Source organism: Lepisosteus oculatus, chromosome 18 (genome assembly GCF_040954835.1).
Source record: "Lepisosteus oculatus isolate fLepOcu1 chromosome 18, fLepOcu1.hap2, whole genome shotgun sequence".
Classification (NCBI taxonomy): Eukaryota; Metazoa; Chordata; class Actinopteri; order Semionotiformes; family Lepisosteidae; genus Lepisosteus; species Lepisosteus oculatus.
Genome location: NC_090713.1, coordinates 15,609,498 through 16,186,213, shown reverse-complemented (window position 1 = coordinate 16,186,213; position 576,716 = coordinate 15,609,498). Strand labels below are relative to the sequence as shown.

General features: G+C 39.9%; 3 protein-coding genes and 1 gene segment (V, D, J or C); all 4 read right to left on the bottom strand.

Moving 5' to 3' along the window:
* Positions 1-24,917: 24,917 nt before the first annotated feature.
* On the bottom strand, positions 24,918-183,359 carry LOC102697920 (NACHT, LRR and PYD domains-containing protein 3-like). Its single transcript, XM_069180090.1, has 14 exons — positions 183,208-183,359; positions 163,556-163,657; positions 157,795-157,908; positions 154,970-155,083; positions 154,031-154,144; positions 153,166-153,475; positions 152,684-152,732; positions 132,170-133,919; positions 111,237-111,410; positions 90,731-90,904; positions 66,461-66,634; positions 37,394-37,567; positions 29,596-29,769; positions 24,918-27,089 (listed from the first exon to the last, which is right to left on the bottom strand). The coding sequence occupies exons 2-14, from the start codon at positions 163,588-163,590 to the stop codon at positions 27,068-27,070; spliced, it is 3,378 nt and encodes a 1,125-aa protein (XP_069036191.1). The 5' UTR covers positions 163,591-163,657; positions 183,208-183,359; the 3' UTR covers positions 24,918-27,067.
* A 21,678-nt stretch (positions 183,360-205,037) lies between these two features.
* Positions 205,038-501,919, bottom strand: LOC138223914 (NLR family CARD domain-containing protein 3-like). Of its 3 annotated transcripts, none has more exons than XM_069180101.1 (4): positions 500,352-501,919; positions 441,857-442,030; positions 390,919-391,092; positions 205,038-205,991 (listed from the first exon to the last, which is right to left on the bottom strand). In XM_069180101.1, exons 1-4 carry the CDS (start codon positions 501,815-501,817, stop codon positions 205,970-205,972), a joined length of 1,836 nt encoding a protein of 611 aa, XP_069036202.1. In that variant the 5' UTR covers positions 501,818-501,919; the 3' UTR covers positions 205,038-205,969. The 3 variants fall into 3 exon arrangements, with proteins under 3 accessions (XP_069036202.1, XP_069036204.1, XP_069036205.1); XM_069180103.1 differs by lacking the exon at positions 205,038-205,991 and adding an exon at positions 379,053-381,594; XM_069180104.1 differs by lacking the exons at positions 205,038-205,991; positions 390,919-391,092; positions 441,857-442,030 and adding an exon at positions 499,355-500,102.
* Positions 324,608-329,819, bottom strand: LOC138223959 (Ig lambda-3 chain C region-like). The segment is given in 3 exon segments: positions 324,608-325,156; positions 328,744-328,825; positions 329,811-329,819. Coding segments are annotated over 3 exon segments (420 nt in total).
* Positions 501,920-516,850: 14,931 nt separating the features above from the next.
* LOC138224000 (myosin-2 heavy chain-like) lies at positions 516,851-518,890 on the bottom strand. The gene has a single exon (XM_069180187.1). It carries the CDS (start codon positions 518,888-518,890, stop codon positions 516,851-516,853), a length of 2,040 nt encoding a protein of 679 aa, XP_069036288.1.
* Between the last annotated feature and the right edge of the window lie 57,826 nt (positions 518,891-576,716).

Here is a 576,716-nt window from a genome sequence, read left to right as displayed (position 1 = left end):
CACTCCTCCTCCCTCCCAGCCTTTGTTCTCCCGCTACATTACCTTTGCCTACTGCCTTGTCTCTCTCACACCTGAAGAAGGCTCCACGGCCGAAATGTTGTGTTTTCTCTCTTCTTTTTTTCAGCATGGAATAAACCTATTACTTATATGTATACTCTACTAGTGACAATTACATTAAATACAATGATTACATTCAAGTACAAATACAATGCTGTACGTCACAATACTATATAACACAACAGAAATATTTTTAATTACCTACAGTGTTCACAATTATTTGTGTATACATAGTACTCAGATACTATTCACTACTAAGCTCATCAACTCCATATATAATGATACTGTACCATGGACACCACCTATAAAACGTGTTTTGAGAAAAGTAAATGAGAAATGATGTACTACTCTGTCTTCTAGCTTACAATGACTGGGTGTCTAATAGATATTATGTAGAGCTTCTCCTCCATCACCTTTGTACAACAGCTAGCATTTCACACAGATATCCCCCTACCTTAGAATGGGGGTTGTTTTCATTTGCTTTTTTATTAAAAACTTTGCATTACAAAGCTCAAAAGGCTTCTGTATTTCAATTTTGTAAAGCCTAAACACTTAAAAATGCCATGTAATGTAATAACTTTCAGGGAGCACACTGATTTTCAATGTTCTAGTTTGCAATAAACATGAAACAGCAGAGTCAGCCCTTGCAGATTTGCAATAAAGCTGAAACAGCAGAAACAGCCCTTGTATAATACATTAAAAAGAAAGCAAGCTGTTTCCTGGAAATGAAACATGAAAGTGAAAGAGAATCTGGCTGAGTGTGATGACAGTAAGACAGTGAGGTATACAGATGCAGCCATTTAGAATGTGCAAGGAGTCAGGCAGTATACTGCAGTAGGAAGTATGTTTTTTTATTTTTACATATATTTTTAATAATCAGACTCAGAACTGCACAACTCTGTAAAAAGCTCAAAAGAAAAGAAAAGAAATACAACATTTTGCCTGTGGAGCCTTCTTTGGGTGTGATGCCTCCACAGCCAAAATATTTTGCTTCTTTTCTTCTCGTTTCAGCATGGAATAAACCTTTACTTGTTCCTTTGCAGGCAATGCGTGCTGACGGAGCTACTTGAACTACTCTGTAAAACTACCAGGTGTTACTACAGCTGCATGTTTTTAACAGAAAATCAGCACAGTATTAATACTTTCCTGTGTTAATCATACTACATGCATACTGCACTAGTGACAATTGCATCAAATACAATGATTACATACAACTCCCTATAAGATACTGCACTGTATATCATTAAACTGTATATTCTAACAGTATGTATGTTCTAACAGGAATATCATTTTTTTCAGTACATACGGTACATAGAATTATTAGTAATTTTGTATAAATAGCAATTAGAAAACAATTTTATTGTAGATTTTGATTATTAAAAATGTAGGGGCTTCATAGGGGCTTTAAAAACATATTTAAAACAACTAAACATTATGTCAGATGAAAATACGCTTTGAATAGTGATTTGAATGACTGTCCTGAACAATATTTCTCTGGTGTTCTCCTCTACCCTGTTTGTCTCAATTTTTTTAATACATTAGTACATTAGGTATATATGATGTTATACTTCTGATTTTATTTTCCGCTACCATAATTTTCTTTTAGTTGTAAAATTCCATGTTAATATTCCAACATGCACAGCAGAGAAACAGATTAAATGAAGCAATCTAATGTACTACAAGTGCTACCTATCTATCCTCTTTGGCCAGTAAATTACATAGAGCAATGCTCCACATTGCTTTTAAGGTAATTGGAAGAAATGCTGTGTGTTCTCAGTACCTAGTTCTGTATGTGTTACAGAGTGTTAAAAAGCTGTGTCATAATTCACATTGGTATAGCTAGCATGACCCCCAACACACAATAATATGTGTATACAACATTTTGTGGGTTGGCCTTGTCAGGTCTGAAGAGTGGATGAAGTTTAGGAACACTGAAAAAAAGTGTAAGAAAGTGAAAATGCCATTGCTGTTACACATAAACTGTATGAAATACAAAATGAAACAAAATGAAACCAAAACTTCAGACCTGGAAAATTAAAGCATCTCCAAAGCTAGTGACTGTGGGGACAGTGAGATGCACAGGGCCTTTAATGATTTAACATCTTGTGATAATCAATACTGAAAGCAAAACTTCAACTGAGTTTCATTTTTAGTTGTCATCTCCTGATTGGTCCTGCTTTTCCTTTAAATACTGTATATGTTCACTGCATCCACCAATTAAATCATCTGGATTTTTCCCTTCTAAAGAAAAAGGCTTTGAGTCTTATCTTGAAAGTGCCCCGGGAAGGTAATTCTCTGATATCCTTAATAAAATAAAATAAAATAAAATAATTAATTAAATAAACCTACAGTACAGACAGATTTTAAAATCTTCAAGAAATTTAGACCTGTAAAGGTCTAACCTGTAGCCTGTAAAGGTTAAATTCCAAGCTGAAAAGACATTTCTCAATGTGTATTAACTCTTCAGCCTACAGCTTTCAGTTTACTTAACAGGGAACCTGCCAGCTGGGCTAAACCACCCGGCCTGGAAGAGATGTCCCTTTAGCTCAGCTGCCTAGTTCCTTGTTCATTGATGCCGGAGACCTGTATTTGAGCCCTACGAGAACCCCAAAATGTTACATTATTATACGTGATGGTTTTATGTTTAATGATGTCTTCATGGAAATCTTTAAATTAAATGAGGGAGAGGGAAAGGATATTTTTTTACAATTGCCAGTAATCAGGGAATCAGTTAAAAGCTACTTTTTAATTAAACGTTTAAAATACTTTCAACTTTTATGAAATTCATTTAATACCTCTGTACTGTAGCTTTATTTAATTGAACAGAAAGTCACCTTGCTCTTACAAGTGGCTCTTTTAAGCAGAGTTTGTGTTAACACAACACCCCCTTTGAATGAGTTTTAATCAACTTTGTCCGTCAGTGAAAAAAATTACCGCAGGCACTTTTCCTCCCCCCCCACCCAGAGCGAGGTGACAATGCGGGAAACAGGTTTTTTATTTTACTGGGAGTAAGAACATTGAGTGAGCACAGGGGCGTACAGTGAGACTAACACAGTGAGATTACTTAGATGGATAGTTTTAGTTAATATGTTGACAAATGTCTGAATTTTTGCAAGATCAAATTGTATCCAGCTGTGAATCAGCTACGTGACCTTGCCCCCGTGCAATTGTGGGACAGAGGTTTAGTGGGCAGTGTAGTGACCATAGAGTGTTTTAATACACTGTACAGTATAACAGTATAAAGCAAGTACGTATTTTTTAATGTTTGTAATTGCTATTCTTGCAAGTACATTTTGTATTCAGTTTGCTTCTGTGTGTTAGGTAGTGGTCAAACGTTTCAGGTGAACATTTATCCACAAGGAGTGTACCTTTAAAGCAGAGAAGGCCGCACCAAACATTTTCGGCTCTGTATGTCGCTCAAGCCATTTCTCTTTGACAACTTCTTTAGTCATAGAGGTGGGAAGACGCCTCCCCCCTCCCCCTTTCCTCTGCCTTCCTCACCTGTTCCCATTTAACCATTCTGTGTCCGAATCGCAGTGGGTTGCAGACTCTGTCATTTGTTCACAAAGTTATTGACATCTGAAACATCGTTTCTCATAAATAGGTATTTTAATAGGCGAAGCTTATGAAAACGGAAGAAAAAAATGACTCTGAAAAAGATATAAGAAGCTTGAAAATATTATTAAATAGATACTGTTAATAAAGACCAGGCACATTATTATAGTTTCAGTGGTATTTTTAATACTGCTTTGTTATTCTTGATTCTAATTACAATATATACAATTTCGTTTTAAGGCTTGAGGCATCTGTTAAATTGCGACACAGAATAAAGTGTTTTGAATTAAACTGGTTGAACAGTAGCCAGTATTCACATCTGCTAATTCACGTTTTTATTTCATTATTAATATAACTTAACATTCAATATATTATAACATGTACAGTATACAAAAAACCTTAATATAGTGTACATAATGCTGTGTAATATAGTGTACATCATGCGTGAATAAGTCAAATTAAAAATAAAACGTGTTTACAAAGAAAGTGATATACAGTAATACTACCAGCAATATAAATACATATATTTAGATCCTTAAATTAATATCGTTATTAATATCTTTAGATAAGCGATTCCATATTATATTCCTTATTTAGCGGATTCTAAAAAGTATGAGGTTTATTACTGCGATAACGAGCGCAAGTATTCATAGAAAAGCTTAAAACATGGAATAGAGAGGGAGTTTCAGAAATTAATAATAATAATAATAAACTTTATTTTATATAGCGCCTTTAAAGGTGGCTTCTCAAAGCGCTTTACAGGATGACAATAACAATAAGTAAGAAGACTACAACAATAAATAAGAAAATTTCACAAGACAGGACACAATTATAATTACAACAATACAACAATAAAAATAGAGGAGACCGTGGAAGATGGTATTAAGAAGAGCAGAGGGGTGAAGAATGGAACCAGTTAAGTAAAGGCTTTTCTGAAAAGGAGGGTTTTGAGTCTGGATTTGAAGGAGTTTAGAGAAGGTGACTCTCTAATATCCTTGGGCAAGGAGTTCCAGAGCTTGGGGGCATAGCAGGAGAAGGCCCTGTCGCCCATACAATGTAGACGGGCTTGGGGGACAGTAAGGAGGGCAGAATTTGAAGAGCGGAGGTTGCGAGGTGGGGAGTAGGGCGATAAAAGTTCAGACAGGTATTGAGGTGCCAAGCCATGTAAAGCCTTGTAGGTGAGCATGAGGATTTTAAAGTCTACGCGGAATTTGACCGGAAGCCAGTGCAAGGACTCCAGGATAGGAGTAATGTGAACACTTGCACTAGATCTGGTCAGGATTCTGGCTGCTGAATTTTGGACATACTGCAGCTTGTTCAGAGTAGATTTAGATACCCCAGGGAGCAGAGCATTGCAGTAGTCAATTCGAGAGAATACAAATATGTTGATCAGCTTTTCAGCCACAGTTAATGATAGCATAGGGCGTAGTCTTGCGATATTTCTAAGGTGAAAAAAAGATGTTTTGACAGTATGCTGTACATGTGGGTCGAATGTTAAGCCAGAATCGAATATAACCCCAAGGTTTTTCAATTTTGATTGGAGCTCAAGTACAGAGCCATCTACAGACAGGGTTACAGGACTGGCTTTACGAAGTTGATGGGGGGTACCAATAAGCATGACTTCAGTCTTGTCACAGTTAAGATGAAGGAAGTTTTGAGTCATCCAAATTTTTATGTCAGAGATGCAATTAGATAGAATAGAGACAGCCACATCAGTGTCGGGTTTGGTATGGATGTATATTTGAGTATCGTCAGCGTAAAAATGAAAGCTGAGGCCATGTGATCTTAAAAGCTGACCAAGTGGGAACATGTAAATGCTGAAGAGCAAGGGGCCCAGTATTGAGCCCTGAGGGACACCAGACTTGACAAGACCAATTTCAGACCTGTACCCATTGAGAGAGACAAAGTGACAGCGATCAGTGAGATAAGACTTAAACCATTTGAGGGCAGTGTCAGAGACTCCAAACACAGTCTCGAGACGAGAAAGCAAGATGTTATGGTCAACAGTGTCAAAGGCAGCACTGAGATCAAGAAGGATGAGTATGGAAAGAGAACCAGAATCAGAAGCTATTAGGAGATCGTTGGTGACTTTGACTAGGGCGGTTTCTGTGCTGTGAAGTTGACGGAAGCCAGATTGGAGGGGTTCGAAAAGGTTGTTTGTCATGAGGTGGTTATGTAACTGAAGTGTGACAGCACGTTCTAGAATTTTAGAGAGAAAGGGTAAGTTGGAGATGGGGCGAAAGTTGTTAAGATTGTCGAGAGCCATGTTAGGCTTCTTTGGCACTGGGGTAATAGCAGCAGTTTTGAGGACCGTTGGTACAATGCCGGTGCTCAAGGATTCATGTATTATATTGAGGACAATGGGACAGAGAGAAGAGAAACAGGACTGGAATAAAGTGGAGGGAATGGGATCTAAAATAGATGTGGTGGGTTTCATGCGCGTAACTAGTTTGTTTAGGGATGCTGAGTCAAGAAGAGAGAAGCTGGAGAGACGGGAACCAGAGAAGTTGGATGAGGAGGGAGGAGGTATGGAAATTATATCCGTAGTGGAGAGAATGCGATGCCGGATGTTGTCAATCTTAGAACTAAAGAAATCTAAGAATGTGTTGCAAAGTTGTGATGAGGCAGGTAATGTGGTAGGGCAGTTTGGCTTGAGCAGTCTGTTGATGGTGGAGAAAAGATGTCTGGGGTTGTTTTGGTGATTTTCAATGATTTGAGAGAAGTAGGTGGATCTAGCAGACTCTATTGTAACCTTATAATCAGATAAGTAATCTCTCCAGGCCTGACAATGTACATTTAGGCCGGAAAGACGCCACCTACGCTTAAGTTTGCGAGAGGCTGCCTTCATGAATCGCGGATGGTCATTGTACCAGGGGGCAGGGTTGAGAAGGAGATGGTTCAAGTTTTTAAAGGAGCAAAGGTGTCGAGGGTAGGTAAAAGAGCATTGTCAAGTAACTGTATTTTGTCCTCTAGAGGGTCAGAGGAAGAGAAACAGGATAAGGAGGACAGAACAGAATTTGCAAACCTTGGGTGATCAATTGATCGCCAGTTGCGGAAATTTACAGAGCGTGAGGGGGAAGTGTTAGAAACAGGTAATTCAGATTGAAGAGAATGGCTAAGTGGTCAGAGAGGCCTAGATCAAGGGGAGAGCAGTGGGAGACAAATGAGTCTTTTGCAATAATTAGATCTAAGGTGTGTCCTTTGTTATGTGTAGGAGTACAAACAAACTGAGTAAGGTCAAAGCATCCCAAAAGAGAAAGGAAGTCTTTAGCCAGACTGAAAGGGGTTGAATCAATGTGTATATTAAAGTCCCCTAGAATAAGGATCCTTTTAAATTTAAGGGATAAGAATGAGAGAAAATCAGCAAACTCACCTAAGAAGACTCCACTGGATTTGGGTGGTCTGTAAACTGTGGCAATAATAGTAGATTGGGGGGATAGAAACATTTAAAACAAGACACTCAAAAGAAGAGGGAGGAGGTATAGTTATAGAACTTAGACTGTAAAAAAGGTTGTAAATAACAATGATGCCCCCGCCTCTGCCTGATAGACGCGGAAGGTCAAACAAACCATATCCAGGAGGAACTAGTTGGTTGAACAGGAGTCCATCGTTCTGTTTGTGCCATGTTTCTGTTAAACACAGAAGATCCAGTTGTTTTTCTTTGAAAATGTCACATAAAAGAAGAGCCTTGCTGTTAATGGAGCGGGTGTTGAGTAGCGCTGATCTGGCCAGTCTCGGGGATGCAGGGGGAAGCGGAGTGCGGTCCAGGTGCGGTAGTGAGAGGAGATTTTTGAGATCGGCGCCGGTACGTGATGGACTTACAGACGTGCGCCGAAAGGCAGGGATAGAGACTCAGCAGGCAGACGAGCGAAAAAAACGGCGTCCTGTGCTGCGATGGATGTAGCGAGTCGGTCGTAAAATCCCAGTAAAATGGCAGTAATCGAATGTGTCTTTGACCAGGAAGTAGCTTTGTTTTAGTTGAAGAAGTTGCAGTGCAGTGTACCTCAGAGACATGATCGATGAATTGAGATGGGAAGGAAATCCAGAGAAGGCGGTAGCAAGTGGTGAAGGTCTTCAATTGAGTAAGTTCACAATGCAGTGGAAGTCGCATTTGTGAATTTGTAACGTGGAGCGGAGAGCGTGAAGCGGATGAAAATAGATAAATTAGAAATTAGTGTAATCGAGGAGAAAAGGGAAAAAAAAACATAAATAAGTAGATAAAAATGAAAAAACTGGTGAGAGGAGCGGCAGCCAAATGCGCCAGCGTTCCCTCTCGACTGGAACCGGAGTCCATGTACAGTAGGCCTTATCTGTATACTTATAAATTCTGTAACTTGTGTATTGTATGTTTATGCTGAGTGAAGCGTACTGTTTGTATTGTCATTGCTAATAAATATTTGTTTAATCCAGTGTGCCTGAATTAATACTCTTTTCACCAAAACTGTGCCAGAGAACAAAGCACTCAGGTGCCGCTAAATTATACCAACCACTCTGGTATATTCTTGAAGAATTCCTTGCAAATCATTATACTTATTTATTTATCCACCAAAACATGTTGAATGAAGTCAGATGCGCTGAAGACATTATTCACAGTGAAAATAGAGAACACAGGAAAGGAATCGGGACTGACTGAAAATTCAAAATCTCAAAAGAGTTTAAATTGATCAAAAATTCTATGTCGATATCTGCAACTGGATTAAGCCTGGTTTTGGGAAAAGCAATAGGAATGGTAAAAGCTTTTATAGGATTGAGAACCAGAGGCAACTCTTTACACACAGAAGAGTGGGAGCGTGGGACAACCTGTCACGGATTTTGCGTTGAACACGATTCTATTCAAGAAGAGGCTGGATGAACATCTCAGATGATCCAAAATCACCAATTAACTCGGCTGTCATTTTTAATAGATGCCATTGATCCAGCCAAGATTTTTACTGCAGCAATCTGGGTTAAGTGCATTCTAAATGGGCACAACAGCAGTGGCCTAGCTGCCCACAACCTTCCAATTAGCTGACTGAAACCAAGTCTTGTTTGTGATCTTTCCCCTATCTCTGAGCAGCTTGTACTGTTACAATCGAGAAATATAAACTGAGAGGGAAGTTGGATCCTGTGAAGAGAAAAATACAGAGTGCGAAACAACAAGTCCAGGTGCGTAATGCAGCGATCAAGTTTGTGTAGAGAGCCGAGTTCAAAAAGCTAGAAATCCAAAAGAAGAAAGTGTAGCACAACCAGAAACGAAAAACTTAAGCCATAGTAAAAAAACAGGGAGAGTTCAAAAAGCCAGAAAGATTAACTGGGACGAAGCGCAGAGAGAAAAGCAGCTCAACAAGAGAAAAGTCAAATTCGAAGCAGTTTGTGTTCAGCCAGAGTGTCCAACAGGGAACTGCCATGGGGTGTGGTGATACTGTAGGACAGTCAAACTGATTTGTGAGGTGCTTCGGTGGGGTCAACGCTTTGTGAAAGGGACATAGTGACATACCTGAGATGTAACATGTCCTTTCTTTGATTGTTTTATCCAAGCAGTCAAGACAAACATACAAACCATTTTGAAACACATTTTCAGGTGATGAGACAGATTGTAGGGAGGAGGTTTCAGTAAACTTATTTTAATGGAAAATAAAATCACTTTGGTGCCACCAGAGGGCACACTTCCCCAGAGTCCTTCCCTGAAGTCAGAGATGTCCTGTTTAACGTCTCGCTCTCCAGCCTCACACAAGTCCTGGAATTGAGGAGGGACTTAATCACCCGTGTCACTGAACATTAAGAAGTAAACCGATGTGTTAGAAATGACAAATTACATACAGAGCTTTAATCCTTCATTCTTGCTGTGTCTGAACACCAGAGCCACGTGCTGCCTTAACCAGACTCTCCACACTCCACTCCATACCAGCTGTGTTGAGTGGAATAAGAGCTCAGCTGGTTGTGTCTCATTCTCTGCTAAAGCAGAGATAAAGCTATTTTCTGTCTAGTCTGTCTGTCCTGGGAGTGTTCGTGCTAAACTGCTCATCTTGCTCTGTCACAACACACAGCACCAAGCCTCTGTTTCCAGCTCTGACTGGCTACAAGTGCTGCTGTAGCCAGGAAGACATTTTGCATAGAAGAAACACTTTGCATTGGCAGCTCATGCTTCAGTGCTCTGGGAGTGTTTATAGCCTTGTGAGTTTAACACTTCATGACTGAGAGCTGCCCTTCATGGCAACAGAACCCACAGCATTAATGACTTTCATCACCATCTTCATCTGGACACTCCTCATCTTTGCTCAGGGTATAATTTAATACTTGGCTAGGTGCTGACTTAGTCCTAACTTTTCTTTTAATTTTTGATGGTGTAAATAGCTTTTAGCACATTACATAAACCAGATGTACAGACAAAAAGTAAAATAACTAAACAAATGTATATGACTGTTTTCCCTTGTTTTCAGAATGCAGTGGACAGATTACTGTGACTCAGACTCCAGCAGTGAAATCTGTTCTCACTGGACAGACAGTCACTGTGAGCTGTAAGACCAGTCCTGCAGTGTATGATAATAAATATCTAGCCTGGTACCAACAGAAAGCTGGAGAAGCTCCTAAACTCCTGATCTATGCAGCAACTAACCGCGAGACTGGGATCCCAGAGCGTTTCAGTGGCAGTGGATCTGGGACTGACTTCACTCTGACCATCACAGGAGTCCAGGCTGAAGATGCAACAGATTATTACTGTCTTGGTAACCACGACATCAACAGCAAAGATCTGTTAACACAGTGTTACACAGCCATACAAAAACCTCCCTCAGCAGGACTGCACAGCGACTGCACTGCTGCAGCTGGAACCTACTGCAGGTGCACTTACTGTACAAGTTTAGTTTAAAACTGTAAGAGATCATTTAAACAGTCACAGTATTCAAACAAGTGTGATTAGTCCATGCTGAAAATAGAAGAAAGAAAACACAACGTTTTGGCTCCACAGCCAAAATGTAAATGAATTTTCTTTCTTCTCTTTTCAGCTGGGAATAAACCTATTACTTGTTCCATGTATACAGAATACAATATGATGCTACATTACTTGTATAACTTCCAAAGGGTGCACGGCAGGATACACTCTGGATGGGAAGCCAGTCCACTACAGGGAAGACAGATACAAACAGACACCCACTCACACTGGGTTAAAGTTTCCCAACAGACAGTTATTCTACCAGTATGACTTCGGACTGCGGTAGGAGCACATGAAGGAAACCCACATGAACACGGCAAGAACTTGCAAACTCCACACAATCAGCACCCCATGAATTGAATCCAGGGCCCCAGTGCTGCCAGGCAGCAATGTCAGAACTAAAAAAATCATTCCTACAAACCATAGTTTTATTCACACTGCTCTCAGAATGACTCGTGAGTGTGGAGCTCTTGTCAGCTTCATGATAGTCATTGAACTGTGTATCACAACTCTCCAACACTGAAGTCCCCTGCCCACTTTGTCATGTTACACTATGCTGATGCTGAATTTTGTCCCCTTCATTCAATACCATACTGCAGTGCTTTAAAAATGTTTGTAAAATCCCCTGTTTTTCTATAATTTAGATTTTGAAAATTTCAAAGATACATTGCAAGGTTATAAGTGCTTGCACTACTGATTCACTACTGCTCTTCAGTTTTTATTTCTTAAACTTTAGAAGAAGCTAAAGAATATCCCTTGAAGTTTTATCAGCTCAGGAACACAGTGATGTCTGGGTCTGGCTGTTAGTACGATGTACCAGTTGTCTCTTCCGTCCTTGCGAAGGGCGCTGTGGAGTTGGCTAGTTCTACCAGTCAGGCTGGTTGCTGTGGAAACGCAGTCAGACAGGAAGCTGGCTTCACCTGTGGATAACCACGTCTTACTGAACTTCAGTATTTAAAAACAATCTTACACAGTTTGATTTCCTGGGTTTGGACGCAAGGTAGACAGGTTGGTGAACTCAATTTGTCCATTCAACATGTGAACAAAAAGAAAGTGTCAAACTGTCAAACTTCTTAACTGTAGGAAGCATGTTTTAGATACTGTTTTAACAATTAACAATTAACAGTTAAATGAGAGCCTTGTGTCTAATATGACGCCTAGGTTACGTGCTGAGTCTTTGAGGAAAATGTTTAAATCCTCTGAGTTAAGTGCTGCTGTTATAGTACTCCTATCAGTATTGTTTCCTCCAAACAACAGAACTTCAGTTTTATTAGAGTTAAGTAACAAAACATTTTCACACATCCAAGTCTTTACTTCATTAATGCAATTAACTAATGATAATAGAAGAGTTGTCATAAACGAAATGTATATTTGCGTTAAGGTTAATATTATGTTTTGGTATTATCCTACCTAGTGGCAGCATGTAGAGAGAGAACAATATTGGTCCCAGCACTGATCCCTGTGATCGGTTCCTGATCGATTCACTGGCAGTGGGTCTGAAAGACCTCCCTTAGCTCTACTGGAGCTGCTCTGGCTCATCAACAGGAACCACAGAGGACTGAGACTGAGAACAGCTGCAGAGCTTCTGCAATCACACTGAACAGAGCTGAGTCTGTACATCATTTATAAATAATTCAAGTAGGTACAGTAGCTGCAACAGATGGGTTGGCCTGCAAAGGAAAAAAGTAAAGGTTGTTTCCCCGAAGAAGTCTCCACAGCTGAATCTGTGTTTCTTTTCTTCTCTTTTCAGCATGGAATAAACCTTTACTTGATCATTTATACAGTAAATGTTGTATAATAAACACACAGAAAGAATATATAGATGTATATAAGTATTAAGCTTAATAGGCTATGAAACTGAAAATTACAAATTAAATATTGTTAATTAACTTTATAGATAATAAATGCCATCTGATTAAAATATTTCAATATTTTTAGCAAACTAGATATCTATTTTTATCTTGTGATATTTATTGTTTGTGTAAAATAGAAAGTAATCAACTCTACATAGACTACAGAAGCGAATGTGTGACACTGGAGATCTGTATGTTTTTCACTCAGATGAGTTAATCAAACAGAACCACAAGAAGCAACAACGACTGCAATATTAATAATGACCACAAGAGGGAGACAGAACAGGTCATTGCTGTCTTCATTGTAACAGGACCAATGATTTCATCAGTGAAAGTATCTTCTGAGACTCATTGTAATAAATCTTGTTTTAATGTTTATATTTGGAGAAGTGTTTCAGACATGCTTATACAAGACAATTACTCTTTAAAAAATGAAAGTTCAATAACTTGCTGTCAGTTTACATGTCATGAAATCCAGTCCACACTAAATGAAAGGACATTATGCACGTAGTATCACATTGAAGTGTGAGGTCTGTTCCCCACAAAACCTCTTCTAATCTGCACATGTCTAATCTTCACTATCACTCATGGCTTCCTCGTGGAATCACTGCTTCCTGGGGACACAGGGACTGATACAATAGCGTTAGTGCAAAGACCCAGATATCTGCATGTATAATGTATAAAAACAAATGTTTCAAACACAGCCTGAAGAAGAAAAATAATTTAACATAAGATACACTTTATTGGCCAAATACAATTTTCTTGTATTAGCAATTCATCTTTTCACCTACCCCAATTTACACTCCATGAGACACACAGACACATGTAGACGAGCAGACAGCTTGGGGTCAAAGCGCAGGGTCAGCCATTTATATGGCACCCCTGGAGCAGTTGGGGTTAAGGGCCTTGCTCACGGACCCAACGGAGCAGAATTTTTCTGCCGGCCGTGGGATTCAAACCAGCGGCCTTCCAGCCACAGGCGCAGATCCTTAGCCACAGAGACATGTAATGGCTGAAACACCTGATTTACACCAGGACAGGCTCTGTGAAGATGAATAGTTTAGGAGTTATAGTCTCAGTCAGCAGAAACTGGCTCATATGTACTGTTTTACTAATAGAATTACCTTACCAGGCTTATGGTAATCACCTTGTGGTCCTTTATCCTGTACATGTTCCTAAACTAAAGAGTTCCAATTAACATAGCCCATTTCAGTTTAGTGGTAACTCATTCCTCCTTCAGAGCCAGAGCCAGGCCACACTGATGCAGATTAAAAACACTCTGACAGGTGTACATATAATATTGTGCAAAACACACATACCATGAACAAATACCCATAACAGATGCATATATAATCATAAATGTCACGTGAAAGTAAGATGTGAGTGGGTTTAGGAACATGATTATATAAATAATTATCTAACTGTCCAAAGTTTTACTGGATCAACTCCAGTGACCAGCTCACTGTCAATTCTCAGTATCCCCTCTAGATGTCACTATGGAATATATAAATAGAATAAACAGGTCACACATCAACTGAGCACTCATTCACCTCATTATACAGTACTAATGTTTAATTAATAAAGTGTCTGTTTTTAAAGTTACACCAATAGCCAGTCTTCCTACTTTTGACAGGCTGGTGAATTCCCTTTTGATATAAAAACAGTTAAAACAAAAGCCATACTCCTTACTGGAGTCCCACAGCAACTACATTTTGTGTTCTCTTTCTTCTTTTTTTCAGCATGGAATAAACCTATTACTTGTTCCTTTGCAGCCTACGCATGCTGACGCAGCTACCCACCTGAACTACATTTTAAGCAATTTCTTTATCTAATGAGAAATGAAGCAGGACTAGTTACAAACTTCAGAACATCCAAACAATAACAGCTGTTTAAATATAACTGACTTCTTTTCTCTGTCTCTGTTTCCACTGGTCCTTTTCCTAAAGAGGCACTCCTGCTCTCGTCTACCTGCTTGAATTATCAGCTAGTGATCCGCCTTTTTAGGTGAGTTTGAATTTTTATGCCTCAGATTTAAGGGGGTCCTTATTCTTGGAGAAATTAGTATACATATTGACTCCAGGTCTTCCAGTTTGGCAAAGGATTTTCTAGCTCTATTGAGATGCTTTGATTTAACCCACTTTGTTCTCAGCCCGAACCATAACAAAGGACACACCCTAGATTTCATCATTGCAATTGGCTCTTCAGTTTCTCACTTGACTTCCCTTGAACTAGACCTCTCTGACCACTTTACTATTCTTTTCAATCTAAAATTTCCTGTTTCTAACACTTCCCCCACATGCTCTGTAAATTTCCACAACTGGCGATCAGTTGATCAACCTAAAGACAAAATACATTTGCTTAATAGCGCTCTTTTATCTACACTCAACACCTTTGCTCCTCTAAAAACTCGAACCATCTCTTTTTCTCGCTCTGCCCCCTGGTACACTGACCATCTGCAATCAATGAAGGCAGTCTCCCAGAAACTTTTGACGTCTTTCTGGCCTAAACATACATTATCATTCTTGGAAAGATTACTTGTCTGAGTATAAGGATACAATAGAGACTGCTAGATCCATCTATTTCTCTCACATCATTGAAAATAACCATAATAACCCCAGACACCTTTTCTCCACCACCAACAGACTGTTTAAGCCAAACTGCCCCACCACATCACCTGCCTCATTGCTACTTTGCAACACATTCTTAGATTTCTTTAGCTCCAAGATCGACAATTTCCGGCATCACATTCTCACCAGAGCGCATGTCACTTCCACACCTCCTCCCTGCTTGCCCAACTTTACTGGTTCCCTTCTCTCTTCTTGACTCTGCATCCATCAGAAAACTAGCTTCACGTACTATATGAAATCCACCACCTGTATATTAGATCCAATCCCCACCACTTTATTTCAGTCCTGTTTCACTTTTCTTTGCCCCGTTGTACTCAATATAATAAATGAATCCTTGAGCACTGGTGTTGCACCAATGGTCCTCAAAACTGCTGCTATTACCTCTGTAGCTAAAAAGCCTAACATGGCTCTGGACAATCTAAATAATTTTCACCCCATTTCCAATTTACCCTTTCTTGCAAAAATACTAGAATGTGCTGTTACACTTCTGTTAAATAACCACCTATATGCAAATAACCTTTTCAACCCCCTCCGAACTGGATTACACAGATATGTCATTTTCATTTTAGAGAAATTACCCTATTACTGAAGCCAAAACAAAAGGCCAGGTGGCCTTATTTCAGTTTTTACAAATGATTTGACTAATTACACACAACAGTCTTCCTATGAACACACTCTTAATACAATGAACCAAACTGAATTGCAAAACCCAAGGCCTTAGATACAGTTGACATCATTGTTAACTACTAAATGCAAACTAGTCAGGTTCCTAAAGGACTCTGGCCCACACTTAAAACCAAACTCAAATGCTATTTGCCAGCCGTGCACAGCGTCCAGTGACACATGTGGCTCATTTCAGACCACCATGTACTCTATGTGACATAACTGCTGGGCTGAAATATTGGTCATCAAGCCAGAGGAATATAAAAGCTACTAGCTGCCAGCAGCCCTTGACATCATGGAACCAGATGTTCCATGATGTCAAGATGTTCATGGATGGGGTCATGGATTGGAGAATGAAGTCAGACTTGCTTGTGAGGTTGAGGTCAACAGCACAGATACAGTATGCCTGAGAAATGTGGATTGATTGGATTTGTATGTTTATTTTGACTTGTGTTACTATATACAAATTTCTGTCTTCAAGGAGGTTCTGTGATAGATGTGTACAAAAAATGTGACTGATGTACAGTAAACTGCACGTTAGAGCAAATTATTCTGTCTGAGGAGCCAATTTAAAAGTGACTATTTTCCTTTTTTTTTGCTTGAATCTTTAAAATCTACAGTGTTGACTGAATTCCTTACTTCCATTTATAGAATTATAGAATTGTTGCTCCTGGTTTGAGTCATTTGAATCATTGTATTAAGAGTTTTGCATACAAGACTGTTCTGTATAATGATTATTTTTTGTAAAAGGATGCACAGGGATTACTGTATTATTAGTCAACAGAGGGCAGCACTCTAACGCATGTTTGTTGCCATTTCTGTGACAAGTAGAAATGACATGGCTTTCCAAACGTACAGTATGTTATTCTTGTTGTGAAACAATGCCTGCAGTGATTATGAACCAGGTTAGATTGTGCTCAGAGTGATTCTGTTAATAAAAAACAGTAAAGAAAACCATTACTGAGTTGAGCTCTGAATGTCTGAAGCACATTGAGAGCCCAGAAATCCTCTGCAGACTCCTCCCACATTAAGGCTGTCCCTGTGAGTGTGAAGGGATCAGAGTGGAGCAGAGTGGACCCAGTGGAACTGGTCTGTTTTACAGCTCAGAAACGGGGCTGGTGAACTCAGAGAAGGGTTGTATCGCTGCACAGCCCCGTATTGTCCAACACTTTTCTACTTACAAGAAACACATATGTTGACTCAGAGATAATATCTTGCCAGACCTTGGCAGCATATCACTCTTATTGAGGGTTGGTTTCAAAGTACCCTCTCAACTGTAATCTTAAAGTATAATTATTGTACTGCAAGTTTTTTTTGTTATGAGCTGCAGATTCAAATGCTGGTCTTACATCAATACTTTCAGTGCATCATATGCAGAAACTGATGAAACAGATTGAAACTGGTGAACATCCCGAAGTACAAAGAAGAAGTGTGAGGCAGCAAAGCATCTCAGACAGGTTCACAGGTGAGGTATCTCAATATCAGGCAGACTGGATTCTTAGGAGAGGCTGTATTGATAGGATGAAACAATCTGTTGGACAGGTAGGGTGAAATGAAAGAGCAGCACTGTTCTCACACACTGAGACAAGTGTCACAGTAAGAGGAGCAGAACAGTGTTTTTTTTTTGAGACTCAATTCAGTGTTCAGTGCTGCCCTCTAGTGTCAGTAATATGGCAATTACACTGAGACAAGAGTCACATCAGGAAGAAGAGCAGCAACGTTTGCCAGCTGAAACTGACTCTCAATTCAGTTTTCAGTGCTGCCCTCTGTTGACTAATAATACAGAAATCCCTGTGCAGCCTTTTACTAAGAACTAATAATTATACAGAACAGTATAAGTGTAAGCAATTATAATAATTATTAAAAGCTTTTAGACTACAGTATGCTGACATCAAATGATTTGAATTTGGATTTACACTGCAAAATGTAGGAAAAGTGCATTTTGATGGGAGAAGAAACAATATTTCTGTGTCCGTTTGCACGGATGTGCATGTGTACAGAGACAGGGTAATGCCAAACAAAAACTTTTTGAAAAAGAAAAAGAATTCCAGGACGGCACACAACCCGTATTACAGCTTGCACACGGCTGGCGTTCCGTTTACTGTTTCCAGCGATAACACTTGGCATAAGTCTTACTATCAAGTGCGTATTGCGTTCAATGTTTAAAGAGGAGGCAATGTACAACCTATGTACAGGACATGTTTCTGCAGCTTCACATCAAGAAGAACATACTGAAAGTTTGGAAAGCCGTGACGTCTCTTCTCGCAGAAACGGCGAAAACGATACGCGTTTAGCCTGGGAATGCTTTCTTACGGAAGTGCATTGCTGCCACTAAGGAATACAAAATCATTGGTAAGGAATTTTCTCGTACGAGAAATTCTGCAGCGCCGGACATTGACATGATCATTAAACCAAAAGTGCCAACCGAGCTCACGGTAGCTTCTACACGCGTTCAGTGCACAACACAACAGGTTGTGTATACACTGAAGTAATCATTGCTATCTCGTAATTACGAAATAAGGGGCGATTGTTTTACCCTTGGTGGCAGCAATGCGCTTCCGTATTTACTGACACGGCGTTGTACTTCATGTATACAAAAGACAGAACACGTGTTCCTTTAAATTGTTTTTTTTGTGTGTGCACATGTTTTGCTTATGTTTAAGTCAATGCTACAGTACTTTGCAGGGGACAATATTATTTCATAGTGTGGCGTCCTCGCCTGGCGTTGCGGCCGAAGAGCGCCCGGCTGGGGTGCGCGGCGAGGGGCAGGACGGGAGTAGTAGTAGTGGTCAGGGCGGGGACTAGGGGAGCCACTGGCCAGTGCCGCTGACCAATCTGAACGGGTGTACACCCTGGATAGGTTGCCGGGGTCCCTGTAAATAGTTATCCCAGTTTTGCAGTCACTTTTATATCTTTACCCACTTACCACTCTATACTGTACATGAAATGACCCCAGTGTGTTGTACCGTTTCTCTCTTTTCTCACTTTCTCTGTTGCTGGTGCTGAGCCGGACGCACGTCCAACTATAAAGCGCTGTGGTTTTAAAAGAGCCCGAGTTCCTGTCTCCATCCTTGCTGACCCCGTCTCGTTACAATATACAGTACAATGCTGTATTCAGTATTGTAGCGCATGCAGTCTCCATTGCTTGCGAGAGCTGAGCTGGCTTACCAGAGTGGTGACGTCACCGCCCTCCCCTGTGAATAGCAGGACCTGCAGCCGTAGGGCTGAGGGGAGATTTCCCTTTGGCTCAAGAGACTGGGTCCCTGTTGAGTGACGCTGGAGGCCTGGGTCCAAGTCCCTGACGGTTGGGGGCCGACCTGATGCGGGAGTGGCAAGGGCACCCACGTGAACCCTGTAGTGCTACAGTATTAATACAGTAGGCAACATTGTTCACAAGTTAACTATTGTGTGTAAACGCAATACATGTCTCGTATATACGAGATTCTTTTCTCGTATAAACGCAATGCTATCTCGTATAAATGAGATATTTTATAATAATAAGCCTCCGTACACTTCCGTGCTCCACTGTCGGCATTTCTGTTGTATTATTCAGAGTGTCTTGGTTACATCCGTTTGTGTGTATAGATGAAAAAGCTATTGAAAAGCACCCCCCCACCCCCACCCATCTTGGTGGAAGTTGCCATCCTAAAAAGAGAATTAAAATTTCACACAACAAAGCAAGACTGTGAAAGGTCAGGAGGCCTGCCTAGTGAGCACAACACTTGATTACAGTCAAAAAATCATAAAAAATAAAGAAATGTTCCACAACTCAAAGCAAGGTTTTAAAAGGTTAAGGGAGCTGTCTGGTGTGTAAAACACCTGGTTGCAGCACTGTGGCTGTTGTGCTTGAAGAGCTATTGACTCGTGAATATTGACTCGCTATTGACCCCCCCCCATCCCCATGTATCGCCTGTCTAATGGTGCCATATTGAAAAAATCATAAAAAAATAAAGAAAGGGGCCACAGCCACAGCAAGGTTGTATAAGGTTGGGGGGGGGGGGGGGGTGTCTGATGTGTAAAACACTTGGTTTCAGCAGTGTGGCTGTTGTACTTGAAATGCTATTGAGCCATGAAGAAGACCCACCTATCCCAGTGTATTAGCTGTAGTGTTATCTTCAAAAAATCATAAAAAAAGGCTCCACAACCCAAAAGAAAGCTGGGAAACGTCAGAGGACCTGCTTAGTGTGCAAAACACTTACCTGCAGCATTGTGGGTGCTGTGGTTTAAATGCTATTGGTTTGTGAACAGAAAACCCCTATCCCAGTGCATTGTGCCACATTAAATAAAAGCATGAGAAAAAGAGATTCAGAACACAAAGCTGTGTCAGTGTTCTGTGTACAAAATTAGTTTGCACATCATGGGAGCTGTTTTTAATAAGCTGCTGAGTAAAGAATATGTTAATCTTCCTGCTGTGATTAGTATTGTGAATATAGTTGACCCTTACCTGAATGAAAACAGGACGTAAAGGAAGGGTTTCAGAAATCAAACAAAGCTTTATTCCCGTGCTTACAGTCTGGGTAATTGGAGACTGCGCTGTTCTACTTCCTATGGTCATATATGGGTTTTTCGCATGAAGCTGTACTGAACAGTATTTCTCGCGTTGTGAACATGACACAGAGGTCCACCGGGTTCCAGTTAGTGCGTAATTACGCATCGATGAAAAACCGGAGGTTTAAAAAAAGATAATTAGCCCAGTGATAGTTTGATGTAGAGGCTGTGGAAATTTCCACAAGTCGTGGTCTTTAAAATGCATTTGGTTTGAAGGCGTTCTGTGCTTCCATTGCGAAGATATGGACAAAAGAATATTCATGCTTGGTCAAAAAAATGTCATAAAAACGAAAAAGTAAAGGCTCAGAAAGCATTCACAATGTATTTTATACACAAATCAAGTGTTTTTGTAACTCTAAGAGGTTTCGTGAAAACGCTACAGGCGTGCCAAAATCATTTTCGAACTTCAAGCTAACTTTACCCCAGTCACGATAGAAGCAGGAAGCAGAAGCAGGAACCGTTGTCAGAAGGAAAGAAGGTGACTATTCATTGTTATTAAAAAATGACTCCGATTCGAACGTTGTGATATTTAGAAATATAAAAAGTCAATTAATTGTCCATATTATTGCTATTTTATTTTTCAAAGAAATGTTTGTTAAAAGAAAAGTCATGGCACCAGCTGGTTTTGAACAGCTGACCTGTTGCTTACAGGTCTAACACTTAGACCACCACAGCACTCACATGACGCATGGTGAAACAGCCCTACACATACAGTATCAATAGACATTGTACAGCATATACTATTGTGTTGCAGTATATGAATATAATTATATCGTTATTAATTTCTTTAGATACGCGATTCCATATTCGCTATTAATCAAATTCTAAAAGTATGCTTGTTTACTCCGGTATCGAGCATATTCGCAGAAAAGCTTAAAACTACCACTTTTTATACACGTTATTTCACATGTTAGTTAAAGACTTCGATGCTTAAAATGTTTAGGGAGAAATGGAATACTGGTGTGTATGTTTTCTTTAAAGTACCGAGACAAGCCATATACTGTATGTTTATGTTCCAAAATTAATATTGTTTATGGGCTTCACACGCGTTATGCTCCTATTCTTTTTATGCTCAGCTACTAAGATTTCCCTTCAGTGGTAAAATTCCATATGAATATTCAATACTAAAACGGGCACAGTAAAGACATTTAAATCTTTCTATGACTGACCAACACACCACGAATGCCCCTGTCGGTCAACCAATCACGTACCGCGGTATGATGCGTTTGGACGTGCGATGACATAGCCAAATGCCCGCGGTACGTGTTTGTGCCGCGCACTTTGAATGGCTGCATCTGTATACTGTATTTGACTGATAGCGGTAGCTTAAATTAAAGAATTTTACAACAGTATTGCATTTTCTTCATCAACATTTTATGCATCAAGCTCTTTAATTCGGTCACTTACTGTGGTTATTTTGGAAAGGTTCTGACAATATACTACAGTATATTAAGTTTATATATTTTATAAAAAGCTATAATGTTTTAACCTGTTCTATGAATACTTGCTGTCGTTATTTCAACATGGACTTTTTAGAGTCTGGTTAATATAATATGAAATCGCATAACTAAAGACATTAAAACAATATTAATTTAAGGATCTAAATGCAATATATTTATATAGTTGGTGGTATTACCGTATTCCACTTTCTTTGTAAACATCTGCATCAACTCATTGACTTGTGATTACTTTGGAAACATTCTGACCTGTCTGTTTCAGCTGTTTTTCCGAGTGGTGTGTTAGATGGGTTTGGAGAGCTCCTCTTCCCCCAGAGGTCTGTGTTTTATTCTTGCTTATGGTACAAGTTTTTCTTTTAACAAACAAACTCCTTTTAAAAAAATAAAATCCTAAATATTATGTACGCTAAACTGACTTTTTACTGTTTTATATCACAAAGTATTCAATGTTAAATTATATCAATAGAAACATGAATGAGCAAAGGTGAATACTGTCAACAGTGGGAGAAAAAAACAGTTAAACTGGTTTAGTTCGGTTAATTCAAAACACTTTATTCTTCCAGTGGCGCAATTTAATACAAGCCTTAACAACAAGTATTACAATGAAACTGTACTTTATATATTAAAATTATATTCGAGAATAACAAAGTGGTATAAAAAAAACACTGAAACTGAACTATAATAATGTATCTGATCATTATTAACAATATTAATTTATTATTAATAATAAAGAATAATTTCAAACTTCTTGTATTTTTTTCAGGGTCATTTGTTTTCTCCAGTTTTGATAACCTTTGCTTTCTTATTAAAACACCTATTTATGAGACAAGATGCTTCAGATGTCAATAACCTTGCAAACAATGAGAGGCTTCAAACCAATGGCATTTTAAAGGTCGGGATTTGGTCTGGTACCTTGTTGCATTTTTGGAAACCTTAGTTTGAATAAAGCAGATCCCAGGTGTAGCGAGTTCATAACGCAAGAAGTACTATTCAAAAGCTACTGCATGTATGCAAAATACCTGACCATATAAAGCAGAATAACACAAACTCTGTGTTTAATTTGAGAAACTTTTTGTTTGACTTTAAGAGCTATAAAAAAAACAGTTTAGATCACCTGTGGGCAAACTACTGCCCGCAGGCCAGATCTGCCAGCCAGCCAGTTTTAACAGGCCCTTGAGGTCAAAAATAAATTAGTCAATATTCGCCATATTCCATTTTGTTTGGTGCTGTTTTTTCTTACATTTCATTATTCATGCCGTTAGATGGCGCACAAACGTTTTACCACACTGATTCCAAATTGTGCATTGCGCCACCTAGGGGAGACGCCATTGTTGGTCAGGGGCATCTCTGGTATCGCCAGACAAAAATTTTATTACGAGCAAAATCCGCTGCTTGTGCACACAGAATGTGCGAGTCGCACTATCTAGCTAGATTGTGTCACATGACACTGGCCACAAGTGTTTCATGTTTCTATGAGTGGACATTTAGTGATTTTTTTGTTACATGATCACAATTGAGAGGTTTTTAAATTGTGAGTAAAAAACGTGAAGAACATGAAGCCTTGTTCTAAAGAGAAACAGAAATGCAAGTACAGAAAGTATGAATTTCGGTTTCACATGCACAATTGTGGACACTAAAGAATGTCCTCAGTGTGTTGTCTGCCTTAAAGTGTTGGCTGTTGAGAACATGCTCCCCAATAAATTGAAGCATCAATTGGAAACTGTTCACAGTCATGAGTATTTTTCGTGCAAGTTTAATGACTGAACAAAAAGCTGCTTTTTCTAACCAAACTACAGTCCCCAGGAAAGTTCCTTTATCATCATACAAAGTAGCGTACCAAGTAGCACAATGCAAAAAATCTCATACTATTAAAGTACCAAGGAATAAGCAACAGAGCTCTTTGAATTCTGCTTCCCTTTGCAATATCCTGTCTTTGTGAAGCTGGGTTTTCAGCACTTGCGGTTATCAAATCCAAGTTCAGATCAAGAGTCAATGTTGAGAAGGAGATACACGTTGCCATTCCAAAAATGCTACCCAGTATGCTACCAATTCTTTGGTGAATTATGTTAACATAATTTATTAAACAAGCCCACTTAGCCATTAAGAGGCACAAACAAAAATACATTGCATTTCTCCACCTTTTTAAAAAAACATTGATGTTAGATGTTTACATTTTTATTTAGTCATTTTATTTGCATTTTACCAAGATGTTGACTATTTTTTATTTTTTCAAATTGCTTGCACATTCAAATAATTTCAATAAAATGTGTTGCCAAGTATTTTTATTATTTTGATCATGTCTATTGGTTTTGAAAATGATTAAAACTAATAAAAATTAGATCAACTATGTTTTTATTTTGACCCATCATTTCCTTTTCAAATGTAGAATATTTTGTAAAGTATTGCACTGCCATAGAACTTATTTTTGACACAGGGGAGGCATGTTGAAAATATGACAGGTCAAGGGAGGCATTGACCCAAAACGTCTGGGAACCCCTGCTTTACCAATTTAATTCACCAGTTAGAGTGGGTCCATCGTACTGTGAGGAACCTGCGAAAAAATGAGTGGATTGAAGAAGCAGAAAGTTGACAGTGAATGAAGAACGTGCATATAAAACTGCTAAATAAAGCAAGCTGCTCTCTGAAGGGGAGCTTTTGAAAGAGTGTATGATAGAAAACATAGATATTCTTTGTCCAGAGAGCAAGAACAAATTTGAGAAAATAAGTTTATCAAAATAAAAAATAAGAGAAGACTTGGCTTGTGTGTTGAATGTCAAGTTTTATTCAGTTTTTATTTTTTTTATATTTAAAATATTTTTTTCTCTCTGTAACAGCAGTGTGAAGTGGCCCGCTATACAGTTTCAAAATTTTATGTGGCCCTTGGGCCAAAAAAGTTTGCCCACCCCTGGTTTAGATAGTTAAAAAAACACTTCTTCGTAATCAGCTTAGAATCTTTGTGTATGCTGTAAGTTTTTGTTTAATTTTTAAATGTTTTAAACACTTTATTTTTGTTAACATAACACGTACGGGAAAATCACTTTCTCCTGTCTTCCTGTGGTGTGAAGCAGATCAGCAGGTCGCGGAGAAAATAGCGCCCAGCCCACTGAGCTCCTTCAGAAAAGAGGTGGCACAGAGAGAGGGAGGAGGTACTGTATGGAGCTCAGCAAGACAAAATGAGCCGTCTGCAGCCTGGAGTGCTTACAGCACCGAGTGCATCTGCCTAAAATTAATCAAGCAACTTAAATCATTTCTTTTAACTTCAAAATTTTAATTGGCATTAAAATAGCTTTCTCACCATTTAGTTTTATTTTTGAAACCATCGTTAAACAAAGAAGGTGCTTTTTGTACTTCCTCGTGACATTACACATGGCAAAATTATACATTTAAATCGATTTTAATACATTTTAGAACAGTTTCATTTATACAAATACCACAAGCGATTCTCGATTGTATTTCTGAATGTTATGTCACATTTAGTTCAATATTTCATATACATCTAAATAAGAACGTCAGGTGTTAGCATGAACTATTAGTAATCAATAATTAATATGAACAATTTCAATGTAATAAATTGCTGCCCCTTTTCCACATCTTGAAAAAAATATTAATTTACAAGACTTTGTTCAAATATACATTAAATCTGACTACCAGAAAATAAGTAAAATACAAAATTTAAAAATAAAGAAAAATGAGGATAAAATATAATAGGGTAAAATATAATTTTAAATATTTTTCTAATTATTACCTAAAGAATTACCTAGTATTACCTAAAGAATAGGGTTGGACACTGGTTAGCATGCTTTTTGTATCTTTTTTCAGAAATACAACAGGAGCACCAGAAGTCTCAGTGGCTTTCAAAATTAAATTATCATGGGTTTCCTCAGGTGATCTGATTTCCTCTCGTAGTCCAAACATACTGGCAGGTTAATAGGCTCCTGGATAAATTGGCCCTGGTGTGAATGTGTGTGTTTGTGTTGTGTGTCTGCCCTGTGATGGACTGGTGTTATGTCCAGGGTGTATCCTGCCTTGCGCCTGTTATTGCTGGGATAGGCTCCAGCTCCCCTGTACTGGATAAAGAGATCAGAAAATGGATGGAACTAAAGGCACTGTGTAACTATACACAGTGTTAGAAACCCACTATGAGATAGCAGCAGTTACTGAGGATACATTTTAAAGTGATGGCATAGGGAAATAGCTTTTCCACCTCTCTGGCACATCAGTATCCACAGGCTAGTTTGTTATTTAAGCAAATTGCCTCTAAATATGAACATCTTAAGATGCTGGCTCCGTGGATCATCTGCATCTAACACACAGTTCAATGCTAGCTACTGTACTACACAAAATCTAAAATATATTTATGTTTAACACGTTTTGATTAATTTATGATTAAAATATGCATGTTCACATGTTCTTTTGTAACACACAGCTATCTGTGATTGTTTTATATATTTAAGCTTTTGCAAGTGTTTGTGCATTCCTTTTCTGCGCTATGTCTGGTTCAGGTGCAACATGGACATACAGAAGAACCAGCAGTACCTTTCTACTGGAAAAACTGAAAATACATGTTCAACCCCATTAGTACCAGCTGAATCCAGAGTGAACCCGGTTTACGCAGTCAGTATACACAGTCAGTCCAAATCCACATCCTTGCAGTGATGCCTTCATATAGACAAACTGTTCATACACATTCATCCACTCTACATAAAGAAAGAGACTTATTACTGAAATTGTATGAGGGAGCAGAGCCTATCCCAGCAATCCATGGGCACAAGACAGGTACAATCGGGACGGGACTCCAGTCCATCACAGGACACACACTCACACCAGATTTAATTTTCCCAGAAGCCCATTAATCTACCAACATGATTGTGGGAGGAAGCTGGAGTACCTGGTGGAAACACATGTAAACATGAAGAGAATATAAAAACCTCATGCAGATACAGTAGCATCCCAGAACTGAATCCAGGGTCCCAGTGCTGTTGGGCAGCAATACTAACCAGTGTGCTAGCATGCCGTCTTCCTAGGAATTAACTACACAAAATTAAGACTTGCATGTACGCAATATACAATTTTATTAAGACAAAATGTGCATGGCAAACCAACAGAACTAATTATATATTTAAGAGACAATCTTTTTTAATTCTAGAGATTAGAAACAAACTCATACTCATCCAATTACACACTGTCCAGACCCAGAGCAGGAGAGAGACCTGTCTCTACCTTCCACATATACTAGAGCACAATGGAAACACAGCCCTTCACACAGTCTGCTCAGAGGGGTTTGATCAGCAGGTCTGCAGTCTGTGGTGTTTGATGAACATCTGGGGGAGTTTGTTCTGTCTCTTTAAAGACAAGGAATTCTGCCACCTTGCTCCATTAAGGAATCTTCTTCAATGTTTAGCTTGTACATCCCCATGTTCTGTAAGAACAAAAAAACACAATGAAGGGATCTAAAAATTGAACTCTTGCAAATTGTCATTGTTTTATTATTATTGTTATTTATTTAAAGATTCAATTCAATTAAACTTTATTGTCATTAAACTTACACAGGTGCAGAGTATAATGAAAAGTGTTTCTCATTAGTCACTAAGGTGCATTATATAAATAGGACAGAAGATAAGACAATAGACAGTAACACAATAGCAATAACTGTATCATGTAATAACATAACATAAATAACATGTAATCAAGTAATCAAAACTGTGCAAAATTCCGCAAACAGAGAAAATATAACAGGACAAAAACAGTGCAAGGTAATTCTTGGAACAGTGCAAAAATAGTATGGTTAAAAATAGTATGGTTAATTAATAAATATTAAATATTATTATGACCGGTACAGTTTTATGGGCTTTAGGAGAGATCATAGTATGGTGGGAGGGAGTGGGGGCGTCACCAACTTGACAACTCTGGGGAAGAGCTATTTTGGAGTCTAGTTGTGTGTGACTGGAGATTTGTGCATGACAGTGTTTATGGCTAATAATATTAATGCTTAAATCATGTTATATTATGTCAGATTACATGTATTCAGAAGCCATTGTCACAATTATTCCAACAGACACTAAAGCCAGGGACTGGAGAAATGGAAATGTAGTGCCAATCCACGTGATGGATAACAAAACTGAACCAAGCAATTATAGACCAATAAAGTCTGACTTTTATTACATGGAAGGTCAAATTATAAAAACTAAACTAGAGAACTACATACTGTACCAAATTAGTTGGATTAGCAAACACTGTGGAATAATCAAACAAAATTAAAAAAAACATTATATAGAAATTAATTGACAAACACCTGGCAGATTGTGTTTGTTTGTTGTTATGTTTGGCAGATACTGTTGTGAAGAGAATGATTGAGCCAGATGGACAATAGACAAGAGAAAGAAAGGGACAAAGTAAAATATGAGCAATAGAGTGAGGAGCAGGATTAAACATGTCAGACAAGGAAATGAGAGGGGAAGCTTTTCTTACAAGAACGAGTATCTTATATTTCTCATCACAGTTTTATTATTGGGGAAGGTAAGACCCGCTGAGATGCGGAGGACTTTAGAAAGATGTGTCTGAGTGTGTAGCCCTGTGTGGAACTAAATCCCACTTGCTCCCAATCAAAATCATGATCCCACCTGCAATATTGGTCCAGACCTCACTAGGATCTAAAAGGGGAACTGCAGTCCTAAATTCTTAGACTTGGTTTTAAATATCCGTAACAAAATAAACTCAAAATCTCAAAATTTCTAATTTCAAATTAAGTACACAATCATGAACTCTGTGGAAGTACTGCATGGTTGCCATGTTGTCGAAGGCAGACGAGAATCAGCTGGTCTCACCAATGGCGAGAGCAAGATTTTGTGCAAATTGCACCATAAACCCAGCCCTTCCTGCTCACTAGTTGCTGCAAGTGGACAAGAAATTAAATTAAAATAAATGAGTGTGTTTTAGTTGATTGGCAGGTTTCCTTTTTTGCAATACTTAAAAGAATCTAAAACATGTTGTCTTGTATGTGTCAGTCTCATTAAAATATTTAGAATTAACATAGTAGCAAAATTTACTTGGTCTAAAGCATGCCTCATTCTGAATCACAGACAATGATGGCAATATGGCAATATACATACATTGACACTTCATCTGTTTTGTGATATAAATTGGAGATTGTTATGATACGGTATCTTGTACTTGGTAGTTTCCTTATGATTTGAAATGCACTCATCATTGCAGATTCATTATAATCCCAAAATCTAAAAAAAGCATCAAAGTTCCACTTTAATATACAGATCCAGCCATTAAAAAGCACAGAGTATGCTGCGTCAAAACATGGTGGGCGTGGCACATCATACTGCATGCAAATTAAAATATGATAATAGCATCTGGAAGAACCTTGAGATAAACAAATTGATAAATATTGCAAATCTAATTCACTTCCATAGCTACTTCCTTTCAGATGTATATGAAATATTAGAAAAAAGGGAGGAATATAAGAGATAAGGGTAAGATTCAAATGGAAAGGGAGGCTGGCACTCCCATATCAACTGAAGAATCTAAAAACATTCAAATCTGCATAAATCCACTAATTCACCTTCCTGGAGAGAATCACTAGAAACTGGTTAAAGCTGGACAGACCTAGTGTTCAAATCTAGAATAACTTTCAAGAAGAAAATTACCTACAGAATTAAAAATCTACAACATATACAGTATATATTTTAAAAAATGGGAAAGGTTGTGTTTTGAGCCTCTCAGTAATCATATGTTTACAAAGAGCCCAAAGACAAGAACGTGTATAAAATTAGACAAAAAATACTTTTATATGTCACCCTTCTTTTTTGTTTTGTATTTTCTAGGTGTTACATTTTGATGTATGTAAAAAATGGAATGCTGTGAGTCTTAACATATCTAAATAAAACAATAAAAATAAATCACCAGTGTTCACTTACTCTAGTTTTGTTAATTTACAGCTGGGATCCCTCTGAGCTGCAGACAGCAGTTTCACTCCTGAACCTCCCAGTTTATTGCAACTCAGATCCAGCTCTCTCAGACTGGAGTGTTGAGACTGAAGAGCAGAGACCAAATCTTCACAACATCTCTCTGTTAGTTCACAACTCCACATCCTGCAGACAAAAATACAGGAGCACAGCTGAACTTCTGTACAGCTCATCCAGATCCTTCTTTCCAAGTCTTCACTCCAACACCCAGCTCAGCAGTAATATACAACATCATGTCATTATCCATCTCATAGTGTCCATGGATGAGGATGATGAAGATAACCTGCTTCAAATTTTGGGTTCCAGAAGGAAGAAGAAAGATGAGAAAAAACTGTCAGGAAGGGAGACATTGGGAAACGGAGACACACAGAGCTACAATGGTTGGAATAGGGAAATAGAATGAGAGAGACTTTGACTTTTAACCATAATAGAAATTGCTTCACATTTTATGGTGTCTTGTTAAAGTTATAGCTTTGGTTGTTATTCTTCACATGGTTGAATTCATACAAAATGTAAATTAACAACACTAGAGAAAGAGAACTGGAGATTTTAATTGTTATTTGTAGATGTGTTGAGGAAAACAACATTCTCTTTTGAAGAAAATAAACAATTTAAACAAAAACAAGCAAGGTTATAACTATAACAACACATAATCAAAATGTGAAGCAATAAACAATCTCAATCATAATTTGCCAGAGGAATTGACTCTCCAAAGTCGACTCGAGGAAGTGACTGCATCCACTTTGTACGAGTCAGAAAAGAGAGAGCAAGTCTGTATGAACCAGAATTCTGCCTAAGACTTTGTCTGCCACAGGGGAAATCTTTAGACTTGGGATCCATCTGTACATTTCACTTGAATACCATTAATATTGATACAGTTGGACTCCATTGTCAATAGAGTACTGCACATTAGTTCTGTTAAAATTACTATTATAATGTGTGAGAGAGAAGCAATTATGTTTGAGAAAACAAATAAACTGTATTATACCAAAAAACACAGGGAGGCAGAGGTGCACATTTGTATTCCAATTGGGAGGGGAAAGACAAAGAAAAGACCCCCCCCCCCCACAAACTAACTGACTAAAAAAACAACTAGACAGGCTAAAACCGGAAAAGTGGTTGTGCCTAACAATGAGGCCATACCAAAACAAAGTCTCTCAGTATTCCCCCTTTTGAATGCTTGTGCCTCATTTGCTTAATACAGTATCTTAATTGGCAGCACCCAGAGAAAAAGGAGAAAACAATTAGGGAAAAATAGTAACTCTCCAACTAAGGACCATAACAACCATTGATATAGATTCCAGGTTAGTTAGAAAACTAACCACGTTTCTCCATGATACTGTGATGTCACAGTGGTAGTGACCCCCACAAACAGGCGTGTCCACCACTCCAGACACACTCCTCACAGCCTGCTGGAGAACGTTTCCACATTTTTTGCAAGCCCACTCCTTCAAGAGTGGTGATGTACTCAGCCCCTCATCATGGCACCAAACATGGGGCACACATCCTCAGAGACCTCTGGGTCCCTGGCTCACAGACTCTCAGGCCCTGAGTCTCCAGCTCACTGACTCCACTGGCCTTTCTGTCTGATGTCCTCCGAGATCATAATGTAGGTCCCTCACCGAGCAAGCCCTTCTGTCGCAGATTTCTGGACTCACTGAGCCTCACCTCTCACATGCCCTCTGGCTGGTCCCTTTCAGGGAGATGGCACCCTCTGCTCCGAGTCACCACAAGCAGCTTCCTGCTCTTTCCCTGATCTGGAGCCTCCTGCTCCCACATGACACTCACTGGTCCCCTCACGGCCAGTCAGCGCTCCGACTTCCAGGTCACCTCCAGCCTCTGACATCCTCACTTGAAGCCACCAGACTAAGTCTCACACACACAGTCTCCAGAGACTCACTCCCGCACTCAGACCTCTCACATTAACAACCCCGAGTCTCTCTTCATCACATCCCACTCGTGCTGAGACTCAACACACTTTCCGTTTTTAAAAAACAAATACACATCCTCCCTGGCTCCTCACACTGATGCCACTCTGTGTATATGCTGCACAGGTCTGGCTTGTCAGTGTCACTGACAGTAGCTCACTGATAATAATAATGGACATTTTCATAATTTTATTTTAATTTTATTTTTTATTTTGAAAGGCTAAGAAAACCTTGTCAGTTCAGTAACATCACCAATTGTGCTGATGGAAATACAAATCAAGGCTACTAAGTTTACAGAAAAAGTGAGAGAGGTGTGTGACAGCTGTGGTGTATGAAATGAGGGTGTGTGCTATGCCTACTTATTGTTCATACATTTCAGGCACCTCAAACCTCTCAAAAAGGCCACATATTGTAAGAAATTGTGGACTACAAAGAAAAAAAAAGTGGATTGCAAACACTGATCTTTAAGAAATTTATAACTGAGCTGCCAGAAGATAACATCTCTTTTACTATTTGCTTATAAAACTATGACTGTGTGTCTATTACTACCCAAAAGTATCTGTATAATTTTAGATTTTGAAAAGGTTTTGAGACCCTTGGACCTGGCTTTATAAAACCTTCATGCAGAATGTGCTGTCTTTGTTCCCCCAGTTTCAGTAGAAGACACTGGAGTAGCACTGGAAAAGCACTGGAAAAAAATCTGGGTATTTTCATGAGCTACAACTTTAGAAAATTGACTTTTAAAGAATGACAATTAAACCTCATTGTTTTGTACCCAATTACAGTTTGGCGCCTAGTGGAAAGACATATTAAAATCAGACTACATGGGGCTCACACTGTCCAGTTTTTCATCAAGACTTGTATTTTATCTGATGGATGCCTGTTTCTTTTTCTTCAATTGTTGAATAAGGGAAATAACATTTGCATATGCCACTGTTAGGGATAATATACAAAATTTTTCATTCTTTGTTACTCCCTTCTGCTGTATGTTTTTATGGGGTTACCTGGGACATGGAGCCAGGTATTATGTAAGATAATAGATGCAGGAGACACAGCTTAGTGAATAGTGTCCTAATATTACTCTTTGTTACTTAGATCCCGATATAAATCCTTAAGGATCTATAACAGCTGGAAATTGATGTGTCTCTCATGGATACACTTCTCATTGGACACTATTTGGAATGATACGGGGAAGGTGAGACACAGTGGGATGAAGAAGACTGTAGAAAGATGTGTCTGAATATAGAGCACTGAGTGGAACTTTTCATTCTATTTAATTCCCACTTGCTCCTAATCAAAATCATGACCCCACCTGCCCACACCTCATTCAGAGGTCCCGAGCTCTCAGACAGGGTTTTAACTCTTGGTATCAAAGTAGTATAGCAAAATTCTGCAAATTTCAGTTCAAAATCATGAACTAAGTGCAAGTACTGCATGGTTGCCATGTTGGTGAAGGAAGACGAGAATCTGCTGGTCTCACCCCTGGCGAGAGCAAGAGTTTGCGAGGATTGTGATATAAAATTGGCCCTTCCTGCTCACTAGTCGATGTAAGCGAACAAGAAGCCAAAACTTGAAAATGAATATGAGTGTGTTTTAGTTGGTTGGCAGATTGTTCTTTTTTTCAATACTGTATGGCCTGCTTGCTGTGAAGATTAAAGATCTCTCCAAGCCCATTGTTTCTCATTTCACCTCTGATGGCCACGACCCCTCTAATCTCTCCGTCTGTGTACTCAAAGATGGTTTTCCGAACTCATACATCAGAAAGACTACTGAAACCAAAATGATTCTGCAGATAGGATCACACCTTCTCCCTTCTCTTAACGACAGACTACTGTTCTTTTAAATTTTCTCCATTCATTGGAAGTTTCATTTCACACCTCTCTACATCTATTCTGACTTCACACCTCTTGATTGGCCTCTCTTTTTGTCCCCTGCTCCCGCCTCTCACTCCTCCTCCCTCCCAGCCTTTGTTCTCCCGCTACATTACCTTTGCCTACTGCCCTGTCTCTCTGACACCTGAAGAAGGCTCCATGGCCGAAACGTTGTGTTCTCTTTCTTCTTTTTGTCAGCATGGAATAAACCTATTACTGTGACTATATATTATGTCCTTGGAAAGATTGGAAATGCTGACATAACACTGATGAAAGTGTACATACTGTATACACGCACACTACACTACAGACAGTATATGTACGTGGTGTAAGTGTATATGAAGAAGGACACATCTTAATGTGCAAAGTTATTGGCAGGTGATGTTACAGGAATACCTATAATTATTTGAAGAGGATTCGATCTAATAGACTCTTAGACTTATGGAGAACAGTAAACCCTAATGTTGAAGACTTTTCATGTTATTCTACATCATGTGGAAAGCTTTCTAGCAGGATGTGACACAACTGAGGCTCCAGCATCTGCTGCACACTAAAACATAAATTAATTTTAATCATAATTAATCAGGTTATTTTTTACAATTTACAAGTCACCTCCAATATCTTCTAAAACAAACCTTGAGACTGGAACAGAGAAAAAGTTTTCTTTCACCGTAGTACAGCATTTTTACTACAGATGCCGTTATCAAAAACCGATAATAACAATGATCTCACACACCAAAATGCAACTTAAAATCAAAAGCTGATGAAAACATATAAAATTAGACAATAATAAATAAGAATTGCTTACACTTATATCACTTTTCTGGACACTCCACTTAAAGCTCTTTACAGATAATGGGGATCCCCTTCACCACCACCTATATACACCTCCATCTGGATGATGCACCAATACGCTCACAACACACCAGCTCTCAGTGAGGAGGAGAACAGGGTGATGAAGCCAATTCATAGATGGGGAGTATTAGGAGGCTATGATAGGTAAAGTCCAATGGGAAATTTGGCCAAGATGCCAGGGTAATAACCCTACTCTTTTCGAGAAACACCCTGGTATTTTAATGACCACAGACAGACCTTGGTTTTACATCTCATTCAAAGGATAGAGCCTGTTTATAGTATAGTCTCCCCGTCACTATACTGGGGCATTAGAATACATACGGATTGTGGGGTGAGCGCACCCTACTGGCCCCACTAACACCACTTCCAACAGCAACCTTAGTTTTTTCCAGGAGGTCTCCCATCCAGGTACTGGTCAGGCTCACACCCGCTGAGCTTCAGTGAGCTGCCAGTTGTGATTTGCAGGGTTATATGGCTGCTGGCAAATTCACTAGCATAATCACAGCCATAGATGTCATGTGCACTGAGAAACAGGTTACACGCCTGCTAAACCACTGGGTCAATGGTTATATAGTAATATAGCAATAACTATTATAGCTTTTCATATTTTTGAATAATAATTCTGGATATGTGACCATTATCATTCCAGGTCCTGTATTCACAAAAATTAAGTAACTTTACTTATATTTTCAAATTCGTCTTGATGTTTTATCCAAGCTAGTACACATATGGTAACATCTACAAGCATTTTCAGCTGTCTGACAAGGCTAAAACTTGAAAATGTGATCTTTTGAAAACCACAATTTTTTTTTTCATCCTGCATATTTCTACCTGGTGAGAGGACACAGTAAGACATATAGTATATGAAATCTAAGACTTCTACCGTATAATTACATTTTGTAATTGCAGAGTTATTATAAACTGTTTGAGAGGACATCATTCCAGGTGGAAATTGACTATTTGGCTAAATTGTATCTAAATTGTATCTTAAAACACAAAAACCAAAATGAAAAAAACGTGGATCCAGAAAAAGCATTTGACAGGGTATTACAACCTTTTGTATTTAAATCTTGAAGGTTTTCACAATGTTTTTTTTTATATATACAACCAAAAACACAAGAACAGGCTAATAGTATTCTGTCAGAGAGCTTAAATTCATACAGGGGAACAAGATGAGGAGATGCTTGTCACCACTGATTTATTCTATCAGAGCATAATACAACACAAGGATATAGAGGGAGGTGATATAGCAGGAGGAACACACAATCAGGCTCTTTATAAAAATGAGATGTTATTATATACAGCCGAAATTCAACAACTTTTCCTGTCACAGATGTAATCACAGACTACACACTTGTCAGAATAGGGATTAATTCTGAAGCAATGTTAGTGGGGAATCTATATCCCTGGAGGTCAAAAACAAATGTAATTTCCAATAGGATTGGGATAAGATAAGATGTTAAGCACTTTCAATACCCAGAAACCTAGAGAACACATTAAAATGTAAGGTGCTAGAAAATCAGCTCAAGCAAGACTTCAATAGATGGAAACTGCTGCCTGTCTCATTCTTGAGAAGGATGAAGACAGCAAGAATGAAGGTACTTCCAGGATTTCTGTCTTGTTCCAGACCTTCCTTATGCATCTCAATGACCATTACTAAAACATTTATTTTATGTGGTTTAAAGTCAGGGTCCCATGCTATTGTGACCATTGCAGTTCCGTACGGGCTCGTGCCCTCTGCCGCTCCACCCCACCAGTTCGTCCTGCAACACTTGGGGCACAAAGCCGGGTCTCCGGCGTTACGCAACAGGGAACCAGCCACATGAGCTAAAGGAGACCTCCCTCAGCCCAGGTGGCTGAGGTCCCTGCTACGCGCAGTGAGGGTGATGACGTTACCACGTCCGAACTAGCTCCGCTACACTATTTCTATAAACCCATCAAAATTACTATTTCTTTCTTTTTTTCAGAATACAACTTATTTTCTATGTGATTACTGTATTTAAATTGCAGAATTTATTTTCAGAATGCATTGCTTTGTTCTGCTGGAAGCAAGCAGGGCAGGCAGGCAAAAGTGAAACTAGAGATGCAATCGAAAAGGCAGGGGTTGAGCTGAGAGGAACTGATTAAAGCACAATGGAGAGTCTGAAGGAGAGTCTTTAACATGCAGGGTTCAAAGCACAGGAATCAGTCCAAGATGTGGTCAAACAGGCAAATCAAAGTACAGAGACAGAGGAGAAAACACTGGGGAAATTCAAAGCTGAGAAGAAATAAATGAGACTCTAAAATAAGAGATTAAAAAATTGATAAATTTTGCATACCTAACTTATTTCCATAGCTACATCCTTTCAAATGTGTATGTGAGGTTGGCACTTCCACAGCAATCGAAGAATCTAATACCATTCAAATCTGCATAAATCCAGCAATCCCCATTCATGGAGAGAATATGAGTAAAAAGTTCATATTAAATATTGAAAGAAACACCAATTACAAACAAAATATTATAAATTTGGAATCACAAATTGTTGGACGAATTGCAAGTAAAACCTGGCATATTATAAACACCTTTTGGTATGAAAATAAATTGGTGAAAAAGTATTGAAGAAATATAAAAAAATCCACATTAGGAGTCCTTTTATTTCTTGGTCAAACACCAGATGAACTGCCTTCAGAGAAAGGAAGATACTTTTTTAGAACTGTCAGAACTGCAGCCATAAAATAAATCACTAGAAACTGGTTAAAGCTGGAAAGACCTTGTGTTCAAATGAAGAAGGACTCTGTGAATGAAATCTCATGAAGAATATTACTCACAGAATTATAAATCAACAACATACTGTATACACATGTAAAAAAGATGGGCGAAATGGAAAAGATTGCATGTCGAGTCTCTCAGTAATGAGATATTAACAAAGAAGCCACAAACAAGAACTTGTATAAAATTGCACAGCAGTTTTTTGTCTTTCTAGATGCCCCCCTTCTTTTTTGTTCCTTACTTCCTATGTATTTCTTTTCTAATGCATGGGAAAAACGGAATGTTGTGTGTCTCAGGATACCTAAATAAAACAATAAAAAACTAAGAAATCACCAGTGTTCACTGACCTCAGTGTTGTTAATTTACAGTTGGGATCCCTCAGAGCTGCAGACAACAGTTTCACTCCTGAATCCCCCAGGTTATTATGATCCAGATCCAGCTCTCTCAGACTGGAGTGTTGAGACTGAAGAGCAGAGGCCAGATCTTCACAGCATCTCTCTGTTAGTTCACAGCTCCACATCCTGCAGACAAAAAGACAGGAGCACAGCTGAACATCTGCACAGCTCATCCACATCTTTCTGTTTAAGTCTTCACTACAACACCCAGCTCAGCAGTAATATACAATATCATGTCATTATCTTCTCAGAGTGTCCATGGGGAAGGATGATGAAGATAACTGCTGCTTCAAAATTTGGGGTCCAGAAGGAAGAAGAAAGTGTCAGGAAGGGAGACAGTGGGATACAGGGAGACACACAGAGTTACAATGAAAAGGAAAACAGAAAGAAAGACTTTGACTTTTAACCATAATAAAAATTGCTTCACAAATATTAGTATATTTTATTAATATGTTATCTTCTTATAGTTATTTTAATTAGTTATAGGGTTGTTGCTGTTTTCTTCAAATTAATCTCAATGTAAATTACCAACACTGGAGTAAGTGAACTGGAGATCTTATTATTGTTGATTGTAGATATGTTGAGAAAAACAACATTCCCATTTGAAGAAAAAAACAACAACCAGCTTTTTAAGTATAACAACACATAAAATAAAAATAATAAACGATAATAATGTGAAGCAATAAACAGCATACAGTACACAAACACAACCCCTATATATCAAATCCCACTAAAAAGAAAAAAAAACTATAATGAAACTAAACAAACCCCATTCTTCCCAAAAATATACAACACTGCATACTTTTTACACGTGACTACACATACTCCCACATGTAACATAGTCAAAACACACCGAGACCTTCAAACAAGAATCTCTACAATTTAACTGGAGGCACCATGGGCGACTGATTTTTTATTAAGAAAAAAAACAATGAATTGAATAACTTAGGAATTACATGACTTTTAAAAGCTATTAAAAACGGGTTTAGTTAAAAAACACTTTTTATGCGCATTAAAACGGATGATTTTTCTTCCTCGTGAACAGCTTGGAAACTTACGCTGTAAATTACTTTTTAATCAAACGTTTAAAGCACTTGAATTTCATAAACACAAAGAAAAAAAATATATTCTACTATTTTCCTATGGTATGAAGCAGATCAGTAGGTCTTTTTTCCCCCAATCAGAGGCTGGGAAAATAGCTCCCCGCCCACTGCTCTGTGTCAGAGAAGCGGCAGCACTGAGAGAGGGAGGAGGCGTGGAGCTCTGTAATACAGAATGAGCCATCTGCAGCCTGGAACGCTTAAGGCACAGATCACGTCTACCTTTATAACTTAGGTTTTCAAATTAAGCAACGTAAATCATTTCCTTTGACTTTTAAGTCCTTTCATTATCAGTAAGGAGAACTACTTTCTCACCAATTATATTTATTTTTTAAACCATTGTTAAACAAAGCCAGATCTTATTGTACTTCCTAATGACATGACATGTGGAAAGATGATACATTTTAATCACCTTTAGGTTTTTATAAATTTTAGCAAAGTGTCATCAAAACAAATACCACAAAACTATTCTCGATTGTATTTCTGAATGTAACGTCAAACTTTCTGGGGTATAGTATGTGTGGAGTTTGCATGTTCTCTCTGGGTTCATGTGGGTTTTCTCCAAGTACTCTACAGGTACCTACATACTGGTAGGGTTAATTGGCTTATTCAAATACTGGCCCTGGTGTGAGTGTGTGTGTATCTGTTTGTCTACCCTGTGATGTACAGTATTCTGTGTATTCTGGGTGTATTCAGCCTTGGGCCGTTGCTTGCTGGGATAGGCTTCAGGTCCCCTGTACTGGATAAAGAGATTAGAATTATATATATAGATAGATTATAAAAATTATTTTATAGTGCTGGTTTAACAAAACAGCTTTTCCATTCTGGCACATCAGTATCCATAACTAGTCTGTAAACAAATTGCTTCTAAATATAAATATCTTCAGATGCTGGCTCTGGATCAGCATCAGCTATGTTTGCCCATTCCTTCAATTTATGTGCATCCTACACACAGTTGAACGCTAGCAATTTCACAAAATCTAAAATACAATCCTCATTTCAGTATCTATGTAAACATACAGTCTGTTAACTTTATCATCTTCCTCTGCAGTCTGTAACATCTCCTGTCCATTTGTCAAAAGTATGCCTTTCCCTCTAAGGAAGTGTCCTTGTTATCAGTGTATTCCTCAACTTTCCCCAAATTATCTTTTTCCTACCTACATCTCTAGTCTTAACATGCTCCATGAGAACTTACTTCTAACCTGTGCCTTTTCATCTACCACATGGTCACAAACAATCTTTGTCTAATTTTACTGTACCTCCCATTTTTTTGCAGCCTGCAGATAACACTTTCAGTTATTCTAGATGAAACCTTTTCTCCTACTTTGAGAAACTGAAAATCCCATTGTAATATCCCTGTCTCAACTCCTCTTCATTCTTCATTTCAACTATACTGTTACTACAGGAAGTTTCAGGTCAACATTTCAGCTTCTGTGTTGTTCATTTATTTCTTCCTCACTGTTCAAAGCTCCTCTTACTTTCTTAACTCTACCGCTAGTAGATCTTTTGTCCATACATCCTCCCTTGCTTCTTTTTCAACCTTTCCATCCTTCTCCTTCAGTGTCTGCAACCTGGCATCTCTTATTCTAGCCATACCTTGAATATCCATATACTTTGCATTCATTTCTAATATACATCTGTATTCTGTTATTTTACATATGTTGGTTTTTTTTGCAAGAGCTCTTAAGACACGCTGTTATTAGCCTGCAAATAACTCATAATGCTTTGCACCCTGCAATAGCTCAGCCTAACTTAAATCCTCAAAAACTGCTTGTATTAATGCGTTTAAATCACAAACATCATATGTAAATACCGGCCATGTAGCATTAAAAAAAGCTGCATTGTGGAACGTCATACTGATTTAGTTTATTTAAAGGGAACTAGAGAAACCAGAAGGGCTTCTTTTTCTAGAATTGATGACTGCACATCCTGTTCACTAGGGTAATTAAATCCACACCAAGCAATCTCCAATATGTTCAGAATTTGAGAGCCAGAAACCTGATCGGGTTGCATTATGCCTATCGTCAAGTCCTTGCACTGAGTTCCTATCAGGTTTTGAGTAAACTTCAACATCCTCATCCTCATTCAGTACCTGTCTGGCTTATTATCTGTCTACTCCTCACCTTGCAATCTTCATTCATCTGACTGGTCTTCTAGCTGTCCTCAAGAACATCTACATTCTGTGTGTGACAGGGCCTTCTCTAGCTAGGCCCCAGGGCTCTGGATTTGTATCCCCAGTGATATTAGAGTCACTTAACCTGAGTGCATTGAAATCTAACCTCAAAACCTTTCTTTTTAGAAAGGCTGTTTTTTAGTGTCTGTATCTGCTTCATTTTCTAACTTCGGTAGCACTTCTAACTGCTTGTCTTTCTTATATGTATTTACATTGTAATTTGTGGTCCTTATAACTCTTTTTACACCTGCTACAGATGCAGCCATTCAAAGTGTGCGGTACAGACACGTACCGGAGGTAATTGGCTACGGCGTCGCGCATCGTGACGCAAGATGACGCGGAGTACCGCGGTACGTGATTGGTTGACCGACAGGGGCAGTCGTGGTCCGTTGGTCTGTCGTAGAAAGATTTACAGTAAACGTCTTTACTGTGCCCGTTGTAGTATTGAATATTCATATGGAATTTTACCACTGAAAGGAAATCTTAGTAGCTGAGCATAAAAAGAATAGGAGCATACTGCAACGCGTGTGAAGGCCATAAACAATATTAATTTTGGAACATAAACATACAGTATATGGCTGGTCTCGGTACTTTAAAGAAAACATACACGAAACATGGTTTCATTATGACCAGTATCGGTCTTGAGATATTTTTAACTTGATTTACAGTATTTGAGAGGTATGTCTTGACACTGATACTACATAAATACTGCTCACGTATATGTTTCTAGGTTTATATTATGCATTTCATATGGTCAAATTACTTTTGAGCAACTGATAAGAAGCGTTTTAGTTTTCGTTTTGTTTTAATGCAGTGCAGTGGATTGATTAGAGATATCAAGTACATACAAGTCATTTTTTAAATGTTGTAGTTTGTCTTGTAAAAATGTTACGAGTACATCATCTGTCAACAATTACACAGGTTCTGTTTCCATATTGCGGATTTTGGTTACGTAATATTAATTTCTAATTTCACGTTGTGAATATATGATTTTGGCAAACAGAGCCGCAAAGAAGTACATTATGGGTTGTTGTTTTTTTTTGCAGTTTTATCTAGAACAAGCGATGCTTAAACCTTTGTCTGATTCTTGTGAAACTATCCACACGACAGTTACAGTACCTAGGAGTTGACTTCAGTGATGTCACTGATGGGATGTTTCTAAAAATCCATCCACTGTAAAACGTCTTCTCCACTTGTCCTGCATATGTATTTGCTAATGAAGCTGTGTGTTCTGAGCCTGGTTCTCTACATTTCTGTATTAACCAGCTTAGAGGGCTAAAGACAGCTTGTGTTTAAATTGAGTGTAAAGTCATGGTCAGCATTTATTATTGTACTGTGGTGTAAACTTCTTCTGTGCCTAATTACATTATTTTATAGCTTTATCAAATCTGTACATTGTCTGTCGATAATGTTTCTGTAGTGCTTTTTCAGCCCTTAGCATGTGACTGTGTTGGTGGTGCTTTGGGTTAGGTTCCTGACTTCCATGTCACATGGTCTGTGATCGAATCCCATGGAACTATGACTCTGTTTTTTAACAAACATTTCTTTGAGAAAATGAAACGTTTCCCTTGGTCAGAGATTAAATAAAACCTCACTCGCACCAAAAAATTTATATTTCTAAATATCACAACATGATCGAATTTAAGTCTTTTTAATAACAATGAATAGTCACCTATGCGTTACAAAATAAACATTTATATTGATTTGAATCGCGTTTTGATTTAAATCGTAAACGCGTGTTTAAATATATGTGTTTAAAGGCGATATACTGTATAAAAGCGCTGATTCTTATGGAATGTGTTCCGCCGGGGATTCAAAACATTTTTTTTTTAATCGCTTATCTGAGGAAAATTGCAGTTCTTGCACATCATTATACAGTATCTCAGTTTGTATTTCTATAAAAAAAAATCGTTTGCCCAGCCACCATTGTTGTTATTGTTTTTATCCTGTAAAGTGCTTTGAGGAGCACAGCTTTCTCACCACTTGGATTACTTTTTGACACCATCCTTACACAAAGCAGAAACTGATTGTATTTTTCTGAACCAGAGAAAATCTGATTATGTTTCTCTATAACAATAATAAAAAACTTTATTTTACATATCACCTTTAAAAGTGGCATCTCAGAACAATACAGTAAATGTAAACCACAGATTACAAAGTAAATACCCAGACAAATGCAAACGCGTTTTTAATAAAATGCTTTCATTCATTCAACAGAGAGAGAGCGTAAAACCTGGGTGTAACAGCTGTTCCTTTTTCTGATCACTCGCTCTCTGGATAAACGTCTCGCCTGTCCAGTTCTTTGTTTTCCTAATTTGACGATTATGCCTGCTGCGATCCACTCCTACCCTCACAATAATGTTTTTTTATTGTTGTTATAGAGAAACATCTATATTCTATAGATTTTCCCCGGTTCAAAAAAAAAAATCTAAAGTATTCTAGTTAAGGAAAATAAATTTAAAAGGGGAGAAAGCTATGCTGAAAGTTTATTAAGATACTTAGAAGACAAAGATATCAATTTATTTTAGTCAAAATTTTTTATATCACCTTTAAAAGTGGAATCTCAAAGCAAAGTAAATACCCAACACTGATTGTACCCATCTGTCATGCTAATAAAACACCTTGAATTGAATTGAATTGAGGGAGAGAGGGGGGGAGGGCGAGCGAGATAACCAGGACGCAAGGCAAATAAGATACACTCCACAGGCATTCACAACAGCAACATATTGTAACGCAACGGGGGCTCAGGCGGGCGCCCTTGCCGCATCTGGTCGGCCCCATCCCGACTGGAGGCTTGAACCCGGGACTTCCGCGTCTCTCTGCAGTGATCTAGCCCCGTGAGCTAAAGAGAGATCTCTCCACAGCCCAGTAGCTGTGGTCCTTCTATCACAGGGAAGGGCGGTGACGTCACCCGCTCTGGTACGCCGGCTCTTACACAGTGCCTGTCGGCCGTAAGCGTTACACTCTCCCCCGCTTATATCGCCTTCCCCGGCGAAGGGCTATCCCACCCCGCTTCTGACACCAATGTAATGCAACGGGGGCTCAGGCGGGCGCCCTTGCCGCATCTGGTCAGCCCCATCCCGACTGGAGGCTCGAACCCGGGACTTCTGTGTCTCTCTGCAGCGACCTAGCCCCGTGAGCTAAAGAGAGATCTCTCCACAGCCCAGTAGCTGTGGTCCTGCTATCACAGGGAAGGGCGCTGACGTCACCCGCTCTGGTACGCCGGCTCTTACACAGTGCCTGTCGGCCGTAAGCGTTACAATATGAAACGTTTGCACGTATAGTTAAGTTATTACTTGGTTTTCAAAGTGCAATGAAATACAATATTGTTGTTGTTGCTGTTTTTGTTGTTTTTATCCAGTAAAGCGTTTTGAGAAGCCACCTTTAAAGGCGATATATACTGTAAAAGTGCTGATTCTTATGGAATGTGTTCCGCCGGGGATTCAAATTTTTTTTATTTTTTTTTAATCGTGTATCTAAGGAAATCTCAGTATAACTTTGTTCATGAACAAACAGTGGCATGTTACATTATTATTAGTTTTTTTGTTAACAAGGCTCGCCAGCTAATGTGAATCGAAACCTGTCTTTCTAGCTTTTAAAGTCGTGCGATGTGTAAGCCACAATTCAAATAGAGAAAAAAGAGCTGACTGACAAGATTTAAGATGTGGCTGTCAATGTTGGATTAAAAAAAACACATTGCCCGACGTTTGTTGGATTGCTTGAAAAATAACTTTATTTCGAGAGACTGGATAAGTAATTCAAGTGTTTTTTTTAACTTCCTGAAAAACAACAGTAATTTAACTATATGTGCAAACGTTTTATGATATGTCGCTGTTGTGAATGTCTGTGGACATGTGCTGGCTGGACAGGAGGCTCTACTGTACACAGAGAGGGGCGGGAGGAGGGGACAAGCCGATACATACTCTTAGAGTTTGATTAATAGGGAATATAATACAAAAATATAGTACTAAAAATAAGATACGCTCTACAGACATTCACAACGGTGACTGTCAGAAGATAGGACACAGCGGCTCAGGCACCCGCTGAATGGAAAAGGGGCACTTTAATGTTCTGTATGGCTAATACTAAAGCCAATACTAATATTCAATACTTTAATATTCTTTTCTGTATGTTTAACAATAGTGGGTACTGGCCTAATTCGTCCCTGCTCCCGTTGTTAGGTGTTAATGTGTTGTTAAGTGTGAATTTGTACCTGTTTCCCTGAGGCCTGGCTTTTTTTCTGGAAAACCATAACTCTGGTCTTGTCCAGATTGACTGTCGGCGCCCAGGTCTGACAGTGCTGCTCCAGCAGTGCCAGGTACTGGCGCAGCCTCTGTTCTGTGGGCGACAGCGGGACCAGGTCGTCTGCAAAGAGCAGGAACTCGATTTCCATAATTAATGCAGATCAGTAAATCAAGGGACAAAACAACTATTCGGATCCTCAATGGGCTTTGACGTGCTAATGCGTTGGTTTAACAGTCCTGGTGTGGCAAGCCTCTTATGTTTAACCTTTAACTGTTTTTCCATCTACTGTATTGCTTTGAGATGCCACTTTTAAAGGTGATATGTAAAATAAAGTTTTTTATTATTGTTATAGAGAAACATGATCAGATTTTCCCTGGTTCAGAAAAAAAGATCTAAAGTGCTACACCTAACTTTCTTAATTTGATGTATTTAAAGCAGTGAACTACTGGAGGTGTAACATAACATTCAGAAATACAATCAAGAATAGTTTTGTGGTGTATGTTTAGATATAAACGTTCCTAAAACGTATAACGTAACAAAATTAAAGACGATTAAAATCTGTAATCTTTCCACTTGTACTGTATGTCATCGGAAAGTTTCTGCTTTGTGTAAGGATGGTATCAAAAAGTAATCTTAAGTGGTGAGAAAGCTGTGCTCAATGTATTTAAGGGACTTAAAAGTAAAAGGAGATGCTTCATATTGCTTGACTAATTTTAAAAACTAAGTTATAAATGCAGTTATAAATCCCTCGGTGCCGCGCCGGGTGTAAATATCAAAATATACATTCGTCCCGGGCAGAGGCCGAAGAGCGCCCGGCTGGGGTGCGTGGGGAAGAGCAGGACAGGAGTGAAAGACGGGGTTTAGGAAGGCGTACAGTCTGGGCAGGTATAGATTACACTTTTCTAAAACGTATTTGAAAAATAAAAACGATTACAATCAAATCCCTCCACGTTTGATCCCCAAATCCCAAGAAATATAAATCTAAACGGGTAGAAAGCTATGCTGAAAGTTTATTAAGATACTTAGAAGACAAAGATACTGTATCAATTTATGTTGCATTAGCCTGATTATGATTAAAAAACACATATAATTAAACACGCGTTTGCGATTTAAATCAAAACACGATTTAAATCAATATAAATGTTTATATTGTAACGCATACTGTCCAGCCTCCATTTCTCTATAAAATTGACTCTATTACACACACACACAATAGAAGCAGGAAGCAGAAGCAGGGACCGTTGTCAGAAAGGAAGAAGGTGACTATTCATTGTTATCAAAAATGACTTAGAATCGATCATGTTGTGATATTTTGAAATATAAAAGTCAATTGATTGTCCATAATATTGCTATTCTATTTTTTCGAAGAAATGTTTGTTAAAAGAAAAGCCCAGCACCAGCTGGATTTGAATACACAACCCATGAGTTGGTAATCAGGCACATAGACCAGTAGGCTACAAGGGAAGTCGCATGAAGAGAGAGGCGAAACAGCCCTACACAGCTCTGTCGCAGTACATGAATATAATCATATTGTTATTAAATTCTTTAGATACGCGATTCCATATTATATTAGCAGAAAAGCTTAAAACTACCACTTTTTCACACGCTATTTCACATGCTAGTTAAATACTTCGATGCTTAAAATCGTTAGGGAGAAATGGAATACCGGTGTGTATTTTTCCTTTAAAGTACCAAATTCCTGGAATCTGACTGGCTGACACCCTTCTGAAGTGGTTCCATAAAATCTGGTTTACGGAAAAGAAAGCGTTGATAAAAAAGCCTGGATTCTCATGTATCTCATACAAGTATCTTTTAATACAGTCTTTACTGTGCTCTTGAGGATCCTTGTGATATTTTGAGCTCTAGTTGAATGATAAGTGTCGCATTTTAAATCATTTTCGTAGTTAGAAATTATGAAACACCCTGTTAAAAGCAAGGGAGTTTTTATGCCCGTTGAAGTAAAACAAAATGCCTGACAAAGTATGGCTTGGACAGATTCCAAGTGCTTGTACAAATGTGCTAAAGAAATTATACTTTGAGTATACAGCTTGTCCAAAGTCATTCATTATTAATACTATTAATTAGAATAATATTATTAATACTATTAGTAATAGCTTCGGTAAAGGCTTTGATGCATAAATATTTCTGATAAAGGTAGGTTGTGTACTTTTGTCCAACTGAGCAATCTTGCTTTCAATGCAATTAGATGAGTCTGTAGATGCCATTGATTTGGCCAATTTGCTCGTTTATGTTAGATATGATTTTTAAGGCACATCCCATGAGTACTTTCTGTTCAGTAAGCTGCTACCAACAAAACTTACAGGAGAGCACATATTTTAGCTTCTGAATGAATTTATCAAAGAGAATGGCATCGACTGGAAAAATGCGTTGGAGTTTGTACAGACAGTACTAGAGTGATGACAGGCAGACACAGCGGTGTAGTTGTACGAATTAGAGAGAGAGAGTGCTCCAGATATGAAGTGGACGCACTGCAGCATCCACTGCGAGGCCTTGGCTGTCAAGAAAATGCCAGAGGATTTAAAAACTGTTAGATCTGCTGTCAAAGTTGTGAATTGTATCAAGGCTCAACCAAGGAATTCACATCTGCTTTGCTCCACTAAACAGGCTCATCCCTCTCCCTGAAATGGTAAGTCCTCAGTGCTATTTTTATTATATGTGTATGTGAGTGTGTGCACGCATGCGTGCTCATGTTGGTCACTGAAATTTTCTGTGGTTCCTATGAGAAGAAGACTTAGTAGTTAAAGTAGGTGGTAGTTGGATGCTTTGGTTTGATCGGGGGTGGTACTTGGTCCAAAATGTTTGAGAACCACTAACTTACTCTATATTCTATATAACACAAAGTAATTGCTCTCTGAAAATGCTACTTTTCTTGTTTGTTTTGGAGACCTTGATCGATACTGATTTACGATGTCAAACCCCATTTATTTTCTATTGGTACAGATGCAGCCATTCAAAGTGCGCGGCACAGACATGTACCACTGGTAATGGGCTACGCCATCGAGCGTCATACCATGGTACGTGATTGGTTGACCGATGGGCACTCGCGGTGCGTTGGTCGGTCGTAGAAAGATTTAAATGTCATTACTGTGCCCATTTTAGTATTGAATATTTATATGGAATTTTACCACTGAAGGGAAATCTTAGTAGCTGAGTATAAAAAGAATAGGAGCATAACGAGTGTGAAGGCCATAAACAATATTAATTTTGGAACATAAACATACAGTATTACAGTATATGGCTGGTCTCAGTACTTTAAAGAAAAAATACACACCAGTATTCCATTTCTCCCTAAACATTTTAAGCATCGAAGTCTTTAACTAACGTGAAATAACGTGTATAAAAAGTGGTAGTTTTAAGCTTTTCTGTGAATACGCTCGATACCGGAGCTAAAAGGCGTACTTTTAGTATTTGATTAATAGGGAATATAATATGGAATCGCGTATCTAAAGAAATTAATAACGATATAATTATATTAATGTACTACAACACAATAGTACACGCTGTACAATGTCTGTTGATACTGTTTGTGTAGGGCTGTTTCACCACTCCTCATGTGACCTTGCGGGTGGTACTGTGGTCTAGGTGCCTGACTTATAAACCACAGGTTGGGTGTTCTCCAGCTGGAACCATGACTTCTTTTTTTTTAACAAACATTTCCTTAAAAAAAATAGCAATGTTATGGACAATCAATTGACTTTTTATATTTCTAAATATCACAACATGTTCGAATTTAAGTCTTTTTTTAATAACAATGAATAGTTGTAAATTGTAAATACGACATTTACATTGGCGTTAATTTTTTCACTTGAGTGTATGGATGATAGTCAGCTGTCACTGAGAGCAGACCCCCCCTCTTAGGCTGTGCAAACAATCTTTTAGATTTTTATAGAGAAATGGAGGCTGTACAGTATCCGTTACAATATAAACATTTACTGTCAAACTTTAAATCAGCAATGGATTTAAAGACGATCTGTCAAAGCGCAATGAAACCTATCACTTGATTCTTATGGACACCTGGACCCACCAGGGATTTAAGAAAAAACATGCAATCGGATATCTAAAGAAATAACAGTATAACTATGTTCATTAACAAATAGTAGCATGTTACATTAATAGTTTGGGTGTCTCCTCTTGCCAGAAAGTGCTAAATTGCATTTTGAGTGCAGTTTTTGACTTTTTTTAAATTACAACTCATAAATAAAGCTGATACTGTTTAGACTTTTAATTATTTTAAACTGTATTACAGCAGCACAATGCACAATGCAACGTAAATCGCTACCTTTGTCTTCTGCGTAATAATGTTCACCTCTCTGTCCAGCAAATGTATTAATGGTTTTTAATTACCATACTTTTATGGTACATGACTTTGCTAAAATGTATTTAAAAATAAAAACGATTACAAACGCCAACAGAAAGAGAGAGAGAGAGAGACACACAGTTTTTCATTGTCAAAAAGTAATTGTTTTTTACTTTGTCAGCACCCAGACAAACGCAAACGTGTTTTTAATAAAATGCTTTTATTCATTCGTAATCAGAAACACATTCCCGAATACCCCCCGCCCCGCTCAACAATCGTAGGAAGAACACGAAACAGCCTGTTACAATTTTGTTCCGTCAGTATTTCCTCCCAGAATTTGTAGATCGCATTGATCAGTTCTTGCTTTGTGGTGGGTTTAGCAGTTTTCCGAACATAGTCTTTCAGCGAATGCCACACCATCTCTATCGGATTTAAATCTTGGGATTCGGCTGGAGTTTTCACCCAGTTCACTCCTTCTGCTTTAAGCCTCGCCCTTGCTGCTGTGTTTCGGATCGTTGTCTTGAAAGAGACAGTGCCTTGATCCAAAGTTCTCCCTGATATATTGGGTGGCATGCTGTTTCACCACGACTTCCTCGAAGAATTCACGGTCCATAATTCCTTTGAAAATAAGAAGTGGTCCCGGGCCTCTTCTAGATATACCCCCCCAGACGTGAACCTTCAGTGGATGTTTGGGCTTTGGCTTGTCCACATATCTCCCCTTGTAGAGTGTATCTTATTTGCCTGTCCTGACTGGTGGAGCTCATCCAGCTGTGTCTACAGACACAGGCCAGGGTATCGGCTTGTTCCCCCCTCCCACCCCTCTCTGTGTATAGTAAAGCCTCCAGTCCTAACCGATGGAGCTCATACAGCTGTGACTGTCCTTTGAAACTCATCAAAAAAGACACACTCACCAGAGCTTGCACAACTACTGTATAACTAAAAAAGACCTCTTCACTGTGTAAGAATACAACCTTTATAAATTTATGCAGGCAAATATTAGGAATGATTTTTTAATCTAACAATGTTAGATTAAAAAAAAAAACACATTGCCCGACGTTAGAAAGCATCTTGCATTACATTGCTTGAAAAATAATTTTATTTCGAGAGACTGGATAAGTAATTCAAGTGTTTTTTTTAACTTCCTGAAAAACAAGTAATAATTTAACAATATGTGGAAATGATATGTGGCTGTTGTGAATGTCTGTAGAGTGTATCTTATTTGCCTGTCTTGACTGGTGGAGCTCATCCAGCTGTGTCTGGATATCTTGGTCAAATATTTGGCTAGTGTGTATTGTCTGTTTAGGGTTCTGTAGCATTCCACATGGCTGGACAGCCTGTTCCCCCCTCCCGCCCCTCTCTGTGTACAGTAGAGCCTCCTGTCCTGACTGGTGGAGCTCATATAGCTGTGTCTGGAGAGAATCAGCTTGTGAGCACTCTGTGATTAAATTAATTCTCATTATATTATCATTCTCACTGTGCATAACAAGGAAGATTAATAAACACAGGGTTGTTTAATGACAATCTATTGTATATCTCATGGCTATATGACTCTTGTGACAATAAAAACATTCACGCTCCTCTTTAGGACATGAGGAACTAGTTTTTACTGGGGGAGACTGAGACTGGGAACTTGGAGTAGACAAAGTCTTCTCCGCATGCGCAGACATGAAAACATTCTTATGAGTGAGCACGAACTCATCTGCCAAAACAGTGGCTTGCGATAAATTAGTTACTTTTTGCTCATTCAAATACACAACAATGCGTTCAGGCAAACAGTTCTTAAATTCTTCTACAAGCATTAACTCACGCAATGAGTTAAAGTCACTCACTTTACTTGCTACAACCCAACTCTCTAGCAAATTCAACAAATGTCTGGTCTGACACTTTACAATGATTTCGGGAGCGTTGTCTATAAGCCTCAGGAACTAATTCGTAAGCCCGTAAGATAGGAGCTTTCACAGTATTGTAATTCAAACTTTCTTCTAAAGAAAGTGTAGAACAAACTTCCTGAGCTTTGCCCACTAATCTAAACTGCAAAAACAGTGACCAAACCTCCTTAGGCCAATGGAGTGATGTGGCAATTCGCTCGAATGCACCAAAGTACGAATCAACTTCCGTCTCCCTAAACAGAGGAACTAAAGCAATGTGCTTAGTTACATCAAAGGTGGTAGAGAGTGGATCTTGCAAAGGAGACACGCTAGAGGCCTCGGAGTGGGTCGGCTGCACAGCAGGAGCATTCTTTCGTGCTTCTAGCTCAAGCTGTCGGAGCTTAACCTCTTTCTCCGCCTCGATCTCCATCTTACGAATTGCAAGGCGCAAGTCAAATTCTGCCTGGCGTACTTGGGCTTTTTCCTGCGCCTCCATGTGCAAGCAGGCCAAACGAACTTTCAGGCAAGTATCGCTTTTTGACCCGGTGGAGACCGGAGAGAACGGTTCAAAGGGAGGCAAGGTGGCCTTGACCTCAGCCTCCGCTAAGTCTTCAGCCACCCCCTGCACTTCGTCCTGTTCTTCCACCACCATAGCAGGTTTAGCACCAGCCCCAGGAGAACTGGCGTCCTTGCTCGCTGATGCAATGACCTCTAACTCCACCAACCTATCCACCACAGCTCTCTTGATGTCCCTTTTAAGAGCTTGCGTCGAAACCTGAATCTGGAAGTGATCAGCAATTTGGCACAATTCATCCTTCCTACACTTGTCTAGCTGCTCAAAGGAAGGTTCCTCCACAAACTTTCGCAAATCAAAGGTAGCCATAATTACAGTACCTTGCCAAAACACAATTCACAAATCAAAATCCTGTACCAACACCAAAATTCTGCAACACAAAAAAAAAATCCTTAGGACGGGAATTTGATCTCCCGGATGAGCCCCCAATAATGTTACGACCCCAAGTGTCTAGGGGTAAAGGAGATGTAACATTTAGGATAATTCTTTTGGAAGCAGGTGGGTTTTGGTGGGGGACTAGGAAGCGTGATAAGGGTAAGGAACTAGAGTGGTGCCAAAGAAAAGAAAATAAGAAACAAAATGGAGCTGGCTAGGACAGTGAGGGAAAGCTAATCTGACTACAAAAGAAAACCCGAAACACACGGTCTTCAGCGTCTTCAACACCATAGCTAACCTGCACTGACTACCCAAAACCATACAAGACAAATGGCACTCACCCGTACTAAACTAGTGTACTAATACAAAATCAACTAAGTGTGTAAAGTGTACCCAACAACCTAAACTAACCTTATATACAAAAGTTCACACAAAAACACAAGTGAACCAGGAATACAAATAAGGGAAAACAGGAGTAATCAATAGGAACAGGGTACAAAAGAACACATAAGTTGAACATGTAACACTTGGGCAAGGTAATGACAAATCAAGGATGAACACACAAACAAACGAAAGTACAAAGAAACTAACGTAAAACCAACAAAACAACAAAGCCGAAGCTATACGAAAATACACAAACACAAAGCAAAACAAAACAATAAACGAAGCCGAAGCCATAACAAGAAGCGAAGCGATAACCAAAACCAAACGGGACCGAAGTCAAACAAAAGGCCTCTCCTTGCTGAAAACCTCCATGTTATATGCTGAATAAGATGTGTTCTGATTGGCTGAGGCTAATTAATGATGACATCATGCTGAAACAGTGGAGTGATGGTGGGCCAATGGGGAAGGGAGAACAATCAAGGGTCAGCAGTGTGGAACATAGAAAAAACACACACAGAACACACACTGGGACGTAACAACGCCCCCCCACCTCTGGGGGCCTGACTTGTCGCCATCTTTAACCATTCCGTGTTCGAGTCGCAGTAGGTAGAGACACGTACGAAAAAAAGTTCATTCCAGCTACAATACATATATATTTTTGTGGTAAGGGGGAGCATTCTGTAGCATTCCACATGGCTGGACAGCTTGTTCCTCCCTCCCGCCCCTCTCTGTGTACAGTAGAGCCTCCTGTCCTGACTGGTGGAGCTCATACAGCTGTGTCTGGAGAGAATCAGCTTGTGAGCACTCTGTGATTAAATTAATTCTCATTATATTATCATTCCCACTGTGCATAACAAGGAAGATTAATAAACACAGGGTTGTTTAATGACAATCTATTGTATATCTCATGGCTAAATAGTCAAGTCTAGCCAAAAGAGAAAACATCGACTTTATTTAAACCCAAGCGAAAGTATTAATGGTTTTTAATTACCATACTTTTATGGTACATGACTTTGCTAAAATGTGATTAAAAATAAAAATGATTGCAACTGGCACGACTGTAGCTTTTTCACAAAACCTCCTAGGGTAAAAAAATGCTTGTGTTGTACAGCTTTTCAGCTAAATATACAGTATTTAACTCTTACGCCAGAAATTGGAGCTGCTCGCCGCGCGTTGAATAGCGACTAATAAGCAGTGAAAACATTTGTCTGTCTTTCTGTGGGGAGAAGGGAATCTGATCTGATCTGCAATCGCTGGAAGACTCGCCCCCTTCTACTTTGAAAATACCTGTGAAACCGGTTTAATTTGTCACAGCCAGCACTCCCGCAGAGAGTGATGAAAACCGTGCTGCGCCCTTCTATTTGGCATTTTAGTTATGGAGGCGGAAAGACACCCCCCACCTCTGGGTGCCTGACTTGTCGCCATCTTTAACCATTCCGTGTTCGAGTCGCAGTAGGTAGAGACAGGAAAAAAAGTTCATTCCAGCTACAATACATATATATTTTTTGTGGTAAGAGGGAGCAAAACACCAGTATGTACTGCTAATAATTAGTGTACGATTTAAAATTGAAATTCTGAGCCTAAATATAAAGTTAAAATCTTGACAAACGAAGCAATGTAGGAAACGCGCACACAGAAATACACAGAAAATAAATCCGTTCTGACATCTCAAATCAGTTTCGATCAAGGTCTCCAAAACGAACAAGAAAAAGCATTTTCAGAGAGCAATTACGCTGTGTTTATGTCGAATAAGTGATTAGATTTATGAGCAATCTAATTTCTTATTCGTTTAAAACAGTGAAACAGCTGCAAAAGATCAAGGTAACGATTTATGTTGCATTGTGCAGCTGTAATACAGTTTAAAATAATTAAAAGTCTAAACAGTATCAGCTTTATTTATGGGTTTGTGTTTGTGCATGAACATAGTTACAGTATATTGTTATTTCTTATTAGATACGCGATTGCATGTTTTTTTTTTTAATTCCTGGCAGGACCAGGCGTAAGAATGAGTCCATAAGAATCAAGTAATAGGTTTCATTGCGCTTTGACAGATCGCTTTGACAGAAACCAAATTTCCCAAATTTAATATGCTTTTCTATATTTATTGTCAATTAATTGTCCATAATATTGCTATTCTATGTTTTCAAAGAAATGTTTGTTAAAATAAAAGTCACAGCGCTGGCTGGATTTGAACAAATCTAGGCGGGCACCTAGAGCACAGTACCACCGCAAGGTCACATGAGAAGTGGTGAAACAGCCCTACACAAACAGCATCAACAGACATTGTACAGCGTATACTATTCTTGTGTATATAATTATATTGTTATTAATTTCTTTAGATACGCGATTCCATATTATATTCCCTATTAATCAAATTCTAAAAGTATGCTTGTTGACTCCCGTATCGAGCGTATTCACAGAAAAGCTTAAAACTACCACTTTTTATACACATTATTTCACATTTTAGTTAAAGACTTCGATGCTTAAAATGTTTAGGGAGAAATGGAATACTGGTGTGTATTGTAACGCTTACGGCCGACAGGTACTGTGTAAGAGCCAGCTTACCAGAGAAGGTGATGTCACCGCCCTTCCCTGTGATAGCAGGACTACAGATACAAAGCTATGGAGAGATCTCTCTTTGGCTCACCAGGCTGGGTCGCTGCTGAGCGATGCGAGAGTCCCAGGTTTGAGCCCCCAAAGGTGGGGTGCCAACCTAATGCGGCAAAAGCGCCCCTGTTGCATTACAGTACTTTTTCTTCAAAGTACTGAGATCAGCCATATACTGTAATACTGTATGTTTATGTTCCAAAATTAATATTGTTTATGGCCTTCACACGCGTTATGCTTCTATTCTTTTTATGCTCAGCTACTAAGATTTCCCTTCAGTGGTAAATGTCCATATAAATATTCAATACTTAAACGGGCACAGTAAAGACATTAAATATACATATACATACTGTATATAGTACAGTTTTGCATACAGTAATATGTTTATGTTCCTGAATCAATTTTATGAGCATGTGAAAGGCATGGTGAATCGGAGATTCTCAAAAATTACTGTTGTGACTGGAGACTCCGTTTCCAGATCACCTGGCACTCGAGAGGTAGCCACATGAACACATACACACGTGTGCAAACATTCTATTATCAAAACAAAGGCGATAACACTGGTTTCCTACAAAAACAAACTAGTCTACAATTAGGGGATAGCTTTGCTTGCTCTGTGGGTGCACACACAGAGTAAAGTAAGCTTGTTCATGTATTATCAAAACTAATCATTAACTCAAACCAAACACTTGTTTTAGAAGTGAAATGAACTGAATTGGTAATCAACTCACGCATCTCAGATAAATAAGCTGTTTGGATTTCTCACCTGTATAATGGTTTCTCCCACAAACCCGTAGGACCCCAATTTTGGCATGGCAACAGGAGCTGGCTTAGTAGTGCCTGTTTCAGGATTGCACATGCGTGGATTGATTTGTATGAAGGTACCGTTAAAACGGGGTAGTATTTTCTAAATTAATAGTTATGTACGAAATGGAGTATGATATTGTATTTTTGGTAATAATATATTCATTGTTTAGTTGTATATTTAATGTAGAAATGTGTATAACAGAATTCTGATTATTATTTTGTCAAATTATTTTTTGTGCTTTATAGTGGAATATTCTAGGGGGGAGGAGTTTGACCTAGAAAAGGAGCTCTTCAAGTTAGGAGGGGGGAGTTATTGTGGGGGTAGAACTGGAGCTGCCTGCAACAATCTAGTGTTTTTTTGTACAGTAATTAATGTATCTATTTCGTATTATAGCTTTGTGTTGTTGTTTTTTTTTGGGATAGTTTGTGATTTTCACTTCGTTTTTTTGGGTGTGGACTTTGGGAACATAGTTCCTCATAATAAACACCATTGCACATCTTTGTGCACACTGTGCCATCGTTATTATAATCTTCTGTCTACGCCTCTAAACTCTGCAAGGAGGAGATTGTGACAACTGTACTTTGCATGATTGGAAACAAATGTGTGATTGGATCAAAGAAATGCTGTGGTGTTACTTTTACAAAGACCGTCAATGAAAAAAACAATGTGGACCAGGGCAATACTTTGAGTTTACAGCTTGTCCAAGGTCATTAATTATAAATACTATTAGTAATATCTTCGGTAAAGACTTTGATGGCGACAGCTCAAACATGAGAGGTTGACCTTTATTAGCTCCACCTTGCGGAAATTCCGGATACTATTATTTTACCTGCGTTATCATGCGGTATCATGTGGTTCTATGCGAGGATATACGGTATTAATACTGTAACTTGCGGTATACCACGTCAAGCGCACCCCAAAATAATGCGGTATCACCTGCTTATTTTGAATGGCTGCATCTGTATTTCTGCTCCAGAACAATTGTGCATTTCCATCATTTCTCTGTATGTTGAGATTTTAACTTTATATTTAGGCTCAAATTTCAACTGTAAATCTTATCTAATTGCTAACAGTAAATACTGATGTTTTACTCCCCTTTACCACAAATAGGTATTTGTATTGTAACTGGGATACACTTTTTTTTCTGTCTGTGTTTCTCCTTACTCTCTCTCACCCCCTGCGATTTGGATACAAAATGGTTAAAGATGGCAACAAGTCAGGCAGCCAGAGGGAAGATGGGTCATCTTCCTGCATCCATAACTACAAATCCAAATAGGAGTGGCTTAAGTGACATACAGAGTCATGTAACTGACAGTTTGAGGTACCATTTCGTGTAAATTTCACTTTGTTGCTGATAGGTTAAGCTTCCCAAACTCAGGCCCAAAGTCATGTGACTGATTTTTCTCTCTGTTTCATTGACTAAACTCAAAGATCACAAGTGCCACCATTTTAAATGGGATGTGTAGTTCTAAGTTCAGTTTGAATTTTAACTGTATGTACTGGCTTCGTATTTGGCCAGGACTTTAAAGAGAGGGAGCACCAAAAATATTTGGAGCCATCTCTGCTTTAAAGGTACCCTCCTCGTGGAAGAATTTTCACTTTAAATGTTTGCCCAGCCTACTAGAGGAATTCAAGAGAGATTCTGATCTTCACCAACCCCTCAAACACTCTACAGACCCTCCACCTGAGACTGTGTTTATCCTGCTCTTGTAGAAGAGGAGTTGGGTCTGGCCCAGCAGAAACTGCACTGGGTACAATTCTCTTCTTCCTGACATAACTCACCTTGAACACAACAGCAGGGCTGCTGAAGGCCAGACTAAGGTTAGAGAAGAGACTCGTCATGGGAGTCAGGGAGCAGGTATTGTAGCAGTGAAAGTGAACCTGTTTCTCTGCAAAGAAGTGTAACTATAACCAGAAGTATAAATTCATACAGTATATATGATATGGGATGACCTAAGTTCTTAATTTGACCGATGTTGTGACCCACTTCAGTCAATTGCACAAAAAAATAAACTTTTAATTTGGCAGTGGCTCCTCCTGAAACAGCCATGAATCAATCTGTGAAGATATTAGGCTTTTCAGGAATTTCAACTGTAATTCTAACAGTGATCACAAGATGACTTCACAAGGTTTGTGTGCCCAGTTTTTCACTTTACCCTGCAGTTTATTACAACCAACAAATAACCTCCTTACTTTCTGTAATTTAAATTTTAATTTAAGGTATTCACTGAGTCTCTTAAACCAAAAGAAAAAAAATCATTGGTACGCTTGTCTAAAGGAATATAGATTGAGTCCTCACTACAATAAATCAAGCGAGAATAATGTGTATCCTGTGTGCACTGTTCTCAGCTGTTAATCATCAGGTTTACTCGCAGCCTCTGATGATCGAGAAACTTGCTGCCTCTTCACTGCGCTCCGCAGATCCCAAATGTTTTGAGAATGAAAGTGGATGCCTTGCATGATGTTCAACCTCTCCGGACGTTTTATCAATCCCAATCCAGTCCCTTCTGTTTCTCTCTTTTTCCTATAATCTCTTCTCTTTTCCTCCACTTGTTCATTAAATGTAAACTCACCCCTCCGAGCTCACTAGCCAATCCGTATTCTCCGGATCTCTCCACAGTGCTGGGGAGATACTCTCTTTTTTTTCTCTCGGGTCACATAGCCTCAGAGCCCCTCCAATTCTATGAGCACAATACATGTTTATTTATCCTGGTTGAACTACAATGTAACTTGCATTTCACCTGAACATGTTTACATTAACATTATATTCACATACTGTACTGTACTAAAACAACAAAAAATCCATATTAAAACTGTTTACATAAATTCACACAGGATTACAGAAGGGACAGACAGACTCTGCTGGATCTAAAACAGACACAAACTACTTGACAACAATGGTAGTGCACAAGACTCCCCACTGTGAGTTGCCAGCTTTGGACAATGGGGTGTTTGGGAGTGTGGGTCCACCGGCTAACTGTCTGATATCTCCGAAGAAGACAAAGTGCCTGTGTTGAATTAATACATGGTTGAAATATTGGTTTAAATATTTTAGGAATGATTGATAAAGGTCTGTCGAGATAAGAACAAAAATTCAAGTTAGAGAGAGAAAAGTTGTGCGCCTCTGCCTATTAAGCTTTCGACGCGGTTCTATGACGAACAATTTAATCAGCCACTTGAACGTTTAATGCAGGGCTCTCAATTAGAGATGTCAATGGTTCAGATGGAAAAAAAAAATTACGCACAGCTGAAAGTTAGAGGGCTGTAATTGATGGTATCTTTGCCCCTTCGTGGTGACCAGCGGTAGAGCATTAATTGTTCTCCACTGTGTCACAGAGAGAAATCTGTACAGGCTTTCCCAGGAAGGCAGTATCCCCACACATGTTTCCAGGGAGTGTCAGGGAGAGACGGCAGCTGAGAAAGGTGCACAGCCTGTACAGAGCTTTCCCCTCAGCTGTGGCCAGAGATCATTCCTCTAAAGTATGAGACTATTTCAGTTCCCAGCAGGCCAGGGAAAACAGGGAGCATATCAGGAAGATGACCCTATATTAACAGCATTCCCCGAGATGTAGTGCACACAGAATCTGACATGAATATCTGCCTGTACACTGCAGGGAATACAGTCCCAAAGTAGCTCACATTCAGTCCACACAGCGCCAGCAGCCTGGGTCCATGTCTAGCAGGTGTTGTAACTGGGGGACAATGGCTCAGACCAGTCTGCTAGTGAAGAATAAGAAGTGGCCCAGTTCTGTCTCCATTCTAGTATTGTGGCTGATGGGTTGTTTAAGAGGGGAGACACAGGGGGACACAGCGGTTAACATGGCTGTATCGCAGTGCCAGGGCCCTGGTTCAGTTCCGGACCTGGGGAGATATTTGTGTGAAGTTTGTATGTTCTCTCTGTTTCCTCTGTCGAACCCCTGATGGACTGACAACCAGTACAGGCCCCTGTGTTGGGCCATTGCTTGCTAGGATAGGCTCTGGCTCACTCATGACTCTGAATTAGAAACAGTGGAGTCCAGGACAGACTGGGTGTCTCCTGCTCTCTTTACACACAGAGAGCACCACTCCTCTAGCAGACTGAGGAGGAAAGGAGGCAGTGGGGACAGGTCAACCCCACAGGTGATCAGTAGAAAGAGGACCAGGTCGAGTTTGAGGTCTCCTGCGCTCAATTCTGCAGGACACAAGGCCAGGCCATGAGCAGTTGATGACAACAGTTGAGAGTCCTCTAGGGTTTCTCACAGTGCCTGACATCCCAGCCATGACCATGATGTCATCAGTGTACTCAGAGTCCCGGATAGTACAGATGCAGCCATTCAAAATGCGCGGGCGATACCGCATTATTTTGCGGTGCGCTTTACGCGGTCTACCGCGAGTTACCGTAAATTCTCCTATAATACCGCAAGCAAAATAATAGTATCCAGAATTTCCGCAAGGTGGAGTTAGTAAAGCTCAACCTCTCATGTTTGAGCTGTCGCCATCAAAATCTTTAACGAAGATATTACTAATAGGATTAATAATGAATGACCTTGGACAAGCTGTAAACTCAAAGTATTGCCTTTGTCCACGTTCTTTTCTTCATTGGCCGTCTTTGTAAAAGTAACACCACAGCATTTTGCAATCACGCATTTGTTTCCAATCATGCAAAGTACAGTAATTTTTGAAAATTGATTCACCATGCCTTTCACATACTCATAAAAGAGATTGATTTAGGAACATAAACATATTACCGTATGCGAACTGTACTGTATACAGTATGTATATGTATATTTAATGTCTTAACTGTGCCCGTTTAAGTATTGAATATTTATATGGAATTTTACCACTGAAGGGAAATCTTAGTAGCTGAGCATAAAAAGAATAGGAGCATACTGCAACGCGTGTGAAGACCATAAACGATATTAATTTTGGAACTTAAACATACAGTATATGGCTGGTCTCGGTACTTTAAAGAAAACATACACACCAGTATTCCATTTCTCACTAAACATTAAGCATCGAAGTCTTTAACTAACGTGATACCGGAGTCAACAAGCATACTTTTAGAATTTGATTAAAAGGAAATATAATATGGAATCGCGTATCTAAAGAAATTAATAATGATATAATTATATTCATGTACCGCAACACAAGAATAGTACACGCTGTACATTGTCTTTTGATAATGTTTCTGTAGTGCTTTTTCAGCCCGCTGCATGTGACTTTGCCGGTGGTGCTGTGGGTTAGGTTCTTGACCCCCCCCACATCACATGGTCTGTGATCAAATCCCACTGGCTTTATTTTTAACAAACATTTCTTTGAAAAAATGAAACGTTTCCTTAGTCAGAGATTAATTAAAACCTCACTCGCACCAAACAAATTTATATTTCTAAATATCACAACATGATCGAATTTAAGTCATTTTAATAACAATGAATAGTCACCTAGGCGTTACAATATTAACATTTATATTGATTTAAATCGCGTTTAAATCGCCTTTATTTAAAACCCATAAATAAAGCTGATACTGTTTAGACTTTTAATTATTTAAAACTGTATTACAGCAGCACAATGCACAATGCAACGTAAATCGCTATCTTTGTCTTCTGTGTAATAATGTTCACCTCTCTGTCCAGGAAATTAACAATAGTAATAATAATGAACTGTATTGTATATGGCGCCTTTAAAGGTGGCTCCTCAAAGCGCTTTTCAGGTTAAAAACAATAACAACAATACTGTTAGGCTGGGCAAACAATTTTTTTTAAAGAAATACAAAATGAGATATAATGATGTGTTCCGGCTTAGACACTAACGAAGAGCATAACACGTGGGCGGCGTAGGGGTCGGCTCTGGCTTTCCCATCTATTGTATACACTGCAAGTACAACCCCCTCTCTGCAGGAGTGCTGGCTGTGACGGATTAAACTGGTTTCACAGGTATTTTCAAAGTAGGAGGCGAGATTTCCAGCGAAAGACACCTCCCCCCCCTCAAAAACCCAGTAAGTACAGTACTTACTAGTTAAAGGCTAGGCTCCTCAATGAAATCGCTTTAACATGCTAATGCCTTGGTGTAACAGTCCGGGCATGGCAAGCTTCTAATATCAACCCGACTACGGCGAAAGGAACCCTTCTTTCATTAGAAGACAATGAACATATTTTAGCCCTGAATGAATTAATAGCAAACATGGTTTACATAAAATACATTTTTCCAAGAAAGTTTAGCCTTTGTCACTAATGAAACCACTAAATAAAGACATAAATAAAAAAATCTTAAGATTTTTAAAATACATGACTTTGCTAAAATTTATTTGAAAATAAAAACGATTACAAACGCCAGGGGAGAGAGAGAACAGGGGAGGGATGTTGGTTTTACATAAGGGGCGGGGCTATGGAAATGAGGTCTGTTTGGGAATGTGGAGTTACATGTTCTGGCTGTTTGTGAATTATCGGTGATGAGTATGGAGTGTTGAGGTATTGATTTTGTGTAATGCTTTATGTTGAAAATTGAGGTGGATTTTGTTTATGATAAAGAGGATAAACTGGGATGGGAGGAGGGTTTGGTTTTGCATAAGGGGCGGGAGTATGATAATTGGTGGAATTTGCGAGAGTACAATGGTTTGATTTATTTGATTTTGTATTGTGGTTATCTATGTTTTTGGTTGGTATTATGTTTATATGGTTGTTTTTGTTGGTTGGTTGTTATTATGGTTATTAATAATACGATCTATAGTTGAAATCTGAGCCTAAATAAAAAGAAAAAGCAAGTGATTAGGTTTATGAGCAATCTAATTACTTATTCGTTTAAAACACTATATAAAATAAAGTTTATTATTAATTTGCTGGACAGAGCGGTGAACATTATTATGCATAAGACAAAGATAACGATCCTGATCAGTTTAGAAATCTGTGTACGCTGTAAGGTTTTTACTTCTTAAACTTTTAAAATACACGTTTCGAATAGAAAGAAATCCTCTTCCTGGTACAGTATGTATAGCAAACCAGCACGTCTTTTTTCTCCAATCAGAGGGGTGTCAGATGGTGTCAGCCAATCACCATTCTGAAGCCCTACCATAATCTCTGGTATGGGGAGACCCCAGAATTCTGTCCCATAGTTTAGACAGATGATACTGTAGATACTTTTATTGATCCCGTGAGGGAAATAAAGTAAATCATTTTCATTTTAGGAAATTATTAAACGCTCGGTTAAAAGCAAAGGAGATTGTCTGTTATAGTGGACATAAAAACAAGACATCGCTGGCATTATATCCTAGAAGACACAGACCGGCGCCAGACCGGTAAAATGCCTGATGAACTAGGGATTGGACAGTTTCCAAGTGCTTGTACAATCGATGGAAATGTTCAAATAAATGTGCAAAAGAAATAAACAAAATAATCATTTATTTCTTTATCATATTAGCTAGCTAATGTCCTCTCTTTGCTAGTTAGTGGCTGTGTTTCTGCGTTGGGTAGCAACGGGTGACTGTTCTCAGGCGGAAGATGTAAACAGCTTAATGTTCGTGTTAAATAATTTTTTTTAATTAAAATTCATTCTATACAGCAATCGCATATTTGGGTACCGTTTCATAAAACTTTCATGCTTAAAATGTTTAGGGAGAAATGGAAGACTGGTCTGTATTTTTTCTTTAAACTACCAAGACCAGCCATACACAGTACAGTTTATGTACATACAGTAATGTTTATGTTCCTAAATTAATATCGTTTATGACCTTCAGATGTGTTATGCTCCTCTTCTTTTTATGCTCAGCTACTCAAATTTCCCTTTAGTGGTAAAATCCAGATAAATATTCAAAACTGAGCGGATTAAAATGTGCACAGTAAAGACATTAAATGATTAAATCTTTTCACTACCAACCAATGCACCACGAGTGCCCCTGTCGGTCATTTTGGCCAGCCAATCACTTACCGCGGTGCCCTCCGGTGCCCTGCGGTGGCTTGTGGGTATGTTACTGTACCCCGGGTTTTTACAGCGCATTTTGAATGGCTGCATCTGTAGGATCAGGACAGCCCGGGATGTAAAGCTCCTTGATGACCTAGTGCAGGCTTCTATTATAGACTGTATACTTCTACTACATAATCACTTTTTGAATTCTAGAGGCTTTATAAAATATTTGAGAGGACAGCATTCCAGGTGGAAAATGACTATTTGGCTGGTAGTCTTATCATGGTAAACTAAACTGTATCCTTAAACACAAATAATGAAAACTGAAATGAATACATTCTGGGTCCAGATAAGGCATTTGACAGGGTACTACAGCCTTTTGTATTTGAAACTTGTAGGGTTTTCATAATGGTTTTATTGTTTGGCTACATGGAATGTAAAAGCAACCAAATGCACAGGAACAGGTTGATGGTATTCTGTCAGACACCTTTAATTCATACAGGGAACAAAACAAGGAGATTCTTGTCACCACTGATTTATTCTCTCAGACTGTACGTCTACAGAACGATACAGAGGGAGGTGATATAGCAGGAGAACACAAAATCAGGGTCTTTATAAAGATGGTGTTAGTATATACAGCAGAAATTCAACATCTTTTCCTGTTCTCACAGATGTAATCACAGACTACAGCAACTTTTCAGAATAGGGATTAATTCTGAAGCAATGTTATTGGGGAATCTGTATCCCTGGAGGTCAGAATTAAATTTAATTTACAGTAGGATTGGGATAAGATAAAATGTTGAGCAACTGCAATACCCAGAAACCTAGAAAACACATTAAAATGTAATTAAGAGGTTGTAGAAAAGCAGCTCAAGCAAGACTTCAATAGATGGAAACTGCTGCCTGTCTTATTCTTGAGAAGGATGAAGACAGCAAGAATGAAGGTACTTCCAGGATTTCTGTCTTGTTCTAGACCTTCCTTATGCCTCTCAATGACCATTACTAAAACTTCTATTTTATGCTATTGTGACCGTCATGGTTCCACAAAGGTTTGTGTCCCCTGCCGCTCTACCCCACCCGTTCATCCCACAACACCTGGGGCACGAACACAGGTCTCCAGCATAACACAACAGTGAACCATCCACATGAGCCACAGGAGACCTCTCTCAGCCTAGGTGGCTGAGGTTCTTGCTACGCACAGGGAGGGCGATGATGTCACCGTGTCCAAACTAGCTCTGCTACACTATTTCTATAAACCCCTCAAAATTACTATTTCTTTCTTGATTTTTTTCACAATACAAATTCTTGAGATTACTGTATTTAAATTGCAGAATTTATTTTCAGAATGCTTTGCTTTGTTCTGCTGGAAGCAAGCAGGGCAGGTAGGAGAAAGTAAAACTAGAGACACGATCGATAAGGCAGGGGTTGAGCTGAGAGGAACTGATTAAACCACCAGGGAGAGTCTGAAGGAGAGTCATTTAACATGCAGGGTTCAAAGCACAGGAATCAGTCCAAGATGTGGTCAAACAGGTAAGGTCAAGCACAGAGAAAGAGGAGAAAACACTGGGGAAATTCAAAACTGGGAAGGAGTAATTGAGACTCTAAAATGAGAGGCTAACACATTAATAAATTTTGCAAACCTAATTTACTACCACAGCTACATTCAATTCAATTCAATTAAACTTTATTGTCATTAAACTTACACAGGTGCATAGTATAATGAAAAGTGTTTCTCATTAGTCACCCAGGTGCAGTATATAAATAGGACAGAAGAGAAGACAATAGACAGTTACACAATAGCAATAACAGTAACATGTAATAACATAACATAAATAACATGTAATCAAGTAATCAAAACTTTGCAAAATTCCGCAAACAGAGAAAATATAACAGGACAAAAACAGTGCAAGGTAATTCTTGGAACAGTACAAAAATAGTATGGTTAAAAATAGTATGGTTAATTAATAAATATTAAATATTATTATGCCTGTTACAGTTTTACTGGGCTATCGAGGGGACAGTAGAATTTCGGCTTACATGTGTGTGTGGTGGTGTATATTGTATACATCCTTTCAAATTTATGAACGATATCAGAAATCAAAGGAAGAATACATAAGTTAAGAGTAAGATGCAAATAAGAAGGCAGTTGAAGAATCTAAAACCATACAAATCTGTATAAATCCACCAACTCACATTCACGGAGAGAAATATTGGAAGAAACACTGATTGCAAGCTAAATATGATCAATTTGGAGGCACAAACTGTTGGAAGAATGTCCAGGAACACCTGGAATATCATAAACATATTTGGCATGAGAATAAAATGGGGAAAGATACTGTACTTAAAGAAATATAAAAAAGCTACTTTAGAACTGTCAGGACTGTAGCCATGAAATAAATCACTAGAAACTGGTTAAAGCTGGACAGACCTTGTGTTCAAATGAAGAAGGACTTTATTAATTAAATCCCATGGAGAATATTACCCACAGAATTATCAACAACATATACATACTGTATGTGTAAATAATTTGGGCAAATGGGAAAGACTGCATGTCAAGATATTAACAAAGAAGTGAAGAACTTTTTTTGTTTTGTACTTCCTAGGTGTTGATGCATATGAAAACCGAATGTTGTGTGTCTCAGAATATCTACATAAAACAATAAAAACAAAGAAATCACCAGTGTTCACTTACTTCAGTGTTGTTAATTTACAATTGGGTTCCCTCAGAGCTGCAGACAGCAGTTTCACACCTGAATCCCCCAGGTTATTGTCACTCAGATTCAGCTCTGTCAGACTGGAGTGTTGAGACTGAAGAGCAGACGCCAGATCTTCACAACATCTCTCTGTTAGTTTACAGCTCCACATCCTGCAGACAAAAAGACAGGAGCACAGCTGAACATCTGCACAGCTCATCCACATCTTACTTTCCAAGTCTTCACTCCAACAACCAGCTCAGCAGGAATATACAACATCATGCCATTATCCATCTCAGAGTGTCCATGGATGAGGATGATGAAGATAACTGCTGCTTCAAATTAGGTTCCAGAAGGAAGACGAAAGATGAGAAGAAACTGCCAGGAAGGGCGACTTTCACTTTTAACTATAATAAAAATTGCTTCACATTTATTATTATATTTTATTATTATGTCATCCTCTTATAGTTATTTTAATCAGTTACAGTGTCGTTGTTGTTGTTTTTCTTCAAATGGTTTATTAATCCCAAATGTAAATGTCTAACACTGGATTAAGTGAACTGGAGACTTTTTATTGTTATTTGTAGATATGTTGAGAAAAACAGCATTCCCTTTTGAAGAAAATAAACAATTTCAATTTTTTAAAAAAACAACCTGGGTTTTAACTATAACAATGTATAAATATGCATGTTATATGAGTTGGAGCAGTGGCACTGTGCTAAGGATCTGCGCCTGTGGCTGGAAGGTTACTGGTTCATATCCCATGGCTGGCAGAAGAATCCTACTCTGTTGGGCCCCTGGCAAGGCCCCAATTGCTCCAGGGGTGGTATACAATGGCTGACCCTGCACTCTGACCCCCAGCTTCTCTCTGTGTCTGTGTCTTATGTAGAGTAAGCTGGGGTATGTGAAAAGATGAATTCCTAATGCAAGAAATTGTGTATGGCTAATAACGTGATCTTATGTATATAACAGAAGCAACAATAATATGAAGCAATAAACAGCATACACACACATCACCTAAAGACTCTCAGCACAGAAGAAATTGATAGACCCTTTAGGATCCAAACAAACACAAATTAATGGACAACAGTGGTGGTGTGCACGTTTCCCGTTTCCAACTTTAGAGAGTGATCTGTACAGGCTTCCCAGGACAGGCTGTGCATTAGCAGACAGCTGAGATCAGTGCATAGCCTGACAGAGTTTTCCCCTCAGTTGAAGCTAAAGACCGTTCCCTTAAGGTATGAGACTATTAATGGTCCCAGCAGGCCAGGGAAGAGAGACACATCAGGGGGATGATCCTACATTAATAGCAACCTCAGAGAGGAAGTGCAGACAGAATCTGACATGAATATCTGCCTGTATACTGCAGTGAATACCGTCCCAGTGTAGCTCACATCTAGTCCACATAGTGCCAGCAGCCCAGGTCCATGTCCAGCAGGTGGTGTAGCTGGGTGACATTGGTTCAGTGCAGCCTGGTGGTGAGAAATGAGTAATGGCCCAGTTCTGTCTCCATTCTCCATTGTGGATATCAGTGTATTTTCACAACTAATCTCCAGCAGTGATCACTGGATTTAAAAGGTATTGTTAGACCACAGACTTTATTCATGAACTTTATTTCTTTGACCTGCTCTCTCAATCTGTGGCTACATCCACTTTGTCTGAGCCAGAAAACTGAACTTTAGTACAAGACAGCAAGTCAAGAGCGAACTAAAATTCTGCCTAAGACTTTGTCGGCCACAGGGGAAATCTTCTAGCTTGGGATCCATCTGGAAATTTCACTAGAATTTAGATAACATTAATACAGTTGGGCTTCACTGTCAAAAGAGTCTGGATGATCATCCAGACAAAACCTGACTGGAGCTATGTATTTGAACCTTGCTAGAGAGCTTGCTATTCTGTGTTTTTAAGGAACTTGCATTTCCTGGCTAAAAGAAACTTCAATTAGAGACGTCTCCAATTTATAATATCTATTTTGTGGCACCTGGGTTTTTCACAGTGCCCTCATACATCAGTGTAATCCGAGTCCAGGATAGTAGGATCAGGGCAGCCAGGAATGTACAGCCATTTACTGACCCGCTGCAGCCAATGAAGAAGAGAATGAGGTTGTATTTATTTAGAAGGCAGGTAATCTCTTATTTCACCACTGTAGGCATTATTTAAGAGTTTAATACACAGTAGAAGTCAGGAGTACTTTCTGGGTGATTAGAATGTTAGGCCTCTGGAACACCTTGTTTGAGCACACACCCTTATAATAATAATTAATAATTGCTTACACTTATATAGTGCTTTTCTGGACACTCCATTCAAAGCACTTTAGATTACAGGTAATGGGGATCTCCTCCACTACCAGTCCCACGTGGATGATAGTGCGCCATAACGCTCACCACACATCAGCTATCAGTGGGGAGAAGAGCGGAGGAATGAAGCCAATTCACAGATGGGGATTATTAGGAAGCTGTGAGTGTTAAGGGCCAATGGGAAATTTGGCCAGGACACCAGGTTACACCCCTACTCTTTTTGAGAAACGCCCTGGGATTTTTAATGACTACAAAGAGTCAGGACCTATGTATTATGTCTTATCCTAAAGACAGCGCCTGTTTACAGTCTAGTGTCCCCGTCACTATACTGGGGCAATGGGACCCATATGGACCACAGGGTGAGCACCCCCTTGCTGGCCCCACTAACACCTCTTCCAGCAGCAACCTTAGTTTTTCACAGAAGGTCTCTCATCCAGGTACTGACCAGGCTCACACCTGCTGAGCTCCAGTGGATTGCCAGTTGTGAGTTGCAGAGTGATATGGCTACTGGCCTTAAACATAGTAATTTGTGTGTTGTGTGTTCTATTGTCTGTGGTGTAGTATACAGTACAGTATGTCTGGTACAATTGTGCCTCTAATTATACCAACTGCTCGGATATATTCTGGAAAAATCACAAATTGGGTTTTTTAAATATTTACTTATTCACTAAACAGCTCAGTCAATTCCTGATTTTCACAAGTTTTGTTAACCCCACATTCACTACAGTGCATAGTGGAGCGAAACAGACCTGCTGTGATCAATTTGCCAACAGTTTGATAAGTTTGATTGCCTATTTGATAGTTGGAGTATTTGAGCGAAAACAGTGAAACAAAGAGACTGAAAACACTACGTTACCAAAAGGAATGGGAGTACTTTTTTCGCATTCAAATCTGCAATGCTAGCGTCTACATGAAAAGCAACATTTCAAAACTGCACACAAAACATATGATGTGGACTTTCCCGCTAAAAGTGAGTTACGGAAAAGAAAAGTGGAAAAATTAAAATCTGAAGAAAGATGTGAAGACGGGGGTTTGAATTTAATCCTTTCTGTAGGGGGTTTAGACTTCTAAGTCACAAGCTGGGGTTTATGGCAGGAAAGGGGGTTAACTGATAAGGATTGCAGATGCAACCTAGGAACCCCCCTGGGTGTAATCTTAAACTGACCATTTGTCCAGAACATCCTAAACTGGCCAAATACCATGACCCCCCTCTTTATCATCAGACCGAGTGACCTCAGAAACGGAGAAGAAGACACTATATAACCCAAAAGTTTGTAACAGTACGGGGAACAATACTTCGGTTTTGTTGTTTCTTGCGGGAAACAAGACTTCGGCTTTATTGTTCCTTGGATGCAATAAACTCATCTGTTTTACTTCATCTTGGGATCAAGAACCATATTCGTTCTGTTACAACAAATTTGGCGTAGTCGGCGGATGCTCCAGAAGGCGCAGAACTTCCCATCGGCAGGAGAGACGGTCAGCGCGCACATAAATAAGAGGTAAGGACTCCTCTTTTATTTAAAAGTCCCGACTCTCTTTGACCGATTGGGAAATCTCTGCTCCCTGCGAGAATCGCCCGAGATGACGGAGTAAACGTGAGTTTCTGAATTCCTCTGGCCCGGGGAAGACACCGGTGTATGTTAGGGGTTGTTTTCTGTAAGCCCAGAATTTGGTCTGGCAGGCGGTCCGCGGTATTGTGTACAGGCGTTCGAAGCTGGTGTATGCCTTAATTGCGCGTGGAGTTTTGAACGGGTTTTGGACCCTTACCGCGAAGTTCAGGACTGGTGTGGGCCTTAATTGCGCCCGGAGTTCTGAAGGTCAGAACTGGTTTCGGCCTTAATTGCCCCCAGGGTTCTAGAGCAAGTGGTGCATTAAATGCACGTAATTCAGGACTGGTGTGGGCCTTAATTGCGCCCGGAGTTCTGAGGCTCGGGATCGGTGTGGGCCTTAATTGCGCCCGGGGTTCTGGAGCTGAGTGGTGCATTAAATGCACGTATATTCCAGGATTGGTGTGGGCCTTAATTGCGCCCGGGGTCCTGAGATTAGCTACGCCTTGATCGTGCACGGATTGGCGTGGCGTGGTTTTTTGTTTTAAAGGAAACAGTAGTAGAAGAGATATATATGTATGTACAGATGCAGCCATTCAAAGTGGGCGGTACAGACACGTACCGGAGGTAATTGGCTAAGGCGTCTCGCATCGTGACGCGCGATGACGCAAAATACCGCGGTACGTGATTGGTTGACCGACAGGGGCACTCGGTCGTAGAAAGATTTACAGTAAATGTCTTTACTGTGCCTGTTTTAGCATTGAATATTTATATGGAATTTTACCACTGAAGGGAAATCTTAGTAGCTGAGCATAAAAAGAATAGGAGCATACTGTAACGCGTGTGAAGGCCATAAACAATATTAATTTTGGAACATAAACATACAGTATATTGCTGGTCTCGGTACTTTAAATAAAAAATACACACCAGTATTTCATTTCTCCCTAAACATTTTAAGCTTCGAAGTCTTTAACTAACGTGATACCGGAGTCAACAAGCATACTTTTAGAATTTGATTAAAAGGGAATATAATATGGAATCGCGTATCTAAAGAATTTAATAACGGTATGATTATATTCGTGTGCTGCGACAGGGCTGTGTAGGGCTGTTTCGCCTGCCTGTTCATGCATGCTGTCTTGTAGCCTACTGGTCTAGGTGCATGACTAACAACGCACAGGTTGCGTGTTCGAATCCAGCTGGTGCTGGACTTTTCTTTTAACAAACATTTCTTCGAAAAAATAGAATAGCGATATTATGGACAATCAATTGACTTTTATATTTCAAAATATCGCAACATGATCGATTCTAAGTCATTTTTGACAACAATGAATAGTCACCTTCTTCCCTTCTGTCAGCGGTTCCTGCTTCTATTGTGTGTGTGTGTGCAACAGAGTAAATTTTTATAGAGAAATGGAGGCTGGACAGTATGCGTTACAATATAAACATTTATATTGATTTAAATCGTGTTCTGATTTAAATCGCAAACGCGTGTTTAATTATGTGTTTTTTAATCATAATCAGGCTAATGCATTTCTACATTTTCTCTATGAACCAGCTTAGAGGTTCATACAGAAAGACAGCTTGTGTTTAAATTGAGTGTAAGGTAATTTCTACTTCTAAAGTCATGGTCAGCATTTATTATTGTACTGTGCTGTAAACTTTTTCTGTGCATAGTCACATTATTTTATAGCGTTTTTATTGTGTTATTAAATCCGGTGGCGCTGTGTGTTAGTTTCCTGACTCCCATTATTTAAACTGCGACACTGATCATTCATCTCTAAATAAACTTTATTTTATATAGCGTTTTAAACGAATAGGTAATTAGATTGCTCATAAACCTAATCGCTTTTTCTACATAAACACAGCGTGATTGCTCTCTGAAAATGCTTTTCCTTTATTTTTAAAGTAGGCTCAGATTTCAACTATAGATCGTATTATTATAAACTTTCTTGTAAAAATGTATTTTATGTAAACCATGTTTGCTATTAATTCATTTAGGGCTAAAATACGTTCATTGTCTTCCAATCGAGTCGAGTTGACATTGGAAGCCTGCCACACCCGGACTGTTAAACCAACGTCAAATCCCATTGAGCCAGTATTGGCTTTAGTATTCCCCCCCTCTCCCCTCAATTCAATTCAATTCAAGGTGTTTTATTTGCATGACAGATGGGTACAAGCAGTGTTGGGTATGTATATTGTAACGCTTACGGCAGACAGGCACTGTGTAAGAGCCGGCGCACCAGAGCAGCGCACCGAGGGAGCGTCTGCATTTATAACTTAGTTTTTAAAATTAGTCAAGCAATATGAAGCATCTCCTTTTACTTAGTGTCTGAGCATAAAAAGAATAGGAGCATACTGCAACGCGTGTGAAGTCCATAAACGATATTAATTTTGGAACTTAAACATACAGTATATGGCTGGTCTCGGTACTTTAAAGAAAACATACACACCAGTATTCCATATCTCCCTAAACATTTTAAGCATCAAAGTCTTTGACTAACGCGATACCGGAGTCAACAAGCATACTTTTAGAATTTGATTAAAAGGGAATATAATATGGAATCGCGTATCTCAAGAAATTAATAACGATAAAATTATATTCATGTTGCAAAAGAACTGCAACGGACATAAAAACTCCCTTGCTTTTAACGGAGCGCTCCATAATTTCTAACTACGAAAATGCCAGGTGAAAGGATTTGTAAACATATTTTGTTAAAGCAAGCTGTTTTTTCCGCAACACATAAAATACATTTTTCCAAGAAAGTTTAGCCTTTGTCACTAATGAAACCACTAAATAAAGAAATCTAGAAATCTAAATAAATATAGAAATCTTAAGATTTGTTTTATTTAATGTTGGTAGCAGGATGAACTGTCAGAGTGTATATTTTGTTGCAGAGTTGCTGCAAGATGTTAACAGTGAAAAAGGTATTTAGAAATGAGTTATTTCAAGATGAAAATTTTCAGAATAATTGCAAATCTAGCAGGATAGAGAAAGCACAGAAAACTGGCAGTTAGATTGATCAGATTAGTATGAAAAGTCATTTAGCAAAGGGAATGAGAAGAGTGACAAACTAGTATACTTTAGATCTTTTTTTCTGAACCAGGGAAAATCTGATCATGTTTCCCTATAACAATAATAAAAAACTTTATTTGATATATCACCATTAAAGGTGGCATCTCAAAGCAATACAGTAGATGTAAAAACAGATAAAAGGACCACAGATTACAAAGTAAATGCATATAAGAAAGACAAGCAGTTAGAGGTGCTACCAAAATTAGAAAATGAAGCAGATACAGACACTAAGTCTTCTGAAAAGAAAGGTTCTGAGGTTAGATTTAAACTGGCCCTGGTGTGTGTGTGTTTGTGTCTGTCTGTCCTGTGATGGACTGGCGCTATGTCCAGGGTGTATTCTGCCTTGTGTCCGTCGCTTACTGGGATAGGCTCCAAATCCTCTGTACTGGATAGAGAGATTAGAAATGGATGGAAGTAAAGGCACTGTGTGGATGGAACTATACACTATATTGAAGGAATGGGCAAACATAGCTGATGCGGATCCACAGAGCCAGCATATTAAGATGTTTATAATTAGAGGCAATTTGTTTAAATAACTAGGTATGGATACTGATGTGCAAGAGAGGTGGAAAGGCTGTTTCCTTAAGCCAGCACTATAAAATGTTTTATTCTCAGTGAGATGCTGCCATTTCATAGTGGGTTTCTAACACTGTGTATAGTTCCATCCACACAGTGCCTTTACTTCCATTTCTAATCTCTTTATCCAGTACAGAGGATTTGGAGCCTATCCCAGTAAGCAACGGACACAAGGCAGAATACACCCTGGACATAGCGCCAGTCCATCACAGGACAGACAGACACAAACACACACACCAGGGCCAGTTTTCCCATAAACCAATTAACTTACCAGTATGTTTTGGAGTGCGAGAGGGAGTCATATCACACATATGGAGAAAAACCATGTAACCCAAAGAGAACATGTAAACCCCACACACACAGGATGGCAGGAATTGAACCTAGGACCCCAGTGCTGCAAGATAGCAATGCTAACCACTTTGCCACCATTATAAATGGATGGATAGCTTAGTTATCTTTCTAGTTCACAGGTTTGCATGCATAATTTAATTTTGAAAGCCACTGAGACATCAGGTACTACTGTTGTATTTATGAAAAAGAAACAAAACAAAAAACATACTAACAACTGTGCCATCCTACTCCTTAGTTAATACATTTTATTATTCATAAACAGTTAACATTGTTAGCAAAATATTTTGAATTATATTTAACCCTATTTTTTCTTTAGTTTTGTATTTAACTTATTATATGATAGTCAGACTTAATATATATTTGAACAATGAAAATATATTTTTACAAGATTTTACATTAAGCACTTATTGTATATTAATACTTATAATTAATATGGTTAATAATAGTAAACTGTAACATGCTGTAACAAGATCGGTTAAACTGCGAAGAAAATGCTTTCAGAGAAAATGTTTCAGGTGTGAAGAACATAGATCTCCAATGCAATTTCAACCAAACCTGTTCCCACACACCCTGCCCCCACTACCATTACAATATACACAAAGCACTCAAATCTTTCGAGCTAATGATCAGGTGACCCGAGAGAGAGCGAGAGAAACACCAAGGGGTGCGGAACTATTTACATGGAAAACGGGCGATCTCCCCAGACTGTCCGCCCATTTCACTGTTACCTGGATACCTCTTTATTTAGAACTCACTAACACTGATTTTTAGTTTAGAAGGATTCAAGTAGGGTTTTAGATGAAAGGCAGCGACCTTAATCAAGCCCAAATCATAATTAAACCCATTCAGAGCCTACATTACATTTTAGCGTTTCATTCTGAGCAGAAGACCCTCACACCTGAAGAAGGGGGGGGTGTTTTTCGCTGGAAATCTCGCCTGCTTCTACTTTACAACTGGAGTGCTGGCTGTGACGAATTAAACCGGTTTTACAGGTTTCAATCACAGACCATGTGACATGGGAGTCAGGAAACTAACACACAGCGCCACCGGATTCGATAACGCTATAAAAACGCTATAAAATAATGTGACTTGGCACAGAACAAGTTTACAGCACAGTACAATAATAAATGCTGACCATGACTTTAGAAGCATAAATTGCCTTACACTCAATTTAAACACAAGCTGTCTTTAGCCCTCTAAGCTGGTTCATACAGAAATGTAGAGATCCAGGCTCAGAACACACAGCTTCATTAGCGAATACATATGCAGGACAACTAGAGAAGACGTTTTACAGAGGATGGATTTTTAGAAACATCCCATCAGTGACATCACTGAAGTCAACTCCTAGGTACTGTAACTGTCGTGTGGATAGTTTCACAAGAATCAGACAAAGGTTTAAGCATCGCTTGTTCTAGATAAAACTGCAAAAAAGAAAACTTCTTTGCGGCTCTGTTTGCCCAAATCATATATTCACAATGTGAAATTTAGAAAAATAATATTACGTAACCAAAATCCGCAATATGGAAACAGAACCTGTGTAATTGTTGATAGATGATGTACTCGTAACATTTTTTCAAGACGAACGACAACATTTAAAAAATGACTTGTATGTACTTGATATCTCTAATCAATCCACGGGTCCCAGCACAAAACGAAACTAAAACACATACCGTTTCGCGCTTCTAATTAGTTGCTCAAAAGTAATTTGACCGTATGAAATGCATAATATAAACCTAGAAACATATACGTGAGCAGTACTTAAGCACTGTAGTATCGGTGTTAAGACATACCTCTCAAATACTGTAAATCAAGTTAAAAATATCTCAAGACCGATTCTGGTCATAATGAAACCATGTTTCGTGTATGTTTTCTTTAAAGTACCGAGACCAGCCATATACTGTATGTTTATGTTCCAAAATTAATATCGTTTATGGCCTTCACACGCGATGCAGTATGCTCCTATTCTTTTTATGCTCAGCTACTAAGATTTCCCTTCAGTGGTAAAATTAGATATGAATATTCAATACTTAAACGGGCACAGTTAAGACATTAAATATACATATACATACTGTATACAGTACAGTTTGCATACGGTAATATGTTTATGTTCCTAAATCAATCTCTTTTATGAGCATGTGAAAGGCATGGTGAATCACTGTACTTTGCATGATTGGAAACAAATGCGTGATTGCGAAATGCTGTGGTGTTACTTTTACAAAGACGGTCAATGAAAAAAAGAATGTTGACCAGGGCAATACTTTGAGTTTACACTTACAGCTTGTCCAAGGTCATTCATTATTAATACTATTAGTAATATCTTCATTAAAGACTTTGATGGCGACAGCTCAAAACATGAGAGGTTGAGCTTTATTAGCTCCACCTTGCGGAAATTCTGGATACTATTATTTTGCTTGCTGTAACTCGCGGTATTTACCGGTAACTCGCGGTAGACTGCGTACAGCGTACCGCAAAATAATACGGTATCGCCCGCGCATTTTGAATGGCTGCATCTGTACGTGTCTGTACTGCTCACTTTGATTGGCTGCATCTGTATATCTGTGGAGATAAAAAATACATTCAATTTACAATAGGATTGGGATGAGAGTAAATGTTATTGCAGATTAAATTGCAATACCCAGAAACCTAGAAAACATTAAAATGTAACTAAAAGGTGGTAGAAAATCAGCTGAAGCAAGACTTCAATAGATGGAAATTGATGCCTCTCTGGCTATCAGGAAGGACTGAGAAAACAAGATTGAATGTACTTCCAAGATTTCTGTCTTGTTCCAGACCTTCCTTATGCCTCTCAATGACCACTGCTAAAACATCTATTTCATGTGGTTTAAAGTCAGGGACCAATGCTAATTCTCTCAATCTCTCAAAAAGACTATTCCTATCTACAGTATATTTTTTTCATAATACTCTTTTTCGTCTATGTGATTACTGTATTAAAATTGCTTAAATTATTTATTTTCACAATGCTTCAAGTTAAATTAAGTATAAAACAAGGTTTCAAGTGAGATGAATACCTCTTCACCATTTTGCTGGGGAGCTGTTACTCAGGTAGTTGAAGCTTTAAGATGAGCTGCACAGAAATAGGACTGTAGATTAATAATAATAATAATAATAATAATGATGATTTACACTTATATAACACTTTTCTGGACACTCCACTCAAAGCACTTTACAGTTAATGGGGACTCCTCTCCATCACCACCAATGTGCAGCCCCACCTGGATGATGCAACAGCAGCCATAGTGCACCAGAGCACTCACCCAACATCAGCTATCAGTGGGGAGGAGAGCAGTGCAATGAAGCCTATTCATAGATGGGGGTTATTAGGAGGCCATGATTGGTAAGGGCCAATGGGAAATTTGGCCAGGATGCCGGGGTTACACCCCCTACTCTTTTCGAGAGAAGCCCAGGGATTTTTAATGACCACAGAGAGTCAGGACCTCCGTTTTACGTCTCATCCGAAGGATAGTGCCTGTTTACAGTATAGTGTCCCCATCACTATACTGGGGCATTAGGACCCACATGGACAGCAGGGTGAACACCCCCTGCTGGCCCCACTAACACCTCTTCCAGCAGCAACCTTAGGTTTTCCCAGGAGGTCTCCTATCCAGGTACTGACCAGGCTCACACCTGTTTAGCTTCAGTGGATTGCCATTTATGAATTGCAGAGTGATATGGCTGCTGATGAGTTGGGAGAGATTTGGGAGAGTTTGAGTGGTGTAGGTTTTACCTGAGATTTTCTTCCCTGCCAAATAAAATTAGAGAAATTTGACTTTACCTGACATTACAGGGATAAGTTTATACTATCACTTAATTGACAAAAAAGGCAGTGTGGCATTTGAACACCATCAATATCACTTTTATTAATCAATTACCCAATTCAAGGTCACAGTTACCCAGAGCCTGTCCCAAGAAGCACTGGACACAAGGATTGAACCCTGTACAGGATGCCAGTCTATCAAAGGGCACACATTCACACCAGTGCCAGTTTTCCCAGAAGTCAATTAACCTACTAGCATGTTTGTGGACTATGGGAGAAAACTGGAACACCTGACAAACATGTGGAGAAAATACAAACTCCACACAGATGGCACCCAAGGTCTGGAATTAAACCCAGGGCCCCAGTGATATCTGCTGCAATGAGCTGATGGAAGCAGTAACCTGGAGACTGAATCCAGGCACAGGCTCTGCTGGAAGCAAGCAGGGGAGGCAAAAGTGAAACTAGAGACCCGATCAAAAAGGCAGGTGTTGAGCTGAGAGGAACTGATTAAAGCACCAGGGACAGTCGGAAGGAGAATCATTTAACATGCAGGGTTCAAAGCTCAGGGTGTGGTCAAACAGGCAAGGTCAAAGCACAGAGAGAGAAGAGAAAACACTGGGGAAATTTTAAAATGTAAATGAGACTAAAATAAGACATTAACATATTGATATATTTTGAATACCTAACTTGCTTCTACAGACAAATCTTTTCCAATGTATACAAAATATAAAAAATATAAGAAAAAACAAGAGGAATACAGGAGTTAAGAGTAAGATACTCCCATCCAAATGACCGACAGGGGCACACGTGGTGCATCGGTTGTTAGTGAAATTATTTAATCATTTAATCTGTTTACTATGCACCTTTAAATCTGCTGAGTATTGAATATTTATATGGAATTTTACAACTAAACAGAAATTTTAGTGGCTGAGCATAAAAAGAAGAGGAGCATAACGCATCTGATGATCATTAACAGTATTAATTTATGAACATAAACTGTTATGTAAACTGTATACAGATACAGCAATTCAAAATGCAGTACGCTGCGGTAAAACGGCGTGGTGCATCATAATGCGTCATACCGCAGTTATTATAATAGTATCCAGAATCACCTTGTAAAACCGCCAGGTGGAGCTAATAAAGTTTAACCTCTCAGGTACAGCATTTGAGCTGTCACCAGAAAATGCCCGGTTACAAATCCTGGTCACTGCTGAAAGATGGTCATTTTCCAATTAAAAATTTAAGTTGTATACTCTTTAGACTTTTAATTTTAAAATGTGTATTACAGCATGTTAATCATTAAACATTAAAAAGTCAGTATATTTTATGAAAGCAAGATTGCTCAGTTGGAAAATAGAATACAACCTTCCACCTTCATCATAAATATTTTAATTATGCATAAATATTTTATGCATCAAAGTCTTTACAGAAGACATTACTAATAGTATTAATAATGAATGACATTGGACAGGCTGAAAGCTCAAAGTATTACCCTGGTCCACATTCTTTGTAACCGTCTTTGTAAACGAAAAGACGATTTTTTCATTGACAAAAAGTAACACCAAAGCATTTAGTTGATCCGATCACGTATTCGTTTCCAATCATACAAAGTACGTTTTGAATATCTCAGATTCACCATGCCTTTCAGATTCTCATAAACTATATTAATTTAGGAACATAAACATAAACATAAACATATTATGTAAACTGTATATGGCTGGTATTGGTATTTTAAAGAAAAATACACACCAGTATTCCACTTTCTCCCTAAACATTTTAAGCATGAAACTCTTTAATGTAGTTATTTTGGAAATATTTTTACGTCCTCCTTCTGACCATATTAAGTTTATATACTTTGTGAAAAGTGATAGTGTTTCAACCTTTTTTGTGAATTTGTTCGTTATCGGTGAAAACAAAAGCATAATTTTAGAATTTGATTAAGGGGGAATATATTATGGAATCACGTATCTAAAGAATTTAATATAATATAATTATATTCATGTTCTGTCTGGCGGAATAAACTGAAGAGTTAGTTAATGCGACAGAAGATAATATCGATAATGTAGTGCTTTCAGGCTTACACTCTAACAGCTGGGGAATTGAACCCAGGCCTCCAGCATCACTCAATAGGGAAGCAGCCAGTTGAGCTACAGTGAGATTTGCCTTAAACCCTAACGGACCAGGTCCCTCCTATTCATATGAAAGGCAGTGACGTCACCGCGCTGGCAAGCCTTCATCAAAGTTTAACTCGTTAAGAGCACCATACCTTACAAACTCCAAGCGTTTCATTTTGAGCTCACACCTGAAGAAGGCTTCACAGCCAAAATGTTACGTTTTTTCCCTTCAGCATAGAATAAACCATTTACTTGTTCTTTTGCAGACTACGCAGACTAACGTAGCTACGCCACCTGAAGTAGTGTTGTACAGTGGTAATAGATGTGGGTGATGTTTTCCCCATTAAACAATGTGCTTATTGCACAAATCCTGCTAAACTAAAAATTAGACACAAGAAGAGTATAATTGGACAATGTTGTGAGGATCTGGTGGAATTTCTCTGTAAACTGAAGAGTTATAGAGGAGACACATACTGTATCACCTCTTTATACACTTGTAAAAGAGAACATTTCACTCAGTGGGCGATGCATTATCTCAGTCACCTGCTAATTCGTTTTATACCACGAGAAGACAGGAGAATGTGATTGTACTGTATCTGTACGGAATGTGTGTTGCGTTTACAAAATTAAAGTGTTTAAAATGTATAATGTATAACCGTGTTTCCCCAATTGTCAGAAAAATTATTAGCTCACTGATACGTTTTTGTAGAGGTTGTGGAAATTTTCAGAAGTTGTGGTCTTTAAAATGCATTTGGTTTGAAGGCTTTCTGTGTTTCCCTTGCAAAGATATGGACATAAGAATATTCGTGCGTGGTTAAAAAAATGGCATAAAAATAAGCATGGAAAATGATTTTTTTAAATAAAAAATAATAATAAAAAATGAAATATAATGTGTTCCTGTTTAACTTATACATTGCACGACTTTTAAACCTATAAAAACAGGTTTTGATAGTTAATAACCACTTTTTATGTGCAAAAAATGGCTGATTTTTCTTCCTCTTGATCAGCTTAGAATCTGTGCATGCTGTAAGGTTTTTACTTCTTAATTAAATGTTTAAAATACACAAATTCCATAAAGACAACACACGTTTCAAATAGAAAAAATCATATTCTGTTGTCTTCCTGGTATGTAGAACAGATCAGCAGGTCTTTTTCTCCCAATCAGAGGCTCTGAAAATAGCGTACCACCCACTTCTCTCCGTCAGAGAGAGGGAGGAAGCGCTGAGCTCTTTATTGCACAATGGCCGTTCTGCATCTGCATTCATAACTTAGTGCTTAAAATTAAACAACGTAAATGTAAATCATTTTCTAGGAAAAATGTCTTATGTCTTTTACGTGTTGCGGAAAAACTGACTTGCTTTAACAAAATATATTTACAAATCCTTCCACCTGCTCCATTTCTAAAACTTTTTGCTCATGTGCATTTTTGAATTTTTTACACCTCTAGCACTTTACCATCGTTCATTTTCATTTGCCTTAATTTAAAAAAAATATCGTTTGCCCAGCCTAAGAGGGGGGGTTTGCTCTCATTGACAGCTGACGCTATTCCATACACTTAAGTGAAAAATTAATAACGCCAATGTAAAAGTCATTTTTACAATTTGTTAATAATAAAAATGTTAAGTTCTCTAAAGCTTTCTCAGTCAAGTATGATAATTCACACAGGGAGCTGTGTAAGCATGCGCAGGCAGCGACAGATCAGCTTAACAGGGAAGAAAACACTTACAGAGAAAACAGTGTTTAGAACTGCAATTAGAATATACACAAGGCACTGAAAGCGTCACAGTACTGTAGATGATCAGGTGTTTCGCAGACATAAGCATAGTACATAATTCAGGTTTTTTTAACTTACACCTGGAGTGCACCAGATATTAGATCTTGTTTACATTAAAGTTATATCACTGGGCAGTGGTGGACTGTGCGCTATTTTGTCAGAAACCTTCTAATCTGCTTAACAACAGTAGATATCATGATTTTATTTCTGTACGGATTTCGTGTTAAATTTACAAAATTCAAGTAAAATAAAAATAAAAGGAACAAGTAACAGGTTTATTCCATGCTGAAAAGAGAAGAGAGAAAACACAATGTTTCAGCTGTGAAGCCTTCTTCAGGTGTGAGGTCTTCAGCTCAAAATGAAATGCTTGGAGTTTGTAATATAGGGCGCTCTGAACGAGTTAAACTTTGATGCAGCACAAGCTATACTCGTTCTCTTCGATGCAGTGCAGTTAAAAAAAATATATCTGATACAGTTCCTAAATTAATATCGTTTATGACCATCAAACACTTTATGCTCCTCTTCTTTTTATGCTCAGCTACTAAAATTTCCCTTTAGATTCCCTACCGGCCATGTAGTACACGGCATTGTGGAATAATAGTTTATTTTAAAGGGAACATAGAGAAACTAGGAACTAGAGAAATCTTTGTTTACGCTCTGTTTCACTTTTTTTCTCTCACCCACTGCGATTCATATAGAAGGGTTAAAAACAAAGTCAGACAGGCAGGGGGGAGGGTGAGTTGTGAAATTGTTACCTGTCCTGGATAAAGCGGTAAGAAAATAGGTGGATTTACACCTGTGAAAAGCGTTCCAATTTTAATGCGATACGGAAGACATAATTAATAATAAATTATCTTGTACGGCCTGTAAACTGAAAATGTATGAAGAAGACACGTTGCGTATCGCCTCTTTCTACACTTGGAAGAAGATATTATTAATAACCTTTTAAATCTCGAGGGAGATCTAAAGGGATCCACACAGTACAGGTTCCTGCTACTGTAGCTATCAGAGGGAGAGACGGTGACATCACCGTGCAGGCGAGCAGACATAGCCTCTAATGTCAGGCGTATGCGTTAAATATATTTAGATCTTTTAATTAATATCGTTATTGATTTCTTTAGCCTCACAACATTGTCCAGTAATACTCCTCTTGTGTTTAATTTTTAGTTAAGCAGGATTTGAGCTACAGACCATAAAAAAACAGGATTCAATTTTTTAATATATTTAATATTCAAATATTAAGCTTGACATGGACAGAAGGAGCACATAAAAACGTTTCTGAAATAACCACATGTAAGTCTTTGATCCTTAAAATGTTAAGGGAGAAAGTGGAATACTATTGTGTATTTTTACTTTAAAATACCAATACCAGCCACCTACCCTGAGTGCATTTAAATCTTACCTCAAAACCTTTCATTTCAGAAGTCGGATTGTCTGTATCTGCTTCATTTTCTAATTTTGGTAGCACTTCTAACTGCTTGTCTTTCTTATATGTATTTACTTTGTATTTTTTCTTTAAAATACCAGTACCAGCCATATACAGTTTGTAACGTAGCGATTTCTATGTCTTTATTTAGTGGTTACATTAGTGACAAAGGCTAAACTTTTAGCTTTGGTAACACGGAAGCCGTATGGCATACGTTTGTAATGACAAAATAATATCGATAATATTTATTGTCAGTAAAGATATCAGTAGCAGTTTGAAATTATTCGTTGTTATTAATAAATGACTTGGCTTCAAACATGTTGTGATATTTAGAAATATAAAAAACGTCAATATAGAGTCCATAATATTAGCTATTTTACTTTTTCAAAGAAATGTTTTTGTTAAAATAAGACTCATGGTGATACAGTAGGTGGGTTTGAACACTCAACCCCAGGCATATAAGTCAGTCACTTAAGCCATCATGCCACAAACGCAATCACATAAAAAAAAAGCACTGGAACAGCCGTACACATATCGATAGAAAGTCTTATACTACAGTTTGTGCTACAGTACATGAATATAATTATATCTTCATTAATTTCTGTAGATACGCAATTCCATATTATATTCCCTATTAATCCCTATTCTAAAAGTATGCTTTTGTTTACTCCAATAACGAGCCTATTTGCAGAAAAGGTTAAAACACTATCAGTTTTCACAAAGTATATAAACTTAATATGGTCAGAAGGAGCGCGTAAAAACGTTTCTGAAATAACCACATGTAAGACTCTGATGCTTAAAATGTTTAGGGAGAAAGTGTAATACCAGCCATATACAGTTTACATAATATGTTTATGTTCCTAAATTAATATTGTTCAGCTACAAAAATTTCCCTTTAGTTGTAAAATTCCATATAAATATTTAATACCAAGCAGATTAAAACATATACAGTACAGAGATTAAATGAGTATATGATTAAATCTTTTCAATACCGACCAATGCCCCACACGTGCCCCTGTCAGTCATTTTGGCTAGCCAATCACATACCGTAGTACACGGCGTGCGTGCGGTATGGGTTTGTACCATGCATTTTGAATGGCTTCATCTGTAAGTTTACTGTATATACTTAGGAAAAAGTAATAATGTTTTAACCTTTTCTGCGAATACTTAAGATTGATATTGCAATAAAAAACGCGTACTTTTTAGAATTTGATTACTAAGGAATATAATATGGAATCACATATCTAAAAAAAATAATAGCGATATAGTTGTATTCATACACTGTAACTCAAATCCTGCCAAACAAAAATTTGACACAAGAAGAGTATTTTTGGACAATGTGAGGCTCTGGCGAAATTGCTCTGTAAACTGAAGAGTTATAGAGAAGATTTACTCTCCCAGCCTCAGCAGCAAACAGCAGATAATTGTTTTCTTCCTTTATTAGCTGATCTGTCTGCTGCTATTAAAAAGACGGGCTTGATTTTTTAGCAGCAGATAGATTAGGCAAAAAAACAGGCTGTTTTGTGTTCTTCCTAAAATTGTTGAGCGCAATGGGGGACATTCGGAAAGTGATTTCACAGATGCTTTTGTTCTGTATTGCATTGTCAGATTGTGAATAAATAAAAGCATTTTTAAAATAAATATAAGGAAATCAGCAATCAAATGTCCTTTTTTTCGAAACACTTGTATTTTCATACTGTAGTTTGAGTCTTTGTGTAAGCTGTAAGTTCTTTTTACTTCTTAATTAAACTTTTGAAACACTTTCCGTGCATTCCGTACAGAAATAAAATCATGTTTTCTACAGGTGCTAAGCAGATTAGCAGGTTGCTGACAAAATAGCGCACCGTCCCCCACTGCACAGTATAACTTTAAACGGACAGGAAAAAGAGCATTTTCAGAGAGCAATTACGTAATGTTTATGCAGAATAAGTTATTAGATTTAAGAGCAATCTAATTTCTTATTCGTTTAAAAAGTGACATTTCAGCTGCATTCTCAGGTGAGCCTGAAAGTGCTACATTATTAATAACATCTTCCGTGTCGCATTAACATTGAAATGTTCTTTTTTACAAGTGTAAAAAGAGGCGATGGGCATTCAGGTAGATTGCCAGGGAAAAGGATTTGTAAATATATTTTGTTAAAGCAAGTCAGTTTTTTGCAAAACATAAAATACATTATTTTCAAGAAAGTTTAGCCTTTGTCACTAATGAAACCACTAAATTGGTTAAAATGGGAACAGGTGAGCCAGGCAGAGGGAAGGGGGAGGCATCTTCCCACCTCTATGACTAAAGAAAGCGTCAAAGAGAAATGTCTTGAGCGACATACAGAGCCGAAAATGTTTGGTGTGGTCTTCTCTGCTTTAAAGGTAAATTTTCACCTCAAACGTTTGCCCACCAGCTAACAAAGAGAAGCACAGTGTACAAAATGTACTTGCAAGAATTGCGTTTACAAACATAAAAAAACAAGCTTTATACAGTTATACTACACAGTGTATTAAAACACACTATGGTCACTACACTGCCCACTAAACCTCTTTCCCACACTTTCACGGGGGCAAGGTCACGTAGCTGATTCACAGCTGGATACTAATTTTTCTGGTAAAAATTCAGATATTTGTCAACACATTTACGAAAATTAACCATCTCAGTATTTCTGCATAATTAAAATATTTATGATGAAGGTGAAAGGTTGTGTACGTTTGTAAAACTGATCAATCTTGCTTTTATAAAATATACCAACTTTTTCACATTTAATGCTTAACATGCTTTAATACAGTTTACAATGATTAAAAGTCTAAACAGTATACAACTTAAATTCTTATCTCTATTAATATAACTATAAAGTGGTATAAAATTAATACAAATTTTTTGTATAGATGACACTTTTCTCAAATTTATTAAAAAAATAAAAAATATTCCATTCTAATTTTCCCACGTGTGATCCCATTAGGAAATACATTACGCTACTGCTGTGTTTAATGATGGTATGAAAAATACATTTAAATGGTGAGAAAGCTATGCTTAAAGTTAACTAAGGAACTTAAAAGACAAAGATAACGATTTACAATGCGTTGTCAGATTGTGAATCAATAAAGGCATTGAATTAAACACGCGTTTGCAATTTTAATCAAAATGGGGGTAATGGGGGTAAATAAAGCACATGCCTAGCCCATTAGGCCACAGAAGTAATCACATGGGAAGGAGTGAAACTGATACAGACAATTCCGAAGAAAGTGTACTACTGTGATAATTTGAGCTATAGTATATGAATATAATTATATCATTATTAATTTCTTTAGATAAGCAATTCCATATCATTTTCCCTATTAATCAAATTCTAAAAAGTATGCATGTTTTTACTGTGATAACGAGCATATTCACAGAAAATGTTCAAACACTATAATTTTCTACAATGTATATAAACTTAATATAGTCTGAACAGGCACATAAAAACGTTTCCAAAATAATCACATGTAAGACTTTGATACTTAAAATGTTTATGAATACTGGTGTGTATTTTTTACTAAAACTACCAATACCAGCCATATACAGTTTACATAATATGCTTAGGTTCCTAAATTAATATTGTTTATGTGCATGTGAAAGGCATGGTGAATCAGAGATTTTCAAAACTTAATTTGTATGATTGGAAATGAATACGTGATCAGAGGTGCTTTGGTGTTACTTTTTGTCAATTAAAAAATAAAGTATTTTCGTTTACAAAGATGGTTACAAAGAAAGTGGACCACAGTAATACATTGAGTTTAAAGTTTATCCAAGGTCATTCATTATTAATACTATTAGTAATATCTTCCGTAAAGACTTAGATGCATAAAATATTTCTGCAGAATTAAAATATTTATGATACAGGTGGAAGGTTGTGTACTTTTGTCCAACTGAGTAATCTTGCTTTTATAAAATATACAAACTTTTTAATGTTTAATGATTAACATGCTGTAATACACAGTTTAAAATTATTAAAAATCTAATGAGTATACAACTTAAATTCTTAATTGGAAAAAGACTGTCCTTCAGCAGTGATTGGGATTCGAAACCATGTGTTTTCTAGTGACAGCTCAAATGCTGTACATACTGTAAGACGTTAAGCTTTATTAGCTCCACCTGGCAGTTTTACAAGGTGATTCCTTGTTTTACCGCAGTGTACTCCGTGCATTTTAAATGGCTGCATCCCTATATACAGTATGTGGAAAAAAGATGGGCAAAGTGGGAAAGATTGCATGTCGAGATGTCTAATATGTCATGTTAGTATGTAATGAGATGTTAACAAAGAAACCACACACATCAACTTGTATAAAATCACGTAGCAGTTTTTTTATCTTTCTATATGCCCTCCTTCTTTCTCGTTTTGTACTTCCTTTAATTAATAGTTAATTAGTTTTTTTCATGCATGTGAAAAAGCAAATGTTGTGTCTCAGCATTAGCACATAAAAAAAAAAATCACCAGTGTTCACTTACCACAGTTCTGTTAATTTACAGTTGGGATCCCTCAGAGCTGCAGAGAACAGTTTCACTCCTGAATTCCCCAGGTTATTGTCACTCAGATAGAGTTTTCTCAGACTGGAGTGTTAAACTGAACAACAGAGGCCAGATCTTCACAACATCTCTCTGTAAGTCCACACTCACTCATCTTGCAGACAAAAAGACAGGCTCACAGCTGAACATCTGCACAGCTCATCCAAATCATTGTTTCCATCATTTAGATCCTACATTAGTAGTAACCTCCGAGAAGCAGTGCAGACAGAATCTGACATTATCCTGACATGAAGCACAACTTAAAAAACTGGAAATTAATTTCTCCCTTGCTCTTGAAAAGGATTGGGACAACAAGAATGAATGTACTTCCAGTATTTCTGTCTTCCTCCTTGTATCTGTCTTATGCCCCTCAATGACCATTTCTAAAACATCTGTCTATTTTATGTGGTTTAAAGTCAGGGTGCCATGCAATTTTTCTCAATCCTCAAAACAACTATTCCTTTCTTGAGTTTTTTTTTTCAATACACACTATTTTCTAAGTGATTAATGTATTTAAATTGCAGAATTTAATTATTTTCATAATGCTTTGAGTTATACTAGGTGTAAAACATAATGTTTTAAGTGAGACGAATACCTCTTCACTATTTTGCAGGGGAGCGGTCACTCAGGTTGTTGAAGCTTTAAGCTGCACAGAAGTTAGACTGTAGATCTGGGAGTGTTTGAGTGCTGTAGGTTTTACCTGATGTTTTCTTCCCTCCCAAATAAATCTAGACTGAAGTTTGCCCTGAAATTTGACTTTATCTGTCATTACAGGGATATGTTTATACTGTCAGCTAATCGACAAAGTGGTAGTGCAGCATTTGAACACCATCAACATCACTTTTAATAAACAATTATCCAATTCAGGGTCACAGTTACCCAGAGCCTGTCCCAGGAAGCACTGGACACAAGGCAGGGTTGAACCCTGGACAGGATGCCAGTCTATCAGAGAGCACACACTCATACCAGTGCCAGCTTTCCCAGAAGTCTATTAACCTGCCAGCATGTTTGTCTAGTGTGGGAGAAAACTGAAACACCACACAAACATGGGGAGAACATACAAACTCCATACAGATAGCACCCCAGGTCTGGAATTGAACCCAGGGCCCCAGTGTGATATCTCCTGCACTGAGCTGATGGAAGCAGTAACCTGGAGACTGAATCCAGGTGCAGGCTCTGCTGGAAGCAAGCAGGGCAGGCAGGAGAAAGTGAAACTAGAGACACGATCGAAATGGAAGTGTTGAGCTGAGAGGAACTGATTAAAGCACCAGGCAGAGTCGTTTAACATGCAGGGTTCAGAGCACAGGGATCAGTGCAAGACGTGGTCAGACAGGCAAGGTTAAAGCACAGAGAGAGAGGAAAAAACACTGGGAAAATTCAAAGCTGAGAAGAATTAAATGAGACTAAAATAAGAGATTAACATATTGATAAAGTTTGCATACCTAACTCACTTCCACAGCTACATACTTTCAGATGTATATAGAATATTAGAAAATACAGAAGGAATACAAGAGTTAAGAGCAAGATACAAATGAGAAATTTGGGTTGGCCAAGTCTTCAAAATCTTGAAGAAATATACAACAATCCTTATTAGGAGTCTTTTTTCTTCTGGGACAAACACCAGATGAGCTGCCTTCAGAGGCAGAAAGATACTTGTTTAGAACTGTCAAGACGGCAGCCATGAAATAAATCACTAGAAACTGGTTAAAGCTGGACTGACCTTGTGTTCAAATGAATGAAATCTCATAGACAATGTTACCCACATAATTCTAAATCAACAACAGCATAAACATATGTGTAAAAAGATGGGCAAAGTGGAAAAGTCTGCATGTCGAGTCTCTCAGTAATGAGATATTAACAAAGAAGGCAGAGACAAGAACTTGTATAAAGTTGCGTAGCAGTTTTTTGTCTTTCTAGAATTTAAAAGAACAGTAGTCTGTCGTTAAGGGAAGGGAGAATGTGTGATCCTGGCTGCAGAATAATTTTATTCTGTATCGCTGTATCACCTGCAAGTACACAGCCACCACCACACTCATTCAAGGCCCCTCAGGACAATTCCGGATCATCCAGACAGCATCTTGTACCTCCAGCAACCTTATTTACTGTATCTCTTGCAGTAAATGCCCAGCCATCTACATTGGAGAAACAGGAAGGAGACTCGGAGACCGCTTCAGAGAACACGTCAGGGCTGTGAAGATTAAAGATCTCTCCAAGCCCATTGTTTCTCATTTCACCTCTGACGGCCACGACCACTCTAATCTCTCCGTCTGTGTTCTCAAAGACGGTTTTCCGAACTCATACATCAGAAAGACCAACGAAACTAAAATTATTCTGCAGCTAGGATCACACATTCTCCCTTCCCTTAACGACAGACTACAGTTCTTTTAAATTTTCTCCATTCATTGGAAGTTTCATTTCACACCTCTCTGCACCCATTTTGACTTCACACCTCTTGATTGGCCTCTCTTTCTGTCCCCTGCTCCCGCCTCTCACTCCTCCTCCCTCCCAACCTTTGTTCTCCCGCTACTTTACCTTTGCCTACTGCCCTGTCTCTCTCACACCTGAAGAAGGCTCCACGGCCGAAACGTTGTGTTCTCTTTCTTCTTTTTTTCAGCATGGAATAAACCTATTACTTGTTCCTTTGCAGCCTACGCATGCTGATGCAGCTACCCACCTGAACTCTTTCTTTCTTGTTTTGTACTTCCTAGATGTTACTTTTTGATGCATGTGAAAAAGTGAATGTTGTGTGTTTCAGAATATCTACATAAAACAATAAAAAACAAAGAAATCACTAGTGTTCACTTACTCCAGTGTTGTTAATTTACAGTTGGGATTCCTCAGAGCTGCAGACAGCAGTTTCACTCCTGAATCGCCCAGGTTATTGTAACTCAGATCCAGCTTTCTCAGACTGGAGTGTTGAGACTGAAGAGCAGAGGCCAGATCTTCACAACATCTCTCTGTTAGTCTACACCATGACATCCTGCAGACAAAAAGACAGGAGCACAGCTGAACATCTGCACAGCTCATCCACATCTTTCTTTCCAAGTCTTCACTACAACACCCAGCTCAGCAGTAATATACAACATCATGTCATTATCATCGCAGAGTGTCCATGGGTGAGGATGATTAAGATAACTGCTGCTTCAAAATTTGGGTTCCAGGAGGAAGAAGAAAAATGAGAAGAAATTGTCAGGAAGGGAGACAATGACTTTTAACCATAATACAAATTGCTTCACATTTATTATTATATTTGATTATTATGTCATCTTGTTATAGTTATTTTAGTTAGTTACAGTGTAGTTGTTTTCCTTCAAATGGTTTATTAATACCAAATGTAAATGACCAATACTGGAGTAAGTGAACTGGAGATTTTGATGTTTGTAGATCTTTTGAAAAAACAACTTTCCCATTTAAAGAAAATAAACCATTTGATCCGATCACATATTCGTTTCCAATCATACAAAGTAAGTTTTGAATATCTCAGACTCACCATGCCTTTCAGATGCTCATAAACGATATTAATTTAGGAACATAAACATACAATATTATGTAAACTGTATATGGCTGGTATTGGTATTTTAAAGAAAAATACACACCAGTATTCCACTTTCTCCCTAAACATTTTAAGCATAAAAGTCTTTAATGTAGTTATTTTGGAAATATTTTACGTCCTCCTTCTGACCATATTAAGTTTATATACTTTGTGAAAAGTGATAATGTTTTAACCTTTTTTGTGAATTCGTTCGTTATCGGCGAAAACAAAAACATAATTTTAGAATTTGATTAAGGGGTAATATATTATGGAATCACGTATCTAAAGAATTTAATATAATATAATTATATTCATGTACTGTCTGGCGGAATAAACTGAAGAGTTAGTTAATGCGACACAGGAGATAATATTGATAATATAGTGCTTTCAGGCTCACACTCTAACAGCTGGGGAATTGAACCCAGGCCTCCAGCATCACTCAATAGGGAAGCAGCCAGTTGAGCTACAGTGAGATTCACCTTCAACCATGACGGACCAGGTCCCTCCTATTCATATGAAAGGCAGTGACGTCACCGCACTGGCAAGCCCTCATCAAAGTTTAACTCATTTAGAGCACCATACATTACAAACTCCAAGCTTTTCATTTTGAGCTCACACCTGAAGAAGGCTTCACAGCCAAAATGTTACGTTTTCTCCCTTCAGCATAGAATAAACCTATTACTTGTTCTTTTGCAGACTACGCAGGCTAACGTGGCTACGCCACCTGAAGTAGTGTTGTACAGTGATAATAGATGTGGGTAATGTTTTCCCCATTAAACAATGTGCTTATTGCACAAATCCTGCTAAACTAAAAATTAGACACAAGAAGAGTATAATTGGACAATGTTGTGAAGATCTGGAGGAATTTCTCTGTAAACTGAAGAGTTATAAAGGAGACACATACTGTATAACCTCTTTATACACTTGTAAAAAAGAACATTTAACTCAGTGGGCGATGCATTATCTCAATCACCTGCTAATTCTTTTTATACCACGAGAAGACAGGAGAATGTGATTGTACTGTATCTGTATGGAATGTGTGTTGCGTTTACAAAATTAAAGTGTTTAAAATGTATAATTAAAAAGTTAAAAAAAACTTAAAGCTCATGCAAAGATTCTAAGATGATCATGAGGAAGTGTATTGCATGTCTAATGGTCTTACCCCATTACACCCGGTTTGATTAAAATTGCATGTTTAATTACTTTTATTGATTCACAATCTGATAAAGATGGTGCGTAATTGCACATCAATCAAAACCGTGTTTCCCCGATTGTCAGAAAAAATAATTAGCTCACTGATACGTTTTTGTAGAGGTTGTGGAAATTTTCAGAAGTTGTGGTCTTTAAAATGCATTTGGTTTGAAGGCTTTCTGTGTTTCCCTTGCAAAGATATGGACATAAGAATATTCGTGCGTGGTTAAAAAAATGGCATAAAAATAAGCTTGGAAAATGATTTTTTTAAATAAAAAAAAAAAATAAAAAATGAAATATAATGTGTTCCTGTTTAACTTATACATTGCACGACTTTTAAACCTATAAATACAGGTTTTGATAGTTAATAACCACTTTGTATGTGCAAAAAATGGCTGATTTTTCTTCCTCGTGATCAGCTTAGAATCTCTGTTTATGCTGTAAGGTTTTTACTTCTTAATTAAACGTTTAAAATACACAAATTTCATAAAGACAACACATGTTTCGAATAGAAAAAATCATATTCTGTTGTCTTCCTGGTATGTAGAACAGATCAGCAGGTCTTTTTCTCCCAAGCAGAGGCTCTGAAAATAGCGTACCACCCACTTCTCTCCGTCAGAGAGAGGGAGGAAGCGCTGAGCTCTTTATTGCACAATGGCCGTTCTGCATCTGCATTCATAACTTAGTGCTTAAAATTAAACAACGTAAATGTAAATCATTTTCTTTGACTTCTAAGTCCCTTAATTATCATTAAGCACAGGTTTCTCACCACTTAGACTACTTTTTGATACCATCAGTAGACAAAGCAGGAACTTGTTGTACTTTCTAATGACATTACACGTGGAAAGATACAGATTTTAATTGTCTTTTATTTTGTTATACATTTTAGAAAAGTTTCATCTATACATGCACCACAAAACTATTCTCGATTGTATTTCTTAATGCTATGTTACATTTAGTTCATTGTTTTGAATACATCTAATTTAGAAAGTTAGGTGTTAGCATAAACTATTCGTAATCAATAATATTAAATTTAGCACTGTAATAAATTGTTGCCCTTTTCCCCGTATATTGTAATACCATATTTTTATTGTTCAAATATGCATTAAATCTGACTATCAGAAAATAAGTTAAATACAAAATTAAAGAAAAATAGGGCAAAATATCATTCAAAATATTTTGCTAACAATGGTAATTGTTTGTAAAAATAAAATGTATTAACTTAGGAATAGGATGGCAAAGTTGTTAGTATGTTTTTTTCATAAATACAACAGAACCAGATGTCTCAGTGGCTTTCAAAATTAAATTATGCATGCATACCTCTGAACTAGAATTATAACTAAGCGATCCACACATTTCTAATGGTGGCCAAGTGGTTAGCGTTGCTATCTTACAGCAGTGGGGTCCTAGGTTCAATTCCTGCCATTCTGGGTTCTGTGTTTTTTCTCCATATGTGTGATATGATTTCCTCTCGCACTCCAAAATATGGCTGGGTTAATGGGTAGGTGGGTATGGGTATGGGTAGGTTAATTGGCTTATGGGAAAACTGGCCCTTATGCGTGTGTGTTTGTGTCTGTCTGTCCTGTGATGGACTGGCACTATGTCCAGGGTGTATTCTGCCTTGTGTCCGTTGTGCACTGGGATAGGCTCCAAATCCTCTGTACTGGATAAAGAGATTAGAAAATGAATGGAAGTAAAGGCACTGTGTGGATGGAACTATACACAGTGTTAGAAACCCACTATGAGATGGCAGCATCTCACTGAGGATAAATGATTTTATAGTGCTGGCTTAAGGAAACAGCCTTTCCACCTCTCTTGCACATCAGTATCCATACCTAGTTAGTTATTTAAACAAATTGCCTCTAAATATAAACATCTTAAGATGCTGGCTCTGTGGATCAGCATCAGCTATGTTTGCCCAAGCCTTCATTTCATGTGCATCCAACACACAATTCAATGCTAGCAACTACACAAAATGTAAAATACAATCCTCATTTCAGGATCTACAGTATGTAAACATACAGTACAGTCTGTTAACTTCATCATCTTCCTCTGCAGTCTATAACATATCCTGTCATTTTGTCAAAAGTATGCCTAACCCCATTAGGAAGTGTTCTTGTTATCATTGTATTCCTCAACTTTCCCAAAATTATCTTTTTCCTACCTATATCAGTAGTCTTACATCCTGCAATAACTCAGCCAACACTTGAATCCCTAAAAACTGCTTGTGTTAATTTGTTTAAATCACAAATATCATATGTAAATACCAGCCATGTAGTACTCTGCATTTGGAATAATAGTTTCTTTTAAAGGAAACTAGACAAATCAAGAAAGGCATTTTTTCTAGAATTAATAAATGCACATCCAGTTCACTGGGGTAATAAACTCCACACTGAACAATTTCCAATATGTTCAGAATTGGACAGCCAGAATCCTGATCGGGATGCATTACGCCTGTCTTCAAGTCCTTGCACTGGCTTCCTATCAGGTTTCAAGTTTCGAGTCAACTTCAAAATCCTCAATCCGTCTGACTCTGGTCTTCTAGCTGTCCTCGAGAACATCTACACTCTGTGGATAACAGGACCTTCTCTAGCTGCACCCTAAAGCTCTGAATTTGTATTCCCAGTGATATCAAAGTCACCTCCCCTGAGTGCATTTAAATTTAACCTCAAAACCTCTCTTTTCAGAAGACATAGTGTCTGTATCTGCTTCATGTTCTAATTTTGGTAGCACTTCTAACTGCTTGTCTTTCTTATACAGTATGTATTTACTTTGTAATCTGTGGTCCTTATAACTGTTTTTACATCTACTGTATTGCTTTGAGATGCCACTTTTAAAGGTACTATATAAAATAAAGCTTTTTATTATTGTTATAGAGAAACATGATCAGTTTTTCCCTGGTTCAGAAAACAATATACTAGTTTGTCACTCTTCTCACACCCTCTTTGCTAAATGGCTTTTCATACTAATCTGATCAATCTAACTGCCTATTTTCTGTGATTTCTATATCCTGCTAGATATATAATTATTCTGAAAATATTCTTCTTGAAATGACTCATTTCTAAATTCCTGTTTTCACTGTTAACTTCTTGCAGCAACTCTGCAACAAAATATAAACTTCATCCTGCTACCAACATTGAACAAAAACATCTTTAGATTTCTGAGTTTATGTCTTTATTTAGTGGTTTCATTATTGACAAAGGATAAACTTTCCTGGAAAAATGTATTTTACGTGTTGCAAAAAACTGACTTGCTTTAACAAAATATATTTACAAATCCGTTCACGTGCTCCATTTCTAAAACGTTTTGCTCATGTGCACCTCTAGCACTTTAACATCCTTAATTTTCATTTGCCTTAATTTAAAAAATATCGTTTGCCCAGCCTAAGAGGGGGGTTTGCTCCCATTGACAGCTGACACTCCTCCATACACTTAAGTGAAAAATTAATAATGCCAATTTATAAGTCATTTTTACAATTTGTTAATAATAAAAATGTTAAGTTCTCTAAAGCTTTCTCAGTCAAGTATGATAATTCACACAGGGAGCTGTGTAAGCATGCGCAGGCAGCAAAAGATCAGCTAAACAGGGAAGAAACACTTTCAGAGAAAACAGTGTTTCAGGTGTGAAGAATACAGATCACCAATTCAATTTCAACTTAAACCTGTCCCCACACACCCTGCCCCCACTGCAATTAGAATATACACAAGCCACTGAAAGCATCACAGTACTGTAGATGATCAGGTGTTTCGCAGACATAAGCATAATACATAATTCAGGTTTTTTTAACTTACACCTGGAGTGCACCAGATATTAGATCTTGTTTATATTAAAGTTATATCACTGGGCAGTGATGGACTGTGCACTATTTTGTCAGAAACCTTCTAATCTGCTTAACAACTGTAGATTTCATGATTTTATTTCTGTAAGGAATTCGTGTTAAGTTTACAAAATTAAAGTAAAATAAAAATAAAAGGAACAAGTAATAGGTTTATTCCATGCTGAAAAGAGAAGAGAGAAAACACAATGTTTCGGCTGCAAAGCCTTTTTTAGGTGTTAATGTCTTCAGCTCAAAATGAAATGCTTGGAGTTTGTAATATAGGGTGCTCTGAACGAGTTAAACTTTGATGCAGGACAAATAAATGTATTTCCCACAAGCTATACTCGTTCTCTTCGATGCAGTGCAGTTAAAAAAATATCTCTGATACAGTTCCTAAATTAATATCATTTATGACCATCAAACACTTTATGCTCCTCTTCTTTTTATGCTCAGCTATTAAAATTTCCCTTTAGTTTCCCTACCGGCCATGTAGTACAGGGCATTGTGGAATAATAGTTTATTTTAAAGGGAACATAGAGAAACTAGGAACTAGAGAAATCTTTGTTTATGCTCTGTTTCACTTTTTTTCTTTCTCACCCACTGCGATTCGTACAGAAGGGTTAAAAAGAAAGTCAGACAGGCAGGGGAGAGGGTGAGTTGTGAAATTGTTAACTGTCCTGGATAAAGCGGTTAGAAAATAGGTGGATTTACACCCGTGAAAAGCGTTCCAATTTTAATGCGATACGGAATATATTATTCATAATAAATGATCTTGTACGGTCTGTAAACTGAAAATGTATGAAGAAGACACGTTGCGTATCGCCTCTTTCTACATTTGGAAGAACTTTCCAATGTTAATGCGACACTGAAGATATTATTAATAACCTTTTAAATCTTTTAAAACAGACCATAAGAAAACAGGATTCACTTTTTTAACATATTTAATATTCAAATATTAAGGTTGATAGGGACAGAAGGAGCACATAAAAACGTTTCTGAAATAACCACATGTAAGTCTTTGATCCTTAAAATGTTTAGGGAGAAAGTGGAATACTAGTGTTTTATTTTTCTTTAAAATGCCAATACCAGCCACCTTCCCTGAGTGCATTTAAATCTAACCTCAAAACCTTTCATTTCAGAAGTCGTATTGTCTGTATCTGCTTCATTTTCTAATTTTGGTAGCACTTCTAACTGCTTGTCTTTCTTATATGTATTTACTTTGTATTTTTTCTTTAAAATTCCAATACCAGCCATATACAGTTCGTAACGTAGGGATTTCTATATTAATGTCTTTATTTAGTGGTTACATTAGTGACAAAGGCTAAAATTTTAGCTTTGGTAACACGGAAGCCGTATGGCATACATGTTTGTAATGACAAAATAGTATCGATAATATTTATTGTCAGTAATGATATCAGTAGAAGTTTGAAATTGTTCGTTGTTTTTAATAAATGTCTTGGCTTCGAACATGTTGTGATATTTAGAAATATAAAAAACGTCAATATAGTGTCCATAATATTTGCTATTTTAGTTTTTCAAAGAAATGTTTATTTGTTAAAAGAAAACTCATGGTGATAGGTGGGTTTGAACACTCAACCCCAGGCATATAAGTCAGTCACTTAAGCCATCATGCCACAAACACAATCACATGAAAACAAAGCACTGGAACAGCCATACACATATCGATAGTCTTATACTACAGTTTGTGCTACAGTATGTAAGAAAACCGGCTCAGGGACGCCAAATATGTAACTGTAGTGGCTCTCTGAAGGCACCAGTTTATTAATTGTAGCAGTAAATCACAAAGTTGATTGTTTTGATGGCTTTAGAGTCCAACCATGCGACATAACTCAAACAATGCACACACACAGGTACTAATACACGAGGATACATTTATTAATACATAGAATATGCATATAAAACCTAACAGATCTTATCAGGGTTATCAGAATACAAAAGGTATATATTCAGTCAGTTACGAAGTGTTACACATATCAAGAGGACATACGTTCAGTATATCATTCATTTAGACCGTTTCATAAATGAACTTGGTTATAACTTCTACATTAGATACTCAAAACAAGTACATAACTCTTAGGAATTAAATTGATATCAACTGGTTGGGATAACAATTGAATTCTCGAGCAGTAATGCAGTGAAGTTGAATACTCATCCAATCTCTGGGGATTCAGATCTCCTGCGGGCACAAAGAAACAGTTGCAGGCTTGTTGCTGTCCAATCCGCGCTCTCTGGTTCGGTGCCAGGCTGTGCTGTGTGGCTTGCGACGGTGCGCTGCTGATGCTCACTGACCGGCTAGTTAGTGTTGGCTTTAACTAGCAAAGTTTGTGCACAGGAGAAAAGATGACTGTGGGTCCCAGCAAGTCAGGAAGAGGACCGGTTCGTTCCTGATGAAGAGCTAGTTCTGAATAGTGATTCAGCTGTCCACAGTTCCGACCTGTTCACAAGGCCTGCTGCTGGTTACTCTCTGGAAACCTCCACTCTAGACTCTTAGAACAAAGGAAAGTTCTGGCACTCGGACACACTGGCCGTTCCGTGGTTGTCCGGGCTGAGTCTCAGGATGGTCAGGAGGCGCGCTGCGAGAATGTCCTGCCCTTGGGAGCCTTCTGCTCCTGGGCCGTCCTGCCCTGGAATTCTCCTTTGAATTCCCTTTAGAAAAGTCTCAGAATTCTCCACTGAATCTTACTGAATCTCTGAATCTCTCAGGCTCTCTGTGTTGCCTGTTTTTACCTGGAGGAACTTCAGCTCATTGATTGGCTGAAAGTTCCATGGGCATCAGAGTCCCACGTGGGTTACTCGGCCCTACCAGTCCCTGATTGGTTGATCAAGGTGAGATATGAGTCACTTACTCCTGACACTTAGTAATGCAGTCCAGATGTCCATCTGGCACTCCCTCGACAGACAGGCACCAATGGATGACCATTGATCATGATAGCCAGGCTTAGCTAAGTGCACCCCCCTTTGGGAGCTGTCCTTATCAAAGGAACCCTAAATCAGCCTGCATGAATAGTTTCTCTGTGGCTGCACCACAGAGATGAACAGAGAGATGAGGCCTAATTTGGGAAAGCTCAGAAACACTTAATTCTTTCTTATTAATAAGCCTCGCCGCTACATATCCCCCCTTTTTGAAGGTCACGAGGTCCCGAGGCATTGTTGCCTTCAAAACAAAACAGAGTTAAGTGATGTCCCTTGCCATTAGAACATTAATCTTAAATGTCCACATTACTCCTCGAGAATTCATACCGGAACCAGCATTGGATACAAACAGGATGAATAACATCTGGAGTATGTATAAACACGGTAGGAGACATTATCTCAGTCTAGGAATTACACATCAGGAAGTTCACTGTCAATATCTGATACCTCTGTAGTAGATATTTGGGGAGAAGTCACTTCCTTTCTTTTGACATGCTACCTTTGACTCATTCGTGCTACCCGGAGTACATCTTGATGTAAGAGTACATCATTCAGAGTACACTGTCAGTCATGATCCAGCTACCCGGCAGTAGTGTTACAATAACAACGGTTCCTATTCCCAGCCCCCCGACAAACCACAACACCTGTGTTGGGTATCTGCTAGGGTGATTTGGAGGTTCGTTCCATTAAAGCAAACTAACTACCTGTACCTCTTCAGGGCTTACTGTTTCTTGGATTTCTATCCAATTCAATAGTGTGGCACCTGAAGGCATCCATGACCTCAAGTTTGGTCTTATGTTGTCTGGTTCTAGACAGTACAGTGTTAAGTTCAAGCTGTACTAAGGCCTCCTCGGGAACTTGCAGGAAAACTATTTGGTTAGGTAGCTGCATTGTGGTAGCTGTATCATGCCTGTCACAAGTCATAGTGACAGTTAAATGTGGTGTGCTTACCAGCCATTTACTTCCAACCTGCTCTTCATGGGGTTCATTAACCTCCCTCTGCTCGTTAGTAGCTTTACACCCTTCACTGGTGAATCGTTTAGACACAGCCAATGGATAGCTTTGGTAGTCATACCCATCTCAAGATTTGGAACCGAATTCAATCTTGGATTGCCTTCTGGGTGAGCTATGAGCGATGGGGTTAATGTCACATACTCCTCTACTGAGAAGAGTGGAATCAAGTGTGTTGGGATTTGTGCCATGTTTAGACTGGCTACAGTGGCACTAAGGTCCCTTAACAGGTCTTGTGTCAACATTCTGGCCTGTTGCACACAAGCATAAACCCACTGTATAACACCAACAATCATGTCCACTGGTTGGGGAATAAGGTTTAACCCTGTTGCATAGAAAGTTGCCTGTAGGGTTTTCCCTAGGCTTTCCAACTTTTGCTGCTGTTGATACAGTCTGTCACTACCCTCTGGCATCTCTGACACCTGCCTTCTTGGGGCAGTCAGGGTGAGAGTGCTAGTAGCACACAAACCTACCAGAAAAAGCAAACGTGCAACAGTGGCAGCAGCAATCAGTCCTCCCAAAAGTCTTTTCGGGTGGCTGATCCCAGTCATCTCCTTCTGAGTGACTGTTGCCTTTCTAAGCTGGCGCAGCGTGTACATGGTGTCTTTCTCAGTATGCCATGTGGCATCTTGGGCACCAACATCCTGGAAATCTGGGGAGATCTGACGCAGCTGCTGATGCTGCTCCTCCTTTTCCAGGGCATCTGCTTTTTCGATTTGTTCATGCCTGTGCTCTAGGAACCCTGCAGGGGGCGGTGCAGCGGTGGAGCATGCCTGACCGTCGGCTGCGTGGTCATCTGGAGCACCTGAGTGATCTGGGATTGTTACCCCATTCTCACTGTTCAGGTCCACCCTGCACACTTCCTGATTCAGGAATCCCTCTATCAGCATGTTTACAATCGTTCGCTGGGGGTAGGTGTAGGACACCTGCTCGCTCCCCCCTTCCCTCGCTAGGGCTTCAGGGAGCTGCCCCAGCAGTGGGATAGCTAGTTCACTGTCTTTGAACTTACTATCACTCACCAGGCCCATGTCAGTGCAGGCGGGGATTCTGACACCCCTCTTTGCAATGTCCTGCACTGCACTGTTGGTCAGATTCAGACTGACAGACTGAGCTGGTGGCTGTAAGAAAACCGGCTCGGCTTTCATTCCCTGTCCCTTCTGGGGCACTGGGTGTGTTGGCAACCCTACCGTTGAGGCAGGAACAATCAGGTCAGTCTCACTCACTACCTGGTAGTTGTGAGAAATAATGTTGCCTGACTGCAGGTTCCCTGGGTCACAGCAGAGGGAATCGGCATCTGGGCATCAGGTGTGTCCACAGCGCAGTAGTCTCAGCGTCCAGCTGGACCTCCTGTCTAACCTGTGAATGTTGCACCAGGGGCACCTGGCGGTGGCCCTGTGACAGCTGCTCAAGCAGATCCTCACTAATAGAGGACCTCTCAGGGCTAAGGGTGAGGGCTACATCACCAACCTGCTCTCCTGCCATCTGGATCCCTTCCACCACTGCGGGGTGGTGGTCCTGACCCCTCTTGGGTGCCAGGGTGCACAGGGAAAGCTCCTTTTCATCACCAGGTGGGGAGATCTGCTCCTCTTTAGGGATGTAAAAGGTGTGTGCTTTACCTGGTGGATCAGGCGGCTGCTCGGAGCACCGCTCCTGTGGCATGGAGGCTGTTGGGACCTTAGCCGGGACACGACTTCCCTGTATATTCGGGGAACAAGAAAATATTTTTATTTCTTGTCCAGAGGGAACAGAAGGAATCTCCACATAGGCTTCTGTGTTCGGTGGGCACTGTGTGAGCACAGTCTGCCTCTTGGCCCCCCTTTCCTTCTGTACAGAAGGCTTAGGAGCCTTGACCTGTTTCCACACCTTGCCTTTCTGGTGATCCACCAAAGGTTCCTCTCTGAGTCGCATGCCCTTTTCTTTTTCTACCCGTTTGAGCTTGCAGTGTGACATCAAACACCTTTCAACCTCAGTGTCAATCAGTGTCTCACTGTGTAAGACATCTCCCATGGCAGCCTTGAGGTAAAAGCTTCCTGCTTTTCCTCTGTGTTTTACTGCCTGCTCTGTGACTTCAGGGGTGGAGTCAGCACTCGCCTGGGAGTGGCTGACCTTATCCAGGCAGGAACCCTCCCGCTCAATCAGATAGACTGAGGGAGGGAGAGGGGGCGGGTCTCCGCCTCCTCCAGTGGAGAGTATAAGCTCATTCACGCTTCCGGCAGCCTTGGGGAGCGGTTGTCCCTGTCCTAATAAAGCTTGTTCAAGCCTGGCCAGGCGGGCGGCTACTGAATCTTTTTGTTCAGCTTTTTCTAGTCCTTTCCCTCCCCCGGTGTTCTCATGGCACTTAGGACGCTGGGTGCGGTCCTGTGTGCATGCTTTGGAACGGGGCTTAGCCAGCTCAGGAGCCTGTGCTCCTTCAAGCAGGGGGGAATTAACCCTGCTGGCTCTGACAGCGAACACAGTCACTTTAACAGCTCTTTGCTGAGAGCGACTTTGGACATCATACTCCCAGGCTTTCTGCACGAATCTCTTAATATCAGTCATTTTCATGGTCTGTGCATCTGTATGCATTAAGATCATCTTTCTGACTGATGGGTGGATATTCACAATGAATAAACCCTTGAAATGTGTGTTCTCTTCGCAACCCTCATCATTTCGCCCTGCAAAATAAGTTCGTCTAAGTCTCTCGTAATATTCGCGAGGGGACTCTGCTCTCTCGTGCTTAATGTTAAGGGCGGCGGCTATCGCAGCAGTTGGGTCAATAAACGCACTGTAATCTTCGATAAGTGCTTGACACAGCTGCTCAAAATCATTACAGACTTCTTTCATCTGCCTAGCCATCCACTCATTTTCCTGACCAGAAACACTTTCTCCTGTTCTGTGGCGTTTGGCAGGTACTGCAGGGTATACCTGAGGTCTTGAATATAACTCTCGATATTATTCTCTGACACTGCGGGGTCAAATCTCTCTATGTCCTTCGCTAGCTCTCTCAGAGAATGGAGATTTAGTCTCCTAGCTTCTCCGCTGACGGAGATATGGAAGAGATCGTGGTCAGACCTGTCGCTGCTAGAGAGAGTGCTTAATAGCGACTCGAATTCAGACCTTTTAGCAACCATCGTTAAACTTAAAGTGTATTACTTTTAAGTACGAAATCACAGTTTTACCACAGAAAACCACAAGATCAAGTATGCAATCAACCCGGTAGATCGCAAAAGATCACAAAACAATCAAGCACTGCTTAAAGAGCAAGGGGAACTTTTTTCCTTTCGGCTTTCAGCACACTGTATTGTCGTGTATGAAACCCGCGGCGTTTTATATGAATTATTCCGGTTGGTTGACTCATTTCAGTCTTGCCACGCCCACCCAGGGACGCCAAATATGTAAGAAAACCGGCTCAGGGACGTCAAATATGTAACTGTAGTGGGTCTCTGAAGGCACCAGTTCTGTAGGGTTTGGGCATTTTCTGAGACAATTATTAATTGTAGCAGTAAATCACAAAGTTGATTCTTTTGATGGCTTTAGAGTCCAACCATGCGACATAACTCAAACAACGCACACACAGGTACTAATACACGAGGATACATTTATTAATACATAGAATATGCATATAAACCTAACAGATCTTATCGAGAGGGTTATCAGAATAGAAAAGATATATATTCAGTCAGTTACGAAGTGTTACACATATCAAGAGGACATACGTTCAGTATATCATTCATTTAGACCGTTTCATAAATGAACTTGGTTATAACTTCTACATTAGATACTCAAAACAAGTACATAACTCTTAGGAATTAAATTGATATCAACTGGTTGGGATAACAATTGAATTCTCGAGCTGTAATGCATTGAAGTTGAATACTCATCCAATCTCTGGGGATTCAGATCTCCTGCGGGCACAAAGAAACAGTTGCAGGCTTGTTGCTGTCCAATCCGCGCTCTCTGGCTCCGTGCCAGGCTGTGCTGTGCAGCTTGCGACGGTGCGCTGCTGATGCTCACTGTTGGCTTTAACTAGCAAAGTTTGTGCACAGGAGAAAAGATGACTGTGGGTCCCAGCAAGTCAGGAAGAGGACCGGTTCATTCCTGATAAAGAGATAGTTCTGAATAGTGATTCAGCTGTCCACAGTTCCAACCTGTTCACGAGGCCTACTGCTGGTTACTCTCTGGCAACCTCCACTCTAGACTCTTAGAACAAAGGAAAGTTCTGGCACTCGGACACACTGGCCGTTCCGTGGTTGTCCGGGCTGAGTCTCAGGATGGTCAGGAGGCGCGCTGCGAGAATGTCCTGCCCTTGGGAGCCTTCTGCTCCTGGGCCGTCCTGCCCTGGAATTCTCCTTTGAATTCCCTTTAGAAAAGTCTCAGAATTCTCCACTGAATCTTACTGAATCTCTGAATCTCTCAGGCTCTCTGTGTTGCCTGTTTTTACCTGGAGGAACTTCAGCTCGTTGATTGGCTGAAAGTTCCATGGGCATCAGAGTCCCACGTGGGTTACTCGGCCCTACCAGTCCCTGATTGGTTGATCAAGGTGAGATATGAGTCACTTACTCCTGACACTTAGGAATGCAGTCCAGATGTCCATCTGGCACTCCCTAGACAGATAGGCGCCAATGGATGACCATTGATCATGATAGCCAGGCTTAGCTAAGTGCATCCCCCTTTGGGAGCTGTCCTTATCAAAGGAACCCTAAATCAGCCTGCATGAATAGTTTCTCTGTGGCTGCACCACAGAGATGAACAGAGAGATGAGGCCTAATTTGGGAAAGCTCAGAAACACTTAATTCTTTCTTATTAATAAGCCTCGCCGCTACAAGTACATTTCTGTAGCTACGCAATTTCTGTAGCTACGCAATTCCATATTATATTCCCTATTAATCCCTATTCTAAAAGTATGCTTTTGTTTACTCCGATAACGAGCGTATTTACAGAAAAGGTTAAAACACTATCAGTTTTCACAAAGTATATAAACTTAATATGGTCAGAAGGAGCACGTAAAAATGTTTCCGAAATAACCACATGTAAGACTCTGATGCTTAAAATGTTTAGGGAGAAAGTGGAATACCCGCCATATACAGTTTACATAATATGTTTATGTTCCTAAATTAATATTGTTTATGATCATAAGATGCATTATGCTCCTCTTCTTTTTGTGCTCAGCTACTAAAATTTCCCTTTAGTTGTAAAATTCCATATAAATATTTAATACCAAGCAGATTAAAACATACACAGTACAGAGATTAAATGATTAAATCTTTTCAATACCGACCAATGCACCACACGTGCCCCTGTCAGTCATTTTGGCCAGCCAATCACATACCATAGTACGCTGCGTGCGTGCGGTACGGGTTTGTACCATGCATATTGAATGGCTTCATCTGTTTTACTGTATATACTTCGGAAAAAGTAATAATGTTTTAACCTTTTCTGCGAATACTTAAGCTTGTTATCGCAGTAAAAAAACGCATACTCTTTAGAATTTGCTTACTAAGTAATATAATATGGAATCGCGTATCAAAAAAAAATAAAAAAAAAATAATAGCGATATGGTTGTATTCATATACTGTAGCTCAAATCCTGCCAAACAAAAAATTTGACACAAGAACAGTCTTTTTGGACAATGTGAGGCTCTGGCGAAATTGCTCTGTAAACTAAAGAGTTATAGAGAAGATTTTCTCTCCCAGCCTCAGCGGCAAACAGCAGATAATTGTTTTCTTCCTTGATTAGCTGATCTGCCTGCTGCTATTAAAAAGTTGGGCGTGATTTTTTAGCAGCAGACAGATTAGGCAAAAAACAAGCTGTTAACAGGCTGTTTCTTGTTCTTCCTAAGATTGTCGATGCAGTGGGGGACATTCAGGAATGTGATTTCACAGATGCTTTTGTTCTGTCTTGCATTGTCAGATTGTGAATAAATAAAAGCATTTTTAAAATAAATATAAGGAAATCAGCAATCAAATGACCTTTTTTCCGAAACACTTGTATTTTCATACTGTAGTTTGAGTCTTTGTGTAAGCTGTAAATTCTTTTTACTTCTTAATTAAACTTTTGAAACACTTTCCGCGCATTCCGTACAGAAATAAAATCATGTTTTCTACAGGTGTTGAGCAGATTAGCAGGTTGCTGACAAAATAGCGCACCGTCCCCCACTGTGCAGTATAAGTTTAAACGGACAGGAAAAGGAGCATTTTCAGAGAGCAATTACATTATGTTTATGCAGAATAAGTTATTAGATTTATGAGCAATCTAATTTCTTATTCGTTTAAACAGTGACATTTCAGCTGCATACTCAGGTGAGCCTGAAAGTGCTACATTATTAATAACGTCTTCTGTGTTGCATTAACATTGAAATGTTCTTTTTAACAAGTGTAAAGAGAGGCGATGGGCATTTAGGTAGATTGCCAGGGAAAAGGATTTGTAAATATATTTTGTTAAAGCAAGTCATTTTTTTGCAAAACATAAAAGACATTATTTCCAAGAAAGTTTAGCCTTTGTCACTAATGAAACCACTAAATTGGTTAAAATGGGAACAGGTGAGGCAGGCAGAGATAAGGGGGAGGCATCTTCCCACCTCTATGACTAAAGAAAGTGTCAAAGAGAAATGTCTTGAGTGATATACAGAGCCGAAAACGTTTGGTGCGGTCTTCTCTGCTTTAAAGGTACACTCCTTGTGGATGAATTTTCACCTCAAACGTTTGCCCACCAGCTAACCAGCTAATGTACTTGCAAGAATAGCGTTTACAAACATAAAAAAAAACAAGCTTTATACTGTTATACTACACAGTGTATTAAAACACACTATGGTCACTACACTGCCCACTAAACCTCTATCCCACACTTTCACGGGGGCAAGGTCACGTAGCTGATTCACAGCTGGATACTAATTTTTCTGGTAAAAATTCAGATATTTTTCATCATATTTTGAAAAATTAACCATCTCAGTATTTCTGCATAATTAAAATATTTATGATGAAGGTGAAAGGTTGTGTACGTTTGTAAAACTGAGCAATCTTGCTTTTATAAAATATACCAACTTTTTCACATTTAATGCTTAACATGCTGTAGTACAGTTTACAATGATTAAAAGTCTAAACAGTATACAACTTACATTCTTATCTCTATTAATATAACTATCAAGTGGTATAAAATAAATACAACTTTTTTGTATAGATGACACTTTTCTCAAATTTATTAAAAAAATAAAAATGATTCCAATCTAATTTTTCCATTAGGAAAAACATTACGCTCCTGCTGTGTTTAACGATGGTATGAAAAATAAATTTAAATGGTGAGAAAGCTGTGCTTAAAGTTACCTAAGGGACTTAAAAGACAAAGATAACGATTTACAATGCATTGTCAGATTGTGAATCAATAAAGGCATTTAATTAAACATGCGTTTGCGATTTTAATCAAAATGGGGGTAAATAAAGCACATGGCTAACCTGATACAGACATTTCCAAAGAAACTGTACTACTTTGATAATTTGAGCTATAGTATATGAATATAATTATATCGTTATTAATTTCTTTAGATAAGCAATTCCATATTATATTCCCTATTAATCAAATTCTAAAAAGTATGCGTGTTTTTACTGTGATAACGAGCATATTCACAGAAAATGTTCAAACACTATAATTTTCTACAATGTATATAAACTTAATATAGTCAGAACAGGCACATAAAAACATTTCCAAAATAATCACATGTAAGACTTTGATACTTAAAATGTTTATGAATACTGGTGTGTATTTTTTATTTAAACTACCAATACCAGCCATATACAGCTTACATAATATGTTTATGTTCCTAAATTAATACCGTTTATGTGCATGTAAAAGGCATGGTGAATCACAGATTTTCAAAACGTAATTTGTATGATTGGAAATGAATACGTGACCAGAAGTGCTTTGGTGTTACTTTTTGTCAATTAAAAAATAAAGTATTTTCGTTTACAAAGACGGTTACAAAGAAAGTGGACCACGGTTATACATTGAGTTTACAGCTTATCCAAGGTCATTCATTATTAATACTATTAGTAATATCTTCCGTAAAGACTTTGATGCATAAAATATTTCTGCATAATTAAAATATTTATGATGCAGGTGGAAGGTTGTGTACTTTTGTCCAACTGAGTAATCTTGCTTTTATAAAATATACAAAAGTTTTAATGTTTAATGATTAACATGCTGTAATACACAGTTTAAAATTATTAAAAAATGTTTTAAATCTTATTAAAAGTATACAACTTAACAACTTAAATTCTTAATTGGAAAAAGACTGTCCTTCAGCAGTGATCAGGATTCGAAACCGTTTTCTGGTGACAGCTCAAATGCTGTATATAAGACATAAAGCTTTATTAGCTCCACCTGGCAGTTTTACAAGGTGATTCCTTGTTTTACCGCAGTGTACTCCGTGCATTTTAAATGGCTGCATCCCTATATACAGTATGTGTAAAAAAGATGGTCAAAGTGGGAAATATTGCATGTCTAGATGTCTAATATGTCATGTTAGTATGTAATGAGATGTTAACAAAGAAACCACACACAACAACTTGTATAAAATTACGTAGCAGTTTTTTTATCTTTCTATATGCCCTCCTTCTTTCTCGTTTTGTACTTCCTAGGTGTTCATTTTTTTCATGCATGTGAAAAAGCAAATGTTGTGTCTCGGCATTAGCACATAAAAAAAACAAAAATCACCAGTGTTCACTTACCACAGTTCTGTTAATTTACAGTTGGGATCCCTCAGAGCTGCAGACAACAGTTTCACTCCTGAATCCCCCAGGTTATTGCGACTCAGAAAGAGATCTCTCAGACTGGAGTGTTGAGACTGAACAACAGAGGCCAGATCTTCACAACATCTCTCTGTTAGTTCACAGCGCTCCATCCTGCAGACAAAAAGACAGGAGCACAGCTGAACATCTGCAGAGCTCATCCAAATCATTGTTTTCATCATTTAGATCCTACATTAGTAGTAACCTCCAAGAAGCAGTGCAGACAGAATCTGCCATTATTCTGACATGAAGCAAAACTTAAAAAAATTGAAATTAATTTCTCCCTTGCTCTTGGGAAAGATTGGGACAACAAGAATGAATGTACTTCCAGTATTTCTGTCTTCCTCCTTGTATCTGTCTTATGCCCCTCAATGACCATTTCTAAAACATCTGTCTATTTTATGTGGTTGAAAGTCAGGGTGCCATGCTATTTTTCTCAACCCTCAAAACAACTATTCCTTTCTTGAGTTTTTTTTTCAATACACACTATTTTCTAAGTGATTAATGTATTTAAATTGCAGAGTTTAATTATTTTCATAATGCTTTGAGTTATACTATGTGTAAAATATAATGTTTTAAGTGAGATGAATACCTCTTCACCATTTTGCTGGGGAGCGGTAACTCAGGTTGTTGAAGCTTTAAGCTGAGCTGCACAGAAGTTAGACTGTAGATCTGGGAGAGTTTGAGTGCTGTAGGTTTTACCTGAGGTTTTCTTCCCTCCCAAATAAATCTAGACTGAAGTTTGCCCTGAAATTTGACTTTATCTGTCATTACAGGGATATGTTTATACTGTCAGCTAATCGACAAAGTGGTAGTGCAGCATTTGAACACCATCAACATCACTTTTAATAAACAATTATCCAATTCAGGGTCACAGTTATCCAGAGCCTGTCCCAGGAAGCATTAAACACAAGGCAGGATTGAATCCTGGACAGGATGCCAGTCTATCAAAGAGCACACACTCATACTAGTGCCAGCTTTCCCAGAAGTCTATTAACCTGCCAGCATGTTTGTGGACTGTGGGATAAAACTGGGACGCCACACAAACATGGAGAGAACATACAAACTCCACACAGATAGCAACCCAGGTCTGGATTTGAACCCAGGGCCCCAGTGTGATATCTCCTGCACTGAGCTGATGGAAGCAGTAACCTGGAGACTGAATCCAGGTGCGGGCTCTGCTGGAAGCAAGCAGGGGAGGCAGGAGAAAGTGAAACTAGAGACGCGATCGAAATGGAAGGGTTGAGCTGAGAGGAACTGATTAAAGCACCAGGTAGAGTCTGAAGGAGAGTCGTTTAACATGCAAGGTTCAGAGCACAGGGGTCAGTGCAAGACGTGGTCAAACAGGCAAGGTCAAAGCACAGAGAGAAAGGAGAAAACACTGGGGAAATTCAAAGCTGAGAAGAATTAAATGAGACTAAAATAAGAGATAAACATATTGATAGTTTGCATACCTAACTCACTTCCACAGCTACATCCTTTCGGATGTATATAGAATATTAGAAAAGTAGGAATATAAGAGTTAAGAGTAAGATACAAATTAGAAATTTGGGTTGGCCCAGTCTTCAAAATCTTGAAGAAATATACAACAATCCTTAGGAGTCCTTTTTCTTCTGGGACAAACACCAGATGAGCTGCCTTCAGAGGCAGAAAGATACTTCTTTAGAACTGTCAGAACTGCAGCCATGAAATAAATCACTAGAAACTGATTAAAGCTGGACTGACCTTGTGTTCAAATGAAGAAGGACTCTATGAATGAAACCTCATGAAGATTATCACCCACAGTATTCTAAACCAAAAACTACATATATATGTGTGTGTAAAAAAGATGGGCAAAATAGGAGATTGCATATTGAATCTCTCAGTAATGAGATATTAACAAATAACAATAGTCACAAACAAGAACTTGTATAAAACTGCATAGCAGTTTTTTGTCTTTGTATATGCCCGGCTTCTTTTTAATTTTGTAATTCCTAGGTGTAGATGCATGTGAAAAAGCCGATATTCTGTGTCTCAGCATACCTAAATAAAACAATAAAAAACAAAGAAATCACCAGTGTTCACTTACTCCAGTGTTGTTAATTTACAGTAGGGATTCCTCAGAGCTGCAGACAACAGTTTCACTCCTGAATCCCCAAGGTTATTCTCACTCAGATCCAGCTCTCTCAGACTGGAGTGTTGAGACTGAAGAACAGAGGCCAGATCTTCACAACATCTCTCTGTTAGTTTACAGCTCCCCATCCTGCAGACAAAAAGACAGGAGCACAGCTGAACATCTGCACAGCTCTTCTACATCTTTCTTTCCAAGTCTTCACTACAACACCAAGCTCAGCAGCAATATACAACTTCATGTCATTATCCATCTCAGAGTATCCATTGATGAGGATGATGAAGACAACAGCTGCTTCAAAATTTGGGTTCCAGGAGAAAGAAGAAAAATGAAAAGAAATTGTCAGGAAGGGAGACAGTGGGAAACAGGGAGACACACGGAGCTACAGTGACTGGAAAAGGGAAACAGAAATAGGTAGACTTTGACTTTTAACCATAATAAAAATTGCTTCACATTTATTATTATATTTTATTATGATGTCATCTTCTTATAGTTATTTTAGTTAGTTACAGTGTTGTTGTTTTTCTTCAAATGGTTTATTAATCCCAAATGTAAATGACCAATACTGGAGTAAGGGAACCGGAGATTTTGATGTTTGTAGTAATTTTGAGAAAAACAACTTTCCCATTTAAAGAAAATAAACCATTTGAAGAAAAAAAACAGGGTTTTAACTATAACACCACAAAAATAAATTAATAATTATATGAAGCAATAACAAGTACACATCCAACCCCTATACATCCCCCCTTAAAAAGAATAAAGAAATTGATCATGAAACTAAACAAATCTCATCCATCGCAAAACTACACAAGACTGAACACGTTTTACACATGAAAGACTCTCTACACAGACTCCCACATGTAACACAGTCAAAACACACTGACACCCTCAAACAAGAATCTCTACAGTTTTAATAGAGGAATTCTAGTGAGATCCTGCTCTTGACCAACCCCTCAAACACTCTCCTTCTCTACAGACCCTCCACCTGAGACTGTGTTTATCCTACTCTTGTAGAAGTGTAGTTGGGTCTGGCCCAGAAGAAAGTGCACTGGATACAATTCTCTTCTTATTGACATAACTCACCCAGAACACAACAACACAGCAACTGCTGAAGGCCAGACTAAGGTTAGAGAACAGGTGGATCAAGAGACTCAGCATGGGAGTCAGGAGGGAGTAGGTGCTAGAGCAGTGAAAGTGTACCTGAATATCAGAGCAGAAGTGTAACCACAACCAGAGGTATAACATTAATTTCATGCAGTATATAACACATGGGATGATCTATGTTCTTAATGTAGCCAATGTTGTGGCTCCACCTGAAACAGCTGGACATCTGTGGGGAGCTGCCACATCAGCGCTTCCTCATAGTAGTCTATGACCTCCAATGAAAATGGCCAGAAGTAGCTTTTACAGGATCGGTCACAAGTCAAGCTGTCACAGACTTTCTGGAATCCCTCTTTACCCACTGGGGGCTGCCAGCTGTCATCACCACTGAAAATGGGAAAGTTGGTGTCTGGAGAGTTTGAATCTTTCTTGGCTGACCGAGGCATTCGATACATTCAGGCTGCTTTCTACAACCCAAAGGTGAGCAGGGGTGTGGAACAACTCAATCAGACTCTCAAGAGGAGACTCTCTGTTCCTTCTCAGATGTGCTCCTCCGCACTCTCCTTCACTACAGTGCCACACAGTACACCACAACTGGCAGCTCAGCAGCTTTCCTCATGTTTAACCGCGAACTACAAATGCCCCTGGACAGGCTCCAGGCATATCCATCTCCAACCCCTCTGGTGCACACCCACAGCACTGTAGCAAAATGCCAACATCACATGAAAAGGCAATATAACAGGTCACACAAGGTGACGCCACCTAGAATTGCTGTCCAGGATTGGGTCCGGATCTGAAGATCCAGTCTGGAGCACAAGCTCCAGTCTTTTTGGTCTTTTCCTTTAGGTTACAGAGCAGTTGGGTCCCGCCACCTTCTGCCTATTTGATGGGTCACGATGGCATACCAGCTGCCTCAGCAGAGTGACACCACTCACACACCCTGACGTTGAGGTTGAGGCAGTCCCTGTCGGACTCTCAGGTGAGGTCAACTTCTCTGTGGAGCTGTTCGTTCCTGTGGGAGAGCAGCCCATAGCCCCTTCTCCACGGCCAGCCAGGGTCCATTCCAGACCAGCCTGGTTTAAAGGCTTTATAACTGACTTTTCATTGCTTTTATTGTGATTGCCAGCTCTACCTCTGGCAGTCCTTTTCACTGTCTCGAAGAACTATGTTTGTTTCATTTTCTGAAGTGGGGGGGGGGATGTCATGTCGCAAACAACTTCCGTTTGGGGTTTACGATGCAGTAGTGTTTATGGTTCGGGGGGTTACTGCTTTACGACACTGAAGTTTTTGCCATTCTGTGTTAGTTACGAATTTATGCACAATAAAGAGCAGACGTCTGCGAAACCTGTCCGCCTCAGAACCTGCTTTCCCACGGTGTAACAGTGCAGACCATGTTACAATATGAAATTTCTCAAAAACAAAAACATAGAGAAACAAACAAAAACAAAAAACATTTACTATAAAGGGATGCACTGAGTCTTAATTAAAAAATAGTGTGCTTGTTGAGAGGAGAGGATGAATTCCCAAAATGTTATTTCAGTAATCTTTTTTCACATTCTTTTTTTTAAATAAATGTGTTTGTTAATACTGTATGGTAAAGTCAAAGTCAGAAAAAAACAAGTTTGTCCATGATTACTTGGTAAAATAGATTGAGTCCTGACTACAATAAATCAAACGGTCTGGTGAGAATAATCTGTATCCTGTGTCCACTGTTCTCAGCTGTAAATCATCAGGCACTTTACTCGCAGTCTCTGACGATCGAGAAACTTGCTGCCACTTCACTGCGATCTGCAGATCCCAAGTTTTTTTTAGAATGAATGTGGATGTCTCGCACAATGTTCAATCTATCCAGATTTTTTTTCCAATCCTAATCCAGTCCCTTCTTTACCACTTTTTCCCCGATAATCTCTCACTTTTTCCTCTGGCACTTAATTAAATTTAAACTCACTCCTCCGAGCTCACTAGCCGATCTGTATACTCTGGATCTCTCCACAGTGCTGTTATGATACTCGCTCTCCAGCTGTTTTCTCTCGGGACACGTACAGTAGCCTTGGACCCCCTCCAGTTCAATGAGCACAGTACATGTTTATTTAACCCTGTTGAACTACAATATAGCTTGTATTTCACCTGAACATATTCACATTAATATGTAATGTTCATATTTAATATTCATATTCACATACTGTACTAAAACGGCAACAAAAATGACATATTAAAAACTACATAAATTCACACACGGAACAGACAGACTCTGCTGGATCCGAAACAGACACAAACTACTTGACAACTTCTTTCTTTCTACTGTTTTATTTTAGGAGTAAGCGATAAAGCTCAGTTGAGAGAAGAACAAAAATTATTCTCTAGTTATCTTGGCCACTCTAATGGCTACCACTGGTGTTGTATTACTTTTTCTCCACTGTGTCACAGAGATAAATCTGTACAGGCTTTCCCAGGCAGGCTGTATCCCCACACAAGTTTCCAGGGAGAGACACAGGGGAAATCACATGACTTGGGAACCTGCTGTAAATTTTGTTAACATTGATACAGTTGGATTTAATTGTTGTCCGTGTATATCAGAGTATATTCTGATATTTTATGCAATACTCTAGGTGGTAAAAGCACTATATTCTGGGGTAATCTGAGCTCTGTTTCGTGCAGCACCCGAGGCAGACTCAGTACACAGACATTAAGTTGCCCCAGGGGGGAGACATCAGCACCAAGAACAGCAACAGTCCACAAATTTTAACTGTCACCCTGCTAAAACTACTATTATAACATAAAAGAGAAAAACACGTTTGTTTTTATCATCCTTTCATTTAGCAGTATTCACGAGACAAAGTTAAACAGTTCTCCTTTTAGCTGATTCAGTCTGTTTTAGAAATGTCTTTTGGCCACACATTTAAAAACCAACTTCATACCTAAAAATAACATAATCTAGATCTTAACCTGTGTAAATTAACTCTAGTGAATTTGGGCCCTGTTTATTCTCCCAGACCCACCTAGCTACCGTACATTTCATAATAGAAGCACCTTTGACTGAGATGTTCTCCTTTTTCTAGGTTTTCTTATATCTTGAAGTATTAGGTGTTTAGAATATATGATATTTTATAATGTATTTGGATATAATGTGGAATGTGTTTTTTCTGTTATTTTTCCCCTTGATATTTTCAAGGGATAGGTGGTGACGATTTGGTATAAAAAGGGGTAGTAAAGCTAAGTCTACTCAGTCTTGTTGGAAAGCACAACAGAAGCAATAGTTTCAGGTAGCTCAGCTAGTAAAGCATGACTTGCAATATCAGGGTAGTTGGTTTGTGTCCCACAACAGGCAACATGGGAGCATGGCTGACAACCTTGTCCCGTAAAAACCTGATGTTATGAAACAGCAACAGGAAAAGTTGCTGCCCCTTGTGCCAACGGTGGCATGTAAAAGAGGTCACTGGTCAATATTTATGGTCTATATGATCCTTCTGTGCGGGGCAGCATGATGGTGCAGGAGTTAGCAATGTTACCTTGAGTTCAGTTCCTTGGTACTATCTGAATGGAGTTTGCATGGTCTCCCCAAATTAGTGTGGGCTTTTCTCCAGGTGCTCTGGTTTCCTCCCACAGTCTAAAAACACACTAATACTGTAGGTTAATTAACGTCTGGGAGAAAACTGCCCTGGTCTGTGTGCCTACAGTATATCTATGTGATCTGTGATGGACTGGTGTCCAGACCAGAGTGTATCCTGCCTTGTGCCTGTTGCTTGCTGAGTTGGGCTCTGGACCCCATGTGACCCTGTACTGCAGTGGTTCCCAGTCCTGGTCTTGGTGACCCACACACCTGTTGGGTTTTGTTCCAGCCGAGCCCTCAGTTACACAATCCAACTTTTTCATTGATCTAATAAAAAGATTAATTTGAAATATTTGTTTCCATGTGTTAAACTTTGTTGGAGCGAACAAGTCTGAACAGTCCAAGAGGGGAAACCGGGGGGCAGTCCAGGGTCCATGTGCCGGGAGATCCATCCGGGACAGACAGGGTTAAAATCCGAAAGGGGATCCAGAACAGGAACAGGGAGTAAAAACCAGGGTAACAAGGCCAGGTGCTCTGAGCCACAGACTCGGATTGTCAGGATGCCGTTCTGAAGCCTATGCCATCGGGTCTCTCCTGGACCCGCTGGTAGGTGGGCTTCCAGGCTTCCATCTTCCAGTGCTGAGCCAGGAATAGTGAGAGCACCAAGCTTAAATAAGGAGACAGAACGGGGGGCAGGTGCATGTAATTAACTAAAATACGAAAGGGCCGGAGCGCCCTTAAGAGGATGGATGACTAATCATCAAATCAAGGTGGGATGGAATGAAAAGCAACAGGTATGTGGGTCAAACACTGCTGTACTGGACAGTGTGAATAGGGAATGGGTGGATTATTATTTTTATTGTTACCTGAAGTTACTCTCGAAGTGTTTGTAGAATCTAAAGGTAATAGTTAACACCTGGCTGCTTTCAACATTTACGGTTCTTGGCAACTGGGTTGTTTGCTGAGTATAAGATGACTTGAAACACCTTGGTTTACCTTGGTTAATTAAGTTTTGGGTAAAAGATTCAGTGTCAATCACCAGTCCAGGAAGACAGCACACAGTGGCAGGTAGAGGGAGGAGAGACGGAAAGAGTCTCCAGAGGGAGAATGAAAGAATGCAAGAGCTCCTTGTGTTGATCTGCCTTCAAGACCAGGTTCCAGTTCAGTATTTAAACCTTGGTAAGAGAGCTTGCCATTCTGTGGTTTTTAGGAAAATAATTTTCTGTATTGAGAAACCTTAAGTTACAAATAGAATCTCTTATTTAGTGGATGTATTTTTTGGATTATGGAAATATAATCCCATTCACTTTGTAGCATCCTTAAGATTATGTTAAGTTCAGAAGGCAGCCTTTCTCTGCTGCTGGCCTCTGTAGACATTGTTTAGGTTTTGCATAATTAGAATCACTGTTGTGGGATTTTCAGATTGGTCAGGATGTAGGTCATATTCTGTTACACTTCATGACTGACCCCTAAAATTCAAACATCACAACAGTGACTTGTATTAGGCTGGGCAAACGATTTTTAAATTAAAAAAAAATAATAAATAATGAGATATAATGATGCTTAACTTAGACATTGCACGACTTTAAAACATATAAAAACAGGTTTCGAGAGTTAAAAACCACTTTTTATGCGCGAAAGTGATTTTTCTTCCTCGTGATCAGCTCAGAATCTTTGTGTACGCTGTAAGGTTTTTACTTCTTAATTAAACGTTTAAAATACACGAATTTCATAAAGACAACACACGTTTCGAAGAGAAAAAATCCCATTCTTTTCTCTTCCTGGTGTGTGAAACTGATCAGCAGGTCTTTTTTTCCCAATCAGAGGCTCTGAAAATAGCGTACAGCCCACTGCGCTCCGTCAGAGAGGGGCGGGGCACCGAGAGAGGGAGGCGGCGCGGAGCTCAGCAGTACAGAACGAACGTTCTACTTCCTGGAGCGCTTATGGCAGCGATCGCGTCTGCATTTATAACTTAGTTTTTAAAATTAATCAAGCAATATGAACCATCTCTTTTTACTTTTAAGTCACTTAATTATCATTAAGCACAGCTTTCTCACCACTTAGACTACTTTTTGATACCATCCTTAGACAAAGCAGAAACTTCTTGTTCTGTCTAATGACATTACAAGTGGAAAGATTACAGATTTTAATCGTCTTTAATTTTGTTACGTTATACATTTTAGAAACGTTTCATCCATACAAACACCACAAAACTATTCTCGATTGTATTTCTGAATGGTATGTTACACTTAGTTCACTGTTTTAAATACATCTAATTAAGAAAGTTAGGTGTTAGCATAAACTATTAGCAATCAATATTAAATTTAGCACTGTAATAATTTGTTGCACTTTCCCCCGCATCTTGTAAAAATATATTTTCATTGTTCAAATATACATTAAATCTGACTATCATATAATAAGTTAAATACAAAACTAAAGAAAAAACAGGGTTAAATATAATTCAAAATATTTTGCTAACAATGTTAACTGTTTCTAAATAATAAATTGTATTAACTAAAGAGTAGGATGGCACAGTTGTTAGTATGCTTTTTGTTTTGTTTCTTTTTCATAAATACAACAGTAGTACCTGATGTCTCAGTGGCTTTCAAAATTAAATTTTGCATGCAAACCTGTGAACTAGAAAGATAACTAAGATATCCATCCATTTATAATGGTGGCAAAGTGGTTAGCATTGCTATCTTGGAGCACTGGGGTCCCAGGTCCCATCCTGTGTGTGTGGGGTTTGCATGTTCTCTCTGGGTTACATGGTTTTTCTCCATATGTGTGATATGACTCCCTCTCGCACTCCAAAACATACTGGTAAGTTAATTGGTTTATGGGAAAACTGGCCCTGGTGTGTGTGTGTTTGTGTCTGTCTGTCCTGTGATGGACTGGCGCTATGTCCAGGGTGTATTCTGCCTTGTGTCCGTTGCTTACTGGGATAGGCTCCAAATCCTCTGTACTGGATAAAGAGATTAGAAATGGATGGAAGTAAAGGCATTGTGTGGATTGAACTATACACAGTGTTAGAAACCCACTATAAAATGGCAGCATCTCACTGAGAATAAATATTTAATAGTGCTAGCTTAAGGAAACAGCCTTTCCACCTCTCTTGCACATCAGTATCCATACCTAGTTATTTAAACAAATTGCCTCTAATTATAAACATCTTAATATGCTGGCTCTGTGGATCCGCATCAGCAATGTTTGCCCATTCCTTCAATTCATGTGCATCCAACACACAGTTCAATGCTAGCAACTACACAAAATCTAAAATACAATCCTCATTTCAGTATCTATGTAAACATACAGTCTGTTAACTTCATCATCTTCATCAAAAGTATGCCTAACCCCATTAGGAAGTGTTCTTGTTATCAGTGTATTCCTCAGCTATCCCAAAATTATCTTCTTACCAACATCTCTAGTTTTATATCCTGCAATAACTCAGCCAACACTTAAATCTCGAAAAGCTGCTTGTGTTCATTTCTTTAAATCACAAATATAATGTGTAAATACTGTCCATGTAATACTCTGCATTGTGGAATAATAGTTTATTTTAAAGGGAACTAGATAAACACAGAACTAGAGAAATCAAGAAAGGCTTTTTTTTCTAGAATTAATAAATGCACATCCTGTTCACTGGGGAAATTAAATCCACACTGAGCAATCTTCAATATGTTCAGAATATGACAGCGAGAATCCTATCAGGGATGCATTACACCTGTTTTCAAGTCCTTGCATTGGTTACCTATCAGGTTTCGAGTCAACTTCAAAATCCTCATCCTCATTCAGTACCTACAGTATATGGCTTATTATCTGTCTACTCCCCACCTTTGTCCATCTAACTGGTCTTCTAGCTGTCCTCAAGAACATCTACATTCTGTGGGTGACAGGGTCTTCTCTAGCTGCACCCCAGAGCTCTCAATTTGTATTCCCAGTGATATCAGTCACGTACCCTGAGTGCATTTAAATCTAACCTCAGAACCTTTCTTTTCAGAAGACTTAGTGTCTGTATCTGCTTCATTTTCTAATTTTGGTAGCACCTCTAACTGCTTGTCTTTCTTATATGTATTTACTTTGTAATCTGTGGTCCTTTTATCTGTTTTTATATCTACTGTATTGCTTTGAGATGCCACTTTTAAAGGTGATATATAAAATAAAGTTTTTTATTATTGTTATAGAGAAACATGATCAGTTTTCCCTGGTCCATATAAAAAGATCTAAAGCATACTAGTTTGTCACTCTTCTCATTCCCTTTGCTAAATAACTTTTCATACTAATCTGATCAATCTAACTGCCTGTTTTCTGTGCTTTGTCTATCCTGCTAGATTTGCAATTATTCTGAACATTTTCTTCTTGAAATAACTCATTTCTAAATACCTTTTTTCACTGTTAACATCTTGCAGCAACGCTGCGACAAAATATACACTTAGCACAGTTCATCCTGCTACCAACATTGAATAACAAAATCTTAAGATTTCTATATTTAGTGGTTTCATTAGTGACAAAGGCTAAACTTTCTTGGAAAAATGTATTTTATGTGTTGCAGAAAAAACTGACTTGCTTTAACAAAGTATATTTACAAATCCTTTCACCTGGCAATCTACCTGAATGCCCAACTATCTGAGAAGCCCTCCATGAAACCATGGTTGCTATTAATTCATTTAGGGTTTATTGACAGAATTGCTGTTTTTTATGCATGCTAATTTTCTGATTCCTCACTCTGTTTCATGTTTATAGATAAGACTTTATTGATCGTGAAGGGAAATTGATGTACATGATGAACATGTTTGCATGTTCTTTTGTAACATACACCTTTTTGTGATTTTTTTTGTATATCTAAGCAAGTGTTCCTGCATCCCTCTTCTGCACTTTAGTCATGGCTTTTTTTCTGTTTGCTTATTTCAAAGCAACACCTGCTCCATTTCTAAAACTTTTTACTCATGTGCATTTTTGTATTTTTTACACCTCTAGCACTTTAACATCCTGAATTTTCATTTGCCTTAATTTGTAGAATGAACTTGAGTTTTAGCCTAAAGAAGTTTTCATTATCTTTTGTTTCTTGTCCTACAACTGTTATTATTGATCACCGAATTATTGTTCTTGACATGACTTCATTCAGCCTTTCCTGAACGTCTATGACAGGCAGAGAGAGTGCTGTTTCTGGTGCGATCTTTTGCAGCTGACATTTCACTGTTTTAAACGAACAAGAAATTAGATTGCTCATAAATCACTTATCCTATATAAACACAGCGTAATTGCCCTCCGAAAATCCTCTTTTTCTTGTTCGTTTTAGAGACCTTGATCGAAACTGATTTTAGATGTCAGAAAGGATTTCTTTTCTCTGTATTTCCTACATTGCTTTGTCGAGATTTTAACTTTATATCTAACTTTATATCTAGGCTCAGATTTCAACTATAAATCGTACAGTAATTAATAGCAGTAAATACTGATGTTTTGCGCCCTCTTACCACAAAAATATATATGTTTTGTAGCTGGGATGAACTTTATTTCGTACGCGTAGCTACTGCGATTCGGACACGGACGGTTAAACATGGCGGCAAATTAGACACCCAGAGAGGGGGGGGGGGGCGTCTTCTCGCCTCCATAACTAAAATGCCAAATAGGAGTGGCTTAAGCGACATACACAGTCGTGTAACTGACAGTTTGAGGTAGCCTATCGTGTAAATTTTGCTTTGTTGCTGATAGGTTAAGCTTTCGAAACTCTGCCCCAAAGTCATGTGACTGATTTTTCGCCCTGTTTCGTTGTTTAAACGCAATGATCACAAGCACCACCATGGTAACTGGGATGTGTAGTTTTTAATTCAGTTTGAATTATAACTGTACGTACTGTCTTCGTATTTGGCCAGGGCTTTAAAGAGGGCGCGCCAAAAATTTTCGGTGCCGTCATCTCCGCTTTAAAGGTACCCCCGTCGCGGAAGAATTCGATCTCGGGACGTTTGCCCAGCGTACTTGTATTAACCCAAATTACAGCAGTGAAGAACAGAACAAACATGAAAGTTAGGATGATCGATCACAAGTACTGGTGTTCAACCTAGTCTAATGCCTCTCTTGGTCTAGTGAAACGACACCAGTGAACTGTAGCATTTTGTTCCTTCACAATGTGGAACTGCACTGCTGCTCTCTCCACTCTGACCTCTGAACCTGTCTGCTTCTACTTCCTCTGCAACAGCCTATAATAGAGGGCACCCCATCTCTCACTTTTTTCACTGCATGTTTTGAGTCTGTGGTCACTCTCCCTTCTCTGGTCTCTAGGTTTCTCCCTTCCCTATTGACCATTACAATCATTGTAATAAAAAGGGCAATTAAACCCTCTTTAATTAGAATTGAATCCTTGTCTCTTGTCTCCTCTGTGTCAGCTTTCAGTTGCCGAAATCAGAGAGCAGAGTTGTTCATCACAATACAAACCCAGTAATCTGGAGACCACCAACAAACCAAAATAAAAATACTTTCTAGTTCATAACAAGAGGGCAATGGGTTAATTTCAAGTTAATTTCACACATATCCCCTTCTTTGCCAGCTAATTTACCACTGACCTCCTGCAACTGACTACAGGAAACTGGGAGCCCAACCAAGATCACTAACTGATCTACACTACTAGACAGAAGGTCTTGCAAGCAGCCTGGGCAACCAAAGGATTTACTGTAAATACAACAGTGCTAGCATGTACATTGAACAGGGCTTTTCTGCTAACTGACAAAATGAATGACATCAGTACAGACCCATCTGAAAACAGCTGAAAGATGAGCACATTAAATCTTACATTCTCTTCCCAGCCAGACACAGTCTTTAAGAGAATGGGATAAGAATGTATGAAGCAGTGCAGTGTCAACAGGCCTGGAGGAATTTGGGATTCAGGATGAGTAACCCAACAGCCTGGACTGGAAGGAGCAACTGACAGCTTGATACTGGATCACACAGAGCTCACAGAGGAGTCAGAGAAAAATAGAAAGAGATCGGCAGCATCATCAAGGAATTTCAAGATCTACTTCAATCTCTTCAGAGACAAGAGAATCAAGAAGATGAGTTGAGCGTATGACCATATGAGTAATCTAAAGAATACCTACACAAAAAACATCATTTGGAAGTATATGTTTTCTAGGCTTGTTTTTTCTCTCTAGTCTAAACAGTAGATGTACTAGTTAATGTAATAGTGTAATAGATGTAATAGTTAATGCAGAAAACAAACTGTTAAAAGACAAAGGGAACAATGTGTAGTTCCATGTTTATTGTTGTTATTCAGTTAAAATGGAAAGGGGACAGCATGATTTTTTCTTTCAAACTCTGAAGACAAGGACACATAAGTTTTAAATGAGTATCCTGATTTAAGCTCTTAAATGTTAGTTTATGCTATTTAAGATAAGATAATCTTGGATTGGTTTTACTTTTTGAATAAGGACTGCATGATTACGGGGGAGGAGGAAAGAAACATGCTTGTAAAGATGGTAAAAGGTGACATTGAGAGACATTTAAAAACTGAATAAAGTATAGTTTACAAAATTCATAAACTATAACATAATCATAAGCTATATACTGTAAAATACATATTTAGAAATCAAAATGTAAAAATATTATAGTCATTCTAAAGCCTGACAGCAGTGGACAGGGTGGTGCTTCTCAGATTATTTGTTCTGGCCTGAAAGCAGGTCAGTTGATTTCTATTCCTCACCAGCCTGTTTGAACAGCTGTATTGGTGGGAGTGATGATTTTCACAGCCCTTTACTGCACTTTATCTAACAGTGCATCCAAATCACCCTCTTATTACCACCTACTAGAAAAACTCAAGTCCTGACCAGAGTTGTGCAAACAGTAACCAGGTTCTCAGCATGTCTGACTAAGACAGTAATACAGATGCATCCATTCAAAGTGCGCGGCACAGACACGTACCGGAGGTAATTGGCTACGGCCTCGTGCATCGTGACGCGCGTTGACGCAAAATACCACGGTATGTGATTGGTTGACCAACAGGGGCACTCGTGGTGTGTTGGTCAGTCGTAGAAAGATTTAAATGTCTTTACTGTGCCCGTTTAAGTATTGAATATTTATATGGAATGTTACCACTGAAGGGAAATCTTAGTAGTTGAGCATAAAAAGAATAGGAGCATACTGTAACGCGTGTGAAGACCATAAACGATATTAACTTTGGAACATAAACATACAGTATATGGCTGGTCTCGGTACTTTAAAGAAAAAATACACACCAGTATTCCATTTCTCCGTAAACATTTTAAGCATCGAAGTCTTTAACTAACGTGATACCGGAGTCAACAAGCATACTTTTAGAATTTGATTAAAAGGGAATATAATATGGAATAGCGATTCTAAAGAAATTAATAATGATATAATTATATTCATGTACTGCAACACAAGCCGGAATCCAGCTGGAGCCATGACTTTTTTTTTTTAACAAACACCTCTTTGAAAAAATAAAACCTTTCCCTGGGTCAGAGATTAAATAAAACTTCACTCGCACCAAACAAATTTATATTTCTAAATATCACAACATGATCGAATTTAAGTCATTTTAATAACAATGAATAGTCACCTATGCGTTACAATATAAACATTTATATTGATTTAAATCGCATTTAAATCGCCTTTATTTAAAACCCATAAATAAAGCTGATACTGTTTAGACTTTTAATTATTTTAAACTGTATTACAGCAGCACAATGCGCAATGCAACGTAAATCGCTATCTTTGTCTTCTGCGTAATAATGTTCACCTCTCTGTCCAGCAAATTAACAATAGTAATAATAATGAACTTTATTGTATATGGCGCCTTTAAAAGTCGCTCCTCAAAGCGCTTTACAGGATAAAAACAATAACAACAATACTGTTAGGCTGGGCAAACGATTTTTTTTAAAGAAATACAAAATTAGATATAATGATGTGTTCGGGCTTAGACATTAACGAAGAGCATAACGAAAGTCATAAAGGTCATAAACAATATTAATTTTGGAACATCAACATATTATGTAAACTGTATGTTGCTGTTATTGGTATTTTAAAGAAAAAATACTGTAAAATCCTGGGTTCGGTACAATGTTTCAGGCATTCAGGCATTCATGTGAAGGACAACAGAGCTTTCACTGGCCAATTATCAAACTTTATTGATAAAACAAAAACAAAAGCTATCCGACCAAGCCAGAAGAAGACAAAAAGAATAACGGACACAGCGCGAGCCTGCATTCTCTCCTCAGCCGTCCACACCACACTTTTCCCTGGGTCAGAGATTAAATAAAACTTCACTCGCAGCAAACAAATTACCACACACTGAACACTGAACATGTTAACCCAAATATGTCTTACAATACTTTTATGGTACATTACTTTGCTTAAATGTATTTAAAAATAAAAACGATTACAAAAGCCATCAGAGAGAGAGAGACACATACACAGTTCTTCATTGTCAAAAAGTAATTGTTTTTTACTTTGTCAGCACCCAGACAAATGCAAATGCGTTGTTAATGGAATGCTTTTATTCATTCTTAATCAAACTCACAAGTTGTCATCTGCTGTTGAAGCTCTGTGAGACTAGACTCATACATGGCTAGACTTGACTATTTAACCATGAGATTATGTTTACGTTTATTAATCTTCCTCGTTATGCACTGAGAATGATAAGCACCCCGAACACGGGGGCGTTGTAGCGGTCGGCTCTGGCTTTCCCATCCATACCGATGCACTGCAAGTACAACCCCACTCTCTGCGGGAGTGCTGGCTGTGACGAATTAAACCGGTTTCACAGGTATTTTCAAAGTAGAAGGGGGCGAGATTTCCAGCGAAAGACACCTCCCCCCCTCCAAAACCCAGTAAGTATAGTACTTACTAGTTAAGAAAGCTAGGCTCCTCAATGAAATCGCTTTAACATGCTAATGCGTTGGTGTAACAGTCCGGGCATGGCAAGCTTCTAATGTTTCCCGACTAGGGCGAAAGGAACCCTTCTTTCATTGGAAGACAATGAACATATTCTACCCGTACATGAGAATATAATGCTGGAAATCTCGCCCCCTTCTACTTTGAAAATACCTGTGAAACCGGTTTAATTCCATATTAAATTCCATATTAATTCCATATTTAATTCCTTCACTTCTGCATAGGCTTTCTGGAGGAACAGTGGATGGGATGCGGCTCTTTCTGGGTATACTGCAAATTCACAGGTGCCTGACTTGAGGATATTCACATTATCATATTCACATATCACCCCCCCCCCCCCCCCCCCCCTTGCTTGCCCTCCCCCCTGTGTATTGTCTGTTTAGGGCAAGCGAGAGAGAGTGTGCTGTCGTTTGACAAAACAAGGCTCGCCAGATAATATGAATCGAAACCTGTTTTTCTAGCTTTTAAAGCCGTGCGATGTGTAAGCAGGAAAACATCATTATATCTTACATATGAAAAATACATAATATAGCTCCTAAACAAACGCAAACGTGTTTTTAATAAAATGCTTTTATTCACTCATAATCTGACAACTTCAGGAAGACTAAGGAAGGACTAAGGAAATTGTCATCTGTTGTTGAAGCTCTGTGAGCTCGGTGACTTTGAGACCACTTGTTATCTCAAGTTGTTTGAATCGCCACAATTCAAATAGAGTAAAAGGAGCTGACTGACAAGATTTAAGATGTGTCTGTCAATGTTGGATTAAAAAAAAACACGTTGCCCGACGTTAGTTGCATTGCTTGAAAAATAATTTTATTTCGAGAGACTGGATAAGTAAGTGTTTTTTTAACTTCCTGAAAAACAAGTAATAATTTAACAATATCTGCAAATGTTTTATGATATGTCGCTGTTGTGAATGTCTGTGGAGTGTATCTTATTTGCCTGTCCTGGCTGTGCTCTCTCGCTCGCCCTCCCCCCTCTCTCTCTCTCAATTCAATTCAATTCAAGGTGCTTTATTAGCATGACAGATGGGTACAATCAGTGTTGGGTATTTACTTTGTAATCTGTGGTCCTTTTAACTGTTTTTACATCTACTATATTGCTTTGAGATGCCACTTAAAGGTGATATATAAAATCACGGGTTTAACTTGCTTTAACTCCGCAAGTCTAAGTTCTTGTGTCCGTCCTATCCGAGCCCGAAAGTTTACAATATGTATCTTTATAGCAGGTGGTGTACAGCGTTTTAGTATAGATTACACTTTTCTAAAATGTATTTAAAAAATAAAAACGATTACAATCTAATCTTTCCACGTTTGATCCCAAGATCCGAAGAGAAATAAATCTAAACGGGGAGAAAGCTATGCTGAAAGTTCATTAAGATACTTAGAAGACAAAGATATCAATTTATGTTGCATTTGTCTGATTGTGAAAAAACACATATATTTAAACGCGTTTGCGATTTAAATCAAAACGCGATTGAAATCAATATAAATGTTTATATTGTAATGCATAGGTGACTATTCATTGTTATTAAAATGACTTAAATCCGATCACGTTGTGATATTTAGAAATATAAATTTGTTTGATGCGAGTGAAGTTTTATTTAATCTCTGACCCAGGGAAACGTTTTATTTTTTCAAAGAAATGTTTGTTAAAAAAAAAAGTCATGGCTCCGGCTGGATTCCGGCTTGTGTTGTGGTACATGAATATAATTATATCATTATTAATTTCTTTAGAATCGCTATTCCATATTATATTCCCTTTTAATCAAATTCTAAAAGCATGCTTGTTGACTCCGGTATCACGTTAGTTAAAGACTTCGATGCTTAAAATGTTTAGGGAGAAATGGAATACTGGTGTGTATTTTTTCTTTAAAGTACCAAGACCAGCCATATACTGTATGTTTATGTTCCAAAATTAATATCTTTTATGGCCTTCACACGCGTTACAGTATGCTCCTATTCTTTTTATGCTCAGCTACTAAGATTTCCCTTCAGCGGTAAAATTCCATATAAATATTCAATACTAAAACGGGCACAGTAAAGACATTTAAATCTTTCTACGACCGACCAATGCATCACGAGTGCCCCTGTCGGTCAACCAATCACGTACTGCGGTATTTTGCATCATCGTGCGTCACCATGTGCGAGGCCGTAACCAATTACCTCCCGTACGTGTCTGTGCCGCGCACTTTGAATGGCTGCATCTGTATTTCAACATCTAGAAGCAGCCAGATCCGCTTTATTGACTGCGGTTCTGCTTTTGACATGATCTACCCTCTCCAGCTTTTGGATAAGTTAGCAGATGTTGGTATTGATCAGACTCTATGCTATTTACTGCTGGATTTCCTTTCTGATAGGAATCAGCTGGTGAAGCTGAAGGATACCCTCTCTAAGCCTCTCACTCTGAGCACAGGCACTCCTTGGTGTCTCATCACCTATGCTTTACTCTCTGAACACAAATGACTATTTCATAATCTGGTTAAGTTAAAATGGTCATGTATGCTGATGACACTACTCTCATAGGGCTCATCACAAACAATGGTGAGTCAGTATACAGGAATAAAATAGCTCAATTAGTTAAACAGTGAAAACCTCGACCTTGAAATAAATGATTTCAAGATAAAAGATCTTGTGGTAGACTTTAGGCAAAGCAAAGGAGCACTCTCACCACTATTCATCAAAGGTCAGGCTGTAGAGATGGTGGAAAATTTTAAGTTCCTGTGCACTGTCATCTCCAGCACTCTAAAATGGGAGGTCAACACACCCATTTTGGTCAAGAAAGCTCACCAGAGGCTGTTCTTCCTGAGATAGTCATAGGAAGCAATAAATCTCTGTAACAGTGATCTGTCATCGAGAGTGTTTTGACCTTCTGCATCACTGTGCGGTATGGCAACACTTCTGCCCTGGACAAGAAGCAGGTAGAGAGAGTAGTGTATATCACTTCCAAAACTATAGGATGTCACTTTCCTTCTGTGGTTTCTGAAATGCAAAGCTGTGAAGATTCTCATTGACCCTTCATATACTGCCCAACCTCTGTCTACTTCTCTCCCCTCTGATAAGTAGATAAGGTCTATTAAGACAAGGACTACTAGGTTCTGTAACAGCACCTATCTGGAGGCTGTGAGATGCATAAACTATGCACTTCAACTCTGAGATTTTTGTGCAGCTCCTTTAGGCCCCACTGTTATTTATCTCACTGTTATTTATTTTTTAACTGGTGTTTGTTTAGGGTGTTTTGTGAATGTGCAGAGTGGATGTATTCTGTTATTGGATTTATGTTGCATATTTGTATTGTATTCTTTAACTGTATGAGCTCACTGAATCTATTTCCATACAGCTAGTTAAGGACATAAAGTACTGAACTTGAATTCAGCCATGCAGGCCCTGCTCCATTACAGGGCCATACAGCTCGCCACGACTAGCAGCTCACCAGCCACCTTCATGCTCGGATACAAACTTCTACTTTCCCAGGACAGACTCTGGGCATATCCAGCTCAGACATCTATGGTCTTCCCCATATGCAGGTCACAGAGCAACTGGGTCCAGCTACCTTTTGCCTCTTTGATGCAAGGTGGCATCACCGACATGACCTGGCACTAGTGTTTGTGCTCCTTCCATTTCTGAGATCTAGTATCTTATTTTTATGAGGGATGGGTGACATCACTCAGCCCCCCTACAAAGTGTAGAACAACCAGTCTCATTCATTACTGCTCAATTTGTGGTAGCTCAATTGAAAGAGTTCAATTCCTGGTGGGCCTTTTGTGTGGAGCTTGCATGTTCTCCCCGTGTTCACATGGGTTTCCCCTGGGTGCTGCTTATGGGGGGGGGGGGGGGCAGCTTTCACAGAGCTGTATCAGACACACCCCCCAGTACAAATGTGATGACAAAGTTTGAAACTTGGCAGTCATCTTCAAAAGGCTTAAGAGACTGTGAATGTAAAGTGAATATTTAACAGACATATATTTTAATATATAATAAATAATTCTTAATTCCTGCAGGAAAAGCACATTTCCTACAGATTGTATAGATGCAAACTGACACATCTCAAGAGTATTCAAAATGGATAGAACTGCAGCTGGGACACTCAATTCAAAGGATTTTACAGATAATGGGGACTCCCCTCCACCACCACCAATGTGTAGCAACCACATGATAATGCAAAGGCAGCCAAAGTGCACCAGTATGCTCACTGCACACCACCTATCAGTGGGGAGAGGAACATAGTGATGAAGCCAGTTCATACATGAGTTCCTGGAGCTACTGTAGTCACTTAACCAAATACATACAATTTGATCTTGCTTTATGAAATCAATCTGAAAATACTTAATACAATTTACTAAAGCTATCTGGTTGAGTAGTCTCACTTTGAGAAACAGATTCCTGTTCATGCTACAGTGAAAAGCACTGTTCTTCAGTTTAAACCATGTAAATCTCCAAATGTATTTAAATGCTAAAGAACATTATGGTCATACTGCAACATGACCTGTCTCATTGAAATTGTCATGATATCAAATCCCTCTTTTTTCATGTTTCATCTGTTACACCCCTTCTCCTCCTCTTTGCCCCCTTCTCACTCTGCAGGGGTCCCAGTGTCCTCATCATCAAAGTGGAGAAGAAGGGGGAGGAGGAAGATTGTTGTAGAATATCAAAATATCAAAAAAAGTTTGTCATTTTTGTCTTATTAATTCCTCTTTCTTTTTTAAAATTTACTTATAAAATATATTATGCATAGTGGCCTTAATGATTAGTATTTAAAATCAAACATGCTTTTAAAAACCTCAACTGTGAGTTGTAAACATCTTTAAATTCTCTGACTCTTTCTGAATATCTGGTAGAGCTGATTTTTACTCACAGTATTCACATTTTGCTTACTATTTTGCTAAATAGTATACTATTTTAATATTTCACTGTGATATATAATAATAATAACTCAGTATAGTACACATTATCGTATTTTATTACTAAAAAAAGAGTCTTTCTTTGATAGTAAAATATTGCATTGGTCAGGAATTGGTCAGAGCTGTCTCACAGGTGAAAATTCTACCACTTAACCTAAACATCACTCAGTTCACAAGCCTTTCATTTTCCATTACAACAATAAAAACAGCAAAATGTATTTAAAACAAGCATATTTCCAAGAAAACCACAGGTGACTGAGTTAAACAATTCCTTACCAATGTATATGAAAAATGTAGAATATGCAATCACTACCAGCTAGATAGATTTTATTTCATATATATATATATTTCAGCCAGCAGCCATATTTTAAATAATAAATTAATATTGTTAATGATGTTAAGAAACTTATTATTTTCAGCTTCCAAAAATTTATTTAAATGATTGGATATTAATATTCTATACTAAGTGCATTTAAAGAAATAAGGCAACATATTAAATAAAGCTGATGTTTTCTCTAATGTCTAATGCACTACAAGTGCCACCTATCGATCTTCTTTGGCCAGTGATCTTTCTGTGGGCGATGTACTGCAGTGGTGTATAGGGGCTTCATCTGTACAGTCCTTGCCTGCTTCAGGCTGTAGCAAGTCTGACTTGTGCAATTTCTACAGACACAAACTAGTCAGAGATAAGACAAAGTTTTCAGAAGGAATGCAATTCCTACCTTCAGCTGTCATTCATTCTTAAATCATTTTACTGGATGATTTAAACCTTTAGGATTCCAGCTCACAAAGCTGTCTGTATGAATTTGATTAATTACAATTCAGTATGAGGCATATTATAAAATACACTAGTCAATGAGGGATAGTGATATAGTGGAATATCAAAATAATTAAAAAACTAGACCATAAAATAAACAGAAAAAAGTCAGAAAGAAAACAAAATCCCTACAGCCTCCCCCAGCCCAACCAAACCCCTTTCCAAAACAGTTGCCCTGGAAATGAGTAGTACACGGAGGTCTCGAAAATGGCATGAACCTTCGATGCCCGCAGCAGCAATTCCCTGACTTCATACAGGTAAAAGCACATGATGACAGAGCGAGGCCCTGGACTGTGCACATGAGAGCTGGGGGTCAAGTACATCTTTGCCCAGCAGCTCCAAAAAAAGAAAAAAAAACTCAGAATAGAAATAGTAACATGATGCATTACACCTGCAGCTGGAGTGTCTGAAGGATGAATTGTGAATTTTTCCATATATTTATGTATATATATATTATATATATATGTTAAGACATTGTACCATACAATCAATAACAAATTATTTTTATACATAATTTTTAAAAAGTAAAAAATAGTTAATTGAGGGATTTAATGTTGAAAATTAAAAACTGTTCTAGAGTATAAGTTCGGATCTTGTATGTAAAGTAAATCTGAGGTACTTACCTAAGGGTTTTTGTTATCTTTGCCACAGGTAGCAATCTCCCTGTACACTCCTCTGATGTAGCATATTCACTCATGTCAAAGACATCAATCTCTTTCTCAGACAGCAGTGAGAAATAGGCGAGTGCTGAACACTGGGAAGGTGAAAGTCTTTGTCTTGAATGTTTTACTTTATCCAGAGTCACATTGAACTCATCCATTAAAGACTTGTCCTTCAGTTCACTCAGACAGTGGAAAAGGTTGATGCATCTTTCAGGAGAGGACGTTTCTCTAATGAGTTTCTTGATGTGTTCTGTTGTTTTCTGGATGTCACTGGGGTAATTTTGAATGTGTGACAGGAATCCCTTCAAAAGCTCCTGGTTGTTCTTCATTCCCATTCCCAAAAGGAATCGGACAAACAGGTCAAGGTGACCAGTCCTGCTCTGGATGGCCCTTCCCAGGACAACTTCATTTAAGTGGAACAGTGTGGAGGCTGGTGAGTTTCCTTTCTCCAGTGGGTTAATATTGCTGTTTTGATGGGAACCTAGAACATACAGAGCTGCATAATACTCCTGGACAGTCAGGTGTAAAAAGGAGTACACCTTTTCCTGAAATAAGACTGAATCTTGTTTGAATATTTCCTTGAACAACCCTGAGTGAAGTGAACAGTTGTTAAGATCAATGTTGTACTTTTTCAGATCTTTGTCATTGAACACAATTATGTTTTTCTCCAGACTTTCAAATGCCAGCTTTCCCAGCTTCAGAATTGCTTCGTGATGTGACTTGAGGACATTTTCTTTCTCTTCTTTCTCTTCCTTTGCCGTCAGTAAGACAAGCAGAAAATTTGTATAGAAATCTGTCAGAGTTCTTGGACTCTCCCCAGTGTTCTCTTCCAATGCGTGCTCCAGAATAGTTACTACAATCCAGCAGAAAACAGGGACATGACACATCATGTAAAGACTCCTCTGTGTCTTTAAATGTGAAATTATTCTGTCTGCTAGAGCTCTTTCCTTACACTTCTTTCTGATGTACTCTTCCTTCTGCTGGTCTTCAAACCCCTGGACTTCTGTCACCCTGCTGATGAGCTCTGGAGGGATCTGACCTGCTGCAGCCATTCTGGAAGTGATCCAGATGGAGGTGTCAACAGGAAAGTTACCATTGATGAGGTTTATTATCAAAATGTCCACTGAAGTTGTTTTTTTCACATCAGAGCAGATCTGGTTTCTTCTAAAGTTCAAAGGATGTCTGCTTCCATCCAGACCATCAAAGATGAACAGGACTTTACAACGGTCTAAAATATTAGCAGATGATTTAATTTCTGGGCAGAAACACTGAACAAGTTCCTGTAAACTCATTTCTGATTTGATCAAATTCAATTTACAGAATGGAAGAAAAAATATAAAATCAAAGTCCTGGGTGTCTTTTCCAGTAGCCCAGTCGAGAATAAATTTCTGCACAGAGAATGTTTTCCCGATGCCAGCGACTCCCTTCATCAGTACAGTCCTAATGGGTCTTGTCTGCCCTGGCAGTGGCTTGAAAATATCGCTGCACTTGATGGAGCGGATCTCTGATTTCGTGATTTTGGAGACGGTCTCTACCTGCATGACCTCATGTCCATGGTTCACCTCAACACAGCTGCCCTCAGTTATCCACACGTGTGTAAAGACATCATTGAGGAGGGTCTGCTCTCCTGGCTTAGCAATTCCCTCAGACACAACTTCAAGCTTCCTCTTTAGAGTTTCCTTGTGTTTGTCTTTCAGTGTCTGCAGCCACCCTGAAACAGACAGAACACATGATAGTAAAGACACAGTCTGAGGCTGCAGGAGAAACCCTGGCAGTGTATTGATATATCTCTTATAGGGACACCAGCTATTGAGGTTTAAATTTGCAAGAGTAAGACACAATCAGAACAGATGGACACAGATAAAATCAAGTCACAGACATAGTCCATCAGAGCTCCAGACAGCAGCTCCTCATTTTTAATGTCCCTCTGATAGTCATGTTCTGCTCTCTCACAGCCTGACAGACTCACCCTGTCATAAGGAGAGTTTCCACACAGGGGATATTTCCATTCCTAAGAATGAAGACTACTTTACTACTCTAGATATTGGAAAGCTGAGCTGAAATTAATTCATGATGTTTACAGACCGTTGTGGCAAAAGCCAAATGAGTCACAATATTAACTGGAATACACTATTCTTAAAAAAATATTTAAAATATGTATTCACTGAATTGATGTGATAATTGAATTTATCAGATCAATTAGAAATTGGTACAGTAAAAGCAATATTTGCACATGGATTAAAAGTACATAATAAATAATTTATTAATACAACAACAGAATGTGAACAGTAAACTCACTACAAGAGTACATATACAGTGTCTATAGAACTCCCTTTAAAAATGGTCAACTTTTTTTGCCTAATAGTTTGGACCTGACATCCTACCTTCAACATCCAAGTGAACAATATTCTACAACATTTTTAGCAAACTAATAGTGGATAAGAGTCCACCCACTTGTAGCAGTGATTCTTAATTAGCTCACATGTACCCAATTACCATCAGAATCACATGTATTTGATTGATAAAAATAAAGTAACAGTACAGTAACACACAGGAGAAATATAATCAACGATAATGAAATTCAAGAAACAAGGGTGGGTGAACACAGTAAATCCTTGGTTTAACAGACTAATAGAGGAAGGGGTCCATTATTGTTGAATGTCTGTTAAATTGCAGTGACTTTTTTTCAACCCAAAACACACAATTATATATAGATTATACTAAAATATTTGTTTTCTGTATCTTTTGACTTATATTTTTAAGAATTACAATAATCACTATGAAAATTGTCTTATGTCATAAATATACAGCACAAGCTCTATATTTAATGTGTCATAAATATACTGTACTGTATAAGATTCACTGAAACATATGGAACCCATCAAGCACGTGACCCAGCCCAATAGTGCACTACTTATATTCCTGAATTTTATTTTTCAAACTATTTTAACCTTATTTTAATATTTGTGAATTCCCTCATTATTGCAGGGAAAGGAAAGGCATTTCTGATTTTACAAACAAAATACCCGTTTAACAGATTTTGTGTGGTTAATCCACAGTGTGTTATGAGAAGCATGTCAAACTGAGGGTTTACTGTACCTGCAAACAGACCTGAGATCACCAGGGGACCCCTCAATGTGCAGGGCGACATATTGTTTCATTATACATATTTAAATGTGAGTAAATAATTCCCTTTAATGGCTCTTTAATGTGCTAGACTAGGCTGTTACGTTAATGTTTGTTAGTTAAATTATAATAGTATGAGTTGTGAATGGAAGTGTAGTGGTATGTTTCACTGTTAATGTAGTAAATGTCTCATCATCAAGTTCAAGTTCACGTTTATTGTCATTATAGTCATACACAGGTATATGGTATAATGAAATGCTATTTAGCTGGCTCTCAGATGGTAAGTAGTACAAAAGACAAGAATACAATTGTGTAAGAAAAGAAAGACAGAGACAACAGGCAATGTGCAAAACAACAACAGATGGTGTGCAAAACAACAGCATGTAACAGGTAATGTGCAAAACAACAACAGATGTGCCAAATCATACCACTGCCATACCACAGTAGCAGCAATGCTTATTAATAAGACAGAATAAGGTGTTGCTGTGCTTTCCTAAATGAGGCCCCATCTCTCTCATGCTCAACTCTGTGGTGAGATTCTTGGGAACATCTGGATTGCAGTCCTAGATATCAGAGGTCATTGTTACTCATCACTCACCTTGATCAACCAGTCATACAGAACAGAAACACTAATTTAATTTATTGTTTCTTTCTACAAATACAGTTTACAGAATCATTAGTAATTGTGTACGGTATACACCAATTAGAAAACAATTTCATTTTAGTTTTTGATTGTAAAATATATTATACATAGTAACTTTAAAAACATGTTATATTTAAAAACCAACAAAAAACAGGTCAGTAGTTTGAACACATGATGCACACCATGATCTCACACACAAGGGTTACAGAAAGGGTTAATAACTTCTGTTTTAAAAGCTTTTTTTTAAAGAATGTTTCAAAATATGTGTCTGTTGTGACTGATAGTACAATGGTAAAAATAACCGAGCTTCTACTGTTTATCACCTAATATTGTGAGTCATACATGTACCTGTGTGTTGTACCAGTGATGCAGTTGTTGGGGTTGTACAGTATTACAACACAGGTTCAGTCTGAGGATTTTCAATTTAGTCTTTCAAATAAATTTTGAAAGACAAGCAGCTTCTATGTTGATGTAGGTGATTTTACAATACATTGTATAAGCATTCTATTTATTTGTGGAATAATTTGTCTGGCATATTGTTGAGTCACATTGTTAGGCTTTATACTATCTACAGCAGTGTTCTGGTGCTATGAGGAAAAAAAATCATACATTGTCTCACAATCAGGATTTTTTAACTTCTAATTAGGACATCATAAACTCTTATAGTTTGTAGGATTTTGGATACCACTCTTGTACAGGGCAGGCTTCATTAAGGCTTTATAAGTAACATAAACATTTGTTGTTATGGCAAGAGGTTACTTTCTAAAAGTTACTTACACATACAGTACAAATACAGTTGCTACTGTTCCTGCTGTAACAATTATGTAAAATAGTAGTAGGACTAAATATAGATTATGTTAATGTGTACATAAATCTTGAAAAAAAAACTATTCACAAAAGGCAGAATAAACTAATTCATAGTTCAAAATAAACTAATTTTTACATATATGACAGAGTAATTTTGCTTTATTTATTTAGTAATTTTGAAAGATTGAGGTGGTGCCAAAAGTCTGCAGCCCACTGAAGAAGAGGAAGAAGAAGATGGGTAGAAATTCAGATGGGGAACCAGTTGCAACAACAAAGGGGAGAAGAACTGGATCCCAGTGTGCACTGGGCTCAGAGGAAAGGAGCTCAGCTTAATGTGGGTTTCTAAAGGTATGCTGACAGGAGGGAAAGCAACAGAGCAGGACCTGGTTCAAGAAGCCCAGCTGAAGCAGCAGTGGAGTTTACATGATCAGGGACGCAGAGCTCCACGAGGACACATGTGCTCCAGCAGCTGGGAACAGTTAACTGAGGATCAGTAGCTGGCTGTTAGAGTCAGAGTATGGTTCTTACAGGAGCAGCTGCAGCAGGTAGTTTAACCTACAGTAGCTCTGCAGGACTTTGTGCAGTCAGAAAGTATACCTCTGAACAGCCATTAGTCTTTCACAACTAACATAATGAAACTGTTTAAAAACAGTGGTTCAGATATTTGAATAAAAGATCGAAAATCATTAAGAAAGGATTGGAGATGATGTTCAACATATTATACAGAGTATAATAAACTGGAACAAGCATGGGTTAAAAAGATATTAGAAAGAACAACAGAGGATATGTGAAAAAAGAAATGAATATTGTAATTGAGGCAAAAATAAGGTTTATTTCAGTATCACAACAGCAAGAAAACATTAATGAAGTAAAATTGACATCTCAGACCTTGCAGAGGATACTTATTAAAACAGTTTAAGTTTTCTATGTCTCAGTAACAGGGAAACTGGATCTGGAGTGTCAAGTATACAAACAGGACACTAGAGGGAGGCATATAAATACTCTAGGGGAGTACTGTATGTGCTTTCAATCAGCAGGAGTTTATTAGGGGATTGGGGTCACCTGTGTGAAGCCAGGCTTTCCTATGTGAGCATTCAGGGAGTGAATGGTCCCTGTCGGCTCAGGGGAGTCAGACTTCCCCACTGACAGACATGACAATGAAAAGACAAGTCTCATGCCGAGACCTAGGGCTAGTGTTCAGGTCCTTACTTTGAGGTTTGGCAGTAAGACTCAGGCTCTTGCAATGAGACCTAGTGAAAAATCAAACCCCAGAAGGAGCCCAGTACCAGCTGCAGCCCTGGAGGAGACTGAGAAAGGCTACTGACAGCCTGTTCTGAAGGTGTGCGAGAACAGGGCTGTCTGAGGGAAATGTCTGCTCAGGTTTGAGTAAGACAGTCAGTCGAATTTCAAGGGAAACTTTGTGGAGAAATATTTGGTATTAGTACAAACTTAAAAGCTCCAGAACTAGGAGTGAGTTATATGAGAGAAGGAAACTCCTAGAGATTTGTGTTATTTGCTTATTTGAGAGGAGAAGTTGGTTTTCATGAAAGTCGCAGCCCCAGTGTTTCCGTGTCGGCTTGTCATTAAAAAGAAGAGAGAGTGGGCAAAATGGACATGACAGAGTTGAGGCTTTATTCCACTGCAACTTATTCTTGAAGTAAAACAAGGTTAAGAAAGGCGTACAGTTACAGATGAATTCGAGTTAAAGAAGTTACATACAATGATATAGGTCCAGACGCAGAAAAAAGATCCAGTCATGTCAGGAGTTAATGTGTGCAAGTTCCTAACATTTAGCTACCATCAAAGGGGAATCTGTCAGAAACTCCTAAGGTTTTTAATGCAAGTTAAATGGATTTAAATTGACCACATTATCTCTTCAGCACAGCCTTCAGCAGGTGACAATTTAAAGATACAAAACATAATGCATTGGGAGCCTCTGAAAGAAATGGACTGTTTTAGTCCTGAAAAAAGCAGACTATGAGTGGATATGATACAGGAACACCCTTTTCCTGTGTTACATAAGTCTGAACTTTATTCTCTTCTTGTGTTTTTGTGCTGAAAATTAAAAGTAACCTGTAATATAGTTGTCAGGGAAACACCAAAGTGATTTTATTTCATTATTTACTACGTATTTTATTTTGCATTACTGAACAGTACAGTGTAGGGTAATGAAATGTATAGTACCGTATTTTGTTAGGGCTAATCAGATCATATCATCCCTGTTCTAGCAAAGCATCACCTCAGACAAGCAATTTCCACCAGAAATTTTAAAATAGATCTTAAAACCCTTCTTTTCCAGCAAACCTATCAACTTCCAGTACTATATACTAATTTGATATCTTTTTCCTTTTTAGTTACTGTAATATTAAGTTGCTTGACTTCTTTTTTAGCTTTTCTTTTATGTAAAGCACATTGAGATTCATTGGAATGGAATCTGCTACAGTATATACATTAATTGTATTATTATTATTATTAGAGATTTATCTGGAGGTCATTTTCTCTTTGGTGCAGAAGGAAGGTCTGTCTCTCCTGCTGGTCTGTGTAGGTGTTATATACAGTAGCGGTTCAATACTTAATAGAGAGTCTGGGGTGTCCTCTCAGTATATTCAGGTATATTCTCATGATATTTTTACAATTTAGCAGTTATAATTATTTATTATCACACTCTTTTCTGTAAATGTCTATTTTTGTAACCCCTACACATAACAATGTCATTTATAAATTCAATGAAAGTTAATACTCAGTACTCACACTCCAATGTTTACTGTTTTTACTGGAGAGCATATTTTTATATATTTATATTTTAACTTATATTATGCTAGATTTGTAATTTAATTATTTTAATTATAGGATTTTAAAACTTTTTGATTTCATTATTTAATTTTTCTGCCCCTATATCTACATCAACAGGGGAAGTTTCCTTTCTCTCTCTACCTCATTGTAAAAGCAAGAACTTGTGACATGTTCAAGCAGAAGAGTGACAGAACACCCAGGGAGACCCGGCTGATTGAGGGCTCAGATGGTCCTTGACAGAGGGAAAGTGATGGGACATGAAAATGGAAAAGTGATTAAAGAATAATTGATTACTGACCGACAGGGCTTAATCAGCCCAAGCCAGACAGTAATGGAAAAGAAAACAAAAAAAAAGTTCAACAGAACTGGCCAGTGGAACAAGGATGGTCCCAGGTGGTCAGCTAGAAAAGAAACCAAGTGAGGCACAATGGTCTGGGAGATGCCAGCTGTTTGCATCACTGGTGACCAAAGAGAGATTTTGGCACTGCAAAGCACCAGCCCCAAGTTAAACCCCTCATCGCAGCCCGCTGACTTGAATCTGGGACCCTCAGCTCTGGGATGGAACCAGCTACTGACCCCCTAGAAGAAAAGATGGCCATATGGTTCTGTGACACAGCTCTACAAGGAGTCAAGGATGCAGGTCAGGAAAAAGTAAAGCAGTCTCATCAGAACACAGCTGTGCCTTTACCCGGAGGCGTAACTGAGAGGAAGGGCCCCACTAAAACTGGTGAGGCAGGAAACCCCCACACAGTGGATCAGTCACAGACCCCAAAGCCGGTGATTCAACAAATGTGCTCTATGGAGGGTTTCCTCCAAGACCAGGCCAGGGATGTGATGTCAGCTCAGTCTGCCAGGTTCAGCTCTCTGACTGGGTATCTGATTCTGGCATCCTCTGGATCAACTGGGGGAGACATCTGTGATGGTCGGGAGGCAATGGACTCATCCTAAATTCCCTTTCAGCTCTCAGAGCTGTACAGATGCAGCCATTCAAAACGAGCAGGGTATGCTGCGGTACAAAGCGGTGGGCGTGTCCATCAAAACGGGTCAGAACACGTAATTTCGTGTCATACTGCATTTTACTGCATTTAAATTAAATTATGTTAATAGTATCCAGAATCACCTTGTAAAACCGCCAGGTGGAGCTAATAAAGTTTAACCTCGAGCTGTCATCAGAAAACACCCAGTTTCGAATCCCGATCACTGCTGAGGGACAATCTTTATCCAATTAAGAATTTAAGTTGTATACTCTTTAGACTATTAATTTTAAACTGTGTATTACAGCATGTTAATCATTAAACATTAAAAAGTTGGTATATTTTATAAAAGCAAGATTGCTCAGTTGGACAAAGGTACACAACCTACCACCTTTATCATAAATATTTTAATTATGCAGAAATATTTTATGCATCAAAGTGTTTACTGAAGATATTACTAATAATATTAATAATGAATGACCTTGGACAAGCTGTAACCTCAAGGTATTACCCTGGTCCACTTACTTTGTAACCGTCTTTGTAAATGAAAAGACTAATTTTTCATTGACAAAAAGTAACACCACAGCATTTTATTGATCCGATCATGTATTCATTTCCAATCATACAAAGTAAGTATTGAGAATCTCTGATTCACCATGCCTTTCACATGCAATATTAATTTAGAAACATAAACATATCATGTAAACTGTATATGGTTGGTATTGGTATTTTAAAGAAAAAAATACACACCAGTATTCCATTTCTCCCTAAACATTTTAAGTGCCCCTGTCAGTCATTTTGGCCAGCCAATCATGTACCGCGGTATGCCGCGGTGGCTTGTGGGTAGATGCGTGCGTTACGGGTCTGTACCGCGAAGTTTGAACGGCTGCATCTATATATACTTTTACAAAAAGTTGTCAATTTGTTTTAAGCCCTCTGACCAACAATAAAGCTTGTGCAGTGAGGCATTGCAACTTGCCAATCACACGAAAGCTGTTAGTCCGTATCGAGGTCACCGGGGGGTACTCCTGTCTCCCCCGATGACACTTTTTATTTTTAAGATAAACGCGAGATAAACAACGCACATGCACGTATTCTCCAATATCACCACAACAAAACCATAAAGTTTGTTTTCACAGACATGACACTATTATGCAATAAACCAATATATTAATGAACTAGCAGAATCCCAACAAAAACACCCGGCTACCCGGCCAGCACAGCATGTCAATATCATACATTTTTACCAACAAAACCGCAAAAGCAAAAACCAGCAAATATATATATATATCCCATGTTTTTACCTTATTCTGAAGCATGATATATATCCAAAATAACCCAGACTAGTATATCTCAAGAGCTGGAGACTAGTAAACGTAATTGATTACGTAGTAAATGTTTGAAGAACGACCGCTAGAAATAAGACGATCTGATTGGTAAAAACTGCTGTCTTTCATTGTATTTTCAGCCATTCAGAGCCCTTAGGGGGTTAGACTTCCTCCAGAAGCTTCAGGCTGCATTTTTAGCTGTCAATGATTGACTCAGAAGTGGTAATCAATTAGTTTTTTATCAGTGCTCCTTTTTTTCCAACACCAGAAGGCAACTCTGAGGTTTTTTTCATTACATAACAGCAGATAAAGGCTCTCTAGCAGTGTCTAAAGGTTTTTATAGCAATTGCAATGGTTATTATTCTTATTTTCAATATTTTCATGATTTTTTATTAATTTATTTATTTCATTCCAGGTCCAGTCTTCACAAAACATGATGTAGATTTTTTTCTAATTGATCAATTTGTCCCAGATTTTTATCCAAGCTAGTAGTTACCTAGAACAAGGTTTTCAAATCATTCCCAGGCCCTTGACATGCATATAGTTGAAAAATCTGACCTCTGAAGAAGAAGAAAAAAACATGTTCGCCAGCTGTTTTTTGGGTTTTTTTTCATATGCTTGTTTGCTGAGTGGACACATTAAGAAATATAAGAAATTTGACTATTCACACTCAAAGCCAAGGGGGTTAGCTTCAATTTAAGACCTGAACCAGGCTCCTGCTATGTTCTGCTGCAGAAATATAACAAATGTTTAAGGGGGAGAAAATTCCAGGCGGACATTGTCTAAATATGTAAATGGTTAAGTGCACTTTTATCCAACAAGGTCCAGGTGGAACAATGCCTGATTAGGTCACCTTTAAAAAGGCCTAAATTCAAAGCTTAGGTCACTGCAAGAAAAGGCCACACTTAGTCAGTTTTCTGTGCATTCCATAATGCATTCCTCGAATGTCACCAGAAGTAAGGGAGAGGGCCATTGGCATGCTACAGGCAGGCATATCATGTGCCAGCGTTGCCAGACACTATAGAGTAAGCTGCTCCACTGTGTCCCAACTGCAGATAAGGTTTCAGCAGACCGGCAGGACAGATGACCGTCCAAGATCTGGTCACCCTCGAGTGACCACACTAGAGTAGAACCGACACATCAGACTGCTCCATCTGAGAGATTGTTTCAGATCTGCCACCTGTACTGCTGCTGAAACTGCCGGGAGTCACAATGCCTGCATCAGTGACAGGACAGTGAGGCTCCATGCTGCTAGTGTTAGAGCAAGGCGACCTGTCAGAGGCCCTCTGCTCACACCTCCCAAACGTCACACCCGACTGGCTTGGGCCAGACAGAGGCTGCAATGGACTAGTCAGAAGTCAGGTGTTCCTCACGGATGAGTCACTCTTCAGCCTGTTCCATGCAGACAGGAGGGCCAGAGGATGGAAGAGGTGTTACCTTTCTTTTTTCCAGTTTTTTAGCTTTCTGGATCTTTGACTTTTTTTTACATTTGCAATCAACACAATGAAAATTGTTTCTATGCTATTTCATCATAAATATATTGTGAGGCCATGGGGTTGTTGCTACCACTGTGGGCACGAACAGGCGTGTCCATCGCACAAGACACGACCCACATAGCCTGCTGGAGAACCCTGTAACCTTCATTCCTCAACTTACACACACTCTCCTCCAAGAGTGCTGCTGACCATGGCCCCCTTGTCAGGGCGCCAGGACATGTGGTGCACATCCTGAGAGCCCTCGGCACCCTCAGATTGAAGACTCTCAGTTCCAGTCTCTAACTCACACATGCCACTGCCACTGTCCTACAACAATCCCCTCTGGGATCATAACTGACATCCCTTGCATTGCTGACCCCTTGATGATTCCCAGGCTCGACAAGCTTCACCTTTAGTACTCTTGCCTTCTGACTGGTCCCTGTCGGGAAGTAGCAATGGAAGGCCCTCAATTCAGTCAAATCCGTTTGCCCGGAGCAGCTCTACTGCCTTCTTTACCTTACTAGCAGGCCAACATGGCAATGACTAAGACCACAACTCTTAAAGCTATTCCCTGAACCTCGCCGACACTCTTCTCTAGGAGCCTCCCTGCTCCTAGCTACCACCATAGAGTCCCCCACTCCCTCACTAATCTGGATAATCACTCACTAATCTTCTGCTCCCAGATGACTCTCTATACTGGTGTAGTGGCAATGCTTGTTAATAAGACAGAATTAAGTGTTGCTGTGCTTTCCCAAATGAGGCCCTATCTCTCTCTTCATCTCTCTTCTAACTATTCATGCAGGCTGATTTAAAGATGTTTTCTTTCGATAAGGGACAGCTCCCAGATGGGGATGCACTTAGCTAAGCCTGGCTATCACGATCAATGGTCATCCATTGGCGCCTATCTGTCTAGGGAGTGCCAGATGGACATCTGGACTGCATTCCTAAGTGTCAGGAGTAAGTGACTCATATCTCACCTTGATCAATCAATCAGGGCCTGGTAGGGCCGAGTGACCCACGTGGGTCTCTGATGCCCACGAAACTTTCAGCCAATGAACAAGCTGAAGTTCCTCCAGGTAAAAACAGGCAACACAGAGAGCCTGGAGAAGGAGAATTCCAAGAAGAATTTCAGGGGTGCGAGAAAATTCCAGGCCAGGACAGCCCAGGAGCAAAAAAGGCTCCCAAGGGCAGGACATTCTCGCAGCGTGCCTCCTGAACATCCTGAGACTCAGCCCGGACAACCATGTAACGGCCAGTGTGTCCGAATGCCAGAACTTTCCTTTGTTCTAAGAGTCGAGAGCGGAGGTTGCCACGAGTAACCAAAGGATCCACCCGAGGTTAGCATCAGCAGCAAGCCTCGTGAACAGGTCGGAACTGTGGACAGCTGAATCACTATTCAGAACTAGCGCTTCATCAGGAACAAACCAGTCTTCTTCCTGACCTGCTAGGACCCACAGTCACTTTTCTCCTGTGCACAACTTTGCTAGTTAAAGCCAACACTTACTAGCGAGTCTTCAGAGAGCATCAGCAGCGCACCGTCGCAAACCGCACAGCACAGCCTGGCACGGAGCCAGAGAGCGCAGATTGGACAGCAACAAGCCTGCAACTGCTTCTTTGTGCCCGCAGGAGATCTGAATCCCCAGAGATTGGATGAGTATTCAACTTCACTGCATTACAGCTCGAGAATTCAATTGTTATCCCAACCAGTTGATATCAATTTAATTCCTAAGAGTTATGTACTTGTTTTGAGTATCTAATGTAGAAGTTATAACCAAGTTCAATTATGAAACGTTCTAAATGAATGATATCCTGAACGTATGTCCTCTTGATATGTGTAACTCTTTGTGACTGATTGAATATATACCTTTTGTATTCTGATAACCCTCTCGATAAGATCTGTTTATATGCATATTTTATGTATTAATAAATGTATTCTTGTGTATTAGTAGCTGTGTGTGTGCGTTGTTTGAGTTAGACCGCAAGGTTGGATTCTAAAGCCATTAAAAGAATCAATTTTGTGACTTACTGCTACAATTAATAATTGTCCCGGTAAATGCCCAAGCCCCTATGGAACTGGTGCCTCGTGAGAGCACGCTACACTGGAGTCTCCTGCTCCCTGACTGCCACCCAATCCTCTAAGGCTATGGGCACTTTCCCTCAATTACTCCTCTGACTTCAAGGTCTGCTTCCAGCCATTGACGTACTCCAAGAGTACGGGTCTGGGTCTCACTCTCTCAACACAAGACAATGTAGAGTATCTTTTATCTTACTCTCACGTTCAGACTCGGACACATTCGCTACACAGAGTCTCACTAGCACCTCATTCCATGCCAAGACTTAAACTTCTCCATTAAAACTACACAGCCTTTCTAATGCCTCACTCTCATGTCTTAGGCTTTGCACACACAGCTGCTGGCACATCTTGTGCCCAGCCACCACTACTAACTCACTCAAGCTCCTAACATACCATGGGTCCTCAGTCTAGATACTATAGATGTATGGCTAGATAGACCATGCCCTTTCCCCATAGAGATCATACTGCCAAGGGGAGAGTCCCTCTACCACCCTCGGCACTCTCTTGAGCACACTACCACAAACACATACTCACTCATACTCATATTCACCAGACTTGTTAGACAGCCCTGTTCTTTCATTCCAATGTAGCGGCAATGCTTATTAATAAGACAGAGTTAAGCATTGAGGTGCTTTCCTAAATGAGGCTTCATCTCTCTGCTTCAGTGCCAGAGGACACTGATAAAACAACTACCGAACACCGCAGTGATTGGAAGCAGCCGCCAGCTGGTTTTTGGTGTTTGTGCTGGGAAACCCAAATCCATATACAGAGGATATGTAAACCCAATGTTCTTCATTGCATCTTGAGAATTCAATTGTTTCATCAACACGTTGATATCAATTTAATTCATGAGTAATGTATTTACAGTACTTCTGAGTATCTAATGTAGAAGTGGTATTAATTAAACTGATTAACGATAGTATAGCCGAATGGTATACTGAAGCATATTTTTTATTTTGTATCTCTTTGTGATTATATACTGTACCTTACATTTTGATAACCTTCACAGTAAGATCTACCATCTGTATCCAGGCAGGCTGTTATATGTTTTACATGCGCAATTCATATATTAATAAATATACCTCGTGTATTGAATACCTGTGTGTGCGTCGCTGATCGATTGATTTTCTAATAGCCATAATGAATCACCTCATGTTTACTGCTACAATTAAGAAATTGTCCCAGTAAATTCACAAAACTCCTACACCAGAACTCCACATTCCCCTCCAGAATTGTTGCTCTCATTCTTTGCCCCTTATCATGGTTTCTACTGCCTTTTGCTATTCACTATTCAAAGGACCATTGATCGTCTTTAACTCCCCTCACTACCATTAGTCTACCTTCTCTCCCTCATGAGGCAGCCACTTGGCACCACTGACACTAGCAGCACCTCACACCTGCTCTTGCCTGCAGCTAAATCAGGACTGACAGCCTGCCTTGGTCTCCACTCTGGGAATTACTTGATCTTAAAACCCTCCCACAGCTGAGGCTCATTAGAACTCACTCCTTTTAGCTGTGGTTGTCGAGGCATCATGTTGCTCTCTCAACAAGAGCTTCTCATAACTCCATACTTTTACTTTCTGTGTTACAAATATACCTTAAAAATTGCTAAAACATAGAAAACAAAAACAACATTCATAAACTACCTACCCTTATATGGCACCATTCGTATTCCTGAATTTTAAACCTGTGTGCAGATGCAGCCATCTAGAATGTGCAAGGAGTCAGTTGGTATACTATAGTAAGCACTGCGGTGTCACACACTCCCATGTTTAACTTTTTAGAATAATCTGATATAGGAATGCACTAATCTGTAAAACTTGTAAGGTTTGTCAGTGAATCCTTAATATACCAAAGCTGCATGTAGTTGTCAGACAAATTGGTACAGTATTAAATATTTACTAACCCATTAGTACTTTCCTGCACAAAAAATACTGTATGCATACTGTACTAGCGACAAACAATTTAATTTAATACAATCAATACATTGTTGAGACAGGATGTCTTTATCACATGGCTACAAAAACTCCAAATGAGATTATGTATGTCATAACACTGAATAACATTAATTGAATTGTTTTTAAATACATACATTACATAGAATTATAAGTAATAAGAAATATTAGTGCATAAATTAGAAAAGAGATACCTTAATTTTAGATTTTATAAAATAGATGTAGCTTTAAAAGCATAACATTTTTAAAAGTAAACAAAATATGTAAAAACAAAAAGGTCAGATTAAAATATAAATAATGAGTATGATAAAATAAAAAAACTATAATATACAGTATATATAAATATTAATTACTGTATTGTAAATTTCCTTTGTTATTTATTTTCATTACGTTTGTTTAATTTTCTTTAAAAATAAAAGTATGCTGCTAGAATTATTCATGCTTCTTCTTGTGCTTTTTATGATATTCACTACTTGCCCTCCTTTATTGTAAACTTATTGAAGAAAGATATAAGATGTGAAAAAGGGGTTAACTGATTTATTTCTGCACAAGGACTGGACTTCTTGTGACACCAGACATTCCAGCTTTAGAGTTATGGCAGGAAAGGGGGATAACCCCTTCTCAAGGAAGGAAACCTTGAGGAAACACTGACCATTTGGCCAAAGTCTGTGAACTGTCCAAACACCGTAACCTCCCCCATTACCATAATAATGAGCTACTTCAGAAGCAACAGAAGAGGGCTATATAAACTGGACGTTTTGTACCAGTACTTTGAACAATACTTCGGTTTTATTGTTCCTTGCATGCAATAAAACTCATCTGTTTAACTTCATCTCGGAATCCAGATTTTCTTTGTCTGTTACAACACTATGAACATGCCAATATTATTTTAACACAGTTAATACTGTCTGTCCACTTCTATTTAATTGTATTTTATGTGACTTTTGCTCTGCTTTTCTAGCTAACCCTGTTGTTACATTACTGATTGCATTTACAGGCTTTATTGACTTGATTAGGTCTTATTGTACCTGCACAGTGACACAGTGTTGCAGCAGACAGCACTGCTGCCTCACAGCTCTTGGATTTTAGGTTGGATTCTGGACTGGGCATTCTGTGTGGAGTCTATGTGATCTCTTAATGTCCATATAGGTTTTCTCTGGCTGCACTAGTTAGCTTCCATATTTATATCCATATTCCATAACTTCCATGGGTAGAATATGTATTAAATCCTCATGAGGCTATTAGGGAATTAGACTCACCGGTGTGAAGCAAGAATTCTCGATGTAAGTGTTCAGGGAGTGAACGGTCCTTGACTGCTCAAGGAAGTCAGAATCTTGCTGTCTGCTGTGGCAGAGAGAAACAGAGTCTCATAGAGAGACTCTGACTCTTGATTGTCGGCTCAGGGGAGTCAGATCTCTCTGTCAGGTACTGTATAACAGTTATAAACATTCTCAGTGTCAGGTTTAACAGTGAGACTCAGGTTCTCACAATGAGACCTAGTGAAGGATCAAACCCTGGAAGGGGGCCAGTTATAGCTGCAGCCCCACAGAAGATTGAGAAAGGCTACAGAAACCCTGATCTGATGAGGGTGAGAGAGAACTGGGCTGTCTGAGAGAAATATCAGCTCAGACTTGAGTAAGTTGAATTTCAGGGTAAACTCAGTCTCAGGATAAGACAGTTAGCTGTGGAAGATTAAAAGCTCAACACTTGGAAGTCAGCTATCTGGGAGAAAGGGACTTCTAGAGATATGTGGTTATCTGGTTGAAAACAGGAGAAGGCTGTCACAGAAGAAGCAGCCTCTTTCGTTTCATTGTCGGCCTGCCAGTAAACAAAAGGATGGAGTGGCTGAAAATGACCAATGAAATCACATTCTCTTCTTAACTACCCGAAAAGTACAACAAGGTTAAAGAAGACATACAGTTATGTACCAAATGAAGGTTAAAAGGGTTAAATTCAATGATTCAGGTTCAGATGCTGAACCAAACATCCAGTCAAGATCAAGTTAGGGGATAATGTGCGCAGGATCCCCAATATTCAACTACCATCTGAGGAAATCTGTTTTATGTTGTAGTTTTTATTGTGTGTTATTTTCATTTTTCATAAATATTTGTCCATTCTAGTGTGCGTGATTTATTATTATTTTCACCAAAGTTGTGCCAGTGAACAAAGAATTGAGATTCAGGTGGGTAGCTGCGTCAGCATGCGTAGGCTGCAAAGGAACAAGTAATAGGCTTATTCCATGCTGAAAAAAAGAAGAAAGAGAACACAACGTTTCGGCCGTGGAGCCTTCTTCAGGTGTGAGAGAGACAGGGCAGTAGGCAAAGGTAAAGTAGCGGGAGAACAAAGGTTGAGAGGGAGGAGGAGTGAGAGGCGGGAGCAGGGGACAGAAAGAGAGGCCAATCAAGAGGTGTGAAGTCAGAATGGGTGCAGAGAGGTGTGAAATGAAACTTCCAATGAATGGAGAAAATTTAAAAGAACAGTAATCTGTCGTAAAGGGAAGGGAGAATGTGTGATCCTAGCTGCAGAATAATTTTAGTTTCGGTGGTCTTTCTGATGTATGAGTTCGGAAAACCGTCTTTGAGAACACAGACGGAGAGATTAGAGTGGTCGTGGCCATCAGAGGTGAAATGAGAAACAATGGGCTTGGAGAGATCTTTAATCTTCACAGCCCTGACGTGTTCTCTGAAGCGGTCTCCGAGTCTCCTTCCTGTTTCCAGTGTGATTGACAGGGCCCTTGCCCGAGCCAAAAACACCCCCCGGACCATCAACCCGATCAGGAACTCCCGCCGTAACAACCGCATTCCTTTGGTGCTTCCTTACCACCCTAACACACTTCCTATCCCCAGGACCATTAACCAGAACTTTTCCATCCTACAGAATGATCCCTCCATTGGGGCCCTCTTTTCTGATCGCCCTATCATCTCATATCGCCGACCACCTAATCTGCGTAACCTCCTTGTTCACAGCTCCCTTGACCGCCCTCAGCAACCATCCACACCAGGCACTTTCCCTTGCAAAAGAGCTCGCTGTATCACCTGCAAGTACACAGCCACCACCACACTCATTCAAGGCCCCTCAGGACAATTCCGGATCACCCAGACAGCATCTTGTACCTCCAGCAACCTTATTTACTGTATCTCTTGCAGTAAATGCCCAGCCATCTACATTGGGGAAACAGGAAGGAGACTCGGAGACCGCTTCAGAGAACACGTCAGGGCTGTGAAGATTAAAGATCTCTCCAAGCCCATTGTTTCTCATTTCACCTCTGACGGCCACGACCACTCTAATCTCTCCGTCTGTGTTCTCAAAGACGGTTTTCCGAACTCATACATCAGAAAGACCACCGAAACTAAAATTATTCTGCAGCTAGGATCACACATTCTCCCTTCCCTTAACGACAGATTACTGTTCTTTTAAATTTTCTCCATTCATTGGAAGTTTCATTTCACACCTCTCTGCACCCATTCTGACTTCACACCTCTTGATTGGCCTCTCTTTCTGTCCCCTGCTCCCGCCTCTCACTCCTCCTCCCTCTCAACCTTTGTTCTCCCGCTACTTTACCTTTGCCTACTGCCCTGTCTCTCTCACACCTGAAGAAGGCTCCACGGCCGAAACGTTGTGTTCTCTTTCTTCTTTTTTTCAGCATGGAATAAACCTATTACTTGTTCCTAAAGAATTGAGATGCCTCTTATTATAAACAAACCCACTTGGGTTTGTTTTTCACATATCTTTACAATTTGGGGGTTATGATTGTTTTAGCTATTGATTATTCTGTTCTGTTTTTTTCTGTAATTGTCTGTTTTAGTAACTGCCTACTGTATATGTAATTATTATTTATAAATTCAATTAAAGATAATGTTTTAATATATATATATAGTAGTTTGTTAAGTGTATGCTATATTTGGAATTTTATTATTCTACTTATAGGATTTTAAAACTTTTTTTATTCACTACTTTTTCTCTACCTCATTGTAACATTGTAAGTGTTATTAAAGATTTCTAATAATCTTTCTCTTGCCTTTACAAAGACAATGAGACCCAGGACAATAGATCTGACATTGCTCACCAGCCAATGTGGATGTCGAAACAATGAGGACTCTGCAGGGTAAGTATCATTATAATACCTGATGACATCCTAGCCAAGTGATTTTCTGCTTCATAAGGTAGTATCCAACAAATTAATTTTTGATGTATTGTCTTACTTGTAGGTTCTTGGCACAGAACAAGCAGCTGAAGAAGCCACAGTGATAACTTTGCTCAGCTCTGTCATCAGCACATCATCAGATCAGTTCCTTGATCTTTGCGTATAATACTTCTTTAATCACACTATAATTCTAGTGAGTTTAACTATATCAAATACAAAGGTAGAGTAGTACCTGACAGTAAGTGCATATTAACTTGTCTTTGAGAAATGAACTTGATTTAACCATGATACTGACATATGAGAAGGATATAACCTACAAGTAAGATAATAAAACATTAGTATATTATTTGTATTTTAACTTTATTATTATTTACTCTTTAATTCCTGGGAGAACAATCAATGATTCATATAACAGCAGATCTGTTTTGGCAGTGTCATGCCCTCATCCCAACACATTCTCACATGGAAGCCCACTCACGCTAATTTCACTCCAGCCCTGAGCACTTCTGCCAAATGACACCGCTCCTGCCAAACACGACACTCCATCAATCGCACTGATTGATGTAGAGTAGAAGGTTTTGGAGGGTTTAAGTATTGTGAGAGGAAGAAGGTAGTGCACTACCTTCTTCCTCTCACAATACTTAAACCCTCCAAAACCTTCTACTCTTCCCCTGGTATTGGTCGTTCTTTGGAGCTCCTGCCTTGCCTTGCTTTTCTCATTATGAACCATGAAACTTGCCTTTGACCACATCCCTTGCCTAGCCCTCTCCTGGATTGGAAGCCTTCTTGTTACTCTTCATGATCTGAATCACGGAACTTACCTTTGACCACGTCTCTTACCTAGCCCTCGTTTACTCCGGAAGCTACCTTCTAGTCTCCTGACCACCTGAGGTACCACACAGCATCCATCCTCCCGTTTGCTCAGTGGATCAATTGTGACAGGTGGTATATCAATAAATAAACTGCATATACTGTACAATATATTTAAAATCAGTGTATGAAACTTTAAATTACTATGTCTGATCCCTGGCAGTTAACAGAAAACTCATTTACACACACTGACCTGTCTGTTTTTCTCTACACAGATGCACACTCTCTCACATACCCGCATACCACATATAGAGAAACACACTAACACACTCTCTTTCACACTAACCTGCTTGGTCAGTCTCCTGGAATCCCCCTGCCACAGCTCTCCTCACATCCTGAGCATAAAGAGCAGAAAGAACGGTGAGACTCAGAAATAGGTAGAATCAGCAGATTTTAAAGGAAGAGGTATGAAGCTTTCATACTAACACAATGAAAGCATCCATAGTGACAACAATTCCATAGTAAGAATGAGAGACAACTCCTTGGTGTATCTGCACTGAGATACTGGGTTGTGGTCACTAATATTTTACACTGTACATGTGAAATAAAACAACACACAGACACCCAACTGCCCTCAGTGATGAATGTGTATTAATTCCGTCTCACTAGTCACTACAGATCTTTATCTCTGTCTTTGGAAGAGAGCACAGGGACACACAGAGTCACTCAGTCCTTAGAGTTTAACAGTAAAATTAGTTGGTGAAAATAGTATCAATATTCAGCACAGGTCTAATCTTATATAGCAGATGAGTGACCGAAGCCTCTTACCTGTGTCAGTCCCTGGTCTGACATAAAGACGGTTTCATGTCCCCTGTGTTCGTTCACTGAACACAGGCTGCAGATGAGAGTTTGGTCAGTATTACAGAACAGTTCCAGAGCTTTTCTGTGCTTCTGGCACAATTTGAGCTCCTGGTCTCCACTGATGTCCACCAGTCTGTGTTTCTGCAGAGCTGGGACTGTGTAGTGCTGTCCGACGTGTATTTCACAGTAGGAGGCTGGGCAGACATGACAGTATTTCACAGCCCTGAGCTTCTTCTCAGGGCAGAAGTCGCAGAAAACATCTCCATGCCCAGCAGACCTGTGAGTGAGCAAAATAATCATATTGTGTCTTGAACTCAGAGAACGACTGTCACAAAATTCATGCAGAATCTCTCTGCACTGCTCTTTACACAAACAAAATACAACCACAAAAATTCAGGACAGGAGAAAAAAAAATAGATCCTTACAGAGTTCAAGACAGAAAGGGGAAAAATGTCATGGACATATAGCTGGGAGCAGATTCTGCAGCTCTCTTCCTATGTCACACATGATGTGCAGATAACTTCAAGGGCAGAAAATGTTTTGAGAATCAAGGTTCTATATTCTACCGCTCCTCACTATTGTGCTCAATTACAGCTCACTGTTCCTCCAGAGCTGTGTGTGTCCATGGTCATAACTACATTGCATACTCACCATTTCATCCCTTAGTTGTAAGAAAATAGAATTTTGTTTTTTTTTAGCATTTTCTATCTATCAGTTCTTCATTAGTTTAAAATGTTTCACAGAGCAGAGGAAATAAGAAATGGAGAAGTGATCCAGTTCACACAATTGTGTCTCATGGAGAGATCCACTCAAAGGACAACAGTGATCCCACCTGGGGTGAGGAATGAAGGTTCCATCAGTGAACTTTATTGGTGGGTCCATTGACTGGTCACTCTTCATGGAGACACCACTGGGAATTGGTGACCCCGGTCTGTCCAGCTTCACCCTGTGAACAACACAGACACAGTATTTCCATTAACCTCATCTCTCCACATTTGAACACTGGGCTGAAATACACAGACCAGGTGTATTCTTTCAGACGCTTGCTCAGAGTGTCTCTGTTAATGTCACTTTAATAATTAGCAGTGGCTCTGCTGGTATTGTGGCTGTTCTACTTCACCTCCAGGCTCACAGCCACTTTTCCTCTTCATGGCCTGAAGGAAAGAGCCTGCAGGGGGCAGCACACAGACCCAGTGTGTGAACGTGAACCTGAACTCCAGGGTGTTTCTGCTGGTTTCCAAACTGGAGCAGCTCAGAGAGCCTGGAGTCACTTTTCTACTGGGGAGTCAGAGCTGCTCAGATGAAGTCACATATTGATCATGTACTGTAGCTGGTGATGTTGTTGGTCAAACTGATAAATCTTCTCATCTCTGTTTTGGTCCTTCACACAGTCGCATTATCCTGTATATTCAATTACCTATTAATCCTTCTCTGATCCACTTAAATTATTAATCTTGTAAAAGCACCAGAAATTCAACACATCCAGAATGTAAAAATCAGAAAATCCAAAAGATGCAAGTAATGTCCACATTTACAAGCTAAACTACAATCATTAAAGGAATGATTGGGCCCACCTGGTCAGCTTGGTAGTTAGTAGCTAATTGATCCAAGGATCTCAGCCTGTGTTTTTCTTGAAAGACACCAGGTAATCAGTATCACCCACATTTGTCAAGCATCCCTGGCTTTTGAAATATAGTATATAAATAAAAATATTCAGCAGTATTTTTATTGTTTATCTCATGATGCACTCAATGGACAACAGTGATCCCACCTGGGGTGAGGAATGAAGGTTCCATCAGTGAACTTTATTGGTGGGTCCATTGACTGGTCACTCTTCATGGAGACACCACTGGGAATTGGTGACCCCGGTCTGTCCAGCTTCACCCTGTGAACAACACAGACACAGTCTTTCCAATAAACTCCTGTAGCAGAAAGGGTTATTAATAATACAGGAATTAAGTTTGCAGCTCCCTTGCCAGTTCCTCTCTCCCTCATCTTAGTGGTGCTGGACACAGAGAGGCCATTCCATGCGGTTCAGATTTTAGGTGTTTTTCTGCGTAATAGAGTTTCCTGATAAGAAACAACTCCCAAGGCTGAGATTCTCTAGCCACCCTAATGAATGGTCATCTCTGGTGCCTTTCTGTCTGGGAGATTCTAAGGAAGAGTCTCATCCCAAGGTTTACAACCCTAAGGTCAGAGAGCATTGTTACTCATCCTCCACCTTGATCAGCCAATCAGCAACTGGTAGGGCAGGGTAACCCCATGTGGGTCTCAAATGTCTGTGGGACTTTCAACCAATGAAAGACCATAGTTCCTCCAGATAAAAGAGGCAGCACAGGCCCAGAAGGGGCCCCTCCGACACTCTTAGACTCATCTCGGACAATCATGTGATGACCAGTGTGTCCGAGTGCCAGGACTTTACTTTGTTCTAAGAGTTGAGATCGGAGGTCGCCCGCGCGTAACCAAAGGATCCGCCTGAGGTTAGCCCAGCAGCAAGCCTCGTGAACCGCCGGTAACCCACCGCGAACGCTCGCCTGATCAATGAATGAACTACTGTCGGAACTGTCGACAGCTGAATTTCAAGATTCAGGACTAGCGCTACATAGGGAACGATCTGGTCTTCTTCCCGTCTAAAGAGTGTGACTTGCTCGGGCCCACAGTCAATTTTCATGAGCACAAACTCTCTTAGTTCAGCCAGGCCTAACTAGCTGGTCTTCAGAGAGTCACTGCTAGTGCACCAAAGCAGGAATTTCTCCTTCTTTCTCCCACACCTCAGCTGCACCAGGACTGCATGGCACCGGGCCAGAGGATGCTGATTGGACGCAACAGCCTGTTGCTGTTCCTTTGTGTCTGCGGGAAATCTGAATCCACATAAATTGGATGAGTATTCAACATTCTGAATTACAGCCCGAGAATTCAACTGTGACCTCAACCCCAGTTGATGTCAGTTTAATTTCTATGAGTGATGTACTTGCTTTTAAGTATCTAGTGTAGACATTGTAATCTAAGCTCTTTAAGGAAACGGTATAAATTAATGGTATGCTGAATGTATGTGTCTCTTGGTATTTAAAACTTCGTGATTGAATGTATACCTTTTGTATTCTCCTAACCCTCACTATAAGATCTGTTATGTTTATATGCACATTTTATGTATTAATAAATGTACAGTCGTGTATTAGTATTCGCATGTGTGCATTGCGGGGTTGTTCCGCAAGGTCAATTTTCAAATAGCCATCAAAGAATCATTTTGGGACTTACTGTTACAATTAATTCTTGTCCCAGGAAATGCACAAAACCCCTACACTCCTCTCTCCACATTTAGACACAGGGCTGAAGTACACAGACCAAGTGTGTCCTTTCAGAGTGTCTCTGTTAATGTCAATGTAATGTTTAGAAGTGGCTATGCTGGTCATAGGGCTGTTCTACTTCACCTCCAGGCTCAGTGTCACGATCCCTGCCTCCCGGCAACGGAAGAGGCAGAAGAAGGCGTAGCCTTACCCCATCAGTTTACCTATCAGTTTTCTTATTCACCACCACACCCCCGTCTCATCCTGTACTTAAACACCTGTCTTTCCCTACCTCCTTGCTCAGTATTGGTTTTCCTTTCGAGCTTCCTGGTTGCGCTTCTCCTTCTTCTGTCTTGTATCATTCTCGGTTTTCGGATTACGGATTTTCCCCCTTTGACGACAGTTTTTCAGATCACGGCTTGGCTTCGGTACTCACGCTCTGTTCTGGATCTCTGGCTTCCCCTGGATTCTCGGATTGCTCTATTGTCTACGGTTTCGGATCACGCTTTGGCTTCGGTAACTCGTTCCCTATTTGGATCTCTGGCTTCCCCTGGACTCTCGGCTCGTTTCTTTGACTACGGCTTTCTTTGGATCACGGCTAGGCTTTATCAGCTCCTGCAAGTGGGTTCATTCACTGGTTTCGGTTTCTCTTACCGAATCCTTAACACACAGCCACTTTTCCTCTTCATGGCTTGAAGGAAAGAGCCTGCAAGGGGCCAGCACACAGACCCAGTGTGTGAACATGAACCTGAACTCCAGGGTGTTTCTGCTGGTTTCCAGACTGGAGCAGCTCAGAGAGCCTGGAGTCACTTTTCTACTGGGGAGTCAGAGCTGCTCAGATGAAGTCACATATTGATCATGTACTGTAGCTTGTGATTTTGTTGGTCAAACTGATAAATCTTCTCATCTCCCTTTTGGTCCTTCACACAGTCACATTATCCTGTACATTCAATTACCTATTAATCCTTCTCTGACCCACTTAAATTTTTAACCCTGTAAAAGCACCAGAAATTCAACACATCCAGAATGTGAAAATCAGAAAATCCAAAAGATGCAAGTAGTGTCCACATTTACAATAAAACTACAATCATTAAAGGAATGATTGGGCCCACCTGGTCAGCTTGGTAGTTAGTAGCTAATTGATCCAAGGATCTCAGCCTGTGTTTTTCTTGAAAGACACCAGGTAATCAGTATCACCCACATTTGTCAAGCATCCTTGGCTTTGGAAAAATAGTATATAAATAAAATTATTCAGCAGTATTTTTATTGTTTATCTCATGATGCACTCAATGGACAATAGTGATCCCACCTTGGGTGAGGAATGAAGGTTCCATCAGTGAACTTTATTGGTGAATCCATTGACTGGTCACTCTTCATGGAGACACCACTGGGAATTGGTGACCCTGGTCTGTCCAGCTTCACCCTGTGAACAACACAGACACAGTCTTTCCAATAACCTCCAGTAGCAGCAAGGCTTATTAATAATACAGGAATTAAGTTTGCAGCTCCCTTGCCAGTTCCTCTCTCACAGCCCTTTCCCTCTTTCCTGTTACAATAGCCAGGGTACTTAGATAGGTTCCTATGCAGAGAACTGAGCCAAGTCCAAGAATCGTAATCCAAACAACCAGAATACTGAGCAGTGAAAGAATGAAGGTTACTGAAATACTTTAGTGCCGGGGGTGTGGTGATGAGACTGAAAAGGATAAGTGTTCCGGAGAGGTCTACGCCTTCTTAAAGGGATAGTGTATGATGTAAATATTCCTGCAGAAATTTTTAGCTTTTAAATATATAACCAAACCTTGTGCTTGCCTTTCTTATTATTGTCTACAATTAATTTGTATTGTCTATGCAATGCAGATATCAAGTCTTTAATCTGATTTACCAGTGACACCTGTCTCTATGGTAAGTCTATGGTCATTCTTTAGAGTGTCTTTCAGGATGTCCACTGAGGACACAATGGTCATGTGTACCGAGTCCAGCTATCCAGGTATTAAAGTGGATTCCTTTTCAGTATAAATAAGACTGTGCCCATTCTTTAAGATGTGGTAGAGAAAGAAAGTGGAGATACTAGAGAAAAGAAGAATCTGCGCTGAGGGAAGGCTCCTCCTTTGATACAGAATAGATAAAATAATCTCAGCACTGTCTTAAATGAGAACTTGTTGTTCAAGAACTCTCTTGTAGTTAAAGGAGGGTATTGACATGGACAGCACAGGTGTATGGGACAAATTTTGTTTTGCTGATGTTGTTTGTGAATTTTAGGTACATTCCTCGGACATTTTTAAATTCGCAATTAGATCTTGGATTTGGATTAATACTCTCATCTTTTCATTTTTTTAATTACATAATGTTAGCATGCCCAAAAGGGTTGGGCAACCAGTTGACCTTGGACCCCTAGAGGTTTTTTTTTCTCCTTAATAAGGCGTTTTTGGTTCCTCTCCTCTGTTGTCTTCTGGTCTTCTGTTCTCTATTGACAAAATGTATTGTCAATTGCATTGTTAAGTGCCTTGAGGCAACTTTGTTGTGAAAGATGCTATATAAAAATAAATTGAATTGAATTGACCTTTGTATTTTGAACTACCCGAGCCCTGAGACATACCACTCCTCAGCACACATGAGCATGTATCACGATTGTAATCCCTTGTCTTAAGGGCGCTCCTGCCCTTTTTAGTTGAGTACATGCACCTGCCCTCTGTTTTGTCTCCTTATTTAAGCCTGGCACTCTTGCTGTTCCTGGCTCAGCACTGAAAGATGGACGCCCGGAAGCCCACCTACCAGCGGGTCCAGGAGAGACCCGACGGCACAGGCTTCATCACGGCATCCTAACCGTCTAAGTCTGGGGCTTGGAGCACATAGCCTCATTACCCTGGTTTCATTCTTTGTACCTGTTCTGGATACCGTTCAGGATTTTAACTTTTGTTTGTCTCCAGTTGGATGATTCACCCGGTTTTGGACTTTGGACTGTGCCCCAGATTTTCCCCCTTGAACTTTCAGAACTTGTTTGCCTGCACCACGCACACCGAGCACAGGATCACCGTCGTCATGCCCCCCCCCCCCATCTGTCAACCTGTCCTGATCCTCTACATCTATTCCTTGTTGTTCTTCTCCACTTCTGGATTATACCATCTGCATAGGGTCCTGAGCTACGCTTCACGAGAGCCTGGACTGGCTCCTGTTACAGCATGAAAGAAGGATCTGATCAATACCCCTCAGATACTTTTCATGAAACAGAAGGTTTCACTTCTTCCAATGTGTTATTTGACTACACATAAAGCAAACTGTGACAAATAGAGACACTTCAGTTCATCCCACTCATCATGAGTATAATGGATCTTTATCAGTCAGCCGATGTCTGTGAATGACTGAGCTCCTTTCAGCAGTGTGCACCTCTTATCAGTTACACCTTGACAACACAAGTACCTGTGACTCTTTCACATACTGTTACATGAAGAACCATACAGTATGTGGCAGTGTAACATCAATGAATGTGATCATAATTCATCATTCAATGTCATTCACCAATCAACATCGCCACAGAGCTAATAAAATTATAATACTTATGCAGTGGAATTGTGAAACAAGACTTAATGAAGTAGTCTGTAATCCCTGAACAAATAAAAATGTCCAGTCTCTTCCTGTAAGTGTTGCAAACTGTGTTTGAAATATTGTGTTTAATATAATATAAGTGTTGAAATATTGGACAATTGTCCCTCACTGTGCTTTTAGTCACCCCTTCTCAGACCTTCCCTGATTTGACCAAATCTACCATGACAGCTTTATGATTTATATCACAACTTGATACAGATCTGTGGCAAAATTATTGCTGTACTTCTGTTGGGATATTCGTTTCCTACTGTATTTATACTGTAGTTTTGCCAACCTAAAGTGAACTTTCAATTATACCATTTAAGTGAGATATAAGGTATTAGAACAGGGGTTCTTAACGTTTTTGAGAGTGTGACCCTTTTTTAGGATTAAAAAAATTCCATGACGCCACCCCCCTCCACACACACAGCTTTAAAAACTTTTAATATATACATTGCAAAAATTGTAAGCCTACTCAATTAATAACAATAACAACAATAATAATATTGTAGAGCTTTCAAGTTCAATCAGGACAAAGGACAAGTGGGGATAGGGAAACAAGCAACTGTTTTTATTCTCCTTTTAGAACAATACCAACCACAGGGTTTATACACACATAAGGGGACCGAGGGAACACATACACATGTTTAGGGTGGTAACTTGTTAACAGAAAACTACACACTTACTAAACTACACAGGACACTTAAACTAATATCTATTTACACGAGCAGGGTCAGCTGCTGGTCTTCGTGCAGACCCTTAACTCCTAGCCTGCTTCGCGCGGTACCCTGAGTGCCTAGGTGCGCTTCCTCCTCACCACTGGGCTAGGGCAATACAATATATATTTTTTAAATATAGCACCTTTCATACTTTTTTTGCAACTCATAGTGCTCATTTAAAAAGGTTAACACTTTACGCAACTTAAAAAGAGCAACAATAACAAATGAAAAGAACCCTGCACAAACAATACAAAGCTCTGAAATTATATAAGAAAAATCAAGTAAAAGCACGAGTAAAAAAATATGTTTTAAGCGGCAGTTTAAAAATATCCACAGAACCACCCTCTCTAATATTTTTAGGTATAATATTCTACAGTTTAGGAGTGTAGTAGCAAAATGCTGCCTCTCCAGTCATCCTGGGTCAATTGCAACGAACTTCCAGAGTTAGTACATAGCTGTGTACTAAGTTGCGGTTTAGTTAGTACGGTACTTTCTGGAGATCATCTCCAGCTCTGAGTTCAATTGTAGCGAAAAAATGTGCGGAACAAATTTGGAGTTCAACTGAACTTGTGCTTGATCCGGATCCCAGGGCTCGGTGTTGTTGTTGTACTAATTAAAGTCCGAACTGCAGGGGACTGTGCATCAGAACATTTCAAGCAATCTGATTAGTAGGTTAATACTGTACATAGGCTACTTTAATATACAATTATTACTTTGTCTGTTTCCTGTTTATATTTAAACTACATTTCCTAAAAAAATAATGTTAGTTTTTAATTTAAGAATTGCATTTAGGCTACAATTCACCAGATGAGGGTACGTAGTTATTAATGGTATACTCAATTGCAATTATTCAAGAAACAATTGAAACAAAAATCGTTACAAAAGACACCAACTAATGACCAGTAAAGTTAAGTTTTATTTTTAACAGAACTGGAAATTAAACTTATAAAATTACTTGAGCAAAAAAAACTTTTATGGTTCCTCTGACCTTCTAAGCATTTCTATTTTTTTAAGGTAATACATTTCTTTAGCACGGTGTGCCTTTTGTTTACTTTCCAGAACTTTCATTTTCTCCTGAAATAAACTTTTCTCTTTCTCATCCTGTGTCAGTAGGAGCTTACATTTCAAATTAAGTTATTTCTTAGTCAGTTCCAACAACTTCCTTTCAAAGTGGGGAAGAGCTTGCTGGCGTGTTGCTCTGCTAAGATAAGGTTATCCTGTACAACAGTATCTTCTGACACCTGTGCACAATCCTACAACATTACAAGAGCAGCGCTACAACAAGAGTCATAAAAACGCAAGAAGCCACATTGAATGAGACACACAGAAAGGGAGAGAAGCTTGCGGTCAGAGCCCCTGGAGAAGTTGGGGTTAAGGTCCTTGCTCAGGGGCCCAACAGAGTCAGATTTCTCTACCAGCCGAGGGATTTGAACCAGCAAACTTCTAGCCACAGGCACAGATCCTGAGCAATAGTGCCACTGCTCTGCCCTTGTCGCGATTGTAATCCCTCCTCCTTAAGCCACTCTGGCTCTTTCACTTCGGACCTGATTTTGTGCACCTGCCCCTTGTTCCAGCCTCCTTCCAGCCCCGCTTAAAAGCCAGATGCCCACTCAGTTCAGGGCTCTGCATTGATTCCCGTATCATGAAAGCCCAGGACCTGGAATCGCCAGGCTCCGTTAGAGTTTTAAGTTTCTGTTCCTGTTCCCGTTCCCCCTGCCGGTTCCGACCCAGTTCCCATTTTTGACCGTCAGTCTCAGATGGACCGCCTGGCTTTGGACCTTTTGCTTTCATCCTGGATTTCACATTGGACTCTGTTTTGGTTCGTTTGCCTCGGCCACACCTCCCCCGACCACCAGCACTTCATGGACATGCCCCCCTGTTTTCATCCCCGCTTCCTGCATGCCTTTTTTCCCTCGTGTATTCTCACTCAACCCCGGATTGTGTCATCCACATAGGGTCCGGAAAGAATGCTTTTGTTACAGCCCTGTACGTATGCTTTGGTGCCGCCCGGTTCCTCATTACCCCTTCTTTCCTCTGATAACCATGATTATGGAGACCCATCACAATAAAATATTTAACAAATCTATTCAGTATACTCCCAGATTTTAAAAAACACATTAAAGACTCATGCTCCATTTATATAACTATTTGCTTAAGTTCTGTTCTCTTCACTCCCTAGGATATCTTAAAATTCACAGCTAGTAATAATGATTGGCATTAAACTTAATTAATAGTAAATGACACTTATATTAATACACACATATTAATAAACTTCATTATTAATAAATGTGGTATGAGCGTTAAGCAATTTGAGTTAAATATTGCAATCATTTTCCAAGCGACAGATGCATAAATTCAGTACATAGTTTAGATCTTTTAGAACCCTTAACAATTGCAAAGTCTGGAAGTTTCAGTGAGATGATGACAATTTACAGCAAAGATGGACAAATTATCTGTAATGTTTCCTACATAATGCATGTCTGATGGTACCATGACAACAGAACCTTGAACTCTAGGCCCAAGACAGAAGGGCCAGGAACCCTCAGCCAGACATGACACAGCAGGATCATGATCATGACCCCTAACTGAATATTCTGGCCATGATTTTATATATTTATTGCATTAAATAATGTGGTACTATGAAGTGATAAGACTTCCTGATATTCTATGAAGATACAGAGCACATTCCTCAAACACATCCTCACAGCTCCCTGCCCAGACAGCAACAGTGACAGAGTCAGTTCCTCAAACAAAAGGACACCCTCTTACCTCTCAATTTCAGGGCCCAGGCTCCTCAGACTCATTTCAGAATCTGCTCCTCTCCTGAGGATCAGAAGAGGGATTCAAGGACCTGATCCAGACCACCACAACCTGCCAACACAAAACAGAAAGTGAGAAACTCTCATTAACAGCACTGACACTCACACACTGTACTGCTCATTAACAACACTGAAGCACATTAACAACACTGAAACTGTCACAACACGTACTGCACATTAACAACACTACGCTTAGAGTCTGTACTGTACATTTATTGTTATAAGTAACAACAACACTGAGAGTATGTCAGTGTTGATAATGTGCAGTACTGTTGTGACAGTGTTTCAGTGTCTCACACACCATACTGGAAATGAACAACACTGACATACTCTCACATACTGAACTGCACATCTATATAGTTTTTTGATAGTGGTTTATTTTCAAAATACACACAAAACAGGATAATTACCCATATTGATCTAGTGGGCTAATCACAAACATACAACATCCAAGTTACATTATGAATCACTATGTAATGTCTAACCAAAAAAAGATATAAACCTGCCTGCTGTACCAAACAGAATACAACCTAGAGTTAAATATCTCGCCTGCAAAGGGACCTGCAACACTATTTTTACATTTCGGGGTTAGAAAGAATAAACATTGATAAGTGCATGTCAAACCATTATAAAAGTAAAAATGTATACAGTAACTTCTAAAAGTTCAATGTCACATCACAAAATAGACTACATTTTCAGGCATGTGCAGTACCATATTCTGCGATTCAGAATGAGGCAACAAAACATTCAGTGATGTGAAGTGGCCCTATTACATTGAAAACAAGCAGGCTTGTGAATCCATCTCTTTTGATCCAATAGGAATAATGTTCTCAACTTCGAGATGGTTTTGCCGACAAATTCTGTACCTGAACATAAACAGTAAAGGAACATGTCTGCTGCACAACCTGTACTTATTTCCTCATACATAGGATTACATTAGTCATTACAGTGACAAGTGAGCAGGAAGGGTGGCTTAACGTCGCCTGTGGCGAGACCAGAGGTTTGGCAACTTGCAGTACTTTCACAAACTTCACGACTTTGTACTTAATTCAAATTTGTCATTTTTTTACTAAATTGTCAATTAACTTATTTTGTTACTGAGATTTAAAAACCAGTCTGAAAAATTGGGACAGCAGTTCTCCCTTAAATCTGGATGCTTAAAAATGAATGCAAACCTATCTTTTTGTTCTAAAAATGAATTCACTATACAGTATTTGTATTTGTAATTGTTAAAACAAATTAAATTCCAACATCACTAAACTAGTAAAGATGTTGTACTCAGCATCTGAAGGCTAGAGTCAAGAGCATTTTGAATACCAGATACAGAAACTCCCAAGAAAATATATGAACAGGAAAACTACATGTAGATTCTTCTCATAACCTTTCTTTTCAGAAAAAGCTACTTTCCAAATATGTCTCAATTTTTTAGAATTGAATGAAGTATAAATGTGAAAAATAACTGTTTTACACACAAACCATTTTAAAGATTGCTGAAGTCAATCAGAAATTAATGTCTTCATTTTCAAATATGTAAAGACATATCCCAGTGGGCATTGATTCATCGAATACACGTATATTCACGGCGAAAATACGGCTATACGTATATATACGTCGCCTCGACGTATAATCAACGTCAAATTACAACCGTAAAATCGACGACCTTAATAAACGCATATATAACGTCGAAAACACATCTAACACAGTGCCTGAGGCTTTTTACTGTATGTATCGTGTGTGCCGCAACTAGGAGTATACGGCACTCTGCACAGTGTACAAAGTAAATTATATTCGCAGTAATTAATTTACACCTGTATAATAAATAAAGTAAATATAATAAATTAATTAGGTGACGTTCAGTTTCACATTTTTCATCACTCTCGTGGTTTGTATTGCCTGGAGCGAAAAGTACCATAAGCGTTCATTTTTGCAGCTCTATGGAGGTTCTGAATCATTAAGAAAAAATTGTTGTAAAACCAACAGAAAGCACAGACTGCTATAACTAGTCCTAGTTATATAACGATTTTAATTATAATGATAAACTACTGCAAGGAATCGGTCCACCTGAGCAAACAGGATCGTAATGTTGACACTCAATAACGACGGATAGCCCTCCTGCCCATCAAACAGAGTGAGTGACTGTTCGTGTCATTTAGTGTTGTCTGACCATTTACAAAGTACTGTACAACTATTTTTTTAGGGCGCAAATTAAGTTAGGTAAATCTTTTTGCCCAAAACTGAAGGGGCGACATTCCTCCCTCCCCCCGTGATGCCAGGCCTGTCCCCATCCTATTCCATAATGTCATTATATATAATACAGATGCAGCCATTCAAAATGGGTGAGGTATTTCGCGGCATACCCCGGTGGGCGTGTCACAGTATCACGCGGTATCACGCATTTCATGTGTGTCACGTGACTAACTATCCGGCGTCGCCAGGGGGAGCTTAACCTCTCATGTACAGCATTTGAGCCTTTAATTTTGAACTGTGTATTACAGCATGGTAATCATCAGTCATTAAAATGTTGGTATATTTTATGAAAGCAAGATTGCTCAGTTGGACAAAAGTACACAACCTACCTTTATCAGAAATATTTATGCATCAAAGCCTTTACTGAAGATATTACTAATAGTATTAATAATGGATGACTTTGGACAAGCTGTATACTCAAAGTATAATTTCTTTAGCACATTTGTACAAGCACTTGGAATCTGTCCAAGCCATACTTTGTCAGGCATTTTGTTTTACTTCAACGGGGCATAAAAACTTCCTTGCTTTTAACAGGGCGTTTCATAATTTCTAGCTACGAAAATGATTTAAAATGCGACACCTATCATTCAACTAGAGCTTAAAATATCACAAGGAAAAATACACACCGGTATTCCATTTCTCCCTAAACATTGTAAGCTTCGAAGTCTTTAACTAACGTGATACCGGAGTCAACAAGCATACTTTTAGAATTTGATTAAAAGGGAATATAATATGGAATCGCGTATCTAAAGAATTTAATAACGGTATGATTATATCCGTGTATTGCGGCAGGGCTGTGTAGGGCTGTTTCGCCTGCCTGATCATGCGAGCTGTCTTGTAGCCTACTGGTCTAGGTGCGTGACTATCAACTGGCAGGTTGTGTGTTCGAATCCAGCTGGTGCTGGACTTTTCTTTTAACAAACATTTCTTCGAAAAAATAGGTAAGCGATATTATGGACAATCAATTGACTTTTATATTTCAAAATATCGCAACATGATCGATATTTGCGATATTTTGAACATATCTTCCCTTCTGACAGCGGTTCCTGCTTCTATTGTGTGTGTGTGTGCAACAGTAAATTTTTATAGAGAAATGGAGGCTGGACAGTATGCATTACAATATAAACATTTATATTGATTTAAATCGTGTTCTGATTTAAATCGCAAACGCGTGTTTAATTATGTGTTTTTTAATCATGATCAGGCTAATGCATTTCTACATTTTCTGTATGAACCAGCTTAGAGGTTCATACAGAAAGACAGCTTGTGTTTAAATTGAGTGTAAGGTAATTTATGCTTCTAAAGTCATGGTCAGTATTGTTGTACTGTGCTGTACTGTGTCACATTATTTTATAGCGTTTTTATTGCGTTATTAAATCCGGTGGCGCTGTGTTAGTTTCCTGACTCACATTATTTAAATTGCGACACTGATCATTCATCTCTAAATAAACTTTATTTTATATAGCGTTTTAAGCGAATAGGTAATTAGATTGCTCATAAACCTAATCACTTTTTCTACATAAATACAGCGTGATTGCTCTCTGAAAATGCTTTTCCTTTATTTTTAAAGTAGGCTCAGATTTCAACTATAGATCATATTATTATAAACTTTCTTGGAAAAATGTATTTTATGTAAACCATGTTTGCTATTAATTCATTTAGGGCTAAAATACGTTCATTGTCTTCCAATCGAGTCAAGTTGACACTGGAAGCCTGCCACACCCGGACTGTTAAACCAACGCATTAGCACGTCAAAGCCCATTGTTTCAGGTGTGAAGAACAAACCTGTTCCCACACACCCTGCCCCCACTACCATTAGAATATACACAAACATTTTAGCGTTTCATTCTGAGCAGAAGACCCTCACACCTGAAGAGTGCTGGCTGTGACGAATTAAACCGGTTTTACAGGTTTCAATCACAGACCATGTGACATGGGAGTCAGGAAACTAACACACAGCGCCACCGGATTTGATAACGCTATAAAAACGCTATAAAATAATGTGACTTGGCACAGAACAAGTTTACAGCACAGTACAATAATAAATGCTGACCATGACTTTAGAAGCATAAATTGCCTTACACTCAATTTAAACACAAGCTATCTTTAGCCCTCTAAGCTGGTTCATACAGAAATGTAGAGATCCAGGCTCAGAACACACAGCTTCATTAGCGAATACATATGCAGGACAACTAGAGAAGACGTTTTACAGAGGATGGATTTTTAGAAACATCCCATCAGACATCCCATCATATTCACAACGTGAAATCTAGAAAATAATATTACGTAACCAAAATCCGCAATATGGAAACAGAACCTGTGTAATTGTTGATAGATGATGTACTCGTAACATTTTTTCAAGACGAACTACAACATTTAAAAAATGACTTGTATGTACTTGATATCTCTAATCAATCCACGGGTCCCAGCACAAAACGAAAGTAAAACGCATACCGTTTCTCGCTTCTTATTGCTCAAAAGTAATTTGACCGTATGAAATGCATAATATAAACCTAGAAACATATACGTGAGCAGTACTTAAGCACTGTAGTATCGGTGTTAAGACATACCTCTCAAATACTGTAAATCAAGTTAAAAATATCTCAAGACCGATTCTGGTCGTAATGAAACCATGCAAGGGAGTTTTTATGTCCGTTGCAGTTCTTTTGCAACATGAATATAATTATATCGTTGTTAATTTCTTGAGATACGCGATTCCATATTATATTCCCTTTTAATCAAATTCTAAAAGTATGCTTGTTGACTCCGGTATCACGTTAGTAAAAGACTTCGAAGCTTACAATGTTTAGGGAGAAATGGAATACCGGTGTGTATTTTGTTCTTTAAAGTACCGAGACCAGCCATATACTGTATGTTTATGTTAAGATTTCCCTTCAGTGGTAAAATTAGATATGAATATTCAATACTTAAACGGGCACAGTTAAGACATTAAATATACATATACATATTGTATACAGTACAGTTTGCATACGGTAATATGTTTATGTTACGCGATTAAAAAATAAATAAATAAAACTGGAAGGTCCAGCACCATCATTATGTTTATATGGTTGTTTTTGTTGGTTGGTTGTTATTATGGTTATTAATAATACGATCTATAGTTGAAATCTGAGCCTAAATAAAAAGAAATAGCAAGTGATTAGGTTTATGAGCAATCTAATTACTTATTCGTTTAAAACGCTATATATAAAATAAAGTTTATTATTAATTTGCTGGACAGAGCGGTGAACATTATTATGCATAAGACAAAGATAACGATCCTGATCAGTTTAGAAATCTGTGTACGCTGTAAGGTTTTTACTTCTTAAACTTTTAAAATACACGTTTTGAATAGAAAGAAACGCTAAAACGCTATATAAAATAAAGTTTATTATTAATTTGCTGGACAGAGCGGTGAACATTATTATGCATAAGACAAAGATAACGATCCTGATCAGTTTAGAAATCTGTGTACGCTGTAAGGTTTTTACTTCTTAAACTTTTAAAATACACGTTTTGAATAGAAAGAAATCCTCTTCCTGGTACAGTATGTATAGCAAACCAGCACGTCTTTTTTCTCCAATCAGAGGGGTGTCAGATAGTGTCAGCCAATCACCATTCTGCGTTGGGTAGCAACGGGTGACTGTTCTCAGGCGGAAGATGTAAACAGCTTAATGTTCGTGTTAAATATTTTTTTTTAATTCAATTAAACGGGCACAGTTAAGACATTAAATATACATATACATACTGTATACAGTACAGTTTGCATACGGTAATATGTTTATGTTACGCGATTAAAAAATAAATAAATAAAAATGAAAAGTCCAGCACCAGCTGGATTCGACAACACACAACCTGCCAGTTGGTAGTCACGCACCTAGACCAGTAGGCTGCAAGACAGCTCGCATGATCAGGAAGGCGAAACAGCCCTACACAGCCCTGCCGCAGTACACGGATATAATCATACCGTTATTAATTTCTTGAGATACGCGATTCCATATTATATTCCCTTTTAATCAAATTCTAAAAGTATGCTTGTTGACTCCGGTATCACGTTAGTTAAAGACTTTGAAGCTTACAATGTTTAGGGAGAAATGGAATACTGGTGTGTATTTTTTTCTTTAAAGTAATAAGACCACCTATATACTGTATGTTTACGTTCCAAAATTAATATTGTTTATGGCCTTCACACGCGTTACAGTATGCTCCTATTCTTTTTATGCTCAGCTACTAAGATTTCCCTTCAGTGGTAAAATTCAATATCTACAACGGGCACAGTAAAGACGTTTACAGTAAGTCTTTCTACGACAGACCAACGGACCACGAGTGCCCCTGTTGGTCAACCAATCACGCACCGCGGTATCGCGTGTCATCATACCTGCGGTATCTGTACCGCGGTGTCTGTACCGCGCACTTTGAATGGCTGCATCTGTACCATACAACAGTGACCGATCCTTACTAACTACATGTGCTAAAATTGCACATCAGCTCATAGCAGGGGGCACATAGCCGCGATGTATTATCAATGTTAAATTTCAACCATAATATCGACAACATTAATAAACGCATACGTTGAGAAAATATTGAACCCAGCATATTTTCCGGTTATATACCACAATGCATTGCTAGTATTCGTTGGTCACCATTTTGGACACGTTTTTCAAACGTAGAAGTATATCCGCAAATATCTCAGCAATCCTCTTTTGACGAGTAAGTATGAACAATAATAATACTATCTGAATACATACAGATCTTTCTTAATATTATTTTGATTAAAATAGTACGTGAATAAGCAAAAAATGGCACATAAAAATAGTGTGAATGGGGAAGATGACACAAAATCGTTTTGCCGTTTCTCTATTCTTATTCTATGTTGTACTTTCAAACTTTGGTTACTCTTTAATTAGGACAGACTTTATTGCTCAACTGCTATGATGCAAGCCAAATTTTATACATTTATTTCAGCTTTGAGCTTAGTAAGCCGTTCATTTTTTAGATTATACTAAAGAAGATATTAATCATCATTTATTTGGGAAGTAATATTATATAATTTTCTCCTAGCTGCGGTGCTGAAGTCCCACCCTATATCAACAGAAAAAGAAATAAAGGAGCACACAATGTGTTACTTGAAGAATGCATATGCAAGGCAGGGGGCCAGGAGATCTGGACACTGAAAATAATAGGTTTTTGGTTCTAACTGTTAGGACAATTAGACAGGGTTTGCAAATAGTGGACAAAAATCATCTTAACTTCCATTGTAATATTTTTTTTCTTGGAAATATAGAAGTTGTACATTTTAAAATGTATATTTGAATCAAAATGTGGTTTTGAGTTAGTGTGTTAATGTAATTAGTTTGTGTTTGTCATTACTATACTGTATATTGCCATGTTACCAGAATTTGTAGCTGAAGTTTAAGACTAGTTGTGTTTTTTATGATTATTGCCCATATGTTGATTGTTGATTGATTGTATACAATGTATAATTTGAAATACATATGTTTCAGGTGTGAATGTGTATTTTCAGAATACATTTCTAAACCTAATCATTGGCTTGGTTTACTTGTTTCTACACCTATAAAACCTATCTTTGATGTATAATAGACCTCTACCCATATACGTATAATAGACCTCTAATGTTATCCGTATAACAGATCTCTACCCATATACGTATAATAGACCTCTAATGAATCCGTATAATAGACCTCTAACCATATACGTATAATAGACCTCTAAAGTTATCCGAATAATAGACCTCTAACCATATACGTATAATAGTCCTCTAAAGTTATCCGTATAATAGACCTCTAAAGTTATCCGGAACGCCAACAATATATGTATAATAGTCCTCTAAATTTATCCGTATAATAGAACTCCAACCATTTATGTATAATGAACGTCTAAACATAGACGTATAATTGACGTATAACTTTAGACGTATATTAGAATTTCATTCTAGACGAATTGCAGACCACATTTAGACGTCTAAGGTATGCGTTTAATAGACGTATATTATACGTCTTTTGCCCACTGGGATTACTCATGAAACAGGAAGATTATCCAATTTTTTTAAAATAACTGCTAAATTGTATTTAAGGTTAAAGTGATAAAACTGATGACTGTAATTTGACTCCTGATATAGCAGTTAAGATCTCTTATTTTACGTATTATTTAAAATGTGCTATTTACATCTTAAAATTGTTAAAACACATCTATTCAGTTTCTATTCTCTAAGCAGAACCTTCTGATCTTAAAGCAATCAATTTTTATCCATAATTACTCACCTGACACTTGGAGTACAAGAAGAAATTGAGCACCTACTCCTAGTCTTTTTTGAGTCCCACGATACCAGACAACAAAGCACAAGGAAATCATGTGCAGATTATAAAAGTACAGAAATAACAGGCAGCTGGGGACACCGAACACCATGATTATTTAAAGCAGGTGGAACCAGTTCTGCCAACAGACCAGCACAGTGGAGCCAGATCATAACACAATTAAGTGACTGAAGTCTGAAAATGGAAATCTGACCAGTTTCTTATCCAGTCTGTTGTCACACCCATGATGCTAACAAGAAGAGGAAGAATAGTGAGTTTTCTTAACAATAGTGTTGAATGTATGAAAGTGTCATCATACTAACATGATTACATGATCACAGCGTTGTGCTTAAGTTTGTAAGATATTTAATTTACAGATATTTACAGATATTTAAGAATGGTACAGTCCTGTTCAAAATGTCACTAACAACTTTTAGTCTTGCTCAAGACACCTGTTCTTCTACAAAGACAAGTTCCAGAATCATCACTTACAGAGGTCTTCTGTGGGGCACAACAAGTGGGAGAATAAACACTTAACTGTAAAGTTAATAAATACGTTTTTTAATTAAAATCTGAAATTTAAAATACAAAATGAGAGGGGTTTCTACCGCATAACTCAAGATAATTTTATATTGCCTCATAGTTATGATGTTTGCCACTTTATATATTCATGACAGAGTGAATGGTTTGATTGATCCCATTGTTGAAAACAATATGATCTGCTTTTGTGACCAAATGCTGCTAACTGATTTCTTCTGTGGTCTTTTTTGCAGAAATTGTGGAAATGCTGGTTCCAATAGTATGTTTATTTCAAATATCAGTTTGAACCAGTCCAACAAGAAGTTATTGCAACAAAACAGAATTTGAATACTTAATCAAGATTTTCCCCTTTTTCTTTCATATTATATATTAACTTTCTTTTTTTTTGCTTTTAAATATTTAGTAGGTTGTTTTTTCTTATTACAACTTCAATTTTTAATTAAGATCTGACAGCAAGCAAGAAAATGTGAAAGCTGTCCAAGAGTCAAAATACTTTTTCAAAATGGTGATAAATTCTAATAATCTTACTGTTGCCGTGAATAAACAATAACCCAGAGCCCAGCCAAGCTTCAATGATGCAAGCATTAAGGGTGCATCTGCAAGGGCCTCTCCTACAAGCAGCAGAATCGTCATAAACTAGGCCCAATCTTGACAGCTCCAGTGATGAGGTGCCAAAAACTCTGTGCCTCATTGTAACACCAAATGCTTATTGTGAGGAATTCCTTCTTCAACTTCTGCTTCCAGCACAAGGCTTAAGCTGCATTCACTTTCTTTCTCAACACAAACAATCCTGCCAACACCAACATCTGACGCCCCTTTGACAAACACACTCAGTGATTTCTCTCTCTGCACTGGACTTTGAAATCCACAGACCAGCCCCACCAGTAGTGGCTTGGATGAGTATAAATTCAATGTTCACAATATAAACCTGGAGAGTTAGACTATAAGTCCAATCACATTTCACAAGAGCAAGACAGTAACTATTTAGTAATTTATTTCAATTATATCAATGTTGATTAGTTTTTTTGAGACTAATGAATCTAATATAATTTCTCACATGAATGATCATTAATTATATGAGATTTAGTTGAAAAATTAGACCATATTAAATGTTATAGTCAAGTGTGTACGTAACCCTGGTGTTGTTAATATATCTGTAATGCCTGAGTGAACGAGCAGCCATTAGTCTCAAGGCAGATTGATTCACATACAGTATATATCATTACTGTTGTTGACTTACTATGCATGTTTTGTTCTGATAGTAATTTAATTGTATAATGTATACTTTGAACCATGTGCTGACATTACTTTTTGTGTTTTCTGTTGGGCCAATTGTAGCCATATAAATATTCTTCAATGTCTAATTGTTTCAGTAAAATCAAACCCTCACATCACAACATATGGATATGATGTAGGAAAGTTTGTTTTTCTTTAGATTTAGATATGCCATCTATATTCCTTAAACAAATTCATTTTTTCTCATCACAGTACAGTGAGTGGTGGAAAACACAAAAATTATAATAGTGGGTTATCATTCATTAATTTCTAAAAATACATTATTTCCTAGCAGTCAAACATGGAGTTACTGTTCCATGGGTCTGGCACGTACGGTATACAGATCCAGCCATTCAAAATGAGCGAGGTACGCTGCGTTAAAACGTGGTGGACGTTGCACAACATACCGCCTCATACCACAACACATTTTTTTAAAATAGGATAATGGTACCTTGTAAAACCACCAGGTGGAACTAATAAAGCTTAACGTCCTGTATGTATAGCATTTGAGCTGTCGCCAGAAAATGCCCGCCTTTGAATCCTGGTCACTGCTGAGGGACAATCGTTTTACAATTAAAAATTTAAGTTGTATACTGTTTAGACTTTTAATAATTTTAAACTGTGTATTACAGCATGATAAACATTAAAAACTGGGTATATTTTATTAAAGCAAGATTGCTCAGTTGGACAAAAATACACAACCTTCCAACTTCATCATAAATATTTTAATTATGCATAAATATTTTATGCATCAAAGTCTTTAACTTGGTGACTTACCAAGTTATAACGTTTTATCCTTTTCTAAGAATACGTAGTAAGAACACCACTTGCTGTTATTGTTAAAAGATAAATGTAGTGATTTAACATCACTTGATAGTTACATGAATATGGAATCATGTAACTCAGCAGCTACAGTATTACAAGTGGATGTTTTGGAAACATTTTGAAACATTTTTGTTTCTTTAAAAAAAAAAACCTATATTGTCCTTGTAGTGGTAATGAGCACTTTAGTATACTAAGCTGCACCCAGGTGGTTCAAAGCGCGATCAGAGCATTACTTTCTGTCTGTTTCTAATATAGCCGAATGCATAAAAATAGTCCACTATTATAGATTATTGTGAACATGTGTCTCTTTCAGGTTTACATCTGAATTGAGAAAATCCATATTTTGTCTTAATCCAAATGTCAGCAGCCATTAATTAGCCAACAATGTAACTTGGAATTAAAAAAAAACTGTACTATACAGTATACTGTTATACACCACCGGGGATTGAACCCGGTCCGACAGCGTCATTCAAGAGGGAACCAGCTGGCTGAGCTAAAGGAGTTTAAAAGAAGTGGTTAAATACCATGATTACTAGCACACCAATCCATGTCAATGTAATATCTTTCAATTGAACTGATTTGTTCACATTTTAGGAATTTTTCAAGTATAGAGAACTGAGGATGGTCAGACATTCACTATCTATTAGTGATGGCACGATCAATGGCAAGGTGGAAAGAGTGTACACTCTCCAGTGTGGTGTGTTAAATTGATAGTCTGACTGTCAGTCTCTATTGAAGAGTTCACACTGTCCATTATGGGATGCAGAAGACTGATGGACATTCTCTGATGAACAGTGCACACACTGTGGGAGGTGGGAGGTGTATGAAACTGAAGGCAAAGCAGTCGCTCTATGTTGATATTCAGTCTTTGATGGGAGTGTGTGAAGTTGGTGGTCAGAAGGTCACTCTTTGTTGAAGACTTAATGCACTCTAATGGATTGTGTTTAAGTTTGGAAGTGAGACTATTGCACTCTGTAGAAAAATGTGTTTACAATACATGTGTTGTCAGGTGTTTTAGGGTAACTGTTTTTTTCTCTGTGTAGTTCTCAAGCATGTGGAGGAAAGATTGTTCCCGTCACTCAAATTGTGACTCATGTTTACCATCTCATTTTTCAGTCACTGCAGTTAACTATTTAATACTCTTTTTACTGGTGTGCACACAGTTTAATTTGTATATTCATTAAAGAAATACAGAGCTTATGTTATGTAATGAGCTGTATGTTACAATTTGCAGTAGAAAAACATATCTTCCTGGATATTAGATTACATTAATCTTCATCTTTATTTCCTGCAGTTATTTAGAGGAAGCCTGAGTTGCTTTTACCCACAAAAATTACAGTACTTGGAACCATTAATATCCTGCAGACTACCTCCCTGTTGCTGTTAGCACAGATTGATAGCCACAGAATATAGGTTTAACCAAATTTTTGTTTAAGATTGCTTAAAATAGTTAAACGAATGAGAACCTTATACTGTATCTGGAGTACTGACTTTATTGCCATGGTTTGTGTAATCTTCCTAATTCTTTGACCTGGCCTCTGACTTCTTTGGTTAACACTTGTACACTCAGGAATCCTTGTGTCTGCAATCTCTTTAAATCTCACTCCTTCATTCTTACAGATAAGAACTTTGTACAACAGTTTAAGCCCTTGAGTTCCCTACCTCCTACACCACCTCACATTTTTCAAAACATACTTTGGCAAATCGAGAGGATGACGACAGAGTAGAGACAGGTTCACAGCTTCACAAGGCAGAGGGCTGTAATTCACCAGGGAGAGGTAAGGGGAGGGAGACTGCAGGTACAGAGAAAAGGAAGTACCCAGTTTCCCATAGCTTGCCATGGGGAAAGAAGTAGCTGTGGCTCAAGGTCATGAGGCAACGGTACAGGCCATAAAGTAACTCGGGAGTGGCCACAGAATGCTACAATTTTTTCAAAATATCTTTGAATTAGCAGAAAGAACCCAAAATTTGGAAACACATAACAATCATACATTATGCAAAGCACAAATCCCCTAAGTCAGTGGTTCTAATTAAGTGATTTCAGATCAGTGGATGAACCTCTTTAGTTATGAAGTCATTTAAAGAAATTGATATGCAATCTACCTGGTGGAGAAGGCATGTTCTCCACCAGGTAAAGCTCCTACTGGATCCCATGCAATTTGTCCACAGGGATAAAAGATGAGTCGGAGATGCTACCCTCCCATTACTGAATCTCTTATATTCGGATGTAGAAGGTCCGAAAAAAAAACAGGCTTTTATTTAGAGATTTCTCATCAATGATTAACACCATTCAACCATACCTGTTAGCAGAGAGATAATTATTAAGTTTTAATCCAGACTTTAATATTTATAATAATATTTATATAAGGTTTGATCGTACACCTTTTGACCAACAGATCACTAAGAGAAAGATTATATGGTCTTATATTAATAATAATAATTGCTTACACTTATATAGCACTTTTTTGGACACTCCACTCAAAGCGCTTTACAGGTAATGGGGACTCCCCTCCACCAATGTGCAGCATCCACCTGGATGGTGCGACAACAGCCATAGTGTGCCAGAACACTCACCACACATCAGCTATCAGTGGGGAGGAGAGCAAAGTAAGGAAGCCAATTCATAGATAGGGATTATTAGGAGGCCATGATTGGTAAGGGCCAATGGGAAATTTGGCCAGGACGCCAGGATTACGCCCCTCTTTTCGAGAAACATCCTGGGATTTTTAATGACCCAAGAAAGTCAGGACCTTGGTTTTACATCTCATCCAAAGGACGGCACCTGTTTACAGTATAGTGTCCACTATACTGGGGCATTAGGACCCACATGGACCTCAGGGTGAACACCCCCTGCTGGCCCCACTAACACCTCTTCTAGCAGCAAACTTAGTTTTTCCTAGGAGGTTTCCCATCCAGGTACTGACCAGGCTCACACCTGCTTAGCTTCAGTAGGTTGCCAGTTGTGAGTTGCAGAGTGTTATGGCTGCTGGCCATATTAGAACAGTTGTGTTCTTCCATTGCATGTCCTTTGGGCTGTGTACTCTGTATATAGACAGCTGCAGAAGCCCTTTTGAGGACAGACACATCATTTAATTTGCTGATGACTCTGTCATTGTCAGTCTTCTACAAGACTGAAACACTGATCATGAGCCTGTGGTAGATTATTTTGTGAATGACATAAAAATGTTTTCCTTCAACATAATGTGTCAAAAACCAAATACATGATTATTGATTATAGAAGGCAATTATCTACTGTGAAACAGTCATTGAGAAGAAAGAAATTGAAATTGTCAGCAGTTACAAAAATCTTGGTTTTACTGTTGATTATAGACTATCTTGAGAGGAAAATCCTGACATACCATTAGTAAGAAGAGCAAACTCCAACTGTTTCTGCTATGAATACTCTGCTCTTTTATTGTGTGCACTACAACAACTTTATTCTGCAGAACTTGCTTTGTGTTACTGTGTTACCCTGCTTTAGTAACCTAAATATATGCAATAAAAACACATTTAGCAGGACTGGAAAGGTAGCCAGCAAAATTATGGGTGCACATCAGCTACAATGTTCAGACATCTACATCAAATTGTAGTGAATTTAAGATCTTCCATCTGGGCATTTAGACCACCTATGTCACGATTGTAGTCCCTCCTCCTTAAGGGCGCTCCGGCTCTTCCTCGTTTGCCTTATTCCCCACACCTGTTAATTGTTCTAGCTTCCTTCCAACTTCCCTTAAAAGCCAGGCACTGACGTTAATCCGGGCTCTGCATCTGATTTCCATATTGTGTGAGCCCGGGACCTGGTTGCGCCTGGCTCCATTATGTTTTTAAGTTTCTATGCCTGTTCCTGTTCCCCTTGCTGGTTCCGACTTGGTTCCTGATTTTAATCTCCTGTTTCGGATGGATCGCCTGGCATGGACTCAAGCTTGTTTTTGTATTTTGTATTTGTATTCCCTGTCTGGATTATTTTTCGATTGTTTGCCTCGACCACACCATCCCCGTGTACCAGCGCACTTTGGACACGCCCCCCCGTTTTCATCCCCGTACTCCTGCATAACTTTTTTCCCACTGTTTCCTCACTATTTCGGATTGTGTAGTCTGCATAGGGTCCAGAAAGAACTGTTCCGTTACAACTTACATTCGAAATACAGCAGGTGCTGCTGAGCAGCAGTGTAGCAAGCTGACAGGCTTAAACCCAAGCGCAGGGCTTTCCAGAAGATTCCAGAGAGCCAAGGAGGCAGCGAGACTAAGGCGGCTGGTAATGAGAGATGAACAGGCAGGCAGGCTGACCATCAGGGAGAGAGAAAGGCTACCGAGACTGTGTGAGAACTGTCAGGACTGAGGGTAGTGAGGTAGTGGGTCAAGGGCTGTCAGAGCAGAATTTAAAGTGAATCTCCACTAGATCAACCCTGTAATAAACTAATGCTTGAGAAACAAGAACACACCTAATCATCACATGGCTCTAGGGAACTCAGCATCAATGTTGCAATGGTCTGTTGGATAATTAAGCCTTAAATAGGTCGATCAATCAGGGTTTGATTACTAGATTGGCTGTCTGATTGATAGACTGAAGGTGGAATGGAGAGGCGGCCCGAGCACATTCTCTCAGGGCCAGTGGACGAGCAAGCTCTTACGAGAAAGCCTGGTTCCCATAGCAATGTCTGTCTGCAACCCACTCCCAGCATGGCTGTAACTAAGGAAGCCTAAAAGCACCACAGAAAAACAATTGCATTTAAACCAATAATTTGTTTTAATAATAATTTTGTAAACAATGTAGCCAAATATATTAATATTTTGCAATATACGGTATCAGTCAAACGTTTTAGTACACTTGCTTGAAACTAGATTTTTCATGATTATCTGTGCTTTAAACTGTATTAACTTGTCTATAACCAAGTTATATACAGTTAAAATTATATGATATGTGTACTTATCTTAAGTGAACTGCATTGAAAATGTCAATGTTTCATTTTCAATAAAATGAACAGCCAAAGCAAGCAGATTTCAGTCTGAAGTCCAGGTTAGTTAAAAATCAGAAATGTGTATAACATGGTGTTATAACACTAAAATACGTTTAAATTGTCTTTGTTAGATATTCTCACAGTTAACTAGCATGTTACCTCATTTACCTTTTGTCACCAATTATTGGTAAACAGGCAAGGGTCCATGATTACTATAAATATAGGGAGCATGGGCAAAAGTTTGTAATTCCTGAATGAACATGGCAACTTTTTCTCAGTTAAACATGGAAAAAAGACAGGTACTTTAAGAAATGAAGTATCAATCTTTAAGCCAAATTGCAAGAGTCAGTAACTGCTGTGGCCAAGACTATGAAATGATATGAAGGAACTGGCACTCATGAGGAGGTCAGTTAGGCCAAAGGTGACCTGAGAATCAGAGAGTACATTCCTCAGAGTTACTGTACAAGTCTGTTTCAACATCATTTGAGCCTTTTTAGAGAGGGAATGCTATTCTGTGTTTTAGGGAACTTGGGTTCCCCGAGTAAAAGAGACCTCAGTTCTTTCCTGATTAGGGTGCATTTTATGGATAGGGATATAGGCTCCCATTTAATTTGTGGCACTCAGGGTGCAGAGAGAAAGAGAGAGAGAGAGAGAGAGAGAGAGATCTAACTGCAGGTTGCATGGTACAGTATTTAGTTAGAAGGCAGCTTATCTCCTATGTGGCCACTGTAGGCATTAATGCATAGTAACAGTCTGGGGTTTTCTGGGTGACCAGAATGTTAGGCCTTCAGAAATGCCTTGTTTGTAAATAGTGTACATACAGTAAAGTAACTTTGTGTGTTGTTTGTTTTGTGTAGTGAAGCTTGTGTTTTGTGATTATAATAAATATTTGTTTTAACCAAGTGTGCCTGGATTATTACTTTTCTCAACAAAGCAATGCCATAGAATAAAGAGTTCACATGCTTCTAATTAGACCAGCCGCTCAGGTATATTGCTAGAAAATCACTTACTAGTCTGGGTTTATGAATAATTATTTCAGTGAATGACTAAACCACTCAGTCAATTCCTGATTTTCACCAGTTTTGTAACAATATCTCACAATGTAACACATCCACATCTTGATGGTAGCATAGCCAGAAGATCTGTACATAAACCAAACCTGAATAGGGGACATTAAATGTCCCAGAGAACCACTCCTTGTGAGATTCTAGTAACAGTGGAAGTTCAGCACCTGGGTGAATCCAGACGTATTCTAATTTAGCCATACATGTGTCTTTCCTATCTTCTTTCTTACTGGCGAGTCAACATGGAAAAGACCAAGGATAATTTACATTCACTCCCACAAGAGTATTTCATAGCATATATGAATTGTTCCTAAAGGCTCTTACCATTTGATATTACAAACACACTGTCTCAAGTGACTGTGAAGGTCATGTAAAATCTGATGCCACACTATGTGCTTTTATAGGAAGCTGGTGTCTCTGGGTGCGGCCAATTACCCCAATTACCCTGGGACTGTCTTAGCAGCACCCTCTGGTACACTCTCAGCTCAGAAAACTATTTGAATACTTATCCAATCAGGACTCCCACCTTTCTTTTATATTAATTATCTATTTACATCTTTGTTTTTTTCTTGCATTGATGTGTGGAGTAGATTGTGTAATTTAGATAGATACAAGAATAGACTATAAATTAAAATAAGTACAGCAATACAAAAGTTAGGTGTGTGCAAAATATGCTAAGAGTCACTGTAAAACAATAAAATATGTGCAAAATGCACATAGGTATATACAGATTGAAAGTAACACAGTATAAACAGTATATTAATGCAGTGTCCAAAAAGTACATGAGTACAACATGCTGTCCATAGATGGATGGAAAGAGGGTTCAGCGGAGACTTATTCCTCTGAAAGCCCATCACCATTTCTTTAGTCTTGCTGGTGTTTAGCTGGAGATAGTTAAGATAATCCAGGACACCAAGGGAGTGTCCACCTGCGCCCTTAGCTTATCTCTCATTAATGGGGGATGAATGGTGTTAAAGGCACTGGAGAAATCAAAGAACATAACTTTTCGCAATGCTCCCCGTCTTCTCCAGGTGAGAGTTAGCTCTGTGAATAATTTACAAATATTACAGTAATCACTATTTAAGTGGCATTGTGGTGCAGTGATTAACATTGCTGCCTGGTGTGAGTGTGAGTGTGTGTTTGTATTTGTGTGTTTGCTCTGCAATTAACTGGCGTTCTTTCCAGGGTGTATCCTGCCTTGCAACTGAATGGTGTTTGCCACCCTATAACAGCTTTAAATCAGCAAAACATGAAAACTCTGCAAGAATTTGAATATTTCTGCAAGGCACTATATGTCATACATAACAGAAGAAAACCCTTGAAGTATGTTGTCTTCTGTATAAATTACTAAGAGGTCCCACTGCTCTCTTTGGGACAGTCCTGGTCTTTACCATCTCTCTGTCTTCTAAACTCTGCACCTGTCCAACAGATGCAACACACAAGATGTTAGGATGAGTAGCTACAGTCTTACACCTACATCACCACCAACAGAACTATTAAGGACTGTATGCATAAATGCCAGAAAATGGAGGTAAATGAAATTACCCTCTCCTGTAGCTCTGGAATTGGACTAGGGTTAATTCATATTCATACTATGATTCATTATATTGTAGATAATAGAGTACATACATTACAGCCTACATACAGTTTCTTACAGTACCAGCTCTTTAGTATGTTACAGGATTCTTATCAAATCTAAGTGTTAACTAGAGCAATTTGAATACTGCACCATCCTCTGATTCATGTTATCTTGTTCCAGGAACTCTCAGGAATGTGACTGAACGGGAACACAAGCTTTCTTTTCAGATTGTTGGAGAACCACGTACTAAAATCTCATCATGTTTTTAAAATGCAGTGAAATACAGTATTGTGAATATTTAACTGTTATATATATATATATTTTCCTTAATTTACTCTATTTGGTGTATTTTATAGAATTAAAATAAGAAAATCATATTTTATTAAATAATAAGAATCTGAAAGAATTTTTTTACTTTAATTCTTAATTGGGTTAAATGAGCTTTAAATAAAAATATTATTAGAAAAAGAAACAGTTTGATTCAGCTCAAAGCAATATTCAACATTGAATAAAGGAAACTGTTTTTGTAAAATCAACACTGTGTGTTATAAAAATAACCTGCAGCTGAAGGAGAAGGGGAGCACAGGTCTCTTTGATGCATAACTGAGGAATCTTAACTTCTATAGAGTCCAGCTGAAAACACAGCAGCTAATTATTTTACTTTTTAAAACTATTTAAAAACATTTACCATCTTTGTGCTATTAAAACACACCTTTCTCGTTTCAGTTTCAGTTCTGTAGTACGAAACATATCCCAGGCCTTTGTGAAAGTAAGTTCAATCTTCAGGCCAAGTTACTCACCAGAACCACAAAGTCCAATAGCTGCAACAGCTTCAATAATCCAACTCAGCACCAGCTTCTGGTGTTCAAGTTCAGAACATAAGTAAATAATTTAAATACTGAAAAGAGCAGAAATAACAAGCTGCTGGAGAGAGAGAGACTGCCTGGATTGTCAAAACAGGTGGAACCTGTTCTGCTTGTTTTTGCTCTGACACACAGTTAAAGGGATCTTCCCAGTGTAGCAAGATCTTCACAAAACAAACTGGACTAGGACATGTCTGAGAATCTAACCTGTTTGTACAGCAGTGATGTGAAATGAAATGAGCTTCCTCATCAGTATTGAATAACGAAATGGCGAAATATTAGTGATTTTATATTAGTATAAAGTGTTTTGAAGTGCTGAAATATGATATGGAAAAATAGGGTTTGAACTGTAGCTTCTTTCTTCCTCTGACATGCAGCAGTGTGGCTGTTACAGGTGGGTTAAAAATGACAGAGCCACACCTTTCAATTCCATTGAAGGTTTATTATCCCTTGTGCAAAATACTATATGTTTTACAGAAGGCTCCAACCGAACAATACTACAAAAACAGAAAAAAACATCACCAATAAAGAATGCAGCAATTCATTCAGAGGTCATCAGTTTAAAACTGTATAAATAAATAAGTATAAATAAATAACTGAATTCTAGAAAACACAATGATGATGTTTACTCACACATCTAAGTGTTCCTCTAAATAAGATCCAATAAAAAACAAATCTGGCCTAATATAACACTGTCTGGAATTGGAAAGGAAGCCACCTGTTTTATATAAATATCTCAGAAGGTTCCCTGTTCCCTGGGGTATTAAAGAAGATAGTACATGGATGAATAAATAATTAATATAGTGATGTGCAGGTTATTAATGAACTGTAACAGTTACAAATTGGAACAGTAAATTGTGAGACTGATTAAAAAACATGGATTTTAAATATCCAGTGTATTACCACAACAAATACTGCCATCATATGATGTATAATGAAATCACAAATCATAGATGACATGTCCAGGACATGTAAGGATCATTATAATGCAGTGTGGACCCTCCTCCTCTAACTAACTTTCCTCAATGGTCCCTCATAATAACACTGGCAGCTGAGCTGCTTACTGGTTTCAAAAACATGAAGCATTAATGTCACACAGGATTATCTACCATCTCACACAGGGCCTTCATCTCACAGAGTCCAAAAGTCTCAGATTTTTGCACAAATTAAATACCAAAGGTCTTTTGGTTTGCCAAGATAAGCCAAATGTCATTAACAGATAACTATTAATCAAGCACACAGATGTCTCCTTCTCCCACACCATGATCTTTTTTGCTCCTCACAGCGTAGGTCCTCCTTGCTTACGCGTAGAAAGCTGCTGCCCTGGGTAGTACTAGATTTTAAAAAGCAAGTTCTGTTTCTTATTTTACAGAAATAACAAACTTAAACTTAAGTCTTCAAAGAGCCTGGCTGACTGGTTATATTACTTTCATCCATCACTCACATCACTCTTTACCTGACCTTCCCCTGACTCAAAGCACAGTCCCCTCTTGCTTCAAGAAAACTACCATCATCCCGATCTCCAGGAAAACCAGAGTCAACTGCCTAATTGACTACTGCCCTGTTGCACTCACATCAATCATCATGAAATGCTTCAAGCAGCTGATCAAAGCACACATCACCTCCTTACTGCCTGACACCTTGGACCCACTGCAATTTGCATACCGACAGAACAGATCAACTGCTCTACATACTGCCTCTACACCTACAGTAGATAAGAAAGGAACAAATGTGAGAATGCTGTTTGTTGACTACAGCTCAGCATTCAACACCATCATACCCTCAAGGCTTATCACCAAACTCCGGGGCCTAGGACTAAGCTCCCCTCTCTGCAATTGGATCCTGGACCTTCAGATGATCCGACCACAGGTGGTGAGAGTATAATTATTGTATTCTAATCTTAACCTAATCCCTATAAATGTCTGTCTTTCTACTCTTCTAAGCCTCTTAAAGAGCTCATGGATTAAGCATTTCATTGCTGACAACACCACTGTACGCTGTACTGTTCGTGCATTGATATATAAACCTTGATTGATTGATTGAGTCATTACAAGATGTAAAGAAAATTACACTTTTCTTAGAGAAAGAGGGTCTTTTTTAGAGAAAGGTTAGTACCTATGCCACTAAATAAGATATATTCAAAAACAGTAATATAACATCTCCAGAATTATTATTCAAAGGAAGAAGAGCTGATTTTCCACAATTAACCATATAACCTGAAAGCCTGTTACATTTATCAACAATTTTAATAAGGGACTTCATTACTTTTTATTATTGAAATAGGGACTTAGAAGCAAAAAATACAACTCTATTATGGAGAATGTCTTAACCCTAGATGGAAAAACAAATTTAATATTCAATCTCATGTTCTTAAGCAGCATGAATGTTACACAATTTTAACATATTTTTAACACATGAATTTAACACACAAGACAGAAATGATTCAACTTCAGCACCAAACATAAAGAACAACTTTTCCCCAATATACCACTCGGAGAGAAGATGGGTAAATAAGAGTTTTTCATTCTTATGTTGGAATCTATCCCACACCCGTGAGAGAGCTTCATGCCTCATAGTGCTGTCTTAAGAGTAGTCAGTGTAGAAGGAAAATGTCTGTCTGCTTTGAGCACCAGGATGGCCTCACAGTCAGTACACCGCAACAAATTAAAGAGCAGATTGCGGGTTACCTGGAAACCTCATGCGCACTCCTGTAAGTAGGCTGGGCAAACGATTTTTATTTTTTTTTAAAAAGAAATAAAAAATGAGATATAATGATGTGTTCCTGCTTAACTTAGACATTGCACGACTTTAAAACCTATAAAAATGGGTTACGAGAGTTAAAAACCACTTTTTATGCGCGAAAAATGGGTGATTTTTCTTCCTCGTGATCAGCTCAGAATCTCTGTGTACGCTGTAAGGTTTTTACTTCTTAATTAAACGTTTAAAATACACGAATTTCATAAAGACAGCACACGTTTCGAAGAGAAAAAATCCCATTCTTTTCTCTTCCTGTTGTGTGAAACTCATCAGCAGGTCTTTTTTTCCCAATCAGAGGCTCTGAAAATAGCGTACCGCCCACTGCGCTCCGTCAGAGAGGGGCGCGGCACCGAGAGAGGGAGGAGGCGCGGAGCGCAGCAGTACAGAACGAACGTTCTGCTGCCTGGAGCGCTTATGGCAGCGATCGCGTCTGCATTTATAACTTAGTTTTTAAAATTAATCAAGCAATATGAACCATCTCTTTTTACTTTTAAGTCACTTAATTATCATTAAGCACAGCTTTCTCACCACCTAGACTACTTTTTGATACCATCCTTAGACAAAGCAGAAACTTCTTGTTCTGTCTAATGACATTACAAGTGGAAAGATTACAGAATTTAATCGTCTTTAAATTTGTTACGTTATACATTTTAGAAACGTTTCATCCATACAAACACCACAAAACTATTCTCGATTGTATTTCTGAATGGTATATTATCACTTAGTTCACTGTTTTAATTGCACCTAATTAAGAAAGTTAGGTGTTAGCATAAACTATTAGCAATCAATATTAAATTTAGCACTGTAATAAGTTGTTGCACTTTCCCCCGCATCTTGTAAAAATATATTTTCATTGTTCAAATATACATTAAATCTGACTAATTAAATATAATTCAAAATATTTTGCTAACAATGTTAACTGTTTATAAATAATAAATTGTATTAACTAAAGAGTAGGATGGCACAGTTGTTAGTATGCTTTTTGTTTTGTTTCTTTTTCATAAATACAATAGTAGTACCTGATGTCTCAGCGCCTTTCAAAATTAAATTATGCATGCAAACCTGTGAACTAGAAAGATAACTAAGATATCCATCCATTTATAATGGTGGCAAAGTGGTTAGCATTGCTATCTTGGAGCACTGGGGTCCTAGATTCAATTCCTGCCATCCTGTGTGTGTGGGGTTTGCATGTTCTCTCTGGGTTACATGTTTTTTCTCCATATGTGTGATATGACTCCCTCTCGCACTCCAAAACATACTGGTAAGTTAATTGGTTTATGGGAAAACTGGCCCTGGTGTGTGTGTGTTTGTGTCTGTCTGTCCTGTGATGGACTGGCGCTATGTCCAGGGTGTATTCTGCCTTGTGTCCGTTGCTTACTGGGATAGGCTCCTAATCCTCTGTACTGGATAAAGAGATTAGAAATGGATGGAAGTAAAGGCACTGTGTGGATTGAACTATACTCAGTGTTAGAAACCCACTATGAAATGGCAGCATCTCACTGAGAATAAAATATTTTATAGTGCTGGCTTAAGGAAACAGCCTTTCCACCTATCTTGCACATCAGTATCCATACCTAGTTATTTAAACAAATTGCCTCTAATTATAAATATCTTAATATGCTGGCTCTGTGGATCCGCATCAGCGATGTTTGCCCATTCCTTCAATTCATGTGCATCCAACACACAGTTCAATGCTAGCAACTACACAAAATCTAAAATACAATCCTCATTTCAGTATCTATGTAAACATACAGTCTGTTAACTTCATCATCTTCATCAAAAGTATGCCTAACCCCATTAGGAAGTGTTCTTGTTATCAGTGTATTCCTCAGCTATCCCAAAATTATCTTCTTACCAACATCTCTAGTTTTTTATCCTGCAATAACTCAGCCAACACTTAAATCTCGAAAAGCTGCTTGTGTTCATTTCTTTAAATCACAATATCATGTGTAAATACTGTCCATATAATACTCTGCATTGTGGCATAATAGTTTATTTTAAAGGGAACTAGTGAAACTAAGAACTAGAGAAATCAAGAAAGGCTTTTTTTTCTAGAATTAATAAATGCACATCCTGTTCACTGGGGAAATTAAATCCACACTGAGCAATCTTCAATATGTTCAGAATATGACAGCGAGAATCCTATCAGGGATGCATTACACCTGTTTTCAAGTCCTTGCATTGGTTACCTATCAGGTTTCGAGTCAACTTCAAAATCCTCATCCTCATTCAGTACCTACAGTATATGGCTTATTATCTGTCTACTCCCCACCTTTGTCCGTCTGACTCTGGTCTTCTAGCTGTCCTCAAGAACATCTACATTCTGTGGGTGACAGGGTCTTCTCTAGCTGCACCCCAGAGCTCTCAATTTGTATTCCCAGTGATATCAGTCACGTACCCTGAGTGCATTTAAATCTAACCTCAGAACCTTTCTTTTCAGAAGACTTAGTGTCTGTATCTGCTTCATTTTCTAATTTTGGTAGCACCTCTAACTGCTTGTCTTTCTTATATGTATTTACTTTGTAATCTGTGGTCCTTTTATCTGTTTTTACATCTACTGTATTGCTTTGAGATGCCACCTTTAATGTTGATATATCAAATAAAGTTTTTTATTATTGTTATAGAGAAACATGATCAGTTTTCCCTGGTCCAGATAAAAAGATCTAAAGCATACTAGTTTGTCACTCTTCTCATTCCCTTTGCTAAATAACTTTTCATACTAATCTGATCAATCTAACTGCCTGTTTTCTGTGCTTTCTCTATCCTGCTAGATTTGCAATTATTCTGAACATTTTCTTCTTGAAATAACTCATTTCTAAATACCTTTTTTCACTGTTAACATCTTGCAGCAAAGCTGCAACAAAATATACACTTAGCACAGTTCATCCTGCTACCAACATTGAATAACAAAATCTTAAGATTTCTATATTTATGTCTTTATTTAGTGGTTTCATTAGTGACAAAGGCTAAACTTTCTTGGAAAAATGTATTTTATGTGTTGCAGAAAAAACTGACTTGCTTTAACAAAGTATGTTTACAAATCCTTTCACCTGGCAATCTACCTGAATGCCCAACTATCTGAGAAGCCCTCCATGAAACCATGGTTGCTATTAATTCATTTAGGGCTTATTGACAGAATTGCTGTTTTTTATGCATGCTAATTTTCTGATTCCTCACTCTGTTTCATGTTTATAGATAAGACTTTATTGATCGTGAAGGGAAATTGATGTACATGATGAACATGTTTGCATGTTCTTTTGTAACATACACCTTTTTGTGATTTTTTTTTGTATATCTAAGCAAGTGTTCCTGCATCCCTCTTCTGCACTTTAGTCATGGCTTTTTTTCTGTTTGCTTATTTCAAAGCAACACCTGCTCCATTTCTAAAACTTTTTACTCATGTGCATTTTTGTATTTTTTACACCTCTAGCACTTTAACATCCTGAATTTTCATTTGCCTTAATTTGTAGAATGAACTTGAGTTTTAGCCTAAAGAAGTTTTCATTATCTTTTGTTTCTTGTCCTACAACTGTTATTATTGATCACCGAATTATTGTTCTTAACATGACTTCATTCAGCCTTTCCCGAACGTCTATGACAGGCAGAGAGAGTGCTGTTTCTGGTGCGATCTTTTGCAGCTGACATTTCACTGTTTTAAACGAACAAGAAATTAGATTGCTCATAGATCACTTATCCTATATAAACACAGCGTAATTGCCCTCCGAAAATCCTCTTTTTCTTGTTCGTTTTAGAGACCTTGATCGAAACTGATTTTAGATGTCAGAAAGGATTTCTTTTCTCTGTATTTCCTACATTGCTTTGTCGAGATTTTAACTTTATATCTAGGCTCAGATTTCAACTATAAATCGTACAGTAATTAATAGCAGTAAATACTGATGTTTTGCGCCCTCTTACCACAAAAATATATATGTTTTGTAGCTGGGATGAACTTTATTTCATACGCGTAGCTACTGCGATTCGGACACGGACGGTTAAACATGGCGGCAAATCAGACACCCAGAGAGGGGGGGGGGGGGGGGGGCGTTTTCTCGCCTCCATAACTAAAATGCCAAATAGGAGTGGCTTAAGCGACATACACAGCCGTGTAACTGACAGTTTGAGGTAGCCTATCGTGTAAATTTCGCTTTGTTGCTGATAGGTTAAGCTTTTGAAACTCTGCCCCAAAGTCATGTGACTGATTTTTCGCCCTGTTTCGTTGGTTAAACGCAATGATCACAAGCACCACCATGGTAACTGGGATGTGTAGTTTTTAATTCCGTTTGAATTATAACTGTACGTACTGTCTTCATATTTGGCCAGGGCTTTAAAGAGAGGGCGCGCCAAAAATTTTCGGTGCCGTCGTCTCCGCTTTAAAGGTACCCCCGTCGCGGAAGAATTCGATCTCGGGACGTTTGCCCAGCGTACTGTAAGTTTCGTGGGTTCTCTCCTCCACTTGCCCCTGTGATGACAGCATGGGCATCCTTTAAAGTAGCTGTGTCCTCTCCCTCCAGACCCTCCCAGAAGGCTAAACAGGAGGATGTCGCTGCTGTGAAATCAGTTCTCCATGTCCTCACTTCTTTCAACAGTGTAACTATAGGGTTCATATGGTCGTGGTTTAAAATAATGCATTCAAGAATGAAAACTGGATGGAGGCAGCTATTATTTTTTGCACTTTAGCAGTCACATTTCCAACTTTCCATTTGATCTGTTTTGAAGGCCATTGTCACCAGAGACCCCAGGTGGGAGGAGGAACCCTGACCCTGAAGTGGGTTGGTGCCCCAGAAAAGAAGAGCCTGACCAGACCAGTAACAACACCACCTCTGGTGAATGAGAGCATCACACTTCTGCCAGGACTCCCTGCCACTGTAAGACTGTGCATTATCATGGTGTCACGGACGTCCAAAGGGACTAACCATGGGGAGCAGGAGAGCGGAAAAAGACCCATATGCGTAGCGGCGAGATGGGGAAAAGGCCCGGGCTCATAGTGCAAAGAGTTCCGGAATGCCGTATAGAAACCTATGCCCTCAGGGAGCGGACGTGGGGCGCCCTGGTGCTAGGCGGGTCTCAGGACATCCGAACGTCAGTGCTGAGAGAGGACAGAGTGCAAGACCCGGAAATATATAGCCCAAGGAAGAGAGGGACAGGAACGACAGCAGACCGGAAACTAGGGACAGGACAGAGAAGGAGCGCCCTCTGGCTGCAGAGGGCGTGACAGTACCCTCCCCTTCATGGGCGGCTCCCGACGCCCAAACAAATAAATAAGCTGCACAGCACTGGGGGGAAGAAAAACCTCATTTAACTGAAAGGAAACCTCCGGGAATCCACGGCTGAGAGCTACCCCTTCCTCCGGGGTATAAACCTTTATTGGGTGGAGGAAGGGAGGGTAGAGAAGAACTCCGGAGACTTAAAACAAAAAAAGTACACAAGCACAAACCCAACAGACAAAAACCTGGGAAAGACCAGGGAGACAAACCACACAAGACAGATAGGAACCAAAAACGGGTAGGAACCAAATTACCGAGACACAGAGAGCAGGGGGGACCAAAAAGGAGGGGAAACCAGGAAGAAAAAAAAATCAAAACAAAAGGCAAAAAACAAGAAAAAAAAAACACAAAAACCCCGGGGAAAAATACCGCAGACTGGGCAAATGGCATGTCACATTCTAACGCTGATATCGGAGTGGACAACCTGAGGAAAGCCAGACCGAAGTCCGCTCACAGACACAGATGCCCGGAGTGATATCCAGCGAAAAGAATGGAGGAACGGCAGAAAGCTTACCATTCTATCACTGATATCGGAGAGAGCAAGACCAGGAAGAGCCAGGCACGAGAACCCGCTCCAGACACAGAAGCTCGGAGTGATATCCAGTAATAAGAATAGGCAAGCCAGCTCAACATTCAATCACTGATATCGGAGTGATCTACCAGAGGAAAGCCAGTTACAGGACCCGCTCACAGGCACGGAAGATCGGAGTGATATCGAGTGATTAGAATAGAGGAACTGAAAAAAAAAAAAACAGCCCAGAGAACAAGAAAAAAAAACTGCAGCAAGACAAAAAAAAAAACTAAGCTCGCGGGGTCAGTAGGTGGCTCAGCATTCTGTCACGGACGTCCAAAGGGACTAACCATGGGGAGCAGGAGAGCGGAAAAAGACCCATATGCGTAGCGGCGAGACGGGGAAAAGGCCCGGGCTCATAGTGCAAAGAGTTCCGGAATGCCGTATAGAAACCTATGCCCTCAGGGAGCGGACGTGGGGCGCCCTGGTGCTAGGCGGGTCTCAGGACATCCGAACGTCAGTGCTGAGCGAGGACAGAGTGCAAGACCCGGAAATATATAGCCCAAGGAAGAGAGGGACAGGAAGGACAGCAGACCGGAAACTAGGGACAGGACAGAGAAGGAGCGCCCTCTGGCTGCAGAGGGCGTGACACATGGTCTTCGCCACAACTTTTATATGCGATGCAAAATACTGTATATACAGTGTAGCAGCAAAGCCTGTTAATAAGACAGACTTAAGTGTTGCTGTACTTTCCTAAATGAGGCCCCCATCTCTCCCATTTCTGCGGTCCAAGACACTGAGAAGGCATCCATGTGGTTTCTGATTTAAAATGTTTGTCTTTCTAATAAGGAAAACCTCCTAGGATGGGGATGCACCCACTAGTCAGGATGCGCCAATTAGTCATAATGGACGGCCATTCCTGGCGTGCCTTGTTGTCCAAGTGAGACTAATCCCAACTGGTTTATGGATGTTAGAGGTCATGATTACTCATTCCTAAGGTGACCAACCAATCAGGAACCTGAAGGGCGTGGAAACCCCAAATACTCCCAAACCTCTTGACCAATCATCAGCCGTATTGGCTCTGGTTAAAAGGCCACAGACAGGCTCAGAACTTCGCTCTTCCTTCCGCTCTCACGCACCCTCAGAGACAATCACATGACTGCCAGTGTTGTCTGCATTGGGACTTGACCTTTGTTCTAATCACTGAGCTAGAGGAAGCCCATACGTAAAGACAGAATTCTGCCCGAGGTCCAGCCAGCAGCAAGACCTTGTGAACTGCTAGCAAAGCCAATGTGGACCCGTCTGATCACCAGAGTATACTGTATGGCTGGGACTCTTTGTCAACATCTGAATAGTTTATTCAGAAGTAGCGCTACGCCGAATGCAGAGTTTCTGCCCCCTAAAGAGTGACTCACTCACACCCGCGGTTACTACTGTGCCCAGACTGTTTCAATAGTTACGCTCAACGCTAACTAGCATGGTCCCTGGAGAGTAAACCCTGGTCCAACGCAGCTGACAGCTAGATACTCTCTCTTCCCGCAACTCCGGGTGCACCAGGACTGGCTGGCTGGGAGCCAAGGAAGGACAGATTGGATGTCGCTTCAATAGAGTCTGTTGGCTGACCCTTTGTTGTCCGTGTGGGAGATATAAATCCATATCTGGATAAGTAAACCTAATATCTACATTGCTTCTGTGCCACAGGGATCACTTAGTGGAAGGAGACCTGACTGTTCTCATACAGGAGTACATAGTTGATTAACAGTAATGCAGAGAGCACAGATGTATACCAGCTGTTTGGCCAATTTTGCCTTCAAAGCAGTAGCTTTAGAAACCAGCATTCACAAATACGCACAGCTACAAACATCAGCCTTCCTAACACACGGAACTAACAGTTTAATGTACTAACACATGCTAATGCATACATTTGAATCTGTGTACATTTTAATGAGAGTTTTGTGAATGTTTTAATATTTAAATACTGTGAAGATCAATGTATGGCTTATTGTGGAGTATTAAAATTAATAACCATACTTGCATGCTTCAGCATGTAAAATATTTAACTAGACTCTACACACTCCATTCCATTCCAGCTGTGTTGGGTGTAATAAGGGTTCAGCTGATTGTGTCTCATCCTCTGCTCCTTATAAAGCTGCTCTCTGTCTAGTCCTGCTGTCCTGGGAGTGTTCATGCTAAACTGCACCAAGCCTATGTTTCCAGCACTGACTGGCTATAAGTGCTGCTGGACCCAGGAAGACAATTTGCATAGAAGAGACACTTTGCATTGGCTGAAGATGTGGGAGTGTTTATACCCCTGTGAGTTTAACACTTCATGACTGAGAGCTGCCCTTCATGGCAACAGAACCCACAGCAACAATGACTTTCATCACAATCTTCATCTGGACTCTTCTAATGCACTGTAGCGGCGAGGCTTAATAATAAGACAGAATTAAGTGTTTCTGAGCTTTCCCAAATTAGGCCTCATTTCTCTGTTCATCTCTGTGGTGCAGCCACAGAGAAACCATTCATGCAAGGTGATTTAAGGTCCAAGGACAGCTCCCAAAGGGGGATGCACTTAGCTAAGCCTGGCTATCATGATCAATGGTCACCCATTGGCGCCTATCTGTCTAGGGAGTGCGAGTTGGACATCTGGACTGCATTACTAAGTGTCAGGACTAAGTGACTCATATCTCACCTTGATCAACCAATCAGGGACTGGTAGGGCCGAGTAATCCACGTGGGACTCTGATGCCCATGGAACTTTCAGCCAATCAATGAGCTGAAGTTCCTCCAGGTAAAAACAGGCAACACAGAGAGCCTGAGAGATTCAGATTGAGATTCAACAAGATTCAGATCCAACAATTCTAGAAGGAATTCAAAGGAGAATCCCAAGGGCAGGACATTCTCGCAGCGCGCCTCCTGACCATCCTGAGACTCAGCCCGGACAACCACGGAACGGCCAGTGTGTCCGAGTGCCAGAACTTTCCTTTGTTCTAAGAGTCTAGAGTGGAGGTCGCCAGAGAGTAACCAGCAGCAGGCCTCGTGAACAGGTCGGAACTGTGGAAAGCTGAATCACTATTCAGAACTAGCTCTTCATCAGGAACAAACCGGTCCTCTTCCTGACTTGCTGGGACCCACAGTCATCTTTTCTCCTGTGCACAAACTTTGCTAGTTAAAGCCAACAATGAGCATCAGCAGCGCACCGTCGCAAGCCGCACAGCACAGCCTGGCACCGAGCCAGAGAGCGCGGATTGGACAGCAACAGCCTGCAACTGTTCCTTTGTGCCCGCAGGAGATCTGAATCCCCAAAGATTGGATGAGTATTCAACTTCAATGCATTACAGCTCGAGAATTCAATTGTTATCCCAACCAGTTGATATCAATTTAATTCCTAAGAGTTATGTACTTGTTTGAGTATCTAATGTAGAAGTTGTAACCAAGTCCACTTTACGAAACGGTCTTAATGAATGATATACTGAACGTATGTCCTCTTGATGTGTTACTCTTTGTAACTGATTGAATATATATCTTTTGTATTCTGATAACCCTCTCGATAAGATCTGTTAGGTTTATATGCATATTCTATGTATTAATAAATGTATCCTCGTGTATTAGTAACTGTGTGTGCGCGTTGTTTGAGTTATGTCGCATGGTTGGATTCTAAAGCCACCAAAAGAATCAACTTTGTGATTTACTGCTACAATTAATAATCGTCTCAGTAAATGCCCAAACCCTACAGAACTGGTGCCTTCAGAGAGCCACTATAATCTACGTTATTTGGCGTCCCTGAACCGGCATAATCTACAGCACGTTGAGGGTAGGAATGAGTTTGAAATGTTTCATAAGCATTTTATTTAAAGTGAAAAAAACTAAAACTTTAATGCAAAACAAGAAAACATTGAAATCAAATTAATTCATGAATTGGTGTTTTCAATAGTTTTCCAACTCATTTGCTCTCTGTTTTTTTTATTTTTAGAATCCAGTGGACAGGTTACTGTGACTCAGACCCCAGCAGTGAAATCAACTGCTCCAGGACAGACAATCACTGTGACCTCTAAGACCAGTCATGCAGTGTATAACAACAATCACTTAGCCTGGTACTGGAGAAATCAAAGAACATAACAACAATTTGTGATAAAAAGACACACATTTACTAATTATCATTAGAAATTAATGTGAGTATGAAATTGTGGCATTTGGTGCTGTTCTCCTGAAATTGATATTGAAAATATTCTAATAATCATCTAGATTAAGGTTGCAGGTTCACAAAGATATTTCAGCCCCCACAATGAGACAAAGGGAAACAGAATCCTTATCTGATGCTGAAATACAAACTGATCAAAACCAGACCAGTTACTTTACTGTCCTGATAATGAATAATATATTACAGGTTAAAGGTTAGAAGAAAAGCCTTTAGCTGAATCTCTTTTTAAAAGTGAAAATCCACTCCCAGTCCTGTCTGCAGCTCAGATCTCTTCTTACTCTTACTGTGTGTTAATGAGCAGTGTAATGGAAGGTAATTTATATCTGATATTCGTAGAGGGGCTTGTCTGTTAGCTGAGAAAATCATTTACCTTAATTGTTATATTACAAAGCAACCACAGACTATATAAATCTGTTTGGTAGATGTCTGCCATTTATTGTGCATTTTACAGAGCTGCCAAGGGCAGGAAGTGAGGTATCACTTTGTACCATAACACATTACCCCCACATTAACATGATGGTGTTGCATTTACTTACACAGCCTGCCAACATAACAACATAATTTTAATGACACAGTTTAATCCTCTAACTAAGCTAGTGACAAAGAGGAGACATTTTCTGATAAGTCTTGGAGACAATTTCATAATTCTGTGAGTGGTGTGAAAAGCCAAAATCTGCAAATGAATTTAGAGAATTAGAAGGAGACAAGTTTGTCATTGATAGAACCAAGTTTCAGGATGATTTGGGTTTGGCTGCTCCTCCGGAGCATCCCCGTAGGGCTCCTCCTCCCGGACCCGGTAGGGTGCCAGGCGATCTCGGTACAGGACCACCACTCTCCCCCGTGTTCGCAACCGGACCCAGTAGCAGACCCCACCCACCACCCCGAGGACCTCAGCATGCCCCTCCCACGACAGCGCCAGCTTAGGGCTGAGGCCTTTGCGGTGGTGTAGGCTGTACACCCAAGCCAAGACCCCAGGCTGGAAGGCAGGCCCCCTTCAGCACAGGCCATAGTGCCGCTTCTGCTGGACTCCCACCTGAGTCAGGTGGGTCAGGGCAAAGCTGTGCACCATCAGCATCCACTGCCGCAGGTCCTACTCGTAGTCCAGTCCAGCCGGCGGTGCTGACTCATCTCTGGGCTGCAGGCCGAAGACCAGGTCCACCAGGGTTTGCATTTCCCAGCCCAGCATAAGCGCGGCTGGGGTGCACCCGGTAGACTCCTGGACCGTAGATTCCAGAGTGCAATGGGGAGGTGGCGGTCCCAATTCGTCCCAGGACACCAGGGTGGCCAGCTCGGTGGCAAGCGTCTGATTAAACCACTCCACCAACCCGTCACTCTGGGGATGCACCAGGGTGGTCCACGTCTTAGAGATCCCAAGGCGCTGGCACACTCTGGCGAAGACCTGGGACTCGAAGTTACGCCCCTGGTACTGTAACTGTGTTACTCCTCCGACACCCCTAGCATGGCAAACATCCCCTCCAGTAGCGCATCGGCCACCATGGGGGCTCTCTGGTCTGGAAGGGTTTTTACTTCGTAGATTAATGGTACAATCTTTAGTATTTTTCATAAACGGGATGCTCACTGCTTTTTAGTTTATTTTTTCTTTATGGAGCAATTTTGTGCGCATTTGTAGTTGAAAAGACTTACTCTTCTGAATTTTTTTTCTGGAAGGATTTGGGATCACTTACTGTACTATGATTCTGTTTCAGGTGGTGATGAAGAAGGTCTGTTGTATTCATTTCGTCCATTTCTAGCACTTGGAAAGTTGAAATCTCAAATAAATATTGATGTAATAGAACACAAGTGTTTAGAACTTTTTTACTGAAGGTATTGTGTGTTTCCTACTCTTCCGGGTGTAATTCCTCTTTCTCTCCATAATTACTGTATATCTTTGTGTTTTGCGAGAAAATGAAAGCTTGTAGAATGTGTTCCCACCGACGCGGGTGACGCATTTCATTCCTCTCTTCCTCTCGCTGTCTTGGCCTGCCCCTGGATTCAAAAGAGTCCCGCTTACTCCCTCACTAGGATTGTCCTTTAGTCTGATCTACACGAATACTTCTGAAATAAGGTGTGCAACTAGGGGCCATGGTTAAACGATCAGATTTTAAAAACCAAGAAACTGTAAAATATGTCAGATTTCAAGTGTTATCCCCAACATCTTCAATCGACTCTGTTAAAATGCGTGAGGAATGACGTGCCCTGATGTACATCGTGTTCTGGAGCCCAAACACTGGGTTTCAATGTCATTGTATCCACCACAGTTATTTAACACTGGTAAAGCGTGGTCTGACAGACTCCACAAAAGAGAAGACGCACCAGACTTTCAATTCCATTTCACATGTGTTAGACCAGTCCACCATTAAATGCGATTTCACACACCCACTGAAGAGCAATCCCATTCTGAAACTCTAACCTGGACACACAACACCCCAGGGTCGCTGAGGGCTCTCACATACCACAAACCTGAGCTTAAATAAGAACAGTTTCATTGTGCAGTTGGAAATATGTCCTTTAGCATTTTACTGCCATGTTTTGTGGAGTCGTTCTTTGAGCAGTTCATGGAATTCCCATTCACCTTTCTCCACCCTCGTTTCTTGTAGCACAACCTCTAAAACCAGCTCTCAGCAACACCTCAATTGCACTATAAATTGCACCACCTGTAATATATTTGCAGATATTGAGGCATTCAGTTGGAGACTGTCCCTTCTAGGACGTGACTGTAAGAAAACTCCTGTTGATGACTAACAAAATAACAGAAATATGTCTCAGTCAACTATTCAGGTTGGAATAAAATCCAGAAGACACTGTGCCTTTCGGGAACTGAGTGTAAGCCCCCTGCTTTAAGAGTTCAGGGAGCTGTTGGCCTTTTGAGGAGAAATGGTGTAAATAAAGGTGTCTCACTAAACAGAATCAGTTTATAGTGTACCGAAATACGTGGAATTAAATCCATTTGAATAAAAACATAACTGACAGAGAATTGATCATCAGCGGGCCTGTAATTAAAGTTCTGAAACTCAGAGCTTGTACAGGGATGATGCCCGTTAGAAATCTCAAACAGTGATTAAGTCTGAAGAGAAACCAAGAGACACAGAAGTTTCCTGGGATCTGTGTTGACTTTGATAAAAAATAACAATTTCACAGTTACTTTAATAATAAACATCACAGAAACCACTAAATGACGGATATTCAATGGGATGTTTAAGTAAAGGCAATCGATGGTACATCAGTCAGGCTGTGAGTTCGGCCAGTTCGGAAAGTCCCGCTGGCTCGGGTTGATTCTCGCAGGACAGAAACCTGCGTGTGGTGTCGGGCAGCTGGATGGATGACTCCGTTTCATACTAGCAAGGAAGGAGCAGCCGCAGGCAGGACACCAATGATGACGAGGACCAGTTTCACACATTCCCTGAGATTAATCCCAGCCGCTATCACTCGGGTCAGAGACCACAAAACACGTTCTGCCCCCTCGAGAAAATCACAGTCCCTCTGTGACCAAGAGCGCGCATGAGCCCGGGCGATTGGCTCAGCCGCGGGCACGGCGCCCCTGGAGTGGAGCGCGCTGCTCAGAGAGGCGCCTTCAATGCGAACGACTGTCTCCGAGGCGGTTCCCCCTGGAAAGTGAGTCATGTTGCTCATGGTGTTGAACATGGAAACAGAGTGAAGTCACAGAGGGAACGGGCGGCACGGGGGTAAAGTTAGCTTGAAGTTCGAAAACGATTTTGGCACACCTGTAGCGTTTTCACGAAACCTCTTAGAGTTACAAAAACACTTGCTTTGTGTATAAAATACATTGTGAATGCTCTCTGAGCCTTTACTTTTTAATTTTTATTACATTTTTTTGACCAAGCACGAATATTCTTTGTCCATATCTTCGCAATGGAAGCACAGAACGCCTTCAAACCAAATGCATTTTAAAGACCACAACTTATGGAAATTTCCACAGCCTCTACATCAAACTACCAGTGGGCTAATTATCTTTTTTAAACCTCCGGTTTTTAATCGATGCATAATTACGCACTAACTGGAACCCGGGGGACCGCTGTGTACACACGTTCACAACGCAAGAAATACTGTTCAATACCTGTATATGACCATAGGAAGCAGAACAGCACAGTCTCCAATTACTCAGACTGTAAACACGGGAATAAAGCTTTGTTTGATTTCTGAAACCCTTCCTTTATGTCCTGTTTTCATTCAGGTAAGGGTAAACTATATTCACAATACTACTGACAGCAGGAAGATTCAAATATTTTTTACTCAGCAGCTTATTAAAAACAGCTCCCATGATGTTCAAACCAACTTTTTACACAGAACACTGACACAGCTTTGCGTTCTGAATCTCTTTTTCTCGTGCTTTTGGCACAATGCACTGGGATAGGGGTATTCTGTTCACAAACCAATAGCATTTAAACCACAGCACCCACAATGCTGCAAGTAAGTGTTTTGCACACTAAGCAGGTCCTCTGACCTTTCCAAGCCTTGCTTTGGCTTGTGAAACCTCTTTTATTTTTTTATGATTTTTTCAATACAGCACCATTAGACATGCAATACACTGGGATAGGTGGGTCTTCTTCATGGCTCAATAGCATTTCAAGTACAACAGCCACACTGCTGAAACCAAGTGTTTCACACACCAGACAGCCCCTCCCCCAACCTTATACAACCTTGCTGTGGCTGTTGCCCCTTTCTTTATTTTTGTATGATTTTTTTTCAATATGGCACCATTAGACAGGCGGTACATGGGGATAGGGGGTGCTATTCACGAGTCAATAGCTCTTCAAGCACAACAGCCACAGTGCTGCAACCAGGTGTTTTACACACCAGACAGCTCCCCTAACCTTATACAACCTTGCTTTGAGCTGTGGAACATTTCTTTATTTTTTAATGATTTGTTTTACTGTAATCAAGTGTTGTGCTCACTAGGCAGCCCTCCTGACATTTCACAGTCATGCTTTGTTGTGTGAAACTTTAGTTCTCTTTTTAGGACTTTTTGAACATGGCAACTTCCATCGAGATGGGTGGGGGGTGTGTGTGTTGGGGGGTGCTCTTCAATAGCTTTTTCATCTATACACACAAACGAATGTAACCAAGACACTCAGAACCAACAGAATCAACCTGAACTCATAGAAAAACAAGAATGCCCCCAAGACACCTGCACCCCCCTTCTGGACCACTCTTGTATCAACACCCCCAAACCCATCCATAACAGCTAACAAGACTCAGAATCGGTCCAACCTGGACCAAGAGCAGGATGGAACAAGAACCTGCACCACACTACGTAAGAATGGAGTGGAAAAGAGAGAGGAGAGGAAGAGTGAGAGAGAGGAAGAATAGAGAGGAAAAGAGAGGAGGGAGAGAGTTCAATCGGTGCAGCCCTCCAACCTGGACCAAGAGCAGGATGGAACAAGAACCTGCACCACACTACGTACACAGGTTTGTATTTTTTGGCTGAAGATGAAAATGTCTAACATAGATTTGTTTTGGTTCTAGCAAACAATAATAATAGTTGTTAAAATCCAAACAGACATAATGAGATCACTCTCTGTCAGTATGTGTAACATTCTGGGTCTGGGCTCCTCCTGTTCTGAAGTCTCTCGAAAACATAAAAAATGTACCTAATACTGTACGGCATGATGGGCAACTGATGCTTTAATTTATCTAAAGGAAATCAAAAATAAGAAACAATGATGTGTCCCTGCCTAACTCAGACATTGCATGACTTTAAGAGCTATAAAAAAACAGTTTAGATCACCTGTGGGCAAACTACGGCCCGCAGCCAGATCTGCCAGCCAGCCAGTTTTAACAGGCCCTTGAGGTCAAAAATAAATTAGTCAATATTCACCATATTCCATTTTGTTTGGTGCTGTTTTTTCTTACATTTCATTATTCATGCTGTTAGATGGCGCACAAACGTTTTACCACACTGACTACAAATTGTGCATTGAGCCACCTAGGGGAGACCCCACTGTCGGTCAGGGGCATCTCAGGTATCGCCAGACAAAAATTTTATTACGAGCAAAACCCGCTGCTCGTGCACACAGAATGTGCGAGTTGCACTATCTAGCTAGATTGTGTCACATGACACTGGCCACAAGTGTTTCATGTTTCTATGAGTGGACATTTAGTGATTTTTTTGTTACATGATCACAATTGAGAGGTTTTTAAATTGTGAGTAAAAAACGTGAAGAACATGAAGCCTAGTTCTAAAGAGAAACAGAAATGCAAGTACAGAAAGTATGATGACAGTTTTTTTTAATTTCGGTTTCACATGCACAATTGTGGACACTAAAGAATGTCCTCAGTGTGTTGTCTGCCTTAAAGTGTTGGCTGTTGAGAGCATGCTCCCCAATAAATTGAAGCATCAATTGGAAACTATTCACAGTAGCTTAATAAGGAAGCCTCATGAGTATTTTTCTTGCAAATTTAATGACTGAACAAAAAGCTGCTTTTTCTAACCAAACCACAGTCCCCAGGAAAGTTATTTTATCAAGTACCAAGTGCTACCAAGTAGCACAATGCAAAAAATCTCATACTATTAAAGTACCAAGGAATAAGCAACAGAGCTCTTTGAATTCTGCTTCCCTTTGCAATATCCTGTCTTTGTGAAGCTAGGTTTTCAGCACTTGCGGTTATCAAATCCAAGTTCAGATCAAGAGTCAATGTTGAGAAGGAGATACATGTTGCCATTCCAAAAATGCTACCCAGTATGCTACCAATTCTTTGGTGAATTATGTTAACATAATTTATTAAACAAGCCCACTTAGCCATTAAGAGGCACAAACAAAAATACATTGTATTTCTCCACCTTTTTATTTAGTCATTTTACCAAGATGTTGACTATTTTTTATTTTTTCAAATTGCTTGCACATTCAAATAATTTCAATAAAATGTGTTGCCAAGTATTTTTACTATTTTGATCAAATCTATTGGTTTTGAAAATGATTAAAACTAATAAAAATTGGATCAACTTTGTTTTTATTTTGACCCATCATTTCCTTTTCAAATGTATAAAATGTTGTAAAGTATTGCACTGCCATAGAACTTATTTTTGACACAGGGGAGGCATGTTGAAAATATGACAGGTCAAGGGAGGCATTGACCCAAAACGCTTGGGAATCCCTGCTTTACCAATTTGATTCACCAGTTAGAGTGGGTCCATCGTACTGTGAGGGAACCTGCGAAAAATTGAGTGGATTGAAGAAGCAGAAAGTTGACAGTGAATGAAGAGCGTGCATATAAAATTGCTAAATAAAGCAAGCTGCTCTCTGAAGGGGAGCTTTTGAAAGAGTGTATGATAGAAACCATAGATATTCTTTGTCCAGAGAGCAAGAACAAATTTGAGAAAATAAGTTTATCAAAATAAAAAGCAAGAGAAGACTTGGCTTGTGTGTTGAATGTCAAGTTTTATTCAGTTTTTTTTTTATATTCAAAATATTTTTTTCTCTAAGGCTATGTAACAGCAGTGTGAAGTGGCCCGCTATACAGTTTCAAAATTTTATGTGGCCCTTGGGCCAAAAAAGTTTGCCCAACCCTGGTTTAGATAGTTAAAAAAACACTTCTTCGTTATCAGCTTAGAATCTTTGTGTATGCTGTAAGTTTTTTTAAGTTTTAAATGTTTTAAACACTTCATTTTTGTAAACATAACACGTACGGGAAAATCACTTTCTCCTGTCTTCCTGTGGTGTGAAGCGGATCAGCAGGTCGCGGAGAAAATAGCGCCCCACTCACTGAGCTCCGTTAGAGAAGAGGCAGAACTGAGAGAGGGAGGAGGTACTGTATGGAGCTCAGCGAGACAGAATGAGCCATCTGCAGCCTGGAGTGCTTATAGGACCGAGCACATCTGCCTAAAATTAATCAAGCAACGAAAATCATTTCTTTTAACTTCAAAATTTTAATTGGCATTAAAATAGCTTTCTCACCATTTAGTTTTATTTTTGAAACCATCGTTAAACAAAACAGGTGCTTTTTGTACTTCCTCGTGACATTACACATGGCAAAATTATACATTTTAATCGATTTTAATACATTTCAGAACAGTTTCATTTATACAAATACCACAAGCGATTCTCTATTGTATTTCTGAATGTTATGTCACACAGTTTTATATTTCATATACATCTAAATAAGAACGTCAGGTGTTAGCATGAACTATTAGTAATCAATAATTAATATGAACAATTTCAATGTAATAAATTGCTGCCCCTTTTCCACATCTTGAAAAAAATATAAATTTAGAAGACTTTGTTCAAATATACATTAAATCTGACTATCAGAAAATAAGTAAAATACAAAATTTAAAAATAAAGAAAATTAGGATAAAATATAATAGGGTAAAATATAATTTAAAATATTATTCTAATTATTACCTAAAGAATTACCTAGTATTACCTAAAGAATAGGGTTTGTTACATGCTTTTTGTATCTTTTTTCAGAAATACAACAGGAGCACCAGAAGTCTCAGTGGCTTTCAAAATTAAATTATCATGGGTGACCTCAGGTGACCTGATTTCCTCTCGTAGTCCAAACATACTGGCAGGTTAATAGGCTTCTGGATAAATTGGCCCTGGTGTGAATGTGTGTGTTTGTGTTGTGTGTCTGCCCTGTGATGGACTGGTGTTATGTCCAGGGTGTATCCTGCCTTGCGCCTGTTATGTGATAGGCTCCAGCTCCCCTGTACTGGATAAAGAGATTAGAAAATGGATCTAACTATACACAGTGTTAGAAACCCACTATGAGATAGCAGCAGTTACTGAGGATACATTTTAAAGTGATGGCATAGGGAAATAGCTTTTCCACCTCTCTGGCACATCAGTATCCACAGGCTAGTTTGTTATTTAAGCAAATTGCCTCTAAATATGAACATCTTAAGATGCTGGCTCCGTGGATCATCTGCATCCAACACACAGTTCAATGCTAGCTACTGTACTACACAAAATCTAAAATATATTTATGTTTAACACATTTTGATTAATTTATGATTAAAATATGCATGTTCACACAGCTATCTGTGATTGTTTTATATATTTAAGCGTTTGCAAGTGTTTGTGCATTCCTTTTCTGCGCTATGTCTGGTTCATGTGCAACATGGACATACAGAAGAACCAGCAGTACCTTTCTACTGGAAAAACTGAAAATACATGTTCAACCCCATTAGTACCAGCTGAACCCAGAGTGAACCCGGTTTACGCAGTCAGTGTACACAGTCAGTCCAAATCCACATCCCTGCAGTGATGCCTTCATATAGACAAACTGTTCATACACATTCATCCACTCTACATACAGAAAGAGACTTATTACTGAAATTGTATGAGGGAGCAGAGCCTATCCCAGCAATCCATGGGCACAAGACAGGTACAATCGGGACGGGACTCCAGTCCATCACAGGACACACACTCACACCAGATTTAATTTTCCCAGAAGCCCATTAATCTACCAACATGATTGTGGGAGGAAGCTGGAGTACCTGGTGGAAACACATGTAAACATGAAGAGAATATAAAAACCTCATGCAGATACAGTAGAATCCTAGAATTGAATCCAGGGTCCCAGTGCTGTTGGGCAGCAATACTAACCAGTGTGCTAGCATGCCGTCTTCCTAGGAATTAACTACACAAAATAAAAACTTGCATGTACGCAATATACAATTTTATTAAGACAAAATGTGCATGGAAAACCAACAGAACTAATTATATATTTAAGAGACAATCTTTTTTAATTCTAGAGATTAGAAACAAACTCATACTCATCCAATTACACACTGTCCAGACCCAGAGCAGGAGAGAGACCTGTCTCTACCTTCCACATATACTAGAGCACAATGGAAACACAGCCCTTCACACAGTCTGCTCAGAGGGGTTTGATCAGCAGGTCTGCAGTCTGTGGTGTTTGATGAACATCTGGAGGAGTTTGTTCTGTCTCTTTAAAGACAAAGAATTCTGCCACCTTGCTCCATTAAGGAATCTTCTTCAATGTTTAGCTTGTACATCCCCATGTTCTGTAAGAACAAAAAAACACAATGAAGGGATCTAAAAATTGAACTCTTGCAAATTTTCATTGTTTTATTATTATTGTTATTTATTTAAAGATTCAGTTCAATTCAACTTTATTGTCATTAAACTTACACAGGTGCATAGTATAATGAAAAGTGTTTCTCATTAGTCACTCGGGTGCATTATATAAATAGGACAGAAGATAAGACAATAGACAGTAACACAATAGCAATAACAGTAACATGTAATAACATAACATAAATAACATGTAATCAAGTCATCAAAACTGTGCAAAATTCCGCAAACAGAGAAAATATAACAGGACAAAAACAGTGCAAGGTAATTCTTGGAACAGTGCAAAAATAGTATGGTTAAAAATAGTATGGTTAATTAATAAATATTAAATAATATTACGACCGGTACAGTTTTACTGGGCTATCGAGGGGACAGTACAATTTCGGCATACATGTGTGTGTAGTGGTGTAGGAGTACAGTCATTGTGGGTACAGAAAGACGTTAGGAGAGATCATAGTATGGTGGGGAAGTATGGAAGGGGAAGTATAGTATGGAAGGGGAACTCTGGGGAAGAAGCTATTTTTGGAGTCTAGTTGTGTGCGACTGGAGATTTGTGCATGACAGTGTTTATGGCTAATAATATTAATGCTTAAATCATATTTTTTTATGTCAGAGTACATGTATTCAGAAGCCACTGTCACAACTCTTCCAACAGACACTAAAACCAAGTTCTGGAGAAATGGAAATGTAGTGCCAATCCATGTGATGGATAACAAAACTGAACCAAGCAATTATAGACCAATAAAGTCTGATTTTTATTACATGGAAGGACAAATTATAAAAACTAAACTAAACTATAAAACTAAACTACATGGAAAAGTCAACAGGGATTTAGAGAAGGTAGGTCTTGCATAACCAAGCTTGGTAGTTCTTAACAAGCAACAATATTAATTAACAAACAATACATAGAGTATGATACCGTGTATTTACATTTTCAGAAGATTTTTAATAAAGATCAATATAAAATATTAATTCTCAAATTACATGCAAAGAGAATGTGTGTTTGTATTGAGAATTATTTAATAAATAGAGAAAGGAAATAAGATAAGAGTCAAGCTGCAGTGATGTAATTATTGGAGTACCACAGAGATCTGTATTAGGACCACTGCTCTTCTTAATTTATACCAATGATCTCTTCATGATACCAAATTAGTTGGATTAGCAAACACTGTGGAATCATCAAACAAAATTAAAAACATTAGTTAGAAATGAATTGACAAACACCTGGCAGATTATGTTTGTTTGTTGTTATGTTTGGCAGATACTGTTGTGAAGAGAATGATTGAGCCAGTTGGACAACAGACAAGAGAAAGAAAGGGACAAAGTAAAAGATGAGCAAGAGAGTGAGGAGCAGGATTAAACATGTCAGACAAGGAAATGAGAGGGGATGCTTTTCTTACAAGATCAAGTATCTTATATTTCTCATCACAGTTTTATTACTAGGCAAGGTGAGACACACAGAGATGAGGAGGACTTTAGAAAGATGTGTCTCAGTGTGTAGCCCTGTGGACCTAAATCCCACTTGCTCCCAATCCAAATCATGATCCCACCTGCAATTTTGATCCATACCTCACTCGGATCAAAAGGGGAACTGCAGTCCCACAATTTTAGACTGTTTTTTAAATATCCGTAACAAAATAAACTGATAGTATCTCAAAATTTCTAATTTCAAATTAAGTACACAATCATGAACTCTGTGGAAGTACTGCATGATTGCCATGTTGTCGAAGGCAGGCGAAAATCAGCTGGTCTCACCAAGGGCGAGAGCAAGATTTTGTGCAAATTGCACCATAAACCCAGCCCTTCCTTCTCACTAGTCGCTGCAAGTGAACAAGAAATTAAATAAAAATAAATATGAGTGTGTTTTAGTTGATTGGCAGGTTTCCTTTTTTGCAATACTTAAAAGAATCTAAAACATGTTGTCTTGTATGTGTCAGTCTTATTAAAATATTTAGAACTAACATAGTAGCAAAATTTACTTGGTCTAAGGCATGCCTCATTCTGAATCACAGACAATGATGGCAATATGGCACTACACATACATTGACACTTCATCTGTTTTGTGATATAAATTGGAGATTGTTATGATACGGTATCTTGTACTTGGTAGTTTCCTTATGATTTGAAATGCACTCATCATTGCAGATTCATTATAATCCCAAAATGTAAATAAAAGCATCACAGTTCCCATTTAATATACAGATCCAGCCATTCAAAATGCGTGGAGTACGCTGTGTCAAAACGTGGTGGGTGTGGCACATCATACCGAATGCAAATTGAAATATGATAATAGTATCCTGAAGCACCTTGTAAAAGTGCCAGGTGGAGCTAAAAAGTTTAACATCTCATGTACAACATTTGAGCTGGTGCCAGAAAATGCCCAGTTTTGAATCCTGGTCACTGCTGAGGGACAATCGTTTTCCAATTAAGAATTTAAGTTGTATACTCTTTAGATTTTTAATAATTTTAAACTGTGTATTACAGCATGTTAATAATTAAACATTCCAAAGTCAGTATATTTTATAAAAGTAAGATTGCTCAGTTGGACAAAAGTACACAACCTTCCAACTTCATCATAAATATTTTAATTATGCATAAATATTTTATGCATCAAAGTCTTTAACTTGGTAACGTACATGGGTTCTGGTTTTAACGTGCTTGTTCAAACATTATTAAGTTAAATTCTATACTTCATAAAAAGTTATAACGTTTTATCCTTTTCTAAGAATAAGTAGTAAGAACACCACTTGCTGTTATTGTAAAAAAATAAAAGTTGTACTGATTAAATACAACTTGATATTAATATTTATATGGAGATGTGCAACTAAGCAGCTAAAATATTTTGGAAACATATTTTGGACATTTTGGAAACATTTTGACATTTGTTTTTTTTTAAAAGCTTGTATTCTTCTTATAGTGGTAATGGAAAACATACTGCACAGTATGTTGAAACTGTACCATGAGAGTGAAGACGTGTTACACCTTCAAATAAGCCAGTGACTGTTGTTTACTATGATGAGACGAGGTTGTGTAACTGCGGAAATTATTCTTTACACTGAAGAGTTATAGAGCAGACAAGTTGTGTATCGCCTCATACACTTGTTAAAATGTTTCAATTTTGATGTGATACGGAAGGTATTATTAATAGTATTAATAATGAATGACCTTGGACAGGCTGTAAGCTCAAAGTATTACTGTAGTCCACTTTCTTTGTAAACGTCTGCATCAGTTTAACTCATTCACCCGTGATTACGTGAAAATATTTTGCCTGTCCTTTTCAGCTACAGCTTAAGTTGTAGCTGACTTCATGTTGGTGTAATGGGTTAGGCATATAACTCGCATGCTCGAAGTCAGTGGTTTGAACCTAGTTATCGCCATGAGTTTCTTTTAACAAATAAACATTTCTTTGAAACATTTCTAAATTTGACAACATGTTCAAAGCAAAGTGATTTATTAATAACAACGAATCATTTCAAACTGTTTGTATTTTAAAATTGTATTTTGTTCAAGGTGATTTGTCACTCACTGTTTTCACAACCCCACTGTTGGTTATATAATATAGACAGTTCTGCTCGGGGGATGGAATACATTTTCAGTGGCATGCTCTGTTGTCATTGTTGCTCTTTACCAGTATTCAAATGTCCTGTTTTTTCTTAACACTCGTTTTTCCGTAGTGTAGCTTTAAAACTCGAACACATACATGCCACAGACATACAGTGTGATGATGTATAGTTTTAAAGCCACTACAGTATAGCTTGTGGGAAATACATGTATTTGTCCTGCATCAAAGTTTAACTCATTCGGAGTGTTCTACATTACAAACTTCAAGCGTTTCATTTTGTCTATTTGTACAATAATCTACAACAATGTAGTTGAAAGGATAATGTCAAAATGTTTCCAAAATAACCACAAGTGAATGAGTTGAGGGATTTGATCATAATAGATCAATCATAACAATGACCCCTTGTTGCTCATCATGCATACCCAACTGAAAGAAGGACACTTAAATCGACACGTGATGGTTTTGTGTTTAAGCATTTCCTACTGGAAATCTTTTAAGTTAAACAAGGGAGGGGGGAATGGTTATTTTTTTACAATTGTAATCGAAGAACAGCCTTTCAACACGATGGGCAAATTATTATTTTTTTATTTTCAACAATTTAATCAAAAATAAGATACAATGACATGTTCCTGCCTAACTCAAACATTGCATGACTTTAAATGCTGTAAAAATGGTTTAGATAGTTAAAAAAAACACTTTTAATTAAACATTTAAAATACCTGAATTTCATAAAAGTTGTACTGATTTAATACCTCTCGATAGTAATATTAATATGGAGTTGTGTTACTAAGCAGCTAAAATATCACAAGGGGACATTTTGGAAACATTTGACGTTCTTCTCCTCTTTTTTTTCAGCATGGAATAAACCTATTACTTGTTCCTTTGCAGCTGACGCAGCTACCCACCGGAACTACAATGGTCTGTCATAAAGTGTGCTGCACCCAGGCTTTTCAAACCCCGATCAGAGAATTACTTTGTTTCTTACATAGCCGAATATATAAACATAGTCCACTATTATAGCTTGTTGTTGGCTGCGGTGTGAGTTTATCTGGATGAATTATTATAAGTGATGGTTTCATGATTTAGGATTTCTTCACGCGATTCTTTAAGTTAAAGGAGGGAAAAAAGAGGGCTGTACTGTCACCGCGCTGCAACCGGCTTGTACCATCTGTATGCCTGCCGTTCGTTACAATATTAATGATGAATAACCATGGACGAGCTGTAAACTGAAGAGTTAGAGAAGACATGTTGAGTCTTGTCTTTTCAGCTTGGAATTAAAGATATATTTTTTACATAGCTGGACGAGTAAAAACTGGATTAATAACTGGGGTAAGAAAAGATATTTCACACATACTTTGAAACCACACAGCTTTTGAACAGAGGGTGGCGAGACCTGGCTGGGGGGGGTATTTTGATTTCACTGCGCGAACCTATTATTACAATACTTTAATGAGTCCCTGAGGCATACCGTTCAAATTTCAGAATTATAAAAAATAACTCTCTGCACAAGAGACAAAAGGTACCTTTTGACAAGTTGTGTACTGCTTGCAAAGTTGCAGATATTGACAAACAGCTAATTTTGCTTGAAGAATTTAAAATTTGTCTGTACTGTAGCTTTTTTTTAATTGAGCAGAAAGTCACCTTGCTCTTACGACAGTAAGTATAAAGCAAGTATGTTTGTAATTGCTATTCTTACATTTTGTATTCAGTAACATATCACTTGCTTTATACAGTTAAGCAGAGTTTGTGTTAACACATCACACCCTTTGAATGGGTTTTAATCAACTTTGTCAGTGAAAAAAATAACCGCAGGCACTTTTCCTTCCCCCCTGGTGCGAGGTGACAATGCAGGAAACGGGTTTATTATTTTACTGGGAGTGTCAACATTTAGTGAGCACCAGAGCAACAGTGAGACTAACACAGTGAAATTACTGAGATGGGCAGTTTTAGTAAATATGTTGACAATGGACAATTATATCTGAATTTTTGCAAGATCAAATTGTATCTAGCTGTGAATCAGCTACGTGACCTTGCCCCCGTGAAATTGTGGGAAAGAGGTTTAGTGGGCAGTTTAGTGACTATAGAGTGTTTTAATACACTGTACAGTATAACAGTATAAAGCAAGTATGTTTGTAATTGCTATTCTTACATTTTGTATTCAGTTTGCTTCTGTGTGTTAGCTGGTGGGCAAACGTTTGAGGTGAAAATTCTTCCACAAGGAGTGTGTACCTTTAAAGCAGAGAAGAACGCACCAAACCTTTTTTCTCTTTGACACTTTCTTTAGTCATAAAGGTGGGAAGATGCCTCCCCCCTCCCCCTTCCCTCTGCCTGCCTCACCTGTTCTCATTTTTAATTATTCTGTGTCCGAATTGCAGCGCATGAAAGAGAGTAGGGAGAAACAGAAAAAAGGTGAACCCTGTTTTTTTTATAGTCAGATTTAACATACGTTTGAACACAGTCTTAAATTAATGTTTAATGTTTAATGTTTAATTAATGTTTAATTAATGTTTTTTTTCACAGTAAGGTGAACCTTATGGGCGAGGAATGTCCCCACCTCGTGTACGACTACGCCACCTAGCAGTATACACGGGGTGCTAGGGCCCCTCTACATTACCACAGGTTCTGTTTATCTCCTAGAATCACCAATGCACACACAGACCAGTGACAAACATTTGTATTGTATAAGTGCCCTTTTATTTTCTACATACATCAACACAATCTACTATTCTAAGAAGCATTAAAAAGGAACATCCACAACAACCAGAAAATAGTTTAAAGGGGCACAATGAAACCCAGAGGGACAACATTCTATTCTTCTGTAAAGTACTGAAGAGAGGCCACTACCACATTTTGTTACGATCCCTGCCTCTCGGCAACGGAGGAGGCAGAAGTAGGTGTAGCCCCTATCCATCAGTTCACCTATCGGTTTTCCCATTCACCACCACACCCCCGTCTCATCCTACTTAAACACCTGTCCTTCCCTACCTCGTTGCTCAGTATTGGTTTTCCCTATCGAGCTTCCTGGTTGCGCTTCTTCTACTCTGTGTTTGTCTTGGATTTCGGCTTACGGTTTTTCCCTTTGGACTTCGGCTTTTCGGATCTCGGCTTGGATTGGTACTTTCGCTCTGTCTTGGATAACTGGCTACCTCTGGATTCTCGGATTGCTCTACGGACTACGACTTCGGATCACACTTTGGCTTCGGTACACATACCCTTTCGGATATCTTCCTCCCCCTGGACTCTCGGCTCGTTCCTACGATTACGGTTTACTTTCGGTTTACGACTTGGCTTTGTTCGCTCCTGCAAGTGGGTTCACTCACTAGTTCGGTCCCTATTACCGAACTCGTAACAGAATACTGAGCCATTTAACATGGACCCAGCGGAGCAACAGGAGATTCGCACGGCTTTGGATCAGCACGGACAAGCCTTACTCCAGCTCCAGGCTTCTGTCCAACAGATCTCTGCGCACCTGTCTGCAATGCCGCCCATCGGCAATCTAGGAAGCAACGCTGGAGCTGCCGCTTCGGCTCCACCCCCGCCAGCTGCTACACCTGCCCCTCGGCCTCTTCCACTAACTCCACCTGACAGGTTTGACGGCAACCCTACGAAATGTCGGGGCTTCTTAGCACAGTGTGCGCTGGTTTTCAGGCTCCATCCGGAAACCTTTTTTTTTCCTCAGGACAAGATCGCCTTCATAGTTTCACTGCTAACCGGCCGCGCTTTGGAATGGGCTACTGCTCTGCTTGATCACGAGGCTCCTGAAATTCAGGATTATGATCTCTTTTTAGGAAAATTTAAGGGGGTTTTTTGTGATCCTGTAGTTGGTCAAGACACTGCCTTCCGCCTCTCCTCCATCCGCCAGGGCTGCCGGTCTGTACAAGACTATGCTATAGATTTTCAAGTAGCAGCAGCGGAGACTCACTGGAACAACGAGGTCCTAATTTTTTTTTTCCGTCAAGGACTCAGTGAAGAAATAAAGGATCGTCTGGTAAATATGCCGCAATTGGGCAGTACTTTGGAAGAAGTAATATCACGAGTATTGGAATTGGATATCAGAATTCGTCAAAGGAGTGCTGAAAGATCTCGGACCTCAATATTAAAGGCTCCTCAGCTTTCTCCTATCAGATCTTTCGACTCAGATCAACCTAGGGAAGTAGCCCGAACCCAGTTAACCCCGGAAGAACGAGAGAGGCGCCAACGAGAGGGTCGCTGCATGTACTGTGGGAAATTAGGACACTTTAAAGCGGCCTGCCCTGCCTCATACTCGTCCTTGAGGCGCAGCCCCCCTTCTCAAGTTCCTAAGGTGAGTGAGATTTCTCAATCCCCTCAGTTTTCCTCTGGATTTTTTATTCGTTCTACACTATTCTGGGGTACTGAAAGGAGACCTCTTCTAGCTTTTATAGACTCAGGGGCGGCAGGAAACTTTATTGATGCCTCCATCGCTCAAACTTGGAAATTACCTTTGACCCCGGTGACTACACCACTTCGTGTTCAATCGATCGACGGCTCCCCCGTATCTCCAGGACTCATTAGATGGCAAACTGAAATTATAAGTTTGCAGATTGGCGCCACCCATGTGGAAGACATCTGGTTTTATCTCCTTGAGACCCCAACACATCCTCTGGTGTTGGGCTTTCCTTGGCTACAACAGCATGACCCTAACATTTCTTGGTCCCGAAAAGAAATTTTAGCTTGGGGACCCAGATGTATTAAAGACTGCTGTCGTCTACCAGTACGAATTGCACTCACGGCGACATCCCCTTCAGGGGTTCCTACCATACCCCCTCAATATTCCGATCAACAGGAAGCCTTTGATGAGCAGGAGGCCTTGACCCTCCCACCTCATCGACCTTATGATTGTGCCATTGACCTTCTGCCAGGTACTATCCCTCCTAAAGGTCGTATTTTTCCACTCTCCAGTTCTGAGTCTGAGGCCCTGAAAGTCTACATACAGGATTCTCTGAAAGCTGGACTTATACGTCCATCCACTTCACCAGCATGTGCCAGTTTTTTTTTCGTGGAAAAGAAGGATGGTGGGCTTCGTCCCTGCATTGACTATCGTGGTCTCAATGAGATCACAATCAAGAATCGGTACCCTTTGCCTCTAATTCCAGCAGCACTTGAGTCGGTGCATGGAGCCAAAGTCTTCACCAAACTGGATTTACGAGGGGCCTATAATCTAATCCGCATTCGGGAAGGGGACGAGTGGAAGACGTCCTTTATGACTACCCATGGACATTACGAATATTTGGTCATGCCCTTTGGTTTGGTTAATGCCCCAGCGGTGTTTCAGTCTTTTATTAATGACATCTTTCGTGATCTACTACAAAGATTTGTCTTGGTCTATCTAGATGACATTCTAATTTTTTCTGATTCCTTCCAGGATCATGTTCTCCACGTCAGAGAAGTACTCTCCCGGCTCATCAAGAATAAACTGTATGTCAAACTGGAGAAGTGTACCTTCCATGCTTCAAGGATTCATTTTTTAGGTTATGTCATCTCTCCAGAGGGTGTGGAAATGGATTCGAGTAAAGTCTCGGCGATTACTGATTGGCCCACACCCAAGAACCTCAAACGCATTCAACGATTTCTCGGCTTTGCTAATTTTTACAGGAAGTTTATTCGAAACTTCAGGTCGGTGGTCACTCCCATAACCTCCTTGACCCGTAAAAGACCAAGACAAGGCAAATGGACCCCTCAAGCTGAAGAAGCATTTCAGCGTCTGAAACACCTGTTCACAACAGCCCCCATCCTAAAACACCCTGATCCAACTTTGCCTTTTGTAGTCGAAGTGCCATGGTGTGGGGGCTGTTCTCTCTCAGCGTCATGGAGAAAAACAGATTCTTCACCCCTGCGCCTTCTTCTCCAAGAAGTTATCCCCTGCCCAAATGAACTATGACGTGGGTAACCGTGAGCTCTTGGCCATTAAGCTGGCATTGGAGGAATGGAGGCACTGGTTAGAGGGTGCTCATCACCCTTTTTTGATTTACACAGACCACAAAAACCTGGAGTATCTGCAGTCGGCCAAACGTCTTTGTCCTCGCCAGGCTAGGTGGTCCCTTTTTTTTTCCAGGTTTAATTTTTTGATCACCTATACTCCAGGTTCTAAGAACGTCAAAGCAGACGCCCTCTCGCGGATCCATGACCCCCCTGAGGCCGAATTGACCCCAGAACCCATCATTCCATCTGGTAAGTTCCTGGCTGCGGTAAGATGGGACATTGAGGTGATTGTCCGACGAGCCTTGGTTGGGCAGAAGGTACCTCCTCAGTGTCCTCAGGACAAGTTATTTGTCTCTCATCCTGTCCGATCGGCAGTTTTACAATGGGGTCATGACTCCCGCTTCGCTGGACACCCTGGAGTCCACCGTACCTTGGATTTCATCTCCAGAGACTTCTGGTGGCCAACTATGGCTAAGGATACCAAGGAGTATGTCCAGGCCTGCGCTATCTGTTCCCAAATGAAGTCTTCCTGAATGAAGGCAGCGGGCCTACTTCAACCCTTACCCATCCCGGATCGTCCTTGGACCCACCTCTCAGTAGATTTTGTTACTGACCTTCCACCCAGCCATGGACACACAACTATTATGGTAGTGGTAGACCGTTTCTCTAAATCTGCTCATTTTATTCCCCTACCATCTTTACCTACAGCTCGAGAACTAGCAGAATTGTTTGTACAACATATCTTCAGATTGCATGGCATCCCTAAGGACATTGTTTCAGATAGGGGCCCTCAGTTTGTCTCCCGGTTTTGGAGGGCCTTCTGTAAGTCACTGGGCGCCTCAGTCTCACTTACCTCAGCTTACCACCCTCAGTCCAACGGTCAGACAGAACGCATAAATCAGGAACTGCTGACCTATTTACGGACTTATATCTCCTCTACCCATGATAATTGGGTGTCCTTGCTCCCATGGGCTGAGTATGCACACAACTCATTGTATACTACTTCTACTGGCACGTCTCCATTTAAGTGTGCCTTAGGTTATCAGCCTCCTCTGATCCCTGACTCCCACCCCAACACAGAGGTCCCTTCGGTTCAGGACTATATCTCTAACCTGAAGACCTTCTGGAGGAAGGCCAAAGCCACCCTTCTTCGCAGCTCAGCTCAGCAGAAAAAGGTAACTGATCGGCGCCGCCGGATCCCACCCAGACTTCGACGCGGTCAGTTTGTTTGGTTATCCACTCGTAACCTTCCTCTTAAGCAACCTTCTGGCAAGCTTGCTCCCAGGTACATTGGTCCTTTTCGTGTCCTCGCCCAGATTACCCCTGTAACTTACAGACTGGCCTTGCCTCCTACCCTTCGGATCCATCCTACCTTCCATGTTTCCCTCCTTAAACCCTTTCACAGATCCACCCTGTCTAAACCACAACAAAAACCCCCACCGCCTCGAGTGATTGATGGACTCCCTGCTTACAAGGTCAATAAAATCCTGGATTCCCGATGGTCTCGTGGAGCCCTACAATATCTCGTCGATTAGGAAGGCTATGGTCCGGAGGAGCGCTCTTGGGTTTCGGAGAAGGATATTCTGGATCCAAATCTCATCAAAGACTTCCACCTTAACTTCCCGGATCGTCCCGTTAGGGCGTCAGGAGCCGCCCGTAGAGGGGGGGGTAATGTTACGATCCCTGCCTCTCGGCAACGGAGGAGGCAGAAGTAGGTGTAGCCCCTATCCATCAGTTCACCTATCGGTTTTCCCATTCACCACCACACCCCCGTCTCATCCTACTTAAACACCTGTCCTTCCCTACCTCGTTGCTCAGTATTGGTTTTCCCTATCGAGCTTCCTGGTTGCGCTTCTTCTACTCTGTGTTTGTCTTGGATTTCGGCTTACGGTTTTTCCCTTTGGACTTCGGCTTTTCGGATCTCGGTTTGGATTGGTACTTTCGCTCTGTCTTGGATAACTGGCTACCTCTGGATTCTCGGATTGCTCTACGGACTATGACTTCGGATCACACTTCGGCTTCGGTACACGTACCCTTTCGGATATCTTGCTCCCCCTGGACTCTCGGCTCGTTCCTACGATTACGGTTTACTTTCGGTTTACGACTTGGCTTTGTTCGCTCCTGCAAGTGGGTTCACTCACTAGTTCGGTCCCTATTACCGAACTCGTAACACATTTCTTCTTAATATCGGTGAAAGTCGTTGATGGCTGGAGGTGAACAACCACTTTAAGGAGAGGGGTATCACCCAGTTCAATTTCCCTGTCTCCGTTCAGGTAACACTCGAAATCCTCCCACGAGCTGTACTCTATTTCCGCTCAGTTTGTATCCGTTAGTTGGGCCAGGTTCTTTGTCCTTTGCCTTCAGGTATTAAAAAGTCTCTGTACAGTACCTCTGTTACAATGCCAATGTCTCCCGTAGTTGTCAATTCCTGGATTAATAGGTTCTTTGGGGCGCCCCTCCTCAAAGTTCTCTGCAGTCGCCCCCCTGAGTGAGAGGCAACATTGACACCACCCTGGAAATCGACATAACCTAATCACCCAGCCTTTAACTGCCTCAATGGCCCATATCCTGCAACACTAATCAACATAGCCCAACCAATCTCCACCCTTTGACTGTCTCAATGGCCCACATCCTGTGACATTTTTACAAGATGTGGAAGCGCAACAATGTATTACAGTGCGAATTGTAATACAAATGATTGATTACTTATAGTTTATGCACCTGACGCCTGACTTTATTTAGATTTATATAAAATATTGAACTGTGACAAAACAGTCAGAAATACAGTCGGCACCACCTCTTCTCTGACTGAACTCAATGGGCAGTGCGCGATTTTCTCAATCACCTGCTAATTCGTTTCACACCACGGGAAGACAGGAGAATGTGATTGTACTGTATCTGTATGAGATGCGTGATACGTTTACAAAATTAAGTGTTTATTTAAAAAGTTAAAAAAACTTACAGCTTACACAAACATTCTAAGATGATCACAAGGAGAAAAATCACCTTTTTGTCGTAGATTTTGTGTTTTAACTAAACCGGTTTTTATGGGTTTTAAAACCATGCAATGTCTATTTGAGGCACACGTGTTATTGTTTCCTATTTTTGAACTTCTTAAAATTAAAAGAATCGGTTGCCCATCGGGCCATACAATATTACGTTACATTTTAATGTTTTTGAGAGACTTCAGAAGGCTTCAACTGATGCATAAAAAATATAGCATAATGCCTTCTCGTGTTATGAAGTCACTTCCACCTGGGATCCACTTTTTCAACCTAAAGTTTCTAAAAATGCAACCAGATAATAGATATTGTTTAAACAAAAGCTGTGAAAGTTTTCACAAATCGCGATCTTAAAACCTGTGGGTTGCAGGCTCTGTGTCATTTGTTCACAAAGTTATTGACATCTGAAACATTGTGTCTCATAAATAGGTATTTTAATAAGCGAAGCTTATGAAAACCGAAGAAGAAAATGACTCTGAAAAAAGATACAAGAAGCTTGAAATTATTATTATTATTAAATTAATACTGTAAATAATGACCAGACACATTATTATAGTTTCAGTGGTATTTTTAATACCGCTTTGTAATTCTTGATTCTAATTACAATATATACAATTTCGTTTTAAGGCTTGAGGCATCTGTTAAATTGTCCCACTGAATAAAGTGTTTTGAATTAAACTGGTTGAACAGTTGACAGTAATCACGTTTGCTAATTCACGTTTTTATTTCATTATCAATATAACTTAACATTGAATATGTTATAATATATATACTAAAAAATGTTAATATAGTGTACATAATACTCCATCATGAATGAATGAGTTAAATTAAAAATAAAACGTTTACAAAGAAAGTGGATTGCAGTAATACTACCAGCTATACTGTACAAATACATATATTTAGATCCATAAATTAATATCGTTACTGTTTTCTTTAGATAACCGATTCCATATTATATTCCCTATTTAGCGGTTTCTAAAAAGTATGAGGTTTTTTACTGCGATAACGAGTGCAAGTATTCATAGAAAAGGTTAATCACTTAGCTCAATTAACTTTGAACATGTTGTGATACGTAGAGATATCAACAAATTCAATAGTGTCGATAATATTTACTATTTTAGTTTTTCATAGAAATGTTTATTTGTTAAAAGAAAACTCATGGGGAAAGCTGGGTGTGAACCCCTGATCTCCAACATGTAAGTGAAATACCTAATCCATTTCACCAATGCACCGCTTGGCACCTTAAGCTATAACTGAACAGGGCAGGCAAAAAGTTTCCAAGTAATTGTGGATGAACGAGTCAAATTGATGCAGATTTTTACAAAGAAAGTGTACTACTGTGATAATTTAAGCTATATGAATATAATTATATTGTTATAAATTTCTTTAGATACGCGATTCCATATTATATTCCCTATTAATCAAATTCTAAAAAGTATGCGTTTTTTTGAAGTATAGAAACTTAATATAGTCAGAAGGAGCATGTAAAAACTTTTCCAAAATAACCACAGTATGCAACTGAATGAAAGACTTAAAAGATTTAAAAGATGCTTAAAATGTTTAGGGAGAAAGTGGAATACTGGTGTGTATTTATTCTTTAAACTACCAATACCAGCCATATACAGTTTACATAATATGTTTATGTTCCTAAATTTAGTTTATGGCCTTCAGATGCGTTATGCTCCTCTTCTTTTTATGCTCAGCTACTAAAATTTCCCTTTAGTTGTAAAATTCCATATTAATATTCAATATTAAGCGGATTTAAACATGCGCAGTAAAGAGATTAAATGAAGCAATTGTTGCACTAAAAACCAATGCACCACGTGTGCCACCTGTCGGTCATTTTGGCCATCAATCACGTACTGCCGTATAACGCGGTGAACTGTAGATCATTTCGCACGGTACAGGGTTGTACCATGCATTTTGAATGGCTGCATCTGTAAGTGGAGTGGTTGAAAATGTTAACAAACAACAAACCTTGGCATTTAAAAGGTGTAAAACTATTTTGTGTTGCACATGATGAGTGTGTAGATATAAACAATGTACCGCCATTATCAATTCTTGTGAGATACTGTGGCTGAGGTGGAATTTGAGAAGAGCTGTGCTGCCCAAAACCCATGAATGGCACAACAACAGGGGAAGATGTAGCTAAGATGCTTATTAATCATTTTGAGGAAAGAGGAAATGACAGAAATGAAATATTTTCTGTGACGACAGACAGTGCCCCTGCCATGGTAGGAAAACGGATGTGATATATGATAAATCTTTCTAGTATTTCTCCAAAGCATGGATATCATGTCACTCAAACCACTGGGGTTTAAGCCTCTAGGTACAGAGAACACATTTGCAGTTTTCCAGGGACAATCCTGCAGGTCTGATAACTACTTTGTATCTAAGGTACTTTTTGGAACTTTTTCCTGAAATGTAACTTAGTTGTTTAAAATGTTAATGCTGTGTTTAACTTAAAGCTTTAATAGCTTGGATGAATGGCAGCTCCTCAGCAAAATGATGAAGAAGTATCCACCTAAATTAAAACATTACCTTTTATAGCTAATATAACTCAAAGTATTATGAAAATAAGAAATTGCTACAATGTTAATAAATTAAACACATAGAAAATAATTTGTAATGTGAAAACATTAAAGAATGGAAATGTCATTTTTAGGGTTTGACATAAATGAGGAATGCTTATTCAGGGGCTTAAGTTTATACTTTCAGCTAATATACAAAGAAGGCATTGTAGCATTCGAACTTCATCAACATCACTGTAAATAAACAATTATCCAATTCAGGGTCACAGTTACCCAGAGCCTGTCCCAGGAAGCACTGGACACAAGGCAGCACTGAACCCTGGACAGGATGTCAGTCCATCAAAGGGCACACACTCATACCAGTGCCAGCTTTCCCAGATGTCTATTAACCTGCCAGCACGTTTGTGGACTGTGGGAGAAACCTGGAATACCTCACAAACATTTAGAGAACATACAAACTCCACAGAGACAGCACCCCAGATTCAAAAGAGATTCAAAGATGAGAGATAAACAAATTGATAAATATTGCAAACCTAACTTACTTCCATAGCTACTTCCTTTCAGATGTATATAAAATATTAGAAAGAATGGAGGAATATAAGAGATAAGGGTAAGATTCAAGTGGAAAATGGAGACTGGCACTCCCATAGCAAAAGAGGAATCTAAAAATATTCAAACCTGCATAAATCCAATAATTCACCTTCCTGGAGAGAATCAATAGAAACTGGTTAAACCTGCACAGACCTAGTGTTCAAATCTGCAAGGACTATATGATTGAAATTTCTAGAAGAAAATTACCTACAGAATTAAAAATCAACAACATATACCGTTTTTAAAAAAATGGGAAAGGTTGTGTTTTGACCATCTCAGTAATCAGATGTTTACAAAGAGCCCAAAGACAAGAACTTGTATAAAATTAGACAAAAAAATCCTTTTTATATGTCACCCTTCTTTTTTATTTTTTATTTTCTAGCTGTTACATTTTGATGCATGTGAAAAACAGAATGCTGTGAGACTTAACATATCTAAAAAAAAACAATAAAAAGAAATCACCAGTGTTCACTTACTCTAGTTTTGTTAATTTACAGTTGGGATCCCTCCGAGCTGCAGACAGCAGTTCCACTCCTGAATACCACAGGTTATTGACACTCAGATCCAGCTCTCTCAGACTGGAGTGTTGAGACTGAAGAACAGAGGCCAGATCTTCACAACATCTCTCTGTTAGTTCACATCCACACATCCTGCAGACAAAAAGACAGGAGCACAGCTGAACATCTGCACGGTTCATCCACATCCTTCTTTCCAAATCTTCACTCCAACACCCAGCTCAGCAGTAATATACAACATCATGTCATTATCATCGCAGAGTATCCATGGATGAGGATGATGAAGATAACGTCTTTTGAGCTGCTTCAAATTCTGGATTCCAGAAGGAAGAAGAAAGATTAGAAAAAACTGTCAGCAAGTGAGACAGTGGGAAACAGGGAGACACACAGAGCTACAATGGTTGGACTAGGAAAATAGAATAAGAGACTGACTTTTAGCCATAATAGAAATTGCTTCACATTTTATGGTGTCTTGTTAAAGTTATAGCTTTGGTTGTTATTCTTCACATGGTGAAATTAATACAAAATGTAAATTAACAACACTGGAGTTAGAGAACTGGAGATTTTGATTGCTATTTGTTGATGTGTTGAGGAAAACAATTGTAGATTATGCCGGTTCAGGGACGCCAAATATGTAATCATAGTGGCTCTCTGAAGGCACCAGTTCTGTAGGGTTTGGGCATTTACTGAGACAATTATTAATTGTAGCAGTAAATCACAAAGTTGATTCTTTTGCTGGCTTTAGAATCCAACCATGCGACATAACTCAAACAACGCGCACACACAGGTACTAATACACGAGGATACATTTATTAATACATAGAATATGCATATAAACCTAACAGATCTTAGCGAGAGGGTTATCAGAATACAAAAGGTATATTCGGTCAGTTACAAAGAGTTATACATATCAAGAGGACATACGTTCAGTATATCATTCATTAAGACCGTTTCGTAAAGTGAACTTGGTTACAACTTCTACATTAGATAATCAAACAAGTACATAACTCTTAGGAATTAAATTGATATCAACTGGTTGGGATAACAATTGAATTCTCGAGCTGTAATGCATTGAAGTTGAATACTCATCCAATCTCTGGGGATTCAGATCTCCTGCGGGCACAAAGAAACAGTTGCAGGCTGTTGCTGTCCAATCCGCGCTCTCTGGCTCCGTGCCAGGCTGTGCTGTGCGGCTTGCGACGGTGCGCTGCTGATGCTCACTGTTGGCATTAACTAGCAAAGTTTGTGCACAGGAGAAAAGATGACTGTGGGTCCCAGCAAGTCAGGAAGAGGACTGGTTCGTTCCTGATGAAGAGCTAGTTCTGAATAGTGATTCAGCTTTCCACAGTTCCGACCTGTTCAGGAGGCCTGCTGCTGGTTACTCTCTGGCAACCTCCACTCTAGACTCTTAGAACAAAGGAAAGTTCTGGCACTCGGACACACTGGCCGTTCCGTGGTTGTCCGGGCTGAGTCTCAGGATGGTCAGGAGGCGCGCTGCGAGAATGTCCTGCCCTTGGGAGCCTTCTGCTCCTGGGCCGTCCTGCCCTGGAATTCTCCTTTGAATTCCCTTTAGAATTGTTGAATCTGAATCTGAATCTTGTTGAATCTGAATCTGAATCTGAATCTCCCAGGCTCTCTGTGTTGCCTGTTTTTACCTGGAGGAACTTCAGCTCATTGATTGGCTGAAAGTTCCATGGGCATCAGAGTCCCACGTGGGTTACTCGGCCCTACCAATCCCTGATTGGTTGATCAAGGTGAGATATGAGTCACTTAGTCCTGACACTTAGTAATGCAGTCCAGATGTCCAACTGGCACTCCCTAGACAGATAGGCGCCAATGGGTGACCATTGATCATGATAGCCAGGCTTAGCTAAGTGCATCCCCCTTTGGGAGCTGTCCTTGGACCTTAAATCACCTTGCATGAATGGTTTCTCTGTGGCTGCACCACAGAGATGAACAGAGAAATGAGGCCTAATTTGGGAAAGCTCAGAAACACTTAATTCTTTCTTATTATTAAGCCTCGCCGCTACACAATATTCTCTTTTGAAGAAAAAAAAAACATTTAAACAAAAACAAACAAGATTATAACTATCACAACACATAATCAAAATGTAAACGAATAAACAATCTCAATCAAAATCTGGCAGAGGAATCGACCGTGTGACTGCATCCACTTTGTACGAGTCAGGAAACTGAACCTCAGTACTGTAGCGGCGAGGCTTAATAATAAGAAAGAATTAAGTGTTTCTGAGCTTTCCCAAATTAGGCCCCATTTCTCTGTTCATCTCTGTGGTGCAGCCACAGAGAGACTATTCATGCAGGGTGATATAAGGTCCTAGGACAGCTCCCAAAGGGGGATGCACTTAGCTAAGCCTGGCTATCATGATCAATGGTCATCCATTGGTGCCTATCTGTCTAGGGAGTGCCAGTTGGACATCTGGACTGCATTCCTAAGGGTCAGGAGTAAGTGACTCATATCTCACCTTGATCAACCAATCAGGGACTGGAAGGGCCGAGTAACCCACGTGGGACTCTGATGCCCATGGAACTTTCAACCAATCAATGAGCTGAAGTTCCTCTAGGTAAAAACAGGCAACACAGAGATTCAAAAAAGATTCAGTGGAGAATTCTGTGGACTGTTCTAAAGGGAGTTCAAAGGAGAATTCCAGGGCAGGATGGCCCAGGAGCAGAATGCTCCCAAGGGCAGGACATTCTCGCAGCGCGCCTCCTGACCATCCTGAGACTCAGCCCGGACAACCATGGAACGGCCAGTGTGTCCGAGTGCCAGAACTTTCCTTTGTTCTAAGAGTCTAGAGCGGAGGTTGCCAGAGAGTAACCAGCAGCAGGCCTCGTGAACAGGTCGGAACTGTGGACAGCTGAATCACTATTCAGAACTAGCTCTTCATCAGGAACGAACCGGTCCTCTTCCTGACATGCTGGGACCCACAGCCATCTTTTCTTCTGTGCACAAACTTTGCTAGTTAAAGCCAACAGTGAGCATCAGCAGCGCACCGTCGCAAGCCGCACAGCACAGCCTGGCACCGAGTCAGCGAGCGCGGATTGGACAGCAACAGCCTGCAACTGTTTCTTTGTGCCCGCAGGAGATCTGAAACCCCAGAAATTGGATGAGTATTCAACTTCAATGCATTACAGCTCGAGAATTCAATTGTTATCCCAACCAGTTGATATCAATTTAATTCCTCTTAATTAAGAGTTATGTACTTGTTTTGAGTATCTAATGTAGAAGTTATAACCAAGTGCATTTACGAAACGGTATAAATGAATGATATACTGAACGTATGTCCTCTTGATATGTGTAACACTTTGTAACTGACTGAATATATATCTTTTGTATTCTGATAACCCTCACGATAAGATCTGTTAGTTTTACATGCATATTCTATGTATTAATAAATGTATCCTCGTGTATTAGTACCTGTGTGTTATGTCGCATGGTTGGATTCTAAAGCCATTAAAAGAATCAACTTTGTGATTTACTGCTACAATTAATAATTGTCTCAGTAAATGCCCAAACCCTACAGAACTGGTGCCTTCAGAGAGCCACTACATTTAATTTTGCTATGGTTATGATTACATATTTGGCGTCCCTGAGCCGGTTTTCTTACAGTACAAAACAGCAGGTCAAGAGAGAGCAAGTCTGTATGAACCAGAATTCTGCATCAGACTTTGTCTGGCACTGGGGAAATCTTTAGACTTGGGTTCCATCTTTACATTTCACTTGAATACCATTAATATTAATACAGTTGGACTCCATTGTCAATAGAGTACTGTACATTAGTTCTGTTAAAATTACTATTATAATGTGTGAGAGAGAGTCAATTATGTTTGAGAAAACAAACCATCTTTATTATACCAAAAAAACACTGGGAGGCAGAAGTGCACATTTGTATTCCAATTGGGAGGAGAAAGACAAAAAAAAGACCCAACCCCCCCTCCCGACAAACTAACTGACTAAAAAAACAACTAGATAGGCTAGAACTGGAAAGGTGGTCGTGCCTAACAATGAGGCCATACCAAAACAAAGTCTCTCAGTATTCCCCCTTTTGAATGCTTGTGCCTCATTTGCTTAATACAGTATCTTAATTGACAGCACCCAGAGAAAAAGGAGAAAACAATTACGGAAAAAATAATAACTCTCCAACTAAGGACCATAACAACCATTGATATAGATTCCAGGTTAGTTAGAAAACTAACCACGTTTCTCCTTGATACTCTGATGTCACAGTGGTAGTGACCCCCACAAACAGGCGTGTCCACCACTCCAGACACACCCCTCACAGCCTGCTGGAGAACGTTTCCACATTTTTTGCAAGCCCACTCCTTCAAGAGTGCTGATGTACTCAGCCCCTCATCATGGCACCAGAGCATGGGACACACATCCTCAGAGACCTCTGGGTCCCTGGCTCACAGACTCTCAGGCCCTGAATCTCCAGCTCACTGACTCCACTGGCCTTTCTATCTGATGTCCTCCGAGATCATAATGTAGGTCCCTCACCGAGCCAAGCCCTTCTGTCGCAGATTTCTGGACTCACTGAGCCTCACCTCTCGCACGCCCTCCGGCTGGTCCCTTCCAGGGAGATGGCACCCTCTGCTCCGAGTCACCACAAGCAGCTTCCTGCTCTTTCCCTGATCTGGAGCCTCCTGCTCCCACATGACACTCACTGGTCCCCTCACGGCCAGTCAGCACTCCGACTTCCAGGTCCACCTCCAGCCTCTGACGTCCTCACTTAAAGCCACCAGACTAAGTCTCACACACAGTCTCCAGAGACTCACTCCCACACTCAGACCTCTCACATTAACAACCCCGAGTCTCTCTTCATCACATCCCACTCGTGCTGAGACTCAACACACTTTCTGTTATAAAAAACAAATACACAACCTCCCTGGCTCCTCACTCTGATGCCACTCTGTGTATACGCTGCACAGGTCTGGCTTGTCAGTGTCACTGCCAGTAGCTCACTGATAATAATAATGGACATTTTCATAATTTTATTTTAATTTTATTTTGAAAGGCTAAGAAAACCTTGTCAGTTCAGTAACATCACCAATTGTACTGATGGAAATACAAATCAAGGCTACTAAGTTTACAGAAAAAGTGAGAGAGGTGTGTGACAGCTGTGGTGTATGAAATGAGGGTTTATGCTATGCCTACTTATTGCTCATACATTTCAGGCACCTCAAACCTCTCAAAAAGGCCACATATTGGAAGAAATTGTGGACTACAAAGAAAAAAGTGGATTGCAAACTCTGATCTTTAAGAAATTTATAACTGAGCTGCCAGAAGATAACATCTCTTTTACTATTTGCTTATAAAACTATAACTGTGTGTCTATAACTGCCCATAAGTAGCCGTATAATTTTAGATTTTGAAAAGGTTTTGAGACCCTTGGACCTGGCTTTATAAAACCTTCATGCAGAATGTGCTGTCTTTGTTCCCCCAGTTTCAGTAGAAGACACTGGAGTAGCACTGGAAAAGCACTGGAAAAAATCTGGGTATTTTCATGAGATACAACTTTAGAAAATTGACTTTTAAAGAATGACAATGAAACCCCATTGTTTTGTACCCAATTACAGTGTGGTGCCTAGTGGAAAGACATATTAAAATCAGACTACATGGGGTTCACACTGTCCAGTTTTTCATAAAAACTTGTATTTTATCGGATGGATGCCCTTCTCTTTTTCTTCAATTGTTGAATAAGGGAAATAACATTTACATCTGCCACTGTTAGGGATAATATACAAAATGTTTCATTCTTTGTTACTTCTGTCTGCTGTGTGTTTTTATGGTGTTACCTGGGACATGGAACTCTGGGTCACCCCTTATGTAAGATAATAGATGCAAGAGACACAGCTTAGTGTCCTAATGTTACTCTTTGTACTTAGATCATGATATAAATCCTTAAGGATCTATAACAGCTGGAAATGACGTGTCTATCATGGATACACTTCTCATTGGACACTATTTGGAGTGATCTGAATCTTGCTTTGAGAAATCCCAATCACCAGCTGATCCTTTTTAACTTAATATCTAGAACACATCTATTGTCTCGGAGTCAGTTTCATTGCAAATTACTGATTCCTCAAAGTGCACACTGTGTTCCCAGGGAGCCACAGGCACACTCTCTCCTGTAGTCTGGGAAAGCACTGATATTTTAGAGTTGAGAGTTTTGGGAAAAGGTGTGTGCAACACTGTCCACACTGTTGAAGCAGAGTGCTCCTCACTCCCCTCTGGTATTACTGTTGAATAGCCACTCCTCTACTGACTGAGCAGCACTACAGAAAAGGGTCTGGCTGGCATTACTGCTGTGAAGACAGTGATTGAGACAGATGGAGAACAGACAAGAGAAAGAAAGAGACAAAGTTAAAGGGGAACAAGAGAGTGAGGAGCAGGTTTCAACCTGCGAGACAAGAAAATGAGAGGGGAAGCTTTTCTCACAAGATAAGGCATCTTATATTTCTCATCAAAGTTTTATCACGGGAAAGGTGAGACACAGTGGGATGAAGAAGACTGTAGAAAGATGTGTCTGAATGTAGAGCCCTTAGTGGAACTTTTCTTTCTATTTAATTCCCACTTGCTCCCAATCAAAATCATGACCCCACCTGCAATATTGATCCACACCTCACTCAGATCTAAAAGGGGAACTGAAGTCCCAAGTTCTCAGACAGGGTTTTAACTCTTGGTATCAAAATAAATTGACAGTATTGTAAAATTCTACACATTTCAGTTCAAAATAATGAATTTTGTGAAAGTACTGCATGGTTGCCATGTTGGTGAAGGAAGACGAGAATCTGCTGGTCTCACCACTGGCGAGAGCAAGAGTTTGCGAGGATTGTGATGTAAAACTGGCCCTTCCTGCTCACTAGTCGCTGTAAGCCAAAACCTAATAATGAATATGCGTATGTTTTAGTTGGTTGGCAGATTGTTCTTTTTTGGAATACTTAAAAGAATCTAAAAAAAATGTGCACATTTTGTGAAAATATTTTAAATTAATATGGTAGCAAAATTTGCTTGCTCTAAAGCATGTTTACAATGTAACACTGGGACACTTTTTCGTCATTGAAAATCTGCCTCATTCTGAATCACAGACAATGATGGCGATATGGCACTATGCATACATTGAAACTTCATCTCTTTTGCGATATAAATGGGAAATTATGTTATGGCACATGATATTGTGTACCTGGTAGCTTTGTTGTGTTTGAAATGTACTCATCATTGCAGATTCATTATAAAATTGAAATGTAAAAATAGCATTGCAGTTCCCCTTTAATATAGGATAATATTTCATATGTCAATATTTTAGGTACAAATAAAACCACTAATGAGTTAATATGAAACGTTTTATGAGCTAATGCATATTTAAACATTTACAGTTTTAACAGTCTATTACAGGTCTCAAAAAGACCTTCAGGTTAATGCATTAAATGAAACCCCTAAACCAGTCGTTGACCTACAGCATGCATGACATTACTGGCACACAAAGGGATTTTTAACAGCATGTGCAAAGAAAATGGCATGTGTAATAAAAGTCTAATGGGCAGCAAAGATATTAAGTTTAGAAACAATTAAATCTGTGCTCGACTGTAATTCCCGGCAACATATATCCTAATGAAAGTTCTTTGCCACAGAAAAAAAAATGATTCACTTGGTTTATTTATTGCATTATTTGTAGTGGAGTTAGGAAATTGTTTTCACAGCAAACCTCACAATCTGTGCCGCTGATAACATCAGACTTAAGTGTAAACGCAAACATTTTGCACAAAATGACAGTTGCAAGAAGAAATCTAAGTCAGATGTTTGCGTATTTGGAGAGAAGAATATGGATTTGTTCAACATATCGTCCATATTGTTTGTGCTTTAGAATGTGAGAGCATCATTTGTCAAACATCAAATTTTCAGCAACATTTTCAGACAAAACAGGACAAACACTTCAAGGATGAGTTGGACAAGGCTGAGTCTATCAAACAGGCCACAGCAAGGCACAGAAAACAAAGCAACACCTTTAAAATGACAAAGTCAGACAAAATGTTGTGAAACATGGAAAATCATTTACAGATGGGGCAAATATAATAAAGCTTTTCTTATTTGTTCTGATGTTTAATTAGATTGCCTAACAAGGAGATGATCATCTCTAGAATTAAGTGTTCACCTGTGTCTGCTAGATCAATGAAGAAACAAATAAGTGAAATGTCTAAAAATGTTAACAAACAACAGACATTGGCATTAAAAATATAAAAGTATTTTGTGTTGCACTTGATGAGTGTGTGAATATAAACAATGAAACGGCATTGTCAAATATTATGAAATACTGTGACTGAGATGGAATTTGAGAAGAGCTGAAGATACAGCTCAGAAGATTATTAATCATTTTGAGGAAAGAGGGAATGATATGAAGGAAATATTTTCTTTGACGGCTGCCATGGTAAGAAAACTGAGGAGACTCATTAAGATCATCGTGGATCACATTGGCCACCCCACGGTAGATTTTCATTGTATTACACATCAGGAAAATCATTGTGCCAAGATTTTGAATAACTAGCTTAATAATGTGATGATTACGGAGGTGAAAATAGTTTATTTTCTTATTGCTCGATCTCCCTTGACTCAGTTTCAATCTGTTCGTCAGGAGATGGACAGTGTGTGCAAGGACATTCCTCTATACCAGCAGCCACATTACCTTGCAGCTCACTGAAGCTCAACAGGTGTGAGCCTGGTCAGTACCTGGAGGGGAGACTCCTGGGAAAAACCACGGCTACTGCTGGAAGGGGTGTCTGATGTCTGTGTGGGACCTAATGCCCAAGTATAGTGACAGGGACACTATACTGTAAAACAGGCACCATCCTTTGGATGAGATGTAAAACCAAGGTCCTGACTCTCTGTGGTAATTAAAAATCCCAGGGCATTTCTTAAAAAGAGCAGGGGTGTTACCCCGGCGTCCTTTGGCCTTTACCAACGATGGCCTCCTAATAATCTCTCTGAACTGGCTACATCACTCTGCTCTCCTCAGCACTGAGAGCTGGTGTATGGGGAGTGTACTGGTGCACTATGGCTGCCAGCGCATCAATGAGCTTTGAGTGGAGTGTCCAGAAAACAGCAATATACAGTGAGTGTAAGCAATTATTATTATCATACAGCAGAGTTTGTTGGCTAAGCCATGGCAAGGATTTGGCAGGGATGCCTTCATGTAATCAAGATCATTTTGTCAAAAAAAGGCAAAAACTACCTGAACTGTATGATATAAAATGGGTTACAAAACTAATGTTTCTAGCTGACATTACGACACGAATGAATGATCTGTCTGCAGGGTGCAGATCAAACTGTTATGGGTCTTTTTGAAAGTTGGAAAGCATGTCTTGCAAAAGTTGCCATTTTTTCTTGGGACACTTTTCCATTCAGCAGTGTGTTACTGAATGTGACCCACTTGTCTAGCTGCTTAGCCACCATGTACATGAACATACTGTATCACCTTGAATACTGATCCAATGGGACAGCCTGGGGCAGCCCAACATCATGTTGTCCAGAGTGTCACAATCTATGTCCAGAGTCCAGAGTGTCACTAAGGACAGTCTTTTGGGTGGAAATCTGGAGGAGGAATAGATATGGAGAAACCCCACCCCCATGGGGCACAACAAACATTACCTCTGACCAGAGGGTAAAAGAGTCATTAGCTGTAACTTCCTGCTTTCTTCCAATGAAACAGCTATGTAACCAGACGAGTAGCCTGGGACATAATTTATTATCAACTGGATGCTGCAGGAGCCTAGAAAGATCCACTCGTTCAAAAGCTTTGGACAGGTCGGCTAGCAGCACTCTCAACACTGTTGGTTATCTGGCATCTGTAGCTGTTAGTCAGGAGTGTGTGGCTCATACAGGGGCAGATGTAGTGTAGTGAATTTAGGCAGATAAGCAGACTGATGTTTGCATTTGGATATAACTACAGTCATGAGTTTATTCACAACAAATATGTCAAGTCACTCAGCACTGAGTTTTTGAGCCTGTAGGTATAGGAAATGTACCTGAATTAGATGTGTTCCAGGGACAGTCCTGCATGCTTAATAATCTAAAATATGTAATTTCTGTAAATTTAACTGAGGTTATATTTCAGGGAGTATATAATGTTAATGCTATGGTGTAATATAGTTGTAGATTGAAGCAGTTTGGGAAAAAGATGAGGAAAAAAATTAAAAGGCTTCATCAAATCGAAGCCTCCCCAGGTTATAAAAGGCAAGGCTGGTGACAATGAACTAAACAAAAATAAAATAGAACAAACATAATAAGTAAAATAGTAGATGGAATTGAACTATAAAATTAAATTATACGATATAAATGCTCATAATAGTCCAATCAAGACAATAGAGTGCTTTAAAAACTAAAAATGACAAAGGTGATAGTGTTTAAACAAGAAATACACCAGACAGACAATGACTGTTACTTCCCTGTACGTGTTTGTGTGTGTATTTGTTTCTTTCTCTTTTCGTCTCTCTCTCCCCTTCACTTTCTCTGTACAGGTACCCTGTTCATCATTGGTACATCTTTCTGCCATTCTTTATTAGCCATGCCTTCACCACCTTACCCCCGGGCAATCGGAACCACGACCACAAGTTTAAAAACAGAAGTTTTGACCCCCCCCTTGTCTACTTCTCTTCATTTCTTGTTTTTTTTTCACCAATTATAGCTTTTTCCTAATAATTGGCTAGTTTGTTTGAATGTCAGTGGGTTTCCAGTTTTCCCCATCACTGTTAATATTAGTCACCTTTCAATTTGCTGCTGATATGCATTTGTTGTTGATTGTGATTTTGTGTGTCCTGCGGGGAAAAAGTGAACGGGTAAGAACATCACGTGACATACACTTTGCACACACGTAGGTTTGGTTTCGACTGTCTAGACACACAAGATTTAGGGCAAGTGCCACCCTTGTATTTAGGTTTTGCTAGTTAGTGTAGGTTAGTTAGGGCATCCCTAGATGCTGAAGACCATTTTGTTTGTGTTTTGTTTGGGTTAGATAGGTTAGACCGCACTATATTAGTTAGATTAGTTTGGTTTTTATATTTTCTTTTCTTTGGCACCGCTCATGTTCCTTTTCCCCGTGTTGTCTTCGTGAGTTTGTACAGTATGTAAATATTGTAAACAGTCTTATATTTCACGTACTCACTTATGTTTAGTAAATCAAGCTTCCACCTGATTTTCTTGTTTTGTCGTTATTGTGTACTGTTGAAAAAAAAACTCCAGTCTCCAGATAGTTTTAACGTTACACCCCTATATCCTGGGATAACCTGGGGTCATAACAATGACCATGACAAACTAGTAAAACTGGCATCATCACAAGTATTCTACCCCTCTTACAAGTCATCAAAGAGAGGGGTGACTGATGAATAGTGAGGTAAATAAGGATGGATGATATGTCCTTGGAATGATTAGACAAGCTGACATAACACTCATGAAGGTGTACATACTGCATACACATTTCGCCTTAAATTTAATACCTTTTCTTTTGACTCTGATACCACCCAGAGTAACACTCAGAGACTTCTAAAACTATTTTCTAGGAAACTAATGCTCTCTACCATTTTCTACCTCAAAAAACAGATTATCCTTTCCGACAACAACATCAAAGAGGCTAAGGAATTTCTATGGCTGACAGCTCCACATCATATTCCCTTCATAACTAACCTCATTAGATCTCTCAACTCTAAACTCTACCAGTTTCTCACTACAGAGAAGGACAAAAAACTCAGTAATCTTCTACAGAAGAAAACCATCAACACCCTTACCAACCCTAAATTTGTTGTCACCATACCTTCTGACCTTTCCCTTTCACAGGATGAGCGATCCCTCCTCAGCAAAGGGCTCAGTTTTGTACCAGTTCCCAGGAAGCTGGACATCCCCCAGACCAATGTCGACCTCAACCACTTTTACCGCAGGATCCATCTCAGAGCACATTTTGCCGACAATTCCTCTTCACAGGCACCTGATAACAACCCGGTTATTGATGTCATTAACAACATTAATCCCAAACAGAGCTGTTGGACTCCCCCCTCTGGCCGTTTTCCACCAGTTGATTATTTCATCAACCAATGCACTAATCAAGCTCCCAAGGCACTCTCTATACCCAGTAAACATAGGTCTAACCTCACCCAAGGAGAAAATCTGGCACTCCAGTCTCTCCGCAACAGGGATGATATCGTCATCAAACCAGCGGACAAAGGAGGCGCTGTTGTGGTGTGGCGTAAGGATCTATATATCATTGAAGCCTCTAGACAACTAACTGACACTTCTGCCTACCTCCCTCTCCAACAGGACCCTACCACTGACTACCAAAAGGAAGTGGTATCCACCATTTCTCTTCTTATCAGCAGTAATGAGCTCCCCCAGGAGGTGAACCGGCTCATCATGGAACATCCGCAGGTATCTCAATTTTACCTCCTCCCCAAAATCCACAAACCGGACACCCCTGGTCCAAACAAATTATATCATAAAACGAAAGAAGAAGCACCACTAGATTCGTTATTCAAAGCTTATCAGTTACTTTCGGCTAATCTAACGACCCAGACAGCATATATTGTTTTCGTACATTGTCTTCTAAAGTTACCTAAACAGTGTACTTTGACGCACTGTTTTCTAAAAATCTGCACGTACTGTAGCACAGCAGTTACATCCTTAAAATATATTTTCTAAAAGCACCAATATATTTTTTGCATAGCTCTCTACATTTTAAGAATCAATTTACTTATTAGATTTCCATTTCAAATGGTAAACTATTTAGTCCTGACTGCAACAAATATTGCCCTTTAAGAATATATTGTCCCAAGTTGTGTACTGAAATTCCCTATTACAATAAACTGTTGAATAGTTATTATACTACTTCTAATTAGTTGAAAAAAGCCAGCATTCCAACTCCCTTCTTATACTCTGAGTACTTGAAGACTACCAGGGTAACACAGTGTTAATACACAATTATTGAGGACATACAGTTCACAAACTCATCTCCATTTGTTTTGAACTGAATGTCATGTCATGTCATTTACTAAACTGCTTTATACCACATGGTGTCGTGGGAAGCCAGAGTCTACCTGGAAAGCAACAAGCACAAGGCAGGGTACTCCCTGGACAGGGCGTCAGTCCACCGCAGGGCAAGTGCAAGCCAATCACACATGGGGATAATTTGGAGGCCACGGTAAAGGCAGAGGAGGAAAATTTGGACCGGACACCAAGATAACTCCCTACTCTTGTGAGAAATGCCCAGGGATTTTTAATGACCACTGAGAGTCAGGACCTTGGCTTATCATCTCTTTCCGAACCTCAGTCTTACTGAGTGTAAAAGAAAAAATGCATTTAAAATTGAGCAAAGGAAGCAATTCTTTGTCAATTTGTCTACTCAATTCGTACTCAATTTGAACGGCTGACTACCTCATTGCAGATGGGCTGGACGGCCTTCTCTCTTTTCTAACTTTTCTGATGACCCTGTGTCAGTGAAAAACTCTCTGCTCCTCTAACTGGCACCAACCTGTAAGGGTGGCAGGGTCAAAAAAGACACTTGGCAAGCAGACTGGTCAGAGAATTGTCTGCAGGTTCTCCTTCTCCCAGTGAGGAACAGGGGCTGAATCACAAGCGTCAGAAGTACTGGCAAACCACAATGGAGAACTGCAGAAAACTGAAAAAACAGCAATTTCATTTTGTTAAAAAAGTGCATTGAAGGAAAATCTAAACATTCTTGTTCTTGTGATGAAACTAATCCAAGTACTGTATCTTCAACAAAATAATGCCAAAATAGTAGGACTGACAATGACAGCAATCAAATCTATTTGAACAAAAAATCATGTTTTTCCATCAGTAAGTTGCATTTTACTTTTCATATTTGAGGGAATTAACTAAAAGTTTGTATTATATCTTGTTAACTGTGTATCTTTTTACTTAGATTTGACTAAATCCGTTCCAGTATGTCTGGTCTCAAAAGATAAGATAGTCACATGGGGTCTTTACGCATAGCTTGCGTAGTTCTCAGGGAAATGACCAGTGACCTTTCCTGAAACAAATGGTCCATTCAGCAGAAGGGGATGCTTGCCATGCAAGCTGGCATTAAAGAAAATAAATGTCCTGGTCAGCTTTCTAGAATGACCATACATAGCCACAGTGCAAGTAGAGAGTCATGTGGGAGTGTATCTTGTATCGTTTGTTTCACTGTATAAAAGAGCACTGTAAGCATTATCTTTAAGTCTTGTGCCTAAAAGCAAGACTTCCATATCCATATGCATATGAAATAAAGACGACTTTTAGCACACAAACTCTCAGCTGATGCCCTTTGTTTGGCACAACATATTTAAAATAAAAAAAATCCAAACACTCTATTGTAATGTATATTTTAGAATAGTAAGGAAGATGGATTTAGGACTCAATGTTTTTGGCATCATTTTGGTTAATTGTGTCACATACCTCGAAGCAACAGAAGGTAGGACCCTGTGCCTGGCTGTGCTGGAAATCCCTTGTGGTTCAGTGTCAAATCTAGGGACAAAGTCGTCGTCTTGGACAATAGCTAGGGGTCAACAGCCAGGACGGTTCCGAGGAGGCGAAGTACAAAGGCTGTAGGCGAAGTCGTCTTGGACGAAAGCTTGGGGTCAAGAAGGTTTCGTGGAGGCGAAATACATTAATGAGAGGCGAGGACGAGAGCTAGGAGTCGAATACCGGGAGAGTAGTAATTTGGAAATCGCAGGGAAAGTAACAGGGTACTGAGCTCAGGGAGGAAACCTCAATAGTGAGCGAGGAAAAGGAGATGTGTGAGGGTTTAAATAGTGTGGATTTAATTGGTGCGTGGGCGTTTAGGGAGAGTAGAGCTCGTGGAAATGCAGGAGCTCTTGCACGCTTGCGTGTGGTTTATGACAAATTGATTTTGACATGAGTCTTGTTGTGTTAAATGATATTAAAGGACTTCTTTTGGGGGGGTATGATTGGGATGAGATGAGGAGTGTTTTTCCACTGCTGAATATCAATCCTAGTATAAATCAAGTGTAAATCTTACATATTTAACTGAAGTCCATTCACAGTTCCACTGTTATCATCAACTCCACCCATGTCACCTGTTGCTCTACATCTGCACCACGTTCCTTACCCTGGAGTTCGCCATCTTGCTTCCCTGCATAACCACACAGCAAAAATAATATTTCCAATCAACATTTACTCTAAACAACACATCCTTACCCAGTGTTGCTTCTACACTGGCTTAACTAATTACTTTCTAATTACTTCCACACCTCAAACGTAACACCGCATTTCCTTATCACTGCCACTGCCAAATGCCATCTACAGGATGAACTTTTAAACAGCATATAAACTTGTTCTCAAACCAGATTTTTCATGGTGTGTATTATCTTTAAGAAAAATTTAAAAAAATACTAAATTTTAACAAGCAAAAAAAAAGAGGGGTGCCTCTTTTTTAACAAATACATCTAATTTCGAGCCCACTACACTGTAGCGGCGAGGCTTATTAATCAGAAAGAATTAAGTGTTTCTGAGCTTCCCAAATGAGGCCCATCTCTGTTCATCTCTGTGGTGCAGCCACAGAGAAACTATTCATGCAGGCTGATTTAAGGTTTCCTTTGATAAGAGACAGCTCCCAAAGGGGGATGCACTTAGCTAAGCCTGGCTATCATGATCAATGGTCATCCATGCTTGGTCATTACTGTCTGTATGTGTGTAACTGTCTGTATGTTCTCTTTCTATGTGGCTGGTTGTGTCTGTGAACCTGTTTTGCAGAAGTCTTTGGGTAACACAGCCTTTGTAGGAATCTATTACCCATCTCTACTTTATTATCAATACTTTTTTTCTCCTGAAGAAAAAGGGCCATATTTCAAAATGAGAAGGGGAGATCTTGACTCAATATTTAATTTCAATTTCATGTCTTTAGAGATAAAATTAGCTAAATAAAAATTGCTATTAATAATACTATATAACACAAAAAACATGATTTTATAAAGCACTCCAGCAAAGTAAGACAGATTGGGACAGTGAGGGAAAGGGTGTTTAGTACAAATGAGTGCAGTTACCTCAGATGGCCACTAGAGGACACAATGATCCACATCTGCATAGCTCAGACACTGGTCACCCGATACGTCAGTGTTAAACACCAGCACTCTCCAGAGGGATTTAGCTGTCAGGGAAGCTGTACTGATACAGTACACTGCAACTCTGTGTTCTTGTCCTTGTCTTGTTATCTACAGCCAAGCTATTTTCTCTATTTTCCTCATTTATTTGTCCACTGATCTGTAAGACATACTATCTGCTAATCTGTTCATGTGCTGCCAACAGACAGGTCTGTATACTTTTCCCACTTAAGTGACATCTAGGAATAAAGTCTGCTCTTCTTGTGACTTCACAAGGCAATAAGTACTATAAACCTACTTATCAAGGAAATATAAGAGACAGCATTATACAATCTCCTGCCATGTAGGAATGCTAATTAAGCATGGCACCTCTCCAGTCAAGAAGAGGATGTCTACTGTCCCAGTAACAGAGTAGAAGGTTCAGAAAGATGGGAAGGTGTGCAAAAACTCCTTCCAAAAGATTAGATCCTTTAAAAACTGGGGAAATGTTCCTAATAATTACCCACATGTCCCAGAAGTACATTTTTTTCATTTTGTTGATAATAAAGCAATAGTGTGGGAAGATACAGAAACATTGTAACCAACTCTACTGAATTCCAAGAAACACAAAACTGTAGTGAACTCTCGTAAATATCACTTAATTGGTCTTAAAGACGTATTTACAATATACTAAATGAAACAGTTCACTTTGCAAAAAGCAATGATCAAAAAGATTTTGATTTGAGGGAATAATCCAAGCCACATGGATTAAGGGTCTTGAAATAGCAATCGATACATCTAGTGGTGAAATGAGGAAAAACACCAATTAGAAAATTTGAAATTCACACCAAGAAAATAGTATTGTGACTGCTTCTATTGGTAAAAGATTGAATGAGGTGCTCGATGTGGTGACATTCCCACAAAAAAGTGTATGCTTACTATAATATTGCATAACATATGGCCTTAATTTCCCTCAAATTAATTGAGGCTTTAATTAACCTCAATTTCCCCTCATGATCAATAAAGTCTTTTCTATCTATCTTTAAGAAAGAATAGAAAGAATTAAGCAGTGTTTGATAACAAGTAAAAGGAAAAAAAAACAACAACAAGTAGTTCAGAAATCTGAATATCATACCTGTTACAATCACATATAAAAAGTTTAATGTTTTAACAAATGCATGGGAACTTTCCAACATTTCATCCAGTCCATTCTGGAGGCAGTGTATTTTAATGTTAAATTTAAACTAGCCAAGCAAAAATTGTTTGTCTGCAGCTAATGAATATCACGGAAAAGAACCAAAAACAGAAAGTAAACAACTCAGTAAGAGACGAATCCAAGAAACAAGAGGAAGTAGAGAAGAGCTCTGTTGAACCAGGGAAGCAAAGTTTGATATGCTACGCACCATCTCTAGTCTTCAACAGATGTACTTGCACTCTTGAAAAATGTCAGATCATCTCCAAAGTCTGGATCTCACACAACACATTCTTCAAGTGATAATCTTCCCCAATATTCAAAAACAAGCAATAGGATCACACCAAACATTTGTAATCTGTGTACTTCCTAAGGCAATAAGCAATTTGCATTTGCCTTTTGCTTGGGTACTTTTCTAGACAGAACTTACTTAAAATTATCTTCAATAAATGTAATTATAGTAATTTTATAACTTGAGCCTAAATATAACATTTTGAGTTTCTGAAGTCTTTTAGAATATATCTTACTTAGGCCTGTTGCAGTTATGCCATAGCTACAGTATAACGAGTAAAAAGGAAGAAAGTTAATTCAACCATACCCCCTAGTATTATAGAGGACTCTTGATTCTATTGTCTGGGTGTTTCCTGTTTTCATCTGCCAGAAACTAGAAAGCTAAACACTTGAAACTCCTGACCTGGACCCTGACATCTCCCAGAAATACCAAAGCCCATCCAATACCTTTTTAACTCCATTGCTATGCAGATAACTAATGCTTTCAAAAGAACTAGATTCCATTCTCCATTTCTCCTCTCTCTCAGCCTCTGGTCTCCGGTGACCTTCTTTCATCCTCCACTCTGGCATCCTTGCCAGCCTCTGAAAATCAGGATCTCTACCTGTCAGCAGCTGCAGCTGTGCATTTCAGATAGCCACAGTGCAACATTCCCAAAGTGCATGTAACAATGTCCTTTTAATTGGGTGAACAGCTGTGTTGGCAACAATGAAAGGACACAGCATTCAAACCCACTTAACACTCGCTTAACTCAAACTATAGAGGAGATTAAACATAAGCACACTGGTGGGTTTCCACTTCCAGCCATATAGAGGCCATTTCTGCCAGAAAGAGTGCGTGCTGGAACATTTTTGCATTACAGATGCAGTCATCTAGAAAGAACATCAGATTTCATTTTAACAAAAAGCATACCACAGTTTTGGACAGTGCACAGCTTCATTTAAAATGTGTTTTTCTTAGTCTAATGATCATATGTCTTTGTGTAGTAATTGTATGTAGTCATTTTAATATTTCAATTTGCAAATTCACAGAATTTTTTAACTTGTGTGGGAGGTTGGAAAATGTAGTTTTGGATGTCTGTTACGAGCACAACCCACATCAATTGATCCTCATTATTTAATCTCCTCTTCCTTCACTATTTAAACCCTCCTAGTCCTCGCTCGGTATTAGGAATTCATCTGCCTCCTGAGCTCACCTTTGTCTTTGACAACTACAATGAAGACTCTTCTCGCCTCGATCCCTTTCGACTTCCCTTTCGTCTTGCCCCGCTCTGATTTGTTTGCCTCTCTGTTTTCACTACCTGGATTTGACCGCCTCACCTGGAACTCCCGACTACTGTTCTGCCTCACCCTTCTCGGACTCGTAGCCCTTCGGGCTCATTTGGAAGACCTGCTTTGAATTCTTTATAACTCGATATGCGACAATGTCCAGGTATTCGGCCCACGTGCCTCATTAAACACTGTGGTACAGTACATGGTTTCCTTGGTATGTCCTGTTCCTGTTTTTAATAGAACATTACAAAATGGAACATTTATTTTATAAATGAAAAAATAATAAATTGCACTCACAAAACCCACTGGTACTGTTAATATTTTTCTATCGACTTTGTCCCCTATTTATACATTGCAATACATATGCAATAATATTGCTCCATGCAAAGTTCAAATTTCATTAAAGAATATTGTTATACTCTTCTTTTTGCAAATTAATTAATATAAAAGAGCAATTTGTAATGTCTCTTGTATACATCTAAACAGTTGTACATCCCGTAAGGAAATAAAACACGCAAAATAGGTTCCACATATATAGTATTGCTCCACAGTATTCAGAAACCATGTATGAGACTGTACATTGCTGTGTATGATTGGTTCCTAACACTCCTCAAAGCACTCTAAAAATGTACTGTATCAATTTCAGATTCTTTCAGTAAATTACTGACCGAGCCTCACAATGTTTCTTCTGGTTTCAGTGATATATTTCTCCTTACCTGATAATAGAAATCCATCTCTGTCAACACCTAATTTAAACATAACATATAAACACATAACTCATTAATCATTGTTTCATTAGAAATGCAATTAAGCAAAAATATATTTAATTAGAAATAGGGAGATAAAAGAAATGTTGGTGCCCTGAGATTGGCTGTGAAAAGTTTCCTTTTCTAATACAAGGTGTGCTATAAAAAAGCCTATCTTATCTTTCACACTGAAGTGAAAAAAAGATGTTATTGGCACGTTTATGATTTTTTAAACAGTTATGATTCCAGGTTAGAAAGCTATATAATCAAATTATGTTTGCTTAAAATACTGACCGACTGATTGTATAAGCTCAGGTTCCAAAGGTCTGTTTTCTGAGTCACTTTAAATTCTACTTTCTTAATTCCTCAACATTGTAAATGTTCTGCACATAACATGGAGAAATAATGACTGAAAATGTATTGTTTTTCCCTTTCCCAAGGGACAATTTAATACCACTTCAGTGTTTTAATATACAGAAGATCTTGACAAGACATGGAAATAATCATTTGCTCAAATTAAACACAGTAACAGTTCGATTCCAAAGATATTAAAAGGATCCTTCAGTTAAATCTAGATACTGTCAAATAGGAGATGTACCTCCAAATTTAGATGCCGGTCAAGGACAATACTGGATAGAGATGCAACTGTGAGGTTATTGGCTTCTCTTACAGTTTGACCATGTGTCCGGGAAACTCATCCGATTTTATTCTCTCCGATAGATCAAAGGAGTCATGTCGTATCATATACCTATCTTATCTATACCAGACTTCTGCTGCATTTATCTGTACTTCAGACCACTTTACTCCTACCTCAGACAAGACAAGCCACCTACAGTACCTGAAGATTTGTTCCACATACAAATGTTGACATTTCTGGCACATGACATTTTTCACAGAAGGAACAGGCAGACCTTAATCTGTTAATGGGAATTCATCATTCAGTATCTTTTTGCAGAATTTATTGCCCTTAATCTTTAAGGAGATCGAAGTACAAACATGTTTTTTTTGCTACTGAGGGCAATTAATTTTTCTAATTTATTCTTCTAGGGATCTAGCTTCTTTGTAGTTATTAAGTGTAGATTAGTATTTTATTTCTGCCTGTTAAGCATTTTAATCCTAAAGAACACCTTAACCCAGACTTCCATTCGCTATCTCTGTTCTTTTACACGTACAGTATGAAATGTATTCTTCCTAATGTCAACATACACAGTATTTCACAACTCATTGTCTTCCTGAAGGACACCCTTCTCTTATCCCCCAATTGAAAACTACTAAGAGATTAAACTGTCAAAAAGGGCTGTGATTTTTTCTGAATGCAATCTACTGTATCAATCTATTGTTTTATGTGAGGTATGGAATGGACAAATGCCCTTGCACTAAGTTATTAGGACTATGTGAATATTTTACCAATTTAGCAACAGAAATGTACAAATGTTTCAAAGCCTTCTGCTGATTTTCCTGACACGTTTTCTGCCGGTCCCTTTGCTCATTTGTGAATGCGGCCTGATCTACAGCAGGTGAAGTCTGGGAGCTATGACACACATTCCACTTCTTAATGATGGATGTGACTGTACTCAAAAAACTGAAGTTGCCTTCTCATGATCGGGGCCTTTGTACCACTGTGCTGCCAATTTGTTTTGAGAGCTCTTTTATCTTTGAGGTGTTTGTCATGTCACTCTGTGATAAGTGAGCTGTGAAATTTTTGTGAAGTATTAAGTGAGTTGAGAACTCTAAAGTCTTCAAAGGGAACTGAAAGAGACAGATGCTTTTATCATGAAGTCTACTGTAGTTAAACCTCTTTTGATTACAGATGTGTCCATGGCCAAAAGTATATATAATTTTCAATTCACGCTACCACTGCTATTAAGAACATGTGCACTGTGGGACCCATCTGCTTTTTTCACACTGTGAACTCTGAAGTGCCCCAGCCAGGTGATCATCAGCGGGAGGAGGACTGTGGCTCTGAACAGGTTCTCAGGTGTTTGGAAAGCCACAGTGGTCATTGCTGTGTTTACATCCGAGGACACTTCAGACAGCTAGAACTTGATGGCAACATGTGGCTGTTAGTATGGCCACTTTCAATCTTCCTTTCATGAGCTGAATACAGTCACAGTCAAGTTACCAGCGCCGATTAACAGATATGGGCAGATAAGATGACTATCCGTCTTTTGTTGGAGATATACAGCCTGAATGAGGAGATCCAGACTCAATTCCCACAAGACCAACTGTGTCCTATTCTTTTGTGCCACCTGAGCCCTCAGTTACATAATCACATTACTATGAGTAAGTCTGTAACTCTCTCTAATCTGATCTAGACCAGCTTGTTCGTGGGTGCCTGTGTCCTTGTGTCTTCTAGATGTGTAGAATTTTCTCCTGATATCATACAGTACATTGTTTCCTTGACAGAGCCACTGAAGCACAGAAACAGCACACATTCTTCATAAGCAGAAGACAATGCGGACTTTCACACGGTACATGAGTATTTATCTTCTTAATGCCGATAAATTAATTTTGGAAACATGGTTACTGTGGAAAATAATTAACCAAAAAAGCAAGGGATCAAATCAGTTTGGAGGCTTACAAGGTGATATTTAAATTGTTTCCTGCTGCTTCTGTCTTTTACACTGGTGACTATTTTTTTTTACTAGAAATCCCCAGCACTAAATTAAATAGGTCTTGCACACATGCAAGAGTGGTATTTATATTTGAAAACTAAACCTAAAGAAAGGTTAGAATGTCTGTGTAGTGTATTAGGGGTAATTTATGTATTAAACAGGTCAATGAATGCAAACAATGAACACTTTGTAGCGGGCACATAATCCCCAAAACTCATATATATATATATTTCATCACTCAATCAATAACCAAAACTGATTCTTTATTAAGAATTCTTAGGTATCTCCAGCAAACTGCCTGTAGGTGATAGTGTGAGCAGTCCTCTGGAACACAAATTAGATTCAAATAGTAAACTATTTAGTCCTGACTGCTACAAATTTTGCCCTGTAAGAACATATTGTCCCAAGCTGTGAACTAAAATTCCTTATTGCAAAAAACTGTTGAATAGTCATATACTACTTCTAATTAGTTGATAAAAGCCAGCATTTCAACTCCCTTCTTATACTCTGAGTACTTGAGGACTACCAGGGTAACACAGTGTTAATACACAATTATTGAGGACATATGGTTCACAAACTCATCTCCATTTGTTTCAAACTGAATGTCATGTCATGTCATTTACTAAACTGCTTTATACCAAACAGTGTTGCAGGAAGCCAGAGTCTACCCAGCAAGCAACGAGCACAAGGCAGGGTACACCCTGGACGGGGCGTCAGTCCATTGCAGGGCAAGTGCAAGCCAATCATACATGGGTACAATTTGGAGGCCACGGTAAAGGCCGAGGGGGGAAATTTGGCCCGGACACCAGGATAACTCCCTACTCTTGTGAGAAATGCCCAGGAATTTTTAACGACTACTGAGAGTCAGGACCTCGGTCTTACTGAATGTGAAAGAAAAAATGTTAGTCAAGCTGAAGTGAAAGATCCTGTACTTTAAATTATATGCATTTAAAATTGAGGATTTAAAACAGGAAGAAATTCTTTTTCAATTTGTACTCAATTTGAACTACCTCATGGGAGATGGGCTGGATGGCCTCCTCTCTTTCTTAACTTTTCTGATGACCTTGTGTAAGTGAAAAACTCTCTGCTCCTCTAAATGGCACTAACCTGTAAGGATGGCAGGGTCAAAAAAGACACTTGGTAAGCAGACAGGTCAGAGAGTACTGGCAAACCACACTGGAGAGCTGCAGAAAAATGAAAAAACAGCAATTTTATTTAGTTAAAATAGTGGATTGAAGTAATATATAAACTTTCTTGTTCTTTAATAAAACTAATCCAAGTACTGTATCTTCAACACAATAATGTCAAAATGCTGCAACTCACAGAGAAAACAACCAAATCTATTTGAACAAGAAATCATATTTTTCCTACAGTTGAATTTTCATTTTCATATTTGAGGGAATTAACTAAAAGGTTTTCACTAAAAGTTTGTATTATATCTAGTTATAGATAACTTAGATTAACTTGGTATCTTTTCACTTGTGTTTTACTAAATCCATCCCAGTATGTCTGGTCTCAAAAGATAAGATGGGGTCTTTACGCATAGCTGGCATAGTTCTCAGAGAAATGACCAGTGACCTCTCCTGGAACAAATGGTCTATTCAGCAGAAGGGACTGCTTGTCACACAAGCTGGCAGTAAAGAAAATATACGTATATACTGGTCAGCTTTCTAGAATGACCATACATAGCCACAGTGCAAGTAGAGAGTCATGTGGGAGTGTATCTTGTATCGTTTGTTTCACTGTATAAAAGAGCACTGTAAGTGTTGTCTTTTAAGTCTTGTGCCTAAAAGCAAGACTTCCATATGCATATGAAATAAAGACGACTTTTAACACACAAACTCTCAGCTGATGCCCTTTGTTTGGCACAACATATTAAAAATAAAAAAAAATCCAAACACTCTATCGTAATGTATATTTTAGAATAATAAGGAAGATGGATTTAGGACTCAATGTTTTTGGCATCATTTTGATTAATTGTGTCACGTAGCTCGAAGCAACAGAAGGTAGAACCCTGTGCCTGGCTTTGCTGGAAATCCCTTGTGGTTCGGTGTTGAATCTAGGGACGAAGTCGTGATCTTGGACAAGAGCTAGGGGTCGACAGCCAGGAAGGTTCCAAGGAGGCGAAGTACAATGGCTGTAGGCGAAGTCGTTGTTTTGGACGAAAGCTTGGGGTCAGGAAGGTTTTGTGGAGGTGAAGTACTTTAATGAGAGGCGAGGACGAGAGCTAGGAGTCGAATACCGGGAGAGTAGTAATTTGGAAATCGCAGGGAAAGTAACAGGGTACTGAGCTCAGGGAGGAAACCTCAATAGTGAGCGAGGAAAAGGAGATGTGTGAGGGTTTAAATAGTGTGGATTTAATTGGTGCGTGGGCGTTTAGGGAGAGTAGAGCTCATGGAAATGCAGGAGCTCTTGCATGCTTGCGTGTGGTTTGTGACAAATTGATTTTGACATGACTCTTGTTGTGTTAAATGATATTAAAGGACTTCTTTGGGGGGGGGGGGTTAATTGGGATGAGATGAGGAGTGTTTTTCCGCTGCTGAATATCAATCCTAGTATAAATCAAGTGTAAATCTTATACATTTAACTGAAGTCCATTCAGAGTTCCACTGTTATCCATGTCACCTGTTGCTCTACATCTGCAACACGTTCCTTACCCCGGAGTTCGCCATCTTGCTTCCCTGCATAACCACACAGCAAAAATAATATTTCCAATCAACATTTACTCTAAACAACACATCCTTACCCAGTTTGGCTTCTACAAAAACGCTTAACTAATTACTTTCTAATCACTTCCGCATCTCAAACGTAACACTGCATTTCCTTATCACTGCCAGTGCCAAATGCCATCTACAGGATAAACTATTAAACAGCATATAAACTTGTTCCCAACACGGATTTTTAATGGTGTGTATTATCTTGAAGAAAAATGAAAAAAAAACTAAATTTTAACAAGCAAAAAAAAGAGGGGTGCCTCTTTTTTAACTAATACATCTTATTTCTAGCCCACTACACAAACACAAAGAGGAACCAATATCCTCTAATATATCAGGAACACAGCACCCTTGTTTCATCTGTAAATTGGAGCCATTCCTCAGGTGGACTCTCCAACAGTGATATAAAGTACTCTTTACTGCTGAATCAAGGCTTGGCATTTTTGCCTCAGGATTTGCTGTGCTAGTTAAACTGTCGAGATGGAGTGTGAATTTTCTAGAGGAAGAGCAGCAACTTACAGCCATTATAGAAAATAGCACAAGCCATGGACTCTATTTGGCTTTGACGTGTGGATATCAGAAATGGGGTACAGCTCCATTAGTCTGTGAGAACATTGGGACTGTACCGGCCTTGTGTGTTTTCTACCACAATTTGACCTCCAGTCAAACTCCATTCAAAAACTCCTTAAAAAAAACAGGAGTCAGGAATCCAAGTTTTAGGGTTTTATTGAACAAACACTAAGCATTTAACTTTGGAATAAAGAGATTAGATTAGATTAAAGATACAAACTAAAACATGATTAATTACTAACATTTATACACACTTCATTTCTTGTTCTATACAAATTTAGATACCTTCAGTTATTTGCACAAAATTTTTTACTATATTAACAAAATATATTTTTAGTTTTGTATTTTGAACATTATTAACTGCGCTTTTGTTATATGAATCAAACTGGCCTGGTACACAGTAGTATGTTTCACATCGTTCACTCAAAAAAGTGAAGAATAGTTCTGAAATATATCTGTACATACTGTAAACACATTAAGTTTATATATTAAAAAAGCCTGTCCGTTATCAGTCCAAAAGCTTACTCTTAAACCCCACACACATCCTGGTGTCCAGACTGACAGAAGATCTGTAGGTTCTCCTCCTGGACTGGAGACCAGTCTCCCATAGGGTCATCCTCAGCAATGCTGCTCTCATTTGTACAGCTGGGAAGACTTGAGCAGTTCAGGTGAAGTGTCTGGCTCACAGCAGCAGGCCAGCGCTGCAATAGGACAACAATTCCACAGCCCTCTGTTTGCAAGATAAGAGACCTTACTGCTGCACCCTGCCTGTAAAAGATTGAGAGGCAACGCTACATCAGAACAGTAGAGCCTCAGAAAAAATTACACATCTGAAAACCTCAAACCTTGCAAGTGCTGTACATATGAGCTTTTACACCTTCAACAGGTAACTGGTGTCCATAACTTCCTCTGTGTTCGATCCTATCTTCCTCTCTCTTCCTCAGTCAGGACTGTGTTCCCCCCATCGCTGTGCTGGGCTCTGGGGGGGGGTCTGCATGCAATTGTGGCTCACATGGGGACTTTAAGTGAGCTGGGGGCTCAGAACCTGCTGGACACCATCATGTACCTGTGTGGACTGTCAGGATCCACCTGGTCAGTCTGAGACTGGGCTCCAAGATCAGCTGTGAGCCTGTGAATTCAGTTCCCTTTCTGAAAGATGTGGAACAGCAATTGATCTTTGTTGATAGTCAGGTGTGCAGTGTAACCCTGGAAATTCAGATTTCAGTCCAGAAGGTTCTGGGAGAGCCGTGGAGTCAGCTGTGCACAATCCATGCACTGGTGAAATGTTTTTGGTTTCCTTCCTGATCTGTGTGTTTGTGTGTCTAACACTGCAGGTGTATGTCTTCTCTGAACCATTACCCACAGTGGTCCTCTCATGTGGAGGATGCAGAGTCAAAGATGGTGGAAACACTCACAGGGAACAATTTCAGCTTTTCAAAAATGAGACAAAAAATTAATGAGTTGACAGAGGATGAGAGCTTTTCCTTAACAGACGTACAGTATGGGCTGCCGGTTTTGTTTACAAAGTGGTGAAAGCATTGCGTTTTGTGTATGCTTATGTGTAACTGTCTGTATGTTCTCTTTCTATGTGGCTGGTTGTGTTTGTGAACCTGTTTTGCAGAAGTCTTTGGATAACACAGCCTTTGTAGGAATCTATTACCATCTCTACTTCATTATCAATACTTTTTTTCTCTTGAAGAAAAAGGGCCATATTTCAAAATGAGAAGGGGAGATCTTAACTCAATATTTAATTTCAATTTCACGTCTTTAGAGATAAAATTAGCTAAATAAAAATTGCTATTAATAATACTTTATAACACAAAAACCATGATTTTATAAAGCACTCCAGCAAAGTAAGACAGATTGGGACAGTGAGGGAAAGGGTGTTTAGTACAAATGAGTGCAGTTACCTCAGATGGCCACTAGAGGACACAATGATCCAGATCTGCATAGCTCAGACACTGGGCACCCGATTCGTCAGTATTAAACACCAGCACTCTCCAGAGGGATTTAGCTGTCAGGGAAGCTGTATTGATACAGTACACTGCAACTCTGTGTTCTTCTTTTACACCTTCAACAGGTAACTTAGTTCTGACAAGCTGAATTTGAAGTATGAGAATCCTGGCTATTATAATATATTCCTTTTTGAAATAAACAGTACTTATGCTTCTTCCATGTGGTGTCTTCTCTCTTCCCACACAGGGCTTTTTTCATGATTATCTATTCCTAGTCTCAGCCTCCTCATTTGAAACCACCACTTTCTTCACAAATCATAGAAACTGGTAAAGTCACTGAGGGTGGCAGGATATTGCCTGTAGCTTCCTGAGGAATATAGTTCTGCCCAGAGCTGCTCTTATGCCTTAACAGTATGCTACACAGTGTGCTTTCCTCACACTGTACTTTTCCAGTTGGTATAAATTCTGTAGCTTTTACCATGAATGGCATAGTGGAAATTTATTAATTTAATACCATCCTCATGTATTCTATAGAGCTGGTAATTTTGTTACGTGCCTTACCTTAAGTGTTTCAAATTGAGATTTAACAACTTCCTTGATACCTGATAAATTAATAAAATTAAAATACATGATTTCATAGAAAAAAGATTGAATTTCAGATGTTCTAGTGAGGGCAGTAAATACATAAAATGCACTATGGAACTATATTGACTCTAAAGGTATAAATCATGGGCACTGTGGTACAAGAATAGTTTAAAAGTATTTCTATAGAGGTAAACCATGTTTACCATGTGGAAGCAGAAGGTGATGTTAATAAAAGAAGTGAACATGGAGGCAAAACTGAATTTCAGAACATTTTATTTAAAAAAACGCAGTGAATCTCCATTTAAGAGTGAACAGCAGAAATGCTAAAAAAATACTCAGGCAAGTAAATGTAAACCAAGCTTAAAACCAGCGTAGACAGACTCAGTGAACGTACAATCGAAAGTATGGAGACAGACTTCTCTATCTTCGATGCCATAAAAATACAATGCCCCCCCTCCATCGATATCTATGCCTATCTTATCAAATGAGCGTTGACTGATGGGGGTTGGATTATTGTTGTGGAGGACCTCAAACTTGACTGCGTGCAGTGCAAAGCCCAGGAATTCGGATTTCCTCCCAGGTGGCTTACGGAACCATCTCCTTTTCTTTGGATGCTTCCGTAGGCAACTCCAATCCAGATCTCTTTTCCACTCCACTTGATGCTCCATTTCTTTTTCCCGTCCACCTTCTCCTTACAGAGGACTTGAGGAAAATTGTCAAACCACAAAAGTTTCGTAGGGTATTTTTTGTCCTCCGCACTCCTTTTGGCCCTTTTATAGGGTTCGTTGAGATCGATGAAATTGTTGGTAGTGTCAGGGTCCAGAGACAGATAGAGTAGTCCTGTTTGCAGAGAGAGGGGAGAGAGAGCGAAGAACATACAAATATATTTGGTGATTGCTTGGCAACTCCTCCTAATTAATATGCACCTAATAGATCTTCTACATAGCATTTCATGACAAGATATTGAAAAAAGCACTCTATTCCCATGTTAACATTCAATCAATTAAAATATACAGTATGTCTGAAGTATAACATTGAAGTTTCCATATGTTCAGTATTTAACAAAGAGCTCTTTTTATATTTGCAATATGGTTTTTAAGACTGCGGGATTCACAGTTAATGATTTCCATTGTGTACCTTTCTCTTTCGTGTTACTTTGAAAAGGTAGTATAATTAACCATAAATGCCAACGTCTATCCTCTCTGACAATGTAAGAAAATTAGATGCTTTATACCCATACAACTATGTGTAGAAAAAGCAGCTTTGAATTATCATGATTAGGAACATTTTGTCAAAATTAGACTTTGTAGCGGCGAGGCTTATTAATAAGAAAGAATTAAGTGTTCTGAGCCTTCCCAAATGAGGCCCCATTTCTCTGTTCATCTCTGTGGTGCAGCCACAGAGAAACTATTCATGCAGGCTGATTTAAGGTTTCTTTTGATAAGGTTTCCTAGGACAGCTCCCAAAGGGGGATGCACTAGGCTAAGCCTGGCTATCATGATCAATGGTCATCCATTGGCGCCTATCTGTCTAGAGAGTGCCAGATGGACATCTGGACTGCATTCCTAAGTGTCAGGAGTAAGTGACTCATTTCTCACCTTGATCAACCAATCAGGGACGTGGGTTACTCGTAGGGCCGAGTAACCCACGTGGGACTCTGATGCCCATGGAACTTTCAGCCAATCAACGAGCTGAAGTTCCTCCAGGTAAAAACAGGCAACACAGAGAGCCTGAGAGATTCAGTGAGATTTCTGTGGAGAATTCTGTGGACTATTCTAAAGGGAGGATTCAGTGAGATTCAGAAGAGATTCAGTAGGATTCTGGAGAGAATTCTGTGGACTATTCTAAAGGGAATTCAAAGGAGAATTCAAGGGCAGGACGGCCCAGGAGCAGAAGGCTCCCAAGGGCAGAACATTCTCGCAGCGCGCCTCCTGACCATCCTGAGACTCAGCCCGGACAACCACAGAACGGCCAGTGTGTCCGAGTGCCAGAACTTTCCTTTGTTCTAAGAGTCTAGAGCGGAGGTTGCCAGAGAGTAACCAGAGGATCCACCCGAGTTTAGCACCAGCAGCAGGCCTCGTCAACAGGTCAGAACTGTGGACAGCTGAATCACTATTCAGAACTAGCTCTTCATCAGGAACGAACCGGTCCTCTTCCTGACCTGCTGGGACTCACAGTCATCTTTTCTCCTGTGCGCAAACTTTGCTAGTTAAAGCCAACACTAACTAGCCAGCCAGTGAGCATCTGCAGCGCACCGTCGCAAGCCGCACAGCACAGCCTGGCACCGAGTCAGAGAGTGCGGATTGGACAGCAACAGCCTGCAACTGTTTCTTTGTGCCCGCAGGAGATCTGAATCCCCAGAGATTGGATGAGTATTCAACTTCACTGCATTACAGCTCGAGAATTCAATTGTTATCCCAACCAGTTGATATCAATTTAATTCCTAAGAGTTATGTACTTGTTTTGAGTATCTAATGTAGAAGTTATAACCAAGTTCATTTATGAAACGGTCTAAATGAATGATATACTGAACGTATGTCCTCTTGATATGTGTAACTCTTTGTAACTGATTGAATATATATCTTTTGTATTCTGATAACCCTCTCGATAAGATCTGTTAGTTTTACATGCATATTCTATGTATTAATTAATGTATCCTCATGTATAAGTACCTGTGTGTGTGCGTTGTTTGAGTTATGTCGCATGGTTGGATTCTAAAGCCATCAAAAGATCAATTTTGTGATTTACTGCTACAATTAATAATTGTCCCAGTAAATGCCCAAACCCTACAGAACTGGTGCCTTCAGAGAGCACACTACATTTAATATGGCAACGTTACAACTTAATAGCTTCACCAACACTTGTGGATCACAGTGCGTAATTAGAAAAGGTCCATGTTTGCTGACTGAATAAAATGTAGTTAAAAAACTGTCAAAGAAAAGACTTCACTCAGGTTAGGTGTGGTCAAGCAGAGTCCCTTTATTCATGCACATGGGGAGGATATAATCATGCCGACCTGAGAGCAGCCTCTCATACAGATCTGTGAGTAACCTCTCCACCGAGATGATAAATGCAATGAGTTTTATACAGCAAATTCACACAGGAAAGCTCATTCTAAGTTTCTATATTAGGAGTTGATTTTCTCTCTACAAACATTTCTTTGTAATTGACCACATTCTTCTTAAGAAGCAGTTTTACCTTGCATACAGACAAAAGAAAGTATATAAATAAAAGGTATGAAATGAGCTAGACATTCTGCTGTTGTAACATTAATATCAAAAAGTCAAATAATAAGCTTGCAATTGTTCTTTCACACTGTTGCTGGGCAAAAGGCATTTTTCAAAGCCAACTAGTCATTATCTTATACACTTTAAAAAGGTAAATGCTAAAATTCTTCCTCAAAACATTACTATGATAAATAAAAGCAAAAATAGTAATCAAGTAATCATAGTAATCAAGTAAACTTGATCAACTGAATTCATTGTCTCTAAGCCCTTCAATAGAAGTAAAGCTGAAGTATTGTTATGAAAAATGCACACTTATATAGAGAAAAGGAGTGAAAAAATACCCATGTAGAAGACACACCTCTGGGCACAGCCTGAAGGTAATCTTCCGCTTTCAAATCTCAGATGTTAGACATTTCAACAATTCCAAATGTTTAGTTCCAAGTTAATAGTTTAACTAATTAAATAGCGAATATATTATTTGAACTGCTTCTTAATTTACCTTTTTAGTTTTTTATACAGCCATGACTGTAGCTGAGTTAATAGCTGAATTGCCCAAAAACAAAGCTCATAATTATACCTTTCCTGTGTAGACAATGAGTAGAAGAGATGCTTCTTTTCATGTCAAAACATATCCATCAACATTATGACTTTTCTAAATATTTAGATTGTGGTTAAGATTGATTTTTCAGGGTAAATATTAATCCTGGTGTTTCATAGAAGCAGGAGTTGAAATACTTCACATGTAAATGTTAACATTTTCCCACTATTATGTATAAATGTATTGTAACATTTTGTTTAGCACAGCTTGTCTTTTGTTATTATTCCAACTGTCCAAATTGTCCTCATTATTAACAAAGAAAAAAAAGTCACAGTCTAAATGGTCCAGTAAAATCAGCAGAGGTAATAAGATTAATGGGAGTTAAAAGTTTCACTTTTCCAAAACATAAAACTCTTTAATCACTTGATATACCTACTGTACTACTGATTATAATACTATCCATGATCTTTTCATGATTAAGTTGCAAATGTTCTCAAGATTTCAGAGACTTCTGTCTGCTTGTTAAATACTAACCTTGGCCCTTTATTTGACATCTTTAATTTACAAAGAATTACCTTTAACATACTGCTGTGGCATCCAGAATGATGTTTGTTCTTGGTTCAACACCCACCTTTAACCCAGACAACACATACAGCAACTCCCCATTTCCTTGGAGCAAATTATATCTTTTTCTATTACATCTGCTTCTTGTAAATGTGGACAGCAAATGTTCATTTTAAATAGATAAAATTCAAGATTGGGCCCCTTTCGGATAATATTTAAATTAGACAAGAACAAGGGCTGTATCCAGGGAGAAAAAAAATCATGTAAAATACTGATTGGTATTTATGTTAACATGACATTTACCTCTTCTGGACAATGTGGGGAAAGCAATGTAAAAGACAAACAAATAAGACTTTTACAAGTTTGAAATTGAAAATCAAGTTTCCTTGCTTGGAATCAGTCAAGATAAGAGTGTTGTAACAGAAAGAATAAGGTTCTGGATCTCGAGATTAAGTAAAACAGATGAGTTTATTGCATGCAAGGAACAATAAAGCCGAAGTCTTGTTCCCCGCAAGAAACAGCAAAACCAAAGTATTGTTCGATATGCCGCTACAAACTTTTAGGTTATATAGTCCTTCCTTGCTGCTTCGGACGTCATTCTGTGTTATGGTAAAGAGGGGTGGTCATGGTATTTGGCCAGTTAAGAGACCCTGGCCAAATGGTCAGTTTAAGATTACACCCACAGGGGGTTCCTAGCTCGCATCTGGAATCCTTATAAGTTAACTCCCTTTCCTGCCATAAACCCCTGTTGCTTAGAAGTCTAATTTTCAGGCAGAACTGACTTAAGTTAACCCTTTTTACATCTTGTGTTTTACTACAAGAGCAACTGAATACATGAGGAATGACAGCAGCTGAAGACTGAGAGAAAATAGGATGTTTTGTGAAATGTGAAGACTTGGCTTCAAAAACTCCATTCCGAGGTTTAAAGCAATGTCCTACACCGAAAAGCTGAAGAAACTGAACTTTTAAGCCTTGGACAGAGAAGAAAATGGAGGGGACCTGATACAAGTATTCAAACAATCAAATGCATTGAAAAAGCCAACAGTTGGACCCAACTAGAGGACACGAGGGGAAACTATGTGGTTTAGATGTGCTATAAATGATCTCTGATCATTTGTAATATTTCTGGTAACCTAATACAGTTTACTTTTTAATTTGTGTAGCTTCATATTCATCTGATACTCAAAAGGCCAAATAACTATCAGTTATGTGGGTGTGGATTAACATGGATACAGCAGGGAGCAGGCTGCTGTAACCTTTTTGTTCAAGGTAATTCACCTGTCTCACACCCATACTGTTACAAAAGTATTCCTACTCAACACTTCCATGGAAATGTTCCTAATCTTTATGTGATTTGGCACTCTTCCACAGTTCAACAGGAACACAAACTCTCAGTCAACACAATTACTTGAAACTCCTTTGACTCTGGTCAACTGAAGCAATACAGAGATCTGTGCAAGAATCCTTGCATTTCTTAATTTCTGTCAATGATCAAGATTCACTAGTTAATCTAGTTAAACTAGGCTTATTTGCATATGATATCCAATCAGTAAGATTAACCCCATAATCAGCATAATACTCCATAATCAGCAAATGAAAAGATGAGTTTGATCAGATTAGAGACTGTAAACGCTTGGCAGGGGACGTTTAATATTGATACGTGCAGGGTTTCACATACACATAGTAGCATGAAGCATAATTACAAAAAAGGGAGCACTGACATACAAGAGTCTAGTGACCAAAAAGAATTGGGTGTTTCTGTTGACATGTTATTTATGTTTTCTAGACAATGTGGGGAAGCAGCAGTATAGGCAAACAGAATATTAGGATAGAAGTGAAACACAGGCAGTTTCTCCTGCATACCCTGGCTCTGGAGGAACACAAGTGCTTCAGAACACTGGCAACTATTTTTCCATTCAATCAAGACTGCTGGACTGTACCACACTCCAGTAAAATTTCCATAAACACGGATTTAAAAAAAATACCTAAGGAAAGTGCTTCTCACTATACTTCAAGATCTTCAATGCTTGGTGCCCCAGCATACGTCTACATTGCTTGATAATATCATTCATGGTGCAGCACTCCAGTCAGCTGCAAGGACCCCTGAGCTGCCCAAGACTCCATTTACTGAGCATACAGATGTGTCTTGTCCTTCTGTTCCTGCTGCCTCCTCTGTACTTTTGTGTTCTTCTTGTTATCTACAGCCAAGCTATTTTCTCTATTTTCCTTATTTATTTTCCCACTACTCTGTAAGACATACTCTGCTAATAGGGTAATGCGTTCAGGGGCTGCCAACAGACAAGTCTGTATACCTTTCCCACTAAGGTGACATCTCCGAATAAAGTCTGCTCTTCTTCACAAGGCAATAAGTACTATAAACCTACTTATCAAGGAAATATAAGAGACAACATTATAAAAGCTCCTGCCATGTAGGAATGCTAATTAAGCATGGCACATCTCCAGTCAAGAAGAGGATATCTCCTGTTCCAGTAACACAGTAGAAGGTTCAGGAAGATGGGAAGGCGTGCAAGAATTCCTTCCAAAAGATTAAATCCTTTTAAAACTGTGGAAATGTTCCTAATAATTATCCACATGTCTCAGAAGTACATTTTTTTTCATTTTGTTGATAATAAAGCAATAGCGTGGGAAGATCCAGAAAGATTGTGACCAACTCTACTGAATTCCAAGAAACAAACAATTGTAGTCCTTACCTCTTAGTAATGTGAGCGCTGACCGTCTCTCCTGCCGATGGGAAGTTCTGCGCCTTCTGGAGCATCCGCCGACTACGCCAAAATTTTTGTAACAGAAAGAATAAGGTTCTGGATCCCGAGATGAAGTAAAACAGATGAGTTTATTGCATGCAAGGAACAATAAAGCCGAAGTCTTGTTTCCCGCAAGAAACAACAAAACCGAAGTATTGCTCGATGTGCCGGTACAAACTTTTAGGTTATATATTCCTTCCTTGTGGCTTCGGACGTCATTCTGTGTTATGGTAAAGAGGGGGGTCATGGTATTTGGCCAGTTAAGAGACCCTGGCCAAATGGTCAGTTTAAGATTACGCCCACAGGGGGTTCCTAGCTCGCATCTGGAATCCTTATAAGTTAACCCCCTTTCTTTATAAGTTAACCCCTGTTGCTTAGAAGTCTAATTTTCAGGCAGAACTGACTTAAGTTAACCTTTTTTACATCTTGTGTCTTACTTCAAGAGCAACTGAATACATGAGGAATGACAGCAGCCGAAGACTGAGAGAAAATAGGATGTTTTGAGAGATGTGAAGACATGGCTTCAAAAACTCCATTCCGAGGCTTGAAGCAATGTCCTACACCGACAGGCTGAAGAAACTGAACTTTTAAGCCTTAGACAGAGAAGAACATGGAGGGGATCTGATACAAGTATTCAAACAATCATATGCATTGAAAAAGCCAATAGTTGGACCCAACTAGAGGACACGAGTGGAAACTATGTCGAAGAACTCTTAAAACTGTAAAAGCTGTGAACAGGAGGCACATCTTTATCCAAAAGGATTGTGAAAGTATGGAATAAGCTACCCAATCACTTTGTTGAAGCTGGTATTTAAAACAAACAGCCTAAAAAATACCCCTGAATCAATTCTCAACATTTATAGCACAGGTTTAGATGTGCTATGAATGACCTCTGATCATTTGTAATATTTCTGGTAACCTAGTACAGTTTACTTTTTAATTTGTGTAGCTTCATATTCATCTGATACTCAAAAGGCCAAATAACTATCTGTTATGTGGGTGTGGATTAACATGGATACAGCAGGGAGCAGGCTGCTGTAACCTTTTTGTTCAAGGTAATTCACCTGTCACACACCCATACTGTTACAAAAGTATTCCTACTCAACACTTCCATGGAAATGTTCCTAATCTTTATGTGATTTGGCAATCTTCCACAGTTCAACAGGAGCACAAACTCTCAGTCAACACAATTACTTGAAACTCCTTTGACTCTGGTCAACTGGAGCAATACAGAGATCTGTGCAAGAATCCTTGCATTTCTTAATTTCTGTCAATGATCAAGATTCACTAGTTAATCTAGTTAAACTAGGCTTATTTGCATATGATATCCAATCAGTAAGATTAACCCCATAATCAGCAAATGAAAAGATGAGTTTGATCAGATAAGAGACTGTAAACGCTTGGCAGGGGACGTTTAATATCGATACATGCAAGGTTTCACATACACATACTGTAGTACCATGAAGCATAATTACAAAAAAGGGAGCACTGACAGCTGGACTGTACCACACTCCAGTAAAATTTCCAGAAACATGAACTTAAAAAAAATACCTAAGGAAAGTGCTTCTCACTATACTTTAATATCTTCAATGCTTGGTGCCCCAGCATACGTCTACATTGCCTGATAATGTCATTCATGGTGCAGCTCTCCAGTCGGCTGCAAGAACCCCTGAGCTGCCCAAGACTCCATTACTGAGCCTACAGATGTGTCTTGTCCTTCTGTTCCTGCTGCCTCCTCTGTACTTTTGTGTTCTTCTTGTTATCTACAGCCAAGCTATTTTCTCTATTTTCCTTATTTATTTTCCCACTACTCTGTAAGACATACTTTGCTAATAGGGTAATGCGTTCAGGGGCTGCCAACAAACAAGTCTGTATACTTTTCCCACTTAGATGACATCTACGAATAAAGTCTGCTCTTCTTCACAAGGTAATAAGTACTATAAACCTACTTATCAAGGAAATGTAAGAGACAACATTATAAAAGCTCCTGCCATGTAGGAATGCTAATTAAGCATGGCACCTCTCCATTCAAGAAGAGGATATCTCCTGTCCCAGTAACAGAGTAGAAGGCGTGCAAGAATTCCTTCCTAATAATTATCCACATGTCTCAGAAGTACATTTTTTTCATTTAGTTGATAATAAAGCAATAGGGTGCTATCTCAAGTTTTGAATTAAGGGAATAATCCAAGCCACATGGATTAAGGGTCTTAAAATACCAATCGATACCTCTAGGGGTGAAATTAGGAAAAACACCAATTAGAAAATTTGAAATTCACACAAAGAAAATAGTATCGTGACTGCTTCTTTTGGTAAAAGATTGAATGAGGTGCTTGATGTGGTGACATTCCAACAAAAAAATATATGCTTACTATAATATTGCATAACATACAGTATGGCTTTAATTTCCCTCAAATTAATTGAGGCTTTAATTAACCTTAATTTCCCTTCGGGGTCAATAAAGTCTATCTATCTTTATGAAAGAATAGAAAGAATTATGCTGTGTTTGTTAACAAGGAAAAGAAAAAAACAACAAGTTGTTCAGAAATCCGAATATCATACCTGTTCCAATCACATATAAAAAGTTTAATGTTCTAACAAAAACATGGAAACTTTCCAACATTTCATCCAGTCCATCCTGGAGGCAGTATATTTTAATGTAAAATTTAAACTAGCCAAGCAAGAATTGTGTTTGTCTGCAGCTAATGAATATTACGAAAAAGAAACCAAAAACGGGAAATAAGCAACTCAGTTAGAGATGAATCCAAGAAACAAGAGGTAGTAGAGAATGGCTCTGTTGAACCAAGGAAGCAAAGTTTATATGCTGCCCACCATCTCTAGTCTTCAACAGATGTACCTGCGCTCTTGAAAAATGTCAGATCATCTCCAAAGTCTGGATCTCACACAACACATTCTTCAAGTGATAATCTTCCCCAGTATTCAAAAACAAGCAATATGAACACACCAAACATTTGTAATCTATGTGCTTCCTAAGGGAATAAGCAATTTGCATTTGCCTTCTGCTTGGGTACTTTTCTAGACAGAACTTATCAGACAGAAAAATTATCGTCAATAAATGTAATTATAGTAATGTTATAACTTGAGCTTCAATATACAATTTTGAAATTCTGAACTCGTTTAGAATATATTTTACATATTTCTTTTGCAGTTATAGATACAGCCATTCAAAATGCCCGGGCGATACCGCACTATTTTGCGGTGCGCTTTACGCAGTCTACCGCGAGTTACCGGTAAATACCGCTAGTTACCGTAAATTCTCCTATAATACCGCAAGCAAAATAATAGTATCCGGAATTTCCGCAAGGTGGAGCTAATAAAGCTCAACCTCTCATGTTTGAGCTGTGGCCATCAAAGTCTTTAACGAAGATATTACTAATAGTATTAATAATGAATGACCTTGGACAAGCTGTAAGTGTAAACTCAAAGTATTGCCCTGGTCAACATTCTTTTTTTCATTGGCCGGCTTTGTAAAAGTAACACCACAGCATTTCGCAATCACGCATTTGTTTCCAATCATGCAAAGTACAGTAATTTTTGAGAATCGATTCACCATGCCTTTCACATGTTCATAAAAGAGATTGATTTAGAAAAATAAACATATTACCGTATGCAAACTGTATGTATACAGTATGTACAGATGCAGCCATTCAAAATACGCGGTACAAACCCGCGGTACGGTAATCTATCCACAAGCCACCGCGGGGCACCGCAGAGCACCGCGGTAAGTGATTGGCTGGCCAAAATGACCGATAGGGGCACTCATGGTGCATTGGTTGGTAGTGCAAAGATTTAATCATTTAATGTCTTTACTCTGCACATTTTAATCCGCTTAGTTTTGAATATTTATATGGAATTTTACCACTAAAGGGAAATTTTAGTAGCTGAGCATAAAAAGAAGAGGAGCATAACGCATCTGAAGGTCATAAACTATATTAATTTAGGAACATAAACATTACTGTATGTACGTAAACTGTACTGTGTATGGCTGGTCTTGGTAGTTTAAAGAAAAAATACACACAAGTCTTCCATTTCTCCCTAAACATTTTAAGCATGAAAGTTTTATGAAACGGTACCCAAATATGTGATTGCTGTATAGAATTAATTTTAATTTAAAAAAATTATTTAACACGAAAATTAAGCTGTTTACATCTTCCGCCTGAGAACATAGTCACCCGTTGCTACCCAATGCAGAAACACAGCCACTAACTAGCAAAGAGAGGACATTAGCTAGCCAATATGATAAAGAAATAAATGATTCTTTTGTTTATTTCTTTTGCACATTTATTTGAACATTTTCATTGATTGAACAAGCATTTGGAAACTGTCCAATCCCTAGTTCATCAGGCATTTAATGCAAATTATTAATAAACTTTATTTTATATAGCATTTTAAACGAATAAGTAATTAGATTGCTCATAAACCTAATCACTTTTTCTACATAAACACAGCGTGATTGCTCTCTGTAAATGCTTTTTCTTTTTATTTAGGCCCAGATTTCAACTATAGATCGTATTATTATAAACTTTCTTGGAAAACTGTCTTTTATGTAAACCATGTTTGCTATTAATTCATTTAGGGTTAGAATATGATCATTGTCTTCCAATCAAATCGAGTTGACATTAGAAGCTTGCCATGCCCGGACTGTTACACCAACGCATTAGCATGTTAAAGTGATTTCATTGAGGAGCCTAGCTTTCTTAACTAGTAAGTACTGTACTTCCTTGGCTTTGGAGGGGGGAGGTGTCTTTCGCTGGAAATCTCGCCCCCATCTACTTTGAAAATACCTGTGAAACCGGTTTAATTCGTCACAGCCAGCATTCCCGCAGACAGGGGGGTTGTACTCATTAATGTCTTAGCCGGAACACATCATTATATCTCATTTTGTATTTCTAAAAAAAAATCGTTTGCCCAGCTTAACACTATTGCTGTTATTGTTTTTATCCTGGAAAACCATAACTCTGGTCTTGTCCATATTGACTGTCAGCGCCCAGGTCTGACAGTGCTGCTCCAGCAGTGCTAGGTTCTGCCGCAGCCTCTGTTCTGTGGGCGACAGCAGGACCAGGTCATCTGCAAAGAGCAGGAACTCGATTTCTGTAATTAATGCAGATCAGTAAATCAAGGGACAAAACAATTATTGCGCCCGGCTCCTCAATGGGCTTTGACGTGCTAATGCGTTGGTTTAACAGTCCGGGTGTGGCAATGTTTTTTATTATTGTTATAGAGAAACATGATCAGATTTTCCCTGGTTCAGAAAAAAAGATCTAAAGTATATTAGTTTGTCACTCTTCTCATCCCCTCTTTGCTAAATGGCTTTTGAATAGAGTCACATGAAGAGAGAGATGAAACAGCCCTACACAGCCCTGTCGCAGTACACAAATATAATTATATCTTATTAATTTCTTTAGATACGCGATTCTTTTAATACAGTCTTTGCTGTGCTCTAGAGGATCCTTGTGATATTTCGAGCTCTGGTTGAATGATAAGTGTCGCAGTTTAAATAATTTTCGTAGTTGGAAATTATGGAATGCTCTGTTAAAAGCAAGGGAGTTTTTATGTCCGTTGCAGTTTTTTGGCAACATGAATATAATTATATCGTTATTAATTTCTTGAGATATGCGATTCCATATTATATTCCCTTTTAATCAAATTCTTAAAGTATGCTTCTTGACTCAGGTATCTCGTTAGTTAAAGACTTCGATGCTTAAAATGTTTAGGGAGAAATGGAATACTGGTGTGTATTTTTTCTTTAAAGTACTGAAGAAAGATGTGAAGATGGGGGTTTGAATTTAATCCTTTCTGTAGGGGGTTTAGACTTCTAAGTCACAAGCTGGGGTTTATGGCAGGAAAGGGGGTTAACTGATAAGGATTGCAGATGCAAGCTAGGAACCCCCCTGGGTGTAATGTTAAACTGACCATTTGCCCAGAACATCGTAAACTGGCCAAATACCATGAACCCCCCTCTTTACCATCAGACCGAGTGACGTCAGAAACGGAGAAGAAAACACTATATAACCCAAAAGTTTGTAACAGTACGTTGAACAATACTTCGGTTTTGTTGTTTCTTGCGGGAAACAAGACTTCGGCTTTATTGTTCCTTGCATGCAATAAACTCATCTGTTTTACTTCATCTCGGGATCAAGAACCTTATTTCTTCTGTTACAACAAATTTGGCGTAGTCGGCGGATGCTCCAGAAGGCGCAGAACTTCCCATCGGCAGGAGAGACGGTCAGCGCTCACATTACTAAGAGGTAAGGACTCCTCTTTTTTAAAAAAAAAGTCCCGACTCTCTCTGACCGATTGGGAAATCTCTGCTCCCTGCGAGAATCGCCCGAGATGACGGAGTAAACGTGAGTTTCTGAATTCCTCTGGCCCGGGGAAGGCACCGGTGTATGTAATGGGTTGTTTGCTGTAAGCCCAGAATTTGGTCTGGCAGGGGTTCCGCGGTATTGTGTACAGGCGTTCGAAGCTGGTGTATGCCTTAATTGCGCGTGGAGTTTTGAATGGGTTTTGGACCCTTACCGTGAAGTTCAGGACTGGTGTGGGCCTTAATTGCGCCCAGAGTTCTGAAGGTCAGAACTGGTTTGGGCCTTAATTGCGCCCGGAGTTCTGAGGCTCAGAATCGGTGTGGGCCTTAATTGCGCCCGGGGTTCTAGAGCAAGTGGTGCATTAAATGCACGTAGTTCAGGACTGGTGTGGGTCTTAATTGCACCCGGAGTTCTGTGGCTCGGGATCGGTGTGGGCCTTAATTGCGCCCGGGGTTCTGGAGCTGAGTGGTGCATTAAATGCACGTATAATCCAGGATTGTTGTGGACCTTAATTGCGCCCGGGGTCCTGAGATTAGCTACGCCTTGATCGTGCACAGATTGGCGTGGCGTGGTGTTTTTTTTTGTTTTAAAGGAAACAGGAGTAGAAGAGATATATATATGTATGTATGTTTTTGGTGTTTTCCTTGTTTGTGAAATACATATATACACGCACGACACTAACATAAACACACCTCATAATAAAAGAGCAAAGCATTAAGTAGCAGGATTTAAAGGACGTTGAGACCCGAGAATCGCCCTGATTGAGCTCAGTGCGTAAGTCCACCCCGGGGCAAAAGCAGCGATGCTGGCGTTCTGGGGATGGTGAATTACTGATCAAGAAAGGGGGTTTTCGAGGTCTCGTTTCTTACCTGTGAACAGTGTGGTGTAAGTCCTCTAAAGTCTCTGAGAGGCATTTAGATCTGGAGGTAACAGACGCCCTTGGCTGAATGAGTGCAGGAATGCACAGGTTTTTCAAGTGAAAGCATCCCCTTACTGTATGAGCTGTTACCTCACACACGACAAAAGTAAAAGAGACCGAACATGTGTGCTAACTGATGGTTTGAGAAAGTGGTGGAAGGGTCCGTTTATATATCGGAAAAGTGTAAGTTGACAGAAAAGAAGGAGAAAAATATGGGAAAAGCGTTTGTCAGAGGGAATTTGGGGCGAAGACGCCTGTAAAGAAAGCATATGAGTATTGATTGGCAAAAGCACAAGCATGTAGCTCCCACCCTGGTGCACGGCCGGCACCAGTGGTGGCAGATACATGAGGAAAAAGAAAGAAATTGGGATGTGATTTAAAAGTGTGTTTACGGGGAAAACAAAAACCCGGAAGAAAATATACTTTACTCGCTACGAAAGAGTATAGAAAAAAAAGCTAAAAGAGGCAGTACAGGAGAATGAGAAACTAAAGAAGGAATTAACTCCTGGTCACGCTGCACTGGTTAATGTGCTGCAGCCAGCGACTAAGTTATATCCTGCTCTCCCACAGGGGAACAAACAGGCAGGAAACGAAAATAATTGGGATCAATTCCCTCAGTGGCCATATGGAGAAGGGGGGTCTGATTGGGATAACACTTGGTATGAGTGTGATAAAGACGGATCAGGGTCTCCCCTGTTAGAGGGAGGGCGCCCGCAGATCTGTACTCTCACTGGAAGTGGGAAAGGACTTGATGTAGCAGGGGCTGGCGCCGTTGATGACAGCGCCACTCTAACACTGTCTCACACCCCGTCGAGGGGGTCTGCAATCGCACCTACCTTCCCTGATTTCCCCCATACGATCAAATCCAAAACCGTAAGATATTGACCGGTGGGCTAAAGTACCGCACCCGAAATTAGAAATGCAGCGAACCTGGAGTGCGCTTCAGGAATTAAAAGGATTCATGTAGAAGTAAAACAAGAATACAGCACATTGTATTACGAAGAGAAAAATATATTCTCGATGTGTATGTGTGTTTTATGAATTTGTGTGCCGGCATGTATGTGTGTAACTGTGAGTTTTGGTCTACTAAATGACGGTGTGAGTGTGTTTAGCCAGCGGGACTGGCTAGAGACGTAACTAAAGAGACTTGACGAAAATCAACTTAAGGAGATTGGAAAATATAAGAGGGTCTGAAACGTATAAGTACAGTACAGGTGGACGTAAAAGTAGTTAAACAGTTTTTGTATTTTTATACAATTAGTTGCAATAATGGAAACAATTTGGTTTTATTCGAATGTCTCGAAACCAGACATGCTGAAACGCTGTAGGTTTAGAATCGAGACTGGGGAGAATAACGTCTTGTGAGAAAATCTGTTTACCTAACGATTAGATCCTGTAAATCCCTTGTAGCCTCCCTAAGTCTGTCCCAGTCCAGTGGATAAAAATGTACTGTTAATGGAGTGTTGGTTTCTCTGTTAGGGGATACTGGAGCACTACTGTCCTGCTTGTTTCACTCCTCTGTTCAACAGTGTACTATAGAGCAATGTATATGGGAAGATGGCAGGAGGCCACAGTAGTATTGGGACAGCACGTTTTACTTGCCGAGTACCAGATTTTAATGGGTGGTTTTATTCCAGATCTATTGGGTTGGAATATTATGCATTACAAAGAATGACTATGCAGAACAGGGTATCACGTGGCTTCAACTGGCTGTGATCACTCAGTATGTTGATGGTATTCTGAGTGCTTCCCCTGACGAGGAAACCCACAAGTCTGAGTTGCTTCAGCTTTAGAGTGTCTAATAGAAGCAGTTATGATAAGGCCCTTTTGTGTCTAGCATTGTGAAATTTTAACAGGGCCTGGGTGCAATGTTTTTTACAGGGTGAGCACAACTCTTAACAGATCTGCTTAAGGGGGGAGTGCAGTACAAGGACAAGATTGCCTTGGTTCCCGCAGCAAAAGCCGCCTTTAATAATTTGAAACAAGTTCTCTTACAGGTGCTGAGACTGGGGTTTCCTCAGATGGATCAACCATTCCTTTGTATTATTGCAAGTTGCTGACAGAGGCCACCCAAGGAGCCCGTGAGCAGGTCCTGGAGGCGTGGGGACTACCACCTGAAGGAGGGCACAACCTCATCCCAGGAGAGTGGGTGTGGATCAGGAAATTTCCTTCACAGGTTCTCCAGCCCAGGTGGGACGGACCCTACCAGATCCTGTTGACAACCGAGTCTGCGGTTCGAGTGGAAGGAAAAGATCGCTGGATCCACGCGCCACACTGCAAGTTCTCTTACAGGTGCTGAGACTGGGGTTTCCTCAGATGGATCAACCATTCCTTTGTATTATTGCAAGTTGCTGACAGAGGCCACCCAAGGAGCCCGCGAGCAGGTCCTGGAGGCGTGGGGACCACCACCTGAAGGAGGGCACAACCTCATCCCAGGAGAGTGGGTGTGGATCAGGAAATTTCCTTCACAGGTTCTCCAGCCCAGGTGGGACGGACCCTACCAGATCCTGTTGACAACCGAGTCTGCGGTTCGAGTGGAAGGAAAAGATCGCTGGATCCACGCGCCACACTGCCGACGAGCCTCATCCCCATTTACAGACTCAGAATGAAATCATTTCTGTTTATAACAATAATTGTTGCTGTAGGACTATGTTCCGCAGGAATTAATGATCATCTCTCCCACAAAGGAGAACATGAAATTATTCCTTTTTAGGCCTCTCCTATCTGACAGCTAAGAAAACCAACCAAAGTGCCTGCTGGGTGTGTGCCGCATTACCCAAATATGTACAGGGAGGACTTCCATATGGGAAGTCATAGGCATGATCATTTGGAGGGATAATTTAGGAGATTTTAATATGACAAACTATGGGGGGTTGCCATAACACGACTTTAACCTGCACAACATTACAATATCTACAGGAGCGAGGCTTAGAGCCCACGAGTTTCACAGGCTCTTACGCTCCTAAATATAACAGAAGCCATACACCACCATACCTGACTCTCAATAAGGAACGTGAGGGAAACATATGTTTTCAGCACACTAATTGGTCTGCACTTGGTTGGATGGAGTCGTTGCAACCTTACCATCGCTGCAAATATATCCACCTCTACATTCCAAATTCCAGGATGGGATCGGCACACCCCACAATTCGGTATAAGCTTCTTATTTTCAGAGGCATGGGGAGCGCCAAACGGAACATCTTTCATTTGTGGAAAACGAGCCTACCCATGGTTGCCAGCCCAGTGGTCTGGCTCATGTTATTTAGGATATGTGGTTCCTCATATCCGTGTTCAAATCCACAGCCCCTTCGGACCTAACCACAGACCACAAAGAAAATTGGCTGATTGGGAATATTATTTAGGTATAATATTTCCACAAGCCGGCATGAACTTTCTGAGTCGAGAGTTAATTCAAATGGCCTCGACTTTAGAAGAATTAGCAAATTCTACCTCATCTAGTCTGAAGGCTGTTAATGATGAGATGGTAGCCCTCAGAACAGTGGCCATGCAGAACCGACTAGCTTTAGATTATGTACTGGCGGCCCAAGGAGGAACTTGTGCAGTAATTGGCACTGAATGCTGCACATATATTCCTGATAATTCTGAGCACATCTCAGATCTGGCCCAACACATTTACAATGAGGGACAGAAATATCAGGACTATTATACTGAAAATTGGGGAATTGGGTCTTGGGTAAAGTCTGTGTTTGGGGCCTGGGGTGGAACCTTTTTATAGTGTTTATCTGTAGGAGTAGTATTGTTTATATGTATAATTGTAATCATCACATTCACAAAAACATGTATCACATCTTGCTATAACCGTGGAACGTACAATGACATGGCAATACATACCTGTTCGCCAAGAAAGGAAAGATCTGCCCTGACATTGTATGTATAAAAATAGGCTACACTGACGTATGCCATATTTTATAAGGGGGGAATGAAGAAAGATGTGAAGACGGGGGTTTGAATTTAATCCTTTCTGTAGGGGGTTTAGACTTCTAAGTCACAAGCTGGGGTTTATGGCAGGAAAGGGGGTTAACTGATAAGGATTGCAGATGCAAGCCAGGAACCCCCCTGGGTGTAATGTTAAACTGACCATTTGCCCAGAACATCGTAAACTGGCCAAATACCATGAACCCCCCTCTTTACCATCAGACCGAGTGACGTCAGAAACGGAGAAGAAAACACTATATAACCCAAAAGTTTGTAACAGTACGTTGAACAATACTTCGGTTTTGTTGTTTCTTGCGGGAAACAAGACTTCGGCTTTATTGTTCCTTGCATGCAATAAACTCATCTGTTTTACTTCATCTCGGGATCAAGAACCTTATTTCTTCTGTTACAACAGTACCAAGACCAGCCATATACTGTATGTTTAAGTTCCAAAATTAATATAGTTTATGGCCTTCACACGCGTTACAGTATGCTCCTATTCTTTTTATGCTCAGCTACTAAGATTTTCCTTCAGTGGTAAAATTCCATATAAATATTCAATACTAAAACGGGCACAGTAAAGACGTTTACTGTAAATCTTTCTACGACAGACCAATGGACCACGAGTGCCAGAAACCAGAAAGCTAAACACCTGAAACTCCTGACCTGGATCCTGACATCTCCCCATCTATGAATTGGCTTCATTACTCTCTGCTCTCCTCTCCACTGATAGCTGAAAAGCGCTATGTAAGTGTAAGCAATTATTATTATCATTATAATTATTATTATTATTATCTCCCAGAAACACCAAAGCCCATCCAGTACCTTTATAGCTCCATTACTATGCAGATAACTAATGCTATCAAAAGAACTAGATTCCATTCGCCATTTCTCCTCTCTCTTAGCTTTCTCTGGTGAGCTTTCATCCTCCACTCTGGCATTCTTGCCAGCCACTGAAAATCAGGACACAGCTGCAGCTGTGTGTTTCAGATAGCCACAGTGCAACATTGCCAAAGTGCATGTTACTATGTTCTTTTAATTGGGTGAACAGCTGTGGTAGCAACAATGAAAGGACTTATCATTCAAACCCACGCAACACTCGCTCAATACTTAAACATGGTCACTAAGATGTTTCAATGTATAGAGGAGCTTCAACATAAGCATACTGGTGGGTTTCCACTTCCAGCCATGTAGAAGCCATTTTTGCCAGAAAGAATGCGTGCATTACAGAAGCAGTCATCTAGAAAGAACATCAGATTTCACTTTAACAATAAGCATACCACAGTTTTGGACAGTGCGCAGCGTCATTTAATCTGTGCTTTTCTTAGTCTAATGATCATATGTCTTTATGTAGTAATTTTAATATTTCAATTTGCAAATTCACAGAATTCTTTAACTCGTGTGGGATGTTAGAAAATGTAGTTTTGGATGTCCGTTGGAAGCACAACTGGCATCAATTGATGCTCATTATTCAATCTCCTCTTCCTTCACTATTTAAACCCTCCTAGTCCTCGACCGGTATTAGGAATTCTTCCGCCTCCTGAGCTCTCCTCTGCCTTTGACCACTACAATGAAGACTCTTCTCGCCTCGGACTCTTTCGACTTCCCTTTCGTCTCGCCCCTCTCTGATTTGTTTGCCTCTCTGTTTTCGCTACCTGGACTCGACCACCTGACCTGGAACTATCGACTACTCTTCTGCCTCGCCCATCTTGGACTCGGAGCCCTTCGGGCTCATTTGGAAGACCTGCTTCGAGTTCTTTATGACTCAGTGTGCAACAATGTCCAGGTATTTGGCCCACGTGCCTCATTAAAGACTGTGGTAAAGTACATGGTTTTCTTGGTATTTCCTGTTCCTGTTTTTAATAGAACATTACAAAATGGAACATTTATTTTATAAATGTAAAATTAATAAATAGCACTCACAAAATCCACTAGTATTGTAAATATTTGTCTATCGACTTTGTCCCCTATTTATACATTGCAATACATACAGTACACATTGAACAGCCACTCCATCAGACAGTCTATTCTTTCATGTTGGTGCTAATGACATCTAATTAACAGAAATAGTATTGTAGGTAAATTGTAGGTTTTTAGTTTATGTCACCTATACCTGTTCCCAGAATAAATCAGAAGCCAACTAAAGGCGCATGGAGAGACATGATTGAAAAGTGTTACCTTATTCCATGGAAGAGGTTTTGAAGAATGAAATAATGCACATTCTTATTATTAACTTACTTTAGCTCTGTCAAGTTAATCAGCTGCAATATTCAATTCTTGCCACCAATTTTCATGAGTCTGCTCAAGTCTTTTGAAGACTCTACGTCACTCAAAGACATTCACTTTCTTATTCTTAAATCATTCTAGTGTTTTCCTGTTGTCTTTTAAGGAATTTTCCTTCTGAAAGGTAAAGCTTCTTCCCAGTTTTAGGTCATTAACTAAAAACTTATCCCAGGAAGCATTGGGAGCAAGGTAGGAATCATCCTGTATGGGACAATAGTCCTTCAGAGATCACATGCAGACACAAACACAGATACTTACTCCAGAGCCAAGTTTCCCATAAGCCAGTTAACCTGCCAGCATGTCTTTGGAAGTACAAAACACCATGCATATAGCACCCCAGGAATTGAATTCAAGGCCCCGGCTGTCTGAGGCAGCAATGCTAGCTTGCAACCCTTGTACTATCCATTTCCCATTCAGTTTTGACGAGCATCCCTGCTAATGAGAAACAGATCCTTAACATTGTGTTGTCACCGCAATGCTTGGAAGTAATGATGGTGCACAATTTTTTTTTCCAAAATGACTAACTCCTCGCCACTCTACCATACAGCCCAGATTTGTGGACTGCCTGGGCTATTTTTGACTTGTTTACAATTTGTCAGTTGTGAGACATTGTAGGTTTTTGAGGCTCGTTTTTGGCCTCTTGACTGCTTCTCTGACCTATGTCCTTCTTGCCTGGCTGATGTTTTGTCTTCTACTTCCTGAATATTGATTTAACAGTGCTCCATGAACTAGTCAATGTCTTTTTATATCCCCTCACCTGACTCGTGTCTGTTCACAACTCTGACAGTGGGAATACACACGGGTGGGGGTATTTAACCTTACAAAGACATGTGTGTGCAATCTGAATGGTTAACCACTTTACTTGCTCACAGGTGGATAACTATCAACATATTGAGCAAATTCTGAAGGCAACTGGTTGAAGTAGGGCATAATAAATGTAAATTCTAAGGGTGTGAAAGGAGGTGAATCATTTTCTAATAAAGATTTTTAGGGCTTTTATTTTTAATTAATTTTTAGCTTTCAACTTGTAAACACATTGTGATATTATAGAGGATGTTGCATGGATCAAATTGAAAATAACATGAGTTTATGGAGTTTTCCAGTTGGGTCAATACTTTCTACACCTTTTGTGTATACAGTAGCAGACTCAGAAAGAGGTTTGTTTCCAACTTTGAGTGCTTGTCCTGATTTTTGATGATTTTTTGGTTTTACAATATTGTAGCAGTCACTGTTTCCTCACCCGGCATTTTGGAGACTTACTGGGAGGAAGGCTACTATATCTCTGGGGGGAAACATGAGGCTTCCATGGTGACATAGGAAAATCGAAGGAGAAGCTGTGAACTGTCTGACAATAAAAAGAATATCTCACTTTCCCTTTTCTTTTGATTTCATTTACCACTTCGGTCCATCACAGGACACAGACAGATACAAACTTACAGTAGTACACACTCACACTCCACTTTTCCCAGAAGCTAATTAACTTACTGGGATATTTTTTTACTTTGGGAGGAAAGCCACATGTACATGGAGAGAATGTGCAAAATACACACAGATTGCACCCCAAGAACTGAACACAAGGGCAGCTCTGCAAAGTGGCCCCATCCAGCACATAAAGTTTTTCCTGCACTACACATGGCACAAACAATGACTCCCACCGCATTTCATTCCAGAGTTACTGTGTCTTATTTTACGGGGTGTGGCATCAGTGATGTTGCTATATTATTATGTTATGAATGCTGTATTATAATTATTATGACATTATTTGATCTTTAAATTGATTATGTTGATGTCTCCACACTTCTAATTTTATTTTAAATCTAAAGTGGTTTATGAAAAATATTTTAATGGGACAACAAATACATTACATCAGTTAAAATTGACATAACTTGTTATGGTTCGGAATTCTAATTAAAGCAATTTATTCTGTGTCCAATAGGAGGGAACAAAGCTTTATTTTTATTCCTTGTGTCACCAGGACTCATGGCTGCTGCAGTTCATAACCTTGGATTATCTTGTAAATGCATTCATCTCTGTCACACTGATTCATTTGCAATGACTGGATATTTAATGTCTCCAAATTGCTTTCTTTGTCTGTCCAGGGGTTGTAGGTGGGGCTGAAGTAAATGTCTCCTAAGTTTAATACTTGATATGTCCCCAGTACATACAGTAGTAGTTGCTATGGGCTTAAGAGATTGTGAAAGTAAAGTGAATATTTAACATACAGTGATGTGTACATTAAATAAAAATGACAATATACAGTAGCATATATATTCAACCTCATCTATACCTCCCTCAAATGAAAGTCAAAATCAATGTCCTGGAATGGATATACCCTTTAATATTTGGAATTATTTTGGAAAGTACAGGCCTGGTTAGGGTCTTGAATGCAAGAGAACCCCTTGGACATCCAGTTTGAACCTTCACATTTTATATATATTAGTACACACAATAGAAAGAAATTTCCAGAATAACAACAGGAACAACCAGGATTTAAAATTGTTTTTCTAAGTCTTTTCTAAAATGTCTACTGCCTTAGATAAAAATTTGAAAGTGGTTTAAAAAACTCTGCATGTTTTTTTTATGAAGACAAGGAATGGGGTTGGATTTCTAAGCCTTTCACAAAATGTAAAATAAATTGATTGCGTTCTATTTACTAAATTTCCTTTGTTCCGCTATCCATTAAAGCTGTCAACGTAAATGTCAAGGATAAACACAATTTTGACTCTTACAACCCACTTGATTGCAATATGTTTTTGTGATGTGTTATAAATGTTACATGTTGTTATGTGTTATACTGTACATGTGCAATAGAGTGATGTGCAATTTTTTTTTAATCTTTTGTAATAGAATAACATGGAATGTTTTTCTTTTCTTCTTTTTTTTTGTTTTCATTCTATTTAAATGTACCAGAGTGCTGTGTGTCCATAAAACAATTCCCTCAAGGGACAATAAAATCTTATCTTATTTAAATTGTAAAAGAGTACATTGAAAACACCTGAAAACACCCAAGGTAAGAGAAAATTATCTTTATATATTTTAGTGATTTTTTTCTTTTGCGCTTGCATTTTGCTGGAGAACTGATTAATTATTGATATACTGTACTTTGGTGCTTCTCAAAACTATAAAGCAAGATGAATATTCCTATTAAACGGTCATTTGCTTTATACTGATGTATCTAGTTACAAAATGCAGGTCTGAAAAGCTCAGATTTGTGATTTATCTTGTGATGACCTTGTGCTTTGTGACATAAAGTCCATAGTATTTTGTTTTGATTCCACCGGAATAAATGTGTACATTAATATTAATCCATGTGCAGATGTCATTGAAGTGCTGGTGTCACTAAATAGTTTCACTGCATTGGAAACCAACTTAATGGCCATGTTTAGAGAATATTGGTCATCGCTTGCAATTTTGCAATATTTTGAGAAGTGATGAAAAGGTGGTGTTAAATTCCCTTGCTCTTTCTCAGCATCCTGGAAACTGTTGGTCTGGATGTTAATTTTTGTCATTACTTTAAGCTTATGATTGCAGTTGGTCATGTTAGAGCTAACAGTTCCCTGGGAAGACTGGATTGAGGAGGCCAATGAAAGGAAGAGAGCCAAGTATGAAGAATTGGTTAACCAGTCCCATTTGAATGTGTGGAGTAGCACAGTGTGAGCCTGTTGAGGTGGGCTGCAGAGGATTTGGTGGCCAATCACTCTGTAGAGCCTTCAGTCCTTTGGACAAAACAGTGATGAGAAAGAGGAAAGCCAAAACAAACTAATATAGTGGTTGCAAAAAGAACCTCAGGATGGCTATGTATCAAGAGGAGTGATCCCTGGGTATCAGAGCCACCGTCAAGCCAGGGCTTGATCAACCTTGGCTGGGTCAAGTGAGTGGGTGAGAGTTTCTGATGTTGAGAGACCTTGAAAACCCTGTGACCCTAGATAACATCACTGATGTCCAGGTGCATCATAGGGTGAATTTTTCAAACTCTCATACTGTGATATATAAAAATAAAATAAATGTGAATAAAGTTTACATATTATTTTATTATTAGAGGAAGTCATTATTATGCTCAAGAGATACTTTGTTGAAAGTAAAACTAGCATTGTGGCTGGGCTTAACCCATGACCCATCACGTGAAAGGCGAGAATTCCACCACTGAGTCACCAATGCATCATTCTCATTCGCTTTTGATTTTTATTTACAACAAATGCAGTTAAAGAGAAGTTAAAACAAGCACATTAAATATTTCCAAAACAATCACAACAGTTAAAGACATTGCTGTAGAAAATGTACAGGTATATGTAGAAGTTGGAATACTGTTGTATAACTTGTTTTTTAATGTTTAGCTACTGTTTACAGCTATATGTGTATATTATTTTTAATTTATCATTCATTAATTAATATTGTTAATGACATTCAGAGATGTTAACTTTGGTTAGTTTTATTTGAAGGGATCAACACTATCCTTTAGTTACATGATTCCATATTAATATTCCATATCAAGTTAATTTAAAGAAGTACAATAGGGAAACATACTGTAAATGAAGCAAATGTTTCACTAACATCTAAGACATTACAAGTGCCACCTATTGATCATCTTCAGCCAGTGAAAAGTTAAGTTTGGTGTCCTGAATGATATTGTAGTCTGCTGCAGCGAGTTTTTCACAGAAAAGATTTCTGCCCCACATTCTGAATGGACTCATCTAAAATAAAATAAAATGAGCGTGAGCTCTATAACACACATATACAACAAATACAACAGAAACTAGTCAACATTTCTGACAAAACAAAAATGGTTTATGATGTTAATTGAGAAATCTTGTGGAAAGAATAAAACCCTAACTGTAAATGTAAGACAGAGATGAGATCATGGCTGTCTGATCTCGATATCCTGCATGTCTGTTAGCAGGCAAAATCATTGTCCTTATGTTGGTGGATGACTGATTACAGACATGACTTTGTTAAGTTTACACTGAGTAACAGAAAATAAATGCAACTTAATTTGTTGATCGTATCAACCCATTTACTGTCTGAAAAGGGGGGTTTTCAACACCTCGCTTAAACTTTATCTGACTCTTTGTTAAGGTTTGTATCTTACTGGTCAACAGAATTACAGACTGTTATGAAAAAACACCCCCACCCCTCTCAAGTCTCGGGGTCTTGAGAGGAAGATGGGGATGACCCACTGCAGGAAACGGAGGAGCCTCGAGCTTGGCGACAGCCACAACTCGATTAGTTCAAAACCAATAAGGCTTAATCTACATTGTTTTAGAAATGAGCTCTTTAAAAAAATGTACATTTTACATAACTAAGCAGTGTAGTTCTGTGTATATATATTACAAATACCAGAGATGAAAAGTAAAGAAAAAGGTACCTAGGTTACATGGTGGGTGAAGGACAAATACGGCCTCAACTAGATAAAGTCCAGGATATCCAAGACTGGCCTGTCCCCACAACAAAGACACAAGTAAAATCATTCCTGGGCTTACTTTATTATTATCAGCATTCTATTCCCCAGCTTGCTGAATGGCCTGACGTTTACCTCTGCTCCAAAGATTGTACACTGGACCCCAGAATCAGCCAAAGTCTTCATTGACCTGAAAGATGCCCGCTGTCAGGAGCCCGTTCTTATGATGCCGGATTCAGGAAGCTGATCCTCCTACAGACCCACACCTCAGAGAAGGGAATTGGACAGCGTTCTGTCTCAGGAATTTGATGTAGTGGAGCATCCTCTTATGTTCCTGAGCAGGAAACTACTCCCGAAAGAACAAAAATAAACCGTGGACGAATAGGAATGTCTGGTCGTAAAGTGGGCTATAGAATCGCCACGGTTTTATCTGCTGGGCAGGAAATGCACTCTAGTGACTGACCACCCACTCACCTGGAAGAAGGCTAGTAAGGAGAAATATTCCAGGGTGACTTGGTGGTTCCTTGCCCTTCAGCCGTACTGATTTGAGGTGAAACATTGAGCAGAGACAGCACATGGGAATGTCGATATCCTGTCCAGGAGGCACAACCTGACCGCTTAGGGTGGACCACTCTAAGCTGGGGGGAAGGATGTGTGGTGCACCACTAGAGGGCCCTCTAACTGCTCCCTCTCTATCTAATTCCAGATGAGAATGTTTATCCCCACCACCTGGTGTCATCATTAGAAACCCTATATTGCATTCTCAGGTGATCTACGGCACCAGCTGAAAGGCTGCAGAAGCCCTTTTTCCTTCTCGCTTCTCGCTATTCAGTATTTCCTGTGGGCTGAAAGAACGCAACCCAAAGTGACTGCACATTGGTTCTTTACCTCAACCTGAAGTATCCGCCAGCGAAAAGACAGCCAGAAATTCCACACTGTTACAATGCGACCACCTTCGGGGTGGACTGCCTAGTCATGTATATCAGGGGTGCTGCTCGCTCTGCAAACTGAGGAATAAACTTGAGGAAATCAGATCACCTGGAGAAAACCCATGTGAACCCAGAAAGAAGTGCAATTTTTATGAACGTGCAGTTTTATGAACTCCACACATACAGTACTCCAGGTATTGAACTTAGAACCACAGCACTGGAAGTGACCAATGCTAACCTCTGTGCCAACATTAGAAATGGATGGATAGATAGTAATCTTTCTTGTTCAAATTTTTGCATGCATTATTTAATTTTGAAAGCCACTGAGCCATCTAGTGTTACTGTTGAATTTATGACAAAGATACAAAAAGCATGCTAACCAGTGTGCCACCCTATTCGTCCGGTAATCCATTAAATTTTTATGAACAGTTACATTGTTATTAATTGTTGATGGTTTAGTTAGAAAAATATTTTAAATTATATTTTACCCTTTTTGATATTTTATAATTTTGTCTTTTACTTATTTTATGATAGTCAGACTAATCATATATTTGAAAATGTAAAGTCAATTAATATTTTTACAAAATGTGAAAAAAGTTCAACACTTTATTTCATTGCCAATTTTAATCTTAATTTTTTATTTCTAATAGTATACAGATGCAGCTAATCAAAATGCACGGTACAAACCTGCGGTACGGGAAAGCCACCGCAGGGCACCACTGTAAGGGATTGACTGGCCAAAATGACCGACAGGGGCACTTGTGGTGCATTGGTTGGTAGTGAAAAGATTTAATAATTTAATCTCTTTACTGTGCACATTTTAATCCACTTAGTAGTGAATATGTATATGGAATTTTACCACTAAAGGGAAATTTTAGTAGCTGAGCATAAAAAGAAGAGGAGCATAACGCATCTGAAGGTCATAAATGATATTAAATTAGGAACATAAACATTATTGTATGTAAACTGTACTGTGTATGGCTGTTCTTGGTAGTTTAAAGAAAAAATACACACCAGTCTTCCATTTCTCCCTAAACATTTTAAGCATGAAAGTTTTATGAAACGGTACCCAGATATGCGATTGCTGTATAGAATGAATTTTAATTAAAAAAAATTATTAACACGAAAATTAAGCTGTTTACATCTTCCGCCTGAGAACATAGTCATCCGTTGCTACCCAACGCAGAAACACAGCCACTAACTAGGAAAGAGAGGACATTAGCTAGCCAATATGATAAAGAAATAAATTATTATTTTGTTTATTTCTTTTGCACATTTATTTGAACATTTCCATCGATTGTACAAGCACTTGGAAATGCCCTTTTTCCATTTAATTAGTTCCCTGGTTCCGCAACCCGCACCAAACAAATTTATATTTCTAAATATCACAACATGATTGAATTTAAGTCATTTTAATAACAATGAATAGTCACCTATGCGTTACAATATAAACATTTATATTGATTTAAATCGCGTTTAATTCACCTTTATTTAAAACCCATAAATAAAGCTGATACTGTTTAGACTTTTAATTATTTAAAACTGTATTACAGCAGCACAATGCACAATGCAACGTAAATCGCTATCTTTGTCTTCTGCGTAATAATGTTCACCTCTCTGTCCAGCAAATTAACAATAAGAATAATAATGAATTTTATTGTATATGGCGCCTTTAAAGGTGGCTCCTGAAAGCGCTTTACAGGATAAAAACAATAACAACAATAGTGTTAGGCTGGGCAAACAATTTTTTTTAAAAATAGAAATGCAAAATGAGATATAATGATGTGTTCCGGCTTAGACATTAACGAAGAGCATAATACCTGGGCGGCGTAGCGGTCGGCTCTGGCTTTCCCATCTATACTGATGCACTGCAAGTACAACCCCCCTCTCTGCGGGAGTGCTGGCTGTAACGAATTAAACCGGTTTCACAGGTATTTTCAAAGTAGAAGGAGGCGAGATTTCCAGCGAAAGACACCTCCCCCCCTCCAAAACCACCCAGTAAGTACAGTACTTACTAGTTAAGAAAGCTAGGCTCCTCAATTAAATCACTTTAACATGCTAATGCGTTGGTGTAACAGTCCGGGCGTGGCAAGCTTCCAATGTCAACCCGACTATGGCGAAAGGAACCCTTCTTTCATTGGAAGACAATGAACATATTCTAGCCCTAAATGAATTAATAGCAAACATGGTTTACATAAAATACATTTTTCCAAGAAAGTTTAGCCTTAGTCACTAATGAAACCACTAAATAAAGACATAAATAGAGAAATCTTAAGATTTTTAAAATACATGACTTTGCTAAAATTGATTTAAAAATAAAAACTATTACAAACGCCAGCGGAGAGAGAGAACAGGGGAGGGATGTTGGTTTTGCATAAGGGGCTATGGAAATGAGGTCTATTTGGGAATGTGGAGTTACATGTTCTGGCTGTTTGTGAATTATCGTTGTTGAGTATAGCGTGTTGAGGTATTGATTTTGTGTAATGCTTTATGTTAAAATTGAGGTGGATTTTGTTTATGATAAAGAGGATAAACTGGGATGGGAGGAGGGTTTGGTTTTGCATAAGGGGCGGAACAATGATAATTGATAATGCTTGTTGACTCCGGTATCGAGCGTATTCGCAGAAAAGCTTAAAACTACCACTTTTTATACACGTTATTTCATGTTAGTTAAAGACTGCGATGGTTAAAATGTTTAGGGAGAAATGGAATACTGGTGTGTATTTTTTCTTTAAAGTACAGAGACCAGCCATATACAGTTTACATACTGTAAGTTTATGTTCCAAAACTAATATCGTTTATGGATTTCACACACGTTATGGAAAAATTCCATATAAATATTAAATACTTAAACGGGCACAGTAAAGACATTAAATATACATAAACATACTGTATACAGTACAGTATACATTTTCCTAAATCAATATCTTCTATGAGCATGTGAAAGGCATGGTGAATGTGGACCAGGGCAATACTTTGAGATTACAGCTTGTCCAAGGTCATTCATTATACTGTAAATACCATTAGTAATATCTTCGGTAAAGACTTTGATGGCGACAGCTCAAACATGCTCCCCCCCTCCCTCTCTCGATTCATTTCAATTTAAGGTGCTTTATTACCATGACAGATGGGTACAATCAGTGTTGGGTATTTACTTTGTAATCTGTATTGCTTTGAGATGCCACTTTTAAAGGTGATATATAAAATCAAGGCTTTAACTTGCTTTAACTCCGCAAGTCTGAGTTCTTGTGTCCGTCCTATCCGAGCCTGAAAGTATTACAATATGTATCTTTATAGCAGGTGGTGTACAGCTTTTTAGTATAGACTACACTTTTCTAAAAAGTATTTAAAAAATAAAAATGATTACAATCTAATCTTTCCACGTTTGATCCCAAGATCCCAAGAAAAATAAATCTAAACGGGGAGAAAGGTATGCTGAAAGTTTATTAAAATATCTAGAAGACAAAGATATCAATTTATGTTGCATTTGTCTGATTGTGAATCAAAAAACACATATATTTAAACACGCGTTTGCGATTTAAATCAAAACGTGATTTAAATCAATATAAATGTTTATATTTTAATGCATAGGTGACTATTAATTGTTATTAAAATGACTTAAATTCGATCATGTTGTGAGATTTAGAAATATAAAAGTCAATTAATTGTCCATAATATTGCTATTCTATTTTTTCAAAGAAATGTCGCAGTACACAAATATAATCATATCGTTATTAATTTCTTTAGATACGCAATTCCATATTATATTAGCAGAAAAGCTTAAAACTTCAACTTTTTTACATGCTATTTCACATGTTGGTTAAAGACTTTGATGCTTAAAATGTTTAGGGAGAAATGGAATACTGGTGTGTATTTTTTCTTTAAAGTCCGATTCCTGGAATCTGACTGTCTGACACCCTTCTGAAGTGGTTCCATAATATCTGGTATACGGAAAAGAAAGCGTTGATTTTATGAAAAATCAATTATGAAATTATGAAACGCTCTGTTAAAAGCAAGGGAGTTTTTATGTCCATTGCAGTAAAAGAAAATGCCTGACAAAGTAGGGCTTGGACAGATTCCAAGTGCTTGTACAAATGTGCTAAAGAAATTAGCAAAAAAAGTCATTCCTTTATCATTCCTTTATCGTATTGGCTAGCTAATGTCCTGTTTGTCAAAGAAAAAACTAAAAGTATTTTCATTTAAAATGACGGTTAGGAAGAATGTGGACCAGCGTAATACTTTGAGTTTACAGCTTGTCCAAAGTCATTCATTATTAATACTATTAGTAATATCTTCTGTAAAGGCTTTGATGCATAAATATTTCTGATAAAGGTAGGTTGTGTACTTTTGTCCAACTGAGCAATCTTGCTTTCATAAAATATACCAATTTTTTAATGACTGATGATTAACGTGCTGTAATACACAGTTTAAATTTAAAAGCTCAAATGCTGTACATGAGAGGTTAAGCTTTATTGGCTCCTCCTGGCGGTTTTACAAGGTGATTCCGGATACTTTCTGGCATGACGTCAAATGACACGATATACCCCGTGATACTGCGTTTTGATGCGACACGCCCACCGGGGTATACCGCAAAATACCCCACCCATTTTGAATGGCTGCATCTGTATGCAAACACCTGACATTCTTATTTAGATGTACTGTATATAAAACATTACAATAAGTGTGACATTCAGAAAACATTCAGAAATACAAGTTTTGTGGTATTTTTATAGATGGCACTTTTCCCAAATTTTCCATATGAACACATTAAATCATGTTGTATCTGCTTAGCTATGTTGTAGGTATTACGGCCATTACATACACTATCTTTCAAGAATGGTTCTCCCGTAAACATGAGTAGCTCACTTTGGAGTTAACTTTTTTTCACTAAAGCTGAATCTTCAATAAAAATAGAGGACAACAGGTAGACCTCCAAATAACACTCTTATACTGTACAATGATATTCCTTCTCCACGGTAAGGAAACAAAACATGCAAAAAAGGTTCCACATACTGCAGTATATTGCTCCACATAGTATTCAGATTCCATGTACTGTATAAGACTGTAAATTGATGTGTTTGATTGATCACTCACAGTTCCTCAAGCACTCCAGAAATTTACTGTTTCAATTTCAGATCATTTCAGTTAATGAATGACCAGCCCTCACATCACCATACTGAAATGTTTCTTCTAGTTTCGGTGATATATTTTTCCTGACTTGCTAATAAATATCCATGTCTATCAACACATAATTTAAACATAAGATATAAACACAAATTGTTTGGAGATCTAAACGATAATGAATAATGATTTAATTAGAAATGCATAGGTTAATGAGGAGAAACAAAATATTTGTGTCTTGAGATTGCTCTGAAAATCTTCCTCTTTTCATACAAGGTGTGCTATAAAGATCTCTGCCAGGATATAATTCTCAAAAACAATCTCTCTTACTGTATCTCTCATGCCTACTGTAGCTGAAAACAAAATGCCATTAACAGGTTTATGATTTTATTAGCAAAATGTATGATTCCAACTTAGAAAGCTGTATAATCAAATTACATTTGCTTAAAATACTGATAAGATTGTGTAAGCTCAAGTTCCAAGGGTTGTATTCTGAATCACTTTAAATGTTACTTAGTGAATTGCTTAATAGTCTACAGTGCCTTGCGAAAGTATTCGGCCCCCTTGAACTTTTCAACCTTTTGCCACATTTCAGGCTTCAAACATAAAGATATAAATTTTTTATTTTATGTGAAGAATCACCAACAAGTGGGACACAATTGTGAAGTGGAACAAATCTATTGGATTTTTGAAACTTTTTTAACTAATAAAAAAATGAAAAGTGGGGCGTGCAAAATTATTCGGCCCCTTTACTTTCAGTGCAGCAAACTCACTCCAGAAGTTCAGCGAGGATCTCTGAATGATCCAATGTTGTCCTAAATGACTGATGGTGATAAATAGAATCCACCTGTGTGTAATCAAGTCTCTGTATAAATGCACCTGCTCTGTGATAGTCTCAAGGTTCTGTTGAAAGCGCAGAGAGCATCATGAAGACCAAGGAACACACCAGGCAGGTCCGTAATACTGTTGTGGAGAAGTTTAAAGCCGGATTTGGATACAAAAAGATTTCCCAAGCTTCAAACATCCCAAGGAGCACTGTGCAAGCGATCATCTTGAAATGGAAGGAGTATCAGACCACTGCAAATCTACCAAGACCTGGCCGTCCCTCTAAACTTTCAGCTCAGACAAGGAGAAGACTGATCAGAGATGCAGCCAAGAGGCCCATGATCACTCTGGATGAACTGCAGAGAACTACAGCTGAGGTGGAAGAGTCTGTCCATAGGACAACAATCAGTCTTACACTGCACAAATCTGGCCTTTATGGAAGAGTGGCAAGAAGAAAGCCATTTCTCAAAGATATCCATAAAAAGTCTCGTCTAAAGTTTGCCACAAGCCACCTGGGAGACACCCCAAACATGTGGAAGAAGGTGCTCTGGTCAGATGAAACCAAAATCGAACTTTTTGGCCACAATGCAAAACGATATGTTTGGCGTAAAAGCAACACAGCTCATCACCCTCAACACACCATCCCCACTGTCAAACATGGTGGTGGCAGCATCATGGTTTGGGCCTGCTTTTCTTCAGCAGGGACAGGGAAGATGGTTAAAATTGAGGGGAAGATGGATGCAGCCAAATACAGGACCATTCTGGATGAAAATCTGTTGGAGTCTGCAAAAGACCTGAAACTGGGACGGAGATTTATCTTCCAACAAGACAATGATCCCAAACATACAGCAAAATCTACAAAGGAATGGTTCACAAATAAACGTATCCAGGTGTTTGAATGGCCAAGTCAAAGTCCAGACCTGAATCCAATCGAGAATCTGTGGAAAGAGCTGAAAACTGCTGTTCACAAACGCTCTCCATCCAACCTCACTGAGCTCGAGCTGTTTTGCAAGGAAGAATGGGCAAGAATTTCAGTCTCTCGATGTGCAAAACTGATAGAGACATACCCCAAGCGACTTGCAGCTGTAATCGCAGCAAAAGGTGGCTCTACAAAGTATTAACGCAAGGGGGCCGAATAATTTTGCACGCCCCACTTTTCATTTTTTTATTAGTTAAAAAAGTTTCAAAAATCCAATAGATTTCGTTCCACTTCACAATTGTGTCCCACTTGTTGGTGATTCTTCACATAAAATAAAAAATGTATATCTTTATGTTTGAAGCCTGAAATGTGGCAAAAGGTTGAAAAGTTCAAGGGGGCCGAATACTTTCGCAAGGCACTGTAAATGCTCTGCACATACACTAACATGGAGGAATAATGATAAAACAAAATTATTTTCTAAGGAACAATTTTAAAGCTTCTCATCTGCAGTCTATTCAGGTGTTTTCTCAAAAGGTAAATGAATCAATAAATAACTTACGATGACAAACAGTATTTCTTTATTGAATTCAATAACTTCAACACAGAACTTACCGCCCTCTGTCACTGAACGACTATATACTGTACATCAAAGTAATAAATGCTTGACACTGACTTCTGCTAAGAATTGCTTTGAAGTTCCTTTCTATCTCTTAGATCCTGGGCTATTGCAAGAAATATTTAGAGATACTATACTAGGTTTTCTAAATAAATTTCACAACAGGTTTAGAAAATATCATTGGCACACGGTTTATATCAGCTTTCCCATGAGGACTGACTTTTGTTGGTTAAATACAATCAAAAGGCCTATTTGAAATGGACACATTCACCAAATCAGAAATGAGTTTTCTGTTTAAAAGCATGGACACTTCAAACTTCAGGTGTTTATAATTAGACACAATATAATGAGATATAAAAATGATGAATGAGTACATAGTTTTTTTCTTTTTTAAAGTTGATATTTGGAATTTCAGTATTTATAGTATGAGTTGTTGTTTATACATGAAGAACAACTAAATAGTTGTGTCTTGTTAAGAAATCCTGTATTCTATGTTTTAAGAAGAAGACAGGATAGGAGCTGTGAAAGTCTGGCCTGCAGATCTACAGTAGCTCAGGCTCCAAAAGGATCTTGCTGAGCATGATAATCTCACTGCCGAGGCTAATAGGAAGCACATTGCAACCCAGCCTTTATTGCAATATTATTGCAGCCTGTCAGAGACATAAAAGTCATTTTACAACAAAGCTACACAGCACCAAATAGCTAGAGATACATAGACTGGACTTCATGGCCCCTGTTATGGCTAAATACTTGTGAAACATGGTGGGTTATCATGTTCAGCATAAACATAATGTATCACAGAGAATTACACCATTTTGAAAACTTTCCGTGCTTCAAGAACATATTGTGCAAAATTACGAATAATTTTTTTGTGAATTATATCCTGGCAGAGATCCTTATAGCACACCTTGTATGATAAGAGGAAGATTTTTACAGCCAATCTCAGGACAAAAACATTTATTTTTCTCCTCATTAACCTATGCATTTCCTAATTAAATAATTATTCATTATTGTTTAGACCTCCAAACAATTTATGTTTATAGGTTATGTTTAAATTATGTGTTGACAGACATTGATATTTATTAGCAGGTCAGGAAAAATATATCACTGAAACCAGAAGAAACATTTTAGTATGGTGATGTGAGGGTCAGTCATTAATTTACTGAAACAATCTGAAATTGAAACAGTAAATTTATGGAGTGTTTTAGGAACTGTTAGTTATCAATCAAACACAACAATTGACAGTCTTATACATGAAATCTGAATACTATGTGGAGCATTATACTACAGATGCAGCCATTCAAAATGCGCGGTAAAAACCCGCGGTACAGTAACCTACCCGCAGGGCACCGCGGTAAGTGATTGGCTGGCCAAAATGACCGACAGGGGCACTCGTGGTGCATTGGTTGGTAGTGAAAAGATTTAATCATTTAATGTCTTTACTGTGCACATTTTAATCCGCTTAGTTTTGAATATTTATATGGAATTTTACCACTAAAGGGAAATTTTAGTAGCTGAGCATAAAAAGAAGAGGAGCATAACGCATCTGAAGGTCATAAACAATATTAATTTAGGAACATAAACATTACTGTATGTACATAAACTGTACTGTGTATGGCTGGTCTTGATAGTTTAAAGAAAAAATACACACCAGTCTTCCATTTCTCCCTAAACATTTTAAGCATGAAAGTTTTATGAAAAGGTACCCAAATATGTGATTGCTGTATAGAATAAATTTTAATTTTTAAAAATTATTGAACACGAAAATTAAGCTGTTTACATCTTCCGCCTGAGAACAGTCACCCGTTGCTCCCCAACGCAGAAACACAGCCACTAACTAGCAAAGAGAGGACATTAGCTAGCCAATATGATAAAGAAATAAATGATTATTTTGTTTATTTCTTTTGCACATTTATTTGAACATTTCCATCGATTGTACAAGCACTTGGAAACTGTCCAATCCCTAGTTCATCAGGCATTTTCTTTTACGGTGCGGGCATTCTCCTGGTCTGTGTCTTCTAGGATATAATGCCAGCGAACTCTTGTTTTTATGTCCACTATAACAGACAATATCCTTTGCTTTTAACCGAGCATTTAATAATTTCCTAAAATGAAAATGATTTACTTTATTTCCCTCACGGGATCAATAAAAGTATCTATCATCTGTCTAAACTATGGGACAGAATTCTGGGGTCTCCCCATACCAGAGATTATGGTAGGGCTTCAGAATGGTGATTGGCTGACACCATCTGACACCCCTCTGATTGGAGAAAAAAGACGTGCTGGTTCGCTATACATACAGTACTGTACCAGGAAGAGGATTTCTTTCTGTTCGAAACGTGTATTTTAAAAGTTTAAGAAGTAAAAACCTTACAGCGTACACAGATTTCGTTATCTTTGTCTTATGCATAATAATGTTCACCGCTCTGTCTAGCAAATTAATAATAAACTTTATTTTATATAGCGTTTTAAACGAATAAGTAAATAGATTGCTCATAAACCTAATCACTTGCTTTTTCTTTTTATTTAGGCTCAGATTTCAACTATAGATCGTATTATTAATAACCATAATAACAACCAACCAACAAAAACAAACATATAACATAATACCAACCAAAAACATAGATAACGACCACAATACAAAATCAAATATATCAAACCATTATACTCTCGCAAATTCCTCCAATTATCATAATCCCGCCCCTTATGCAAAACCAAACCCTCCTCCCATCCCAGTTTATCCTCTTTATGATCCTCAAAATCCACCTCGATTTTCAACTTAAAGCATTACTGCTTACTGGGTTTTTGAGGGGGGGTGGAGGTGTCTTTCGCTGGAAATCTCGCCTGCTTCTACTTTACGAGTACAACCCCCTCTCTGCCGGAGTGCTGGCTGTGACGAATTAAACCGGTTTCACAGGTATTTTCAAAGTAGGAAGTACAGTGTTAAGTAGTAGCTGGGCTCCTCAATAGAATCGCTTTAACATGCTAATGCGTTGGTTTAACAGTCCGGGAGTGGCAAGCTTCCAATGTCAACCCGACTCGATTGGAAGACAATGAACGTATTTTAGCCCTAAATGAATTAATAGCAAACATGGTTTACATAAAATACATTTTTCCAAGAAAGTTTATAATAATACGATCTATAGTTGAAATCTGAGCCTAAATATAAAGGAAAAGCATTTTCAGAGAGCAATCACGCTGTGTTTATGTAGAAAAAGCGATTAGGTTTATGAGCAATCTAATTACCTATTCGCTTAAAACGCTATATAAAATAAAGTTTATTTAGAGATGAATGATCAGTGTCACAGTTTAAATAATTTTCGTAGGAGGGCTTGGACAGATTCCAAGTGCATTTTTGCAATTTACGTTGCAATTTAGAGCTTTCTGGCAAGAGGAGACACCCAAATTATAATGTAACATGCCACTGTTTGTGCATGAACAAAGTTATACTGCAATTTTCCTTAGATACGCGATTAAAAAAAAAATTTTTTTGAATCCCCGGCGGAACACACTCCATAAGAATCAGCGCTTTTATACAGTATATCGCTTTTAAACACATATATTTAAACACGCGGTTACGATTTAAATCAAAACGTGATTCAAATCAATATAAATGTTTATTTTGTAACGCATAGGTGACTATTCATTGTTATTAAAAAGACTTAAATTCGATCATGTTGTGATATTTAGAAATATAAATTTGTTTGGTGCGAGTGAGGTTTTATTTAATCTCTGACCAAGGGAAACGTTTCATTTTTTCAAAGAAATGTTTGTTAAAAAATAAAGTCATAGTTCCATGGGATTCAATCTCAGACCATGTAACATGGTAGTCAGGAAACTAACACACAGCGCCACCGGATTTAATAACGCAATAAAAACGCTATAAAATAATGTGACTAGGCACACAACAAGTTTACAGCACAGTACAATAATAAATGATGACCATGACTTTAGAAGCATAAATTAACTTACACTCAATTTAAACACAAGCTGTCTTTCTGTATGAACCTCTAAGCTGGTTCATACAGAAATGTAGAAATGCATTAGCCTGATTATGATTAAAAAACACATAATTAAACACGCGTTTGCGATTTAAATCAGAACACGATTTAAATCAATATAAATGTTTATATTGTAACGCATACTGTCCAGCCTCCATTTCTCTATAAAAATTTACTCTATTGCACACACACACACACAATAGAAGCAGGAACCGCTGTCAGAAGGGAAGAAGGTGACTATTCATTGTTATCAAAAATGACTTAAAATCGATCATGTTGTGATATTTTGAAATATAAAAGTCAATTGATTGTCCATAATATCGCTATTCTATTTTTTCAAAGAAATGTTTGTTAAAAGAAAAGTCCAGCACCAGCTGGATTTGAACACACAACTTATGCAGTGTTAGTCAGGCACGTAGACCAGTAGGCTACAAGACAACTCGCATGAGCAGGGAGGCAAAACAGCCCTACACAGCCCTGTCGCAGTACACGAATATAATCATATCGTCATTAAATTCTTTAGATATGCGATTCCATATTATATCCCTATTAATCAAATTCTAAAAGTATGCTTGTTGACTCCGGTATCTCTTTAGTTAAAGACTTCGATGCTTAAAATGTTTAGGGAGAAATGGAATACTGGTGTGTATTTTTTTCTTTAAAGTACCAAGACCAGCTATATACAGTACTGTATGTTTATGTTCCAAAATTAATATCGTTTATGGCCTTCACACGCGTTACAGTATGCTCCTATTCTTTTTATGCTCAGCTACAAAGATTTCCCTTCAGTGGTAAAATTCAATATCTACAACGGGCACAGTAAAGACGTTTACTGTACAGTAAGTCTTTCTACGACAGACCAACGGACCACGAGTGCCCCTGTCGGTCAACCAATCACGCACCGCGGTACCCCGCGTCATCTTACGTCATGATACGTGACACCGCAGCCAATTACCTGCGGTACGTGTCTGTACCGCTCACTTTGAATGGCTGCATCTGTAGCCTGGTACCAACAGAAAGCTGGAGAAGGTCCTAAACTCCTGATCTATAATGCAACTAATCTTTATACTGGGATCCCAGGGCGTTTCAGTGGCAGTGGATCTGGGACTGACTTCACTCTGACCATCACAGGAGTCCAGCCTGAAGATGCAGCAGATTACTACTGTCAGAGTTGGCATTACCCCAGCAGTAAATGGGTGTTCAAACAGTGTTACACAGCCGTACAAAAATCTTCCTCAACAGGACTGCACAGCGACTGCACTGCTGCAGCGGGGACCTACTGCAGGTGCACTTACAAGTTTATTTTAAAACTATAAGAGATCATTTAATACAGTCACAGTATTCAAACAAGTGTGATTAAATGATCTCTTGTTTCAATAATTTTGAGTGTCAGGCTGGAGAGATACTGATTACATCTGAGATCTCTGATATTCAATGGGTTTTACTTTTCTGCTTATGAGAACTGTGTTCACTGGTGGCACCAAAAATTCCATTCATCCATTTTCTAACCACTTTATACACAGGGGAGCAAGGTCAAGATAAACACTCTTGCAAAAATAAACATTTTGGTTGCTAAGAATGTTTTTATGGTGTGCTTGATATAACAGATATAGATACAAGAACAGAAAGAAAAATCCTAAGGAATACATATACAGTATACAGAAGTTCAGGTAGGTCAGGGAGCCTTTTTCAGGTGTGGAGCCTTCTTCAGGTGCATACCTCCACGGCCGAAACGTTGTGTTTTCTTTCTTCTCTTTTCAGCCTGGAATGAACCTATTACTTGGTCCATGTATACAGAATACAATGTGATGCTACATTACTTATATAACTTGCAAAGGGCGCACGGCAGGATACACTCTGGATGGGAAGCCAGTCCACTACAGTGCAGACAGATACAAACAGACACACACTCACACACTCACACTGGGGTAAGGTTTCCAGCCTGCAGCCTGTTATTCTACCAGTATGACTTCTGACTGTGGCAGGAGCACATGAAGGAAACCCACATGAACACGGAGAGAACTTGCAAACTCCACCCAGTCAGCACCCCGGGAATTGAATCCAGGGCTCCAGCACTGCCAGGCAGCAATGCCATAACTCAAAAAATAATTCCTATAAACTAGTTTTACTCAGACCGCTCTCAGAATGACATGTGAGTGTGGAGCTCTTGTCAGCTTCATGATATTCATTGAACTGTGTATCACAGCTCTCTAACACTGAAGTCTCCTGCCCACTCTGTCATGTTACGCTGTGCTGATGCTGAATTTTGTGCCCTTCATTCAATACCATACTGCAGCGCTTCAAAAAATGTTAGCAAAATCCCGTTTTGTTTATAATTTAGATTTTGAAAATTTCAAAGATATATTGCAGGGTTATATCTGCTTGCACTATTGATTCATTACTGTCCTTCATACAGTTTTTATTTCTTATACTTTAGAAGAAGCTAAAGAAATTCACTTGAAGTTTTATCAGCTCAGGAACACAGTGATGTCTGGATCTGGCTGTTAGTACAATGTACCAGTTGTCTCTTCCGTTCTTGTGGGGCTGCAGTGGAGTTGGCTAGTTCTACCAGTCAGGCTGGTTGCCGTGGAAATGCAGTCTGACAGGAAGCTGGTTTCACCTGTGGATAACCACGTCTTACTGAACTTCGGTCTTGCACAGTTTGATTTCCTGGGTTTGGCCACAAGGTAGACAGGTGGGTGAACTCGATTTGTCCATTCAACGTGTCAATAAAAAGAAAGTGTCAAATTGTCTTATTTTGAAATATAAGGCAAAGATAAGAGTGGGTTCACCAACAGAAGATTTCCTCGGTTACAGAAAGAATATCTTGGACAGAATTCTGTACGTCATCAGTGTGACACTGGATATCTGGATGTTTTTCATTCAGATAAGTTAATCAAACAGAACCACAAGAATCAACAATGACTGCAATATTAATAATGACCACAAGAGGGGGACAGAACAGGTCATTGCTGTCTTCATTGTAACAGGACCAATGATTTCGTCAGTGAAACTACTGAGATTCATTATAATAAATCTTGTTTTTATGTTTATATTTGGAGAAGTGTTTCAGACATGCTTATACAAGACAATTACTGTTTAAAAACAAAAAGTTCAATAACTTGCTGTCAGTTTACATTTCATGAAATCCAGTCTACACTAAATGAAAGGACATTATGTACATAGTATCACATTGAAGTGTGAGGTCTGTTCCCCACAAAACCTCTTCTAATCTTCACATTTCTAATCTACACTATCCTCATGGCTTCCTCATGGAATCGCTGCTTCCTGGGGACACAGGGACTGCTCCAGTAGTCTTACTGCAAAGACCCAGATATCTGCATGTATAATGTATTAAAACAAATGTTTCACACACAGCCTGAGGAAGAAAAATAATTAAACATCAAATACACTTTATTGGCCAAATACAATTTTCTTGTATTAGCAATTCATCTTTTCACCTACCCCAACTTACACTCCATGAGACACACAGACAGCTTGGGGTCAAAACGCAGGGTTAGTCATTTATACAGCACCCCTGGAGCAGTTGGGGTTAAGAGCCTTTCTCAGGGGCTCAACGGAGCAGGATTCCTCTGCCGGCCGTGGGATTCAAACCAGCTGCCTTCCAGCCATAGGCGCAGATCCTTAGCCACAGAGCCATTTAATGGCTGAAACATCTGATTTACACCAGGACAGGCTCTGTGAAGACGAATAGTTTAGGAGTTATAGCCTCAGTCAGCAGAAACTGGCTCATATGTACTATTTTACTAACAGAATTACCTTACCAGGCTTATGGTAATCAACTTGTGGTCCTTTATACTGTACATGTTCCCAAAGTAAAGAGTTCCAATTAACACAGCCCATTTCAGTTCAGTGGTAACTCATTCCTCCCTCAGAGCCAGAGCCAGCCAGTCAAAACAAGTATAAGCTCCATTTTGAAACACAATGTATAGGAATTGTTTTCAGGTGCCAAGACAATTTGTGGGGAGCAGATATCGGTAAATATAATTTCACTGAAAATAAAGTCACTTTTTGTGCCAAAAGAGAGCGCACTCCCCCAGAGTCTCTCCAAGAAGTCGTCCCACACAGAAAATACTGGAACTGAAAGGAACTTAACCACCTGTGTCACTGAACATTAAGAAGACTTTCTCATCCTCTGCTCTTTATAAAGCTGCCCTCTGTCTAGTCCTGCTGTCCTGGCAGTGTTCATGCTTAACTGCTCATCTTGCTTTGTCACAACACACAGCACCAAGCCTGTGTATCCAGCACTGACTGGATACAAGTGCTGCTGAAGCCAGTAAGACAATTTGCATAGAAGAGACACTTTGCATTGACAGCACATGCTTCAGTGCTCTGGGAGTGTTTATAGCCCTGTGAGTTTAACACTTCATGACTAAGAGCTGCCTTCATGGCAACAGAACCCACAGCAACAATGATCTTCATCACCATCTTCATCTGGACACTTCTCATCTCTGCTCAGGGTAAGATTTAATACTTGGCTAGGTGTTGATGTGAACATTTTTTTTAAATTTGTGATGGAGTATATAGCAGTTGGCATATGATGTAAACAAGCTTTACAGATAAGTGTAAAATAGCTTAAAGAAATTGAAGCATTCTAGTTATTAAATTCCTGCACTGTGTTTTTTCTTGTTTTTAGAATCCAGTGGACAGGTTACTGTGACTCAGACTCCAGCAGTGAAATCTGTTCCCTCTGGTCAGACAGTCACTGTGAGCTGTAAGACTAGTCCTGCAGTGTATAATAACAATTGGTTAGCCTGGTACCAACAGAAAGCTGGACAAGCTCCTAAACTCCTGATCTATAGAGCAACTACCCGTCAGACTGGGATCCCAGAGCGTTTCAGTGGCAGTGGATCTGGGACTGACTTCACTCTGACAATCTCAGGAGTCCAGGGTGAAGATGCAGCAGATTATTACTGTCAGAGTTACCACAGTGGTGGTGTGTTCACACAGTGTTACACAGCCATACAAAAACCTCCCTCCGCAGGGCTGCACAGCAACTGCACTGCTGCAGCTGGAACTTATTGCAGGTGCACTTACAAGTTTATTATACTACTGTAAGAGATCATTTAACACAGTCACAGTATTCAAAGAACTGTGATTATATTATTTCTCATTACAATCATACTGACTGCGAGACAGGACAGAGATACCAATCACATATGCCATCATATTCAACCAAAAAGTCCATCCATCCATTTTCTTACCACAGTACCCAGTACAGGGGCGCAAGTCTTACGGTACAGTCTTACGCGAGTTTGAAATATGCATTTTTAAAACCATATACCCTTAAGTATATTTTTGTTTGAGTTATGTAGTGCGAGTCAAAATAACGAGCGCTGCACAGTTACGCTGTTGGCCGCCCGATGCGAGAGTCTCATTGGTGCATTGGGAATTTTTATTTTATACATGTGTTTTTATTTTATACATAGTACAAGTTGATGTATTGAAGGTATTTAGCGAATGCCACGTCCCATCATTCACATCTATAGTGTGTAAGCAGAGTCAAACTTACTTGTGCAGAATGCAACTATAGAAATTACCAATATTTTAAATAGGAAAAATGTGTTTAAAAATACATGAAATTTACAGTACACGTGGGTTTCCCGAATGCAACCTCCACGTAAATTGAGAACCCTCTGTAAAACTATATGACTTGCATTACTTGCAAAGATTGCAAGGCAGGATACACTCTGGAAGAGAAGCCAGTCAGTTGCTAGGCAGATAGACACAAAAAGACACACAAACACTCACACTGGGGTCAATTTCCCAGTAGCCAGTTATTCTAACAGGAATCAGAGCACCTGGTGGGAAACCCATATGAACACGGGGAGAACATTTTGCACAAGCAAAATACAGAAATAAAAAGTTAATAAAAGTTTGGCAGTAAGGGATATTCCAATGGAATGTGATGATTAACATAGTATGATAAAAAAATTGAAAATGCATCAATGATTTCATAATTAACAATTGGATTGCTCTGATTGAAAATAATTTTAATAGCTATCTCTATTAGTGCAATTAGCACAAGAGAAGCTTCTTCACATATAGAAGAAGATTCATACAGTGTGTCTAGATGCCTGGATGCTCATCAATTACCATACAGTCAGAATGGATGTGTGCATTCTGGCCCACACCTGGAATAGAGGGACAGACAGAACACTTAAGAGAAGGAACTAAAGGAAAAAAGACACAGCACTCCACAACACTTGCCAATCATCATATATTAATAGTCCTATGAATCACCACACAATTGGCAGTCATATCCCTAATGTTCTATTAAAACCCACCTGAGATGTGGTCCCCAAGCTTCTGGTCTACATCTTAAATAACAAGTGGAACATCCTGGATGATTCCCAACCACAATATTACGTCTTTCCAAAGTCCTACAAAACAGATAGCCTTTCCATCATAAGATCTTTGGGAAGTTCAGATACACAAAAAAAATGTGTAAAACTAATCGGTATACTGGGATCCCAGAGCGTTTCAGTTGCAGTGGATCTGGGACTGATTTCACTCTGACCATCACAGGAGTCCAGGCTGAAGATTCAGCAGATTATTACTGTCAGAGTTACCACAGTGGTTATGTGTTAACACAGTGTTACACAGCCATACAAAAACCTCCCTCAGCAGGACTGCACAGCGACTGCAGTGCTGCAGCTGGGACCTACTACAGGTGCACTTAAAAAACTTTATTTTAAAATAAAAAAAATCTATATTTTTTACTACTACAATTGATCATTTAACACAGTTACAGTATTGAAAGAACTGGGATTATATTATTTCATCATTCTGACTGTGAGGCTGGAGAGAAATTCTAATATGTCATCTCTGATACTCAAGGTATTTAATTTTCCTGCTCATGAGAAGTGTGTTCTCTGGTGACAACGAAAAAGTCCATCCATCCATTTTCTAACCACTATTTCCAGTACTTTATAAAGCACTTTTATAAACACAATGTGTTGTGGCTTCAGTGGAACATGGTTTACGTTTCCCATAATTTCCTAAAATAACTCTAAATTTGTCTACATTTATGGACAAGAAAGTGACCCCATGTGTATCATGCCAGGCATGGAATGATCAGAGTTGGTTTGTTGATGTGCGCCCTGAAAAAGTGTCTTTTTAATCATTTCAGTTTGGTTTACTCATTGTGCACTTGGATTCGAGTCTTGTGCTTCTTGTTCCTGTCCTCTAGTCTTATTGGCTTCTGCTTTCCTCCTCATCTCTCTTTCCTCTCCCTCCAGTTCTCTCTTTATCCTTCTGCTCAGAGAGACACAGGCTCAGCAGGGAAGCTCACAGCTCTTCTTTCTCAGGACTTTATTCCCTGAAGCTGCTGTTGCCCCGGAGGTAACTGACTACTGTCCTGCCACCCTGAACTTCTCCTAAATTATAATGGAGGTGAACCATGTATAATAATTTCCAAGTGCACTGATAGTTTTGTAAGATTCATTGAGAATGTTTTGTAATTTTCTATGCATTTTAACACAGAGATGTTCATTCACAGGACACAATTGTTTCAGTGCAGAAATTTATCCAGAAACATTATATGTTATGTACTGAATCACCCAGTCACTGTATAAAGTAGTCCTACTGAATGACATATCAAAGCAAAGTACACATCCAATTCAAACTATAAAGGTATCGTCTACTTCTCAAATCATGCTTGGTACATTGCTAGTTACTATACTGTAGTACTGTAGAGATTTGCCCTAGGGACTGGACCAGCAGTAATGCCACTCTGACCCCCTCTGCTCCACCCCTCCTCCCACTCCTTCCCTAGAAAAAGAGGGCTTTGCTGGGATTTGTGATTTTATTTATTAGTTGTGGCTCAAGCTAATAAATGCTATAATTCATAACACCTTCTGTGACAAAAATATTTATGTTTTCAACATTTAAACCAACTTTTCTTTGGATAAATTTGGGGTTTTACGATTGGGGAGTTAACCCCAGTGTCCTGGTCAAATGCCTCCCTGGCCTCCTAATAATCCCCATCTGTGAACTGGCTCCATCACTCTCCATCACTCTGAGAGCTAGTGTGTGGGGAGCCTACTGGCACACTCCAGCTGCTGGTGCTTCATCTAGGTGGGGCATCACACTGGATAAACCAAGTCAGTTTATGCATGAGCTTTGCTTTTTTCATGTACAGCACTTTATCGTTGATCATACCTATTGAGTTGGAAATGGTGTTATGTCATTCGCATCACGCCCCCGGAGGTCTCATCACCCTCAATCAACTCCTTCACGTTCCAGTGGAGTCTCTAATTAAACAATCAGACACACCCTCTCCCACCTGTCTACTTCAAGCAGCCTGACACTCCACTCCTTGCTCAGTATTAGGGTTTTCCTATCCAGAGCTACATCGTTCCTGTGCTTCTCTCCAAGACTCCTAGTTTTACTGATTGTGACATCGGCTTGTTTACTGACTACTGTACGTCTCTTAGTTCATGATTTGATTGTAGTGTATTTTTCTGCCTTTTGACTCTGGCCTGGATTTTGGACTCATGAATTTGGATTTGTGTCTACAAGAAAATTTACATTTAGAGGAATTCTGCATAGGGTCCTTAGACACGAGATCATTTCAGATGGTGCAGTTTTCAAGAGCTGCTAAGGCTGTTCCTACTAACCCTCTTTACCCTTGAATTAAAATACAATCGCATTGTTTTTTAACTTGATACATTCTTAAATTACAGTGAAACACCTGTGTTAAATGTGTAGATAATGTGGGGTTTTGAAATTGAAATACATTCTGAAATTGTAATGTTACATTTGTGTGAACACTTGACAACTTTTATGAACCAATCAAAAATGATAATTTACAGTATTTCACATGGGTTCTAAATATATGACAAATAACAAATGTAATAGAATATATTTGTGAAACGATCTGCTGTCTGCAATAGCTGATTCCTTCTTTCAAACAGCTTTAAACCTTCTTGTTTAGAAGGGCCTTTGCTTAACCGGCTCTGTTTATCCCTTTGCTCCAACTTGTCACCTTTTGGGTACGTTTAAATATACATCTTAAACACAGTTGAGTGTAACACAAGGAATGTGTTTAACTTAACTTTGTACTTGAAGGATTATTTGGCAGTTTGTTCGTAGGTCAGCCATCTTCGAATTCACACCAGCTTACTCTAGGGAGTGTCTCACAATTTCTAGACTAACTAGAACACAAGGGAGTGTGTTCAAACTACCTATCATGACACTACCGTATTCAGTAACCCCATTTACTTTATCCTCTCACTGTGTATTTTCATTGTTTATATCTTGTATATTTTTTATTGTTGTCTTTCTGTAAAGTGCTTTAAGAAGCCACCTTTAAAGTAGCTATGTTAATTTTTTTTTTAATCAGATGAAATTAGATGAAATGTGAAGTTATTACTAATGGTAACTGGATGATAAGATGGAAAAAAGACATAAATAGAAAGGATTTATTAAAAATATTAGGCATCAAGGTTGATGGGTTGGGGTCAGGTAGTGTAAACTGGGTAGATGTACAGTATGTGCACAAAAGTAATGGTGCATATCGACAGGGTGCCATGGCCATGACAAAACTACCGAACAAACTGCCACAAGAACCCCTTCTGTGCACCATATAAACTATTCGCCTATCCCTATCCTGTTTAAAAGACTCCACTTTACCCACGGGCTTTACTCAGAAAAACAAATAGGCAAAAGCCTTTCCCTTGATCCTAAAGCATTACAGTGTCTACCCTCCTCTGTCCCTGAACAGCAGGAGCTAAGACACAGCCTGTAGCTTATGTACACCTGACTACTAATATAACCTGATAATACATTCTCTGGGATGTGGAATTGGTCATTGGACCCATCACATGAGCTCCAGAGACATTCCAGTCACACAGGGCACTGAGCAGGCAGTTAAGCCAGGTGTGTCCAATTCTCACTCCCAGGAGAGGCCCTGGACAAAGCCTGGGCTTGAGCCACCACAGAGTGGAAAGAGTGTTTATAGCATCAAGAGCAGGAGGTAACTCTTTACACACAGAAGTGTGGGTGTGTGGGACAAGCTGTCATAGCTACAATGTTGAAGGTGATTCTAGTCAAGAAGAGGATGGATGAGCATCTCAGATCATTAAAAAATCACCACTTAATTTGGCTGTCCCATTCAATTTTATGAGAGCAATATGGTTGAGGTGCATTCTAAAAGGGCAAAACAGCAGTTGTCTAATGCTAAACTGCTCATCTTGCTCTGTCATAACACACAGCACCAAACCTGTGTTTCCAGCACTGACTGGCTACAAGTGCTGCTGAACCCAGGAAGACAATTTCCATAGAAGAGACACTTTGCATTGGCGGCACATGCTTCAGTGCTCTGGGAATGTTTATAGCCCTGTGAGTTTAACACTTCATGACTGAAAGCTGCCCTTCAAGGTAACAGAACCCACAGAAACAATGACTTTCGTCACTGTCTGCACGCTACTCATCTCTGCTCAAGGTACAATATAAAACTTGGCTGGATGCTGACTTAAAATGTTTTTTAATTAATGAGGGAGGATATGGCTTTTAGCTTATTATGTTAAGAAGCTTTACAAAAAAGTGTAAAATAGCTGAAAGAAACTAAAGCATTCACATTATTTAATTGCTGTATTTCCTGTATTTTGTCTTGTTTTCAGAATCCAGTGGGCAGGTTACTGTGACTCAGACTCCAGCAGTGAAATCTGTTCTTCATGGACAGACAGTTACTATGAGCTGTAAGACCAATCCTGCAGTGTATAATAACAACTACCTAGCCTGGTACCAACAGAAAGCTGGAGAAGCTCCTAAACTCCTGATCTATCTTGCAACTACCCGTCAGACTGGGATCCCAGAGCGTTTCAGTGGCAGTGGATCTGGGACTGACTTCACTCTGGCCATCACAGCAGTCCAGGCTGAAGATGCAGCAGATTATTACTGTCAGAGTTACCATCAGCCCAGTGGTAAAGCTCTGCTCACACAATGTTACACAGCCGTACAAAAACCTCCCTCAGCAGGACTACACAGTGACTGCACTGCTGCAGCTGGGACCTCCTGCAGGTGCACTTACAAGTTTATAAATCTAAAGAGATCATTTAACACAGTTACAGTATTCAAAACACTTTGATTATATTATTTATAATTTCAATCATTTTTACTTTGAGGCTGTCGAGAGAGATACTGATCACATCTCCCATCTCTGATATTCAATGGGTTTTGCTTTCTTGCTCGTGGGAAGTGTGTTCTCTGGTGGCACCAAACAGTCCATCAATCCATTTTCAAACCACTGTATCCAGTACAGGCAGCAAAGCATTCTAAACTAAGTAAACTTGATTGCCAAACCAAGCCTTTGTGTTGTTAGGGATTTTTCTGGTGTGCTTGAAATATTCAAAGATACGAAAAAAGATAAAAACCATACAAACACATACAGTATATACAGAATACAGTATGATGCTACATGACTTTCATTACTTCCAAAGAGTGCAAGAAAGGATACACTCTGAGGGAGTCCATTGCAGGACAGACAGACACAAACACTCACACCAGGGTCAATTTTCCCAGCTCTCAACTAGCAACCCACCGAAGCTAAGCAGGGTGGAGCCTGGTCAGTTCGTGTTTGGGAGACCTCCTGCGAAGCTATGGTTGCTATGGTTGCTGCTGGAAGAGGTGTAAGTGGGAACAGTAGGGGGTGCTCACCCTGCGGTCTGTGTGGGTCCTAATGCCCTGGTATAGTGGCGGGGACACTGAACTGTAGTGGGTGCCGTCTTTCGGATGAGAGGTTAAACCGAGGTCCTGACTCTCAGTGGTCATTAAAGGTCCCCCGGCATTTCTTGATAAGAGTAGGGAGTTATCCTGGTGTCTGGGCCAAATTTCCACCCTCTGCTCTTACCGTGGCCTCCAAATTGTCCCATGCATGATTGACTTGCACTTACCCTGCCATGGACTGGCACCCTGTCCAGGGTGTACCCTGCCTTGCGCAGCTTCACCGCGACCCTCACCAGGAAAAGCGGAAGTGAAAATGGATGGATGGATGTACAGTATATCACAGCTCTCTAACACTGAAGTCTCATCCTTATTTTGTCATGTTACATTGGGCTGATGCTGAATTTTTCCTCTTCATTTCCTAGGGAGGTCAATACCAGTCTCTAGAGCTTCAGGAAAATGTTTTGAACCTGCCAATTGTTAATATTTTTTAAAATTATTTTATGTTTATGTTTACATTTGAATATTTCAAACATAAATTGTAAGATTATATCTCCTACTACTACTGGGTACTACTGAAATACTGCTGCTCTTCAGACAGTTCTTATTTCTTTAGAAGAAACTAAAGACATTCACCTGCAGTTTTATTATCTCAGGAACACAGTGACGTCTGGGTCTGGCTGTTAGTACAATGTACCATTTGTCTCTGCCGTCCTCGCGGGGGCGCTATGGAGCTGACTAGTTCTACCAGTCTGCTGGTTGCCATGGTAATGCAGTCCGACAGGAAGATGGCTTCACCTGTGTATCACCATGTCCTCCCTGTCTCCTGGTGAAGCAGGCTGTTTAAGGTCTGATTGAGCTCTGCTCTGGGCTCCTGTATAGAGCTTTATCTCTGAGCCACTGCCTTGTTCCTGGCTGTGCTTGTATTTCTCTTTGGGCTATCAACCTGATTTGTCTCAACTCCAGCTTTGCATTTTCCTTGAGTTTCAACTGTGTACCTGGATTGTTTCTCATCAGATGTTTCCTTGTTCCTTTGTTATGTCTTTCCAGCTCCGAGCTACGATTGTTTCTTCAGTTCAGTTCTGGACTGTACTTTGCCTGTTTGCTGCTCCTGCCTGCTGCTCACCAGCTGACCTGTTCCAGCTTTAGGGTTCATCTTATGACCTACAGACCTTTATTACAGTTCCACCTTAAACAGCCTCATTACACCCATAGGTCTTGTTTCTCTGTGCCTGGTTTCACTGTCATAGTATAGGACCCTCGTATAAGTCAGATTTAACCCCCCTCTCCTCCTGCACAAAAGAGAGGCCCTGCAGAGAGTCCCCTACCACAGCTGGACTGAACTCTTCCTGGGCTTCAAGGAGCGGTTCTGGGAGAAGGAAGGGATCCGCGGGAACAAGTCTGTCACGGATCACTCTTCGATCTTTATCTACTACATGAGCAAAGCGCTTGAGAGCGGGGTTGGGCTGGTGTGGTGTCTCACATGTGGTCGGACGAGTCTCTGTTCTTCCTGGCGGCCATCCACGGCGAGGGCGGCTGGTGAAGAAGTGGAGCCTGGATGAGTCCAGCCTGGGCACCTTTGCACTCTTCACGCCCTTCCAGCTGACGGATTATCACCAGCACCTGCTCGTGCGCTTTCAGAGAGTCTGCTTCAAAGGGGAGCACACAGCCCTGCCCCACATGGGGATCAAGACACCCAGAAAGTCTGATGTGAAGGCGGACTGGTGTGTGAACGACAGAGCATCTGCCGAAGACGTTCCACATGAAAAGACAGAGCTTTAAAAAAATCTGCAGGGCTTCTTGGCTCTTCTTTCTAAAGCACAGTGATCTTTACAGGCTGGAGGTCTGTACGCCCAGGCACAGCCCCTACAGAGATCAGAGCCTCACTGAGAGTCATTCTCACATTTCCCTGGGCATGAAAATAAATCAGAGCAGTGGCTCCCAGCCCTGGGGCTGCAGAAACACAGTCTGCTGGTTTTCATTCTAGCTGAGCTCTGCTGCTCCAGTGTGTGTTCATAACTTTATTGATATTCTTGCTTGTTTACACTTTTATCACACTTCAGTTGTGCAGCGTCAGCACACAGATCTTTACATGACCTGGTTTCAATTTGTCAGCTTTTAATTCTGATTGAACAGATCCTACTAGTTGATCAATTGAAGATGAATAGTTAGGTGGGAGTGATGTGGTATCAGACACGCCCACAGTGGGAGTGACACGTGTAGCGGCGAGGCTTAATAATAAGACAGAATTAAGTGTTTCTGAGCTTTCCCAAATTAGGCCTCATTTCTCTGTTCATCTCTGTGGTGCAGCCACAGAGAAACCATTCATGCAAGGTGATTTAAGGTCCAAGGACAGCTCCCAAAGGGGGATGCACTTAGCTAAGCCTGGCTATCATGATCAATGGTCACCCATTGGCGCCTATCTGTTTAGGGAGTGCGAGTTGGACATCTGGACTGCATTACTAAGTGTCAGGCTTAAGTGACTCATATCTCACCTTGATCAACCAATCAGGGACTGGTAGGGCCGAGTAACCCACGTGGGACTCTGATGCCCATGGAACTTTCAGCCAATCAATGAGCTGAAGTTCCTCCAGGTAAAAACAGGCAACACAGAGAGCCTGAGAGATTCAGATTCAGATTCAGATTCAACAATTCTAAAGGGAATTCAAAGGAGAATTCCAGGGCAGGACGGCCCAGGAGCAGAAGGCTCCCAAGGGCAGGACATTCTCGCAGCGCGCCTCCTGACCATCCTGAGACTCAGCCCGGACAACCACGGAACGGCCAGTGTGTCCGAGTGCCAGAACTTTCCTTTGTTCTAAGAGTCTAGAGTGGAGGTTGGCAGAGAGTAACCAGCAGCAGGCCTCGTGAACAGGTCGGAACTGTGGACAGCTGAATCACTATTCAGAACTAGCTCTTCATTAGGAACGAACCGGTCCTCTTCCTGACTTGCTGGGACCCACAGTCATCTTTTCTCCTGTGCACAAACTTTGCTAGTTAAAGCCAACAGTGAGTATCAGCAGCACACCGTCGCAAGCCGCACAGCACAGCCTGGCACCGAGCCAGAGAGCGCGGATTGGACAGCAACAGCCTGCAACTGTTTCTTTGTGCCCCAGGAGATCTGAATCCCCAAAGATTGGATGAGTATTCAACTTCAATGCATTACAGCTCGAGAATTCAATTGTTATCCCAACCAGTTGATATCAATTTAATTCCTAAGAGTTATGTACTTGTTTGAGTATCTAATGTAGAAGTTGTAACCAAGTTCACTTTACGAAACGGTCTTAATGAATGATATACTGAACGTATGTCCTCTTGATATGTATAACTCTTTGTAACTGACCGAATATACCTTTTGTATTCTGATAACCCTCTCGATAAGATCTGTTAGGTTTATATGCATATTCTATGTATAAATAAATGTATCCTCGTGTATTAGTACCTGTGTGTGCGCGTTGTTTGAGTTATGTCGCATGGTTGGATTCTAAAGCCATCAAAAGAATCAACTTTGTGATTTACTGCTACAATTAATAATTGTCTCAGTAAATGCCCAAACCCTACAGAACTGGTGCCTTCAGAGAGCCACTATGATTACATATTTGGCGTCCCTGAACCGGCATAATCTACACACGTTATGAACCACTTTGGAGACAGACAAGGTATCAGACACACCCAGAGAGGTTTTTCCTTCTACAGATCCAATTGGTTGCATTTCAGGCACCAGAGTGAAACTCCAAAACATGTACAGATCTGAAACCTATTACAAATCCGATGATCTCCAGTATGTATCATTTTTAATATGATTGTATTTTGTAAGAAACCAGGATGATATTTTCCTGCCAGGGCCTGCAAAGAGCCTGTTCTGTACTAGATTTGAGGTGCTTCAGGGGGATTGTAGTGTTTGGAAAAATAACATCTTTAAAAGCAGGAAACACAACTGGTGCTACAAGGGGATGTTTGGCTCTCTGACGGTTTTCAGGTTTTGCACAAGGTCAGTGAGTTCTGGAAATGGAAAATTATATTGGCTTAGAAAAGTACTGTACATTCAATGTACTTTTCTTTTTCACAGTTTTTGCAATTACTTTTTCACAGAAAAGTAAAACCACTTTGGTGCCACAAGAAGGCAAACTCCTCCAGAGTCTATCCCTGTGGTCAGAGATGTCCTGTTCAATGTGTTGCTCTCCAGCCCAACATACAAAGTGCTGGAATTGAGAAGAGACTTAATCATTTGTGTCACTGAACATTAAGAAGAAGTTAAATGATGTCTTATAATGGCAACTTACATTTGAACACACAGAGCCACGTGCTGCTTTAACCAGACTCTCAACACTCCACTCCATTCCAGCTGTGTTGAGTGGAATAAGGGCTCAGCTAGTTGTGTCTCATCCTCTGCTTCTTATTAAAGCTGCTCTCTGTATAGTGCTGCTATCCTGGGAGTCTTCATAATAAACTGCTCATCTTGTTCTGTCACAGCACACAGCACCAAGCCTGTATTTCCAGCACTGACTGGCTACAAGTGCTGCTGAACACAGGAAGACAATTTGCATAGAAGAGACACTTTGCATTGGCAGCATTACTGTGACTCAGACTCCAGATGTGAAATATTTTCTCACTGGACAAACAGTCACTGTCAGCTGTAAGACCAGTCCTGCAGTGTATACTGCTGGCTCTTATCACTACCTGTCCTGGTACCAACAGAAAGCTGGAGAAGTTCCTAAACTCTTAATCTATGCAGCAACTAACCGTTATACTGGGATCCCAGAGCGTTTCAGTGGCAATGGATCTGAGTCAAGCCTGAAGATGCAGCAGATTATTACTGTCAGAGTTGGCACTACACCAACAGTAAATATCTGTTCACACAGTGTTACACAGCCGTACAAAAACCTCCCTCAGCAGGACTACACAGCGACTGCATGGCTGCACCTGGTACCTCCTGCAGGTGCTGAGGGTGAAGACAAAGACACAGGACACAGTCTGAGGAGAAGCTCAGCTGCTCTCAGACAGTGAGCGTCAAAGAAAATATTAAAATATACTGTATAACACATCACCTCATCACTATCAATACTGATGAAGTACAGGCTAACTGACCACAGCGTGCCCATAGAGATTGGACACAGACAGACCTGCCTGTCCAGAGAGGACAGACAATCCTATTACCTTGAGCAGAGAGAAAAAGAGACAGGGGCATTTTCTGCTGCATCACAGGAAATACTCGGGGACTCCCTACAATAACTAATTTGATTCCAGATTTCTCACACCTTCCAAAATAAGTCTCAATTTAATATGGGGAGGAAACTCAAAACATTTTGCAGAGCAGTTTATACGCTTCTGTCACAGAATGATAAAGAAAACAAGAGTCTAAAATAGTAATAATGATATGATATGATATGATATTATATTACTGTATATTATATTATTGATAATGTTTGTACTGCTTCTTCTAATTCATGGTCACCAGGTAGACGGAGCCTATCCCAGCAAGCAACGGGCACAAGGCAGGTACACCCTGGACAGGACGCCAGTCCATTACAGGACACACACAGACAAACACATTCATACCAGGGCAAATTCTCACATTAATAAATTAATATGTGAGATATAATAATAAATTAATCTCACAGCATGTCTCTGGACTGTGGGAGAAAACCGGAGCACCCGGAGGAAACCCATGTGAGCACAGTGAGAACATGCAAACTCCACACAGACAGCACCCCAGATTTCGACTTGAACTCAGGGCCCCAGAGCTGCAATGCAACAAAATGTTAATAACTGCACCATAAAAATAATAATGTTTTTAATTATCGGAAGTATATTACTAATAGTTGCTTTGGCATGACTAATACCCGTAAAGTTCATGGCATTCATGCCAAACGCAGCACTCCCAGTTCAAACTCACAACACACAGCACCAAGCCTGAGTTTCAGTGTTTCAGTGCTCTGGGAATGTTTAAAGCCCAGATAACAATAAAGAACTTCAGAATTAAGATCCAGATTATTATTAGTAGTATACTAATGATAATACAAATCTTATAGCTCCTCACACCAGAAGAAGGCTCTACAGCTGAAATGTTATGTTTCTTCTCTTTTCAGTTGTTTGCACTTGTTTGTTATTAGAATGATTGTTCTAATAATAATAATTCCCTACACATACAGTTCACAACACTTTTCTGGACCCTCCACTTAGAGCTCTGTACAGGTCATGGGGATCCCCTCCACCACCAGCAGTGTGCAGCCCCACCTGGATGAGGCACCAGTCCGCTCCCCACACCCCAGCTCTCAGTGGGGAGGAGAGCAGAGTGATGGAGCCAGTTCAAAGAGGGGGGTTATTTGGAGGCCATGATGGGTAAAGGCCAGGGGAAAATTTGGCCAGGACGCCAGAGTTACACCCCTACTCTTTTCAAGAAATGTCCTAGGATTTTAAATAACCACAGAGAATCAGGACCTTGGTTTTACATTTCATCAAAAGGACAACACCTCTTTACATTATAGTATCCCCATTGCTATATTGAGGCATAAGGACTCACACAGACCACAGGGTGAGCGCCCCCTGCTGTTCCCACTAACACCTGTTCAACCTGAGCCTGCGCTTGGAGAGAGTCCCGGTGCTCTGGAAGACATCATGCCTGGTCCCGGTACCAAAGAAAGGGCGCCCCTCTGTCCTCAACGACTACAGACCAGTTGCACTGACTTCTCACATCATGAAGACACTGGAGAGGCTGGTCTTATCCCACCTGAGACCCATGGTCAGCTCATCACTGGACACCCTACAGTTTGCCTACCAGCCCAGTGTTGGTGTGGAGGATGCGATCATCTACATGCTGCAAAGGGCCTACTCACACCTGGACAGGGCTGGCAACACTGTAAGGATCATGTTTTTCGACTTCTCCAGTGCCTTCAATACCATCCAGCCCTTACTTCTAAGGAGGAAGCTGGAGGAGATGCAAGTCGATGCCTCCATGACCTCGTGGATCACTGACTACCTGACGGGCAGACCACAGTCTGTGAGACTTCAGAACTGCGTGTCTGAACTGGTAGTGAGTAACACAGGGGCACCTCAAGGGACAGTTCTTTCTCCATTCCTCTTCACCCTCTATACTTCGGACTTTAAGTACAACTCAAAGTCATGCCACCTGCAAAAGTTCTCAGATGACTCTGCAATTGTGGGATGTATCAAGGGTGAGCAGGAGGAGGAGTACAGAGGACTGGTCAGCAGCTTTGTGGAGTGGTGTGGGGTGAACCACTTGGAACTGAATGTTACAAAGACAAAGGAACTGGTGGTAGATTTCAGGAGGAAAAAGGTCAAACCTACTCCTGTCTACATCCATGGGAGTGGCGTGGAGATGGTGGACTCGTACAAGTACCTGGGAGTGCACATCGACGATAGACTGGAATGGTCTAAGAACATCGAGGCCATCTATAAGAACGGACAGAGCCGACTTTACTTCTTGAGGAGGCTCAGGTCCTTCAATGTGTGTAGTAAGATGCTACACATGTTTTATCAGTCGGTGGTAGCGAGTGCCATTTTCTACGCAGTGGTGTGCTGGGGCTCTGGGATTAGAGCAGTAGATTCCAAAAGGCTGAACAAGCTCATCAGGAGAGCGAGCTCTGTCATTGGGTCTGACCTGGACCCCTTGGAGGTAGTGGCTGAGAGGAGAATGATGTCCAAACTGGAGGCCATCATGGACAACTTCTCCCATCCCCTCTATGACAGGCTTGCAGGAATGAAGAGCACGTTCAGCAATAGACTGATTCATCCACGGTGCGACAGGGAGCGCTACAGGAGGTCATTCTTGCCATCTGCCATAAGACTGTACAACGCATCCACCTTGCGTCTTGGCAGAGGCAACAGCGACAGTGACCTGTTTCTGGACTAAACGCATATACACATATACTGCTACATCTGTTCTCTTTCTTTTTCTTTTTCTTTTTCCCGTTTACAACCACTTTTGTGCAATATATGCCAGGGACCTGTGCAATACATTTATATTTATATTTATATCTATGGTTACATCTATATTTATATTCATACGTGTGATACGATTTTCTGTGTACTGTTCTGTTCTAGTTTCCTCTTGTGTGTCCGGACTGTGAGTAACTTTTGTATTGTATTGTATGTATTGTACTATTAGTATATAATTCGTTACACTGTGGCTGTGTTGTGTGTGTTAAGCTGCTGTTGCACTGCAATTTCCCTCACGGGATCAATAAAGTATCTATCTATCTATCTATCTATCTATCTATCTATCTATCTATCTATCTATCTATCTATCTATCTATCTATCTATCTATCTATCTATCTACTCTTCTAGCAGGACCAGCTGAGCACCAGTGGGCTGCCAGTGGTGAGCTGCAGGATGAAGTGAAGTGAAGTTATAATTTATGGTAACTGAGAGATAAGATAGGAAATAAATATAAATAGAAAACTATATTTTTTCAAAAAATATTAGGTATCATGTTTGTTGTTAAATAAAAACTGCCTTTGGGCCCTGGTAAAACTGTGACTTTTATATTGCGAGGTCCCATTTGGTGATTTAGCAGCAACATCAATTCAGTAAAGGCTTAGCAATCAATTTGTAATAAGTCTGGAATATCAGCCTATGTAATAATAGAAAAACATTTGAAAAACTACAGATGTATTGTTATCTTATGGGTACAATCCATTGATGTATTGTTCCATTTGTGATTTAGAAAAGACCATAAACATGTTTAAATGATTATGAAATCTCAAAACCTGTCTATTGTTATGTTTATATAAAATGTAGTGCATGTACTGAACATTAAGAAGAAGTTAACTTCTCATCCTCTGCTCCTTATAAAGCTGCTCTCTGTCTAGTCCTGCTGTCCTGGGAGAGTTCATGCTAAACTGCTCATCTTGCTCTGTCACAACACACAACACCAAGCCTGTGTTTCCAGCACTGACTGGCTACAAGTGCTGCTGAACCCAGGAGACAATTTGCATAGAAGAGACACTTTGCATTGACAGCACATGCTTCAGTGCTCTGGGAGTGTTTATAGCCCTATGAGTTTAACACTTCATGACTGAGAGCTGCCCTTAATGGCAACAGAACCCACAGCCACAATGACCTTCATCACCATTTTCATCTGGGCACTCGTCATCTCTGCTCAGGGTATAATTTAATACTTGGCTAGGTGTTGATGTTAACATATACAGTATACTGTATACAGTATATTTTTAATTTGTGATGTAGTATATATCTTTTACAGTATTATGTACAAAAGATTTACATATAAGTGTAAAATAGCTTAAAGAAATTAAAGTATTCTAGTTATTAAATTTCTGCACTCACCATGTTTTTTCTTGTTTTCAGAATCCAGTGGACAGTTTACTGTGACTCAGACTCCAGCAGTGAAATCTGTTCTCTCTGGACAGACAGTCACTGTGAGCTGTAAGACTAGTCCTGCAGTGTTTAGTAATGATTACCTAGCCTGGTATCAACAGAAAGCTGGGGAAGCTCCTAAACTCCTGATCTATGGAGCAACTACCCGTCAAACTGGGATCCCAGAGCGTTTCAGTGGCAGTGGATCTGGGACTGACTTCACTCTGACCATCACAGGAGTCCAGGCTGAAGATGCAGCAGATTATTACTGTCAGAGTTTCCACTACACTGGCAGTACTCCTGTGTTCACACAGTGTTACACAGCCGTACAAAAACCTCCCTCAGCAGGACTGCACAGTGACTGCACTGCTGCAGCTGGGACCTCCTGCAGGTGCACTTAATCAGGTTTATTATACTACTATAAGAGATCATTCAACATACAGTAGTCACAGTATTCAAAGAAATATAATTATATTATTTCTCATTTCAATAATTTTGATAATAAGGCTGGAAAGCAATGTACTGTACTGATCTCAGCTGATATCTCTGGTATTCATCATGCTCATGAGAAGTATGTTTCCTGGTGGCACAGAAAAATAAACCCACCCATCCATTTCCTAACCACATTAACCAGTAATGGGGCACAAAGTCAAAGTAAACTTAATGCCAAACCGAACCTTTTGTTTTGTGGTTTGCTTGAAATAACAGAGATACCAAAAAAAAAGAAAGATACAAGAAGAGAAAGGAGAATCATAAGAAACACATATATACAGAATGCAATACGATGCCACATTACTTGTGTTACTTACAAAGGGTAGAAGGCTGGATACACTCTGGATGAGATTCCCATCCATTGCAGGGCAGCCAGACACAATCACACACACTCACGCCGGGGTTAATTTTACGCATGAGAACATGAGGAGAACATGCAAACTCCACACAGTTAGCACTCTGAATTGAATTGAAATAGAAATTGAAATAAAATTGAATCCAGGCCCCAGTGCTGCCAGGCAGCATTGACAGAACTAAAGAAATTGTTCCTCCAAACTGTATTTTCACTCACATAAAGATTTACTCAACTAAAATGCATAAAAAGCCAAGTATTATTCATTTACTTCCTGTAATGTGCCCGTTTTGTTTTAACATGTCTCAGATATTTACAGTATTCCATTTTAGACAGATCAGTTCGGGCTGTAACAGGGTTGTTCACAGTCAGTAACAGTATCTTGACAGAGAGAGTGAGACCGGACACACTGACTGGCCCAGTTTCTCTCTGGGACAACAAATGTCGCTCAGGTGACACACAGGCTGATGGTCAGTCTCTGTGTCAGAGTGTCCCACAGTTTTTAATGTCCTTCTCCTTTAATGTTATGTTTATATTTCAATGTTCCTTCTGTCTGTTTCTGCAGTGTGGTTTTGGGGTTCACTTGTTTCTTTTTGGAGGTCGAGCCTCCTCGTCTGGTCATCTATAGGCTTCCTCATAACCAAGCAGATAAAACCAAAACTTTTTATAATCAAATGATCAAATATCTGTAAAGCACCTTATTCCTGGATGCTGTTATTCCTTGTGAACTATGCAGTATGATCCCTGCTAGAGAATGTCTGAATAAGAATCTCTGCAGCTCTAAATTTCTATTAGACCTTGTGACTCTTCCCTAAAACAATCAAAAAGTGTTGAGATGACATATTATAGTCTTGAGACACATAGTCATTCTAATACAGAGACCATATTCATATTTATGATGTTTTCAGATTGACAGTACTGGAAAATGGGAAGGAACATAAAAATAACAAAAATTATCTGTCCTTCTGATCTGTTTCCCCCAGGTTTTACAAAAGAGATGGAAGCACAGATCTGCTGCCTCAGGCTGTGAGTAAAGACCTTTGAGCAGCTGTGTGCTTCTGGATTCATGAGTTTTGGAAATAAATCAGACCAGTGGGGGTGTCCAGGCTACAAACAGACACGAAACGGACAACTCGGTCGAAACAATGGCCGAGGACTCCCTCCTGTCCACCGGCACAGTCAAGGAGTCTCTGAACATCAGATTTAACCCCTCTTTCGCCCTGCACAGGAGAGAGGCCCTGCGGAGCGTCCACTTTGCCAGCTGGACTGAACTCTTCCTGGTCTTAAAAGAATGGTCCTGGGAGAAGGATGGGATCCGCGGGGGCAAGTCCTTCACGGATCGCCCGTCGATCTTTATTTACCACGTGAGCGAAGCACTCGAGAGCGGGGTTCCCTCACAGGGAAGCACACTGCCCTGCCCCAAGCGGGGATTGAGATGTCCAGAAAGTCCACCGTGAGGGGTGACAGGTCAACAGTTGAGGTCAACAACACAGATATGCCACTGTCTCAAATGAAATTAGAGCTGCACCAACTGCCTAATTATGCAATATCAAACATAATGCCTAAATAGGCCAATAAGAGAGATATGGATTGATTGTATTTGTATGTTTATCTTGACTTGTGTTACTATATTCAAATTTCTGTCTTCAAAGAGGTTCTGTGATAGATGTGCACAAAGTGTGACTGATGTACAGTAAACTGCACTTTAGAGCAAATTATTCTGCTTGAGGAGCCAATTTAAAAGTGACCATTTTCCTTTTTTGTTTGAATCATTAAAAGTTACAGTTTTGACTGAATTCTTCACTTCCATTTATAAAATTATAGAATTGTTGCTCCTCATTTGAGTCATTTGAATCATTGTATTAAGAGTTTTGCACACAAGACTGTTCTGTATAATGATTAATTTTTTGTAAAAGCTGCACAGGGATTACTGTATTATTAGTCAACAGAGGGCAGCACTGAAAACTGAATTGAGAGTCTCGTCTCTGCTAGCAAACGCTGCTGCTCTGCTAACTGATGTGACTCTTGTCTCAGTGTAATTGCCATATTACTGACACTAGAGGGCAGCACTGAAGACTGAATTGAGAGTCTCAGTCTTTCCCCCAAAAAAACACTACTCTGCTCCTCTTATGTGACACTTGTCTCAGTGTGTGAAAACAGTGCTGCTCTTTCATTTCACCCAGCCTGTCCAACAGATTGTTTCATACTATCAATACAGCCTCTCCTAAGAATCCAGTCTGCCTGATATTGAGATACCTCACCTGTGAACCTGTCTGAGATGCTTTGCTGCCTCACACTTCTTCTTTGTACTTCAGGATGTTCACCAGTTTCACTCTGTTTCATCAGTTTCTGTATATGATGCACTGAAAGTATTGAAGTAAGAACAGCATTTGAATCTGCAGTGCAATAATTATACTTTAAGATTACAGTTGAGAGGGTATCTTTGAAACCAACCTTCAATAGGAGTGATATGCTGCCAAGGTCTGGCAAGATTATTATCTCTGGGTCAATATATGTGTTTTCTTGTAAGTAGAAAAGTGTTGGACAATACGGGGCTGTGCAGCTACAAAACCCTTCTCTGGGTTCACCAGCCCCGGTTCTGAGCTGTAAAACAGACCAGCTCCACTGGGCTCTGATCCCTTCACACTCACAGGGACAGACTGAATGTGGGTGGAGTCTGCATAGGATTTCTGGGCTCTCATTGGGCTTCAGACATTCAGAGCTCAACTCAATATTGGTTTTCTTTACTGTTTTGTATTAACAGTATCACTCTGAGCACAATCTAACCTGGTTCATAATCTCTGCAGGTATTGTTTCACAACAAGAATAACATACTGTACGTTTGGAAAGCTGTGTCATTTCTACTTGTCACAGAAACGGCAACAAACATGCACCAGTATTGTTCACTGACACTCTGGACACCCACTCAAAGCACTTTACAGGTAATGGGGATCCCCTCCACCGCCACAATTGTGCAGCCCCACCTGGATGATGCAACAGCAGCCATAGCGCACCAGAACGCTCCACACACACCAGCTCTCAGTGGGGAGGACAGCAGAGTGACAAAGAGGGGGATTATTGCCATTGAGGCCATGATTGGTAAGGGCCATGGGAAATTTGGCTAGGACATCAGGGTTACAACCCCACTCTTTTTTGAGAAATGCCCTGGGATTTATAGTAACAGTGAACCAGGACACCATCTTTTTACAGAATAGTGTCTCCATAATTAGGAATGGCATTAGGAACCACACAGACCACAGGGTAAGTTCCCCCTATTGGTCACACTGACACCCCTTCCAGCACCATTCTTAGTTTTTCCCAGGCGTCTCCCATCCAGGTACTGAGCAGGCTCACACCTGCTAAGCTTCAGTGGGCTGCCAGTTGTGAGTTGCAGGGTGATATGGTTGCTGGCATAAAGTTTTTTGTGTTTAAAGATTTAATGAGTGACCAATAATAACAGTAAAAGTAAGCCAACATAGGTATTACATCTTAGTGTCAAGTCATCGTAAATATATTCTGTTCAATGTTTAAAGAGTTGGTAGAAAACCCATGAACAGTACGTTTGTACAGTTTCACGTATTCTGTCTTTTGTGTACATGAAGTAGAGCACAGTGTCAGTGAGCAATACTGGGGTAAATGCATGTTTATCGCTGTTTCTGTGACAAGTTGAAATGACACAGCTTTCCAAACGTACAGTTTGGAACCCAGTAGAGCTGGTCTGTTTTACAGCTCAGAACCGGGGCTGGTGAACTCAGAGAAGGGTTGTGTAGCTGCACAACCTCATATTGTCCAACACTTCTCTATTTACAAGAAAACACATACTGTATGTTGACTCAGAGATAATAATCTTGCCAGACCTTGGCAGCATATCACTTTTATTGAAGGTTGGTTTCAAAGATACCCTCTAAACTGTAATCTTAAAGTATAATTGTTGTACTGCAAGTTTTTTTTTGTTATGAGCTGTAGATTCAAATGCTGTTTCCTACTTCAATACTTTCAGTGCATCATATACAGAAACGGATGAAACAGAGTGAAACTGGTGAACATCCCGAAGTACAAAGAAGAGGTGTGAGGCAGCAAAGCATCTCAGACAGGTTCACAGGTGAGGTATCTCAATATCAGGCAGACTAAATTCTTAAGAGAAGCTGTATTTATAGGATGAAACAATGTGTTGGACAGGCAGGGAGAAATGAAAGAGCAGCATTGTTCTCACACACTGAGACAAGTGTCACAGTAAGAGGAGCAGAACAGTGTTTTTTGGGGAAAAACTGAGACTCTCAATTCAGTGTTCAGTGCTGCCCTCTAGTGTCAGTAATACTGTAATTACACTGAGACAAGAGTCACATCAGTAAGAGCAGCAGCGTTTGCTAGCAGAGACGGAGACTCTCAATTCAGTTTTCAGTGCTGCCCTCTGTTGACTAATAATACAGTTATCTCTGTGCAGCCTCTTACAAAAAAGTAATCATTATACAGAACAGTATAAGTGTAAGCAATTATAATAATTATTAAAAGCTATTAGACTACAGTGTCTACATCAAATACATTTGAATTTGGATTTACACAGCAAAATGCAGGAAAAGTGCATTTTGATGGGAGAAGAAACAATATTTGTGTGTACGTTTGCACGGATGTGCATGTGTACAGAGACAGGGTAATGCCAAACAAAAACGTTTTGAAAAAAAAGAATTCCAGGACGGCACAACCCGTATTACAGCTTGCACACGGTTGGCGTTCCGTTTACTGTTTCCAGCGATAACACTTGGCATAAGTCTTGCTATCAAGTTAAGTGAACGTATTGCGTTCAATGTTTAAAGAGGAGGCAATGTACAACCTACAGTATGTACGGGACATGTACAGTATCTGCAGCTTCACATCAAGAAGAACATACTGAAAGTTTGGAAAGCCGTGACGTCCGTTCTCACAGAAACGGCGAAAACGATACGCGTTTAACCTGGGAATGCTTACTTACGGAAGCGCATTGCTGCCACCAAGGAAAACAAAATCCTCGATAAGGAATTTTTTCATACGAGATTGTAATTCTCGCGTACTTTATGTAACCATGCGACAGCACGATCGCCATAGATTACTTCTATCGCTCCGTGCGGTCTTGCAGTTTTAAGCAGTGGAGCTGATTGCACGTTTAACTGTTCATAACGGAGCCATCATTGCTTTGATCTCTAAATCCCACACAACTGGTCGTCATGCTTATAATGATTCTGTTCATACTTGCTAAAAATCGCAAGACTTCATTATGAACCCCAATTGAAAGTAAATCCGTACAAATTCTGCAGCGCAGGACATTGACAAGATCATTTAACCGAAAGTGCCAGCCAAGCTCACGGTAGCTTCTACATGCGTTCAGTTCACAACACAACCGGTTGTACTGTACTGTATATACACTGAAGTAATCATTGCTATCTCGTAATTACGAGATAAGGCACGATTTTTTACCATTTGTGGGAGCAATGCGCTTCCGTATTTACTGACACGGCGTTGTACTTCATGTATACAAAAGACAGAACACGTGTTCCTTTCAATTGTTTTTTTTTTTCCGAAAAGAGGAGTGTGCAAATGTTCTGCTGTTGTTTAAGTCAATGTTACTTTGCAGGGGACAGTATTATTTCATATTGTGGCGTCCTCGACTGGCGTTGCGCCCGGCTGGGGTGCGCGGCGAGGGGCAGGACGGGAGTAGTAGTAGTGGTCAGGGCGGGGACCAGGACAGCCACTGGCCGGTGCCGCTGACCATTCTGAACGGGTGTACACCCTGGATAGGTTGCCAGGGTCCCTGTAAATAGTTATCCTTTTATATCTGTACCCGCTTACCACTCTATACCACGTACTGAACATGAAATGACCCCAGGGTGTTCTACCCTGTTTCTCTCTTTTCTCACTTTCTCTGTTGCTGGAGCTGAGCCAGACGCATGTCTGACTATAAAGCGCTGAGATTTAAAAAGAGCCTGAGTTCCTGTCTCCATCCTCGCTGACCCCGTCTCGTTACAATAAACGGTACAATGCAATATACAGTATTAATATAGTAGGCAACATTGTTCACAAATTAACTATTGTGTAAATGCAATACATGTGTCATATACAGTGCCTTGCGAAAGTATTCGGCCCCCTTGAACTTTTCAACCTTTTGCCACATTTCAGGCTTCAAACATAAAGATATAAATTTTTTATTTTATGTGAAGAATCACCAACAAGTGGGACACAATTGTGAAGTGGAACGAAATCTATTGGATTTTTGAAACTTTTTTAACTAATAAAAAAATGAAAAGTGGGGCGTGCAAAATTATTCGGCCCCTTTACTTTCAGTGCAGCAAACTCACTCCAGAAGTTCAGCGAGGATCTCTGAATGATCCAATGTTGTCCTAAATGACTGATGGTGATAAATAGAATCCACCTGTGTGTAATCAAGTCTCTGTATAAATGCACCTGCTCTGTGATAGTCTCAAGGTTCTGTTGAAAGCGCAGAGAGCATCATGAAGACCAAGGAACACACCAGGCAGGTCCGTAATACTGTTGTGGAGAAGTTTAAAGCCGGATTTGGATACAAAAAGATTTCCCAAGCTTCAAACATCCCAAGGAGCACTGTGCAAGCGATCATCTTGAAATGGAAGGAGTATCAGACCACTGCAAATCTACCAAGACCTGGCCGTCCCTCTAAACTTTCAGCTCAGACAAGGAGAAGACTGATCAGAGATGCAGCCAAGAGGCCCATGATCACTCTGGATGAACTGCAGAGAACTACAGCTGAGGTGGGAGAGTCTGTCCATAGGACAACAATCAGTCTTACACTGCACAAATCTGGCCTTTATGGAAGAGTGGCAAGAAGAAAGCCATTTCTCAAAGATATCCATAAAAAGTCTCGTCTAAAGTTTGCCACAAGCCACCTGGGAGACACCCCAAACATGTGGAAGAAGGTGCTCTGGTCAGATGAAACCAAAATCGAACTTTTTGGCCACAATGCAAAACGATATGTTTGGCGTAAAAGCAACACAGCTCATCACCCTCAACACACCATCCCCACTGTCAAACATGGTGGTGGCAGCATCATGGTTTGGGCCTGCTTTTCTTCAGCAGGGACAGGGAAGATGGTTAAAATTGAGGGGAAGATGGATGCAGCCAAATACAGGACCATTCTGGATGAAAACCTATTGGAGTCTGCAAAAGACCTGAAACTGGGACGGAGATTTATCTTCCAACAAGACAATGATCCCAAACATACAGCAAAATCTACAAAGGAATGGTTCACAAATAAACGTATCCAGGTGTTTGAATGGCCAAGTCAAAGTCCAGACCTGAATCCAATCGAGAATCTGTGGAAAGAGCTGAAAACTGCTGTTCACAAACGCTCTCCATCCAACCTCACTGAGCTCGAGCTGTTTTGCAAGGAAGAATGGGCAAGAATTTCAGTCTCTCGATGTGCAAAACTGATAGAGACATACCCCAAGCGACTTGCAGCTGTAATCGCAGCAAAAGGTGGCTCTACAAAGTATTAACGCAAGGGGGCCGAATAATTTTGCACGCCCCACTTTTCATATTTTTATTAGTTAAAAAAGTTTCAAAAATCCAATAGATTTCGTTCCACTTCACAATTGTGTCCCACTTGTTGGTGATTCTTCACATAAAATAAAAAAATTATATCTTTGTTTGAAGCCTGAAATGTGGCAAAAGGTTGAAAAGTTCAAGGGGGCCGAATACTTTCGCAAGGCACTGTATACAAGATACTTTTATCGTATAAACGCAATGCCATTTCGTATAAATGAGATTTTATTATAATAAGCCTCCGTACGCTTCCGTGCTCCACTGTCGGCATTTCTATTGTATTTTACATTGTCTTTGTGGAATCACAATATTTTCCTGCTAATTGAACAAGAAATCCAATGACACATATTACTTTTAAAGTAAATCTTTATTTCTTTATCTAACTGCAAAACTGTAAAGAGTGATTGTTACTATTACAAGTGCGACATTTGGGCATTTAATTTATAACTTAAATCAAAATGCAAATTCTGACACTTTACTTAAAAAAGTAACAGTAAACTGTTAAAAATTTCAATTACAGTTGAAGGAGAAGCACACAGAAAAATAAAGGTTTATTTATCCCAGAACTCCCTGTGGATTGTAATTTATGTGATGCGTGTCTTAGTTGTGTATAATAAGATATATACTGTATATACTGCATCTGAAATGCAAGTGAACAGACTGAAGACTCTCCTTCAATTCTCCTGCCATTTCCTGCCACTGCTGGTAACTCTGCTGAGTCACTTCCAGCACAAAGAATAGCAGTTGGTTACCTCAGCTTCAAAACTACATTAATCTTAATACAGCCTGGAAGAGTCATACACAATCTGAAACGCTGCAATTTGTTTCCAAGAATAATAGCTTTTTTCTACCCAGTGAGAGCAGTAACATATTACCACTACAGTGCAGTACTGTATGTGTACAGTATTTACAACAGGTAAAATACTTTGTAGGATGTCTAAGTCCTCATTTTACATTACTAATACCTCCATTTTCCAGGAAAGCAGAGATATTATAATTTTCACATTCAATTAAATAAAAAAACTTTCTGAAAGATCACATACTGTATATATTCACAGTATTTTGAACATTTTCCTGCTTTGTTAAGCTTTGTGTTCATCTTTCACTTTTTGCCACAGTTTATCCTAGATTAGTTCCTCTGAATTCAGCACATTTCTTTTGTTTTGCTGTGATCGGTACAGACAGATTCAACAGACAGGTTTAAAATAATGTTTTTCATAGAGATTATTCCCAAACTACCATAAGATCCATCTGTCACAAGATACTGTACAAACTTTAAGTGGTGACATTCCTGAGAGAAAGCATAAAGACAATTAGAGCATTACAAGCTGACAGGAACAAGGAAAAACAAAAAAAATACTCTGCTAACCAAATAACACTGTGGTGATATCATAAAAAAGCTGCAACTTTGTATAAAATCATTGTGGCTGAATTAACTTGTAGACTCCAGGGAATGTTGAAAAGGTCAAAATACATCTTTGGCCCGATTCTGCTGCAATGACTAGGGATTCGATAACATGCTTACTGTACATCATTATAATGTGTACAAAACAGCAGCAAGTAACACTTTCTCAAATCAAGAATACAACATAAACATGGGAAGTATTTCCAAAATACAGCAGCATCAATATTATATCTGGATGTCTGATATAAGCAAACTGCATCTTTCCAATAAAACCATGTAAAAACATATTGTCTAAGTAACCTAACCCCTGGAAAGTTTTTTTTTGAGTTGGGTAATCACCCTGCCCCCATTCAAGAGCAATTCATCCCTCACACAGACCTCTCCAATCTTACAGTGAAAATTAAGATAGAAATGTCCAGATCTCAGGTTATCAAAAAAATAAATGTCTAAACCTCCACAATATCCATTGTACTGTATGTTTTATAAGATTTATACTGGCATATACTAGATGTATTACTGTATAAAGTTCACACAGAGGTTCACAACTGGGTGCGGTTTAATAAGAGAAACAACACCAGATGAGTAAATAACACTGAGTAAACAGTGTTCAGTATGAATCGTTTCACAAAGTACTTGATGCCGTAATATTTAAGAAACAGGCTAGAATCCTGGATTCAGTGTGAGAACAAGCTAAAAAAGTAAAACTAATTCCTTACAAGCCGATTTTACAAGAGCCCAGGCAGATTAAGTTTCTGATTAACTGTTTCTTAATGCTGTTGTCATCATTCATCAATGCAGTAAAAACAGGAGTTAACCAACATTCATACAGCACTCAGACTAAACCTGTTTGCAATTAAAGCGCATGTCAGATGTATAAATAAAATGGTCATTTTAATGCTCAAAATTACAGGTAGGGAATTGTAAATGAAGTTATATTAGTAAATTATTTGCTAGATATGATATATTATCTGTGTACTACAGATTAATAAGTAAAATTCAGACTCTGACACCTGGATAATATAGTAATTAAAATCAATAAAATGGGGAACCACAAAAAATCTACACAAATGTTAGAAAATAATCCATAGAAAAAGGCCAGTGCTTACAAACTGTGAATTAAGATTTCTGGTGGGAATTTAGATTTATTAGTCAAATTAATCTGTATTATTCTTTTAATATGTCAGATCTTTGTAAACGATCAGGTAAAGGTTTATTCCATGCTGAAAAGAAAGCAGACACAACGTTTCAGCTGTGGATCCTTCTTCTCTCACCTGCAACGTCTTTTTTTTCTTTTCCTTTAAGCCTGGAATAAACCTTTACCTGTTCCTTTGCAGCCTATAGTACGCACGCTGACACAGCTCCCAACTTGAACGTCTTTCTAAATAACAGTTCCAGAAGGCTTCAGTCTCGGAGAATTACATTAAATCTAGAAATCTGAATTCATTATCTGTGCATCGTTACAGCACCTCGTTCTCCGTCTCTCATGTAGTCAAATTGTTGAACGACGCAGCTGAGCTCCTCCTCCTGAGGTCCTGCCTGTGGCTCAGACAGCTGGGCTCTCCGAAACCACTGCGCTGTGCGCCCGGCTGGCTCTCTGCCACGGCAGGCAAATCTCCCCGGCCGTGCTCCGCTGCCCCGCCACCCCCGGGCTATTTCTGGCTGTGAAACTGGAAGACGGGGAGGAGAAAGCGAAACCGCTGCCGAGAGGATTTGCATAGCGAGATGCGCAGGTGCCCCAGCGTGACCGACGCGCTCCCGTAATAGACCAGCTGCAGGTGTGAGAGTCTCTCAGAGAGCAGCAGGCAGCTCCAGTCTCACAGACCATCACCCGTATCCCTTCATGATAGATTAATTGACTCTCTTTCTTTGGCACTTAGAATACTGTGCAGTTCCCTCTGAGGTTTTTAAAGACTTTAACACGATTAATATTAATATTCACACTGGCCATTCACAGTACAGCATGGTAATTAAAATAATTAAGATGAAAACCCCCCAAAATCCTCACAAACATTAAAGGCTGATCCCTAGGAAAAGGCCAGTGCTCACACACTACAAATTAAGATTGATGGTAGGTACTGACGGTTTTGGAAATGACTGTTGTAGATTCAGCACAGGTAGTGTCAAAGAGACAGTAGCTGGGTCCTGGAAGGAGAGAGACAGTTTATTAGAAGACTCTGTTAAATTGTACTTATGATAATGATAGCAGGGATAGTGTGGCCTGGCAGCACTGGGGTCCTGGGTTCAATTCTGGACGTGGGGTGCTGTCTGTGTGGAGTCTGTATATTCTCTTAGTGGTTTCTCCGGGTGCTCTGTTTTCCTGCCACAGTTCAAATACTGTCAGGTTAATTGGCTTATGGGAGATTGGCCCTGGTGTGAGTGTGTCTGTGTCTGTGTTGTGTGTGTGTGTTTAAGTTATGGTAGTGAGTAAATGATATCATAGATTCAGTCCAGCTCTTTAGAGTCCAGCCTGAACTCCAAAAGGTGCCTTCACCGGTTGAGCCCTTTCTGTCAGACTGTCTGTAAGAGAAAGCTACAAGTACAAGTTAGAGGATGATTGTCTGCCCATTCTTACCACTTACATTTGCAAGTAGCTCCTTTAGATCTGCAGATTTTTTTTATATAATCACTAATCATTGAATTAATTAGGAACACCTTTTATTTGGTTTGTTGTTTATGTGCTTTGAAGTGACTAGACAGTTAAGCGGAGAACTTGAAGTAAAAAAACAATAACAGTGTCCAGTAGAGTTTAGTGAAAATGCACCTTGAAGCTTAAAATGGACCAGAGACCAAAACACCTCATGGCTTAAAAGGAAAGAAGGAACAAAGACACCTTTCTCTGAAATGTGAGTGAAATTCAACAGAACTCACGATGGTCAAGGCACAAAACATTCACAGCACTGCAAAATTCACTGTTCAGGTCTCCTTTCTTTATATATATGGATTGGTAACTGACTAACAGGGAACATAATGTTCATAGCCTTAAGTGCATAGTGCATAATCTTAAGGGGTGCCACACTTATCTGGGCAGATGAAACTAGTGGTGTACCTCAAGGATGTGTTTTTGGCCCATCATCTTCCTGTTCCATATAAACATCAGCTTCAGGTATAGTTATCAAACTAGAGAGAGAGAGTGGTTAACACAGAAACAGTTGTAAGGGAACTAAATAAGACTTTAAAGACAAAATCAGTAATTGGGAAGACACCTGGTATGAAATTTAACATAAGTGCACAGTGACACAGGCAGGTAGGAGGAAAATGTTGTGTACATTGTGTATATTTAGCATAGATGAGTCTGGGCTGCAGGATGTTACACACAAAAGAGATCTGGTAAATTGTTCTATGTCTTCATCCAGACAATGTGGGGAATCAGTAAAGCAAACTGAACGCTAGAGTGTAGAGCAGGAAGTGTTGAATCTATTTCCAGGGAGGTTATACTCAAGGTTTACAAGGCAATTCTAAGGCTTGATTTAGAAAATTGTTTTCAGTTTTAGGCAACATATCAAAAAGGAGAATGCAGTCTGAGAAAGAGTTAAATGAAGAGCAACAATAATAAATTCTAGTTTCAGTGGATTATCATGTACAGACAAGTTAAAGGAGCTAAATCTCATCAGACTAGAACAGAGGAAATTGAGAGATTTGTTCCAGATATACACACTGTTATGGGTTATAGACAGATTCAACATAGGGACTTTTACACACTCAGAAGTCAAACAAGGATGCAAAGTAAGTAACTAAAACGGAAATAATACAGGATGGAAAATAAAAATTGATGCTGTAACCAAACTGTTCTGGGTATCTAGAATATGTCACCCTGGTAGTTGAGGCCCAAACTCTAGGCACATTTAAGAAAAATTTTAGATTCAATTTGCTACTAAACTGACAAATAAGCAAGATGAGCCAACTGGCCTCCTGTTGGACACTCCTGGGTATCTCCAGCCTCCTCAGGACCCTGCAGTCTGACTCTCCATTGAGCTGGCCTGAGGTCTCATTATAAGACCATATTCCTTATTCTGATTTATATCAGATGTGATACATGTATTCTGGTGATATATACTTACAGGGTGTGTAAACGTTACTACTAGATAAATAGATGTGAAATGCAAAGACATGTTGCAAAATGTATACAAACTATGAAAGATTAGAAACAGGACAAGTAACAACAGGACAAGCACAGAATTGTGTGCTGACTCTTTTTGTCACTATGCAGGAAAAACAATTGTTAATTTGAAAACACTGTGGTACTGTAGATCCTAGCGTGTCAGTGCTCAGTTTGCAACTCACAGTAATGTGAAAAGTTTCACAGTGTCAGTACTCAATACACATATAATATATATAATCTCTCATTCTTCCCCCTCCTCTCTGTTCAAGCCCAGCTGTTGCTTCTCTTTGCTCCCCAGCCTCCAGTGCTGCTGGTTGTCCACCCCTGAGGTGGAGCCAGATCCCCAGACACACCTGTGTGTCTCCAGCCTCCTCAGGCCCCTGCTGTCTCGACTCTGCATCGAACTGACCTGCTGTTTCACTGAAGTCTCTGTCCCTTGTGCTGCATTACGTTTAGTCACTGAATTGTTTGATAATAACCCATGAAAGAAGATTTTTTAATTCATCCACTCTACATATCATGTTATATAATCTACATTATATATTATTATGTACTGTATGATAATACTTGATATCCTCTCTCCCCAAGGATATCAGAGAGTCACCTTCTCTAATCTCCTTCAAATCCAGACTCAAAACCTTCTTCTTTAGAAGAGCCTTTTCTGAACTGGTTCCATTCTTTACCCTTCTGCTCCTACTATACTTAGTACCACCATCCACGGTCTTCTCTGTATATTGTAATTGTGTTTTATCTTGTGTATTCTTTTTATTATTGTTGTTGTCATTCTGTAAAGCGCTTTGAGAAGCCACCTTTAAAGGCACTATATAAAATAAAGTTTATTATTATTTTTAAGTTCTTTAATTTTTGGGTATCTTTGATGATGAAGATGTCAGGTAAATCAATTAAATTATTATTTATATTGTAATAAGAAGACGGTTTACCCTCACTGGCTTTGACCCCCTGTCAGAGCTGCCAGCTGCCTCTGATATGGATGCTCTCTGTGCCACAGGGTCAAACTGGGGCCTTTCTCAACCCGGAGATCTTATATTCCTTTTCAGAAAATCAAACGCATACAAAAAGAGTGACACAACTCCAGATTCTGACTTCAATATTTTATTTGAACATCTAGAGCGAAACAAACAATGAAAAATGTCCTAGACTACACAAACACACACCAGTTAGCAGACAAGCTCTAGTGACGGCCGGAGGCTGAGACTAACATGCAAGGCTATTGAGCTGCTGCGTGGCTCGACAGGATCTGCAGACACACTGGGGCCGAGGGGAGGGCGGCTCTTCCCCTCTTCTCCCAGGACAGCATCACGCCGCGGCGCCCATGCACTGACTCCTGTGGACGCTGTAGGAGGCCGGCGAGTTGTCGTGGGTCACCGTGCACACGTACTCCTCCTTGGCCTCCCACTCGGCCTTGCTCAGCTTCAGGGAGCTGCTGCGGCTGAACTTGCCGTCCCTCCCCTCCTCAGCACTGGTCAGGACCCCGCTGGTCACTTTGGAGCCGTCCACCGTCCACTCCACGCTGGCCCCCTCGGGGGAGTAGCCGCTGAGCAGGCAGAGCAGTGTGGCCGAGTTGGCGGACAGCTCACTGGGGGACGGGGGGAACAGCGACACTGTGGGCTTCACGCTGGCGCCAGCTAGGAGAGAGCAAGACAGAGCAGGGAAGAGAGTCAGGACTGGTGTACAGCAGAAGACTGAGCCTCACTAACTTTGACAACACACACCACATTTTGGGACTCCTAGAAACACCACATGCGCTTCTAAACAAAGATCAGGTTTCCTTTTACTCCTGTATCTGTAGTTTTGAAACCCAACAATTAACATCAATACATATATTTTAAAGTTACACATATCATAAATGAGAATGCTTTCAAAGGAGCCCCTTGACATCCTTAGATCAATGTGCTACAAGTATCCTAGTGAGCAGGACAGGTCTCTGCTTGTTTGGAGCCTTTCTGAGGTTCTGATGACTCGTCACTGGAATCGTGGCGCCTGAGTTCTCTGCACCAGGTGTCCTGGACCAGCCTTGACTCCAGGCTGTGACCCTGAGCAGCCTGTTCGCCTCTGATACAGAGAGAACAGGTCTGCTGAATCAGCCAGCCCAGTTTCCAATGAGTTCACTGATACTTAGACAGGGCCACCAAGTGAACTAACTCCCCATTCCACCTCCTGCTGAAATTCAAAATCAACAAATAGTGATTATTTTAGGAGGATTGTCTGCATGAAAGACTTGAAATAAGCCAATGCAGAATCTTCTCAATTTAAAGACAACATGTATTAATATATCTGCAACACATATCACTTCACAGGATCTTATTAAACATTATACTGTAAGTGTCACTTCTCTGCGCTGTAAACTAAACTTCAGCTGTGGAGGTAATTGTTAGCTGAGACTGGAAAAAGCACAGGCTGATGCTGGTCTGGACTTGAGTAGTGCTGGAATAATTTTCATTTGTTACAAAATGTGACAAGAATCATGTAAACACACATGCCCGCAATGTATAAGCACTTTAAAATGATTTTTTGAGTTCGTACTGTATATAAATTAAAGTCTAATACTATCATTAGGCATTATTAATAAAACAACTGCGCTAGGTCTGTCATCTGTGTTCCACTTCATGCTTTACTGAGCAGCACAGCAGAGGAAAATGTGTCTGAAGAAACAGCTGCAACAAAACCTGAAGATTTAAATTGAAATACTTTCACAAGGTTCATAAAATAACTTCAACGCTTTTGATCCTGTGCTGATCAGTACATTTGAAGTAATCAATTTCTACACATAAAAAAGTATAAAAGACTTACCTGCAGTTTGTCCGTGATTACGTTCTCAAATACTATTTTTTCATCAGCCCATCTGATCATTACTTGATCATTTATAGATAATTAAAGATAGCAGTTGTGGATTGCAAGTATATTAATATATTAATATGAACATACTGCAGTGCATTACACTAATATCAATATCATTATTAATTTAATTACTACTATAACAAAGGTGATTAATCAACTGAAATTAATTTAATTTAATATTGAAAATAATGATGATGATTTGTAAATTCCTACACTATTCTAGTGTTACTGGAAGTAGTAGACATTGAATGTTGATCATTTCTATCTTTACATAATGTCTCTGTCTAAGGAAAACCATCTTTAGAAAACCATTCCATCACAAATGGGGTGAATTTTAAAATGTCAGTTGACCTCAGCCTCAACAGTGACAGCAGCCTCCAGTTCAGTTAGAACTGCCTGCAGATCCGTAAAGGTGTATTGAAAAATAGCCTTACTTCTGATGAAGATCAAAACTGCCTTGTAATTGCTTTTAATCATATTTAAAAATTGTATACTTTAGAGCCTAAAGAGGTTTTGTTTTTCTCTGCTGAGTAAATACAATAAAAAAAAAAAAAAACAGTTTTCTTCACCAGTCCTGTCTGAACGTGAACTGCAGTGATTAGACTCACTGCAGTCTTTATGTCAAATCTGACTGGCAATAGGAATTCATTAGTATTAGGAACACCACTATTAGTGGAGTTTTGGAGGTTTGTTTTTAGCCTGCATAGAAAATTTAAATTTGTAAGTGAAGTGCCTGATCTTGATTTACTTTTAACAACCTGGCACAAAATACAAGGATAAGAAAACAATAAAACAGATTTCAGTCACTGACACTGGGAGTGGAAACATTCTTCCCCGTTTGAACATTTATAAAAAGCATTTTTGAATTGACCACTAGAAAAGCTGGGGGTAATTTAGAGTTCGGAAGACTGGAACAAAAAGTTCAGAGAAGACTTTGAAAGCCAACCTGAACACAGCACGGCTGATTGTGATTATTACAGCTGGACATGTTACAGAAGAGACTGGGCTAGAGCTGATTCAAAAGTAAGCAGGTTCTGAAGCATAATGTTACAGGACAGTCTGGCTCCAGGAGAAATTAAAGATTCTAAACTGCTAAAATGTAAACATTCCAGGACTTTCAAGTCTGCTGAGTTGAGAGAAAGAAGAGAAGTCACTTACATTTCACCACCACCTTGGTTCCTTGTCCAAAAGTGAGCCACAGTGTTTTATTACCATAGAGAGGCTGTACAAAAACCTCCAGAGAGAGCACCCAGCTCTCCTGTGCACTGCCCGCTCTATGATCACTTGGATTCCAACACTTAAATATCTCAGTTTAGTAAATGGTGATATTACTGTGCTGCTTCAAAATACCTCTTTTGTAAGTGAACATGAGTTTGAGTCTTTCCTCTTTTGTTTCTATAATTAAGAGCATGAATTAAACTCTACATTCAGATCTCTTAACAAAGAACGTTTGTGTGAAAGCTTCTTTTCCCTGTGAAAGAATCAGCATTAATTTCATGAACCAGCCCAGAAGACTGGGTCACCCAAGATCGTTGAAGATCATGAGAGAGGGAAATGCTGCAGAAGAAGCTCGACTGAAGCAGCTGCTGTCCTGACAAGATTTCCCTCCTCAACCATAAATATTCTGTGCTGTACATCAGTTAAGAATGACCAAGATCAGGAGGCACAAAGTACACAGGACCACAGTTAAAACATCATAAAAACATTTGAAAAGACAAGAAAAGTCTGCTGAGTTGAGAGAAAGAAAAGTCACTTACATTTCACCACCACCTTGGTTCCTTGCCCGAAAGTCCACCACAGTGTTTTATTACCATAGAGAGGCTGTACAAAAACCTCCAGAGAGAGCACCCAGCTCTCCTGTGCACTGCCTGCTTATGTAATCACTATACTTTAATACCTCAGTTTAGTTCATGATGATATTACTGTGCTGCAGTTCAGATGAGTTTAAAATACCTCTTTTAGAAATAAACATACTGAGTTTGAGTCTTTCCTCTTTTATTTCTCTCATTAAGTGCCCCCCAAAACTCTCAAACTCTACATTTAGATCTTTTTACAAAGAGGGTTAGTGTGTGAAAGTTTCGTTTCCCTGTGAAAGAATCAGTATTAATTCCACAAACCAGCCCAGAAGACTGGATCACCCAAGATCGTTGAGGATCATGAGAGAGGAAAATGTCGCAGAAGAAGCTCAACTGAAACAGCTTCTGTCCTGTCAAGATTTCCCTCCTCAACCATAAATATTCTGCACTGTACATCGGTTAAGAATGACCAAGATCAGGAGGCACAAAGAACACAGAATAACAGTTAAAACATCATAAAAACGTTTGAAAAGTCAAACAAGCCTGTGGAGTTGAATAAAAGAAGAGAAGTCACTTACATTTGACCACCACCTTGGTGCCTTGTCCGAAAGTGTACCACAGTGCTTCACTGCCATAGAGATGCTGTACAAAAACCTCCTGCTACTGCAGAGAACAGACCCTGCTCTTCAATACACTGCCTACTGCCAATAATGCTTTTCTTTCACCTTTGTAATTATAACATGTTATTTGTCTCTATCACAATTTTAAATGCACTTTATTTTCAAGAACAAAACACAAGGGCTATATGTTGGATGAAATGCAGGACACTTACAGAGAGATTTTCATAGCTTTATGTTTCACAGTTAAATGTTCTCCTCATCTTTTTAAAGGAATCATACATGCTTAGAGGTTAAATGTAGCAAATGACAATGAAAAAAGAACAAAGTATTTTTGAATAGAGGACCAATTTTAAGAGAGGGAATGTTGGTTTATTTAGAGTTCAGAAGACTGGAGCAAACTGTTCACTGGAAAACAAGACTTTGAAAGCCAACCTGTTGTTGCATTTAACCCAAATGTCACTAAACCTGCCTGAACCCAAGACCTGAATGTAAGCTGTAAATTAAAGGTTTCTGGACATATATATATAAATCAATGTTGTTTAATCTGTCTTTGTTAACAGAAGCATTTGTAATCTGAAATTTGTGCAACACAGTATATCCACTAGATGCAATGCTGCAGTTTTAGTAGAGTCTGATGACTAACTCTTGCCCCAAGTCTGACAGAGGAATTTAGTGTTGCTGTCTCTGCTGTAATGAGTGAACACTAATGGGATTGAAGACACTTGGACACACAGTTCGATACTTCTGTTTCTTGTGAAGTTTATCTTTCCAATCTCTGATTCCCTTGTCTTTCTTCACTGTGCAACATTTGATTCTATTCTTTGTGTAATTTACCTTAATTTTAGAAGACTTTGCCTTCTGAAACAAATTCTATATATTTCCTGAAACAAAACTGTATATAAGCTGTTGTGTAGAACCATCAACACACAATGGAAGTAAGGTTTCTAATTTGTCCTATGATTGTATAACACCTGGAGGTCATTTCTGATCATAGACTATTCTTGATTCACATGTGACTTACTTACACTTAACATACCTTTGTCTCTTTCCTCAGGATTGTGATTAAATGTATTCCAAGATGAATCCACAGTGCAATAAAAGTAATGAATCTCTAGAAAGTTTAAAAAATCATCCAAAGACCACACATTCCAAATATGAAAGGTTGATTTCAGTTTCATGTAAAGGTCAGTAAAGTATGCAGTTTCCAGCCACTGTACGTTATTCCCATGAAATACAGTCATGAATGGACTGTGGGCCAAGTGGTTTCAGGATCATTGAAGATTTTGTAATATCCTTCAGGATGTCAAGAAGTTCTAAATCAAGAAAGAGGTCACTCCATGATTTATGGAAAGTCCAGAATTCCTGTTCCTCTGTTAGAAACATTTTCAGACCAACATCTTCTCCTATCTTGTGTCCTGCTCACACTGTCCAGCAGGAAAGGGCAGAAGTCGTGTGTCAAAGACTCATCTCATTTTCCCCAAAGACCCAATGAGGCAGGATCTCAAGATCTCAGGACTCTGTGATGATGTCTCCCTTTGTATTTGTCTGATGATGTTTCCCATTTACACAAGTTAATGAGTCAGGAAATTGCCTTTAATTCCTCATCCTGGATAAACAAGGACTTTGAATTCATGAGCACCCTCTTCCACAAGACAAATTGTGTCAATTTTTATCATTTGCTCTTGTTAAATGATAAGTCTCCTTGAACCTAAAGAAGATTTGAGCAATAAAAGAAACTGCTGGTTGGACTATCAATCTGATCCATAATCCATTAAGACTCTTTTGAAAGACTCCTCCTCTGTTTCATGGTCAGTGTCTTTCTGCATTTCATTCAGATCTTGCCTTGACTCCTAATCCTGGCACTTTGTTTCCATTTCCTATCCTAACACACCAACAACAAAACAACATTCCCCTTGTGAAGTGAGTAAGAGCCGTGAAGAACACAAGCAACCCTTGTAAGCCTGGAGTACTGAAGTGATCCTCGAAGATTCTCCCAACAGATCCCCCTGGTTTCTGCCTGGTTTCCCAATTAATATATATCTTACAGTCCTGCAGCCTTCCTGCCCAGTGCCAGTGTTTCAAGAGCACAGAAACTGTGCACATCGAATCCTTTCTTTAATTGTAAGTTCACTGGTGCTTTGCACACACAGGTGTTAACATGGGTTGTTGACTATGGCTACAGTTGAAATAACAGTAATTAAATGCACCACAGATTACAAACAGTAAAAAGTCATTCAAGCAACCTCACTATCTAAAACAGCAAGATCACATATTAGACTGCAGAACCATTGTCCGTGAACTTCAATTGAAACTGTCTGTTTTTGTAAAAGGCTTGATCTTCTATTTTGTATGTGTACATACTGTGTAGTGATGTACAAGATGTTACAGCATGATGTGGTGAAAAGCTATAATTTTTCTCACATGGAAACAAATTGTTTTCTAACAAAAAGTGTGATCAAGATAAATATTCAGTGTTACAAAAAAAACAAAGAATGTGAAAAATCTAGATAGATTTCACAATTGTTTGTGAAAAAAGCTGTCTCATGCTTTCTTCCTGTATCCTCGAATCCTTGTTTGGAAAAATGATAAACTCTCAAGTTTCAAGGCTAAAACTGGAAAGGGTGAAGGATTTAATTAATGTTCAGTTTATGAATCATACATAAGAAGTATTCCAGACAGGTTAGCCTTCTCAGGTTGGAAGAAGTTGCACTGTAAAATTCTGTAAACCTATTTCTTATATAACAAAGCTGATGTTTTGTTTGCTGCTCTAAAAATATTGCCTGGCACCTCTTTCACTGCAATTTTGTTAAGACAGGTGTATGTATTTTTTCAGTGTAGCTGTGAATAGTGTGACGTTTTATTCATTCAGGTACTTGTAATGACCTCATACAAAAAAAAAAACAGGGTCTTAGAACCATTGAGTCACATTGCAAATTGGGTTTTAGTCTGGGGTCAATGCTGTAGAACACACTGAAGAACATCAGACACAATCAAATTTCAAAAACACATTTCATTCTTTAAAACTGGCTAACAGAAGAGCTTTCAGCATGTACATGTAAATGACAGATTACTTGATCTACTATCTACTTATCTACTAAAACTACTGATCTACTATCCCAACAGGTTAGTGATCCACTAACCTAAAATGATTTGTATTAACAGGTAGTAGCCAGCACAGCAGCACACATTTGACAGCAATTAGTTTTTAATCTGCAGCTCAGAGGGTCAGTCTTCACTCTGGGATGAGCCAAGTGTGAGTGTGTATCATAGCCCACTTTATCACAGGGAACACCCACAAGGGAATATCCACAGGGGATAACACCCAGGAATTAAGAGTACTGGAGGATTCTGGAGTGTTCAGTTAAAATCTGTCTTAACCCTCCTGGCTGAGGGATGACCTCCTGGGCAGAGGACGAGGAGGCTAAGACCCCCCTGCAGATGGGGTGAAGGAGGGATGTAAAAGATGTATGTGAGGGAGAAAGGGGGATCACATACAGTATTTACTGTATAATGTTTTAGGTGAGGAAGTGACGGTCAGAGGTGATTTTGAATTACTGACAACTGAGTCTGATTGAACCTGGCTCTTGTCATCCCTCCCGAACTTTAGTTCTGAACTCTATTCATTGGCACACTGTGTAAAAACTATCCTAGACAATAGATGAATGGTGACCCTGCTTGTCTTGAAGAATAAATCATTAGTAACTACTTCAGTTTAGTTGCAGGGATGTACAATATGATACACAATTTTTATCAATAATACTCAGAACACTGATGCTCAAGATCCAAAAACATTTTTTTACTCTGATTGATGTGTCACTAGCAGCAACAGACCATTTCCACACCACAGAGGTGAATAGAGCTCTGAGACGGGTGTAACACAAGCAGCTCACTTGCTCAAGACGACAGGTCACACAGGCAAGGGGGTGAGAGCCTTCTGCTTCTGAATCACACCATGGACAGGTTATGGTTAAACACCACTATCTGCAGTTCTAGGCTGGGAATGAAGCTAGGAATCTGGGCTGGGCTATTCCTTACACTCTGATTTCTTCAGGAGTGTTGAGAGAGGAGCCTGGGAGCTGTGGGTAGCCTCACAGACCACGGTGCCCACTGAGGACCACTGGGCCTCGGACAGGGTCAGGGTGCTGCCCCAGCTGTACAGGCCAGTGGCGTCCAGGAGGCCGGGGGGTCTTGGTGAACCTGCTGGTCATGAAGGGACCGTCCACTGTCCACTACAGGCTCCAGCCAGACAGGAAGCCCCTGCTGATCAATTGCCACAGCGGTCAGCTAATTGTTATCAAGCTGGACGAGATCTATTTTTTGGATACTAATAGCACAGCAGCTTCATAGCAATATCTGGGACAGACTTCGCCTCAAGGGTAGCGACCTGTACATTATTTCCGTCCTGAGTCTTTCTGCTCAGCACCACTGCAGAACCGGTATGGATTGGGAAGGTGGAAGCCAAAAAATTCAGGATAGACAAGAGCTTGACTTTAATCACCAGCACCTGTAACGAACAGTTCTTTCCGGACCCTATGCGGACGACACAATCCGAAGAAGTGGGGAAACACTAGGAAAACGTCATGCAGGAACATGGGGCTGAAAACAGGGGGGCGTGACCAAAGTGCGCTGGTGCGCGGGGGAAGTGTGGCCGAGGCAAACAATCCAAAAGAGTAATCCATAGAGGGTATCCAAAAACACAAGAGTAAGTCCATAGCCAGGAGATCCATCCAAACAAAGAATTAAAACAATGAACCGGGTCGGAACCGGCAGACAGGGAACGGGAACGGAGATTAAAACCTTAACGGGACCAGGCGCTTCCAGGTCCCGGACTCGCACGGTGCGGAAACCAGATGCAGAGCCAGGATGAGCGTCAGCACCTGGCTTTTAAGGTGGGCTGGGAAAACGGATCAGGTGCACAGAATAAGTGTAAAGTGAAAGGGCTGGAGCACCCTTAAGGAGGGGGGACTATAATCGTGACAGCACCTTCCCTGTCAGGGTGAGGTCCCAGTCCTTCTGCTGCATGAGTTTCCATTTTGGTTTGAGAGTTTGTTCCGCCAATTCACAGTTTCCACCCGTTCTCCAAAATATATCCCCAGGATCTTAATTCTCTTCTCTCACAGTTTGAGATCATGTTGTACTTTCGACTCACTCTAGTTCCCAAGAACAAATCTCACTATTGGGTTTGTTAATTTTTGCAGAGGAAGCCAAAGAAAAGCAATCACAGCCATGCAAAGGTCTGCAGACTAACACTGCTTTGTTAGCTCTGTAATTAATAATAAAGTCCACCCACTACTCTCTGTCTCACAGTTGCTCACCACCGAACCACTGGAGCCAAGTGTACTGAGGACTGTTGCTTCTGCTGCTGTCAGGGTTACAAACAGTGACACAGTGAGGAATCTAACGAGAGAGATCAACTACAGGGAAGAAACAACCACACAAAGGCAACATACGTGTATCCAGCAGCCCATCGGGGGCATAGGTGCACAGTTAATGTCTCATCACTGCCTGCAGTAGCACACTTTAGGCCATTAGGTGTCACTACATACATATAATGTATTTAATTTACATAGATTAATTGTCCAGTAAAGTACTACAGTACATCTTCTGTATTAATTAAGACATCTAACAATTCTAATAATGAATCAGTGTGTTGTGTCAGTGAGAATAATGCAGTGCCAAAACCTGCATCAAACTGATCTTTCACAGCCCTCCACTGCCGATGTCTTCTTTTCAGCTCTTCTTTCTTATTCAATCTTGATTTTCATTCTCTGCTGCTCTGTTAGACTAGAAACTGTATCGATGTGCAGAATTGAACTAATTGTTACTAAGACTTACAGTATATCTACGGCTGAAGTCTCCAGCGCCAAAACAGACATGTCTGATTATCAGATCCAGAGTGGAGTTGTGTTCTTGTATCATATAAGAGTCCATCCATCATCAGAAAGTCTCTTATTCCTGGTCCAGAGTCTAGTCCAGAGGTCTAGAGCACTTTGATACAGGGCAATAATTTGGAGACATCAATTATCCCAGCCCGCAGGGCTCTGGAAGATGAGAAGAAACTGGAGCACAAGGGAAAATCCTGCTTGATCAGAGTGAGAACATCCAGACTCCACACAGAAGGCATCCCAGGACCAGAGAGCTGTGATGTCAAATTTGCAATATAGTCAGATATATATTATACTTTTAAAATAAAGAAAAACAAAAGTTAATTTTAATCTAAGAAACCTTTAAATTCCAAATAATAAAATCTGATAAAATCTTTAGCTTATTACAAAGTGCTGATTTTTCTATAAACCAGAAATATATGATATATGATACACAATGTTTATTTAATGTACAATACGATATGCTGAACATGCCTCCTCACAATAGACACACTTTATACAATCACTTGGCATTGACACTTCCATACAGTATGTGTTAGTTCATTTCACATTTTAGCAAAAAGTGAGAAAGAATTAATCACATTCAGTGCCAACATGGTATTTCACAGATAATACTCACAAGCCTGTGAAATCCAGCTTAATTTGTTTTAAATTACCTGTAAATTAGATTTGAAACTGTAAGTTTAATTCAGTCTGTTTTGCTTTTGGCAGAACCACAGAACGAAGGCAGAACGACAATAACAGAACAGCAGTAAAGAGACAATCACAGGAGAAGAGTGCGATTGCAATCACAAAGCAGCAGACTGAGTCAGTTTCAGGGCAGCAGCAGAGAGAGAAACCACACAGCCAGATGGTCTCTGTCTTCACCTGCCTCTCCTCATAGCCCTGAGCTGAAACCCTGCTCATCTCCCCCAGCTCTGTCTCACAGGCTGCCTCGTGCTGCACTCGGGGAACTGCATGAGCTTAACAGAGCGTTACACTCCAGCGCCTTTCATCCTCCCAGACTTTCACTTTTAACACAACCAGCCTGATCTTGTGTTAGAGGGCAATCTGCCCCATTTACACACGGGCTCCCTTTCAGCAGGTGTGTGAGGCAGCTAGGAGGGTTAGAGACACCAAAAACCTGGCTTCTGCACAAGAGCCCAAACATTGATGACAAATGAGAGACAAAGAAATGGAGATTCTTCCTGACCGAGCATCACAAAAAAATGCTTTCAGTTTCAGATTTTTCTCAGGTGAAAGTAAAATTAAAAGGAGCTACTGCACAGTCATTATGACCCATCAGGTTGTAACAAACCCTCTAACCCCATTGTGGGTCTATAACTAGCTATCCAGTCATGGTGTTGAAGTTGATCCAACTGGGTGACATCCAGCACACATTCTAGGAAGGATCTTGACAGTTTCATCAGAGGATCATGTTCTGTCAGGGGCTACTCTCAGGTCAGCCACAGGTCACAGTTCACATGGAATTTCCTGGGTCATGGTTGATGGGTAGACCTGCAGGATGCTGGTAACCACAGTCTGAGGTCATAATACGAAACAAGTGGGGGTCACTGGGGAGGTGCTAGCACAAGGGCTGATCAGTAGACAGGACGAGGTTCACTCAAGTTAAAAGCCAGGGCTGAAGCCAAGAGACACACAGGGAACAGAGCTGAGGGGAGATCTGGGAACACAGTCCGGAGACAAATCAGGAGGTCGAAGCACAGCATGCTGACAAGGCAAGAAAGCAAAGTGGACCTTGGGAATACGCATGGAGATGGATCTCAAGGGGCTCGGTGTCAAATGCAATAACAGAGCTCCAAGCTGTCTCAGGTCAGAATATTTATACTGAAGAGCATCTGGAATGGGCTGAGTAATCCTGGTCATTGTTCAGGGCCATCATAGAGTGTGCACACAGAGAATGGGACCTGAAGCTCAGTTATGAAGGGGCTGAAGCGTGATGTTATTTGAAAGCCAATGACCTGGGGTTAGGGCTAGCACCCTCCTCTGGAGGAGCAGAGGTGAAAAAGGCATGAATGACACTAGCACTCCTCTCCTGCTCCTTCCAAATCTTCTAGGAAAGCTTTCTCCCATAGTTAGTGTTTCTGTGGAAGTTGGGGGAAGTCAGGTATGACAATCATGTTCAAATGATGTGCAGAATTCTGATAGCTGGCGTAAGACATTGTTTTTCCTGCTCTTTAACTATTTTATTACTGAGCTATGTATAAACAGTCCAGAACACACCAGATATCAGCCTGTGGACTATCAATCATGGAGTGCACAGGGGAGCAGGTGACAAAGCAAATGGAGCAAAAAGAGTGCATGGGGCCCTGGTCATCCACATAAATGGCAACCTAGAAGAGAGGGTTCTAGACATTGCAGAGTCTTCCGATACTTCTCTTGAGAGTTCTCTCTTTCATTTTCCTCTTTTCGTTTCCTATCTGAAGGATAAAAAAAAACAGACCAAACCAAGAAAAAAAACGGGGATCCAAGCATCCAAAAGAAGAGAAAGGAAAAGCAAATGTTCTCTCTAAGAGAAAAGACAAAGAGGAAGAAACTCATGCTGCTGAGGTAGGACTTACAACAACAGGCAGCTGAGTCTGGGAGCCTGCAAGCAGCACACAGGGAAGCAGGTTACTGGGTCTGGAGGAGCAGGAAACGTGCACTCTGGGAATGGAGAGCAGGCAGCTTGATGACTGGAGAGCCCGGGGAACCAGAGAGAGGTGCTGGTGAACTCAGTCTGGAGTCACAAGTAATGGTTGCAACTGGGGAGGCAGTGTAGCCAAGCACAAGGAGCTGACTGGGAGACAGGGCGAGGTTAGGTCCAAGGAAAAAGCCAGGGTAGAAGCTGTGAGACACAAAGACAAAGCGGGGAGAGAGGGGAGATCTGGGAACACAGTCCGGAGACAAAGTAGGAGGTCGAAACACAGCAGGCTGACAAGGCAAGTGTTAAAGAAAGGTAGTGTGGACCCTATGAAGAATCCTGAACGATATCCAGAGACGTTTTCGAGTGAGCAAGCAGAGGTCCGTAAGTCGTAGGTAGTGGAGCCGGGCAGAAGTACCAAAATAGAAGCGGAGCCGATAACTGCAAGGAACCCGAGAGTCAAAACCAGAACAAACAGTAGAAAGCCAGAAACCGAAACCAGGAGATGTAGTTGGGAGACAAGCCAGGGTCAGGAAGCCAATATCCTAATAGAGAGTCACAGAGATTTAGAAAGAGTAGCTCTAGCCAGGATACACCCAATGCTGAGCAGGGAGATGTGAGTAAAGCAGTTTTAAATAGGCTGAGGCTAATTGACTAATTAGGAACAGTACTGGAATGCGAGGTGTAACGACAAGTCCTCCGGGGGCATGGAGTAACAGCAAGAAAGCAAAGCGGGGCTTGGGAATAAACACAGAAACGAAGCTCCATATGCTCAGTGTCAAAAACGCCCCCCACGCTCTGTCAGGCCCGAATATTTTCACTGAAGAGCACCAGGAATGGGTGGGTTTATAAACTAACCCAAAGCACTCAGAGTCTCCAGGTGATTCGATTCTGATGTAGTCGTGAAGGGAGACAGTCACTGATAACGTCACTGGCTGCTTTTTTGTAACTCCTAAGTAATAGAATTTTAAAAAAATCTGGTGGGGAATGGTAATTCCAAAACAGATAGTATCATCCATAAAACAAAAATTCCCAAGGAGAGACCAAGACTTGACACAAGCCAGCTTCACATTAGATATACTAGATACTCTTAGTGTAGAGAAGACAAGCAGTAAATAACTCATTTAAAAACTATCAGCAGTGTTCATATACAGGCTTGGTCCTCTCTCGCTCCTCTTCAAAATTAAAGAGATGTTTATTGTATGTGCTCTCTTCCTTAACTAATCCCCTTATCTGCTGTCTCAGTGATATATACTAAGATGTATGAAAATGAAAGAGCAATATGTTTACCTGCAAACAGCAGAGAGATGTGTAGGCAGTTTTCCTCAATGCATGAGTCTTTTCTCAGAAGATCACACTTGACCTCATTAATGAAACACACCTTAAGGCACCAATGAAAGCACTTCAGTCACCACCATGTGGCCACAGTTGTGTACTGCAAGCAAGCTGGCGCTCGTCACCCAGGAAGCTGGAGGTTGTGCATTTCCCCACAGTCCATTTCTTTGGAGCTCATTAATATTAAGAATCACCTATCAAATTTCACCGGTATTTTAAAACCACTGTTCCTTTGTTTTTTCCATGTTGTGTCGAGGGGCTTGTGAGAGGAAGATAGAGCACCTCATCTGTTCATCTTCAAGTCTTTTCACCCCTTTTGGTTAGTCAGCCCTCCTCAAAGAGCCCCTGTCTCTGTCAGGAGCTGCTGTTCCAGTTGGTTATCAGGAGGAAGCTAGTCTAATTTGAGAACTGTCAGTATGCATTTCATTGTTTCTTTTCCTGCCCCACTCTGCCCAAGGTCTGATCCAAACTCACTCAGCAGCCCCTCACTCCTCCACATGCCCATCCTTAATGTGTGATAATTACATTATATCTGGGCAATCAGTGTGTTCTTCAGTTCTTGTTAATTGTTTCCTGCCTCACTGTCTGCGTATGATGACTTTTGATTCAGGGGAGGAAACCATCACACAGGAAAAAGACTAAACACATTGATACTGACAGAATCACTGGACATTACAGGTGCAACAGTTTTCTTGACTTTTTAAGGATAACAATTCCATTATCAGACAAAAACATACATCAACTAATGATTGTCGATCATAATGATGCTTCATCAACAGCACTGAAGCTCCTGCTTCAGATACCATTCCTTTTTCAAGCTGCAGGGTCTCTTCTGTTGCACTGTTGGCCATTATTTCTAAGATGAAAACACCTTCACGCTCTTTGCATCCTGTTCCTATGCCTCTGTTCAAACCCTGCTTACCTGTCCTGTTTCAGTTTATCACAGGAGGCTGAAACCCTGGTAGCATAGTGCCAGGAGAACAACCTCTTTCTGAACATCAGTAAGACTAAGGAGATGATTGTGGACTATAGGAAACACCAGGGAGGAGATCACACACCTATCTATATCAATGGGACTGCAGTGGAATCTATATCAATGGGACTGCAGTGGAGAGGGTCAGCTGTTTTAAGTTCCTGGGAGTTAACATCTCAGAGGACTTAACCTGGACCCACCACACCAACACCGTGGTCAAAACAGCACGGCAGTGCCTATTCTTCCTCCGTAGACTAAAGACGTTTGCCATCATCCAATCACATATCCAAGCCAACTTCTACAGGTGCATTATTGAGAGAATCCTGACAGGTTGCATCACTGCCTGGTATGGGAGCTGCTCCGCCCGGCATCACAAAGTACTGCAGAGGGTTGTGAAGTCAGCGCAGCTCATTACCGGCTGTGAGCTACCAAACATCCAGGATATCTACTCAGCTAGATGTCTTAAGAAGGCCATGGCCATTATCAAGGACCCCAGTCATCCCAGTCACAAACTGTTTTCTCTCCTACTGTCTGGTAAACGGTACCAAGCATTCAGTCAAAATCCAACAGATTACAGAACAGCTTCTACCACCAGGCAATAAAACTGCTAAACAGCCAACCTTCAGCTCCTTTAGCAAATCACTCAAAATGGCTACATGGACATACAGTTTTTATTGTATTCACCATACTGCACTACTTGGACATAATATATAGCATACACCGTGGACACATAGCAGCTCTATTCATATTGAGTTTTATTCAATTTCTATTACATTATTATCCAATATTATGTAACCTTATTTTCGTAACCTTAATTTTGTGAGTTTTGTGATTCTTGTGATTTTTGTGAGCTCTCAGGAAAGACATTTCATTGCCAGCAACTACTGCTGCACGTTGTATTGTTGTGCATTTGATAAATAAACTTTGATTTGATTTTGATAAATAAACTTTGATTTGAATTGATTTAACCTAATTAATAACTTTCCTGAGACAGGAGCTGTGTCTCTCAGCTCAGAACAGCTGCTGTTTCTCTCCTCTTGAAGAGATCTAACCTTGACCCCGACCTACTCTTTAGTTCCAGATCTCTCTCCAACCTCACCTTCATCTCCTCTTCATCTCATCTTCATCTTAGTATCATAAAATAATAAAGTTTTAATAAATGAAAGGTATATTTTGTGAGCTTTTAGAAATGTAATTCGTTCTTATTGTTTTAAATCATACTTATTTGCAATAAACAATTGTGAATTTCAACATTAAATTTACTGTAATGAGATGGAGTTTAATTATTTAAGCCAAACGCTCTCGCTATTCCTGGCTCAGCACTGGGAGATGGACGCCCAGAAGCCTGCCTACCAGCGGGTGCAGGAGCGACCCAACAGCATCGGCCCTGAGGACCATCATGGTACCCTGACCATCTGAGTCTGGGGCTTGGAGCGCCTGGCCTCATTCTCCACTTACTTCTAGATTATAACGTCTGCATAGGGTCCTGAACTACGCTTCACAGGAGCCTGGACCGGCTTCTGTTACTATAGGTAGCTGTGGAGCCTTCTTCAGATGTGAGAAAGTGAGGAAAGTCACCAGCTGATATAATGTAGGAAAACAAAAGCCGGGAGTGGAGAGGATGTGGGAGCAGGAGAGAGGTAGAGTGGACACTCAACTGGTACGAAGTTGAGAGAGGTGAAGAGAGGTGTGAGGTCGAAACCCTAATGAATAGAGAGGATTAGAGGGAAATGAGTCTGTCATTGAGATAAGGGTACCGGTGGAGGGATGGGAAAGTAGTCATTAATGGTCCTGGGGATTCCCTACCACCCTAGCACACTTTCTGTCCCACTTTCATGCTTTAAAATCCTGTAACGAGGTACAGGGACTGCACTTTACCACAGCATGTGATTCTCTGGCCAAGATGATTGACAGTCACGATCGTCATCCCTCCTCTAGAGGGCACTCCGACCCTTTTTGTGTTTTGTTTCATTATCAAGGACACCTGTCTCTGGATTCACTGTATTATTTAAACCAGGTGGTCTGGAAGCTCAGGTCTCTGCGTTGGAAGACCGATGCTAGGAGGCCCGCCTAGCATCAAGTTGCCCTATGTCCGCGGCTTGAAGGCATAGGCTTCCTAACAGCGTCTGGGGCTCAGAGCGCATGGCCTCATCATTTTAATCTCCTTGTTCCATGTTCCATGTTCCTGTTTTCAATCGTTCTGTCTTGGATGGATTCCCTGGTTTGGGGATTTTGGACTGCGCCCCAGATATTCTACATCGGACTGTTTTCTCGACTTGTTTGCTAGCATTCCCCCCTTGCACCTAGATTCACTGTCGGCACTGCCCCCTGTTCTCCATCCCTTCCATTCCTCACCGTGCTTTATTAATTTTAGGGATATAAATATATTATACTGTACATACTGCATATGGCCGGTAATGGTAGCTAAAATTTAAAAAAATACACAACAGTATTCCACTTTCTTCATAAACATTTTATGCATCATATTCTTTAACTTATTGTGGTTATTTTGGAAAAGTTTTAAAGTGCTCGTTCTGACTATATTGAATTGATATATTTTATAAAAAGCTATAATGTTTTAACGTTTTCTGTGAGTACTTGCTGTTGTTATTGCAGTAAAAAACTGCAATTTTTAGAATCTTACTTTTTAGAATCCACTTAATAGGAAATATAATATGGAATTGCGTAACTAAGGAAATTAATAATGATATTAATTTAAGGATCTAAATAGAATATATTTATATAACTATTAATATTACCATATTCCACTTTCTTTGTAAACATATGCATCAATTTCTTTGACTCATTCATTTGTGATTAGTAGTTGTTACTCTAAGTTATAGATTACTTTGGAAACAATAGTTTCACTTCACAAGGAAGGAAGTTCTTTCAATTGTGCGATTCATTAAACACATACAGGTGTTCCCAGTGTACAGGTGACCTATGGTACTATTGATTTTATTGGACCAAGGTTAGAGAAAGAAAGAGAAAGAGGGAGCTTACATTTTTAAGCAACCTGAAAAACAATGGATCTGATCTTTATCCCCAGACTGCATATAATGACCATTACTGGAAGCCTTCACATCCAGGTTTCTAAATTGTCCAGTTGTCTTGCACCAACCATTCAGGTGACTGAGGATGGCAGATCATTCCCCACAGCCTTCTGGGGAATGTAGTTTGGACAACAGCCTCCATCTTGTGTGAATATATTGCTCACTTACACACCCTTAATTGAAGAAAACCTTTTCCATTGATATAGGCTCTTAAAGAGGTGGAGATACTGTAGCTCAATTAAGTCACTAACATCTCAGAATAAAAATCAGTAGACAGACACATTCATCTGTAGTGTTATTCTAAATGAAGATCAGAAAATGAAATTCTGAATTGAATTCTATTACCTTAGAATGATAAATCCCAACAGTACAGGCCCAGATATTTGCTGTTCACCATGCTGAAGGACATCATGTGTGTATGCGTGTCAACCTTACCCAGGATAGTTTTCCTCTTACTGCTCAAGTTGAAGAGGTCAATAGGTCATGTTAATCCCCAAAGCTTATGAGACCAGATCTGCTACTGATTCAACATGTACCCCTCCCCCCCGGCCCAAACCAATGAATTAATGCTCATTTCAACTCCTAGCTAAATTGGGTGATCAGAGTGCTGCACAGAGCTGAAGCAGGACAGGAAGCGTCCTCTGTGTGGGAGAAAGTTGCTCTAAGAGTCACAGCCTCACAACTGGGAGCTGATTCCTCAGGGGACTGAGAGAGGAGGAGGATTAGTGATAAGATAGACCAGTGGGAAAGCAGGGGAGCTTCTGAGCTAGTGTGTATGGGGTTCTCCTCTGACTCTCCTTGTATGATCCTCCCCAGAAGGGGTCAAGGTGGCGCTGAAACCTGAGGTCGGAGATGTGAGCTTTAATCACCCCCCACTCACCACCCTGAGCATTTGAGTGAGGTTTAAATAGAGAGATAACTGAATAACTGAGGAAGAGGACAGAGCCATGCATCTCCCCCTGAACCTTCAACTGGCAGTTATCAAGAAGAACAGAAGACTGTCGTTCCACTGGAGAGCACACTCCCCATACACATTAAATTAGGTGTTCAGTGTCTCTCTCTCCAGCCACAAAAATAAAACCTAAGCCTTTCCTTGAATACTTTGAGGTATGTCTCTTTGGAACACAAACATATAACAGCATATTTTGTCAAATCTGCCTGTGGAAAATTTAAGTTGGCTTAAGACCTTTCCTGTATTTTATAGCCCTGTAGGGAAAACCGGTTCAGGGACGCCAAATATGTAATCATAGTGGCTCTCTGAAGGCACCAGTTCTGTAGGGTTTGGGCATTTACTGAGACAATTATTAATTGTAGCAGTAAATCACAAAGTTGATTCTTTTGATGGCTTTAGAATCCAACCATGCGACATAACTCAAACAACGCGCACACACAGGTACTAATACACGAGGATACATTTATTAATACATAGAATATGCCTTAAACCTAACAGATCTTATCGAGAGGATTATCAGAATACAAAAGATATATATTCAATCAGTTACAAAGAGTTACACATATCAAGAGGACATACGTTCAGTATATCATTCATTAAGACCGTTTCGTAAAGTGAACTTGGTTACAACTTCTACATTAGATACTCAAACAAGTACATAACTCTTAGGAATTAAATTGATATCAACTGGTTGGGATAACAATTGAATTCTCGAGCTGTAATGCATTGAAGTTGAATACTCATCCAATCTCTGGGGATTCAGATCTCCTGCGGGCACAAAGAAACAGTTGCAGGCTGTTGCTGTCCAATCCGCACTCTCTGGCTACGTGCCAGGCTGTGCTGTGCGGCTTGCGACGGTGCGCTGCTGATGCTCATTGTTGGCATTAACTAGCAAAGTTTGTGCACAGGAGAAAAGATGACTGTGGGTCCCAGCAAGTCAGGAAGAGGACCGGTTCGTTCCTGATGAAGAGCTAGTTCTGAATAGTAATTCAGCTGTCCACAGTTCCGACCTGTTCACGAGGCCTGCTGGTGGTTACTCTCTGGCAACCTCCACTCTAGACTCTTAGGACAAAGGAAAGTTCTGGCACTCGGACACACTGGCCGTTCCGTGGTTGTCCAGGCTGAGTCTCAGGATGGTCAGGAGGCGCGCTGCGAGAATGTCCTGCCCTTGGGAGCCTTCTGCTCCTGGGCCGTCCTGCCCTGGAATTCTCCTTTGAATTCCCTTTAGAATCTTACTGAATCTTGTTGAATCTGAATCTGAATCTCAATCTGAATCTCCCAGGCTCTCTGTGTTGCCTGTTTTTACCTGGAGGAACTTCAGCTCATTGATTGGCTGAAAGTTCCATGGGCATCAGAGTCCCACGTGGGTTACTCGGCCCTACCGGTCCCTGATTGGTTGATCAAGGTGAGATATGAGTCACTTACTCCTGACACTTAGTAATGCAGTCCAGATGTCCAACTGGCACTCCCTAAACAGATAGGCGCCAATGGATGACCATTGATCATGATAGCCAGGCTTAGCTAAGTGCATCCCCCTGTGGGAGCTGTCCTTATCAAAAGAAAACATCTTGCATGAATAGTTTCTCTGTGGCTGCACCACAGAGATGAACAGAGAAATGGGGCCTCATTTGGGAAGCTCAGAAACACTTAATTCTGCCTTATTATTAAGCCTCGCCGCTACAGCCCCAAAGTACTAAGTCAGTGCCATCAATAATCCTGCTACGTCAGAATCCACAGAGCCAAGTACTGTTTTAACTAGACACTCTACACTCCAGTCCACCTGTGTTGAGTACAATAAGGGCTCAGCGATTGTGTCTCATCCTTTGATCCTTTTAAAGCTGCTCTCTGTCTAGTCCTGCTGTCCTAGGAGTGTTCATGCTAAACTGCTCATCTTGCTCTGTCACAACACACAGCACCAGCCTGTGTTTCCAGCACTGACTGGCTACAAGTACTGCTGAACCCAGGAAGACAAATTGCATAGAAGAGACAATTTGCACTGGCAGAACATGCTTCAGTGTTCTGGGAGTGTTTATAGTCCTGTGAGTTTAACACTTCATGACTGAGAGCTGCCCTTCATTGCAACAGAACCCAAAGCCACAATGACCTTCATCACCATCTTCATCTGGACAGTCATCTGGGCTCGGGGTAGGAATGGGATTGAAATATTATACTTATCTCATTACTAAATATAGACCAAAAATACTATAATGGTGTAAACCATTATAATAATAAATTATATAATTAAATTATAATTATAATTTTATCCCCCTTGTGTGTTGTTTGTCATTTTCAGAGTCCACTGGACAGGCTACAGTGACTCAGATTCCAGAAGTGATATCAGCTGAGACAGGAGACATAGTTACAATCACATGTAAGACCAGTCCCGCAGCATTTAATAACCATCAGCTAGCCTGGTACCAACATAAAGCTGGAGAAGCTCCTAAACGCCTGATCTATTTTGCGACTAACCATGATAATGGAATCCCAGAGCGTTTCAGTGGCAGTGGATCTGGGACTGACTTCACTCTGACCATCACAGGAGTCCAGGCTGAAGATGCAGCAGACTATTACTGTCAGAGTTACCACTGGCTTAACAATAGATCTCTGTTCACACAGTGTTACACAGCCATACAAAAACCTCCCTCAGCAGCACTGCACAGTGACTGCACTGCTGCAAGCTGGGACCTCTTGCAGGTGCTGAGGGTGAAGAGAAAGACAAAGCACCAGGCTTCTATTACAAGCTTAAAAATATTAATCAACCATGACTTTCTTTAGATTTCACAGTATAAAGGGTTATTAATCAGGGCTGTTATGATCAATATATTTGAAAACTAAATTGATAATATGTGGATGAAGCCATTATACTGCAAGATGGAAAAAGTATAAAACAAAGGAAATTCAAACAAAACTTAAATGTTTCTGTATCAATATATACTTTACAAAAATGTATTGATGATTAAATAATTTCTAAAGTAAATGCAGTGAACAGATTGAAACAGCAAGGAGACTTCAAAAACTGACAAGGTACAGACTAACTGACCACAGCCTGGACATAGACACTGGGCAAAAAAGACGGACTTGGCTACCCAGAGAGGTCAGTCTACTTTAAGCAGAAAGGAGACAGTAAGAACACGGAGTGCTTCTTTGAAAGAAATATGCAGGGATTTTCCACATTAATATTAGCTCTCAAAATCATGTCAGGAGGGAAGTCAACAAATTTGGCAGGCCAGTATGCACCCTCCTGTCACAGACTGAGGAAGATAGCAGGTATCTGAAATAATAATTATAATAACAATTATTAATTATCATAATATAATTATAATTATTATTATTACTGTAAATGTATCGTTAATTGTTATTGGAACAAGTAATAGGTTTATTCCATGCTAAAAAAAAGAAGAAAGAAAACACAATGTTTCGGCCGTGGAGCCTTCTTCAGGTGTCAGGTTAATTGTTATTGTTTCACAACAGTATAATTTGTTAGTCATTCAAGTAATGTTCTTTGAATTTAAATTTGAGCATTTTTAATGTAAGCTCAGAGAGCAGTGTGAGTGTTTCTAGTGTAAACCCTTGACAATTCTCAACAATTATCATCCTAAGCACAGAAACACCGTCTATGAATGTGTTGCTGTTGTTGATTTGGGATGTATACACTGTAATAGCTAAGGAGGAGGGGCATTTCCATTCACCTTTTTGAAAGTTTACATCTCAGAAAAACGTTTGCAATTTTCAGAGTCTGAAACAATGGATAGAAACTGAGCTGTTTGCTACAGCTGAGCTTACAGGCCTGTAAAGACAGAGGATCAAAGGAAACTTTCTGGTTAATTACTCTGGTTTATCACAATAAAGAATACACATTTTGCGGAAAACACAAGATAAAAAGAAAGTGGGAGGAAAAGGAGACAAGAAAGGAATAGAAGGAAGACTCAGAGAAGAAATACCATCACTTTTCCCTTTTTATTTGAGGGAATTATGATTTACTTTCTTGTGGAATCCTCAGGCTAAAGATGTTCTCTCCCAGTTTGCTCATGTATTTTGAGAACAGGGAGGCAGATTTCCATTCCATTTCAGTTACCCAGGTTATAGGAAGGGAGATTTACAGCTGAAATGTAAGTTTTTATTTAGGATGTTGCATATCTCTTTTGTTGACCCGTAAGGGTGTCATATAGTGTTTCTGTTTACAGGGTTAGCAGTCTGGATTTTATATACTATATTAAGACAAATCTGACCTTCATCTGGTCCTCACCAAGTCCAAACAGCACTGTATATAAATCTAACCTCATGAGACAGATAATACACACACATATTATTCTGTCAATATTTATTAAACAAAAAAAATCAGCCAACATTCAGTAGCCTTGTGTGAAAAGTAAGTGCAACCTTTAGTTATCAGTTAAGAAGTATCAAAGAAGAGTCAGGAAAGGTGTTCTCATTCACTCTGTAAGGCATTTATTCATATTGCGCAATAGGGAAAAACAGCAACCACTAGTCTGTGCAGCAAGTGCGAGCTGATTTTCGAAAATAAAATAGGAAAAGGTCCCTTATTTTATACACTTAGCTGATGCAACACCTCATCTTGTTTACTTCATTATGGTTGGTTAGTAATACAAAGACAGGCGAGACAATAATTTTCCAGTCCTTATAGGTCTTAGCCTTGAAGAACAGAGAAGATAACTACATGCAGTTTTGTATCTGCCTTTTTTGCTGGGGCAGAGATTAACATATTCTTAGAACATTCCGTGTCCTTGACTTGCTGGGTACAATCACACATTGTTCACAGAATACAGCTGCTTTTACAACACAGCTCTGCCAGTAAATGACATTTTTAGGATAAAACACTTTTCTTCAGTAACTTTCCATTACAGAAGACAATTCGAATCAGGTGCAGCTAAACAAGTGCTAAACATTACATTGTCTTTCCTGAAGGCTGCAGTCTGACATCAGGTTGCGCTGTGAAGAACATAAAGTTTAGTGTCACAAATGAGATGGAATGGGACATGGGACAGAGCAGGAAATAAAAAATACATAAAGCCATGTTCAGTAAGAGTCATTGTAAGAGTGATGCATGTTACCATCTCTATTTTACACACAATAATTTCAGTAAGTAAATTTAATTTGATTAACATCAGAACACTTTGATTCCAGTGCAGTCCCTGCCATGTGCAGGAAAATGTTCAGAGTGGACTGCACAGTAGTGCAGTGGTTAACATTGCTGCATAACAGTGTTGGGGCACTAGGTTCAACACCAGACCTGAGGTGCTATCTGTGGTGGAGTTTGAATTTTCTCCCTGTGATCCAGGTGGACAATATTCTCCATCACACTGAGGTGCCATTGACAAGAATTCAGCCTTTTCATTGTTACTCAACTGGTTCTCCACTGAAACATCTTTAAAATACTAGAATTTGTTATAAAATGTGAAATTAAACTTAAAGTATACATTTGTGACAATGTATTTGTATTATTAAATATACAATATAAAGATCAAGCTGTCATTAGATAGTTGTGATTTTTAACATCTTAGACATTAGTTACACATTTCTGACAGGGATAGAACAGAGCAAAACATTAACAGACACAAAACCCAAAACAAAGGCTCCATCTGTTTTCACAGCTCAGATCTCATCTAACTGTCTGTGACAGGATTTGTATACAGGAAGGAACTTTGCATACCTGTACCGCCTCACTGCTCTAAACACTTTAAGACTCACAGTGTGGATCAGTCACTGTTCAGGCCTTTCAGAGTCACTGACACACACAGGACAATGATGCCACTGATTCTACTGCTGGGGACTCTGGGGCTCTTTGCTCAAGGTGAGGATTAAAGAAAATGCTTCTCACATAATGTGTTTAATAAAGCAGTCTTAACTTTCATTATTGTGTGGAAACATTAAAGTGAAATTTTAAGAAGTTCAATGTAAAAGTGCTTCAAAGGCAAATTAATAAGCAAATGTTTATGACAAGCAAGTATTGATATTCATTCTTTGTTTCCATTTCACCTCCAGAGTCCAGTGGGCAGATTGTTCTGACTCAGTCTCCAGCTCAGTCTGTTCTCCCAGGAAGCTCTGTCTCTATCAGTTGTACAGCCAGTCAGTCTATTAGCAGCTATCTCAGCTGGTACCTGCAGAAACCTGGTCAGGCTCCACAGCTCCTGGTTTATGGTGCAACAAACCGTTATACTGGGGTTCCTGATCGATTCACTGGCAGTGGGTCTGGAACAGCCTTTACACTGACAATCAGTAGAGTCCAGGCTGAAGATGCCGGAGATTATTACTGTCACCAATATCAGAGCTACCCTCTCACACAGTGATAGACGTCTGTACAAAAACCTCCCTCAGCCCTGCAGAGTTGCTACAGTGGACTGAGCACAAATAAGTTTGAACATAATGTATTAAACTTTTATCTTAATGTTATATTCAGTATTTTTACCCAAATTACTTCTAAACGTATCTACAGTATGTTTTTAAATGAAACCAAAGATGAAATATAAAGAATTATTTGAACATTTAACAGCTATGTAGATCTAATTTTGATACATTCTTGATATCAAATAGAATTATAGATCTTTAATATTTTCAACAGTATTAAATATCATCATTTCCAATAAAACCAGTGGTAACTTCCATCACTAAGAAGAGAAAGAAAAAGCTGCTGTTCAGGCAGTAGAGTTACTTTATTATGAACGTGTTGGACTGACTGTGCACAGGACACTGTCATTCTAACAGATCCAATCAGACGAAGCAGGAGCCTGAAACTCTTGGTGGTTCTCATTCTTGTGTGTTTATGGTCAAATAGAGCCACATTAAATTAAGTCTGTATTTCTCAACTGTGGCCACAAGAGGGAGACAGAACACCGCTATCTGCACTGTACAATCACACATTGATAAAGCCAACAGAACAGCCTGCAGTTCTCACCCTTCTCAATACAGTTCCCTCATCGTTGGTACTTATCTCCTCTGTGTTAGTGGTTTCATGTCTTTCTAAGCAACTGAAGAAGGATTCCTAAAATGTCTCGAATGAAAATATTTTAATAACTTAAACCTAGTGTATAAGATACACAATTTTCCTTTTTAAGTATAATACTGTATGAACATCTGCCTTTGCAGAATAAATATAATATATGCAATATATTTTATCATACGCTCAGTTCAATTCTGATAATCTGAAACTAATTGTTTATACACTCTGTAACAAAAAGAAAGCCCCAACACTCGCTGTCCAATATTGTTTTTGACAAACATAAATCTGTTCAAGAATCTGGAAGAGTACAATTAGGTTATTAAAGTCTCATGCAGTTTCTCACTGGTTCTGCTGTCTGTGCCCACAGTGACCCTCTGTAATATCTCAGATCACCCTGAGCCTACACTCCACACACAGTGAATCACAACAGTCTGTTGATAGGAAATCCTCCAGTCCTACAGTATCTGCAGTTATTATTCTCAGATACAAAACAAATTTACCCTGTTTTATCTGACATCTTGGCATCTGTTTCTAATATCTTAATGTTTAAGATATGAGGTCTTTCTGTAAATCAGCCAGTTTCACATATTCAGAATGCCTTTGTTTAGATACGATATGTCAATAGAATATATGAACCAACAATACAAGTACAGACAATTCAGTGTTTAATACAGTATATAGTCCATCACTGCAAATTTACAGCACAAATCTAACAAAGAATCATAAAACATTTTTGTGAGTTTTCAGTCTGGTGAATGTACCTTGGTCTTGTTATTAAGTTATTTCCAGTTGCTAAAGCCTGAAATAAATGATTACTTTGTAACATCTGAAAATAACCAGACTGGATTAGAATGGACTGTTTTCCGTATATACTGTTTTATACACCTCAATTTTCTTACTTTCACATAAGAATGAATAGTATTAACTACAAATATCACTACACCTTCCGTCAATCATATCAGCTTTTGTTGAATGTTATGTGTGTAATGCTTGTTTTCAAGTGATTTCAACTTATTTTTCTTTTCATTTTAGAGGAACAGTGTTATGTGTGTAGGTGGTTGAATGTTCGCAAAACCTTTATTGAAGATACATACTGTAAGCATCAATATTCAGTCCCCTAAGTAGTTGTTGGAAGCAAATTTCACAGTAATTTCTGTAACTGCTGGCAATTACTGTAAAGCTCCTAGTGCTATAAAGTTTGTGTCACATTCCTGGATACAGTACATCTCCCTCAGATGTGAACAACAGGATGGTGTAATTAAGTTCATTCCTCCTGTTAAAACTGCTTAAGTCCTCACTTTGTTTGTTGGAGATTGATTATGAACTTCAGTTGTCAAGCCTCTCCATCACTTTTCTATGGGATTCAAGTCTGGGTCTTGACTGGGACTGGAACACTCAAGGACTTTCAGTCTGTTCCTGTCAGACCTTTTCAGTGTGGCTCTGGATTTGTGCTTCAAGTCATTGTGCCAACAAAGAGTGAATTTTCCATTCATTTTCAATTCATTATTAATTAGCATACACGTTAGTTACTGTATCTGTAGAGACTAGAATACTGTCTCAGACACAGAATAGCTTCGTAATGCCATTTCTAATCATTTTCCTGCTTCTCCTACTGCTCAATTTCGAAGAGGGGTCTTATCTAGGGGTCTGGGTGAAATGATGCACATAATGATGAATTAATTACATAATATTATATATCCATATATATAGAGAAAAACTTATTTATTAGGAAGTCAAACTCATTAATTTTGATTACACACAGGCAGTGATCATGGCATAAATTTGTCTCACAAGCAACCTGGCAGAAATGTAAAAGTAACTTCAGCCACCAGTGTCTGAGCACCTTACAGTGAGAAGCATCTGCTGCCTCATTGTGCCTCAACAGACAGCTCTGTTCGGTGATCTTACTGCAGGTGTCTGGTTGTCATATCTCCTCCTCTCCGGTAGAATCAACACTTGAATTGACTTTCCCTCTCAGATGTGGCCGACAGTGACAGTTGCTTTAAGGTGTCTTGTATTTATTTATTCTTACTGCCCTTTCAATTGCAACTTAACAGACAATGACATCATACTGTACGTATTTATAAGAATAGGATTCTGATGTATTGCAATAAAATGATAAATTCTCATTATGTTCATATTCACCTCCTCAGCCGATTTTAGCTTATCATGTTCTCTATATAAATCCTGTCAGGATAAAATTTTTGGTTCATGGAAATTTTATTGCTAATCTTACTCCGTTCAAAGACAAAATATTTTCTTTTTTTGTCCCTGATTCAAATATAAACAATTTGCGTAGAAGAGACACTTTATTAGAGTACTCACTCCATCTTACTCTATTCAAAGGCATTTTTTTTCTATAAATGCCCAAGATTCAAATGATAAGATTTGCATAGAAAGACACTTTGTATTGGCAGCACATGCTTCAGTGCTCTGGGAGTGTTTATAGCCCTGTGAGTTTAACACTTCCTGACTGAGAGCTGCCCTTCATGGCAACAGAACCCACAGCAACAATGACTTTCATCACCATCTTCATCTTTGCTTTCCTTCTTTGTATTCAAGGTAAGAATAATGTACTGTAGAAAGATACATTTGTGGAGGATTTATGTAAGCAAATATTGTACTACATACAATATATGAACAATATTCTAGTTAAAAGATACAATTTTACACTTCCATACACTTCTTATTCTGTCTTATTTCTTACAGAGTCCAGTGGACAGGTTACTGTGACTCAGACTCCATCAGAGAGATCAGTTGTCCCAGGACAGACAGTCACTGTGAGCTGTAAGACCAGCAGTCCAGTTTACAGTAGCTCAGTAGGTGAACGCATGGCCTGGTACCATCAAAAATCTGAAGGAGCTCCTAGACTTCTGATTTATCTTGTAAATAAACTAAACCCTGGGACCCCAAGTCGTTTCAGTGGCAGTGGATCTGGGACTGACTTCACTCTGACCATCACCAGAATCGAGGCTGAAGATGCAGGAGATTATTATTGTCAGAGTTACCACAGTGGTGGTGTGTTCACACAGTGTTACAAAGCCGTACACAAACCTCCTTCAGCAGGACTGCACAGCTGCACAGCTGTACTGCTGCAGCTGGGACCTCCTGCAGGTGCTGAGGGTGAAGACAAAGACACAGGACACAGCCTGAAGAGGAGCTCAGTTGCACACAAACACAGTGAATTTCATGAATGTCATTTCCATAGTAGTGTGGAGCTCAATAATGAGATCCAGTGGTTCCAGCTTTATTCGTATCCCACATGAAATAGGAAGGAAAACATGAGACTGCAATCTATAGTTAAGATATTGTATGCTATTACTATTTACTATTCATACTTACAATTTAAAAAATGCAAGACTAAAATACTAATAGCAATGAACAGAAAAGCCATGTTTTTGATTAATACATGATTGGGTAGGGTAACAACTGCGATGTTCTGTAGCATTCAGACAGCTGCAGTGTGCAAAAGCCCAGCAGTGGCAGTACTGTGAGTTCAGGGGGTGTGAGTTTTGGAGTCTTATGGCTGTGGGGAAGACCTCTAATAAAACTGGATTTACAATATTCCTTTTTCAAATAAAATCCATCAAAATTAAATCTACAACAACGTTCTGGAATCACAATGAGCACATACAGAAATATATATATATAGAAATATATAGAGGCCTCCAATAGTTTACTGTTTCCCTGGGGTATAAAAAGGAGTCAACACACAGGAAACACTCAGCTGCAGATGGCATTATCACAGTGAAGAGCAGAGAGCTCCTTCAACACTGCAGGGAGATGGTAGTTAACCCCACAGGGTGAAGGAATGGCTATACAAATATCTATTTGTGAAAGTTCTCAACCTAAGTGATGTGGAGCATATGGCATAAGAACATTAAAAACCTGAGAAGTAAGAATAATTCAATTGCAAATCTTTCCTTTGGAAGCTCTTTAAATCCCAACACCAACCTCCACCTTGAATTCCCTGTATATACTGTAACAACACCACTTCATCAGACCGATGTGTGAAAGTGTGAACTCTACCCTCCAGCAAGTGGAAAGAACAGCCCCTCAGTGTAGCTCCCTCTGTTGTCAACTGGAGGCTACAAGTCCCTGCTCTCTTCTACAGGGAGCTGCTGTCTCCTGGAGGCAAGAAATTCCTCCTCCTGGGTTGAGATTGTGAGGAGAGCAGGGTTGTAATGATAATGCTCTCCCCACAGTCTCTAGCAGAGGGAGCTGTTATACAGAGTGAGACGTTGTGATTTCTCCTTGGCTATCACCTACTGGGGTCTCATGTTGCTCAATGTCTCTTTTAAATTCAGTCAGGGATCAGACAGAAAGCCCCTCTCTCTCATCTTTCAAAACCCTGTGATTAATGAATGATGCAAAACAGAGAAAAACTATCCATCTATTTTCAAGTCCTACCTCTGCTCACAGCTCAGATCACATTGATTGGTCTGAAACAGGATTTACACACAGGAGAAGAAAGTGCTTTGCATACCAGAGCGTGCAGAAACAACTATAGCATTTACCATTAATTTAAATAGGAAAAATTTGTTACAAATACGCTAAATGTACAATGCGCAGGGGTTTCCAGAATGCAATCTTCACGTAAATTGAGAACCCTCTGTAAAACTATATGACTTGCATTACTTGCAAAGGGTGCAAGGCAGGATACACTCTGGAAGAGAAGCCGGTCGGTTGCTAGGCAGACAGACACAAAAAGATACATAAACACTCACACTGGGGTCAATTTTCCCAGCAGCCAGTTATTCTAACAATGTATTTGGACTGTGAGAGGAGACCAGAGCACCTGGTGGGAAACCCATATGAACATGGGGAGAATATTTTGCACAAGCAAAATTCAGAAATAAAAAGTTAATAAAAGTTTGGCAGTAAGGGATATTCCAATGGAATGTGATGATTAACATAGTATGATAAAAACTTTGAAAATGTATAAATGATATCATAATTAATAATTGGATTGCTCTGATTGAAAATGATTTTAAAAACTATCTCTATTAGTGCAATTAGCACAGCAGAAGCCTCTTCACATATAGAATCATACAGTGTGTCTAGATGCCTGGATGCTCTTCAATTACCACACAGTCAGAATGGATGTGTGCAGTCTGGCCCACACCTGGAATAGAGGGACAGACAGAACACTAAAGAGAAGGAACTAAAGGAAAAAAGACACAGCACTCCACAACACTTGCCAGTCATCATATAGTAATAGTCCTGTGATGAATCACCACACAATTGGCAGTCATATCCCTAAACCCCAATTAAAACCCACCTGAATTGTGGTCCCCAAGCTTCTGGTCTGCATCTTAAATAACAAGTGGAACATCCTGGAAGATTACCAACCACAGTATTACATCTTTCCAAAGTCCTACAAAATAGATAGCCTTCCCATCATAAGATCTTTGGGAAGTTCAGATACACAAAAAAAAAATGTAAGTATACCAAAAATTTTATTAACACACGTTTGATAGTTCATGATAGTGAAATAATATTTACTTGTACGAGAGAATAAATTTGATTTAATTGTTTGATAATGATATAACCTACAAGGTTGACAACAGCCTTTATATTCAATATATTTTATGAGATATGAGATCATTAGAGTTAACATATGTGAAATTTATTAACTCTGATGTTATTAAGCCTTATCTTGGTAATCCCTGAGTGAATGATCAATCTTTCCTATCACAGCAGGTCATTTCACAAATATATTCTATTAAGACAGATAGTTTATTATACATGTTCTGGTGTTGTATCAATAAGTTGTACACTATGTATGTTGTGCTGCAGCTGCTATTAAGACCTGCAGTGAAATGACAGATTGAGCCCCAAACGCAGGACTGCAGGGATCTTTGGTAGATCAGAGAGATCAGATGGAGGTGAGGCAGTGAGCAGGAAGCAGAGAGCGAGAGATGTGTGGGCTGACTTGGCTGAGAGAGTGAAGGCTGCAGACCTGTCTGTGGAGAAGGTGGGGAGACCAGCACGAGAGGAGCTGTGTGGAAAGTAGACAGCAGGGTCACTGGGGAGCGTTCGATGGGAATAAACAGACAGAGGAATAGCAGGTTCTGTAGCAAAGCCAGTGGAGGACTGGGAGCCCCAAGTGCTGGCAAGAGGGCCTCTAGGGGAAGGCAAGTCTCTGCTGGATCAGTGCTTTCTGAATGCTTAGAGAAAGGACTATTGCTTTTAAGAGGTGTTTATGCAGAGTCTAAATGTGGTAGAGGTCTAACGTCAGAGTACTGATCTAGCAGTACATGCACTACACATTATATTCACAACAGACCCAACCCTTGCAGATATTGCACCTGTTCTCCCAGCTCAGGCCTTTTCTACTACATATTGTAATGCTAAGGGGTTCACGTGGGCACCCTCGCCTGCTGCCGCATCAGGTCAGCCCCCCACCATCGGGGACTCGAACCCAGGCCTCCGGCGTCACTCAACAGGGACCCAGCCTGTTGAGCTAAAGAGAGATCTCCCCTCACCCCAGTGGCTGTGGTCCTGCTATTACAGGGAAGGGCAGCAAAGTCACCGCTCTGGTAAGCCGGCTCTCACAAGCAATGGTGGCCGTATGCGTTACACTATTATATACACATAAAAGACCCAACCTTTGCAGATTGCACCTGTTCTCCCAGCTCAGGCCTTTTCTAACTGTCTGTGACAGGATTTGTATACAGGAAGGAGCTTTGCATACCTGTGCCGCCTCACTGCTCCAAACACTTTAAGACTCACAGTGTGGATCAGTCACTGTTCAGCCTTTTCAGAGTCACTGACACACATGACAATGATGCCACTGATTCTACTGCTGGGGACAATGGGGCTTTTTGCTCAAGGTGAGGATTAAAACCAATACTTCTCTAATTCTATTATTTTTATTTTGTTTTCATTAATTTCACAATATTAACTGTTAAAAGTTAAAGTTTAAAGAACTGAATACATTTAGAATTAATCTAAAATGTAAAGAGCTTCAACAGAAGAGTAGCAGATGTGTTTTCTGAGGCAACTTTATTTACACGTTTAAAAAAGTATGTATTATAATGAATTACTGGATAGGTGTTTACTTAAATATACTTTTTGATATCTGCAGTATACTGTATACCTGTTAAGATATTATGTAAATAAGCTTTACAGAAAGGAGTAAAATAGCTAAAAGAAATTTAAATTACTTTGTTTTGTTTTGTTTTCAGAATCCAGTGGACAGGTTACTGTGACTCAGACTCCAGCAGTGAAATCTGTTCTCTCTGGACAGACAGTCACTGTGAACTGTAAGACCAGTCCTGCAGTGTATGGTAATAACCACCTAGCATGGTACCAACAGAAAGCTGGAGAAGCTCCTAAACTCCTGATCTATTATGCAACTAACCGTCAGACTGGGATCCCAGAGCGTTTCAGCGGCAGTGGATCTGGGACTGACTTCACTCTGACCATCACAGGAGTCCAGGCTGAAGATGCAGCAGATTATTACTGCCAGAGTGCTCATTACCTCAGCAGTAAATGGGTGTTTACACAGTGTTACACAGCCATACAAAAACTTCCCTCAGCAGGGCTGCACAGCAACTGCACTGCTGCAGCTGGAACTTATTGCAGGTGCACTTACAAGTTTATTATATTACTGTAAGAGATCATTTAACACAGTCACAGTATTCAAAGAACTGTGATTATATTATTTCTCATTACAATCATACTGACTGCGAGACAGGACAGAGATACCAATCACATATGCCACCATATTCAACCAAAAACTCCATCCGTCCATTTTCTTACCACAGAACCCAGTACAGGGGGCGCAAGTCTTACAGTACAGTCTTACGGGAGTTTGAAATATGCGTTTTTAAAACCATATACCCTTAAGTATATTTTTGTTTGAATTATGTTGTGCGAGTCAAAATAACGAGCACCACATAGTTATGCCGTTGGCTGCTCGATGCGAGTGTCTCATTGGTGCATTGGTAATTTTTATTTTATACACGTGTTTTTATTTTATACATAGTACAAGTTGATGTATTGAAGGTATTTAGCGAATGCCAAGTCCCATCATTCACATCTATAGTGTGTAAGCAGAGTCAAACTTACGCGTGTGGAATGCAACTATAGAAATTACCAATATTTTAAATAGGAAAAATGTGTTTAAGAATACATGAAATTTACAGTACACGTGGGTTTCCCGAATGCAACCTCCACGTAAATTGAGAACCCTCTGTAAAACTACATGACTTGAATTACTTGCAAAGGTTGCAAGGCAGGATACACCTGGAAGAGAAGCCAGTCAGTTGCTAGGCAGACAGACACAAAAAGACACACAAACACTCACACTGGAGTCAATTTTCCCAGCAGCCAGTTATTCTAACAATGTATTTGGACTGTGAGAGGAGACCAGAGCACCTGGTGGGAAACCCATATGAACACGGGGAGAACATTTTGCACAAGCAAAATACAGAAATAAAAAGTTAATACAAGTTTGGCAGTAAGGGATATTCCAATGGAATGTGATGATCAACATAGTATGATAAAAAAATGAAAATGCATCAATGATATCATAATTAACAATTGGATTGGTCTGATTGAAAATAATTTTAAAAGCTATCTCTATTAGTGCAATTAGCACAACAGAAGCTTCTTTACATATAGAAGAAGATTCATACAGTGTGTCTAGATGCCTGGATGCTCATCAATTACCATACAGTCAGAATGGATGTGTGCAGTCTGGCCCACACCTGGAATAGAGGGACAGACAGAACACTAAAGAGAAGGAACTAAAGGAAAAAAGACACAGCACTCCACAACACTTGCCAATCATCATATATTAATAGTCCTGTGAATCACCACACAATTGGCAGTCATATCCCTAAAGCCCTATCAAAACCCACCTGAGATGTGGTCCCCAAGCTTCTGGTCTACATCTTAAATAACAAGTGGAACATCCTGGAAGATTCCCAACCACAATATTACGTCTTTCCAAAGTCCTTCAAAATAGATAGCCTTCCCATCATAAGATCTTTGGGAAGTTCAGATACACAAAAAAAATGTAAGTATACCAAACATTTTATTGACACACATTTGATAGTTCACGATATTGAAAGAATATTTACTTGTATGTGAGATATAAATGTGATTTAACTGTTTGATAATGATATAACCTACAAGGTTGACAACAGCCTTTATATTCAATATATGTTATGAGATATGAGATCATTTGAGTTAACATATGTGAAATGTATTAACTCTGATGTTATTAAGTCTTATCTTGGTAATCCCTAAGTGAAAGATCAATCTTTCTTATCACTGCCTATCATTTTACAAATATATTCTATTAAGACTGATAGTTTATTATGCATGTTCTGGTGTTGTATCAATAAGTTGTACACCATGTATGTTGTGCTGCAGCTGCTATTAAGCCCTGCAGTGAAATGACAGATTGAGCCCCAAGCGCAGGACTGCAGGGATCTTTGGGAGATCAGAGAGATGAGATGGAGGTGAGGCAGAGAGAAGGAAGCAGAGAGCGAGAGATGTCTGGGCTGACTGGGCTGAGAGAGTGAAGGCTGCAGTCTGCAGACTGGGACCTGACTGTGGAGAAGGTGGGGAGACCAGCACGAGAGGAGCTGTGTGGAAAGTAGACAGCAGGGTCACTGGGTAGAGTTCACCGGGAATAAACAGACAGAGGAATAGCAGGTTCTATAGCAAGGCCAGCGGAGGACTGGGATCCCCAAGTGCTGGCAAGAGGGCCTCTAGGGGAAGGCAAGTCTTTGCTGGATCAGTGCTTTCTGAATGCTTAGAGAAAGGACTATTGCTTTTAAGAGGTGTTTATGCAGAGTCTAAATGTGGTAGAGGTCTAACGTCAGAGTACTGATCTAGCAGTACATGCACTACACATTATATTCACAACAGACCCAACCCTTGCAGATATTGCACCTGTTCTCCCAGCTCAGGCCTTTTCTACTACATATTGTAATGCTAAGGGGTTCACGTGGGCACCCTCGCCTGCTGCCACATCAGGTCAGCCCCCCACCATCGGGGACTCGAACCCAGGCCTCCGGCATCACTCAACAGGGACCCAGCCTGTTGAGCTAAAGAGAGATCTCCCTTCACCCCAGCAGCTGTGGTCCTGCTATTACAGGGAAGGGCAGCGACATCACCGCTCTGGTAAGCCGGCTCTCACAATCAATGGTGGCCATATGCGTTACACTATTATATACACATAAAAGACCCAACCCTTGCAGATTGCACCTGTTCTCCCAGCTCAGGCCTTTTCTAACTGTCTGTGACAGGATTTGTATATAGGAAGGAGCTTTGCATACCTGTGCCGCCTCACTGCTCCAAACACTTTAAGACTCACAGTGTGGATCAGTCACTGTTCAGCCCTTTCAGAGTCACTGACACACAGGACAATGATGCCACTGATTCTACTGCTGGGGACAATGGGCCTTTTTGCTCAAGGTGAGGATTAAAACCAATACTTCTCTAATTCTATTATTTTTATTTTGTTTTAATTAATTTCACAATATTAACTGGTAAAAGTTAAAGTTTAAAGAATTGAATACATTTAGAATTAATCTAAAATGTAAAGAGCTTCAACAGAAGAGTAGCAGATGTGTTTTCTGAGGCACATTTATTTACACGTTTAAAAAAGTATGTATTATAATGAATTACTGGATAGGTGTTTACTTAAATATACTTTTTGATATCTGCAGTATACTGTATACCTGTTAAGATATTCTGTAAATAAGTTTTACAGAAAGGCGTAAAATAGCTAAAAGAAATTTAAATTACTTTGTTTTGTATTGTTTTCAGAATCCAGTGGACAGGTTACTGTGACTCAGACTCCAGCAGTGAAATCTGTTCTCCCTGGACAGACAGTCTCTGTGAGCTGTAAGACCAGTCCTGCAGTGTATAATAACATAAACCTCCACTGGTACCAACAGAAAGCTGGAGAAGCTCCTAAACTCCTGATCTATTATGCAACTAACCGTCAGACTGGGATCCCAGAGCGTTTCAGCGGCAGTGGATCTGGGACTGACTTCACTCTGACCATCACAGGAGTCCAGGCTGAAGATGCAGCAGATTATTACTGTCAGAGTTACCACAGTGGTTATGTGTTAACACAGTGTTACACAGCCATACAAAAACCTCCCTCAGCAGGACTGCACAGCAACCGCAGTGCTGCAGCTGGGACCTACTACAGGTGCACTTAAAAAACTTTATTTTAAAATAAAAAAAATCTATATTTTTTACTACTACAAGTGATCATTTAACACAGTTACAGTATTGAAAGAACTGGGATTATATTATTTCATCATTCTGACTGTGAGGCTGGAAAGAAATTCTAATATGTCATCTCTGATACTCAAGGTGTTTAATTTTCCTGCTCATGAGAAGTGTGTTCTCTGGTGACAACGAAAAAGTCCATCCATCCATTTTCTAACCACTATTTCCAGTACTTTATAAAGCACTTTTATAAACACACTCCAACAATGTGTTGTGGCTTCAGTGGAACACGGTTTACGTTTCCCATAATTCCCCAAAATAACTCTACATTTGTCTACATTTATGGACAAGAAAGTGACCCCATGTGTATCATGCCAGGCATGGAATGATCAGAGTTGGTTTGTTGATGTGCGCCCTGAAAAAGTGTCTTTTTAATCATTTCAGTTTGGTTTTCTCATTGTGCACTTGGATTCGGGTCTTGTGCGTCTTGTTCCGGTCCTCTAGTCTTATTGGCTTCTGCTTTCCTCCTCATCTCTCTTTCCTCTCCCTCCAGTTCTCTCTTTATCCTTCTGCTCAGAGAGACACAGGCTCAGCAGGGAAGCTCACAGCTCTTCTTTCTCAGGACTTTATTCCCTGAAGCTGCTGTTGCCCAGGAGGTAACTCACTACTGTCCTGCCACCCTGAGCTTCTCCTAAATTATAATCGAAGTGAACCATGTATAATAAGTTCCAAGTGCACTGGTAGTTTTGTAAGATTCATTGAGAATGTTTTGTAATTTTCTATGCATTTTAACACAGAGATGTTCATTCACAGGACACAATTGTTTCAGTGCAGACATTTACCCAGAAACATTATATGTTATGTACTGAATCACCCAGTCACTGTATAAAGTAGTCCTACTGAATGACATATCAAAGCAAAGTACACATCCAATTCAAACAATAAAGGTATCGTCTACTTCTCAAATCATGCTTGGTACATTGCTAGTTACTATACTGTAGTACTGTAGAGATTTGCCCTAGGGACTGGACCAGCAGTACTGCCACTCTGACCCCCTCTGCTCCACCCCTCCTCCCACTCCTTCCCTAGAAAAAGAGGGCTTTGCTGGGATTTGTGATTTTATTTATTAGTTGTGGCTCAAGCTAATAAATGCTATAATTCATAACACCTTCTGTGACAAAAAAAAACGTATGTTTTCAACATTTAAACCAGATTTTTATAAATTTGGGGTTTTACGATTGGGGAGTTAACCCCAGTGTCCTGGTCAAATGCCTCCCTGGCCTCCTAATAATCCCCATCTATGAACTGGCTCCATCGCTCTCCATCACTCTGAGAGCTAGTGTGTGGGGAGCCTACTGGCACACTCCGGCTGCTGGTAATTCATCTAGGTGGGGCTTCACACTGGATAAACCAAGTCAGTTTATGCATGAGCTTTGCTTTTTTCATGTACAGCACTTTATCGTTGATCATACCTATTGAGTTGGAAATGGTGTTATGCCATTTGCGTCACGCCCCTGGAGGTCTCATTGCCCTCAATCAACTCCTTCACATTCCAGTGGAGTCTCTAATTAAATATTCAGACACGCCTTCTCCCATCTGTCTACTTCAAGCAGCCTGACACTCCACTCCTTGCTTAGTATTAGGGTTTTCCTATCCAGAGCTACATCGTTCCTGTGCTTCTCTGCAAGACTCCTAGTTTTAGTGATTGTGACGTCGGCTTGTTTACTGACTACTGTAGGTCTCTTAGTTCATGATTTGATTGTAGTGTATTTTTCTGCCTTTTGACTCTGGCCTGGATTTTGGACTCATTAATTTGGATTTGTGTCTACAAGAAAATTTACGTTCAGAGGAATTCTGCATAGGGTCCTTAGACACGAGATCGTTACAGATGGTGCAGTTTTCAAGAGCTGCTAAGGCTGTTCCTACTAACCCTCTTTACTCTTGAATTGAAATACAATCGCATTATTTTTTAACTCGATACATTCTTAATTTACAGTGAAACACCTGTGTTAAATGTATAGATAATGTGGGGTTTTGAAATTGAAATACATTCTGAAATTGTAATGTTACATTTGTGTGAACACTTAACAACTTTAATGAACCAATCAAAAATGATCATTTACAGTATTTCACATGGGTTCTAAATATATGACAAATAACAAATGTAATAGAATATATTTGTGAAAAGATCTGCTGTCTGCAATAGCTGATTCCTTCTTTCAAAGAGCTTAAAACCTTCTTGTTTAGAAGGGCCTTTGCTTAACCGGCTCTGTTTATCCCTTTGCTCCAACTTGTCACCTTTTTGGTTCGTTTAAATATACATCTTAAACACAGTTGAGCGTAACACAGGAATGTGTTTAACTTAACTTTGTACTTGAAGGATTATTTAGCAGTTTGTTCGTAGGTCAGCCATCTTTGAACTCTCACCAGCTTACTCTAGGGAGTGTCTCACAATTTCTAGACTAACTAGAACACAAGGGAGTGTGTTCAAACTATCTATCATGACACTACCGTATTCAGTAACCCCATCTACTTTATCCTCTCACTGTGTATTTTCATTGTTTATATCTTGTATATTTTTTTATTGTTGTCTTTCTGTAAAGTGCTTTAAGAAGCCACCTTTAAAATAGCTATGTTAAATATTTTTTTTTAATCAGATGAAATTAGATGAAATGTGAAGTTATTACTAATGGTAACTGGATGATAAGATGGAAAATAGACATAAATAGAAAGGATTTAATACAAATATTAGGCATCAAGGTTGATGGGTTGGGGTCAGGTAGTGTAAACTGGGTAGATGTACAATATGTGCACAAAAGTAATGGTGCAAACCGACAGGGTTCCATGACATAGACAAAACTGCCACAAGAACCCCAGCTGTGCACCATATAAAACTATTCACCTATCCTTATCCTGTTTGAAAGACCCCATTTAACCCACGGGTTAAGCAAAAGCCTTTCCCTTGATCCTAAAGCATTACAGTGTCTACTCTCCTCTCTCCCTAAACAGGAGGAGCTTAGACACAGCCTGTAGCTTATGTACACCTGTCTACTCATATAACCTGATAATAAATTCACTGGGATGTGGAATTTTCCTGGACCAATCACATGAGCTCCAGTGGCATTCAAGTCACACAGGGCACTGACCAGGCAGTCAGGCAAGGTGTGTCCAATTCTCACTCCCAGGAAAGGCCCTGGACAAAGCCTTGGATTGAGCTGCCACAGAGTGGAAAGAGTGTTTATAGCATCAAGAGCAGGAGGTAACTCTTTACACACAGAAGTGTGGGTGTGTGGAACAAGCTGTCATAGCTACAATGTTGAAGGTGATTCTAGTCAAGAAGAGGATGGATGAGCATCTCAGATCATTAAAAAATCACCACTTAATTTGGCTGTCCCATTTAATTTTATGAGAGCAATATGGTTGAGGTGCATTCTAAAAGGGCAAAACAGCAGTTGTCTAATGCTAAACTGCTCATCTTGCTCTGTCATAACACACAGCACCAAGCCTGTGTTTCCAGCACTGACTGGCTACAAGTGCTGCTGAGGCCAGGAAGACAATTTGCATAGAAGAGACACTTTGCATTGGCAGCACATGCTTCAGTGCTCTGGGAGTGTTTATAGCCTTGTGAGTTTAACACTTCATGACTGAAAGCTGCCCTTCAAGGTAACAGAACCCACAGCAACAATGACTTTCATCACTGTCTTCCTCTGCACGTTACTCATCTCTGCTCAAGGTACAATATAAAACTTGGCTGGATGCTGACTAAAAATGTTTTTTAATTAATGAGGGAGGATATGGCTTTTAGCTTATTATAGTTAAGAAGCTTTACAAAAAAGTGTAAAATAGCTGAAAGAAACTAAAGCATTCACATTATTTAATTGCTGCATTTCCTGTATTTTGTCTTGTTTTCAGAATCCAGTTGTCAGGGAACCTATACGTGGAATAGGAGGATCCTTATGCGTGACTGGAATCCCACAGAACACAGAGTAGCAAGGGGACAATCCAAAAGACAAAATCCAAAGGCTGGGTCGATAAGGGAGGCAGAGGGTCCGGTAACGAGAGATATTCAAAAACAAGGAGATCAATCAAAAGGTTAAGAAACACACACACTGGAGAATACTAAGAAAGGCTTCTCAATAGTGAGTGTGGGAAGGTGTGCGAAGGGGGTTTAAATACTGAAAGGAAAGGGGTGTGATTGGATGATTGGTTAGGGATTTGAGGAATCTGATGCATGTGAGAATGTGCTGGGTTCAATCAGGGATGAGATTAGGAAGCAGAGGTTCCGGGAATGTAACGTCGTTTGCGAGGGAGAGTGTGGGGCGTGACACCAGTGGGCAGGTTACTGTGACTCAGACTCCAGCAGTGAAATCTGTTCTTCATGGACAGACAGTTACTGTGAGCTGTAAGACCAATCCTGCAGTGTATAATAACAACTATCTAGCCTGGTACCAACAGAAAGCTGGAGAAGCTCCTAAACTCCTGATCTATCTTGCAACTACCCGTCAGACTGGGAGCCCAGAGCGTTTCAGTGGCAGTGGATCTGGGACTGACTTCACTCTGGCCATCACAGGAGTCGAGGCTGAAGATGCAGCAGATTATTACTGTCAGAGTGAACTCTACCTCAGCGGGAAATGGGTGCTCCCCCAGTGTTACACAGCTGTACAAAAACCTCCCTCAGCAGGACTGCTCACTGACCGTAGTGCTGCAGCAGGGCCCTCCTGCAGGTGCACTTACAAGTTTATTTTACTAACATAAGAGATCATTTAACACACTCACGATATTCAAAGAACTGTGATTATATTATTTCTTATTTAAACCATTTTGAGTGTGAGGCTAGAGAGAGAGATACTGATCATATCTGACAATTCTCATAATCAAGGGGTTTTAATTTCCTGCTCGTGAAAAGTGCATTTTCTAGTGGCACCAAAAACTCCATCCATTCATTTTCTAACCACTTTACCCAGTACATGTGTGCAAAGCCCAAGTAAACTTTAATGCCAAACCGTCCCTTTGGGTTGATATGAATTTTTGGTGGTGTGCTTGAAATAACAGAGATACAAAAAGATAGATACAAGAACAGAAAGAAAAATCATAAGTCTTGGTCTCTTCTGCCCACACCATTATATCAGTGCTGTACTGCAGATTCCTCTAGGGAACTGGAGCTGCCTGCCAAGATCCACCTTCATCTTCCACTCCACTCCTGGTGTGAGGATCTTTGATGTCACCCTCCTCCTGCACTTTCCCACTTCCTTTCCTCTTTCCCTTTGCCTCCTGCTGCTTGGTCTCTAGCACCTCTGCCAGATTCCCGAGGACCTGGGCGTATCGCCACCTGTATCGGCCCAGCGAGAGAGCCATCTTGCAGCCTATCAGATTATGCTGGAGGCTTGTATTTGTCGCACTCTCACATAATGCGAATAACTGCCGGCACATTCCCACGAACCCTGTCAATCAGACACCAGCCCGATCCAATTCTTAAAATACAACAATGCACAATCTAGTCATCCTATCACGTCTCTCGCTTCTCACCACACCTGCTATTTAAACATCCTCAACCTTCACTTCAGCGCTTGGTATTAAACAGTTTACTGTTTTCCTGAGCTCTTCCCTTTCGAAACCTTTGCGATCCCTTTCTTCAAGCCTCCTGGATACGACACTGATTGCCAACCCGACTTCGTCTTCGTCCCACCCTACGGATTTGTTTGCAACCTCTCAACGCCTCCCTGGATAATGACACTGCCTGGCTACCCGACTCCGACTTCGCCTTGCCCTACTGGACTTGTTCGCTACCCGACCTGCATAGGGTTCTTCACACCGCTTGTTACAGTATTGAAGGGTACTGCAAAGATGGCAGGCCTCCTCTATCCCGTACCATCAATGGAGGTTCTTGCAGCAAGGCCAAATTTCATAGGCTGCCCTGATCAGGAAGCTGAGGCATGCTTGTGGGACTTTCCACATGTCCCTCCAGCTGATTTTCCAGTTCACCACAGTCTCCCACTTAGTCCTGCTCCCCTGTTGTCCATGTGACACCCTCCATCTCTCCTCTTCTATCTTTATCGCTTCCATGACCACCATCTCCTTCTGTTCCTTCTCATTGGCTTAGGACCACAGTCGAAGTGCCTGCCTCCATCTGACTCCTGCTCAACCTGTTTGGACTGAGCCAACCACCTCCTGGTCTTGCAGCCTATTCACTGCCTTCCACACGTCATCGTGTGCCGTACAACTTCTCCCAGTATGCACTTGTGCATTGACACCTCTGTTATCTGGGCACTGGACTCTCTTTGTTCTATGATTAACAAGCTTTTCTCCTGCTTCTGGCCTAGGCTTAAAGATTTTATAGGAAGCTGGAGAGTGTTTCTCTGAAAGACATTGTGGGAGGCTTAGCCACTTACGGATGTAAGTGTTGGCCTTAACGTTCTTCTTTTTGACTAGGTTGAGGTGATCTCACTCATCTTCAGTAACCACATGAACCTCGGGTAAAGTGTAAATTAGTAGCACCATACCTTATATTTTCCAGGAAACAGGCTCTGATTGATTTTAGCCAAGCCGTTTGAAAGCTGCTGAAGAACGGCATTTCCCATCTTTCTGTCTGACATCTCTGCTGTATAATATCTGCCTAGAAAATATTTTAAAAAGACTTAATAATAATTTACAAAGAACTTTTAATGGAGACTTGCTTCTGGTGAAATATTGTGGCCAAAACATGTTGAATGAAGCCAAATGCACCGTAGACATTATTCACAGTGAAAACAGAGACCACAGGAGAGGAATCGGGTTTGAAAATTCAAAATCCTGAAAAGGTCTAAGGTTATCAAATATCCTATGTCAAGATCAACACCTGGATCTAGGCTGGATCCCGGGAAAGTAATAGGAGAGGAAAGAGATTTTATAGAATTGAAAACAGGAAGTACTTCTTTACACACTGAAGTGTAGGTGTGTGGCACAAGCTGTCATAGCTGCAGTGTTGAAGGTGATTCTATTCAAGAAGAGGCTGGGCTGAAAAACACCACTAATCATCAAAAATCACCAATTAGTTTGGCTGTCATTTTTAAGACTGCCATTGATCCATCCAAGCATTTTACAGCAGCAATCTGGGTGAAGTGTGTTCTAAAAGGGGACAACAACAGGAATTTCAACCCACAGCCTTCCAATTAGCTAACTGAAAATGAGAGAGCAAGATGGGCCCACTAGCCTCCTTGTTTCTTGTATCATTGTATCTCTGAGCAGTTTGTACCTTCTTTTAGCATTTTGTCTAAGCAGACAAGACAAGCATGAGCTCCATGTTGAAACACAATGTATAGGAATCATTTTCTGGCTCCATTTTCAGGTGAAAAGACAATCTAGACAATCAGTCCTGCTGTGTCTGAACACACAGAGCCACGTGCTGCTTTAACCAGACTCTCAACACTTCACTCCATTCCAGCTGTGTTGAGTGGCATAAGGGCTCAGCTGGTTGTGTCTCATCCTCTGCTTCTTATTAAAGCTGCTCTCTGTATAGTGCTGCTATCCTGGGAGTCTTCATGATAAACTGCTCATCTTGTTCTGTCATAGCACACAGCACCAAGCCTGTGTTTCCAGAACTGACTGGCTACAAGTGCTGCTGAAGCCAGGAAGACAATTAGCATAGAAGAGACACTTTGCATTGGCAGCATTACTGTGACTCAGATTCCAGATGTGAAATATTTTCTCACTGGACAAACAGTCACTGTCAGCTGTAAGACCAGTCCTGCAGTGTATACTGCTGGCTCTTATCACTACCTGTCCTGGTACCAACAGAAAGCTGGAGAAGTTCCTAAACTCTTAATCTATGCAGCAACTAACCGTTATACTGGGATCCCAGAGCGTTTCAGTAGCAGTGAAGATGCAGCAGATTATTACTGTCAGAGTTGGCACTACACCAACAGTAAATATCTGTTCACACAGTGTTACACAGCCGTACAAAAACCTCCCTTAGCAGGACTACACAGCGACTGCATGGCTGCACCTGGTACCTCCTGCAGGTGCTGAGGGTGAAGACAAAGACACAGGACACAGCCTGAGGAGGAGCTCAGTTGCACTCAGACAGTGAGCGTCAATGAAAAAATTAAAACATACTGTATAACACATCACCTCATCACTATCAATACTGATGAAGTACAGGCTAACTGACCACAGCGTGGCCATAGAGATTGGACACAGATAGACCTGCCTGTCTAGAGAGGACAGACAATCCTATTACCTTGAGCAGAGAGAAGCAGAGACAGGGGGCATTTTCTGCTGCATCACAGGAAATACTCGGGGACTCCCTACAATAACTAATTTGATTCCAGATTTCTCACACCTTCCAAAATAAGTCTCAATTTAATATGGGGAGGAAACTCAAAACATTTTGCAGAGCAGTGTATACGCTTCTGTCACAGAATGATAAAGAAAACAAGAGTCTAAAATAGTAATAATGATATGATATTATATGATATTATATTACTGTATATTATATTATTGATAATGTTTGTACTGCTTCTTCTAATTCATGGTCACCAGGTAGACGGACCTTATCCCAGCAAGCAACGGGCACAAGGCAGCTACACCCTGGACAGGACGCCAGTCCATTACAGGACACACACAGACAAACACATTCATACCAGGGCAAATTCTCACATTAATAAATTAATATGTGAGATATAATAATAAATTTATCTCACAGCATGTCTCTGGACTGTGGGAGAAAACCGGAGCACCCGGAGGAAACCCATGTGAGCACAGTGAGAACATGCAAACTCCACACAGACAACACCCCAGATTTCGACTTGAACCCAATGCCCCAGAGCTGCAATGCAACAAAATGTTAATAACTGCACCATAAAAATAATAATGTTTTGAATTATAGGAAGTATATTACTAATAGTTGCTTTGGCATGACAAATACCCGTAAAGTTCATGGCATTCATGCCAAACGCAGCACTCCCAGTTCAAACTCACAACACACAGCACCAAGCCTGAGTTTCAGTGTTTCAGTGCTCTGGGAATGTTTAAAGCCCAGATAACAATAAAGAACTTCAGAATTAAGATCCAGATTATTATTAGTAGTACACTAATGATAATACAAATCTTATAGCTCCTCACACCAGAAGGCTCTACAGCTGAAATGTTATGTTTCCTTTCTTCTCTTTTCAGTTGTTTGTACTTGTTTGTTATTAGAATGATTGTTCTAATAATAATAATTCCCTACACTTACAGTATACAACACTTTTCTGGACCCTCCACTCAGAGCTCTGTACAGGTCATGGGGATCCCCTCCACCACCAGCAGTGTGCAGCCCCACCTGGATGAGGCACCAGTCCGCTCCCCAAACCCCAGCTCTCAGTGGGGAGGAGAGCAGAGTGATGGAGCCAGTTCAGAGATGGGGGTTATTAGGAGGCCATGATGGATAAAGGCCAAGGGGAAATTTTGCCAGGACGCCAGGGTTACACCCTTACTCTTCTCAAGAAATTCTCTGGGATTTTTAATGACCCCAGAGAATCAGGACCTTGGTTTTACATGTCATCCAAAGGACAACATCTCTTTACATTATAGTATCCCCATTGCTATACTGAGGCACAAGAACTTGCACAGACCACAGGGTGAGCGCCCCCTGCTGTTCCCACTAACACCTCTTCCAGGAGGACCAGCTGGGCTCCAGTGGTCTGCCAGTGGTGAGCTGCAGGATGATACAGCTGCTTAAATATTGGGATTAAATGAGACAAAAAGTGAAGTTATAATTTATAGTAACTGAGAGATAAGATAGGAAATAAATAGAAATAGAAAAAAGGTTTTCAGAAAATATTAGGTTTCATGTTTGTTGAGTTAGTGTGAACAGGGAAGTTGTTCAATAAATAAAAACTGCCTTTGGGCCCTGATAAAACTGTGACTTTTATATTGCGAGGTCCCATTTGGTGATTTAGCAGTAATATCAATTTAGTAAAGGCTTAGCAATCAATTTGTAATAAGTCTGGAATATCAGCCTATGTAATAATAGAAAAACATTTGAAAAACTACAGATGTATTGTTATCTTATAAGTACAATCCATTGATGTATTGTTCCATTTGTCTTAGAAAAGACCATAAACATGTTTTAATGATTATGAAATCTTAACACTTGTCTATGGTTATATTTATATAAAATGTAGTGCGTGTACTGAACATTAAGAAGAAGTTAACTTTATAAGGAGTCTTTATAAGGAGTCATAAGGAGTCATCCTCTACTCCTTATAAAGCTGTTCTCTGTCTAGTCCTGCTGTCCTGGGAGTTTTCATGTTAAACTGATCATTTTGCTCTGTCACAACACACAGCACCAAGCCTGTGTTTCCAGCACTGACTGGCTACAAGTGCTGCTGAACCCAGGAAGACAATTTGCATAGAAGAGACACTTTGCATTGGCAGCACAAGATTCAGTGCTCTGGAAGTGTTTATAGCCCTGTGAGTTTAACACTTCATGACTGAGAGCTGCCCTTCATGGCAACAGAACCCACAGCAACAATGACCTTCATCACCATCTTCCTCTGGAGTCTCCTCATCTGCGCTCAGGATATGATTTAATACATATCCAGGTGTTGACTTAAACATTTTTTAAAACTTTGATAGAGCATATACCTTGTAAAATATTATTTCAACAAGCTTTATATAAAAGTGTAAAATACCTAAAATAAATTAATACATTCTAGTTATTAAATTCCTGTATTTCTTGTGTTTTGTCTTGTTTTCAGAATCCAGTGGACAGTTTACTGTGACTCAGACTCCAGCAGTGAAATCTGTTCTCTCTGGACAGACAGTCACTGTGAGCTGTAAGACCAGTCCTGCAGTGTACAGTAATAATCGCCTCCACTGGTACCAACAGAAACCTGGAGAAGCTCCTAAACTCCTGATCTATTATGCAACTACCCGTCAGACTGGGATCCCAGAGCGTTTCAGTGGCAGTGGATCTGGGTCTGACTTCACTCTGACCATCACAGGAGTCCAGGCTGAAGATGCAGCAGATTATTACTGTCAGAGTTTCCACTACCCTGGCAGTACTCGTGTGTTCACACAGTGTTACACAGCCGTACAAAAACCTCTTTCAGCAGGACTGCACGGTGACTGCACTGCTGCAGCTGGGACCTACTGCAGGTGCACTTACAGTTCAAGTTTATTATACTACTATAAGAGATCATTCAACATAGTCACAGTATTCAAAGAAATATAATTATATTATTTCTCATTTCAATAATTTTGATAATGAGGCTGGAAAGCATGATACTGATCTGAGCTGATATCTCTGGTTTTCATCATGCTCATGAGAAGTATGTTACCTGGTGGCACAGAAAAATCCACCCACCCATCCATTTCCTAACCACATTAACCAGTAATGGGGCACAAAGTCAAAGTAAACTTAATGCCAAACCGACCCTTTTGTTTTGTGGTGTGCTTGAAATAACAGAGATACCAAAAAAAAGAAAGATACAAGAAGAGAAAGGAGAATCATAAGAAACACATATATACAGAATGCAATACGATGCCACATTACTTGTGTTACTTACAAAGGGTGGAAGGCTGGATACACTCTGGATGAGATTCCCATCCATTGCAGGGCAGCCAGACACAATCACACACACTCACGCCGGGGTTAATTTTCCGTATGAGAACATGAGGAGAACATGCAAACTCCACACAGTAAGCACTGTGAATTGAATTCAAATAGAAATTGAAATAAAATTGAATCCAGGCCCCAGTGCTGCCAGGCAGCATTGACAGAACTAAAGAAATTGTTCCTCCAAACTGTATTTTCACTCACGTAAAGATTTACTCAACTAAAAAGCCAAGTATTATTCAATTACTTCCTGTAATGTGCCCGTTTTGTTTTAACATTTCTCAGATATATACAGTATTCCATTTTAGACAGATCAGTTCGGGCTGTAACAGGGTTGTTCACAGTCAGTAACAGTATCTTGACAGAGAGAGTGAGACCGGACACACTGACTGGCCCAGTGTCGCTCAGGTGACACACAGGCTGATGGTCAGTCTCTGTGTCAGAGTGTCCCACAGTTTTTAATGTCCTTTTCCTTTAATGTTATGTCTGTATTTCAATGTTCCTTCTGTCTGTTTCTGCAGTGCGGTTTTGGGGTTCACTTGTTTCTTTTTGGAGGTTGAGGCCCTTCGTCTGGTCACCAATAGGCTTCCTCATAACCAAGCAGATAAAACCAAAACGTTTTATAATCAAATGATCAAATATCTGTAAAGCACCTGATTCCTTGCAAATTATTCTGCTTGAGGAGCCAATTTAAAAGTGACCATTTTCCTTTTTTGTTTGAATCATTAAAAGTTACAGTTTTTATAGAATTATAGAATTGTTGCTCCTCGTTTGAGTCATTTGAATCATTGTATTAAGAGTTTTGCACACAACACTGTTCTGTATATTTTTTTTTGTAAAAGCTGCACAGGAATTACTGTATTATTAGTCAACAGAGGGCAGCACTGAAAACTGAATTGAGAGTCTCATCTCTGCTAGCAAACGCTGCTGCTCTGCTTACTGATGTGACTCTTGTCTCAGTGTAATTACCATATTACTGACACTAGAGATACCCTCTCAACTGTAATCTTAAAGTATAATTATTGCACTGCAGATTCAAATGCTGGTCTTACATCAATACTTTCAGTGCATCATATACAGAAACTGATTAAACAGATTGAAACTGGTGAACATCCCGAAGTACAAAGAAGAAGTGTGAGGCAGCAAAGCATCTCAGATAGGTTCACAGGTGATGTATCTCAATATCAGGCAGACTGGATTCTTAGGAGAGGCTGTATTGATAGGATGAAACAATCTGTTGGACGGGCAGGGTGAAATGAAAGAGCAGCACTGTTCTCACACACTGATACAAGTGTCACTGTAAGAGGAGCAGAACAGTGTTTTTTGGGGAAAAACTGAGACTCTCAATTTAGTGTTCAGTGCTGCCCTCTAGTGTCAGTAATACGGTAATTACACTGAGACAAGAGTCACATCAGGAAGAAGAGCAGCAACGTTTGCCAGCTGAGACTGACTCTCAATTCAGTTTTCAGTGCTGCCCTCTGTTGACTAATAATACAGTAATCCCTGTGCAGCCTTTTACAAAGAACTAATAATTATACAGAACAGTATAAGTGTAAGCAATTATAATAATTATTAAAAGCTTTTAGACTACAGTATCCTAACATCAAATGATTTGAATTTGGATTTACACAGCAAAATGTAGGAAACGTGCATTTTGATGGGAGAAGAAACAATATTTCTGTGTCCGTTTGCCCGGATGTGCATGTGTACAGAGACAGGGTAATGCCAAACAAAAACTTTTTGAAAAAGAAAAAGAATTCCAGGAGGGCACACAACCCATATTACAGCTTGCACATGGCTGGCGTTCCGTTTACTGTTTCCAGCGATAACACTTGGCATCAGTCTTACTATCAAGTCAAGTGAACGTATTGCGTTCAATGTTTAAAGAGGAGGCAATGTACAACCTATGTACAGGACACGTTTCTGAGCTTCACATCAAGAAGAACATATTGACAGTTTGGAAAACCGTGACGTCTCTTCTCGCAGAAACGGCGAAAATGATACGCGTTTAACCTGGGAATGCTTTCTTACGGAAGCGCATTGCTGCCACTAAGGAAAACAAAATCATCGGTAAGGAATTTTGTCGTACGAGATAGTAATTCTCGCGTACTTTATGTGATCATGCGACAGCACGATCGCCATATATTACCTCTATCGCTCCGTCCGGAGTTTTAAGCAGTGGAGCTGATTGCAGGTATAACTGTGTACAGTATAACGGAGCAATCATTGCTTTGATCTCTGTACTTTGATCACCTGGTTGCGATGCTTATAATGATTCTGTTTATATTTGCTCAAAATATCATGACTCTATTATGACTAAACCCCAGTCGAAAGTAAATACGTACAAATTTTGCAGCGCCGGACATTGACATGATCATTAAACCAAAAGTGCCAACCAAGCTCACGGTAGCTTCTACACGCGTTCAGTGCACAACACAACAGGTTGTCTATACTCTGAAGTAATCATTGCTATCTCGTAATTAGGAAAAAAGGGGCGATTGTTTTACCCTTGGTGGCAGCAATGCGCTTCCGTATTTACTGACACGGCGTTGTACTTCATGTATACAAAAGACAGAACACGTGTTCCTTTAAATTGTTTTTTTTTTTGTGTGTGCACGTTTTGCTTATGTTTAAGTCAATGCTACAGTACTTTGCAGGGGACAATATTATTTCATAGTGTGGCGTCCTCGCCTGGCGTTGCGGCCGAAGAGCGCCCGGCTGAGGTGCGCGGCGAGGGGCAGGACGGGAGTAGTAGTAGTGGTCAGGGCGGGGACTAGGGGAGCCACTGGTCAGTGCCGCTGACCATTCTGAATGGGTGTACACCCTGGATAAGTTGCCGGGGTCCCTGTAAATAGTTATCCCAGTTTTGCAGCCACTTTTATATCTGTACCCACTTACCACTCTATACTGTACATGAAATGACCCCAGTGTGTTGTACCGTTTCTCTCTTTTCTCACTTTCTCTGTTGCTGGTGCAGAGCCGGACGCACGTCCGACTATAAAGCGCTGTGGTTTTAAAAGAGCCCGAGTTCCTCCATCCTCGCTGACCCCATCTCGTTACAATATACAGTACAATGCTGTATTCAGTATTGTAGCGCATACAGTCTCCATTGCTTGTGAGAGCTGAGCTGGCTTACCAGAGTGGTGACGTCACCGCCCTCCCCTGTGAATAGCAGGACCTGCAGCCGTAGGGCTGAGGGGAGATTTCCCTTTGGCTCAAGAGGCTGGGTCCCTGTTGAGTGACGCTGGAGGCCTTGGTCCAAGTCCCTGACGGTTGGGGGCCGACCTGATGCGGGAGTGGCAAGGGCACCCACGTGAACCCTGTAGTGCTACAGTATTAATACAGTAGGCAACATTGTTCACAAATTAACTATTGTGTGTAAACGCAATAAATGTCTCGTATATACGAGATTATTTTCTCGTATAAACGCAATGCTGTCTCGTATAAATGAGATATTTTATAATAATAAGCCTCCGTACACTTCCGTGCTCCACTGTCGGCATTTCTGTTGTATTTTTCAGAGTGTCTTGATTACATCCGTTTGTGTGTATAGATGAAAAAGCTATTTATACTACCCCCCACCCATCTTGGTGGAAGTTGCCATGTTCAAAAAATCCTAAAAAGAGAATTAAAGTTTTACACAACAAAGCAAGACTGTGAAAGGTCAGGAGGCCTGCCTAGTGAGCACAACACTTGATTACAGTAAAAATATCATAATAAAATAAAGAAATGTTCCACAACTCAAAGCAAGGTTGTATAAGGTTAGGGGAGCTGTCTGGTGTAAAACACCTGGTTGCAGCACTGTGGCTGTTGTGCTTGAAGAGCTATTGACTCGTGAATATTGACTCGCTATTGACCCCCCCATCCCCATGTATCGCCTGTCTAATGGTGCCATATTGAAAAAATCATAAAAAAATAAAGAAAGGGGCCACAGCCACAGCAAGGTTGTATAAGGTTAGTGGGGGGTGTTTGGTGTGTAAAAAACTTGGTTTCAGCAGTGTGGCTGTTGGACTTGAAATGCTATTGAGCCATGAAGAAGACCCACCTATCCCAGTGTATTAGCTGTAGTGTTATCTTCAAAAAATCATAAAAAAATAAAGGCTCCACAACCCAAAACAAAGCTGGGAAACGTCAGAGGACCTGCTTAGTGTGCAAAACACTTACCTGCAGCATTGTGGGTGCTGTGGTTTAAATGTTATTGGTTTGTGAACAGAAAACCCCTATCCCAGTGCATTGCGCCACATTAAATAAAAGCACGAGAAAAAGAGATTCAGAACACAAAGCTGTGTCAGTGTTCTGTGTAAAAAATGGTTTGCACATCATGGGAGCTGTTTTTAATAAGCTGCTGAGTAAAGAATATTTTAATCTTCCTGCTGTCAGTAGTATTGTGAATATAGTTGACCCTTACCTGAATGAAAACAGGACGTAAAGGAAGGGTTTCAGAAATCAAACAAAGCCTTATTCCCGTGCTTACAGTCTGGGTAATTGGAAACTGTGCTGTTCTGCTTCCTATGGTCATATATGGGTTTTTTGCATGAAGCTGTACTGAACAGTATTTCTCGCGTTGTGAACGTGACACAGAGTTCCACCGGTTTCCTGTTAGTGCGTAATTACGCATCGATGGTTTAAAAAAAGATAATTAGCCCACTGATAGTTTGATGTAGAGGCTGTGGAAATTTCCACAAGTCGTGGTCTTTAAAATGCATTTGGTTTGAAGGCGTTCTGTGCTTCCATTGCGAAGATATGGACAATAATAAGATATGGCTTAAATTAAAGAAATTTACAACATTTTATGCATCAAACTCTTTAATTCGGACACTTACTGTGGTTATTTTGGAAAGGTTCTGACAATATACTGCAGTATATTGAGTTTATATATTTTTATAAAAAGCTATAATGTTTTAACCTGTTCTATGAATACTTGCTGTCTTTATTTCAACATGGACTTTTTAGAGTCTGCTTAATATAATATGAAATCGCATAACTAAAGACATTAAAACAATATTAATTTAAGGATCTAAATGCAATATATTTATATAGCTGGTAGTATTACTGTATTCCACTTTCTTTGACTTGTGATTACTTTGGAAACATTCTGAGATGTCTGTTTCAGCTGTCTTTCCGAGTGGTGTGTTGGACCAATGGGTTTGGAGAGCTCCTCTCCCCCCAGAGGTCTGTGTTTTTTTCTTGCTTATGGTACAAGTTTTTCTTTTAACAAACATACTCCTTTTTAAAAAATAAAATCCTAAATATTATGTACACTATACTTTACTTTTTTTTGTTTTATATCACAAAGTATTCAATGTTAAATTATATCAATAGAAACATGAATGAGCAAAGGTAAATACTGTCAACAGTGGGAGAAAAAAACAGTTCAACTGGTTTAATTCGGTTCAATTCAAAATATTAATTCTTCCAGTGGGGCACTTTAAAACAAGCCTTAACAACAAGCATTAAAATGAAACTATAATTATAATAAATACAATCGAAAATAACAAAGTGGTATTAAAAAGGCCGCTGAAACTGAACTATAATAATGTATCTGATCACTATTAACAATATTAATTTATTATTAATAATAAAGAATAATTTCAAACATCTTGTATTTTTTTCAGGGTCATTTGTTTTCTCACGTTTTCAGAACTTTTGCTTTCTTATTAAAATGCCTATTTATGATGGGTGATTTTTCTTCTTTGTGATCAGCTTAGAATCTTTGTGTATGCTGTAAGTTCTTTTTAATTTTTAAACGTTTGAAACACCTTAATTTTGTAAACATAACATGCGTTTCATGCGGGAAAAATCACGTTCTCCTGTCTTCCTGTGGTGTGAAGCAGATCAGCAGGTCGCTGAGAAAATAGCATCCCGCCCACTGAGCTCCGTTAGAGAAGAGGCAGAACTGAGAGAGAGAGGAGGTGTGGAGCTCAGCAATACAGAATGAGCCATCTGCAGCCTGGATCGCTTTCAGCACCGAGCGTATCTGCATAAAATTAATCAAACAATTTACATCATTTCTTTTAACTTCAAGATTTTTAATAAGCATTAAAAATAGCTTTCTTACCAGTTAGTTTTATTTTTGAAACATCGTTAAACAAAGCAGGTGCTTATTGTACTTCCTCGTGACATTACACATGGCAAAAATATATATTTTAATCGATTTTAATATTTTTAATACAAATTAAAAGTTTCATTTATACAAATACTACAAGCGATTCTCAATTGTATTTCTGAATGTTATGTCACACTTAGTTCACTATTTCATATACATCTAAATACGAAAGGCAGGTGTTAGCATAAACTATTAGTAATTAATAATGAATATTAACAATTTCACTGTAATAAATTGTTTCCCTTCTTCCACATCTTGAAAAAAATATTAATTTACAAGACTTTGTTCCAATATACATTAAATCTGAGTACTGTATCAGATAATAAGTAAAATAAAAAAATTTAAAATTAAGAAAAATGTCAGTAAAATATAACTGGGTAAAATATAATTGGAATATTTTTCTAACTAAACAATAATTAATAACAATGCTGAACAATGTTACTGTTATAAATATATAATTGTATTACCTAAATAACAGGTTTGGCACACTGGTTAGCATGCTTTTTGTATCTTTTTTTCAGAAATAAAACAGGAGCACCAGATGTCTCAGTGGCTTTCAAAATTTAATTATGCATGCAAATTATGGGTTTCCTCAGGGGATCTGATTTCCTCACGTAGTCCAAACATACTGCCAGGTTAATAGGCTTCTGGGTAAATTGGCCCTGGTGTGAATGTGTGTGTTTGTGTTGTGTGTCTGCCTTGTGATGGACTGGTGTTATGTCCAGGGTGTATCCTGCCTTGCATCTGTTATTGCTGGGATAGGCTCCAGCTCCCCTCTACTGGATAAAGAGATTAGAAAATGAATGGAAGTAAAGATACTGTGTAACTATACACAGTGTTAGAAAACCACTATGAGTTACTGTAGCAGCAGTTACTCACTGAGGATACATTTTAAAGTGCTGGCTTAGGAAAACAGCTTTTTCACATCTCTGGCACATCAGTATCCACAGGCTAGTTTGATATTTAAACAAATTGCCTCTAAATAAAAACATCTTAAGATGCTGGCTCCGTGGATCAGCATCATCTACTGTATGTTTGCCTATTCCTTCGATTCATCTTGCATCTAACACACAGTTCAATGCTAGCAACTACACAAAATCTAAAATATGCTTATGTTTAACACTTTTCGATTAAATTATGATTAAAATATGCATGTTCACATGTTCTTTTGTAACACACAGCTATCTGTGATTGTTTTATATATTTAAGCTTTTGCAAGTGTTTGTGCATTCCTTTTCTGCGCTATGTCTGGTTCAGGTGCAACATGGACATACAGAACAACCAGCAGTACTTTTCTACTGGAAAAACGGAAAATACATGTTCAACCCACTAGTACCAGCTGAACCCAGAGTGGACCCAGTTACACAGTCAGTCTAAATCCACGTCCCTGCACGCCTTCATATAGACAAACTGTTCATACACACTCTTCCACTCTACATACAGAAAGAGACTTATTACTGAAATTGTATGATGGAGCCAGAGCCTATCACAGAAATCCATAGGCACAAGACAGGTTACAATCGGAATGGGACTCCAGTCCATCACAGGACACACACTCACACCAGAGTCAATTTTCCCAGAATCCCATTGATCTACGAACATGACTGTGGGAGAAAACTGGAGTACCTGGAGGAAACCCATGTAAACATGAAGAGAATATAAAAACCTCACACAGATACAGTAGCATCCCAGAACTGAATCCAGGGTCCCAGTGCTGTTGGGCAGCAATACGAACCAGTGTGCTACCATGCCATTTTCCTAGGAATTAACTGCACAAAATAAAAAAATCCAATTTTATTAAGACAAAATGTGCATAGCAAACCAACAGAACTAATTATATATTTAAGATACAATCTTTTTTAATTCTAGAGATAAGAAACACATTTATACTCATCCAATTACACACTGGACCAGATCCAGAGCAGGAGAGAGACCTGTCTCTAACTTTCACATATACTAGAGCACAATGGAAACACAGTCCTTCACACAGTCTGCCCAGAGGGGTTTGATCAGCAGGTCTGCAGACTGTGATGTTTGATGAACATCTGGAGAAGCTTGTTCTGTCTCTTTAAAGATAAGGAATTCTGCCACCTTGCTCTGTTAAGGAATCTTCTTCAGCATTAGGCTTACATCCTCATGTTCTGTAAGAACAAAAACACAATGAATAGATCTAAAAATTGAACTCTTGCAGATTGTCATTGTTTTATTATCATTGTTATTTATTTAAAGATTTGTGCATGACAATGTTTATGGCTAATACCATTAATGCTTAAATATAATTATATTACAGTATGTCAGAGTACATGTATTCAGAAGCCACTGTCACAACTCTTAAAACAGACACTTAAAACCAGGGACTGGAGAAATGGAAATGCAGTGCCAATCCACGTGATGGATAACAAAACTGAACCGAGCAATTACAGACCAATAAAGTGTGATTTTTATGACATGGAAGGTCAAATTATAAAAACTAAACTAGAGGACTACATACTGTACCAAATGAGTTGGATTAGCAAACACTGTGGAATAATCAAACAGAATTTAAAAAAAAAACATTATATAGAAATTAATGGACAAACACCTGGCAGATTGTGTTTGTTTGTTTGTTGTTATGTTTGGCAGATACTGTTGTGAAGAGAATGATTGAGCCAGATGGACAATAGACAAGAGAAAGAAAGGGACAAAGTAAAAGATGAGCAACAGAGTGAGGAGCAGGATTAAACATGTCAGACATGGAAATGAGAGGGGAAGCTTTTCTTACAAATCAAGTATCTTATATTTCTCATCACAGTTTTATTGCTGGGCAAGGTGAGACACACTGAGATGAGGAGGACTTTAGAAAGATGTGTCTGAGTGTGTAGCCCTGTGTGGAACTAAATCCCACTTGCTCCCAATCAAAATCATGATCCCACCTGCAATTTTGATCCATACCTCACTCAGATCTAAAAGGGGAACTGCAGTCCCACAATTTTAGACTGGGTTTTAAATATCCATAACAAAATAAACTGATAGTATCTCAAAATTTCAAATTTCAAATTAAGTACACAATCGTGAAGTCTGTGGAAGTACTGCATGGTTGCCATGTTGTCGAAGGCAGATGAGAATCAGCTGGTCTCACCAAGGGCAAGAGCAAGATTTTGGGCAAATTGTGCCATAAACCCAGCACTTCCTGCTCACTAGTCGCTGCAAGTGAACAAGAAATGAAATGAAAATAAATATGAGTGTGTTTTAGTTGGTTGGCAGGTTTCTTTTTTGCAATACTTAAAAGAATCTAAAACATGTTGTCTTGTATGTGTTGGTTAAATGAAAATATTTAGAATTAACATAGTAGCAAAATTCACTTGGTCTAAGGCATGCCTCATTCTGAATCACAGACAATGATGGCAATATGGCACTAACCATACATTGACACTTCATCTGTTTTGTGATATAAATTGGAGATTGTTATGGTACATGTTATCTTGTACTTGGTAGTTTCCTTATGATTTGAAATGCACTCATCATTGCAGATTCATTATAATCCCAAAATGTAAAATAAGCATCGCAGGTCCCCTGTATTTAATATACAGATCCAGCCATTCAAAATGCATGGAGTACACTGCGTCAAAACCCGGTGGGCGTGGCGCATCATACTGCATGCAAATTAAAATATGATAATAGCATCCGGAAGAACCTTGAGATAAACAAATTGATAAATATTGCAAATCTAACTCACTTCTATAGCTACTTCCTTTCAGATGTATACAAAATATTTAAAAAAGGGAGTAATATAAGAGATAAGGGTAAGATTCAAATGGAAAGGGAGGCTGGCACTCCCATAGCAACTGAAGAATCTAAAAACATTAAAATCTGCATAAATCCACTAATTCACCTTCCTGGAGAGAATCCAACTGAGGACCATAACAACCATTGATATAGATTCCAGGTTAGTTAGAAAACTAACCATGTTTCTCCATGATACTGTGACATCACAGTGGTAGTGACCCCAACAAACAGGCGTGTCCACCACTCCAGACACACCCCTCACAGCCTGCTGGAGAACGTTTTCACATTTTTTGCAACCACTCTCCTTCAAGAATGGTGATGTGCTCACTCCCTCATCATGGCACCAGAGCATGGAGCACACATCCTCAGAGACCTCTGGGTCCCTGTCTCACAGACTCTCAGGCCCTGAGTCTCCAGCTCACTGACTTCACTGGCCTTTCTGTCTGATGTCCTCTGAGATCATAATGTAGGTCCCTCACTGAGCCAAGCCCTTCTGTCGCAGATTCCTGGACTCACTGAGCCTCACCTCTCACACGGCCTCCGGCTGGTCCCTTTCAGGGAGATGGCACCCTCTGCTCCGAGTCACCACAAGCAGCTTCCTGCTCTTTCCCTGATCTGGAGCCTCCTGCTCCCACATGACACTCACTGGTCCCCTCACGGCCAGTCAGCACTCCGACTTCCAGGTCCACCTCCAGCCTCTGACATCCTCACTTGAAGCCACCAGACTAAGTCACACACACACAGTCTCCAGAGACTCACTCCCGCACTCAGACCTCTCACATTAACAACCCCGAGTCTCTCTTCATCACATCCCACTCGTGCTGAGACTCAACACACTTTCCGTTATAAAAAACAAATACACAACCTCCCTGGCTCCTCACTCTGATGCCACTCTGTGTATACGCTGCACAGGTCTGCCTTGTCAGTGTCACTGCCAGTAGCTCACTTATAATAATAATGGACATTTTCATAATTTTATTTTAATTTTATTTTTTATTTTGAAAGGCTAACAAAACCTTGTCAGTTCAGTAACATCACCAATTGTACTGATGGAAATAAAAATCAAGGCTACTAAGTTTACAGAAAAAGTGAGAGAGGTGTTTGACAGCTGTGGTGTATGAAATAAGGTCATGTGCTAGGCCTACTTATTGCTCATACATTTCAGGCACCTCAAACTTCTCAAAAAGGCCACATATTGGAAGAAATTGTCGATTACAATGAAAAAAAAAGTGGATTGCAAACTCTGATCTTTAAGAAATTTATAACTGAGCTGCCAGAAGATAACATATCTTTTACTATTTGCTTATAAAACTATGACTGGGTCTATAACTGCCCATAAGTATCTGTATAATTTTAGATTTTGAAAAGGTTTTGAGACCCATGGACCTGGCTTTATAAAACCTTCATGCAGAATGTGCTGTCTTTGTTCCCCCAGTTTCAGTAGAAGACACTGGAGTAGCACTGGAAAAGCACTGGAAAAAAATCTGGGTATTTTCATGAACTACAACTTTAGAAAATTGACTTTTAAAGAATGACAATTAAACCCCATTGTTTTGTACCCAATTACAGTGTGGTGCCTAGTGGAAAAACATATTAAAAATCAGACTACATGGGGCTCACACTGTCCAGTTTTTCATAAAAACTTTTTTTTATCTGATGGATGCCGGTTTCTTTTTCTTCAATTGTTGAATAAGGGAAATAACATTTGCATCTGCCATTGTTAGGGATAATATACAAAATTTTTCATTCTTTGTTACTTCTCTCTGCTGTGTGTTTTTATGGGGTTACCTGGGACATGGAGCTCTGGGTCACCCCTTATGTAAGATAATAGATGCAGGAGACACAGCTTAGTGAATAGTGTCCTAATGTTACTCTTTGTTACTTAGATCCTGATTTAAATCCTTAAGGATCTATAACAGCTGGAAATTGATGTGTCACTCATGGATACACTTCTCATTGGACACTATTTGGAATGATCTAAATTTTGCTTTGAGAAATCCCAATCACCAGTTGATCCTTTTTAACTTAATTCCTAGGACACATCTATTGTCTCGGAGTCAGTTTCAATGCATATTACTGATTCCCCAAAGTGCACACTGTGTTCACAGGGAGTCACAGGCACACTCTCTGTAGTATGGGAAAGCACTGATATTTTAGAGTTTGAGATTTTTGGGAAAAGGTGTGTGCAACACTGTCCACACTGTTGAAGCAGAGTGCTCCTCACTCCCCTCTGGTCTTATTGCTGAATAACCACTTCTATACTGACTGAGCAGCACTACAGAAAAGGGTCTGGCTGGCATTACTGCTGTGAAGACAGTGATTGAGACAGATGGAGAACAGACAAGAGAAAGAAAGAGACAAAGTTAAAGAGGAGCAAGAGAGTGAGGAGCAAGTTTAAACCTGCGGGACACGGAAATGAGAGGGGAAGCTTTTCTTACAAATTCAGGCATCTTATATTTCTCATCACAGTTTTATTACGGGGAAGGTGAGACACAGTGGGATGAAGAAGATTGTAGAAAGATGTGCCTGAATATAGAGCACTGAGTGGAACTTTTCTTTCTATTTAATTCCCACTTGCTCCTAATCAAAATCATGACCCCACCTGCAATATTGATCCACACCTCACTCAGAGGTCCCAAGCTCTCAGACAGGGTTTTAACTCTTGGTATCAAAGTAGTATTGCAAAATACTGCAAATTTCAGTTCAAAATCATGAACTAAGTGAAAGTACTGCATGGTTGCCATGTTGGTGAAGGAAGACGAGAATCTGCTGGTCTCACCCCTGGCGAGAGCAAGAGTTTGCAAGGATTGTGATATAAAACTGTCCCTTCCTGCTCACTAATCGATGTAAGCGAACAAGAAGCCAAAACTTGAAAATAAATATGAGTGTGTTTTAGTTGGTTGGCAGATTGTTCTTTTTTTCAATACTGTATGGCCTGTTTGGTGTGAAGATTAAAGATCTCTCCAAGCCCATTGTTTCTCATTTCAACTCTGACGGCCACGACCACTCTAATCTCTCCGTCTGTGTTCTCAAAGACGGTTTTCCGAACTCATACATCAGAAAGAACCAAAATGATTCTGCAGCTAGGATCACACCTTCTCCTTTCTCTGTCACGATATTAGTTCCCCCTCCTTAAGGGTGCTCCAGCCCTATCACTCAAGACTTTATTCTCTGCACCTGTTCCCTATTCCCTGCCCACCTTAAAAGCCAGGCGCTGACGCTCTTCCGGGCTCTGCTCTGATTTCCATATCATGCGAGTCCGGGACCTGGAAGCGCCTGGTCCCGTTAAGGTTTTAACCTCCGTTCCCGTTCCCCGTCCGCCGGTTCTGACCCGGCCTTCGTGGTTTTAATTCCGAGTTCTGATGGATCTCCTGGTTTTGGACTTACCCTTGTATTTTGGATTTTCCCTAAGGACTACTCTTGGATTGTTCGCCTCGGCCACACCTCCCCCGTGCACCAGCGCACCTTGGACACGCCCCCTTGTCTTCAGCCCCGTTTTCCTGCATGACGTTTCCCTAGTGTTTCCCCACTCCTTCGGATTGTGTCATCCGCATAGGGTCCGGAAAGAACTGTTCGTTACATTCTCTTAACGACAGACTTCCATTCATTGGAAGTTTCATTTCACACCTCTCTACACCTATTCTGACTTCACACCTCTTGATTGGCCTCTCTTTCTGTCCCCTGCTCCCGCCTCTCACTCCTCCTCCCTCCCAGCCTTTGTTCTCCCGCTACTTTACCTTTGCCTACTGCCCTGTCTCTCTCACACCTGAAGAAGGCTCCACGGCCGAAACTCTTTCTTCTTTTTTTCAGCATGGAATAAACCTATTACTGTGACTTTATGGCCAGCAGCCATGTCACCCTGCAACTCACAACTGGCAACTCACTGAAGCTAAGCAGGTGTGAGCCTGGTCAGTACCTGGATGGGAGACCTCCTGGGAAAAACTAAGGTTGCTGCTGGAAGAGGTGTTAGTGGGGCCAGCAGGGGGCGCTCACCCTGTGGTCCATGTGGGTCCTAATGCCCCAGTATAGTGATGGGGACACTATACTGTAAACAGGTGCCGTCCTTCGGATGAGACGTAAAACCGAGGTCCTGACTCTCTGTGGTCATTAAAAATCCCAGGGTGTTTCTCGAAAAGAGTAGGGGTGTAACCCCGGCGTCCTGGCCAAATTTCCCATTGGCCCTTACCAATCATGGCCTCCTAATAATCCCCATCTATGAATTGGCTTCATTACTCTCTGCTCTCCTCCCCACTAATAGCTGATGTGTGGTGAGCGTTCTGGCGCACTATGGTTGTCGTCGCATCATCCAGGTGGATGCTGCACGTTTACCTTTACAGGTAAAGGGGAGACCCCATTACCTGTAAAGCGCTTTGAGTGGAGTGTCCAGAAAAGCGCTATATAAGTGTAAGCAATTATTAATTATTATTATTATTATTATTATATATTATGTCCTTGGAAAGATTGGACGTGCTGACATAACACTGATGAAAGTGTACATACTGTATACACATACACTACACTACGGACAGTATATGTACGTGGTGTAAGTGTATATGAAGAAGGACACATCTTAATGTGCAAAGTTATTGGCAGGTGATGTTACAGGAATACCTATAATTAATAAGAATTGCTTACACTTATATCACTTTTCTGGACACTCCACTCAAAGCTCTTTACAGATAATGGGGATCCCCTTCACCACCACCAATATACAACCTCCATCTGGATGATGCACCAGTATGCTCACAACACACCAGCTCTCAGTGAGGAGGAGAACAGGATGATGAAGCCAATTCATAGATGGGGAGTATTAGGAGGCTATGATAGGTAAAGTCCAACGGGAAATTTGGCCAAGATGCCAGGGTAATAACCCTACTCTTTTCGAGAAAACCCTGGTATTTTAATGACCACAGACAGACCTTGGTTTTACATCTCATTCAAAGGATAGAGCCTGTTTACAGTATAGTCTCCCTGTCACTATATTGGGGCATTAGAATACAGTACATACAGATTGTGGGGTGACATACAGTAGACATTGTAAACAGGATACACATAGTGCAAAGTGCAGATAGTGCAAATTACAAGGCAATACATAACACAATATACTCAACACACTGGGGGGGGGGGGGTTATATAGTAATATAGCAATAACTAGAATAGCTTTTAATACTTTTAAATAATAATTTTGGGTATGTGAACATTATCAATCCGGGTCCTGTATTCACAGAACTTATGTTGATTTATTTTATATTTTCAATTTGTCTCGGTGTTTTATCCAAGCTAGTACACATATGGTAACATGTACAAGCTTTTTCAGCTGGCTGACAAGGCTACAACTTGAAAAGTTGATCTTTTAAAAACCAGGGATTTTTTCATCCTGCATATTTCTACCTGGTGAGAGGACACAGTAAGTCACACAGTATAAGAAATCTAAGACTTCTACTGTATACTGTATACTTCTAGTGTATAATTACATTTTGTAATTGCAGAGTTATTATAAACTGTTTGAGGGGACATCATTCCAGGTGGAAATTGACTATTTGGCTGGAGGTCTTGCTGGGCTAAACTAAATTGTATCTTTAAACACAAAAACTGGAATGAAAAAAACATGTTTCCATTTGACAGGGTATTACAGCCTTTTGTATTTGAAACTTGTAGGGAATTTGGTTTTCACAATGGTTTTATAGCTTAGCTACATACAATGTAAAAACAACCAAATGCACAAGAACAGGCTGATGGTATTCTGTTAAAGAGCTTTAATTCATACAGGGGAAGAAGACAAGGAGATGCTTGTCACCAGTGATTTATTCTCTCAGAGTATAAGACAACAGAAGGGTACAATCAGGCTCTTAATAAAGATGATGTTAGTATATACAGCAGAAATTCAACATCTTTTCCTGTTCTCACAAATGTAATCACAGACTACAGCAACTTTTCAAAATAGGAAACAAAGGAAATTCTGAAGCACTGTTACTAGGGAATCTATATCCCTGGAGGTAAACATTTTTTTAATTTACAATAGGATTGGGATAAGATAAAATGTTAAGCTATTTTAATACCCAGAAACCTATAAAACATTCAAATGTATCTAAGAGGTGCTAGAAAATCAGGTTAAGCAAAACTTCAATAGATGGAAACTGCTGCCTGTCTCATTCTTGAGAAGGATGAAGACAGCAAGAATGAAGGTACTTCCAGGATTTCTGTTTTGTTCCAGACCTTCCTTATGCCTCTCAATGACCATTACTAGAATGTCTATTTTATGTGGTTTAAAGTCAGGGTCCCATGCTACCGTGACCATCGCGGTTCCACACAGGCTCGTGCCCCCTGCCACTCCGCCCCGCCGGTTTGTCCTGCAACACCTGGGGCGCAAACCCGGGTCTCCGGCATAACGCAACAGGGAACCATCCGGATGAGCTAAAAGAGACCTCCCTTAACCCAGGTGGCTGAGGTCCCTGCTACGCACAGGGAGGGCGATGATGTCACTGTGTTCGAACTACCTCTGCTACACCCCTCAAAATTACTATTTCTTTATTTATTTCACAATACAAATTATTTTCTATGTGATTACTGTATTTAAATTGCAGAATTTACTTTCATAATGCTTTGCTTTGTTCTGCTGGAAGCAAGCAGGGCAGGCAGGCGAAAGATCAAAAGGGCAGGGGTTGAGCTGAGAGGAACTGATGAAAGCACCAGGGAGAGTCTGAAGGAGAGTCAAAGCACATACACATGCAGGGTTCAAAGCACAGGAATCAGTCCAAGACGAACAGGCAAGGTCAAAGCACACAGAGAGAGGAGAAAACACTGGGGGGACACAAATCAAAGCTGAGAAGAAGTAAATGAGACTCTAAGATGAGAGATTAACAAATTGGTAAATTTTGCATACCTAATTTATTTCCACAGCTACATCCTTTCAGATGTATATAAAATATCAGAAAATACAGGAGGAATACAAGAGTAAGACGCAGGTGAGAAAAGGAGGTTGGCCTTTCCACAGCAATTGAAGACTCTAAAACCCATTCAAATCTGCATAAATCCACCAATTCACATTCATGGAAGAATATGAGTAAAAAGTTCATATTCAATATTGGAAGAAACACCAACTACAGTACAAGCCAAATATTATAAATTTGGGAGCACAAACAGTTGGAAGAATTGCAAGGAAAACCTGGCATATTGTAAACATTTTTTGGTATGAAAATAAATTGGGGAAAGCTTCTTGAAGAAATATAAAACAAAATCCTCATTAGGAGTCATTTTTGATGAACGGCCTTCAGAGGCAGAAAGATACTTGTTTAGAACTGTCAGAACTGCAGCCATGAAATAAATCACTAGAAACTGGTTAAAGCTGGACAGACCTTGTGTTCAAATGAAGAAGGACTCTATGAATGAAATCTCATGAAGAATATTATCCACAGAATTATAAATGAACCACAACATATACATGTGTAAAAAAGGATGGGTAAAATGGGAAAGGTTGCATGTCGTGTCTCTCAGTAATGAGATATTAACAAAGAAGCCACAAACAAGAACTTGTATAAGATTGCGTAGCAGTTTTTTGTATTTCTAGGTGCCCCCCTTCTTTTTTGTTCTGTTCTTCCTAGGTGTTTCTTTTCTAATGCATGTGAAAATGGCAATATTCTGTGTCTCAGCATACCTAAATAAAACAATAAAAAACAAAGAAATCGCCAGTGTTCACTTACTTCAGTGTTGTTAATTTACAGTTGGGATCCCTCAGAGCTGCAGACAGCAGTTTCACTCCTGAAACCCCCAGGTTATTGCCATTCAGAACCAGCTCTCTCAGACTGGAGTGTTGAGACTGAAGAACAGAGGCCAGATCTTCACAGCATCTCTCTGTTAGTTCACATCTCCACATCCTGCAGTCAAAAAGACAGGAGCACAGCTGAACATCTGCACAGCTCATCCACATCTTTCTTTCCAAGTCTTCACTACAACACCCAGCTCAGCAATAATATACAACATCATGTCATTATCCATCTCAGAGTGTCCATGGATGAAGATGACGAAGACAACAGCTGCTTCAAGTTTGGGGTCCAGAAGGAAGAAGAAAGATGAGAAGAAAACTGTCAGGAAGGGAGACAGTTGGGAAACAGGGAGACACGTGGAGCTACAATGAAAAGGGGAACAGAAAGAAAGACTTTGACTTTTAACCAAAATAAAAATTGCTTCACATTTATTATATGTCATCTTCTTATATTTATGTTTAGTTAGTTATGGGGTTATATGTTGTTTTCTTCAAAAGGTTTATTAATCCCAATGTAAATTACCAACACTTCAGTAAGTGAACTGGAGATTTTGTTACTGTTGTTTGTAGGTATGTTGAGAAAAACAACATTCCCATTTGAAGAAAAAAGCATCAACCAGGGTTTTAAGCATAACAAAACATAAAATAAAATAATAAAAATAATAATGTTAAGCAGTAAAACAGCATACACACACACAACCCCTACAGTATATACTGTACAAATCCCATTAAAAAGAAAAAAGAAAACGATAATGAAACTAAACAAACCCCATCCCTCCCAAAAATATACAACACTGCACACTTTTTACACATAAGAAACAATGACAATGAAACAATGACGTGTCCCTGCCTAACTTATGAATTGCATGACTTTAAAAGCTATAAAAAAAGGGTTTAGCTAAAAAAAAAACGTTTTTATGCGCACAAAACGGGTGATTTTTCTTCCTCGTGATCAATTTGGAAACTTCCGCTGTAAGTTACTTTTTAATTAAACGTTTAAAACACTTGAATTTCATAAACACAAAGAAAAAAATCATATTCAACACCTAGCTCAACAGTAATATACAACATCATGTTATTATACATCTCAGAATGTCCATGGATGAGAATGATGAAGATAACTGCTGCTTTAAAATTTGGGTTCCAGAAGGAAAAAGAAAGATGAGAAGAAATTGTCAGGAAGGGAAACAGGGAGACACATGGAACTACAATGAAAAGGGAAAAAGAAAGAAAGACTTTGACTTTAAACCATAATAAAAATTGCTTCACATGTTCAGTATTATTATATTTTTTATTAGAAGTCATCTTCTTCTAGTTATTTTTAGTTATAATGTTGTTGTTTTTCTTCAAATGGTTTATTAATCCCAAAGTAAATTACCAACACTGGAGTAAGTGAACTGGAGATTTTATTATTGTTGTTTGTAAATATGTTGAGAAAAACAACATTCCCATTTGAAGAAAAAAAACAACAACCAGGATTTTAAGCATAACAACACATAAAATAAAAATAATAAACAATAATAATGTGAAGCTTAAACCGCATAAAAAGTCACAACCCCTATATACTATACAAATCCAACTTAAAAGAAAACGATAATAAAACTAAACAAACCCCATCCCTCCTAAAAATATACAACACTGCACACTTTTTACGCGGAGCTGTCATACAGAATGAGCCGTCTGCAGCGTCTGTTTTTATAAATTAGTTTTTAAAATTAAGCAACGTAAATCATTTCTTTTGACTTCTGTTCCTTTAATTATCATTAAGGACAGCTTCTTTCTCACAAATTATATTTACTTTTTAAACCATTGTTAAACAAAGCAGGAGCTTATTGTACTCCCTAATGACATGATGTGGAAAGATTATAGATTTTACTCGCCTTTAGGTTTTTATACATTTTTGCAAAGTTTCATCAAAACAAATACAAAACTATTCTCGACTATTTCTGAATGTTATGTCTAATTTAGTTTAATATTAGAAATTCATGTCATTGTTCAAATGTACGTTAAATCTGAGTATTGGAAATGAAGTAAAATACAAAATTAGTAAAGACAATTTAGGGTAAAATACATTTAAAAAAATTTTGCTTTCACAATTAAAAACAGTCTTAACTGTTTATAACAATTAAATGTATTTTAACGACTGCGGGTTTCGGTACGGAATGGAGCAGGCATGGGACATGGGAATGGGGTTGAACAACACATTTATGTATTCACTTGAACCGGGAAAGGTAAACACACAGGGACAGGGGTTACAGTGCTGCACCTTCACTAACACACACATACACACCTGAAGGGAAGAGGCTCCGCCCCACTATATACTATATCCCGTAGTCCCACTCCCAGGCGCTCTTCTCAGCCCGCCTTGCGTTCACATGCTAAAGCGTCCCGCATGGCACTACAGTATTAACTAAGGAACGGGGTAGCAGTGTTTAGCATGCTTTTTGTAAGTTTTTTTCATAAATACAACAGTAGCACCAGATGTCTCAGTGGCTTTCAAAATTAAATGATGCATGGAAATCTTTGAACTAGAAAGATAACAAATGGTGGCACAGTGGTTAGCATTGCTGTCCTGCAGTGCTGGGGCCCCAGGTTCAATTCGTGGGGTACAGTATGTGTGGGGTTTGCATGTTCACTCTGGGTTTAAGTGGGTTTTCTCCAGGTACTCTACGGGTACTGTACCTATATACTGGTCAGTTAATTGGCTTATGGGAATACTGGCCCTGGTGTGTGTGCTTGTCTGCCCTGTGATGTATTCTGGGTGTATTCTGCCTTGTGTCCATTGTTTGCTAGGATAGGCTCCAGCTCCCCTGTACTGGATAAAGACATGAGAAAATGGATGGAACTAAAGGAATTGTGTAACAAAACACAGTGATTAAACCCACTATGAGATGGCAGGATCTCACAGGATAAATTATTTTATAGTGCTGGTTTAACAAAACAGCTTTTCCACTTCTCTGGCACATCAGTATCCATACCTAGCCTGCAAATAAATTCCCTGTAAATATAAATATCTTCAGATGCTGACTCTGGATCAGCATCAGCTGTTTGCCCATTCCTTCATTTTATGTGCATCCAACACACAGCTGAATGCTAGCAATTTCACAAAATCTAAAATACAATCCTAATTTCAGAATCTATGTAAACATTCAAGAGTTGATATTCAGTGAGTCTGTTAACTTTATCATCTTCTTCTGCAGTCTGTAACATCTCCTGTGCATTTGTCAAAAGTATGCCTAACCCTCTAAGGAAGTGTCCTGGTTATCAGTGTATTCCTCAACTTTCCCCAAATTACCTTTTTCCTACCTACCTGTACATCCCTAGTCTTAACATGCTCCATGAGAACTTACTTTTAACCTGTGTCTGTTCATCTACTACATGGTAGCAAACTATCTTTGTCTAATTTTACTGTACCTGCCATTTTTTGCAGCCTACAGATAACACTTTCAGTTATTCTAGATTAATCATTTTCTACTACTTTGAGAAAGTGAAAATCCCATTGTCATTTTCATCCCTGTCCTAACTCCTCTTCATTCTTCATTTTAACTATACTGTTCCTATAGGAAGTTTCAGGTCAACATTCCAGCTTCTCTGTTGTCCATTTCTTTCTTTCTCACTGTTTCAAGCTCCTCTTACTTTCTTAATTCTACCGCTAGTAGATTGTTTGTACATCCTCCCTTGCTTCTTTTTCAACCTTTCCATCCTTCTCCTTCAGTGTCTGGCATCTCTTATTCTAGCCAAACCTTGAATATCCATATACCTTGCATTCATTTCTAATATACCTGTATGCTGTTATTTTGCATACAGTATGTTGTCTTTTTTGCAAGAGCTCTTCAGACTCGCTGTTACTAGCCTGAACATAACTCCCAATGCTTTGCGCCCTGCAATAAGTCAGCCTAACCTAAATCCTCAAAAACTGCTTGTATTAATTTGTTTAAATCACAAACATCATATTTAAATACCGGCCATGTATAGCATTAAAAAAAGCTGCATTGTGGAACATCACACCGATTTACTTTCTTTTAATGGAACTAGAGAAACCAAAAGGGCTTCTTTTTCTAGAATTGATTACTGCACATCCTGCTCACTGGGGTAATTAAATCCACACTGAGCAATCTCCAATATGTTTAGAATTTGACTGCGAGAATCCTGATCAGGTCGCAAGCAAGCAATTGCATTACGCCTGTCTTCAAGTCCTTGCACTGGCTTCCTATCAGGTTTCGAGTCAACATCAAAATCCTCATCCTCATTCAGTACCTGTCTGGCTTATTACCTGTCTACTCCCCACCTTGCAACCTTTGTCCCTCTGACTCTGGTCTTCTAGCTGACCTCAAGAACATCTACATTCTGTGGGTGACAGGGCCTTCTCTAGCTGCACCCCAGGGCTCTGGATTTGTATCCCCAGTGATATCAGAGTCACCCACCCTGAGTGCATTTCAATCTAACCTCAAAACCTTTCTTTTTAGAAAGGCTGTTTTTTAGTGTCTGTATCTGCTTCATTTTCTAACTTCGGTAGCACTTCTAACTGCTTGTCTTTCTCATACTGTGGTGTGAAAAAGTGTTTGCCCCCTTCCTGATTTCTTAATTTTGTGCATGTTTGTAACACTGAAATGTTTCAGATCATCAAACAAATTGAAATATTAGACAAAGATAACACAAGTAAACACAAAATGCAGTTTTTAAATGAATGGTTTTTATTATTAAGGGGAAAAAAATCCAAACCTACATGGGCCTGTGTGAAAAAGTGATTGTCCCCCCTGTTAAAACATAAATCAACTGTGGTTTATCACATCTTTGGAAAGCTGAGTTCAATTTCTCTAGCCACACCCAGGCCTGATTACTGCCACACCTGTTCTCAATCAAGAAATCACTTAAATAGGACCTGCCTGACAAAGTGAAGTAGACCAAAAGATCCTCAAAAGCTAGACATCATGCTGCAATCCAAAGAAATTTAGGAACAAATGAGAAACAGAGTAATTGAGATTTATCAGTCTGGAAAAGGTTATAAAGCCATTTCTAAAGCTTTGGGACTCCAGCGAACCACAGTGAGAGCCATTATCCACAAATGGCGAAAACATGGAACAGTGGTGAACCTTCCCAGGAGTGGCCGGCTAACCAAAATTACCCCAAGAGCGCAGCGACGACTCATCCAAGAGGTCAGAAAAAACCCCACAACAACATCCAAAGAACTGCAGGCTTCACTTGCCTCAGTTAAGGTCAGTGTTCATTACTCCACCATAAGAAAGAGACTGGGCAAAAATGGCCTGCATGGCAGAGTTCCAAGACTAAAACCACTGCTGAGCAAAAAGAACATAAAGGCTTGTCTCAGTTTTGCCAGAAAACATCTTGATGATCCCCAAGACTTTTTGGAAAATACTCTGTGGACTGACGAGACAAAAGTTGAACTTTTTGGAAGGTATGTGTCCCATTACATCTGGTGTAAAACTAACACAGCATTTCAGAAAAGGAACATCATACCAACAGTAAAATATGGTGGTGGTAGTGTGATGGGCTGTTTTGCTGCTTCAGGACCTGGAAGACTTGCTGTGGTAAATGGAGCCATGAATTCTGCTGTCTACCAAAAAAACCTGAAGGAGAATGTCCGGCCATCTGTTCATGACCTCAAGCTAAAGCGCACTTGGGTTCTGCAGCAGGACAATGATCCAAAATGCACCAGCGTCTTGTTTCTTGTTTGTTTTGGAGACCTTGATCGATACTGATTGATGATGTCAAAACCCATTTATTTTCTATTGGTACAGATGCAGCCATTCAAAGTGCGCGGCACAGACACGTACCGCTGGTAATTGGCTACGCCATCATGCGTTATACCGCGGTACGTGATTGGTTGACCGACAGGGGCACTCGTGGTGCGTTGGTTGGTTGTAGAAAGATTTAAATGTCTTTACTGTGCCCGTTTAAGTATTGAATATTTATATGGAATTTTACCACTGAAGGGAAATCTTAGTAGCTGAGCATAAAAAGAATAGGAGCATAACGCGTGTGATGGCCATAAACAATATTAATTTTGGAAAATAAACATACAGTATTACAGTATATGGCTGGTCTCAGTACTTTAAAGAAAAAATACACACCAGTATTCCATTTCTCCCTTAACATTTTAAGCATCGAAGTCTTTAACTAACATGTGAAATAACATGTGTATAAAAAGTGGTAGTTTTAAGCTTTTCTGTGAATACGCTCGATACCGTTGCCAACAAGCATACTTTAAGAATTTGATTAATAGGGAATATAATATGGAATCGCGTATCTAAAGAAATTAATAACGATATAATTATATTAATGTACTAAAACAGTACAATGTCTGATGATACTGTCTGTGTAGGGCTGTTTCACCACTCCTCATGTGACCTTGTGGGTGGTACTGTGGTCTAGGTGCCTGACTTATAAACCACAGGTTGGGTGTTCTCCAGCAGGAGCCACGACTTTTCTTTTAACAAACATTTCTTTAAAAAAAAAATAGCAATGTTATGGACAATTAATTGACTTTTTCTATTTCTAAATATCACAACATGTTCGAATTTAAGTCATTTTTTAATAACAATGAATAGTTGTAAATTGTAAACACGACGTTTTTAAGACCCCCCCCCCTTAGGCTGTGCAATCTTTTAGATTTTTTTATAGAGAAATGGAGGCTTGATTTAAAGACGATCTGTCAAAGCGTAATGAAACCTATTACTTGATTCCTATGGATGCCCGGTCCCACCAGGGATTTAAAAAAAAACTATGCAATCGCATATCTAAAGAAATAACAGTATAAATATGTTCATGCACAAACAGTAGCATGTTACATTATTAGTTTGGGTGTCTCCTCTTGCCAGAAAGCTCTAAATTGCATTTTGAGTGCGGTTTTTGACTTTTTTAAAATTACAACCCATAAATAAAGCTGATACTGTTTAGACTTTTAGAAAAAAGAGCTGACTGACAAGATTTAAGATGTGGCTGTCAATGTTAGATTAAAAAAAAAAACACATTGCCTGACGTTAATTACATTGCTTGAAAAATAATTGTATTTAGAGAGACTGGATAAGTAATTCAAGTGTTTTTTAACTTCCTGAAAAACAAGTAATAATTTAACAATATGTGCAAATGTTATGATATGTTGCTGTTGTGAATGTCGGAAGAGTGTATCTTATTTGCCTGTCCGGACTGGTGGAGCTCATCCAGCTGTGTCTGGATATCTTGGTCAAATATTTGGCTAGTGTGTATTGTCTGTTTAGGGTTCTGTAGCATTCAACATGGCTGGACAGCTTGTTCCCCCCTCCCGCCCCTCTCTGTGTACAGTAGAGCCTCCTGTCCTGGTTGCTGGAGCTTATACAGCTGTGTCTGGAGAGAATCCAGGGTATCAGCTCAACCACACGGCTGGGCAGCTTGTTCTCCCCTCCTGCCCCTCTCTGTGTACAGTAGAGCCTCCTGTCCTGACTGCTGGAGCTCATACAGCTGTCTGGAGAGAATCAGCTTGTGAACACTCTGTGATTAAATTAATTCTCATTATATTATCATTCCCACTGTGCATAACAAGGAAGATTAATAAACACAGGGTTGTTTAATGACAATCTATTGTATATCTCATGGCTAAATAGTCAAGTCTAGCCAAAAGAGAAAACATCGACTTTATTTTTAACCCAAGCGAAAGTATTAATGGTTTTTAATTACCATACTTTTATGGTACATGACTTTGTTAAAATGTGATTAAAAATAAAAACAATTGCAATTGGCAATTGCAGCTTTTTCACGAAACCTCCTAGGGTAACAAAATTCTTGTGTTGTACAGCTTTTCAGCTAAATATACAGTATTTATCGCTTACGCCAGAAATTGGAGCTGCTCGCCGCGCGGTGAATAGCAACTAATAAGCAGTGAAAACATTTGTCTGTCTTTCTGTGGGGAGAAGGGAATCTGATCTGATCTGCAATCGCTGGAAGACTCGCTTGCCTTCTACTTTGAAAATACCTGTGAAACCGGTTTAATTTGTCACAGCCAGCACTCTACAGACCCTCCACCTGAGACTGTGTTTATCCTGCTCTTGAAGAAGAGGAGTTGGGTCTGGCCCAGCAGAAAGTGCACTGGGTACAATTCTCTTCTCATTGACATAACTCACCCTGAACACAACAGCAGGGCTGCTAAAGGCCAGACTAAGGTTAGAGAAGAGACTCATCATGGGAGTCAGGGAGCAGGTATTGTAGCAGTGAAAGTGAACCTGTTTCGCTGCAAGGAAGTGTAACTATAATCAGAAGTATAACATTAAATTCATACAGTATATATGATATGGAATGACCTAAGTTCTTAATTTAACCGATTGTTGTGGCCCACTTCAGTCAATTGCAAAAAAAAACTTTTAATTTGGCAGTGGCTCCTCCTGAAACAGCCATGAATCAATCTGTGAAGATATTAGGCTTTTCAGGAATTTCAACTGTAATTCTAACAGTGATCACAAGAACAGCAATCGCTGGAAGACTCGCCGCCTTCTACTTTGAAAATACCTGTGAAACCGGTTTAATTCGTCACAGCCAGCACTCCCGCAGAGAGTGATGAAAACTGTGCTGCGCCACTGCTATTTGGCATTTTAGTTATGGAGGCGGAAAGACGCCCCCCCACCTCTGGGTGCCTGACCTGTCGCCATCTTTAACCATTCCGTGTTCGAGTCGCAGTAGGTAGAGACACGTACAAAAAAAAGTTCATTCCAGCTACAATCCATATATATTTTTGTGGTAAGAGGGAGCAAAACACCAGTATTTACTGCTAATAATTAGTGTACGATTTAAAGTTGAAATTCTGAGCCTAAATATAAAGTTAAAATCTCGACAAACGAAGCAATGTAGGAAATGCCCACACAGAAATACACAGAAAATAAATCCGTTCTGACATCTCAAATCAGTTTCGATCAAGGTCTCCAAAACGAACAAGAAAAAGAGCATTTTCAGAGAGCAATTACGCTGTGTTTATGTAGAATAAGTGATTAGATTTATGAGCAATCTAATTTCTTATTCGTTTAAAACAGTGAAACAGCTGCAAAAGATCAAGGTAGCGATTTATGTTGCATTGTGCATTGTGCTGCTGTAATACAGTTTAAAATAATTAAAAGTCTAAACAGTATCAGCTTTATTTATGGGTTTGTGTTTGTACATGAACATGCTGTAGTTACAGTATACTGTTATTTCTTTAGATACGCGACTGCATGTTTTTTTCAATCCCTGGCAGTACCAGGCGTAAGAATGAGTCCATAAGAATCAAGTAATAGGTTTCATTGCGCTTTGACAGAAACCAAATTTCCCAAATTTAATATGTGCTTTTCTATATGTATTGTCAGTTAATTGTCCATAATATTGCTATTCTATTTTTTCAAAGAAATGTCACGGGGCTGGCTGGATTTGAACAAGTCGGGCACCTAGAGCACAGTACCACCCGTAAGGTCTCATAAGAAGTGGTGAAACAGCCCTACACAAACAGCATCAACAGACATTGTACAGCGTATACTATTCTTGTGTATATAATTATATTGTCATTAATTTCTCTAGTGGTTTTTTGTACAGTAATTAATGTATCTATTTCGTGCTTTGTGTTGTTTTTTTTTGGTTAGTTTGTGATTTTCACTTTGTTTTTTTTTTGGGTGTGGACTTTGGGAACAGAGTTCCTCATAATAAACACCATTGCACATCTTTGCAATTGTGGCTGTGCCATCGTTATTGTAATCTTCTATCTACGCCTCTAAACTCTGCAAGGAGGAGATTGTGACAACTGTACTTGATTGGAAACAAATGTGTGATTGGATCAACGAAATGCTGTGGTGTTAATTTTACAAAGACGGTCAATGAAAAAAAGAATGTGGACCAGGGCAATACTTTGAGTTTACAGCTTGTCCAAGGTCATTCATTATAAATACTATTAGTAATATCTTCGGTGAAGACTTTGATTGCGACAGCTCAAACATGAGAGGTTGACCTTTATTAGCTCCACCTTGCGGAAATTCTGGATACTATTATTTTACCTGCGTTATCATGCGGTAATATGCGGTTCTATGCGAGAATATACGGTATTAATACGTATATTTTTTGCGTCAAGGGCAAGTCATGTGACTGATTTTTCTCTCTCTTTCATTAACTAAACTCAAAGATCACAAGTGCCACCATTTTAAATGGGATGTGTAGTTCTTAGTTCAGTTAGAATTTTAACTGTATGTACTGGCTTCGTATTTGGCCAGGGCTTTAAAGAGAGGGAGCACCAAAAATATTTGGAGCCATCTCCGCTTTAAAGGTACCCTCCTCGTGGAAGAATTTTCACTTTAAATGTTTGCCCAGCCTACTAGAGGAATTCAAGAGAGATCCTGATCTTCACCAACCCCTCAAACACTCTACAGACCCTCCACCTGAGACTGTGTTTATCCTGCTCTCGTAGAAGAGGAGTTGGGTCTGGCCCAACAGAAAGTGCACTGGGTACAATTCTCTTCTCATTGACATAACTCACCCTGAACACAACAGCAGGGCTGCTAAAGGCCAGACTAAGGTTAGAGAAGAGACTCATCATGGGAGTCAGGGAGCAGGTATTGTAGCAGTGAAAGTGAACCTGTTTCGCTGCAAGGAAGTGTAACTATAATCAGAAGTATAACATTAAATTCATACAGTATATATGATATGGGATGACCTAAGTTCTTAATTTGACCGATGTTGTGGCCCACTTCAGTCAATTGCAAAAAAAAAACTTTTAATTTGGCAGTGGCTCCTCCTGAAACAGCCATGAATCAATCTGTGAAGATATTAGGCTTTTCAGGAATTTAAACTGTAATTCTAACAGTGATCACAAGATGACTTCACAAGTTTTGTGTGCCCAGTTTTTCACTTTACCGTGCAGTTTATTACAACCAACAAATAAATAATTTAAATATTAATTTAAGGTATTCACTGAGTCTCTTAAACCAAAAGAAACAAAATCATTGGTACGCTTGTCTAAAGGAAAATAGATTGAGTCCTCACTACAATAAATCAAGCGAGAATAATGTGTATCCTGTGTGCACTGTTCTCAGCTGTAAATCATCAGGTTTACTCGCAGCCTCTGATGATTGAGAAACTTGCTGCCTCTTCACTGCGCTCCGCAGATCCCAAATGTTTTGAGAATGAAAGTGGATGCCTTGCATGATGTTCAACCTTTCCGGACGTTTTATCAATCCCAATCCAGTCCTTCTGTTTCTCTCTTTTCCCGATAATCTCTCCTCTTTTCCTCCACTTGTTCATTACATTTAAACTCACCCCTCTGAGCTCACTAGCCACTCCGTATACTCCGGATCTCTCCACAGTGCTGGCGAGATACTCACTCTCTTTTTTTTCTCTTGGGTCACATAGCCTTGGAGCCCCTCCAATTCAATGAGCACAATACATGTTTATTTATCCTGGTTGAACTACAATGTAACTTGCATTTCACCTGAACATGTTTACATTAACATTATATTCACATACTGTACTGTACTAAAACAACAAAAAATCCATATTAAAACTGTTTACATAAATTCACACAGGATTACAGAAGGGACAGACAGACTCTGCTGGATCTAAAATAGACACAAACTACTTGACAACAATGGTAGCGCACAAGACTCCCCACTGTGAGTTGTCAGCTTTGGACAATGCGGGGTGTTTGGAGTGTGGGGTCCACCGGCTAACTGATATCTCCGAAGAAGACAAAGTGCCTGTGTTGAATTAATACGTGGGTGAAATATTGGTTTAAATATTTTAGGAATGATTGATAAAGGTCTGTCGAGATAAGAACAAAAATTCAAGTTAGAGAGAGGAAAGTTGTGAGCCTCTGCCTATTAAGCTTTCGACACGGTTCTATGACGAACAATTTAATCAGCCACTTGAACTTTTAATGCAGGGCTCTCAATTAGATACGTCAGTGGTTCAGATGAAAAAAAAAATTACGCTCCGCTGTCCGGGCTGAAAGTAAGAGGGCTGTAATTGATGGTATATTGGCCCCTTAGTGGTGACCAGCGGTAGGGCATTAATTGTTCTCCGCTGTGTCACAGAGAGAAATCTGTACAGGCTTTCCCAGGAAGGCAGTATCCCCACACGTTTCCAGGGAGTGTCAGGGAGAGACAACAGCTGAGAAAGGTGCAGAGCCTGTACAGAGCTTTCCCCTCAGCTGTGGCCAGAGATCATTCCTCTAAAGTATGAGACTATTTCAGTTCCCAGCAGGCCAGGGAAAACAGGGAGCATATCAGGAAGATGACCCTATATTAACAGCATTCCCCGAGATGTAGTGCACACAGAATCTGACATGAATATCTGCCTGTACACTGCAGGGAATACAGTCCCAAAGTAGCTCACATCCAGTCCACACAGCACCAGCAGCCTGGTTCCATGTCTAGCAGGTGTTGTAACTGGGGGACAATGGCTCAAACCAGTCTGCTGGTGAAGAATAAGAAGTGGCCCAGTTCTGTCTCCATTCTAGTATTGTGGCTATTGGGTTGTTTAAGAGGGGAGACACAGTGGGACATAGTGGTTAACATGGCTGTAGTGCCAGGGCCCTGGTTCAGCTCCGGACCTGGGTAGATATTTGTGTGAAGTTTGTATGTTCTCTCTGTGTTCTCATTTGTTTCCTCTGTCGAACCCCTGATGGACTGACAACCAAAATAATGAAAACTGAAATTAATACATTCTGGGTCCAGATAAGGCATTTGACAGGGTACTAAAGCCTTTTGTATTTGAAACTTGTAGGATTTTCATAATGGTTTTATTGTTTGGCTACAGGCAATGTAAAAGCAACCAAATGCGCAGGAACAGGTTGATGGTATTCTGTCAGACACCTTTAATTCATACAGGGAACAAAACAAGGAGATTCTTGTACCACTGATTTATTCTCTCAGAACGTACGTCTACAGAACGATACAGAGGGAGGTGATATAGCAGGAGAACACACAATCAGGCTCTTTATAAAGATGGTGTCAGTATATACAGCAGAAATTCAACATCTTTTCCTGTTCTCACAGATGTAAGAAGATGTAAGATGTTCTACAGCAACTTTTCAGAATAGGGATTCATTCTGAAGCAATGTTATTGGGGAATCTATATCCCCGGAGGTCAAAAATAAATGTAATTTACAATAGGATTGGGATAAGATAAAATGTTGAGCAACTGCAATACCCAGAAACCTAGAAAACACATTAAAATATAATTAAGAGGTCCTAGAAAATCAGCTCACGCAAGACTTAAATAGATGGAAACTGTTGCCTGTCTCATTCTTGAGAAGGATGAAGGCAGCAAGAATGAAGGTACTTCCAGGATTTCTGTCTTGTTCCAGACCTTCCTTATGCCTCTCAGTGACCATTACTAAAATGTCTATTTTATGTGGTTTAAAGTCAGGGTCCCATGCTATTGTGACCGTCGCGGTTCCGCGTGGGCTCGCGCCCTCTGGCGCTCCACCCCGCCGGTTCGTCCTGCAACACCTGGGTCTCCAGCATAACGCAACAGGGAACCAGCCACATGAGCTAAAGGAGACCTCCCTCATCCCAGGCGGCTGAGGTCCCTGCTACGCACAGGGAGAGCGATGACGTCACCATGTCCAAACTAGCTCCACTACACTATTTCTATAAACCCCTCAAAATGACTATTTCTTTCTTTCTTTTCTTCACAATACAAATTCTTGTGATTACTGTATTTAAATTGTAGAATTTATTTTCATAATGCTTTGCTTTATTCTGCTGGAAGCAAGCAGGGCAGCCAGAAGAAAGTGAAACTAGAGACATGATCGAAAAGGCAGGGGTTGAGCTGAGAGGAACTGATTAAAGCACCAGGCAGAGTCTGAAGGAGAGTCGTTTAACATGCAGGGTTCAAAGCACAGGGATCAGTCCAAGACGTGGTCAAACAGGCAAGGTCTAAGCAAAGGGAGAGGAGAAAACACTGGGGAAACGTGAAAAGAAGTAAATGAGACTCTAAGATGAGAGATTAACAAATTGGTACATTTTGCATACCGAACTTATTTCCACAGCTACATCCTTCCAGATTTATATAAAATATAAAAATACAGGAGGAATACAAGAGTAAATCACAGGTGAGAAAAGGAGGTTGGCACCTCCACAGCAATTGAAGAATCAAAAACCGTTCAAATCTGCATAAATCCACCAATTCACATTCAGGGAGAGAATGTGAGTGAAAAGTTCACATTAAATATTGGAAGAAATACCAATTACAAGAAAAATATGATAAATTTGGAAGCACAAACTGTTGGAAGAATTGCGAGGAAACCTGGCATATTATAAACACCTTTTGGTATTAAAATAAATTCTTATTTATTAATAATAAAGATTCTTGAAGAAATATAAAAAATCCTCTTTAGGAGTCATTTTTCTTCTGGGACAAACACAAGATGAACAGCCTTCAGAGGCAGAAAGATACTGCAGCCAGGAAATAAATTAATTAAATAAATAGAAACTGGTTAAAGCTGGACAGACCTTGCGTTCAAATGGAGACGGACTCTATGAATGAAATCTCATGGAGAATATTACCCACAGAATAATAAATCAACAACAACATATACATATAGATGCAGCAATTCAAAACGAGCTGGGTATGCTGTGGTACAACGCAGTGGGCGAGTTGTACGCGTCTTAACGCGTCATTTTCATCATACCGCATTTTACCGCATGCGATTAGATTATGTTAATAGTATCCAGAATCACCTTGTAAAACTGCTAGCTGGAGCTAATAAACCTTAACCTCTCATATACAGCATTTGAGCTATCACCAAAAAACACCTGGTTTCAAATCCCGATCACTGCTGAAGGACAATCTTTATTTAATTAAGAATTTATGTTATATACTCTTTAGACTTTAAATTTTAAACTCTGTATTACAGCATGTTAATCATTAAACATAAAAAAGTTGGTATATGTTATAAAAGCAAGATTGCTCAGTTGGACAAAAGTACACAACCTACCACCTTTATCATAAATATTTTAATTATGCAGAAATATTTTATGCATCAAAGTCTTTACGAAGATATTACTAATAGTATTAATAATGAATGACCTTGGACAACCTGTAAACTCAAAGTATAACTCTGGTCCACTTCCTTTGTAACCATCTTTGTAAACGAGAAGACTTTATTTTTTCATTGACAAAAAGTAACACCACAGCATTTCGTTGATCCGATCACATATTCGTTTCCAATCATACAAAGTAAGTTTTGAGAATCTCCAATTCACCATGCCTTTACGAAGATATTACTAATAGTATTAATAATGAATGACCTTGGACAACCTGTAAACTCAAAGTATAACTCTGGTCCACTTCCTTTGTAACCATCTTTGTAAACGAGAAGACTTTATTTTTTCATTGACAAAAAGTAACACCACAGCATTTCGTTGATCCGATCACATATTCGTTTCCAATCATACAAAGTAAGTTTTGAGAATCTCCAATTCACCATGCCTTTCACATGCTCATAAACTATATTAATTTAGGAACATAAACATATTATGTAAACGGTACTGTATATGGCTGGTATTGGTAGTTTAAAGAAAAAATACACACCGGTATTCCATTTCTCCCTAAACATTTTAAGCATCAAAGTCTAATATGTGGTTATTTTGGAAACATTTTTACATGCTCCTTCTGACCATATTACTGTACGTTTATATACTTTGTGTGAAAAGTGATAGTTTTACTTAAATTAAATCCTTAAAATTAAGGATGTTAAAGTGCTAGAGGTGTAAAAAATACAAAAATGCACATGAGCAAAAAGTTTTAAAATTTATATTTGTAAATATATTCTGTTAAGGTAAGTCAGTTTTTGCCACACATAAAATACATTTTTCCAAGAAAGTTAAGCCTTCGTCACTAATAAAATTCCTAAATAAAGACATAAACCTAGAAGTCTAAAGATTATTTTATTCAATGTTGGTAGCAGGATGAACTGTCTGGTAGAGTTAAGTGTATATTTTGTGACAGAGTTGCTTCAGCTTATTAAAAACACCCATGATGTTCAAACTGATTTTTTTACACAGATGACTGACACAGCTTTGTGTTGTGAATCTCTTTTTCTAATAAAACATTTGTCAGTCTGTCCGTGGGGGGAAGGGGGATGTCTTTCATTGGAAGGTTCGCCTATTCTACTTTGAAAATGAAGAGGGGGAGGAAAAGAGTTGTAAAACCGGTTTCTTTACAAACAATGTATCCAGTGGGGCAATTTAACAGGCGACTCAAGCCATTGAAAGGCTTCATTGAAAACCTAAAATAGCAAATATTCTGGACACTATATTGACATTTTTAGAATTTGATTAATAGGGAATATATTATGGAATCGCATATCTATAGAAATTAATAACAATATAATTATATTCATATACTGTATTTTAAATCCTGCTAAACTAAAAATTAGACACAAGAAGAGTATTATTGGACAATGTTGTGAGGCTCTGGTGAAATTTCTCTGTAAACAGAAGAGTTAAAGAGGAGACACTTGTGTATCGCCCCCTTTTAAACTTGTAAAAAAGGAACATTCCAATGTTAATGCGACACGGAAGACATTATTAATAATGTAGTGAATTCGGGTTCAGTGAGGTCGGACACAGAGACTCAGACTTTGTGGAGTGAAAAACAGCGTTTTATTTCTTTTCGACACAACCAGCCAGCCAGCACTCCCGCGCGCCAGCCGAGAGAGAGAGAGAGAAAAGGGGCTGCAGCAGAACCTGGCACTGCTGGAGCAGTACTGTCAGACCTGGGCACTGACAGTCAATCTGGACAAGACCAGAGTTATGGTTTTCCAGAAGAAAGCCAGACCTCAGGGAAACAGGTACAAATTCACACTTAACAACAACATTGGAGCACACATCCAGCTACACATATCTCGGTCTCACCATCAGCTCTTCTGGGAGTTTTGACCTGGCAGTGAAGTCACTGAGGTAGAAGGCACTCAGGGCTTTCTACGCAATAAGAAGGAGGCTCTTCAACATCAACCCACCAACAAGAATCTGGCTCCAAATATTTGAAAGTGTAATCCAACCCATTGCCCTATACGGCAGAGAAGTGTGGGGTCCCCTCACAGACCAGGATTACACTCAATGGGACAAACACCCAGCAGAAACTCTGCACGTGGAGATCTGTAGAAACATCCTCCGTGTGCAGAGAAAAACACCTAACAACGGGTGCAGGGCCGAATTAGGCCAGTACCCACTATTGATAAAGATACAGAAAATAATTTTAAAGTATTGGCTACACCTAAAAACAGCGACCAAAATTCCTACCACCACAAAGCCCTGCAGAGTCAAGAGCTGAGCCCAAAACAGAGCCCCCTGAGCCAGCTGGTCCTGAGGCTCACTGACCTGAGCCACACTGACACTAACCAGCCTCAGGACAGCACTGCTAGAGCACCAGACTCAACCACATCACAGCACAGATCAAACAGCAATATCTCACACACTGGGACACACACACACAAACACACATAAACTGGAATGCTACAGAACCCTAAACAGACAATACACACTAGCTGAATATTTGACCAAGATAAGAAACAACAAACAGAAACTGACCCTGACGAAGTACAGGCTCAGTGACCACAGCCTGGCCATAGAAACTGGGCGACACAGGCAGACCTGGCTGCCCAGAGAGGACAGGCTGTGCTCCCACTGCCAGCGGGGAGAGATAGAGACAGAGGTGCACTTCCTACTGCACTGTGACAGATACTCTGGGATTAGAGAAACATTCTAATTCCAGAGTTCATCAATAGCTGGATTTGAACACCCAACCTCAGTCTTAAAAGTCAGTTACTTAAGCCATCACACCACAGATGCAGTCATGTAGCAAGCTGTAAAACAGCTGTACACATATCTATAGAAAGTCTTATACTACTGTTTGTGCTACAGTACATGAATATAATTATATCGTTATTAATTTCTTTAGATATGCGATTCCATATTATATTCCCTATTAATCACATTCTAAAAGCATGGTTTTGTTTACTCCGATAACGAGCATATTCACAGAAGAGGTTAAAACTATCACTTTTCACAAAGTATATTGTAACGCTCTGGGGTTCTGGTTGGCCCCCCCACCGTCGGGGACTCGAACCCGGGCCGCCGGCGTAGCTCAACAGGGACCCAGCCGCTTGAGTTAAAGGAAGATCTCCCAGCAGCCCCATGGCTGTGGGCCCTGCTATTACAGGGAAGGGCGGTGATGTCACCACTCTGGCAAGCCAGCTCTTACACACTCACTGGTGGCTCTGTCTGCATTACACTCTCCCCGGCTTAACTCACCAACCCCGGTGAAGGGCTATCCCATCCCACTCTAACACCAATGTAACACTTCGGGGTTCAGGCAGGCACCCTTGCCGTTGCCACTTAGGTCGGCCCCCCACTGTCAGGGACTCGAACCCAGGCCACCAGCGTAGCTCAACAGGGACCCAGCCGCTTGAGCCAAATGAAGATCTCCCATCAGTCCTGCGGCTGTGGGCCCTGCTATTCACAAGGGAGGGCGGTGACGAATGTTGTGTGTCTCAGAATATCTACATAAAACAATAAAAACAAAGAAATCACCAGTGTTCACTTACTTCAGTGTTGTTAATTTACAGTTGGGATCCCTCAGAGCTGCAGACAGCAGTTTCACTCCTGAATCCCCCAGGTTATTATGATCCAGATCCAGCTCTCTCAGACTGGAGTGTTGAGACTGAAGAACAGAGGCCAGATCTTCACAACATCTCTTTGTTAGTTCACAGTCCCTCATCCTGCAGACAAAAAGACAGGAGCACAGCTGAACATCTGCACAGCTCATCCACATCATTCTTTCCAATTCTTCACTCCAACACCCAGCTCTGCAGTAATATACAACATCATGTCATTATCCATCTAATGTGTCCATGGATGAGGATGATGAAGATAACAGCTGCTTCAAATTTTAGGTTCGAGAAGGAAGAAGAAAGATGAGAAGAAACTGTCAGGAAGGGAGACTTTCACTTTTAACTATAATAAAAATTGCTTCACATTTATTATTATATTTTATTATTATGTCGTCCTCTTATAGTTATTTTAATCAGTTACAGTGTTGTTGTTATTCTTCAAATGGTTTATTAATCCCAAATGTAAATGTCTAACACTGGAGTAAGTGAACTGGAGACTTTTTATTGTTATTTGTAGATATGCTGAGAAAAACAGCATTCCCTTTTAAAGAAAATAAACAATTTGAATTAAAAAAAGCACCTGGGTTTTAACTATAACAATGTATAAATATACATGCTATATGAGTCGGAGCAGTGGCACTGTGCTAAGGATCTGTGCCTATGGCTGGAAGGTTACTGGTTCATATCCCATGGCTAGCAGAAGAATCCTACTCTGTTGGGCCCCTGAGCAAGGCCCCAATTGCTCCAGGGGTGCTATACAATGGCTGACCCTGCACTCTGACCCCCAGCTTCTCTCTGTGTTTGTGTCTCATGTAGAGTAAGCTGGGGTATGTGAAAAGATGAATTCCTAATGCAAGAAATTGTGTATGGCTAATAAAGTGATCTTATGTATATAACAGAAGTAACAATAATATGAAGCAATAAACAGCATACACACACATCACCTAAAGACTCTCAGCACAGAAGAAATAGATAGACCCTTTAGGATCCAAAACAAACACGAATTAATGGACAACAGTGATGGTGTGCACGTTTCCCCTTACCAACTTTAGAGAGTGATCTGTACAGGCTTCCCAGGACAGGCTGTGCATTAGCAGACAGCTGAGATCAGTGCATAGCCTGACAGAGTTTTCCCCTCAGTTGAAGCTAAAGACCGTTTCCCTAAGGTATGAGACTATTACAGGTCCCAGCAGGCCAGGGAAGAGAGACACATCAGGGGGATGATCCTACATTAATAGCAACCTCAGAGAGGAAGTGCAGACAGAATCTGTACACATCCCAGTGTAGCTCACATCTAGTCCACACAGTGCCAGCAGCCCAGGTCCATGTCCAGCAGGTGGTGTAGCTGGGTGACATTGGTTCAGTGCAGCCTGCTGGTGAAAAATGAGTAATGGCCCAGTTCTGTCTCCATTCTCCATTGTGGATATCAGTGTATTTTTACAACTAATCTCCAGCAGTGATCACTGGATTTAAAAGGTATTGATAGACCACAAACTTTATTCATAAACTTTATTTCTTTGACCTGCTCTCTCAATCTGTGGCTGCATCCACTTTGTCTGAGCCAGAAAACTGAACTTTAGTACAAGACAGCAAGTCAAGAGCGAGTCCATATGAACTAGAATTCTGCCTAAGACTTTGTCGGCCACAGGGGAAATCTTTAAGCTTGGGATCCATCTGGAAATTTCACTAGAATTTAGATAACATTAATACAGTTGGGCTTCACTGTCAAAAGAGTCTGGATGATCATCCAGACAAAACCTGACTGGAGCTATGTATTTGAACCTTGCTAGAGAGCTTGCTATTCTGTGTTTTTAAGGAACTTGCATTTCCTGGCTAAAAGAAACTTCAATTAGAGACGTCTCCAATTTATAATATCTATTTTGTGGCACCTGTGTTTTTCACAGTGCCCTCATAAATCAGTGTAATCCGAGTCCAGGATAGTAGGATCAGGGCAGTCAGGGATGTACAGCCATTTACTGACCTGCTGCAGCCGATGAAGAAGAGAATGAGGTTGTATTTATTTAGAAAGAAGGTAATCTCTTATTTCGTCACTGTAGGAATTATTTAAGAGTTTAATACACAGTAGAAGTCAGGAGTACTTTCTGGGTGATTAGAATGTTAGGCCTCTGGAACACCTTGTTTGAGCACACACCCTTATAATACTAATTAATAATTGCTTACACTTATATAGTGCTTTTCTGGACACTCCATTCAAAGCACTTTAGATTACAGGTAATGGGGATCCCCTCCACTACAACCAATGTGCAGTCCCACCTGGATGATAGTGCGCCATAACGCTCACCACACATCAGCTATCGGTGGGGAGAAGAGCAGAGGAATGAAGCCAATTCACAGATGGGGATTATTAGGAAGCCATGATTGGTAAGGGCCAGGCCAATGGGAAATTTGGCCAGGACACCAGGGTTACACCCCTACTCTTTTCGAGAAACGCCCTGGGATTTTTAATGACAACAAAGAGTCAGGACCTCGATATTATGTCTTATCCGAAAGACAGCGCCTGTTTACAGTATAGTCTTGTAGCGGCGAGGCTTATTAATAAGAAAGAATTAAGTGTTCTGAGCCTTCCCAAATGAGGCCCCATTTCTCTGTTCATCTCTGTGGTGCAGCCACAGAGAAACTATTCATGCAGGCTGATTTAAGGTTCCTTTGATAAGGACAGCTCCCAAAGGGGGATGCACTTAGATAAGCCTGGCTATTATGATCAATGGTCATCCATTGGCGCCTATCTGTCTAGGGAGTGTCAGATGGACATCTGGACTGCATTCCTAAGTGTCAGGAGTAAGTGACTCATATCTCACCTTGATCAACCAATCAGGGACTGGTAGGGCCGAGTAACCCACGTGGGACTCTGATGCCCATGGAACTTTCAGCCAATCAACGAGCTGAAGTTCCTCCAGGTAAAAACAGGCAACACAGAGAGCCTGAGAGATTCAGAAGGGAGATTCAGAAGGGATTTAGGAGAATTCTGTGGACTTTTCTAAAGGGAATTCAAAACAGAATTCCAGGGCAGGACGGCCCAGGAGCAGAAGGCTCCCAAGGGCAGGACATTCTCGCAGCAAACCTCCTGACCATCCTGAGACTCAGCCCGGACAACCACGGAACGGCCAGTGTGTCCGAGTGCCAGAACTTTCCTTTGTTCTAAGAGTCTAGAGCGGAGGTTGCCAGAGAATAACCAGAGGATCCACCTGAGGTTATCACCAGCAGCAGGCCTCGTGAACAGGTCGGAACTGTGGACAGCTGAATCACTATTCAGAACTAGCTCTTCATCAGGAACGAACCGGTCCTCTTCCTGACTTGCTGGGACCCACAGTCATCTTTTCTCCTGTGCGCAAACTTTGCTAGTTAAAGCCAACACTAACTAGCCGGTAAATGAGCATCAGAAGCGCACCGTCGCAAGCCGCACAGCACAGCCTGGCACACAGCCAGAGAGCGCGGATTGGACAGCAACAGCCTGCAAATGTTTCTTTGTGCCCACAGGAGATCTGAATCCCCAGAAATTGGATGAGTATTCAACTTCAATGCATTACAGCTCGAGAATTCAATTGTTATCCCAACCAGTTGATATCAATTTAATTCCTAAGAGTTATGTACTTGTTTTGAGTATCTAATGTAGAAGTTATAACCAAGTTCATTTATGAAACAGTCTTAATGAATGATATACTGAACGTATGTCCTCTTGATATGTGTAACACTTTGTAACTGCCTGAATATATATCTTTTGTATTCTGATAACCCTCTCGATAAGATCTGTTAGGTTTATATGCATATTTTATGTATTAATAAATGTATCCTCGTGTATTAGTACCTGTGTGTGTGCGTTGTTTGAGTTATGTCGCATGGTTGGACTCTAAAGCCATCAAAAGAATCAACTTTGTGATTTACTGCTACTATTAATAATTGTCTCAGTAAATGCCCAAACCCTACAGAACTGGTGCCTTCAGAGAGCCACTACATTTACATTTTGGCTATGGCAACGTTACAGTCTCCCCGTCACTATACTGGGGCATTAGGACCCACATGGACCACAGGGTGAGCACCCCCTTGCTGGCCCCACTAACACCTCTTCCAGCAGCAGCCTCAGCTTTCCCAGGAGTCTCCCCTCCAGGTACTGGCCAGGCTCCCACCTGCTGAGCTCCAGTGGGTTGCCAGTTGTGAGTTGCAGAGTGATATGGCTACTGGCCTTAAACATACTAATTTGCGTGTTGTGTGTTCTTTTGTCTGTGGTATAGTATACAGTACAGTATGTCTGGTACAATTGTGCCTCTAATTATACCAACTGCTCAGATATATTCTGGAAAAATCACAAATTGGGGTTTTTTAATATTTACTTATTCACTAAACAGCTCAGTCAATTCCTGATTTTCACAAGTTTTGTTAACCCCGCATTCACTACAGTGCATAGTGGAGCAAAACAGACCTGCTGTGATCAATTCGCCAACAGTTTGATAAGTTTGATTGCCTATTTGATAGTTGGAGTATTTGAGCGAAAACAGTGAAACAAAGAGACTGAAAACGCACCGTTACCACAAGGAATGGGAGCATTTTTTTCGCATTCAAATCTGCAATGCTAGCGTCTACGTGAAAAGCAACATTTCAAAACTGCACACAAAACGTATAATGTGGACTTTGCCGCTAAAAGTGAGTTACGGAAAAGAAAAGTTGAAAAATTAAAATCTCAACTAGCAGCAGTCGGTTTTCATGAGACCTAATACAATCATCGCATCGTTCTCTGTGTGCCACATACTGGCTCATCACAAAAAGTCGTTCAGGGATCGAGAAGTAATAAAAAAGCGTTTGTTGAGACTGCTGACTTGCTGTTTGGAGATTTCGAAAACAAACATTTTTGGTGAGAAGTGTTCAGACAGCTGTTGCCTGAGTTTCTCAAGTCGTATAAACATGGTGAATATGCCCAGTTAGAGGATAACCGGTGGCTTTTGGATTTAGCATTACTCACAGACTTGACTGAACTGTTGAATGACCTGAATGTTGAGTTGCAGGGACAAAATAAAAATGTCAACATGATCAGCAGTGTCAACACATTCAAAAAAATTACAAGTGTTCTGCTGTAAGCTTCTCAGTGCCAATGCTCACACTGAGGTAGGATACTCTTTTTTTCTAAAATTGGGAAGATTACTTGTTCACTGTAGCATGAATCACTGGTTTTTATTTGCTGTCATTTTAGTGAGGGGTATCGTTATTGTACTGATGTGCCAACAGTCTGTTTTCCCTATATAAGAGCTTCAAATTCACACTGGTAGATCGCAAGAGGACTGGCAAATGAAAAAGTAGATCTTGCATTAAAAAAGGTTGGGCACCCCTGAACTAGAGGATCACATACATGAAAAGGTCAATGGAGATTTAGAGAAGATAGTTCTTGTATAACCAACTTGTTTGCTATTTGAACAAGCAAAAGCAGTAATGAACACACAAAGCATACAGCATGATACTGTGTATTTGCACTTTCAACATTTTTTAATAAAGTTCATCTTTTATGTGGAATTCTCAAATCACAGGCAGAGAAGCATGAATTAAGAATTATTTAAAAAATAGAAAAAAAGAGCAGAGATAACATGAAGCAAACAGAGGTGATGTAATTATTGGAGTACCACAGGGATCTGTACTAAAACTCTCAGGTCCCAAGTCTCCAACTCACTGACTCCACTGTCTTCTCTATCTGATCTCCTCAGAGATCATAATGTAGGTCCCTCACCAAGCCAAGTCCTTCTGTCGCAGATTCCTGGACTCAACAAGCTTCACCTCTCACACACCGTCTGGCTGGTCCCTTTCAGGGAGATGACACCCTCTGCTCCTAATCACCACAAGCAGCCTCCTGCTGTTCCCCTGATCCGGAGCCTCCTGCTCCCATATGACACTCACTGGTCCCCTCATGGCCAGTCAGCGCTCGGACTTCCAAGTCTGCCTCCAGCCTCTCACCTCACGTCCTCACTTGACGCCACTGGGCTGGGTCTCACACACACACACCTGTCTCCAGAGACTCACTCCCAAACTCAGACCTCTCACACTAACTATCCTGAGTCTCTCTTCATCACATCCCACTGCTGAGACTCAACACACTTTCTGTGTGTATCAAAACATACACAACCTCCTTGGTGCCTAACTCTCATGCCCCAGATTGTGTATTCACAGCTGATGGTACACCTCAAACCCGTGCCCAGCAGCCACTGTCTTTTGACCAGAGCTTTGCAGCCAGACAGACCTAACTCTCTCACCTGATACCCCTTATCATCTGGGGGAGGGTCCCTCTGTGGCACCTCAGATGCTGGCACATACACACTGACTCCAAACTCACTAAACACTCATACAGTGGGCTCCTGGACAGCCCTGATCACTAACACAAAAACAGGTGGCTGTCCCTTTAAGTCATTCAATCTTCCAACTCTGTAGGCTCTCCACCACAATCCCCTCCAGGATTTTCACTCTTCCTGGTCCCTTCTGTGATTTCCTTATTCTCCTTCGAGACTAAAGCTCTCCTTTCTCTCCCCTCTTTGGGGTTCTTTCACTGTTCTATTCACAGTCTCCTCCCAGACTGTTGTTCTCGCATCTCTTCTCCTTATCGGTTTGTAGCTGCAGCCGTTAGTCTGTCTTCCCTGTCACAGACCTGTTCTTTCCTATCAGCTGTGGTTACCGAGGCAACACGTCTGTTGACAACTCTCTATTGACAACTCCGACTACCTGTCAGACACACCCACGTTTATTTGTAAAAAAAAACAGATGTTTTTATTAACATCCATCTTTTACATCTTCTACACACTGCGGGAAAGTAATAAACAATGTAAACACAATGCTAGGATATATAGTCAAAAGTGTAATTATTCTGCGTCAAGGACGTCCACAGGACAGTGTTGGAAAGTTACATTTTACATCACCATAAACAACATATTCTGCAATTGGTATACAAAGTATTACACATGCAAGTGATCTCCAATATCCTCTTATTCCAGCAGCTGAATACTGTATGTTTTCACAGTAGTGAGAGGAGTATTTAGATTAAGAACATATTAATGAGTCAGTGCTGACCACAGGAATGGGAAACGACATAATGCTACTGGTCACTTTCATCAAGTTTTAGCAACCAAATTAAAACATAGTGCAACAAACCCTATATCATAAGAAACAAGTCAATCTCTACTTCAAGAGTGTGTTTTACATCCTAATCAGACAACATGATCCTTACATATAAGATCATTTTCCTGATGGTGCAGTATACATGATGCCAAAATAATGATACTTGAGTCCTTATTATAGTGGAAATATTGTAACAAGAGCAATGACTTGTCCAAATGTCAAAACCCTGCATCCTTACTGTGAAACAGTAATGAATTTTCCAAAAGCTCATCCCATGACTGAGACATCTGTCCTCTTTGCTGTGTCTCCAGTTTTTCCTGGATTGGCAAAAACTGTGACAGATTGGCTGTGTGTTGCTGGTGAAACTTGCTGTAACTCAGTGAAATCTGACCATTAAGATTTTGCAGAGGTTGAAAACTGATAAAGATTATATTGTACATACTTGTCCGTAGTCTAATCCTGTGACTAGCTATTGTTTCACTTCAATGGAGATACCAAGAGCATCTCTCCATTGAGAAAGAAAAAATATTTAATGACCCTTTAGCACTTCCATTGCTTGGAAGAACAAAGACAGTGGCATGGAAGGATCAGAAAGAACAGAAAAAGAGAAGATTCTTGAAGTTTTGGAGGAGATTAACAAGAGTGACTGATTAGCTCTCCAGGCTCTCTCTCACGGTCTACATAGAAATATAATTTTAGCAAGTATTATCATCTGTAATGTATAGAAATGTGTTTAGATTTCCATACCACATTTCCATTTGAGAAATCTAAAAAAACTAAGTCTTTTCAAAGGCTGAGGTGTCCTTTTGTATACCTGTCAGTCTGATTGAGATCAAATAAACTGGGATGTTATCAGTGTGTTAGGAGTCCGGCAGCCCGATCTACAGGAGACAGCTAATACACAGTGTCAACAGTGGCACTGCCAGTAGCTCACTATGGCTGTTGTTGAATCATCCAGGTGGGGCTGCACATTGGTGGTGGTGGAGGGGATCCCCATTACCTGTAAAGCGCTTTGAGTGGAGTGTCCAGAAAAGTGCTATATAAGTGTAAGCAATTAATTTATTAAAATGAATGAATTAATCTATATAAGTGAACTGAATCTAAGTACATGTGAAGGGGAAAACAATCACAGGTCTCATATGCTTCAATGTGAGAAGTCTGCAGGAGGGTTAGCAAATTTCAAACTATAAAAAAGTCTGAATACAGAAAAGACACTTAAAAGAGTATTACAGCCATTTTGTATTTTGAACTTATAGGGAATTGGGTTTTCATAATGGTTTTATTGTTTGGCTACATGTAATGTAAAAACAACCAAATGCACAGGAACAGGATCATGGTATTCTGTCAGACAGCTTTAATTCATAGAGGGGAACAAGGCTGGCAGATGCTTGTCACCACTGATTTATTCTCTCAGAGTATAAGACAACAATAGGATACAGAGGGAGGTGATATAGCAGGAGAACACACAATCAGGCTCTTTATAAAGATGATGTTGTTATATACAGCAGAAATTCAACATCTTTTCCTGTTCTCACAGATGTAATCACAGACGACAGCAACTTTTCAGAATAGGAATTAAACAAAGAAAATTCTGAAGCAATGTTATTGGGGAACCTATATTCGTGGAGACAAAAAATACATTCAATTTACGATAAGACTGGGATAAGATTAAATGTTATTGCAGATTAAATTGCAGTACCCAGAAACCTAGAAAACATTAAAATGTAACTAAAAGGTGGTAGAAAATCAGCTGAAGCCAGACTTCAATAGATGGAAATTGATGCCTCTCTAGCTCTTGGAAAGGACTGAGACAACAAGATTGAATGTACTGTACTTCCAGGATTTCTGTCTTGTTCCAGACCTTCCTTATGCCTCTAAATGACTACTGCTAAAACATCTATTTAATGTGGTTTAAAGTCAGGGACCAATGCTAATTCTCTCAATCTCTCGAAAAGTCTATTCCTTTCTACAGTATATATTTTTCATATTACTCTTTTTCTTCTATGTGATTACTGTATTAAAATTGCAGAAATTATTTATTTTCACAATGCTTCAAGTTAAATTAAGTATAAAACAAGGTTTCAAGTGAGATGAATACCTCTTCACCATTTTGCTGGGGAGCTGTTACTCAGGTAGTTGAAGCTTTAAGATGAGCTGCACAGAAATAGGACTGTAGATTATTAATAATAATAATAATAATTGCTTACACTTATATAACACTTTTCTGGACACTCCACTCAAAGCACTTTACAGTTAATGGGGACTCCTCTCCACCACCACCAATGTGCAGCATCCACCTGGATGATTCAACAGCAGCCATAGTGCACCAGAACACTCACCCCACATCAGCTATCAGTGGGGAGGAGAGCAGTGCAATGAAGCTAATTCATAGATGGGGATTATTAGGAGGCCATGATTTGTAAGGGCCAATGGGAAATTTGGCCAGGACACCAGGGTTACACCCTTACTATTTTCAAGAGATGCCCAGGGATTTTTAATAAACACAGAGTGTCAGGACCTCCATTTTACATCTCCTCCGAAGGACAGCGCCTGTTTACAGTACAGTGTCCCCATCACTATACTGGGGGATTAGGACCCACATGGACCACAGGGTGAGCGCCCCCTGCTGGCCCCACTAACACCTCTTCTAGCAGCTACCTTAGTTTTTCCCAGGAGGTCTCCCACCAGGTACTGACCAGGCTCACACCTGCTAAGTTTCAGTGAATTGCCATTTGTGAATTGCAGAGTGATATGGCTGCTGGCGATCTGTGAGAGATTTGGGAGAGTTTGAGTGGTGCAGGTTTTATCTGAGATTTTCTTCCCTACCAAATAAAATCAGAGACATTTGACTTTATCTGACATTACAGGGATATGTTTATACTATCACTTAATTGACAAGGAAGGCAGTGTGGCATTTGAACACCATCAGTATCACTTTTAATAAACAATTATCCAATTCAGGGTCACAGTTACCCAGAGCCTGTCTCAGGAAGCACTGAACACAAGGCAGGACTGAACCCTGGACAGGATGCCAGTCTATCAAAGGGCACACACTCACACCAGTGCCAGCTTTCCCAGAAGTCTATTAACCTGCCAGCATGTTTGTGGACGGTGGGAGAAAACTGCATCACCAGACATATTTGGGGAGAACATACAAACTCCATACAGATAATACCCCAGGTCTGGGTTGAACCCAGTGATATATCTCCTGCAATTAGCTGATTAACACATTAAGAGACACACTGATTAAGAGATTAACACATTGATCACAGAAAGAAATCCCAGAAGGAATGCAAGAGTTAAGAGTACCATTCAAATGAGAAAAAGGACGTTGGCAGAAATTGAAGAATTTAAAACCATTCAAATCTGTATAAATACAGAAATTCACATTAATGGATAGAGTACAAGTAAAAAGTTCATATTCAATATTGGAAAAAAGACAAACTGCAATCCAAATATGATAAATTTAGGAGCACAAACTGTTGGAAGAATGGAACACCAGGCATATCATAAACATTTTTGGTATGAAAATAAACTGGCGAAAGAGTATTGAAGACAAATAAGGACAAACACCAGATGAACGGCCTTCAGAGGCAGAAAAATACTTGTTTGGAACTATAAGAACTGCAGTCATGAAATAAATCACTTGAAACTGGTTAAAGCTGGACTGACCTTGTGTTCAAATGAACTGGGTACAATTCTCTTCTTATTGACATAACTCACCCTCAACACAACTGCAGGTCTTTTTACATATCCTCCGAAGGACAGTGCCTGTTTACAGTACAGTGTCCCCGTCACTATACTGGGGCATTAGGACCCACATGGACCACAGGGTGAGCGCCCCCTGCTGGCCCCACAACACAACTCAACACAACTGCAGGGCTGCTGAAGGCCAGACTAAGTTTAGAGAAGAGACTCAACATGGGAGTCAGACAGGTTCAGGTGCTATAGCAGTGAAAGTGTACCTGAATATCAACACAGAAGTGAAACCATAACCAGAGGTATAACAGTAAATTCATACAGTATATAATACATGGGATCACCTAGGTTCTTGATGTAGCCGATGTTGTGGCCCACTTCAGTCAATTGCACAAAAAATTAAACTTCTAATTTCCACCAGAAACAGCCCTCAATTTGTGACTAAATTAGACTTTTCAGAAATTTCAACTGTAATTCTACCAGTGATCACAAGATGACTTCACAACGTTTGTGTGCAAAGTTTTACCTTTTACTAAAATTTATTTTTATAATGCTTTGAGTTATATTAGATGTAAAACATAATAATGTTTTAAGTGAGATGACTACCATTTTGCTGGGGAGCTGTCACTCAGGTAGTTGAAGCTTTAAGCTGAGCTGCACAGAAGTAAGACTGTAGATTTGGGAGAGTTTGAGTGCTGTACGATTTACCTGAGGTTTTCTTCCCTCCCAAATAAATCTAGACTGAAGTTTGCCCAGAAATTTGACTTTATCTGTCATTACAGGGATATGTTTATACTGTCAGCTAATTGACAAAGTGGTAGTGCAGCATTTGAACACCATCAACATCACTTTTAATAAACAATTATCTAGTTCAGGGTCACAGTTACCCAGAGCCAGTGCCAGTGGACACAAGGCAGGATTGAACCCTGTACAGGATGCCAGTCTATCAAAGGGTACACACTCACACCAGTGCCAGTTTTCCCAGAAGTCAATTAACCTACCAGCATGTTTGTGGACTGTGGAAGAAAACTGGAACACCACACAAACATGGGGAGAACATACAAACTCCACACAGATAGCACCCCAGGTCTGGAATTAAACCCAGGGCCCCAGTGAGATATCTGCTGCAATGAGCTGATGGAAGCAGTAACCTGGAGACTGAGTCCAGGCGCAGGCTCTGCTGGAAGCAAGCAGGGGAGGGAAAAGTGAAACTAGAGACCCGATCAAAAAGGCAGGGGTTGAGCTGAGAGGAACTGATTAAAGCACCAGGGAGAGTCTGAAGGAGAGTCATTTAACATGTAGGGTTCAAAGCTCAGGGATCACTGCAAGTCGTGGTCAAACAGGCAAGGTTAAAGCACAGGGAGAGGAGAAAACACTGAGGACATTCAAAGCTGGGAAGAAGTAATTGAGACTAAAATAAGACATTAACATATTGATACATTTTGCATACCTTACTTGCTTCTACAGACAAATCTTTTCAGATGTATATAAAATAGAAGAAAACACAAGAGGAATACAAGAGTTAAGAGTAAGATACAAATGAGAAGTTGGGGTTGGGCCTCCCACAGTAATTGAAGAATCTAAAACCATTCAATTCTGTATAAATCCACCAACTTGAACTCAAGGAGAGAATATGAGTAATAAGTTCATACTCAATATAGGAAGACACACCAATTACAAGCCAAATATGATAAATTTGAATCACAAACTGTTGGAAGAACGGCCGAAATTAGTGATTAGTGAAATTATTTAATCAATTAATCTCTTTACTGTGCACGTTTAAATCCGCTTAATATTGAATATTTATATGGAATTTTACAACTAAACAGAAATTTTAGTAGCTAAGCATAAAAAGAAGAGGAGCATAATGCATCTGATGGTCATAAACGATATTAATTTAGGAACATAAACATATCATGTAAACTGTATAAAGATACAGCTATTCAAAATGCACGAAGTACGCTGCGGTAAAACGGCGTGGTGTATCATAATGCATCATACCGCAGTTATTATAATAGTATCCGGAATCACCTTGTAAAACCGCCAAGTGGAGCTAATAAAGTTTAACCTCTCATGTACAGCTATCACCAGAAAATGCCCGGTTACAAATCCTGGTCACTGCTGAAAGATGGTCATTTTAAAATTACAAATTTAAGTTGTATACTCTTTAGACTTTTAATTTTAAACTGTGTATAACAGCATGTTAATCATTAAACATTAAAAATTTGGTATATTGTATAAAAGCAAGATTGCTCAGTTGGACAAAAGTATACAACCTTCCACCTTCATCATAAATATTGTAATCATGCATAAATATGTTATGCATCAATGCCTTTACGGAAGACATTACTAATAGTATTAATGATTAATGACATTGGACAGGCTGTGAGCTCAAAGTATTACCCTGGTCCACATTCTTTCTAACTGTCTTTGTAAATGAAAAGCCTATTTTTTAATTGACAAAAAGTAACACCAAAGCATTTAGTTGATCCGATCACGTATTTGTAAGTTTTGAATATCTCAGATTCACCATGCCTTTCAGATGCTCATAAATGATATTAATTTAGGAACATAAACATATTATGTAAACTGTATATGGCTGGTATTGGTATTTTAAAGAAAAGTACACACCAGTATTCCACTTTCTCCCAAAACATTTTAAGCATGAAAGTCTTTAATGTAGTTATTTTGGAAATATTTTTAGGTCCTCCTTCTGACCATATTAAGTTTATATACTTTGTGAAAAGTAATAGTGTTTCAACCTTTTTTGTGAATTTGCCCGTTATCGGCGTAAACAAAAACATAATTTTAGAATTTGATTAACGGGGAATATATTATGAATTACGTATAGATACGTATTACGTATCTAAAGAATTTAATATAATATAATTATATTCATGTACTGTCTGGCAGAATAAACTGAAGAGTTAGTTAATGCGACACAGAAGATAATATTAATAATGTAGTGCTTTCAGGCTCACACTCTACCAGCTGGGGAATTGAACCCACACCTCCAGCATCACTCAACAGGGAAGCAGCCAGTTGAGCTACAGTGAGATTCACCTTCAACCCTGACGGACCAGGTCCCTCCTATTCATACTGTATGAAAGGCAGTGACGTCACCATGCTGGCAAGCCCTCATCAAAGTTTAACTCGTTTAGAGCACCATACATTACAAACTCCAAGCGTTTCATTTTGAGCTCACACCTGAAGAAGGCTTCACAGCCAAAATGTTACGTTTTCTCCCTTCAGCATAGAATAAACCTATTACTTGTTCTTTTGCAGACTACACAGGCTAACATGGCTACGCCACCTGAAGTAGGGTTGTACAGTGGTAATAGATGTGGTTGATGTTTTCCCCATTAAACAAGGTGCTTATTGCACAAATCCTGCTAAACTAAAAATTAGACACAAGAAGAGTATAATTGGACAATGTTGTGAGGATCTGGCGGAATTTCTCTGTAAACTGAAGAGTTATAGAGGAGACACATACTGTATCACCTCTTTATACACTTGTAAAAAAGAACATTTCACTCAGTTGGCGATGCATTGTTATCTCAATCACCTGCTAATTCGATTTATACCACGAGAAGACAGGAGAATGTGATTGCACTGTATCTGTACAGAATGTGTGTTGCGTTTACAAAATTAAAGTGTTTAAAATGTATAATTAAAAAGTGTTCCTGTTTAACTTATACATTGCACGACTTTTAAACCTATAAAAACAGGTTTTGATAGTTAATAACCACTTTTTTTGTGAAAAAAATGGCTGATTTTTCTTCCTCATGATCAGCTTAGAATCTCTGTGTATGCTGTAAGGTTTTTACTTCTTAATTAAATGTTTAAAATACACAAATTTCATAAAGACAACACACGTTTCGAATAGAAAAAATCATATTCTGTCTTCCTGGTATGTAGAACAGATCAGCAGGTCTTTTTCTCCCAATCAGAGGCTCTGAAAATAGTGTACCACCCACTTCGCTCCGTCAGAGGGGGGCAACACCGAGAGAGAGAGGAAGCGCTGAGCTCTTTATTGCACAATGGCCGTTCTGCTTCTGCATTCATAACTTAGTGCTTAAAATTAAACAACGTAAATGTAAATCATTTTCTTTGACTTCTAAGTCCCTTAATTATCATTAAGCACAGGTTTCTCACCACTTAGACTACTTTTTGATACCATCATTAGACAAAGCAGGAACTTGTTGTACTTTCTAATGACATTACATGTGGAAAGATTACAGATTTTAATTGTCTTTTATTTTGTTATACATTTTAGAAAAGTTTCATCTATACATACAACACAAAACTATTCTCAATTGTATTTCTTAATGCTATGTTACATTTAGTTCATTGTTTTGAATACATCTAATTTAGAAAGTTAGGTGTTAGCATAAACTATTACTAATCAATAATATTAAATTTAGCACTGTAATAAATTGTTGCACTTTTCCCCACATCTTGTAATACCGTATTTTTATTGTCCAAATATGCATTAAATCTGACTATCAGAAAACAAGTTAAATACAAAATTAAAGAAAAATAGGGTAAAATATCATTCAAAATATTTTGCTAACAATGTTAATTTCTTTATAAAAATAAAATGTATTAACTAAGGAATAAGATGGCAAAGTTGTTAGTATGTTTTTTTCATAAATACAACAGAACCAGATGTCTCAGTGGCTTTCAAAATTAACTTATGCATGCATACCTCTGAACTAGAATTATAACGAAGCAATCCACGCATTTCTAATGGTGGCCAAGTGGTTAGCGTTGCTATCTTGCAGTACTGGGCCCCTAGGTTCAATTCCTGCTGTCCTGTGTGTGTGGAGTTTGCATGCTCTTTTTGGGTTCCGTGTTTTTTCTCCATATGTGTGATATGATTTTCTCTTGCACTCCAAAACATACTGGTAGGTTAATTGGCTTATGGGAAAACTGGCCCTGATGCGTGTGTGTTTGTGTCTGTCTGTCCTGTGATGGACTGGCGCTATGTCCTGGGTGTATTCTGCCTTGTGTCCGTTGCTTACTGGGATAGGCTCCAAATCCTCTGTACTGGATAAAGAGATTAGAAAATGGATGGAAGTAAAGGCACTGTGTGGATGGAACTATATACAGTGTTAGAAACCCACTATGAGATGGCAGCATCTCACTGAGGATAAATGATTTTATAGTGCTGGCTTAAGGAAACAGCCTTTTCACCTCTCTTGCACATCAGTATCCATACCTAGTTAGTTATTTAAACAAATTGCCTCTAAATATAAACATCTTAAGATGCTGGCTCTGTGGATCAGCATCAGCTATGTTTGCCCAATCCTTCATTTCATTTAAATCCAACACACAATTCAATGCTAGCAACTACACAAAATGTAAAATACAATCCTCATTTCAGGATCTACAGTATGTAAACATACAGTCTGTTAACTTCATCATCTTCCTCTGCAGTCTGTAACATTTCCTGTCATGTTGTCAAAAGTATGCCTAACCCCATTAAGAAGTGTTCTTGTTATCAGTGTATTCATCAACTTTCATCAAATTATCTTTTTCCTACCTACATCACTAGTCTTACATCCTGCAATAACTCAGCCAACACTTAAATCCCTAAAAACTGCTTGTGTTAATTTGTTTAAATCACAAATAGCATATGTAAATACCAGCCATGTAGTACTCTGCATTTGGAATAATAGTTTCTTTTAAAGGGAACTAGACAAATCAAGAAAGGCATTTTTTCTAGAATTAATAAATGCACATCCAGTTCACTGGGGTAATAAAATCCACACTGAACAATCTCCAATATGTTCAGAATTGGACAGCCAGAATCCTGATCGGGATGCATTACGCCTGTCTTCAAGTCCTTGCACTGGCTTCCTATCAGGTTTCGAGTTTCGAGTCAACTTCTAAATCCTCAATCCATCTGACTCTGGTCTTCTAGCTGTCCTCGAGAACATCTACACTCTGTGGATAACAGAACCTTCTCTAGCTGCACCCTAGAGCTCTGAATTTGTATCCCCAGTGATATCAGAGTCACCTCCCCTGAGTGCATTTAAATTTAACCTCAAAACCTCTCTTTTCAGAAGATTTTAATCATAATTTTGGTAGCACTTCTAACTGCTTGTCTTTCTTATACAGTATGTATTTACTTTGTAATCTGTGGTCCTTATAACTGTTTTTACATCTACTGTATTGTTTTGAGATGCCACTTTTAAAGGTACTATATAAAATAAAGCTTTTTATTATTGTTATAGAGAAACATGATCAGATTTTCCCTGGTTCAGAAACAAATATACCAGTTTGTCACTCTTCTCACACCCTCTTGCTAAATGGCTTTTCATACTAATCTGATCAATCTAACTGCCTATTTTCTGTGATTTCTATATCCTGCTAGATTTATAATTATTCTGAAAGTATTCTTCTTGAAATGACTCATTTCTAAATTTCTGTTTTCACTGTTAACATCTTGCAGCAACTCTGCAACAAAATATACACTTAGCTCAACCAGACAGTTCATCCTGCTACAGATGCAGCCATTCAAAATGCGCGGGCGATACCGCATTATTTTCCGGTACGCTGTACGCAGTCTACCACAAGCTACCGGTAAATACCGCGAGTTACCATAAATTCTCCTATAATACGACAAGCAAAATAATAGTATCCGGAATTTCCGCAAGGTGGAGCTAATAAAGCTCAACCTCTCATGTTTGAGCTGAGGCCATCAGTCTTTAACGAAGATATTACTAATAGTATTAATAATGAATGACCTTGGACAAGCTGTAAGTGTAAACTCAAAGTATTGCCCTGGTCAACATTCTTTTTTTCATTGACCGTCTTTGTAAAAGTAACACCACAGCATTTCGCAATCACGCATTTGTTTCCAATCATGCAAAGTACAGTGATTCACAATGCCTTTCACATGCTCATAAAAGAGATTGATTTAGGAACATAAACATATTACCGTATGCAAACTGTACTGTATACAGTATGTATATGTATATTTAATGTCTTAACTGTACCCGTTTAAGTATTGAATATTCATATCTAATTTTACCACTGAAGGGAAATCTTAGTAGCTGAGCATAAAAAGAATAGGAGCATACTGCAACGCGTGTGAAGGCCATAAACGATATTAATTTTGGAACATAAACATACAGTATATAGCTTGGTCTTGGTACTTTAAAGAAAAAAATACACACCAGTATTCCATTTCTCCCTAAACATTTTAAGCTTCGAAGTCTTTAACTAACGTGATACCGGAGTCAACAAGCATACTTTTAGAATTTGATTAAAAGGGAATATAATATGGAATCGCGTATCTAAAGAATTTAATAACGGTATGATTATATTCGTGTACTGCGACAGGGCTGTGTAAGGCTGTTTCACCTCCCTGTTCATGCGAGTTCCCCTGTAGCCTACTGGTCTAGGTGCGTGACTAACAACGCACAGGTTGTGTGTTCGAATCCAGCTGGTGCTGGACTTTTCTTTTAACAAACATTTCCTCGAAAAAATAGAATAGCGATATTATGGACAATCAATTGACTTTTATATTTCAAAGTATCGCAACATGATCGATTCTAAGTCATTTTTGATAACAATGAATAGTCACCTTCTTCCCTTCTGACAGCGGTTCCTGCTTCTATTGTGTGTGTGTGTGTGCAACAGAGTACATTTTTATAGAGAAATGGAGGCTGGACAGTATGCGTTACAATATAAACATTTATATTGATTTAAATCGTGTTCTGATTTAAATCGCAAACGCGTGTTTAATTATGTGTTTTTTAATCATAATCAGGCTAATGCATTTCTACATTTTCTGTATGAACCAGCTTAGAGGTTCATACAGAAAGACAGCTTGTGTTTAAATTGAGTGTAAGGTAATTTATGCTTCTAAAGTCATGGTCAGCATTTATTATTGTACCGTGCTGTAAACTTTTTCTGTGCCTAGTCACATTATTTTATAGCGTTTTTATTGCGTTATTAAATCCGGTGGCGCTGTGTGTTAGTTTCCTGACTCCCATGTCACATGGTCTGTGATTGAATCCCATGGAACTATGACTTTATTTTTTAACAAACATTTCTTTGAAAAAATGAAACGTTTCCCTTGGTCAGAGATTAAATAAAACCTCACTCGCAGCAAACAAATTTATATTTCTAAATATCACGACATGATCGAATTTAAGTCTTTTTAATAACAATGAATAGTCACCTATGCATTACAAAATATACATTTATATTGATTTGAATCATGTTTTGATTTAAATCGTAAACGCGTGTTTAAATATATGTGTTTAAAGGCGATATACAAGCGCTGATTCCTATGGAGTGTGTTCCGCCGGGGATTCAAAAAAAATATTTTAAATAGGCTGATAAAGCTTAGACTACTATAACTGTATTCTAGCCTGTATTACAACAGAACATTAGACAATGCAACGTAAATTGCAAAAATGCACTTGGAATCTGTCCAAGCCCTCCAACAAAAATTATTTAAACTGTGACACTGATCATTCATCTCTAAATAAACTTTATTTTATATAGCGTTTTAAGCGAATAGGTAATTAGATTGCTCATAAACCTAATCGCTTTTTCGACATAAACACAGCGTGATTGCTCTCTGAAAATGCTTTTCCTTTATATTTACAGTAGGCTCAGATTTCAACTATAGATCATATTATTATAAACTTTCTTGGAAAAATGTATTTTATGTAAACCATGTTTGCTATTAATTCATTTAGGGCTAAATTACGTTCATTGTCTTCCAATCAAGTCGAGTTGACATTGGAAGCTTGCCACACCCGGACTGTTAAACCAACGCATTAGCACGTCAAAGCCCATTGAGGGTATTGAGCCAGTATTGGCTTTAGTATTCCCCCCCTCTCCCCTCAATTCAATTCAATTCAAGGTGTTTTATTTGCATGACAGATGGGTACAAGCAGTGTTGGGTATGTATATTGTAACACCTACGGCCGACAGGCACTGTGTAAGAGCCGGCGTACCAGAGCAGCGCACGGAGGGAGCGTCTGCATTTATAACTTAGTTTTTAAAATTAGTCAAGCAATATGAAGCATCTCCTTTTACTTTTAACTCCCTTAAATACATTGAGCACAGCTTTCTCACCACTTAAGATTGCTTTTGATACCATCCTTACAAGGGAAATCTTCTGCCCCTTATGCAAAACCAAACCCTCCTCCCATCCCAGTTTACCCTCTTTATCATCCTCAAAATCTACCTCGATTTTCAACTTAAAGCATTACTGCTTACTGGGTTTTTGAGGGGGAGGTGTCTTTCGCTGGAAATCTCGCCTGGTTCCACTACTCAACCCCCTCTCTCCCGGAGTGCTGGCTGTGACGAATTAAACTGGTTTCAAAGGTATTCAAAGTAGGAAGTACAGTGTTAAGTGGTAGCTGGGCTACTCCCTCAATAGAATCACTTTAACATGCTAATGCGTTGGTTTAACAGTACGCTGGGCAAACGTTCCGAGGTCAAATTCTTCCAGCACGAGGGTACCTTTAAAGCGGAGATGACGGCACCGAAATCTTTTGGCGCGCCTTCTCTTTAAAGCCCTGGCCAAATATGAAGACAGTATGTACAGTTATAATTCAAACGGAATTAAAAACTACACATCCCAGTTACCATGGTGGTGCTTGTGATCATTGCGTTTAACCCATGAAACAGGGCGAAAAATCAGTCACATGACTTTGGGGCAGAGTTTCGAAAGCTTAACCTATCAGCAACAAAGCGAAATTTACACGATAGGCTACCTCAAACTGTCAGTTATACGACTGTGTATGTCGCTTAAGCCACTCCTATTTGGCATTTTAGTTATGGAGGCGAGAAGACGCCCCCCCCCCTCTGGGTGTCTGATTTGCCGCCATCTTTAACTGTTCAGTGTACGAACCGGAGTAGATACGCGTACGAAATAAAGTTATTCCTGCATCCCTCTTCTGCACTATAGGCATGGCTTTTTTTCTGTTTGCTCAATTTCTAAAACTTTTTGCTCATGTGCATTTTTGTATTTTTTACACCTCTAGCACTTTAACGTCCTGAATTTTCATTTGCCTTAATTTGTAGAATGAATTTGAGTTTTAGCCTTAAAAATCTTAAGTTTTCACTATCTTTTGTTTCTTGTCCTACAACTGTTATTATTGATCACCGAATTATTGTACTTGACATGACTTAATTCAGCCTTTCCTGAACGTCTATGACAGGCAGAGAGAGTGCTGTTTCTGGTGCGATTTTTTGCAGCTGACATTTCACTGTTTTAAACGAACAAGAAATTAGATTGCTCATAAATCACTTATTCTATATAAATACAGCGTAACTGCCCTCCGAAAAGCCTCTTTTTCTTGTTCGTTTTAGAGACCTTGATCGAAACTGATTATATAATTATACGAATTACACGAATATAATTATATCTTATTAATTTCTTGAGATACGCGATTCTTTTAATACAGTCTTTGCTGTGCTCTAGAGGATCCTTGTGATATTTTAAGCTCTGGTTGAATGATAAGTGCCGCAGTTTAAATCATTTTCGTAGTTAGAAATTATGGAACGCTCTGTTAAAAGCAAGGGAGTTTTTATGTCCGTTGCAGTTCTTTTGCAACATGAATATAATTATATCATTATTAATTTCTTGAGATACGCGATTCCATATTATATTCCCTTTTAATCAAATTCTAAAAGTATGCTTGTTGACTCCGGTATCACGTTAGTTAAAGACTTCGATGCTTAAAATGTTTAGGGAGAAATGGAATACTGGTGTGTATGTTTTCTTTAAAGTACCGAGACCAGCCATATACTGTATGTTTAAGTTCCAAAATTAATATCGTTTATGGACTTCACATGCGTTGCAGTATGCTCCTATTCTTTTTATGCTCAGGCACTAAGATTTCCCTTCTGCTTTGTGTAAGGATGGTATCAAAAGCAATCTTAAGTGGTGAGAAAGCTGTGCTCAATGTATTTAAGGGACTTAAAAGTAAAAGGAGATGCTTCATATTGCTTGACTAATTTTAAAAACTAAGTTATAAATGCAGACGCTCCCTCCGTGCGCTGCTCTGGTACGCCGGCTCTTACACAGTGCCTGTCGGCCGTAGGTGTTACAATATACATACCCAACACTGCTTGTACCCATCTGTCATGCAAATAAAACACCTTGAATTGAATTGAATTGAGGGGAGAGGGGGGGAATACTAAAGCCAATACTGGCTCAATACCCTCAATGGGCTTTGACGTGCTAAAGCGTTGGTTTAACAGTCCGGGTGTGGCAAGCTTCCAATGTCAACTCGACTCGATTGGAAGACAATGAACGTAATTTAGCCCTAAATGAATTAATAGCAAACATGGTTTACATAAAATACATTTTTCCAAGAAAGTTTATAATAATACGATCTATAGTTGAAATCTGAGCCTACTGTAATTTAAAGGAAAAGCATTTTCAGAGAGCAATCACGCTGTGTTTATGTAGAAAAAGCGATTAGGTTTACAGATGCAGCCATTCAAAATATGTGAGGTATTTCGCGGTATACCGCGACACGCCCACCGGGGTATCACGCGGTATCACGTGTGTCACGTGACTAACTATCCGGCGTCGCCTTGTAAAACCGCCAGGGGGAGCTTAACCTCTCATGTACAGCATTCGAGCCTTTAATTTTGAACTGTGTATTACAGCATGTTAATCATCAGTCATTCAAATGTTGGTATATTTTATGAAAGCAAGATTGCTCAGTTGGACAAAAGTACACAACCTACCTTTATCAGAAATATTTATGCATCAAAGCCTTTACTGAAGATATTACTAATAGTATTAATAATGGATGACTTTGGACAAGCTGTATACTCAAAGTATAATTTCTTTAGCACATTTGTACAAGCACTTGGAATCTGTCCAAGCCATACTTTGTCAGGCATTTTGTTTTACTTCAACGGGCATAAAAACTTCCTTGCTTTTAACAGGGCGTTTCATAATTTCTAACTACGAAAATGATTTAAAATGCGACACCTATCATAAAAAGAAAAAAATACACACCAGTATTCCATTTCTCCCTAAACATTGTAAGCTTCGAAGTCTTTAACTAACGTGATACCGGAGTCAACAAGCATACTTTTAGAATTTGATTAAAAGGGAATATAATATGGAATCGCGTATCTCAAGAATTTAATAACGGTATGATTATATCCGTGTACTGCGGCAGGGCTGTGTAGGGCTGTTTCGCCTGCCTGTTTATGCGAGCTGTCTTGTAGCCTACTGGTCTAGGTGCGTGACTACCAACTGGCAGGTTGTGTGTTCGAATCTAGCTGGTGCTGGACCTTTCAGTTTTATTTATTTATTTTTTAATCGCGTAACATAAACATATTACCGTATGCAAACTGTACTGTATACAATATGTATATGTATATTTAATGTCTTAATTGTGCCCGTTTAAGTATTGAATATTCATATCTAATTTTACCACTGAAGGGAAATCTTAACATAAACATGTTATATACACAGTATATGGCTGGTCTCGGTACTTTAAAGAAAAAAATACACACCAGTATTCCATTTCTCCCTAAACATTGTAAGCTTCGAATGAAACCACTAAATAAAGACATAAATATAGAAATCTTAAGATTTGTTTTATTTAATGTTGGTAGCAGGATGAACTGTCAGAGTGTATATTTTGTCGCAAAGTTGCTACAAGATGTTAACAGTGAAAAAGGTATTTAGAAATGAGTTATTTCAAGATGAAAAAGAAAACATACACGAAACATGGTTTCATTACGACCAGAATCGGTCTTGAGATATTTTTAACTTGATTTACAGTATTTGAGAGGTATGTCTTAACACCGATACTACAGTGCTTAAGTACTGCTCACGTATATGTTTCTAGGTTTATATTATGCATTTCATACGGTCAAATTACTTTTGAGCAACTAATAAGAAGCGCGAAACGGTATGCGTTTTAGTTTCGTTTTGTGCTGGAACCCGTGGATTGATTAGAGATATCAAGTACATACAAGTCATTTTTTAAATGTTGTAGTTCGTCTTGAAAAAATGTTACGAGTACATCATCTATCAACAATAACACAGGTTCTGTTTCCATATTGCGGATCAAATCCAGTGGCGCTGTGTGTTACTTTACTGAGTCCCATGTCACATGGTCTGTGATTGAAACCTGTAAAACCGGTTTAATTCGTCACAGCCAGCACTCTTCAGGTGTGAGGGTCTTCTGCTCAGAATGAAACGCTAAAATGTTTGTGTATATTCTAATGGTAGTGGGGGCAGGGTGTGTGGGAACAGGTTTGGTTGAAATTGCATTGGAGATCTATGTTCTTCACACCTGAAACATTTTCTCTGAAAGGATTTTCTTCGCAGTTTAACCGATCTTGTTACAGCATGTTACAGTTTACTATTATTAACCATATTAATTTTAAGTGCTTAATGTAAAATCTTGTAAAAATATATTTTCATTGTTCAAATATACATTAATATACATTAAGTCTGACTATCATATAATAGGTTAAATCCAAAACTAAAGAAAAAATAGGGTTAAATATAATTCAAAATATTTTGCTAACAATGTTAACTGTTTATGAATAATAAAATGTATTAACTAAGGAGTAGGATGGCACAGTTGTTAGTATGTTTTTTGTTTTGTTTCTTTTTCATAAATACAACAGTAGTACCTGATGTCTCAGTGGCTCTCAAAATTAAATTATGCATGCAAACCTGTGAACTAGAAAGATAACTAAGATTTTAATACTAATTAAATGACCGCGGGCACTTTCCACCCCCTCTACATTCTCAGAGTATTACAGACTAACCTTCTAATGAAAGACGGTCCACCCCCCACGGACAGGAAAAGTGCCCACAGGCACTTAAACTTAATATGGTCAGTAACAGTAAACAGTAACATGGTAAGAAGGAGCACGTACAAACGTTTTCGAAATAACCACATGTAAGACTCTGATGCTTAAAATGTTTAGGGAGAAAGTGGAATACTGGTGTGTATTTTTTCTTTAAACTACCAATACCAGCCATATACAGTCTGTAACGTAGGGATTTCTATATGTCTTTATTTAGTTGTTACATTAGTGACAAAGGCTAAACTTTTAGCTTCAGTAACGTGTACATATCTCCCCTTTTTATAAAACGACTTGGTTGAAAACTGTTCCAGAGCCACTGTTGTTTCATCAGTGAAAAGTACATCATGAAATGCCTCTCCCTGTTCAATCCACTGGAAAAAAGAAAAGGAGCATAAAGCTTCTGATGGTCATAAACGATATTCATTTAGGAGCAGCATCAGAGGTATGTTTTTAACTGCACTGCATTGGAGAGAATACCATAGTGTGTTTTTTTTTTTACTCCCTGGCGGAAACTGGCTTCCAGAAGAATCAGTATGGCTCAGAGATTAAATAAAACTTCACAGACATTAACGAAGAGCATAACGCGTGTACTGTATACACTGCAAGTACTGTACAACCCAACTCTCTGCAGGAGTGCTGGCTGTGACTAATTGAACCGGTTTCACGGGTATTTTCAAAGTAGGAGGCGAGATTTCCAGCGAAAGACACCCCCCCTCAAAAACCCAGTAAATACAGTACTTACTAGTTAAAGGCTAGGCTCCCGACTACGGCGAAAGGAACCCTTCTTTCATTAGAAGACAATGAACATATTTAAGCCCTGAATGAATTAATAGCAAACATGGTTTACATAAAAGACATTTTTCCAAGAAAGTTTAGCCTTTGTCACTAATGAAACCACTAAATAAAGACAAATAAATAAAATCTAAGATTTTTAAAATACATGACTTTGCTAAAATTTATTTGAAAATAAAAACAATTACAACCGCCAGGGGAGAGAGAGAACAGGGGAGGGATGTTGGTTTTGCATAAGGGGTGGGGCTATGGAAATTAGGTCTGTTTGGGAATGTGTAGTTACATGTTCTGGCTGTTTGTTAATTATCGTTGTTGAGTATGGAGTGTTGAGGTATTGATTTTGTGTAATGCTTTATGTTGAAAATTGAGGTGGATTTTGTTTATGATAAACAGGATAAACTGGGATGGGAGGAAGGTTTGGTTTTGCATAAGGGGCGGGATTATGATAATTGGGGGACTTTGCGAGAGTAAAATGGTTTGATTATTTGATTTTGTATTGTGGTTGTTATCTATGTTTTTGGTTGGTATTATGTTTATATGGTTGTTTTTGTTGGTTGGTTGTTATTATGGTTATTAATAATACGATCTATAGTTGAAATCTGAGCCTAAATAAAAAGAAAAAGCAAGTGATTAGGTTTATGAGCAATCTAATTACTTATTCGTTTAAAAAGCTATATAAAATAAAGTTTATTATTAATTTGCTGGACAGAGCGGTGAACATTATTATGCATAAGACAAAGATAACGATCCTGATCAGTTTAGAAATCTGTGTACGCTGTAAGGTTTTTACTTCTTAAACTTTTAAAATACACGTTTTGAATAGAAAGAAATCCTCTTCCTGGTACAGTATGTATAGCAAACCAGCACGTCTTTTTTCTCCAATCAGAGGGGTGTCAGATGGTGTCAGCCAATCACCATTCTGCGTTGGGTAGCAACGGGTGACTGTTCTCAGGCGGAAGATGTAAACAGCTTAATGTTCGTGTTAAATAATTTTTTTAAATTAAAATTCATTCTATACAGCAATTGCATATTTTGGTACCGTTTCATAAAACTTTCATGCTTAAAATGTTTAGGGAGAAATGGAAGACTGGTGTGTATTTTTTCTTTAAACTACCAAGACCAGCCATACACAGTACAGTTTACATACATACAGTAATGTTTATGTTCCTAAATTAATATCGTTTATGACCTTCAGATGCGTTATGCTCCTCTTCTTTTTATGCTCAGCTACTAAAATTTCCCTTTAGTGGTAAAATCCATATAAATATTCAAAACTAAGCGGATTAAAATGTGCACAGTAAAGACATTAAATGATTAAATCTTTGCACTACCAACCAATGCACCACGAGTGCCCCTGTCGGTAATTTTGGCCAGCCAATCACTTGCCCTGCGGTACCCTCCGGTGCCCCGCGGTGGCTTGTGGGTAGGTTACCGTACCGCGGGTTTTTACCGCACATTTTGAATGGCTGCATCTGTATGAGCAATCTAATTACCTATTCGCTTAAAACGCTATATAAAATAAAGTTTATTTAGAGATGAATGATCAGTGTCGCAGTTTAAAAAATTTTTGTAGGAGGGCTTGGACAGATTCCAAGTGCATTTTTGCAATTTATGTTGCATTGTCCAATGTTCTGTTGTAATACAGGCTAGAATACAGTTACAGTAGTCTAAGCTTTATCAGCCTATTTAAAATAATTTTTTTGAATCCCCGGCGGAACACACTCCATAGGAATCAGCGCTTTTATACAGTATATCGCCTTTAAACACATATATTTAAACACGCGTTTACGATTTAAATCAAAACACGATTCAAATCAATATAAATGTATATTTTGTAATGCATAGGTGACTATTCATTGTTATTAAAAAGACTTAAATTCGATCATGTCGTGATATTTAGAAATATAAATTTGTTTGGTGCGAGTGAGGTTTTATTTAATCTCTGACCAAGGGAAACGTTTCATTTTTTCAAAGAAATGTTTGTTAAAAAATAAAGTCATAGTTCCATGGGATTCAATCACAGACCATGTGACATGGGAGTCAGGAAACTAACACACAGCGCCACCGGATTTAATAACGCAATAAAAACGCTATAAAATAATGTGACTAGGCACAGAAAAAGTTTACAGCACAGTACAATAATAAATGCTGACCATGACTTTAGAAGCATAAATTACCTTACACTCAATTTAAACACAAGCTGTCTTTCTGTATGAACCTTTAAGCTGGTTCATACAGAAAATGTAGAAATGCATTAGCCTGATTATGATTAAAAAACACATAATTAAACACGCGTTTGCGATTTAAATCAGAACACGATTTAAATCAATATAAATGTTTATATTGTAACGCATACTGTCCAGCCTCCATTTCTCTATAAAAATGTACTCTGTTGCACACACACACACAATAGAAGCAGGAACCGCTGTCAGAAGGGAAGAAGGTGACTATTCATTGTTATCAAAAATGACTTAGAATCGATCATGTTGCGATACTTTGAAATATAAAAGTCAATTGATTGTCCATAATATCGCTATTCTATTTTTTCGAAGAAATGTTTGTTAAAAGAAAAGTCCAGCACCAGCTGGATTCGAACACACAACCTGTGGGTTGTTAGTCACGCACCTAGACCAGTAGGCTACAGGGAAACTCGCATGAACAGGGAGGCGAAACAGCCTTACACAGCCCTGTCGCAGTACACGAATATAATCACACCGTTATTAAATTCTTTAGATACGCGATTCCATATTATATTCCCTTTTAATCAAATTCTAAAAGTATGCTTGTTGACTCCGGTATCACGTTAGTTAAAGACTTCGAAGCTTAAAATGTTTAGGGAGAAATGGAATACTGGTGTGTATTTTTTTCTTTAAAGTACCAAGACCAGCTATATACTGCATGTTTATGTTCCAAAATTAATATCGTTTATGGCCTTCACATGCGTTGCAGTATGCTCCTATTCTTTTTATGCTCAGCTACTAAGATTTCCCTTCAGTGGTAAAATTCAATATCTACAACGGGCACAGTAAAGACGTTTACAGTAAGTCTTTCTACGACAGAACAACGGACCACAAGTGCCCCTGTCGGTCAACCAATCACGTACCGCATCATCTTGCGTCATGATACGCGATACCGCAGCCAATTACCTGCGGTACGTGTCTGTACCGCGCACTTTGAATGGCTGCATCTGTAGGTAGATTGCCAGGGAAAAGGATTTGTAAATATATTTTGTTAAAGCAAGTCAGTTTCTTGCAAAACATAAAAGACATTATTTCCAAGAAAGTTTAGCCTTTGTCACTAATGAAACCACTAAATTGGTTAAAATGGGAACAAGTGAGGCAGGCAGAGGGAAGGGGGAGGCATCTTCCCACCTCTATGACTAAAGAAAGTGTCAAAGAGAAATGTCTTGAGCGACATACAGAGCCGAAAACGTTTGGTGCGGTCTTCTCTGCTTTAAAGGTCCACTCCTTGTGGATGAATTTTCACCTCAAACGTTTGCCCACCAGCTAACACAGAGAAGCACACTGTACAAAATGTACTTGCAAGAATAGCGTTTACAAACATAAAAAAAACAAGTTTTATACTGTTATACTACACAGTGTATTAAAACACACTATGTTCACTACACTGCCCACTAAACCTCTTTCCCACAATTTCACGGGGGCAAGGTCACGTAGCTGATTCACAGCTGGATACTAATTTTTCTGGTAAAAATTCAGATATTTGTCAACATATTTACTAAAATTAACCATCTCAGTATTTCTGCATAATTAAAATATTTATGATGAAGGTGGAAAGTTGTGTACGTTTGTAAAACTGAGCAATCTTGCTTTTATAAAATATACCAACTTTTTCACGTTTAATGCTTAACATGCTGTAATACAGTTTACAATGATTAAAAGTCTAAACAGTATACAACTTAAATTCTTATCTCTATTAATATAACTATCAAGTGGTATTAAATAAATACAACTTTTTTGTATAGATGACACTTTTCTCAAATGTATTAAAAAAATAAAAATGATCCCAATCTAATTTTCCCACGTGTGATCCCATTAGGAAATACATTACGCTCCTGCTGTGTTTAACGATAGTATGAAAAATAAATTTAAATGATGAGAACGCTATGCTTAAAATTACCTAAAGAACTTAAAAGACAAAGATAACGATTTACAATGCATTGTCAGATTGTGAATCAATAAAGGCATTTAATTAAACACGCGTTTGTGATTTTAATCAAAATGGGGGTAATGGGGGTAAATAAAGCACATTCCTAACCCATTACGCCACAGAAGTAATCACATGGGAAGGAGTGAAACTGATACAGACATTTCCAAAGAAAGTGTACTACTGTGATAATTTGAGCTATATTATATGAATATAATTATATCGTTATCAATTTCTTTAGATAAGCAATTCCATATTATTTTCCCTATTAATCAAATTCTAAAAAGTATGCATGTTTTTACTGTGATAACAAACATATTCACAGAAAATGTTCAAACACTATAATTTTCTACAATGTATATAAACTTAATATAGTCAGAACAGGCACATAAAAACGTTTTCAAAATAATCACATGTAAGACTTTGATACTTAAAATGTTTATGAATACTGGTGTGTATTTTTTACACATGTGAAAAAGCAAATGTTGTGTCTCAGCATTAGCACATAAAAAAACACAAAAATCACCAGTGTTCACTTACCACAGTCCTGTTAATTTACAGTTGGGATCCCTTAGAGCTGCAGACAACAGTTTCAATCCTGAATCCCCCAGGTTATTGTTACTCAGAAAGAGATCTCTCAGAATGGAGTGTTGAGACTGAAGAACAGAGGCCAGATCTTCACAACATCTCTCTGTTAGTCCACACTTACTCATCCTGCAGACAAAAAGACAGGCGCACAGCTAAACATCTGCACAACTCGTCCAAATCATCGTTTCCATCATTTAGATCCTACATTAGTATTAACCTCCGAGAAGCAGTGCAGACAGAATCTGACATTATTCTGACATGAAGCAAAACTTAAAAAACTGGAAATTAATTTCTTGCTCTTGGGAAGGATTGGGACAACAAGAATGAATGTACTTCCAGGATTTCTGTCTTCCTCCTTGTTTCTGTCTTATGCCCCTCAATGACCTTTTATAAAACCTCTGTCTATTTTATGTGGTTTTAAGTCAGGGTGCCATGCTATCTCTCTCAACATTCAAAACAACTTTTCCTTTCTTGAGGTTTTTTTTTCAATACACACTATTTTCTAAGTGATTAATGTATTGAAATTGCAGAATTTAATTATTTTCATAATGCTTTGAGTTATACTATGTGTAAAGCATAATGTTTTAAGTGAGATTAATACCTCTTCACCATTTTGCTGGGGAGCGGTCACTCAAGTTGTTGAAGCTTTAAGCTGAGCTGCACAGAAGTTAGACTGTAGATCTGGGAGAGTTTGAATGCTGTAGGTTTTACCTGAGGTTTTCTTCCCTCCCAAATAAATCTAGACTGAAGTTTGCCCTGAAATTTGACTTTATCTGTCATTACAGGGATATGTTTAAACTGTGTGCTAATTGACAAAGTGGTAGTGCAGCATTTGAACACCATCAACATCACTTTTAATAAACAATTATCCAATTCAGGGTCACTGTTACCCACAGCCTGTCCCAGGAAGCACTGGACACAAGGCAGGATTGAACCCTGGACAGGATGCCAGTCTATCAAAGAGCACACACTCATACCAGTGCCAGCTTTCCCACAAGTCTATTAACCTGCCAGCATGTTTGTGGACTGTAGGAGAAAACTGGAACACCACACAAACATGGGGTGAACATACAAACTCCATACAGCTAGCACCCCAGGTCTGGAATTGAACCTAGGGCCCCAGTGTGATATCTCCTGCACTGAGCTGATGGAAGCAGTAACCTGGAGACTGAATCCAGGTGCGGGCTCTGCTGGAAGCAAGCAGGGCAGGTAGGAGAAAGTGAACTAGAGACGCAATCGAAATGGAAGGGTTGAGCTGAGAGGAACTGATTAAAGCACCAGGCAGAGTCGTTTAACATGCAGGGTTCAGAGCACAGGGATCAGTGCAAGACGTGGTCAAACAGGCAAGGTTAAAGCACAGAGAGAGAAGAGAAAACACTGGGGAAATTCAAAGCTGAGTAGAATTAAATGAAACTAAAATAAGAGGTTAACATATTGATAAAGTTTGCATACCTAACTCACTTCCACAGCTACATCCTTTCAGATGTATATAGAATATTAGAAAATACAGTAGGAATACAAGAGTTAAGAGTAAGATACAAATGAGAAATTTGGGTTGGCCCAGTCTTCAAAATCTTGAAGAAATATACAACAATCCTTATTAGGAGTCCTTCTTCTTCTGGGACAAACACCAGATGAGCTGTCTTCAGAGGCAGAAAGATACTTGTTTAGAACTGTCAAGACGGCAGCCATGAAATAAATCACTAGAAACTGATTAAAGCTGGACTGACCTTGTATTTAAATGAAGAAGGACTTTATGAATGAAATCTCATAGACAATGTTACCCACAGAATTCTAAATCAACAACAGCATAAACTTATGTGTAAAAAGATAGGCAAAGTGGGAAAGATTGCATGTCGAGTCTCTCAGCAATGAGATATTAACAAAGAAGCCAGAGACAAGAACTTCTATAAAGTTGCGTAGCAGTTTTTTGTCTTTCTGTATGCCCTCTTTCTTTCTTGTTTTGTCCTTCCTAGGTGTTACTTTCTGATGTATTTGAAAAAGTGAATGTTGTGCTTTTCAGAATATCTACATCAAACAATAAAAAACAAAGAAATCACCAGTATACACTTACCACAGTGTTGTTAATTTACAGTTGGGATCCCTCAGAGCTGCAGACAGCAGTTTCACTCCTGAATCCCCCAGGTTATTCTTACTCAGATTCAGCTCTCTCAGACTGGAGTATTGAGACTGAAGAGCAGAGGCCAGATCTTCACAACATCTCTCTGTTAGTCCACACTCCCTCATCCTGCAGACAAAAAAGACAGGAGCACAGCTGAACATCTGCACAGCTCATCCACATCTTTCTTTCCAAGTCTTCACTACAACACCCAGCTCAGCAGTAATATACACCATCATGTCATTATCCATCTCAGAGTGTCAATGGATGAGGATGATGAAGATAACACCTGCTTCAAAATTTGGGTTCCAGGAGGAAAAAGAAAGATGAGAAGAAATTGTCAGGAAGGGAGACAGTGGGAAACATGGAGACACACGGAGCTACAGTGACTGGAAATGGGAAACAGAAATAGAGAGACTTTGACTTTTAACCATAATAAAAATTGCTTCACATTTATTATTATATTTTATTATGATGTCATCTTCTTATAGTTATTTTAGTTAGTTACAGTGTTGTTGTTTTTCTTCAAATGGTTTATTAATCCCAAATGTAAATGACCAATACTGGAGTTAGTGGACTGGAGATTTTGATGTTTGTAGATATTTTGAGAAAAACAACTTTCCCATTTAAAGAAAATAAACCATTTGAAGAAAAAAAAACAGGGTTTTAACTGTGTAGCGGCGAGGCTTATTAATAAGAAAGAATTAAGTGTTCTGAGCCTTCCCAAATGAGGCCCCATTTCTCTGTACATCTCTGTGGTGCAGCCACAGAGAAACTATTCATGCAGGCTGATTTAGGGTTCCTTTGATAAGGACAGCTCCCAAAGGGGGATGCACTTAGCTAAGCCTGGCTATCATGATCAATGGTCATCCATTGGTGCCTATCTGTCTAGGGAGTGCCAGTTGGCCATCTGGACTGCATTCCTAAGTGTCAGGAGTAAGTGACTCATATCTCATCTTGATCAACCAATCAGGGACTGGTACGGCCGAGTAACCCACGTGGGACTCTGATGCCCATGGAACTTTCAGCCAATCAATGAGCTGAACTTCCTCCAGGTAAAAACAGGCAACACAGAGATTCAGTAAGATTCAGTGGAGAATTCTGTGGACTGTTCTAAAGGGAATTCAAAGGAGAATTCCAGGGCAGGACGGCCCAGGAGCAGAAGGCTCCCAAAGGCAGGACATTCTCGCAGCGCGCCTCCTGACCATCCTGAGACTCAGCCCGGACAACCACGGAACGGCCAGTGTGTCCGAGTGCCAGAACTTTCCTTTGTTCTAAGAGTCTAGAGCGGAGGTTGCCAGAGAGTAACTAGAGGATCCACCCGAGGTTAGCACCAGCAGCAGGCCTCGTAAACAGGTCGGAACTGTGGACAGCTTAATCACTATTCAGAACTAGCTCTTCATCAGGAACGAACTGGTCCTCTTCCTGACTTGCTGGGACCCACAGTCATCTTTTCTCCTGTGCACAAACTTTGCTAATTAAAGCCAACACTAACTAGCAGGACAGTGAGCATCAGCAGCGCACCGTCGCAAGCCACACAGCACAGCCTGGCACCAAGCCAGAGAGCGCAGATTGGACAGCAACAGCCTGCAACTGTTTCTTTGTGCCCGCAGGAGATCTGAATCCCCAGAAATTGGATGAGTATTCAACTTCAATGCATTACAGCTCGAGAATTCAATTGTTATCCCAACCAGTTGATATCAATTTAATTCCTAAGAGTTATGTACTTGTTTTGAGTATCTAATGTAGAAGTTGTAACCAAGTTCATTTACGAAACGGTCTTAATGAATGATATACTGAATGTATGTCCTCTTGATATATGTAACTCTTTGTAACTGATTGAATATATATCTTTTGTATTCTGATAACCCTCTCGATAAGATCTGTTAGGTTTATATGCATATTCTATGTATTAATAAATGTATCCTCGTGTATTAGTACCTGTGTGTGTGCGTCGTTTGAGTTATGTTGCATGGTTGGATTCTAAAGCCATCAAAAGAATCAACTTTGTGATTTACTGCTACAATTAATAATTGTCTCAGTAAATGCCCAAACCCTACAGAACTGGTGCCTTCAGAGAGCCACTACATTTACATTTTGGCTATGGCAACGTTACATTTATGGCGTCCCTGAACGGCTATGAATGATTACATATTTGGCGTCCCTGAGCCGGTTTTCTTACATATTTGGCGTCCCTGGGTGGACGTGGCAAGACTGAAATGAGTCAACCAAGCGGAATAATTCAATATAAAACGCCGCGGGTTCCATACACGACAATACAGTGTGCTGAAAGCCGAAAGGAAAAAAAGTTCCCCTTGCTCTTTAAGCAGTGCTTGATTGTTTTGTGATCTTTTGCGATCTACCGGGTTGATTGCATACTTGATCTTGTGGTTTTCTGTGGTAAAACTGTGATTTCGTACTTAAAAGTAATACTCTTTAAGTTTAACGATGGTTGCTAAAAGGTCTGAATTCGAGTCGCTATTAAGCACCCTCTCTAGCAGCGGCAAGTCTGACCACGATCTCTTCCATATCTCCGTCAGCGGAGAAGCTAGAAGGATAAATCTCCATTCTCTGAGAGAGCTAGCGAAGGACATAGAGAGATTTGACCCCGCAGTGTCAGAGAATAATATCGAGAGTTATATTCAGGACCTCAGGTATACCCTGCAGTACCTGCCAAACGCCACAGAACAGGAGAAAGTGTTTCTGGTCAGGAAAACTACCAGCAGAGCTGTACATGAGTGGATGGCTAGGCAGATAAAAGAAGTCTGTAATGATTTTGAGGAGCTGTGTCAAGCACTTATCGAAGAATACAGTGCGTTTATTGACCCGACCGCTGCGAAAGCCGCCGCTCTTAACATTAAGCACGAGAGAGCAGAGTCCCCTCGCGAATATTACGAGAGACTTAGACGAACTTATTTTGCAGGGCGAAATGATGAGGGTTGCGAAGAGAACACACATTTCAAGGGTTTATTCATTGCGAATCTCCACCCGTCAGTCAGAAAGATGACCAGCAGCCATATCACCCTGCAACTCACAACTGGCAACCCACTGAAGCTAAGCAGGTGTGAGCCTGGTCAGTACCTGGATGGGAGACCTCCTGGGAAAAACTAAGGTTGCTGCTGGAAGAGGTGTTAGTGGGGCCAGCAGGGGGCGCTCCATGTGGGTCCTAATGCCCCGGTATAGTGACGGGGACACTATACTGTAAACAGGCGCCGTCCTTCGGATGAGACGTAAAACCGAGGTCTTGACTCTCTGTGGTCATTAAAAATCCCAGGGCGCTTCTCGAAAAGAGTAGGGGTGTAACCCCGGTGTCCTGGCCAAATTTCCCCCCTGGCCTTTACCCCATCATGGCCTCCTAATAATCCCCCTCTATGAATTGGCTACATTACTCTGCTCTCCTCCCCACTGATAGCTGATGTGTGGTGAGCGTTCTGGCGCACTATGGCTGCCGTCGCATCATCCAGGTGAATGCTGCACATTGGTGGTGGTGGAGGGGAGACCCCATTACCTGTAAAGCGCTTTGAGTGGAGTGTCCAGAAAAGCGCTATATAAGTGTAAGCAATTATTATTATTATTATTATCTTAATGCATACAGATGCACAGACCATGAAAATGACTGATATTAAGAGATTCGTGTAGAAAGCCTGGGAGTATGATGTCCAAAGTCGCTCAGAGCAAAAAGCTGTTAAAGCGACTGTGTTTGCCGTCAGAGCCAGCAGGGTTAATTCCCCCCTGCTCGAAGGAGCACAGGCTCCTGAGCTGGCTAAGCCCTGTTCCAAAGCACTCACACAGGACCGCACCCAGCGTCCTAAGTGCCATGAGAACACCGGGGGAGGGAAAGGGCTAGATAAAACTGAACAAAAGGATTCAGTAGCCGCCCGCCTGGCCAGGCTTGAACAAGCTTTATTAGGACAGGGACAACCGCTCCCCAAGGCTGCCGGAAGCGTGAATGAGCTGATACTCTCCACTGGAGGAGGCGGAGACCCGCCCCCTCTCCCTCCCTCAGTCTATCTGATTGAGCGGAAGGTTTCCTGCCTGGATAAGGTCAGCCACTCCCAAGCGAGTGCTGACTCCACCCCTGAAGTCACAGAGCAGGCAGTAAAACACAGAGGAAAAGCAAGAAGCTTTTACCTCAAGGCTGCCATGGGAGATGTCTTACACAGTGAGACACTGATTGACACTGAGGTTGAAAGGTGTTTGATGTCACACGGCAAGCTCAAACGGGTTGAAAAAGAAAAGGGCATGCAACTCAGAGAGGAACCTTTGGTGGATCACCAGAAAGGCAAGGTGTGGAAATAGGTCAAGGCTCCTAAGCCTTCTGTACAGAAGGAAAGGGGGGCCAAGAGGCAGACTGTGCTCACACAGTGCCCACCGAACACAGAAGCCTATGTGAAGATTCCTTCTGTTCCCTCTGGACAAGAAATAAAAATATTTTCTTGTTCCCCGGATATACAGGGAAGTCGTGTCCCGGCTGAGGTCACAACAGCCTCCCTGCCACAGGAGCGGTGCTCCAAGCAGCCGCCTGATCCACCAGGTAAAGCACACCCCTTTTACATCCCTAAAGAGGAGCAGATCTCCCCACCTGGCGATGAAAAGGAGCTTTCCCTGTGCACCCTGGCACCCAAGAGGGGTCAGGACCACCACCCTGCAGTGGTGGAAGGGATCCAGATGGCAGGAGAGCAGGTTGGTGATGTAGCCCTCACCCTTAGCCCTGAGAGGTCCTCTATTAGTGAGGATCTGCTTGAGCAGCTGTCACAGGGCCACCGCCAGGTGCCCCTGGTGCAACATTCACAGGTTAGACAGGAGGTCCAGCTGGACGCTGAGACTACTGCGCTGTGGACACACCTGATCCCAGATGCCAATTCCCTCTGCTGTGACCCAGGGAACCTGCAGTCAGGTAACATTATTTCTCACAACTACCAGGTAGTGAGTGAGACTGACCTGATTGTTCCTGCCTCAACGGCAGGGTTGTCAACACACCCAGTCCCCCAGAAGGGACAGGGAATGAAAGCCGAGCTGGTTTTCTTACAGCCACCAGCTCAGTCTGTCAGTCTGAGTCTGACCAACAGTGGTTCAGCCAGACTGGAGCTGGATGGTCAAGCCACCCGCCTGCCAGTGCAGAACATCGCAAAGAGGGATATCAGAATCCCTGCCTGCACTGACATGGGCCTGGTGAGTGATAGTGAGTTCAAAGACAGTGAACTAGCTATCCCACTGCTGGGGCAGCTCCCTGAACCCCTAGCGAGGGAAGGGGGGAGCAAGCAGGTGTCCTACACCCACGCCCAGCAAACGATTGTAAACATGCCGATAGAGGGATTCCTCAATCAGGAGGTGTGCAGGGTGGACCTGAACAGTGAGAATGGGATAACAATCCCAGATCACTCAGGTGCTCCAGATGACCACTCAGCCGAGGGTCAGGCATGCTCCACCGCTGCACCACCCCCTGCAGGGTTCCTAGAGCACAGGCATGAACAAATCAAAAAAAGCAGATGCCCTGGAAAAGGAGGAGCAGCATCAGCAGCTGCGTCAGATCTCCCCAGATTTCCAGGATGTTGGTGCCCAAGATGCCACATGGCATACTGTGAAAGACACCATGTACATGCTGCGCCAGCTTAGAAAGGCAACAGTCACTCAGAAGGAGATGACTGGGATCAGCCACCCGAAAAGACTTTTGGGAGGACTGATTGCTGCCGCCACTGTTGCACGTTTTCTTTTTCTGGTAGGTTTGTGTGCTACTGGCACTCTCACCCTGACTGCCCCAAGAAGGCAGGTGTCAGAGATGCCAGAGGGTAGTGACAGACTGTATCAACAGCAGCAAAAGTTGGAAAGCTTAGGGGAAACCCTACAGGCAACTTCCTATGCAACAGGGTTAAACCTTATTCCCCAACCAGTGGACATGATTGTTGGTGTTATACAGTGGGTTTATGCTTGTGTGCAACAGGCCAGAATGTTGACACAAGACCTGTTAAGGGAGTTTAGTGCCACTGTAGCAGGTCTAACCACGGCACAAATCCCAACCCACTTGATTCCACTCTTCTCAGTAGAGGAGTATGTGACATTAAACCCATCGCTCATATTTCACCCAGAAGGCAATCCAAGATTGAATTTGGTTCCAAATCTTGAGATGGGTATGGCTACCAAAGCTATCCATTGGCTGTGTCTAAAGGATTCACCAATGAAGGGTGTAAAGCTACTAATGGGCAGAGGGAGGTTAATGAACCCCATGAAGAGCAGGTGGGAAGTAAATGGCTGGTCAGCACACCACATTTAACTTTCACCATGACTTGTGACAGGCATGATACAGCTACCACAATGCAGCTACCTAATCAAACAGTTTTCCTGCAAGTTCCCGAGGAGGCCATAGTACAGCTTGAACTTAACACTGTACTGTCTAGAACCAGACAATATAAGACCAAACTTGAGGTCGTGGATGCCTTCAGGTGCCACACTATTGAATTGGATAGAAATCTAAGAAACAGTAAGCCCTGAAGAGGTACAGGTAGTTAGTTTGCTTTAATGGAACAAACCTCCAAACCACCCTAGCAGATACCCAGCACAGGTGTTGTGGTTTATCTGGGGGCTGGGAACAGGAACTGTTGTTATTGTAACACTACTGCCGGGTAGCTGGATCATGACTGGATGTACTCTGAATGCTGTACTCTCACATGTACATGTACGGGTAGCACGAATGAGTCAAAGGTAGCATGTCAAAAGAAAGGAAGTGACTTCTCCCCAAATATCTACTACAGAGGTATCAGATATAGACAGTGAACTTCCTGATGTGTAATTCCTAGACTGAGATAATGTCTCCTACCGTGTTTATACATACTCCAGATGTTATTCATCCTGTTTGTATCCAATGCTGGTTCCGGTATGAATTCTCGAGGAGTAATGTGGACATTTAAGATTAATGTTCTAATGGCAAGGGACATCACTTAACTCTGTTTTGTTTTGAAGGCAACAATGCCTCGGGACCTCGTGACCTTCAAAAAGGGGGGATATGTAGCGGCGAGGCTTATTAATAAGAAAGAATTAAGTGTTCTGAGCCTTCCCAAATGAGGCCCCATTTCTCTGTTCATCTCTGTGGTGCAGCCACAGAGAAACTATTCATGCAGGCTGATTTAGGGTTCCCAAAGGAGGATGCACTTAGCTAAGCCTGGCTATCAATGATCAATGGTCATCCATTGGTGCCTATCTGTCTAGGGAGTGCCAGTTGGACATCTGGACTGCATTCCTAAGTGTCAGGAGTAAGTGACTCATATCTCACCTTGATCAACAATCAGGGACTGGTACGGCCGAGTAACCCACGTGGGACTCTGATGCCCATGGAACTTTCAGCCAATCAATGAGCTGAACTTCCTCCAGGTAAAAACAGGCAACACAGAGATTCAGTAAGATTCAGTAAGATTCAGTGGAGAATTCTGTGGACTGTTCTAAAGGGAATTCAAAGGAGAATTCCAGGGCAGGACGGCCCAGGAGCAGAAGGCTCCCAAGGGCAGGATATTCTCGCAGCGCGCCTCCTGACCATCCTGAGACTCAGCCCGGACAACCACGGAACGGCCAGTGTGTCCGAGTGCCAGAACTTTCCTTTGTTCTGAGAGTCTAGAGCGGAGGTTGCCAGAGAGTAACTAGAGGATCCACCCGAGGTTAGCACCAGCAGCAGGCCTCGTAAACAGGTCAGAACTGTGGACAGCTGAATCACTATTCAGAACTAGCTCTTCATCAGGAACGAACTGGTCCTCTTCCTGACTTGCTGGGACCCACAGTCATCTTTTCTCCTGTGCACAAACTTTGCTAGTTAAAGCCAACACTAACTAGCCGGACAGTGAGCATCAGCAGCGCACCGTCGCAAGCCGCACAGCACAGCCTGGCACCGAGCCAGAGAGCGCGGATTGGACAGCAACAGCCTGCAACTGTTTCTTTGTGCCCGCAGGAGATCTGAATCCCCAGAAATTGGATGAGTATTCAACTTCAATGCATTACAGCTCGAGAATTCAATTGTTATCCCAACCAGTTGATATCAATTTAATTCCTAAGAGTTATGTACTTGTTTTGAGTATCTAATGTAGAAGTTGTAACCAAGTTCATTTACGAAACGGTCTTAATGAATGATATACTGAATGTATGTCCTCTTGATATATGTAACTCTTTGTAACTGAATGAATATATATCTTTTGTATTCTGATAACCCTCTCGATAAGATCTGTTAGGTTTACATGCATATTCTATGTATTAATAAATGTATCCTCGTGTATTAGTACCTGTGTGTGTGCGTCGTTTGAGTTATGTCGCATGGTTGGATTCTAAAGCCATCAAAAGAATCAACTTTGTGATTTACTGCTACAATTAATAATTGTCTCAGTAAATGCCCAAACCCTACAGAACTGGTGCCTTCAGAGAGCCACTACATTTACATTTTGGCTATGGCAACGTTACATTTATGGCGTCCCTGAACGGCTATGAATGATTACATATTTGGCGTCCCTGAGCCGGTTTTCTTACAACTGTAACACCACAACAAATAATTAATAATTATATTAAGCAATAATATAATTATTATTACAAAAAGTAATAAAAAGAATAAAGAAATTGATCATGAAACTAAACAAATCACATACCTCGCAAAACTACACAACACTGCACATGTTTTACACATGTAAGACTCCTACATGTAACATAGTCAAAACACACCAACACCTTCAGACAAGAGTCTACAGTTTTACTGGAGGAATTCTAGAGACATCCTGCTCTTCACCAACCCCTCAAACACTCTCCTCCTCTACAGACCCTCTGTTATTAACTATTACAGACCTGAGACTGTGTTTATCCTGCTCTTGTAGAAGAGGAGTTGGGTCTGGCCCAGCAGAAAGTGCACTGGGTACAATTCTCTTCTTACTAACATAACTCACCCTGAACACAACAGCAGCCGGAACACAACCGCACATCCTGAGTGTTTTTTCTTTGAGAATGAATGTGGATGCCTTGCACTATGTTCATCCTCTCCAGACATTTTACCAGTCCTAATCCAGTTCCTTATGTTCCTCTTTTTTCCTGATAATCTCTCCCCTTTTTCCCCCTGTCTATTGAATTTAAACTCACCCACACCTCCAAGCTCACTAGCTGATCCGTACACTCTGGATCTCTCCATAGTGCTGTCGTGATTCTCGCTCTCCAGCTTTTTACTCTAGGGACACGTAGTTTCGGACCCCCTCAAGTTCAGTGAGCACAGTACATGTTTATTTAACCTGGTTGAACTAAAATATAGCTTCTATTCACTAGAACCCTTACAGTATAGCACCCCAAAAAATTACAGTATCTCCAGTTTTACTAGAGGAATTCTAGTGAGATCCTGCTCTTCACCAACCCCTCAAACTCTTACTCCCTCTAAAGACCCTCCGCCTGAGACTGTGTTTATCCTGCTCTTGTAGAAGAGGAGTTGGCTCTGGCCCAGCAGAAAGTGCACTGGGTACAATTCTCTTCTTACTGACATAACTCACCCTAAACACAACAGCAGGGCTGCTGAAGGTCAGAATAAGGTTAGAGAAGAGTTGGATCACGAGACTCAACATAGGGGTCAGACAGGTTCAGGTGCTATAGCAGTGAAAGTGTACCTGAATATCAACACAGAAGTGAAACCATAACCAGAGGTACAACATTAAATTCATACAGTATATAACACATGGGATGACCTAGGTTCTTAATGTGACCGATGTTAATGGTCTTAATGTGGCATAACAAAATGATACTTTTATCATTTCCACCTGAAACAGACCTGAATCAATCTGTGAGTATATTAGGCTTTTGGGACACATACTGCAGCCTACTGCTAATGTAGCACTACTGCCAAATTGTAATGTACTGCTAGCTACATTAAGTGACACTAGCTTGGCAGCACCTTTCAAAATGAAATGAAAGCCTCAACCCTGCTTTAGAAAAAAAATTCCCCGGACCAGGTAAAGTCAACTTTAGCAAAGACACTTATATAACAAAACCATGGTTATGTACTATTAGGTGAGGGTCTGTAGAATAGATTTGAGCTACTTTTGGAGAGGCACAATTTTTTGTTTGTTTGGGAGGGGAGTGAGACCACTCCCTGTGCATCAATGCATGGTCCCAGTCTGGGTGATCTTATCAACCCCAGCAGTTGTGACAGAGACCCTATGTGACAAAAACAAGGTGATTTTCTATTAGCGGTGGGTCTGTAGAATAAATTTAAGGTATTTTTGAAGAGGTACAAATTTTTCTTTGGTCATGACAGGAGTGAGACCACACCTTGCTCATCACTGCACGGTCCCAGTCTGGTAATAGGAGGTGCTCTACATACCTCAGCAGTTTTGACAGAGACACTTATCTGACAAAACCAAGGTGATTTTCCATTAGCTATGGGTCTGTGGAATAGATCGAGGTATTTTTGAAGAGACACAAATTTTGGTTTGGTCGGGAGGGGAGTGAGACCACTCCCTGTCCATCACTGCATGGTCCCAGTCTGGAAACAGCAAGTGGTCTTATAAACCCCAGCAACATTTGCAAAGATGCTTATCTGACAAAACCATAGTGATTTTCTATTAGCTGTGGGTCTGTAGAATAGATTTGAGCTACTTTTGGAGAGGCACAATTTTTTGTTTTGTCAGGAATTAGACTTTTTCCTGTCTAGAAGAGCACAGCTCTGTGTCAGTTTGCAAGCAGAAAGTGATATAAAAACACCCAAGAGATTGCAAGAAAGAAAAAAAATAATGAAGAACGGCAATTTCCTATTACCTGTGCGTCTCTGTATCACATTCCACCCCGTTTTAAGGATGTACAAATTGTTGTTGTGCTATACAGTAAATGTGACTTTATCTGGTCCAGGATTTTTTTTCCCTAAAGCAGGGTTAGGGTACTTTTATTTTGAAAGGTGCTGCCAAGCTAGCGTCACTTAATGTAGCTAGCATCACGCTACTAAAGCCCTTCTGCTATGTTTATTTACGTTGGATGAACTACAATATAACTTTTATTTCACCTGAATGTATTAATATTAACATTATATTCACATACTGTACTAAAACAACAAAAAATGCATATGAAAACTACATAAATTCACACAAGGCTACAGAAGGAACAGACTCGACTGGATTTAAAACACACGTAAGCTAATTGACAGAAAAGGTAGAGTACAAGACGGCGTACTGTCTGATACCTCCGAAGTTATCTCCGAAGTACAAAAAACGTATAAAGACGTGGGAGAGGTATTCGTTTAAATAATTTAAGTGTGATAACACTTTGTTACGGAGCCCGGGAGGGGCCATCAGTAGGAAAAAAAGTTATATCGAGGGAACGATTTACAATTCGTGCTCACGAAATTACTTTTTCCTTCGTTTTCCTTGTGTCACGGTATTCTCACGCATGTAGAAAGTTTCTAAAATGCCAGCATTATCCCAGGCTCCGAGCAACCACTATCAAACGCTATATAACACATCTCCGCATCTTTATATCTGTTGTGTATCTTAATAAAGAGCCGTTCTTATATTATTTTAACTATTTTATTAACTACACAGATCACCCCCTTACACCATATATTCTCCCGCCTTCTACTCTCTCGTTCTGTTGTCTCGCGATGTCTACTCACTATACTACATCCATTCCTTTGTTACTTTACTATACAATTGTAGCAATTCTATATCAACACACAGTAAACAGTTATTAACTATTACAACAAAATGTATGTAAAACCTTCCATTTCTATTCAACACATTCAACCTTTTTCTTTTTTTACAACTATTTCTCATTTCTAGCAGTCTAAGCAACATCTACATAGATAACAAACAAAATAGAGCAATTTAACATTTGGAGAGCTATATTTGTTAATGTCTCTGTAACGAGCCGGTTTCCTGATAACCCTGCCACTTCTGGTTGTTACTTCACTTCTGGGTAAAGTTACTGGCTCTCCTATGGATGTACTCTCCACTGTCTGAGGACTCGTCACTTCCTCCACGTCAGAAAGTCCTGTATTCTCAGCATTTTCTGTTTCTGCAGATTCAAAATCAAGATCCAATGGAGGAGCGTGTCGAAGATGTTTTACATTTCTCATTATTTTTGAGCCATCTTCCACATTCACTAACTCAAAAGAGTTACAAGAGGTGTTTCTCGATAACACATAGCGAGTGTCTTTGAACTTGCCATCCAATTTACCGTTGTCTAGGCCAGCCACAAACACTACATCACCGACCTTGAAGTTGTGATCCCTTGCTCGACGTGTCTGGTCTGCATATAATTTCATTTTGTGTGTGTACTCCTCATGATGTCTATGGATATCTTTTGTCTTTTGAATATCCCTCGGCTCTTCTTCTTTCTTTTCCACGTTTGGTAGTTTAGTCAGGATATCACTTCCAAAGAGAAGATTAGCTGGGGTTTCTCCAGATGCCCTGTGAGGTGTTGATCTATAAGCCAACAGAATCTTAGGGAGTTCCTCTCTCCATTTTTTTCCTTCTGTCGCAGCTGCTCTCAAGGCCCTTTCCAGGTATCTTTGAAATCTTTCAATTTTGCCATTACTTCTCGGATAGGAAGGTGATGCACGGATGTGTTTAATTCCACAGTAAGTCAGAAATTATTCAAACAACTGTCCTATGAATTGCCTGCCATTATCTGTTACTACCTCTAGTGGTAGTTTCTAATAACTGTGGCTGAAGATATGTCTGATACAACAACCGCCTCAGGGTAAGAAGTATAATAGTCTATGACAGTCAATATGTACTGAAGAAAGATGTGAAGACGGGGTTTGAATTTAATCCTTTCTGTAGGGGGTTTAGACTTCTAAGTCACAAGCTGGGGTTTATGGCAGGAAAGGGGGTTAACTGATAAGGATTGCAGATGCAAGCTAGGAACCCCCCTGGGTGTAATGTTAAACTGACCATTTGTCCAGAACATCGTAAACTGGCCAAATACCATGAACCCCCCTCTTTACCATCAGACCGAGTGACGTCAGAAACGGAGAAGAAAACACTATATAACCCAAAAGTTTGTAACAGTACGTTGAACAATACTTTGGTTTTGTTGTTTCTTGCGGGAAACAAGACTTCGGCTTTATTGTTCCTTGCATGCAATAAACTCATCTGTTTTACTTCATCTCGGGATCAAGAACCTTATTTCTTCTGTTACAACAGTACTCATTCAGAATGGGACCTACTAGGTCAATGCCCAATTTTATCCGAGGCCTAGGTGGTAATTGAAGTGGTTGGAGAGGTTGATCCTCCTGCAATGGCAGATTCAACACACAAGTGGAACAATTTCTGACTAGTTGTTCAACAGCACTGTCCATGCTAGGCCAGTAAAATTTGCTTCTCAGGTACTGTTTTTTACGAACCACACCCTGATTTGTCTCATGTGCTATTTTCAATGCTTGTCTGATTTTTGTTTTCGGTAACACAATCCTCTGTCCTCTTAAAAGCAGTCCATCATATGTAGATAACTCCAACCTACACCTGTGATATGGCTGCAGTTCGTCTGGAATTGGATTAGGCCACTGTCCTTTTTCCACTATGGGCATCAACAATTTCAATGTGGCATCTTCGTTTGTTGCTTGTTTAAGTTCCTCAAGTGTCAGTGCATGCAGTTCATAAGTGCTGATTGAAAGCACTCTATCAACATAGGTTTCTACATAACCACTGTCTTCTGTGTCTGGTAAAGGAAGACGTGACAATGAGTCTGCGACATTGGTTTTCCCTACTATGTGTTCAATTTTGTAATCATATGGCCGTAATCTCAATCCAAGTCTTTGTAGCCTGGGCGGTAACAATGTTGCCCTTTTGGGATTGAACATATAAATGAGGGGTTAATGATCCGTTTGAAGTGTGAACTTGCCTCCCCATAAATATGTCCTAAAATGTTCCACTGCCCAAACACAACCCAAGGCTTCACGCTCTATTTGCGAGTAATGCCTTTCTGTTGGGGTAAGTGAGCGACTTGCATATGCCACTGGTTTGTTCTGTCCATCTTCTTGTCTTTGTAGCAATACTGCTCCAAGCCCTACAGGACTAGCGTCACTGATCACTACTGTTGGCGCATCTAGTATAAGTATGCCAGACACGGTTCAGTTACAAGTTCTCTTTTCAACTTGGCAAAGGCTTTCTCAGTTTCCGATGTCCATTCCCACTTATGTCATTTCCTTGTTATTTTTCTAAGGGGTTCAGATATATCTGCATAATTAGGAATGAATTTAGTCAAAAATCCACAAGTGCCTAAGAACGAGCGCAAAAGTGCAACATTCTCAGGTCTGCACTGCAAACAGCTGTCACCTTTTTCGGGTCTGGTTTTATTCCTTCTGCAGTGACCAAATGTCCCAGTATCTCGATCTCTTTCAGGCCAAAGATACACTTATCTTTATTTAAAGTTAAGCCACTGTCTTGGAATCTTTGGAATACTTGCCTGAGCCTCTGTTCTACTTGTTCTTCATTTTCCGCATTTACTACAACATCATCCATATACCATACAACACCAGGCATTGCACACAACTTCGAGTCCATAGCCTTCTGATAGGCCTCTGGGGCACTAGACAAGCCAAAAGGAACTTTTCTGAAACGGTAACAACCCCTGTGTGTGATGAAGGTAGTCAGGTGTCTTGATTCTGCTTGAGCTGCTTCATGAATTCTAGCGACTGTAAGAGCTCTTTCTAAAATCAGCCCTTCCTCCTGCAACAATTTATCACGCAGTCTCTTATGTGCACATTTTTCCACAAGGTGATCTCTTAACATGTCAGCTTCCAATACTCCAAAGTCACACGATTTAGCCAGTTCTCTTTCACAAAAGCATTCACAAAAGCATCAACAGATTCGTCCTGAGACAGAGTTCTCTGCCTAAATGTATGCCGTTCCAAAACCACATTTCTCCGTGGTGTAAAGTAAGTGTCTAAGGCAGCTACAGTCTGTTCATATGTACCTTTTTCTCCAGGGAGGTTGGCGAAAATCCGCTGCACGGGCGCCCCGATACAGTGCAGTAATATAGCACGTCTCACGGCATCCGGGGTTTCTGTAGATCCACTGGCTATTTCAAAAAATCTGTACGACTCCATCCATATATTGTATTCCGTATACAAATCCGGAGCTCCGAGGTTCAGTGGAAGCGGTGGAGAGAGCTGGGCATAAGCAAAGCTTCTCGGCGCGGCTGCCGTATCTTCCATGGCGCGAGCTAAACGAACAGTCCGAATATTCAAGAGTTCGTTTCTACCAGCAAGAGAACGAGAACCTGCAGTGTTCTGCTCGCTTTGAGTTCGCCGAGCACTCATCTCTCGTCGCCATAAATGTTGTGTATCTTAATAAAGAGCCGTTCTTATATTATTTTAACTATTTTATTAACTACACAAATCATGCCCTTCCACCATATATTCCCGCCTTCTACTCTCTCGTTCTGTTGTCTCCCGATGTCTACTCACTATACTACAAGTACAGTACTCTCACACGTACCATAGTCAAAACACACCGACACCTTCACACAAGAATCTCTACAGTTTAACTGGAGGCACCAGTTATAAAAACATCAAAAATAAGAAACAATAACGTGACCCTGCCTAACTTAGGATTTGCATGACTTTAAAAGATTAGTTTAGTTGAAAAAAAAAACGTTTTATGCGCACAAAAACAGGTGATTTTCTTCCTCGTGATCAGCTTGGAAACTTACGCTGTAAATTACTTTTTAATCAAACGTTTAAAACACTTGAATTTCATAAACAAAGAAAAAAAACATATTCTACTATTTTCCTTTGGTACGAAGCAGGTCAGTAGGTCTTTTTTTCCAATCAGAGTCTGAGAAAATATCTCCCCGTCCACTGCGCTGCGTCAGAGAAGCGGCGGCACTGAGAGAGGGAGGAGGCGCGGAGCTCTGTAATACAGAATGAGCCGCCTGCAGCCTGGAACGCTTAAAGCACAGATCGCGTCTGCCTTTATAACTTAGGTTTTCAAATTAAGCAACGTAAATCATTTCCTTTGACTTCCAGTCGTTAATTATCATTAAGGATAGCTACTTTTCTCACCAATTATATTTATTTTTTAAAGCATTGATAAACAAAGCAGGAGCTTATTGTACTTCCTAATGACATGACATGTGGAAAGATTATAGATTTTTATCAATTTTAGCAAAGTGTCATCAAAACAAATGCCACAAAACTCGATTGTATTTCTGAATGTTACGTCTAACTTAGTTCAATATTTGAAATACAAGTCATTGTTCAAATGTACGTTAAATCCGAGTATTGAAAAATGTGTAAAATACAGAATTAGTAAAGAAAAATATATAAGGATAAAATATATTTTAAAATATTTTGCTATCAACAATTAATAACAGTCTTAACTGTTTATAACAATTAAATGTATTAGCTAAGGAATAGGGTGGCAGTGTTTAGCATGCTTTTGGTAAGTTTTTTCATAAATACAACACTCAGATATCTCAGTGACTTTCAAAATTAAATTATGCATGCAAATCTGTGAACTAGAAAGATAACTAAGCTATCCATCTGTTTCTAATGGTGGCACAGTGGTTAGCATTGCTATCCTACAGTGCTAGGGCCCCAGGTTCAATTCCTGGGTTACAGTATGTATGGGGTTTGCATGTTCTCTCTGGGTTCATGTGGGTTTTCTCCAAGTACACTACAGGTACCTACATACTGGTAGGGTTAATTGGCTTATGGAAATACTAATAAGCCACACTCACTTGTGTGAGTGTCTGAGTGTGTGTTTCTGTCTGTTTGTCTGCCCTGTGATGTATTCTGGGTGTATTCTGCCTTGCGTCCGTTGCTTGCTGGGATAGGCTCCAGCTCCCCTGACCTGGATAAAGAGTTTAGAAAATGGATGGAAATGAAGGAATATAATTATTCTAGAGTGCTGGTTTAACAAAAACAGCTTTTCCACCTCTAAGGCACATCAGTATCCATAACTAGTTGGACAACAATTCAACAAATTGCCTCTAAATATAAAGATTATAGATTTTAATCATCTTTAGGTTTTTATAAATCTTAGCAAAGTGTCATCAAAACAAATACCACAAAACTATTCTCAATTGTATTTCTGAATGTTATGTCTAACTTAGTTCAATATTTGAAATACACGTCATTGTTCAAATGTACGTAAAATCCAAGTATTAGAATATAAGTAAAATACAAAATTAATTAAAAAAAATTAGGGTAAAATATATTTTAAAATATTTTGTTAGCAACAATTAGTAACAATCTTAACTGTTTATAACAATTAAATGTATTAACTAAGGAATAGGGAGGAACAGTGTTTAGCATGCTTTTTGTAAGTTTTTACAACACACAATACAACAGTAACCTATTGTTTCAGTGCCTTTCAAAATTAAACTATGCATGCCAATCTGTGAACTAGAAAGATAACTAAGCTATCCATCCATTTCTAATAGTAGCACAGTGGTTAGCATTGCTAACATTGCAGGTTCAATTCCTGGGGTACAGTATGTGTGGAGTTTGCATGTTCTCTCTGGGTTCATGTGGGTTTTCTCCAGGTACTCTACAGGTACCTACATACTGGTAGGTTAAATGGCTTATGGGAATACTGGCCCTGGTGTGTCTGTGTGTCTGTGTTTCTGTGTGTCTGTGTTTCTGTGTGTCTGCCCTGTGATGTATTCTGTGTATTCTGCCTTGCGTCTGTTGCTTGCTAGGATAGGCTCCAGCTCCCCTGTACTGGATAAAGAGATTAGAAAATGGATGGAACTGAAGGAATTGTGTAACTATACACAGTGATTAAACCCACTATGAGATGGCAGGATCTCACTGAGGATAAATTATTTTATAGAGCTGGCTTAACAAAACAGCTTTTCCATTTCTTTGGCACATTAGTATCCATAAATAGTCTGTATTTAAACAAATTGCCTCTAAATATAAATTTAGATCTGGATCAGCATATTATGTTTGCCCATTCCTTCAATTTATGTGCATCCAACACACAGTTGAACGCTAGCAATTTCACAAAATCTAAAATACAGTCCTCATTTCAGTATGTATGTACTGTAAACATATAGGCTGTTAACTTTATCATCTTCCTGTGCAGTTTGTAACATCTCCTGTCCATTTGTCAAAAGCATGCCTAACCCTTCTAAGGAAGTGTCCTTGTTATCAGTGTATTCCTCAACTTTCCCCAATTTATCTTTTCCCTACCTACATCTCTAGTCTTAACATGCTCCATGAGAACTTACTTTTAACCTGTGCCTTTTCATGTATTACATGGTACCAAACAATCTTTGTCTAATGTTACTGTACCTGCCATTTTTTGTGATTTGCAGATAATACTTTCAGTTATTCTAGATTAAACCTTTTTTACTACTTTGAGATACTGAAAATCCCATTGTAATTTTCATCCCTGTCCCTGTCCTTGCTAAAGCAGGTAAGACCCACACTATTTTTGAAGAACTTTGTTTACCGTTGGCAAAAGAGCTGACACGTATTGTTACGGTGCAGGAGAAGGACATGAGTCAGGAGGTCAGGCCAGGGTCAAAAACCAGTAAATCCACTATAACAAAGTCGAGATCCAGAAGACGGGGAACAGGGAACGGGGAACGGGGAAGCTCTAGCTAGTAAAACCCAATACTGAGCAAGGAGGTTGGTGTAAGTAGGCAGGGGGAAGAAGGTGTGTCTGATTAGTTAATTGGAAACTGGACTGGAATGTGAAGGAGTTGATTAAGGGTGGTGAGTTCTCCAGGGATGGGACGTAACACGTATTATGTGTGGAGGAAAAGCTGCTAAACAGCTTGACCTGCTGCCCCTTTCGAATGACGCAGTCACTTGAAGAATTATTGATATGGCAGGTGATGTCAAAAGTTCACTGATAGAGCATGTTAAAATGAGCAGATGCTTTTCACAGCAAATAGATGAGTGTGTCGATGCAGTTGATTTGGCCAGTTTGCACGTTTCCGTTAGATATGAGTTTGAGGGCACGTCTCATGAGGACTTTCTGTTCCGTAAGCCGCTACCAAGAAAAACTACAGGAGAGCACATATTTCCGGTTCTAAATGAATTTATCAAAGAGAAAGGCCTTGAATGAAAAAAATGCGTCAGAGTTTGTACAGATGGTACTAGAGCGATAACAGGCAGAAACAGCGGTGTAGTTGCACGAATTAGAGAGGTTGCTCCAGATAAGAAGTGGACGCACTGCAGCATCTACCGCAAGGCCTTGGCCGTCAAGAAAATGCCTGAGGATTTAAAATCTGTTAGACTGTTTGTCTATAACAAAGTTGTGAATTGTATCAATGCTCAACCAATGAATTCACATCTGGCTCACCCCTCTCACTGAAATGGTAAGTGCTCAGTGCTATTTTTATTATATGTGTGTGTGAGTGTGAGTGCACACACTCATGTTAGTCATTGAGATTTTCTGTGGTTGCAATGAGAAGATGACTAGTTGGTACTTGGGATGCTTTGGTTTGATCAGGGTTGGTACTTGGTCCAAAAAGTTTGAGAACCACTGACTTAGTCTAAATAAACACAAAGTAATTGCTCTCTGAAAATGCTCTTTTTCTTGTTTTTTTTTGGAGACCTTGATCAATACTGATTTGAGATGTCAAAAAGCATTTATTTTCTATTTGTATTTCTGCTCCAGAAAAATTGTGCATTTCCAACATAACTCTGTCAAGATTTTAACTTTATATTTAGGCTCAAATTTCAACTATAAATCTTACTCTAATTACTAGCATACTGTAAATACTGATGTTTTACTCCCCCTTATCACAAAAATATATTTGTATTATTTGTCTGTGTTTCTCCTTACTCTCTCACCCGCTGCGATTCGGACACGGAATGGTTAAAGATGGCAACAAGGCAGGCAGCCAGAGGGAAGGTGGGTCGTCTTCCTGCCTCCATGACTAAAAATCCAAACAGGAGTGGCTTAAGTGACTTACAGAGTCATGTAACTGACAGTTTGAGGTACCATAACGTGTAAATTTCACTTTGTTGCTGATAGGTTAAGCTTTCTAAACTCAGGCCCAAAGACATGTGACTGATTTTTCACTCTGTTTTATTGGTTAAACTCAAAGATCACAAGCACCACAATTTTAAATGGGATGTGTAGTTCTTAGTTCAGTTTGACTTTTAACTGTATGTACTGGCTTTGTAATTGTATAGTGCTTTAAAGAGTGAGAGCACCAAAAAATTTCGGAGCCATCATCTCCGCTTTAAAGGTACCCTCCTCACAGAAGAATTTTCACCTTGAATGTTTGCCCAGCCAACTAGAGGAATTCTAGTGAGATCCTACTCTTCACCAACTCCTCAAACACGCTCCCCCTCTACAGACCCTCCACCTGAGACTGTGCTTATCCTGCTCTTGTAGAAGAGTAATTGGGCCTGGCCCAGCTGAAAGAGCACTAGGTACAATTCTCTTCTTATTGACATAACTCACCCTGAACACAACAGGAGGGCTGCTGAAGGCCAGACTAAGGTTAGAGAAGAGACTCAACATGGGTGTCAGGCTGTAGCAGGTGCGATAGCAGTGAAAGTGTACCTGTTTCACAGCACAGAAGTATAACCTTATCCAGAAGTATAACATTAAATTCATACAGTATATAACACATGGGATAACCTACAGATGAAGCCATACAAAGTTCACGGTACAAACCCGTACCACGGGCATCTACGTGTGCGCCACCGCGCCCTACCGCGGTATGTGATTGGCTGGCCAAAATAATCGACAGGGGCACTTGTGGTGAGTTGGTTGGTCGTGGAAAGATTTAATCATTTAATCTCTTTACTGTGCACGTTTTAATCCGCTTAGTATTGAATATTTATATGGAATTTTACCACTAAAGGGAAATTTTAGTAGCTGAGCATAAAAAGAATAGGAGCATAATGCATCTGAAAGTCATAAACTACATTAATTTAGGAACATAAACATATTATGTAAACTGTATATTGCTGGTCTTGGTATTTTAAAGAAAAAATACACACCAGTATTCCATTTCTCCCTAAACATTTTAAGCATCAAAGTCTTACATGTAATTATTTTGGAAACGTTTTTACGTGCTCCTTACTCCTTCTGACCATTATACAGTATACAGTACTCTGTGAGAAAAGTGTTTTAAGCTTTTCTGCGAATACGCTCAATATCGGAGTAAAAAGAAGCATATTTTTAGAATTTGATTATAGGGAATATAATATGGAATCGTGCATCTAAAGAAATTGATAACGGTATAACTATATTCATGTACTGTTGCACAAACAGTAGTATAAGACTTTCCATTGATATGTACTTGTCCCATGACTTCCTTGGTGGTGTGATTGCTTAAGTGACTAACTTGTAACCCTGAAGGTGAGTGTTCAAACCCAGCTGTTACCATCAGTTTTCTTTTAACAAATAAACATTTCTTTGCAAAACTAAAATAGCAAATATTATTGGAATTATATTGACATTTTTATATTTCTAAATATCACAACATGTTCATACTGTATGTACACAGCGGTAGGGTGTAAATTCACATGAGCCCGAAAGCCCTACATTAATGTGCAAAGGTTGTTATCAGATCTCTCTCTCTCAATTCAATTCAAGGTGCTGTCACGTCCCAAACTCTCCCTCGCAAACGCCGTTCCATTCCCTGAACCCCTGTTTCACATCTCATTCCTAATTGAACCCACCACATTCCCACATGCACTAGATTCCTCAAATTCTCACTCCCTAATCAATTATCCTACCACATCCCTTTCCTTTCAGAATTTAAACTCCCCTCACCCACTTACCCATGCTCACTATTGAGAAGCCTCTTGTATTATTTGCGTGCGTGCGTGCGTGCGTGCGTGCGTGCGTGCGTGCGACCTCCTGTTACTAAATCTTTGCTCCTGCCTCTTGTTACCGGACCCTTTGCCTCCCTTATCGACCAGGCCTCTGCATCTCGTCTTTTGGATTGTCCCTTCGGTACTCTGTGTTCTGTGGGATTCAGGGTTATGCATAAGGATCCTCCTACTCTACCAATAGGTTCCCTGACACAATAGTGAGTCGTTAAATTGGATCCAGCGGACCGGAGTCAACTTTCTATTCTCCAAGAACACTCCCGGAACCTGGACCTGCTAATTACGGCAGTCCATCAACTAGCTGACCACATTGCACTTCGACTGCCTTCCCAACCTGCAGTTCCCGTCCCTGTACCCCCGCTTCAAACACAAATTAATCTTCTACCCCCTCCCCTCCCGGAAAAATTTGATGGCAACTCCTCCAAGTGTCAGGGCTTTCTGACTCAATGTTGGAGTGCTTTCCACATCCACCCAGACTGCTTTTATGGTATCTTACCTCACTGGATGAGCTCTGGATTGGGCTGCACGTCTCCTCTCTCTCGTAGCGCTACGGAGACTGTCAACATCCACCTTTTTCAGACGGCTCTACAATCAGTCTTTGGGCAATTGCACTCTCGCCACCTTATTGCTGCACGTCTCACCTCCCTCACTCAAGGATCTCGCTCTTTTTAGAACTATGCTTCAGAATTCCATTTTCTGGCTGCTCAACTCGCTTGGGATCACGAAGCTCTGATTCACCAGTTCTGCCTTGGACTATCTGATGAACTCAAGGATCACGTGGTGCACCTGCCCCTGGACTTCCCATCACTTGAAGCCTTCATTTCTCGAGTATTTGAACTAGAGATCAGGCTTCAACAGCGGAGGTCCGACACTCGAACCCCTCCCAACCGCCTTCCTGACTTCTGAGGAGAGAGATTGCAGACTTCGCGAGGGGCGCTGTCTTTACTGCGGTTCCCCTGATCACCTCCGAGCCTCCTGCCCCAGTCGCCCTCACCGCTCCTATCCACCCACTGCTACGGCCAGTGTCACTTCTTCTTCTCCCGGGTCCGGACTCTTTCTCCCAGCCACCCTTTCATGGACCACAGGACAGATCTCTCTCTCTGCTTTTGTTGATTCAGGCTCTGAAGAGAACTTCCTAGACTCTGGACTCGCTTCGTCCTGGAACGTTCCCTGGTTGCCGGTCACCCCTCCCATTCGGCTCCTCACTCTTGATGGCTCCCCTCTCTCCCCTGGTCTGGTGAAGTGGCAGACCCCTCCCCTCACTCTTCGCATCGGCGCCACCCACCAGGAAGTCATTCAGTTCCTTCTCATCCAATCCCCTTCTCACCCACTGGTTCTTGGTTTCCCTTGGTTACACACAACCCACACATTTCCTGGTCACATAGGGAACTCACAGCCTGGGGATACCATTGCGTCACATTTCTCATTGTTGTCAGCTCCCTCGGAAAGTTTCCATCTCCTGTATTTCTCAAGATAACCTCTCCAAAATTCGTTTCCACTACTCAGATCTACACCTAGCCTCCAGTAAACAGAAGGCTCTCTCCCTACCACCTCATCACCTGTCTGACTGTCCTATAGACCTAATTCCAGGGGTTCTTCCCCCTAAGGGCCATGTCTATTTATTCTCCCACGATGATTATTCTCATATGCGTGAGGTTCTTCACCGTTTGATTCAGAACAAACTCTACGCCAAACTGAAGAACTGGCTTCATCCTCTCACCCCTGGGCATTGAAATTGACCCTGCCAAGACTGAATCCATACAGAACTGCATTATTCCTCCCCCCTACTTTCTCAGAGTAGAATAGAATTTATTATTAGCACAATTTATTACAGTGCTAAATTTAATATTATTGATTACTAATAGTTTATGCTAACATCTAACTTTCTTAACGCGAGAAATACTGCTCAATACGGCTCAGTGCGAAAAACCTGTATATCACCATAGGAAGCATAACAGCGTAGCCTCCAATTACCCAGACCACAAAACAAAGGAATGAATGTTAAATTAAATGAGGACATAAAGAAAGGGTTTCAGAAATCAAACAAAGCTTTATTTCTTTCGCTCAAGTCAGGAGACAGGAGACTGTTACAGTAACACATTAGCAAGTTAAAGCAATTACTGTACGTTGAAAGGCCTGGTGTAATAATTGTTTTCTTCCTTGATTTTCTGATCTGCAAGGCAGTGTGGCCGCGGTGAATGTAGATTCTGTCTGGCACTGCCAGATTTGTTTTGGCCAGACCACATTCAGGACCCGCCGGGCCCAACAGCCCCATCCGCACACACCCCCGCTCCCGCACCTCACCGTGCCAGGCCACCACTGCGTCACACAGCTGCCAGCGCACCTCACCGTGCCCGGACACCACTGCGTCACACAGCTGCCGGTGCACCTTACTGTGTCCGGCCACCACTGCATCACACCACACATCTGCCAGCGCACCTCACCGTTCCCAGCCACCACTGCATCACACAGCTGCAAGCGCAGCTCACCGTGTCCGACCACCACGTCACACCACACAGCTACCAGCACACTGCACCGTGCCCAGCAGCAGTAGCTAATGCTACTGTCTGAGTCTCTGTGTCTATATTGTTTGTAAACAATCCGGTTTCACAGGTATTTTCAACCCCCAGCCACTGTAATTTCACCAGTCGTTATCTTGTAAAGCGCTTTAAGAAGCCACCTTTAAAGGCGCTATATAAAATAAAGTTTATTATTATTATTAATATTGATAATATTCTTCCTCCCAGAACTTGTAAATTGTTGTTGTTATTGTTGTTGTTATCCTGTAAAGCACTTTGAGAAGCATACTGTCCAGCATATTGTATTTTCATTGCACTCCGACAGATCATCTTATAATCACTTGTTGTCAGAATATCCCCCCCTCCAAAAATCCTTTTTTTTTGTTTTGCTTACAGTAGTACTTCTCGCGTTAAGAAAGTTAAGTGTTAGCATAAACTATTAGTCATTAATAATATTAAATTTAGCACTGTAATACATTGTGCTAATAATAAAATCGTACACCGTAGCATCGTACACATGCTTAAAAGAGAAGAGAGAAAATGCAACGTTTCGGCTGTGAAGTCTTCTTCAGGTGTGAGGGTCTTCTGCTCAAAATGAAACGCTAAATGTAGGCTCTGAACGGGTTCAACTATAATTTGGGCTTACTTGCCCTCACACCTGAAGAAGGATTCACAGCCAAAACATTGCAGTATTGCATTGCAGTAAATGTTTATATTGTAACCCATACGGCCTCCACTGCTTGTTTTTTTTTTTTGCCTCCATTGCTTGTGAGAGCCGGCTTGCCAGCACGGTGACGTCACCGCCCTTCCCCATATCATTTTGTAAAAAGGGGAGATTTTTGAACAAGCCAAAGCCCAAACATCCACTGAAGGTTCATGTCTGGGGGGATATATCTAGAAGAGGCCCGGGACCACTTCTTATTTTCGAAGTAATTATGGATCGTGAATTCTTCGAGGAAGTTGTGGTCAAACAGCATGTCGTCCCATATATCAGGGAGCACTTTGGATCAAGGCACCGTTTCTTTCAAGACAACGATCCAAAACACACAGCCGCAAGGGTGAGGCTTATAGCAGAAGGAGTGAACTGGGTGAAAACTCCAGCTGAATCCCCAGATTTAAATCTAATAGAGATGGTATGCCATTCCATGAAAGACTATATTCGGAAAACTGCTAAACCCAGCATAAAGCAAGAACTGATCAATGCAATTTATTGCAACAATTTTATTAACAGGCTGTTTCGTGTTCTTCCTAGGATTGTTGAGTGGGGTGGGGGGCATTCGGGAATGTGAGTTATGTGAGTCAGATTATGAATGAATAAAAGCATTTTATTAAAAACGCGTTTGCATTTGTCTGGGTGCTGTACCAGCTGTACAGAAAATTAAAGTGCCCTTTTCCATTCAACGGGTGTCTGAGTCGCTGTGTCCTCCCTATATACTGTGGTAGTGCCTTTTGTGTGTCTTTTATGTGTCGCAAAAAACTGACTTGCCTTAACAAAATATATTTACTAATCCTTTCGCCTGGCAATTGACCTGAATGCCCATCTACAGTATCTGAGAAGCCCTCCATGAAACCAAAAGAACCACAATTGATCGAGTGTCGATAATAAGAGATTAAGAGTTCCCATCACCCCCATTTCCATTTAAATCGCAATGCGTGTTTAATTAAATGTCTTTATAGATTCACAATCTGACAGTGCAACATAAATCGTTATCTTTGTCTTCTGCATAATAATGTTCACCTCTCTGTCCAGCAAATAAATAATAATAATAATAAACTTTATTTTATATAGTGCCTTTAAAGGCCGTGCCTTTAAATTTAAAAAATGATCTTGTACGGTCTGTAAACTGAAAAGGTATGAAAGAGACACGTTGCGTATCGCCTCTTTTTACACTTGGAAGAACATTCCAATGTTAAGCTACTGTATTAACTTTCAGCATAGCTTTCTCACCATCAAGATTTATTTTTCATACCATCGTGAAACAAAGCAGGGGCGTATTGTACTGTACTTCCTCTTGGGACCAAATGTGGAAAGATTTAATTGTTTACATTTTAGAAAAGTGTAATCTATACTAAAAAGCTGTATTTATTTAATACCATTTGATAGTTACATTAATAGAGATAAAAATTCAAGTTGGTACTGTTTAGACTTTTAATTATTTTAAACTGTATTACAGCATCGTACACATGCTTAAAAGAGAAGAGAGAAAATGCAACCTTTCGGCTGTGAAGTCTTCTTCAGGTGTGAGGGTCAGCTCAGAATGAAACGCTAAAATGTAATGTATGCTCTGAACGGGTTCAACTATGATTTGGGCTTACTTGCCCTCACACCTGAAGAAGGATTCCCAGTCAAAACGTTGCAGTATTGTATTGCAGTAAATATTTATATTGTAACACATACAGCCTCCATTGCTTGTGAGAGCCGGCTTACCAGGGTGGTGACGTCACCGCCCTTCCCTGTGTCTAGCAGGGACCGCAGCAGGTGGGCTGACGGGAGATTCCCCTTTGGCTCAAGAGGCTGGGTCCCTGTTGAGTGATGCCGGAGGCCTGGGTTTGAGTCCTTGATGGTGGGGGGCTGACCTGATGTGGCAATAGTGAGGGTGCCCATGTGGGCCCTGTAGTATTACAATATCATTATATCTAATTTTTTATTTCTTTTTTATTCGTTTTTATTTAAATTCGTTTGCCCAGCATAAGAGGGGGGTCTGCTCTCATTGACAGCTGACACCCCTCCATACACCCAAGTGAAAAATTAATAACGCCAATGTAAACGTCGTATTCACAATCTGTTGATAATAAAAATGTTAAGTTCTCTAAAGCTTTCTCAGTCAAGTATGATAATTTACCTAGGGAGATGTGTAAGCATGCATAGGCAGCAAAAGATCAGCTAAACTGGGAAGATGGGACACCGAAGATATTATTAATAACCTCTTAAATCTGAAGGGAGATATAAAGGGATCCACACGATAGAGGTTCCTGCTACTGAAGTGATTCAGGGGGAAAGACGGTTACTATTCGTTGTTATTAAAAAATGACTTAGATTCGAACATGTTGTGATATTTAGAAATATAAAAAAGTCAATTAATTGTGCATAATATTGCTATTTTAGTTTTTCAAAGAAATGTCTGTTAAACGAAAACTCATCACGCTAGCTGGATTTGAACAGCCGACCTTTCACTTATAAGTCAGGCACTTAAACCGTCATGCCACTAACACGGTCACATGACAAGTGGTGAAACAGCCCTACACATATCAATAGATACTGTATGTGTACAGTATATACTACTGTTTGTGTTACAGTACATGAATATAATTATATCATTATTAATTTCTTTAGATACGCGATTCCATATTATATTCCCTATTAATCAAATTCTAAAAGTATGTTTGTTTACTCCGGTATCAAGCGTATTCGCAAAAAAGCTTAAAACTATCACTTTTCTCACAGAGTACTGTATACTGTATAAACATCCAGTAACATGGTCAGAGGGAGCAAGGAGCACGTAAAAACGTTTCCGAAATAACCACATGTAAGACTTTGATGCTTAAAATGTTTAGGGAGAAATGGAATACTGGTGTGTATTTTTTCTTTAAAATACAGTACCAAGACCAGCCATATACAGTACAGTTTACATACAGTAATATTGTAATGCAACAGGGGCTCAGGCGGGCACCCTTGCTGCATTAGGTCAGCCCCCCCACCGTCGGGGGCTCAAACACAGGACTCCCGCGTCACTCAGCAGGGACCCAGCCCGGTGAGCCAAAGAGAAATCTTTTCACAGCCCAGGGTCCTGCTATTACTGGGAAGGGCGGTGACGTCACCTGCTCTGGTAAGCCGGCTCTTACACAGTACCTGTCGGCTGTAAGCGTTACAATATGTTTATGTTCCTAAATTAATATCTTTATGAGCATGTGAAAGGCATGGTGAATCGGAGATTCTCAAGAATTACTTTGCATGATTGGAAACAAATGTGTGATTGGATCAACGAAATGCTGTGGTGTTGCTCTTTGTCAATGAAAAAATAAAGTATTTTCGTTTACAAAGACGGTTACAAAGAATGTGGACCAGGGTAATACTTTGAGTTTACAGCTTGTCCAAGGTCATTTATTATAAATACTATTAGTAATATCTTCGGTAAAGACTTTGATGGTGACAGCTCAAACGCTGTACATGCGAGGTTGAGCTTTATTAGCTCCACCTGGCAGTAATTCTGGATACTATTATTTTTCCTGCGATATTATGCGGTATTATGCGGTAATTTTAATGCGGTATAACCCGCTCGTTTTGAATGGCTGCATCTGTAGGTTTTAAATGGGACCGATGTTTTGGCCAGCTTCAATTGCACAAAAAAATAAACTTTAATTTGGCAGTGCCTCCACCTGAAACAGCCATGAATCAATCTGTGACTATATTAGGCTCTTCAGGAATTTCAACCGTAATTTTACCAGTGATCACAAGACGACTTCACAAGGTTTCTGTGCCCAGTATATTGCAATGAACAAATAACCTCCTTACTTTCTATAATTTAAATTTTAATTTAAGGAATTCACTGAGTCGCCAAAAGAAAACCAAAACCAAAAGAAAAAAATCATTGGCACACTTGTCTAATGGAGAAATGATGAATTCCCAAATTTTAGTAATTTCACAAACTTTTTTTTTTCAAATAAACGTTTTGTTAACACTGGATGGTAAAAGTAAAAAAAAAGGAGGTAAAAAAACTGGTTTGTCCGCGATAAGGAAGTAAAATAGATTGAGTCCTGACTACAATAAAGTAAGCGAGAATAATCTTTATCCTGCGTCCACTGTTCTCAGCTGTAAATCATCAGGTTGACTCTCAGCCTCGAGAAACTAGCTGCCTCTTCACTGTGATCCGCAGATCACTTGTGTTTATGAGAATGAATGTGGATGCCTTGCTTAATATTCAACCTCTCTGGACATTTTTCCAATCCCAATCCAGTCCGTTCTGTTTCTCTCTTTTCCTGATAATCTCTCCTCTTTTCCTCCAGTTCTTCATTAGATTTAAACTCACCCCTCCGAGCTCACTAGATGATCCGTACACTCCGGATCTCTCTACAGTGCTGTCCTGATACTCACTCTCCAGTTTTTTTTTCCTCTCGGGACACGTAGCCTCAGACCCCCTCCAATGAGTTTAATGAGCGCAGGACATGTTTATTTAACCCAACTGAACTACAGTGTAACTTGTATTTCTAATGAGCATATTTACATTAACATTATATTCACATACTGTACTAAAACAACAACAAAATCCATATTAAAACTGTTCAGCAGGAACAGACAGATTCTGCTGCATCCAAAACAGACAAACTACTTGACAACAATGGTGGCGTACAAGACTCCCCACTGTGGGTTGTCAGCTTTTTTAGTGAGGTGGTATAATGCTGGGTTTTTGGGGGTGTGGGGTCCACCGGCTTACTTTCTGATATCTCCAAAAAAGACAAAAGTGCCGGTGTAGAATTAATACGTGGGTGAAATATTTGTTTCAATATTTTAGGAATGACTGATAAAGCTCTGTGGAGACAAGAACAAAAATTCAAGTTAGAGAGAGAAAAGTTGTACGCTTCTGCCAATTAAGCTTTCGGCACGGTTCTATGACGAACAATTTAATCAGCCTCTTGAACTTTTAATACAGGGCTCTCAATTAGAGACATAAGTGGTTCAGATGAGAACATTTTTTTTTACGCACAGCTGTCACACACAGGGATAAAAGTTAGAGGGCTGTAATTGATGGTATTTTGGTCCTCTAGTGGTGACCAGCGGTAGGGCATTAAGTTTTCTCCACTGTGTCACAGAAAGAAATCTGTAAAGGCTTTCCCAGGCAGGCTGTATCCCCACACATGTTTCCAGGGAGTGACGACAGATAGGATCATTGCACAGCCTGTACTGATCTTTCCCCTCAGCTGTGGGCAGAGACCGCTCCTCTAAAGTATGAGATTATAGGAATGTTTGTATATGTTTGACTATTACATGTTCCAGCAGGCCAGGGAAAACAGGAGGCACATCAGGGGGATGACTCTACATTAACAGCATCCCCAGTGATGTAGTGCAGACAGAATCTGACATGAATATCTGCCTGTACGCTGCAGGGAATACAGAACCAATATAGCTCACATCCAGTCCGCACAGAGCCAGCAGCCCAGGTCCATGTCCAGTTTGTATGTAGGTGGTGTAACTGAGGGACACTGGCTCAGACCAGTCTGCTGGTGAAGAATAAAAAATGACCCAGTTCTGTCTCCATTCTAGTATTATGGCTGATGGGTTGTTTAAGAGGGGAGACACAGTGGAACAGTGGTTAACATGGCTGTATCACAGCACTGGGGCCCTGGTTCAATTTCGGACCTGGGGAACTATCTGCATGGAGTTTGTATGTTCGCTCTGTGTTCACTCTGGTTTCCTCTTTCAACCCCCTGATGGACTGACAACCAGTCCACGCTCCTCTGTTGGGCCCATTGCTTGCTAGGATAGGCTCTGGCTCACTCATGACCCTGAATTAGAAACAGTGGAGTCCAGGACAGACTGGGCGTCTCCTCTCTCCAAACACACAGACAGAAGTGGTTCTCAAAAGAACTGCAAGACCTACACCGTAAGAACAAAGGCTTTTATTGACAGTGACCGGCCTTAATATATCTCAGCCAAATATGAACTGCACTCTGCAGTGAGGAAAGCTAAGAGCAACTACAGAGAAAAAATTTGCTGACAACAACCCAAGAACAGTTTGGAGGAAAATTCACGATATGACCAACTACAAGGAATAAAACTCTGTCACCTTACTGGATGACGACCCCAGTCTCCCAGATAAACTCAACCAGTGTTATGCACGCTTTGAAAAACCTGATGTGAAGGCCTCCTCATCACCTTCAAAAGTTAAAACAGTCAAGGTGTGGTCTGCAGAAGCTATAGAAAGCCTGAGAGGGTGTTTTCAATGTACAGATTGGAATGTATTTAGCTCTGTTTGTGCCTCTTTGGATGAATATACTGATACTGTGAAATCCAATATAAGTTTCTGTGAAGAGGTATGCATTCCTACAAGAACTTTCAAGACATACAGTAACAAGAAACTGTGGTTCTCAAAAGAACTGCAAGACTTACGCCGTAAGAACAAAGCTTTTATTAAGGGTGACAGGACTGAATATATCTCAGACAAATATGAACTGCGCTCTGCAGTGAGGAAAGCTAAGAGCAACTACAGTAAAAAACAAGAGGAACAATTTGCTGACAACAACTCAAGAACAGTTTGGAGAAAAAATCAGGAAATGACCAACTAAAAGGAATAAAACTCCGTCACCTTACTGGATAACGACCCCAGTCTCCCAGATAAAGTCAGTTTTATGCTTGCTTTGAAAACCTGATGTGGAGGCCTCCTCATTACCTTCATTGTCGTCTACCCCTTTCGCGCCTTTCTCCATCCATACTGACGAAGTAAGAGCAATCTTCAAAAAACAAAATAAAAGGAAAGCCATAGGTCCAGACAATTTTTCAGCTGCAGCCCTCAGCTATTGTGCTGATCAACTGGCTCCTGTGTTTACCAACATTTATAATACTTATTTTCTTCAGCAGAAAGTCCCTCACACTTTTAAAATATCCACTATAATACCTGTTCCTAAATCTTCAGAAATATCTCGCCTCAACGACTACAGACTTCGGTGGCTATGAAAGCCTTTGAGCGTCTAGTGCTTAAGCACCTCAAGCACTGTACATCTCCTCTGCTGGATCCTCACCAGTTTACCTACAGGGCCAACAGTTCTGTTGAAGATGCAGTTAACCTGGCTCTCCATTGTATACTCCAGCATTTGGAGAAACCGTATTCCTATGCCCGCTTACTTTTTTTGGATTTCAGCCCAGCATTCAATACCATTAATCTTCATAAATTATTCAGTAACATAATGGACTTGAACATCAACCCTGCTATGTGTCGTTGGATCCTGGACTTTTTAACACATCACTAACAGACTGTCAGGGTGAATAACAGGACATCTTGTTTTCTGACTCTCAGCACAGATGCTCCCCAAGGCTGTGTCCTATCTCCATGGCTTGTTTCCCTTTCCACAAACAACCTCACATCACGGGATGACTCTGTCAAGATTTTCAAATATGCAGATGACACTACCATTGTTGGCCTCATATTGAATAATAATGAGACTTGTTAAGCAGATTGACTGGGGAACTGGTGTTTGGACAACGACATCATACTCAACACTTCTAAAACCAGGAAAACCATCACTGACTTACAATGCATCAAGAACACAAAACTTCCAGTCTTCATTAATGATCATCCTATAGAGACCATAAACTCCTTTAATTTATGGGTACATACATAAACAGTGATCTTAAATGCAGTACCAATACTGACCACATAGTCATGAAAGCACAGAGAGGATGTTTTTTCTTAGGCAACTCAAAAAACACAGAGTGAACTGGCAACTTCTCCTTCAATTCTAAACACACATAATCCAAAGTGTTCTGACAACCTCTATTACAGTCTGGTATGGTAACTTGGATAACTACTCAAAAGACAAACAGGAAAGGATTGTGTCTAAAACCGCAAAAGTTGTTTGCTGTGAACTTCCTTCTATTTCATCTCTCCACTCAGCCCATAATCTCTTTCAGCTTCTCCCATCTGGAACACGTTTCAGATCCTTCCTCTCAAGGACTGCCCGCTTCAACCTCAGCCTCTTACCCTCTGCCATACAAACTCTGAATTCTCGTTGAACTATGAATTCCAATGTATAATGATGCTGCTACATGGAAAGTTGTTTACATATCTATTTGACGATGTTTGTCTGTCTTCTGTTTTATTTAAATTTGTTCTGTATATCTTGTATGTATGTCTCATCTGTGTTCTTTCCTGTACAGAAAGCAAATTCCACTGAATTCTGTTGTGTGGCACTAAAGAATAAAGAAAGAAAGAAGAAAGAAAGCATTACATTTTAAGTTAGATGAATAGCTCAGGTTGTGTGCTGAGCTGTCACTCAGGTTATTGAAGCTTTATAAGCTGAGCTGCACAGAAGTAAGACTGTAGATCTGGGAGAGCTTGGGTGCTGCAGGTTTTGCCTGAGGTTTTCTTCCCTCCCAAATAAATCTAGACTGAAGTTTGCCCTGAAATTTGACTTTATCTGACATTAAATATATCAGTTTTTACTGTCAAGTAAATGACAAAGCAGGCAGTGTGGCATTTGAAAACCATCAACATCACTTTCAATAAACGATTATCCAATTCAGAGTCACAGTTACCCAGAGCCTGTCCCATGAAGCAATGCACACAAGGCAGGATTGAACCCCGGACAGGATGCCAGTCTATCAGAGAGCACACACTCACACCAGTGCCAGCTTTCCCAGAAGCCTATTAACCTGCCAGCTCATTTGTGGACTGTGGGAGAAAACTAGAACACCTCACAAACATGGGGAGAACATACAAACTCCACACAGATAGCACCCCGGGTCTGGAATTGAACCCAGGGCCCCAGTGTGATATCTCCTGCACTGAGCTGATAGAAGCAGTAACCTGGAGTCTCAATCCAGGAGCAGACTCTGCTGGACGCGAGCAGGGCAGGCAGGAGAAAGTGAAACTAGAGATACAATCGAAAAGGCAGGGGTTGAGCTGAGAGGAACTGATTAAAGCACCAGGGAGAGTCTGAAGGAGAGTCGTTTAACAAGCAGGGTTCAAAGCATAGGGATCAGTCCAAGAAGTGGTCAAACAGGCAAGGTCAGAGCACAGAGAGAGAGGAGAAAACACTGGGGAGACTCAAAGCTTGGAAGAAGTAAATCTGACTCTAAGATGAGAGATTAACAAATAGATAAGTTTTGCATACCTAACTAACTTCCCGAGCTACATCCTTTCAGATATCAGAAAACAGAGGAGGAGTACTCAAGAGTTAAAAGTAAGATGCAAATGAGAAAAGTAGATTGGCACTTCCACAGCAATTGAAGAATCTAAAACCATTCAAATCAGAGAATATGAGTAAAAAATTAATATTCAATATTGGAAGAAACAAAAACTGCTGGAAGAATGGCTGGGAACACCTGGCATATTCTAAATAAATAAGAGAAATATTCTGAAAAACAAATATAAAAAAAATCCTCATTAGGAGTCCTTTTTCTTCTGGGACAAACACCAGATGAGCTGCCTTCAGAGGCAGAAAGATACTTGTTTAGAACTGTCAGAACTGCAGCCATGAAATAAATCACTAGAAACTGGTTAAAGCTGGACAGACCTTGTGTTCAAATGAAGAAGGACTCTATGAATGAATATTACCCACAGAATTCTAAACCAGAAACAACATATATGTGTGTGTGTGTGTAAAAAAGATGGGCAAAATAGAAAAGATTGCATATTGAATCTCTCAGTAATGAGATATTAATAAATAACAATAGTCACAAACAAGAACTTGTATAAAATTGCGTTGCAGTTTTTTGTCTTAGTATATGCCTGGCTTCTTTTTCATTTTTGTAATTCCTAGGTGTGGATGCATGTGAAAAAGTCAATATTCTGTGTCTGAGCATACCTAAATAAAACAATAAAATACAAAGAAATCACCAGTGTTCACTTACCCCAGTGTTGTTAATTTGCATTCAGGATCCCTCAGAGCTGCAACCAGCAGTTTCACTCCTGAATCCCCCAGTTTATTGTCACTCAGATCCAGCTCTCTCAGACTGGAGTGTTGAGACTGAAGAACAGAGGCCAGATCTTCACAACATCTCTCTGTTAGTCCACATCTCTCCATCCTGCAGACAAAAAGACAGGAGCACAGCTGAACATCTGCACAGCTCATCCACATCTTTCTTTCCAAGTCTCCACTACAACACCCAGCTCAGCAGTAATATACAACATCATGTCATTATCCTTCTCAGAGTGTCCATGGATGAGGATGATGAAGATAACTGCTGCTTCAAAATTTAGGTTTCAGAAGGAAGAATAAAGATGAGAAGAAACTGTCAGGAAGGGAGACAATGGGAAACAGGGAGACACATGGAGCTACAATGAAAAGGAAACAGATAGCATTTGACTTTTAACTATAATAAAAATTGCTGTACATGTATTATTATGTTTTCTTATTACATCATCTTATAGTTATAACATTGGTTGTTGTTGTTTTTTATTCAAATGGTTTATTAATACCAAATGTAAATTAGCAACACTGGAGTAAGTCAACTGGAGACTCTTTATTGTTATTTGTAGATATGTTAAGAAAAACAATTCAATTTGAAGAAAATAAACCATTTGAAGAAAAAAAACAAGCAGGGCTTTTATAACACATAAAATAATAAAAATAATACATAATAATAATATCAATAAATAACTAGCATACACACTACCCATATATACTGTACTAAACCCCCTAAAAAAGAAAAGAAATAGAAAATGATCATGAAACTAAACAAACCCCACCCTCGCACAAATATACAAAACGGCACTCTATTTACACATGAAAGACTCTCTACACAGACTCTCACATGTAACATAGTCAAAACACACCGACACCTTCAAACAAGAATCTCTACAGTTTTACTAGAGGAATTCAAGAGAGATCCTGCTCTTCACCAACCCCTCAAACACTCTTCTCCTCTTCAGCCCCCCTGCCTGAGACTGTGTTTATCCTGCTCTTGTAGAAGAGTAGTTGGGCCTGTCCCAGCAGAAAGTGCACTGGGTACAATTCTCTTCTTATTGACATAACTCACCCTGAACACAACAGCAGGGCTGCTGAAGGCCAGACTAAGGTTAGAGAAGAGACTCAACATGGGAGTCAGGAGGGAGCAGGTGATATACCAGTGAAAGTGTGCCTGTTTCCCAGCTCTGAAGTGTAACTGTAACCAGAGGTATAACATTAAATTCATACATTATATAATAAATGGGATGACCTAGGTTCTTAATGTGACCGATGTTGTGTCCCACTTCAGTCAATTGCACAAAAAATGAAGCTTTTAATTTGGCAGTGCCTCCACCTGAAACAGCCATCAATTTGTGACTATATAAGACTTTTCAGGAATTTCAACCGTAACTCTACCGGTGATCACAAGATGACTTCACAAGGCTTGTGTGCCCAATGAGCAAATATCCTATTTACTTTCTGTAATTTAAAATTGAAAATCACATACAGACCACCCTGCATTGTGAAATTTCTCAAACACAACAACATATATAAATAACTGTGCGAGAAACTAAAAAAATAACATTCACTATAAAGGAATGTACGGAGCCTCTTAAACCAAAAAAAATCGTTGGCACGCTGGTTAAAAGGCGAGACGATATATTCCTCAAATTTAGTAATTTCACAAACTTTTTTAAAAAAATGTGTTTTAATACTGGATGGTAAAAGTAAAGTCAGAAAAAACAGTAAAATAGATTTGAGTCCCGACTACAATAAATCAGACGGTCCGGTGAGAATAATCTGTATCCTGTGTCTGCTGTTCTCAGCTGTAAATCTTCAGGTTTACTTGCAGCCTCTGATGATCGAGAAACTTGCTGCCTCTTCACTGCACTCCGCAGATGCCGAGTGTTTTCTTCGAGAATGAATGTGGATGCCTTGCACATCGTCTCCAGACATTTTTCCAATCCCAATCCAGTCCTTTCTGTTTCTCTCTTTTCCCAATAATCTCTCCACTTTTCCTCCAGTCGTTAATGAAATTTAAACTCACCCCTCCGCGCAGACTAGCCAATCTGTATACTCCGGATCTCTCCACAGTGCTTTTTTTTCTCTCAGGACATGTAGCCTCAGACCCCCTCTAGTTCAATGAGCACAGTATATGTTTATTTAACCCAGTTGAATTACAATATACTGTGGCTCTGTGCTGGAAAATTGCCAGTTCGTATTCTATGGCTAGCAGAGGAATCCTACTCTGTTGGGCCCCTGAGCAAGGCCCTTAACCCCAGCTGCTCCAGGGGTGTCCTATAAATGGCTGACCGTGTGGTCTGACCCCAAGCTTCTCTCCCTGTCTGTGTGTCTCATGGAGAGCAAGTTGGGGTATGCGAAAACACAAATTCCTAATTCAAGAAATTGTATATGGCCAATAAAATGATCTTATCTTAATATAACTTGCATTTCACCTAAACATATTGACATTAACATTATATTCACAAACTGTACTAAAGCATCAAAAACTACATATTAAAACTACATAAATTCACACAGAGCTACAGAAGGGACAGACAGAGTCTGCTGGATCTAAAACCGACACAAACTACTTGATAACAATGGTAGCGCACAAGACTCCCCACTGTGGGCTGTCAGCTTTTTTAGTGAGGTGGGACAATGCGGGGGTTTTGGGATTGCGGGGTCCACTGGCTTACTGTCCTTTATCTATGAAGGAGACAGAGTGCCGGTGTGGAATCAAGACGTGGGTGAGGTATTCTTTTAAATATTTTATGAGTGAGCGATATCGCTTTGTGGAGAGACTAACATAAATTGTTCTCTAGCTAGAGAGAGAGAAAAGTTATGGAATGTTCGGCGCTGTTCTATGACGAATGATTTAGTCAGTCACATGAGCATTTAGTATAGGCAGGCTCAATTAGATACAGTACATCACTGGCTGATATAATCAATCAACATGGTGCCGGAGAGTGGGTACGTTTTGCTCCTCATCTTTATGTCTTCATCTGTTTCGTATTGTGGGCTTTTTGTATCCAGTGTATCTTTTCAGCAATTATTTATGACCGACAAGTGCTTGTGGACACTGGATTGAGAATCGCTGATTTAAACACAGATATTTCCTATCTTGGGTGGCTCTGCGAACTGACCCCCCAGCTGACTCAGAGCAGAGCAGGCAAACGCGAAGGACGCGGAGCGGAGAGGACTTCAAGCGAGAGTGAAGCGCCGCGGCTACTGGACCCCACTCCTGAGTGTCCTCCTGGCCAACGTGCAGTCCGTGGAGAACAAGATGGACGAGTTAAGCCATCAGAGGGATTGTTGTATTCTCTGTCTCGCCGAGACCTGGCTGACCCCCAATACACCTGACTCAGCTGTTCACCTTGACAGATTCTCCACCTATCGTATGGATTGTTCTGGTTCGGCTGGTAGTGTATGTCTAATGATAGTCAACTCTTGGTGTGCAGATGTAAACATTTTGAAAAAGTTTTGCTCTCAGGAAGGCTGGAAGTATCGCTAAGGATACCAGCCATCCTGGTTTCTCACTTTTCTCCCCCTCCCCTCTGGTAAGTGTTATAGGAGCATAAAGGCAAGTATGTCCAGATTCAGAGACAGTTTCTTCCCACAAACTGTCAGATTACTGAACGCTACCCCTACCACTGGCTCATACCGATTTATTTTCTAAGATGTATGTTATTTAACATGTTGTTGCTGCCGCTGTTCTGTGTTTGTTTTTGGTGTTAATGTGTTTGTAGTGGAGCATACATGTAATGAAAGTTAGAGGGATGTAATTGCTGGTATTTGGGGCCCTCTAGTGTTGATCAGTGTTACCGCATTGATTTGTATCCGCTGTATCACGGAGAGAAATCTGTACAGGCTTTCCCAGGCAGGCTGTATCCCCATTCAAGTTTCCAGTGAGTGTCAGGGTGAGATGACAGATGAGTTCAGTGCACAGCCCGTACAGAGCTTTCCCCTCAGCTGTGACCAGAGATCGTTCCTCTGAAGCAGTGGTTCTCAAACTGTGGTACGCATACCTGCAGTGGTACGTGGCGTGCCGCCAGGTGGTACGCCAAATGACCCTGGAACTGTGTTGTGTGCACTGAAAAAATTGGGACGGGTTTTCATATTTTGTGTTTTTATACGTGTCGAATACGCAGCCTACGTACTACGATACAGTGCGCGCTTATACTTCAGTGGACACAAGAGATACTCTGTAATTCTATACCACTCTATAGGAATGCGTGCTACGGACGCAAGTGACCAATTGTATTTAAAAAAAGCTACTGTATCTCCAGCAAATAGGGAGAAAGGAGAATGTGCGTGATTTTGGAACAATGCCAACATTGCAAACACAGGAATGCATAGAAATGCGTGCTACGAACGCTGGTAATCTTGTGAGCACAGGAAAGCGTGAAAAATAACAGAAAAATATTTAAGTCCCATGAGGACTTTCTGTTCTGTAAGCTGCTACCAACAGGAACTACAGGAGAGCACGTATTTCAGCTTCTGAATGAATTTATCGTAGAGAATGGCATCGACTGGATAAAATGTGTCGGAGTTTTTACAGACGGTGCAGGAGCAATGAGAGAGGTTGCTCCAGAAATTAATGGTTTCATTGCAACATCCACCGCGAGACCTTTGCCGTCAAGAAAATGCCTGACAATTTAAAATCTGTTAGACTGTTGTGAATTGTATCAAGGCTCGAAAAATTAATTCACATCTGCTTTGCTCGACTAAACAGGCTCACCCCTCTCACTGAAATGGTGCTTTTTTATTTTTATGTGTTTTTTTTTCTGTCAAACACTTTGTGAAGCCACATTTTAATATATCAAACAAAGTTTATTATTAAAATATTTATTATATGTATGAGTGTGTGTGCACATGTGCTCATGTTGGTCATTGATAATTTCTGGGGTTCCTGAGATGAGATGGTGACTTGTAGGTGGTACTTGGATGCTTTGGTTGGATTAGGGGTGGTACTTGGTCCAAAAAGTTTGAGAACCACTGCTCTAAAGTACGAGATTATAGGAATGTTTGTATCTGTTTAACTTACATTTGGGAACCCTAAAACATTTGCCAGAAGGAAGAGGTTCATATTCAGAATTGAGGATATGGGAAGGATCTGATATAATTTTTTCTGCCTGTTTGATTATGGATTTTTCAAAGATTGTCTGCAGGAAGGGATGTTGTTTCACTCCCATGACTTCAAAGCTGTTTGGATGTGGCGGGAATTTTGCAATTTAAAATGAATTGATAGATTACCAAACCACACTGTTATAGCATTTCTGATAATGCTCTCGATTACAGCATGGTAAAAGAGCAGCATTACTTTCTGTCCAACCCCAAACACTCTTAGTCTTCGCAAGAAATATAAGTGCTGCTTAACTTTGGAGCAAAAACTCTCTACATGAGTTGTCCAGCGCAGGTTACTGTCTATGTGTACACCTAGGTACTTATATGAATCAACCTGAGTGATAAGTTCTTTGTGGATTACTACATCTGGGTGATCACCAACTGCTCTGGGATCAAAATCTGTTTCTTTTGTTTTTTAACATTCAAAATTAAGCAATTGTTGTCACAGCATTGCACAAACCTATGGGTTTCTGACCTATACAGATGAGCTGCTTCCTCTGCGCATTGAGCCAAGCACAGCTGTATCATCTGAGAATTTGAAGATGAAGTTGCTTTGACTACTGATTGCACAATCATTTGTATAAAGTGTGACCAGAACTGGAGAGCTCACACCGACCTGAGGGTCACCTGTGCTGATGGATCTTGATTCCGAAAGAAAGAGTTTCACTGACCTACTGACATACTGTGTATGTTTTTCTTAAAATGAGTGATACCACCTTATAATGTAATGGTTAACGGACATTTGCTTCAACTTGCTTATCAATAGATTGGGATGCAGCGTATTAAATGCAGAGCTGAAGTCCATAAACAGCATCCGAGCATAGGCATTGGGGTCCTCTAGGCGTTTAAGAAACAGATGCATAATGCTGTTGATTGCATCATTGGTGCCCCACCTGTGTTTAAATGCAAACTCATATGGATCCAGTACAGTGTTCACCTCTGAGCACAGCATGGATGCCATAATCCTCTCAAACCATTTCATAACAACAGACGTCAGTGCTACCTGCCTGTAGTCATTATTATCTGAGGGACAGGGCTTTTTGGGTACTGGCACCATCATTGCTTTTTTCCACAGCGCTGGAACAAAGTGAGAGTCAGCAGACTTCTGAAAGACGCGGCACCATCCTGGTGTTAATTCCTCTGCGCAATTTTTTAAAAGAGAGGCAGAGATGCCATTGCGGCCTGTTGCCTTTTTCGCACATATGTGCTTGAAACATTGTGTGGTCATCTGTGGAATTATTACAAGCCTACCAGCACTACTGTCTGCTGTAATAGTATCTAATATACTATCACCTGCAACAGAGAAGTCCTGTGTCTCAAACCTCAGATAAGTCAGTCAGATCATTTGCTTTAGCCAACTCATCCATTGTATGGACGCTCTTCTTTGAAGATTTCATGTTTGTGACTGTTTTCATTGTGTACCACAGGCTCCTGGAGTTCAATGTTTCAAAGTCACTCTCCATTGTCTCATTGTGTTGTTTCCTTGCATTCCTGAGTTTTAGTTTAAGCTCTTCTTGCAGTAATTTCAGTTGCACTTGATCCTGGTTTTTAAAATTGAGTCTTTTACAGTTGATGCAGTTTATCACATCCTTAGTTATATATTGTTTATTATTTCTGGAGTCCTGGGTTCAGTTCAAGATCTGGGGAGCTGTCTGTGTGGAGTTTGTATGTTCTCTCCATGTTCACACTGGTTTCCTCTGTCGACCCTCTGGTGGACTGACAACCAGTCCAGGCTCCTGTGTTGAGCCCATTGCTTGGTAGGATAGGCTCTGGCTCACCCATGACCCTGAATTAGAAACCGTGACAGACTGGGCGTCTCCTCCTCTCTCCAAACACACAGACAGCACCACTCCTCCAGCAGACTGAGGAGAAAATGAGGCAGTGGAGACAGGTCAACCCCACAGGTGTCCAGTAGAAAGAGGACCAGGGTGAGTTTGAGGTCTCCTGCTCTACTCAGCAGGACACAATGCTGGGCCATGAACAGATGATGACAACAGTTGAAAGTCCTCTAGTGATTTTCACAGTGCCCTTATGTCTTGCTCTCCCCCAGCCATGACCATGATGTCATCAGTGTACTCTGAGTCTGGGATACTAAGTTTAGGGCAGCCCGGGATGGATAGACTCCATCCGGGATGGCAAAGTAGTGGAGTATCTCCAAAAGTGAGAGTATATCAGTGTATTTTCACAAACAATCTCCAGCAGTGATCTCTGGATATAAATGGTACTGTAAGGCCATTAGCTTAACTAATTTATTTGTTTTTTTTTTGTCCTGTATATTTATGTCTGTTGAGAGGACACAGTAATACATATAAGAAATCTATGGATTATACTGTATACTGTATACTTCTACAATATAATTACTTTTTTAATTCCAGAGATATTATAAAATGTTTGAGAGGACACCATTCCAGGTAGAAACTGACTATTTGGCTGGAGGTCTTATTAGGCTAGACTAAACTGTATCTTTAAACACAAAAACTGAAATGAAAAAGAATTCTGAGTCCTGAAAAAGCATTTGATAGAGTAAACAGCCTTTTGCATTTGAAACTTGTAGGGAATTGGGTTTTCATAATGGTTTTACATGCAATGTAAAACCAACCAAATGCACAGGAACAGGCCTACAGCAACTTTTCAGAACAGGAATTAAACAAAGAAAATTCTGAAGCAATGTTATTGGAGAAGCTACTGTATATCCCTGGAGATAAAAAATAAATTTAATTAACGATAAGATTGGGATAAGATAAAATGTAGGGCAAATGTAATACCCAGAAACCTAGAAATCATTAAAATGTAACTAAGAGGTGCTAGAAAATCAGGTTAAACAAAAACTTCAATTCTTAGGAAGGACAAACACAGCAAGAATGAAGGTACTTCCAGGATTTCTGTTTTGTTCCAGACCTTCCTTATTCCCCTCAATGACGATTACAAAAACATTTGTCTATTTTATGTGGTTTAAAGTCAGGGTCCCATGCTATTTCTCTCAACCCCTCAAAACGACTAATCCTCTATTTAGTTTCTTTCATAATACAAATTCTTTTCTTTGGCATTACTAGATTTAAATTGCAAAATTTATTTATTTTCATAATGCTTTGAGTTCTATTAAAACAATATTTTAAGTGTGATGAACAGTTCGTCACCATTTTGATGGGGAGCTGTCACTCAGGTAGTTGAAGCTTTAAGGTGAGCTGCACATTAATAAGACTGTAGATTTGGGAGTGTCTGAGTGGTGTAGGTTTTACCTGAGATTTTCTTCCCTCCAAAATAAATCTAGATTAAAGTTTGCCCTGAAATTTGACTTTATCTGACATTACAGGGATAAGTTTATACTGTCAGCTAGTTGACAAAGAAGGCAGTGTAACATTTGAAAAACATCAACATCACTCAATAAACAATTATCCAATTCAGGTCACAGTTACCCAGAGCCTGTGCCAGGAAGCACTGGACACAAGGCAGGATTGAACCCTGGACAGGATGGCACTCTATCAAAGGGCACACACTCACACCAGTGCCAGCTTTCCCCAGAAGCCTATTAACCTGCCAGCATGTTTGTGGACTGTGGGAGAAAACTGGAACACCACACAAACATGGGGAGAACATACAAACTCCACACAGATAGCACCCCAGGTCTGGAATTGAACCCAGGGCCCAAGTGTGATATCTCCTGCACTGAGCTGATGGAAGTAGTAACCTGGAGACTGAATCCAGGCGCAGGCTCTGCTGGACACGAGCAGGGCAGGCAGTAGGAAGTGAAACTAGAGATGCGATCAAAAAGGCAGGGGTTGAGCTGAGAGGAACTGATTAAAGCATCAGGGAGAGTCTGAAGGAGAGTCATTTAACATGCAGGGTTCAAAGCACAGGGATCAGTCCAAGACGTGGTCAAACAGGCAACGTCAAAGCACAGAGAGAAGAGAAAATGCTGGGGAAAGCTGAGAAGAAATAAATGAGACTCCAAGATGAGAGATTAACAAATTGATAAATTTTGCATACTGAACTTTCTTCAAAAGCTACATCCTTTCAGATGTACAGTATGTACAATATCAGAAAACAGAGGAATACTCAAGAGTTAAAAGTAAGATGCAAATGAGAAAAGGAGGTTGGCACTTCCACAGCAATTGAAGAATCTGCATAAATCCACCAATTCACATTCATGGAGAGAATATGAGTAAAAAATTAATATTCAATATTGGAAGAAACATACTGTAAACTGCTGGAAGAATGGCTGGGAACACCTGGCATATCCTAAACATATTTTGGTATGAAAATAAACTGGGGAAATATTCTGAAAAACAAATATTAAAAAAAAATCCTTGTTAGGAGTCCTTTTTCTTCTGGCACAAACACCAGAGCTGCCTTCAGAGGCAGAAAGATACTTGTTTAGAACTGTCAGAACTGCAACCATGAAATAAATCACTAGAAACTGGTTAAAGCTGGACAGACCTTGTGTTCAAATGAAGAAGGACTCTATGAATGAAATCTCATGAAGAATAATACCCACAGAATTCTAAACTGAAAACAATACATATATATATATGTGGAGGATATGTGATGGAAGAGGATGTCAGACAGGAGCAGGTGCTATAGCAGTGAAAAACCAGCTCCATCTCTGAACAGTAATCAGACACAGATGGATCCAAAACAGACACAAACTAACTGACAACCAGGATAGTGCACAGGATTCTCCTCTAGCAGATCACCAGCTCTGACAATAATTCAATTCAAGCTTCATGGTCCCATTGGTCCATGAAGAAGTCAGTGAAACAGTGTTACAGTACGATAAGGGAGAAGATAGTTACAATACATTGTTTGAAAGAGATATTGCAGTAGGGATGAAAGATTTCCTGTTTCTATTAGTATTACACTTGGGTACACAGACGCACCTCCCAGATGGGAGAATTGTAAACTCACAATGCAGAGGGTGAGAGACACAATCCACAGTACACAGTTTCTCTACCACTTTCTGTTTGAAGAGGATATTTAAGGTGATTTGATTTGCCACAATTATTTGCTTCTTAATTTGACTATTTTTTTCAGGCTATTACAATCAACGGTACTGATGTTACCAAACCAGCAAGTGAGACAGTATGTTAATACACTTTCAATCAAAGACTTGAAGAAAAGTGATAGCATTGTTCTATCTACCTTGAAATTGCTAAGCTTACTTAGAAAAGAGTCTCTGTTGAGGTTTTTTTTTTATAAAATGGTGTTGCAGCATTTGTCCTAACTCAGTTTTTTTCTCTGGCCAGTCCTGTATACCTGTAGTCATTGACAATTTTGACAGTCTGACCATTAGTTAGTGTAGATTGGAGCAGTGTTGCATTTTTCTTAAAATCAATGACCAGCTCCTTTGTTTTTAAAACATTACCTGTAATGAGAACTCTTCACACCATTTAGTACGGTTATTTAGAATGGGTCAATGATGGTTTTCTGGGTTCCTTAGTAAGCTGACCAGCGCTGTGTCCTTAATCTACATATAATGTCCTTAATGAAATGTACAAAAAGGTCAGTAAGGGAGACAAAACAGAGCCCTGTCGTGATCCAGTGGAAGCACAGCGAATGTCTAATTAACCAGTTCCCCAGTTTGAACTGTTGAGTCCTATTTGTTAAGACGTTTAGGACCTACAGTAACTTATCAATATACTGTTTAGCGTGACGTTCTGAGAGTGTCTATGCAAGCTGCAATTGTTGTATTGTGTTAAAAGCAGAGAGAAAGTCAACAGATAATATCCTTACATATGACCTTGCTTGATCAAGTTGCTGATAGACCGGATTTAACAATGTGAGTATTGCATTGTCTGCCCCCTCCTTTCTCTATATGCAAACTGCAGGGGGTCAATGAGGTCTTGTGAGTTTTTTGTAATGTAATGCTTTAAGATTCTCTCCAGACTTTTCATGGGAAAGATGTAAAAGCAGCTGACCTGTAGCTGTTAAGCTCAGTTGACCTGGCAGTTTTTGGAAGACGAATAATGATTGATTTCTTTCACAGAGAAAAGATGATTTGTAGATTGAAGGACATTTGAAAATATGCAGCTGAGATGCAGAAATGCAGCTGAAAGGGAAATCTGAGGGAAGCAGGATGCAGACCATCAGCTGTTTTACTGAGGGAGATCTGTACAGGCATCCCCAGGCAGGGTGTGTATCCTACTGCACCCCAAATGAGTTCTCTGGGGAGTGTGAGGGAGTGCAGACAGCCGAGATCTGTGCACAGCCTGCACAGAGCTGTCACACTAATCAATGTGGACTAGTGGTATAGATGATCGGACCCTATGCGGTGCTAAAAGGAATCAGGTTAGACTTCCAAGAGACGAGAGACAAAGTTCAAGGTCGGGGTTAGGTTAGGTCAGGCTAGGTCAGGAATCCAGTGGTTAAAATGCGAGGTAACCAAATACAAGAGACACGAGACGGAGATGAGGTCAAGGTCGGAGGCAGTGCAGGGTTGGAATCCAGTAAACTGTATATGAAGAAAAGCGCACTAGAGAAAGCTATGACTATCTCAACAGTGAGCGAGGAGTGAATGGAGAGAACGGGTTTATATGGGAAAACAGGGAGTGCAGGGCTAATTGCTAATAGCAGGCGCAGGTGTGTACGCCCGGAGGTGCACGTGGGAGTGTGGTTCGTGACAGTACCTCCCCCACGGGCGGCTCCGGAGACCGTAGATTGATGGAAGGACTTGATAAGGGATTTATCTAGGATGTCCTGCTCCGGAATCCAAGATCTGTCCTCCGGCCCGTATCCTTCCCAGTCCACAAGGTACTAGCACTGCCCCGTGTGCCAACGAGAATCCAGAATCTTATTAACAGTAAAGGTGGGAGTCGATAAGTTGGGGTGGAGGCGGCTGAGGTTGAGATCTAGAGAGGGGGGAATGATGGTAAGGTTTAAGGAGAGAGACGTGGAAGGTAGGGTGTATCCGGAGGGAAGGGAGGAGAGCAAGATGAAAAGAAACCGGGGTAATCCTGGAAACGACCCAGAAAGGGACGATAATACAGGGTCCCAATTTGGCAGAGGGTTGGCGTAAAGGGATATTCTTGGTGGAAAGCCAAACAAACTGTCCTCTACGGAGCCTGGGGAAGGGTCTTCGGTGCTTGTCAGCTGCCCTCTTATAGTTACATGAGGTTTTCAAAAGTGAGGACTGGACTGTTTTCCAGAGCTTCCTGAGAGAAGACACATATTGACGTACCAAGGGGACATCCGAGTTGGGACTGGTAATAAGCAGGAGAGAGGGTTGATATCCCAAGGAGCAGAAGAAGGGTGAGATGCTGGTGGAGGAGGAGTGTAGGGAGTTATGAGCGTATTCTGCCCAAGGTAGCAGGGAGGTCCAGTTGTCCTGGGATGTGGAAACATAAGCACACAGGGAAGTTAAAAGGTCCTGGTTCAGGCGCTCGGTCTGGCCAGTAGTTTCAGGGTGGTAGCCGGTGATAAGGGAGACGGAGGTGCCTAGAGCTTTGCAGAAGGTTTTCCAAAAATGGGATGTAAACTGGGGACCTCTGTCAGAGACAATATCAGACGGTAAGTCGTGGAGTCTAAAGACCTGTAGGACGAAGACGTCAGCTTTTTCCTGGGCAGTGGGTAACGAGGTAAGGGGGATAAAGTGGGCGGTTTTGGAGAATCTATCCGTAATGACCATAATTAAAGACTTGCCTTGACTTAACGGAAGGTCAGTGAGGAAGTCCACGGCGATGTGAGACCAGGGACGCCTGGGAATGGGGAGGGGTTGAAGGAGACCAGTTTTCTTGAGACGAGGAGTCTTGATCCTGGCACAAGTCGGGCAAGCCTTAACATAGTCGGTGTGTCAGTTTTGAGAGAGGGCCACCAGAAGTGAGTGGAGATGAGCTCTCAGCTGTGGCGAACTCCAGGGTGTCCGGCCAAGAGAGAGTCATGAACCCAGCAGAGGATATCGGCGCAAACATAGTCAGGAATGAAAAGTTTATCCGTGGGGCACTGGGGGGGTCAAGCTGGTCCTCAATGTCGCAGCGGATGGCGGCAATAAACTTATGAGGGGGAATAATGGGTTCAGGAGGTCTTTCAGCATTAGGAGGGTCATGCAGGCGGGTAAGGGCATCAGCCTTGACATTCTTGGAGCCAGGGTTGTAGGAGATAAAGAAGTTAAATCAGGTGAAGAATAAGGACCACCGGGCTTGACGGGGATTAAGCCTCTTTGCTGACTGAGGGTAGGACAGATTCTTGTGATCGGTGAGAACGGCGAAGGGATGCAGGGCACCCTCCAGCCAGTGTCTCCACTCTTCGAGAGCGAGCTTGATGGCAAGTAGTTCCCTGTCACCCACATCGTAATTCAACTCGGCAGGGGATAGTCTTCGAGATAGAAAGGCACAGGTGTGAAGGATACCCTTGACTCCATGACGTTGGGATAGAATGGTGCCAACTCCATGAGCAGAGGCATCGACTTCCCCAGGTGGGGGAGGAGGGGGGCAGAGGTGAAAAGGTGTTTTAAGTGGAGAAAGGTGCGGTCGGCTTCGGGAGACCACTTGCCTTGCCTGGGACCCTTGCGGGTCAAGAAGGTAATGGGGGCTGCAACAGAACTGAAGTCCCTGATAAAGCGGCGGTAAAAATTGGCAAACCCCAGAAAGCGCTGAATTTTCTTCAAGTTCTTGGGGGTGGGCCAGTCCTTAATGGCTTCCGTCTTGGCTGGGTCCATCTCAACACCCCCAATTTCAAGTGGGGAAATGATGTAGCCTAAGAATTGCACCTTGGATATGTGAAAAAAAAACTAAACAGTAAACAACAACGAAAAAACAACAAACAACAAACTGTAAACAGTTAATGAAGAAAAGCGCACAAGAGAAAGCTATGACTATCTCAACAGTGAGTGAGTTGTGAATGGAGAGAACGGGTTTATATGGGAAAACAGGGAGTACAGGGCTAATTGCTAATAGCGGCGCAGGTTTGTACACCGGGAGGTGCACGCGGGAGTGTGGATCGTGATAAGAGCTTTCACCTCAGCTGTGTCCAGAGACAGTTCCTCTAAGGTATGAGACTCTATTACCAAAGAGCAGGGACATGAGCAGGCTAGGCTAGAGAGAAGGCACTATAGAGGGATGACCCTATATTAATAGCATCACCTGAGAGGCAGTGCAGATGAAATCTGACATGGACATCTGCAGGTGGTGTAGCTAGATGACACTGGCTCAGAGCAGTCTGTTGGTGAAGAATGAAAAATGGCCCAGTTCTGTCTTCCATTTGAGGAGTATGGATATGGTTGGTTCAGGCAGTGGCTCAGTGGTGAACATTGCTGTATGGCAGTGCTGGGACCCTGGGTTCAGGAAGTTCACCGGAAGTGCTATTTGTGTGGAGTTTGCATGTTGTCTTGGGTCACACAGGTTTCCTCTGTCTGTGTTGTGATGATCTGACATCCTCTCCAAGGCCCTGCATTGTGCCCATTGCTTGTCAGGTCTGGCTCCAGCTCTCCCATGAGAGTTAATTAGAAACAGTGGAGTCCAGGACTGACAAAGCAGCTCCTCATCTCCACATACACAGACAGCCCCACTCCTCTAGCAGACTGAGGAGGAAAGGAAGCAGTGGGGACAGGTCAACCCCACAGGTGTCCAGTAGAAAGAGGACCAGGGTGAGTTTAAGGGTCTCCTGCTGGATTCAGCAGGACACAAGGCTGGGCCATAAGCAGTTGATGAAAACTGTTGAAAGTCATAGGGTTTATCACAGAGCCCTGAATTCCTGCTTTCCCCCAGACATGTTATAAGGTCATGAACTTTACTCATATTCTTTGTCTTGGTCTCTCAATCAAAGCCTGGGTGAAACATTTACCATGTGATTGCTTCCACCTTGTCCAATTTAGGAAACTAAACTTTAGTACAAGACAGCAGCCAAGAGAGAGCAAGTCCATACAAACCAGAATTCTGCCTGAGACTTTGTCTGCCAAAGGGGAAATCTTGTGATTCACAAACTAGCTGTGTGTTTCACTTAAATTCAGTTAACATTGATACAGTTGGACTTCATTGTCGACAGAGTATATAATATTCTGATGTATATTCTGATATTCTATGCAATAATCTACAATAGGCAGTAAGAGCATTATATCCTGGGACAGTCTGAGTTCTCTCACTTGCAGCAGGACTCGAGTCAGGCTCTGTGTTCAGATTGTTTGAATTCTCTGAGGAGCAACTTCAGCACCAAGATCAGCAACGCTCTTTCTGTGATGAGAGCAAGCTTCACCCCTTACCTTTTATGGACAGTATGGCCAGTTGACACAGACATCCAGAGACAATTTCTGTCTGGAAAGATATCCCCTCAAACATTTTGCAATATCTCTGGACATGTAGACACTAGAGCCCTACTTTAGAGCTTAAATTGAAGCTACCTTCTTGAGCATTATGCTGACGAAATCATATTTCTTTATTGTCTTTTTGTCTTCATGTCTTCATGTTTCTTTATTGACTGTTTCCACTCACCAGACAGAAATATCCAGAAAAAAACACATAAAGCAATAAATAGATTTTTTTCTGTCTTCAAAGATCAATATTTTAAGTTCTGGACCTTAACAAGTCTGAAAATGCTTATAGACCTTTCCCTACAGTATGTGTCTTCTAACCTGAATAAAAAATAAAAATAAACATTTGAGACAAATGGAACAAATCTAAAAAATTCTACATATTTTATTGTAAACACCTGGAATGGTATTACTAAGTGTGTGGGCCACTGAAACTCCGGCATCTGAGTGCCGTACTAAAAAGAGTTTTACAGACAGTGGAAATTTTCCTGTTCTGTTAAAACTATTATAACATAAAATGAAAAATGTGTGTTTTATCATCCATTCATTTAGCAGTATTCACAAGGAAATGTGCACTTTCCCTCACAAATCTGATGAGCCAAAGTTGAACAGTTTCCTTTTACCTGATTCAATTGGTTTTAGAAAACATATCTTCCGGACACTCGGTTAAAAACAAATTTCTTAGCTGAAAATTACATTTAACCCTAACCCTAAACCAACTGTGGTGGCTATATTTATGCTACTCAGACCTGACTACTGTTTCTGAATAGCAGTGCCATCAATTCTGATCACCATATGCCTTATAATAATTTTTATGTTTTTCTATAACTTGCTATATGTTTAGATTAATGTATAATGTACATTATTTTAATATATTTATTTTAGTCTAGGGTGAAACAATTGTCTTTTCTGATGTTTTCAGAACCTTTTCTCATTCCCCATTTTCAGTGTTTACAGTTTGTGGTTTAACCAGGAGGAGGGGCTGGCCTGTTGTATATAAATGGGGGAGTGGTGGTGAGAAAGTGGAGTCAGTCTTGCTGAGAGGCTCAAGGGAAGCACTGGCTTAGTGAATTATTAAAAGGCTTTAAAGCTGTTTTCAAATGAATTACATGAAGCAAATTAAAATTTCAAGATAGACTATCAACTCTCATAGTTGATATATTTCTATTCTGATGTTATTAGCTCTGATTTATTATTAGGGTCAATAATTCTGGTCTACGTGATTGAGAGGATGGGAGCATGATGGAGCAGGGGTGAGCACTGTTGCCTTGCAGCGCTGGGGCCCTGAGTTTAATTCCTGGAGTGCTATGTGCATGGAGTCTGCATGCTCCCGTAGATGTCCTCCAGGTGTTTCGGTTCCCTCCGACAGTCAAAAGACATACTAGTGGGTTAATTAATTTTTGGGAAAATGTACCCTTTTCTCAGAGCATTTGTGTCTGTGTGTCCTGTGATGGACTGGGGTTCCGAAAAGTGTTCTGACCAGTATATGCTGCCTTGTACCCATTACTGTCTCGGTTAGGCTCTGTTTCTCCTTAGACCCTGTATTACAGCGGTTCCCAATCCTGGTGTGGAACCACCACAGCTACAGCTCTATCAAAGTCAAAGGCTGGGCTTGTACATCATCAATGGAAGGACCAAATGCCTCTCCAGCCCCTACTCCACACCAACCACCTGAACTGGTTGATGCCTCCCCATGGGTATCCAATCTGGTAATGGCCAGGAAGAAGACAGGAGGCTTGTGAATCTGTGTGGACCTGAGCGCAGTGAACAAAGCTGTTATACCAGACAAGTACCCAATCCCCACAGTGGAGGAGCTCACCACACAATTCTCCAGCTTCTTTGTTTTCACAAAATTCACTTCAGGTTACTCTACACCCTTACAGTTGGAACCTCAGCTTTCATCATTCGTGCTGATGTCCTCTGCTACACCAGGGTGCCTTTCGTACTTAGCTTCCACTTCAGCTGTTTCCAGAAGATAATTCCTTACACTTATATAGTGCTTTTTATATAGCAATGGCAGCCATAGTGCACAAGTACACTCCCCACACTGCAGCTTTCAGTGGGGAGGAGAGCAGAGTGATGAACCCAGGTCAGAGACTGGGGTTATTAGGAGGCCATGATGGGTAAAGGCCAATGGGAAATTTGGCCAGGACACTGGGGTTACACCCCTACTCTTTTTGAGAAACGCCCTGGGATTATTTATGACCACAGAGAGTCAGGACCTTGGTTTAACCTCTCATCTGAAGTAGAGTGCCTTTTTACAGTATAGTGTCCCCATCTCTATCGGTCACTAATGAAGCGGTCACTGACTTCCTGGATTCCCTCTTTGCCCACTAGGCCATAACCGCCGACAATGGGCTGCAGTCTGTGTCCGCTGAGTTTGAGTCTTGGTTGAGCTATACCAAAATATCATGCCACTCAGCTTGCTCCTATGTTTACAGGTGTTTTCAATTGATCCCTTAAAGTTAGGCTAAGGTACCACACTGCTTTAAGATGATTACTAATACCAGTACCTAAGAAATTCACTGTGAGCTGCCTCAATAACTACAGATCAGTATTCTTGATGTCTATTATTATGAAAGTTTTGGAATGGCTTATAGCCAACTTCCTGTCTAAATTGCACGTGGACCCCAGGTTAGTTAGCCTATAGAGCAAACAGGTCAGTGGAGGATGCAGTCTCCCTGGGGCTCCATGACATATTTCAACATCTAGAAGCAGCCAGGTCCTCTTTATTGACTGCAGTTCTGCTTTTAACACGATCACCCCTCTCAAGCTTTTAGATAAGCTAGCAGATGTGGGTATTGATCAGACTCTATGCTATTGACCACTGGATTTCCTTTCTGATAGGAAGCAGCTGGTGAAGCTGAAGGTACCATTTTTAAGCCTCTCACTCTGAGCACAGGAACTCCTCAGGGTTGTGTCTGATCACTTATGCTTTACTATCTGAACACAAATGACTATTTCACATTAAGGCTCAGTCAAAAAGCTGATAACACTGCTTTCGCAGGCCTCATCACAAACAATGGTGAGTCGGTACAATGAAATTAAATAGCTCAATAAGTTGAACAGTGCAACTTCGATCTCGAACTAAATGTGAGCAAAATAAAAGATCTTGTGGTGGACCAAAGCAAACTCTCACCACTACTCATCAATGGTCAGGCTGTAAAGGTGGTGGACAAATTTAAGTTCCTGGGCACCATCATCTCCAACACTCTAAAATGGGAGGTCAACACACCCATTATGGTCAAGAAAGCTCACCACAGGCTCTTCTTCCTGAGACAGTTAAAGACGTTTGGAGTGTCACAGGAAGCATTAAACCTCTTTTACAGAGATCTGTCATCAGGAGTGTTTTGGCCTTTTGCATCACTATGCGGTACGGCAACACTTCTGCCCAGGACAAGAAGCAGGTAGAGAGAGTAGTGTATATCACTTTCAAAACTATAGGATGTCACCTTCCTTCTGTGGACTCACTCTGAAATGCAAAGCTCTGAAGATCCTTGCTAACCCTTCCCACACTGCCCAACCTCTATCTACTTCTCTCCCCTCTGACAAGTAGATTAGGTCTATTAAGACAAGGACTACTAGGTCTATAACAGCACCTATTTGGAGGCTGTGAGATGTATATATTCTGCATTTCAACTCTGATATTTTTGCATGGCTCTATTAGGCCCTACTGATACTTATCTCACTGTTATTATTGTATTAAAGGTGTGAGTTTAGGATGTTTTGTGAATATGCTGAGTGGATGCACTCCATTATTGAATTTGTTGTATATTTGCATTTGCATTCTTTAATTGTATGAGCTCACTGAATCAATTTCCATTGAACTTGAACTCTTCCATACACTGCTCCACCACATTGCCACACAGCTCGCCATAGAGCTGGCGGCTCACCAGCCACCTTCATGCTTGGACACAAACTTCTACTTTCCCAGGACAGACTCCAGGCATATCCAGCTCAGACATCTATGGAGTTCCCCATGCAGGTCACAGAGTAACTGGGTCCAGCTACCTTTCGCCTCTCTGACACAAGGTGGCATCACCTAGATGATCTGGCACTAGTGTTTGTGCTCCTTCCATTTTCCAATGTCTAGTTTCTTATTTTTACAGGCGATGGGTTACGTCACTCAGCCCCCCCAACAAAGTGTAGAGCTGAACCGGTCTCATTCGTTACTGCTCCATTTGTGACTGTTTGTGTCATTTAAGGTAGCTCAATTGAAAGGGTTATGTTCCTGGTGTGCCATTTACATGTTTTCCTCGTGTTAACATGGGTTTCCCCTCGGTGTTTCCATCTCCTTCAACAGTTCGAAGACTTACTGGTAGTTTAATTGGCTTCTGGGAAATGAGTCCTGGTGAGAATGCGTGCATGTCTGTATCTGTGTGTGCTCTGCAACGGACTGGCATCTCGTCCAGGTTGTACCCTGCTTTGTGGCAGTTGACTGCCAGGATAAGCTCCAGCTCCCCCACAGCACTGTACTAAAATGGTTGGATTGGCAGATGCATAACTTTACAAATGTTCCAATTCAAATACTATACAGAAGACACTCTTCAAATGTTGTTTAATTAACAAAAATATTTTCAAGTATTATTGGTCTATATATTTGATGTGGTAGTGATTCCAGTGCTATTCAATGTACTGTAGTACATACAGTGATCATACAAAAACATATAATCCAATTTCCTCGTACTCTCCCACATTTATGTATTTGCTTTGCAGAAAATAGAAGTACAACAATGGTCTTTTAATGGGGGAAGTTGCTCATTGTAACTTTTTTAAATACATAAATCAAAAGACGAGTTGAAGCATTTAGATGTTTTTTGAATTGCATATTTAAAAAGGACACAATGAAAAACTGATTACTTCTTCGGTTTAAAGAAATACTGACACTGACAGCTACAAAGTATTATGACATGACAGTTAAAGCTATTTTTTTTAGAAAATGTAATTGTTAACATTTGCTTTTTAGGCTGAAATGACAACTCTTGCAGTTATAGTATGATATTGGAGATTATTTAAGTTTACTGTTCACATAGACACAATGAAAATACTGGTATTCAAATGCAAAATATCCATCAAAGGCCAGACAAACAGAAAATTACAAACTCTCAATCGGTAATTCAAGATTGTCATACATAGTCATGCAATTATCCCAAATTAAGGCACTACGTCTTGGGGATGAAAGCAGCTAGAAAGCCACTTTCAATGGCACAAACACAGCACTAATCAATAAGACCTGTTCGGTTCCTTGAGGCATTTTAGGGGAGCTGAGTGACATCACACCCCCGAAAAAGGTGCTATATCTTGAAAACAAAAACATCTCAAACACTACATTTAGTGGCACAAAACAGCACTAACAGAGCATTAACAAACGTGGTGGGTTTCATCGTTTGTTTCATTTGTGGGGGGGCAACTTTCACAGAGCTGTATCATTCTCATCATATGTGCAAATGGTGACACAATAGAGTGAAACTTGGCAGCCATCTGCAAAAGGCTTAAGAGATTGTGAATGTAATGTGAATATTTAACAGACTGATATATAAAACAAATAAAAATAATATTTAATGTGTACTCTGTTGACATTATTAGAGAATGAGTTAAAGATTTTCATTATAAAAATATATTAGACACAATGGCTTAAAAAAAACATTGTATTTCACTGACTAACATTTCTATGACTTACAGCAGTGGACTGCACCTTTCTCATGCTTCCTCTCTTGCTCTTCCACGTTTTTCCCGCAGGAAAAGCAAATTACCTACAGTATGAATGGAAGCAAACTGATACATCTTAAGAGTTTCAAAACGGACTGAACTGCAGTAGGGACACTCCACTCAAAGCACTTACAGATAATGGAGACTATCCTCCACCAGGACCAGTGTGTAGCAACCACTTGATAATGCAAAGGCAGCCAAAGTGACAGTATGCTCTCCACACATCAGCTATCAGTGGGAAGGAGAACATAGTGATGAAGCCAGTTCACACATGAATTCCAAGAGCTATTGTTGTTACTTAACCAAATACAATTTGATCTTGTTGTATGAAACCTGAAAGTACAGACTTTTGTCAATTTACTAAAGCTATTTGGTTGAGTAGTCTCACTTTGCGAAATAGACTCCTGATGCTCATTAAACACTTGCTGGGCACACCCTTCCCCAAATCGCATGTGAGTATGAAATAGGTTAATAACTTCTGTATTAAAAGATTTCAAATTTGTTGGTTAAAGATTGTTTAAGTTTAAGCATGCTCATGTTGCTACACTGAAAAGAACTGCTATTCAGTTTAAACTGTCCACGCATATTACAGCATGACCTGTCTCACTGAAATTCTCATGATATCAAATCCTCTTTTTTCATGTTTTGCCTGTCGCACCCCTCCTCCACTTTCCCACATTTCTCAACCTGCAGGGGTCCCAGCGTCCTCATAATCAAAGTGGAGAAGAAGGGGAACAAGAGAGATTGTAGCACAACATTAAAACAGTTTGTAATTTTTGTCTTATTAATTCCTCTCTTTTATATTAGATATCACTTATTTAAAAATATATTATGTGTAGTGGCTTTAATAATTAATATTAAAAACAAATAGGCATTTAAAAACCACAATTGTGATTTCTGTTTAAGGGCATCTTTAAATTCTCTGACTCTCTCTCTGAACATCTGGTAGAACTAGTTTTCACTCACATTATTCACATTTTGCTAACTAACTTACATTATTCATTTATTAGTATACTATTTTAATGTTAAACTGTGATATATAAAAATAATAAGTCAATATAGTGCACCTTATTGTATTTTACTATCAAAGAAAGAGTCTATTAACTAAAAGCACTGATGTATTGGGCATGACCTGATCTGTGGAGCTTCTGGTTCACAGGTGAAAATTCTACCACTCAACCAAAACATCACTCAGTTCACAAGCCTTTCAATTCCATTACAACAATAACCACTGCAAAATGTATTTAAAACAAGCACGTCAAAATATTTCCAAAATAACCACATGTCATAGAGTTAAACAATTCCATGCCGATGCACATGAAGAACGTACAATACGCTACCACTACCATCTATATAAATATATTTAAAATAATAAATTAATATTGTTAAAAACATTAAGAAACTTGTTATTTTCAGCTACCAAAATTTCCCTTTTATTACATGAATCCATATTAATATTCTACATTAGGTGCATTTAGGTGCAACAGATTGAATAAAGCTAATGTTTTCACTAATGTCTAACACATTATAAGTGCTATCGATATTCTTTGTCCAGTGACGTTTCTGTGGGCAGTGTACCGCAGTGTGGTATAGTGGCTGCTTCTGTACAGTCCTTGCCTGCTTCAGCCTGTAGCAAGTCTGACTTGTGCAATTCCCACAAACATAAATTGGTCAGACATAAGAAGAAGTTTTTGGAAGGAATGCAATTCCTACCTTCACCTGTCATTCATTCTTAAATAATTTTACTGGATGATTTAAGCCTTCAGCATTCCAGCTCACAAAGTTGACTGTATTAATTTGATTAATTGCAATTCAGTATAAGGTATAATATAAAATACACTAGCCAGTGAAGGAGAGTGATATAATGTAATGAACAATATCCACATAACTATAAAACTAGACAATAAAATAAACTGAAAAAATCAGCACCGATTCCCTCACTTCATACAGGTGAAAGCACATGATGACAGGGCGAGGCTGTGCACCTGAGAGTGGGGGGCTCATGTAGATCTTTCCCCAGAAGCTCCAAAAAAAGAGAAAAAACTCAGAGAAGGAATAGTAACATGAGACCCCCTGATTGACTCTATTACAGTTCTCTAGCTCTGTCACCTTGGCCTTGACGGCTGTTGAATCTGAGCTGCTTCAGCACTGAGACACTGACCGCCACGTTTCTGACTGTGAGCTCCAGGCTGCAAGCCAATTGAGTGGAGTCAGGCTTGTGGTGAGCTGTTGGGCCGACACCTGCAGCTGGAGTGTCTGAAGTTCGAATTGTGGGCTTTTCATTTGGTAAACTGCCAGTAGCTTTATATTTTCGCATTATACTGTAGAATCAATAATAACTAATTTTTAAAAAGTTAAAGTAGTCATCATAGGATTTAATGTTGAAAAATAAAAAGTATGCTAGACCACAAGATTAATATATCTGTTTACTGAGTACCAGCCAGCAGACCTCACAGGGACAGTTTGGCCCTTGTACTGTATGTGAAGGAAATCTGAGGTACTTACCTAAGGGTTTTTGTTTTCTTTGCCACGGGTAGCAATCTCCGTACACACTCCTCTGATGTAGCATATTCACTCATGTTGAAGACATCAATCTCTTTCTCAGACAGCAGTGAGAAATAGGCGAGTGCTGAACACTGGGAAGGTGAAAGTCTTTGTCTTGAAAGCTTTACTTTATCCAGAGTCACACTGAACTCATCCATTAAAGACTTGTCCTTCAGTTCACTCAGGCAGTGGAAAAGGTTCATGCATCTTTCAGGAGAGGAAGTTTCTCTAATGAGTTCCTTGATGAATCCTGCTGTTTCCTGTATGTCACTGGAATGATCTTGTGTGTGTGACAGGAATCCCCTCAAAAGCTCCTGGTTGTTCTTCATTAGCATCCCCAAAAGGAATCGGACAAACAGATCAAGATGACCAGTCTTGCTCTGGATGGCTCTTCCAAGTGCAACTTTATTCAAGTGGAACAGTGTGGAAGCTGGTGGGTTTTGTTCCTCCAGTGGGTTAATATTTTTGTTTTTATGGGAACCTAAAACATACAGAGCTGCAAAATACTCCTGGACAGTCAGGTGTACAAAGCAGTACACCTTTTCCAGAAATAAGACTGAATCTTGTTTAAATATTTCCTTCCAAACCCCTGAGTAAAGGGAAGAGCTGTTGAGATCAATGCCATATTTTTTCAGATCTTTTTCATAGAACACTATGATGTTTTTCTCCAGATTTTCAAATGCCAGCTTTCCCAGCTTCAGAATTACTTTTTGATTTGTTTCGAGGACAGTTTCTTTCTCTTCCTTCTGTTTCTTTGCTGTCAGTAAGGCAAGCAGGAAGTTTGTATAGAAATCTGTCAGTGTTGTTGGACTCTCCCCACTGTTCTCTTCCAATGTGTGCTCCAGAACAGTAACTACAATCCAGCAGAAAACAGGAACGTAGCACAAAATGTAAAGACTCCTCAGTGTCTTTATATGTGAAATAATTCTGTCTGCCAGAGCTCTGTTCTTACACTTCTTTCTGATGTACTCTTCCTTCTGCTGGTCTTCAAACCCCTGGACCTCTGTCACCCTGCTGATGAGCTCTGGAGGGATCAGACCTGCTGCAGCTGGTCTGGAAGTGATCCAGATGGAAGAATTAACAGGAAAGTTCCTCTTGATGAGGTTTGTTAACAACACGTCCACTGATGTCGGGTTTTTCACATCAGACCAGATCTCATTTTCTTCAAATTTCAAAGGATGTCTGCTTTCATCCAGACCATCAAAGATGAACAGAGCTTTGTGGCAATCTAAAACTTCAGAGAATTTTATCTCTGGACAGAAACACTGAACCAGTTCCTGTAAACTCTTTTCTGATTTGATCAAGTTTAATTCACGGAATGGAAGAAAAAATATAAAGTCAAAGTCCTGGTTGTCTTTTCCAGTAGCCCAGTCAAGAATGAATTTCTGCACAGAGAATGTTTTCCCGATGCCAGCGACTCCCTTCATCAGTACAGTCCTGATGGGTCTGGTCTGTTCTGGCAGTGGCTTGAAAATATCGCTGCACTTGATGGAGAGGATCTCTGTTTTTTTGCTTTTGGAGACAGTCTCTATCTGTCTGACCTCATGTCCATGATTCACCTCAACACAGCTGCCCTCAGTTATCCACACATGTGTAAAGATGTCATCGAGTAGGGTCTGCTCTCCTGGCTTAGCAATTCCCTCAGACACAAATTCAAACTTCCTCTTCAGAGCTTCCTTGTGCTTGTTTTTCAGTGTCTGCAGCCACCCTAAAACACGATAGTAAAGGGACAGTCAGAGACTGCAGGAGAAATCCTGACAGTGTAATATGTCTGTAGAATTAGTGTCCAAGAAGGACACACATCACACCTGTTTTAAGCAGGTTGATGTATATAAATAAGTAAAACACAAAACAGCCATAAGTTAAAAGATATTGTATAAAGTGAAAAATTAAAACTAAACAGCAAACAAAAGCCTAAGCTCCCCTTAGAGCTACTTACTAGACCTCTTCCCAAGTCCCTCACTATCTGGATCCGTTTTCTTGCTGGTTTAAGTCATGTAGAGTTTTGTGGTTGGAGAATGAGTGAGACTGGCTTTCTTTCTGATTTCCTTCTGTACATTCTTTAAATGTTATATTTAACAGAAAGCCATTATTTGACTTAGTAAACCAAGTGACCAGCCCTGGGCTCTATCTTAAAGAAAAATTCACACTGAAAATGTTAAATATTGGACCAACCTGTATCATGTGTTTGAGAACCTGGAGCCTGTTGGCATTCTGGTGACGAAGCTGTAACAATACACAGAGAGTTTTCTCTCCCTGTTCTGTTAAAGTTATTGTGACTGGTTGTTTACCCTTGACTATGACTGCTCTTGATCAAACCCATTCATATTGGGTTATCTAGAGCTCACTTTCTCTTACATTGCACTGTTTGTTTCTCTTAATTGAATAGGTCTAATCATTGTGATATGTGAGCATATAAATTATATAGTTGTTCCACCTTGTATAAGGTCTATATATAATGATATTAAGTTGTTTTAAAATACAAGTAAATAAAAAGTAAATATCAACACAAGAATAGTTGTTAGTGAGTGCAGTATACTCAGTAAAATCCACAAGTAATCATTATATACACTACATACTATATACCAGTAAGCAAGGAAGTGAAGTTTGCCATTTTTGCTATGTGCTAATGAATTTTTATATGATGACAGATGACATTGTGAGAAGCAAGGACAGAATTAGAAAACAAGAGAAAAGAGTGAGTATGAATGAGAATGATGCTCTTACCCAAGTTGTTGACAATATGTCTGTAGTCCTTATGCAGAATTGTGTAGAACTTGTTTTTCACTGTTGTTCCCCCAGAATCCAGGTCTCCATACAGCTCTCTCATTTTTTTCTGAGAGGTTTCAGCAGTGAGGACCCTGTTGTAGGTCTCCTGATGGATCATCTTTTCTGAGAGCAGTTCATCCGCTATGGGGTCAACTGGGTTCACCCTCTGAATGAGAGTGGCCCTGTGTTTATCCACAAACTCAACACCTGGGGGTGGAAGACAGGGAGAAAGAGTAAGAGACTGAGACAGGAGAGTGAACATGGGTGAGGAGTAGTGTAGAGTTAGAGAAGAATGTGAAAGCAGAAAAAACGTTTTTTTTCTTTGGATAGTGCAACATGATTCTTTAACAGTTGCATATACAGTCATGTGAAATAGAAAGTACACCCCCTTTCAATTCTATGGCTTCATATATCAGGACATAAATTATCTGGTCCTTACCAGATCCTAAAATTAGGTCAACCTAACAGGTGACAAACTGTCACGCCGACATCCCTCCCTAGAGGGCACTCCACTACTCCCGTTATTGTTTCCGTGATTAAGCTCCCCAGGTGTACCCCCTTAGGTGTTTTATTTAAAGACTAGCTCCTCCAGTCCTCGGGGCTCATCATTAGGGTAAGGATGTCGCGAGGCCCGCCTGGCACCAGGAAACCCTACGTCCGTCTCCTGAGGGCATAGGCCTCATCCCTGACACCTCCCGCTCCCTGAGCCCGGGGTCTGGAGGATCTCGCCCCGTCACCTTTGGACCTCCATGTTTTGCCTGTCTGTGTGTTCCCCTCTCCCAGGGATTTTAACCTTGTCGGGTTCCAGGATGGATTATTCGCTGATGGACTTTTGAACTGTGCCCTGACCTGCCTTCGGACCCATTTGGATTTGGATGCCTTTTTGTCTTCCCCCTTCACTGTCTCACGGATTGTCACCATTATTTTGTGCACTATTAAACCCCTGTGTGTTTCCTTTTACCACGCCTCCTGCTTTCTCCAGCTCTTACCGCACCGCATAGGGTCTACTACAAGACCTGACACGGATCTCTGCCCGTGTCCGTGACACAAACAACACATAACAGATTCCACTATGTCATTTTTTATTTAACAAAAAATAAGCCAACATGCAGAAGTCATGTGTGAAAACTAAGTAGCTTGTAGAACCACCTTAAGCTGCAATAACTTGAAGTAATTGTTTTCAGAATGTTGTTTCTTCCCAAGTCCCTGTTGTGGGACTTTCCTGGCCTCTCCTCACAGAACCTGTCTGCTGAGGAGCTTCCTCCTGTGTCTAAAAGGAGTAAACTGAGCTCCTAGAGAGCAAGCTCAGGGCTGGATATGTTCTCTGTTATGGTCTGATTTTCAGAGCTAACTGAACTGTGCTTCCTAGCTGGTTCTCACTAAATCCACACAGCCTGTCTAATGCAGAGCCTTGAATCAATAGAAGTTCTCTGTAAATTTTACAGGTACAGTACTGATACACACTTGACCATATTCTTAGTCTTTAACCTGAGTTTTGCACTGTGAATCCTAAACAATACTTAAGTCTTTAACCTTTACCACCAGACATACTCACCTGAAGTCTTTTCCCTGACTGCCTTTCTTTTCAATTCCCAGAAAAAACTAAATTGCCTTTCCCATTTTTAGCATTGTTTGTGATTCTGGCCACCTGGTTAAATTCGTTTCTAAACTGTCGCCAGATCTTTTGCAACTATCTCTGAATGCCTGTAGCAGTAATTTTAACTCAGCCCTGTGGATAGTCTGCTAAAAGTGATTCACTGTACTGGAACTTCACTGACTAGAGTCAGTGCTGAAGAAAACTGAAACTGGCATTAATGCAGAGGGTGAGTAAATACTGTACATTGGAGAATATCCATTAGTTAAATGTTAACAGACTTTACAATGCAGTCTCCTGCTTTACAGAAATGGTCAAAAACAGAAGGTTCTGTTGAGATTAATATAAGTTCAATACTGTACCTGCTTCTGACATCTTTCGTGGGTCAATTCTATAGGTCCCAGTTTGAGCCTGAAATCCAAAACAAAAGAAGTAAAAAAATAAACCTTCATTTGCCTCTTTCATCTTTTGATTTGTGTATGTTTCACATGAAGCTCTTCTTATTTTGCCATGACCCTCTACAACATTCATAATAGGACATTTTCCTTCATGCCCTGAAACTTCTTCTCTCTTTTGAAACTCCATGTGATTTCCTCCATGATCTAGAACTCTCTCTTCCCTCCACCAAAACTAAATGCCATGTGCCCTGCTCCTTGCTACACAAAGGTCAAAAAGCAATGCAATAAAATATATCTGTCAAGTCCACTGGATAGAACACATCTCTTTGTGTGAAAAAGTACTGTAGATGCTGAGCAGATTTTTCTAAATGTATTTGAATGTTTGTAAAAACACAAGGATAGTACCTATGACTGACAAAATATATTTGACACCATTTCTAAATTGCATCAAATTCAATACAGTGACACTCAAACTCTTGTTTAAAGGGGAATGTTATAAACAAATTGCAAAAACATTAACACATTATTTACAAATGAGAGCAGGCAATTCAGCCGATTGAACTATGTATGTTATCTGTCTGTCTGGTATTTCATCAAGGAATCGAGGATATCACTTCAACCGCATGACTCGGCAGCGTGTTCCACACCCCTACAATCCTTTATGTAAATAAGTGCCTGCTGTTATCAGTTTTAGATCAACTTCCATGTAGTCTCCACTTGTTCCTTCTCATTCGTGTTTCACTGTCCATTCTGAAGAAATCCACTGGGTTGACTGTTACTGTCATTGAGAATTCTGACCACATGTATCAGGTTTCTTCACAGTCATCTCTGCTCCAATTCTCTAAATAAAGGGATCCAATATATGACTTCAATTCATTAGGACTTCAATTCGCTATAGTTTTATTATAAAAAAAAAACTACATAAATTCATCATCTATAAAGCACAGTGTTTGTTTGTTCTTTATGCACGCTCTTATTTTTCATCCTACAGACCTGAAATTTTGCACACAAGTACATCTTACCCTAGGTTAGGTTTTTAACATAAAACCTTTCAGCTTCAAGGCCAATAAAGGCCAAAAAAGCTATTTAATTTAAAACCGGGCATGTCTTATCAAACTGAGGGGAATCCCCGTTGCCGATCGTTTTTCGATAAACAGGATTAAAAACGCAAGTGCAGCAGTGGACGTTTGACATTCCAAACACGCTGAGCATGTGGTAAATTTATGTTTCATTCACAACATTCGTTTTTCGATTATTATAAGGCTGGGCAAATGATTTTTAAAAAAGAAATAAAAAATATGATATAATGATGTGTTCCTGCTTAACTTATACTGTATATCAAAAGTTTCAAAAGCTATAAAAACAGGTTTTAATAGTTAATAACCACTTTTAATGCATGAAAAACGAGTGATTTTTCTTCCTCGTGATCACCTTAGAATCTTTGTGTACGCTGTAAGGTTTTTACCTCTTAATTTCGAATAGAAAACATCATATTCTGTTGTCTTCCTGGTATGTACAGTAGAACAGATCAGCAGGTCACTTTTTCCCAATCAGAGGCTCTGAAAATAGTATACTGCCCACTTTGCTCCGTCGGGGGGGGGCACCGACAGAGGGAGGAGGCGGAGCTCAGTATTACACAATGGAGTTCTATAGCGTGGAGTGCGAATGGCACCAATTGCATCTGCATCCTAACTTTAAAATTAAACAACATAAATCATTTTCTTTGACTTTTAAGTCTCTTAATTATCATTAAGCACAGGTTTCTCATCACTTAGACCATTTTTTGATACCATCGTTAGACAAAGCAGGAACTTGTACTTTCTAATGACATTACACGTGGAAAGATGACATGACAGATTTTAATTGTCTTTAATTTTGTTTTACATTTTAGAAAAGTTTAATCTATACAAACACCACAAAACTATTCTCGATTGTATTTCTGAATGCTATGTTACTTAGTTCATTGTTTTAAACACATATAATTAAGAAAGTTAGGTGTTAACATAAACTATTAGCAATCAATGATATTAAATTTAGCACTGTAATAAATTGTTGCACTTTTCCCTGCATCTTGTAAAAATATATTTTCATTGTTCAAATATACATTAAATCTGACTATCATATAATAAGTTAAATACAAAACTAAAGAAAAAACAGGGTAAAATATAATTCACATTATTTTGCTAACTATGTTAACTGTTTATAAATAATAAAATGTATTAACTAAGGAGTAGGATGGCACAGTTGTTAGTATGCTTTTTGTTTTGTTTCTTTTTCATAAATACAACAGTAGTACCTGATATCTCAGTTGCTTTCAAAATTAAATTATGCATGCAAACCTGTGAACTAGAAAGATATCTAAAATCTAATCTAATATCTAATATCCATCCATTTCTAATGGTAGCAAAGTGGTTAGCATTGCTATCTTGCAGCACTGGGGTCCTAGGTTCAATTCCTGCCATCCCGTGTGTGTGGGGTTTGCATGTTCTCTCTGGGTTACATGGTTTTTCTCCATATGTATGATATGACTCCCTCTCGCACTCCAAACTGGTAAGTTAATTGGTTTATGGGAAAACTGGTGTGTGTGTGTGTTTGTGTCTGTCTGTCCTGTGATGGACTGGCGCTATGTCCAGAGTGTATTCTGCCTTGTGTCCGTTGCTTACTGGGATAGGCTCCAAATCCTCTGTACTGGATAAAGAGATTAGAAATGGATGAAAGTAAAGGCACTGTGTGGATGGAACTATACACAGTGTTAGAAACCCACTATGAAATGGCAGCATCTCACTAAGAATAAAATATTTTATAGTGCTGGATTAAGGAAACAGCCTTTCCACCTCTCTTGCACATCAATATCCATACCTAGTTATTTAAACAAATAGCCTCTAATTATGAACATCTTAATATGCTGGTTCTGGGGATCAGCATCACCTATGTTTGCCCATTCCTTCAATTCATGTGCATCCAACACACAGTTCAATGCTAGCAACTATACAAAATCTAAAATACAATCCTCATTTCAGTATCTATGTAAACATACAGTCTGTTAACTTCATCATCTTCCTCTGCAGTCTAAAACGTCTACTGTCATATTTTCAAAAGTATGCCTATCCCCAGTGATATCAGAGTCACCTACCCTGAGTGCATTTAAATCTAACCTCAAAACCTTTCTTTTCAGAAGACTTATTTAGTGTCGGTATCTGCTTTAATTTCTAATTTCTTTCTTATATGTATTTACTTTGTAATCTGTGGGCCTAATAACTGTTTTTACACCTACTGCATTGCTTTGAGATGCTACCTTTAAATGTGCTATATAAAATCAAGTTTTTTATTATTGTTATACAGAAACATAATCAGATTTTCCCTGGTTCAGAAAAAAAAGATCTAAAGTATACTAGTTTGTCACTCTTCTCACACCCTCTTTGCTAAATGGATTTCCATACTAATTTGATCAATCTAACTACCTATTTTTTGTACTTACTCTATCCTGCTAGATTTATAATTATTCTGAAAATCTTTTTCTTGAAATGAGTCATTTCTAAAAACCTGGTTTCACTGTTAACATCTTGCAGCAACTCTGTGACAAAATATACACTTAGCTCAACCTGACAGTTCATCCTGCTACCAACATTGAATAAAAAAAATCTTTAGATTTCTATATTTATGTCTTTATTTAGTGGTTTCATTAGTGACAAAAGCTAAACTTTCTTGGAAAAATGTATTTTGTGTTGCAAAAAACTGACTAGCTTTAACAAAATATATTTACAAATCCTTTCGCCTCTCTGACAGAATTGCTGTTTTTTTATGTGTGCTAATTTTTTGACTCTATCCCATCAAACCTTCATACTCTCCCTGCCAGAAATACACCTAATCACTCAAGCCCTTTACCCTTTGCCAAATCTATTTCATGTTTGCATGTTCTTTTGTAACACACACCTTTCTGTGAATTTTTTTGTACATCTAAGCTTTTGCAAGTGTTCCTGCATCCCTCTTCTGCACTATGTCTAGTCATGGGTCATGGGTTTTTTTCTGTTTGCTTATTTCAAAGTAACACCTGCTCCATTTCTAAAACTTTTTGCTCATGTGTATTTTTGTATTTTTACATTTATACCTCTAGCACTTTAACATCTTAAATTTTCATTTGCCTTAATTTGTAGACTGAATTTTAGCTTTAGATTTAAAAAGCTTAAGTTTTCACTATTTTTTGTTTCTTGTCCTACAACAGTTATTATTGATCACCGCATTATTGTACTTGACATGACTTCTTTCATTCACCCTTTCCTGAACATCTATGACAGGCAGAGAGAGTGCTGTCTCTGGTACGATCTTTTGCAGCTGACATTTCACTGTTTTAAACAAATAAGAAATTAGATTGCTCATAAATCTAATCACTTATTCTACATGAACACAGTGTAATTGCTCTCTGAAAATGCTCTTTTTCTTGTTCGTTTTGGAGACCTTGATCGAAACTGATTTGAGATTTCAGAAAGGATTTATTTTCTCTGTGTATTTCTGTTGCAGAAAAAGTGTGCATTTCCTACATTGCTTTGTTTGTCAATATTTTAACTTTATATTTATATTTATATTTATCAACTATAAATCATACTCTAATTACTAGAAATAAAAACTAATGTTTTGCTCCCCTTTACCACAAAAATATATTTGTATTGTAGCTGGGATGAACTTCTTTTCATGCGTGTCTCTCCCTACTGCGATTCGCACACGGAACAGTTAAAGATGGCGACAAGCCGGGCACCCAGAGGTGGGGGGGGGGGGGAGGTCCTCCCGCCTCCATAACTAAGAAGCCAAATAGTAGTGGCTTAAGTGACATACAGAACACAGTCGTGTAACTGACAGTTTGAGGTAGCCTATCGTGTAAATTTAGTTTTGTTGCTGATAGGTTAAGCTTTCGAAACTCAGCCCCAAAGTCATATGACTGATTTTTCGCCCTGTTTCGTTGGTTAAGCACAAGGTTCACAAGCACCACTATGTTAACTGGGATGTGTAGTTTTTAATTCAGTTTGAAATATAACTGTACGTACTGTCTTCGTATTTGGCCAGGGCTTTAAATAGAGGGCATCCCAAAAATATTTGGTGCCGTCGCCTCTTTAAAAGTACCCCCTCGTGGAAGAATTTGACCCCGAACTTTTGTCCAGCTTATTATTATGTCAGGCGGTGGCACGTTATCCAATATCATTCCAAACTCACAAATAATCATGTTGTTGTGTTAATCTTTCTATATCAATAAAGCATCTGAAATTTAAACCTTCTAATAAACCATTTAATAAAATTAGATAGATCAAAACATTCCACCCAAGAAGAGGTCTGGATCATTGGGTAGGTCCACCAAAGATGCTTCAAAATTCAAAGCAGTGCACCTATCAGAAACAGCAGAGCAAAGAGAAGCAAGGTTACAGGCACAAAGAGCTCAAACAGCTGCAGCTCGCCAAGCTGACAGATGATCAAAGAGAAGCAAGGTTACAGGCACAAAGAGCTCAAACAGCTGCAGCTCGCCAAGCTGACAGATGATCAAAGAGAAGCAAGGTTACAGGCACAAAGAGCTCAAACAGCTGCAGCTCGCCAAGCTGAAACAGATGATCAAAGAGAAGCAAGGTTACAGGTACAAAGAGCTCAAACAGCTGAAGCTCACCAACCAAAACAGATAATCAAAGAACAAGGCAACAGGTAGACCAAGCAAGAAAAGCAGATCAAACACAAACACAGTTTGACCTTCACAATGCAGCTTTTGATTACATTAACAACTTGGACATCTCACAACACAAAGCTGTTGAAATTGGGACTATGTGTGTTGTGTGCAATCACTGCAGTGTGAAAACATGGAAAGATGAACCACAAGGTCTTTGCTGCAATAATGGAAATGTGAGCATTTTGTCAATAGAACAACCACCAGAGCCTCTTCTCTCATTGATGGAAGGTGACACAGAAAAGTCCAGGCACTTCCTTTCAAACATCAGAAAGTACAATTCATGTTTCCAAATGACATCATTTGGTGCTTCAAAAGAACTAAATGAGCCAGGACTAAAAATCCAGGGGCATGTGTATCACAGAATTGGTTCGCTTTTACCTGTTGAAGAAGAATTGCCTAAATTTGTTCAAATTTACTTCATGGGCGATGAGCAAGAATCAACAGATCGCAGGTGCCATCTTATGCCTGGTGTTCAACTGGAAGTCATTCAGAGCCTACAAAACATGCTCCACGAGTACAACAATTTAGTCAGAAGTTTCAAATCGGTGCTGCAAGATCCTGCACTCGGAAATCACAAAGTCATCATTAGAGCAGACAAGACACAAGCTGGTGAGCATAAGAGCAGGTTCAATGCCCCTAACACAGATGAAGTTGCAACCCTTTTGGTTGATCAAGATGCAGAAAAACATGACATTATCCTTCATCAGAGAGATGATACCAACCAGAGAAACACATCGTTCTTATGATGCGCTCCAGTACCCAATCATATTTTGGAAAGGACAAGATGGCAACTTCATCAACATTCTGTCTCTCTCATCAGGAAAGAAAGTAACTGCAAGTGATTACTGCAGTATGTTTACCAGATTATGGTGAGATCAAACAGTTCCAATCATATTTTGAAGTGCAGAGAACTATTCCACCAGTACATCGTTGACATGTACGCAAAAATTGAAAGTGAGCGTCTTTTGTTCATTTGCCAAAATCAGTCAACTTTGAGCTGAGACATACCAGGGTCTAAGAAATGCCATCACCAGTGATGGAGACATCAACATTGGAAAAAGGGTGATATTGCCTTCCACGTTCACATGAGGACCAAGATACATGCATGAAAAGACTCAAGATGACTTATGTCACAAAGTATGGCAGACCTGACCTTTTCATTACTTTCACATGCAACCATACATGGCAGGAGGTACAGAGAGAACTTTTCCCTGGCCAAAAGGCAATCCACAGACATGAACTTATTACAAGAGTTTTTCAGAGAAAGGTGGTGTCCCTCATCAATTTTGTAATGTAGCGGCAATGCTTGTTAATAAGACAGAATTAAGCGTTGGTATGCTCCTAAAAGAGGCCCCATCTCACCCTCCATCTCTGTGGTGCAGCCACAGAGAAAGTATTCATGCAAGCTTATTTAAGATGTTTTCTTTTGATAAGAAACAAGCTCCCAGACGGGGATGCAATTAGCCAAGCCTGGCTATCATGATCAATGGTCATCCATTGGCGCCTATCAGTCTAGGGAGTGCCGAATGGACATCTGGACTGCATTCCCAAGTGTCAAGAGTAAGTGACTTATATCTCATCTTGACCAACCAATCAGGGACTGGCAGGGCGTGGTAATACCACGTGGGTCTCCAATGCCCGCCAAACTGTCAACCAATCAGCACACATCTGTGTCTTGGTCAAAAAGGGAGCGCAAGCTCAGATCGGGGCTCTCCTTGGCCATTTTCGTGCATCCTCAGAGACAATCACGTGACAACTGCTGTTGTCTGCAAAAGGACTTGGACTTTGTTCTAAGTGTGAGGCCGAGGATCCCATACGTACTCAGAATTCTACCAACGTGAATGCTCCGCTTGATCAACGGCAGCCTACAGTTGGACCCTCGTCGACAACCTGAATAGCTTATTCAGAAGCAGCGCTAGACCGGGAACGAACCAGCTTCTTCCCAGGCAAAAGAGTGACTTGTGAAGACTCGCGGTCACACTCTATGCATAGAGACTTTCTACTAGCCAGCCAGACTGCTGGTAGATCCCTTCGGAGCAACGACTGCCCTGCGCGCCGCAGTTAGATTCCTCCGCCCGTCCTACTCCAAGCTGCACCTCGACTGGTTGGCCGGTAGCCAGAGGACGCCGACACAACGCCCATTGGACAACCGCTGGAACAGAGGCTCCAACAGAGCCTGTCAGCTGGTTTGGTGTTCGTGCCGGGAAATTCCAAATCCATACACAGTGGATAAGTAAACCCCATGTTCTACATTGCGTCTCGAGAATTCAATTGTACCTCAACACAAGTTGTTATCAATTTAATTCATGAGTAATGTATTTACTTCCGAGTTTAGAGTAACAGTGGGTAATAACACTGATTAGCGATTTGGTAACCGAACGATATATATTGACATATATTCTCTGTTGTGTATCTCTTTGTGTTTGCATCTCTTCGAGATTATACACCTTGTATATTGATAACCCTCACAGTAAGGTCTGCCGCTCGTATCCAGGCAGACTAGTATATGTTTGGTGCACAATTTATATTAATAAATGTATCTCGTGTATTGAGCCCGTGTGTGTGCGTTGTTAGTTGTTCTGACGATTGATTTTCTAAAAGCCCCAACGAACAATCTCGTGATTACTGCTACAATTAATAATTGTCTCAGTAAACCCATCAAACCACTACAACTGGAAGTCCCCAAGCATCCAGCACCTGTTCACCAGCCCCGTGCACCACTTTAGTTAAGAACCTACAATTCTGCAATAGAGAATTAGATAGCAAACTCAACAATCTATTAGCCAAATTTGGCCCTCCAGGGAGTTTCATTGGTCAGCCCATGATGATCTCAAATGGGCTCAGTCCCACAGTTCTGTTTGATTCAGCCAGCAGGCTACACAGGACCGTAGGCAGAGCATCTACCCACAGTGTTCCTTCAGTCATTAGATAACATCTTGTCAGTCTTTCAGAGTTCTGTTCATTCGTTTCACCGTTCCTGCAGACTGAGGGTGATGGGGGCAATGAAGGTCCCATCTCACCCCTAACAACCCAGCCACAGCCTGACACACCTTCCCTGTTAAGTATGTCCCTTGATCAGAATCCAAGCGGCTGGGCAGTTAAAGAGGCAGTGGCCTCAACCCACCGGGAAAACAGATCCACAATCTTTAAGAGTCCAGTTTTCCCTTTACATACTGGCAAGCTACAATTGTCAATTTGCCAGTGCATGAAAGGTCCCTCAGGAGCAGGACGTTTGAGCTGTAGCACCCGCACCTGAGCTGTAGTTGACATAATTATCATGCAGCCCCACATTCCTTTCTAACTATTTGCATTTCTCTGCTCTGGAGGCCTCAGCCTGAATGTCCTGTAACTGTCCCTTTTCTACCAACAGAGGTCTCAAGAGACTCCTGCACTCCCAGGGCTGCCCGCCTCCCTCATGCACCAGAAAGGACCCATCGGTAAACAGTATTAAATCTTCATTAAATCTTCAAGGCCACCCCACCCTTTGGCAACAGCATCTAATGGTCCTGAATAGTATCCCACCGGGAGGTGCCTACCTCCATGCTCCTGCGTCAGCACAGCTGCCCAGAACCCACACCCACACATACATACAAAGGAATGGTTGATCCATCTGAGGAAACTCCAGTCCTAGCACCTGTAAAAGAGCTTGTTTCAAATTATTACGGGCAGCTTTTGCTGCTGTATCCAAGGTAATTTTGTTCTTGGACTGCACTCTCCCCTTAAGCAGATCTGTTATGAGGTGTGCTCACTCTGTAAAAAGAGTCCATCCAAGCCTTGTTAAAATTACACAATCCTAAACACAGTTGGACCTTATCGTAACTAACTTTATGTCCCTTTTAAGCTAGAATCTCCAAAACCTGATGCAGCTCAGACTTGTGGGTTTCTTCATCAGGGGAAGCAATCAGAATATCATCGACATACTGAATGATCACAGAGGTCAGTTGCGGTATGTCATGTAAGTGCTGTCTCAAAGCCACATGATACACTGTTCTGTATAAAGTAATTCCCTGTAAATGCTGCAGGGCATCCCAGTGGAACCCACCCACATTTGAGTGATAAAGTGCACGTCTCCTCCTAAATCAATGTAACGACCTTGTATTTAGAGAGCACAGCTCGCTGCCCCCCTACTCCTGTGGCCTCCTGCTGTCTCCCCATATAGAGATACAAACAAAGAATATGCTTCAGTATACCATTCGGCTATACTACCGTTAATCAGTCTACATTAGCTACTCAAAAGTAAATACATTACTCATATGAATTGGATTGATATCAACTTGTGTTGAGGTAACAGTTGAATTCTAGAGATGCAATGTAGAACATTGGGTTTACTTTTCCAGATGTAGATTTGTATTTCCTGGTACGGATACCAAGACCAGCTAGCGGCTGCGTCCAATAGCCAATAGGCATCGTCCCGGCGTCCTCTGGCTTTTTGCCAACCAGTCTTGGTGCAGCTCGGAGATGGACGAATTAGGAGGAGAGATTTCTGCTGTGGCGACATGCCAACAGTGTCTCTCTCAGGAACCTACTAGTAGTCTGGCTGATTAGTAGAAAGTCTCTATGCACAGAGCGTGACCACGGGTCCGAGCAAGTCACTTTTTAGAGGGAAGAAACTCGGTTTGCTTCCGGTGTAGCGCTGTTGCTGAATAAAAACGTATTCAAGTTGTCGACAAGAGTCCAAACGTATACTCTGGTGATCAAGCGAAGCGTCCACATTGGTGTCGGCTAGCAATTTATGTACGGGCATTCCTTGGGCCGACACTTTGCTGAAACAAGGTTCCAGTCCCAGACAACACTCACTGTCACGTGATTGTCTCTGAGGGTGTGAAAAGTGGCCGGAGAAGCAAAGTTTCTGAGCTGTGCAGTGTCTTTTAAACCAGGACCAAGACAGGTGGTGACTGGTCGAAAGTTTAGTGGCCATTTCTGACCCACATGGGGTTACCACGCCCTGCAGGTTCCTGATTGGTTGGTCAAAGTGAGAGATGAGTCACAATGACCTCTGACATCTAGGACCGCAATCCAGATGTTCCCAAGAATCTTACAGAGAGATAGATGCCAGGAATGGCCATTGATCATGATAGCCAAGCATGGCTGGGCACATCCCCATTTGGAAGCTCTTCTTATCTCAAAGATAAATCTAAATCAGAACTGCATGAATAGCTTCTCTGTGGCTGCACCACAGAGATGAGAAAGAGAGATGGGGCCTCATTAGGAAGCACAGCAACACTTAATTCTGTCTTATTAATAAGCATTGCCGCTACAAATGTATATAAAAAGAACAGGTTAATTCTCAAATTAATTCTCAAATCTGGTAGGGATTCAGGGAAACAAGTGTGAATTAATTATTAAAACAGAAAACAGATGATACAGATAAGGATGTGTTAGTTTGACGTGATGTAATCAAGTACCACAGGGATCTCTACTAGGACCACTGCTCTTTATTAATTTTATATCTGTGACCTAGATTCCTGTTTAAATATTGAAATGGTCATATTTTCAAATATGGAGGAAGCAAACCGTAGAAGCAGCAAATGAAATTTCAAAGATTTAGAAACAAATCACGACTAAGCAAACACATTTATCATATTGTTGTAGAACAATTCTGTTGTAGACAAGATCTACTCTGAGGCTGTAGATTATAAAAGTATCATCACAATACCTGCAGGAAACACATATGTACCTAAAGCAATAAGCAATAAAAATAGAAAAATATATTCCACTCCAATTAATTAATAATACTATAATCAAACTAATAATATTACTACAGAAATGTGTATACTGTATCATTGCAGAAAAAATATATATTAGTTTCCGTGAATCCAAACTAACTACCCCGAGCCCGTTAATTCCCATTGAACAAATCCTGCAGTTTTCTATTAAGCAATGTTTTCCAGTATCATATCTATCATGTTATAGTATAAGCCTGTATGACAAAGAAGCATATTTTGTAGGACTCGTACATTTATTTCTTTGCATTTTCAGCAGGAAAATGTAAGAGCTAACAATACTGCCCCTCATCTTCTTCTTCTTGAGTTGACATCTTCATTCCCACTTCAACACATTGTATAACTTCTTTTATCTCTTCCTCAGAGGCTGGGGGCAATGCTCCATTGAGGGCTTTTTCAATCTTCTCTGTTCTTGATTTTGTATTCCTTTCAAATTCTATTTTATTTTTCAGTACAATTGTTTTTATTCCTGCTTCTGCTTCTTCACAGCCAATATGTAACTTTTTCCGTTCTGTATCAAAGTCAGATTTGCTGGGGTCTAAGGCCATGAGTTTCCCCAAGCTGCTGATTCTATCCATGAGGTACAAGTTGGAGATCTCTGTGTAGGTCCCAGAGATCATGTTCACCAAACTGGCAATATTAGATGCTTGGAAAGCTTGGTTATACAGCAGATCTCTCAGGAATGATTTTGCTGAATAGCCAAGCTTGGAAGAACCTGCTTTTTCTGCAGTTTGGACAACATCCTTTAAATGTTTGTTTAGGTTGGTTTTGATTATGTTGGAGAGCATGTGGAAAAAGAATACCATCTTCTCCCATTGTTCCTTTACTTTTCCCATCGCATCCAGTCCCTTCGTCAGCATTTTAATAGTGGTCTTGAAGTCGATTTCTTTCACCTCACAGCTCCTCATTGTGACTAGGATTTCAGTCAGGTCACTATGGTATTTGTCCAGATTTTCCAAGCTTTTCTGGAACATCTGTTGTGCTTGATTCATCTGAGCTCGACTCTGCTCTATGCGAAAACGGGCGTTGTCAGCTGCGACGTCGCCTGCACTTTTTCTCTGTGTACTTTGCTCCTCTTGGTGTTTCGCCAGTTGTGGGGGGGTTACAGGAAAGGCAGAGGCACCTGTGAAGCCTTTACTCTCGGTATCAAACTTCATAGCCTGTGTTTTCAACTTTTTTAGTTTTGTTATTAACTCTTTTTGTTTGCTTTCTTCACAGACATTGTCTGGAGCAATATCTGTTAGACAAGAGCAGATTGTAAGAATGTCTTCGCACATTTGCATTGCTGTTATTTTTGGCTTGCAGTCTTCTTCTTTTTCCAAAGATTCCTTAACTCTTTTCACCTGATCTGCCACCCACTCAGACTTTGCACATTCCTTCTTTTGATCATAAAGTACGCCCCAATGTATTTTGTCTTCATGAAAAAAACACTTAACTAGTTCTAGGAGACTCAAGAGAACCTGTGATTTGGCATAAACATTGCCTAACGCAATGGGATTTTGCTCCTTACTTGTTTTTCTTCCACGCTTAGTTACACTTGCAGTACAAGCACTATAACAGATATTAACTAAATTAGTGAGGCCCTCCACAAAGTTCATGCCAACAATATCCCAACCACTGGGCAGAGAGTCCATGGCTTTTTTATATTCTTGTTGAGCTTCATCCAACTGCTTTTGCATGTTTTCAAATGTCTTATTTGCTCTACGTTTTCCTTCTTCTGCTGTTTGTTTCCTCAACTTGGATTCCTCTATTTTCTGCTTCAGTTCTTCTAATTCTTCACTATAGGCTGCCTTAGCATTCAAACAGGCCTCCATCAGCTCTTGAATCAGATCAATGACAAAGGTGAATTTTTTCTCTGTGAGCTCTGACAGGATTTTACACTCCTCTGCTATGGAGCTGATGTTTTCTAGCTGGTCAGGGAGCATGAGCTCGATGAGCTTGTCGTCATCTCGGACAATCAACTTGACTGCTAATTTTACATACTCTGGCACATTGGCAGAGTGGAGACGAATCTGGTCCATGTTCTTATGGGCCTCGTTGAACGCACCCCATCCAGCATTGCACACTTGCATGAGACAGGCGCGGAAGGATTCTGGGTAACGAATGAATTTAAAGCCATCTTTTGGGGGATTTTTATTGATAGAAAAGTCTGTATTAGAAGAGATAAAGACTAATTCTCCTAAAATGGCTATGGAAATTGGAGCTGGCATCAAAAACTCTTCCCAATTAGCATAAGGTTTCATTAGCATTTTGTTGTCATTTCGTACATCTTCAGCCTTGGTGATTTTTTTGGTACCTTGTATTATTTCCATGTTTCTTCTTTCTAAGAGTAAAGGATAGAAAATCAATTTGTGATCTGCAATTATGTGTTCATGTGCACTTGTACACATGGAAACCTTTCCTAAATATTCTGGATATAACATTGTTAGGAGGTGATCCTGTTAACATTTTGTGTGACAAATGGGGGCTTATAAAATTGTACAATTTTAGCATTATATTATTGTATCAACATCAGTTCAGAAAATATTTGGATACTTTTATTTCAAGCAGCTGTAATGATCTGATTTATCATTATTAAGTGTGAAGGATGCTGAATGTCAGCAAAAACTGTAAGAAGATATACAAATTGAAGTTTAGTGATAAGCAAAAGGTTTCAGACCCATAATTAAGTACAATAGAGTCGCGTTTATCTGACTTTCATTTATCTGACATTCCGTTTTATCCGACATAGCCAATTACCATAGTGTACAGTATATACTGTACGCTATGCATGTGCATGAAAGATCCCCCTTAGAATTTCTGATCTTGCTATTCACTGCTTCTATAATTACATCTTTAGCAGTGCACTGAGATTTGTGGTTGGGTTTTGATCAATCATCATGCTGCAGTACAGCTTACCAGCAGCTACAGCAAACTGATGTGAGTTAATTTGATCCTTTTCTCCTGGCAAAAGTTCTACAGTTTTCTGGGCATAGCTGATGGAATTGCCAAGTCTTACCATGAATTTCTATAGAATTTTTCTTTTGCAAGTTAACTTCAATGTGGCCGTGCTCTAGTAGAGGTCATTGTCTTGCTGAAGAGTACATTTTTCTACCTAATATAAAATTCTTAGATGACAACAAAACCAAATAAGTCATTTGAATGTCAGGTGTATGTCTCCTTAAACAACTCCTATAGGTAATAACTTGTAGAGTAGGGATTTTAGAATGGATGTACCAAAAGTTAATTAATGCAAATTATTGTATGTATGGATCTGCATATCTCTGACACAATAAAAGCCCTTTTTATTTTAATTAATAAAAGGTACCTCAAATTAAAATATAATATTTAAACTTATATAAATATTTAAATCCAACCTGGATGGGAAACCTCCTCGGAAACTACGTTTGCTGCTGGACAAGGTGTTAGTGGGACCAGTGGGGGGCACCCACCCTGCAGTCTGTGTGGGTCCTAATGCCCCAGTATAGTCTTTCTGATGAGACCTTCAACCATGGTCCTGACTCTCAGTGGTCATTAAAGATCCCTGGGCATTTCTCTAGAAGAGTAGGGGGTCATTCCAGTGTCCAGTGTCCCTTACCATGGCCTCCAAATTGTCCCCATGTATGATTGGCTTGCACTTGCCTCACCGCAATCCTCACCAGGAAAAGCAGAAGTGGAAATGGATAGAAACCCTATAGTCTCTCTTGATAGTCTAAATATTGTGTCTGAGATGATAAAGTCAATAAGATTTTAAATTACACAATGAATAGTGCTGTGAAACAGATTGTTAATCTATACTCTGTACGTCTCCTGATGCAGACTTTATGTGTACATATACTTGCATATACGTGTGTAGCGGCAATGCTTGTTAATAAGACAGAATTAAGCGTTGGTATGCTCCTAAAGGAGGCCCCATCTCACCCTCCATCTCTGTGGTGCAGCCACAGAGAAAGAATTGATGCAAGTTGATTTAAGATGTTTTTCTTTTGATAAGAAGCAAGCTCCCAGACAGGGATGCAAGTAGCTAAGGCTGGCTATCATGATCAATGGTCATCCACTGGCGCCTATCTGTCTAGGGAGTGCCGAATGGACATCTGGACTGCATTCCTAAGTGTCAAGAGTAAGTGACTTATATCTCACCTTGACCAACCAATCAGGGACTGGTAATACCACGTGGGTCTCCAATGCCCGCCAAACTCTCAACCAATCAGCACACATCTGGGTCTTGATCAAAAAGGGAGCGCAAGCTCAGTTCTGGGCTCTCCTTGGCCATTTTCGCGCATCCTCAGAGACAATCACGTGACAACTGCTGTTGTCTGCAAAAGGACTTGGACTTTGTTCTAAGTGTGAGGCCGAGGATCCCATACGTACTCAGAATTCTACCAACGTGAATGCTCTGCTTGATCAACGGCAGCCTACAGTTGGACCCTCGTCGACAACCTGAATAGCTTATTCAGAAGCAGCGCTGGACCGGGAACGAACCAGTTTCTTCCCAGGCAAAAGAGTGACTTGTGAAGACTCGCGGTCACACTCTGTGCATAGAGACTTTCTACTAGCCAGCCGGACTGCTGGTAGACCCCCTCGGAGCAACGACTGCCCTGCGCGCCGCAGTTAGATTCCTCCGCCCGTCCTACTCCAAGCTGCACCTCGACTGGTTGGGCGGTAGCCAGAGGACGCCGACACAACGCCCATTGGACAACCGCTGCAACAGAGGCTGCAACAGAGCCTGTCAGCTGGTTTGGTGTTCGTGCCGGGAAATTCCAAATCCAAACACAGTGGATAAGTAAACCCCATGTTCTACATTGCGTCTCGAGAATTTAATTGTACCTCAACACAAGTTGTTATCAATTTAATTCATGAGTAATGTATTTACTTCCGAGTTTAGAGTAACAGTGGGTAATAACACTGATTAGCGATTTGGTAACCGAACGATATATATTGACATATATTCTCTGTTGTGCATCTCTTTGTGTTTGCATCTCTTCGAGATTATATACCTTGTATATTGATAACCCTCACAGTAAGGTCTGCCGCTCGTATCCAGGCAGACTAGTATATGTTTGGTGCACAGTTTATATTAATAAATGTATCTCGTGTATTGAACCCGTGTGTGTGCGTTGTTAGTTGTTCTGACGATTGATTTTCTAAAAGCCCCAACGAACAACCTTGTGATTACTGCTACAATTGATAATTGTCTCAGTAAACCCATCAAACCACTACACGTGTGAGTGCCTTAAGGCAGATCAAGTAACAACAAATTTCATTATCTACACCACTGTTGTCATAGTGTTATAAACATTACAAATAGAACTCCTATCACAAGATTTTCTTTTTATAATTTGTAAAGTACAAATGACCAATTTTCTTATTAGCTTATTGTATTGATTTACTTGGTACAAAATACCTTTGATTGTTTGAGATTATTTTGGTCTGTTAATCTCAAATACAGAGACTTAAATGTTACAAATTGTTGTGAAAGGTATCACTACAGTGAAAGATTAAATTTTGGAGTACAGACATTAAACACACAGAAAAGCAGAAATAGCATAGTTTTGCAATGCTTAAAAGAACTGCTCTTACCAGCCAGCAACAAGAAAAACTCTCACAATATTGAGTGAAGGTGGAGTCCTGACTTACCTGACTTTGATGACTTACCTGTGCTTACAATCTCAGCTTTGCTACAGTTATTAATATTTGTAAAGAGTTATGGCAATGGTATTAACTTCTATCCTGACTATAGAAAATATAGAATCAATAAAATGAGTATACTAATATACTCATTTTATTTCCCACTCCAAACTCTTTTGTAACATATATACATCTGTATTGAATGCAGAATTTATGTATCAAGCAAATACTGTATTTATGTAAAATAACATTGAAATTAGGCAGTGTTTAAAAGAAGAAAAAAAGTACCAAAAGTACTGTTAAAGTACTGTTACTGTATATGTTGGACTTGAACATAGTGCACTGCAATCATCTAAGAGGAATAATGATAATTTTGTATATATTTGCTTTGTCTCTATTTGGTTGATTTCAGATAATTAAAACTGCAAAGCATAATGCCGTCATTGCTTCACAGAGGATGTAATGTTCTTTGGAGGTTCTGCATATCCTTGTTAACATTTTACCTTTCCATTACTTTGGGAAAGGTTCATCTTAGTCTCATTTGTATATAAAATTGCAGATGCTCTAAATGTCTTTTGACTAATCTTCAAAGCTGGCAAAGGAGAAGCATGATTAAGGTAAGGACATCTTCAGCCACCTCCAAATCTGGGAACAATGACAATAATAAATCTTCAATGACCTAATTAAAACACCACCTACTGTATAGTCAGTTAAGTAAAATATTTTAAGCACATTCTTAACTCAATTTAAAATAAGATGTTAGGTATTTCTTCCTTGTTTACAATGTGTACATGTATCAAAACTGTTTTGTTTACCTTTGTTTATGGTGTTAATATCTGCAAGCAATGTAATTTGTAGTTTCTTCTTGTGCGTCTGTGGACTCTGGCTGACAGATTCAGTTCCCGGTGCTGCACACCGTGCTCGTGTTGGATTCACTGCTAAACTGCTAGGAGAGGATACGAAACTGCAGAGGCCCATGGGATGTTTTGCACAAGGCTATACCTTTCATTGTATCTCAGGTTGTCTAAAATCATAAAGTAAGGTATGTAATACAGGTAAATTGATCAATGTTCCAGTAATCTTAACAAATGTCTATTACCCTAATAGGGATGACAGGAGCCTAATTAACTTTTTTCTTGGATTCTCATCACTTGATGCTTAGGGGAGACTCTAACTTTGTTCTAAACTCTACATTAAACTGTTGCTCCTCTAGGTGTATTCCTGTCAATAAGACTGCATTAAACTTTACATCATTTCTTTATTTTTACACTATCTTTGATGCCTGGAGTTTTCTTACACTCTTTCATGGCAGTTTTCAAATGTCCTCCTTTCTCTCTTTCAACAATGTTTATCTCACACAATAATTTAATGCTCAGACAGTAATTTCATTTTCAGTTGCAAATAGTAAAACTCCCCTATTACTGTACAGAACTAAATCTATCAGTTGAAGATCCTACATGTCCACCTTTGGAGAATCAACCTGTTGTTGCTCACTGACCTGGATTTTATCTAATTTATTATTTCCCAGATAGAAATACTTTTAGACACAAACACCACCCCAGACATTTCTTATGGAACTTTATGGGAAACTCTTAAGGCTTCTCTTGGGAGCAAATATGTCCTTCTCCTTCTTCTTAATACCAATCATTTGTGTTCCCCCTTCTCTCCAAGAATGATGGGGGAAAGATCTTTAATGGAATAGAAACTAGGTTGTGACAGTTCAGCATTCACTTTAAAACAACATTTTAATGTAATTTGAAGAACTGAAAGAGTAGAGTGATACAGTGGTGTTTAGTATTGCTGCCTCTTACAGCTGACGCCCTGGGCTCCATTACAGACCTTATCATGCTATCTACATGGACTTCAAATGTTTCCTCCAGGTGCTCCAGTTTCCTCACATAGTACAAAGACATACTCATAGGTTTATTAGCATCTGGATACATAGGCCTTGGTCTGAGTGTTGTTAGGCTCTGGCTATTTTACAGATGCAGTCATTCAAAACGAGCGGGGTATGCTGCGGTAAAACGCGGTTGGCGTGTCACCTCACAATGCATCATAATGGATCATATCGCGTTATATGGTATAATACTGCAATTATGATAATAGTATCAGGAATCACCGCCAGGTGGAGCTAATGAAGCTAAACCTCTCATGTACAGCATTTGAGCTATTGACAGAAAATGCATGCTTTGAAATTCCGGTCACTCCTGAAAGACAATCTTTTTCCAATTAAGAATTTAAGATGTATACTCTTCAGACTTTTAATAATTGTCAACTGTGTATTACAGCAAGTTAATCATTAAACATTAAAAAGTCAGTATTTTTTATAAAAAAAAGATAGCTAAGTTGGACAAAAGTACACAACCTACAACCTTTGTCATAAATATTTAAAAATATGCAGAAATATTTTATGCATCAAAGTCTTTACGGAAGATATAACTAATAGTATTAATAATGAATGAACTTGGACAGGCTGTAAGCTCAAAGTACTACCATGGCCTACTCTCTTTGTAACTGTTTGTAAACTAAAAGACATTATTTTTTCATTGACAAAAAATAACAGCACAGCATTTCGTAAATCTGATCCTGTATTCATTTCCAATCATACAAAGAAAGTCTTGAGAATCTTCGATTCACCATGCCTTTCACATGCTCATAAAAGATATTAATTTGGGAACATAAACTTATTATATAAACTGTATATGGCTGGTATTGGTAGTTTAAAGAAAAAAATACACACCAGTATCCCACTTTCTCCCTTAACATTTTAAGCCTTACATGTGGTTATTTCGGAAACGTTTTTCCGTGCTCTTTCTGACCATATTACGTTTATATTATAACGCATACGGCCATCAGGGTGTGTAAGAGCCGGCTTACCAGAGCAGTGACGTCGCCACCCTTCCCTGTGATAGCAGGACTACAGCTACTAGGCTGTAGAGAGATCTCTTTTTGGCTCACCAGACTGGGTCCCTGTTGAGTGACACGGGAGTCCTGGGTTCGATCCCCCGACGGTAGAGGGCCAACCTAATGCAGCAAGGGCGCCCACCTGAACCCCCGTTGCGTTACAATATACTTTGTGAGAAAAGTGAAAGTTTAAAGCTTTTCTGCGAATACGCCCATTATCATAAACAAAAGCATACTTTTAGAATTTGATTAATAGGGAATATAATATGGAATTGCATATCTAAAGAAATTAACAATATAATTATATTAATCTAACGTAGCACAAACTGTTTGTGGTGTGATGGCTTAAGTGACTGAAGCTCTGGCTTAAGTGATAGCCTGAGGTTGGGTGTTTAAATCTAGCTATTGTCATGAGTTTTCATTTAACAAATAAACATTTCTTTGAAAAACTAAAATAGCAAATATTATGGACACTATATTGACATTTTTTATATTTCAAAATATCACAACATGTTCGTAACATACAGATGCAGCCAATCAATATGGGTGTGGTATTTCGCGGCATACCCCATTGGGCGTGTCACGGTATCACGCGGTTTAACGCAGTGTCACGTGGTTAATCACGCGTCATTTGACGCTCTGCCGGAAACTATCCGGTGTCACCTTGTAAAACCGCCAGGGGGAGCTTAACCTCTCATGTACAGCATTTGAGCTTTTAATTTTGAACTGTGTATTACAGCATGTTAATCATCAGTCATTAAAATGTTGGTATATTTTATGAAAGCAAGATTGCTCAGTTGGACAAAAGTATACAACCTACCTTTATCAGAAATATTTATGCATCAAAGCCTTTACCGAAGATATTACTAATAGTATTAATAATGGATGACTTTGGACAAGCTGTATACTCAAAGTATAATTTCTTTAGCACATTTGTACAAGCACTTGGAATCTGTCCAAGCCATACTTTGACAGGCATTTTGTTTTACTTCAACGGGCATAAAAACTTCCTTGCTTTTAACAGGGCGTTTCATAATTTCTAACTACGAAAATGATTTAAAATGCGACATTTATCATTCAACTAGAGCTCAAAATATCACAAGGATCCTCAAGAGCACAGCAAAGAGTGTATTAAAAGATACTTGTATGTATCAACGCTTTCTTTTCCGTATACCAGATTTTATGGAACCACTTCAGAAGGGTGTCAGCCAGTCAGATTCCAGGAATCGGTACTTTAAAGGAAAAATACACACCAGTATTCCATTTCTCCCTAACGATTTTAAGCATCGAAGTATTTAACTAGCATGTGAAATAGCGTGTGAAAAAGTGGTAGTTTTAAGCTTTTCTGCTAATATAATATGGAATTGCGTATCTAAAGAATTTAATAACGATATGATTATATTCGTGTACTGTGACAGGGCTGTGTAGGGCTGTTTCGCCTCCCTGTTTATGCGAGTTGTCTTGTAGCCTACTGGTCTACATGCCTGACTAACAACACACAGGTTGTGTGTTCAAATCCAGCTGGTGCTGGACTTTTCTTTTAACAAACATTTCTTCGAAAAAATAGAATAGCGATATTATGGACAATCAATTGACTTTTATATTTCAAAATATCACAACATGATCGATTTTAAGTCATTTTTGATAACAATGAATAGTCACCTTCTTCCCTTCTGACAACGGTTCCTGCTTCTATTGTGTGTGTGTGTACAATAGAGTAAATTTTTATAGAGAAATGGAGGCCCTACAGTATGCGTTACAATATAAACATTTATATTGATTTAAATCGTGTTCTGATTTAAATCGCAAACGCGTGTTGAATTATGTGTTTTTTAATCATAATCAGGCTAATGCATTTCTACATTTTCTACAGCTTAGAGGTTCATACAGAAAGACAGCTTGTGTTTAAATTGAGTGTAAGGTAATTTATGCTTCTAAAGTCATGGTCAGCATTTATTATTGTACTGTGCTGTAAACTTGTTCTGTGCCTAGTCATATTATTTTATAGCGTTTTTATTGTGTTATTAAATCCGGTGGACTGTGTGTTAGTTTCCTGACTCCCATGTCACACGGTCTGTGATTGAATGCCATGGAACTATGACTTTATTTTTTAACAAACATTTCTTTGAAAAAATGAAACGTTTCCCTTGGTCAGAGATTAAATAAAACCTCACTCGCACCAAACAAATTTATATTTCTAAATATCACAACATGATCGAATTTAAGTCTTTTTAATAACAATCTTTTTAATCACCTATGCGTTACAAAATATACATTTATATTGATTTGAATCACGTTTTGATTTAAATCGTAAACAAGTTTAAATATATGTGTTTAAAGGCAATATACTGTATAAAAGCGCTGATTCCTATGGAGTGTGTTCCGCCGGGGATTCAAAAAAATTATTTTAAATTGGCTGATAAAGCTTAGACTACTGTAACTGTATTCTAGCCTGTATTACAACAGAACATTGGACAATGCAACGTAAATTGCAAAAATGCACTTGGAATCTGTCCAAGCCCTCCTACAAAAATTATTTAAACTGCGACACTGATCATTCATCTCTAAATAAACTTTATTTTATATAGCGTTTTAAGCGAATAGGTAATTAGATTGCTCATAAACCTAATCGCTTTTTCTACATAAACACAGCGTGATTGCTCTCTGAAAATGCTTTTCCTTCATATTTAGGCTCAGATTTCAACTATAGATCGTATTATTATAAACTTTCTTGGAAAAATGTATTTTATGTAAACCATGTTTGCTATTAATTCATTTAGGGCTAAAATACGTTCATTGTCTTCCAATCGAGTCGAGTTGACATTGGAAGCTTGCCACACCCGGACTGTTAAACCAACGCATTAGTACGTCAAAGCCCATTGAGGGTACTGAGCCAGTATTGGCTTTAGTATTAGCCATACAGAACATTAAAGTGCCCCTTTTCCATTCAGCGGGTGCCTGAGCCGCTGTGTCCTATCTTCTGACAGTCGCTGTTGTGAATGTCTGTAGAGTGCATCTTATTTTTAGTACTATATTTTTGTATTATATTCCCTATTAATCAAACTCTAAGAGTATGTATCGGCTTGTCCCCTCCTCCCGCCCCTCTCTGTGTGCAGTGGAGCCTCCTTTCCAGCCAGCACGTGTCCACAGACATTCACAACAGCGACATATCATAAAACGTTTGCACATATAGTTAAATTATTAGTTGTTTTTCAGGAAGTTAAAAAAAACACTTGAATTACTTATCCAGTCTCTCGAAATAAAGTTATTTTTCAAGCAATGCAACAGACGTCGGGCAATGTGTTTTTTTTAATCCAACATTGACAGCCACATCTTAAATCTTGTCAGTCAGGTCTTTTTTTCTCTAGTTTAATTTTGGTTTACACATCGCACGACTTTAAAAGCTAGAAAGATAGGTTTCGATTCACATTAGCTGGCAAGCCTTGTTAACAAAAAAACTAATAATAATGTAACATGCCACTGTTTGTTCATGAACAAAGTTAAACTGAGATTTCCTTAGATACGCGATTAAAAAAACAACAAAAAACAAGTTGAATCCCCGGCGGAACACATTCCATAAGAATCAGAGCTTTTACAGTATATATCGCCTTTAAAGGTGGCTTCTCAAAACGCTTTACAGGATAAAAACAACAAGAACAGCAACAACAGCAATATTGTATTTCATTGAACTTTGAAAACCAAGTCATAACTTAACTATACGTGCAAACGTTTCATATGTTGCTGTTGTGAATGCCTGTGGAGTGTGTCTTATTTGCCTTGAGTCCTGGTTATCTCTCTTCCCCTCCTCCCTCTCTCCCTCAATTCAATTCAATTCAAGGTGTTTTATTTGCATGACTGATGGGTACAAGCAGTGTTGGGTATGTATATTTTGATATTTACACCCGGCGCGGCACCGAGGGAGCGTCTGCATTTATAACTTAGTTTTTAAAATTAGTCAAGCAATATGAAGCATCTCCTTTTACTTTTAAGTCCCTTAAATACATTGAGCACAGCTTTCTCACCACTTAAGATTGCTTTTTGATACCATCCTTACACAAAGCAGAAACTTTCCGATGACTTGTGGGAAAGATTACAGATTTTAATCGTCTTTAATTTTGTTACGTTATACGTTTTAGGAACGTTTCATCTAAACAAACACCACCAAACTATTCTCGATCGTATTTCTGAATGTTATGTTACACACACAGTAGTTCACTGCTTTAAATACATCGAATTAAGAAGGTAATGTGTAGCACTTTAGATCTTTTTTTCTGAACCAGGGAAAATCTGATCATGTTTCTCTATAACAATAATAAAAAACTTTATTTTACATATCACCTTTAAAAGTGGCATCTCAAAGCAATACAGTAGATCGAAAAACAGTTAAAAGGGACCAAAGTAAATACCAGACAAACGCAAACGCGTTTTTAATAAAATGCTCTTGTTCATTCAGCAGAGAGTGAGAGGGACATCCAGCAGAGAGAGACACACACACCGGTTTCCATTGACAAAATTGTTTTTTTTCAATTCCTCTTGTCTAACAGGAATGTTTTGTTTGTGGACAGACTGTTAGACTAGTGGAAAAGAGCGCCTCCTTCTACGAAGCATTTCGTTGATCCGATCACAAATTATTTTCCAGTCGCATGAAGTAAGGGTAAACTTACACCATACCGATGAGCTAATGCCAGGGAAAGACACTGTAACGCCCTCGCCTGGTGGTGAGGAGGAAGCGCCCCTAGGCGCTCGTAGTACCGCTGGGCATGCTGGGAGTGGTAGCCGGGGAGAGTCTGAGGGTCAGCACGATGACCGGTAAAAGTGTAGTGTGTTGTTAGGTAATTACCACCCTAACTATGTGTACGTGTTCCGTCAGTCTCCTCATGTGTGTGTAGATCCTGTGTTTGGTTTTGTGTGGTTGTAAACGAATAAAGCTAATGCTTGTTTGTTAATCGTGTCTCCACTCCACTCCACTCGCGTCCTTGTTCTGAAAAGAACCTGCAAACGCTACATTGGTGTCAGAAGCGGGCAGAATGGACAACTCGTGGCAGACAGTACCCGATTCTATTAAGCGCCGGCTGACGCTGGAAGAAACAAAACCCATCGGCAGCGCACATAGGGAGCCTGATCAACTCCTGGGTGCGACAGGTGGCCACAGCCCTTACCAGGGCTATTCAATAGTGGTTCCGCCGGTAGAATTGGGGCGACCGGCCGCTACTCCTGGTCAGCGAGCACCCCAGAGAGAGGATACTCTCCCTGCCGGAGCCGATCAGCGATTCCCACACCCATCGGCACGGGTGAGACCAGGTCACTACAATGGAGAAGCGCCGTGGGAAATCTACGAGGCGCAGTTCCAGCTCGCGGCCCGGACGAATGGCTGGAGCCGGGCGGAGATGGTCGGCCACCTGGCGGCGGCGCTGGAAGGAGCGGCCTGCCAGGCGCTCCTGGACGTCCCGGAGGAGGACAGAGGCGAATACACGGCGCTGACGGCGGCTCTCCAGCTGCGCTTCGGTGTGGAGGAGGCGCCGGACTTGATGCAGGAGAGGCTGGCCCTGCGGCGGCGCCAACCAGGAGAGCGACTGGGCCCGGTTGCCGCTGATGTCGCGTTCCTCGCCCGCCGAGGATACCCAACTTTCCCCCGGGAGGCGCAGCGGGAGATGGCTCTCCAGACCTTTCTCAAGGCCCTCTCACCCGAGGAGCTGCGGCGTCACGTGCAGCTGGCCGTGCCAACATCGCTGGAGCAGGCCTTGGCCCTTGCTACACGGGCTGAGGCCGTGTTCGGGGTGGCTGGAAGCGCCAGCAGACGCAGTGCGCCCTGCCGGCTGACCGAGACGGCGACGGAGGGATCCAGCGAGGGGGAAGAGGAGCCAGCCCGGGCAGCGACCCCCGCGGAACAGCCCCGCACGCTGATTTGCAACCGCTGCGGGAAGAGGGGACACCGAGCCCGGTTCTGCCGGGCACCCGAACCTCGCACTCCTCGATCGGCGTCGGGAAACGGGAACGGGGCGGCTCAACGCGGGGAAGGCCGCCCCTCGAACACCTCAACCCCCGCTCTGGAGAGCGCTGTTAAGACCGGCGCCCCTCACACCACCGTGGGGCGAGTCGGCTGTAGCCGGGGCCTGTATCTCCACTGCAAGCCTGCGGCTAAGGACCATGACGGGACAGCTCGCTGCAGTCCGGGGGAAACAGGTGCTTGCCTTCCATCTAGGTGCAGCGATGGTGCGCCACCCCTGCTACCTTGCACCCATCCAGGAGGACTGCATTCTGGGGCTGGACGTACTGCAGCGAGTGGGGACCAGTTTGGACTTGAGCCGGCAGGAGTTGGTGTGGCAGGGGGAGCGACTTCACCTGGTGGAGGGTGTAGTGGTTTGATGGGTTTACTGAGACAATTATCAATTGTAGCAGTAATCACAAGGTTGTTCGTTGGGGCTTTTAGAAAATCAATCGTCAGAACAACTAACAACGCACACACACGGGTTCAATACACGTGATACATTTATTAATATAAACTGTGCACCAGACATATACTAGTCTGCCTGGATACGAGCGGCAGACCTTACTGTGAGGGTTATCAATATACAAGGTGTATAATCTCGAAGAGATGCAAACACAAAGAGATACACAACAGAGAATATATGTCAATATATATCGTTCGGTTACCAAATCGCTAATCAGTGTTATTACCCACTGTTACTCTAAACTCGGAAGTGAATACATTACTCATGAATTAAATTGACAACAACTTGTATTGAGGTACAATTAAATTCTCGAGACGCAATGTAGAACATGGGGTTTACTTATCCACTGTGTTTGGATTTGGAATTTCCCGGCACGAACACCAAACCAGCTGACAGGCTCTGTTGCAGCCTCTGTTGCAGCGGTTGTCCAATGGGCGTTGTGTCGGCGTCCTCTGGCTACCGGCCAACCAGTCGAGGTGCAGCTCGGAGTAGGACGGGCGGAGGAATCTGACTGCAGCGCGCAGGGCAGTCGTTGCTCCGAGGGGATCTACCAGCAGTCCGGCTGGCTAGTAGAAAGTCTTTTATTCGTATTTTGCGCCGGGCCTTAGCGGGCTCAGGAACCTCAGCTCCCTCGAGCTGAGGCGAGTCGTCAACCCTGCTGGCTTTAGTGGCGAACACGGCCGTTTTAGCAGGTTTTCGCTCTGAGGAAGCAGAGACTTCAGCTCCCCAGGCTTTTTGAGCCAACCTTCTAATGTCAGCCATTTTCATCGCTTTTGCATCAGTGTGCATCACAATCATTTTCCTGATTGAGGGATGCAGATTAGCAATGAATAAACCTTTGAAATTCAAGTTCTCTTCGCAACCCTCTTCATTCCGCCCTGCAAAATAAGTGCGCCTAAGCCTCTCATAATAGTAGTGAGGGGCTTCAGCTTTTTCGTGCTTAATATGGTGCGCAGCGGCCACGGCAGCTATGGGATCGATAAAAGCCGAAAATTCTCCGATCATTGCCTGACACAGCTCCTCAAAGCTATTACAGACCTCCAGTCCTTGTCTAGACATCCACTCGTGGACCGCTCGGCTAGTAGTTTTCCTTACTAACATAGCCTTTTCCTGTTCGGACGCTCCGGGCATAAACTGCAAAGTATATCTCAGCTCATCGATGTAGGTTTCCACATTATTCCCTGCCACTGACGGTTCAAACCTTTCTACATCTTTGGCTAACTGCCTCAGGGAGTGGAGGTTAATTTTTACGGTTTCTCCGCGGGCAGGGGGACGGCCGTGATCAGGAGCAGGGGGTCCATGCCTGAATTGCATCACCCTTGCGTCTCGCGCAGGACTCGGCGATCTCCCCCATGCCGATCCGACCACAGACCCTGGCCGGGAGAAACCTCCTCCCGGCGCGCTGGGTGAGCGCTCCGGGCTGCTAGGTGGGCTGGCATGCAAGTGGAATCTACCCTGTTTTGCTTCCAGTACGGCAGCATCTAACTCCTTTTGCCTTTTCTGGCTGAGCTCATTTAAACTCTCAATTTCTTTTTCTTTTTCTTTCAAGCTCGCTTCCAGGTCTCTCCTAGCTACCTCAGCCGCAGTTTCTCTAGCAGACAGGTCATCTAATTTACCTAAAACTTCCCTGAGTCTGTTTTCACTTTCCTCATTTTTCACTCTCTTTTCTCTGATTACATCCAACAACTCAGCTCGCTCCGCCTTATATCTTTCTAGCTTTCCCTGAAGCTTTTGAAACTTTGTCAGCTCGGACAAAGACAGTTCCAGCTGTTTAGTTAGATTTAAGGCGAAACTCGATAGGACCTGAACTGCGTTCACGGACCCTCCTGTGTTAAGCTGGTTCGCTACCTTAGCTACTAAATCTACTTGCAGCTTCTCAATATCATCAAAGTTCAACTTTTCGATACCGCTCCAGTAACCAGGATTGTCGTCGCTAGAAATAGTACTTATAAGCGACTCCACTTCAGACATTTTAGCAGCCATTGTCATTACGTCAGAGAAACTTTAAGAGTATTACTTTTTTTTTCCTTTTACCAAATTACAGTATGGAATCTAAACACCTGAGCAGATGGATTTCCAATCAGCACACGTTACACTAAACGCTAGAAAACAGGGGGATTTCTTTACGCAGTTATCAGCACACCCGGTATTCGCGTATAGAAGCCGCGGTGCTGTGCTGAACTTAAACTCACAGCAATATCAGTTATTCTGTGCGATTAATTCTCATTTCATTCTAAACCGCCCGCACAGGGACGCCAGTAAATGTAGTGGTTTGATGGGTTTACTGAGACAATTATCAATTGTAGCAGTAATCACAAGGTTGTTCGTTGGGGCTTTTAGAAAATCAATCGTCAGAACAACTAACAACGCACACACACGGGTTCAATACACGAGATACATTTATTAATATAAACTGTGCACCAGACATATACTAGTCTGCTTGGATACGAGCGGCAGACCTTACTGTGAGGGTTATCAATATACAAGGTGTATAATCTCGAAGAGATGCAAACACAAAGAGATACACAACAGAGAATATATGTCAATATATATCGTTCGGTTACCAAATCGCTAATCAGTGTTATTACCCACTGTTACTCTAAACTCGGAAGTGAATACATTACTCATGAATTAAATTGACAACAACTTGTATTGAGGTACAATTAAATTCTCGAGACGCAATGTAGAACATGGGGTTTACTTATCCACTGTGTTTGGATTTGGAATTTCCCGGCACGAACACCAAACCAGCTGACAGGCTCTGTTGCAGCCTCTGTTGCAGCGGTTGTCCAATGGGCGTTGTGTCGGCGTCCTCTGGCTACCGGCCAACCAGTCGAGGTGCAGCTCGGAGTAGGACGGGCGGAGGAATCTGACTGCGGCGCGCAGGGCAGTCGTTGCTCCGAGGGGATCTACCAGCAGTCCGGCTGGCTAGTAGAAAGTCTCTATGCACAGAGTGTGACCGCGAGTCTTCACAAGTCACTCTTTTGCCTGGGAAGAAACTGGTTCGTTCCCGGTCCAGCGCTGCTTCTGAATAAGCTATTCAGGTTGTCAACGAGGGTCCAACTGTAGGCTGCCGTTGATCAAGCGGAGCATTCACGTTGGTAGAATTCTGAGTACGTACGGGATCCTCGGCCTCGCGCTTAGAACAAAGTCCAAGTCCTCTTGCAGACAACAGCAGTTGTCACGTGATTGTCTCTGAGGATGCGCGAAAATGGCCAAGGAGAGCCCAGAACTGAGCTTGCGCTCCCTTTTTGATCAGGACCCAGATGTGTGCTGATTGGTTGAGAGTTTGGCGGGCATTGGAGACCCACGTGGTATTACCAGGCCCTGATTGGTTGGTCAAGGTGAGATATAAGTCACTTACTCTTGACACTTAGGAATGCAGTCCAGATGTCCATTCGGCACTCCCTAGACAGATAGGCGCCAGTGGATGACCATTGATCATGATGGCCAGGCTTAGCTACTTGCATCCCCGTCTGGGAGCTTGCTTCTTATCAAAAGGAAAACATCTTAAATCAGCTTGCCTGAATTCTTTCTCTGTGGCTGCACCACAGAGATGGAGGGTGAGATGGGGCCTCCTTTAGGAGCATACCAACGCTTAATTCTGTCTTATTAACAAGCATTGCCACTACAAGGGCAGGCCCGGCGAAGGCCGACGGACGCGGGCTTGCCGGAGCCGGGAGAAAAAGAGGCAGTGGCGGCGGCGGCGGCAGTACCTTACCTAGGCCAGGTAAGGTCGCCACAGTGAGGGGCTGGCCGACTCCACGCACCGTCGCAGAGCTGCGGAGCTTTCTGGGGTTGGCCTCGTACTACCGGAGGTACGTCCAGGACTTTGCCAGCATCGCTGCCCCGCTGCACCGCCTCACCGACAAGGGCCGCCGTTTTGACTGGGACTCGGCTGTGAGACTGCCTTCGGCCGGTTGCGTGAAGCTCTGGTGGGGGCCCCCGTGCTGGCCTACCCCGACCCGCGGTTGCCGTATGTTCTCGATACCGACGCGAGTGACTCAGGGGTGGTCACGGTGTTGGCGCAGGAGGGGCCGGATGGGGAGCGCGTAGTGGCCTACTATAGTCGGGCTTTGACTAGGCCTGAGCGGAACTACTGCGTGACCCGTCGCGAGCTGCTGGCGGTGATGGCGGCGGTCCACCACTTCAGGCCGTACCTGTTCGGGACCCGGTTCCGGCTGAGGACCGACCATGCGTCCCTCACCTGGCTGCTCCACTTTAAGGAGCCAGAGTGGCAGATGGCGCGATGGATAGAGATCCTGCAGGAGTACGACTTCACTGTCGTGCACCGTGCGGGGTCTCGCCATCTCAATGCCGACGCTCTCTCGCGGCGCCCCTGCGAGGCCGCGGACTGCCACCACTGTGCCAGGCGGGAGCAGCGTGAGGAGGCTGTCCGCACCGTGGCGGTGGTGAGCACCGCGGCCACGGCCCGGGAGGGGCCGCTGGGGGTGAGCCTGCCAGACCTGCCGCAGCGTCAGGCAGCTGATCCTGACGTGGGGCCGGTGCTCCGCTGGAGGGCAGCAGGAGTGCGGCCTACGCGAGAGGAGCTCGCCCCGCACCCAAAGTCCGTCAAGGCCCTCTGCGCCCTGTGGGAGGCCTTGGAGGTAAAGGACGGGGTGCTGCGCCGGGGGTGGCGGGTACCCTCCAGTGGTGAGGTACGGTGGCAGCTGGTGGTGCCTCGGTTGCTCCGCGGGGCGGTGCTCCGAGCGGTGCACGGCCAGCCGGGTGTGGGGCACTTCGGCAGTAAAAAAACCCTGCAGCGTCTCCGAGGCCATTTTTATTGGGGTCTTTGCCACCGGGACGTGGAGCGGTACTGCCGAACATGTGCGGTGTGCGTGGCGCAGAAGGGTCCCCCCTAGCGCTCCCGGGCCCCCCTCCAACAACACCAGGTGGGGGCTCCTATGGAGCGGGTGGGGGTGGACGTTTTGGGCCCGTTTCCGCGCACCGAGGTCGGGAACCGCTACGTCTTGGTGGCCATGGATTATTTTACGAAGTGGCCGGAGGCCTACACCCTCCCGGACCAGAGTGCCCCCACGGTGGCCGATGCACTGCTGGAGGGGATGTTTGCCAGGCTGGGGGTGCCAGAGGAGTTACACAGTGACCAGGGGCGGAACTTCGAGTCCCAGGTCTTCGCCAGAGTGTGCCAGCGCCTGGGGATCACTAAGACGCGGACCACACCGCTGCATCCCCAGAGCGACGGGTTGGTGGAGCGGTTTAATCGGACGCTCGCCACCCAGCTGGCCACCCTAGTGTCCCGGCACCAACGGGACTGGGACCGCCACCTCCCCCTTGCGCTCTGGGCGTACAGGACTGCGGTCCAGGAATCCACCGGGTGCACCCCGGCCTCGCTCATGCTGGGCCGGGAAATGCGAACACCGGTGGACCTGGTCTTCGGCCCGCCGCCCGGAGACGGGTCGGCACCGCCGGCTGGACCGGACTACGAGTGGGACCTGCGGCAGCGGATGCAGCGGGTGCACAGCTTTGCACAGACCCACCTGACACAGGCGGGGGTCCGGCAGAAGCGGTACTACGACCTGCGCTGCAGGGGGCCTGCCTTCCAGCCCGGGGACTCGGTTTGGGTGTACAACCCGCGCCGCCGCAAAGGCCTCAGCCCTAAGCTGGCGCCGTCGTGGGAGGGGCCCGCTGAGGTACTCGGGGTAGTGGGCGAGGTCTGTTACCGTGTCCGGTTGCGAACACGGGGGAGAGTGGTGGTCCTGCACCGAGACCGCCTGGCCCCCTACCGGGCCCGGGAGGAGGAGCCGTGTGGGGAGGCTCTAGAGGAGCAGCCGGGGCTGGAGCCGGCCGATAGTGGGGCGTCCGTGGGTCGCCAGCCGTCACCGCGGTGCAGCGGCCGCTCACGCAGGGTTCCGCAGCAGTTGGCCGAATACGAATACAGCCTGAGGGGGGTGTTCGACGTCGGCGAGACGCCAGATGCTTCAGGTGGGGGCAGTGTAACGCCCTCGCCTGGTGGTGAGGAGGAAGCGCCCCTAGGCGCTCGTAGTACCGCCGGGCATGCTGGGAGTGGTAGCCGGGGAGAGTCTGAGGGTCAGCACGATGACCAGCGGCTGACCCTACCTGTGTAAATAATGTCCTAGTAATTCTAGTGCCCTGTGTAGTCCTGTAAAAGTGTAGTGTGTTGTTAGGTAATTACCACCCTAACTATGTGTATGTGTTCCGTCAGTCTCCTCATGTGTGTGTAGATCCTGTGTTTGGTTTTGTGTGGTTGTAAACGAATAAAGCTAATGCTTGTTTGTTAATTGCGTCTCCACTCGTCCTTGTTCTGAAAAGAACCTGCAAACGCTACAACATCATTTCCTTTTTCTGATCACTCGCTTTCTGGATACACATCTCACCTGTCCTGTTCTTTGTTTTCCTGGTTTGCTGATTATGCCTGCTGCGGTCCACTCCTACTCTCACACCTAAAGAATACTATTTTAAATTTCTTGGCGCTGTTCATTAACCCTTGTATGTGCTGTCCGCGCCCAAAATGCAATTTAAAAAAAGTCAAAAACCGCGCTCAAAATGCAATTTAGAGCTTTCTGGCAAGAGGAGACACCCAAATCAATGTAACATGCCACAGTTTGTGCATGAACAGGGCTATACTGCCTATTCCCTTCGATACCCGATTAAAAAAAAAATGTTTTGAATCCCCGGTGGAACCGGGCATCCATATGAATCAAGTAACAGGTTTATTCCATGCTGAAAAAAGATCCAGGGGGATCACTGCGTGGTACAGAGCGGAGCTCAATCAATTCTAATGGAATGTGTTTTCTTTCTTCTTGTTTTCAGCATGGAATAAACCTGTTACTTGATTCAAAACATTTTTTTAATCGGGTATCGAAGGGAATAGCACTATAACCCTGTTCATGTACAAACAGTGGCATGTTACATTATTGATTTGGGTGTCTCCTCTTGCCAGAAAGCTCTAAATTGCATTTTGAGTGCGGTTTTTGACTTTTTTTAAATTGCATTTTGGGCGCGGACAGCACATACAAGGGTTAATGAACTGCGCCAAGAAATTTAAAATAGTATTCTTTAGGTGTGAGGGTAGGAGTGGACCGCAGCAGGCATAATCAGCAAACCAGGAAAACAAAGAACAGGACAGGTGAGATGTGTATCCAGAAAGCGAGTGATCAGAAAAAGGAAATGGTGTCTTTCCCTGGCATTAGCTCATCGGTATGGTGTAAGTTTACCCTTACTTCGTGCGACTGGAAAAGAATTCGTGATCGGATCAACGAAATGCTTCGTAGAAGGAGGCGCTCTTTTCCTCTAGTCTAACAGTCTGTCCACAAACAAAACATTCCTGTTAGACAAGACGAATGTAAAAAAACAATTACTTTTTGTCAATGAAAACCGGTGTGTGTGTCTCTCTCTGCTGGATGTCCCTCTCACTCTCTGCTGAATGAATAAGAGCATTTTATTAAAAACGCGTTTGCGTTTGTCTGGTATTTACTTTGGTCCCTTTTAACTGTTTTTCGATCTACTGTATTGCTTTGAGATGCCACTTTTAAAGGTGATATGTAAAATAAAGTTTTTTATTATTGATATAGAGAAACATGATCAGATTTTCCCTGGTTCAGAAAAAAAGATCTAAAGTGCTACACATTACCTTCTTAATTCGATGTATTTAAAGCAGTGAACTACTGTGTGTGTAACATAACATTCAGAAATACAATCGAGAATAGTTTGGTGGTGTTTGTTTAGATGAAACGTTCCTAAAACGTATAACGTAACAAAATTAAAGACGATTAAAATCTGTAATCTTTCCCACAAGTCATCGGAAAGTTTCTGCTTTTGTAAGGATGGTATCAAAAAGCAATCTTAAGTGGTGAGAAAGCTGTGCTCAATGTATTTAAGGGACTTAAAAGTAAAAGGAGATGCTTCATATTGCTTGACTAATTTTAAAAACTAAGTTATAAATGCAGACGCTCCCTCGGTGCCGCGCCGGGTGTAAATATCAAAATATACATACCCAACACTGCTTGTACCCATCTGTCATGCAAATAAAACACCTTGAATTGAATTGAATTGAGGGAGAGAGGGAGGAGGGGAAGAGAGATAACCAGGACTCAAGGCAAATAAGACACACTCCACAGGCATTCACAACAGCAACATATGAAACGTTTGCACGTATAGTTAAGTTATGACTTGGTTTTCAAAGTTCAATGAAATACAATATTGCTGTTGTTGCTGTTCTTGTTGTTTTTATCCTGTAAAGCGTTTTGAGAAGCCACCTTTAAAGGCGATATATACTGTAAAAGCTCTGATTCTTATGGAATGTGTTCCGCCGGGGATTCAAATTGTTTTTTGTTGTTTTTTTAATCGCGTATCTAAGGAAATCTCAGTTTAACTTTGTTCATGAACAAACAGTGGCATGTTACATTATTATTAGTTTTTTTGTTAACAAGGCTTGCCAGCTAATGTGAATCGAAACCTATCTTTCTAGCTTTTAAAGTCGTGCGATGTGTAAACCAAAATTAAACTAGAGAAAAAAAGACCTGACTGACAAGATTTAAGATGTGGCTGTCAATGTTGGATTAAAAAAAACACATTGCCCGACGTCTGTTGCATTGCTTGAAAAATAACTTTATTTCGAGAGACTGGATAAGTAATTCAAGTGTTTTTTTTAACTTCCTGAAAAACAACTAATAATTTAACTATATGTGCAAACGTTTTATGATATGTCGCTGTTGTGAATGTCTGTGGACACGTGCTGGCTGGAAAGGAGGCTCCACTGCACACAGAGAGGGGCGGGAGGAGGGGACAAGCCGATACATACTCTTAGAGTTTGATTCATAGGGAATATAATACAAAAATATAGTACTAAAAATAAGATGCACTCTACAGACATTCACAACGGCGACTGTCAGAAGATAGGACACAGCGGCTCAGGCACCCGCTGAATGGAAAAGGGGCACTTTAATGTTCTGTATGGCTAATACTAAAGCCAATACTGGCTCAGTACCCTCAATGGGCTTTGACGTACTAATGCGTTGGTTTAACAGTCCGGGTGTGGCAAGCTTCCAATGTCAACTCGACTCGATTGGAAGACAATGAACGTATTTTAGCCCTAAATGAATTAATAGCAAACATGGTTTACATAAAATACATTTTTCCAAGAAAGTTTATAATAATACGATCTATAGTTGAAATCTGAGCCTAAATATGAAGGAAAAGCATTTTCAGAGAGCAATCACGCTGTGTTTATGTAGAAAAAGCGATTAGGTTTATGAGCAATCTAATTACCTATTCGCTTAAAACCCTATATAAAATAAAGTTTATTTAGAGATGAATGATCAGTGTCGCAGTTTAAATAATTTTTGTAGGAGGGCTTGGACAGATTCCAAGTGCATTTTTGCAATTTACGTTGCATTGTCCAATGTTCTGTTGTAATACAGTCTAGAATACAGTTAGTCTAAGCTTTATCAGCTTATTTAAAATAAATGTTTTGAATCCCCGGCGGAACACACTCCATAAGAATCAGCGCTTTTATACAGTATATCGCCTTTAAACACATATATTTAAACACGCGTTTACGATTTAAATCAAAACGCGATTCAAATCAATATAAATGTATATTTTGTAACGCATAGGTGACTATTCATTGTTATTAAAAAGACTTAAATTCGATCATGTTGTGATATTTAGAAATATAAATTTGTTTGGTGAGAGTGAGGTTTTATTTAATCTCTGACCAAGGGAAACGTTTCATTTTTTCAAAGAAATGTTTGTTAAAAAATAAAGTCATAGTTCCATGGGATTCAATCACAGACCATGTGACATAGGAGTCAGGAAACTAACACACAGCGCCACCGGATTTAATAATGCTATAAAAACGCTATAAAATAATGTGATTAGGCACAGAACAAGTTTACAGCACAGTACAATAATAAATGCTGACCATGACTTTAGAAGCATAAATTACCTTACACTCAATTTAAACACAAGCTGTCTTTCTGTATGAACCTCTAAGCTGGTTCATACAGAAATGTAGAAATGCATTAGCCTGATTATGATTACAAAACACATAATTCAACACGCGTTTGCGATTTAAATCAGAACACGATTTAAATCAATATAAATGTTTATATTGTAACGCGTACTGTCCAGCCTCCATTTCTCTATAAAAATGTACTCTATTGCACACACACACACACAATAGAAGCAGGAACCGTTGTCAGAAGGGAAGAAGGTGACTATTCATTGTTATCAAAAATGACTTAAAATCGACCATGTTGTGATATTTTGAAATATAAAAGTCAATTGATTGTCCATAATATCGCTATTCTATTTTTTCGAAGAAATGTTTGTTAAAAGAAAAAAATCCAGCACCAGCTGGATTTGAACACACAACCTGTGCATTGTTAGTCAGGCATGTAGACCAGTAGGCTACAAGACAAGTCGTATGAACAGGGAGGCGAAACAGCCCTACACAGCTCTGTCGCAGTACACGACTATAATCATATCGTCATTAAATTCTTTAGATGCGCGATTCCATATTATATTCCATATTAATCAAATTCTTAAAGTATGCTTGTTGACTCCGGTATCTCTTTAGTTAAAGACTTCGATGCTTAAAATGTTTAGGGAGAAATGGAATACTGGTGTGTATTTTTTCTTTAAAGTACCAAGACCAGCTATATATAGTACTGTATGTTTATGTTCCAAAATTAATATCATTTATGGCCTTCACACGCGTTACAGTATGCTCCTATTCTTTTTATACTCAGCTACTAAGATTTCTCTTCAGTGGTAAAATTCAATATCTACAACGGGCACAGTAAAGACGTTTACTGTAAGTCTTTCTACGACAGACCAACTGTCGGTCAACCAATCACGTACCGCGGTACCCCGTGTCATCTTGCGTCATGATACGCGACACCGCAGCCAATTACCTGCGGTACGTGTCTGTACCGCTCACTTTGAATGGCTGCATCTGTACGTACACAGTGGTACAGCAGGGTGTAGGGCTCAAACCCACATGACCCCATAAGCCCTAAATTATTAATAATATCTTCTGTGTCACATTAATATAGGAATGTTCTTTTTCACAAATGTAAAAAGAGGCGATATACTTTAACTGTTCTTCAACTTTTTAACTCTTCTTCCAACAAAGCCTCACAACATTGTCCAATAATACTCTTCTTGTGTCTAATTTCTAGTTTAACAGGATTTGAGCTACAGTATATGAATATAATTATATTGTTATTAATTTCTTTAGATACATGATTCCATATTATATTCCAATTTAATCAAATTCTAAAAATGTCAATATAGTGTCCATAATATTTGCTCGTTTAGTTTTTCAAAGAAGACTTTCAAGGGCTTGAGGCGTCTGTTAAATTGCCCCACTGAATAAAGTGTTTTGAATTAAACCGGTTTAACAGCTCTTAAGCATACTGTAGTTTTTGTTAACACAACTTTGTCAGTGAATAAAATGACCGCTGGCACTTTTCCTCCCCCCCTACATTCTCAGAGTAGAATAGGTGAACCTTCCAATGAAAGACAGTCCCCCTTCCCCCCGCGGACAGACTGACAAATGTTTTCACTGCCTATTATTTGAGCTACATTAATATAATTGTATCATTATTAATTTCTTTATATAAGCTATTCCATATTATATTCACCATTAATCAAATTAAATTAATCAAATCAAAAGTATGATTTTGTTTACTCCGAGAATGAGTGTATTTGCAGAAAAGGTTAAAACATTATAACTTTTTATTAATACCCTCCACATTGCGTCGGGCCTAACAACACCTTTTAACTGTGGCTATATCCACGATATAGCACAGGCCTCGAGTGCCTTATTGCTTAAATAATTAAATTCTGAAAAGTATGAGTTTATTTTATTGTGATAATGAGCAAAAGTATACGTGGAAAATGGTAATCACTTAACTTTGAACATTTTGTGATATTAAGAAATACCAACAAATCCAATATAGTGTCGATAATATTTATTATCAATAATAACGACAATAGTGCAGCTTCAAATTATTCGTTGTTATTAGTAAATGACATAGCTTCGAACAGTTGTGATATTTAGAAATATAAAAAAAGTCAATATACAGTAGTGTCCATAACATTTTCTATTTTAGTTTTTCAGAGAAATGTTTATTTGTTAAAAGAAAACTTATGGCAATAGCTGGGTTTAAAAACCAGACCTCAGGCTCATAAGACAAGCACTTAAGCCATCACACGGGAAGCACTGAAACTGAAGCACACATAGAAAGTGTATTATACTACTGGTTGAGCTACAGTAGATGAATATAATTTATTGTTATTAATTTCTTTAAATATGTGATTCCACATTATATTCCCTATTAATCAAATTCTGAAAAGTATGCTTTTGTTTACTGGAATAACGAGCGTATTTGCAGAAAAGATTAAAACATTATACTTTTTTACAAAGTATATAAACTTAATATGGTTGGTAGAAGCATGTAAAAACTTTTCCAAAATAACCTCAGTATGTAACTGAATGCAAACCTTTGAGGCATAAAATGTTTAGGAAGAAAGTGGAATACTGGTGTGCATTTTTCATTTAAACTACCAATACCAGCCATATACAGTTTACATAATGTTTATGTTCCTAATTTTATATTGTTTATGACCTTCAGACGTGTTATGCTCCTATTCTTTTTATGCACAGCTATCAGAATTTCCCTTTAGTTGTAAAATTCCATATAAATATTCAATACTAAGTGGATTAAATCATGCACAGTAAAGATATTAAATGATTAAATCTTTTCACTAATGACCAATTCACCACGAGTGCCCCTGCCTTAATTGACAAGATATAGGATACATGTGGAGCTCTAGCCTGATAAACCCTTCAGTAATTCATTGTTTTTCCTTTGAGATTAGAATTATTGTTATGTGTAGTTAAACACTTCATATCCCTGATATAATTAAAATACACAAGATTGTTCACAGATTACAAGACATAAAATATGCTTATTTTTGTATTGCCACTGCAACAGTCACAGATTTTTGCACAGGGACTATTCTAGCTATTATTTTAGCTTTCACAGCCACCTCTGGGACCGTCAACAATAACAATAGAAGATTTTGGTGGACAGTTCTAGTAGTTCAACAGATATAGTCAGTTAAGTAAAATAGTTTACAAGGAAAAACTACAATAACAACTCAAATTTACTCATAGTGTTGGGTATGTATTTTACTAACAATCATTGCATTTCTCAGATTAAAAAAAATGTTTTCTCTAACAATTGAATTGTTGTTTCTTACCTCTGTTAACGCTGTTAAGATCTGTGAGAAGTGCAATCTGTAGATTGTTCTTGTGCTTCTGTGGGCTCCTGGCTGAGAGATTCAGTTCCCAGTACTGCACACAATACTGATACAAAGCTACAGAGCTTTTATATTAGAGAGATGCACTTTCACTTTCAATTTCCTGTAATAGGTCCTGTGTATTAACTTACATATTCCATGACTTTTAACTTTTAAGAATTTATTTTGATTTAAACTAGCCCTTCTAAATCATCCCCTGCTTTATAAATTGTACTAAATGTGCAGTCATAAATAAAAATAATTGTATTAAGTTTTCCAATTGCATATTGCAACTTAATAAATGTCTTTAGGTAACTAAAAAGTGTATTTTTCTTTCCAAATGCTACAGTTAAATATTAAACATTAAATCAAAATAAATTCTTATAAGTTAAAAGTCATGGAATATGTAAACTAATAAACAACACCAGTTACAGGAAATTGAAAGTGAAAGTGCATCTCTCTAATATAAAAGCTCTGTAGCTTTGTATCGGTATTGTGTGCAGTACTGGGAACTGAATCTCTCTGCCAGGAGCCCACAGAAGCACAAGATCTATCTACAGATTACACTACTCACAGATCTTAACAGTGTTAACAAAGGAAAGCAACAACAATTCAATTGTTAGAGAAAACATCTTTTAATCTGAGAAAAGCACTGATTGTTAGAAAAATACATACCCAACACTTTGTGAGTAAATTTGAGTTGTTATTGTAGTTTTTCCTTGTAAACTATTTAACTTAACTGACTATATCTAATGAACTACTGAAACTGTGCACCAAATTTTCTATTGTTATTGTCAACAGTCCCAGAGGTGGCTGTGAATGCTAAAATAACAGCTAGGATAGTCCCTGTGCAAAAATCTGTGACTGTTGCAGCTGCAATACAAAAACAAATGGTAAAAGTTAATGCAATGATGCATGTTGGAAAATAAGTAGTAAAGTTTTTTTTTAACGTTGTAATCTGTAAACAATCTTGTATATTTTATATATGTCAGGGATATGTTGTAACAGAAAGAATAAGGTTCTGGATCCCGAGATGAAGTTAAACAGATGAGTTTATTGCATGCAAGGAACAATAAAGCCGAAGTCTTGTTTCCCCGCAAGAAACAACAAAACCAAAATATTGTTCAATGTGCCGGTACAAACTTTTAGTTTATTTAGTATTTTCTTTCCGCTTCTGACGTCACTTGGTATTATGGTAAAGAGGGGGGTCATGGTATTTGGCCAGTTTACAGCTTTTTGGCCAAATGGTCAGGGATTAAGTCCCCAGGGGGTTCCCTAGCTCTTTTAGCTTGCATCTGGAATCCTTATCAGTTCTCCCTTTCCTGCCATAAACTCCTGTTGCTTAGAAGTCTAATCTTCATGCAGAATGAACTTAAAGTTAACATCTTGTATCTTTCTTCAGTTATGAAGTGTTTAACTACACCTAACAATAATTCTTAAATCTAATAATAAATCTTTAAGGATAAACAATGAATTACTGAAGTTGTCAGATGAGTGAGTACATGCAGATGAGTACATATGTTGTCCACTCCAAAAGAAGTCAACAGGCTTAAGTTCTTGTTTGCCATGGTGAAGGATTCTGGTGGCTCTGTAATTGTGTGAGGAGCTTTTCAGACATGGTTAAGGGCCACTCAATCCCCCTAGAGGACATGAGGACAAGATAAATGCCAATAATTATAATAATTACAAAATCATGCTGAATAACTGTCACATCACTCCAGTGGAGTTCTAGATCTTTGTAGAATCTATGCCAAGGCACATTGAAGCTGTTCTGGTGTCACATTGTGACCCTAAACCATATTAATACACTTCATGTTGTCATTTCCTTGATTTTTATAGTTACCTATAGTTAGGCTTCACAGCCTGCTAGCAGCGTGTATCATAAACCAACCAAGTTAACATCTACAGTATTTCACTCCACTAACAGTGAGAAAAATATAAAAGTTAAAACTTCAGTAAGTTGTGCACAAAAAATTGCAGCAGTCAGCTGACACCCCTACCTTACACGAATCATAAGTTTAATAGACCCATACCTATTGTTAAGAATGTTCTTTTTATGAAAATGCAATGCTTTGGAACATGAATTGTTACCCAAATTTGAATTAATGAAAGGTGAATTCAAACTATGAAGAAGCAATTTAAAGAAATTTAGAAAGCTCCTGCAAATGTAGAGAGTAAAAAGGAAGGTGTCATGCAACTCATTTCATATCGAGTGTACACCTCATATTCCACTAACTAGTATGTGTGAGAGCTAGCAGAGAGCCTATGGAGTAGTACAAGCCATGTGTGATATGAAATATAGATGAATGGGTTTCAGGGAATTAATTACATTCATAAAAAGAGGTATGGGTGAAATTAATCTGAAGAGGAAATTTGCCACTTTAAGTAAATATACTGTACACTTCTTAAAATACCTAATAGAGCACACCAATGGTTTGCCTTAATAAAAAGTAACTGAAAACTGTATCTAAAAATAACTGAAGGAAAGAAGAAAAAATATCACATTCATTAACAAATGATAACATTAACTGGTAACAGAAGTAAAAACATACAGTACATGCAAATACAGTATATAAACATGCTCAAAACTATAATGCTAAGATTCCAATATGAATTCAATCCGTAATCTGTAAATATCAAACTTTGTGTTTCAGTTTGTAAATACAGTAATTGGAATCTTTTGTCTTTTAACTTGTTGAGTAGTTTATTGCTCAATTACAGATCCAGCCATTCAAAGAGTGTGGTACGCTGCGGTAAAACTTGGTAGGCATGGCACAACACAACGCGTCATACCGCATCATACCGCATGTTATGATAGTATCTAGAATCACCTTGTAAAACTGCCAGGTAGAGCTAATAAAGCTTACTGTCTCATGTATAGCCTTTGAGCTGTTGCCAAAAAACACCGGGTTTTGAATCCCGGTTGCTACTAAGGGGCAATCGTTTTTCCAATTAAGAATTTAAGTTGTATACTCTTTAGACTTTTAATTTTAAATTGTGTATTACAGCATGTTAATCATTAAACATTAAAAAGTTAGTATATTTTATAAAAGCAAGATTGCTCAGCTGGACAAAAGTACACAACCTTCCACTTCCATCATAAATATTTCAATTTTTCATAAATATTTTATGCATTAAAGTCTTTACAGAAGATATTACTAATAGTATTAATAATGAATGACCTTGGATAGGCTGTAATCTCAAAGTACAACCTTGGTCCACTTTCTTTGTAACTGTCTGCATCAGTTTAACTGTTGCGACACTAAATTACTTTATTTTTTCATTGACAAAAAGTAACACCACACTCTCTTGTCTCAGTCACTCAGTCTTGTGGACTGTTTTGTTGCTCCCCAGACTGTTAAACCAAAGGAAAACAGCGCCTCTTTCTTCGTAGCATTCTGTTGATCCGATCACGTATTCGTTTCCAATCACCCAAAGTAAGTTTTGAGAATTTTCGATTCACCATGCATATAATGTTTTCCAAAAGATTGTTCATAAATGGTATTAATGTAGGAACATAAAAATATTATGTAACCTGTATATGGTTGGTATTGGTAGTTTAAATAAAAAAATCCACACCAGTATTCCACTTTCTTCCTAAACATTGAAAAGTCTTTCATTCAGTTACATACTGTGGTTATTTTGGAATAGGTTTTACGTGCTCCTTCAACTATATGAAGTTTATATACTTCATAAAACGTAAACATGTTTTAACATTCCTATGAATATTTGCGCTCGGTATAGCAGTAAAAAAACAAGTACTTTTTAGAATTTGATTAATAGGGATATAATATAGAATCGCATATCTAAAGAAATTGATAATGATATAATTATATTCATATAGCTCAAATTATCACAGTAGTGCATGTCTGCATCAGTTTAACACTTACCATTGTGATTATGTGTGTGGCATAATGGCTTAGGCATGTGCCTTATATGCTGGAAGCCAGGCGTTCAATCTTAGTTATCACCATGATATTTCCTCTAACAAATAAACATTTCTTTGAAAAACTAAAATAGCAAATATTATGGACACTATATTGACATTTTTGATATTTCTAAATATCACAACATTTTCGAAGCTAAGTGATTTACAAATAACAATGAATATTTTCAAGCTGCTACTGTACTGCCACGACAGTATAGCTTGTGGGAAATACATTTACATTATTTGACCTGCAGCAAAGTTTAACTCATTCAGAGCACCCTACAGAACATTACAAACTTTCTTCGTAAAATTCTTTAATTCTTTAATTCTTGAAATGAAGGAATAAGGGTTATTTTTACAATTGGCACTCCGAATTTCTGGCTGATTTAATTCCCCTCACTTAGCTGAAATGGATAAAGAAATCAAGCAGTGGTTATATGTATTGAAAGGCGTTCTGTTTTATTAACAGACACTCCGACTCAAACCTATGTTGTACAGTGATATAGATGTGGGTAATGTCATCCCCATTAAACAATGTGCTTATTGCGCAAATTCTGCTTAACACAAAAAGAGTATTATTGGACAATGTTGTGTGGCTCTGGCAGAATTTCTCTGTAAACTGAAGAGTTATAGAGGAGACACATTGTGTATCACCTCTTTTTACACTTGTAAGAACATTCCAATGTTAATGTAACACGGAAGATATTATTAATAACCCTTTAAATCTGAAGCTGTTAACTCTACTTCACACCTGCATGTCAAAGATCACAGTTTCAAAATAAAAAAAAACATCAAAACTTTGATTGGATGAGAATGTCATGATTGTTTCACATGTATGTGAAACGTGACAATTTGTTACAGTTACCATCAGGAGAAAAAATGTTTATTTTTTATTTATTTGTTGCTGCTGCTGCAGTAGCTTGCAATGGCTGGATAGTTAACACTTCAAAATTGCTTTATCAGTCTGTCCGTGGGGGAAAGGGGGAAGCTCTCCTTGACAGCTGACATTCCTCCATACACTTAAGTGAAAAATTTATAAAAACGCCAATGTAAACATCATATTTACAATTGATTAAAAATAAAAATGTTAAGTTCTCTAAAGCTTTCTCAGTCAAGTACAATAATTCATGTAGGGAGCTGTGTAGGCATATGTTGGCAGCAAAAGATCAGCTTAAGTGTTTCAAATGTTTAATTAAGAAGTTAAAAGAACTTACAGCTCATACAAAGACTCAATCTATGTACATAAAAGTGTTTTAACTGTCTTTTCATATTGATTTAAGTGTCCTTCTTTCAGTTGGATTGCATGATTACTGTTATGATTTCTTTATTATTACTGAATCCATCAACTCGTTCACTTGTGATTACTTGGAAATATTTTGACATGTTCCTTTTAACTCTGAGTTTGTAATGTCGGGCGTTCTGAACGAGTTAGCCTTTGATGCAGTAGAAATAAAATGTATTTCCCATGAGCTGTACTGTAGTGGCTTTAAAACGATGCAACATCATGCTGTTTGCATGTGGCATGTCTTTGTTCAAGTTTTAGAAGTACAGTATGGAAAAACTAGTGTTAAGAAAAAAACAGGATATTTTATTTATTTTATTTTTAAAAATGAAATAAAAAATAAGATACAATGACGTGTTCCTGCCTTGTTCAAACATTGCGTGATTTAAAAAGCTGTAAAAACTGGTTTACATAGCAGAAAGTCACCTAGCTCCTACAAGAGGCTCTGTTAAGCAGAGTTTGTGTTAACACAATACTCCCTTTGAATTAGTTTAAATCAACTTTGTCAGTGAAGAAAATGACCGCAGGCACTTTTCCTTCCCCTCTGATGCAAGGTAACAATGCAGCAAATGGGTTTTTTATTTTGCTGGGAGTGTGAACATTGAATGAGCCCTGGGGTGTACAGTGAGACTAACACAGTGAGATTACTGAGATGGCTAGTTTAAGTAAAGGAACAAGTAATAGGTTTATTCCATGCTGAAAAGTGTTAAACAGTGAATATGTTATAATATATATACAAAAAACTGTTAATATAGTGTACATAATACTTTAACATGCGTGAATGAGTCAAATTAAAAATAAAACGTGTTAACAAAGAAAGTGGATTACAGTAATACTACCAGCTATAAAGATACATAGATTTAGATCCTTAAATTAATACTGTTATTAAATTCTTTAGATACACAATTCCATGTTATGTTCCATATTAATCAAAGTCTAAAAAGTTTGCGTTTTTTTACTATGATAACGAGCGCAAATATCCATAGATGAGGTTAAAACATTATAACTTTTTATGAATGATATAAACTTAATATAGTCAGGATCACATACAAACTTTTGTAAATTAACCACAGCATGTAACCAAATGAAAGACTTTAAAATGTTTAGGAAGAAAGTGAATACGGGTGTATATTTTTTTTAAAACTATCAAACCAGCCATATACAGTTTACATAATATGTTTATGTTCCTAAATTAATATTGTTTATGACCTTCAAACATGTTGTGCTCCTCTTTTGTTTTACTATTTGTTTAACATATTAATATTCAATATTAAGTGGATTAAAACATGCACAGTAAAGAGATTAAATGATTATATCATTTCACTAACAACCAATACATCATGAGACCCCTGTCATTCATTTTGGCTAGTCAATCACGTACTGCCATACAACGTGGTGAACTGTAGATAATTTTGCGCGATACGGGGTTGTACCATTCATTTATAATGGCTGCATTTGCATGTTTCACAATATTGAACTTAAATCTGTAGTAATAGCTGTTTTATTGAACTCTAATACTTGAATCTTCTCTTCTGTAGAGAAATCATGTCAGTGTCAACTGTAGAGACACTCGCTGTCATCTGTAACAAAGACTTGGAGGAATTTGTTGAGGCTGTTATATCATCCATGAAGGAAGGTGTCCTCTCACTGCAGAATCTCTTTGCGATTCTCCTGGTTGTGGACAGAACATGTCACATGGAGCAGGAACATGCAGACATTAGGAAACTGATTCTGGCAGCAAAGGAATGGCTAGAACGATCAGATAAAGCTGCAACATGCAAAGTGGAAAAGGTGGACAAGCACTGTGAGGAGCTGACAATGGAGAAGGGCAGGCTGCAACGAGAACATGGTAGCAAGAAAACAGAATTGGCCAACCTGAAAGACCAGCTCACAGCCAACACTGAAATATTGGAGAGACACAGAAATGAACTGCAGTCAGCAAAAAGTAATTTTCAGTCGAAACAGCAGATTGTTAATGATATTAAAGCCAGAATGCAGCATGATGAAGCTATTAGAAACACTGGAATTGGACTGATGTTTATTCCTATTATTGGGACTATAATAGGTAAGTGCTGAAAGGGGACATGTAGTGTACAGTAATAATAACATTTGGTAGAAAGAAGTGCCAAAATTGCTTCTACCACTGAATCAACATATTTACATATCCGCATTATACCCCAAAGTTACATGAAATCAGAAGTTTGTTACAGCATTAAGATTAAAAAATACTAGTGTTCTTTATTTACACTACAGTGAAATAAAGAAAAAAACAGCCACAACCAAATACCAAAACGAAACCTTCTTCGAAAAGTGTAGTCAGAAGCATAAAGTCTCTGACTATCATAGCCAAGCAGCTAAGCCATTTACTGGCTTCAAAACAATATTTACACAGTCTCAGTCTCCCTTCGGTGGTCAGTCAGTCCTTTTCTCTATGTTGAGTGGAGCCAATAGGCCTTCTATTCTCCAGATGGCAGACATAATTCCATTGACTTACCCAGAAAGCCTCCACTTCCCACTTTTAAATTTCTCCTGGCCAATTATCTTCCAGCAACTGGTCAGGTGACTGAAAGAAGCAGGTTATTCCCCCAGAGGTTTCTGGTGAATGTGCTTTCACACAAGGATGAGAATAAAATATGAAAATATCAATTCATATTGGTCTTTCCTGGACACAAAATAATACACTATTGTTTTTTTTTCCTTTTTTCATTTTTCAGGAGCTACTCTGATTGGTGTCTATCAAACGGACTTAAACATTGCCACAGAGGCTGCCAACACTGCTGAAATGGCTTTGAGGACATCTGAGGAAAATGTCACCACATCTCTTAGTAAAGTAGAGGAATATGAGCAAATGGTTGAAAAGAAGAGAGAGGAGCTCAACAACACTGATGCATGCTTAAGACAAATTCAGAATGACATTCAAGACATTTCCTCTAAGATCTCATACATGGTGACTGTCCAGCAAGACTTGAGGAATGCCACACAGATGCTCAACACATTGTCAGGGAAAGCACAGGTGTTGGTGAAACAGACTGAGTATGTCATCATCTTTGATGTGGTGATTAACATTCTACAGGATATCTCTCTGAAACTGTGTGAAATCTTGGGCATGGAAAAATTCCATCTTCTCTATCAGGAAGATATTGCAACACTCATAAGTGCTTTGAGAGAAGACAACGAGAAACTGAAAGCCATTTCTTTTCAAGAGGATCAGGAAACTATTGTATCATTAATATGAATAGGCTTGTCATAAAATCATAGAATTAATTACTTACTCAATTAAAAAAATAAATAAAACAAGGTACTGTTGTTGTGTAATACTAGTGAGTGGCTTTATAGTTGCAATGGGAAAAAAGTTTAACTCTTATACAGTACAGAGCTCTAATCCTAATCTTTACCATCGTTGTTCCAATGAAAACTGAAGTGTATAAATACTGTATTTTTTGGTTACAAGCTCACTGTGGATGAAAGTTATATTGTACTCTGCTCTCCCTGGAAACAGTATTTTGTAGAAATGTTGCGATGTCGGCTGACATACTGTATAGATTTGCCTCTACTGTATGTTTTACATTCACTTACATTATCAGTATTTGACACTCAGTTAAATGCAAATATGTCTAAGAATATCAAAGCATTAGCATTAGTTTTGTATCTGCAAGCTTATTTTGACATTTATCAAATTATTATTTTTAAATGTCATATACAATGCTTTCTCAATGTAATCTTTTAATAAAGTAGCAGTGAACAAAGAAGCCTGATAATGATATTATTGGGATAAATAAAACAAAGCAATCACATTGGTTTTGTGCACATTAGTTTGCATAAATAATGTTTTACATTTATATAACACAATAACACTTAAATCAGAAATGTGTCTTTCATCAGGGGAACTTCTAGAAACATAAAAATAGTACAAGTAAACATTAAATTAAATATATTATTGCATAATAGACATCAACCATATATTATAAAACATTTTTATTATATCACAGTACGTGAACAGTGCACTTACAGAGAGGGGCTAATACAGTTACAAATAGGGAGTTGTGAAAATGAAAAAATCAAAATATCAGGAAATGACCAAGCAGATTAATCAATAAATGAAATAAATAATCATAATCCCCAGACTTGTAAAACATTGTGGCCAAAAATACACCAGAGTTGTTGGTATAGTTAGTGGCACATGAGCTCTTTGTTCTCCGGGACAGCTTTGGTGAAAAGAGTAATAATTCAGGCACACTGGGATTAACAAATATTTATTAATAATGACAATGCACACACTAACGCACACACAGTATAAACATACCTCGCACAAGTTATACTATTGTATGTACAAACTTTCAAATAATGTGTCTCAGAGGCCTAAAGTTATCAATAATTTTTATAATGTCTACAATATCCCAAAATAAAAGATAAGTCTTCTAAACTAACCAGAAACAACCTGAGGTTAAATCTTTCACTGTAAACCCAAATGCCACAAAATGAAGGGAACCTGCTGAATCTCTCCATTTTAAAAATGCACTCACCAGCCAGGAGAGGCCATTTATTAACCAAAGGATTCTTTACACAGGAAAACAGACTTCCCTAGAAAACAGAGAATAGCAAGCTCTGTTCAGTACTGTACTTACAGTAGCTCCAGTCTGGTCTTTTTGGGTGATCTGGAACAAGAAGCTCTCGAGATTTAGGATTTGTTAGTGTCAATAAATAGTCGTCCTCATAAAAAAAATATTTTATATTTGCCATTAGGACTGACTCCCTGGATGTCATTAAGATTAAAAAGAAGAGGGGGAAAGAGAACACCCTTGTCTTGTAATCTATGTACAGTATAATAAAGGATTTTTATATAGATAACCTAGTAGAAACAGAAGCACTAGATACAGATGCACCCATTCAAAATGCACGGTAAAACCCCATACTGCGTGAAATTATCTGCAGTTTAGCGCGTTATACCACAGTATGTGATTGGCTGGCCAAAATGACCGACAGGCAGTGTACGTGTGTAATTGGTTGCTTCATTTAATCTCTTTACTGTGCATGTTTAAATCCACTTAATATTGAATATTAATATGGAATTTTACAACAAAAGGGACATTTTAGTAGCTGAGCCTAAAAAGAAGAGGAGCATAACATGTCTGAAGGTCATAAACAATATTAATTTAGGAACATAAATATATTATGTAAACTGTATATGGTTGGTATTGGTAGTTTAAATAAAAAATACACACCAGTAATCCACTTTTTTCCTAAATATTAACTATAAACTATAATATAATAAGTTTATATACTTCATAAAACGTTATAATGTTTTAACCTTTCTATGAATATTTGCGCTCGTTATAACAGTAAAAACACACATACGTTTTAGAATTTGATTAATATGGAATTTAATATGGAATTGTGTAAATTAATAACAATATAATTATATTAATATAGCTCAATTTATCATGGTAGTACACTTTCTTTGTAAACATCTGCATCATGCTTAAGTTGTTAAGCAGTGTGTAGGTCCGGGGCTTAGCCATGTGCCTTGCATGTGAGAGGTCTGGGGTTCAAACCCAGCTGTTGGGATGAGTTTTCTTTGAAAAACTAAAATAGCAAATATTATGGACACTATACTGAATTTGTTGATATTTCTTAATATCACAATATGTACAAAGCTAAATGATTTATTAACTACAATGAATAATTTCAAACTGCTACTGTACTGCCACTACAGTATAGCTTGAGGGAAATCATTTATTTGTCCTGCATCAATCTTTAACTCATTCAGAGCACCCTACATTACAAACTCCAAGTGTTTCATTCTGTCTATTGCTACAATATCGACAGCAATGTAGTTAACAGAAACATGTCCAAATGTTTCCAAAATAACCACAAGTGAATGAGTTGAGGGTTTTGATTAAAACAGAGAAATCATAACAATGACCACGTGCTGTTTCATGCTAATCAAGCTTACCCAACTGAAAGAAGGACACTTAATTCAACACAAAAATACTTTATTTATTCATGGACAAAAAGAAACACCACACTCTCTTGTTTAAATGGATTGTTTTGTTGCTGCACAGACTGTTAAACCAGAGGAAAAGAGCACTTCTTTCTTCTCAGCATTCCGTTGATCTGATCACGTATTTATTTCCAATCATATAAAGTAAGTTTTGAGAATCTCCGATTCACCACGCCTATAATGGTTTCCTAGAGATTGCAAGGCAAGGCCCTACCTGCTTCATTTGCGCATAACAGCCATCTAATATCCCTCCTTCTATTTCCCTTTATCATCATCCAGTAAACTCCTTAGTCTTCACCGCTGAACAGACTCCAGAAATAATTAATTCGCCGTGCCCCTTTTCCGACCATGGGCCCGGCAGAACAGTAATTACGACAAAAGAATTTCGTAATTATGAGATAATTTGTTATCTTGTAATTACGAGATACTGTTCTCGTACTTACGAAATAGCAATGCTTACGTCAGTGTATGTACAACCTGTTATGTTGTTCGCTAAACACATTTAGAAGCTACAGTGAGCTTGGCTGGTTTAATGATGGTCTCAATATCCAACGCTGCAGAATTTGTATAGATCTACTTTTGACTGGGGTTTAGTCAAAATGAAATCTTACAATTTTTAGCAAATATGAACAGAAACAATTTATGAAAATAAAGTAGAAGAGAAATTTAAGCAAGGCAGGACATTAAAACACAATATCAGTGAGGGCCAAACAAATTCATCCACGTGGATGGAAATATTGGATATACCCGTGCCATGATTGGGTGACGCTGCCTGAACTGATGTCTCCATAAATGATGTCATAGGCTGTTCTCCTGAGCTGGGTACACCGGAAAAGCACTGCATTGTGTGCTGGAGAAACACAGGACTCAACAGGAGATACTGTGTACGGTATCCTGTAGGCTGCTTCAGAAGAAAGCACACTTTACCTAAACTCACTTCCAACGCAAAATTATATCACATGAGACCAGAAATGAATTCACACTGTATGAAGGGCAGAGTAGAGTGTATGTTTAAAGTAATGAAGCTGTTTTATTTTCATCTATACAATTTTTAATACAAAATCATTGCACTAAATAATTATAAAGATAATCAATTGCACAGTGTACTATACCTGTGTAGCTATACAGTAGCTACATGACAAGATAATTTTGACTGACATAAATAAAATTGAAGTTTATGATCCGTAGGGTACAGATTGCATTGCTGAATAGTAAAAATCAGATCTATACTTTGTGAATCCTTTTAAAAAATGCCATGTATTAAATGTCAAAACTTGAAGTTTAGGATCAGTAAGATTTTATTCTCTCCTTAATACACTACGGTTGCATTTTCTGTTTATCTTATAACTGTATGTGTTTCTTCATAGTTTAGATCAGTATCTACCACCTCTAAAATAATTTGAAAGTTAACATTTCAGAAAACTGCAATGGGGGGGACTTTCACTTGTGAGTTTTCTTCCCACCAGGGCCAGACTGTCGTTTCAGTGCGTCACAGGAGGTCAGGTAGGCTTCTGCTCTCTGCTGTTTAATGCCTTGATGGGTCATGGCTTCGCCTGTCTGGTTATGGATGTATTGAGTTCCACTGTTTCCTACTTGCACACCTACAGATCCTGCACTAGATCTCCTGTCTGCTGGTCTCGTGGGCCATAGTCCGTGGTCACTCCCTGACTGCCTGTGTTCTGTTTCACTGTCTGTGTGGGTGGAAGGGTGAGCCTGGGAGAAGGGTGTGACCTGGACAGGGAAGGAGGACCATCTCGCCCCCTCTGCCCCTCATCTGACTGTTCCAGAAAACAAATGTTGGAATGAACCCACCGGTGGGGACCCACTCTGTGTCTGAACTTTGCTGCTGCCCCTGAGTTGAAGATTGTTGTCTCACAAGAGACAAGACCTCTTACTTCCTGAAAGTCTCTGCGCTCCTGTTTGTCAATATCCCCCTGTGAACTGCCTTGGAGTGGCTTTCTGGGGACCAAGACACATGCTCCCCAGCTCCCCTGCTCCCTAGCCCAGGCCCAGAGGACTTCTCCAGCCTCAGTGTGGAAGCCTGTTGTCAGTATGATGAACTCAGGTGTCAACGTACAGTAGCTGCTCTGCTCATTTGTTTCTGCAACACTTTCTCCTCCTTGTCAGTTTTGTTTGTCCCTCTCTTCCTTTATCCCTCTGTCTCAGCAGGGTAATTGAACTGCGTCTCCATGGTGCAGGAATTATTTGGTGTTCTCTATGATGGGGGAGGTGCAGCCCCTACTTCCACCAAGTTTCTCTTTTTTTTTCTGCCCCTGATCCTCCCCCTGCGGTGCTGGCTGGGCTATGGGGAAGCAGGAGCAGCTCAACTTGAGTACCTTTGACCTGCCATCTTGTTCCACATTGTCAGGTATTCTGTCAGGTGGGAGAGCTGCTGGCATTTCTGCCACTAAATCTCTCTTTTCCTTCGTGCTTTGAGTGCTCCTTCTCCTCTGTTATGTCTGGGGCTCAGAGGAAAGTGAAGGACTCTGTCTGCCTCTGTCTGGGGTACTTGACCTCACCTTGGGGGTCTGTGGGGATACTGAGTCATCACTGATATTTCTTCCTCCTGCCTTTGCTGCCATCTCTTTCTTTTTCCCTTTGTCCTGCAGCGGAACAGCAGTGGCTTCACAGGGACTTGGAATCCTTCTTCCTGTGTCTGGTCTGCACACTGCTGAATTTATGTTTGCTCTACCTTTGTCTTCCCATCCCATCCTTTGTCATATCTTCTTCTCTGAGTGTGTTTGCTGTAGCACATATTTGTCCTGCATCTTTTGCTTATTTCTCCTGGCTACTGTCAATACATTCAGACTCATTTCTAACTTCCTGCTTCTCCGTTCCTGTCGTCTGTCTCTCCATATCATTCTCCTGTGGGTGAAGGAGCAGTGTGGCAGGAACAGGGCTCTGTGAAGCTCCAGTAGAGCAGAGTGTTCTCTGTTTCTGTGATTCGGGCAACAGCAGGGGTTCAGTGCTGTGAGGTGTCACTTCCTCGCTATCTTCTGACACTCTGCTCTTACCTTTGTCATTATTTAAAAAAACATCAGCATTTCTTTCTGCTGGCTAATTCCTTAATTTTTCTCTCTCATCCTCTCCACTGGTACCATTTTCACCATGTTGTTTATTTTCTTCCTTTTGTGTTTCAGTGTTAAGCATGGGACCCACCTCTTTTTCCTTTGTCTTCAGTTCAGCTTTCGTGTTTCCCTTTTCGTTCTCGGGCTCAAGTCTCTTTTGTGTTTCTTTAGCTTTTAGCCCTTCATGTCCCAGGGCTGTGCAGGGGCACGCAGAGGTCTCCATCAGTGTGGCCCTCCTGTCCTCTCAGTTCAGCTGGGGCCTCTGTGTCGGCTGCAGAGCTGTGTGTGTCTACAAGGGGCTGGAACTGCAGCTGCACAGCAGGGGCTTCAGAGGGGCTGGGTGTGCTTCTCTCTGTGTCTGCTCCACAGGAAGCTTCTTCTCCCAGGAAAATGGCACCAATGTCTTTTTCCTCTTTTTGTGCCCTGCTCTACATCTCCTGTATTTCCTCACCTTTGTCAATTGTGTTGCAAACAACATTTTGTCTACTGGCTCTTTCTTTGTTTTTTCAATCTCATCCTCACCCCTGGCACCATTTTCACCATGTTGCTTATTTTCGTGTTTCATTGTTATCTGTAGGTTCTCCCTCTTTCTCCTTGTTTCCCATGTCCTTATTTTCTTTAGGAGTCCTTTCCTCATCCCTGTCCTCCAACTCTTTCATTCTTTCCCCTCCTTTGAAGTTATTATCTTCTGTTGGAGTTTTCTCCTGTTCGTCTCTGTGCTGTGTGAGCTCAGTGGGGATGGAGTTGCTCTCTAGTCCAGATTCCTAAGTGGCCCAGGCCTGTTCTGTAGTTCTGTCCGAGACACTGTAGGGTCTTTGTTCTCTCTTGCTAGCACTGAAAGCTTTGCTTCTCTTGTCTCCGAGTTTTGGTTGATAGAAGTTCTTGCTCCTTCCTCTTCTGTTATCAACTCAGCATTCATCAGCTTTCTCTTCTGTGTTTCTCTGACAGTCCCATAGTGTACAATGACAGGACACACACTGGAAACAGCCCAGTATATTTCCCATTGCAACTCTGGCTTCAGACTGAGAAGCAAATCTGCTTGTCTGGTGACTTCAAAATTCCATGAGTGACATCATCGCAACATCATAATCGGGTCTTCTGTGATGTCATATGCTCAGCAACCTTGATCATGCACTTAATGGAGAGATTGTACTACATTTTATAACTTTGCCTATTGCCCTGTTTGGCATTTCCCCCCCCATTCCTTCATGTAAAAAAATTTCTAAACCTTTTAAAAAATGCATGTTTCTGTTTTGGTAGAATTGCAATATGTGCAAATATCCATTATCGCACAAATCTACATATTAAGCAGGAAATCTGACAGCTACAGTATGTTATTCTGGCTCTAAATAAAACACTTTTTAGATCTAAGTGTGTTGTGATTAATATAATAGAAATTCACAGAACGCAACTGGTAATTTACATAGTACACCATCGGTTTAGCCTGCCTCAGTACTTTGCAATGAGGAACTGCTGGTGGGAAGGAGATAAGTTCTAAAATATTTTCAATGTTTAAGGGAGCAAAATACTGTTTCATGTCCCTGAGCTGTTACTAACATGTTTCATTCATTAACACCATCTTTCTGGTAGTGCTTATTATCAAACAGTTTAATAGCACACAAACTCCTGAACCGTCACTGCACTGGTTCACACATTGTCACATCCAGCAGGGCACAATTTGCATCCTCCTGTTGCCCCTGGCAACGGCAGCATCCGCCCCAGGCCCCACACCCATCACTACAACTCGATCAGGATGCCTTTCAATTAAACCAAACCTTTTTCATCATCTTGTTAATTAGATGCCCTGTTTAGTTTCTTTGAATTGCACTATCGTTGCTCTGTCATTAGAGCTCCAATCTCCATGCGAGCGGTCGCAGCTCTCTAAACAAAAGCTTGTTTTTCCTGCTTCCCTGTACGACGAGACGGCGGTTCTCATTTTCCCTTTTCCCCTTTCTGTCTTGTTCGTTTTTGTCTCTCTTCCTTATGTATTCTTTTCATTTTGTAAAATATTCATCCAGCTTGGCTCGTCAGCCTCCTTTCTTTATTTTTCTTCTGCACTTTTACGTTTCACACAAAACGTAAAAAAACGTAAAAAAAACTTGTTTTCGCTGCTGATGGTCTTCAGAGCCTGATGGTTTGTGAATATATCCTGAGGGCTTGAACACCAGCAACTGTGCTGTGGAAACCAGACATGAGCAGAGTCCTCACTAGCTGGGCAGTGACAGCACTGGGCTCCTGGCTGGCTTGCCTGGACGCTCTCCACAGGCTCAGAGGAAGCATGGCCTTGTCCTTCAGCGGCATCCTGTGCAGAAAGAAACACACATCCAGCATTCATTCTCTCTCCATTAGAAGAAGTTTAAAAGGTTGGCTAACAGTTCTAATTACCCTGCCCCTTTTGTGTGAAAATAGAAGCAATAAACCATTGCTGGCATCTGGTACAGTAAAAAAAAAATCCAAACAAGAGCCCAGAGTCTAATTATAATTAAACAGTTCTGCTCTGTACTGTACTTCTTCTTACCCTTTGTAACATGGCTTTTTGATATTCAGTGTGCATTTTAGTGAGGTCTTTCGTTTAAGATTTAATAAGCATTTTCATGAACATATTGCATAGTGCTCATGCAAGGCAATTCTGTTTTTGAAGTGCTAAGTATTTTTACACTAAAAATTGCTGTCAGTTAACATGTTTTGAACTACAGTCCACACTAATTAAGTAAGAGGATTAAATACAGTAAACCTGAAAGAAGCACATTATGTTCACGGTATAATAATAAACTCTTTTTTATATATACAACTGAGCAATTTGCTTCTGTAAAATATACCTCCTTTTTAATTAGTTCAATATATAATATGCTATAATACAGTTTAAAATTAATACAAGTCAACAGTATAAACAACTTACATTATATAACTGGAAAAAAGATTGTCCCTCAGCATTGACTGGGACTTGAAATGGCTTGCTAATTACATGGATCTGACAAACACAAAACAGAATGAAATTATTACATTATCATGCATATTATACATTATTATAATACTTTGAGTGTACCTCTATTTTGTGATCACTTATCCCACTCTTTTTTTCTGTGCTTCGGAAGCATTACGATCATTATTATGATTTGCCATTTTTTAGGATAAGTCATAGCAACAACAGAAGCCACTATAGGGACTTTTTTTGCTCACTTTAGAACTTGTTGATTAGAAAGATGTTGTGTTGCACAATGAGGGGGCCCCCTGGTGGCCTCAGGGCCCTGGGCAGTGTCCTAGTTCCCTGCTCACTGGACCTATCACATGATTTCTAGTGGCATTCCAGTCATACAGGGCACTGTCCAGGCAGTTAAGCCAGGTGTCTCCAATTCTCACTCCTAGGAGAGGCCCTGGACAAAGCCTTGGCTTGAGCCACCACAGACTAGAAAGAATGTTTATAGCATCAAGACCAGGAAGTAACTCTTTACACACAGAAATGTAGGTGCATGGAACAAGCTGTCACAGCTGTGGTGTTTAAAACAGGTCTTTTCAAGAAGAGGCTGAATGTGCAATTATGATCATCAAAAATCTTCAACTAGTTCACTTTTAAGACAGCTCATTGGCCCAGCCAAGCATTTTACTTGAGAAATCTGGGTGATGTGCATTCTAAGAGGGCACAACAGCAGTGGTCTAGTTGGGATTTGAACCCACAACTTGTTGGGCCCACTAGCCTTCTCGTTTATAATCTTTCTTGTGTCTCTGAGCAGCTTTTACGTTCTTTGGGCATTTTATCTAAGCAGTCAAGACAAGCATGAACCCCATTTTAAAACACAAGGTCTCAGATCATCAAAAATCACCAAGTCATTCGCTTTTAAGAAAGGGCATCGATCCAGCCAAGTATTTTACTGCAGCAATCTAGGTGAGGGGCATTCTAAAAGGGCACAACAGCAGCAGTGGTGGTCTGGCTGGCATTTAGGAGGTAACTGAAACCAATGTTGTGTGCTCTCATGAGGCACCAGTTCTGTAGGGGTTTGGGCATTTACTGGGACAATTATTAATTGTAGAAGTAAATCATGAAACTGATTCTTTTAATGGCATTAGAATCCAACCGTGCGATATAACTCAAACAACGCACACACAGGTACTGATACACAAGAATACATTTATTAATACATAAAATATGCATGTAAACCTAACAGATCTTATTGTGAGGGTTATCAGAATACAAAAGGTATATATATTCAGTCAGTTACGAAGAGTTACACATATCAAGAGGACATACGTTCGGTATATCATTCATTTAGACCGTTTCGTAAATGGACTTGGTTATAACTTCTACATTAGATACTCAAAACAAGTACATAACTCTTAGGAATTAAATTGATATCAACTGGTTGGGATAACAATTGAATTCTCGAGCTGTAATGCAGTGAAGTTGAATACTCATCCAATCTCTGGGGATTCAGATCTCCTGCAGGCACAAAGAAGCAGTTGCAGGCTGGTTACTGTCCAATCCGCGCTCTCTGGCTCCATGCCAGGCTGTGCTGTGCTGCTTGTGACTGTGCGCTGCTGATGCTCTCTGAAGACTGGCTAGTTAGTTTTGGCTGGAACTAGCAAGAGTTTGTGCACAGGAGAAAAGATGACTGTGGGTCCCAGCAGGTCAGGAAGAAGACCGGTTCGTTCCTGATGAAGCGCTAGTTCTGAATACTGATTCAGCTGTCCACAGTTCCGACCTGTTCACGAGGCCTTCTGCTGATGCTAACCTCGGGTGGATCCTTTGGTTACTCGTGGCAACCTCCGCTCTCAACTCTTAGAACAAAGCAAAGTTCTGGCACTCGGACACACTGGCCGTTACGTGGTTGTCCGAGCTGAGTCTCAGGATGGTCAGGAGGTGCACTGCAAGAATGTCCTGCCCTTGGGAGCCTTTCTGCTCCTGGGCCGTCCTGCCCTGGAATTGTCTTGCACCCCTGGAATTCTCCTTAGAATAGTCTTTAGAATTTCTCTCCAGGCTCTCTGTGTTGCCTGTTTTTACCTGGAGGAACTTCAGCTCGTTCATTGGCTAAAAGTTTCATGGGCATCAGAGACCTAAGTGGGTTACTCGGCCCTACCAGTTCCTGATTGGCTGATGATGAGTAACCATGCCCTCTGACCTTGGGGTTGTAAACCACTTGGATGAGGCTCTCCCTTGGAATCTTGCAGACTTTTAGGCGCCAATGGATGACCATTGATCATGATAGCCAGGCTTAGCTAAGTGCATCCCCATTTGGGAGCTGTCCCTTATCAGAAGTAAACACTTTAAATCAGCCTGCATGAATAGTTTCTCTGTGGCTGCACCACAGAGATGAAGAGAGAGATGGGGCCTCATTTGGGAAAGCACAGCAACACTTAATTCTGTCTTATTAACAAGCATTGCCGCTACACAAGGAGGCGGTGCTGAGGGGCAATGTTGACCGACGGGATCACCTTCACATTGGTCGGCAACTTGAGGTCTCACCGCTGGAGTAGCCAAAAGTCGATTTGGGTTGCTCGCCCGCCAGATGTGTAGGTGATCAAGTGCACCTGTTTCTTCTTAAAAAAGGTGCTGGCCACAGTGAGGTCGTGTGTGTCCATGCAATCCAGGATGCGGCTGCCATCATCATTGCGAGCACCGAAGCCTTGGCCTCCATGGCACTGTGTGTAGCCGTCCCTATGCCCGTTGAGGTCACTAGCAGCCATATCACTCTTCAACTCACAACTGGCAACCCACTGAAGCTAAGTAGGTGTGAGCCTGGTCAGTACCTGGATGGGAGACCTCCTGGGAAAAACTAAGGTTGCTGCTGGAAGAGGTGTTAGTGGGACCAGCAGGGGGTGCTCACCATGCAGTCTATGTGGGTCCTAATGCCTCAGTATAGTGATGGGGACACTATACTGTAAACAGGCGCCGTCCTGCGGATGAGACATAAAACCGAGGTCCTGACTCTCTGTGGTTATTAAAAATCCCAGGGCGTTTCTCGAAAAGAGTAGGGGTGTGACCCTGGCGTCCTGGCCAAATTTCCCCTTGGCCCTTCCCAATCATGGCCTCCTAATAATCCCCCTCTATGAATTGGCTTCATTACTCTGCCTCCCCACTAATAGCTGATGTGTGGTGAGTGTTCTGGTGCACTATGGCTGCCATCGCATCATCCAGGTGGATGCTGCACATTGGTCGTGGTGGAGGGGAGTCCCCATTACCTGTAAAGCACTTTGAGTGGAGTGTCCAGAAAAGTGCTATATAAGTGTAAGCAATTATTATAATTATTATTATTACATCCAATCACAAGGAATCAAGATTCCTTCTTGTTTAGAAGGGCCTTTGCTTACCTGGCTCTATTTATACCTCTTTGCTCCAACTTATTGATATTTCTTAAGATCACAATATGTACAAAGCTAAATGATTTATTAACTACAATGAATAATTTCAAACTGCTACTGTACTGCCACTACAGTATAGCTTGAGGGAAATCATTTATTTGTCCTGCATCAATCTTTAACTCATTCAGAGCGCCCTACATTACAAACTCCAAGTGTTTCATTCTGTCTATTGCTACAATATCGACAGCAATGTAGTTAATAGAAACATGTCCAAATGTTTCCAAAATAACCACAAGTGAATGAGTTGAGGGTTTTAATAAAAACAGAGAAAACATAACAATGACCACGTGCTGTTTCATGCTAATCAAGCTTACCCAACTGAAAGAAGGACACTTAATTCAACACAAAAATACTTTATTTATTCATGGACAAAAAGAAACACCACACTCTCTTGTTTAAATGGATTGTTTTGTTGCTGCACAGACTGTTAAACCAGAGGAAAAGAGCACTTCCTTCTTCTAAGCATTCCGTTGATCCGATCACGTATTCATTTCCAATCATATAAGGTAAGTTTTGAGAATCTCCGATTCACCATGCCTATAATGGTTTCCTAGAGATTGCAAGGCAAGGCCCTACCTGCTTCATTTGCGCATAACAGCCATCTAATATCCCTCCTTCTACTTCCCTTTATCATCATCCAGTAAACTCCTTAGTCTTCACCGCTGAACAGACTCCAGAAATAATTAATTCGCCGTGCCCCCTTTCCGACCATGGGCCCGGCATAACAGTAATTACGAGAAAAGTATATCATAATTATGAGATAATTTGTTATCTTGTAATTACGAGATACTGTTCTCGTACTTACGAAATAGCAATGCTTACGTCAGTGTATGTACAACCTGTTATGTTGTTCGCTAAACACATTTAGAAGCTACAGTGAGCTTGGCTGGTTTAATGATGGTCTCAATATCCAACGCTGCAGAATTTGTATAGATCTACTTTTGACTGGGGTTTAGTCAAAATGAAATCTTGCAATTTTTAGCAAATATGAACAGAATCATGATAAGCATTAGGATCAGTTGTGTGAGATTTAGAGATAAAAGCAATGATGGTTCCGTTATGAACAGTTATAAGTGCAATCAGTTCCACTGCTTTAAACTGTAAATCCACACATACTGGTACTGGTACTACTCACCAGGTACTGACCAGGCTCAACCCTGCTGAGCTTCAGTGGGTAGCCAGTTGAGAGCTGCAGGGTGATATAACTGCAAGCAAAAATGACTTATGAAAATAAAGTAGAAGAGAAATTTAAGCAAGGCAGGACATTAAAACACAATATCAGTGAGGGCCAAACAAATTCATCCACGTGGATGGAATTATTGGATATACCCGTGCCATGATTGGGTGACGCTGCCTGAACTGATGTCTCCATATATGATGTCATAGGCTGTTCTCCTGAGCTGGGTACACTGCACTGCATTGTGTGCTGGAGAAACACAGGACTCAACAGGAGATACTGTGTACGGTATCCTGTAGGCTGCTTCAGAAGAAAGCACACTTTATCTGAATTCTCTTCCAATGCAAAAATACATCAGATGAGACCAGAAATTAATTTAAACTGTATGAAGGGCGGAGTATAGTGTATGTTTAAAGTAATGAAGCTGTTTTATTTTCATCTATACAATATTTAATACAAAATCATTGCACTAAATAATTATAAAGATAATCAATTGCACAGTGTACTATACCTGTGTAACTATAGCTACATGACAAGATAATGTTGACTGACATAAATAAAATTGAAGTTTATGATCCGTAGGGTACAGATTGCATTGGTTGAATCGGAAAAATCAGAATCTTTTTAAATTTCAATGAGTCCCCCCTGTTGCAATTTGGGCAGGAGTTTCACTCGTGAGTTTTCTTCCCACCGGGGCCAGACTGTCGTTTCAGTGCGTCACAGGAGGTCAGGTAGGCTTCTGCTCTCTGCTGTTTAATGCCTTGATGGGTCATGGCTTTGCCTGTCTGGTTATTGATGTATTGAGTTCCACTGTTTCCTACTTGCACACCTACTGATCCTGCACTAGATCTCCTGTCTGCTGGTCTCGTGGGCCATGGTCCGTAGTCACTCCCTGAATGCCTGTGTTCTGTTTCACTGTCTGTGTGGGTGGAAGGGAGAGCCTGGGAGCAGGGTGTAACCTGGACAGGGCAGGAGGATCATCTCATCTGACTGTTCCAGAAAACAAATGTTGGAATGAACCCACCGGTCGGGACCCACTCTGTGTCTGAACTTTGCTGCTGCCCCTGAGTTGAAAACTGTTGTCTCACAAGAGACATGACCTCTTGCTTCCTGAAAGTCTCTGTGCTCCTGTTTGTCAACATCCCCCTGTGAACTGCCTTGGGGTGGCTTTCTGGAGACGAAGACACATGCTCCCCAGCTCCCCTGCTCCCTAGCCCAGGCTGTAAGGTCAGAGGACTTCTCCAGCCCCAGTGTGGAAGCCTGTTGTCAGTATGATGAACTCAGGTGTCAACGTACAGTAGCTGCTCTGCTCATTTGTTTCTGCAACACTTTCTCCTCCTTGTCAGTTTTGTTTGTCCCTCTCTTCCTTTATCCCTCTGTCTCAGCAGGGTAATTGAACTGCGTCTCCATGGTGCAGGAATTATTTGGTGTTCTCTATGATGGGGGAGGTGCAGCCCCTACTTCCACCAAGTTTCTCTTTTTTTTTCTGCCCCTGATCCTCCCCCTGCGGTGCTGGCTGGGCTATGGGGAAGCAGGAGCAGCTCAACTTGAGTACCTTTGACCTGCCATCTTGTTCCACATTGTCAGGTGTTCTGTCAGGTGGGAGAGCTGCTGGCATTTCTGCCACTAAATCTCTCTTTTCCTTCGTGCTTTGAGTGCTCCTTCTCCTCTGTTATGTCTGGGGCTCAGAGGAAAGTGAAGGACTCTGTCTGCCTCTGTCTGGGGTACTTGACCTCACCTTGGGGGTCTGTGGGGATACTGAGTCATCACTGATATTTCTCCCTCCTGCCTTTGCTGCCATCTCTTTCTTTTTCCCTTTGTCCTGCAGCGGAACAGCAGTGGCTTCACAGGGACTTGGAATCCTTCTTCCTGTGTCTGGTCTGCACACTGCTGAATTTATGTTTGCTCTACCTTTGTCTTCCCATCCCATCCTTTGTCATATCTTCTTCTCTGAGTGTGTTTGCTGTAGCACATATTTGTCCTGCATCTTTTGCTTATTTCTCCTGGCTACTGTCAATACATTCAGACTCATTTCTAACTTCCTGCTTCTCCGTTCCTGTCGTCTGTCTCTCCATATCATTCTCCTGTGGGTGAAGGAGCAGTGTGGCAGGAACAGGGCTCTGTGAAGCTCCAGTAGAGCAGAGTGTTCTCTGTTTCTGTGATTCGGGCAACAGCAGGGGTTCAGTGCTGTGAGGTGTCACTTCCTCGCTATCTTCTGACACTCTGCTCTTACCTTTGTCATTATTTAAAAAAACATCAGCATTTCTTTCTGCTGGCTAATTCCTTAATTTTTCTCTCTCATCCTCTCCACTGGTACCATTTTCACCATGTTGTTTATTTTCTTCCTTTTGTGTTTCAGTGTTAAGCATGGGACCCACCTCTTTTTCCTTTGTCTTCAGTTCAGCTTTCGTGTTTCCCTTTTCGTTCTCGGGCTCAAGTCTCTTTTGTGTTTCTTTAGCTTTTAGCCCTTCATGTCCCAGGGCTGTGCAGGGGCACGCAGAGGTCTCCATCAGTGTGGCCCTCCTGTCCTCTCAGTTCAGCTGGGGCCTCTGTGTCGGCTGCAGAGCTGTGTGTGTCTACAAGGGGCTGGAACTGCAGCTGCACAGCAGGGGCTTCAGAGGGGTTGGGTGTGCTTCTCTCTGTGTCTGCTCCACAGGAAGCTTCTTCTCCCAGGAAAATGGCACCAATGTCTTTTTCCTCTTTTTGTGCCCTGCTCTACATCTCCTGTATTTCCTCACCTTTGTCAATTGTGTTGCAAACAACATTTTGTCTACTGGCTCTTTCTTTGTTTTTTCAATCTCATCCTCACCACTGGCACCATTTTCACCATGTTGCTTATTTTCGTCCTTTGGTGTTTCATTGTTATCTGTAGGTTCTCCCACTTTCTCCTTGTTTCCCATGTCCTTATTTTCTTTAGGAGTCCTTTCCTCATCCCTGTCCTCCAACTCTTTTATTCTTTCTCCTCCTTTGAAGTTATTGTCATTGTTGGCCAAGACTGCTTGTTCGTGTTTTTGCTGATTATCTTCTGTTGGAGTTTTCTCCTGTTCGTCTCTGTGCTGTGTGAGCTCAGTGGGGATGGAGTTGCTCTCTAGTCCAGATTCCTAAGTGGCCCAGGCCTGTTCTGTAGTTCTGTCCGAGACACTGTAGGGTCTGTGTTCTCTCTTGCTGGCACTGAAAGCTTTGCTTCTCTTGTCTCTGAGTTTTGGTTCAGAGAAGTTCTTGCTCCTTCCTCTTCTGTTATCAACTCAGCATTCATCAGCTTTCTCTTCTGTGTTTCTCTGACAGTCCCATAGTGTACAATGACAGGACACACACTGGAAACAGCCCAGTATATTTCCCATTGCAACTCTGGCTTCAGACTGAGAAGCAAATCTGCTTGTCTGGTGACTTTAAAATTCCATGAGTGACATCATCGCAACATCATAATCGGGTCTTCTGTGATGTCATATGCTCAGCAACCTTGATCATGCACTTAATGGAGAGATTGTATTACATTTTATAACTTTGCCTATTGCCCTGTTTGGCATTTTCCCCCCATTCCTTCATGTAAATAAATTTCTAAACCTTTTAAAACATGCATGTTTCTGTTTTGGTAGAATTGCAATATGTGCAAATATCCATTATCGCGCAAATCTACATATTAAGCAGGAAATCTGACAGCTACAGTATGTTATTCTGGCTCTAAATAAAACACTTTTTAGATCTAAGTGTGTTGTGATTAATATAATAGAAATTCACAGGATGCAACTGGTAATTTATATAGTACACCATCGGTTTAGCCTGCCCCAGTATTTTGCAATGAAGAACTGCTGGTGGGAAGGAGATAAGTTCTAAAATATTTTCAATGTTTAAGGGAGCAAAATACTGTTTCATGTCCCTGAGCTGTTACTAACATGTTTCATTCATTAACACCATCTTTCTGGTAGTGCTTATTATCAAACAGTTTAATAGCACACAAACTCCTGAACCGTCACTGCACTGGTTCACACATTGTCACATCCAGCAGGGCACAATTTGCATCCTCCTGTTGCCCCTGGCAACGGCAGCATCCGCCCCAGGCCCCACACCCATCACTACAACTCGATCAGGATGCCTTTCAATTAAACCAAACCTTTTTCATCATCTTGTTAATTAGATGCCCTGTTTAGTTTCTTTGAATTGCACTATTGTTGCTCTGTCATTAGAGCTTCCTGCTTCCCTGTACTACGAGATGGCGGTTCTCATTTTCCTTTTTCCCCTTTGTGTCTTGTCCATTTTTGTCTCTCTTCTTTATGTATTCTTTTCATTTTGTAAACTATTCATCCTGCAATGGCTCGTCAGCCTCCTTTCTTTATTTTTCTTCTGCACTTTTACGTTTCACACAAAACATACAGATGCAGCCATTCAAAGTGCGCGTCACAGACACGTACCGCAGGTGACGTTGCTCAGTATGACGCAAGATGACGCAGGGCACCGCAGTACGTGATTGGTTGACCGACAGGGGCACTCGTGGTCCGTTGGTCTGTCGTAGAAAGACTTACAGTAAATGTCTTTGCTGTGCCCGTTGTAGATATTGAATTTTATCACTGAAGGGAAATCTTAGTAGTTGAGCATAAAAAGAATAGGAACATACTGTAACGCGTGTGAAGGCCATAAACAATATTAATTTTGGAACATAAACGTACAGTATATAGCTGGTCTTGGTACTTTAAAGAAAAAAATACACACCAGTATTCCATTTCTCTCTAAACATTTAAGCTTTGAAGTCTTTAACTAACGTGATACCGGAGTCAACAAGCATACTTATAGAATTTTATTAAAAGGGAATATAATATGGAATCGCGTATCTAAAGAATTTAATAATGGTATTCGTGTGCTGCGACAGGGCTGTGTAGGGCTGTTTCGCCTGCCTGTTCATGTGAGCTGTCTTGTAGCCGACTGGTCTAGGTGCGTGACTACCAACTGGTAGGTTGTGTGTTCTAATCCAGCTGGTGCCGGACTTTTCTTTTAACAAACATTTCTTCGAAAAAATAGAATAGCGATATTATGGACAATCAATTGACTTTTATATTTCAAAATATCGCAACATGATCGATATTTGCGATATTTTGAACATATCTTCCCTTCTGACAGCGGTTCCTCCTTCTATTGTGTGTGTGTGTGCAACAGAGTAAATTTTGATAGAGAAATGGAGGCTGGACAGTATGCGTTACAATATAAACATTTATATTGATTTAAATCGTGTTCTGATTTAAATCGCAAACGCGTGTTTAATTATGTGTTTTTTAATCATAATCAGGCTAATGCATTTCTACATTTTCTGTATGAACCAGCTTAGAGGTTCATACAGAAAGACAGCTTGTGTTTAAATTGAGTGTAAGGTAATTTATGTTTCTAAAGTCATGGTCAGCATTTATTATTGTACTGTGCTGTAAACTTTTTCTGTGCCTAGTCACATTATTTTATAGCGTTTTTATTGCGTTATTAAATCCGGTGGCGCTGTGTGTTACAGTAGTTTCCTGACTCCCATGTCACATGGTCTGTGATTGAATCCCATAGAACTATGACTTTATTTTTTAACAAACATTTCTTTGAAAAAATGAAACGTTTCCCTTGGTCAGAGATTAAATAAAACCTCACTCGCACCAAACAAATTTATATTTCTAAATATCACAAAATACGTTCATTGTCTTCCAATCGAGTCGAGTTGACATTGGAAGCCTGCCACACCCGGACTGTTAAACCAACGCATTAGCACGTCAAAGCCCATCGAGGGTATTGAGCCAGTATTGGCTTTAGTATTCCCCCCCTCTCCCCTCAATTCAATTCAATTCAAGGTGTTTTATTTGCATGACAGATGGGTACAAGCAGTGTTGGGTATGTTTATTGTAACGCTTACGGCAGACAGGCACTGTGTAAGAGCCGGCGCACCAGAGCAGCGCACCGAGGGAGCGTCTGCATTTCTAACTTAGTTTTTAAAATTAGTCAAGCAATATGAAGCATCTCCTTTTACTTTGTGCCTGAGCATAAAATGAATAGGAGCATACTGCAACGCGTGTGAAGTCCATAAACGATATTAATTTTGGAACTTAAACATACAGTATATGGCTGGTCTCGGTACTTTAAAGAAAACATACACACCAGTATTCCATTTCTCCCTAAACATTGTAAGCTTCGAAGTCTTTAACTACCGCGATACCGGAGTCAACAAGCATACTTTTAGAATTTGATTAAAAGGGAATATAATATGGAATCGCGTATCTCAAGAAATTAATAACGATATAATTATATTCATGTTGCAAAAGAACTGCAATGGACATAAAAACTCCCTTGCTTTTAACAGAGCGTTCCATAATTTCTAACTACGAAAATGCCAGGTGAAAGGATTTGTAAACATATTTTGTCAAAGCAAGTCAGTTTTTTCCGCAACACATAAAAGACATTTTTCCAAGAAAGTTTAGCCTTTGTCACTAATGAAACCACTAAATAAAGACATAAATATAGAAATCTTAAGATTTGTTTTATTTAATGTTGGTAGCAGGATGAACTGTCAGAGTGTATATTTTGTTGCAGAGTTGCTGCAAGATGTTAACAGTGAAAAAGGTATTTAGAAATGAGTTATTTCAAGATGAAAATTTTCAGAATAATTGCAAATCTAGCAGGATAGAGAAAGCACAGAAAACTGGCAGTTAGATTGATCAGATTAGTATGAAAAGTCATTTAGCAAAGGGGATTAGAAGAGTGACAAACTACAGTAGTATACTTTAGATCTTTTTTTTCTGAACCAGGGACAATCTGATCATGTTTCCCTATAACAATAATAAAAAACTTTATTTGATATATCACCATTAAAGGTGGCATCTCAAAGCAATACAGTAGATGTAAAAACAGATAAAAGGACCACAGATTACAAAGTAAATGCATATAAGAAAGACAAGCAGTTAGAGGTGCTACCAAAATTATAAAATGAAGCAGATACAGACACTAAGTCTTCTGAAAAGAAAGGTTCTGAGGTTAGATTTAAACTGGCCCTGGTGTGTGTGTTTGTGTCTGTCCTGTGATGGACTGGCGCTATGTCCAGGGTGTATTCTGCCTTGTGTCCGTCGCTTCATTCATGTGCATCCAACACACAGTTCAACGCTAGCAACTACACAAAATCTAAAATATGAGCTCTACTTGCCACTTACAGTACCAACAGTACCAGCTAACTTTAGTAGTGACATTTTCATGGATCTTTTTAACAATAAAATTTACAACATCAGACTTCAGACACAATTAAACAGGCCTCAAAAAAGTCTGGTACAAACATTTTCAGCATGGAATAAACCGTTACTTTAATGGTATAAACCTTAAATGGATTCATATTCTCAATAAGATTTGGTGCTCAGTAACATGACTTAGAAAATGACAGAAGACATACATATCATGCTTATCCTTCTATTTTTCATAATCGTAAACTCCTTAAGGCAGTTACATTTTCTCTGTTCTGACCTGGAGTTACAGAGAAATTTAAATTCTAATAAGAGATTTGTAATGAGGAAAGTCATACCAATCACTCATACAGTACCAGGATTTGCAATTACAATACAAATACTTTCTTTCTGTATGTGTTTATTTTGCAGTTTGAGTCTATGGCATTCCTTTGGGGGTCTATACTCCAAGGCATGACTTTTTTATGTATAAACATCAGTATTTACTGCTATTAATTACTGTACGATTTATAGTTGAAATCTGAGCCTAGATATAAAGTTAGATATAAAGTTAAAATCTCGACAATGTAGGAAATACAGAGAAAATAAATCCTTTCTGACATCTAAAATCAGTTTCGATCAAGGTCTCTAAAACGAACAAGAAAAAGAAGATTTTCGGAGGGCAATTACGCTGTGTTTATATAGAATAAGTGATTTATGAGCAATCTAATTTCTTGTTCGTTTAAAACAGTGAAATGTCAGCTGTAAAAGATCGCACCAGAAACAGCACTCTCTCTGCCTGTCATAGACGTTCAGGAAAGGCTGAATGAAGTCATGTCAAGTACAATAATTCGGAGATCAATAATACCAGTTGTAGGACAGTATATAAGGAGAATAAGGATTTTGAAGTTGACTCGAAATCTGATAGGTAACCAGTGCAAGGACTTGAAAACAGGTGTAATGCATCCCTGATAGGATTCTTGCTGTCATATTCTGAACATATTGAAGATTGCTCAGTGTGGATTTAATTTCCCCAGTGAACAGGATGTGCATTTATTAATTCTAGAAAAAAAGCCTTTCTTGATTTCTCTAGTTCTTAGTTTCTCTAGTTCCCTTTAAAATACACTATTATTCCACAATGCAGAGTATTACATGGCCAGTATTTACACATTATATTTGTGATTTAAAGAAATTAACACAAGCAGCTTTTGGAGATTTAAGTGTTGGCTGAGTTATTGCAGGATAAAAGACTAGAGATGTTGGCAAGAAGAAGATAGTTTGGGGAAAGCTGAGGAATACACTTATAACAAGAACACTTCCTAATGGGGTTAGGCATACTTTTGATGAAGATGATGAAGTTAACAGACTATATGTTTACATAGATACTGAAATAAGGATTGTATTTTAGATTATGTGTAGTTGCTGGCATTGAACTGTGTGTTGGATGCACATGAATTGAAGGAATGGGCAAACATAGCTGATGCGGATCCACAGAGCCAGCATATTAAGATGTTTATAATTAGAGGCAATTTGTTTAAATAACTAGGTATGGATACTGATGTGCAAGAGAGGTGGAAAGGCTGTTTCCTTAAGCCAGCAGTATAAAATATTTTATTCTCAGTGAGATGCTGCCATTTCATAGTGGGTTTCTAACACTGTGTATAGTTCCATCCACACAGTGCCTTTACTTCCATTTCTAATCTCTTTATCCAGTACAGAGGATTTGGAGCCTATCCCAGTAAGCAACGGACACAAGGCAGAATACACCCTGGACATAGCGCCAGTCCATCACAGGACAGACAGACACAAACACACACACACCAGGGCCAGTTTTCCCATAAACCAATTAACTTACCAGTATGTTTTGGAGTGCGAGAGGGAGTCATATCACACATATGGAGAAAAACCATGTAACCCAGAGAGAACATGTAAACCCCACACACACAGGATGGCAGGAATTGAACCTAGGACCCCACTGCTGCAAGATAGCAATGCTAACCACTTTGCCACCATTATAAATGGATGGATATCTTAGTTATCTTTCTAGTTCACAGGTTTGCATGCATAATTTAATTTTGAAAGCCACTGAGACATCAGGTACTACTGTTGTATTTATGAAAAAGAAACAAAACAAAAAACATACTAACAACTGTGCCATCCTACTCCTTAGCTAATACATTTTATTATTCATAAACAGTTAACATTGTTAGCAAAATATTTTGAATTATATTTAACCCTATTTTTTCTTTAGTTTTGTATTTAACTTATTATATGATAGTCAGACTTAATGTATATTTGAACAATGAAAATATATTTTTACAAGATTTTACATTAAGCACTTAAAATTAATATGGTTAATAATAGTAAACTGTAACATGCTGTAACAAGATCGGTTAAACTGCAAAGAAAATGCTTTCAGAGAAAATGTTTCAGGTGTGAAGAACATAGATCTCCAATGCAATTTCAACCAAACCTGTTCCCACACACCCTGCCCCCACTACCATTAGAATATACACAAAGCACTCAAATCTTTCGAGCTAATGATCAGGTGACCCGAGAGAGAGCGAGAGAAACACCAAGGGGTGCGTTTCACTGTTACCTGGATACCTCTTTATTTAGAACTCACTAACACTGATTTTTAGTTTAGAAGGATTCAAGTAGGGTTTTAGATGAAACGCAGCGACCTTAATCAAGCCCAAATCACAATTGAACCCATTCAGAGCCTACATTACATTTTAGCGTTTCATTCTGAGCAGAAGACCCTCACACCTGAAGAAGGGGGAGGTGTTTTTCGCTGGAAATCTCGCCTGCTTCTACTTTACAACCGGAGTGCTGGCTGTGACGAATTAAACCGGTATTACAGGTTTCAATCACAGACCATGTGACATGGGATTCAGGAAACT

Excerpts from the sequence above, each read along its gene's own strand:
- LOC102697920 (XM_069180090.1), bottom strand. The coding sequence starts at position 163,590 with ATGAGTCTGAGGAGCCTGGGCCCTGAAATTGAGAG. Across the intron at positions 153,476-154,030 it reads ACCTTCATTCCTCACCCCAG|GTCTGCTGGGCATGGAGATG; the intron begins GTGGGATCACTG and ends GCTCACTCACAG. Across the intron at positions 27,090-29,595 it reads TGTAAATTAACAAAACTAGA|AACATGGGGATGTACAAGCT; the intron begins GTAAGTGAACAC and ends TTGTTCTTACAG.
- LOC138223914 (XM_069180101.1), bottom strand. The coding sequence starts at position 501,817 with ATGAAGGGAGTCGCTGGCATCGGGAAAACATTCTCTGTGCAGAAATTC. Across the intron at positions 442,031-500,351 it reads AAGAAAACAAAAACCCTTAG|GATGAGGGAGTGTGGACTAA; the intron begins GTAAGTACCTCA and ends TTTTGTCTGCAG. Across the intron at positions 205,992-390,918 it reads TGTAAATTAACAACACTGAA|AACATGGGGATGTACAAGCT; the intron begins GTAAGTGAACAC and ends TTGTTCTTACAG.
- LOC138224000 (XM_069180187.1), bottom strand. The coding sequence starts at position 518,890 with ATGGAAATAATACAAGGTACCAAAAAAATCACCAAGGCTGAAGATGTA.